Source organism: Halictus rubicundus, chromosome 13, assembly GCF_050948215.1.
Source record: "Halictus rubicundus isolate RS-2024b chromosome 13, iyHalRubi1_principal, whole genome shotgun sequence".
Lineage (NCBI taxonomy): Eukaryota > Metazoa > Arthropoda > Insecta > Hymenoptera > Halictidae > Halictus > Halictus rubicundus.
This window is the reverse complement of record NC_135161.1, coordinates 5,792,912-6,353,910: the sequence shown is the minus strand read 5'-3', so window position 1 is coordinate 6,353,910 and position 560,999 is coordinate 5,792,912. Positions and strand designations below refer to the sequence as shown.

At 41.7% G+C, this 560,999-nt stretch overlaps 34 protein-coding genes and 4 long non-coding RNA genes across 78 annotated transcripts in view; 19 read left to right on the top strand and 19 right to left on the bottom strand.

The window, feature by feature from the left end:
• Scrib (scribble planar cell polarity protein) overlaps positions 1-16,568 on the bottom strand; it is an 82,350-nt gene extending 65,782 nt beyond the window's left edge. The window contains exons 1-2 of the mRNA XM_076799364.1: positions 15,652-16,568; positions 14,535-14,652 (exon numbers count right to left, since the gene is read on the bottom strand). Coding sequence (XP_076655479.1) covers positions 14,535-14,652; positions 15,652-15,813 — 280 coding nt within the window. The 5' untranslated portion in view covers positions 15,814-16,568. The remainder of the gene's footprint in view (positions 1-14,534; positions 14,653-15,651) is intronic.
• Positions 16,569-16,728: 160 nt separating this feature from the next.
• Positions 16,729-21,044, top strand: Pex11c (peroxisomal biogenesis factor 11c). The gene is made up of 4 exons (XM_076799376.1): positions 16,729-17,031; positions 17,118-17,379; positions 17,486-17,667; positions 17,729-21,044. Exons 2-4 carry the CDS (start codon positions 17,149-17,151, stop codon positions 17,979-17,981), a joined length of 666 nt encoding a protein of 221 aa, XP_076655491.1. The 5' UTR covers positions 16,729-17,031; positions 17,118-17,148; the 3' UTR covers positions 17,982-21,044.
• On the bottom strand, positions 19,735-33,691 carry Orb (polyadenylation element binding protein orb). Of its 5 annotated transcripts, none has more exons than XM_076799369.1 (12): positions 33,204-33,691; positions 29,792-30,044; positions 26,692-26,837; positions 24,529-24,794; positions 23,048-23,174; positions 22,617-22,947; positions 22,304-22,548; positions 22,136-22,228; positions 21,729-21,894; positions 21,534-21,661; positions 21,384-21,464; positions 19,735-21,265 (listed from the first exon to the last, which is right to left on the bottom strand). In XM_076799369.1, the coding sequence occupies exons 1-12, from the start codon at positions 33,222-33,224 to the stop codon at positions 21,098-21,100; spliced, it is 2,025 nt and encodes a 674-aa protein (XP_076655484.1). In that variant the 5' UTR covers positions 33,225-33,691; the 3' UTR covers positions 19,735-21,097. The 5 variants fall into 5 exon arrangements, with proteins under 5 accessions (XP_076655484.1, XP_076655485.1, XP_076655487.1 ...); XM_076799370.1 differs by lacking the exon at positions 33,204-33,691 and adding an exon at positions 31,255-31,426 and having other exon boundaries at positions 26,692-26,834; XM_076799372.1 differs by lacking the exon at positions 33,204-33,691 and adding an exon at positions 31,255-31,425 and having other exon boundaries at positions 23,084-23,174.
• A 250-nt stretch (positions 33,692-33,941) lies between these two features.
• Cdc16 (cell division cycle protein 16) lies at positions 33,942-37,495 on the bottom strand. 2 transcript variants are annotated; one of them, XM_076798970.1, is made up of 11 exons: positions 36,954-37,495; positions 36,719-36,871; positions 36,484-36,644; positions 36,237-36,396; positions 35,903-36,155; positions 35,757-35,836; positions 35,599-35,688; positions 35,216-35,525; positions 34,874-35,036; positions 34,604-34,796; positions 33,942-34,506 (listed from the first exon to the last, which is right to left on the bottom strand). In XM_076798970.1, the coding sequence occupies exons 2-11, from the start codon at positions 36,798-36,800 to the stop codon at positions 34,214-34,216; spliced, it is 1,785 nt and encodes a 594-aa protein (XP_076655085.1). In that variant the 5' UTR covers positions 36,801-36,871; positions 36,954-37,495; the 3' UTR covers positions 33,942-34,213. The 2 variants fall into 2 exon arrangements, with proteins under 2 accessions (XP_076655085.1, XP_076655084.1); XM_076798969.1 differs by having other exon boundaries at positions 36,484-36,648; positions 36,954-37,493.
• A 74-nt stretch (positions 37,496-37,569) lies between these two features.
• Positions 37,570-40,534, top strand: Med17 (mediator complex subunit 17). Of its 2 annotated transcripts, XM_076799413.1 has the most exons (8): positions 37,570-37,695; positions 37,877-38,056; positions 38,129-38,445; positions 38,532-38,744; positions 38,864-39,069; positions 39,134-39,706; positions 39,780-39,928; positions 40,045-40,534. In XM_076799413.1, exons 1-8 carry the CDS (start codon positions 37,607-37,609, stop codon positions 40,253-40,255), a joined length of 1,938 nt encoding a protein of 645 aa, XP_076655528.1. In that variant the 5' UTR covers positions 37,570-37,606; the 3' UTR covers positions 40,256-40,534. The 2 variants fall into 2 exon arrangements, with proteins under 2 accessions (XP_076655528.1, XP_076655529.1); XM_076799414.1 differs by lacking the exon at positions 37,570-37,695 and having other exon boundaries at positions 37,920-38,056; positions 38,203-38,445.
• An 809-nt stretch (positions 40,535-41,343) lies between these two features.
• On the bottom strand, positions 41,344-42,722 carry Aph-1 (gamma-secretase subunit Aph-1). The gene is made up of 2 exons (XM_076799417.1): positions 42,173-42,722; positions 41,344-41,960 (listed from the first exon to the last, which is right to left on the bottom strand). The coding sequence occupies exons 1-2, from the start codon at positions 42,403-42,405 to the stop codon at positions 41,477-41,479; spliced, it is 717 nt and encodes a 238-aa protein (XP_076655532.1). The 5' UTR covers positions 42,406-42,722; the 3' UTR covers positions 41,344-41,476.
• A 1,376-nt stretch (positions 42,723-44,098) lies between these two features.
• Positions 44,099-46,253, top strand: LOC143360492 (ubiquitin-conjugating enzyme E2 J1). Its single transcript, XM_076799415.1, has 5 exons — positions 44,099-44,515; positions 44,878-45,083; positions 45,160-45,350; positions 45,419-45,536; positions 45,602-46,253. The coding sequence occupies exons 1-5, from the start codon at positions 44,479-44,481 to the stop codon at positions 45,848-45,850; spliced, it is 801 nt and encodes a 266-aa protein (XP_076655530.1). The 5' UTR covers positions 44,099-44,478; the 3' UTR covers positions 45,851-46,253.
• A 385-nt stretch (positions 46,254-46,638) lies between these two features.
• LOC143360494 (uncharacterized) lies at positions 46,639-51,451 on the bottom strand. Its single transcript, XM_076799418.1, has 7 exons — positions 51,159-51,451; positions 50,973-51,024; positions 50,641-50,687; positions 50,519-50,552; positions 50,230-50,336; positions 50,038-50,150; positions 46,639-49,967 (listed from the first exon to the last, which is right to left on the bottom strand). The coding sequence occupies exons 1-7, from the start codon at positions 51,212-51,214 to the stop codon at positions 49,705-49,707; spliced, it is 672 nt and encodes a 223-aa protein (XP_076655533.1). The 5' UTR covers positions 51,215-51,451; the 3' UTR covers positions 46,639-49,704.
• An 851-nt stretch (positions 51,452-52,302) lies between these two features.
• Positions 52,303-56,178, top strand: LOC143360724 (bis(5'-adenosyl)-triphosphatase enpp4). 3 transcript variants are annotated; one of them, XM_076799829.1, is made up of 9 exons: positions 52,303-53,271; positions 53,341-53,587; positions 53,667-53,765; positions 53,846-54,209; positions 54,282-54,491; positions 54,572-54,826; positions 54,897-54,993; positions 55,783-55,854; positions 55,993-56,178. In XM_076799829.1, the coding sequence occupies exons 1-9, from the start codon at positions 53,132-53,134 to the stop codon at positions 56,084-56,086; spliced, it is 1,578 nt and encodes a 525-aa protein (XP_076655944.1). In that variant the 5' UTR covers positions 52,303-53,131; the 3' UTR covers positions 56,087-56,178. The 3 variants fall into 3 exon arrangements, with proteins under 3 accessions (XP_076655944.1, XP_076655945.1, XP_076655946.1); XM_076799830.1 differs by having other exon boundaries at positions 52,305-53,271; positions 55,783-55,850; XM_076799831.1 differs by lacking the exons at positions 55,783-55,854; positions 55,993-56,178 and adding an exon at positions 55,158-55,355 and having other exon boundaries at positions 52,308-53,271.
• A 2,486-nt stretch (positions 56,179-58,664) lies between these two features.
• Positions 58,665-59,225, bottom strand: LOC143360450 (uncharacterized). Its single transcript, XR_013083276.1, has 2 exons — positions 58,951-59,225; positions 58,665-58,868 (listed from the first exon to the last, which is right to left on the bottom strand). It is a non-coding gene; the product is annotated as an uncharacterized LOC143360450 (long non-coding RNA).
• Positions 59,226-60,017: 792 nt separating this feature from the next.
• LOC143360403 (venom protease-like) lies at positions 60,018-109,707 on the top strand. Of its 2 annotated transcripts, XM_076799193.1 has the most exons (9): positions 60,018-60,141; positions 60,344-60,426; positions 65,567-65,872; positions 99,387-99,584; positions 104,978-105,283; positions 106,302-106,601; positions 106,682-106,792; positions 109,036-109,196; positions 109,272-109,703. In XM_076799193.1, the coding sequence occupies exons 2-9, from the start codon at positions 60,360-60,362 to the stop codon at positions 109,440-109,442; spliced, it is 1,620 nt and encodes a 539-aa protein (XP_076655308.1). In that variant the 5' UTR covers positions 60,018-60,141; positions 60,344-60,359; the 3' UTR covers positions 109,443-109,703. The 2 variants fall into 2 exon arrangements, with proteins under 2 accessions (XP_076655308.1, XP_076655307.1); XM_076799192.1 differs by lacking the exons at positions 60,018-60,141; positions 60,344-60,426; positions 65,567-65,872 and adding exons at positions 94,423-94,563; positions 94,784-94,866 and having other exon boundaries at positions 109,272-109,707.
• LOC143360407 (uncharacterized) lies at positions 67,940-69,295 on the top strand. Its single transcript, XM_076799202.1, has 4 exons — positions 67,940-68,080; positions 68,161-68,271; positions 68,648-68,808; positions 68,884-69,295. Exons 2-4 carry the CDS (start codon positions 68,243-68,245, stop codon positions 69,003-69,005), a joined length of 312 nt encoding a protein of 103 aa, XP_076655317.1. The 5' UTR covers positions 67,940-68,080; positions 68,161-68,242; the 3' UTR covers positions 69,006-69,295.
• LOC143360405 (venom protease-like) lies at positions 71,219-93,352 on the top strand. Of its 3 annotated transcripts, XR_013083269.1 has the most exons (9): positions 71,219-71,377; positions 71,598-71,680; positions 78,019-78,216; positions 90,010-90,315; positions 91,036-91,335; positions 91,415-91,525; positions 91,892-92,052; positions 92,128-92,366; positions 92,554-93,352. XR_013083269.1 is itself a non-coding variant. In XM_076799198.1 (8 exons), exons 2-8 carry the CDS (start codon positions 71,614-71,616, stop codon positions 92,290-92,292), a joined length of 1,308 nt encoding a protein of 435 aa, XP_076655313.1. In that variant the 5' UTR covers positions 71,219-71,377; positions 71,598-71,613; the 3' UTR covers positions 92,293-92,491. The 3 variants fall into 3 exon arrangements, 2 of the variants coding, with proteins under 2 accessions (XP_076655313.1, XP_076655314.1); XM_076799198.1 differs by lacking the exon at positions 92,554-93,352 and having other exon boundaries at positions 92,128-92,491; XM_076799199.1 differs by lacking the exons at positions 90,010-90,315; positions 91,036-91,335; positions 91,415-91,525; ... (1 more) ...; positions 92,128-92,366; positions 92,554-93,352 and adding exons at positions 79,045-79,344; positions 79,424-79,534; positions 79,901-80,061; positions 80,137-81,443 and having other exon boundaries at positions 78,019-78,324.
• Positions 109,708-111,653: 1,946 nt separating the features above from the next.
• LOC143360404 (venom protease-like) lies at positions 111,654-120,162 on the top strand. 3 transcript variants are annotated; one of them, XM_076799194.1, is made up of 8 exons: positions 111,654-111,796; positions 112,019-112,096; positions 115,469-115,774; positions 117,606-117,911; positions 118,633-118,932; positions 119,012-119,119; positions 119,486-119,646; positions 119,722-120,162. In XM_076799194.1, the coding sequence occupies exons 2-8, from the start codon at positions 112,030-112,032 to the stop codon at positions 119,884-119,886; spliced, it is 1,413 nt and encodes a 470-aa protein (XP_076655309.1). In that variant the 5' UTR covers positions 111,654-111,796; positions 112,019-112,029; the 3' UTR covers positions 119,887-120,162. The 3 variants fall into 3 exon arrangements, with proteins under 3 accessions (XP_076655309.1, XP_076655310.1, XP_076655312.1); XM_076799195.1 differs by lacking the exon at positions 111,654-111,796 and adding an exon at positions 111,807-111,867; XM_076799197.1 differs by lacking the exons at positions 111,654-111,796; positions 112,019-112,096 and adding an exon at positions 114,174-114,208.
• Positions 120,163-120,480: 318 nt separating this feature from the next.
• Positions 120,481-124,429, top strand: Nurf-38 (Inorganic pyrophosphatase Nurf-38). 2 transcript variants are annotated; one of them, XM_076799200.1, is made up of 8 exons: positions 120,481-120,808; positions 121,989-122,224; positions 122,608-122,694; positions 122,766-122,829; positions 122,903-122,965; positions 123,241-123,454; positions 123,521-123,630; positions 123,693-123,829. In XM_076799200.1, the coding sequence occupies exons 1-8, from the start codon at positions 120,616-120,618 to the stop codon at positions 123,734-123,736; spliced, it is 1,011 nt and encodes a 336-aa protein (XP_076655315.1). In that variant the 5' UTR covers positions 120,481-120,615; the 3' UTR covers positions 123,737-123,829. The 2 variants fall into 2 exon arrangements, with proteins under 2 accessions (XP_076655315.1, XP_076655316.1); XM_076799201.1 differs by lacking the exon at positions 123,693-123,829 and adding an exon at positions 123,875-124,429 and having other exon boundaries at positions 120,531-120,808.
• Positions 124,430-130,183: 5,754 nt separating this feature from the next.
• On the top strand, positions 130,184-416,998 carry Cow (Proteoglycan Cow). The gene is made up of 10 exons (XM_076799378.1): positions 130,184-130,587; positions 306,792-306,849; positions 330,372-330,474; positions 335,732-335,863; positions 366,300-366,445; positions 373,388-373,542; positions 405,725-405,944; positions 409,816-409,975; positions 412,334-412,560; positions 413,532-416,998. The coding sequence occupies exons 1-10, from the start codon at positions 130,486-130,488 to the stop codon at positions 413,660-413,662; spliced, it is 1,434 nt and encodes a 477-aa protein (XP_076655493.1). The 5' UTR covers positions 130,184-130,485; the 3' UTR covers positions 413,663-416,998.
• Positions 415,317-419,300, bottom strand: Fdh (alcohol dehydrogenase class-3 Fdh). The gene is made up of 7 exons (XM_076799379.1): positions 418,976-419,300; positions 418,639-418,882; positions 418,113-418,333; positions 417,822-418,038; positions 417,610-417,740; positions 417,261-417,535; positions 415,317-417,180 (listed from the first exon to the last, which is right to left on the bottom strand). Exons 1-7 carry the CDS (start codon positions 418,994-418,996, stop codon positions 417,156-417,158), a joined length of 1,134 nt encoding a protein of 377 aa, XP_076655494.1. The 5' UTR covers positions 418,997-419,300; the 3' UTR covers positions 415,317-417,155.
• Positions 419,301-419,470: 170 nt separating this feature from the next.
• On the bottom strand, positions 419,471-420,950 carry Pig-f (phosphatidylinositol glycan anchor biosynthesis class F). Its single transcript, XM_076799380.1, has 2 exons — positions 420,359-420,950; positions 419,471-420,284 (listed from the first exon to the last, which is right to left on the bottom strand). Exon 2 carries the CDS (start codon positions 420,264-420,266, stop codon positions 419,568-419,570), a length of 699 nt encoding a protein of 232 aa, XP_076655495.1. The 5' UTR covers positions 420,267-420,284; positions 420,359-420,950; the 3' UTR covers positions 419,471-419,567.
• A 1,670-nt stretch (positions 420,951-422,620) lies between these two features.
• On the bottom strand, positions 422,621-438,737 carry LOC143360717 (uncharacterized). 7 transcript variants are annotated; one of them, XM_076799813.1, is made up of 3 exons: positions 438,722-438,737; positions 426,554-426,768; positions 422,621-426,183 (listed from the first exon to the last, which is right to left on the bottom strand). In XM_076799813.1, exon 3 carries the CDS (start codon positions 425,927-425,929, stop codon positions 422,843-422,845), a length of 3,087 nt encoding a protein of 1,028 aa, XP_076655928.1. In that variant the 5' UTR covers positions 425,930-426,183; positions 426,554-426,768; positions 438,722-438,737; the 3' UTR covers positions 422,621-422,842. The 7 variants fall into 7 exon arrangements, with proteins under 7 accessions (XP_076655928.1, XP_076655929.1, XP_076655930.1 ...); XM_076799814.1 differs by having other exon boundaries at positions 426,554-426,757; XM_076799815.1 differs by lacking the exon at positions 438,722-438,737 and adding an exon at positions 426,818-426,832 and having other exon boundaries at positions 426,554-426,757.
• LOC143360335 (uncharacterized) lies at positions 431,238-431,999 on the bottom strand. The gene has a single exon (XM_076799062.1). The coding sequence runs from the start codon at positions 431,997-431,999 to the stop codon at positions 431,238-431,240; it is 762 nt and encodes a 253-aa protein (XP_076655177.1).
• Positions 433,866-437,624, bottom strand: LOC143360718 (uncharacterized). 4 transcript variants are annotated; one of them, XM_076799819.1, is made up of 2 exons: positions 437,539-437,624; positions 433,866-437,473 (listed from the first exon to the last, which is right to left on the bottom strand). In XM_076799819.1, exon 2 carries the CDS (start codon positions 437,193-437,195, stop codon positions 434,109-434,111), a length of 3,087 nt encoding a protein of 1,028 aa, XP_076655934.1. In that variant the 5' UTR covers positions 437,196-437,473; positions 437,539-437,624; the 3' UTR covers positions 433,866-434,108. The 4 variants fall into 4 exon arrangements, with proteins under 4 accessions (XP_076655934.1, XP_076655933.1, XP_076655935.1 ...); XM_076799818.1 differs by having other exon boundaries at positions 437,552-437,606; XM_076799820.1 differs by having other exon boundaries at positions 433,866-434,827; positions 434,891-437,600.
• Positions 438,738-438,869: 132 nt separating the features above from the next.
• On the top strand, positions 438,870-446,305 carry Ltn1 (E3 ubiquitin-protein ligase listerin). The gene is made up of 19 exons (XM_076799656.1): positions 438,870-439,123; positions 439,411-439,620; positions 439,693-439,959; positions 440,031-440,146; positions 440,226-441,594; positions 441,660-441,870; positions 441,949-442,294; positions 442,364-442,793; positions 442,872-442,987; positions 443,052-443,175; positions 443,256-443,446; positions 443,513-443,696; positions 443,777-443,936; positions 444,022-444,382; positions 444,458-444,604; positions 444,676-444,806; positions 445,136-445,536; positions 445,618-445,785; positions 445,906-446,305. Exons 1-19 carry the CDS (start codon positions 439,079-439,081, stop codon positions 445,963-445,965), a joined length of 5,037 nt encoding a protein of 1,678 aa, XP_076655771.1. The 5' UTR covers positions 438,870-439,078; the 3' UTR covers positions 445,966-446,305.
• A 171-nt stretch (positions 446,306-446,476) lies between these two features.
• On the top strand, positions 446,477-450,782 carry LOC143360631 (uncharacterized). The gene is made up of 4 exons (XM_076799657.1): positions 446,477-446,623; positions 446,974-447,173; positions 450,190-450,333; positions 450,533-450,782. The coding sequence occupies exons 1-4, from the start codon at positions 446,617-446,619 to the stop codon at positions 450,617-450,619; spliced, it is 438 nt and encodes a 145-aa protein (XP_076655772.1). The 5' UTR covers positions 446,477-446,616; the 3' UTR covers positions 450,620-450,782.
• A 3,218-nt stretch (positions 450,783-454,000) lies between these two features.
• Positions 454,001-471,528, top strand: LOC143360480 (putative peptidoglycan muropeptide transporter SLC46). The gene is made up of 6 exons (XM_076799382.1): positions 454,001-455,149; positions 464,983-465,084; positions 467,967-468,104; positions 468,172-468,255; positions 469,689-469,845; positions 469,957-471,528. Exons 1-6 carry the CDS (start codon positions 454,156-454,158, stop codon positions 470,144-470,146), a joined length of 1,665 nt encoding a protein of 554 aa, XP_076655497.1. The 5' UTR covers positions 454,001-454,155; the 3' UTR covers positions 470,147-471,528.
• LOC143360481 (uncharacterized) lies at positions 460,611-481,955 on the bottom strand. 2 transcript variants are annotated; one of them, XR_013083286.1, is made up of 4 exons: positions 481,938-481,955; positions 473,795-473,920; positions 464,233-464,378; positions 460,611-461,191 (listed from the first exon to the last, which is right to left on the bottom strand). It is a non-coding gene; the product is annotated as an uncharacterized LOC143360481 (long non-coding RNA). The 2 variants fall into 2 exon arrangements; XR_013083285.1 differs by lacking the exons at positions 460,611-461,191; positions 481,938-481,955 and having other exon boundaries at positions 463,484-464,378; positions 473,795-474,177.
• LOC143360479 (angiotensin-converting enzyme) lies at positions 473,271-484,986 on the top strand. Its single transcript, XM_076799381.1, has 13 exons — positions 473,271-473,753; positions 479,244-479,438; positions 479,598-479,759; positions 481,319-481,400; positions 481,478-481,618; positions 481,701-481,883; positions 481,960-482,054; positions 482,123-482,274; positions 482,354-482,481; positions 482,560-482,803; positions 482,883-482,972; positions 483,050-483,157; positions 483,247-484,986. The coding sequence occupies exons 2-13, from the start codon at positions 479,253-479,255 to the stop codon at positions 483,857-483,859; spliced, it is 2,184 nt and encodes a 727-aa protein (XP_076655496.1). The 5' UTR covers positions 473,271-473,753; positions 479,244-479,252; the 3' UTR covers positions 483,860-484,986.
• A 1,286-nt stretch (positions 484,987-486,272) lies between these two features.
• Positions 486,273-510,006, top strand: LOC143360348 (uncharacterized). Of its 13 annotated transcripts, none has more exons than XM_076799092.1 (13): positions 486,273-487,263; positions 489,206-489,248; positions 502,555-502,705; positions 502,773-502,986; positions 503,215-503,310; positions 503,650-503,887; positions 503,958-504,265; positions 504,352-506,343; positions 506,509-506,623; positions 506,704-507,046; positions 507,121-507,361; positions 507,436-508,334; positions 508,601-510,006. In XM_076799092.1, exons 1-13 carry the CDS (start codon positions 487,258-487,260, stop codon positions 508,773-508,775), a joined length of 4,821 nt encoding a protein of 1,606 aa, XP_076655207.1. In that variant the 5' UTR covers positions 486,273-487,257; the 3' UTR covers positions 508,776-510,006. The 13 variants fall into 13 exon arrangements, with proteins under 13 accessions (XP_076655207.1, XP_076655206.1, XP_076655204.1 ...); XM_076799091.1 differs by lacking the exons at positions 486,273-487,263; positions 489,206-489,248 and adding exons at positions 494,440-494,931; positions 496,482-497,165 and having other exon boundaries at positions 508,460-508,741; XM_076799089.1 differs by lacking the exons at positions 486,273-487,263; positions 489,206-489,248 and adding exons at positions 494,441-494,797; positions 496,503-497,165.
• On the bottom strand, positions 487,234-489,268 carry LOC143360351 (uncharacterized). Its single transcript, XR_013083256.1, has 4 exons — positions 489,140-489,268; positions 488,304-489,026; positions 487,484-487,674; positions 487,234-487,366 (listed from the first exon to the last, which is right to left on the bottom strand). It is a non-coding gene; the product is annotated as an uncharacterized LOC143360351 (long non-coding RNA).
• Positions 497,183-499,408, bottom strand: LOC143360352 (uncharacterized). The gene is made up of 3 exons (XR_013083257.1): positions 499,290-499,408; positions 498,232-498,900; positions 497,183-498,143 (listed from the first exon to the last, which is right to left on the bottom strand). It is a non-coding gene; the product is annotated as an uncharacterized LOC143360352 (long non-coding RNA).
• A 221-nt stretch (positions 510,007-510,227) lies between the features above and the next one.
• Put (activin A receptor type 2 punt) lies at positions 510,228-517,975 on the bottom strand. Of its 2 annotated transcripts, none has more exons than XM_076799097.1 (9): positions 517,291-517,975; positions 516,579-516,769; positions 516,330-516,507; positions 515,975-516,129; positions 515,499-515,878; positions 515,203-515,389; positions 514,952-515,089; positions 514,732-514,863; positions 510,228-514,638 (listed from the first exon to the last, which is right to left on the bottom strand). In XM_076799097.1, exons 1-9 carry the CDS (start codon positions 517,337-517,339, stop codon positions 514,453-514,455), a joined length of 1,596 nt encoding a protein of 531 aa, XP_076655212.1. In that variant the 5' UTR covers positions 517,340-517,975; the 3' UTR covers positions 510,228-514,452. The 2 variants fall into 2 exon arrangements, with proteins under 2 accessions (XP_076655212.1, XP_076655213.1); XM_076799098.1 differs by having other exon boundaries at positions 515,990-516,129; positions 517,291-517,973.
• Positions 517,976-521,235: 3,260 nt separating this feature from the next.
• On the top strand, positions 521,236-524,228 carry LOC143360251 (uncharacterized). Its single transcript, XM_076798938.1, has 7 exons — positions 521,236-521,623; positions 521,718-521,891; positions 522,035-522,237; positions 522,319-522,472; positions 522,542-522,810; positions 522,911-523,126; positions 523,214-524,228. The coding sequence occupies exons 1-7, from the start codon at positions 521,575-521,577 to the stop codon at positions 523,265-523,267; spliced, it is 1,119 nt and encodes a 372-aa protein (XP_076655053.1). The 5' UTR covers positions 521,236-521,574; the 3' UTR covers positions 523,268-524,228.
• Positions 524,229-524,726: 498 nt separating this feature from the next.
• LOC143360722 (protogenin B) lies at positions 524,727-535,618 on the bottom strand. The gene is made up of 20 exons (XM_076799827.1): positions 535,175-535,618; positions 534,349-534,611; positions 534,129-534,261; positions 533,894-534,050; positions 533,737-533,811; positions 533,432-533,658; positions 533,209-533,351; positions 532,962-533,121; positions 532,594-532,878; positions 532,317-532,484; positions 532,048-532,239; positions 531,775-531,953; positions 531,527-531,674; positions 531,353-531,451; positions 531,123-531,276; positions 530,917-531,050; positions 530,487-530,852; positions 529,961-530,241; positions 529,777-529,884; positions 524,727-529,690 (listed from the first exon to the last, which is right to left on the bottom strand). Exons 1-20 carry the CDS (start codon positions 535,239-535,241, stop codon positions 529,490-529,492), a joined length of 3,540 nt encoding a protein of 1,179 aa, XP_076655942.1. The 5' UTR covers positions 535,242-535,618; the 3' UTR covers positions 524,727-529,489.
• A 457-nt stretch (positions 535,619-536,075) lies between these two features.
• On the top strand, positions 536,076-539,436 carry Zw10 (Zeste-white 10 kinetochore protein). Its single transcript, XM_076799694.1, has 10 exons — positions 536,076-536,340; positions 536,490-536,692; positions 536,759-537,563; positions 537,632-537,780; positions 537,853-537,953; positions 538,015-538,190; positions 538,270-538,476; positions 538,544-538,681; positions 538,771-538,904; positions 539,106-539,436. Exons 1-10 carry the CDS (start codon positions 536,304-536,306, stop codon positions 539,319-539,321), a joined length of 2,166 nt encoding a protein of 721 aa, XP_076655809.1. The 5' UTR covers positions 536,076-536,303; the 3' UTR covers positions 539,322-539,436.
• A 337-nt stretch (positions 539,437-539,773) lies between these two features.
• On the bottom strand, positions 539,774-542,390 carry Rsf1 (Repressor splicing factor 1). Its single transcript, XM_076799695.1, has 3 exons — positions 542,224-542,390; positions 541,335-541,922; positions 539,774-540,721 (listed from the first exon to the last, which is right to left on the bottom strand). The coding sequence occupies exons 2-3, from the start codon at positions 541,910-541,912 to the stop codon at positions 540,694-540,696; spliced, it is 606 nt and encodes a 201-aa protein (XP_076655810.1). The 5' UTR covers positions 541,913-541,922; positions 542,224-542,390; the 3' UTR covers positions 539,774-540,693.
• A 642-nt stretch (positions 542,391-543,032) lies between these two features.
• On the top strand, positions 543,033-547,271 carry Sec15 (exocyst complex component Sec15). Of its 2 annotated transcripts, none has more exons than XM_076799267.1 (13): positions 543,033-543,584; positions 543,974-544,139; positions 544,211-544,497; positions 544,616-544,718; positions 544,794-545,039; positions 545,121-545,288; positions 545,373-545,444; positions 545,525-545,659; positions 545,721-546,091; positions 546,183-546,417; positions 546,489-546,630; positions 546,749-546,935; positions 547,019-547,271. In XM_076799267.1, the coding sequence occupies exons 1-13, from the start codon at positions 543,517-543,519 to the stop codon at positions 547,140-547,142; spliced, it is 2,304 nt and encodes a 767-aa protein (XP_076655382.1). In that variant the 5' UTR covers positions 543,033-543,516; the 3' UTR covers positions 547,143-547,271. The 2 variants fall into 2 exon arrangements, with proteins under 2 accessions (XP_076655382.1, XP_076655381.1); XM_076799266.1 differs by lacking the exon at positions 543,033-543,584 and adding an exon at positions 543,683-543,885.
• Positions 547,272-547,771: 500 nt separating this feature from the next.
• Eif4b (eukaryotic translation initiation factor 4B) lies at positions 547,772-551,232 on the bottom strand. 3 transcript variants are annotated; one of them, XM_076799268.1, is made up of 12 exons: positions 551,014-551,232; positions 550,672-550,797; positions 550,094-550,275; positions 549,913-550,020; positions 549,604-549,826; positions 549,279-549,524; positions 548,790-549,177; positions 548,666-548,714; positions 548,469-548,580; positions 548,300-548,396; positions 548,148-548,214; positions 547,772-548,055 (listed from the first exon to the last, which is right to left on the bottom strand). In XM_076799268.1, exons 1-12 carry the CDS (start codon positions 551,021-551,023, stop codon positions 547,987-547,989), a joined length of 1,677 nt encoding a protein of 558 aa, XP_076655383.1. In that variant the 5' UTR covers positions 551,024-551,232; the 3' UTR covers positions 547,772-547,986. The 3 variants fall into 3 exon arrangements, with proteins under 3 accessions (XP_076655383.1, XP_076655385.1, XP_076655384.1); XM_076799270.1 differs by having other exon boundaries at positions 549,285-549,524; positions 551,014-551,231; XM_076799269.1 differs by having other exon boundaries at positions 550,094-550,272; positions 551,014-551,229.
• Positions 551,233-551,583: 351 nt separating this feature from the next.
• On the top strand, positions 551,584-555,793 carry LOC143360441 (proliferation-associated protein 2G4). The gene is made up of 7 exons (XM_076799272.1): positions 551,584-551,788; positions 552,363-552,597; positions 552,690-552,852; positions 552,939-553,118; positions 553,200-553,448; positions 553,533-553,679; positions 553,756-555,793. Exons 1-7 carry the CDS (start codon positions 551,704-551,706, stop codon positions 553,858-553,860), a joined length of 1,164 nt encoding a protein of 387 aa, XP_076655387.1. The 5' UTR covers positions 551,584-551,703; the 3' UTR covers positions 553,861-555,793.
• Positions 554,100-557,795, bottom strand: Uba3 (Ubiquitin-like activating enzyme 3). Its single transcript, XM_076799271.1, has 4 exons — positions 557,384-557,795; positions 556,943-557,303; positions 556,526-556,855; positions 554,100-556,453 (listed from the first exon to the last, which is right to left on the bottom strand). The coding sequence occupies exons 1-4, from the start codon at positions 557,629-557,631 to the stop codon at positions 556,091-556,093; spliced, it is 1,302 nt and encodes a 433-aa protein (XP_076655386.1). The 5' UTR covers positions 557,632-557,795; the 3' UTR covers positions 554,100-556,090.
• Between the last annotated feature and the right edge of the window lie 3,204 nt (positions 557,796-560,999).

Here is a 560,999-nt window from a genome sequence, read left to right as displayed (position 1 = left end):
TTTTCCAGACGGGAAAATGTCTCGTTGAAAAGTGATCGACTGACCCACATAATGGCGGCGATTAGAGCCTCCCCAAGTCGAATTAACAACTGCGGGAACGGTGGATCGGAGGACTATGCCGCGGATCCAATGGGAACTCCTATTGTGGTGCCGCGCGACAAAAGATCGTCCTTCGAAAGGGACAATCGTAATAACGTTTGATAAGGATCGGAGCCTAGTTTCCCGCGAATAAAGGAATCCGCGGAGGATTGTCTGCTCGCGCGCGCTGTTCCTTTATTGTTCTTAGACCAACAGAAGCGACAACTTCCGAGTTTCGAGGAGCGGCATCGATCGACCCGCTCGAACGGAAACAGATCGGAAGGATAACTCTGGAAAACGGTGCTCCGGCAATCGATGCGACAAACGTAGTTTATCCTTCGCGCTGAGAATGATTGCCGTGCAGCCAACACTGCGAACGGATGCGCAATTTCGACGGAGACGACCTAGAGAACTTTTTCGCCCATTATCCTAAGCTCAGTGATGAATAGACTGCGGATGTTTTTGCAATTTTCAGTTTTTCTAGGAAAATTTTAGAAAAGTGGAAATAAACAAAATCTAATTTTCAGTGGTTTCTAGGCTTTGTAGATCTGGAATAAATAAAAATCGTACTCAATTCTGTGGAATTTTGTATTATGACATTTTTTGACAATTTTCAGAAGCCATAAATGCATAAAGGTCAGCAGACTAGTGATGAGCAATCGGCGCTAGAAAATGGAAAATTTTGTTTTTAAATAAATGAGTGATAGGGATGTTTTAACACTGGATTTACGGGACCCGACAAAATGACGTATTCTAATATATTTTTGATTTATGAATATTGAGATAGTAAAGATGCATCCGTGAGGAATTATTTAACAAATTGATTTCTTTGGGTATATATTATTTAAAACATGGCTGCAAATTTTGATAGATACATTCATGTTATTTTCATAAAAATATCGTTATAAAAATAAAAATATTTATCTTTTCACAACGATTAAAACATTTATATTTTAATTTTAAATATTTACATTTTAAACAATTGTAAAATAATTATAAAAACAATTAGGAATAGCTGAGTTGGGTTTAGACAATTCGAAAGCTTACATTATCTAAGATTCAAACGATTTTAAAACAAGTAATTGTTATTACATTTTGAAAATTATAGTTTTTTCAAATGAGCACCAGTTTTTCGCCTAAATTCGAACTTTAAATATACACATCTCGGCCGGAACCTAATAGAACCTAGCACCGACTATACTGTGATAAACTATGATTTGTTGACCAAACGATGCAAGAAAATTTATGTGTCATAACTTGCAACAAATCTACCAGAAATTACGGATTTACTTCAGGAATATTAATGCAGAGGAACAGGTATATTAATTCCACTTATTCTATAATTTGATATAATTTTAAATTGATATTTATTGCAATTTGAAGCTATAAAAGTTACCCTTTTACCTATTAAATTTCATTCAATTACCTCTAACGGTTTAGAAGTTATTATTTTAGAGTTATTAAATCACAACTTTTAAACTAATAAATTTTCGCCATAAGTACCTTAATAGCTTTTCAAAGAGAATACAAAGATGCATTGACTTGCATAAAGAAAAATACATGATTTCATAACAAAAATTGTAGTCACCTTTATTTTTCATCGAACAAAAACTTCTATGCAGATTTTCATTAACGTAATTTATTGTTAGGTGAATACTGAATAACTTTTGTTGGAAATATTTGATCAATATATTATCTAATGATAAAAAATAATAGATCAAATAAAAAAATGTTTTGTTGTAAATCAATATAAGAAATAACAAATACATCCCACAAACTAAAATCATTTAATTAGTATATTTAACAGTAGGTGTATGGAGCACTAAAAATTACTATTTTACATTCCTTTATAAAAATAACATGAATGTATCTATCAAAATTTGTAGTCATTTTTAAAATAATATACACCGAAAGAAATCAATTTGTTAAATAATTCCTCATGGATGCATCTTTCCAATCTCAATATTCATAAATTAAAAATACTAATAAGCCGAGTGTTAAGTATTTAATATTGCATTCGCTGCGGCCCGCGCGCAGTACAGTCCATACTCGATTCATGTCCAAAACACGAGTCTAACCAGGGACATATATCGACCAGGAGATACTATTCTTTGAAAAGCGTAGCTCTACAGTCCCCGGCGCTCATGGCCTCTCACGTGGTATACCCCTCTGTAGTGGGGCTAATCCCGCGACGTTTATAATCCCGGCCTTGGCGACATATATCGAGAAATGACTGTATTAGGTTTCCACTTTTGGCCCACTGCAGTCCGCGGGTTGTCCATCACTGTCCTTAGCCGATCTTATCTTCGAATTTGATCGGTTTCCGGAATAGGACACCTGTTCGCGATGAAAGATCGCGAGAGACGGTCGTGTTAATGGCTCGATGTGTTATCGATGTAACGGTGTCCGTTATCAGTGTCAGAATGACGGTCACTCGGAAACAATTGAGTGACGCAGAGGGTGGGTCGATACTCGACGAAAATTTCGACGGGCATCGATTTCCTCTTATCCGCCGTGCGCGACACCCTTCGGAAACGTCACCCCCTTGCTCCGCACGGAGACCCTGAGGATTATCGAGCATTTTTATGGCCGTCATAAATGGACAAAACGACGCTGTTCCACGAGCGCGTGGGCGTTCGACGAACATTCAAATATTGGACCGAGTACAGCAAGCTTCACGATCGTTGATCTTCGATGAATCGCAACGTATTTCTCCCCTCTCCCCTCTCTTTCTCGTAAAGATCGTAATCCTACGAACAGAGACGAGTAACAGCACGGAGACTGTTCGAGCTTGGCATTTACTTCGTGACCTTTCGAATTACCAGTCCACGAACAGAAGTAATTACTTATCTCTTTCTCCGTTTGGAAAACCGAGTCCGCGGCGCAACCATTAAACCTCCTTATCGATTTAATTACCGTTCCCCGAGCTATAAATAGATTCACGATCTGCAATCGTCTCTGAAAACGCGATTCTCTTCATCGAGAAGAATCTACGACGCGGCTTCCGTCGAGAAAACTTCATTCCCCACCTCTAACCCCAGGGAGGGGATATTTCCACTTCCGGCAATCAAACTTTCCAATTAGTTTTTCATCGTTCGAATTATTAATCTGTGTTCTCGCGGGAAACCTGCCAGTCTTATCTCGGCGAAAATAAATGGGGAACGTCGTCTAAATCGTCGCGCGTGACCGTTTTTCGAAAAAGTCGCGCGTCTAGGGATTCGCAAAATGGACGAGAGCGCTTTGGACTTTGCAAAATGGACGATCGAGTCGACCGGGACTGGCCGGCTCTCGACTTCGTGCCGAACAAAAGAATTCATTTCCAACGTGTACAATACACCGCCGCTTATTACACACTTCGGCATTGTTCGAAAAAACATTTTTTTTACCCGATCATTTGACGCCGACGCCGACGCCGCACAGTGGTGCCAAGGCGGCAAAAGATCCATTTTATAAATTTTCGATTTTTATAAAAAAAACTTCACCTGAAATATCAAATTAGCGTGACTTCCGCGCGATTCATTCTTGGAAATTCCGAAAGTTGATATTTAAACTTAAATTGCGGGGTCTCGAAGTGTCTCATGATTTTTTGCACAAAGTTAGATCAATATTACACCTTGCCAAAACGATTAGTTCCAGACCAAAATCTATTAAAGGATTTGTTGTATGCTTTCATAAATAAAAAATGGACAGAAAACAGAGATTTTCGATTAACCCATATTATATTAATGTTAACAACTTTTTACAAAAATTTTTTTTGCCAAATAAGCGTTGTACCTGTGGCAATCTCTCCACAAATTTTCAAACAAATTCGTTGGATAGTTTCGTTTTTACAGATTTTTTGCCGCTTTTTGGCCATTTGGCACCACTGTGCGCCAATCATCCACGAGATTCCCGCCGATTAACGGCCATCTTCGGTATCGTTTACGCCACTGTGCGAACAATGGAAAATTATCCTGAACCGATAATATAGATCTCACTCTTACAGAGCTGTCGTCTGTAATATCGACGATTGCCGATTCACGATCCTCTCGAGTGTGCATCACTGCACGGTAGACTAAAAAATTGTTTACAGAGACTGCACCGGATGCGTCTTCTGTGGAAGCGAATGTTCTGGCTTTTTAAACCCTTTTTTGCATATTTACTGCAACGCGAACTGCGTATATGCATACATAGTCTGTTTAAAAGGTTTTTTAATCGCGTTATGCGAGCGTCTACTGCAGCGATGGGCGCGGTAGGGGCCCCTCGAACGCCTGCTTCCCCCACCAAGCTCTCTGTCATGCAGCGCGCACCTTGATCCCCCACTCCAATTTCCCCTTCTACCCCGCTATTCCCCAAGTTTCCGTCGCGTTTTGTGTCTGTCGTCTGTGGGCGCTATAGTGTGGACAGTGGGCGCTATAGTGTGGACAGTGGGCGATATAGTAGAAACAGTGAGCGCTATGGTGGGGACAGTGGGCGCTGTAGTAGAAACAGTGGGCGCTGTAGTAGAAACAGTGGGCGCTATAGTAGAAACAGTGGGCGCTATAGTATGGACAGTGGGCGCTATTGTGGACAGTGGGCGCTATAGTGTGGACAGTGGACGCTATAATAGAAACAGTGGGCACTATAGTGTGGACAGTGGGCGCTATAGTAGAAACAGTGAGCGCTATGGTGGGGACAGTGGGCGCTGTAGTAGAAACAGTGGGCGCTATAGTGTGGACAGTGGGCGCTATAGTGTGGACAGTGGGCGCTATAGTGTGGACAGTGGGCGCTATAGTGTGGACAGTGGGCGCTATAGTGGGGACAGTTGGCGCTATAGTAGAGTCAATGAGCGCTATGGTGGGGACAGTGGACGCTATAGTTAGAAACAGTGGGCGCTATAGTGTGGCCAGTGAGCGCTTTGGTGTGGACAGTGGGCGCTATAGTGGGGACAGTGGGCGCTATAATGGGGACGGTCTTGTCTCAATTGAGACAAAAATGTCCATCCCTGGTCTACTATATTAACACGTTAACTGCCATGTGAGTCACATATGACTGACACTGATTTTATTGTGACATATCCCGATAAACCGAATTTTATTAGGATCTTTAGAATTCAGAAGGGTTAAGACAGCATCCCCTATAATACATTTTAAATTCCTAATTTCGGTTTTATTAATTAAATTACTCCGATTTTGTGAGATTTTCTGGGATTGATTTTTGGCACTTAAATTGTTAAACGCGCAATAATACTGTATTAATACTAGACAACCGACGATTGACGTATACCTAGAAACCAGTGGGGTTAGAATGAATTGCTTTGTCTATTTCTTCGAGTAATTTACTGCTTCGTGAAAATTTTCCCGTAGATTCTAAGTAATTTTATGGGTTAAAATGTTTCTGCAGATCACGAGGAAAAATAGAATTCCGATTTTCTCAAAAAGTATTACGGCGCAAAATAACGTTTCTTTCTGACTAAGTGAGAAATACTTTCTGCGATGCACCAGCATGGAAAACAGGAGCATATCAATGTATACAGGCGTTACATGTTTTTATGAACAAGTGAAAATATTGTTAAGGCCGTGGAACAATATGAAGAAATTAAAAGAAGAATGAAAAAATCACAAGTTCACCAACGTTTCGTGGAGGTCGAAATGACTCGTCTCGGTATATGTGGGTATACGACATCAAATTTTACAACAAGAATACCAAAAAAAAAAGGAAAACTGCTTTACCGAATTAATTATTTACATATTCTAGAAAAAGTCATACTAACTTTTACAAAACAAAATCTACTGAAAATGAGTAATGATTAGAAGAAATGCCAAACAAGTCATTTCCCTTTTAGTGTTAAAATCGCACAAATAGTAAATAAATTCAATCATTTCGTTAGTATAAGGTAACATAGACCAACCACATTTTGCTATACTTGGTATATTATTGGCATATAGGTATATTGATAATTGTAAGGCATCCAATGGCTGTGCCTACATTAATAATACTGATTCATAAAGTCTACCGAATATTAAAAAAGAAATGTATAACATGTACATATTAACTGATTCTAATGAAAAAAAAATTCAATATCTCTTTCTTAACATCCACTATGCTTTAGAAATAAGTATAATTAATATACGCGCAGTAATTGGCTCACTTACCCTATGGGCTAAGATTTTTTATGTATTTGTTATAACAGTCGCAGAATAGAGGACCGAAAAGTGAATCAGAAAGAGAGAGAGAGAATGAATAAATTGAAATTGGCAAAACGAAAGTAGATTGCGAACCGAAATAAAGAATTTTCCGCGACCGGCTAGCGAGGACAATAGCGCGCCGCGAGAGCCCCAACAATGAATGGGGAAAAATTGTTTATTTCGCACGAGCGATCATAGATAAAACGTAGGCACGCGTGACACGGACACGGACACGGTATGCACGCACACACATACCGAACACGTTCCGAAACCAATTACATCCGTGGAACATGTGTCGCACGGCCGTGCACGAGAAAGAATGCGAGCGGAGCGTTTATTGATAACGAGCAGGCGAGCATCAGGAAACGGTAATTACGAGAGGGAATTATTTATAGCTCGTATTTTCATGGCACCTTTCACAAAGAGACACGCCCGAACGAGACCGGCGTTCTTTCTCGGTCGGCACGATCTGTGAACGAAAACCTGTGTGTGTCGTCCTACGAAATTATGTCCTAGGGAACCCCCCTAACCCAATTACCATTTCGAACGAGACAAATTTCTTATCTACACTCGACCGTCATGCTTTACGAAGCGGCGCCATTTCAGCGCGGAGGACTATTTCATTTAAATTGTTCCGCTTCTTCGAGCTACGGAAACCTTGAATATTGTGTCCCGTTGAAAGTCCCTAGAGGGACACTTCCGGTATAGATAAAAATTTACGAATGCTCCAAATTCAGAGATCCGGTAATCTACAGTGACCTAGAGTAATTTTGACCTAAGCCTATACCATTTAAATTGTCTTGATTCTTCGAGCTACGGAAACCTTGAATATTGTGTACCGCAGAAAGTCCCTAGAGGGACACTTCCGGTATAAATAAAAATTTGCAAATGCTCTAAATGCAGAGATCCAGTAACCTACAGTGACCTAAAGCAATTTTTACCTCAGCCTATTCCATTTAAATTGTCTCGCTTCTTCGAGCTACTGTGTCCTTGAATATTGAGTCCCGTAGAAAGTCCCTAGAGGGATACTTCCGGTATAAATAAAAATTTGCAAATGCTCTGAATTCAGAGATCCAGTAACCTACAGTGACCTAGAGTAATTTTGACCTAAGCCTATTTCATTTAAATTGTTTCACTTCATCGAACTAGGAGTCCTTGAATATTTTGTCCCGTAAAAAGTCCCTAGAGGGACCCACCCGGCATAAATAAAAATTTGCAAATGCTCTAAATGCATGGATCCAGCACGGTCTACAGTGTCCTAAAGTAACTTTTAACTAAGCCTATTCCATTCAAATGGTTTTGTTTCTTCGAACCAAGGTGTCCTTGAATATTTTGTCCCGTAAAAAGTTCCTAGACGGACCCACCCGGTATAAATAAAAATTTGCAAATGCTCTAAATGCATGGATCCAGCACGGTCTACAGTGTCCCAAAGTAACTTTTCCCTAAGCCTGTTGCATTAAATTGTCCTTGAATATTGTGTCCAGCAAAAAGTCCCTAGACGACGGACACTTGCGTCTTCCGGTAGAAATAAAAGTTCGCGAATGCTCTAGATGCAGGGATCCAGCCTACAATACTCGATGCCAGTGACTTTTTCTTATTGCAGGGAAACCGGACAAAATCCTCCAAGAAAAACAATAATTTCCATCGGTTACGCAACACGCGTTTCGATACCGCGCGTCTCGGGACTAACCTCTCGCGACTGACGGCGCATTTTCCAGCCGACGACGTGCGCACGTGCTATCGTGCCCGGAGGTAAGAATTTTCCTTCGCGAAAATTCGACGACGTCCCGTTTTCGAAAGGTTGACGGGACGATGTCGAACCCTGAAGAGCTAAAAAGAGAGCGGTTCGGTTGAAGCGCATCCAACATTAGTTGCGAGCGTTGCCGGGTATTTTGCGGCCAACAGGCATTCCATAGAGAAGGTGGAGGAGGAGGAGGGGCGTAGAAGGGAGGGGAACAGGAGACGGGGCGAGTCTGATGGCAAAACGAGGCATCCTATGCGCGACTATGGTTGCATTCCTTTTTCCTCGGCCGTTGGCTGCATGCGAAGTAACAAAGTTCACTGTGTATATACACAGGCGGGTGGCGAGGGACGAGCACACAAGGTAAACATAAAAACGGCCAAGTGGAACGTTAAGTAAATCCAGCGACCGCGGCGAGAAAGGAAAAGGCTTCCCTCGTGGCTAAGAACGCTGCGACGTGTCTCGCGATGCGACACGGTGGAGAACCTTTCGTCAAAAAGTGTCCCAACAATCTATTAAATCGAGAGAACGATCGAGCCTCTATCCCTCCCACGTATGGCAGGAACACCTCGATCGTTTCGATCAGCACGGACTTTCGGAACCAGTGGTAGATTTACACAGTGACTACCACCAGTATTCGGACGCTCTTAAAAATTGCATAACTTTGTCAATATTGGGCTATGCTACTTGGATTTTTTGAGAAGTTTAAGTAAAAACCAACATATGTTTTGAAAAAAAATTGTTTAAAATTATTCAAGTATTTCTAAGAAATTTACAAATGCTCTAAATTCAGAGATCCAGTAACCTACAGTGACCTAGAGTAATTTTTACCTAAGTCTATTTCATTTAAATTGTTTCTCTTCACCGAACTAGGAGTCTTTGAATATTGAGTCCCGTAGAAAGTCCCTAGAGAGACACTTGCGTCTTCCGGGATAAATAAAAATTTGCAAATGCTCTAAATTCAGAGATCCAGTAATCTACAGTGTCCTATAGTAATTTTTACCTAAGCCCATTTCATTTAAATTATTTCCCTTTGTTATAGTAGTAAAATCGTAAATGAGTCAAATTGACTCGCTCTCCGGCAATCTAGTGTTAAAAATTGTGAAAATCGTAGTTTTTCACGACTTTTTGGTCAGTTTCTGCTTAAAATCCACAGATTCTAAGATCTATCGATGCGTGCTGTTTTTATCCGCGTTAACCGATCTCGATGAAATTTTCAGTATGTGTATAACTAATATACAGTGACTCCCACTAGTATTCGGACGCTCTTAAAAATTGCATAACTTTGTCAATATTGGACTATACTTCTTCAATTTTTTTGAGAAGTTGGAACAATTGAATCGCTAGATAACGTGAGAAAAATGTTTGATTAAAATTGCAGAGAAAGTACTAAAAGTTGTGTTTTGCAACTTTTTTATGCAGGCTTATATTAAAAATTTTAAAAGTACGTTTTGTACATCTGTATCAATTATACATATTCTGGATATTAAATCGGTCAACGTAGCAATAAGCTACAAAGTTTAACGATGAAACTTTAAGGGTGAAGGTCGCACAATTTTGACCTTGTCAGGGAATTTCGCCCTTATGTGACCATTTTGGAACATCTATAGCTCATTGCAACTTTGATCGATTTTGATGAAATTCTCAGAATATGTATAATTCATACAGATCTACAAATTGTACTTTCTGAATTTTCAATGCAAGTCCACATAAAAAAGTTGCAAAATACAACTTTTAGTATTTTCTCTGCAATTTCGACCAATTGCAATTTTTGTAAACATTTTGTTTCACTTTATGTAGCAACCAATCGTGCTAACTTCTTAAAAAGAATCCAAGTCGTATGGTCCAATATTAACAAAGATATGCGATTTTTAATAGCGTCCGAATATTAGTGGGTCACTGTAGGTTCCCCCCTTCAGGGGAATTTTGGATTTGTCCAAAATGAGATTTTTGAGCACTGTTTTTCTGTTTAAATCGATAGGAAATTTCCTCAGGAATGCGCTAAAAAAGTTAGAAAATCCGTTTTTTTTTCAAAATCTCGCCATTTTTGCAATTCTGCAAATTTTAATAAAAGAAGAATGTCATGTTGTGCGTATTTGCAAAAACTAACTATTTTGATTTTTTGGTTTGAGATCATTTTTGTGCACAGTACGGCGCATTTCCAGGATGCCATTTTCAAGCCGCCATTGCACCATTGACATTAACGATTAAAATTTATAAAAAATACTTTTGTTTACATTATAACGTTAATAAAGGATGCCTCAAATTTTAAATCGATCTACGCATTACATTTTCCAAAAAAAAATTCTTGAAAAACAGGCCATTTACACAAGATTCCCCCGTAAAGGAGCCAACTCCCTCCTTGCTCGCTCCCCATAGGTTTATCGATAGCACAAAACCCAAAATCATTAGTACTACCCTAATTTTGTTCAACCTATTTTTCAGATATGGAGGAGATAGGTACTTGCATTCTGCATTCCCGTCCCGTAGGCTTTAAGCGATTACTTGCAATTTCATACAACGTCGTTCAAACATGCCATTCCTAAATTGGTTTCAACATTTTTATTTTTACTGTTATGACTTGTGTATTTTTCCAAAAATTTGCCACCCTGAGCTATAGCCCCTGTAGCCCCCCTAAATCCGCCACTGATTAGAACGATTACAGTGATTTCTCTATATATGTCGTCAATGCCTGCACGATAAACGTCGCGGAATTATCCCCACCACTGCGGGGTATACCCCGATGTTCGGGAGGCCTCGGACTCCAAAGAGCGTAAACATAACACGGCTCAGGGCGATAATATGTCTCCTCGACGATATATGTCGCTGATAAGACCCGTGTTCTTGACATAAATCGGGAATTCACTTTACTCGGTTACAAATCGAGATTCTAGAATACCGAAGGCTTTATTCAGGTGCGTTCGGTTCTCTATCTCGATCCGCGACCATATCGTCGCCGCAGAAATCGTGAAAACGAAATCGAGCCGCTCGAACCGGCGTAATCGATGATTACGTTCACGCTGAAATGGGTCGACACTCGAAACCTCGACAGGACAAATACTGTCCACCTGTTAGTTAGATCATCGCGGTTGATATGCTGCTCGGTACAGCCAGCCGTGCACGTTAAAAAAAGGTGTAGCGTTAACGGTAACGCGGCCACAAGAAGGCGCGCGTCTTTTTATTAATACTTGGTACCGACTAGGCCCGAGACTCTCCGTCCTCTATCCGAGTATTCCGAGCCGACTCGACTCGAACACGTCTCAACCTGAGGTCCTCCCGTTAAAGGTCCGCCTCGTTTAACAACGGCCCGTTCTTTATACCCGACGGGCTTTTGTACAAGCATTATTACCGCTCGAGCTTTCTCATTGATTTCGTCTGCGGAACACCCGTGCACGTGCTTCTCCCGTTCGAGGCCGTGACCGAGAGAAAACTCTCGCGGTTATACTTCAAAATCATTTGAATGAATCAACACGCAGATTACCGTTAACCCCCCCCCCCGTAACGCGGTACTCTCGTAACGCTGTTTCCACACAACAAAGCGAAAATTGCGATTTTTATGAATTTTTATTTTAATTTAACCCGTAGCACTCGAATGGCGACTGCAAGGCGCCACTAAAACCAGCTGTATCATTATTCAAAATATTTTACACATTATTAAATTTGTTTGTTTACTGAACGCTTCAGAATTGTACGAGTAAATTGCACCATTTTTGTATGTATAACACGAAAAAAAAGTATACAGAAGAGAAATATTTTATGTCGGAAGAAATGTTTCGTTTTTGGAGTTAAAATAGCTTCGAGTACAAAGGGTTAATTGAATGCCGAGCTTCTTCTAACGCCGTGCGAATTAATCGCGTTACAGGAGGGCTTAGTGTGCAGCATTGAGCAAGACCCAACAGAGATTGTGTAACTATAGGGGACCCAATTACTGTGGGGGTACCAATTACCGTGACTATACGAGTTATACTTGTTTTTAAAGTATAATGAACATTTAAAAAAGAGATGTATGACATACAGTGATTTCTCTATACAGTCAAACCTGTTTTTGTGCGGTAGATGGCATAAAAGAAACCGCAGAAAAAAATATTCAGAAACTTCATAAACAGCTATGACAAATAATTTTGTACAACATATTAAAGAAAATTTTTTTTATGCGGTGGAGAGGGACCGCATAAAAAACGTCTCACTTAGAAAATGTCAAAGATTTAGAGAGAAAGTGCTTTCCAAACAAAATAAATCATTAAATTACACGAGGAAACATTTAAAAAAGAATTTAATTTCTCATTTTAAACGTGGAGAACATTTCAAAATACACATAATTCAATACTACTCGTTGTAGTCAAAAGACGCGCATCTTCTTGTGATGAGAACATTACAAGGGTGTTATAATGTCAACACCGTTGGCATTCATGTACCGCATAAAAGAAAATTCGCGTAGAAAAGGACCGCACAAAAACAGGTTTGACTGTATATGTCGCCAAGGCCTGGTTGATAAACGTCGCGGAATTATCCCCACTACCCCGAGGTATACCCCGCGAGGAGTGTAAACATAACATGGCTCGAGTATGTCTCCTGGACGATACAAGACGGTGGCAAGACCCATGTTGCTGACATAAATCGAGAATATATATTAACACTAAACCTACCAAGCACAGAACATATAAAAGTGAAACATCTCATAGAAGGGGAAAGATTGAATTTACTTAAACTTCGTACGATTTTCATTATAACATGTGCTTAAATAACGAAATTAATTTAGTAATTTCCTGTGAAAACGTTTTCATAATTTCAATAATTGTACGATAGAAAACCAACCGTTTTGACCGTGGTAGGTTTAGCGTTAACTGATTTTAAAAAATATCTCTATTTTAATATTCATTACGTTTTAACCAGTTAACTGCGGAGTTTAATTTTTAAAATCCCTCGCGGAATTAAAATCAAGCAATGACGAGTATACACGTCGAACGACGCAGGCCAAATGCCACTACTATAAATTTTACGATAAAAAGTAAAGCAAAATGGAAAAGAATTACATTTTTATTCGATAAGAAATTAACAATTCATTAACGTCAACCGCGCCGCAATAGAGTTCTGAATTAACGTGTATACACATCGAACGCAATTAACCCATTTGCATCATTAGCGTTTATATACGCTCAATTTTCCTGGTCACTATCACCGGAGCCGTATACATACGCTCAACTCTGTTGGTCACTATAATTATTCGTTAGCTAAAAAATAAAAATGGAGGATGTTGTTGGAGATGAAAGTAGTAATTCTGAATTTTTCTTATGATGCTGAAATATGAAGTTCTTTTACTTGTAGTCATTTTTGTACTTAAGGGCTCGGGATAGTCACGTGACTCTTTAATTAACACGTTAAGCGCCAAACATTAACCCCAGAGATTCTTACAAAATCATAGTAGTTTAATTAATGAAACCAAAACTAGAAATTTAAAATGCATTATAGTGAACGTTGTCTTAACCCTTTTGAATTCGAAATATTCCAATAAAATTCGGTTTATCTGGATATCACATAATAAAAATGAATTTCTAAACCTGGTCAAAAATCACTGTCAGTCATACGTGACTGACGTAGCAGTTAACGTGTTAATAATTTCCATGCATAGCCTTCAGACACAGACTTGAGATCCGCCTTGATCTTGATCCGACGGGTCTCAAGTCTGTGACTAAACTTGTCACACTTTTTGCTCTGCATCATCGATATTATGAACTCTGACGCCAGAAACGTGCTTCAAGTTTTTCGCTTTATTCCGCAGAGAATCAAAACAAAATATAAAACTCACCCAACGGCATAAAAATGCTTGGATTCCACGGCACGCGCACCGTCAATTTTTGGCCTACTTCTAACGCTTATGTTACCAAATATCTGCATAATCACGTCCGCTCATGACCAGCGCTCACTAGATTGAACCTTCCTCTTTCGAACGAGCCCTTTCCCAGCGAAAAATATTCGCATATAAGGACGAAAACTCGAGGCACGTGAAACCATTTTTAGACGGTAATGTAGTCACTCTACCTTATCGCGAATCTACGAAGACCGGGCCCTTAAATAAAATTTAAAAAAAAAAAGTTTGGCGATAAAGGCCTTCTTTTCATATTTCCTTATACCGCAAATGAGTTGACTGGTTATAAATAAGTATAACCAATGTCGGCAAAGTAATCGGGCCTACGTAGTCTACATGCTGATTCATCGCGAGACAAGGCGCACGCTAACCTTGTCTCCTCCGCTACGGAAGAGTTCACCGCGAAAGAATTTCATGGAAATTCGAGGGGAGATCGCGGTCTGCGCCCGAAAAAGAAAGACCGACGGGGGCCGGAAGTCGACGACGAAGGAAAGATCGGAACGAAACGTGTTGTTCCTTGTCCGCGTCGAAACACGATGGGAACGGTTCGCGTCTGGGGTTTTCTGTTGCGGTCGGTGACCACGAAAACCGCGCGCTTCGAGAGCGGTCAAATGGAATAGTAGACGACGACGACGACTAAGAAGAAGAAAAAGAAAAAGAAGAAGAAGAAGAAGAGGAAAACAAAAAAAAACCGCGCACTCACTGTTCCTGGACACGTCCAGCTCCACGAGGCTCTCGAAGTTCTGGATATGCGGCGGCAACACTCTGATCTCGTTGTCGCTCAAGCCGAGCTTCCGTAGCCTCTGCAGCCGGAAAAAGTTCTGGAAACAATGGAAATTCTGAGCACGGAACGCTCTCCGCCCGTTTCGGAACCGGCTTCTGAGAAAGCTTTTGCTCGATTTCTCAGCTTCCGGCGAGACCGACTTAACCTATTAACCCCCACCGGTGTCTCGTTTCAATGAAATCCCTTTCGCCCCCCTTCTCATCCCATAGTACCCGTAAACGTATCCCGGAAAATAAAAATAACAATACAAACGCGACGGACACCGATATGTCAACGAAGGTAGGCGGCTAATTTCGATTTCCGGTGCATCGGAAATTCTACTCGGTACGTTGTGACGCACGATTTTCGAAACGGTGCGTTCGCGCTTGTATTATAGGTTAGGGCACGCTATGAGTGCACATATAGCGAGGGACACACACGAGTCCCCCATAGGTTATCGAAAACAAGACACGCTGCCGGGGCGTTAATGGTTTTTCTTCTCGCTGGTGAAAGAAAAAGAAGAAACGCGAATAGCATGTTACAGTGGACTACGATTTTTGATGTTGACGGCTCGGTTGGCAGTTGTTTGCACGACTGTCTGAAAGGAGGATCGACGCGTCTCTCGGATACGTTCCTGGGGATCTGGTGATACGTTTGTCGAGAAAAATTGACGAGCAACGGTACGGTACGGTACGGTACGGGAAGCGTCGGGCGTCGTTGGGCCTGTGTACAGTTGTCGAAAAAGGTCTGCCCGTTCGTCGGCTAATAAGAGACGGCGATTAAGAGAGCGTACGAGCAACCCTATCGAGTATGCTGTGCGCGTACCTCTCGTCGTCGCGTTATAGCCGATGGAATGATACGTCACGGGCACAATAGAAAGAGGAGGAGAGCGAGAAAGAACGAGGGAGCGGAAGAAAGAGACACGGTGTATATGTACCATGGGAGGGGAATGAGAGAAGGTAAAAGGAAAGGAAGAAAGAAAGAAAGAAAGAAAGAAGAGAATACGAACGGACGGGCCCGTAAGACGGAAAGTTGGCATGTAGCGGTATTCGCTTACCTCGGGCAGATCGCTGATGTGATTCGCGTCCAACAGGAGCTCCTCCAAGGTTCTCGAGTATCGTAAAATATCATCGGGGATGCTCGTCAGTGAACAGTGACGCTTGTCAATGTATTCCACCTGCCTGTTACACCCTTTAAACATCGGAATGCAGCGGAACATGGTATCCCTTTTCACTATCAATCACGTTGGAACAGCACCGAACATAATTATCCCGTATATCACGGCACGAAGGACACGAGAGACGCTGCTATTTGCACATATTCCTGAGGGGGATGAGGGATTTTTGGTTATAGAGAACCACACGGAGGGAACACGGAGCGGCACGAATCACACACTTTCACGCCCTACTCGGCTGCTTTAAACGCGCTCACGGCTTGTGCCTGTGCCTCCAAGTCTGACGTCATCACGTCCACGAACCACTGATCACGTTGCTCGAAAGCGACACACAACAGTGAACGAATACGACGCCAGAGATGAGCCAGCTACCCCCACCACTTCCGCGAGATGCGCCGCGGACCTGCGCGCTGCCTATAGAGGGGAAACCACCGCTCCGATACGAGAACCCGAAAATTGTTTACATGCTCGAACCCCGAACCATTGTTACATATTTTATGCGATCCCCCCCTGCAGTAAACAATAACCTTCGGGGAATAGTAATAGCAAAAACGATTTTCATTAATGCTTGTGTTACCGTTTGCTAGCTTTCCTTCCTACAGGAGTTCTGCGTTGTTGATTCGAATGCAACACCGACCGTCACATTTTGACGCGACGAACGGAAATATTTCCCCGTAGGATTTTAATTGCACGCACGAGATTAATAACGTTCACGCGGTTCGGTAGAAAGAAAATACGAAAATATCGTACACCGTGGAAAGTTTAATACATATTTACGTGGACAGTTTAGCAGGCACATGGATCTCGACACGAACCACCGAGGACTAATCACGCTACTAAACCGCGGACTATTTTCGATGATTGAATTTGTGGGTCGCGCCATCTTGTGGCGGAAGGTCCAAGCTACTAGCGAATTGGTGTTCGAATGTACCTCTAGATGGCGCAGGCATGCTTTTATGAATTTTCTGTTGAATGTAAAGTAAAAAAATGAAATTTTATTTGTTTCTCGATGTGTTACTTGTAAATTCAAATGTCATGCAATGAAAATACTTCCGGGAGAATCTGTGATTTTGTTCCCGGTTTCTGCGCATGGTGCGTCTTTAAGAAAATCATCTCCTAACCCACTTTTTCTATTTGACAGACGAAATCACGACACGTATTTACATCAAATGACATCTATATGAAACACTGAATACATAAGCAGATGACGTACATATATATGGCTACATGATTATGTTAATAATTTATTTAGTTGCATCTGTGGTAGGTGTCTGTGTCTTGCGTTTGTGCTCTTTTTTAAAGAACTTTTCATACAATATTTTTGGTTAAGATAAATATAAATTTATAAGTTGTAGATAAATTAGAATTGTAAAGTTCGAAATGGATATGCAATTGCTAGCAGAATATTTAGAAACTTACCCTGGCAGGGACAAATTCTTGAGGACACTTTCTTACATGGCTAAGTTGGCCACGTTAGGTACAGCTTCGAAGGAAACTGAGGCAAAGTTTAAAACGCTTAGCAGTCAATTAAGTGGTTGCAGAGTAACGTTAAGATTACTCGATGATATACCAACAATTTATTATGCTATGACCTACGGCTGGGGAAAGAAGGTACATTCGATATTTATAATTTATGTTTTGTTTCACCATCAGTCGTTAACAGTATGTACAGATTTGTACTGTTTTTCTAGAGGCATGTAAATTTCGTATGTAACAGGAGCCAGATTGGTTGTTGAGATTGGCAGAGTTGTTGCAAATCGGAGTGGACATACTATTTGGCCCGGTGGAGCACATTTCTTGGGCAGCCGAGCACAAACTAATTAATAATATCGATATTGACAAATGGGATAATGCTTCCACATGGTTTTGGATCATTTCTCTACATTTGTCATTGATAAAGTAAGTTCAAGAAATTGGAAAATCAATTATTATTTTCTAAAATTTGCCAATGTTTTTACAGATCCGTAAGAAAATTGAAGAAGCTGAACGACCGAAAAATACACCATGTCATCGACAAGCAAAGAAACAACGAATTATTAACCAGCTTTCGACTGATACTAGATATCAGTTACGCAGTGAATTATCTGCCAGCTGGCGTACTTTGGGGAGGACGGTTCAAAACTTGGCAAGTCGGAGCACTTGGAACTATGTCATCTTTAATTGGCCTTTATCAAGCTCTAAGCAAACTGGCAAACAGGCAAAAGTATTCGTAACATAAGTATTCTTTATAAAAATGCTACAACCTAGAAACGATTCTTATTGATATTTTGTAAATACGGTCTTCCACTTTTGCACGGGTGTTGTACAGTAGTTGTAAAGGAAGAAATATATTGTAAAAGTTGAAAGAAAATCATCAGTCTTCGTATTTCATACACTGTAAAGTATATAATTTTATACATTCCAAAAGCAATACAGTCTTGTTAACATAATAAAGAACAATTTATTATTTTTCATATATTAGTTTCGTGTTACAAAGTATGCTTCAACAAGGATATATGTAATAGGAAGGAAAGCTAAAGCAATATAAATTATTGTTACAAGGGTCAAGCCTACTCGATCTCACGCCTGATGCGTGTAATCGGATATACATATACTAATATTCGAATTATTACATATATATTACGTCTTCCTTCTTCGTTATTAGTGTTTATTATTTGTAAATGATAGACTTAGGTTTTATTATTCAATAAAAAGTGAAAGAATAGGAGGCACTTCCGTATTAACATAAAAAAAATATCTTTGCTACCTATGGCGGCGATGTGATCATTGCCTCGCGATCGGTTAAATCTCTTAAAAGTTTTAAGAAAGCTTGACGTTATGCGTACCCAGTAGCAGTCTTGTTTCACTTTAATAGTAGATCACCCTGTATCGCATGGTTTATCAATGATTTTAAAAATAATTTGTGTTTACCACATTCGAATAAAATCTATGGAGATTACATTAAAAGGCACGACTCATTAAAAGTTTGTAAACAAGACAGTTCCGATAAAAGAGCATTTTTTAAAATTTCGGTCGATTCATTATTCGCCGTTGATTCGTTCAATTTTTTTTCATTTTTTTTTTTTTTGGTCTAAGAGAGTTGTCGTCTTTTTTTCTATTTTAGAATCATTCTCAGACATATAGCAAACCGATTTCGTTTCCCTTTCGTTGACTAAAAACATTATGGATACATTTCAAGCCTTCATAGAATATATTTATATATATATATATATTTTTAATATATATGTATATATACGTGTGTTGGTATTTTGTATGTTTGGTATTAAAGCACTTGATGTTAGTATTTGTTTCTTATACATATAATAACCGTATTACTTGTTCATTGCATTTGATGTAACGCGATATATTATTATTTGTTTGTTCCACTTTCTCGAATCAAGCTAAATTTTAATGTCTCAGAAACATGATAAGTTCTTTCTCCGTCTTTTATAATTTGACGAGACCACCGGTGTAGTAGCAGATTAATGTCTGCAGTTGATTATATGCATCCTCAATCGTAAACCTTAATTCTATATAACAATTTCTCCTTTGGAACATTTACCAGTAGTAGTAATAACTTATACTCTAATAGCTATTTGATTATGGTAAAATAGGTAGGCCCTATTCTAAATACGCGTAATGAATTATTACTTTTGGAAAAACGAAGTACTAAAATTTCGATGGATCTACAGACAATGAAACTACACATAGTCGAGCCCTGAAATCAGCGATAACACCAGATTACCAAATGATCCGAATTCGTGATATATATATATTATATCGTGCACCTATCAATTTGTCAGGATGTAATTACATTGAATGATTAGTACTTTGCACAGGCACACATTCAGAGTAAGGCTAGGAGGTTTGAAATCTAGGGGTTGGAAGGTTCGTCTGGAGAAACAATCATTCTTCCGAACATTAAAAGGAACAAAATCATGAGAACAGAGAAGAAAATAAAGGGAGAAACGACAATACAAGTCTATCTGCAAAAATGTGACTTTTAATTCACTCAACAAAATGATATCAAAACATCAGAAACGCGATGAGAAGACCACGAAAATCTTGTTGAAAGAAAATACATAACTTAATATCGTAACAAAAAATAAAAACAGAATCAATTCACTACAATCCGCTCCAGAATCGTAGACCATGTACTACTCCATTTCGTCAACAGTTAAACAGTCCCTGTAAACGAAAGTTTCACGCTTTCTTCGACTAAGAATATAAAGTATGATTACAGTGTGGCCACTTCATTTTTGGCAATACTCTTACATTGTACTATTTAACATAAAACTACAACGATGGGCAGTATCGCCGACGAACGCCGGAATAGAATAACGTCTCGCAAAGGGGGAATCTTGGTTTGTTAGAACTCGATGAAAAGTCATCTCCGCGCACGCACACACACCTGTTCTACAAAATGAAAACGCGTTCACCGCGAAAAATAATAATAAATCGAACACGATTTAAATTCCCCCCGGTTTGCTTCGAATACTACAATAATCTAATATCCTCGCATAATTCACGGTTAAGCGTAACATGTTCGCCGAAGTATCGTTATAGCGGCAAGTTGTATTTTTTTACGAATTTACGTCTGAACGCCATCGAACATCAGCACTTGTTGTTTCCTTTTTTTTTTCTCTATCGATCTTTCATCGTAACAGTCGAGTGGCTTCCCCCAGTTTGTATCGCATAAAAATTATTGTCACTATAAAAGCCACAATTGAGCCCATATTGAGAATTCAATGTAAATGCACACTCGTTTGTTTTTCACGTCTGACTGCCGCATATGTTGCCACATTGTGTGCCGAACGTTCGTTGTTGTTCAATGGCACGATTTCATTATTCGCAATAAAATGATCAACAAGAGAACCAGTTCTCCTAAGTAAATGCACCAAATAAAAGTGTCGTTCTCGTTGAACATAGGCGATGATCGCGCGTTGTTCGTAAATAGGAACTTTTCAAGAAACGTAATTTTCTTTTCTTTTCTATCCTTTCTCTCTCTCTCTCTCTCTCTCTCTCTCTCTCTCTCTCTCTCTCTCTCTCTCTCTCTTTCTCTCGGAATCATTTCAATTAGTCTTTGTACCGCGGACGTGTACGATAATAACAATAATAAACAAATTGTTTGCATCTTTTTTTGCCGATCAGCTGGTGTATACGGTATTTCTCGGCTGTGTATATATCGTCAAACCAGCTGGTTGCAGCCCAGCGATAAAAACTAAGTTTGCACCCTGTCAGTGAGTCAGCTAGCGCGACGTCCGTGCGAAAGCAAATAGTCAAAAAAAGAAAAAGAATGTGTGTGAAGTGTGATGATATCGCGAACAAGAAAACTTGGGGTAAACTGTACTTAAAAATTGTGATTGTTGAATCCACGGGAACCGGAGGAGTTCATATGAGGCGACAATCCGACCACATGATTTGTCTTCGAGTTACGCATCAATGGCATGTGATGCCACATTGTTTCCATCGAGTGTTGCCATTGCCAGCAAATGCGACAGAAGTACCGGAAGCACATCTTGAAATTTTAAATCGATTGTTCAAGCAAACATCGTACCATAATACAAACGGAAGACTATTTCCAATCTGAACGGATTAAATAGAACTAAATAGTAAATATAGTTTCTTTTTCTTACCGCATCACGACAGAAATAAGGTCCTTGCTGCACCGAGCATTCAGAGCACATGGAGTCTTCAAGATACGGATCGACTTGTACCTGTTGAAGACAGCCGTTATTCAAATATCCTGACAAAATTTTCAATATTTTAACTAGAACAGTACCAACCTTCTTTGTAAATCTCGCAGTTTTTATCTCGATAAATGCCGTCGAGACAGCCTTCATGTACGAATGTTTCGTGTTAAACGTAACGCGTCCAGATCCTATTGGATACTTGTGTTTGTCAGTATCAATACCTAAAGATCAACAAACAGATTTAGTAGTATCTTGTGAAAGAATGAATGGTCACGCGATGATCGATACCTGCATAAATAACTCCGCGGAACAAGTCGTCCATAATTTTTGCTAGACCGCTAGCAGTTAGCATGCCGTGAAGTGCGCCAACGAATACTGTTTTATGGGGGTCAAGCTTCTGCGATGAGGATTTCACATAGTTACTGTCTTCGAGGGCCCAAGGTATCACTTGCACCTACGTTGAAACGATTGTAGAACGGCCGCCAAGTATCGCAAGTGAAATACAGTGTTTACTCTATATATGTCCCAAATCCCTAGCCGATAAAAGTCCCAGAACTATCCCCACTTCGCTGTCCTTTTCTACGTTCGGCGTGGATCAAAATAGTATCGCCTGACCGATATATGTCCCTGGCTGGACCCGTGTTTTGGACATGTATCGAGTAAACACTGTACATAAAGTAATACCTGCAACATACCTGCTTTGCCTTCATTCGTTTCGACGATACCTTGTAATACCAACTGCTGCCGTTGGTAAAATCGTGTGTACAACATTGCAACAGGGTTCGCACCTGCAAAGGAACAATTTCACGTTAGAGATGCAAAGATGTATTTCTTAGGACTTGAAAAGAGCGTTTTTCCGTTACCTGTTTCTCGGACTCGAATATTATGTATACGTATCCTTTAGGCTGCGCCGCGGATTGATCCTTTCCTGGCCATTCTACGCGTATTTGTCCAAACTGCTTGAAAGTCCCGATCAAGAGAGACTCCGTGATGTCCCATGGTACACCCCCAAGAAATACTTTCGACGAGTAGCCGGTGTGCTTCTGATTGCGTTGAGGCAATAGGCCCCTCCAGGTGCACGTAGGCTCGCACAATGCTGAAACAGTATCTACAGATTTCCAACACGATCAACGTACACCTTATTTACTGAATTATTTATTCCTTTGTTACACGTACCAGCAGCGCTTCGATGAAATCGCGCTACTCGCTCCAACGAGAAGTGCGGGTCTAAAATGTTGACCGGTGCATGACGCAATCCAGTCATGTGATTCCCGGAGAAGCAACAATTCTTCTCGTGGGGGGTGTTTAGAAACTCGGCGTTTTGACTCGAGCCGCAATTGTGCCCGCCGCGGTTGTGTCCGTGCAGATGAGGATGGTATTTTTTCACGGCCATTCGCTGCAACGCGGCTGCTCTGTTGCTCCCGTATAGATCGACTTCCGGCGACATCAGCGAGCCGAGGGATTGAGAGTAGTATCCCTGGGAGGACGAGTTCAACGACAAACAGTTCTGCGAAAAATGATTTCGTTCCAATTAGACTGTCGCCAACGTAATTCTACGGTGCGAAACATTAAGATACGTGTGATGGTCTGATTTGACAAAGGACTACCATTATGTCAGACAGAGAACCATCCATGCTGCTTACGCCACTGGTTTCCGAATCCGCTGGTGAATTTGATCTTGAACCGTTGCATCCCATCACATGAGTGTACTCGAACGTTGGGCTGCCACAGTCGCTGGAAATCGAAAAAAAAAAGGAACGATTAATATTTATTTTCGCTGTACAATTTATAATTAACACTATTCCTACCGCGACCGGTCAAATGACCGTTTTTAAAATTTCGATTAGAATTTCCTATATACAACGTAATTGAATCGCCTTTAAACTTCACGACTTTTCCTAAAATATGCCTATAATACATTTTTCAATATTCACTTCTTTTTTTATTGTTTATTTTCTGAGAAAAATTTGTAGTCTGTCTTACCTACCACGACCGGTCATTTGACCGGTAGAACGATTTATATCTTTTTGTAATAGTATTCTTTCAAAGACTCAATTTCAAAACTAGCCTTCCTTGAAGATTAGTTTACAGTTGTATTTACAGATAGTGTTTATTTGCCTGATTGGTATCCGAAGTGGTCCAGAACCTCGGATTTTCTTACACCGTCTTATTTACTATGACTGTAAAATAAATAAAATCATAGCCGAAGGGGATGCCTGGACGGCTTCTCACGAATTCAAATCAGTAAAGTCTTGTGACCTGAACAGAGAGCATCAAAACGTGAAAGTTACAAGGAGCATATTCGGCAGTCTTTTACTATTTTGTATTTTTATTCTATTACTATTCTACTTTTATTCTATATTGTATTGCGTGTTATAAGTGTCATTTTCAAAAAAGTGAACGAACCAACAATACTTCGTAGTAAGTTTCACATTTTATCTTTTGTTCATTTTTTATCCATCTTGATTTACATTTTTATATTTTAGTTTTTATTTTATCCCTTGAATATCATTCCCAAAACGTCAAGACGTTCGAAGAGTGTAAATTTATTATTAGAGAAAATAAATAATATTGATGAAGAGTGTACCGAAGATGATCAGGAAATTGTTGATATTGAAAATGACAAAGCGGAAAATTATGATCTATTTGAGACCGACTCGAACACCGATGAGGACGAAGAGAATGTTTCGAACGTACGCAGAGGACGAAAGAGAAGGAGATTTTTAGTTAGTTCCGATAGTGAGAATGAGAAAGAGGTAATCGAAATTGCTGCAAACGGAACTGTTTGGCAAGAAGTAAAAGAAGGGTCTAATCCTGGAAGAGCACCTATTCATAATATTTTTAGGGGAACATCAGGCCCAACAGGGTATAGTAAACGAAATATTATGCGGTGAAAACGAATAAAATGTACATTATATACTCCTAAATAAGAGAAACTATATTTTTATACTGTCAAATTGGCTATTATCTTCATTATTAAAAAATATAAGTTGTGCTAAAGACCGGTCATTTGACCGGTCGCGGTAGGAACAGGTATACGTGAAGTGTCGGTAGGAATAGTGTTAAATTAAAGTGTTGTCAAAGGTACCTGTAGGGTGTAGATCCACGAATGGGTCTTCCGTAGAAGGGGGAATGAATGGGTGATGTCGGGGAACCCATTTGCTGCATAGATCCTCGACTTGTCGGTGACGTTGTCGTCTGATTATTGTTATTGTTATTCGTAGAGGTGTACGAGTAGGGGTTCGAATAAAGGCTGCTTGTGGTGCTGGGGCTGCCAGGTGTGGTGAGGGAGCTCGGTGAACTTGGGACGTCCAACATCGATGAGTTCGAGTAGATACTGTTCCTGTCCTCGCACTGCGTCAACACAAATCCAAGATTATTAATTCCAAGTCATTTAGGATCACCTCGTGTAAACTCGGAATGGAATAAAAGTAGGATCGGTGTGTCTCATCCGATTGCAAGTTTCCCGCGGGAGGGACAGGTCGAATTTATTCGGCGACATGATCCAGGGATCTTTTCAGAGAGTTTCTTTCCATGAAACTCGCAACACTGTAGTTGGACCGTGTCCAAGAAAATGTTACAAAATAAAGAGTGAGGGGTAGGGCGGGGCGGTGGAAACTAACACAGAGCGCGATTACAAGTTCACAGGGAGAGGTCGTAGGCCGTCGTGCGCTGAACGAAAAAAGGGGGATTGAGAGGACAGCGAGAAAAGTGAGGGGGGGCCGAGTGATAGAGCCGTTTGGCTCGGGCTTGTAAATTCTTTGGCCATCCTGGAATCCGGGTCGCAGTAACGTGGTCCGCTATGCGTAATTTATTTTGTCGAACGCATTACACGTCGCTTCTAACACGCGCGTCCCGATGTACCGCCGGTCCTTTATGTACAGATGCATCCAGCAAATGGTGAGGGTAATAGCGTTAAAGGCGTCGAGAAGAGCCTGATAAAACGTCCATTAAACCGTCTGGTCGATAAGCCGCGGCTTTCGCATGCTGTCCTCCCACTAGTGACACGCGGGGAATCGGTGCCGATTATTCTACTGAAAAAATGCATAGTTGAGAGGCGCCGTTCGTTATACAAATGCGAACACACTGGCAAAAGTAACTCGCAACATTCTTTGCGGGAGCAGAAGCGGGTACGCTTCTTTGCGAATATTATAAATAAATTGTTTCGCTCTCCGAGTGTCGCAAGCGAGTTCAACTTGTTGGTCGCTATCTTGGAGGCGTTCACGCGCCTCGCGAGAGTCGCTCTAGCAACAAATCTCACGAGTTACTTTGCCAGTGTTTTCGCACCTTCTCCGCTCGCGATAAAAGTGTTCGAACTATTGCAAATACGGGCGGCCGTGGATCCTGTGGATCATTGATCCGCACGAAATCAAATTCAGTTGCAACCGACAATTTTTTCGACATTTCCGGTCGCCACGCTTGTCCCGGAGAAAATTTGTAAAGACGTGCCTGTCGTGGTCGCAAGAATAGGAGAGAGTCGGGTGGCAGCTTCAGGGAGCTGTTATCGAGGGACAGAACGCGCGCGTATCGCGATCCGTTATCGTAACATGTGCTATCATAAATTGATGTTGGGCCCTCGCCGCAACAAATATATTGAAAATCGATACACCCGGTAGCCGGGTGGTCTATTGTGACAAAAAAATTAGCCGCGACTGGCTGACTGGAGAAGGGACCTCGAGAGGAGCAGTTGGAGTCGCTCCAATGAGGATAATCATTGTTCCGGTTATTGCATTGGCAGCAGGCAGACGTTTCATAATGCTGCCTCTGCTTCGACGGTCGGGATTCTCGGCTGACACGTGACCGTTACAAAAACATTAACATTGTCCGTCTGCCGCTAACAAATATCAATCATATTTTACGCGCTCGAAGGACTAACCCCGTTGTGTAGGCAACCGGGTGCACAAATACGCTCTTGCTAGATTTCCTTTCAACAAAAGGACACCCGAACGTCTGCATTCTGTGCAACGGATCTTAAATATTAAAGGTATAATTTTGGTCGCCATCACAAGGGTTGATACTGAAGCTCCGCGGGTACACAGGGATGAAACACGAGGACGAGAGAGAAAGAGATAGTGTGCGCCCGTGGTGTCTCTGTGTGAGTATACGTGCGAGAAGAAGGGCTGAAGGAAACAGATTCCAGGAAAATGCGACCGGGAATTACAAAGCTCGTTGACCTAAATGAGAACGTTAAAGGAATTTGAGAAAAGGCTTGCGGCCCGGCATAAATTTATGAAACGAACGGGAACGTCACCTGGTGATGTGGATAGGATGATCCTGGACTGCGATTCTGCTGCTGATGATTCCGGAAACCAGGCGATCCGGATGTCGTCGATTGGTTGTTCATAAACGAGCCCCACGGCATACCGAATCCGAACAGATCCGTGATCGACATGTCTGCTGCGGCGTGGTGGCGAAAAAAAACGAAAGAAAATGTCAGCGTTTATTTTTCGAAAAATCACAGGGGGAAAAAATGAGACGAGCGAGGCTGCGAGGATTGTCCGCTGACAAATGACGATCGGGCTCGCTCATTAGTTTCGAACTGATGACGAGGCGCGACGCGCCACGCAGGAGAGAGTTCAGAACGTATTTCAAGTCATCCATCGGGTGTCCAACGAAATAGCAAATTTTTCGAAATGTTCGAACCGAGCCCGATATTCACAGGCTCGAGGAAGCATTCGAACGCCCTTTAACACAGTATAACTTTTTTTAAATTGGACCAAACGACCTGACCTTTTTTTAGCAGTTGGAAGAATTGGTTTTCCAAATTATCCGCAAAAAAGATTTTGAAAGAATTGCAATTGGTGAGAATTACATGAGAAAATAAAAATGGCACTTTTTACAACTTTTTTATTTGAGCCTGTGATGAAAATTTGAAACGTGCGTTTTGTAGATCCATGTTAGTTATACACATGCTGAAAATTTCATCGAAATCGAGTGGCGTATTATTAGTATTGTACGATAATCAGGGTGACTGCGGATTTTATGCATTTATGACAAAAATGAGTAGGTGTAACTCAAAACAGTAAAAAAAATTTAGTTTAATAATGTCGATATACCATTTTTAACGAATAAAAATGATTAATGAGCAAAATAAATTTTTGCCTAGCTCCTATAGATTGCAATTGATGTATACAAATTTTATTTTGCATAAAGATCCGCAGGCTAGTGATCAGATACCTACCTTTATAATTCTATTAAAAACCAACATATCTTTTAAAATAAATTATTTTAAATTATCTAAGTTTTTCGTAAATGAGTCAAATTGACTCGCTCCGGCAATCTAGTGATAAAAATGGTGAAAATCGTAGTTTTTCACGACTTTTTGGTGAGTTTTTATCCGCGTCAACCGATCTCGATGAAATTTTCAGTATGTGTGTAACTTGCATACAGTGACTCCCACTAATATTCGGACGCTCTTAAAAATCGCATAACCTTGTCAATATCGGACTATACAACTTCAATTTTTTTTAGAAGTAGGAACAATTGGATCGCAAATTACAGAGAAAATACTAATGGTTGTATTTTGCAACTTTTTTATGCAGGCTTATATTAAAAATTTAAAAAGTACGTTTTGTACATCTGTATCAATTATACATATTCTGAATGTTTCATCTAAATCGGTCAACGTTGCAACGAGCTACAAACGTTTAACGATGAAAGCTTAAGGGTGAAAGTGTGATCATTTTGAAACATCTGGAGCTCATTGCAACGTTGACGAATTTTTATGAAATTCTCAGAATATGTATAATTCATACAGATCTACAAATCGTACTTTCTAAATGTTCAATGCAAGTCCACATGAAAAAGTTGCAAAATACAACTTTTAGTATTTTCTCTGCAATTTTCGACTAATTGCAATTTTTGTAAAAAAATTTTTTTCACTTTATGTAGCAACCAATTGTGCTAACTTCTTAAAAAAAATCCAAGTCGTATGGTAAAATATTAACAAAGATATACGATTTTTAAAAGCGTCCAAATATTAATGGGAGTCACTGTAGATCTACAAAACGCACATTTTGAATTTCCATTTCAGGCTCAAATAGAAAAGTTTTGGAAAGTTCCTTTTTTATTTGCTCTTATAACTCCTAGCAATTTTTTCAAAATCTTTTTTGCTCGTCATTCGGTAAACCAATTCTTCTAATTGCTCGAAAAAAAGTCAGATCGTTTGGTCCAATTTACAAAAAGTTATACTGTTTTAAAAGGCGTTCGAATACTTTCGTGAGCCAGTGTGCACAATACAGTGGTGATTTGTACGGACAATTTAATGGGGTGAAAGTACGCGATGTACAGTCGGGCGTAAAATTGAGTGGACACGTTTTAGAAACTAGTAACTTTGTAAAAATTGGACTTTTTTAAGAAGTTGGAAAGATCAGTTTACTATGTCATATTTGAAATTGTTGTTGCTTGGAATTTCCCCTTTATTTCGACGGGGGTGGAGACACCCTATATATCATTTAGAAAATACACTGGAGAGCAAAACTGAATCCACACTATTTGAAACAATATAACTTTTTTAAAATTAGATCAAATGACTTGAATGTTATTGAGAAGTTAGAAGGATTAGTTTCTTAGACGGGGCGAAAACAATTTTTGAAAAAAAATTTGAATTTGTCGGAATCGCGAAATTAATACTAAAAATTGAATTTTCCAACTTCTTTATCTGAGCCTGTATTGAGAATTTAAAACATGTGTTTTATTTACTCAAATAAATGATATCCATGCTGAAAATTTCACAAATTTTGGATAATCCGTTTACGAGTTATAAACGATTAAAAGTGCGATTATTTAATCGTTTAACCTTTTTAATAGTTTATAACTTGTAAACGAATTAACCAATGTCTGTGAAATTTTCAGCATGGCAAATTTATTCGTGTGCATAAAACACATTTAAAAAATTTTTAATACTGGCTCAGATAAAGAGGTGTAAAAAAGAATTTTTACCGTTTCTTTCGCGATTCCGACCAATTCAAATTTTTCTGTTTTTAATTTTTTACACCTCGTCTAATAAACTAATCCCTCTAACTTCTCAAAATGCTCAAGTCATTTGATCTAATTAAAACCAGTTAGCTGTTGCGACCTCTTCGAAAAATGTGTACCTAAATTGAGTCGTGAAAATGAATCGTATAGCTGTTTCGACGAGTATACTCGTCGTAACACAAAATATTGCTATTTCTTCATGCGGAGTATACTCGTGAAACACAGCTAACTGGTTAAAAAAGTTATGCTGATTCGAATAGTGTGGATTCAGTTTTACTCTTCACTGTATATCCAAGATCAATCAGCGAGCGGCGAGTGAAAAATTTTACAAATCGAGTTGGGGGGTGGCGGGGGGGGGGGGGGTTGAATTTTACCATCGACATTGTTGCTCTTGTTCGTCTCCTGCGAGTATCCCTGGAAGTTGGCCGGGGGTGGCAGGTCCAGTAACAAGTTGCTGATCGATGAAAGCTGATTCCGCTTCTCCCGTTCACGGTCGCGATCCCATTGCTCTAGCTGCTGTAGTTGCTGCACATGGTCCTGATCGCGGGGCGTTTGCAACTTCAACCCATGAGGAGACTGTTTGCTATCCGTTGTCTTCGCACCGTCCAACATGTACGATGAATCCAGCTACAAAATAAAACAATTAATTAGAAAACCATCGTTGGACAACAATAGTCGCTTTCCCCGAATCGGTTCGTCCCCTTGATCACCGACGGCAGTGCGCGTTTGCTTTACAATGTTGCGCAACATGGACGCGCATTAATTATAGAGACGACAAAAAATTTCAATTAAATAGCAGCTAAATCACAACTCAATTCTCAGCTACTAACATTGACCGTACAAAATGTGTCGGATACTATTAGTCGGATATTGTTTTATAAATATTACAAGACTTATTTAGATTTTTCACAATTTAATAATACGATCTTTATAATTTCAGTAATTAATAAAATGTGAAACCGGTCGTGGTACGGTTATTGTGAATAATCGACTGTTTAAACCTAAACCTACCACGGTCAAAATGACCGATCTTCTATTTCACAATTATTGAAATTATAAAAACGTTTTCATAGGAAATTACTGAATTCACTTCTTCATTTAACACTAGATTTACGGAGTACTAAAATCCAGTATTTTTCATTACTTTATAAAAATAAGAAGAATGTGTCTATCCAAGTTTTTAGCCATTTTTTAAATAACACATACCCAAAGAAATAAATTTGTAGACTAACTCCACGTAGATGGGTCTTCACAATCTCAATAATCGTAAATTAAAAATATTAGAACCCGTCATTCTGACGGGTCCCGTAAACCCAGTGTTAAGCACATATCATAATAGAAATCGATCAAAGTTTAAATAAATTCAATTTTCTCCCTTCTATAAGACGTTTCACATTTATATGTTTCGTGCTTGGTAGGTTTAGCGTTAAAGCGTTCGCTACATGCAATGTGATTATGTTCGCGAACTCGGAACGCGGGAACAACCGTAAACGCCAGAAACACTGGTAATCAAATGTGGAACGCGAGTCGGATTGCGTCATAATTGCAGGAAAAATTGCCGATAATTCGATACGCGTTGATAAAGCACGAAGCTTGTTTAGATCCCGAAAAGTCCCGTGTGCCGCACGAAAACGTCCGACAACCACCGGTTCGAATCGTTCACCCTCGCCCGTCATGGCAACGTAACCGGTTCGCGTGGTTTCCGGCAAACGGCGAAAAAGAAAATTCAAAAACCTCGAAGCCGTTCCCCTCCGCGGCGGCGACGCGACATGTAACAGAATCAGTTGATAGAGCATGATCGATCCGCGAATATGATAATTCGATGGTGGCCACCTACCGTTGTTAATTTTCTCGAGCACATCGCTGCGAGCAGTCCCGACACCAGACTGTGCTCTCGCCGAGAGCTTTCGGTACAGAACAACGAAAACAGGAGACTGAAGGACGCCACTCCCAGGCTCGCGCGTTCGTGGAATTCGGAAAAAAAATTTTGCAGGGTCGAAGTAAGATATCAAGGCATCCGGGAACCCAACAGGAATTCGAAACTTCGTGGAATTCAACGCCGTCGAATTCGAACGCGATCGTCGCCTAAGGACGTCTCCCTCCCGGTGCCGGGGTGAAATTCAATCACCAGTTGTAAATAGTAAATAGTCCATTTTACATTATTCAAAATCGGCCCGTCCGATAACTGTGAAAATCGAACTTCCGTCCGATCCATCATAAGATTTCACTTTACGCTTCCAATTATTGATCCCTATTATATTTTTCATCGTAATTGCTATAATCGATACTTCCTTGTCCTTCATAATTTCATAGCGGAGGACGAAAATTTGTGTTCATTGCCCACGTCTGTACCGCAACGCTCGATAAAAGAAAATTTTATTTCATTTTACAAAAAATTAACAGTCCGACTGGTTAGTATATAGTGGCGAGTATTCGCATAATTTTTGGAATACTTTGTTCCTAAATTTCACCCACCACTGGCAATACATACATTGTAACGTTCTATGGTTCAACGTTGCGTCTCATTCTAATACCGACTTTTCTCTCTCTCTCCCTCCCTCGGTAACGTACGGAATTACCGAATATTCGAAATGTCCTTCACTTTCGAAATTTCGTGTAATCGCTATTTGCAATTCGATCGATTCACGGAAGGGAATAATTTTCCATAAAAATGATTGAGAGGAGAATCAAATGTGTCGATTGTTCGTAATTTCACGAAAATTAACGCAGACACATTTGTTTCTCGGTGTAACCCTTTGAGTCATCGAATTACGCGTGGGTTACACCGATATCGATTGTCCTTAGGAAAGTCCTCGACATATAACTCAAGACTATACATGTACATACGTATGCATATGCAAACGCAAACACACATATACGCGTATGCGTGTGCACGTCAATAGAGATTTCGAGAAAATTCAAATTGCAGACATGCTACCGATACATTAACACCACCGACTACGCCATAAATCATTTTTCTATAGAAGAACGTTACGCAATGATAACAATACAATGCTCGATACACAATAACGTGGCCACTGTTATCATTTTTATATTTCTGTTGCGATCGCTACAATGTTTTTCGTTGCAATCGACCACGGGAGGAACAAAAAAAGTGTTCTCGCACCATTCATAAAAATCATTTGAGGAAACGGTATAGCGTTATGTGCGTAAATCGACGTATTGAAAATTGTATCGTCGATCGAAAACAGAAGACAGTACCGTACAAACGCTCTCTTTTCCCACCGTACAACGTCCTATCGCCTGTGTAGCCTCGCGTAAACATTAAAATCAAAAACGGCGAATTTCTTTCTACGTTCTTGCTCGATTTCGAGTGGCCGATAATGGGGTAAGGGCGATTCAGAGGGCGCAGTTACACACGTACGAACGTATACGTGTATACGTACCGTATATGTATATATATAATATATAGATAAAGGGCAGGTCTATCGGTGTACGAAACGCAACGTGTTTTGCACGTGGACGCGTTGCGGTTCAAACGTACGATTCGCGTGTTTGTTTACACGATAGGACGCACGACATTCCATTGTATTCGATGTAGAATTTACACCGGTATTTCCTCGTTTCGAAACAGCATCATGGCAAACGAAATTGTAAAGTAGGTTACGGATCGACCGTACCGGAACCCGGAAAAACAGTAACCCAGAGAAAATTGACACTCGCTCGTGGCACGCTTGTAAAAGATCGTTAGAGAGAAATAAATATGAGACAACACACCGTGCGGGAGGTTCAAGGAAACTTTCTTGTCGAAAAAAGAAAACTTACCGATTGCATTGGCATAGGCATGTTGATCCTCGGTTGAAACACACTTGACTTCTGCTTCTTCTTCTTCGATCGTTCCGGTCGACGTTCCGCGGACACGTTCCGGTCAACGTTCAAAGGGTTAACGCGAATTCGAAAGAAACCAAGCGAAATGTCCCTGTTACATTAAGGGTTTCCTTTTGACTGCTCGACGATCCCGCCGGGTATTGCGATCGTTCGCCGGGGGGATGTTTTTCGAATCGGTTCAACTCCCAGAATCGGCCATTTAGAATCAATCGAATCGGTTCTAGCGGAAAATAAAATTTCCCTTTCCTCTCTGTCGCCTCGATTTGTTTAACGTTGATGCAGCAACGACGAAGACGGAACGCCCATTCTTCTCCACGTTGCTCCACACACCGAACTGAATTGAAGATCTGTCCTCTCGTCCTCTCCCTTTTTCGACAACGAGTCCCATCCTCGGTAAACGCCGGCGCGGCTCGCGGCTCGCGACGCGCCCTTGTGGAATTTCGTGTACCCGCAACAAATACAAACTCGAAATTATTTATACGCGGATTATGAACACTATCTCGACGAGAATTCGTATTTTCCGTACTGCCGGTTACCCGATAGCACTTCAAAAGTCCTATAAATTCTCTTGATAATTTATCCGATACGGCTAATAATCATTTTATTCGTAATCGAACAAATTACCTCGAGCGATATATGTGCGATTCAATAACTCTTGTTCAGGCGATTGTTTAAAAGAATTTCATTTATTAAACTACTTTTAGATATACATAGCGAAGCCATCGAGAAACTTATTTGTTGGTTGATATTGAGAAAATTATCGAGACCTTCGAACAGCTTCAATAGGTACATTGTAATAAATAAAATATCTGTACAAATGTGTTGTTTAATATATCGCATGCAACAATACAAGGATATTAGCTGAGGAAAAAGAAGCGTGTTTCAAGCAAAGTTATTGCTTTATTATGTAGACAAATCAATTTGAAACATAAAAAAATTTGTTCATTTTATTTATATTCTATGTGTGCCGTCGACGAGTCTAACATCTCGACTTCCGAGCTAATATCACTAGAATAATTCACGACTACATCTCGAGAATTGCTTTCCTCCTTGTCAGCGGTATTGTCTTCTGCTTTGCCCGATTCCTCCCCCCATCCAGAAAATAAATTTACTCGTAATTTATCGATATCTTGATTACCTGACTCGGCTAAGGAGTTTGCCCTATCCAAAGGCTCTGTACTATCTCCATCTTGAAGTCTGACTTCTGGAAATTTGTATTTCGGAATATCGACGGGTGCGTCTGCAAAATAAAGCGACAGTCGTGATGAAGTATCGCGTGAACGATTGATAAAAATTCTTATGAGAGAGAATCTCTGGTAATAGTAGTTCCATTATACCAGGGTATGGAGGCGACTCCTCTATAAGCTGTTGCATAACGTAAGTTAACATGGTTGTTATGAAAGTGTCGTCCCTTTTGAGACCCAGGGCTCGGTGAAAAGCATCAACAGCTTCCTGGGTGTTTTCCATCAAGGCGTGAATGAAACCAATCGCTGAATACGTTGCCGGATTCAACGGATTCAGTACTAATGCCTACGACAATACAGTAAAAGCTTTTTCTCAACAATCTATGCAGATCGCCGTTGAAGTTCATATCGGAATTGTTTAACCTGCTGATGATATTCTAAAGCTTCCTCGTACTTCTTCATTTTCCTACAAGTGTGACCCAAATTATTCAAAAGCGCCTCCCACTTGCTAGGCAGGATAACATCCTTCAGACCTCTTTGAATTCTTTTCATGGCCTCTTTAAACTGCCGTTCCGCAGTTTTGTAACTGTATTCGATGAAACAACTCTTGATAAATTAGGCGATATCTCCAACAAGAACCGTGGAAGGATGGAAGTACACTAATCAGGTTTCAGATTAAATTTTCAACTTCTCTTTTTCATATCAGAGTAGCCTTTCTTTTTTGGGGGGGATATTACGAAAGCGAACGAATACAATATTACTTACTCTAAGTTGTAAAAAGAGATGACGCCCATCTCGTGTATAACGAACGGATCGTTCGGGGCTATTCCCTGAGCTTGCTGGAAAAACTTGTCAGCCAATTTAAGATTATTTGTTAAGCCACACTCAAGTCCAATGTATAAAAGCGGCAGATGACAACCTTTCATTAATTGCGAAGCTTTAAAGTAAGCGGCCATTGCTTGGTCGTGTTCGCTTTCTACCGCGAAAGAGTGTCCATAGGCTAGCCAAGCAGGACCGAATAGTCTGTCCAAAGCGGTCGCTTTTGCCAAGTATCTTCTCGCAGGATCGCTTTTACCTGCAATCAAATCATTTTTATAAAAAGTGCTCTTCTCAATGATCGAAGAAGCTACTTCGTCACAGTAATTTACCTATACTGTAATAATAACATCCAACTGCAAACCATGCTAAGGCCATGTCTGGGTACAAGTCAACCAATTTATGTGCCAAATAAAATAAAGCTAAAAAGTGAAAGAAAAAGAACACGTTGATTATGGATCTTCAACTTTTAATGCAACATACAATTTACCGTTTGTCTTCTTTAATTCTACTAAACAGGCTATGTGAACTGGCAGGCACGAATTGTGGTATGGATCCTTTTTTAATATCCTGCAACATATACAACAAATGATATAAACCTTATTTACAATGGGAGTTACAATAGAAATGAATTACCTTTCTGTAAGCGAGAAACATTTGTGATAATCACAATTATAGTACAATCTCTCTGCTACCGATACTTCCATATCCAAGTTACCTAGTAATCTGTCGCTAACGGGAACTCCCATTACGCTGCAAGTTGCTAGAACCTCTTTTTTACTTGGTTCTTGGTACTTTTTCAATTTACTTTCGTATAGCAAACGTAGAAGCTCTGTTTCGTGTTCTGTACATTGTTCCGCGAATGGAAGAGACTCCAACAGTTCCTTTTCTAAAATAATATATATTATGAGAATTTACTTGTGCAAATTCATCCTTGGAAAGACGAATACCAATCCAATTACTTCTATACCTTCGGAGGCAGAAAGCATTTGGTTTTGAACCAGAGCTTCGAATGCTTGGTACGAATAAACATCGCAATGTAAAGCCTGTTTGTAACAGTCGGTTGCCACTGCTCTATTATCCATAGCTTCGTATACACGTCCTTTCACATACAATATTGAACTTTGTACCTTAACAGAAAAATACATCCCTATTATTAAAACTCGAAGAACAATTATATACTATACTTAATCACGTTATTATTTAGACTTAATTACATTTTTTGGAGCATCTTCCAAAATGTGCGTGCGATCAGGGAAATTCATAACCGACTGTGTTATGTTTGTACAGATTTCTGATTCGTTAATGACTTGCAATGCCTCGTTGTACTCTTTTGCTTCGAGAAGACTTCTTACTGTTAAATAGTGACACATCACGTCTGTCTGCAAAGAAGCACAACTATAATGCGTAACAGTATGAATGATCCGATAAAAAAAGATGTCATGATCGTACCTTCTCGAGTCCATGACTTCTGATAACATGAGCAGCCCTGTGGTATTGTTTCATTAAAAACATGCAGTGGGCTAAGGTGCATATGTCCTTAGAATTCTCATTACTCAACGAAACAACTTTGTCTGCCCAAAACAAAGCGGCACTGTACAAATGCTGTAAATGAAACAACCGAATATAATCGGATTCGAAACACTTTCTTAACTTCCACGGGTCTTGATAGATCACTGAACCTTACCAGCTCGATATACGATTTAATCAACTTCCTATAATTGTCCAAGTCAATGTTTTTGTTGCCCATCATGTTATGCATTTTTTCGGAGTCCGTGTTAACATTTTGACGCGCCATGTTTCATTTAAATTCGAAAGGTTAAGTTTCTTCCCCCTCCTGAGATCGTCGCTTCTATTCCAAGATGTCCACTGCGCGAACTTTCATTCCAATAAATGGATTTAGGAACGAATTATAGAAATATTATCGGCAATAACGTTTGCAATAACAATTATGAGTTAACCGTAGATATATTATACAATATTCACCTATATACTGTATTAATGTCGAGAATACCTCATACGTGATATATCAGAAAAAATGATAGAAATAGCCTGTTGCGCTATCTACGGTAGACCGCCTAAGCGATTGCCTGACAATAATTTACCCCATTGTCTTTTCAAGTGATTTTTAATAAATTCGATATCCAAAGCATCTAATTTAACAACTCTTTCGCATTAACTAAACATGAATATTTTATACTATTAATTCGCACGGCATACGAATGCTCCATTTCGATTGGTAACTAGTGTACCGGGTTGTTAAAATAGGGTGAACAATTATTTTGAGGGTAAGTTACAACTCATTTGAAGGCGCTGTAATCGTGACACAGGAAAACAACAATGGCGTATTCGGTGAACATCTCTGTGGAGGCACCGATCGAGAATCAGATCCAAGAAATCACTTACGATGGTCAGGAAATTTATCAGGCGTACGTATTTTGTTTCGTTACCTTTCTCGCTTACGGGATCGATAAATGGATCGTCGATCGAACGAAGTTTGAAAGGATTCGTCCTACTTGTTTCGTCTAACCTAATGTCAATACAACATATTTACGTTTACGAAAGCAGCATTATTCGAGCGTTTAAATAGAACAAGACCTTGATTTTCAGACCCCTCACGTTGTCGGAGAATCTGGCAAAAATCGCACAAAAAATCGACTTCAGTAAAACTAATGGCGAGGACAGTAAAAAGGAGTCTGAAAGCAGTGAGAAGGGAGAGGAAGATCCAAAGGATTCGGCATCCTTCCAATCCTCTTTATGGCCGTGGGACAGCGTTAGAAATAAATTGAGGTAGTATATTATACCCTGTTTCGCATAATATCTATATAGCCAAAGGTCCGACAAATTTGATTTCGTTTGCAGAAATGCGTTAACGGAAGTATGCGTGCTAGCAGATGTTCTTGCAATAGCAAAAGAAAAGCATTACATGGTTCTAGATCCAGTCCCCCAAGAACCGGCCGAAGTGAAACCCATGATACAAGTGTACGCTAGAAAGAAAGCATTGGCTGGAGCAGCTTCTGTGATTATGATGGGTGCAGATAGATTAAAGAATTGTCAGAATGAATTAGCTAGAAATAGATCGACGCCCGACTTCCATATCGAATTACTCAGATTAAGGCAAAATTGGCGTTTGAAAAAAGTCTCCAACTCGATCATCGGCGATCTTAGTTACAGAACAGGTTTTGAGTCAGATTTATTTTGTTACCCACTAACGTATAATTGGCGACGACTCGGTATGTTATATTAATTCAACGTTAATTTCAAGCTGGTTCCAAGTTCCCTCAAACGGGTATGTTCGAAGTAACGAAAGCGGAAGAGGAGGAAAAGAGTAGTACTAGTCCCCCAGCTTCTCCCAGTGCTGGTAACAATACGACCGGACAAGCTCATCATCCTTCCAATCCGAAAGCGTCCGCGTTGCGTGTAACTATTCCTAGTGAATTGCAAGGTGTTGCCTATATAGAAGTATTATGTCAAAAAGGTAAACGTAAATATGTTTAAATGAATTATTTTATTCTAATATCTCTTTCAGTGTTCTGGTCTATCGGTGAATCTTTTATTCTAATATATCTCAGGTATAATCTAATGTTTGTTTTTCAGATCAAGAGGATCTCTGTAGCGCAAATATTAGTTTACTTAACAATAGTGCTCACAGTTCGAATGCAGATATGCATTGGCAACAGAAATTAGAGGCTGCTCAAAACGTTCTTTTCTGCAAAGAATTGTTCAGTCAGTTAGCGAGAGAGGCAGTGCATTTGCGTGCACCTATACCTCATATGGTCGTTGGAAATCAAATAATGGCAACGGTGATTAGAGAACACTATTATACTTCTATCTCATAATAATGCTAAGGAAAAATTTTAATTCTAGGTACTTCCTGGAATCCAATTAATCATAGGACTCTGCCATAGTACCGGAAACGATAAAAAGCCCACTGCTCCCCCACCTCACAAAAGCGATCACGATCACGTGCTTGAACATTCGTTGCACCAGCTGCTTCGCGAGGTGCATCACAAGAACACTCACCATCCGTTTCCGCATCCTTCCTCGGGCCCTCTCGGGCCCAGCAAACGAAGATGCCTGGCTGGCCCAACGGCGGCCGATAGATACGAACTCCTAGAAATGACGAAAAGCCAAACTCTGCTAGAACAAATCATTCAACAAGCTCAACACTTTTTCATGCGATTGCGTACAGAGTACGTTCTAGACACGATAGCGAAAGAAGTGAAAGATCCTCTGATCGTGTCTCACTGGAACGCATTGAACTCACCCACGCAATCCTGTGTAAAGATTAACATTCTAACGCACGGATACGATAGCGTTTGTAGAACATCGCTCGTTGTCCACGTTGGGGAGAAATCGTTGAAATGCGTTTGCAGGGACGGTAGAGTGATGCACATGAGCTACGAACCTCAAGAACTGAGGGATCTTATTTTCTGTCAGGTATAGATTGTTTTTCAGCATAGTCTTCACGCTAATTTGGGAAAACCACACTACTACAGTTGTAATTTTACAGATATATCAGCACCAAATAACCGCGGTACAAGCGCTAGCTAAATGCATGGGCTGGCAATTTTTAGCCAACAGTTCGCATCTTGGTTTAGGAGCCGTGGAACCTTTAGGAAATGCTAGTAGTTGTATTTTAGCATCACCGATTGGCGACAGGTATATACATTTCACTTGTGAAATCAAATTTATTGCATGCGACGCCCTCTGCGAAAAAGTGCGACCACCGCGAGAACTATATTAACATATTACATTCTCGGTGAACATGTTTGCAGGATGATCGCCGTCAGGTGTGAACCACAGACAGGAGTACAAGTAGCAATTGCTCATTCCCCCAGAAAAGACTTTTTCCCTGGGCAATTAGTTAGAGAAAGAAAGTGGGAGAATCTCGGCGGCTCGTTCAAAGAGGTACGATGGGATAAAATGGAAGGAAAGAATTTTTTAAATAAAATGGAACTGCTGATGGCTTCGTTGACAAGCTCGTAAATTTAATCGACGACTGATTAGGCGAGGAAACCACTTGCTCCACAGGGTGAAACGACATGAACGTACTTTTAGATTTTTATCACGAATCTGATACGCAAAATACATTTCTTAATTGTACAATTGAACGATGAATTTGTTCAAGTGAGATCTTTCCTGTCTGTGATTAATATCATTTTCCATCTTCGTAGATCTTTATTGGTCCCAGTATTTTTTCCCAATCGTTTTCCTTATTATTATTATTATTATTATTTCTTTTTTAATAAAATAATATTTAAAATATGTTTATATACCGACGTATTATTTTTAGGCTTCTCGCCTTGATATTTAATTTCGCCCTGCAATATTTATTTCACGCAACAAGGATCGCCAGTAACTGTACCTTTAGTTTCACAAAAATGATTTTTATTTGAATGACATACGAAATGTAATACGAATCGAGTAATAAACCATCGTGAAATGGTAAGTGAAACGGAATGCCAAATATATGAATGTGTAGTAAAAGCCTAAAGTACAATGGGTCTTCGTATATACAAAAACTAATGAACAATTCCTTACATTTTATCGTCAGGTGTATATATACTCTTATTCACCGTTAATCATAAGACTCGAACCGTTACACAACTACTCTTTCTTGCCGGATTTAACATGTACAATATGCACACCCATTCTTACGTATGTACATTCACGCAAACTGCAAACCTTTTTTTTCCCTGTGTACTGTAAACTGCGGTATAACTACGTTCGCGAAATGTTACCTTAATTTGACGATATATTTGTCTCGATCGGTTAAAAGGGACGGACTAGCAGCTTGACCAAAGCATTCTGTGCTAGAACGTATTACAGACGCGACGGAATAAAATTTTCTTGGGAACGGGATCAAAACCGCACGCCTTTAAAAACGTGAAAAACGCTTACATTTCAAGCAATCGATAATACTGATACACGCAACGGATTTTCTACAGATTTTGGTCAAGTGTGAAAGCTCTTTAAATCTCAATACCTTTTCAATTTGCACCGATACATTTCTGAAAATATCGGCTCGTTCAATGGTGTAAAAAAATAAGGTACAGTTTACTAAGTCAATGTCATACAATTTCACAATCAGTGTATATTAAAGTATTGAACAACTTTCATGGGCTAATGCCTAAGGAAAAGAAAAAAAAGGAAATTGTCATTCCGCAATGTTCATTTCTGTCAATGCACACTCACTTATTCGCACTTTCATTTTCTTGTAATACAATGAGCTATACTTTGAACTCTACCGCCAGCCACTTTGAACGCCAGCATGGTGGTCATGATTAAAACCCCATAAGCAGATAACAGGCTAGCCATATAAAGTTGATACACATTGAACAAGGTCATGCTTGAGACGAACAAATGCGAGCCAACAACCCATACTATTTCTCCCCAGCTCTTCCTGTCCAGAGCAGAGAAAAATATCACACTCCAGAATGTATGCAGCAGGATAAAGCACAGGGTTGTGGCAGCCGATATTATAAAAAAGTATTCTGTGCCTTGTTTAAGGCCCATTGTTCCAGGGCCAACTGAATCTGCCAGGACATTGACTAAGGCGAAGGCACCGCTCATTATACCAAAGCCCAAACCACACACGTAGGCAAACACGTGTCTGCTTTCTGCTACAGGCGTTGTTGTTATTTTTTCTAAGCCTCTTTCGGCTTTCCTCAGTACCCAGTATAAAAGATATCTGCGTTAAAGGGACAAAACAATGAAAAAAGTGCAAGTAAAAAACATTAGCTGCCTGCATCTTTAACATTCTATAGTAAGAAACAAAGTTCAAACAACGAACAAGTATTCAAGATATTTGCAATGCACTTCTGCATTGTGTAATTATATATTCTATGCCTCTTGCTATACAGAAGATTAAAGATGTTGCGCAAAGAATTCTAATTCAGTCACCTGAACGCTTCTTGAAATAGTACAGAGAAAACCAGTCCGAATGCCAGCTGATTCTGAAGTGGCACTACAGCGTACCAAAGCACCGATGACAATAATAATGAAATGAACCAGAAAAAGGCACTGGCAATCAGTATAATAATACGAATAGGTTCAGTCGCAACCGTAAAGGTAAACATGGCCAACGGTGGGCCAAAAGCCAAAAAGGCACAACCGAAAAAGTCCATAACTGTCATTTTTGTTGTGATCGGCGGTTACTTCACTTTCTGTTATTTATTCTGACACTGCGACAGCTTTTCTTCAAGCGCTAAATATTCATAACCCTTCAAAAGCCTTCACGCGGCTTGCTCGGTACTGTTTAACGAGTGCATTTATTATTTGTGCTCATCTGAACGACCCGAAAACGGCGTTAATACAAATACGGGCTAGAATGAATCACGTCAATGATGAAATCACTTGGCACAAGTTTGGAGGGTCTTCCTTATGAAAATGTAAACCTCTCGACAAAAGGTCTCGATGTATCGATAGCATATGAGCATAGACAACCATTAAAGAAGCGAAACTCGACCCGCCTTTCGAAACCACTTTTTAATGCGCATGCCTCTCTATATATACATTCTATGCACGGTACGTGCATATTCATTGGCACAATGAGGAAATCATTAGAAATATAGTTGATGTGCAATAAAAAAGATATGTTCAACACAGATATATGTTTATTAGTGCTCCCTGCACTCATAGAATGCCAAAATACATAGCTAGAATCGCGCAATAAATAAATATTTAAGACAATAGCGGCGGAAACACTGATAGATATGACGCTGGACCACAAACAAGGTATATAGACATAGACAATCGATTCCGACGGCTTGACTGTCTCCACTGTTACCTTCGAAGCCTAATGTCGGTGTAGTCTCAGCACTGATATATATATACTTTTCTTTTATATTATATTTATATATTTATTTCACTATTTTCATGAATATCATTTTTTGCAACCAGTTTTTTTTTAATTTTAACGTTCATACAAGTAGTTCGTATTATTCTGCTATATTAATACGCCACCCTTGTAAATTCAATCTTTCAAACTTCGCGCTAGTTCCGTTAGTACACTGGAGCTTAATTCGTGGCGCTTGCATGTAAAGCCAGTATCAATTATGCTTATGGCTTATGGGAATCTCGTATCCATAGTATATATATATATATATATATATATATATCCTCTCTGTATATATCAGTGAGTAGGTGGCCGCACGAGTTGGTTATTGCTATCCATTGCTATCCTTGTCGCCCAGTCAACTATCTTTGTCTTACACATTATAGAAATTAGAGAGAGAAACACGTCCGTGAAAAAATGGAAATACAAATTCGTTTAGAATTGTTATAGAGTCTATCGTGGTTTCCTTAAATCGCAAAGGTGTATGAATTGCGCCTGTAAAACTGGGAAATTATATTACTGCGCGGGCACTTGTCAAATTTTTTCAGTATAGTACAAAACAAGGGCTTGCTATCTACAAGAAAAAGGTGGAGAGATTTATGGTTGCTTCTTTGATTGTAAACACGGAATAAAAAATATATAATGTACGCTTCTATATGTACTTATCAACATTTGCTCGCAGCGGGTTTCGCTGACTGGGTGTTATGTTGAAGGATTATTTATATAGATACATATTTATGTATTACAACTGAAAGGAAAAGATAATATATAAATATAAGTAACCCGATAATTTATAATTCATATAAATTAATCGTGTATATATATATATGTTAATTGATACGGCCGATAAATCGAAGAAATCTGCATATTGCGTTTGTATTTTCCGTGACGGGTACACGAACGGTCGAAATACCGATTATGCATTCATAAATAATTAAAATTCGGAAGGTGAATTGTCGGTTTGCGACGATAATTCTGAATAATTTTTAAGTAGAGGAATCGAGTCGTCGGATGGGATATGCAACTGCAATTTTCGGTGCAATTTCCAAGCTAACTTCCAGAGGCCGGGATCAAGCTGTGCGCGCACGCGTGCACGCGATAAACGCGGCCACTTTCACGTTATTTTTTGCGCGATTCATGAGCCGCCGCTCCTATTTGGCCACGTCAAAATTAACATTGGTCGTCGTTACATTGAGACAGCGACTGCATAATTCCGTTTCGGATGATAAGACTACGGAGGTGAAGAGAAAAATGTGAAGAATGCACAAAATCGACTGGCTACGTCAGTGCAACGAAGTCATCTGACAAGACAGATAGCAGTACTATTTTTACGACAGCTTTTAACCTGCGGTGCCGTGTCGAACTTCCGAAAATGTCATTCGAAGGGAAATACAACGTCAAAAGTCCCGGTGAGTCCGCAACGATAAACCCGATCCAGTATTCGATTACCTAGCCAAATTATACGATTCGGGCGAACCGAATTTTCTAGTATTTTATTCCGTTCGTTTCTCTCGTTCGGTGGAATTTCTCGTAGCCTAGCATTCTTATCTTTCGATACGTGTCGTCAAAGGTGTCCTCGATACTCCATGAAAAATTGTCGCCGTTCAATTCCATTTGGTTCGATCCGGTTCACGACACGTTTATAGCGACATACCTGTGTATGAACGCTTCACCGAACGAATTTTCATTTGTAAATATTATAGATCGAAATATTAATGCTATTAAATGCACAAACCTTTCCTAATCTTCTATTCGGATATTGAAATTCCAGCCGTGAAAAGATTAATGAAAGAAGCCCAAGAGCTGCACGAGGCAACCGAGGAATATTGTGCTTCTCCTTTGGAGGACAATCTGTTCGAATGGCATTTCACGGTGCAAGGACCCCCGTCGTCAGACTTTGAGGGTGGCGTCTACCATGGCAGAATCCTGTTGCCACCCGAGTACCCCATGAAACCACCGAACATTATATTATTAACAGTGGGTCATTTTAGTTTCAACAAGAAAGTTTGTTTGTCTTCGATGGCTTTGCCAATATGGTTTTAACGAATTCCAGCCGAACGGCCGTTTTGAGATCAACAAAAAGTTATGTCTCAGTATCTCTGGATACCATCCGGAAATGTGGCAGCCCTCTTGGAGCATCAGAACAGCCCTACTCGCTTTGATCGCGTTTATGCCAACACCAGGGAACAAGACGATTGGTTCCTTAGACTTCAGTAAAGAAGAGAGACAGAAACTCGCGAAAAAGTAATACAGGAACATGAAGAAACCGCAGAACCGCTATAGTATTTACTGACCACGTTACATTGTTGCAGGTCTGTGCATTGGCAATGCGATACTTGCGGGAAAGTGGTTAATTTATTGTCGAAAACAAAAGCTAAAAGGCCCATTACGGAGGAGGAACGGACAATGTTAGATACAATTGCCTTGAAGGTAAACTTTATATAAGCTTCTGCTATTTTACAGAAGAGTTCTCTGAGAGTGCGCGATGATTCTAGGTTGACGATTCGCCCTCGTCGGATACGAGTTTCGTGGCCAACGCAGACGGCACTTCAGAAAACGAACTCAGACAACGTAACGTCGAATCGTCTTCTACCGAGAATCAGGATCGACAACAGCCCGACGTAATAGTAAATCAACAAGTAGAGACAATCTCGTCTTCTAACGATTTGTTCTGGAGTATTCTAATCGCTTCGCTAGTGTCGGCGATAATTCTCCTTGTTTTGCGGCGACTATTTCTTGTTTAAATTATTCGAAATGTAACAAAAGTTATACTTGTAAGTATGTTAACGAGACGAAGTAAATTTTATATACATTGTATGGATAGCATTTTTAAACTTAGTAACATGTGACAGATTTATACATGCTAGAGATAATCTGGTTTCCATAAAAACACAGTATATGGCAGAGACACGCGACTGCACCGATATATCCACCTTAGTACATATCTACTTTATTGCTACGAAGAACCTAAATCGAAAAGTTACTTTCGTTTTTGCTGGCCGTTCGGATCGATACGAAACAAATTCGAAATCTTGGATTGCGACGTTAAGTTCTTTCATTGGCTGTATTTTTACTAGTCTTCGAGATTCTTTTAGTATTTGGATGAATATTATGTATTTCGAATATTAATCCTTATTGTATTTAAAACAGAGCTACTTTGCATTTACGCATACATTTCATATATCTATTGTATACTTCAATTGTATGCCGAAGCTTTTATAATACTCTTTCATGTTTGTTTCATGGAGACACGATGTAAAAAAAATCTTTGCCAAATATTTTTAAATTAAATCAATTTTGATAATGAAATTGAAATCTTCGCCAGAATATGCTTTAATACTACGTTGTTTCTGCGATTTTCAGTTCGAGTTCCACGCGTTTTCTTTTTCTCTTACTGTTTATATAAATGTAGATAATTTGTATGTTAGGCAAACTGTATATAACTTCTACAAATTTAAGATAAGTTACACGAGCTATTATGTTGTATTTCACAAAACTGTGCACATGAAAAGTAAAAAAAAACAAAAATACACCAGTTAAAAAAGTACGTGTATTTGCAGTACAAATGTAATACCAGCAATTCTATCGTTTGAATGTACCTCTTGGTTTCATACAAATGTTGTTAATTCCTACTGAAAGTTAATGTCAATTTATTGAAATGAGGAAACACCATACAAGCAGCAGCAGAACTCGATATCACCTTATGGGACCATATGGGGTGCTTGTTAATTGTATATGCATTATTCTGTCCTTTTGTGACTGATTTCCGGTTACAACACGTACGTGTAGTTGATTAAAGATACAAGGATATTTGGATACAAAGTAATTTTCTTCTTTTATCAGTTCTCGCGTGTACATAAAGACATAATAAAGTAACTATTTACTAAAGCATATAAATATAGTTGTTTATGACACCTATTGTTAATTGTTACACGTGTAATGACTTCATTTGCGAGTAATTTTGTTTCTGGATGTAAAGTCGATCGATGATATGGTATTTCCGAATATTCCATAATAAAGATCACGAGATTTACGATTATGATTGCACACGAAATCATTGCGAAATAAGAGAATATTGATACAATGATAATAAGTGTATTTAATGCACAAGAAAATGATGCATAGTGTTGCTTTTTTCTTACATATTGCGAACTCACAGTGACAGTGAAACACGTTTGTACATAAAATATATAAACAATATCATTTCGATTATTAATACTAGGCGCAGATAAAGGTATTCTTAAAGCCAACAATGATAAATTTTGTTTACAATTCCAAAATCGACACGATCATTTTCAATTATCCTTACAATTCAGTTACTTGTATGACGATGCAATCATGTACTGAAATTAATAAAGAAGAGCTAGTGAGTGAAGCTAGTGAAATAGCACGCATAAATGCAACTCGTACAAAGCATACTGTAAGAATATTTTGGCATAAAATAGTAGCCACGAGAAGACTTAATACTGAAAACACTTTTGGTCCCTATTATCTTAGAGCACTTAAAATTTTGTAGAAGCAGAAATACTTGTTTTGGCATGAATACTCACTACCGAATTACAATTCATATAATTAATCAAAACGTTTCGCAAATATTCTGTATGCAACTTATTCGGGGAAAAATTACGAAGATGCAATCCTTTCTTTGCTCTATTTTTCATCTAAACTCAGTTCCATAAATTCGAATGCTATTTATAATTTATAATATTAGAATCGTCAACGTATCAACTCTAGAAGGAGTAGATTGAAATAATTTCAATTATACATATATATCTTCTTTTATGTTGTTAGAAGCACCTTTATAATCTTCCCGATACTAAACAGTAGGTTCAAAGTTGTTTACAATGTTAAGCCACACACATTTTGCAGAAACGATACTTCTCTGTGCGTTCATTATGCAGTTCAAGCAAAATGTTTTGCCCTTCCGAAGTCGACGTAATAAATTAATTATGAGAGGCGAAATCCATCGAGTGCAAACATAGACATGGCACTGCGTCGTTAACATACCGCATCGCAACGCATCGTTATTATTATTAATATTATTTCTCGTTATTGTTAACGTTACTACAAACTGCGCTATTGTTGCATACATTTTGATTTGTTCATAAATTAATCGCAAGCTAAACATCTTAAATTTAATTATGCAATTATAACGGAGCATACCCGCGGCGAATATAATGTAATTAAGATTTAACGCGGTGTGTTTAGCAGTTACGAATTTTATATTTATTTTCCTCTATTGTAAACAGGGATCCTAACTTTAATCCGTATCAGACGAATCTTAAAGCCAGGGAACAGTAATTAATGATGATCTCCGTCAAGGGAAACAATAATTTCTATTAGGAAATCATATAATCGCTTTGGATTAAAAAGCAGTTACGATCCCTGATTGTAAGGCAGCCTACGTTTCGGTTCTCTTTTTAAAATTCATTCATGTCAATACGATCGACGGTCTATCTAAGATTGTAATCTAATTAGTTTGTAATTTAACCACAGTAGAAACAGGTTTTGTACACGCAAACACGTATCAACATTAATATTTCATCAGCACCACCTTATTTATTCCGTTCCCACATTCCAATCTTCCAGAGACTCGCGAGATTTCACTGTGACTAGACTATTTTAAAAGACTATAAGACAGCCCTCGTTTTGTATAAAATATGGTTAATTTAACATACGCTACGCTCCGAAATAAATTGTTTCCGGAATAAGCCGCGTTCAATTTTCGATCGCGAAAAATATATTGCATTAATAGCACCTGATGCATTTCAATTTTTACTTCTGCCTTTAATTCCTTCCACATTTTTTTCCCTATCTAAGCTAAATCGTGAATAATAGACTTCGTTTAAACGTAAAGATTCATTTGTCTGTTGCATACATAATATGCATTCTTTAACCGTTTGAAGCACGAAGTTCTTCGACTTGTCTTTAATACTATTTTTTTTTATAGGAAATTCGTCCGATAAGAAAGAATAAAAAGATCGCGTTTCTTAGACACGCGTGCTTCAAAAGATCGAAGTGATAAATTCTACGATACTATACAAGAATGTCTGCATAAAAGAAAGATGAGATCAATGACGCGCTCGCAATGCAGAAAATTATAGTAAAACTAATATACAATATAAAAGAACATGAATTCTTTAAATAGGAAGAAAAGTTATTGTCCGGCGAAAGTCGTACAAAATAAGAATAAAAACTGTAAATGCAATGATTGCATGGTAACAAAAAAAAAAAAAAAAAGGAGAAACCAATGCATAATACTCAAAATATTCGAGCGTGTAATACACTTGTGTACAAACGCAATAATATAAAGAATCACTTGGTTTTCTTAGCTGAATCATTTGCATTGCGTTTCCCGTTAATAATAAAATTCCCTCTCAATTCTATCGACTTATACAAGTATGTATACGTCGCTTGAAACAATATAAATATACTTTTATATTATTTCGGCACTACGAAACAGTAGAATTCTCTTTTCACTCTCTAAAAATCTTCCATATTTCTTTGTCTTTCCCATTTTAAACTCCACTGTTTACCCTTTCTCTATATAATACAAAAATACAAACAATCCTGTGTAATTATATAGTTACATTATTTATCACCTAGTGCCACTCCAATCGCCCGTCTCTTGTAACGCTCTGTCTGTTAATCTTTCTATCTCAGTCAAAAGCTGCTCAGTCTCTAAATCGACGCATACCATGTCTGCTTCGACCGGATCCCATTCTAAACTATTTGGCGTGGACACTCTAGACCAAGGAGACGCTGTCAAGCTAGAGGGTTGACTATTGTGAACCGATGTTTGAGTTATGGAGCCGTCGTTGCTTTCGACGTTCTCGTCATCCACAACCGGTAGGGGCAAACCTACAATTGTACATTTACATATTCGGTTTTACTGTCACTCTTACTGCTCTCCCCTATGTAATCCTTTTACCTTCGTGCTCCCATTCCAAGTCCAAAGAAGACCCAGGAGTAGAAGAGACGCATGCTTGTTGTTTCATCAACGTCCTCGCATCAAGAATTTGAAGCGGAGTATCGAGTCCAGAACTAAAGAGATCATTGCTCAAAAAAATTTGCATCTTCCATCGCATACATATACTGTATACAATTATCTCTATAAGTGTACCTTGTTGAAGCATTATTTCTTGATTGTAATCTGCTGTATTTCTTGGTTCCCTTTGCCCAACCACTATCTTCTAACAATTCCAATGTTACAGGGGCCCCATTTTTTTTCTACAAACATATCACGCAGGCCATTAAACGATTCTTAGCAAATCAAAGTATAAAGATACGCCGGCTTAACTGTAGCGATAGAAATCTCCATTAATACTAATAGAATAATTAACGATTAAATGCACAGTGACTTACAATGGTGAGTACACTACAGAAAAATGCTGATAGTCTAATCCAATTACCTTGAATCGATTTAAGGAGAGAAACGATAACAGGCTATCCGGGAAGCATAATAACAATGAAGCGTACAATTAATACAATTCAAAAATATGACATTGCCCTACAGCTAAGCGCAATTCCTTACGTTTTTGATTCTCTAGATTGATCCGCATCTCCTTTGTCATCTATAAACTACAAAAGAACATACATTGTGTACATTATAGTATAGATCAGGCCTATTCAACGATGGCTCGCAGGACAGATGTGCCTTTCCTCTTCGCCTGATCGGCAAGTCAGGCCAAGTAACTTGCCGGTGTAGCTGTCGTGGGCCTCGTGCCGAAGGAAAAGTCGAACATGGTAGGGACTGACTCACCGAGCAGGCGAAGAGGAGAAGCAACCACATCTGTTCCACGAGCCATCATTGAGCAGGCCTGGTATAGATTACATACATTGTACATCATTTGAAATCTTTCGTACCTCAACTTGTTCGTCTCCTTGGAAGGACATGCTGGTGTGCCTTTGGTAAAACCTTAAATTCGAAGAAGTTCTATGTCATGAAAGTGCATGGAATAGAACGCGTGAAATTTCTCCAATAGAAATCGTATATCGTTTCTTACGGAATGTTTAATCGTTAACGTTCTATGTAAAACGCGCATATCTAACCTGTACGATAAGGAGTCTGTAACTTTGGAGATACAGCGGCCGAAACAGGCCCCCATGACCTGTTAACACACGGCGTATCGCCGTCATCTAACTGATATAGGCGTTCAGAGATCAGTATTTAATTCCACGTGGTGAATGAAGGATAATAGGAAAGAAGGGCGGGCCTTCGGTCAGCGGTGAGCGGATATCAAACGCTCATCGCTTTGGTATACCAGCGGCAGCGGCTGTCAGTTGCACAGTGCATCGTGCATCGCGTGCACTCCTTGCTCACTCTCACGACTCTCACTGTGTGTGTGTGTGTGCGTGTGTGACTCTGTGCACTGCACAGTGAACAGTGTAGTGATGGAGAACTATCGATAATTATCGACAATCACCCCTATCGATAACTATCGATAATGGTTCATCTATTGGAAACTATCGACCTATGCTGTCTATCGATATTCCTTCAACACTAAATATCACACATGCTCGTCAACGTTTGTGTTAGTGATGGGCATTATCGACTAAATTCAACTATCGACTAATTACTATTTAGTTACTACTATCGAATATTTAGTCGATAGTTTTTAGTCGACTGAAATTTCGTTTTAGTGGTTACGTCTAGATTGCGGGCTATAGTCTATGCCTACATATATCACATATATAGTTTATATTGCATAAATAATTAAAGTATTTCGCATAAATAGCAATAAGATTTTAACATCTAATATGAATTAAAGTATTGAAATATCTATTACATATTTCATTACTTGCATATTTGCACGTCCTGTCATAATCATGTATTTCTAACCTTTTCGTTTCATCGTGTGACACTGACGTTTGAAATTTCAAGATGGCGACGTGTAAAACAGTCGACTGAAAATAGTAACCCAACCACTACTAAATTCAGTCGATAGTTTAAAAAATCAGTCGACTGAAAATAGTAGTTGGCTACTATCGATTTAGTCGATAGTTTTTAGTCGATGGTGGCCATCACTAGTTTGTGTGGCGAGCAGAAATATGAACACACATATTCATACATATTTTTTGATGCGAGGAAATATCACTATCCTTTCCCACGCTGAAAATTCATTCCAGTCTTCTTTTTTTTAACCCACTAAAAAACAGTTTTCCATTTTAATGATTACTCTAAATTTCTAGTGTCCAACATTCTCATGCGGGGACGGCTTAGTTCCGAAATACCCATCCAATATTCATAATGCATATTTGCGAGATATTATTGAACAAGAAAATGTTTGACGTTATGCATATATTTGAGGGAATAATTGTTTAAACGTCAATATGGTTTTTGCAGCGAAAACGGACTACATACATGTTTTATCATTAAAGAGCACGTTGGAGGCATTGCCGAATAATTTATGTGGAGAGCCGCGGTAATTGACCACCGACTATGCTAGATAGTCAAATCTGGTTATCATTTGAGGAATTGGACCTATCTGTTGATAAGGAAATACATACGTCAACCGGAAATTCTACAGATAAATTTCTTTTATCGAATTGTTCTCTAATTGATGCATTAGACGCGCCCGCAGTTTGGTATATGTATGTATGTATGGAAATTCCGAGACTCGCGCACTCGAAAGTGTTGTTGTCATTTCTCTTTAATTCTATGGTTCATGAGGGATAGCTGAACATTTGGCAAATGGTATTAGAGAAGGATTGGCAAACGTTTTCCATTCTTATCATGTCGGACTAGCAGCTGGAAAACTGTGGTCTTTGTGGTTTGGTGAATTTGTTCGAAACGTGACCGACAGAAATACGTGGACCCGCGTGACGCGATAAGTTTGTTTAGGGGAACGAATCTCAGATAACCGGAAGCAAATAAATTGCCCGTCAAAAGTTATCGGCTGTCACAAAGACAGTTTTATATCGAAACACAAATGAAACGCAACTCGCGAAAATTTTACAACCATGGGAAAAATCGTGCAATAACTGTTCTTTAAACGGAGTGACATCGTTCGAATATAACGAATATGTATATTGGAAGACAGTTCTCGGTCATGAATTCTGTAACGACGTTTACCTTAATATTTATTATTTTACTTAATGCCAGACATGCATTGTTGATATCGCAACATCCGAAATTATTGGTGGTATCTTACGATGCCTTCAGGTAAGGCCTTCTAAGCTCTGTAATCATCGGAGACTAGATATCGAAACTAATCTCATTTCCTGTTCACAGACACGACTACTTCAATAGAAATCTAACACCGTTCATGAATAAATTGAAACACGAAAACACTCACGCGGATTATATAAGGAACATCTTTGTCACAAAAACTTTTCCCAATCACCATTCCATGGCCACAGGATTGTACGCGGAATCGCACGGCGTGGTAGACAGCGAATTCTATGATCCTGCTTCAGGCAACACAACTAAATATTCTTATAATTTATATCATTATAACAACAGAGTGCTTCCTATATGGGTATGTAAAAATAATAAGTTTATTACGTTTGTCCTCGCATCTCGTATAATTTTTACTTATCAATTGTTATTTCTGGAAGACTATTAATGAGAAAGCAGGAGCACAAAGGAGAAGTGGCACAATGATGTGGCCTGGTGGAATTTTCGAATACCAAGGAGTTCCAGCTACGTTTTCACAGGTACCCTCGCTGCTAAATTGTCTTTTGTATGGCTCATGATTTTTCGCTCAATTGTTTTCTAATCACTTATCTTTGTTTAGAACTTCAACGAGACCATACCTTGGGAAGAGAGAATAGATACTTTGATATCGTGGTTTCTCCATCCTATACATCCGATAAACTTTGGTGTATTATACATCGAAGAGCCAGATTACCATGGGCATTTTGTCGGGATAAATAGTCCCGAGTTTGACAATATCCTGCGGAAGTTAGACAACCTAACTAAATATTTGCATTATAAAATAGAGCAGAGTGGTTTGCACGACTTGAACGTTGTTCATTTGAGCGACCATGGTATGGCAACCGTGAAACTGGATAGGATAATAGATTTGACGAAATATATAAACAGTTCTCACTACAAATTTGTGGGCAATTCGCCGGGTTTGCATATTTTCCCGAATCCTGGTACTTTGATCATTCCACGTAATGTGTACACCGATATATGCACAACAATGAGAAAATGATTCTGTCTTCTAGGCAAAGAAGATGCCATTTATCAAGCATTGAAACAAGCAGCAGCAAGAACAATGACGTTCAAGGTCTACAAAAGAGAGGAGATTCCTCAGAAGTATCATTACGGGAACAACACGCGTGTTGGTCCGATTTTTGTGATTGCAGAAGTGGGATATGCATTTCAGAATCTTCTAGAGGCCATACAATTTTATAAAAAGAGATTCAATATCACAGGTAATCGTTACAAGACGATGACATGTAGTTTCGAATTATTAATATACATATTATATTATACGCGCAATGTTTATTTATAGTAAACGCTGACTCAGAGTTTGGCTTGCACGGCTATGACAACGCGGCGATGGAGATGCATCCGTTCTTCTTTGCGAAAGGTCCTGCATTTATACCGGAATGCAAACTAGAACCTTTCGACAATATAGATTTATTCCCCCTATTTTGTGAGATACTCGACATAGAGTGCCCTATAGTCAATGGCACTTTGTCCCATTTAACTAAGTGCCTTAAAAAGCATCAAGAGGATATAACAGTAGTTGCTTTCAAAGTATTGTGTGAGTAATGATTACGATAATTATTGTCGTTAGCTTGAACTATCTTATTAAATGTTTATCGTTAATTAAGCCATAGCCGTCAGTATCTCGGTGATGTTGTTCGGGATTATCGCAGCGATAGTGATGCTTTATAGAAAGTCACGACGATTGGGTGCGAGGAGTTACGGGTAAGTATCCGCCCGGAACAATCATTTTATTTGTCGCGTTTACGATCAACAATGTAGAAAGGATAAAAGTATAGTCTTGACGAAGATAATTTTAATTTTTTTTTCGAAAGACGATACGTGAAAGATGCTATGCACTAATATAATGTGATGTTTTAATTTTTCAGGACATATTATCCAGTGGATGGATAATATGTGAAAGATAACATGCAGTAGATGAAATCTATACATATTTCGTATTACACGTATGATAGTTAAATCGAATGGGTTGAAAAACGAATTTTAAAAAAAAAACCGACATAATACATATAAAATAGCATTGCTGCAAAGAATAAATAAAGATTATCTTGATTTTATTTCCAACGTATAGTCTTATTTTTTCAGACTTTAAAAGATAGCGATATAAGAAGCTTTTTCTTTTTAATCTTGCATTAATTACGTACTAACTCACTAATCGTGTAATCGAAGATAAACTTTTAGAGCTCATACGCTATAGACGAGTGTACAATTTTACGCTAATTTTGATTAGGAAGTTATTTGGTAGATACCTTAAGTAAAACGTACGCGATGGTTTTAAATCGATCGATTACACATTGAACTACGAGTCAAGTCTTTTAACTAGAGCAATATAAGAGTAAAAACGAAATTTCTCATTTATATGCCAAGAAAATATTTTGCAAAAGGGTTCTTTATAGTCGACGCTTTCCTGTGGCATTTGTTCAATTTGTTCGCATCTTTACCATGAAGTCTGACAGCCGAAAGGCAAAATATAACGAAACCTTTTCTTTTTAGAAGAATACTGGAAGATTCGGAAGCACAGTACCTGTGGGATGAAAGTGACGATAGTCAATATCCTACTTGCAAGTAAATTTACTACAAATTTGTTCTCAAACTTTTACTTTCCGCTTGATACTTTAATGGGAGGGCTCGATTTCTTTTGCGCGCAGAAAACTGTTCTTCTGGACTCCGAAATATTAATGATTTCTTTATTTTTCTTTACAGATTAAACCATTTCGCAGATTTATTCATTATTTCATGCCACACGAATAGTAGAGGGAGCATTAAGTATAGGAAATCCCTTTTTCATTGTAGGTGACACATGAGTCACGCGTTTCACGGCCACATGTGGACACCTTCGAACACATATAAATGAGAAAAAGAGAGAGTGAGAGAGAGAGACAGAGAAAGGGAGAGAAAGACAGATAAAAAGAAAGAGTAACTTCTGTGATAACGAAAGTAGATAATCTCGGACGAATTTCTTTGAGTCGTGTACTTAAATATGCAATCGTATTAGGTTGTACTAATAGGATGTACGGCCGCTTTTTATCAATCTCCATCGATATACTTCCTACCTCCCCCCTCCCCCAAGGAACTATCATTTCTTCTAGGCATTATACATAATAATCATTGGTAAACTGAGGATGTTTATGCGGGACTACAATTTTGAATCGCCGATCCTTGAACACCGAGAACAAAATCCATAAACATCCACAGTTCATCAGATATAGCGAAAGCGAACACGCAATTTACACTTGTATCGTATTTAATATCAGTTCAATCCTTCAAGTGCTATGCTAGAATAATACTCATGGTAAATCCACAGAAACGGACGAACGAAAAAGAGATCAATGTGCACAGTATTACCCTAGAACGTAGATTGTAAAATAGCTCAGCATGTACATTGCCAACGGCACACCTCACGACATTCTAGACCAAGCAAATTTATTACAACTCTACACCGATTGTAAAATATTCGTATGTAAATATATCAGATGTAAATAAATTGCTGTTACAGCAAGCCCAACAATCGTCTCTCTTCAATTAAATTACGAATCCGATTATAGAAGATGACAAAGACGCCCCGCTGATTTGTTATAATGCCTTCTAACACTACATTTACGGAATATTAACACTATAGATTGCCGAATGAAAAAGATGGTATCTGGTAGTATTGGTGGTATTGTCTGATAACGAGGGTGATCAGATACCCATCTCCATAATTCTATTAAAAACCAACATATGTTTTAAAAAAGATTATTTAAGTAATAATTATATACATAGCAATAAAATCGTAAATGAGTCAAATTGACTCGCTCCGGCAATAGATTCGTTTCTTCGAGTACATATTGCAATAAAAATGGCTGAAAATCTAAATAACTATAATTTTGTTATTTTTACAACGTAATGTAACATATTCACTTTCATTCGAATTCCATGCATGGGAGGATGCATCGGATCGAGGTTGAGGTCATGCAACGTTTCGTACGGCGTCGAATTATGCAACCATTTAATAATAAGCATCGCACCTGTTATCGCGCCACCGCGAACGGCCGATCATCATCGTTTCTAATCAACAAGCAAAATCAGTATACCACAATGGGACTCGCGAGCAACCGGTCCGCTAATGAATAACGCGGTGTGATCAATCTTTGTTACAAAAGAACAACAATAATCCATGCGTTTTTACGGGGAAACCGCGACAATGGCATCGGATCGCCAATCAGAAGGCGACAGCGGCTCACGACGTACGAGCACGAAGAGATATTACAAATTCAAAATTAACTGGTGTAATCGCCTAATAAAAGATACGAGGTTCCGGTAGTATCGGGGAAGAAAGAATTCTTTAAAGATGTCTATTAATAGACATCACATATTTACATCAACACAAGGATGCGTTCTAACATTTTTCATTTACGTCTGTTAACATTGTAAAGATGCGTTCGCGAGGAATTATTCCACGAATTTATTTTGTTAGGTATACCCAGTAAACAATTTGTTTTGAATTTTGCACCAAAAATTGTCTCCAAATTCCTATCCATATGTTCCCGCATTAGGCTGGCAATTTGAGTGCAAAGTCTGCAGCCAAAATTCCATGGCAAATTGAAGCCAAACCTTGGCTTCGTTCAGCTTCGTTATAGAGGGCAGGTCGGTCGCACTAAGAGGGAACCTAACCTTGATCTGAAAATAAATATCGGGAAAAATCGGAGTGTAATACATTTATATACATATTTTATTCTTTATAACACATTTTTTACGGCGCTTTAACTTTCACGGCACATTGTGGTGTTTATGCGCCACTTTTGCGAACAAGGTTACGTCCGTTCTTAATGCGACGAACCTGCCCTCTATAACGAGGGCAGAACGAAGCCAAGGTTTGGCTCCAATTTGACATGGAGTTTTGCCTGCAAACTTTGTACTCAATTTGCGATCCATCTGTCTCCGAATTTGACTAGGAATTTGTCGACTTTGGGTGCCAAATTCTCATAAAATGGGCAAGTGTGGTGCAAACATTGCGCTAAATTTGCTTGTAACAGCATTTGGCTAACTGTTTAGACTCCTATTGACAACTTATTGAGCAAATTACTTTGTCATTTTATTATTACAAGACTGCGGATTTTTATGCAAAATATTTTTCATTGATCGTAACAAACAGCCAGATCTGCTTCCTTTTTTAATCATTTTAATGGATTGAAAGTAATACATTCTTGAATTCACGGTTTCAGTGATTGTAACTTTTTTGTAATCCGTAATTTCCTCCAAGAAGGAGAAAATTTATATATCTATTGCCTATATGATCTTTAATAGCCAAAACAGAATTTTATTTCGGTTTAAAGGATATTGTAGGGCAAGGGAAAATTGAAAAATGGCTAAAAATTTTGATAGACACGTTCTCGTTATTTTCGTGAAGTAACATAGTTGCTGGCGTTGAATATCGGCTGGAAGCATTTGAATATTCGGTCGATTTTATTTAAATCGGATAAGGACGGGACCGGATCACCTTCGAGTGACATAATTATTACCAAGGCCGTAGAAGTTTCTCCTTGTGCAGACGCTCCACTATCGTGCCGTGTGTCCGCTCTTCGTTGTCCCACGAAATTCTGAAAATCATCAGATCACAGATTTAGTCCAGCGGGCAGGCTGAGTGAGCGATAACGGGAGGTTCTCGTTAATTGACCCGACCTTGGACGAGAGATCACTGGAACGTCCAGCTGTCGGGGAAGTACCGAAAAATGGTGGAGAGACGATTGCCTGCCCGCGATACATAGGTAATTACGCGTGATTTTCATGACTGATCGTGACTCCAATGCCGTGCTCAGCCGAGCAGAACACGTCCTTACCGCGCGTCGAAGTCTCCACGAATTTCGACGCGCATGCCCGCGTCGTGCTCGCATAATCCGGCGATCGATCAACGATTTCTGAATCACAATAACGGGAATCTTGCTCGGGAAACGTTCCCCGAACTCGGCGGATTCGCCGGAAATACTTAAACTCTGAAAAAAACCGGTTTGTTTACGAGACAAAATGATGAAAAATTGTAAATCGCGTTCGAGATCTCACGATGTTGCAAAGAGTGTTCCCTCGCTATACTTCAGACGCAAATTGCACTAATTTCGCGGGACAGGTGCCGGTAAAGAAACAATTCCTAGAGCAATTGCGGTGCAAATGAGATAAACACCTTGATAAATTATTTTTCGCATTTGCGCGAACGCTTGTGCATTTGCATAACCATACGCCTGTTGTGGATTAGATGGATCGAAAAATAATGGGACGATCGGCGCTTTGTTGTCGACAGCTGGGAAAATTCGAGAGAGCCACGGGCAAAATGGCCGGTTTTATATTTGACGATGATTGAAACTGTACAAATTCATTTATGGAAAGTAGTGGAATAAATTTCCTTGTCCAAGAATTTGTAACAATCTTAATAGATTTAGGGTTGCCGTTTTTATAAGGCAATATTTACCAGATATTGTTAATGCTTGGTAGGTTTAACGCGTGTCGAGCTTGTAAACAAACTTGCGCGCATTACGTGTCGATACTCGTTATGCGGAGCGCAGTTTGTACACGCGTGGTAATTACCGCGCGCGTGCGTCACGCTTGACTAACGAGGGTTCGTAAGTGATTGGATATTATCCGGATGCCGAAACTACCGTGGGATTCCATTAGTTCATTCTTGTACCAGCTCCACGATGGCGGGAGGTGACAATTGAAATATATAATGAATAGGTTGGCGCGTAACTTTCAGTAGGCCATCGTACGCGTCGCAAGAAGGTTCGCGACAGTTAATCCCCATAGTTCTCTGACAGTTTCACACGCGGAGATCGGTGGATCTACCGATCGATTGTGCGGACTTCCGACGTCCAGTGGGACATCGTAAGTTCGCGGTACAACCAATTTTTCTGTGATGATTAGTTGAAGAACACCGGCGAACTATGCGATTCCGTGTCGGTGTCTTTCGAATGAGCACCTTTTAAATATTAAATTAGTGCATTTCTTTGAAATTAATCTTTGCTCTTGTTTTACTACTGCTACTACGTGGTCCTCAAATTGGTACACTTTTTCTTCTTTGTCTTAGAACTGTGCAGTCCAAAATGTTGTCCACGTGCGTGGTGTTGATTGGTGTGCTGCAACCACTCGTTCTCCTGGTATCCGCTCAAGGTTTGTGATTGAAATCATCCATTTAAAGCTTTATTCGCTCGCCCTTCGAATGCCAACTAAAACCGTCATGCAACCTTCGTCGTGCAACCGAGAAACGCAGACCTTTTCCCGGTGAGCCATCAAATTATCACAGAATGATCTGGCTTACGGTTTCGCCGACTTATTGTATTCCGCGAGTAGAGTAACTCAGCAAATCTGTGCTGTGTACTTGCTGTAAGATACCCGAGTACCCATGAGACACCCGGGTTACAGCAAAAATATCCGGGTTATCTCGTGAAGTAACCGAGTACCCGGTATCTCACGAGATGGCTGAGTGCCTGGGTACTCGAGCATCTCATGAGGTCTCACAGCTGGCTAATTACACTGTCCAACAAAATTAAACTTTTTTCGAGTTTTGCAATACCTGTTGGGTGATTCTTATACACTTTGTCATCCTAAACCCGAATCTGAAAGTAGAATTGCTCCATCACGCAACGTTTTCGAAAAATTTTGGTTTTTGTAAAAATGCCCGATTTTGATACGAAACTACGTGTTACGCAAAAACTAAACACGCGAGAAAGCTCAAATGAGAGTCAAGAGATAGAGGGGACTCTCCTCTACATATTCATATAGTCAATTATATTTTTATGTACTTCCTAATAGTTGTAAATGGTTGTTAAAGTTTGAAAATGTGCCGACGCGGGTACTTTGTACGCTCTATTTTTGTATTTATGTGAAAAATCCTTTATCTAGCAGGAATTTACTATACAGGAATGCATTCTACAGACATTTCTGGTAAAGAAACCATTCACGAAAAGTATTTGGTTCCCTTAATGTACGAGAAGGATCAGAAAATGTTAATTGACAGCGTGTGCGCGACGCGTTCGCGCCAGACGGCCATTGCAGCCTTTTCGCGACTCGCCAGGGCCGTCGCTATGCGTAGTCGACGTTGGTACCACTCAAGTATGTCTTTGCTTACTATGCTTAATTAAATACATTTTTTTTTGTCCTTTTGGGTGCCAATCATTACAAAAGATTATAAAAATACGAGTTATATTCACATTTCATTGTGGAAATGCTTAATAAAGAAAATTGACCGCAGCAATGCGGTGACTGGAAAATTTTATTTTCAGTAATTGTTGTCTTATTTTTGTAATTGTAATACCAATGGACATTCAAGATTCTTCCGATTAAAATAAGTCCAAACACTATGTAAATGGGACTATTTTTATCGATTTTATTGATCGAAGTACATAATTAAGACATAGATCGCTCTATATTAAATCGATAAAATCTCGCGGAAGTGTATAATTCAGCCGGACTGTTTTTGTTATATTCATGACGAAATTATTTTAAAATCAAAACAAGGAATACAATTCCAGCATTAATCTTTCATCAAGATATTTCAACAATGAAAAACGTTACAAAGGAAAAGACTTATGTGCGGATGCTTGCTGATTACTGCTGGACACTTATTATTGAAAATCGGGATACCAGGAACAAACGTCAAGCAAGGCGGAAACATTTTTAATTTGTTTACATCAGAAATAGGTAAGTTTTTGTATTCAATTTTCTTTATTAAGCATTTCCACAATGAAATGTGAATATAACTCGTATTTTTATAATCTTTTGTAATGATTGGCACCCAAAAAGACAAAAAAAATGTATTTAATTAAGCATAGTAAGCAAAGACATACTTGAGTGGTACCAACGTCGACTACGCATAGCGACGGCCCTGGCGAGTCGCGAAAAGGCTGCAATGGCCGTCTGGCGCGAACGCGTCGCGCACACGCTGTCAATTAACATTTTCTGATCCTTCTCGTACATTAAGGGAATCAAATACTTTTCGTGAACGGTTTCGTTACCAGAAATGTCTGTAGAATGCATTCCTGTATAGTAAATTCCTGCTAGATAAAGGATTTTTCACATAAATACAAAAATAGAGCGTACAAAGTACCCGCGTCGGCACATTTTCAAACTTTAACAACCTTTTACAACTATTAGGAAGTACATAAAAATATAATTGACTATATGAATATGTAGAGGAGAGTCCCCTCTATCTCTTGACTCTCATTTGAGCTTTCTCGCGTGTTTAGTTTTTGCGTAACACGTCGTTTCGTATCAAAATCTGGCATTTTTACAAAAACCAAAATTTTTCGAAAACGTTGCGTGATGGAGCAATTCTACTTTCAGATTCGGTTTTAGGATGACAAAGTGTATAAGAATCACCCAACAGGTATCGCAAAATTTTTTTGGTGTTGGACAGTGTTATTAGAGCACGAAAGACGAGTAGAATAATCGAGTAAAATATATTGTGATATTCATATTACCACGAGACGAGTACTTGGGTATCTCAGGAGATAACCGAGTACTCGGGTAGCTGACCATCTCGAATCTATGCTGTGTAGGCCGCAGTTTGTACCTTTACCCGAGTATGCGAGATACCCGAGTAAATATGTCATCAGCAGCGGTAGTAAATAGCTCTTCAAAGTGCCGGTTGTTTAAGACGATATAATATTGCGTGATTTAACACTGTTACGTAAGACGTAAAGTGAGACGGTCGCGAAAGAGTATTATCGATTCGAAGAAAGCCACTGACGAACGCGAGAAGGCCGGGATTCACTGGAGAATTAAGTTGACTCGGAGATCATACTAGTGAACGACGACTGGTCCAAATTATTTAAGGGTGGAACCTTGTGTAAATGGCCTGTTTTTCAAGAAATGTCGTTTGAAAAATGTAATGCGTAGATTGATTTAAAATTTGACGTATCATTTCTGAACGTTACAATGTGAACAATAACATTTTTTATAAATTTTAATCGTTAATATCAATGGCGGCTCGAAAATGACATCCTGGAATTGCGCTGTGCAGCGTACAGTGCACAAACATGATCTGAAACAAAGAAATCAAAATGGAATCGTCAGTTTATGCAAATACGCACAACATGACATGCCTCTTTTATTAAAATTTGCAAAATTGGAAAAATGGCGAAGTTTTGAACAAACAAAAAACGGATTTTCTGTTGATAACAATGTTTTAAATAAAAAATTAAAAAATCGGAGCTCGTCATGTTGCGGCCAATTATTTTTACAATATGCAGGGTGTCCCACATACATCGGAACACCTAAATATCTTTCGTATTTACAGTCCTATGAGAAAACTTCAGAGGACAAAGTGTTTTAAACTTCCACATTTCATCCGCTTCAATATGATTATTCTTGCTCAAGGTCATTTCAAGGTCAAAAAGGTGGTATCCACTAAATTCAGTGTTTTATTGTCTATCATGCTATCGTAAAAAAATATACTATTCCATTTAAAAAAACATCGGTGACCTTGAAATTTCATTAAGAAACACGACATAAAAAAGTTTTTTCTTCACCATTATAATTGCCCCCCTGCAATAGTGTCACTTTGTCCTCTGAAGTTTTCCGATAGGACTGTAAATACGAAAGATATTTAGGTGTTCCCATTTATGTGGGACACTCTGTATATACCAAGTTTCATAAAAATCGAGTAATCAGTTTTTGAGCTAGGTTGCACGCCGTGCGAAATTTGCCGTCTCGAGAAAAATACGTTCAAAGTTTGAGTAACATGAAAAACACACGTAACGTGTTTGTAGATCGTGAAAAAGTCTTAATACGTTTGAACTTACTACGGTTTTTTGCTAATCTGCGATTCCAGGGTCATACAACAGATCTTCCCCTTCCTCAAAGATTTGTACTTCAGCCGTGTTTTCTTGTTATCGAGAAGCACGAGCCTTTCCGACAAGTATCCGACTAAGTGTGCCGCTCGGCCCAATACAACCGATTACCTCATTTTGAAAATAACGTACAAGAACATCTCTGATCACTTTCTAACTTCTTTTATCATATTCTTGAGGAAATTTTCTATCGATTTAAACAAAAAAAAAAAAAAATGCTCAAAAATTTCATTTTACACAAGGTTCCCCACTTAATTTTATGGAGCGCTATTGACTTGCTTGTGAGGCGCTGACACTTACAGGGATTATTACCTGGATATTAACCCATTTGCATCATTAGCGTATACATACGCTCAATTTTCCTGATCACTATCACCAGAGCGTATATATACGCTCAATTTATTTTTTCTTATAATGCTGAAATATGAAGTGCTTTTACTTGTACTCATTTTTCTACTTTAATATAATAAAAAAAAAAGTTTGGTAATAAAGGCCGTCTTTTCATATTTCCTTATGATGCAAATGGGTTAAGAGCAACCTGGATGTAATTTTATGTTGTGCAACTCTGACGCATAACTGTCCGAATTTGATCAACTTCCGAACATTCGAACAGGAAAACCAAGCGATCTAAATAATGTCAAAGGTCGATCAGAGTCGATATATAGTTGCGTGTTAGCATGCGTCGCGATAATACTCGGGATTGTAGTAATTCGTGTCAGAGGAATCTGGTTCAAGTACTGAACATTCTTAGGAAGATTAAACAACCTACGTATGCGCGCGACAATAGCGAACGATTTTTCTGAAACAGTCTACAGGACGGAAACAACGGAACAAATGATACATAGTAGAATACGCATTGTAGTTGTATCACGGCTCTGGATCGTATACAATTCACCTCTAATTGCGAAATAATTATTGAGGATGTATGTACGCTATTCGTGATCGATAAGATTCCTTTTCTTGCCGTGCACGGTCTCACGATCAGGCTCTCTATTTAATCGTAATTTACTCGAGCAAAGTTTTACAACAGCTGACATTTGGACAACGTTTTCATATTTCTACAGAATCGCGGAATAGCACGTTCGTCGACGACCAATCGACAGGCGTCGAACACTAATCTGAATTCACGAATTTGCCTGATCCGCGTCTTCCGCTCGTACGGTTACGTAATCCATAAATATATTTCCATGATATTTTTTTTTTAGAACGACGAGTCGATTCCAGGAATGAGTGGAATCTGGTTAATATTCGACTGTGTATTTTCCTTGACTTGAAACATTGAATAAACATGGATGAGTTGTGTACAAAAAGACGTCGAGTAACTGGTCGTTAAGAAAGTGACTCATTCCGTTTGTGTAATATATGCACAGATTCCTCCAAGTTTTATACGACTTGAAAATCTTGGTCGAGAAAATCTGTCATGAGATAAGGAATTGAAAATCTGTGAATTCTTCCGGCAGGTTCGATCGTGGGACAACAGTGCAACACCCCGGACAACGAACCAGGACGGTGCAACAGCATAAACAATTGCCCGGTACTGTACGAGCTGCTGAATCAGCAAGGTCTCGGAGCCAGAGATTATGTGAGACGATCGCTTTGCGCTTTTGAGAATCGCATCGCGATCCTGTGCTGTCCCACGGGCGAAACGAACCCTGGAGGTAACAATGAATTGACGACAACCCAGTACGGTCCGTTGCTACCACCACACTGTGGCTCCAGCAACGAAACCCACACCAGAGTGGTCGGAGGAATCCCTGCGAAGCTTGGTGAGTCCTCTACTTCTAAAAACCAGGGACCATAACTGTTATAACCAAAAAGAAAAGAAGTTATGGAATAACAAGTGTTTCATCGACTAAAATCGTATCGGTTACAAATAAGGATTGTAAGTAACCGAAACTTTGTTCTCTTGTTGGTAAATGTTGTCGTTGAGAGAAATTCAATTCGATCACTTATAACAGTTATCAATGAGAGAAATTTATTTCTATCGCTCATAACAGTTATTGATCAAGGAAATTTGTAATAGATATTATTAAATAGTACAACTTTTAAATGGTAGACAATCAATTATTTGATAAATTATTTATCCATAAAATTTGACAGGAGATTCGGGATAATAAATGAAATATATTATTATCACACTTTGAATAAATATATATTAATGGTTAAGTATAACATGTGCATTGCGCGGCAGCGTAAGTGTGACTGAGTTCATCTGAACAAAGACGAACAAAAGAACTGTTTGAATCGTTCGCGACACGCACGCACCCATCTACTACACATATGCGCATGTCGATAATGTAGGGCTCCATGTATTGTACGGATTCTCTTACATTTTCTTACAAAATTAATTGCTAAAATCAAAATTTATTGTGGCAAACACGAGTTTTTCCAAATTTTCTCCTGACAAATTACACCGCAAATCATCTAACGTTAATTTTAGAGCACAAAAGGTTTGCTCAACGCTAACGTGAGTTGCGGGCACAGCGTGAATTATGCACGCTAGTTTTGATAAATACGGGAGTCTATATTTCCCATTTTCCAAGTTGAACAAATTTTGAAAAATTTTTTTGTCAGAGTTTGTGCTGTTGTTATAATCTGTTGATTCGGGTTGTCATACGGAACCTTCTCAACGAATTTCACAGGCTTGCTCTATCCGCAACTCAGTGATTAAATAAGCAACTGAAATGAATTTTCTCATCAATAATTACTATGAACAAGTGAAAAGATATTCGATCGTCGATAATTGTTATAAGCGATCGAAATGAACTTCTCTTATCGATAACTGCTTTGAGAAATCTAAACAGTTTGTCTTCATCGATAACAGTTATCGAAGAGGATCCAATTTTATGGACACTAATAACTGTTACTTGTAAACAAAAAGTGTAAAAATTGGTATTTTTTAATCATTTTGTTCTTCGAATTTTTTCTTCATATTTTGCCGTAGATTATCTTAAATTTCAATAATAATCAACTTTTTATTAACGGTTTTTATCGTAGAAAATTTTAGAATAACTGTTATTTTTGGTCCCTGAGAAAAACCAGTGTTGGAATGTTTCAAACCAGGTATAGTTGCAGCATCTTTATTAATATCTAATGAAAGACTTGGTCCCTGGGCATAAAATTAGTGCCACTCACAATTCTTGATGTCTTTCGTGTTTCCAGTAAACTTGAGGGGCCTGAACGGAATTATTTTTGACACGTTAAGTGCCAAATATCAGCCCCAGAGATTCTTACAAAATCAGAGTAATTTAATTAATAAAACTAAAAGTAGAAATTTAAAATGTATTGTAGTATATGCTGTTTTAACCCTTTTGAATTCGAAAGACTAATAAAATTCGGCTTATCTGGATATCTCATAATAAAAATGAATTTCTACACTCAACCAAAAATCACTGTCAGTCATATGTGACTGACGTTCCTGTAGCCCTATGGCCAAGCAACTCTCCCGACACGAATCCTATTGAAAACGTCTCAGGTTTATTAAATTACGTTCTGGCCTTTCAATTCCATCGCGAAACATTTGGAAAATTATAAATGGCCCTAATTTTTTGGCCGAGGACTTTATGCGTAGCAACGCTAACTTTCCTTATAGGACTAGTTACAACATTTCTACAACTGATCCTCCTTCCTAGACTTCTTTTTCAAACAGTTAGTAAAAGATTGCTTCTGTCCAGGTGCCTGGCCCTGGATCGCAGCTCTAGGGTTCCGCAGCAAAAACAACCCCTCAAAGCCCTTGTGGGGCTGTGGAGGAACCTTGATATCGGCTAGACATGTTCTGACCGCAGCTCACTGTGCAGTGGTGGAGAGCCTGTACATGGTTCGCATAGGAGACTTGGATTTGGCACGAGACGATGACGGAGCTCATCCGATCGAAGTCGATATCGAGCAGAAGATCGTCCACCCTGGATACAAGAAGTATCGATACGTCAATGACATAGCTGTCCTCAGGCTGGCACAAGACGTGCCATTCTCCGGTTAGTCCTTCTCGCTGTTGTATCGATTAACTATTTGTTAATTTTCGTTCTTGATTAACGTGTTTTCACCGATTTCTCAGATAATCTTCATCCAATTTGCCTTCCGGTGGACGAGAGCTTTAAGACCAACAATTTTGCCCGGAGGTTCCCGTTCGTCGCTGGATGGGGCGCCACTTCGGACAATGCTTCTGGTAAACGAAACAAAATGACAATAATTGAGTAGCCGACTGCGGATCTTTTTGCAAATTTTTCTGACAAATTTATATATGCGCAATCTCTTTCTTTTACTGAAAGTAAAGTTCTTTTTTTGAATACGTTATAAATCTTCACATTTTCAACAACTTTTTCCTGTGCATGATAGTGATTCTCGGTTAGTTTCTGTTCATACTTGTCGATATGTGGTATATCCAAAAATCATTGAAATTGGAGGTTGAGTAGCTGTTCTGTAGGTTCACCAAGATGTCTTTCGTGGTGACAGAACAATTTGTATTTTCGAAACGCATAAAGACCCGTGACCTAATTCGAAATGAACTCTGTTGAATTAATGTATTTTCTGTGTTTCTGCAGTGGATATTTCATTCGCACACTCGGACCAACTGCTGGAAACGCAGCTACCTGTGGTGAGCAACGCAGACTGCCAACAGGCATTGTCCAAGTTCAGGGCAGCCGTGATCGACAACCGCGTTCTCTGCGCTGGATTCGCTCAGGGTGGCAAGGACGCCTGTCAGGTGAGATAATATTCATTAATTCGGACGACTCGTTTCCACGATTGCAATTATTATTAAAAAATGAATGTGTACCAGGGCGACAGCGGAGGACCTCTGATGATATCCACGCCCCAGGATCAATTCACCTACTATCAGATCGGAGTTGTTTCGTATGGCCACGGTTGCGCCCAGGCAGGATATCCTGGCGTTTATGCTAGGGTCACCGAGTTCCTCGATTTCATTGTCTGGGCTCTGAAATGATTAATAGACAATCAAATTCTGACTTGTTTCACACAAACAAACCGGGTCTTTTTCGATTATTGAACTGCTCACAAGTATTATGCAAAAAGAATTGAAATGTACGCAGCTTTGAAACTGTTTCGTATACTTGCGCATCCTCCTTGTCTCTGACGCGTTATCTGTAACATTATACACAATTTTTTAATTGTTGAGGAAAAGTTCGTTCAAGGACTAGACTCTTCATTCACAACCATAAAAATTGTCTTCGTCGTGGAATAAACCTTTGAGTAAAGTACTTTGTCATTGTATTATTATATCTAACTATGTTAGACTGCGGATTTTTATGCAAAATATAAATTTCTTTCATTGATCGCAGCAAACAGAAGCCAGATGGACATCTGCTTCTTCTTTTAATCATTTCAATGGATTGAAAATAATACATTCTTATATTCTCTTAATAGTATTCAAATGCATAAAAATTCCTAGTCTAATTTTAAAAGCGTACCTTCCCGACTGATTCCTCAGAGTCCCAAGCATAACTTACCCAATGAAATTCCGTGTAATAATCGACAATTGCCCTAATCCATTTGCATTGATTAACAAATTAGGGTGCAGTTGTGTCATAAGAATTCACGCGTGTGAACGTTATCACTCCTGATAAGGCTATATACGAGCAATTTATTCGTTCGCGTGCCAATCGGGAGCGTTAGTCCAAATATTCAGCGTCATATGTCAAGATGTTCCGTTGCCAAGGTTTAAACAAATTTAAAAGTTTAAATAATTGTTCAGGGTTCAAGAAATTCCGCAGAAGCATGTCGTTCACGACGCACAGTGGAAATCAGCGGAATCCAGCGGCTCAGTGGAATTTATCTGGAAAAGCTGGCCGAAATACAATTTTTCGAATGTTGCGTATAATAAGAAATTTTGCAAAAAATTTTGCACGTGATAAAAATTTAAACAATATACCAGTATTATTATTTTGTATTTGTGTACTCATGTAGCGTTGTTCTGCATTCAAAGTAAAGACTTTTGTAGTACTAATTTTTCCTTCGTCCGTCTCTGAATTCTCGCTCGGTTATTAGGATCATTTATACAAGGTGTTCGACTACAGGTGGGAGAAATTGTAAGGGGTAGTTCTACATTAAAATATAAGACAAAACTGAAGAATAAAAAATTTGCGATTTCAGCTTTGTCGTTTAGTTATTAAGAATTAAAAATCCGCCTAAAGTACGGCAACCCTACCAACAGAGTCGTACGTTGCGTACGCTTAGAGGCGCGCTACAGTCACGTATCAAGTGACGAACACATGCGTACCTTAGTTCTCATTTGCGACTCTAGCGAGGTGAAAATGTTTTAAGAATTCACAAATTAATCGTTGGACGATATTGATCCTGCCTACTCGTTAAAATTCACAAGTGTATTTCTGATATCCGCCCTATGCAATTACCTTGTTGAAGGGATCAAGATTTTCACTTTACAATCAGGCTCGCATAAGCAATTTACTCATGATCACTATAAAATGGTTTCTATATATCCATTCTCTCTATAAATATTGAATGAAATCCCCGTATGTGCAAGTATTGACAGAAATGCACATATTTGTTTACGTGACAGTCGCGCGCCTCTATAACGTACGCAACGTGCACATCTGTTCGTAGGGTTGCCGCATTTTAGGCGTTTAGGTTGCCGTATTTTAGGTTTCATATTGTCATGGGGAATCACCCCCTAAATATTCTCCCTCCTGTAGTCGAACACACTCTATATCTCATTTTTAATATTCATTATGCTCTAACAATAAGTATAATTAGTATAGGCTTAGCAATTGGTACCTTCACAGTAATTGGACCCTTACACTATGGCTATTAATGATCTACATGGATCGAAGAATAAAGGAACGATCGAGCTGTGTTATCGGCAGCTGGGCAAAGTCAGGCTACGCAAACTACAGTGTGGCAAATTCGAGAGAAAACTTGTGGCAAATTTCTGCAGATTAGGTATCGATATTCATAACGCCGGGTGCAGTTTGTATACACGTGGTAATTTCTGCACGTGTGCGTCACACGTGACTAACAAGGGCTCGTAAGTGATTGGATATTATCCGGATGTTGAAACTACCGCGCGTTTCACGATGGCGGGAGGTGGCATTTAACCCCTTGACTACGGAAGAGTTTGAGAACGGTGAACTTTTGGGTGGGGATGAATTTTTGTGAAAACGTTGCGTCAATCAAAACGTTTGCGTTGGAAGAAAGTTCGTGACGGTTAGACGCGGTAGTTTTCTGACAGTTTTACGTGTGGAGATCGGTGGATCTATCGATCGATCCAGCGGACTTCCGACATTCAAAGGACCATCGTAAGTTTGCGGAACAAGCAATTTTTCTGTTATGAATCGTCGAAAATCACCGGCAAACTCTCCAGTTCCGTGTCGGTGTCTTTCGAATGAGCATCTTTTAAATGTTGAATTATTACATTTCTTTGCAATCAATCTTTGCTCTTTTTTTTTTTTACCGCGAAGCGAATACTACTACCACTACGTGGTCCCAAATTGGTATACTTTTACTTGTTTGCCTTAGAACTGTGCAGACCAAAATGTTGTCCACGTGCGTGGTGTTGATTGGTGTGTTGCAGCCATTCGTTCTCCTGGTGTCCGCTCAAGGTTTGTGTATTAAATCGCCTATTTACGGCTTTATTCGCTCGCCCCTCGAATGCGAATTAGAACCGCCATGCAACCTTCGTCGTGCAATCGGGAAACGCACACCTTTTCCCAGTGACCTATCAAATTGTCACAGAAAGATCTGGCTTACGGTTTCGCCGACTTATTGCTTCGCGCGAGTAGAACAACTCAGCAAATCTATGCTGTGTACTTGCTGTGAGACACCCGAGTATCCATGAGACACCCAGATACAGCAAAAATATCCGGGCATCTCATGAAGTAACAGACTACCCGGTATATCACGAGACAGCTGAGTACCTGGGTACTCGAGCATCTCATGAGGTCTCACAACTGGCTAATTATTAGAGCACGAAAGACGAATAGAATAATCGAGTAAAATATATTGTGATATTGTCCAGTTATACAATACATAGTGTAAACAAAAATTTTTTATGTAAATTTTAATCGTTAATATCAATGGTGCCATGACTGCTCTAAAATGGCGTCTTGGAAATGCGCCGTGCAGCGTACAGTGAACAAAAACGATCTGAAACGAAAAAATCATAATGGAATCGCTAGTTTATGCAAATACGCACAACGTGACATTCTTCTTTTATTGAAATTTGCATAATTGCAAAAATGGCAGTTTTGAACAAAAAAAAAACGGATTTTCTGTTATGATTTTCTCTTAATAACAATGTTAATAAAAAGAGTCATATAGATCAAGTAATCAGTTTTTCAGCTAGGTTGCACAGCGTGCGAAATTTTGTGTTTCGAGCAAAATGCGTTCAAAGTTCGAGTAAAATGAAGAAGACGTTACGTGTTTGTGTATCGTGAAAAAGTCTTAATTCATTTTAACTTATCGCGGTTTTTTGCTAATCCGCGATTCTAGGGTCATAGAACAGATCTTCCTCTTCCTCAAAGAGTTGTACTTCGGCTGTGTTTTCTTCTTATCGAGAAGCACGAGCCTTTCCGACAAGAACCCGACCCGAGAAGTGAGCCGCTCGGCCCAATAGAACCGTTTACTTTATTTTTAAAATAACGTACAAGAACATCTCTGATCACTTTCTAACTTTTTTTATTATGTTCTTGAGAAAATTTACTATCGATTTAAACGTAAAGAAAAAAGAAAGATGATCAAAAATTTCATATTACACAAGGTTCACCCCTTAATTTTAGGGAGCGCTATTGACTTGCTTGGTAGGCGCTGAGATTTAGGAGAATTTTTACCTGGATATTAACCCATTTGCATCATTAGCGTATATATACGCCCAATTTATTTTTTCTTATACTGCTGAAATTTGAAGTTCTTTTACTTGTAGTCATTTTTGTACTTAAAAGTAATAAAAAAGAAAGTTTGATGATAAAGGCCTTCTTTTCATATTTCCTTATGATGCAAATGAGTCGAGCTACCTGGATGTAACTTTATGTTGTACAACATTAACGCAGAACGGACCGAATATTATCAAATTCCGAACATTCGAACAGGAAAACCGAGCGATCTAAACAATGTCAGAGGTCGATCGGAGTCAATACATAGTTGCGTGTTTGCATGCACCGCGATAATATTTGGGATTGTAGTAATGCGTGTCAGAGGAATTTGGTTCAAGTACTGAACATTTTTAGGAAGATTAAACAAGCTACGTATGCGCGCTGCAATAGCGAACGATTTTTCTGAGACAGTCTGCACCGCGGAAACAACGGAACAAATGATACATAGTAGAATACGCATTTGGACAACATTTTCATATTTCTACAGAATCGCGCAATAGCACGTTCGTCGACGACCAATTGACAGGCGTCGAACACTAATCTGAGTTCACGAATTAAGGCCTTTGCACACTAGACCGCACCGCCGCCGCCGTTTTGACTTTCTTCATAGGCCTCCTTGGGAGTGCGCACACCTACCGGCAACAGCACAGCATGGGATCGCCTCTCTATCGCCTCGACAGAAGGACATTCTCGGCGAGAATGTCCGAAAAAGTCAAAACTAGATTTGGTCGATCTAGTGCGCCGCACTATGGTCTGGAAACTCGCTTTTTGTAGCCAAAAGTATTTTAGCGTTATTTCAAGATTATTAAGGTTATTTGTTTCGACACCAACTATAATATTATGAAGTCAGAAATATATAGTAATATTTAAAAAATCGAGGTGATCCCTATTTTTTATAAAAATCTGTGCGGTGAAACAATTCGTCATTATTTATTTAAAAAGCTGTTAACTAGAACATTTCAGAGTTCCTCGTGGTCACCGTTTTTTAAATTTCTCGGGTGTAGCATTTGTACATTCGTCGAAGAGGTCGGGGTCTACAAATTACTTTACAGTAAACAGATGTTGTTCGACTCTGCCGACTTCCAGCTCAATAGTAATGATCTGTCATAAACCGCTCCATACAGAGCAGCGCCGGGGGACGGTACCTAAACAAACCGAGTCTATCGTAGGTATGCCTATCCCCATCTCTGCCGCGGCTGTTGGCCCAATTTTTGAGGCCGAAGGTCGTCGCGTTACACAATATGTGTGGCCGCTGCAGCCAATATTTCGAATTCAGTCGAAAATGCGTGTGAAACAAGGCCTGCCTCTTCCACTCTGAACCAATCGGCCGCGCATTCGTATCTAGATACGTCACCGCAGTCCTGCCGGGGAACCTTCTTCTAAGCTTCGCATCAATACAATGTCACCACTTCGAACCCATACGAAATGGCGTCTTGCCACCCCCTACAATCGTGTAGTAGTGGGCGGTAACAGTTTAATATCGTAGCCCACTCCTATAACTCACAGCTTACGTCCTATATCATGGAGTTAATCACACGGGAATTTCTTAGTAAAAATAGTATCTATTGAGTCATTGGGAAACAAGAATGCACAGGTTACCTGAAAGATGGCAACAAGTCCTTACAAATAATGGAAATTATATCATTGAATAATATGAAACACGTATTTTTATAAATTGATTCAAATGTTTTCTTTGAAATACGGCAGAACTTTCCCTCCAATCTAATATATTCTTATAACAGTTTCAAGTACTCAATATTTGCAATTTTTGATGCTCCGCGAATTAAAAAACTGAATTTCAAACAGGAAGAATCGTAGAATACGACCGTATTTTTAAAAATATTTTTACACTTTAACCGGTGGTAGAATTTGCAGAACAAAGATGTTTCCAATATATTTTCATTAAGAAATTACATTTGCGATAACATGATGAATTATTTAAGAAGTATTTTATATGTATAATTTACGTATGATAAAATACATATAAGGATGTGCGATCCTGTTTCAGCGTTTTGCTTAATCTGAATTTCACGATTTTGTCTTCAGAATGATATATCTTAGGACAAAATAATCTGAAATGAATAATAATTTGGATTTAGTAGCTTGGAAGAGTTCTTAGTCTGTTGCAAAAAAAATTTTTTAATATCTCAATCTGGAAAAATCGACTTTTGGCCCTAAAAGGCGGCTTCCCTACATATGCTTGACTTTACGATTCCCTAGTAGCATTTATAGTTGTCATTTTGTTGGGCCTTGATTGCGATATTGGTTGGCCAACCGTTAAAAATGTCGCCTTTTTATGCAAGTGGGCCATCGGTCATGGCCAACGAAGGGCCAACGCCATTATTAACACGAACGGCCAACTGGGCCCGCTGACGTACATTCGGTCATCATGTACGTAGATGCTACGATCTGAGCTACTAGATACGTCAACAAATTCGCTTCGCCCCCTACTCGCTTCGCTCATCAACCCCGCGACTTCGTCTCTCGGAGTTTTTGCGTGACAGAACTATCCTATACAATAGAGAGATATCTAAAACACGAGATATTCGAGCGTTTAGAAAGGCGGTTTCCAGACCGCATAATATCACGTTCATTATCAGTGACATTAAGAACCTTTGATTATCAATTTTTAGAAAATTTCGATGACATTTTGAATTTTGACCACAAGTGAGCATTGTAAAGGGAGCATTGTGAGCCTTAAAATAATTCTACAATAGTTTTGGCAATAGATTTGGTGCGGTGCTGGTCAGGCGGCGGTGCGTTCTAGTGTGCGGCAAACAGCACCAGCGCGGCGTCAACGCGACGCCGGCGGTGCGGTGCTGGTCAGGCGGCGGTGCGGTCTAGTGTGCAACGGCCTTTAGGCTGACCCGGATTTTCCGCTCGTACGGTTACGTAATCCATAAATATATTTCCACGATATGTATTTTTTTAGAACGACGAGTCGATTCCAGGAATGACTGGAATCCGGTCAATATTTCGACTGTGAATTTTCCATGACTTGAAACATTAAATAAACATGGATGAGTTGTGTACAAAAAGACGCCGAGTAACTGGTCGTTAAGAAAGTGACTCATTCCGTTTGTATAATACAGTGGACGAAATTTGTATAGGGACACTGCAATTTTATAATAAAAGGAAGTAAGTGCTTTGCTCATATATCTAAAACTAGGTTGAAAATATGAGGGAATAATGAAACAACAAGAATATTATTTTTTTATAAGCAAAATATATGAATTAAGTATATAAGGGAATAGCGAAATTCGTATAGGAACAACCAACTAAAGAATAATAAGGAACACAACAATTGTAATATTAATATTTAGCATTTCTCCCATTACGCCTTCTGACTTCAAACACTCTATTTTTCATACTGAAAACTAATTTTTGTAATGTAATAACATCAATTTTTTGCCATTCTTGTCTTACAGCTTTTTCAAGTTCTTTAATGTTGCTATACTGCTTATTACTTTCATATACAACTCTGGGTAAGATTCCCCATAAATTTTCTATGGGGTTTAAGTCCGGTGAACGTGCCGGCCACGTCGTAAGCGGCAAATCTTTTTGATGGGACCATTCTTTTGTTTTTCTCGCACTATGTACGGCAGCATTATCTTGTTGGAAGATGACGTTTTCATTATGGTTTTCTTCAACAAAGGGTATTAAGTTGTCCTCCAATAGATCTATGTATTTATCTGCATCCCATCTAGTAGAAATTTTGCATAACGGTGTCTTTCCAGAATGACTAAACGCAGCCCAAAACATCAAACTCTCACCGCAGAAATTTCTACTCATCGCCATTGATTTTTCAGTACGTAAATCGTGCCAATAGTATTTAAATCCATCAGGCCTGCCAAATTGAATTTTTTCTCGTCGGAAGAAATAACATTTTTCCACTACTCATCCCAAGTCATAGGACTTTGAGCGAAATCTAATCTAGTAATTTTGTGAGATTCTGTAAGAGGTGGTTTACTGCTTTTTTTGTCCACTTCAGTCGCTTATCTTTTTGTAATATTTGCTGTACACTTGGTACAGTTACTGGCAACTCCAAAACTTTTGTTACTTGACCAGCACTTTTATTTTCAGTCTTAATTTCTCTAAAAATGCATGAACGATTAGGCCTCGTGAGTTTATTATTCCCACCTCCGTCGTTTTTGCCATAATCTTTACCTAATTTAAGAAAGTTATGAATCACGATATGCTTGTATTTTCATTTTTTCTTCTGTGCTTAGAATTTTTCCACGTGGCATTCTAATAGATAGATTGTATTGAATTATTTGTAAAATGGAGTATTATATTTTTCTAATACTTACTTTCTTTTAGCTACACACGCTGTTTACAGTCTGAACGAGGCAGTAGTACTACGTAAATATTAGTGTCCTTATACAAATTTCGCCCACTGTACAGGGTGTCAAAAAATTAAATGTCACGGCCACCATAGCGTGATTCTACACCTACGATTTGGTGGAAATTGACATAAAAAACTCCCCGCAAAATTGACCTTGACCTTGAAAATCAAGGTCAAAAAAACAAAAATTTTTTTTGTTTAATCATGTTCTACTGGTCATAAGGATCAACTTTGTAAAAGAAACCATAGGTCGCATCTCAACCGTTCTCTTACAAAATGATGTTGCATTTCTTATAATTTTTGCAGCTTCTTTATTTGTAAATTTTTTACAACCAGCGCCAATATATAAGTAAATAGCGTACTATCATACAGCGGGTACCATCAGTAAGCTATCTCGTTGGGTATGAAATTATCATAATCATGATACTACTATTTCTTTCACAAAGTTGATCGTTATGACCAGTAGAACACGATTAAACAAAAAAATGGTTGTTTTCTGACCTTGATTTTCAAGGTCAAGGTCAATTTTGCGGTGTGTTTTTTATGTCAATTTCCACCAAAAATCCATCGTAGGTGTAGAATCACGCTATAGTGGCCGTGACATATAATTTTTTGACACCCTGTACATGCACAGATTCCTCCAAGTTTTATGCGACTTGAAAATCTTGATCGAGAAAGTCAGTCATGAGGTAAGGAATTGAAAATCTGTGAATTCTTCCGGCAGGTTCGATCGTGGGACAACAGTGTATCACCCCGAACAACAAACCAGGACGGTGCAACAGCATAAACAATTGCCCGGTACTGTACGAGCTGCTGAATCAGCAAGGCCTCCAAGCCAGCGATTATGTGAGACGATCGCTTTGCGCTTTAGAGAATAACATTCCGATCCTGTGCTGTCCCATGGGCGAAACGAACCCTGGAGGTAACAATGAATTAACTACAACCCCGTACGGTCCATTGCTACTGCCAGACTGTGGCTACGTGATGACCTGGGTCCGCACAATTTCCGGAGAAACCGATTCGCAGTTCGGTAAGTCCTCTACTTCTAAAAACCAGTCTAGGAATGTTTCAAACCAGCTGTAACTGTATCATCTTTATACATATCTAATGAAAGACATGGTCCCTGGCCAAAAAATGAGTGCCACTCGCAATTTTTGATGTCTTTGCTGTTTCTAGTAAACTTGAGAGGCCTGAACGGAATTATTTGATTATTCTATTTTACTAACTATTAAGGCGTCCCCTGCGTGCAATTTTAATTTCCATGCATTAGCACGTTAAGTGCCAATTATCAACCACAGAGATTCTTACACAATCAGAGTAATTTAATTAATAAAATCAAAACTAGAAATTTAAAATGTATTATCGTGGATGCTGTCTTAACTCTTTTGAATTCGAAAGACTCCAATAAAATTCGTTTTATCTAGATATCTCATAATAAAAATGAATTTCTAAACTCAGTCGAAAGTAACTGTCAGTCATATGTGACTGACGTTCCTGTAGCCCTATGTCCAGGCAGCTCCCCCGTCATGAATCCCATTGAAAACGTCTCTGGTTTATTAAATTACGTTTTGGTCTTTCAATTCCACCGCGAAACATTTGGAAAATTATAAATGGCCATAATTTTTTGGCCGGGGATTTTATGTGTGGCAACGCTAACTTTCCTTATAGGACTAGTTACAACATTTCTACAACTGATCTTCCTTCCTAGGCTTTCTTCTCAAACAGTTAGTAAAAGATTGCTTGTGTCCAGGTACCTATCCTTGGATCGCAGCCCTAGGGTTCCGCAGCAAGAACAACTCCTCAGAACCTTTGTGGGGTTGCGGAGGATCCCTGATATCGGCAAGACACGTCCTAACCGCAGCTCACTGTGCAGTCGATTCGAGACTGTACATGGTTCGCATAGGAGACTTGGATTTGGCAAATGGCAACGACGGAGCGCATCCGATCGACGTCGATATCGAGCAAAAGATCGTCCACCCTGGATACAAGAAGTATCGACACGTCAATGACATAGCTGTCCTCAGGCTAGCGCAAGATGTGCCATTCTCCGGTTAGTCGTTCTCGCTGTTGTATCAATAAGTGTTGGTTAATCTTTTTTCTTGGTTAACGTGTTCTCACCAATTTCTCAGTACATCTGCATCCAATTTGCCTTCCGCTTGACGAGAGCATTCGGAACAAGAATTTCACCGGGGAGTTCGTACACGTCGTTGGATGGGGCGCTACTTCAGACAATGCTTCTGGTAAACGAAACAAAATGACAATAATTGCGGATCTTTCTGCAAATTTTTCTATCAAATTTATATATGCGCAATCACTTTCTTTTAGTGAAACATATCGAATGATTTTTGAATACGTTATAAATCTCCAGATTTCCAACAACTTTTTCCTGTGCATGACAGTTGTGGTCTCGCTTAGTTTCTGTTCATACTTGTCGATATGTGACATATCCAAGAATCATTGAAATTGGAGGTTGAGTAGCTGTTCTGTAGGTTCACCAAGAAGTCTTCTGTTGTGACAGTAAAATTTTTATTTTCGAACCCATAAGGACCCGTGGCCTAATTCGAAATGAACTCTGTTGAATTAATGTGTTTTCTGTGTTTCTGCAGAGGATATTTCATTCGCACACTCGGACGAACTGCAGGAAACGCACATACCTGTGGTCAGCAACGCAGAATGCCGACAGGCATTGTCCCAGTTCAGGTCAGCCGTGATCGACAACCGCGTTCTCTGCGCTGGTTTCGCTCAGGGTGGCAAGGACGCCTGTAAGGTGAGACAATATTCGTTAATTCGGATGACTCGTTTCCACGGGTGCCATTATTATTAAAAAATGAACGTTTACCAGGGCGACAGCGGAGGACCTCTGATGTTTCCAATTAACAAGTTCACGGATAAAGTCGCCTACTACCAGATCGGAGTTGTTTCGTATGGCCACGGTTGCGCCCGGCCGGGATATCCTGGCGTTTATGCTAGGGTCACCGAGTACCTCGATTTCATCGTCTGGGCTCTGAAATGATTAACAACCAATCAAATTCTGACCTGTTTCAGACAAACAAACCAGATCTGTTTCGATTAGTGAACTGCTCACAAGTGTTATGCAAAAAGAATTCAAATGTACGCAGCTTTGAAACTGTTTCGTATGCTTGTGCATCCTCTTTGTCGCTGACGCATTATCTGTAACATTATACATCATTTTTTAATTGTTGAGGAAAAGTGTTGTTTGAGGACTAGACTCTTGATTCACAACCATAAAAATTCTGTTCGTCGTGGAATAAACCTTTGAGTAAAGTACTTTGTCATTTTATTATTATTAGACTGCGGATTTTTATGCAAAATATGAATTTCTTTTTCAGGCAAACAGAAGCCAGATGGACAACTGCTTCCTCTTTTAATCATTTCAATGGATTGAAAATAATACATTCTTAAATTCTCTTAGTATGATTCAAATGCATAAAAATTGCTAGTCTAATGATCACTATTGAAATATTTAAATCAACTGCGTGTTCCTTCCCAACTTCAGAGTCCCAAGCATAACTTACCCAATGAAATTCCATGTAATAATCGACAATTGCCCTACTCCAGTCGCACTGACTAACAAAGGGTGCAGTTGTGTCATAAAAATTCACGCGAGTGAACGTTATCATTCCTGATAAGGCTATACACGAGCCATTTATTTGTTCGCGCGCTAACCGGGAGCGTTAGTACACATGCCTAGCGTCACTTGTCAAGATGTTCCGTTGCCATGGTTTAAACAAATTTCAAAGTTTAAACAATCGTTCAGGGTTCAAGAAATTCCGCAGAAGATTGTCGTTCACGTCGCACAGTGGAGTATTTGCCTGGAAAAGCTGGTCAAAATACAATTTTTTGAATCTTCCGTATAATAAGAAATTTTGCAAAAAATGTTACATGTGATAAAAATTTAAACAATATACCAGTAATATTTTTTTTCATTTATGTACTCGTGTAACGTTGTTCTGCATTGAAAGTAAAGACTTTTGTAGTACTCACTTTTCCTTCGCCCGTTTCTGAAATATCACTCGGTTATTAGGACTGTTTATACAGGGTGTTAGACTACAGGTGGGAGAATATTTAAGGGGTACTTCTACATTAAAATATAAGACGGAGCTGAAGAATAAAAAATTTGCGATTTCAGCTTCGCCGTTTAGTCGTTAACAATTGAAAATCCGCCTAAAATGCGGCAACCCGACCAACAGAGGTGTCCGTTGTGTACGTCATAGATGCGCGCGACAGTCACGTATCAAGTGACAAATACATGCGTATCTTGGTACTCATTTGGGACCCCAGCGAGGTGAAAATATTTTAAGAATTCAACAAATTAATCGTTGGACAATATTGAACCTGCCTACTCGTTAAAATCCACAAGGGTATTTCTAATATCTGCCCTATCCAATTACCGAGTTGAAGGGATCAATGTCTTTTCACTTTACAATTAGACTCGCATAAGCAATTTACTCGTAATCACTATAAAACAGTTTCTATATATCCATTCTCTCCATAAATATTGAATGAAGTCCCCGTATGTGCAAATATTCACAAAAATGTACATATTTGTATACGTGACAATCGCGCACCTCTATAACGTACGCAACGTACATCTCTGTTAGTAGGGTTGCCGCATTTTAAGCAGATCTTTAATGCTTAATAACTGGAAAATGAAGCCGAGATCGAAATTTTTTCATTCTTCATTTTCGTTTCATATTGTCATGGGGAATCACACCCTAATATTCTCCCACCTGTAGTCGAACACACTCTATATCTCATTTTTAATATTCATTATGCTCTAACAATAAGTATAATTAGTATAGGCTTAGCAATTGGTACCTTCACAGTAATTGGACCCTTACACTATGGCTATTAATGATCTACATGGATCGAAGAATAAAGGAACGATCGAGCTGTGTTATCGGCAGCTGGGCAAAGTCAGGCTACGCAAACTACAGTGTGGCAAATTCGAGAGAAAATTTGTGGCAAATTTCTGCAGATTAGGTATCGATATTCATAACGCCGGGTGCAGTTTGTATACACGTGGTAATTTCTGCACGTGTGCGTCACACGTGACTAACAAGGGCTCGTAAGTGATTGGATATTATCCGGATGTTGAAACTACCGCGCGTTTCACGATGGCGGGAGGTGGCATTTAACCCCTTGACTACGGAAGAGTTTGAGAACGGTGAACTTTTGGGTGGGGATGAATTTTTGTGAAAACGTTGCGTCAATCAAAACGTTTGCGTTGGAAGAAAGTTCGTGACGGTTAGACGCGGTAGTTTTCTGACAGTTTTACGTGTGGAGATCGGTGGATCTATCGATCGATCCAGCGGACTTCCGACATTCAAAGGACCATCGTAAGTTTGCGGAACAAGCAATTTTTCTGTTATGAATCGTCGAAAATCACCGGCAAACTCTCCAGTTCCGTGTCGGTGTCTTTCGAATGAGCATCTTTTAAATGTTGAATTATTACATTTCTTTGCAATCAATCTTTGCTCTTTTTTTTTTTTTACCGCGAAGCGAATACTACTACCACTACGTGGTCCCAAATTGGTATACTTTTACTTGTTTGCCTTAGAACTGTGCAGACCAAAATGTTGTCCACGTGCGTGGTGTTGATTGGTGTGTTGCAGCCATTCGTTCTCCTGGTGTCCGCTCAAGGTTTGTGTATTAAATCGCCTATTTACGGCTTTATTCGCTCGCCCCTCGAATGCGAATTAGAACCGCCATGCAACCTTCGTCGTGCAATCGGGAAACGCACACCTTTTCCCAGTGACCTATCAAATTGTCACAGAAAGATCTGGCTTACGGTTTCGCCGACTTATTGCTTCGCGCGAGTAGAACAACTCAGCAAATCTATGCTGTGTACTTGCTGTGAGACACCCGAGTATCCATGAGACACCCAGATACAGCAAAAATATCCGGGCATCTCATGAAGTAACAGACTACCCGGTATATCACGAGACAGCTGAGTACCTGGGTACTCGAGCATCTCATGAGGTCTCACAACTGGCTAATTATTAGAGCACGAAAGACGAATAGAATAATCCAGTAAAATATATTGTGATATTGTCCAGTTATACAATACATAGTGTAAACAAAAATTTTTTTTGTAAATTTTAATCGTTAATATCAATGGTGCCATGACTGCTCTAAAATGGCGTCTTGGAAATGCGCCGTGCAGCGTACAGTGAACAAAAACGATCTGAAACGAAAAAATCATAATGGAATCGCTAGTTTATGCAAATACGCACAACGTGACATTCTTCTTTTATTGAAATTTGCATAATTGCAAAAATGGCAGTTTTGAACAAAAAAAAAACGGATTTTCTGTTATGATTTTCTCTTAATAACAATGTTAATAAAAAGAGTCATATAGATCAAGTAATCAGTTTTTCAGCTAGGTTGCACAGCGTGCGAAATTTTGTGTTTCGAGCAAAATGCGTTCAAAGTTCGAGTAAAATGAAGAAGACGTTACGTGTTTGTGTATCGTGAAAAAGTCTTAATTCATTTTAACTTATCGCGGTTTTTTGCTAATCTGCGATTCTAGGGCCATAGAACAGATCTTCCTCTTCCTCAAAGAGTTGTACTTCGGCTGTGTTTTCTTCTTATCGAGAAGCACGAGCCTTTCCGACAAGAACCCGACCCGAGAAGTGAGCCGCTCGGCCCAATAGAACCGTTTACTTTATTTTGAAAATAACGTACAAGAACATCTCTGATCACTTTCTAACTTTTTTTATTATGTTCTTGAGAAAATTTACTATCGATTTAAACGTAAAGAAAAAAGAAAGATGATCAAAAATTTCATTTTACACAAGGTTCACCCCTTAATTTTAGGGAGCGCTATTGACTTGCTTGCTAGGCGCTGAGATTTAGGAGAATTTTTACCTGGATATTAACCCATTTGCATCATTAGCGTATATATACGCCCAATTTATTTTTTCTTATACTGCTGAAATATGAAGTTCTTTTACTTGTAGTCATTTTTGTACTTAAAAGTAATAAAAAAGAAAGTTTGATGATAAAGGCCTTCTTTTCATATTTCCTTATGATGCAAATGAGTCGAGCTACCTGGATGTAACTTTATGTTGTACTGTTATGCCGCAGGAAGGGGTAGATGAAGAGTATCCTCGAATAAACTCCAAACTCTTCCAGCACAACTTAGGTTTATTTGGGAATAGGTCGCCAAGCAAGAATACAAGCGATTTTGTACACGACGAAATACTTTGTAACAAACGAGTCGACTGACGGGCTACTTGTAGCTTCTTCTCTGTCTGTCCGCGCCCTTTCGCAGGGCCTTATATAAGAGTACAACTATGGAAGTTTGGTGGGGATGGATGACACTAGCCCTTAGAGATAGGGAATGACGTGGAGGTCGGAGTTTTCGCAGGGTTGGACTTTAATCTGAAATCTCTGTACCGGTGAGTAATTTTGCCTTAGTCTAGTAGATGAGAAAGCCCGTGAGTTCTGACTCATCTATTTGTCTGACTTATCTATAGAGAATAGATAAGTCTGGTAGTCTCGCATAACATCCCCTTCCTTATTTTAAAAGAATATACCTTGGTAAGGTATGTTCTTTTTACAAGATTGGTTTGAGTACGGTTTTACGCTTTGACGGTTTTACATAAATTGGTATGGGTTCGTCGCTCGTAGGTGTAAAGTGTGCGCCATTTCTTGTGGTATGTCCTTGTGACACCCATGTTGTCGAATTCCAGATTCGGCGTATTGTGTAGTTTCTTAATTTCCACAATGGTTAATAAAGCATAATCTAGACTAAAGCCTAGGATTATAAGTCTGTAACAGAATTCATGTTAGCAAATTTAAGTCTATTTAAATGGATTTTATAGTCTTTATTCCTGATATTTACTACGGCATTTAAACCATCTATTTGTTTAACTATATATGGACCTAACCACGGCATGGATAATCCAGCTAACCTATCTCTACCCTGATTCCTTACCCAAACGTGATCTCCTACTGTTAATGCTAAAGGTCTAATGTTCTTATCATATGCTAGTTTGACAGTTTCTTTGATATTTTTAATATTAGTTTCGGCATGCTTCCATGTCTTACGCAAATGATTCTCTATAGATGTTACTAAATCGCAATATGTTACTTGATCTTCTTGTTCTAACTGATTAATAGTCGGTGGTTTTCTTCCAAAAGCTAGTTCGAATGGCTTGTAACCCGTGCTGGTATGAGTTACAGTGTTGTACGAGAAGATTGCTGATTGTAGGTAGTCATCCCAGACTTCGCACGTTTCATCAAGCGTGACATAGGATCTTAAATAATCCTTAATTACTGCATGCGCTCGTTCTAAAGATCCGTTGGATTCTGGCCTGAATGCTGTTGTATGGATCAAATCACTCTTAAATATTTGACATAGTTCCTTCATTGTTTTTCCCATAAAATTTGCTCCTTGATCTGTTAATATTGTTTTCGGAAATCCATATCGCAAGATCCATGTATTGGTGAGAGCTGTCGCGATCGTTTCTGCCCTTTGATTTTCCAAGGCTACTGCTTCCATGAACTTGCTGAGTTGATCCTGTATGGTTAGCACGTATTTGTGTCCTTTCAAACTTTCGGTAAAGGGTCCCACGATGTCTAATGCTATCTTTTCGTTGAACATTCGCGGTGTATCCGTAATAGCTAATGGCATCTTAGTCGGTTGTCTAACAATTTTGGCTTGCTGACAAGAGTTACAGTTGTTGATGAATTCCGTAACATCCTTATGGATACCTTTCCATGTGTAGTTTTCCAATATTTTACTAAGAGTCGCTTTGATTCCCGAATGTGCTGATGAGAAATGACCGTGATGGTTATTGATTATTTCTAGTTTTTCTTCTTCTGTTTCCGGTGTCTTCAAAGCTGGGGAAATTAAAATAAACTTTTGATCTGCGTTGCGAAAAGTATCTTGCATGAGGTGCTTAATCTCATGTTCTTCCAACGATGAAATCTTCTTCAAATCTTCTAGGTGGTACGTGAATATTCCTTGGATTTCTTCAACAATCAGAATATCGCAAAGTTCTTCTAACAGTTTCTTTACGGTCCCTTGCGTAAAGTCTTGTCCAATTAGTTGTATTGTATCAGGTAGGTCGTATATAACTTTATCTTCATTTCCTTTCCTAAATTCTATATAGATTGCGTCTGCGGGTCGTTGATCTGAAAAAGTTATGTTTTTAGCCCATGCTGCCTTACGAGTTGTAGTTAACATCACCGGATTTCTACTAAGTGCATCAGCGTTAGAATTCAAACATCCCTTTTTGTATTGAATCTCGTAATCATACTCTTCTAAAATGATCCTCCATCGCGTCTGCATGGCAGTTGGGTTTTTCATGTTATTTAGCCATTTCAGTGGCTGATGATCAGTAATTATAAGGAACTTTCGACCATATAAGTAGGGGCGGAAGTGCTTTACACTCCAAACCATCGCAAGCATTTCGCGATCCGTGGTTGAATATTTTTGCTCAGCTTCGTTTAGGGTCCGACTTGCAAAGCTGATTGGTTTTTCTTTTCCGCTCTCATCTTTTTGTGCCAGTACCGCTCCTAAAGCTTCACCGGAGGCATCAGTAGATAAAATGAATTGTCTTTTAAAATCTGGGTACATGAGTACACGATCTCCGCAAAGTTCTGTCTTCAGATGTTGAAAAGATTCCTCTTGTTGTTGCTTCCACTCGAACTTCCTGTCCTTTCTCAGGAGCGTATTCATTGGTTTAGCTAACTGCGAGAAATTTGGGATAAATCTCCGGTAATATCCTGCCAGTCCTAGGAACTGCTTGATATTCTTTTTATCCTTAGGGGTTGGAAATTCGGCCACAGCTCGAATTTTTTCAGGGTTAGGCTTGACACCATCCTTTGTAATAAGATGTCCTAAATATTGGAGTTCTGGTTTCAGATACTCACACTTATCCGGTTGCAGTTTCAATTCGCTATCTCGAAAGCGTTGGAATACCGTCCTCAGGCGTTTCTCCAATTCTTCCAGATTCTCCGCAAAGACGATAACATCATCTAGGTAGACGAAACAGATGTTTCCGATCAGACCCCTCAGTGCCCGGTCCATCATTCTCTGGAACGTTGCTGGAGCATTTTTCAAACCAAACGGCATGCGATTGTACTCGAAATGTCCAGACGGTGTAGAGAACGCTGTTTTCGCCTTATCCTGTTCTTTCATTCCAATTTGATGAAAACCGCTCGCTAAGTCAAACGCACAGAACCAGCGGGCTCGCCCAAGCTGATCCAGGATCTCCTCTATATTGGGTAGAGGGTATGCATCATGCTTAGTTTTCTCGTTAAGCGCTCTGAAATCTACTACAACACGCCATTTCTTCTTTTCACTGGCGTCTTGTTTTTTTGGAACCACCCAAAGTGGCGAGTTGTAAGGAGAAGTTGAATTACGAATGATTCCTTTGTCTAACATGTCGGTAACCTGTTCATTTATTACATCGAGATGCCCTGGGGGATAACGAAATTGTTTGGTATGCACTGGAAGCTCATCGGTAACAGGTATCGCATGTTCGGTTAAATTAGTCATGGGCAGCGCGTCGCCTGGGAGAAAAAATATATCTGCAAATTCTCTTGAGACTCGTCTCACTAAATCAATAGCCTTTGGATCGGTTAAATGCTCAACCCTTGTGTTGGAATCTAGCGCTTTGATTCTTTCCTCTGGTATTTGTAAATGTAAAACCCTGTGCATAGTACCCGTTAATTCTATTATCCTGTTTTTGGTATCAATTTTTGCTTCTTCCCGTTCTAAAAAGGGCATCCCTAGCAATCCATCTTCTTCTATCGGAAAGGAGTCAGGTACTATTGCTAAAATATGTTCACGATTTCCTACTGTAAGTTTAGCTTCTCTGGTTGAGACGACTTCTCTATCATCAATTCCATAAAAACGATTGATTCGCGCTCGTGTAGGTAAAACAACTGCTGCTGCTGCTTTTATTAAATTTATTCTCGCTCCTGTGTCTAGGAGGAATACTCGACTTGACCTGCTTTGTCCCATTCGGAGAGCGATTGTAAGGTTTCCTCGATTTGTAATTCCTCGGTCAGATCCCGTGGGTTTGTTGACTGTATAAACCTGTCTTGATTCTTTCGTTCTCCTGAGCAAAACGCGTTGTTCGTCCGTTGACCGAAAGGAGCTGTCACTTTCATCATCTCTGATTCTAACGTTTACAGGTCCTAGTGGTACTGAAGTTTCCCCATGTCGTAGTTCGTCGATTTCTTTCCGTTGCTCTTCGCAGAGAGTCATTAATTTAAGACATTTTCTCAGTAGTTCAGCCATTTGTTGTTCAAGGCTGCTTCTAACAGGGCTCGCGGGTCGACTCATTTTCTCGAGAGTTTTATGAATAAAACTATGTAACGACTCGCTGCTATCACTTTCGGTGTGAATTTCTGATTTCGGGTTCCAATATGTGTGAAAAGGCATTCACTTACCCGAATAGAATTTTCATAATCGTCTTATATCCTTCCAGATTTCGTCTTGTCGCCTTGTTGACCTCGGTCTTCTTGCTGAATTGCGGCCTATCCCACCGCTGCCACCAAAAATTAGTCCTCTGTTATGCCGCAGGAAGGGGTAGATGAAGAGTATCCTCGAATAAACTCCAAACTCTTCCAGCACAACTTAGGTTTATTTGGGAATAGGTCGCCAAGCAAGAATACAAGCGATTTTGTACACGACGAATAACTTTATAACAAACGAGTCGACTGACGGGCTACTTGTAGCTTCTTCTCTGTCTGTCCGCGCCCTTTCGCAGGGCCTTATATAAGAGTACAACTATGGAAGTTTGGTGGGGATGGATGACACTAGCCCTTAGAGATAGGGAATGACGTGGAGGTCGGAGTTTTCGCAGGGTTGGACTTTAATCTGAAATCTCTGTACCGGTGAGTAATTTTGCCTTAGTCTAGTAGATGAGAAAGCCCGTGAGTTCTGACTCATCTATTTGTCTGACTTATCTATAGAGAATAGATAAGTCTGGTAGTCTCGCATAACAGTACAACATTAACGCAGAACGGACCGAATATTATCAAATTCCGAACATTCGAACAGGAAAACCGAGCGATCTAAACAATGTCAGAGGTCGATCGGAGTCAATACATAGTTGCGTGTTTGCATGCACCGCGATAATATTTGGGATTGTAGTAATGCGTGTCAGAGGAATTTGGTTCAAGTACTGAACATTTTTAGGAAGATTAAACAAGCTACGTATGCGCGCTGCAATAGCGAACGATTTTTCTGAGACAGTCTGCACCGCGGAAACAACGGAACAAATGATACATAGTAGAATACGCATTTGGACAACATTTTCATATTTCTACAGAATCGCGCAATAGCACGTTCGTCGACGACCAATTGACAGGCGTCGAACACTAATCTGAGTTCACGAATTAGGCTGACCCGGATTTTCCGCTCGTACGGTTACGTAATCCATAAATATATTTCCACGATATGTATTTTTTTAGAACGACGAGTCGATTCCAGGAATGACTGGAATCCGGTCAATATTTCGACTGTGAATTTTCCATGACTTGAAACATTAAATAAACATGGATGAGTTGTGTACAAAAAGACGCCGAGTAACTAGTCGTTAAGAAAGTGACTCATTCCGTTTGTATAATACATCCACAGATTCCTCCAAGTTTTATACGACTTGAAAATCTTGGTCGAGAAAATCAGTCGTGAGGTAAGGAATTGAAAATCTGTGAATTCTTCCGGCAGGTTCGATCGTGGGACAACAGTGTATCACCCCGAACAACAAACCAGGACGGTGCAACAGCATAAACAATTGCCCGGTACTGTACGAGCTGCTGAATCAGCAAGGCCTCCAAGCCAGCGATTATGTGAGACGATCGCTTTGCGCTTTAGAGAATAACATTCCGATCCTGTGCTGTCCCATGGGCGAAACGAACCCTGGAGGTAACAATGAATTAACTACAACCCCGTACGGTCCATTGCTACAGCCAGACTGTGGCTACGTGATGACCACCTTCGCCACAATTGTCAGAGGAACCGCTTCGCAGCTCGGTAAGTCCTCTACTTCTAAAAACCAGTCTAGGAATGTTTCAAACCAGCTGTAACTGTATCATCTTTATACATATCTAATGAAAGACATGGTCCCTGGCCAAAAAATGAGTGCCACTCGCAATTTTTGATGTCTTTGCTGTTTCTAGTAAACTTGAGAGGCCTGAACGGAATTATTTGATTATTCTATTTTACTAACTATTAAGGCGTCCCCTGCGTGCAATTTTAATTTCCATGCATTAGCACGTTAAGTGCCAATTATCAACCACAGAGATTCTTACACAATCAGAGTAATTTAATTAATAAAATCAAAACTAGAAATTTAAAATGTATTATCGTGGATGCTGTCTTAACCCTTTTGAATTCGAAAGACTCCAATAAAATTCGTTTTATCTAGATATCTCATAATAAAAATGAATTTCTAAACTCAGTCGAAAGTAACTGTCAGTCATATGTGACTGACGTTCCTGTAGCCCTATGTCCAGGCAGCTCCCCCGTCATGAATCCCATTGAAAACGTCTCTGGTTTATTAAATTACGTTTTGGTCTTTCAATTCCACCGCGAAACATTTGGAAAATTATAAATGGCCCTAATTTTTTGGCCGAGGACTTTATGCGTAGCAACGCTAACTTTCCTTATAGGACTAGTTACAACATTTCTACAACTGATCTTCCTTCCTAGACTTTTTTTTCAAACAGTTAGTAAAAGATTGCTTGTGTCCAGGTGCCTGGCCTTGGATCGCAGCCCTAGGATTCCGTAACAAGAACAACTCCTCAGAGCCCTTGTGGGGCTGTGGAGGAACCTTGATATCGGCTAGACATGTTCTGACCGCAGCTCACTGTGCAGTCGTGGAGAGCCTGTACATGGTTCGCATAGGAGACTTGGATTTGGCAAATGGCAACGACGGAGCTCATCCGATCGACGTCGATATCGAGCAAAAGATCGTCCACCCTGGATTCAGGGAACATCATTACGTCAATGACATAGCTGTCCTCAGGCTAGCGCAAGATGTGCCATTCTCCGGTTAGTCGTTCTTGCTGTTGTATCAATAAGTGTTGGTTAATCTTTTTTCTTGGTTAACGTGTTCTCACCAATTTCTCAGTACATCTGCATCCAATTTGCCTTCCGGTTGACGAGAACATGCGGAACAAGAATTTCACCGGGGAGTTCGTAGACGTCGCTGGATGGGGCGCTATTTCAGACAATGCTTCTGGTAAACGAAACAAAATGACAATAATTGCGGATCTTTCTGCAAATTTTTCTATCAAATTTATATATGCGCAATCACTTTCTTTTAGTGAAACATATCGAATGATTTTTGAATACGTTATAAATCTCCAGATTTCCAACAACTTTTTCCTGTGCATGACAGTTGTGGTCTCGCTTAGTTTCTGTTCATACTTGTCGATATGTGACATATCCAAGAATCATTGAAATTGGAGGTTGAGTAGCTGTTCTGTAGGTTCACCAAGAAGTCTTCTGTTGTGACAGTAAAATTTTTATTTTCGAACCCATAAGGACCCGTGGCCTAATTCGAAATGAACTCTGTTGAATTAATGTATTTTCTGTGTATCTGCAGTGGATATTTCATTCGCACGCTCGGACCGACTGCTGGAAACGCAGCTACCTGTGGTGAGCAACGCAGACTGCCAACAGGCATTGTCCAAGTTCAGGGCAGCCGTGATCGACAACCGCGTTCTCTGCGCTGGATTCGCTCAGGGTGGCAAGGACGCCTGTGACGTGAGATAATATTCATTAATTCGGACGACTCGTTTCCACGATTGCAATTATTATTAAAAAATGAATGTGTACCAGGGCGACAGCGGAGGACCTCTGATGATATCCACGCCCCAGGGTCAATTCACCTACTACCAGATCGGAGTTGTTTCGTATGGCTACGGTTGCGCCCGGCCGGGATATCCTGGCGTTTATGCTAGGGTCACCGAGTACCTCGACTTCATCCTCCAAGCTCTGCAATGATTGATGGACAATCAAATTCTGACCTGTTTCGATTAGTCAACTGCTCACAAGTGTTATGGAAAAAGAATTCAAATGTACGCAGCTTTGAATTATACGTAATTTTTTAATTGTTGAGGAAAAGTTTTCGTTTGAGGACTAGACTCTTGATTCACAACCATAAAAATTCTCTTCGTCGTGGAATAAACCTTTGAGTAAAGTACTTTGTCATTTTATTATTATTAGACTGCGGATTTTTATGCAAAATATGAATTTCTTTTTCAGGCAAACAGAAGCCAGATGGACAACTGCTTCCTCTTTTAATCATTTCAATGGATTGAAAATAATACATTCTTAAATTCTCTTAGTATGATTCAAATGCATAAAAATTGCTAGTCTAATGATCACTATTGAAATATTTAAATCAACTGCGTGTTCCTTCCCAACTTCAGAGTCCCAAGCATAACTTACCCAATGAAATTCCATGTAATAATCGACAATTGCCCTACTCCGGTCGCACTGACTAACAAAGGGTGCAGTTGTGTCATAAAAATTCACGCGAGTGAACGTTATCATTCCTGATAAGGCTATACACGAGCCATTTATTTGTTCGCGCGCTAACCGGGAGCGTTAGTACACATGCCTAGCGTCACTTGTCAAGATGTTCCGTTGCCATGGTTTAAACAAATTTCAAAGTTTAAACAATCGTTCAGGGTTCAAGAAATTCCGCAGAAGATTGTCGTTCACGTCGCACAGTGGAGTATTTGCCTGGAAAAGCTGGTCAAAATACAATTTTTCGAATCTTCCGTATAATAAGAAATTTTGCAAAAAATGTTACATGTGATAAAAATTTAAACAATATACCAGTAATATTTTTTTTCATTTATGTACTCGTGTAACGTTGTTCTGCATTGAAAGTAAAGACTTTTGTAGTACTCACTTTTCCTTCGCCCGTTTCTGAAATATCACTCGGTTATTAGGACTGTTTATACAGGGTGTTAGACTACAGGTGGGAGAATATTTAAGGGGTACTTCTACATTAAAATATAAGACGGAGCTGAAGAATAAAAAATTTGCGATTTCAGCTTCGCCGTTTAGTCGTTAACAATTGAAAATCCGCCTAAAATGCGGCAACCCGACCAACAGAGGTGTCCGTTGTGTACGTCATAGATGCGCGCGACAGTCACGTATCAAGTGACAAATACATGCGTATCTTGGTACTCATTTGGGACCCCAGCGAGGTGAAAATATTTTAAGAATTCAACAAATTAATCGTTGGACAATATTGAACCTGCCTACTCGTTAAAATCCACAAGGGTATTTCTAATATCTGCCCTATCCAATTACCGAGTTGAAGGGATCAATGTCTTTTCACTTTACAATTAGACTCGCATAAGCAATTTACTCGTAATCACTATAAAACAGTTTCTATATATCCATTCTCTCCATAAATATTGAATGAAGTCCCCGTATGTGCAAATATTCACAAAAATGTACATATTTGTATACGTGACAATCGCGCACCTCTATAACGTACGCAACGTACATCTCTGTTAGTAGGGTTGCCGCATTTTAAGCAGATCTTTAATGCTTAATAACTGGAAAATGAAGCCGAGATCGAAATTTTTTCATTCTTCATTTTCGTTTCATATTGTCATGGGGAATCACACCCTAATATTCTCCCACCTGTAGTCGAACACACTCTATATCTCATTTTTAATATTCATTATGCTCTAACAATAAGTATAATTAGTATAGGCTTAGCAATTGGTACCTTCACAGTAATTGGACCCTTACACTATGGCTATTAATGATCTACATGGATCGAAGAATAAAGGAACGATCGAGCTGTGTTATCGGCAGCTGGGCAAAGTCAGGCTACGCAAACTACAGTGTGGCAAATTCGAGAGAAAATTTGTGGCAAATTTCTGCAGATTAGGTATCGATATTCATAACGCCGGGTGCAGTTTGTATACACGTGGTAATTTCTGCACGTGTGCGTCACACGTGACTAACAAGGGCTCGTAAGTGATTGGATATTATCCGGATGTTGAAACTACCGCGCGTTTCACGATGGCGGGAGGTGGCATTTAACCCCTTGACTACGGAAGAGTTTGAGAACCGTGAACTTTTGGGTGGGGATGAATTTTTGTGAAAACGTTGCGTCAATCAAAACGTTTGCGTTGGAAGAATGTTCGTGACGGTTAGACGCGGTAGTTTTCTGACAGTTTTACGTGTGGAGATCGGTGGATCTATCGATCGATCCAGCGGACTTCCGACATTCAAAGGACCATCGTAAGTTTGCGGAACAAGCAATTTTTCTGTTATGAATCGTCGAAAATCACCGGCAAACTCTCCAGTTCCGTGTCGGTGTCTTTCGAATGAGCATCTTTTAAATGTTGAATTATTACATTTCTTTGCAATCAATCTTTGCTCTTTTTTTTTTTTACCGCGAAGCGAATACTACTACCACTACGTGGTCCCAAATTGGTATACTTTTACTTGTTTGCCTTAGAACTGTGCAGACCAAAATGTTGTCCACGTGCGTGGTGTTGATTGGTGTGTTGCAGCCATTCGTTCTCCTGGTGTCCGCTCAAGGTTTGTGTATTAAATCGCCTATTTACGGCTTTATTCGCTCGCCCCTCGAATGCGAATTAGAACCGCCATGCAACCTTCGTCGTGCAATCGGGAAACGCACACCTTTTCCCAGTGACCTATCAAATTGTCACAGAAAGATCTGGCTTACGGTTTCGCCGACTTATTGCTTCGCGCGAGTAGAACAACTCAGCAAATCTATGCTGTGTACTTGCTGTGAGACACCCGAGTATCCATGAGACACCCAGATACAGCAAAAATATCCGGGCATCTCATGAAGTAACAGACTACCCGGTATATCACGAGACAGCTGAGTACCTGGGTACTCGAGCATTTTCATGAGGTCTCACAACTGGCTAATTATTAGAGCACGAAAGACGAATAGAATAATCGAGTAAAATATATTGTGATATTGTCCAGTTATACAATACATAGTGTAAACAAAAATTTTTTTTGTAAATTTTAATCGTTAATATCAATGGTGCCATGACTGCTCTAAAATGGCGTCTTGGAAATGCGCCGTGCAGCGTACAGTGAACAAAAACGATCTGAAACGAAAAAATCATAATGGAATCGCTAGTTTATGCAAATACGCACAACGTGACATTCTTCTTTTATTGAAATTTGCATAATTGCAAAAATGGCAGTTTTGAACAAAAAAAAACGGATTTTCTGTTATGATTTTCTCTTAATAACAATGTTAATAAAAAGAGTCATATAGATCAAGTAATCAGTTTTTCAGCTAGGTTGCACAGCGTGCGAAATTTTGTGTTTCGAGCAAAATGCGTTCAAAGTTCGAGTAAAATGAAGAAGACGTTACGTGTTTGTGTATCGTGAAAAAGTCTTAATTCATTTTAACTTATCGCGGTTTTTTGCTAATCTGCGATTCTAGGGCCATAGAACAGATCTTCCTCTTCCTCAAAGAGTTGTACTTCGGCTGTGTTTTCTTCTTATCGAGAAGCACGAGCCTTTCCGACAAGAACCCGACCCGAGAAGTGAGCCGCTCGGCCCAATAGAACCGTTTACTTTATTTTGAAAATAACGTACAAGAACATCTCTGATCACTTTCTAACTTTTTTTATTATGTTCTTGAGAAAATTTACTATCGATTTAAACGTAAAGAAAAAAGAAAGATGATCAAAAATTTCATTTTACACAAGGTTCACCCCTTAATTTTAGGGAGCGCTATTGACTTGCTTGCTAGGCGCTGAGATTTAGGAGAATTTTTACCTGGATATTAACCCATTTGCATCATTAGCGTATATATACGCCCAATTTATTTTTTCTTATACTGCTGAAATATGAAGTTCTTTTACTTGTAGTCATTTTTGTACTTAAAAGTAATAAAAAAGAAAGTTTGATGATAAAGGCCTTCCTTTCATATTTCCTTATGATGCAAATGAGTCGAGCTACCTGGATGTAACTTTATGTTGTACAACATTAACGCAGAACGGACCGAATATTATCAATATTTGGGATTGTAGTAATGCGTGTCAGAGGAATTTGGTTCAAGTACTGAACATTTTTAGGAAGATTAAACAAGCTACGTATGCGCGCTGCAACAGCGAACGATTTTTCTGAAACAGTCTACAGGGCGGAAATAACGGAACAAATGATACATAGTAAAATACGCATTTGGACAACATTTTCATATTTCTACAGAATCGCGCAATAGCACGTTCGTCGACGACCAATTGACAGGCGTCAATCACTAATCTGAGTTCACGAATTAGCCTGACCCGGATTTTCCACTCGTACCGTTACATAATCCATGAATATATGTCCACGATATGTTTATATATAACGACGAGTCGATTCCAGGAATGAGTGGAATCTGGTCAATATTCGACTGTGTATTTTCCTTGACTTGCAACATTGAATAAACATGGATCAGTTGTGTACAAAAAGACGTCGAATAACTGATCGTTAAAAAAGTGACTCATTCCGTTTGTATAATACAGTGGACGAAATTTTTATAGGGACGCTACAATTTTATAATAAAAGAAAGTAAGTGCTTTGCTAATATATCTAAAACTAGGTTGAAAATATGATGGAATAATGAAACAACAAGAATTTAGTATTACAAGCAGAAAATGCCTTTTTATTTCTATATAAACAAAATATATGAATTAAGCGTATAAAGAAATAGCGAAATTCGTATAGGAACAACCAACTAAAAAATAATAAGGAACACAACAATTGTAATATTAATATTTAGCATTTTCAAACACTCTATTTTTCATACTGAAAACTAATTTTTTCAAGTTCTTTAATATTGCTATACTGCTTGTTATTTCCATATACAACTCGGGATAAGATTCCCCATAAATTTTCTATGGGGTTTAAGTCCGGTGAACGTGCCGGCCACGTCATAAGTGGCAAATCTTTTTGATGGAACCATTCTTTTGTTTTTCTCGCACTATGTACAGCAGCATTATCTTGTTGGAAGAGGACGTTTTCATTATGGTTTTCTTCAACAAAGGGTATTAAGTTGTCCTCTAATAGATCTATGTATTTATCAGCATCCAATCTAGTAGAAATTTTGCATAACGGTGATTTTCCAGAATGACTAAACGCAGCCCAAAACATCAAACTCCCTCCGCCGAAATTTCTACTGATCGCCATTAATTTTTCAGTACGTAAATCGTACCAATATTATTTAAATCCATCAGGCCCGTCCAAATGGAATTTTTTCTCGTCGGAAAAAATAACATTTTTCCACTCCTTATCCCAAGTCATATGACTTTGAGCGAAATCTAATCTAGCAATTTTGTGAGATTCTGTAAGAGTTGATTTTACTGCTTTTTTGTCCACTTCAGTCGCTTATCTTTTTGCAATATTTGCTGTACACTTGATACAGTTACTGGCAACTCCAAAACTTTTGTTACTTGACCAGCACTTTTATTTTCAGTCTTAATTTCTCTAAAAATACATGAACGATCACGCCTCGTGAGTTTATTATTCCCACCACCGTGGTTTTTACCATAATCTTTGCCTGGTTTAAGAAAGTTATGAATCACATTCCCTGATCTATTGATTTTATTCGCGATTTGTCGGAGAGATAGCCCTGAATCACGATATGCTTATATTTTTATTTTTTCTTCTGTGCTTAGAATTTTTCCACGTGCCATTCTAATATACGATAACTTGTATTGAATTATTTGTAAAATGGAGTATTATATTTTTCTAATACTTACTTTGTTTTAGCTACACACGCTGTTTACAGCCTGAACGAGGCAGTAGTACTACGTAAATATTAGCGTCCTTATACAAATTTCGTCCACTGTACATGCACAGGTTTCTCCAAGTTTTATACGACTTGAGAATCTTGGTCTTTCCAGCAGAATATCTCGAAAAGTATAAAAAATATTAAAAAAGTGTGAAACACGTGTCCAAGGCAGTATCAGTTTTTTATTTGGATGGCGTTTTCAAGGTCATTTGAAGGTCAAGTTTGTTTTTTCAAATGGAAACCTATATTTTTTATTATGGGATCTTATTGTACGTAAAAAGACAAGCAATTCTTCAATTCTTTATTCTTTGGAAACTATGAAATGCGAATAGAATACCTACTTTATACAATACAAAGGGTAGAGTTTGCTATCCGGAGAATTAGTGTTTCCCCTCGGTCAGGTCAATATGAGACAGCGAATTTTCTAATTTCAAGTTCAGATTCGTGATCAGCGACCCTAAAAACGGCCTAATACCAATTTTCAAGCAGAATCAATCATTTTTTAATGTATATGTCCGCCATATTAGATCCGCCATTTTGTTTTTTCTAATTTCAAATTCTGATTTGTGGTCAGCGACCCCAAAAACGGCCTAATACCAATTTTCAAGCAGAACTAATAATTTTTTAACCCTTAGCACTCGAATGGTGACTCTGAGGCACCACCAGAAATTGTTGTGGCATTATTTCAAAGAAATTACAAAAAAATTACGAAATATTTGTTGCACTACAATATTTGTATTTAATAAATTACTAAACATTCAAATACTATATGTAGAAATCGGATCAGTCTCGTTTGAATAAATTGAAAATATTGTAAGACGAAAGAAAAATTCAATTTTACATTGAAAATAGTGCCGAGTGCAAAGGGTTAATGTATATGTCTGCCATATTGGATCCGCCATTTTGTTTCTCCTAATTTCAAGTTTAGATTCGTGATCAGCGACCCCAAAAATGGCCTAATACCAATTTTCAAACAGAACCAATAATTTTTTAATAAGTTGTGAGGTTTTGACCACATTTTGGCGATTTGGGACCACTGTGCGACGAGTCGATTCCAGGAATGACTGGAATCTGGTCAATATTCGACTGTGAATTTTCCATGACTTGAAACATTGAATAAACATGGATGAGTTGTGTAAAAAAAGGCGTCGAGTAACTAGTCGTTAAGAAAGTGACTCATTCCGTTTGTATAATACATCCACAGATTCCTCCAAGTTTTATACGACTTGAGAATCTTGGTCGAGAAAATCAGTCGTGAGGTAAGGAATTGAAAATCTGTGAATTCTTCCGGCAGGTTCGATCGTGGGACAACAGTGTAACACCCCGAACAACCAACCAGGACAGTGCTACAGCATAAACAATTGCCCGGTACTGCACGAGCTGTGGAATCGGCAAAGCCCTGCAGCCAGCGATTACGTGGGACAGTCGCTTTGCGCTCTTGAGAATGACATCCTGATCGTGTGCTGTGCCACGGACGAATCGGACCCTGGAGGTAACAATGAATTAAGGGGGCCGGCAGGCATTTGGCCTTGACTGTCACGCTATGTTACGCTATGACTTTTTTCTAGACATTTTACGTCTTAAATATGTAAGCAATTAATTAAAAATGCATACCACATTGTTTGTACATGTCTTTGCTACGTCTGTATAGAGCCTTTTTTCGATACGAACACTAAATCTCTCGAAAATAAGAGAATCTCTCAGCGGCAGCCATCTTGTGACGTCTCACTTGCTTCAGAATTCGAATTTTCTGCCGAATATTACAAATTACTCCACGATGAGGTAGAAATTTGCAATTTGGGCTCTATACAGACATAGATTGGACTTTTAGGAAACACAATTGACCACTTCTAAACTGCTCATTGCAATATTGAAGCGATAGTTTGAAAAGGTTTTGACCCATGCATACGTATATGGATTTCAAACCCGGCCGTACGGTCCGTTGCTACCGCCACACTACGGCTTCAGCAACGAAACCCACACCCGAGTGGTCTTCTACTTCTACTTCTAAAAACCAAGGAACATACAGTGAGTGTAAAAAGTATTCGTACACCTCTTATAGTTTTAGAAAACCATATATTTCTTTATGTAATTGTACATTTTTTTATAAAACAAAAACACAACTACGATTATTATATGTGTCAACTACAAAATGTGACATGAATAAACTAACGAAAAGTTAACGTTAATGAGATATATTAAAAACGGTCTGAAGTCTCTCAAAATTAGCACACAAAAAGTATTCGTACACGTAACAAATTTAGCAATAAACGTGTTATAATTTGCGAAAATAAATTAAATTAATATTTCGTTGGATAGCCTTTCGACTGTATAATTGCGTCCAGTCTTCTTGGCACTGAATCCTTTAAATTGGATGTGATTTCGTGTGTAATATTGCACTATTCCTCTTGAAGAGCAAGTTTTAATTGTTCTTTACTTGAAATATGCCGGGTTCGGATTTCTTTTATCAAGCAGATCCCATAAATTTTCGATCGGATTAATATCCGATGATTGCGGAGGTGTTTTCAAATATTGTGGTGTGTTATAAAGCAACCACTCTCTTGTGTTGCGTGCTGTATGTTTGGGGTCATTGTCTTGAGTGAAGATAAAGTTGTCTTTCAGACCCATTTTTTCTGCACTACTTACAATATGGTTTTTTAATATGTTTAGATATATTTTGTGGTCCATGATTCCCTCGATGAAGTGTAATGACCCCACTCCAGCAGCACTCATACAACCCCAAACCATGACCGAACCTCCAACGTGTTTTTCTGTGGGACGTAGATTTCCTTTTTGTAGCTCTGTATTTTTCTTCCTCCAGACTGTACACTTGCCATCAGAGCCAAAAACATTAAATTTACTTTCGTCAGTAAATATGACTCTTCGCCAAAACTCGATAGGCTTATTAATATTATCTTTCGGGAAATCAAGTCTCTTCTTTCTATTTGCGGCATTTACGAAATACTTCTTGCGAGCAACTCGGCCGTGATATTCATTATTTCGTAAACAATTACGAATAGTGCTGGCACATACACTTACTCCAGCGTTGTTTGCAAGCTCAGCAGCGATCTTAGGGGCACTAATTTTAGGATTTTTTTTTATTTCACGCACTATAAAACGTTCATCGCGTGAACTAAGTTTTCGAGGTCGACCGGATTTCGCTTTACTTTTATTGGTTTTTCGTTCACCGTATCGATTTATAATTCCTTGTATAGTGCTATGTGGCCTATTCATTGTTTTTGCTATTTCTCGCAATGATTTGCATTGATTATGCAGTTGTATGATAATTTTTCTTTCAGTCTCACTTGTTTCCTTACCTTTACGACCCATTTTACCGAATGTTACAAAAATTGACTGGTTTTGCAGAAGGTTGCCACAAGACTGTGCATCAAAGACTCTGTCTGATTATTTGTCGGGTCCCGCTAAACCATAATATAAACAATCGGACGCCTTTCAAGTGCATTCTAGTACCTGTACGAATACTTTTTGCGCGCCAATTTAGAGACACTTCTCATACTTTTTAATTTTTCTCGTTAACGTTAAACTTTTTCAAGTATATTTATATCACAGTATGTAGTTAAAATATATAACAATTACAATTATGTTTCGTTTTATAAACATGTGTGCAATTACATAGAGAAATACATGGTTTTTTAAGCCTACAGGAGGTGTACGAATACTTTTTACACTCACTGTAACTGTTATAACCAAACAGAAAAAAAGGTCAAGGAATAACAAGTATTTCATCGACTAAAATCGAATTGGTTACAAATGAGCATTATAAGTAATCGAAAATTTGTTCTCTTTTTGGTAAATTTTGTCGTTGAGAGAAATTCAATCCGATCGCGTATAACAGTTATTGTTGGTGTGCAACGATTCCCACTTCCATAACCTTAGGTTTTAGGGGCGTTTTGCAGTCCTTAGGTATAAACGACCCTCGAAGTAAAGAAAAAGCGAGGACTGCAGTCAGTCACAAGGAAACCGTGAAGTTAGCGCGTCGTCACATTTTTCTAAAAAGCCATTTCAGTGTATTTTAGTCATAGAGTTGTACGTATCCAAAACTGTTCATATCCTTAACACTGTATACGCAATATCGTAGAATTCCACTACATATTTCAATAAAGTCTAACAGTTATCAACGAGAGAAATTTATTTCGATCGCTAATAACAGTTATCAATAAGAGAAGTTCATTTCGATCGCCCATTACAGTTATTGATGAAGGAAATTTGTAATAGTCATTATTAAATAGTACAACTTTCAAATGGTAGACAATCCATTATTTCATCAATTTTTTATCCACAAAATTAATTGCCGCAATCAAGATTTAATGTGACAAACACACGAGTGTTTCCAAATTTTCTCCTGACAAATTACACCGCAAATCGTCTAACGTTAATTTTAGAGCAGAGTAAGCACGCTAAGTTTTGATAAATACGGGAGTCTATATTTCCCATTTTCCAAGTTGAACAAATTTTGAAAAATTTGTTTTCAGATTTTGTGCTGTTCTTATGGTCTGTTGATTCGTCTTTTTGTACGGAACCTTGCAACGAATTTCACAAGGCTTGCTCTATCCGAAAAAGAGTAGACAACTCAGTAATTAAATAAGCAACTGAAATGAATTTTCTCATCAATAATTACTATGAACAAGTGAAAAGAAATTCGATCGTCGATAACTATTACGTGTGATCGAAATGAACTTCTCCTATTGATAACCGTTATGAGCGATCGAAGTAAAATCTCTCTCGTTGCTAACTGTTATGAGTGATAGAAATGAACTTCTCTCATGGATAACTGCTTTGAGCAACCGAAACAGCTTTTCTTCATCGATAACACTTATCGAGGAGGATCCAATTTTTTGGACAGTAATAACTGTGTTATTTGTAACCAAAAAGTATTTGGTGTTTGGTCTTGTTTGGGTATGGAGTGAAAAGTTCGCCCAAAGTAACAACAACAGTTTATTAACAAAACCAAAACACAACAACGTAACAAAACAAAAGAACGATGTAACAACGAGAGAAAATGTCAGAGATACGAAACCGTGCTATTCTGCGGACAGACGACAACGAACAACTAACCCTGTCATCCGTCACAATGCGCGCTTATATCTGTCCCCGTGTCCCCCAGAAATCTCCTTCAAACAAGGAAACTTCTGGAGTGGGGATGTCGCTTTCATGGACCTGCCCCTTGGAGAAAGTTCGTGTCCTTGGACCGAACACCCGTGTCCTGGCGAAAGTCAAGGGTTGGCGGCCAAATGTGTACACCAGGTAGGAACAGACTACCCTACCTGGGTCCGATCAACCCTTCTCCAAGGGGTCCGCCACAAAGTATAAAAATCAATATTTTTTAATCATTTTGTTCTTCGAATTTTTTTCTTTATATTTTGTGTAGATTGTCTTAAATTTCAATGATAATCAACTTTATATGAATGGTTTTTATCGTAGAAAATTTTAGCATAACCGTTATTTTTGGTCCCTGCTAAAAACCAGTCTAGGAATGTTTCAAACCAGCTGTAGCTGCAGCATCTTTGTTAATATCTAATGAAAGACATGGTCCCTGGCCAAAAAAATAGTGCTATTCACAATTTTTGATGTCTTTCCTGTTTCTGGTAAACTTGAGAGGCCTGAACGGAATTATCTGATTGTTCTATTCTACTAACTATTAAGGCATCCCATACGTGCCATTTTAATTTACATGCATTAACACGTTAAGTGCCAAATATCAACCCTAGAGATTCTTACAAAATCAGAGTAATTTAATTAATAGAACCAAAACTACAAATTTAAAATGTATTATAGTGGATGCTTTTTTAACCCTTTTGAATTCAAATGACTCCAATAAAATTAGGTGTATCTTGATATCTCATAAGAAAAATGAATTTCTAAACTCAGTCGAAAGCCCTATGTAGCCCTATGGCCAGGCAATTCTCCCGACACGAATCCCATTGAAAAAGTCTCAGGTTTATTAAATTACGTTTTGGCCTTTCAATTCCACCGCGAAACATTTGGAAAATTATAAATGGCCCTAATTTTTTGGCCGGGGACTTTGTATGTAGCAACGTTAATTTTCCTTGTGGGACTCACTGTGCAGTCGTGTCGAGGCCATGCGCCCCGATAATACTTGGGATTGTACTAATTTGTGTCAGAGGAATTTGGTTCAAGTTCCGAACATTTTTAGGAAGATTAAACAACCTACGTATGCGCGCGACAATGGCGAACGATTTTTCTGAAACAGTCTACAAAAACAACGGAACAAATGATACATAGTAGAATACACATTGTACTCGTATCACGGCCAGGATCTTCTACAATTCACCTCTAATTGCGAAATAATATAATTATTGCGGATGTATGCACGTTATTCGTGATCGATGAGATTCCTCTTCGTGCCGTGTACAGTCTCACGATTAGGCTCTCTATTAAATCGTAGTTTACTCTAGCTAAGTTTTGCAACAGCTGACATTTGGACAACGTTTTCATATTTCTACAGAATCGCGCAATAGCACGTTCGTCGACGACCAATCGACAGGCATCAAAAACTAATCTGAGTTCACGAATTAGCCTGACCCGGATTTTCCGCTCGTACGGTTACGTAATCCATAAATGTATTTCCACGATATGTTTTTTTTTTAGAATGACGAGTCGATTCCAGGAATGAGTGGAATCCGGTCCATATTCGACTGTGAATTTTCCATGACTTGAAACATTGAATGAAAATGGATGAGTTGTGTACAAAAAAACGCCGAGTAACTGGTCGTTAAGAAAGTGACTCGTTCCGTTTGTATAATACATGCACAGATTCCTCCAAGTTTTCTACGACTTGAAAATCTTGGTCGAGAAAGTCAGTCGTGAGATGAGGAATTGAAAATCTGTGAATTCTTCCGGCAGATTCGATCGTGGGACAACAGTGTACCACCACGAACAACGAACCAGGACTGTGCAACAGCATAAACAATTGTCCGGTACTGAACGAGCTGGTTATTCAGCAAGGCCTCGCAGCCACGAATTATGTGAATCATTCGGTTTGCGCTTTAGAGAATAACATCCCGATCATATGCTGTCCCACGGGCGAAACGAATATTGGAGGTAATAATAAATCATCGACAACCCCGTACGGCCCGTTGCTACCACCATACTGCGGCTTGAACAAACGAGCCCACACCAGAGTGATCAGTGGATCCCCTGCGAGGCGTGGTGAGTCGTCTACTTCTAAAAACCAGGGACCATAACTGTTATAGACAAAAAGAAAGAAAGTCATGGTATGACAAGTATTTCATCGACTAATATCGTATTGGTTGCAAATAAGCATTATCAGTAATCGAAAATTTGTTCTCTCGTTGGTAAATGTTGTCGTTGAGAGAAATTCAATTCGATCATTTATAACAGTTATCAATGAGATGAATTTATTTCGATCACTCATAACAGTTTTCAATGAGATCAATTTATTGCGATCGCTCCTAACACTAATCAATGAGAGAAGTTCATACAAAGAGTAGACAACTCAGTAATTAAATAAGCAACTGAAATGAATTTTCTCATCAATAATGAGAAATGAACTTTTCGTATTGATAACTGTCATAAGCGATCGAAATGAAATTCACTTATCGGTAACTGCTTTGAGTAATCGAAACAGTCTTTCTTCGTCGATAACAGTTATCGAGGAGGATCCAATTTTTTGGACAGTAATAACTGTTATTTGTAACCAAAAAATATAAAAATCGATATTTTTTAATCATTTTGTTCTTCGAGTTTATGTCTTTATATTTTGTGCAGATTATCTTGAATTTCAATGATAATCAACTTTTTGTTAATGGTTTTTATCGTAGAAAAGTTTAGAATAACTGTTATATGTGGTCGCATCTTGTAGCATCTTTATTAATATCTAATGAAAGACATGGTCCCTGGCCTAAAAATTAGTGCCATTCACAATTTTTGATGTCTTTCCTGTTTCTAGTAAACTTGATTAATGCATCCCATACGTGCAATTTTAATTTACACGCATTAACACGTTAAGCGCCAAATATCAACCCCAAGAGAGATTCTTACAAAATCAGAGTAATTTAACCGTTTGAGTCCCAGGGGTCACCCAATGGCCATAATTTTTTGGCCGTGGATTTTGTTTCCTTATAGGACTAGATAAAACATTTGCACAACTGATCTTCTTTCCTAGACTTTTTTCTCAAACAGTTAGTAAAAGATTGTTTGTGTCCAGGTGCCTGGCCTTGGATCGCAGCCCTAGGATTCCGCAACAAGAACAACCCCTCAAAGCCCTTGTGGGGCTGTGGAGGAACCTTGATATCGGCTAGGCATGTCCTGACCGCAGCTCACTGTGCAGTCATGCCGAGCCTGTACATGGTTCGCTTAGGAGACTTGAATTTGGCACGAGACGATGACGGAGCTCATCCGATCGAAGTCGATATCGAGCAGAAGATCGTCCACCCTGGATTCAGGACGTATCGATACGTCAATGACATAGCTGTCCTCAGGCTAGCGCAAGAAGTGCCATTTTCAGGTTAGTCCCACTCGCTGTTGTATCAATTAAGTGTTTGTTAATTTTCGTTCTTGGTTAACGTGTTTTCACCGATTTCTCAGATAATCTTCACCCAATTTGCCTTCCGGTGGACGAGAGCTTTAAGAACATGGATTTGACCGGGATGAACCCGTTCGTCGCTGGATGGGGCGCTACTTCAGACAATGCTTCTGGTAAACGAAACAAGCCGACAATAATTGTGGAGCCGATTGCAGATTATACTGTCCAACACCAAAAAATTTTGCAATACCTGTTGGGTGATTCTTATACACTTTGTCATCCTAAAACCGAATCTGAAAGTAGAATTGCTCCATCACGCAACGTTTTCGAAAAATTTTGGTTTTTGTAAAAATGCCCGATTTTGATACGAAACGACGTGTTACGCAAAAACTAAACACGCGAGAAAGTTCAAATTTGAGTCAAGAGATAGAGGGGACTGTCATCTACATATTCATATAGTCAATTATATTTTTATGTACTTCCTAATAGTTGTAAATGGTTGTTAAAGTTTGAAAATGTGCCGACGCGGGTACTTTGTACGCTCTATTTTTGTATTTATGTGAAAAATCCTTTATCTAGCAGGAATTTACTATACAGGAATGCATTCTACAGACATTTCTGGTAAAGAAACCATTCACGAAAAGTATTTGGTTCCCTTAATGTACGAGAAGGATCAGAAAATGTTAATTGACAGCGTGTGCGCGACGCGTTCGCGCCAGACGGCCATTGCAGCCTTTTCGCGACTCGCCAGGGCCGTCGCTGTGCGTAGTCGACGTTGGTACCACTCAAGTATGTCTTTGCTTACTATTTACATACATATTTTTGTCTTTTTGGGTGCCAATCATTACAAAAGATTATAAAAATACGAGTTATATTCACATTTCATTGTGGAAACGCTTAATGAAGAAAATTGACCGCAGCAATGCGGTGACTGGAAAATTTTATTTTCAGTAATTGTTGTCTTATTTTTGTAATTGTAATACCAATGGACATTCAAGATTCTTCCGATTAAAATAAGTCCAAACACTATGTAAATGGGACTATTTTTATCGATTTTATTGATCGAAGTACATAATTAAGACATAGATCGCTCTATATTAAATCGATAAAATCTCGCGGAAGTGTATAAATCAGCCGGACTGTTTTTGTTATATTCATGACGAAATTATTTTAAAATCAAAACAAGGAATACAATTCCAGCATTAATCTTTCATCAAGATATTTCAACAATGGAAAAACATTACAAAGGAAAAGACTTATGCGCGGATGCTTGCTGATTACTGCTGGACACTTATTATTGAAAATCGGGATACCAGGAACAAACGTCAAGCAAGGCGGAAACATTTTTAATTTGTTTACATCAGAAATAGGTCAGTTTTTGTATTCAATTTTCTTTATTAAGCATTTCCACAATGATATGTAAATATAACTCGTATTTTTATAATCTTTTGTAATGATTGGCACCCAAAAAGACAAAAAAAATGTATTTAATTAAGCATAGTAAGCAAAGACATACTTGAATGGTACCAACGTCGACTACGCATAGCGACGGCCCTGGCGAGTCGCGAAAAGGCTGCAATGGCCGTCTGGCGCGAACGCGTCGCGCACACGCTGTCAATTAACATTTTCTGATCCTTCTCGTACATTAAGGGAACCAAATACTTTTCGTGAATGGTTTCTTTACCAGAAATGTCTGTAGAATGCATTCCTGTATAGTAAATTCCTGCTAGATAAAGGATTTTTCACATAAATACAAAAATAGAGCGTACAAAGTACCCGCGTCGGCACATTTTCAAACTTTAACAACCATTTACAACTATTAGGAAGTACATAAAAATATAATTGACTATATGAATATGTAGATGACAGTCCCCTCTATCTCTTGACTCAAATTTGAACTTTCTCGCGTGTTTAGTTTTTGCGTAACACGTCGTTTCGTATCAAAATCGGGCATTTTTACAAAAACCAAAATTTTTCGAAAACGTTGCGTGATGGAGCAATTCTACTTTCAGATTCGGTTTTAGGATGACAAAGTGTATAAGAATCACCCAACAGGTATTGCAAAACTCGAAAAAAGTTAAATTTTGTTGGACAGTGTTATTTTTCTATCAAATTTATATATGCGCAATCTCTTTCTTTTACTGAAAGATATCGATGATATTTTAACACGTTATAAATCTCCACATTTCCAACAACCTTTTCCTGTGCATGATAGTGATGGTCTCGCTTAGTTCATACTTGCCTGTCTGTGGCATATCCAAAAATCATTGAAATTGGCGGGTGAGTAGCTGTTCTGTAGGTTCACCAAGAAGTCTTCTGTTGTGACAGTAAAATTTTTATTTTCGAACCCATTAGGACCCGTGGCCTAATTCGAAATGAAGCCGGCTGAATTAATGTATTTTCTGTGTTTCTACAGAGGAAATTTCATTCGCACGCTCGGACGATCTGCTGGAATCGCAGATACCTGTGATCAGCAAAGCAGACTGCCAACTGGCATTGTCACCGTTCAGGGCAGCCGTGATCGACGACCGCGTTCTCTGCGCTGGATTCGCTCTGGATGACAGTTGCGCCTGTCAGGTGAGATAATATTCGTTAATTCGGGCGACTCGTTTCAACGATTGCCATTATTATTAAAAAATGAACGTTTACCAGGGCGACAGCGGAGGACCTTTGATAGTTCCTTGGATCCCAGTCAGGAATCGATTCGCCTTCTACCAGATCGGAGTTGCTTCGTATGGCCACGGTTGCGCCCTGCCAGGATATCCTGGCGTATATGCTAGGGTCACCGAGTACCTCGACTTCATCCTCAAGGCTCTGCAATGATTGATGGACAATCAAATTCTGACCTGTTTGTATTAACAAACTGCTTACATGTATTATGCAAAAAGAATTCAAATGTACGCAGCTTCGAAACTGTTTCGTATACTTGCGCATCCTCTTCGTCGCTGACGCATTATCTGTAACATTATACATAATTTTTTAATTGTTGAGGAAAAGTTCGTTCAAGCACTAGACTCTTTATTCACAACCATAAAAATTGTCTTCGTCGTGGAATAAACCTTTGAGTAAAGTACTTTGTCATTGTATTATTATATCTAACTATGTTAGACTGCGGATTTTTATGCAAAATATAAATTTCTTTCATTGATCGCAGCAAACAGAAGCCAGATAGACATCTGCTTCCTCTTTTATTTATTTCAATGGATTGAAAAGAATACATTCTTAAATTCTCTTAATATTATTCAAATGCATAAAAATTCCTAGTCTAATTTTTGAAAGCGTTCCTTCCCGACTGATTCCTCAGAGTCCCAAGCTTAACTTACCCAATGAAATTCCGTGTAATTATCGACAATTGCCCTAATCCAGTTGCATTGATTAACAAATTAGGGTGCAGTTGTGTCATAAGAATTCACGCGTGTGAACGTTATCACTCCTGATAAGGCTATATACGAGCAATTTATTCGTTCGCGTGCTAATCGGGAGCGTTAGTCCAAATATTCAGCGTCATATGTCAAGATGTTCCGTTGCCAAGGTTTAAACAAATTTAAAAGTTTAAATAATTGTTCAGGGTTCAACAAATTCCGCAGAAGCATGTCGTTCACGACGCACAGTGGAAATCAGCGGAATCCAGCGGCTCAGTGGAATTTATCTGGAAAAGCTGGCCGAAATACAATTTTTCGAATGTTGCGTATAATAAGAAATTTTGCAAAAAATTTTGCACCTGATAAAAATTTAAACAATATACCAGTATTATTATTTTGTATTTGTGTACTCATGTAGCGTTGTTCTGCATTCAAAGTAAAGACTTTTGTAGTACTAATTTTTCCTTCGTCCGTCTCTGAATTCTCGCTCGGTTATTAGGATCATTTATACAAGGTGTTCGACTACAGGTGGGAGAAATTGTAAGGGGTAGTTCTACATTAAAATATAAGACAAAACTGAAGAATAAAAAATTTGCGATTTCAGCTTTGTCGTTTAGTTATTAAGAATTAAAAATCCGCCTAAAGTACGGCAACCCTACCAACAGAGTCGTACGTTGCGTACGTCTTAGAGGCGCGCTACAGTCACGTATCAAGTGACGAACACATGCGTACCTTGGTTCTCATGACGGACTCTAGCGAGGTGAAAATGTTTTAAGAATTCACAAATTAATCGTTGGCCGATATTGAGCCTGCCTACTCGACAAAATCCGCAAGTATATTTTTAATATCCGCCCTATGCAATTGCCGAGTAGAAGGGATCAATGTCTTTTCACTTTACATTCAGACTCGCATAAGTCGTATAGTCGTGATCACTATAAAATGGTTTCTATATATCCATTCCGTCCATAAATATTGAATGAAGTCACCGCATGTGCAAGGATTCACAAAAATGCACATATCTGTTTACGTGACAGTCGGGCGCCTCTATGATGTAAGCAACGTGCACGTCTTGTTGGTAGGGTTGCCGCATTTTAGGCGGATTTTTAATGGTTAATAGCTGGAAAATGAAGCCGAGATCGACATTTTTTTATTCTTCATTTTCGTTTCATATTGTCATGGGGAATCACCACCTAAATATTCTCCCTCCTGTAGTCGAACACACTCTATATCTCATTTTTAATATTCATTATGCTCTAACAATAAGTATAATTAATATAGGCTTAGCAATTGGTACCTTCACAGTAATTGGACCCTTACAATATGCCTATTAATGATCTACATGGATCGAAGAATAAAGGAACGATCGAGCTGTGTTATCGGCAGCTGGTCGAAGTCAGGCTACGCAAAGTACAGTGTGGCAAATTCGAGAGAAAATTTGTGGCAAATTTCTGCAGATTATTTCTATAAATTTCAAATTTCTGCAAATTTCTGCAGAATACATACTTCAATAATAAAAAAACTGAATTTCTCTACATTAAAAGGATATTATTTATTTCTTTGAACCGAATTAGTATAAGTATTATGAATTTAATATTAACGTAAATAATAAAGCGAAACTGTGTCGATCGCCTATAGGCGCCTACAGTAGCCAAGGGGTTAAAATGTGTACTGGTGCGCAACTATCAGTCAGCTGTCGAAGGCTTCGGAACAAAGTTCGTGACGGTTAGTCGCGATAGTACTCTGACAGTTTTTCCGCGTGGAGATCGGTGGATCTACCGATCGATCCAGCGGACTTCCGACATTCAGTGGACCATCGTAAGTTCGCGGGACAAGCAATTTTTCTGTTTTGAATCGTCGAAAAACACCGGCGAACTCTGCAGCTCCGTGTCGGTGTCTTTCGAATGAGCATCTTCTAAATATTGAGTTATTACATTTCTTTGAAATCAATCTTTGCTGTTTTTTTTTACCGCGAAGCGAATACTACTACTACTACGTTGTCCCAAATTGATATGCTTTTTCTTCTTTGTCTTGGAACAGTGCAGACCAAAATGTTGTCCACGTGCGTGGTGTTGATTGGTGTACTGCAACCACTCGTTCTCCTGGTGTCCGCTCAAGGTTTGTGTCTTAAATTACCTATTTACGACTTCATTCGCGCGCCCTTCGAATGCCAACTAAAACCGTCATGCAACCTTCGTCGTGCAACCGGGAAAAGCAGACCAGCAGCCCTGTGGCCCATCAAATTGTCACAGAATGATCTGGGTTTCGGTTTCGCCGACTTATTGCTTATTGTGTTTCGAGATAAATGCGTTCAATGTTCGAGTAAAGTGAAAAACACGTTACGTGTTTGTGTATCGTCGAATAGTCTTAGTTCATTTTAACTTTTCGCGGTTTTTTGCTAATCTGCGATGCCAGGGCCATACAACAGATTTTCCTCTTCCTCAAACAGTTGTACTTCAGCCGTGTTTTCTTCTTATCGAGAAGCACGAGCCTTTCCGACAAGAACATCTCTGATCACTTTCTAACTTCTTTTATCGTATTCTCGAGGAAATATAATATCGATTTAAACATAAAGAAAAAAGAAAAATGATCAAAAATTTCATTTTACACAAGGTTCACCCCTTAATTTTAGGGAGCGCTATTGACTTGCTTGCTAGGCGCTGAGATTTAGGAGAATTTTTACCTGGATATTAACCCATTTGCATCATTAGCGTATATATACGCCCAATTTATTTTTTCTTATACTGCTGAAATATGAAGTTCTTTTACTTGTAGTCATTTTTGTACTTAAAAGTAATAAAAAAGAAAGTTTGATGATAAAGGCCTTCTTTTCATATTTCCTTATGATGCAAATGAGTCGAGCTACCTGGATGTAACTTTATGTTGTACAACATTAACGCAGAACGGACCGAATATTATCAAATTCCGAACATTCGAACAGGAAAACCGAGCGATCTAAACAATGTCAGAGGTCGATCGGAGTCAATACATAGTTGCGTGTTTGCATGCACCGCGATAATATTTGGGATTGTAGTAATGCGTGTCAGAGGAATTTGGTTCAAGTACTGAACATTTTTAGGAAGATTAAACAAGCTACGTATGCGCGCTGCAATAGCGAACGATTTTTCTGAGACAGTCTGCACCGCGGAAACAACGGAACAAATGATACATAGTAGAATACGCATTTGGACAACATTTTCATATTTCTACAGAATCGCGCAATAGCACGTTCGTCGACGACCAATTGACAGGCGTCGAACACTAATCTGAGTTCACGAATTAGGCTGACCCGGATTTTCCGCTCGTACGGTTACGTAATCCATAAATATATTTCCACGATATGTATTTTTTTAGAACGACGAGTCGATTCCAGGAATGACTGGAATCCGGTCAATATTTCGACTGTGAATTTTCCATGACTTGAAACATTAAATAAACATGGATGAGTTGTGTACAAAAAGACGCCGAGTAACTGGTCGTTAAGAAAGTGACTCATTCCGTTTGTATAATACAGTGGACGAAATTTGTATAGGGACACTGCAATTTTATAATAAAAGGAAGTAAGTGCTTTGCTCATATATCTAAAACTAGGTTGAAAATATGAGGGAATAATGAAACAACAAGAATATTATTTTTTTATAAGCAAAATATATGAATTAAGTATATAAGGGAATAGCGAAATTCGTATAGGAACAACCAACTAAAGAATAATAAGGAACACAACAATTGTAATATTAATATTTAGCATTTCTCCCATTACGCCTTCTGACTTCAAACACTCTATTTTTCATACTGAAAACTAATTTTTGTAATGTAATAACATCAATTTTTTGCCATTCTTGTCTTACAGCTTTTTCAAGTTCTTTAATGTTGCTATACTGCTTATTATTTTCATATACAACTCTGGGTAAGATTCCCCATAAATTTTCTATGGGGTTTAAGTCCGGTGAACGTGCCGGCCACGTCGTAAGCGGCAAATCTTTTTGATGGGACCATTCTTTTGTTTTTCTCGCACTATGTACGGCAGCATTATCTTGTTGGAAGATGACGTTTTCATTATGGTTTTCTTCAACAAAGGGTATTAAGTTGTCCTCCAATAGATCTATGTATTTATCTGCATCCCATCTAGTAGAAATTTTGCATAACGGTGTCTTTCCAGAATGACTAAACGCAGCCCAAAACATCAAACTCTCACCGCAGAAATTTCTACTCATCGCCATTGATTTTTCAGTACGTAAATCGTGCCAATAGTATTTAAATCCATCAGGCCTGCCAAATTGAATTTTTTCTCGTCGGAAGAAATAACATTTTTCCACTACTCATCCCAAGTCATAGGACTTTGAGCGAAATCTAATCTAGTAATTTTGTGAGATTCTGTAAGAGGTGGTTTACTGCTTTTTTTGTCCACTTCAGTCGCTTATCTTTTTGTAATATTTGCTGTACACTTGGTACAGTTACTGGCAACTCCAAAACTTTTGTTACTTGACCAGCACTTTTATTTTCAGTCTTAATTTCTCTAAAAATGCATGGACGATTAGGCCTCGTGAGTTTATTATTCCCACCTCCGTGGTTTTTGCCATAATCTTTACCTAATTTAAGAAAGTTATGAATCACGATATGCTTGTATTTTCATTTTTTCTTCTGTGCTTAGAATTTTTCCACGTGGCATTCTAATAGATAGATTGTATTGAATTATTTGTAAAATGGAGTATTATATTTTTCTAATACTTACTTTCTTTTAGCTACACACGCTGTTTACAGTCTGAACGAGGCAGTAGTACTACGTAAATATTAGTGTCCTTATACAAATTTCGCCCACTGTACAGGGTGTCAAAAAATTAAATGTCACGGCCACCATAGCGTGATTCTACACCTACGATTTGGTGGAAATTGACATAAAAAACTCCCCGCAAAATTGACCTTGACCTTGAAAGTCAAGGTCAAAAAAACAAAATTTTTTTTGTTTAATCATGTTCTACTGGTCATAAGGATCAACTTTGTAAAAGAAACCATAGGTCGCATCTCAACCGTTCTCTTAAAAAATGATGTTGCATTTCTTATAATTTTTGCAGCTTCTTTATTTGTAAATTTTTTACATCCAGCGCCAATATATAAGTAAATAGCGTACTATCATACAGCGGGTACCATCAGTAAGCTATCTCGTTGGGTACGAAATTATCATAATCATGATACTACTATTTCTTTCACAAAGTTGATCGTTATGACCAGTAGAACACGATTAAACAAAAAAATGGTTGTTTTCTGACCTTGATTTTCAAGGTCAAGGTCAATTTTGCGGTGTGTTTTTTATGTCAATTTCCACCAAAAATCCATCGTAGGTGTAGAATCACGCTATAGTGGCCGTGACATATAATTTTTTGACACCCTGTACATGCACAGATTCCTCCAAGTTTTATGCGACTTGAAAATCTTGATCGAGAAAGTCAGTCATGAGGTAAGGAATTGAAAATCTGTGAATTCTTCCGGCAGGTTCGATCGTGGGACAACAGTGTATCACCCCGAACAACAAACCAGGACGGTGCAACAGCATAAACAATTGCCCGGTACTGTACGAGCTGCTGAATCAGCAAGGCCTCCAAGCCAGCGATTATGTGAGACGATCGCTTTGCGCTTTAGAGAATAACATTCCGATCCTGTGCTGTCCCATGGGCGAAACGAACCCTGGAAGTAACAATGAATTAACGACAACCCCGTACGGCCCGTTGTTACCACCACACGACGGCTTCAGCAACGAAACCCACACCACAGTGATCCAACCAATCGCTCCGACGCATGGTGAGTCCTCTACTTCCAAAAACCAGTCTAGAAATGTTTCAAACCAGCTGTAGCTGCATCACCTTTCTGTCCTTGACCTTGAATGACCTTGGACTAATTATAGTCACTGAATTCCTAATGAAAGGGACTATCATTGTAGGTGTTTAAAAAGGGTGGTTCCATTTAAAAAAGTCAAGGTGACCTTGATATCTCCAAAAAAATGACATAAAAACAAAATTTTTTTTTGCATCGTGTCAGCCCCATTGTACCATTCAACTTTGTCCTTACCATATTTTACGTATCTTTAGAAACAACAAAGATATTTGAGGTGCTAACGTTTGGTGACTCACCCTGTATATTTAGTGAAGGACATGGTTCCTAGCCAAAAAATTACTGCCACTCACAATTTTTGATGTCTTTCGTGTTTCCGGTAAACTGGAGAGGCCAAAACTGAATTATTTGATTATTCTATTTTACTATCTATTAAGGCGTCCCATACGTGCAGTTTTAATTTACATGCGTTAACACGTTAAGTGCTAAATGTCAATCCCAGAGATTTTTACAAAATCAGAGTAATTTAATTAATAAAACTAAAACTAGAAATTTAGAATGTATTATAGTGGATGCTGTTTTAACCCTTTTGAATTCGCTGTTAGTCATATGTGACTGACGTTCGTGTAGTCCTATGGCCAGGCAACTCTCTCGACACGAGTCCCATTGAAAACGTCTCAGGTTTATTAAATTACATTTTGGCCGCTCAATTCCACCGCGAAACATTTGGAAAATTATAAATGGCCCTAATTTTTTGGCCGGGGACTTTATATGTAGCAACGCTAATTTTCCTTGTAGGACTAGTTACATTTCTCAAACTGATCTTCTTTCCTAGACTTTTTTTTCAAACAGTTAGTAAAAGATTGCTTGTGTCCAGGTGCCTGGCCTTGGATCGCAGCCCTAGTTGGATCGCAGCCCTAGGCCAGGTGCCTGGCCTTGGATCGCAGCCCAACTAGGGTTCCGCAGCAAGAACGATCCTTTATGACCGCAGCTCTGTGTACAGTTGTATGGAGGCCATGCGTCGCGATAATACTTGGGATTGTAGTAATTTGTGTCAGAGGAATTTGATTCAAGTACTGAACATTTTTAGGAAGATTAAACAACCTACGTATGCACGCGACAATAGCGAACGATTTTTCTGAAACAGTCTACATGGCGGAAACAACGAAACAAATGACACATAGTAGAATACGCATTGTAGTCGTATCACTGCTCTGGATCTTATACAATTCACCTGTAATTGCGAAATAATTATTGAAGATGTCTGTACGTTATTCGTGATCGATAAGATTCCTTTTCTTGCTGTGTACAGTCTCACAATTAGGCTCTCCATGCAATCGTAGTTTATTCGAGCAAAGTTTTGCAACAGCTGACATTTGGACAACGTTTTCATATTTCTACAGAATCGCGCAATAGCACATTCGTCGACGACCAATTGACAGGCGTCGAACAGCAATCTGAATTCACGAATTAGCCTGATCCGCACCTTCCGCTCGTACGGATACGTAATCAATAAATATATTTCCACGATATGTTTTTCTTTTAGAACGACGAGTCGATTCCAGGAATGAGTGGAATCTGGTGAATATTCGACTGTGAATTTTCCTTGTCTTGGAACATTGAATAAACATGGATGAATTGTGTACAAAAAGACGTCGAGTAACTGGTCGTTAAGAAAGTGACTCGTTCCGTTTGTATAATACATACACAGATTCCTCCAAGTTTTCTACGACTTGAAAATCTTGGTCGAGAAAGTCAGTCATGAGGTAAGGAATTGAAAATCTGTGAATTCTTCCGGCAGGTTCGATCGTGGGACAACAGTGTATCACCCCGAACAACAAACCAGGACGGTGCAACAGCATAAACAATTGCCCGGTACTGTACGAGCTGCTGAATCAGCAAGGCCTCCAAGCCAGCGATTATGTGAGACGATCGCTTTGCGCTTTAGAGAATAACATTCCGATCCTGTGCTGTCCCATGGGCGAAACGAACCCTGGAGGTAACAATGAATTAACTACAACCCCGTACGGTCCATTGCTACTGCCAGACTGTGGCCACGTGTTGCGCAGCTACAGCACAATTATCGGAGGAACCCCTTCGCGGTTCGGTAAGTCCTCTACTTCTAAAAACCAGTCTAGGAATGTTTCAAACCAGCTGTAACTGTATCATCTTTATACATATCTAATGAAAGACATGGTCCCTGGCCAAAAAATGAGTGCCACTCGCAATTTTTGATGTCTTTGCCGTTTCTAGTAAACTTGAGAGGCCTGAACGGAATTATTTGATTATTCTATTTTACTAACTATTAAGGCGTCCCCTGCGTGCAATTTTAATTTCCATGCATTAGCAACTTTAAGTGCCAATTATCAACCACAGAGATTCTTACACAATCGGAGTAATTTAATTAATAAAACCAAAACTAGAAATTTAAAATGTATTATCATGGATGCTGTCTTAACCCTTTTGAATTCGAAAGACTCCAATAAAATTCGTTTTATCTAGATATCTCATAATAAAAATGAATTTCTAAACTCAGTCAAAAGTAACTGTCAGTCATATGTGACTGACGTTCCTGTAGCCCTATGGCCAGGCAGCTCCCCCATCATGAATCCCATTGAAAACGTCTCTGGTTTATTAAATTACGTTTTGGTCTTTCAATTCCACCGCGAAACATTTGGAAAATTATAAATGGCCCTAATTTTTTGGCCGAGGACTTTATGCGTAGCAACGCTAACTTTCCTTGTAGGACTAGTTACAACATTTCTGCAACTGATCTTCCTTCCTAGACTTTTTTTTCAAACAGTTAGTAAAAGATTGCTTGTGTCCAGGTGCCTGGCCTTGGATCGCAGCCCTAGGATTCCGCAACAAGAACAACTCCTCAGAGCCCTTGTGGGGCTGTGGAGGAACCTTGATATCGGCTAGACATGTTCTGACCGCAGCTCACTGTGCAGTCGTGGAGAGCCTGTACATGGTTCGCATAGGAGACTCGGATTTGGCACGAGACGATGACAGAGCTTTTCCGATCGACGTCGATATCGAGCAAAAGATCGTCCACCCTGGATTCACGAAAGATCATTACGTCAATGACATAGCTGTCCTCAGGCTAGCGCAAGATGTGCCATTCTCCTGTTAGTCGTTCTCGCTGTTGTATCAATAAGTGTTGGTTAATCTTTTTTCTTGGTTAACGTGTTCTCACCAATTTCTCAGCACATTGGCCAATTTGCCTTCCGGTTGACGAGAACATGCGGAACAAGAATTTCACCGGGGAGTTCGTACACGTCGCTGGATGGGGCGCTATTTCAGACAATGCTTCTGGTAAACGAAACAAAATGACAATAATTGCGGATCTTTCTGCAAATTTTTCTATCAAATTTATATATGCGCAATCACTTTCTTTTAGTGAAACATATCGAATGATTTTTGAATACGTTATAAATCTCCAGATTTCCAACAACTTTTTCCTGTGCATGACAGTTGTGGTCTCGCTTAGTTTCTGTTCATACTTGTCGATATGTGACATATCCAAGAATCATTGAAATTGGAGGTTGAGTAGCTGTTCTGTAGGTTCACCAAGAAGTCTTCTGTTGTGACAGTAAAATTTTTATTTTCGAACCCATAAGGACCCGTGGCCTAATTCGAAATGAACTCTGTTGAATTAATGTATTTTCTGTGTTTCTGCAGAGGATATTTCATTCGCACGCTCGGACCGACTGCTGGAAACGCAGCTACCTGTGGTGAGCAACGCAGAATGCCAACAGGCATTGTCCAAGTTCAGGGCAGCCGTGATCGACAACCGCGTTCTCTGCGCTGGTTTCGCTCAGGGTGGCAAGGACGCCTGTAACGTGAGATAATATTCATTAATTCGGACGACTCGTTTCCACGATTGCAATTATTATTAAAAAATGAATGTGTACCAGGGCGACAGCGGAGGACCTCTGATGATATCCACGCCCCAGGATCAATTCACCTACTACCAGATCGGAGTTGTTTCGTATGGCCACGGTTGCGCCCGGCCGGGATATCCTGGCGTTTATGCTAGGGTCACCGAGTTCCTCGATTTCATCGTCTGGGCTCTGAAATGATTAACAACCAATCAAATTCTGACCTGTTTCAGACAAACAAACCAGATCTGTTTCGATTAGTGAACTGCTCACAAGTGTTATGCAAAAAGAATTCAAATGTACGCAGCTTTGAAACTGTTTCGTATGCTTGTGCATCCTCTTTGTCGCTGACGCATTATCTGTAACATTATACATCATTTTTTAATTGTTGAGGAAAAGTGTTCGTTTGAGGACTAGACTCTTGATTCACAACCATAAAAATTCTCTTCGTCGTGGAATAAACCTTTGAGTAAAGTACTTTGTCATTTTATTATTATTAGACTGCGGATTTTTATGCAAAATATGAATTTCTTTCAATGATCGCAGCAAACAGAAGCCAGATGGACAACTGCTATCTCTTTTAATCATTTCAATGGATTGAAAATAATACATTCTTAAATTCTCTTAACATTATTCTAATGCATTAAAATTCGCAGTCTAATTACCACCATTAAAATATTTAAATCAACCGCGCGTTCCTTCCCGACTGATTCTGCAGAGTCCCAAGCATAACCTACCCAATGAAATTCCATGTAATAATCGACAATTGTCCTACTCCAGTCGCATTGACTAACAAATCAGGGTGCAGTTGTGTCATAACAATTCTCGCGTTTGAACGTTATCTTTCCTGATAAGGCTATACACGAGCCATTTATTTGTTCGCGCGCTAACCGGGAGCGTTAGTACGCACGTCCGACGTCAGATGTCAGGATGTCGCTGATAACGTTGCGCGTGTTACGTTGCCAAGGTTTAAATAAGTTGACTGTGCCGCTCAGATTAGCAGCGACCGGTAGTTCCGTTGGATCGGTATCTTGTTCAGTGTTCAAGAAATTCCGCAGCAGCATGTCGTTCACGACGGTCGAACGGGGCGCGTTGAATACCACCGATTACAGGATTTATTTCAGTGAGTAGACGATGACATAACCTAACCTTTAACACCGACGACCTCGTGCGAACAGATTTCTGCGATGATCGCTTTCCGCTAACACCGCGTGCCTCGCTTCACGCATTCATCCGTACAATTAAACGTATCATATTCTTCCTAATAACTCTCTCTATTCGCCATCCTATTTTTGCAATGATCTCACGTTCCTTTCGGTTTTTTTCGCATAACAATTAGCTCAGTTCCTTCTCTCTCTCTCTCTCTCTCTCCATTTTGCATAACGTTTTTTCCCGTTTTTTTTTATTCTCCGGCTGCAACAGAAAACGTTACAGATTTCTCTGCGTAAATTCGATCAATTATTCGCGCGTTTCGCTTCCACGTGGAATTGATCACCGCGTAGTGTCACCGTGACATTTGACTTCCAGCGAAAGTCGAGCCGAGAATTTATCGATCCGAGTTTCTATAGTTCGAACGGTTTCAATTCACGCTGTCGACTGAAAGGAAAGAATTCACCGTGGGAAATACCGGTTTGAACCTTTGCACTCGGATGTCCCCTCGGAGGGGACATTGTGAGTATAAAATCGATGACTCCGTGTGCAAAGGGTTACAATCGATCGATGAAATTCAAGTCGTTAACTCTTGAGTACGTATGCGAGCAATCGATCGCTGACCGAAATTGTTACTCCGTTAATTGTCGGTTCTAGGATTCCAATAAATATTTGTCAGACGGCTGCTTTAGTTAATTGCGATTCTGCGAAAATTATGTTTAAATTGAGAATTTAATCGTTGGTTGCGTTCAATATTGTAGATCTCCGATCTAGGTGAAAGCGTTCGAACGGCTCGAGCGCGCGCGGGGAAAAAATATAGCTTCGCCTGTTTTCTATTTGCCGCATATGTTCGCTTTCGATTCGCATATACAGGTGTCCCTTATTAATGCTTTTTAGCTGTCCCACGAAAATTAATATTTTTTGTTTCGAACAATCGCGCATAATAGAATGAGGGACCCAATTACTGTGGGGGTGCCAATTAATATGAATTTAAAAATTGATGGATATTGAAAAAACAGATATTAATGTTGTATATCTCTGTTTTAATGTTCATTATGCTTTAAAACTGAGAATATTTAATATAGGCACAGTAATCAGGTCCCTTACCCTAGTAGATTTTGTAGATGGAGAATAGATTTTTCCGTGTATTACAGAGAACGATGGGGTACCGATTTCGCCCATGCACGACATTCCGCTTTACGCCGACGAAGCCAATAAAATAGTTAATATGATCGTTGAGATACCAAGATGGACAAATGCAAAGATGGAGATCAACCTAAAGGAAACCTTGAATCCAATTAAGCAAGATATCAAGAAAGGCAAGCTAAGATACGTTGCCAATTGCTTCCCACATCATGGTTACATATGGAATTACGGTGCCTTGCCACAGGTATAGAAAAAGCTGTTTCGCAAGATAACAATCACTCGTACAATAGATCCCCGATAGGCTGTATATTGTATCCAATATTTTTTTTATCCTACGTGCAATATCAATCGATTTTATCGTATGACTCAATGGTTCAGGAAGTATAATCGGTCTCATTGTTGGAATTCATGGAGAATGAGCAAATAAATATAGATATGCCGGTCCAGGCTTTAGTTGTAGGGACACTTCCTTATCATATCTACTGTGAAGCTCTAATCTAAATTCAAGGGCATTCTCTATTGAATTTTCCACGCACACGCGTACGAACCAATTACGAACTAAATGTACTGTTGTCACTAGTACAGGAATAGAAATGATTTCACTGTTAATTTGAATTTGGTTTACAGACATGGGAAAATCCAGAAGAGTTGGATGAAGCTACCGGTCACAAAGGAGACAATGATCCCATAGACGTCCTGGAAATAGGCTACAGGGTAAGAATACGTTTGCCTACATCATTTCTTCTTTTGTCTGAATTTATATGTTATTTATCATTTTTTAACAGGTTGCCCAAAGGGGTGAAGTTTTGAAAGTGAAGGTTCTCGGCGCTGTTGCCCTTATCGACGAAGGTGTGTATCAAAAGTAAATGCTTTTCCATATAATTAATCCATTTTTCGTAACATTAATTGTTGGCGGTTTCAGGTGAAGCTGATTGGAAGATCATAGTCATCGACGTGAACGATCCATTGGCCGACCAAATGAACGGTACGAGATCTATTTGAAGAAATACGACCATAAAACCGCGTGCGCACGCGCGTTACGTAATCGGCTGCGAGAACGCGAACCGTTGAACCGAAAAAGAATAGGTCGATTATTAAACATGTAGCGGTCATACGCGAAAATTACGGTATTACACAATCGACTTCCGCGTTTTGATAAGGGCACACGCTAACTACGACGATGACCCAGTCGGATGACTCATATAATTAATCTATTCTTACGTTGACGATAGTAGACGTACACAAGTTATATTCTCGCAGATGTGTCGGACATTGAAAAACATTACCCTGGCTTGATGAAGGCAACCGTCGAGTGGTTCAAAATCTACAAAATTCCGGACGGCAAGCCGGAGAACCAGTTCGCCTTTAACGGCGAGGCAAAGTCGAAAGACTTCGCGTGGAACGTAGTGCAGACGGTGCATGAGCATTGGCAGAATCTCATCAAACGGGAAACGCCTACAGGAGGAATCGCATGGTTGGTGAATCCGCGTCATTCGAAACAAATGAGAATGCGTTTAACGCAGAACCGATTTGCTTTCAGCACGAACCTAACAGTCGCGGACAGCCCGTTCAAGATCACCGCAGAGGCCGCCGAGGAAGTATTGGAGAAAGCTCCGGAACCGCAAGACCCTCGTACCGCGGAGCCTATCGGTAAGTTCAGACCACAGTTATCGCAATACAGGTTCTTCATTCATGGTTCTATTTCGTTGCAGTTGATAAAAGTTACTTCATTCCGCGAGTAACAAACAAATTATAAGCTTCTCTTCCAACCACACGTATCTTAACTGATAATGACCTGAGATTTTTATTAAGTTCCTCCGATCGTTACCGCTAGACTTTGTACTCGTTTCCTGCATTAAACGTTTGTGAAAAACACTGTGATATCTGATTTCAGTTGATAAATGGCATTACGTGCATCTTAAGTGAGAATAGAAGGAGAAGGTACTTCTCGCATCGACACACTTACCTTAGCTGTCCGCGCGCATACTCGCTTGTTTTGCTGGCACGCGAAACCCCGAGTACACCCCGTTAACTATTTCCACGGAGTGGCTCCGTTCGAAGGTTTTGATATACACCCACGGCTAGGCTCCGATTAATATTTAAGCGGCACCGCATGCACCAGAAACAAGCGGCACTCAACTGAAAAACACGGTGAAACATGACAGCTCGCGCGGTTGTACGTTTAGCTTATTATTTATTTGAACGTAGCACTATCGGATCGGTCTACAATGTACAAAGCTTATGTGTATTTTTATTCAACCGTCTATCTCGGGTGGTGCTGGGAGAACGAATATGCTCTCGTCCATAGTATGTAATACAACTCTACCGTAAGCATCCAACGAGAATGATACGGTACCAACGAGCTCCTTACTATTTTTTTAGTTCTTAGAATTTGTTATTTGTACACTGCAAGAGCGATGTAATACAATAAATCACAATTCTAGTTTAACGAACGAACATTCAACTGTAGACCCCTCGAAATAAACTGTTCCCTTAAATCGTTGTTGCTGTAGTACCCCCAGCATCCAGTATTCAGATTATTTACGGTGAGAGCGAAATGATTCACGCTTGTTCCGTTGAAACGTGTAAATTAGGGGAACGACGAGCACGGCTAGCTAAAGGTTAGCTTAATTCCAACGAGGGGATCGTTTACAGTTCGTGATCCCGTCGAAGGTGCGTGTTTAGCCACCACATTCCGCAGGAAGCGGTCTCCGAGGAGACATTCGTGTCTGTTCGGCGGTGTGCTTGAACATACTGGCAGCCAGACCACATACATTGCGCTGCAGGACACACGTACATAACCGGGGAGACGAATCGGTCCTTTGGCGCAATAAATTACCGAGCCGGGATCCGACTCGCCTAGGAGAAAGTGAATCGAAGCTAAAAAATTACGCGGTCGCTATAAACGAACATTTTGTCACAGAAAATTTTGCTCGAACGAAGAAACAACATTTTAACTAGCTTGTCGACCCGTTTGCGACATAGCATTTACGACAGGTATTATAATTTCTCTTTACTGTTTGGAATTGTTCTTCTAAATATTGGTGACAAATAAGCCTCTTTGCCTTCAACAATTTTCGCGCGTGTGTGTGTGTTTTTCGATGATTTCTCTGTCGAACATTGAAAAGTTCAGTTCGAGGTAATATGTAATATGTCGCTATTGGAAAACTGATTAAGAAACTCTGCGCCACGATTGTTCAAGGGCTGTTGAATAACCGCCGGTGGCTGAAGCGCTAACGAAGTAAAGGAGGCATGGCTGCACAAAGATTAGGAGCCGCGGATTCCGCTTTATCAGACCGTGGTTAACCGGCGGTTCCGCGACGCAGCCTTACAAAGCCCGGCGAGGTAATATTTAACAAATATGAGGTGGCTGGCGCGCCGCCCCCGCGTTTCCCCGCCGTCCCCTTTGTCCTTGCCGCGATGCGATCTATTTTGCGGAGGAAATGTCTGCGCGACGCTGTCTTCCTGGTTTCTACTCCCCCGGGAAGTGTCCGTGGCACTTCCACCGAGGAAAATAGCTGTGGGCCAAGAGATACGGGTGTAGGAGAGACGCGAGCGCCGCAAGAAAATAGTAAGACAAATTGCCGCGGAAACTTTCCACTCGAAATACAGGCCTGCTTTTATGTCTCGAAGTATCTTCAAAGGTGGAACGAAAAGTTGAAGGAACGCGCCGGAAAGTATATCTATCCCGGCCGCTAAAGTCCTCGCTTTACTAACTTTCGAACTATAGCACACGGTCCCGCGTAGCCGTTACCACTCTGATCCCGTAGACGAGGACGACGATAACATTAAATAGCCGCGGCAGCAGCAGCCCGATGATAATGGCAACGATTTCATTTCGCGGTGGTCTCGCGTTCAAATTCACAAACGCTTGTAAAGTCACCTTACGAGGAGCGTCGCCGAAATGTCGGTACTCCGATTTCGACGAAACTTTCGCGCGCATTTATCTCGCTTATCACCCGATATCCAAGTTTAGGAAATTATTCGTTTGTTATCGTTTCTATTACACAGGGTCAGTCGAGTAACGTTTGGACCTCAAACACCCTCGTCTTTTTTAACACTAGGTTTACGGAGCACTAAAAATTACTATTTTACATTATTTTATAAAAATATATACCTTCTTTTAATAATATATACCTAAACAAATCATTTTATTAAATAATTGCTCATGGATGCATTTTTACAATCTCAATATTCGCAATTTAAAAATATTACAATCCGTCATTTTGACGGGTCCCGTAAATCTAGTGTTAAAGGTACGCCAAATGTCTCAAGGACAAAGTTGAATGCAATATTTGTTTTTATGTTATTTCATTAGAGATTTTGATGTCACCCTCCATTTTTTTTAAACGGAACCACCCCCCTTTTTAAACGCCCACGATGTTAATCCCTTTCATTATTAATTTAGAGGCTATAATTAGCCGAGGTCGTTCAAGGTCACTGGCAGAGGAAACGTATAAGATTTAAAATATGAGAGCAGAATACTTGAACCAGACCACCCTTTTTGAAACACCCACGATGATAGTCCCTTTCATTAGGAATTCAGTAAGTATAATTAGCCAAGGTCGTTCAAGGTTACAGACGAAGGAAACGTATAAGATTTAAAATATGAGAGCAGAATACTTAAACCAGACCACCCTTTTTGAAACACCCACGATGATAGTCCCTTTCATTGGGAATTCAGTGACTATAACTACCCAAGGTCATTCAAGGTTACCGGCAGAGGAAACGTATAAGATTTAAAATATGAGAGCAGAATACTTAACCCAGGCCAACCTTTTTAAACACCGACGATGATAGTCCCCTTCATTAGGAATTCAGTGAGGAGTATAATTAGTCAAGGTCGTTCAAGGTTATAGACGAAGGAAACGTATAAGATTTAAAATATGAGAGCAGAACACAACCCAGACGGATTCTAATATTTTTAATTTACGAATATTGAGATTATAAAGATGCATCCATGAAGAATTATTTAACAAATTGATTTCTTTGGGTATATATTATTTAGAAAATGGCAACAAATTTTGATAGATAGATTCATGTTATTTTTATAATGTAATGTAAAATAGTTATTTGTAGTGCTCTGTAAACCTAGTGTTAAACACCCTCGATGATAGTTCGTTTCATTAGGAATTCAGTGACTATAATTACCCAAGGTCATTCAAGGCCACGGAAACCTATAAGATTTGAAACATGAGAGCAGAATACCTGTATTTCAAAAATGATCATTATGATGGTTGTATACTTCGATACATTTTTATAAATGGGCTCTGAGGAAATGTCGAACTCTGTCAAGTACATCCGAGGTGGACTTTAGTGCACTCATCTGTACGCAAACTTTTAGCAAATGTAAATTTAAAAAATTTTATAAGTTTCCTCTGTCTGTGACCTTGAATGACCCTGAGTAATTATAATCATTGAATTCATATTGAAAGGAACCATCATCGTGGGTGTTTAAAAGAGGGTGGTCCGGTTTAAAAAAATTAAGGTGACCTTGAAATTTCTAAAAGAACAAAATGACAAGAAGAAATATTTTAATGGCATCGTGTGAACCATTTACCGTGTCTTTAAGACATTTGACGTATTTTTAAAAACAGCAAAGATATTTGAGATGCAAACGTTAGGTGACTCACCCTGTATATCCGCTAATTTTCGATTTTCTAACTCTTGTGTCACCAACCGGTCTATTGAATTTCTTTCAACAATGTTTGAATGTTTCCCCAAATATATTACAAAACTGCTCTCAACGTCCATTCCTTGTTCACCATTGCATCAATTACATCGAATAAGAATTTGTGCAAAAAACCGTACAAAATTTTTCTACTTTGTTTATAGATTTTGGTTGGCTCAGCACGGGTTAAGTTGACCAAAAGTTTCCCGTGATTTTCGTCGCCATGTTTAATTTCAGCATTCGCCAGCATTTTTTCGAAATCGGTCGTAAATAAATCATGCCGCGAGACGCTCGTTAACGTCGGAATCACGTCCCCGCGATTGTTTATAACATTCGACTTGACACAGCTACCTGACTAGCAGACAAAAGAACGAGATTCATTTTCAGGTAACGGTCATTTATCACGTGGCCACTAATCCCGGGCCCGGTTGCGGTGGAAAAAGAGGTTTCCCCTTACGGCGCGTCCCGTGGAATTCCTCGAATTCTTTTTACCTATCAAGAAACTGCTGTCGCGATCGAATTCCCTGGGGGTCCTAATTAATCGTGATCCGATTCGGGATTAACCCCTTTTCCCGTGTAATAGTCCGACTCGCGATGAAGACGTCGAACAAAAAGATTCTAATTCGACACCGTGGACATAAAACAAATAGAAATATTCGTTCTCTCTTAATCTCTTAGCGCTCGAATGGCGACTGTAACCTGCCACTAAAAATTGCTGTGTCATTATTCAAAATATCTTTTACATTATTAACCCTTAACGCTCCGACTTTTAATTGTGAATATACCGGCAACTCCAACTAAATTCTCATCATACTTCGACTTGCAAGTTTTTAAGTGTCTGATTTTAAATGCTACAATCACGTGTAAATAATAATATTAAAGCCATTGAAAACAATCTTTATTCATCTCAGAAGTAATATAATTTTGATTACAATATTTAATCGGTGGTGCCTTAGAGGCATACTTGGAGCGGCAAGGGTTAAGTTTGTTTATATTTCATAAATTACTAAACATTCCATTTTCGTATGTATAACATGAAAAAAATATATATAGAAGGGAAATACTCTAGGTCGGAAGAAATGTTTCGTTTTGGAGTTAAAATAGCTTCGAGTGCAAACGGTTAATCTCTTAGACACGGCGAGACTAATCGCCCCAAAAACAATACTAACACTGAAATTGCTGTTCAATGTTTTTCCTTATACATTCGATCGCGACTACGTCAAAATAAAATGAGCAGAATAATAAATAACGTTTTCATATATTTCCACTTACCGCAGTGACGGGTTTAACGGTAAACGGACTAAACGCGTAGGGCCCCCTTTCTCTATTGTTACTAAGTTTATGACAGTTTTCTTGAAACTTCTATTTCTAGCTTGACTTTTAGGGCCTCAAAATTTTTACCGTTTGGGGCGTCTACCTGACTCGCCGTAGCTAAGAGGTTAAGCAAATATCGGGGACAAAGAGGTTCTAATAATTTTCAAGAAAGTCATACGTACAAGAATTTTGGAGTTAGTAGAAATCGGATCAAATTAAATAAAATGTCACACAAATCGGAATTTCTGCTTCCCGTTATAGGAGAGTTTACCGTCTATCAGATTAGTACTCGACAACGATGAAAGAGATCTAGAAGAAGAGATCGCAACTTGTCTTACCGGGTCAATTTCGACAGGAAACATACTCGAGCACTGGTTGATTACGATACAGCGTTACCGTTGCGAGGCACGCAATCGTACAACAATTACATCACACTGGAAGGACAATGACAGCTTTAAAGGATCGGCTGCGAGTTCATTTTTTACGTAGAATTCGATTACTGAATACAAATGACACCTGGCGGTAAAAATATGAAACGATAGCAGCAAGGGGAGCGAGGGGTGGAGGAGCAAGGAGAGACAGTGTCTCGCTCTCTATCCTCCTAGTACGTAACTGGCTCGGGGATCATTTGTCAGAGAGACTCTAATCCGAGTCAGTCAAGAGAGGGAGGAGGGAGGGTCGAGAGAAAAGGAGCAATGGGAAATGAATATGGAAGGAAAAGAAAAGGAACGAAAAGAGAAGAAAATCTTGCCAGGTCGGTCCGCTTTCTGTGCGAGTATCCGGTGCGAGACTGGATTCCTTCTCCGGCGTGCCCTCCTGCCGAATTCCCCGCTGTCTTCCTCTCTCTCTCTCGTTGGTTCGCTGGCCGCACACGGTTTCGTGTCTCTGTCGCTCTCCGTTTCTCTTTCCTCGTCGGTGAACCGACTGGCAACACCGGGTAGGCGAACCGAGGCAGGTGGAGGTATTGACTGGCGCAACGTAGCACGCGCTCGCGCGAATCTCGCTACCGGAGTCGGAGAGAGTCGTCGAAGGTAGACGTAACCCGTGGCGAAAGCCGTGTGCCAGAGAGAGAGGGCCGGTCCAGTTTATATACCTGGCCGCCCGGCGGCCCCTGGCGTCCCCTCTCGTCATTCGCCGGAATCCGACCAATGAGCGGGCCGGTTGTCTGTGGTAGTGCGGCGTCGGCGTCGCCTCGGCTCCGCTCGCGCACTCTCGCGCTCACAACTCGTTCGACCGTCGAGCTGTGAACGTTTTCCTTGTCGAGGACGCGCGCTCTCCGCGGCCGGGTGGTAGTTTTACGTGCGGCGCTCACACTCTATCTATCTATCTATCTATCTATCTATCTATCTCTCTCTGCGTCTGCTCTCACCTTTGTTTCCACGAGTTCTATCGGGCCTTGTTGGTCGTGCACGTGTGTCATCGTCGTTGTTTCGTACCCGTGGTCCGTTGTTTCGTCCGTCGTCGGTTTACGGTGCGCGAAGCGGCCCGTTCCTCTGTCCCGCTCGACAGACGAATAAGCCATGCGATTTTCGTGGGTGCTCGTGGCCACGGTGTTCGTCCTTGTTCTCGCCGGGGTCCAGTGCAAGAGGAAGTTCGACGGGGATTTCGAGTTCGCCGAAGAGGTGAGTCCTTTTAATCGCTCAACCCACGACGTCTGGCGATGAACGTCTCATTCCCCTGCGCAATCGTCCGGCAATCTCGAATATCACGGAGAGAGCAATCCGCCGACGAGTGTGCACGGGATAGAGTTGATCTCGCGTACGTGTACACGACAATGGACGTTGAACGGCCTGTCAGGAGAATCGCGAAGTCTTTTCCGTTGCTCTTTCCAGGATGTTCGCAGTTAACGCCGAGATGTATCTTTCAATCTCGATTTCTCGTGGCAACAGAGTCCCCACGGTGTTTTAGTGGAGTGGCGTCGAACACGGGAAATATTCGACAGTTTCAAACGGGGACGATCGAAAATCGAAACGCCTTCGACTCTCGAATCGTTTATCGATGACAGGTCGAGCGCGTGTCGAATCGGCCATGGTCGTTGCGTTGGCGGTAAAAATAGTTGGTTTTTCGTACGAAATTCGATCGGTTTTGAATAAAATAGATGAAATTGATGCAACCAGATACTGTTCTCGTTGTGATCGTTCGATTGTGTTTTCAAGGGGACCCGTATTTCCGAGGGTGGGGCAATTCGAAGGGGTCGGAAGTCATTCGAATTAATTAGCGCGCACTTCGGTATCGATCCTCGTGTTTTTCTTTTTTTTTTGTTAAGCTCGTCCGTAAAATACTCGTTTATGGTCGCGGTTCATTAGGCGCGAGAGGGGGGTGGGGGTGCACGTAACGAGGCAGACACTTTTACTTTCACGCGACTGGTTCGGCAGAGGCCGCGTCCGATGCAACTTATCCGATGCGATTGTTTATTTTCTCGCACGTCGACGAGATCGCGTGCACGCTTTCTACGCGTTAGGCGATTCCGCGCGCGCAATAAACCGAGAAAACAGAGACCGATCGGAAACGGATCGCGTGCGCGTTTCATGCGTGCACGCCTTGCAGCCTCGCCGGTGCACTGCTGCACGGTGCACGCTGCGCCCTGCATCCTGCGGTTCACCGTACGCTTCCGGTTCCCAGAAGGACGTTCAATGTCACCGAACCACGCCGAATTTTCGGCGGGAAATAGCTCGTGTTCGATGCGAAAACGGTGTACGCCAATTATTCGTCTGCAAAGGACAACTTTTTTTAACAATTTAGAAAATTTGAAAATTATGCGTCGATGTCCTCTTTTTAATTTTTCTACTGTTTTAACCCTTTGCGGTCCTATGTCTGCTCTCAGACACCACAACAAAGAACCATGCTGATCTTATATTATCCCTATAAATATATATAAAAAATCTATATAAAGTAGATTAAACAATGGAGAACTATAAAATATAATTTTTACGTAGAATTAAAACATATTCTTGTGTTGCATATATCTAAAGTTTAAAATAGAATTAATAAATTTTGTTTTTCTTTTGTATCGCTGTTCGTTCAATAAAAATTAATTTCGACCAGCACGACACCTATGCATAAACTTAATACGACCGCAAAGGGTTAAATTTCTCCCACTAATTTTTCTCGTGAATGCATAAAATCTGCAGTCCAGTCAAATAAAATAATTGTAACTAATAATTGTAACTAAGTGTAACAACTTTCGATATTAGCACTAGGTTTACGGGGCACTAAATATGCCTGTTCTACATTAGTTTGTAAAAATAACGAAAACGTATCTATCCAAATTCTTAGCCATTTCTTTTACAATATACTTACATCCAAAGAAATAAATGTAACATCCTTCGATATTAACACTAGGTTTACGGGGCACTCAATACGCCTATTCTACATTAGTTTATAAAAATAACGAAAACGTATCTATCCAAATTCTTAGCCATTTCTTTTACAATATACTTACATCCAAAGAAATAAATGTAACATCCTTCGATATTAACACTAGGTTTACGGGGCACTCAATACGCCTATTCTACATTAGTTTATAAAAATAACGAAAACGTATCTATCCAAATTCTTAGCCATTTCTTTTACAATATACATCCAAAGAAATAAATTTGTTGAATAATTTCTCATTCGTGCATCTTTACAATTTCGATAATTGTGAATTAAGAATACTGAAACCCCTCATTCTGACGGGTCCCGTAAACTTATTGTTATTTAATGTTATCCTCGTTATAAAATGATTAACTGTTTCACATATATTATATTATTTTTCAAAATGTACAACAAAATCTGCAACGTAAAGTAACAACGCGGCTAGCGCGATTTAGATGGGCGTAGGATGAACGAACGGGTCCGAGCGGACCCGGGCGCCGCGCGGCACGAGGGTTAATCCGAACAAGAGAATTTAGCGGTGTTTCCGTTTTCTTGCGGCGGAACGACGACTGGAGTGGCGGCCGTAAATCGGAACAAGAGTGTGTTCGGGTCGTGTGTTCCCCGAGTAGTTAGCATTGTTCCCAAGATGCGGAAAGTCTTCGTCTTGATACACGGTTGGCACTCTAAATTCATGAAGCGGCGCTTTCAGCGGCAGCTGCCCCAATTTCACGATTGCTGTAACGTCATAACTCGGCGCGTAGTTGCGCCGCACAGAACCCCGAGACTCTTGACCCTCTTATCTTTCTACGTTTCGCAATCCCGCGCCATCTTTTTTCTTCTTTTATTTCCGCGGCAGCAACCCTCGAATAAGCGGAATGGAAAATCTGCACGCGTCTTCAAGTCGCCCCCCCCACCACCCTGCCGCGGCCGCCGCTCGAAACCGTTTCGAAAATAACTGTTCAAAAACTGTTCCCGGAAAAGGGCTCTAATTAAAACAGTTTACGACGTACTTTCATTCCGAAACAAGCCACCGTTCCCGAGGAACATTTCCGACCACTATTCGTTTCGATTACGGTTCCCGAATCGATGTTTATTTTCCGCTTGGAAATTTAATTCGAGCTCCCAAAAAAAAAAAAAACACGGTCAACGTAGACATTCTTATTGGACCTAACTAGATAGCTAATAATTGTACTAGAAAATTGGAATGTGGACAGAATATTTTTAACTTTGGCTCTCGATGGGCCTGAATGTACTTATTTCAGTTATCTAGGATAAGGGACCTAATTACTGTGAGGGTACCAATTACTCTGCCTATATTAACCCATTCGCATCATAAGGAAATACGAAAAGAAGGCCTTTATCATGAAACGTTTTTTTTTATTATATTCAAGTACAAAAGTGACTACAAGTTAAAGGACTTCATTTTTCAGCATTATAAGAAAAAATTAATTTAGCGTATATATCGTCGCCAGGGGCCGGCAATATTTTTGAAGAATTGATTTAAAAAAACTTTATCAAATTCACGAAAAAATTCAACATGTGCGAACATACGCATAAAGCAAAAAACCAGAACAATTTACCAACAAATTTAATATTTTTCCTTTGTGTGATAATTATTAATCACACACATGTTGTGTGAGCGGCCATTAAAGTGTTAATGATGCAAATGGGTTAATTAGAAAAGAGATATTAAACTTTTTTCATTGAAATTAGTTAATATGTTATATATCTCTGTTTTAATATTCGTTATGCTTTAAAAATAAGTGTGATTAATATAGGCACAGTAATTCGCACACTCGCGGTAATTGGGTCCCTTACCCCGCTCATTGTTTCTTACTTCAATCCCATTTGTCAGAATCCAGTAACACGTATTTCGGAATGAAACCGTGGATGTGCACGGTGATCCGCAGCTGGAATAATTACCGATATCAATCGCAGCGAAGCCGGTGCAAAAATCCGCCGGCGAATCGATTCGAATAGTTCGCAATTTCGGTTCTGCGCAACAGTTATTCGGAACAAAGGTTCTCCAGAACCAAAATCGATATTATAACGGTTTTCGAGCCCCGGTTCCATCCTTTCACGCCCACCGGGTAGGAGAGACTGTTGTTGTTGTTGAACCACTAACGCTTCGTTCGCTTTCACGATAATTGCGTTTTTCTTCCCATGTCCCCCCCCTCTCCCCCCCTCTCCCTATCTCCTGCCCTCTCGAATTACCCGAACCCGCAATTTTCTCGTTGCGAGGAACGCAATTCTCATTCGCGGTATTTCTGATGAAATTCCCACCCGCGGCGCAGTGTGCTCCGACCGAATAACTTTTCAAATCTTTATTCCCGGGAATTCTGTTCCTTGTTACACCCCTAGGGTAATTTGTTTCCGTCGCACGTGTCCCTGTTGCGAGACACTCGGCTTTCACCTTTCTTCGCCGCTTTCTTCCGTTACCCTGCTTGCCCTTTGACCACGATCCCGGAAAAGTCTAGACTGGACAGGACCGGGAGAGAGGATTTGCAATAAACTTAATTTTTTCGGAAATTTTTGTTCGACCGGTGCTTCCTTTTTGTTGGGATAACGGATAATTTACATATTAAGTGGTTACAGTGATTTCTCTATATATGTCGCCGAGGCCTCGATGATAAACGTCGCGGAATTGTCCCCACTACCGCGGGGGATACCTCGCGAGGGACGGCGAAGCTCAAGAGGTTTCGATAAACATAACACGGCTCTGGTATCTCTCCTGGACGATATATGTCGCCGGCAAGACCCGCGTTGTTGACAAATATCGAGAATTCACTGTATTTGAACTTCTCAGCGCAATGGAATAAACGATTAGTTGTGAATCAATACTGTTCGCATATAACACAATATTATACCTTATAACTAGACGCGAGTTTTTATGCATTTATTGCAAAAATGGGTAAGCACAAAGTAAAGCAGTAGACATATTAAAAAAATTTAAAGACACCAAAGTGTTGATTTCAGCTTGATAAAATAACTGAAAGAAGAAAGAAATGTTTATTTCGTTCCTGTGTCTTGTAATCGATGCAGATATTTTTTATTTTGCATAAAAATCCGCAGACTACTTGTAACTATTACATTGAAGTATAACTATTGACAGTTAGAAGGAAGAAGTGTGAGAGCTGTGACTAGCTTTGTAGCTGTGACTCCTTAGGCCCTTTAGTGCGTAAAAATGGCGGCGCTAGAAGTATAATAAACCGCAGGTCAACAGGACCTTCTCCTCCGCATGTCCCGGTGCATTTCCGGCTCCACCGGTGTAGGATCAGAGTTAGTTCGAATGAACTAGCTTCCATGCAATTTGATATTCCGTGATATTCTGTGCCGAGAATGACGCGAAATTATCCGCGAGCAGAGAAAATGTACAGTGGGTTAAAGCTAATCCATTCGGGTCTTCGTTCGCGATTAAAATCGCCCGTTCTCCGCAAACAAACTTCGAATTCGATGTTTCCCACTTTTTCCCCGCATGCATTAGCGAATGTGTACATATCGTAGCAGCCGGTGCATTCGGCGCATTTCAGAATGTACCGAACGTTGCAGAGCGGCGTTTTACAGAGCAGGGATTTAAATGGGAGAATTCGTAATGGTCCTCGTCCCGCATCCGCGTCGGATCGAATATTCATGAGCCTGGGGAGCTACTTAATATAGTTAATTAAATTACCAATTCCTTCTTGCGCTCGACGCGACGCGCGACCGGTAGATACAGTGCTCTCACTATATATGTCGCCAAGGTCTGGATGATAAACGTCGCGGAATTATCCCCACTACGGCGGTTTATACCACGTAAGAGACATAAGAGTAGACATAACACGGCTCGGGTATTATGTGAACTGGACGATAAATGACCCTGGCAAGATCCGTGTTTTTGACATGTATCGAGAATTCACTGTACAGTGTTTATATATGTCCGAGATGCGTGTTATGTCTCGTTGGCCTTTTGACTGTGAATCGTTAGAAAGCACTAAAATACAGTGATTTCTGTATATATGTCGTCAAGACCTGGAAGATAAATGACATGGAATTATCCACACTACCGCGGAGTATATCCCGCGAGAGGCCTCAGTCGCCGAGGAGTGTAGACATAATACGGCTCGGGTATTATGTCAACTGGACGATCCATGACACTGGCAAGACCCGTGTTGGTGACATATATCGAGAAACCACTGTACAGTGTTTAGTCTATATATGTCCGAGATGCCTGTTATGCCTCATTGGCTCTTTGACTGCGGATCGTCAGAAAGCACTAAAATACTGTGCTCTTATATATGTATGTCGCCAAGGCTTGGATGATAATTGTCGCGGAAAAATCCCCACTACTACGGACTATAGCCCGCGAGAGGCCTCAGTTGCCGAGGAGTGTAGACATAACACGGCTCGGGTATTATGTCTCCTGGACGATACATGACGCTGACAAGACCCGTTTTCTTGACATATATCGAGAGTTCCTTGTACAGTGTTTACTCTATATATTTCCGAGATGCCTGTTATGCCTCATTGGCCGTTTGATTGTGGATCGTTAGAAAGCCCCAAAATACAGTGATTTCTCTATATATGTCGGCGAGGCCTGGATGATAATTGTCGCGGAAAAATCCCCACTACCACGGACTATAGCCCGCGAGAGGCCTCGGTCGTCGTGGAGTGTAGTCATAACACGGCTCGGGTATTATGTCTCCTGGACGATACATGACGCTGGCAAGACCCGTGTTTTTGACATATATCGAGAAACCACTGTACTTACAGTGTTTAGTCTATATATGTCCGAGATGCCTGTTATGCCTCGTTGGCTCTTTGACTGTGGATCGTTAGAAAGCCCCAAAATACAGTGATTTCTCTATATATGTCGGCGAGGCCTGGATGATAATTGTCGCGGAAAAATCCCCACTACCACGGACTATAGCCCGCGGGAGGCCTCAGTCGCCGAGGAGTGTAGACATAACACGGCTCGGGTATTATGTCAACTGGACGATAAATGACCATGACAAGATCCGTGGTCTTGACATATATCGAGAATTCACTGTATTTTCGAACCGGCCCGACTTCGGCTACGGTTTCGGATCAGTGTAAACTCGTCCTGGACGAATGGTTTCGCGCGAAACTTCGCGGTCGTTTCTATCGATCGTCGAACAATTTTAACGTCGCTGGCACACACGACCGAGAGAATGACAGCGCCTTGGAAACGTGGAGAACCTGTGCCGTGTCTCGAAATCGATCGCGGCGCACGAGCAGACCGAAAACGGCAACTTTGTTCGACCATGAACACCGACAGCGAGAAGCGGCGGCGGTGGTGGTGGTGGTGGTAGTGGAATCCTCCGAGCACCGAATCAACGAATCATCATCATTTATTTAGGATCGCCGAAGCGAATCGATCCCGGCCACCATTATCTTACATCTGAACGACCCCGAACGGCCGCCCACCCTCCTCCACAGAGAAAATCGAGGAAAGACACTGCACTGACACGGCGAATCCTACTTCCGCGGTCCTCCGCAGTTTGCATACCGGGTGCCCTTTCAAAAACACATCCTTGAACAGACTCTCCTTCTCCTGCGGTTGGAAGCTTTCAGAATTTTTAACTCGTTGGCGCGGCGCAGTAGATTCTTATGAAATATTGTGTTACCTTGTTTTTGTCCGAGAACACGCTAACGAAGTTTCTTTTTTTACTCCATTAACGACCACGAGAATTTTTACGTTGCAATCGGTGGTTCGAGGAAGTGTTAGCCGGCTTCTTTCGCAAGATTTTAAACCCATTAACGCCCACGACGATTTTTACAGAATATTGTACGCTGCTCCGAGACGTCGAGAAACTTCTTTTCCAATATTCTTGGCTCTCCGCCTCGAAGTATTTTAATCTTCGTATTGAATTGCACCTGCTCTCGCGATGTACGTTGTTTCGAGAAGGGAGCTACCTTTGCTAGATTTTTAACCCATTAACGACCACGAAGATTTTCATCGAACTTTTCACGCCTTTCGAAGAAGACGGTCGAGGAACTTCTTCTTAAACCTTAACGGACCAATGCCGCCATATAAGCGGCATTGCACCTTTACTTACTGGGTCCAATGCCGCGTATATGGCGGCAAAAATAAACAAAAACAAAAAAATATATAAACATTTTCCTTTCTATACTTGGTATAAAAATGTTGAGTCCACAGTTTCTCTCCGCATGAAAAATAGCTTGGACCTGCTGGGAAGTAAACTTGAAATACTTCGGGACCGTTAAGGGCCCGGTCTTCGTAGATTCGCGATAAGGTAGAGTGACTACATTACCGTCAAAAAATGGTTTTACATCCAAACAATAGCCTCAAGTTTTCGTCCTTATATAAGAATATTTTGTCCCTCGTAAAGGGCTCATTCGAAAGAGGAAGGTTCAATCTAGTACGCGCTGGTCAGGAGCTGCCGAGATTATGCAGGTATTTGGTAACATAAGCGTTAGAAGTAGGCCAAAAATTGACGATCTGCATGCCGTGGAATCCAAGCATTTTTATGCCATTGGATGAGTTTTCTGGATGAAATCGGGAGCAGCGCGCGCTAGAAAATATCTCCAGCTACAAATTGAGCTATATTTCAATTCATAATATTGATAATACAGAGCAAAAAATGTGACAAGTTTAGTCACAGACTTGAGACCCGTTGGATCAAGACCAAGACGGATCTTAAGCTGTGTCTGAAGGCTGTGAATGGAAATTATTAATTAACACCTTAACGCACAGTTTTTTTGAAAAAACCGGCCGAAAAAATCAATTTTTAATATACTGCGTTTTTGTTTCATGGAAAAAGGCTATATTTTATTCTTGAATAAATAAGTGTTATAGCTTACAATCCCATGTAAATGATAAATATCAATAAAATGATTTTTTCCCTTTACTTTCGCATTGTTATTTTCAATTCTCGATTATATTCGAGTGTGAAAAATTATAGCAGCATAAAATACAACGCCGCTCGAATTATCTCGAGTGTGCACAGTATGGCCTGTTTAGCGCGCTCGAATTAACTCGAGCGTACAAGTTAAGGGGTTAAAAAGTCACGTGTCTATCCCGGGCCCTTAAGGGTTAAACATTCTTGAGTCTCCGCGTGACAACCTTACGAGCCAGCACCGGCGTCCATAGATCCCATTCGGAATTGTGGATCGCGAGTTTTGCCGGCTATTGCAGGAAAAAAAGGGCAAGAGAGAGGGAGAGAGCGAGCTGGTCGGAAAAATCGGTGCGCAGTTCCAGGCGATTAGTAGTCGCAATCGTCGGGCAGTTCTTGTGTACAGGTGTTCCATTGTCCGGGTAAGTTAACGGGTGGCATGAGTCGACCTTTACGAGCGCGCCGCGAACCGACGTTCATTACGGCGAGGTTATTGCGGATCGCGGTGCTACCGTCGTTTTGTAATTTCAATAATCGAGCCCGCAGCCTTGTGTGTCGCGAGCCGCTCTGTTCTACTCTGTTCCATTCGGTTCCATGCCGTTCCCGCTCGAACCGGCACGGGACGAGGTTTGCGGAATACGCACGCCGCTTTCCGTCCGCCCGGAGAAAATCGATTATTCACGACGACGTAATGGAAAAGAATTCCCTATCGATCCCCAGCGACGGCTGACGCTCTCCTTCTGCCCCTGTTCTCGACTCGACACGAAGCTGACCTCGAAACGCTCCTCAAAATCCATCAATTTCGAACGGTTTCATTTTCGCTCGAACGGCTACGAGGATCCTCTATCCCAAAGCTGATCGACATGCCAATTTGCGGGCGAGGGCGCTCGCCGATGCCCGTGGGCCAGTGTTGCCAGATCAGGACTTGTTCCCCCACTCTAATTTCCCCTTCTACCGCGCTATACCCTATTCTTCCCCGCGGCTGTCGTGCAACTTCGGTATTGGTAGAGAGACGGTAACTTTTTCCCCTCAATTCGTGCTCCCTCCCCTCATCTGGCGACACTGGGGCACAGCTACGGGCAATGCTACGGCAGTGTTGCCAGATCAGGACTTGTTCCCCCACTCTAATTTCCCCTTCTACCGCGCTATACCCTATTCTTCCCCGCGGCTGTCGTGCAACTTCGGTATTGGTAGAGAGAGGGTAACTTTTTCCCCTCAATTCGTGCTCCCTCCCCTCATCTGGCGACACTGGGGCACAGCTACGGGCAATGCTACGACAGTGTTGCCAGATCAGGACTTGTTCCCCCACTCTAATTTCTCCTACTACCGCCCCATTGCTCACGCTTTCGCTGCGGCCCGGTCACGTGGCGCGTTTCATCTGGCAACACTGCGACATAGTTACGAGCAAAGCTACGGCAGTGTTGCCAGACCGAGATTTGTCCTCCCACTCTAATTTCCCCTTCTACCACGTTATTCACCACGCTTTCGCCACGGCGATTGTGCGACTCCGGTACTGGCGGAGAGAGGGTAATTTTTTCCCCTCAATTCATGCTCCCTCCCCTCATCTGGCGACACTGAGGTATAGCTACGGGCAAAGCTACGGCAGTGTTGCCAGATCGAGATTTGTCCTCCCACTCTAATTTCCCCTTCTACCACGTTATTCACCACGCTTTCGCCACGGCGATTGTACGACTCCAGTATTGGTAGAGAGAGGGTACTTTTTTCCTCTCAATTCATGCTCCCTCCCGTCATTTGGCGACACTGGGGCATAGCTACGGCAGTGTCGCCAGATTGAGACTTGTTCCCCCACTCTAATTTCCCCTACTATCACGCTATTCCCCACGATTGTGCGACTCCGGTATTGGCAGAGATAGGGTGATTTTTCCCCCTCAATTCATGCTCCCTCCCCTCATCTGGCGACACTGAGGTATAGCTACGGGTAAAGCTACGGCAGTGTTGCCAGACCGAGATTTGTCCTCCCACTCTAATTTCCCCTTCTACCACGTTATTCACCACGCTTTCGCCACGGCGATTGTGCGACTCCGGTACTGGCGGACAGAGGGTAATTTTTCCCCCTCAATTCATGCTCCCTCCCCTCATCTGGCGACACTGGGGCATAGCTACGGCAGTGTCGCCAGATTGAGACTTGTTCCCCCACTCTAATTTCCCCTACTATCACGCTATTCCCCACGATTGTGCGACTCCGGTATTGGCAGAGATAGGGTGATTTTTTCCCCTCAATTCATGCTCCCTCCGTTCACCTGGCGTCACTGGGGCACAGCTAAGGGAAAAGTTACGGCAGTGTCGCCAGATCGAGACTTGTTCCCCCACTCTAACTTCCCCCACTATCTCCCCATTCCCCACGCTTTCGTTGCAGATGTCTCACGTGACGCGTTTCGTCTCTGTCTTGCATACTCCGGTACTGGCAGAGGGTAATTTTTTCCCCCCAATTTATGCTCCCTCCCCTGGTCTGGCGATGCTTAGCGACTTAGCGGAGTGGGGGTGGGCATTACCGTAACTGGCCACGTAGCTATGATAACGCATGTGACAAATACATGCAGTTTTACCCGCAGGGTGGCGTAGCTTAATGTCCGCCATTCTGTTTATGTCCAGGGCCAAAATATCGCTGAAGAAGCTGAACAGCTCTGCTCAAAATAATTGCAACAAGGAATTGAAATGTCCAACGACAAAACCTGTTCCTGTTCCGGTTACGGTTACGGTTACGGTCCTTTGTTGTGTCCATTTCGGTCCAATCATTGTCAAATGTTCTGTGTATATCTGTTCTGGAATCCGGTCCTCGTTTATTTTCTTCTTGAAAATTTATTCCGAGCTGCGCCGTTCTCGGCGAATAATGACGTCAAGCGTCGCGTGCTCCATCGATTCGCTGAAATGTACGAAATAACACCAGGATCTCGAGCGACCCCGCCGGAACCGAAAAAGCAGCGAGCAAAGTTCGAAGGTGATTCAGATCTTTCTAAGAGCGTTTCAAGTGCTCGGTGATCTGTCTAAGATTGTCCGAATCATTTATCTCGTTGAAACCGCTCCGTTCCGTGAACAGTGTTCAGACATCAGGTTGGAATTGACGCGAGGTAAATTACCCTGGTTCGACGATCGTAATTCCCCTCGTCGCGTCTTCTTTTGCTCGTTAGTCGAACGGGGTTAATGAAATTGCCATCGAACGGGTTGGGACGTGGTCGCGGACGCCATAGCTGTGTTTCATTCCGGTGCCGACCAATTAAACTTTTATAGCCGGCGTGTGCATCCTTTCCTCGCGTTTCCCGCGTACCGCATGCGTTCTACGCCACGCGCGAACCGTAATCTGATCGCATTCCTGCTCTCTTTGCTCTCCGGTTATCTCGCGAGATTGTTTATTATCCCCTTATCCTTGTATTTATAGTTGTAACGTTACACCGTTGCGCAAACGCGCCGCCGCCGCTGGAAACTTATCTAATCCCAAGGATTTAGTGGCCTATTTCAGTCCTTTCGATTCGATCGCAGTCCGAGCGGCACAATTAATCATAACATTCGAATGAATTGCGATTTTGAAACGCAGTCACAATCACAATCGCAGTCTTGCCCTACGATATCGAGCCTGACTCGCGACGAAGAATCTGAACAGAGTCCTGTAGTAGGTTATTCATTTCCTTTGAACCGAAATAAAATTCTAGGCTGAATCTGGGAAAACGCCCCCCTTTCTTTCGACACGTGACCTACGCCATTCTATTCGTTCTGGCATACTGAACGCGAAACGTATTTGTCATTTTTGGCGTAAATTAATAGTTCCCGAGATGTTCGCGAAAAACTACCGCTGCTACTACATGAATCATGCGTACACCTACGCGTCCGCGACGTGTATGCGCCGACGTGTAGGCCCCCCTCTTTTCTACTCTTCAGAAATTATATAACCGGCGAACTTGTTGAAAAGGTATTTTCTGTATAGGGTATAGAAAGGTCGCGATTTCTGAGATCTTTATTATTGAAAAAAACTAATTCAGACCAATACCAATTCAAAACTTACCGAAAATCCATTAGTTAATAGTGCTGGTTTGGGTTAGTTTCTTCTCGAGCGAGGAAACTTCACGATTCTCATATTAAAGAATATAACATTCTACTATAGAATTTGCTAATAAGTGGAAGTGGTGTTGGTCTGGTTTAGTTTTTTTTTTTTTTTTCGAGCGACCGAAGCAGAGTTCCCACATTCGACGATATTAAAAATCCCAGGAATCTCGAGCTCTCTATAGTCTATACAGAAAATACTTTTTTAATAAGTTCGTCCGTTATACACGTTGCTTGTTGGTCGCCGCTCTAAGGTGTAGAAAAGAGGGGGGGGGGGGTTTATGCTACATACACGTGGCGGCGCGCCGTCATGTAGTGGTAGCGGTAGATTTTGGCGAATATCTCGAAAACTATTCATTTGCGCCAAAAATGACAAGTACATTTCGTGTTCAGCATGTCAAAACGCAGAGAATGGCGTGGGTCACGTGTCGAAAGGAAGGGGGGCGGTTTCCCAAGTGTTGCCAAATTCTACTGTGGACAAAACATAGGCATACAACAAACACAAACTATCTTTCATTTTCTGTGAAATTACGAACGATGAGGAATGTCTAATCATGATAATCACAAAATAAATAGTAGTGCAAGGGGTTAAGCGCGAATAATTTGCACGGACAGAGGATACGAAAATCGAAATTCTCCGAGAACGATCGTGCCGGAGCAATGCAACGCTAATAGAGTCTTCTCGTTCGGCCATTTGCTTTCGCGCTCTCGCGAAAAGAAAGAAAGGGAAGCGCGAGTTAATGGGTTTCCCGCTTAACGATCTCGCTAATTGATACGGGGCCGCAGGTTCAGCACCCTCGGAGAGGGTCCCTTTCTCCCATCGATCCTCGTGCGTTCCATCGAGATGAAAGACAAGCAATTTCCATAATTACGATTTACTGTTTCGCGGACTGCGGCTTCGAGACCTCGAACAACAATCGGAAACGATCCCCCCGGATATTTTACAACCTCGCGCTCCGGCCGCCGCAAGGTACACTGACTCGCAAAAGTATCGCGACACCTGGCTCGTTTATTTAAAAATCCGATATTCGATCGACCCCGCCGGGTATATTCACCTGTGGAAAGCGCATCTACAAAGCCGCGCAATCTATGCGCTGATACCTGGATTTTATTTTGCAATTGTACACGAGGAACGATTCACGTTTTACCTACCGGCGATCAGTGGCGGCACGTAGCCGAAATTAGTGTGGGTGCTGCTCCTAAAAATTTCAACTTCCTATGTGCGCATGCGCACAACAGTGAAATACCACGCCGCTGGAGCCGTGAAGCGCATAGTTACGTACAGAGATTTTTGTATCTTTTTTAATTGTATCAAATGTTACTGATAATACAGTGAATTCTCGATATATGTCAACAACACGTCCAGGAGACATACGAAGAAGAATAGGGCCAAGAAGACATAGAAGTCATCTCGGACATATACAGAGTAAACACTGTACAAGGAATTCTCGATATATGTCAAGAACACGGGTCATGTATCGTCCAGGAGACATAATACCCGAGTCGTGTTATGTCTACACTCCTCGGTGACCGGGGCCACTCACGTGGTATACCCCGCGGTAGTGGGGATAATTCTGCGACGTTTATCATCCAGGCCTTGGCGACATATATAGAGAAATTACTGTATCAAGTGAAAATAGGGGGCGCTGCTGTTCCACACTGCCCATACTGCCGGCGATAGTATAGCGTGGAATAGTCATTGCGAAACCGGTGGTTACGACTGAGAATTTCATAAGGAGATTGAAAGGAAGCTCGACTACCATTATCCCCGTTTGGGATCATGCTCATGGATTGCACCAAGGAGTGGCATAGAAAGAATGCGGTAAATACGTTCCAAGCCATCCCGAAATAGGGATTGTCAATCGGGGAGAATTAATTTTTCAAATTGCATTGAACTTTTGGCATAAATCTTCTGACATATATGAATACAGTGAATTCTCGATATATGTCAACAACACTCCTCGGCGTTCGAGGCTTCTCGAGCTTCGGGGCCCCTCACGGGATATACCCCGCGGTACTGGAGATAATTCTGCGACATTTATCATCCAGGCCTTGGCGCCATATATAGAGAAATCACTGTACTAACAATTCAGGCAAAAAATTAAAAAATAAAAATGTGGTACTTAATTGAAGGATTTAAAGCGTGGTGGGGTTGAAAAAAAGATTTTTGGGAACGCAGGGTGAATCAATTATTTTGAGGGATGATGTTACAGCAAAAGGTTGGACAACGAGAAATTTCGGTATGGAATGGAATAGTGGTAGAACGAGTGGTTTGGACGAGAATGATTATCGTCGAGTTTCAAAGGAGAAGTTTCGAGGAATTTTTCTGGTTGGGTTTATTCTGTGAAAGTGGTGGTAGGTTTTGAGAGGCAGTGTACATCGTGCAGCACGCGTTTCCGCGCCTGGATGCGCGGGGGTGGCCCACTCGAGATCACTCGATTATCTCCTTTGTCGCCGCGCCCACTCGACTGAATATATCCTGCTTTATCCTTCGGCCTCCTCTCACCCCTTCGCAACCCTTACCCAGCCTTTTCCACCACTGTTGTTCGGGATCGCGGAAGAATAAACCACCGCCAAAGCCCGAGCGAAATACACTGAATCACGGAAGTATCCGAGCGCTGTGAAATATGACGCTTCGAAAACGCGACTCGTACTACGAATTACAAAACAACTTCGCCGATCGAGATCTTCGAACGATTAATAACGTGTACGTGCTTTTTAAGCTTCGACTTCGGACAAATTGCGAGCGAAATTCACCCTTCAGAACGAGCACAGATCAAATATTTTTCAGATTTTTTTTTTACAAGCTCGACGAAAGTTACACTAAATCAAAGGCGAACGATTTGATCAGAAATTTCCTTTTTCTCGTTTAGGGCAGAAAATTTTGACACGAGGAATCACAGTTTAGTTGCGATGCTTGTTAGTACAGGGATAGAAGCATTTCGTAGATTTTGTTAAGTGTTAGAATACTGTCTTTTCTCGATATATGTCATAAATACCTAGCTGATAAAAGTCCCAGAATTATCCACACTGCCGCGGGGTATACCCCGTGAGGGGTCACAAAAATCGACTGGCCTCAGTCGCCGAGGAGTGTACAGTGAATTCGGGATATAGGTCGCTGAGGCCTGGAAGATAAAGGTCGCGGAGTTATCCCCACTACCGCAGGGTATACCCCATGAGGGGACCCAAAGCTCGATAAGCCTCGGTTGCCGAGGAGTGTACAATGAATTCGGGATATAGGTCGCTGAGGCCTGGAAGATAAAGGTCGCGGAGTTATCCCCACTGCCGCGGGATATACCCTCTGATGGGCCCCAAAACTCGAGTGGCCTCGATCGCTGAGAAGTGTATAGTGAATTCGGGATATAGGTCGCCGAAGCCTCTATGATAAAGGTCGCGGAATTATCCCCACTACCGCGGTGTATACCCCATGAGGGGCCCCAAAACTCGAGTGGCCTTGGCCGCCGAGGAGTATTTTATTTTATGCAAAATAAAAAATGTTTGTATTGATTGCAAGTCACAGAAGCGAAACAAAACATTTTTTCTTCTTTTAATTAGTTTATTAAGCTGAAACTGTTTTAAGTTGTGCTTACTCATTTTTGTCATAATAGTATCTACTAGCCGATATATGTCGCTGGCTAGACCCGTGTTTTGGACATATATCGAGAAGACACTGTATACACTTTTGTGCCAGATTGTATACCGGAATATCGTCTGGTGCCGAAGCCCCAGCCTGTGAGAGCTCTGTCCGGGCCATTGTTCGAAACGTCGTCTTAACAATTTTATAATCGGCGCGGATAAAGCACGGAATTGTATTCTCGCGGGCTTACCTTTCTCGCGGCGTTTACGGTTTCGGTTTCGTTTCTGGAATTCCGCGTTTCATTATCCCCCTCGGAATGGGAAACGGGGGTTGCAACTTGTTCTTAACGCGTTCACGCTTGGCTTCCGAACGTCCAACGGTCTACGGGGAAACAATGGCTTTTTTAACAGCCACAATAAGCAGTGTCTTCTCTTGGGTAATTGTTCCCGTAACGCTTCGCGTTATCTTTTTCTTTAACTCTCGCGGTCTTGGAAACTTTCGCCTGCGTTCCATCTGGTCCGTTTATTCGTTTGATTTTCGAACAGAGTTGCACAGTGAGCGGTTTCTACATACAGGGTGTCCCAAAAATGTATTTCCTTGAAAGGGGCGATTCCTGAGGTTATTTGAAGTAACTTTTTCCTTTGCGAAAATTTTCTCCGAGGCTGCGTTAAGGAGTTATTAACAAAAACACACGGACCAATCAGAACGCGGCTACTGCGGACGGGCCCCGTCTCGACCAATGCCAACGCCACACTCAGCGGGACTAGTCAACGAAGTCGCGGAGAACATTTTCGGAAAGAAAAAAGTTACTTCAAATGCCCTTAGGAATTATCCCTTTCAAGTAAGTACAACATTTTTGAGACACCCTCTATTATGTTATATATCTCTTTTTTAATATTCGTTATGCTTTTAAAAATAATTATAATTAATATAGGCACAGTAACTGGTACCCCCACAGTAATTGGGTCCCTTACCCTACTAATTGTTGCCATAAACGCACAAAATCCGCAGTCGAGAAATTCACAGTCGAAAAAACTTTGCAGTAGACGATTCGCGGGGTCATTTGAAGAAACTTTTTCCTTTGCGAAAATTTTCTCCGCGGCTTTGTTAAGGAGTTATTAACAAAAGAACACAGACCAATCAGGGCGCGGCTACTGCGGACGGGCCCCGTCTCGACCAATGCCAACGCCACGCTCAGCTGGGCCAGCGAGAATAGGACCGCTGTGGCCGCGCTCTGATTGGCCCATGTTTTTCGTCAATAACTCCTTAACGAAGCCACGGAGAAAATTTTCGAAAAGGAAAAAGTTTCTTCAAATGACCTGAGGAATCACCCCTTTCAAGGAAATACAACATTATTGGGACACCCTGTATAACATAGGTGGAATTAACGTTAAAATTCGATAACGAAAAAATATTTTCAAAATAATATTCGATAACATTCGATTAGGAATGTTGCAGGTTTTTTTTAGACTTCTTGCAAAAAATGCAGCGTGGGTGGCAGTAAGTAGCCGGTTAAGAGCGCAGTGATAAAATCGGTGTCCTCGTCGACAGGAATAAGGATCGATGGGATCACCGATGTGTATTCATGACGCTGTCCGCCTACGGAGAGGTCGCTAGAGCGTTTTTTAAATCGAAAATAAATTGTCGGGTAATTAAAACGCGGGGGAAAAAAATAGAGCCGATCTGTTTCTCTCTGTCGTCCGTCGCTTCCTGTAAACCCCCACGCGTAGCCCCGAGATTAAATACACAGCGAAAATAGCATCTCGCGGCATCTTGATTAAAATACTTTGTAGAACGAGGGGAAATGAAATTGACCATCGGAGGGGCCGGTTTCCTTGAGAAAAGGTTCACCGATGTTAGCATAAAAAAAGAAGTAAAGATTATTCGATTACATATTCCGCCGAACGCGCTGGCGGCCCCGAGGATCGTAAAGGATTCTACGTAAAAGAAACATTAAAGGTAACAATTTCGAAAGCGAGTTTCGCTCTAATTCATGAAAGAACGCCTTCGCGGCGGGATGAGCAATTACTAATACCGGCGAGATGTAAAATTTCGCGATCGTTTCATCAAGTATTCAACCGTAAAGTACGACGGCGGGGTACTTTCTCGAACAACTCGCGGGGGCTGGTTGGAAACCTCATCTTTGCGAGATTAAGTATATTTATGCTCTTCCAACGCGCACGGAATTTTCACGATTAATATTATACCTCCAGGACTATTCTTACGATGAGCTAAATGCACGAATTAAGTGGAGGAAAACACAAGTTCCATTTAATGAAAATTTCGGCGAGTATTATTCGGGTGTAATGCGTTTGTTTGTAGAGGGTGGTCTCCGAAATGAAGGAAAACGTGTTGCATTTAATGAAAAGTTCTGAGAGTAATAGTCGAGAGTAAATAATTTGTACCCAAAGGGTGCTTTCTCAAATGGAGGAAATCAAGTTCCACTTGATGAAAATTTGGGCGAGTATTATTCGGTAGTAATGCGTTTGTATGTGGAGGGTGGTTTCCGAAAATTGAGGAAAACATGTTGTATTTAATTAATAATTGGGGGAGTAATAGTTGGGAGTAAATAATTTGTATCCAAAGGGTGCTTTCTCAAATGGAGGAAATCAAGTTCCACTTGATGAAAATTTGGGCGAGTATTATTCGGTAGTAATGCGTTTGTATGTGGAGGGTGGTTTCCGAAAATTGAGGAAAACATGTTGTATTTAATTAATAATTGGGAGAGTAATAGTGGGGAGTAAATAATTTGTATCCAAAGGGTGGTTTCTGAAACGGAGAAAAACGTATGATGGATTTGTTGAAAATTTGGGGAGTATTATTCGGGAGTATAATCTCTACTCGATAAATGTCCCGAATATCTAGCCTGTAATTGTCCTAGAGCTATCCCCACTACCACGAACTATACACCCTGAGGGGCTCCTTGAGCTTCGCTCTTTTTTTCTACGATCGGCAGTGGATCAAAGAGTACTAGTATCTACCCGATAATTGTCCCTGGCCAGACCCCCGTTTTGGACAATAATCGAGTAGACACTGTAATGCGTTTGTATCTAGAGAGTGGTTTCCGAAATGAAGGAAAACGTATATTGGATTTAATGAAAATTTGGGCGAGTTAAATTTGAGAGGGTAAATAATTTGTACCCAAAGGATGGTTTCCGAAACGAAGGGAAACGTATGTTCCGCTTAATTAAAATTTGGGCGAGTATTATTCGGGAGTAATGCGTTTGTATGTGGAGGGTGGTTTCCGAAGTAAAGGAAAACATGTTGTATTAAATGAAAAGTTGGGAGAGTAATAGTTTGGTGTAAATACTTTGCATCTAGAGGGTGGTTTCTGAATAGAAGGGAAACGTATGTCGCATTGAATGAAAATTTGGGCGAGTTATATTTCAGAGAGTAAATAATTTGTACGTGAAAGAGGATGGTTTCTGCCGCTTTCAACTTACACACCACGACGTGTCACATTCACGACCAGAATTCCTTTTTTTCCTCACCAATTCGTGAAATAACATTCTAAACGCGAATTCGCCGTTTATAGCATGCGAGGTGTTCGCAAGCTCGAATTTATTGCAATGGAACCGCGCGCGCAAGAAGCTACCCTCTATCTCTTTCTCCCATCCATCTATCTCTATTTCTCCCTGTCTCTCCTGTTGCTTTTGTATCGGGGATAGCTCTTAACGCGAAATAAAGTGGTGTCGAGCGAAATCTGTTGCCGCCCCGGCCCGCGCCCTGTAGGAAATGTCATTTCTATACAATTCTGGGCCCCTTAATTGGCAATACGGAAGTCGCGGATCCGGCATCCGCGTCTTCGCTTAGGTTAAATTTCAAGATTGAACGAATATCCTCGCCCGGAAACGATACTACCGTTTATCTCTCCAGGCGGCTAATTGTCATTTCCTCGTACAGTGCGGGAGCATGTTGCACCTTTGGCACGATAGCTGCAGTTTCCAGCATGCATCGCCGACCATCTTTCAACCAGAATAGTGCTGAACCCGTTGCTTTAACACTATAGAATGGGAAAACGAAAGAACAACTGTGTTGAGAATTGCTAATTGTAACCCTTCTACTATTCATTTTGTGATTATAATGATGAGAAATTTTTCATCGTTCGGAATTTCATGGGAAAAAAAGATAGTTTATATTTATCGTATGCCTGTGATATGCCTGACAAAATAGAATTTTATTTCGTTTTAGAGGAAATTAATAATATATGTATTGATTAGACTCTGTTCAGAATCTTCATCACGAGTCTGACTCGATATTGTAGGGGTTGATAAATTTGCAACCGCTCAGAAATGTTGAAACCAGGGACCATAATTGTTATAACAAAAAAAAAGTCATGGAATAACAAGTATTTCATCGACTAAAATCGTATTGGTTACAAATAAGGATTATAAGTAACTGAACATTTTTTCTCTTGTTGGCAAATGTTATCGTGGAGAGAAATTCATTTCGATCACTTATAACAGTTATCAATGAGAGAAATTTATCTCGATCGCTAAGAACAGTTATCGATGGGAGAAGTTTATTTCGGTCGTTCATAACAGTTGTCAATGAGAGAAATTTATTTCGATCGTCCATGACAGTTATCAATGAGATCAATTTATTCCGATCGCTCATAACAGTTATCAATGAGAGAAGTTCATTTCGATCGCTCGTAACAGTTATTGATGAAGGAAATTTGTAATAGCTATTATTAAATAGTGCAACTTTCAAATGGTAGACAATCAATTATTTAATAAATTTCTTATTCATAAAATCCAATTTTTTGGACAATAATGACTGCTATTTGTAACCAAAAACTATAAAAATCGATATTTTGTTAATCATTTTGTTCTTCGAATTTTTTTCTTTATATTTTGTGTAGATTATCTTAAATTTCAATAATAATCACTTTTTATTCATGATTTTTACCGTAGAAAATTTTAGAATAACTGTTATTTTTGGTCCCTGGTTTACAATGTTACAGTTCTATTCTAGAATATGTATTTCTTTAATCTTTTCTCGACCCAGATGATAAATAAAGTAACACATATTATGTTATGATACTTACCGAATTCGTCTCGAAATCCTCTAGGCGTAAAATAATTGTAGGTGCAAAAAATTGAAGGTGACCTTGAAAAATCATGAAAACAGGTAGTTGACAAAAAATTTGCTATAATCACGTGATAGCTGTCCTGAAGCTAATAACATAGAAATCTCTACTGGTTCACGATTCGTGGTTCACGCTGTATATCGACTACAACAAAATAGAATTTTGTTTCGTTTTAAAGGAAATTAATAACATAGCTATTTTCATTCTAAAACTAAATTTTTCTTCCGTCTTAGAATATTTTCATTTTATTCATACGAAACTGATTCGATTTCCACATGTAATATTTAAATGTTTAGTAATCTATTGAATACAAATTTTGTAATGTAACAAATATTTTGTAATATTTTTTGTAATTTCCTTGAAATATTGCCACAACAATGTCTAGTGGTGCTTCAGAGTCACCACTCGAGTGCTAAGGGTGAATAAATTCGCAACCGCTCAACAATGTTGTAAATCCGGGTTGATAGAGAGTTACCGGCTATAGTGTTCCCTAATCTCTAGAAACCGTCTGACGTCACCGGTGCTCTTTTATTTTCCGTTTCGCGGGGGGGGGGATGTTTTTAACTGTTTTGTCGCTATAATCGTCGGCGCGCGCCTGGAGCGATCAGTTTTTCCCGGGGGAGGGAGGGATCGGCTGCGGGCACTTTCACCCAATTTCAAAGAAAAGAAGATTTATAGAGCTGCCAGCTCGAAGACAAAGAGAGATTGCTTCACGGTTCGCCACGCGCGCGCACAAGAACCGTCAATTTAACTCGATTCTCTGATAAAACACACAGAGCGCGCGCGCGCGCGAGAGAGAGAGAGAGGAACAAGCGCTTGAGGAATTGTGCTCGAAAAATCGTCGGGACACGGGTCCTATTCGCCGGGGAATAATTCAACGAGCGCAGCCTCTTTATTTTTATATTTGCCTGACCCAGTCAGCCGAAAGTATTGACACAGACTCTCCGTTCTCTTTCTCTCCGTGTCTCTCTTTTTCCCTTCCGATCTCCTTTTTGCCTCGGTCGTTCGTCGAAGAGACGAATCTTTTTCGAGTTAGTCGAACACCGGTGCGGCTTCAGCCGTTTCGCTTCTTCTCGCAGCTTCTTTTCTTTTTTATCGCTGCGTGCTCCGACAACCCGGCAGGAGGTAGATTTCACCCCCTCCACCCCCTAGCCGTGGAAACGAAACCGATTCGTTCCACGCACGCCAAAGGCCCCGTCGAAATCGATTTAGTTTCGTTTAACCCGCGGCGCTCTATCAATCATTTTAAAGCTGGACGGAGTTGCGCACTACCGCGGAGATCTTTATTTAACTCGTCTGTTATGGGAGAACTTGAATGGAACCGGGCAGTAAACGAACGGCTCGATCGTCCACGCGCGACCGTTCAAGAACGATAGGGTTTCGGGCGATTCGATAAAATTGATCGGAGTCTTCGTTGCTTTGACGTCGAACTCTGATTTTGGACGGAATAAAACACGGGCGGATCGGTGAAAGCGTTTTTGATGTTCCCTCGGAAGAATTCGGCATTTTTCACCGGCCCGGAAAGGAAACTGTGCTCGGTCGAGCTGTGCGCCGGAGGATCGTTCGGGCTCTCGCGGAACAACGAACGTTGCGTTCCGGTGCGATGCAATGCTGCGTTCAGCGAAAGACAGGTGGAGCGAATCGCCTCGAACGCGCTGCACTGTAGATGGCTAGATGGTAGGAACGCCGGGAATGCCGACCGACACCTTCAACAACATTTGCCAACTCTCGTCCGTGTCACATCCATTCACTTCGCGATCCGACTCGCCTCTATCGTTCCGCTACCTTCCGAATATTCAATCCTACCGGAGAGAGAGGTTTCCTTCGGGTTCCTCCCGATCGGCAAAACAAATGCAAAAATTTGGCTGCCGGCGAAAAATCGCGCAGCTTCGGAAATCTCTGGACCCGTAAACAATCTTGCACGTACCGCGAGTCCTCGATAAGGTAAACGTCCCGGTGGCTGACCATGTCCCGGTAGCCGGACAGTAATACTCTCATTTATTTTTTACCTCGTTAGTATAATTAAAGATAGAAATAGTAGCATAAAGTGGAAACACTCATTGATATGAATTAAAATAATCATTATATAAGACGGTAATACTTTCATTTATTTGTTACCTTGCTTGTTAATGTAATTAAAGATAAAGATTAGTAGCATAAAGTGGAGACACTCATTGATATGAATTAAAATAATCATTATATAAGACGGTAATACTATCATTTATTTTTTACCTTACTTGTTAGTGTAATTAAAGATAAAGATTAGTAGCATAAAGTGGAGACACTCATTGATATGAATTAAAATAATCATTATATAAGACGGTAATACTTTCATTTATTTTTTACCTTACTTGTTAGTGTAATTAAAGATAAAGATTAGTAGCATAAAGTGGAGACACTCGTTGATATAAATTAAAATAATTATTATATAAGACGGTAATACTTTCATTTATTTTTTACCTTACTTGTTAGTATAATGAAAGATAAAAATTAGTAGCATAAAGTAGAAACACTCGTTGATATAAATTAAAATATTCATTATACAAGACGGTAATACTTTCATTTATTTTTTACCTTACTTGTTAGTGTAATTAAAGATAAAGATTAGTAGCATAAAGTGGAGACACTCATTGATATAAATTAAAATAATTATTATATAAGACGGTAATACTTTCATTTATTTTTTACCTTACTTGTTAGTATAATGAAAGATAAAAATTAGTAGCATAAAGTAGAAACACTCGTTGATATAAATTAAAATATTCATTATATAAGACGGTAATACTTCCATTTTTTTTACCTTGCTTGTTAGTATAATGAAAGATAAAAATTAGTAGCATAAAGTAGAAACACTCGTTGATATAAATTAAAATATTCATTATACAAGACGGTAATACTTCCATTTTTTTACCTTGCTTGTTAGTATAATTAAAGATAAAGATTAGTAGCATAAAGTGGAGACACTCATTGATATGAATTAAAATAATCATTATATAAGACAGTAATGCTTTCATTTATTTTTTACCTTGTTAGTATAATTAAAGATAAAAATAGTACTATAAAGTTGAAACACTCATTGATATGAATTAAAATAATCATTATATAAGACGGTAATACTTTCATTTATTTTTTACCTTGTTAATATAATTAAAGATAAAAATTAGTAGCATAAAGTGGAAACACTCATTGATATAAATTAAAACATCATTAAATAAAATTGAATCTTACTAGTTATAAATTATTATTTTGAAACATGTGTCATATCTATAACAAATCTTGAGAAATTTCTTAGGATTTTACCCAGAAATCTCGCTAATTTATTAAGGGAATATAATTCACTGTATCTGATATTTTATGTTACGAGACTGAATTAATGAAATAAATATAACTGTAATATGTTAAACAAATATTCGAAAGTGCAAGAAAATTCATTTTTTTACTATAAAATTATAAGATTTACTTATTGGGACATTTTCCTCAATGTGTCAGTAGGGGACCGTTGTGTTCCGCGACGTTTATCATGTAGGCCTTGCCGACATATACAGAGAAATCACTCTCTGCGACTTTCTTTCTATATTTCTCGTTAAAGGAGCGAATATTCTTATTTGGTCTAACAGAATAGACGATGGATGTTTGTAAAAAATTATACAGCTCATTTTCAACTGACAGCAAAGTTGGCGGGGGTCGATGGAGACCCGGCGATCGCAGTGTGCCGTAGAAACGAGGTCGTCGCGAGTCGCCGAAGTGGTTGGTTATTGCGAAACGGGAGAAAATCACGGGCGGATCTTGTTAATGAAAATGAACGAACAGTGGAGGTGGAAGGGGCTTTAAACGATCGCGTCGGGTAAAAATATGAACGGCCCTCGTGGAAATCGTCGCTCGTTAACGACGGAACAACTGTTACCGTTGATTCTGGGCTCGCTTGTTCGTTTCATTAACTTTGTTTTTCCGGTCGCGAAACGCAATGAGTCACGATCGGAACGAACGAGATTTCGCCGTTTTTTTTTTTTGGTTTGGTTTTGTTTTTTCCATGTAGGTCGCCGGATTTAATTCGTTTCGCGCGATCGGTGACAAAAAACACACACACAGAGAGAGAGAGAGAGAGAGAGAGAGAGAGAGAGAGAGAGAGAGAGAGAGAGAGAGAGAGAGGGGGTGAGAGATTGCAGGAGGCTTTCGAAAATAAGGGAGCAGGAAAAAAAAATATTTCGAGCAATCTGCACGAGCTATCACAGGCGGACGATTTGCATTTCTATCGCTGCATATTTATCGCGACGAGGATTTCCCGGGGTATTTTTTTAAATTAATTAGACCGGGCTCGGGTTACTCGAGACCCACGTACGGTTCTCTCTCTCTCTCTCTCTCTCTCTCTCTCTCTCTCTCTCTCTCTCTCTCGCGCGCGCGCGCTCGTTGCCTCGGTATTTACATCGGACCACTTATCGTGACGCTTAAATCCTGCACCGGTGCGCGGACCAGCTCCCGGAATAAAATATTCAAGAAGGAGCTAGTCGTTTCCCTTTTCCCTCAAAATTCCGGGTATCTTGGAAAAAGGAACCCCGGACGCGGCGTACGCTTGCGAAAAACGCAGCAAATTTCGAATGCACCGTGAAAGGTGTACCGGGCTCCGGAAACGCCCACGGTGCATCGAACAACTTCTTCTTTTGGTTGCACTTTTCGTTTCGCTGCGAATTATAGTATCGCACCGCTGTAAGTGTATCTCTCCTCCGTGAGATAGGTGCCTGTGCAAGACTCAGAGCGCGTTTCTTAATCGATTAATACACTTCTCAAAATAATTAACACCTTGCCCTACAACGTCCAGTTTCTTATTAATTTTCTTTAAAACGAAATTAAATTTTGGCGTTGTTAATGTACAGTTGTTGGACAACACACAGGCGTACAATGCAATTACAAAAAAGTTCTAATCGCTGAAACCGTAAAAGAAAGAAATGCTCTTTCTATTGCTTTTTTGCACAGAATTCTACGATCATTTTTTCGCTTTATAGAGACAGTTATAGTTAAAATGACCATTTTTGCTTCAATATTGCACAAATCGAAGAAAACAAAAATCGCACTGTTTTCGACAACCAGGTTTTGTGCACAGGAAAGTAGGCGCTTTCAAATGATGTTAACGCAATTTATCAAAAAAATTTATCTCGCCCCCATGTGATGGAAGTTGAACAAAATTGTTTGTAACTGTCGAAGTCTTCTTTATAACGCTGTAACTGTGTTAAAAAGCAACGCAGCTGAAAATTTGAAAAAGCATCTGAAAGTAGAGACTTTAAGCTTTTAAGTGATTTTTTAAGGATATCGATACAACAGTTTTTGCCGGAGTTATGATCAATTGAAATTGACCCAATTTTTCAGGTTTGTAGAGGTGATCCTTTAATTTTATTGAGGAGTATATTATTAACCCCTTGCCTTACAATGTCGAGTCAGATTTGTGATAAAGATTCTGAACACAGTCTAATCAACACGTATGTTATTAATTTCCTTTAAACCGAAATAAAATTCTATTTTGTTGTAGTTGATATGCACACTTTGGAGAAAAAATTTCCATGAAATTGTGAACGATGAAGAATTTCTAATCATTATAATCACAAAATAAATAGTAGTGCAAGGGGTTAATCCAATTACTCCTACTGAGTTAATCGTTTAATCTATAGAACGCCGCGGAAAATGGTAAAGAATTTGAAAAATGAGCCGAATTCCGCGCGAGCAACGTTCTTGAACATTTTTCTGTTCATAAAGTTGCTCTGAAAAAAAAATTGATATTCAAATTGCTAGGAAAGAGAGGTGCCCGCTTTCTTTTCATTTTTGAACAACCGTAAACTTGTCTTTTCATTTTCGCTCGGATCTAGAACCGCGTTTTAAAGCAGCGTTTCTGAATACTCGCGAGTGCCGGAGCCCGCTGAACAGATTTTAGGTCATTGCGCAAACTAGCCGCGTCTTATACTGTCGGACAAAAAGATAGTACAGTGAATTCTCGATATATGTCAACAACACGGGTCATTTATCGTCCAGCGTCCTATATCGTCCTATAGCGTCGACGAAACGATACACTCCTCGGCGTCCACGGCCTCTCGAGCTTCGTGGTTCCTCACGGAGTATATCCCGCGATAGTGGGGATAATTCTGCGACATTTATCATCCAGGTCTTGGCGACATATATAGAGAAATCACTGTACTGACAAAAACGGTACCCGGAGATTTGAACTGAATAATACGAAGACAATTGACTGAACAATATTGAAACAATTGCCGATATTCAGTTGCTGTTTTACATAGAACGATAAATTCCATGTTGAAACAATTGGTAAAACAGTAAAGGTGTTACTGTAAGAAAAATGTAGAGGCCGTACATTTACGTCTTTCATATATGTTGGTAGACTTGTGAGAGAGGTAGTTTGGATAATTCCGCGACATTTATCATCCAGGTCTTGGCGACATATATAGAGAAATCACTGTACAGTGAATTCTCGATATTTGTCAACAATACGGCTCTTGCCAGGGACATGTATCGGCCAGGAGATACTATTTTATGATCCACGTGGAACGTGGAAAAAGACAATAGTGAAAATAGGAAATAATGAAAAATAGGGAAATTTTGTTATTGAATTTGTAGTGGTCTCCTGGACTCACACCGATATACCCGACCAATATTACCTTACACTCCTCGGCGACCAAGGTCTCTCGTGCTTCGTGGTCCCTCCGCGAATTCCGCGACATTTATCATCCAGGCCTTGGCGACATATATAGAGAAATCACTCAAATTACTTACACTCTCATTGACACAGTTAGAATCCCCTAAATTTGACGAACAGTATATAAACAGTATCTCGTTTTAATATAATGATATAACTTCAAAACTGTAGTTTTACTATTCACCTTGTGTTTATCGACAATGATTTCAAAATACGGTCGGCGAAATGATAGCACACTATCAAAATTGTCACGTTTATTGTTCATTATTTATTACGCATTTATATAAAAATACGAAACATTTTATTATTTAATAGTGCACCGATCCGCCATTATTTTTAATAACATTTAAAATTCGTTTTGGGAGGGGATGGTACAATTTTCGAATGTAATCTTGTAATATATCGTTCCACTCTTTTTTAAGGCACTTTTTTAGTCGAGCAATTTTGTTCCCCGCAATAATGAATTTCGAGTCGGCCCTCTTCTCGCTTTTTTTCATCTCGCGTCAAAAACAGGAAGAAGATCCCTCTGATCCGTGCATTAATCCCCCCTACCCAAGGATTTTTGCACCCGGCAATTTCGAGTTACAGCGAAAAAAATACTGTTGAATTAAATTTCCTTCTCTGACGCGCAACCGTGTACACGGGCATGGAACTAGAATAAAAATGGAGTAGAAATAAAAAAAATTCGATTCGACGCGTAGGCATCGCCCGAGTGACTCAGGAATCCGTCGTCCTCCGTTAATCGTCGCCAAGATAGATCCGACCACGCGTTTCCACGTATCGATCCGCGTATCGGGAGTCTATTCATCACCGATCGTCGCCGCTGCTTTGCACGCTCGTTAGGCGAACAGTCCACGCCCTGACCGCATACTTAAACAAAGACGCGGTTATTATTAGCCGGTGGCTGGCATTTCGAAAAAGGCATATATCCTTCTCCCAACGGTCTCTCAAATATTCGTCGAATTCCGAGCGATCTCAAAAGAATCGTCGAACTTCTAACGGGTGTAGTGTCACTGTCGCGCCGAAATTCTTGGGAAATAAAAATACCTGAGACAGAGCATTAACGGACCTCCTGCTTTCTAATTCCTCTCGGCGGAAGGGTACAGAATAATCCGGTGCAGAAGTGGTGATAATAAAAATTCTTCTCGAATAGAATCGCATATTAAACCACCGTGCGCGTCCAGAGCCGGTTACCGAATTTAGAAAGGCGGGCCGGGCCGGGCCGGGCCGGGTCGGGCCGACCTTACTCTCGTCCCGCGAAATTTACATCTTTTGTGCGCTCTTTTTCTCACTTCTCTCTCTCTCCCCCCCCCCCCCCTCTCTTTCCATCTCTTCTCTCTTTTTTCTCTTCTCTCTCTCTCTCTCTCTCTCTCTCTCTCTCTCTCTCTCTCTCTCACTCTCTTTCCATCTCTTCTCTCTTTCCATCTCTTCTCTCTTTTCTCTCTCTCCCTCTCTTTTCTCTCTTCTCTCTTTCTCTCTCTCCCTCTCTTTCCATCTCTTCTCTCTCTCTCTCTCTCTCTCTCTCTCTCTCTCTCTCTCTCTCTCTCTCACTCTCTTTCCATCTCTTCTCTCTTTTCTCTCTCTCCCTCTCTTTTCTCTCTTCTCTCTTTCTCCCTCTCCCTCTCTTTCCATCTCTTCTCTCTTTTCTCTCTCTCCCTCTCTTTTCTCTCTCTCCCTCTCTTTTCTCTCTCTCCCTCTCTTTCTCTCTCTCACTCTCTTTCCATCTCTTCTCTCTTTTCTCTCTCTCCCTCTCTTCTCTCTCTCACTCTCTTTCCATCTCTTCTCTCTTTTCTCTCTCTCCCTCTCTTTTCTCTCTCTCTCTCACTCTCTCTCTCTCACTCTCTTTCCATCTCTTCTCTCTTTTCTCTCTCTCCCTCTCTTTCCTCTCTTCTCTCTTTCCATCTCTTCTCTCTCTCTCTCTCTCTCTCTCTCTCTCTCTCTCTCTCTCTCTCTCTCTCTCTCTCTCTCTCTCTCTGTCTCTGTCTCTGTCTCTGTCTCTCCCTCTGATCTCGCTTCTCCCTTTTCTCTCTCTTTCCCTTTTTTCTCTGTTTTCTCTCTCTCTCTCCATCTCTCTCCATCTCTTCTCTCTTTTCTCTCTCTCCCTCTCTTCTCTCTCTTTTTTCTCTCTCTCCCTTTTTTCTCTCTTCTCACTTTTCTCTCTCTCTTTTTTCTCCCCCTCTTATCTCGTTTTCCTTTTTCTCACTCTCTCTCTCCCCCTTCTTTCTCCCTTCTCTCTCTCTCTCTCTCTCTCTCTCTCTCTCTCTCTCTCTCTCTCTCTCTCTGTTGTGTGTGTGTGTGTGTGTGTGTGTGTGTGTGTGTGTGTGTGTGTGTCTCTGTCTCTCTCGTAGGCTCTTTTCGTATTTTTCGTTCCGGCGCACGGCCTTTTCTTTCAGAAAGTCACTCGTAACGTCAGCTTTCTCGGTCGGACCTTCTCGCCGTTCCCGGCGTTCCTGCGCTTTATACAGATTGAATTTATGCGCCTTTGAATTCCGTACGCCTCCGCGGATACTTTCGCTCGAAAAGCCGACCTTTTCAGTCGTTTTTTATCCGGGTGGATTTCCATCCTCGCGCACGGTCCGCGAGCTTTGCACGGACAAGAGGATACGCTCGATGGAGATATACCCGTGCGCTCTCCCGTGGCTCGTGGCTTGTGCCTCTTGCTCGATCCATAATATCCGTTTCTCGATCGTGGTCACGACGTTATTTTCACCGGAACGACTCAAGAACGGAGGATACAGTTTTGCGAAACTGGACACTGCTTAGATCTGTCATGTTTTCTAAAATTTTGAAGCATGGCTCGTGCAGAGAGCTAGGACTTTCTTTTATTTATTTAGGAACATACCGAGAGGCGTACCTTGACAATCGAGCACTCTCCGCAGGAGGGTTGTAGAAACGGTTTCTTTGGGAGAAGATTGAATTGACTTGAGTAATTTCCTATTAAGTAATTATTAGACTGCAGATGTTCATGCAATTTGCAATTTTTGTAGACGAATTCTAAGAAAGTAGAATCTGAAATAAAATCTTATTTTCAGTGCTAACAGCCCTTGTAGGTCTGAAATAAATCAAAATTCTACTTGATTCTGTCGAATTTTATATTCCACCATTTTGTGAAAATTTTCGGAAGCCATGAGTGTATAAATATCCGCTGTCTAGTAATTGTATAAAAAATCTTATTTTCAGTGCTAACACCCTTTGTAGATCTGAAATAAATCAAAATTCTACTAGATTCTGTCGAATTTTATATTCCACCATTTTGTGAAAATTTTCGGAAGCCATAAGTGTATAAATATCCGCTGTCTAGTAGTTGTATAAAAAATCTTATTTTCAGTGCTAACAGCCTTTGTAGATCTGAAATACATCAAAATTCTACTAGATTCTCTGTCGAATTTTATATTCCACCATTTTGTGAAAATTTTCGGAAGCCATAAGTGCATAAATATCCGCTGTCTAGTAATTGTATAAAAAATCTTATTTTCAGTGCTAACAGCCTTTGTAGATCTGGAATAAATCAAAATTCTACTAGATTCTGTCGAAGTTTATATTCCACCATTTTGTGAAAATTTACAGAAGCCATAAGTGCACAAAGATCCGCAGTCTAGTAATTCTATAAATTTCCAAAGAAATAGAAAACCGGTCATTTTGACCGTGGTAGGTTTACTGTTAAAGGATGAAGACATTTCAGTGACTTTTAGTGTTTGCTTGGTCAGCGCTGATCTGTCATGTTTTCTAAAATTCGTGCACAATTATTTTGGAGCATGGCTCGTGCAGAAAGCAAGCACTTAGAATGTGCCGTCTAACGAGCCACGGTAGACCGGATTAGATTTATTTAGGAAAATACCTTGATAATCGAGCACTCTCCGGAGAAGGGTTGTAGAAACGGTTTCTTTGGGATTAGGGGGTTACCGCGGTTCCAGGACCGATACATTGGCCCCCGGTGGTTCGGGAATTAACACCGGAAGAAATCCTCGAGATTAGGAAGCAGGCGAATCACTCCGATCCACACGGGGTCCCGGAGGTATCTCGAAGGTATCCCGAAAGGTGTGTTTGCTCGGCACAGTTCCTTAGCGGGGCTGACAACCCTTAAATTGCCAGAGGCTGCTTCCAAGGGGCGAACTTCGCCGTGTGCTCCTTTGTCTTCGGGTCGATCCTGGTAGTCTGGTAGTTTTCCAATTTTCCAAGGACGTCTTTCCCAAGGTCTCTGTCTCTCTCTCAGCCTCCCCCCCCCCCTGTTGCGAGGCAAGATGTCGATTTGTCACGCGGGCATCGATGAACAAGATACGTGTCGCAACGATGCGCTTTATCCTGCTCGAGCGCCTTTTGTCCTCGCTTCCTCGTTCGACAAGTGACGGCCGTCTCTCGCGATCGAGAAACCGGTTTCCCAGAATTCTCTATGGCCGCGTGATCCTCCTCCGCTCCGCTCGCCGTACTCTGTATCGACTCCTCTCCAGAATTCCGTCATTCTCGATGTTCGCTCGATCTCTCGGACCGCATTTACTCCTCACTCTTTTTATTGTTTGAATTTCCGCTCACCCGTTTTGCCGTCAATAAAATCCGCAGTCCACGTCAGAACTCTTGGATTCACGGTTGGTGGTCCAGTGAAAGAGTATCGTAACCTAATCAACACGTATACTGTTCGTGCCTCGCAAGAAGTCTCGCAAGACGGCACCAAGGGCAAAGGGGTCACTCGCTCGCTCCGCCCATCCCCACCATCGATGGCCTCGTAGTCCCAATGTCTGGGCCTTGACATCACACGCTACACAGTACGCGTGATCGCTTGAACCAATAGTTCGTTAGAGCCGAAAACGCGTGTGAGACGAGGCGTGCCTCTTCCACTATGACCAATCAGCTCCGCGTTCCTTTCACGAGACTTCTTGTGAGGCACGCACAGTACTGTCCGTGCCTCGCAAGAAGTCTCGCGGGACGTCACAAGGGCAAAAGGGTCACTCGCTCGCTCCGCCTATCCCCACCGTTGACGTTCCAGTAGGCCAATGCCTAGGCTTTGACGTCACACGCTACAGTATGTGCAACCGCTGCAGCCAATAGAGCAGCTAGAGGCGTGACCCTTCCACTCTGACCAATCAGCTCCGCGTTCCTTTCACGAGACTTCTTGTGAGGCACGCACAGTACTGTCCGTGCCTCGCAAGAAGTCTCGCGGGACGTCACAAGGGCAAAAGGGTCACTCGCTCGCTCCGCCTATCCCCACCGTTGACGTTCCAGTAGGCCAATGCCTAGGCTTTGACGTCACACGCTACAGTATGTGCAACCGCTGCAGCCAATAGAGCAGTTAGAGGCGTGACCCTTCCACTCTGACCAATCAGCTCCGCATTCCTTTCACGGGACTTCTTGTGAGGCACGCACAGTATGTTTCCTTAGTAATGTCGTTTTTGCGCAATATTTGACTGATAGTAACAGCTAACTTCGTACACCTACGTTGTTCAGTACATGGCTGCAGGTTCAGCAGACTAGTTAGCACTGTTCTGTACAAAAATATTGTTTCTTTAGAGGTTATGTTTGAAATAGCCGATTCAAATCCAGTAAAGTTGCACATTTGGCATTGCATGCTACACGAATATCGAAAGGGCAGCAATGTCGCAATAGCTACAAGAAGCGTTTGTGATGTTTAGCCGGAAGTAGTGGCTGTACGTAAATGCCAACGATGGTTTGCCACATTTAAATCAGGCAATTTCGAACTTTTTGGCGCACTTCGATCAAGAATGCCTGTGGCACTCGACGACGACATTTTGCCTCGACAGACGATCGAAGAATTCTTGGAAAGCATACAAGAGCATTTATATGTCACATATTAAAAATAAAATGTCAATAAAAATACTACTTCAATTTTACAAAATTTATCATCAATAATTTTAAAATACTACTTTAATTTTACGAACAATACGACGTCACCTTCCGGCCCCCCTAATATAAGCGATTATAGACTGTTAGGTTCTAGTCGCAGTTTCCGCAGTCTAATGATCACCGATGGTCTACATTCCCATTGAAAGGTCTAGCCAAAGGACATGATCCGGCTCGCTGGTAGAGAGTTTCCGAGCACGGTATCGGTTGCCATGATACACGCGTTGTTCGATGTGGGTTTGGTTCCAATTTGCGTCGAATAACACCGTCGACGTCGTCGTCTACGGCGTCGTCTACGGCGTCGGCGTCGGCGTCGGCGTCGGCGTCGTTCGTCTCGCGTTAACGTCTGCTTAACGTTCCTTAACGTGGTTTCCCTGACGACGCCGCGCGCCGTGGTCGTCGTCGCGACGGCACAGCACGGCCTAACCTGAAGAGCTCGCGAGAGAGCACAGCCCCACGAATGCTCGTTTGGAAAACCATCGAGGCGTGTTACCGAGCCGGGAAACGGTGCGATCGACGAAGAAAACCATCTTCCATTGCTCGAAAAACTTAAAATCGACGGAACACACGTCGAGCAAATCACAAATGGCTCGAAAAACTTAAAATCGAACGGAACACACGTCGAGCAAATCACAAATGGCTCGAAAAACTTAAAATCGAACGGAACACACGTCGAGGAAATCACAAATGGCTCGAAAAACTTAAAATCGACGGAACACACGTCGAGCAAATCACAAATGGCTCGAAAAACTTAAAATCGACGGAACACACGTCGAGCAAATCACAAATGGCTCGAAAAACTTAAAATCGAACGGAACACACGTCGAGCAAATCACAAATGGCTCGAAAAACTTAAAATCGACGGAACACACGTCGAGCAAATCACAAATGGCTCGAAAAACTTAAAATCGAACGGAACACACGTCGAGCAAATTACAAATGGCTCGAAAAACTTCAAATCGACGGAACACACGTCGAGCAAATCACAAATGGCTCGAAAAACTTAAAATCGACGGAACACACGTCGAGCAAATCACAAATGGCTCGAAAAACTTAAAATCGAACGGAACGCACGTCGAGAAAATTACAAATGGTTCGAACATAAAGCTCGAGTTTACTCGAAAAACAGTGATTTCTCTATATATGTCGCCAAGGCCTACACGATAAATGTCGCGGAATTGTCCCCACTACCACAGGGTATACTCCGTGAGGGGCCGCGAAGCTCGAGTGGTCTTACTCCCGGAGGAGTGTACAGTGAATTCGGGATATAGGTCGCTGAGACCTGGAAGATAAAGGTCGCGGAATTATCCCCACTACCGCGAGGTATACTCCGCGAGGGGCCCCAAAGCTCAAAGAATAGTGTTACGGTATTTCTTTATTTAACGAGTAAAACCACCCTAAAATAAAACAAGTTTTGTTTAATTTGGAAGCTAATACAGTAATTTCTCTATATATGTCGCCGAGGCCTGGTTAGTAAACATCACGGAATTATCCCCACTACCACATGGTATACCCTATACTGCGAGGGGCCACAAAGCTCGAGAGGCCTCGGACGCCGAGAAGCGTAAACATATAACGTGGCTCGGATATGTCTCCTGGACGATAATCGACGCTGGCAGAACCCGCGTTGTTGACATATATCGAAAATTTACTGTACCTCGCGACCCATCGCGGTCCTCTCGCTCGCGAGAAATATTGCGTTTTCACGCGCGACGGAGTTGTTAAATAAAATTTCAACGCACCGAAAAAAAAAAAAGGAAAAATGACCGACCCTGGGATTTCGCGCTCGTTCCCGGAGTCGCTTTTGTGCACAGTTTGAAATTACGCGCCACGCTCGTTCGCGTCATAGGCGGAATTACATCGTTAAAAGCGTTTGCTCGGAACAATCGATTCATTGTTCGATGGAAAGTCCGCTGTTTGCTTTCCCGTCTCCGTTGGAACGTTTATCGGCGTAACAACCCATTTTTTCGATTTCCACGCAACGAGAGAGAGAGAGAGAGAGAGAGAGAGAGAGAGAGAGAGAGAGAGAGAGAGAGAGAAAAAGAAAAAAAGGATGAAACTGTAGGTACAGTGGAAATCCGCATGGGTTGTTGCGTCGCGAACATAATTTCTCCTTCTAATTTCCGCGGGACGAGGCTGAATCCCTCAGGATTGTAGCTGAAGGCGTGTGGGAGCTGTAATAGTATCGCAAATAGGAGAACAATGGGACGAGAGAAACTGCAAAGGTGGTCTAGAAATGCACGGGGAAATTGTTATTAACATGGTCACTGACGAACGAATCACCCGTCATAGAATACTGTATTTTTTATACCAAAATATGGAAGAATGTCGAATTCTGAGTAAAAAAGTATTGACCTTCATTAGCCCTAAACCGAATAATTAACGAGTAATTTCACTTTATTTCCTGAAAACTTCCTTACAAAGAAAAAAAAAATCATTTAATTTTCTTTTTCTTTTTCTGACCTGATATTACGCCAAGAAAATTTTCAGGAGATAATGTAGTTTAGTAGTTTAATTTTCTTACAAAGAAAAAAAATCATTAAATTTTGTTTTTCTTTTTCTAACCTGATATTACGCGAAGAAAATTTTCAGGAAATAAAGTAGTTTAGTAGTTTAATTTTCTTACAAAGAAAAAAAAATCATTTAATTTTCTTTTTCTTTTTCTAACCTGATATTACGCGAAGAAAATTTTCAGAAGATAATGTAGTTTAGCAGTTTAATTTTCTTACAAAGAAAAAAATCATTCAATTTTCTTCTTCTTTTTCTAACCTGATATTACGCGAAGAAAATTTTCAGAAGATAATGTAGTTTAGTAGTTTAATTTTCTTCCAAAGAAAAAAAAATCATTCAATTTTCTTTTTCTTTTTCTAACCTGGTATTACGCGAAGAAAATTTTCAGGAGATAAAGTAGTTTAGTAGTTTAATTTTCTTACAAAGAAAAAAAAAATCATTCAATTTTCTTTTTCTTTTTCTAACCTGATATTACGCGAAGAAAATTTTCAGGAAATAAAGTAGTTTAGTAGTTTAATTTTCTTACAAAGAAAAAAAAAATCATTCAATTTTCTTTTTCTTTTTCTAACCTGATATTACGCGAAGAAAATCTTCAGGAAATAAAGTGAAATTACTCGTTAATTATTAGGTTTAGGGCTAACGAAGGTCAATACTTTTTTACTCAGAATTCGACATTCTTCCATATTGTGGTATAAAAAATATAGTATTTCATTAAAAAAAAAAAAACAAAGTCGACCATCAAATCTCCGAAACACTTCCATCTGTAAAAAAAAAATAAAAACACTAAATTGTGTACCCCTTCGGACCATGCAACTTCTGTATACAAAACTTTTTCGTGCAACGCATCCTTTGGAAGTTATATAGGTGTGCAAGTTGCGTGGACCACCCTGTATACAGTTAAACACTGTACACCAAATTTTGAAACCGTATATCGGCCAGGAGATACTATACTCTGATCCACGCCGAATGTGGAAAAGGACAATAGTTCAAAGGGTTCACGCTCGGCAGGTGAGCGTGCTAAAGGGTTCCTGACAGACGCGTATCTGGGGTATGTGTTCAGAGTATCGCAGTCTCTCGTGTTGCAGACTGTAGAAGGAGCAACGTGGAAATGTAGGAGGCGAGAGAAAAGCTGGCGGCGAGAGACGTATCGCGTAAAACGGCCGTCAATTTCGATTTCGCGAATCGACTGCGGTGGCCGGTTGCCGGTTGCCGGTGACCGGTGGCCCGGGTCACCCGAAAATCCGTGTTTTCCTCGGACAAATCAATTCTCCATAGTCGCCGAGCCGTCGGACTAAACCGATCCGGAAATGGAGGACCTTCGCCGCGGCGATTTTCCGTGTCGATTGCACTCCGCCAAATGGAAATGCCTCCTTCCACTCTGCGTCCCAGCTTTCTCCTCCCTTGTCTCTCTCTCCCCGTGTCTCTCTTTATCTATCTCCCTCTCTCTCTCTCCTTGTCTCTCTGTTTCCCTCTGTTCGAGCTGCTCTCAGTACAGTCCCAGGTCACCGACACGAGACCGCGAAACTGTATTCCCGTGCACGACCAGCCAGACGACCCAGATCGATTCATCGACGCGCTATCGAAAACAGAAAACGGAAAGGAGAGAACAGAAAGCAGACCTGCTGGTCGCCCCGCTCTTCGTGGTCCCGAACCAGAATTGGACTGTTCGGAATCGATGCGAGTCACTCTTCTAACAATTTCGAAGAAGCTCCGGCTAGACTGCGGATTCGTTGGGCACACGAATCTCTTCATACATCGACGCGTCGACTGCCAGGGTCGGTCATAAATGGGCGACTCGAAATTGTTTATCTTCAGGAATTAATTTTGTTCACAATACAATCGCTTGAAACGAACTCCACGAGGATTTACACGACCTGAAAGACAGTTGAAGAAGTAATTCCTGCGATAAGATTTCACTTTGCAATTTTTATTACAAAGAGTATACAGGGTTTACTCTATATATGTCACAAATTCCTAGCATAAGTATTATTTATTGCTTGTATAAGTATTTATTGCCTGGTATAAGTCCCAGAGCTATCCTCACTGCCGCGAGGTATACAGTGTTTACTCGATATATGACCAAAACACGGGTCTAGCCACGGACATATATCATCCAGGAGATACTATACTTTGATCCACGCGACCTTACACTCATCGGCGACTCAGGTCTCTTCAGGTTCTTGGCCTCTGACGGAATATATCACACCGCAGTGGGGATAGTTCTGGGACTTTTATCGGCTAGGCTTTTGGGACGTATATAGAGTAAACACTGTACTCCGTGAAGGGCCAAGAAGCTTCGTTGTTCTTTTCTGTGTTCAGCAGTACGGCGAATTTTCGATATATGTCAACAACACGGGTCTTGCCAGCGTCGTTTATCGTCCAGGAGACATATCCGAGCCGTGTTATGTTTATGGTTCATGAGGCAGTGGGGATAATTCCATGACGTTTATCATCCAGGCCTTGACGACATACATAGTACATTCATACATACATTCACTGTATACAGTGAATTCTCGTTACGAGTCAGTGCCAACCTTACGATTTGGAGTCAGTGGAACTGCGCACACCACCGCAGGGTATACCCCGCTCTCGAGCTTGTCTGTCAGTTTCTACGTGCAACATTGTATCGGAGAAAGACATTTTCTCAGTCTTCTTGTCACTATCGGTTAGTAGTCATAGGTTTGTAACTTATAGACGGATGTGACTCTTAGGTTTCCAGCGTGCCCTGTGTATTTCAAATACGACGTTTGACGAGAACCACAGATTTCGTTTAAGTGTCAGTCGCCAGAAGCGCACAACTGACTCTTAACGAAAATTCACTGTACCCCGCGGCAGTGGGGATAGTTCTGGGACTTACATCGGCTAGGCATTTGGGACATATATAGAGTAAACACTGTATATGAAAGAGTAGTAATCTTCTAGCCGATATATGTCCCTGGTTGGACCCGTGTTGTGGACATACATCGAGTAAACACTGTATCGATCGTATCTTTTAAAATCGGAGAATTTTCGCGATTGCAATGTAGTTTTCAATTTCATTTGCAATTTCTTCCTGGGGCCCCCTTCCGGGGTATACCCCGCGGTAGTGGGGATAATTCCACGACGTTTATCATCCAGGCCTTCACGACATATATAGAGAATTCACCGAATACCCTGCGGCAGTGGGGATACTTCTGGGACTTACATCGGCTAGGCATTTGGGACATATATAGAGTAAACACTGTATATGAAAGAGTAGTAATCTTCTAGCCGATATATGTCCCTGGTTGGACCCGTGTTGTGGACATACATCGAGTAAACACTGTATCGATCGTATCTTTTAAAATCGGAGAATTTTCGCGATTGCAATGTAGTTTTCAATTTCATTTGCAATTTCTTCCTGGGGCCCCCTTCCGGGGTATACCCCGCGGTAGTGTGGATAATTCCAGGACGTTTATCATCCAGGCCTTGACGACATATATAGAGAATTCACCGAATACCCTGCGGCAGTGGGGATACTTCTGGGACTTACATCGGCTAGGCATTTGGGACATATATAGAGTAAACACTGTATATGAAAGAGTAGTAATCTTCTAGCCGATATATGTCCCTGGTTGGACCCGTGTTGTGGACATACATCGAGTAAACACTGTATCGATCGTATCTTTTAAAATCGGAGAATTTTCGCGATTGCAATGTAGTTTTCAATTTCATTTGCAATTTCTTCCTGGGGGCACCTTCCGGGGTATACCCCGCGGTAGTGTGGATAATTCCAGGACGTTTATCATCCAGGCCTTGACGACATATATAGAGAATTCACCGAATACCCTGCGGCAGTGGGGATACTTCTGGGACTTACATCGGCTAGGCATTTGGGACATATATAGAGTAAACACTGTATATGAAAGAGTAGTAATCTTCTAGCCGATATATGTCCCTGGTTGGACCCGTGTTGTGGACATACATCGAGTAAAAACTGTATCGATCGTATCTTTTAAAATCGGAGAATTTTCGCGATTGCAATGTAGTTTTCAATTTCATTTGCAATTTCTTCCTGGGGCCCCCTTCCGGGGTATACCCCGCGGTAGTGTGGATAATTCCACGACGTTTATCATCCAGGCCTTGACGACATATATAGAGAATTCACCGAATATCCTGCGGCAGTGGGGATACTTCTGGGACTTACATCGGCTAGATATTTGGGGCAATTATATAGAGTAAACACTGTATATGAAAGAATAGTAATCTTCTAGCCGATATATGTCCCTGGTTGGACCCGTGTTGTGGACATATATCGAGTAAACACTATCGATCGTATCTTTTAAAATCGGAGAATTTTCGCGATTGCAATGTCGTTTGCAATTTCATTTGCAATTTCTTCCTGGGGCCCCCTTCCGGGGTATATCCCGCGGTAGTGGGGATAATTCCGCGACGTTTATCATCCAGGCCTTCACGACATATATAGAGAATTCACCGAATACCCTGCGGCAGTGGGGATACTTCTGGGACTTACATCGGCTAGGCATTTGGGACATATATAGAGTAAACACTGTATATGAAAGAGTAGTAATCTTCTAGCCGATATATGTCCCTGGTTGGACCCGTGTTGTGGACATACATCGAGTAAAAACTGTATCGATCGTATCTTTTAAAATCGGAGAATTTTCGCGATTGCAATGTAGTTTTCAATTTCATTTGCAATTTCTTCCTGGGGCCCCCTTCCGGGGTATATCCCGCGGTAGTGGGGATAATTCCGCGACGTTTATCATCCAGGCCTTCACGACATATATAGAGAATTCACCGAATACCCTGCGGCAGTGGGGATACTTCTGGGACTTACATCGGCTAGGCATTTGGGACATATATAGAGTAAACACTGTATATGAAAGAGTAGTAATCTTCTAGCCGATATATGTCCCTGGTTGGACCCGTGTTGTGGACATACATCGAGTAAAAACTGTATCGATCGTATCTTTTAAAATCGGAGAATTTTCGCGATTGCAATGTAGTTTTCAATTTCATTTGCAATTTCTTCCTGGGGCCCCCTTCCGGGGTATATCCCGCGGTAGTGGGGATAATTCCGCGACGTTTATCATCCAGGCCTTCACGACATATATAGAGAATTCACCGAATACCCTGCGGCAGTGGGGATACTTCTGGGACTTACATCGGCTAGGCATTTGGGACATATATAGAGTAAACACTGTATATGAAAGAGTAGTAATCTTCTAGCCGATATATGTCCCTGGTTGGACCCGTGTTGTGGACATACATCGAGTAAACACTGTATCGATCGTATCTTTTAAAATCGGAGAATTTTCGCGATTGCAATGTCGTTTGCAATTTCATTTGCAATTTCTTTCTGGGCCCTCGGTCCGGCGGCCCATTCGAATGTATTCTACGCGAGATTAACGTCTCGCGAGAGATTAACGGGTAAAACCGGCGCGGCGGCGTCGGTGGTTCTACTGGTGAACGGGCAGCGGGGTTTTAATAAATTATCAGCTAATTATCGGACCAATTAGCCTTTAATCCCTCGACGTCGAATGTACACGGTTCACGGTTGTTCGAGCCGAGTCTCGCGTTAGACTTGCCCCGTTTTTACCCTCGCCTGGGAAACAGATCAGATGGGTGAACCGAACGAGAACCGGCCTCTGTTCAAGAACCCGTATTACTCTCGCTCGAACAAGACGCGAAACTCTCTCTCTCTCTCTCTCTCTCTCTCTCTCTCTCTCTCCTCTCTTCTCTTTTGACGCCACGATCAAGCGCGTGAACACATACCCACTAGAAAAACGGAGAAAAGTTACGTGTATCCTGCAACTTGAGCGTTAAACTTTGCCGTTTTACACGGGATTCGATCGGACGTGTGTATCGGAAACTACACGGTGAACAACTTTCAGAGAGACTGCACGCATAACAGTTACATGCTCCCTTGTTCGAGTCATTGGACGGGGCAGTCGTGTGTTTTCTCGTTCGAGTCGTTAACTGCAGGATCGAATAAAGCCAACCAGGATCGAACGAGACCGACTGGGGTCGAATCGAACTGTCTAGAGCCGAGTAAAATCTAGAGACCAACGGAAAACCGAACGGTCGATCGATTCCGATGGTCTAGAGTCGAATAAAACCGAACGGAAGTTACCAGGATACCGAAGAACACCAATCAGGACCGGGCTAAACCGACGCGAATCGAACAAGAACAAGGATCGAATGAAACCGAGCATGATCGAGTGAATCCGATTTACAGGGCGGAGGAAATTAAATTAAGTCGAAAATGTCTCGACCGGTTCCCGAAAAGTCGAACAAATCTCGAATTAAAAAATGACGACTGGGTCAGTAGTCCATGCCAAATCGATCACATTTTGACGTCACTGTCGGCGATTTTGTTCTAAATGAAATATGGTGCCGTCCATGTGAAATTAGGGGGGGTTTAAGTCATCATTTTGCCGATTTAGAGTTTGTTTAAAAATTACAGAAGTTTGAAAGGTTTCGAAGTTTGCAATTTTTGCCCATTTTGGCGAAAATGGGCTTCGCTTAATAATTTTTATCTCGGGAACTGTCTGTCGGATTGAGCTGAAATTTTTTTTGTTTTATTCGAAAGGAAAGGATCGGGCTATTGTAAAATAATTTTTCAATCTCGATAATTAACTTTATAATGTCGGAAAATGTAAACGAATTTTCGTTTTGCGATTTTTTCGCTGAGGGGCCTAGGTTTTGTTAAATTTTGCAAAAAAATATGGTCTGATTTCTTGAAGTTTTCCCATCAAAATGAGCCCTTCAGCAGGATGGTGAATTGGAAATTGGCGTAACAATGAGCTTGGGGAGGATGCGGAGTATCCCCGTTTCAGTTAGGCGAGTCGTGCGCTCTGCTATTATGGTCGATTGTCTATGCTGCTGGTGTCAAAGCAATACCAACAGATCTCGTACACGACTAAATGACCCTATTTATACCACGAGAACTATATTAGAAACCGCTCTTGTCCAGCGACACATTTTCAATCATAACATCCATTTATGGATGTTAATTTCTATGTTAATTGAATATGTTCTACAGAAAAGGTGTCATTGCTCGATGGAAACTAAGAGAAGGTGGTGGTTTTCTTCCATTGGAAAGGATAATGAGAGGTTATGGTCAGAAGTATGGATAGGATCATTGTGTGTGGTGGATTTAGAATACGACCATAATAATGAAGCGCACAGCTCGTTTACCTGGAATGGAGATATATTAAGGGTTTACTGTGGGGTAAAAATGACTGTAGCTATATTAATTATACTTATTTCTAAAGCATGATGAATACTTAAACAGAGATATTAAATTTTTTACGTTAAAATCAGTGAATATATGTCTCCTTTTTAATATTCATTGTACTTTAAAAATAAGTATAATTACTATATTCACAGTAATTGGTAACCCCACAGTAATTGGGTCCCTGACCTTACACCGCGTCCTTTCCCAGCTCATTCTGACGCCAATTTTCAATTTTGCATCTTGCCGAAGGGCACATTTTGAAGGGAAAACTTCAAGGAATCTGACCATATTTTTTCCAAAATTTAAAAATCCTTGGCCCCTCAAAAAAAAACGCAAGAAAAGAAAAATATGTATCTTAATATAGAAAGATATGCTATGAAATTTTTTCGGAAAGTAAACAATAAAGAAAGTTGTGAATATTGAAAAATGGGTTGTATGTGTATTATAGGAAAAGTCAATAAGTTACATGACGATACAGTAAGGTTGTATACAAGAAATTCTAAACGAAATTTCAGAAACGGTCATTTGACCGTGCGTGGTAGGTTTAGTGTTAAAAAATTATTTTACAATAGCCCGAAACTTTCTGAATAAAACAAAACAAATTTCAGCTCAATCGGACAAACAGTTTCCGTGATAAAAATTCGTAAGCGAAGCCCATTTTCGCGAAAATGAGCAAAAATTGCAGACTTCGAAGGCCTGTAATTTTTAAACGAGGTCTAAACCGACAAAACGATGACTTAAACCCCCTCTAATTTCACGTGGACTGCAACATATTTCATTTAGAAGAAAATCGCCGATGACTACGTCAAAAAGTGATCGATTTCGCACGGAATGACCCAGTCGTAATTGTTTAATTCCAGATTTGTTGGACTTTTTGGGAACTAGTCGAGACATTTCCGATTGAATTTAATTTCCTCGGCCCTGTAAGTCGGTTTTATTCGACCCTTGTACTCGTTCGATTCATGTCGGTCTTCAAGGAATCTGACCATATTTTTTCCAAAATTTAAAAATCCTTGGCCCCTCAAATACGCAAGAAAAGAATTCGTTTACATTTTTAGACATTCTAACGTCAATTATCGAGGTTGAAAAAATTATTTTACAATAGCCAAATCCTTTTTAAAGAATACAAAAAAAAAAATTCAGCTCAATCGGACAAACAGTTCCCAGGATAAAAATTCGTAAGCGAAGCCCATTTTCGCGAAAATTAGCAAAAATTGCAGACTTCGAAGGCCTGTAATTTTTAAACGAGCTCTAAACCGACAAAACGATGACTTAAACCCCCTCTAATTTCACGTGGACTGCAACATATTTCATTTAGAAGAAAATCGCCGATGGCTACGTCAAAAAGTGATCGATTTCGCACGGAATGACCAAGTCGTAATTGTTTAATTCGAGATTTGTTGGACTTTTTGGGAACTAGTCGAGACATTTCCGATTGAATTTAATTTCCTCGGCCCTGTAAGTCGGTTTTATTCGACCCTTGTACTCGTTCGATTCATGTCGGTCTTCAAGGAATCTGACCATATTTTTTCCAAAATTTAAAAATCCTTGGCCCCTCAAATACGCAAGAAAAGAATTCGTTTACATTTTTAGACATTCTAACGTCAATTATCGAGGTTGAAAAAATTATTTTACAATAGCCCAATCCTTTTTAAAGAATACAAAAAAAAAAAAATTCAGCTCAATCGGACAAACAGTTCCCAGGATAAAAATTCGTAAGCGAAGCCCATTTTCGCGAAAATTAGCAAAAATTGCAGACTTCGAAGGCCTGTAATTTTTAAACGAGCTCTAAACCGACAAAACGATGACTTAAACCCCCTCTAATTTCACGTGGACTGCAACATATTTCATTTAGAAGAAAATCGCCGATGGCTACGTCAAAAAGTGATCGATTTGGCACGGAATGACCCAGTCGTAATTGTTTAATTCCAGATTTGTTGGACTTTTTGGGAACTAGTCGAGACATTTTCGATTGAATTTAATTTCCTCGGCCCTGTAAGTCGGTTTTATTCGACCCTTGTACTCGTTCGATTCATGTCGGTCTTCAAGGAATCTGACCATATTTTTTCCAAAATTTAAAAATCCTTGGCCCCTCAAATACGCAAGAAAAGAATTCGTTTACATTTTTAGACATTCTAACGTCAATTATCGAGGTTGAAAAAATTATTTTACAATAGCCCCATCCTTTTTAAAGAATACAAAAAAAAAAAATTCAGCTCAATCGGACAAACAGTTCCCAGGATAAAAATTCGTAAGCGAAGCCCATTTTCGCGAAAATGAGCAAAAATTGCAGACTTCGAAGGCCTGTAATTTTTAAACGAGCTCTAAACCGACAAAACGATGACTTAACCCCCCTCTAATTTCACGTGGACTGCAACATATTTCATTTAGAAGAAAATCGCCGATGGCTACGTCAAAAAGTGATCGATTTCGCACGGAATGACCAAGTCGTAATTGTTTAATTCGAGATTTGTTGGACTTTTTGGGAACTAGTCGAGACATTTCCGATTGAATTTAATTTCCTCGGCCCTGTAAGTCGGTTTTATTCGACCCTTGTACTCGGTCGATTCATGTCGGTCTTCAAGGAATCTGACCATATTTTTTCCAAAATTTAAAAATCCTTGGCCCCTCAAATACGCAAGAAAAGAATTCGTTTACATTTTTAGACATTCTAAAGTCAATTATCGAGGTTGAAAAAATTATTTTACAATAGCCCAATCCTTTTTAAAGAATACAAAAAAAAAAAAATTCAGCTCAATCGGACAAACAGTTCCCAGGATAAAAATTCGTAAGCGAAGCCCATTTTCGCGAAAATGAGCAAAAATTGCAGACTTCGAAGGCCTGTAATTTTTAAACGAGCTCTAAACCGACAAAACGATGACTTAACCCCCCTCTAATTTCACGTGGACTGCAACATATTTCATTTAGAAGAAAATCGCCGATGGCTACGTCAAAAAGTGATCGATTTCGCACGGAATGACCAAGTCGTAATTGTTTAATTCGAGATTTGTTGGACTTTTTGGGAACTAGTCGAGACATTTCCGATTGAATTTAATTTCCTCGGCCCTGTAAGTCGGTTTTATTCGACCCTTGTACTCGGTCGATTCATGTCGGTCTTCAAGGAATCTGACCATATTTTTTCCAAAATTTAAAAATCCTTGGCCCCTCAAATACGCAAGAAAAGAATTCGTTTACATTTTTAGACATTCTAAAGTCAATTATCGAGGTTGAAAAAATTATTTTACAATAGCCCAATCCTTTTTAAAGAATACAAAAAAAAAATTCAGCTCAATCGGACAAACAGTTCCCAGGATAAAAATTCGTAAGCGAAGCCCATTTTCGCGAAAATGAGCAAAAATTGCAGACTTCGAAGGCCTGTAATTTTTAAACGAGCTCTAAACCGACAAAACGATGACTTAAACCCCCTCTAATTTCACGTGGACTGCAACATATTTCATTTAGAAGAAAATCGCCGATGGCTACGTCAAAAAGTGATCGATTTCGCACGGAATGAGCGGACTACGTTCCAGCAATTACCAGGCTCGTATCAGGCAGCAGCTTTTCGGTTGCAGAGCGGCCCGAGGCGTTTCTAACGAGCGCGACTGAATACGAATGTTGGTGATTATGGATCGTCGGATCTTTCGGCAGCCTCCGCAAAACGGATCGCACCGGAACAAAAATCCGTTTGCCCGGAGAGCACCGGGACGAGATAATTCGTCGTCGATCGAGTTTTTCGGGGCCGCGGGGTTAGCGAGCACGCGCCATTCTTTTTTCCGTTTATCGAACGCTCGCATATTTCCCGGAGTTATTGCGCGCCGCTAGTAAATACGGCGATAAGCTTATCGAAGTTTTCTCATCGAACGCGAGTTTTTGGTCGAACGTTTATATCCGGCGGCCCGCGGACGGGTTCCGTTACGTATTTCACGATAAATATTTATTTATTGACCGTTTCGACGCCGCGCGCGACCTCTCGATAACAAAAACCTTTCACCGGGACCACGCACCCTTTATTTAGAAATGTCACGGCTACAAAACCGGGATTTAGTATGTAGCTCCGAACTGATGCACGCGATGGAGGTCCACTTTCTGGAAAAGTTTAAAAAAACCATCATTTGGGCAACCGTGTCACGATGTTTGGAAATTTATGGATTCGGAAATTTCTTTGAATCCGTTCGACTCTGTCGTCAATTAACGTCCGATACCGATGGACGTTACGGTCAGTTAAACTGGAGCTCTTCAGCGACTTCTCGTACAGGATTCTCTTGTCCTGGGCGTACACAGGAGGCAAGCCACGCCTCCACAGGCACGAAGCCACGCCCCCGCGGGCGCGAAGCCACGCCCCAGCGGGCAAGGCTGCGTGCATTTGTCACACGCATTGTCCCAGCTACGGCGGCGCTACAGCCTACCCCCACTCCGCTATGTCACTTGCCCGTGGCTGTGCCCGCGGGCATCGGCGAGTGCCCTTGCCTGCTAACAGGCATGTTAGCTAACAATTCCGAGTTAAACAAATGAGATATTCCTTGAGCAAACAGACGCTCGATTGATGACAACGACGCGGTCGTCGCGACTGCGCCCGATCGCAATTAAGAGCGATGGACGCGTCGCGTTAATTCCGGAAAAAATCGAGGATAGCCAGGGGCAGTCGCGCAAAATCGATTGGCCGAGCAGAAGGGCGGAGCTGCTGCCCTTCCATGACACCGTTCCCCGAGTATACTCGCCGACGAGAATATCCGCTCGCAGACTTTCGACGCGGCATTGATTCCTTTGAAAGCTCGAATCACGCTCCGCGATGAAACGCAGACCGTAAATGGGTTTGTCAGGCTGGAATTGCGGAACCGAAGGGCCAAAGGGCAGGCCGAGGGCCGCAGAAAGCACGCGTGTCCCTGTCGCGATCGGTTTATCGCCGAATCGCCCACGATTCCTCAAAGGACGCACCGCCTTCGATCGAACAAAAAAAAAAAAACCATTTCAAAGGATCCGCCCCTAACGAGCTTCCTTCGAACGGCGACCAACCGGTTTCGACGATTACGATCAAAGCCCTGCTGTCAGAGAAGTCTGGAATTTCTGTCTCTTCAACTGCCCTTTCCTGCCCTTTCCTCTCGCGAATTTAGTCGGAAACTGCTGAAAGCGTGGAAATCGTGGAACTCTGTGCGACTTTGCGAACGGTTTTCTCAATCACTATTGGAGATATCGGAACGTTCGAAAATGCATACGATAGGTGCGTATTACTTTTACTTCACGTAAATTTTTCAAAATTTTCGGCTAGTTATTTAGGCTAGAAAAAATGGTGTTTAGTCCAAGGACCAAAGCTTATTGATTCGACAAGTGGGAGAAATCCTGTGTGACTTACGAGCGTTTTTCTCAACGACCGTTCAAGATATCGAAATGATTCAAAATGCATATGATAGGTGCATATTACTTGTACTAAACGTATTTTTTTCAAAATTTTCGGCTAGTTGTTTAGGCTAGAAAAAAAAAATGGTGTTCTGTCCAAGGGCCTGGTAAGCTTATGGATTCGATAAGTGGGAGGAACCCTGTGTGACTTTGCGAGCATTTTTCTCAATCACTATCGAAGATATCGGGGCGTTTCAAAATGCATATGATAGGTGCGTATTACCTTTACTTCATAAATTTTTTTCAAAATTTTGGGCTAGTTGTTTAGGCTAGGAAAAAATGGTGTTTCCTCCATGGACCTGTTACCTTATGGATCCGATAAGCGGGAGGAACCTTGTGACTTTACGACCGTTTTTCTCGACGACCGCTCAAGATATCGAAGCGATTCAAAATGCATATGATAGCTGTGTATTGCCTTTACCTCACATATTTTTTTCAAAATTTTCGCCTGATAGTTTAGGCTAGAAAAAATGGTGTTTCGTCCAAGGACCTGTTTCCTTATGGATCCGATAAGCGGGAGGAACCTTGTGACTTTACGACCGTTTTTCTCGACGACCGCTCAAGATATCGAAGCGATTCAAAATGCATATGATAGGTGCATATTACCTTTACTTCATATATTTTTTTCAAAATTTTGGGCTAGTTGTTTAGGCTTGTGACTTTACGACCGTTTTTCTCGACGACCGCTCAAAGTATCGAAGCGATTTAAGATGCATACGATAGATGCGTATAACCTTTACTTCACCTATTTTTTCCAAAATTTTAGACTTCTTGCTAAGAATAGAAAAAAAATCGGAAAGCTCCGTTGTCCGATTTCTGGATCGTGTTCCCAATTGCATTTTCCTGAGTTAATCGGGCGTTGGAGGGCACGAGCATTTAATTTGTTACCGTGGAATTATTGGGGGATCGTTTCTGCTTCTCGGAGGGGTTTTTCCGTGTCGCGCGTTCGACGGTGGAAAAACCTCGGCGGATTATAATGTCGCGTAGCGTCCCAATTGTTGGGAACGCGAGTGACACGGCAATTTGTGGTTCGCGTCCACCAGCGGCTAAGCGGATTTACCTTTATCAGAGGGGACGTCCGAACGGTCGCGACCCCTTCCGCGTCTTTATTTTCCGCGGTCTCCCGGAAACAACCTCTTGGCCAGAAAACGAAATTCCGTCGCCGCGGCCGAGCGACTTCATTCCGCGACGCGACGCGCTTCCGCATTACAATAGACAATTTTTACCTGAATACCAGAAACGGACGATTTCTGCGCGGACGTTGCAAACAGATTCCCGTCGAAACGTCGCGAGCAGACACGTCGCGACGCGACGTGACGTTTTCGTTGGCGAAACAAAACACGTTCGTGCGCGGCGCGTTTGCATAAACTCGCGCCGTTTGGTCGGTGTCCGTGTCTTTTCAGAGTGTCGCCGACGAAAACCAACAATTTTCTCTGGGACCGATTTTCTCTGGCGCGAGAGAAAACGTTGTTCCACCGTTCCCATCGGTCTTCGCGGAAGAGATCGATACTTTCCGGCTTTTTTTTTCCCGACCCCCGTTAATTTATTCGCTCGCGTGGAAGAGCGATATGCGCCGTGCCGCGGCGATACGGATCGTCGAATTTCTATTTTTTCCTTTATTCGTCGGTGGCCTTTATTCGGGGCCGAGTCGCTCGTGCGTTCGCGCGACACAATATCAAATATGAATGAAATACGAGGGCCGGCCGATAAGCTTCTACCGATCGGCGATACCACTTTCTTCGCGTCCACCACCCGTTAGGACCTGCTTGTCTCGTATTCAACACCTTTTAACCAGTTAAGTGTGTTTGACGTGCATACACGTCGAACCAAATCTCCATTACGCTGCGTTCGACGTGTATACTCGTCGTGAAAAATATAAAGTTACCATTGACTGTAAAAACTCGAAATTTTAATCAAATACAATAAGAATATTATTATAAAATAGGACCACTAAAAGAACAAAAATAGAAAAAAAATTTATAATAGGACCATGTTGCCTTGATCTTAATTGATTTTGCTTGATTTTAATTACGCACACGGTGGGCTGTTTTTAAAACTAAATTCCACGCTTAACTGGTCAACGTCGGTATGAAACGAACCCCTCTACAGCGCTTTCTCGATATATGTCCACGACACGGGTCTACCCAGTGACATATATCGGCAAGAGGATACTGTTGAAGTGGGGGCAGTTGTAAGACTTTTATCGGCTAGGTATTTGCGACACATATCGAGAAAAGACTGTATTTTCGTCTTGATCGTGGCGGAGCTCTCCAAGAACGTTAAAGATGTAGCAGACATTTTTGGAAGCCTGATCTATAATAAATCTCATCGTTGTTCATCTAGGAAGTCGGTTCCAGAATAACGAAACACAGTTACAGACGGTGTATGTACAAAGTATTCGTGCACTCTCGAAAAATAAATAACTTTTTTAACATTAGACCAAACGGCTTGAACTTTTTTGAGATGTTAGAAGGATTAATTTACTAAGTAATGCACAAATAATTTCGTTTAAAAATTGCTATTGGTCGTAATTGCGAAGGAAAAGAGGTCACGATTTTCAAGTTTATCTGTGTCTGTAATGAACATTTGAAAGGTCCCTTTTGTAGATCTAAGTGAATTACATACATGTATAAAGTTTCATTGAAATCGACTGACGCATAGAAAAACTATCGGTTTTGTGAGATATAAAGATCTTCGAATTTAGGGTTTAACCTGTTAGGTTTGGTGCGCTCGTCCGCGATTCACTCTCCTAAAACTTGGAATTTGCAAAACTTACAAAACTTGCAACTTGCGAAACTAGCAAGTTTCAAATCCTGCGATTTGCAAAACTAGCAACTTGCAAAGCTTGCAACTTGCAGAACTCACAACTGCGAAACTTGCAATTTGCAAAACTTGCAGACATTGGAACTTACAAAACTTGCAACTTACAAAACTTGCAACTTGCAGAACTCACAATTTGCAAAGCTTGCAACTTGCAGAACTCACAATTTGCAAAGCTTGCAACTTGCAGAACTCACAATTTGCAAAATTTGCAACTTGCAGAACTCACAATTTGCGAAACTTGCAACTTGCAAAACTCGCAACTTGCAAAACTAGCAACTTGCAGAATTCACAACTTGCGAAACTTGCAGAACTTGGAACTTACAAAACTTGCAACTTGCAGAACTCACAATTTGCAAAGCTTGCAACTTGCAGAACTCACAATTTGCAAAATTTGCAACTTGCAGAACTCACAATTTGCGAAACTTGCAACTTGCAAAACTAGCAACTTGCAAAACTAGCAACTTGCAAAGCTTGCAACTTGCAGAACTCACAACTTGTGAAACTCGGAACTTGCAAAACTATCAACTTGCAAAGCTTGCAACTTGCAGGACTCACAACTTGTGAAACTCGGAACTTGCAAAACTAGCAACTTGCAAAGCTTGCAACTTGCAGAACTCACAACTTGTGAAACTCGGAACTTGCAAAACTTGGAACTTGCAAAACTAGCAACTTGCAAAGCTTGCAACTTGCAGAACTCACAACTTGCGAAACTTGCAGAACTTGGAACTTACAAAACTTGCAACTTGCAGAACTCAAAATTGGCAAAGCTTGCAACTTGCAGAACTCACAATTTGCAAAGTTTGCAACTTGCAGAACTCACAATTTGCAAAGTTTGCAACTTGCAGAACCCACAATTTGCGAAACTCGCAACTTGCAAAACTAGCAACTTGCAAAACTAGCAACTTGCAAAGCTTGCAACTTGCAGAATTCACAACTTGTGAAACTTGGAACTTGCAGAACTCACAACTTGCGAAACTTGCAGAACTCGGAACTTAAAAAACTTGCAACTTGCAGAACTCACAATTTGCAAAGCTTGCAACTTGCAGAACTCACAATTTGCAAAGTTTGCAACTTTCAGAACTCACAATTTGCGAAACTCGCAACTTGCAAAACTAGCAACTTGCAGAATTCACAACTTGCGAAACTTGCAGAACTTGGAACTTACAAAACTTGCAACTTGCAGAACTCACAATTTGCAAAGCTTGCAACTTGCAGAACTCTCAACTTGTAAAACTCGGAACTTGCAAAACTTGGAACTTGCAAAACTCGCAACTTGCAAAACTAGCAAACTTGCAAGTATTGCTCTATCGCTTCCAAAAATGACACACAATTTTCCCAGCAAGTATCAGAATTTGTGGGGGTACGACCGGAAAATTGTTTGACCCCTATAACCAAGGGCCACCATAATGAAGTACTCGCAAGAGTCGTGGAAGGTTGACGGAACTATGGAGGCCAGGCGATTAGGGTCGGTCCTCGAGGAACAGGTTTCACAGTCCGATTATTCGGCTAATAGCGAATCGCGGCCACGGACAGCCAGGGAAAGAGAAACGGTAGGCAACGACGTGGAGGGGCTGTCTCAGGATGGAAGTCTTTGGTAACGCGGATGGGGAACTCGTTATCATCCTCGTTCCCGTCGTCGGTTGCTTCTTATCTACCCGATGGAAGCTGGTCTACCCGTTTGTTCCCGTGTAATAGGTAGTCTCGACCTCTCCTGCCTGGTAATACCTACTCGGTCCTAACCGAGGCTGTCCTACTTGCGCCCTAACCTAAATAACGTCGTCTCGCTTCCACCTGGACGCGAGCCGCCTCGGCCCCGGTTTCGTTTCGCGTTCAGTACGTTTTTACGCCGCGGGAACGCTCTATAGCGTGTACACGCCAGTTTCTGCGGGGCAAAACCTATTCCCGTAATTCCGCTTGCTGCAGCCACCGTTCTCCTCGGCTCGCTTCTCTCCACCGTGCTCCTGCGATCGATTTTCGACGGCGAACACGCTCCTCTCGATGTGACGTCGTCGAACGCATCTTCGCGCTGTCCCTTTTGATTAGGGGTACCGATAAGCAATCAATTATTTGCAAAGAATTTGTTCTGCCTTTAGTTCTGTACCGATCGTTGAAGAGGAAACACTTTTACAGTTTTCGGTAAAGCAGCCTGTGTTCAAAATATTCTAAAAAGTATCATTTTCTTTGACAACCCTGTAATAAAATGGCGGAGTCCGTACCTTCCCAGGATCATATTCGTCATTGCATACTTTTTCATATTCATGCGGGACTTAATGCAACAGTAACAACAAAGAAAATTTGCGATGTTTGTGGAGATGTATTGAAGGTCAACAAGTGTCAACGTTGGTTCAGAAGGTTTCTGGTGATTATGATCTCTCTGACAGGCCTCGAAGTGGACGACCAGTTGAATTTGGTAATGACACCCTAAAATCTCTAGTGGAAGCTGATCTAAAATTAACCCTTTGCACTCGGAGCCATCGATTCTGGACTCTTAATGTCCCCTTAGAGGGGACATCCGAGTGCAAAGGGTTAAGTATACAAGAATTATCGAGAAGCCTTGGGTCCACATGATCAACTATACAAAGGCACCTGCACGAAATGGGAAAGGCATATAGGCAAGGAATATGGGTACCGCATCAATTATCCGAGACCAACAAGAATATTCCTCGATCAATTTGCACTTCATTGCTATCCAGATTTCGTAGAGATCCACCTCTTAGCAGAATCGTTACCGGAGATGAAAAATGGGTTCTTTATGACAACATAAAGCGTTCCAAGCAATGGCTTCCTGCAAATCAAACCGCAATATCAACCCCTAAACCTAGCTTATCACTTTGAAAGGTGTTACTGTGCATTTGGTGGGACCGTCGTGGCATAATTCACTTTGAGTTGTTGAAACCTGGAGAAACAGTTACTGCTGAGTTGTATTGTCAGCAATTACAACGGCTGTATTTAGAACTATTGAAAAAGACGGCATCTTTAGTCCACAGAAAAGGTGTAATAAATTGACAATGCCCAGCCCCATACAGCGAAACTCACTCAGAAAAAAATCAAAGAATTGTAACGGGAAGTTTTACCGCACCCCCCGTACTCACCGGATAGTGCTCCCTCTGACTATCATCTTTTCAGATCTCTGGAGCATTATTTAATAAAACATTCACTTCTGTAGAAGATGTAAGGAGGCACCTTGAGTCATATTTTACTTAACCCTGGATTTCTATAAGAGGGGCATTGAAAATTTGCAGGAAAGATGGCAAACGGTCCTTGATAATGACTGAGATTATATAATAAATTAAGAAATAAAAACTAGAATTCACTACAAAGTTTGTTTTAGATTTCAAAATAATTGATTACTTCTGGGCCCCCCTAATACTCCACGAGGACCCACAACGTCGGCATAATCTAATCGCTGTGACTGCAGAAACTGCATCGCTTTCTAAACTCTTTTAACCCTTTCGTTAAACGCGACCACCCGTGTACAGTGAATTCTCGTTACGAGTCACTTGCGCCGTTCTGGTGACTGACTCTTAGACGGTTGGCACCGTCTTAGGTTGGCATTGACTCGTAATGAGAATTCACTGTATCGAGTGCCGACTATGTGCACACTTTTTGGCGCGGTGTCACGTTCAGTGGTGGTTTTTCGGCGGAGCGGACTGCCGTAACGAAAGGGTTAATTTTAACTGTCCCGGCGGGAATATTCGCTTAGACGAAAGGATCGGAACGCGGAAATCCGGCGTAAACGGTGAAAATGGCCGCGGATTTCGCGAAATCCGTGTTCGTTTTTTTTTTTGTTTCGTTCGTTCCCTTCCCCGGTCTCGGTCCCGGTCCCGGTCGGCAAACGGCAAATATTTGTTTTCATTATCGCAAAAGCCGCGCGCGGCTACCGATTTTTCATACGCGAATATCCGGGACACCGAACCGTGTGCCGCGCTCTGTAATTTTTCACGCGTGGCTCTGCCAGTTTGCGGGATTCCTGGGCTTGTTGGCGATGTTTCGAGCAAGGAAAAAACCGTGCAACACCGGTTACACGATCCGAAAACTGCTGACAAAGAAACACACGGTTTTCGCCGGAGCCTTTACACGGCCGAGAATTGTTGCGCGAGAGAAACGTTCCCATCGATAGGACGCCACTGTGAACTGCAACTCGTGCGATTAACATTATGTTCACGTGAAAGTATTTATTAAAACGTACGATTATTCAAATTGTAGAAATGCTTATTTAACATTATTTCTTTGAATTTATATTGTTGAATAATTATTTACATACACAATTTATTTAATAGATCACGTTTTTAGGACGGACTAGAAGGTATAGAATAATTTTTCCTTACCCTAAAAACAAATTTTTTTTATTTAACCCATTATCCGCCAATGTCCCATTTTTGGGACACTGAATAAAACGAATATATAATTTTAATTTTGTTTTTTTAGTATAGTATGATACATTCCGCCAATGACTTAAAAATGGGACAGGCTTTAGTGTTTATATTTGAATAAATACAATAACAATTATGCCAAAAATAGTTCCAGTTGGTTAGTATGAGTATCATTATACAGTCAATGAAATTTTCTTTTGTATTTTTGAATTGCGGCGGGTAATGGGTTAAACAATCATTTTCTACTTTTTAGTCATGTGTGTGTTGTCATCTAGTTCTGAGCTGTGTTTGAAGTTTCAAGTCTCTAGTTCATCGGGAAGTTAGTTTAAACTCAATTGTAAAAAGCAAGTTAACAGCAACGTGGTAAGAAAGGTTAAAAATTTGGATAGACACATTCTTGTTACACTTATAAAGTAAAATAGCAATTTTCAGTGCTCCGTGAACGTAATATTAAGTAACACGTTACCGAACATTCTGGGCGCATTGTTCTCGAGTATAATGATCGCGAAAAAATTGACGGGGTCGGAGAAAATATCCCGGAATATATTCGGTTGAACTTTTCCGTCGGTTTTCCGTTTGATTAAGGGTCTCCATGCTCCGCGAGAAATCAATCGGCGCAAAGCTCGTTCACCGGTGCCTTTTACAGGCGAAACGTTCCAGCAAAATGTCACTAAATTCGATTCGAACCACTCCGCGGCAATGTACATAGAGGCCGGTTAACTACTGTTACCGATATCCGGCAGATATTCGACGGGAATTATCGGGTTCGAGGCGAATGTAACGGCGATTGATAAAATGACTCTCGAATTGCGGTCGAATTATGCGAGTGTATTATACTCGATGCATAATTTCGTCCCGGGCAAGTAGGCTTTCGAGGGATTCGATCATTTTCTGCCGGGATCCACGATCATCCCGACTGCTCTCTGTAGCAATAAACGTAAACTAGACCTTATACATTATGGATCGGACGAATGTTTATGCCGGCATAAACTCCGGAATATTTTGCTGATCGTACAATCCGTAATCGCATTATCTCCGTCTAGCATTGCAATATCGAAACCGGTGGTTTTCAAAGCGAGAGAGTCATCGACGATTCTGCGTCGAACGCTTAGATTTCGATGGACACTGTACATTAGGCTAATCCTCCTCTATACGATTACCACTCTTTGTCCGTGCCTCTCTAATGGCCTGTGCCCATTCGAGAGTAAAACTATCGTGAGTCACTCTCGAAAGTCAAACCCGTCAGTGCACACGCTATTGAGAGTGCTATTCCTTTCGTGCAACTCTCCGATAGCATTTTCAATAGCGTGTACAACAGACCTGGGCAAAATACCGAGAAAAAATATTTAAAATAGTATGATTTAATGTGGTTCAAATAAAACACTACTTCAAGTAGAACGAAAAATTTCGGCAAATAAAATATTTTTATTTTGGTAGCCAGATACGTAAAATAAAATATTTTACTGTTGTATTTAAAATATTTCCTTAGAATGAAAATAAGTTGAGCAAATAGTTAATATTGACCAATTGCAGTTTTTGTTCAACATTTCTTTTTGAATGTAGTAAACTAATTGTTCTAACTTCTCAAAAAAATCCAAGTAGTATGGTCTAACATTAAAAAAGTTATGGTTCTTTTAGGAGTGTCCTAACGTTGCTGTGATTCGACTGTACGTTTGCGTACGGCTTTTAGCGTACAGAATTCAACAAACCGCAAAAAGCCACAGCTGTTTTTAAATTTTGCAGTTGCGGTAATGAATATTGTATTATATGCAACAAAAAAGAATTCATTCGGAGACGTTCCACAGAAGATTTGTAACAATATTTCGGAATTTATTGGAAATTGTACCTGTTGTGTAAACAATTTATGGATTATTGTAATATTTTAGACCCATATTTTCAGTTTTTCAAAAAATATCGAACACGTTCAGTTCGGTGGAGAAAAAAAGCAATCTTGAAAATTTCAGTACTTTTTTTATTGCACCAGTCATTTCAGTTATAAATAAGAATAAACAAAAGAGGCTTGTCAGTTTTACGTATTAGACATTAATACATTAAATTACCAAAGAATGTTCATTTTTTAAAGAAATTTTTTTTCATTTTTGTCCCATTTTTCGACCACTGTGAGGGGTTCCCAACATTTCAGGGTCCAAAAATAAGGTCCACCCTAGTGTACACTAACAAATTTGCTCTCAAACGAGCACAGGCCATTAGGGCCAAGGGTAGTCATGTGACTTTTGCAAAGTCAGCAGGTCGGTAATTGCTGTATAATTTCCATTCACAGCCTTCAGACACAAACTTAAGATCCGTCTCGGTTTTGATCCGACTGGTCTCAAGTCTGCGACTTAACTTGTCACATTTTTTACTCCGTATTATCGATATCATGAATTCTGACGTCAGAAACGTGCTTCAAGTTTTTGGTTTTATTTCGTAGACAATCAAGACAAAATATAGCTCAATATCTAGCAATTTTTGGCCTACCTCTATCGCTTATATTACCAAATATCTGCATAATCTCGTCAGGTTATGACCAGCGCCCGCTAGATTGAACCTTCCTCTTTCGAACGAGCCCTTGCCCAGCGAAAAATGTTCTCATATAAGGACGAAAAGTTGATCCTCGTAAAACCATTTTTCGCCGAATTTTGTCGGTAACAATGTCACTCTACCTTATCGTGAATCTACGGAATCTTGGCTCCTCATAAGTGCCTATCATTTCTATGGTTGTCGCTCGCGTGTTCGTGACCAGTCAACTTAATTTCGGCGTCGGGGCGTCCAACGTCGTCGAAAAAAAAACGCGATCAAAATGATTTACACGGTTTTCCTTTTAGCGGGTCCACGAGACGGTCTCTCTAAACAGACGCCAATCATTATTAGACCCGGCATAAACGATTCCAGACCATGGAATATTAAATGAATCCCTCGAAAGCTCGGTCGTGTTCCGTCGACGGCAGCGAGGGGAGCCGAAGAGTGAAGGGTCGCTCGTGCAAACAGGGTTGGAAAATCTCGATCCCGACGACGACGGTGGTCGTTGGAAATCCCAAATTTTCGAAACGAACGCGAATTGTAATTTCAGTCGCAAAAGACTGGCTACCGTTCGAAGGATTTTACCGGAGTTCCGGCAGTTTTCGCTGGAAGTTAGGCCCTCGATCATGCGACTTAGCGGTCGGACACCTTGAAGAGGGCCGTCGCGGCACCTTCGGTGTCCGTTTTGTCGCGAACGTTGGAAGCTCGGGGCGACAGAAAATGTTTTCTCGTGCGAACGATTCTGAAAACTTTCCCGTCCCTTCGGCCGATTATTCACGGCCCTTGGGGCGCCCTTCTCCGGAACGATCCAACGAATTCCCGGTTTTTCGACGGTGGTTTCGGCAGATTCGAGCAGACGTGGTTCCGGGTGCCGAGGATTCGCCGTGTTTATCCTTCCAATTAGCTTTTTCCGGTCCGACGGCCGGCCCAGTCAAAGGGTCGGGTAATCTTTTCTAGCTCCGGTCTGCGAAGCGACCGGAGAGGCACGGAATTTTGCGCCGTTTCGAGAGCAAATGATCTCGGTAAGGGCGGCCGCCACGTTTTCGCTTGCTTTGCACCCTCCCCTCCCCTCCCCTCCCTTCCCCACCCCACGGCTGGCTCGTTCTCCTAGCGGCACTCGAGGACGGGAACGGTGAAATGCAGCCGTCTGCCAGCCCGAGGGGTACTTGTGGCTTTAATCTCGTTAATGCAGGTACGCGCAGTTCGCAGTTCGCAGGCTCGCAGGCTCGCAGGCTCGCAGTTCGGCCGTTCCGTTAACTCCTGACCATTTCAATCGCTCCATCGGGCGACGGCCCTTCGTTACGCCCGACGCACCCACAATGCACCACTGCCAACCCCCTGTCCAACCTTCAATCCCATATCCGGCCCTTCGGCTCGCCCACCCTGCAACGGGTGTCCCGAAACTTCCTCGGTCAGGCGATCTTCTGGAATTTTTCGACGGAAAACTAGCGTGCGCATCGATTTCAAACTTGGTGGACTTTGTTGGTACATGTGCCGAGATTACACGTGATTTTTTTCAAGAGAATGTCACCATTCGACGGGGAGTTATGCGACTCTTTAGGAGTATCGCGAACTTTCCTCTCCATCGAGACGTTGCGAGGTGACAGGCGGTGTTCGAGAATTTTTTTAAGAGAGACCGTCGAATTTAACGATTGTAAACTTTGTGGACTTTGTTGGTACATGTCCCGAGATTATACATGATTTTTTTTTAAGAGAGTGTAACCATTCGACGGGGAGTTATGCGACTCCTTAGGAGTATCGCGAACTTTCCTCTCCATCGAGACGTTGTGAGAAGACAGACGGTGTTCGAGAATTTTTTAAAGAGAGACCGTCAAATTTATCAATTGTAAACTTTATGGACTTTGTTGGTACATGTTCCGAGATTACACATGATTTTTTTCAATAGAAAACAACCATTGGAGGGGAAGTTATGCGACTCTTTAGGAGTACCGCGAACTTTCCTCTCCATCGAGACATTGCGAGAAGACAGACGGTATTCGAGAATTTTTTAAAGAGAGACCGTCAAATTTATCAATTGTAAACTTTGTGGACTTTGTTGGTACATGTTCCGAGATTACACATGATTTTTTTCGAGGGAAAATAACGATTCGACGGGAAGTTATGCGACTCTTTAGGAGTACCGCGAACTTTCCTCTCCATCGAGACGTTGCGAGAAGACCGGCGAAGTTTCAGAATTTTTTTAAGAGAGACCGTCGAACGTATCAATTGCAAACTTTGTGAACTTTGTTGGTACATGTCCCGAGATTACACATGATTTTTTCCAAGAGAATGTAACCATTCGACGGGAAGTTATGCGACTCTTTAGGAGTATCGCGAACTTTCCTCTCCATCGAGACGTTGCGAGAAGACCGGCGAAGTTCCAGAATTTTTTTTAAAGAAAGACCGTCGAATGTATCAATTGCAAACTTTGTGAACTTTGCTGGTACATGTTCCGAGATTGCACATGATTTTTTTCAAGAGAAAATAACCATTCGACGGGAAGTTATAGCGAATCTTTGGGAGTACAGTGAATTCTCGTTATATGTCAACAACACGGGTCTTGCCAGCGTCGTATATCGTCCAGGAGACATACCCGAGCCGTGTTATTCATGGCCCTTCTCGGAGTATACCTCGCGGTAATGCGGATAATTCCACGACATTTATCATCCAGGCCTTGGCGACGTATATAGAGAAATCCGTACCCGAACTGTACCACGAATTTTCCTCTTCATCGAGACGTTACGAGAAAACGAGCGATGTTCGTGAATTTTTTAACCAGAGACCGTCGAATGTATCGATTGCAAACTTTGTAGACTCGTCGGTAAATGTTTGAAGACTGTACAGTATTTTTTTAAAGTGAAAATGTCATCTAGGTCGGAAATTATAGGAATTCAGGAGGTCGTCGCGAGAACAGCAAATCTCAATTTCTATTTAATTAAAACTGGAGAGACGTTATTAATATTTTCAGGTCACCCGGTGGAGACAGCCTAGACAGCCGAGAATATTGCGGGTCGCGAATCGGGCGGGGCTAATAATATTTCTTCCGTGTCGCGATGACGGCGCCGACCGCAGCAATAAATTGCTAATCGGCTCGATGTTCTTTCAGCAATTTCCGGCCGATTGCAGTTCTCTCTGCGCCCCGTGGTTCGCGTTCCGTCGTTGACGTAGTTCCTTTGATCCTTTTTTCCGAAATTTCGGCAGCAAAACGCTCACGGGATAACTTTTCCTCCATGCAATTTTGCTGCAAGCATGATCGCGTGGCTCTGCGATTCCGCAACGCAAAATAAAGCGAATCGATCACACTGTCCGACACCAATGATCTGCAATAACTGTTAAGTCGTTTTTATAGACTGTCATCCTAAAACCAAATCCGTAAGCAGAATTATTCTAGCACACAATGTTTTCGAATAACATTGGTTTTTGTGAAAATGCATGATTTTGATAGAAAGTTACGTGTTACGCAAAAAATAAACATGCGGGAAAGTTCAGGTTTGAGTCGAAAGATAGGGAGGATTATTCTGTACATATCTATATAACAAATTATATTTTTATGCACTTCCTAATAATTGTAAATGGTTGTTAACCCCTTGTACAACTATTTATTTTGTGATTATAGTGATTAGAAGTTCTTCATCGTTCAGGATTTCATAGAAAAGAAAAGATAGATTATATTTATCGTATGTCTATGATTTTTCCAAAAGATATATATCAACTACAACAAAATAGAATTTTATTTCGGTTTAAAGGAACTTGTGGGGGGAACCTTGTGTAAATGGGCTGTTTCTCAAGAATTTTTTTTTTGAGGAATGTAATGCGTAGATTGATTTAAAATTTGAGGTATTATTTATTACCGTTATAATGTAACGAAAGTATTTTTTATAAATTTTAATCGTTAATATCAGTGGTGCAATGCCGGCTTGAAAATGGCATCCTGGAAATGCGCTGTGCAGCGTACAGTGCACAAAAATGATTTGAAATGAAATCCCGAAAATTTTGAGATTCCCAAAAGAATCGGGTTCCCGAAAATTTCGAGATTCCCAAAAATTTCGGGATTCCCAAAAGAATCGGGTTTCCCGAAAATTTCGATTTCCCTTTAGGAAATCCCGAACATTTCGAGATTACCAGAAGAATCCGGTTTCCCGAAAATTTCTCTGTCCCTTTGGGGAATCCCGATTATTTCGAGAATCCCGATAAATCTCGAAATTATCGGGTACCCGTCCCAAACCCGAAAAAATTTCGCGATCCCGACCCGACCCGACCCGATATTTCGGGTTCTCGCACACCCCTGGAAATTCCCTATCGGTTTAAACCAAAAAAGAAAAAAATATTAAAAAATTTCATTTTACACAAGGTTCCCCCCTTAATAACATACATATTTATTAGACACTGGTGAGAATCTTCATCACGAGTCGGACACGATATTGTAGATCAAGGGGTTAAAGTTTGAGAAAGAGCCGACGCGGGTGCTTTGTACGCTCAATTTTTGTGTTTATGTGAAAAATCCTGTCACCGAAGCCCATCAAAAATCTGATCTCACGCTGTCGCACAGTGTGTCGAGTATATGGGAATTCGGGAAAAAAGTCATAACTCTTAAATTATGAAATTTTCGAGTAAAGTACCTTAATACTTTTTGAAATAAAATGCAAAGGCGAATCGATTGGTATATAAAAAAATTTTTTTTTAATTGCGATAACTCTTATGTTTTAATAAATTCTTATGTTTTTTACTGCATAAAGCGTAGTTTACAATTTTAACGAAAATTTAAAAAAAAAGTACAATACTGTATACATTACTTATTCAGATCTTCACAAGGAGGAATTAAAACTTAGGAATCCTTAAGAGAATTCCTTTATTTTACCTAGAAATAAATAAATAAATTAATTAATAAATTAACATAGATAATATGTTATTAAATAATATGTGTACGTACTATACTACTTCAGCTTCACTATCATCAGAACAAGTGTTTGAGTTGGAATCTGATAAGTAGGATGTTTCATTTAATAATAAATAGTCTCTTATATCTGCAAAATCCTTTCTTTCTTTTTTCGTATGTTTTTTTTTATAATGGGCAATAATTGGATCCGACTCCAGTAGAAGACGATTTAATAGGTCTTTATTTGAATTTTCTCTCGATGTCTTGCGGGTATTATGTTCCCGAAAATATTTTATATTTTTATGTTGAGCCTCTAGAGCTTCTTCGGATAATTTGCCAATAGGAACAATTGTATTTTTAATAATTTCAACTGCATGGAAAAGTAATTTATGCGTAGTTACCGGCATCACATACCAATTATAATGTTTTAAATATAATTCTCTAGCTTCTTGAATTATTTCTTATAAATATATAATTTATAAGAATAAAATTGAACACATATGTAAGTACTTATCAAATGGCATGCGTCTAAAAATAATTGCAGCAAATTTCTTCGAAAGACTACGCAGAAAGCCGCCGTGCGCGAGCGTCTTAATATGGTTTTTTATTATTTTCTCCGCTCGAGCAAATGGGAGCAGATTTAAACCAATGCGAAATTAAAGTTTAATGTGCCACCAATTACTGTAAAAAAATTCACGGGTGTACTTTGATGTACTTTTTTTTAAAACTCTAATCAAAGTTGATAAATGTTAAACATAAAAAATTAGGACAAACTGCGATAATTTAAAAAAACTTTTTGGGAGATTGAAGGTCTAATAATGCTAAACACACCCTGTAAAAATCAAATTAAAAAACCAAATAGCTTGCGAGGGACGCATGTTTTCAAAAATGCGCGGAATTTGACAGTGAAGTTTCAGCCTCAATTTTAATAACAAATTCATTTATTCAGTTAAAATTTAAGGCGGTTTTGGAAACTACGTTTTGTTACGAACATTTTAGGATACATAAATTTGCAGATCTTACACTTTGATTTTCGGACTTTTTTCCATTGGACGACACACTGGTGTGTCGGAAGGAAACTGACAGAGTCGTGTTTCTTTTTGATCACACGACGGAGTCTCTATCTTGGCATAAATATAGATATGGTTGAAGGGACGACGCCAGGCGGCTCGTCACACGTTGCCAGTGACGTCTCAGATCTCGCTTGGATAAAAAGCAGCACCTAGCGGACTGTAATTGATTATCGACGCCGGAGATTACAGGCTGTCGGGCCGATTTTCTTCCGTTTTTTCCCCTCCGAACGGCGACACAATGCGAGAATTCAGAATTAAACGCGGCCCGTACACGGCCCGTGTGCCCGACCCGACGACTTTCCCCACTGATGTTTCGATCGTTCCTTCGTTCTCTCTTTCTCGCGCGCGAAACGCTGTTTTTTTTTTTTTTTTTTTTAAATGTTTATTGAATGAAGGATTAGTACAGTCAGCAATAACTGGTAACAACAAACATAAAAAAATAACCACTCAATATTGCGTTGATAACTAAATGTTCGCTTGTATGCGAATCTCTGAGTTATACATATCTTTGGACGGTGGTTGATTTTGTAGGAACTATGTACCGGCTTGGTTAATATAAGTAATATAAAGTAACTTAATAGGTAGTGGGGTGGCGCAAGGGGGAAAAACTTTTTAGTTAAAAAAAATAAAACCCCCTCATCGGTCTTTGGAAATTGCTTAGAACTACTTAGAATACGACTTAAACCTAGCTTATTACTAGCGATATATACATATTTACAATGAAGGTGGCAATCGTGCCCGCGGTACAGTCGCCTTCCGATGGAGGATTTCTATTTTTCGGACTTTCTTAACTAATCCTATTGGGGTAATAGGGATCTGATTTTTCTCTCGGATAGTTCTCTCATGTGAGTGTCATTTGGAGTTAGCCACCAGCATTTTTTCTTGCGGTATTGATTGTGAGTACGTAAATTTATCTCTATTGAGTGCGAAATCAAGGTGGTGGTACGCTATTCTTTTATCCGCTTTATTGCGTCTCCAGTGGTAAATCAGGTTTATGTTTTCTGCGTTCTGGATGAGTCCTGATTTATCGCAGTGAATGAAGGCCTGAGGAGTGGTGTATCCGTTGATGAGTTGTTGCTGGGAGATAGATGGATCTTGTTGGTATAGGGAGCGGGTTATTTCGTTATCTATGGAGGGGAGTTTGTTGAAATAGTTCCGGACTGTTTTTATGATGAATGAGTCAATTCTAGTAATACCTGCCAAGTTGTATAATATTTGGTTACTAATATAATGTTTCCAATTAGATTGTTGTGATCTGTAAGTTTTAAGGCATGCTCTTAAGCATTTTCTTTCGAGGCAGCGGATTTTTTCCATTGTAGTATGGAAAAACGTTGTACGCTGTTTTAACGCTTCGATGGATCATCCGTTGGCAAAAATCCTCGCGCGAACCATTGCTCTTTCATATCCTTTTTCGATAAATGCTCCCATTTCCCTCTGAAAAAAAGACCGGTCTTTGAGCATTCCGTCGCGAATCGTTCGCTCTGTCTGCGCTCCCTGTTGATTCGCCAACGGTGCTCGCCCGTTTTAATCTTCGAATAATCGGATGGGCGGATCGCGCCGCCGCCGGGCTTTGCCGACAATGCACTACGGAGTCGAACGGATTAGTCGATTTTCTGATTATTCGCACGGTGTATCATCCCGTGGATTACCGCCGAGTCGTTTACCCCGGGACTCGTTCGCGACAACCGACAAATTGTTTGCCCGGAAAATGAATACTTTCCACACCTGGTGCTACTATGTACGTTACTGTCCGAAGCGTGCTCGGTACTTCAAATTGTCACTAATTGGCGCTATTAACATTGTCGCTATGGCGGACTTTGAGACGTACCGGCCGTTCCATACCATAGTACAGTGATTTCTCTATATATGACGCCAAGGCCTCGATGATAAAGGTCGCGGAATTATCCCCACTACCGCGGGGTATACCTCCGAAGCTCGAGAGGCCTTGGACGCCGAGGAGCGTAAACATAACACGGCTCGGGTATGTCTCCTGGACGATACATGACGCTGGCAAGACCGTGTTGTTGACTTGTATCGAGAAGTCACTGTAGTTTTTGAGATACGCTTGTTTATCCACAGTAACACGCTCACGGACAGTAAAAATTTCAGTTAGCTGCAAAAATATACGGGCAATTTTTCTTGAAACTAGTTGTACTATCCGAAATCTGATTAGACGTAAACAATGATAATAAGTTAACTGTTTGAAATGTATATTAATTACAGAAACTTAAGGTTGTATAAGATTAAATGAATAAACATTGGCTTTAAAATGTGAATGCTATAGCATTCATGTCATTTTGCATCACTATGAAAATGAATGCCATAGCATTCACGTCCGCGAACGTGTTAAGAGGGTTGCATTGCTGCCTTGATGACTCTGTGTGACCACACACACATAGAAGAAACCCATATACGTATACGAAACTTGCAAGGGTTCACGGGGGCTCAAACTGACCCTTCAATATCGCAATAGGAAATTCAGAAGTGGACAATTTGGTTTCCTAAAAGTCCAATCTAGGACTATACGGTTTCCAAAATCTAAAAAAATAAAAATTAAACCAAATTGACCACTTCAACTCCGCCCTCGTGAACTCTTGCAAGTTTCGTATACGTACAGTGATTTCTCTATATATGTCGCCGAGGCCTGGATGATAAACGTCGCGGAATTGTCCCCACTATCGCGGGGTATACCTCTTGGGGCATCCTCGAGCCAACAGGTTGGAAAACTTTAAATTAGGACTATTTTTCTTGGCTTAAAAATTCTCAAAAAATTATTTATTTGTCGTTTGTACAATTTAATTCGGACGTCCCCTCTGAGGGCACATTGTGAGTCCAGAATCGATGGCTCCGAGTGCAAAGGGTTAATACATTGATTTCTCTATATATGTCGCCAAGGCCTGGTCGATAAACGTCCCAGAACTATCCCCACTGCTGCGGGGTATAGTCGGCGAAGGGCCCCAAGCTCGAGTGGCCTTGGTCGCCGAGGAGTTTAAGTATACCGATTGGGTATATCGGTGTGAGACCAGGAGGCTACTACTAATCCAATAACAAAACTTCCTTATTTTTCATTATTTTCGCTATTGTCCTTTTCCACATTCGGAGTGGATTATTAGTATCTCCTTGTCGATACCTGGCAAGACCCGTGTTGTTGACATATATCGAGAATTCACTGTAATCCCAACGTCTTTTGTTATTACGATCGATTATTCTTACGTCGAAGTATGGTCGATAAAATATTCCGGGCGCCTACAAGCGCCTCTTGTGTTAGTGGATCAAACTTGTTTAAGCGTCTATAGGCGCCTACAGTATTATAAGAGCAATTTTTTTAACACTAGGTTTACGAGATCCGTCGATATAACGGGTTCGAGTATTCTTAACACTGAACCTACCAAGCATAAAGCATTAAAGTGAAACCTCTTATACAAGGGAGAAAATTGAATTGAAGCTTGATCTATAATAAATCTCATTGTTATTCATCTAGGACGACGGTTCCAGAATAACGAAACACAATTACAGTCGGTGTATGCACAAAGTATTCCTAGACTCTTGAAAAATAAAACAATTTTTTTAAATTGGACCAAACGGCTTGAATTTTTTGGAGATGTGTTAGAAGGATTAATTTACTAAGTAATCTTATCTAACTCGTGAGACCAGCAGTTAAGGTTTTCTGTACAATTACAACTGAATATACTCCTTAGACAGTGTTGTGCTATTTTACCTTAGCCTTTTTTTGCATAGAACAACATTTTTTGTGTTTTCTCTTTCTAAAGATTTGTTAATGTTCTTTTCCATTTTAAGAAAATGGAGAATAAAAAAATTGGTGGAGACACGACGACCGCTTTTGAATTTTCAATTGGTGCGTTGAAGGGTTAAATAAAGAAGTCAGTTCAGTAATTTCGCATGAAAAACGTTTTTATCATTTCAATAATTCTGAAATAGAGAAACGGTTATTTTCAACGTTGTAAGTTTTAATGTTAATTCACAATTATCGAAATCATAAAGATGCACGAACGAGAAATTGTTCAACAAATTTATTTCTCTGGGTACATATCGTAAAAGAAATTGCTAAAATTTTGGACAGACACATTTTCGTTATTTCTATTAAGTAATGTCGAATAGGCATATTTAGTGACCCGTAAACCTAATGTTAACACGTTCACGGACAGTAAAAATTTCAGTGAGCTGCAAAAATAGACAGGCAATTTTTCTTGAAACTAGTTGTACTATCCGAAATCTGATGAGACATACACAATAATAATAAGTTAACTGTCATTGGTAACGACAGTTGGTCATTACTTTGAAATGTATCTTAATTGCAGAAACTTAAGGTTGTATAAAATTAAATGAACAAAAACTGGCTTTAGAATGCTATAGCATTCATGTCATTTTGCATCACTATGGAAATGAATGCTACAGCATTCACGTCCGCGTCACGTTGTTAAGCGCCTGTATGCACCCAAAGTATCGCAAGCGTTTCACTAAGCGCCGACAGTAGTCAAAGGGTTAAGAACAAAGGCACTGCACCGATCAACATGAAATTTTAACCGTACCTTCGGGAACAATCCTATTATCGTTCAGCCTACTCTCAAACCGCCAAGTTGCGTAGCTTCCGCGCGATACGAAAAACTGCGGACGCGATTTCGTCAAGAATTCATCGGCGCGGAAATTACGGCGTTCCAGTTTGTCGGGTTTGTGGAAACCTATATTCGCGGACAAAGCGAATTGGAAAAATTGATACAGCTGAACCGAGGTCTAACGAAAACCTACAAGCAGTCCCGCGGAATTGGGTCACGCATTTGCGCTTCGATAAAATAATATGAGAGAGGAGATTTCGTTGTTAACAGATCGTCGAGAACGATCTGCAAGTGGGAAGAGAGCTAGAGCAAAAAGGAGAAGGATGGGTAGGCAGGGGTGGAAAATAAAGGCGCCGCGCCGAAGGGGGGGAATGGTGGGAGAAAAAAGGGGGAGGAAAGGAGACAGTAAAATATCTGGTATCTCGGCTTTAAGGTCGGCCAGGCAGGTGCTTTCAGGCCATAAAAGCTGATTTCACCGGCGAAATCGAATCCCGACAGTGGGCTGCCTCTCCCTCCTGCTCTCTCTTTCTCTCTCTCTCTCTCCCCCCTCTCTCTCCGTTGGAATTCAGCTCCTCGGTGGGCTCCGATGGGCTCCGATGGGCCACCGCTTCCTGGCAGTCGCAAAAGCTGCGAGATCCTATTCCCGGCGGGCCGGAAAAAGGGGTTTTATCGCGGCCTTTCACCAGGCCGCGCCCGAAAGGAGAGTTTCCCGATAATGGATCAGCCCTGGCTGGACGGCCAATCGGCTCCTGCATCGGCCACTGCATCCAAACTTATTCAGCCGGCGCGCTGCAACGCTCTGCAACGTTCTGCAACGTGGTGCAACGGCGCCGCAAACGGACAAGGACGGTACGACGCCGACGTGAAAGGAACGGCGACTTGTTCCAGCCGAGAAATAATCTGTTGTGCAACAATTGCGCCGCCGCACAGTGGTCCAAATCGAGAAATTCAGTGACTTTTGGCCCGAAAATGAACTTTCATGCATCGATACCTGATCAATGAACATTGCTTCCCAAATGTCCATAGACCTCGGAAATGGAGAAATTAGTACAATTTATTAAATATTATAGTTGTAATAAATATTGAAAGTTGGACATTTTAAGAAGAGTATTTTTCACGAGAAAAATTGCTTCACTTTGATGCGATGCCCTGACGTTCCTATTTAATATTTTCTCGCGCTTTTTTTTTTAAATTAAAGAGCAGATTTTTGCGATAAGAAATCGTGTCTTACATTATTAATTAGTCTGCACAATGTATTAAAAGTTAATGCTGGACTAAATGGAGAAAATTAAAAAAATTTTTTATATTCGGTAAGAGATATCTTTAAAGTCCCAGGAAGTCCCAGTTTCTAACAAATTGGACTATTTTCAGTACACCTTCCTCTATATGATGGTATAAAAATTATTTCCGCACTCTTCCGCCTTTGCAAATTATAGCAGTTTAAAACTGACAATGTTACGTCGCGTCGCGTCCCCTTAGTACTGCGGAACAATTTGTAGCGCTATATGATTGGTATCCCATGCCTGCTTCAGTCCATAAGTTATTAATGCATGGTGCAGATGTAATAAAACACGCATTATTACCAATCGGACAATTATCGGAGGAGGCTCAAGAAACACGTCACAAAGACTTTAAACAATTTAGATACAAACATACAAGAAAATCAGACAGAATATTAACAAATGAAGATGTATTTTACAGACTTTTATTGACATCGGACCCGCACATGTCAGCAATGCGAGTGAAATCGTGTGAGAAAAGAATACAAAATTTAGAACCAGAAGCTGAATTATTAATAATTAAATAATAGAAAAGGCAGGCTTTGAAATGGATGGACTATAAAAAATAATGCTAGACAAAACCATTTGAGAATGAAGACTGACAAAGTATAAACAAATATTATTTTTTCATATTTCATGTTATTATTATTATATTATAAAACCATCATTGTTATCACATTTTTATCACAAAAGATTTACAAAAATGTTACTAAATTATTGTATATTATATACAATATTACAAATATTATCAATTATTATAAAAAATATCTTTTGACACAGTTATGTGACGTTTTTACCTTACCCGACTCCTCAAATTTACATTTTTCCCAATTCATTAAACATTGCATGTGTGAAACAAATATAAAATACACACTTAGAAAGAAAAAATGGTTTGGAAGATTGTATTTAAACAATTTTTTTTTAGTGAGAAATATCAATGAAAATTAATAAGAAATTATTGTTTAACAAATTTAAAAAATATTAATTTTTCTTTAGTTCAAATTGACTATTTTTTAAATGAATTTTAGTGCAAATTTCATCCCGATAACTCTTATGGTACAAAAGTTATAACAAAAAGTCACTGAATTTCTCGATTTGGACCACTGTGCGCCGTGGTGTCCCGGCCTTGTTATCCGATCCGACGAGATTCTATTTCGCGAACCTCCCCAAAAATTTCGCGAGCTCCAAATTTTCGAGTTCCGCTTCCGCTCGCTCCAGAACGCGTCGGTACGAACGAATTTTTGGGAATTTTTGTGGTGTAGAGGCTTCCTTGGTCTAACCAACGCGATATTGAAGAAATAGCGATATTGTTTAAACCTTGCGTCAATAACCAAAATATTCGACGATGTGTGCACTTTCTGGTTTCGAAGGCAAGTTCGACTAAATTTTCAGCGTCTGACCTGCCTACGCTAATCTGACCCTAAATGGCAAAGTGCGACCACGATCGGTTAAGTAGAACGAGTCAATCATATCGAGACAAGCGAAACATACCGTGAGCAGTATACTGATTTTATGAATTTATGACAGAACCGGGTATGTACAGTCAAACCTGTTTTTGTGCGGTAGATAGGGAGACCGCATAAAAGAAACCGCACGAAAAAAATATTCAGAAACTTCATAAATAGCTATAACAAATAATATTTTACAATGTATTAACACGTTGACTGCCATGTCACCCATATGTGGGTGAATATTCATTGTGCTAAATTTGATTGGGATCTGTAAAATTCAAAAAAGGTGGAGGACTACTCAATATCATACATTGAATTTTTTTCAATTTTTATTTCATTAAATAACTTACTTTGATTTTATGGAATTTTGGGGGTTTCTAGTTTGGCAGTTAAAGTGTTAAAGAAAAATTTTTTTATGCGGTGGAGAGGGACCGCATAAAAAAAGTCTCAATTAGAAAATCTGTCCAAGGGTTACGAAATAGCGAGAAAGTGCTTTCCAAAGAAAATAAATAATTAAATTACACGTGGAAACATTAAAAAACATTTAATTTCTCATTTTAAGCGCGGAGAAATTTTCAAAATGCACATAATTCTATACTACTCGTACTAAGGGTTAACTATGGCAACCCTAAATTTATTGAGATTGCCAGTAATTCTCAATACAATAAATGCTCGTCAAGGGAATTTATTCTACTATTCTCCATAAATGAATTTTCACAGTTACAATAATTATAAAATATGAAACCGGTCATTCTGACTGTTTAGTGTCAATGTAAATAATTTTTCAATTTGTGCACGGAAGTGTCAAAGAAGTTTCAAAAAGCAATGGAAAATGGCCAGCCGGTTGTTGACATAAGGGCTAACGAGTCAGCAGCAGCAGCAGGAATGGCGATCGAGTTCGTAAAATGCAGTTGTCGGTGCAATCGCCGTAGGACTGCATCGTCGTCCGGTTGCAGGAACATGTATGTGCAAGGTGTCCTCGCGGCGTGCGATTTTTCGCACGTCCCCCGGTGCCTCGTAAATCCACGGGAAATATCGGTGGCTAAGGTTCTCGCCTTTCGAAGCGCAGTTTCGAGAACGCGAGCAACTCCGGTTCGCAATCCATCAGGTTCCTGATTTCCGTGCTATTGGCACGCTCCGGTTTCATCAGAATTCCCGTGTCAGAGCTTCGGATATTTCCTCGTCTGTCCGCCTTCTCTACCTCCTCTCCACCTTGCTGCACTATTGCACTCTTCTTCGCTCAGCCCGGCTGATCCGGTCGCTTTCTTGCTCGGACTTCTGTCTTTCATTCAACCTTTCAATCTCCTGTCCTGTTCGCGGGAAGAAACTAGGATGCGATTCCGACACTTTGTTCAATTGCAAGCGACCACACTGGTTTCCATTTTCAAAAAATTTGGTTTTGTTTCAGAAAATTAATTTCTGTCTTCAGAAGTTTATTTTTGTTTGAAGAAATTTATTTCTGTTTCAAACAATTCACTTTTGTTTCAAGAAACTTATTCTTGTTTGAAAACATTTATTTCTGTTTCAAACAATTCATTTTTGGTTCAAGAAATTGATTTTTGTATGAAACATTTAATTTTGGTCTCAAGAAATTTATTTTTGTCTCAAGAAATTTATTTTTGTCTCGAGAAATTTATTTCTGTATCCAACATTTAATTTTGGTCTCAAGAAATTAATTTTTGTCTCAAGAAATTTATTCTTATTTGAAAACATCTATTTCTGTTTCAAACAATTCATTTTTGTTTCAAGAAATTTATTTCTGTATGAAACATTTAATTTTTGTTTCAAGAAATTTATTTCTGTCTCAAAAAATTTATTTTTGTCTCAAGAAATTTATTTCTGTTTCAAAAAATTTATTTTTGTCTCAAGAAATTTATTTCGGTTTCAAAAAATTTATTTTTGTTTGAAAAATTATATTTCTGTTTCAAAAAATTGTATTTTCGTGTAAAAAAATTGTATCATTGTGTCAAAAAATTGTATTTTTGTTTTAAAAAATTTATTTCTGTTTCAAACAATTCATTTTTCTTTCAAGAAATTTATTTCTGTTTCAAAAAATTTATTTTTGTCTCAAGAAATTTATTTCTGTTTCAAACAATTTATTTTTGTTTGAAAAATTATATTTCTGTTTCAAAAAATTGTATTTTCGTGTAAAAAAATTGTATCATTGTGTCAAAAAATTGTATTTTTGTTTTAAAAAATTTATTTCTGTTTCAAACAATTCATTTTTCTTTCAAGAAATTAATTTCTGTTTTAAAAAATTTATTTCTGTCTCAAAAAGTTAATTTTAGCCTGAAAAAGTTTATTTCTGTTTCAAAAAATTAATTTTTGTCTCAAAATCAACGTGGCTACAGGTGTCTCGTAGGTAATTCTCCGCGATCTTTCTCCCGGTCGATTTTTCGATCCTCGCGCCGCGGTTTCCGGCGACGAAATTAATCCACCACAGCGGGGGGTTGGGTGGTGGGGGGGTGCGCGGGTCCTTGTGCGCACCCTACGGTGTTTTTGAAAAAATTTCGAACCGGTGCTGACAAGGTGGAGGGTTTTAACCAATTTTATTTTTAAAATTGGATTTTTGTAGGACGCCTTTACCGGTGGTAGGGATAGAGGGTTCGGGTCTAGAAAATAAATTTAATGGAACCAGAGGGTACCGTGTGACGCGCTTCAGAATTTCCCGTCGGGCAGAATATTCTCGAAAAATTAGTGAACAGAGCGGTAGCGCGAGTAAATCGAGGAAGCTCGTTGATCGATAAAATCTTCAAAAGAACGGACAAACGAGATCGAGGCAGTAGATTCGGCCACTAAATGGTAAAATGATTTTCCGACGACCGCAAGTCCATTGTCGTTGTATCGTCGATATCCGTCGATTCCGTCGATATTCGCTGACGATCGTTGCCTGTCGATGACACTGATTGATTAGCCGTTGCTCCCCCCCCCCCTCCCTGACTCCGCTGGAGGTCCGTCGATCGAGTCGCAATATTTCCGTCGAGTGGCCGAAAAACCGGACGGGAATGAAAAGGCGTGCCGCGCGACGTTAATTACTCGTTAACGCTCGGGAATGTACGAGGGACCGGGCGTGTACGATTAAACCGTTGAAAACGCTCTCTCGCGAAACGACCGCGTCGGAGGGCCGCCCTCTAAATATTTGCTTGTCCCGTGTTGGTCCCTTCTACGGGAACGGGCCAGGAGTGGAAATCAAAATCGCGTGTGCCCGGTCCACGGAAAATCCTCCGGAAAACCGGTGAAACTTCATCGTCTCGAGCCGGGAGAGAGCTTGTTGATCGAGCTGAACGGGATCCTCTGCCGTTCCTTTGATTTACGGCTTAGCCGTATTAGGTTCCCGTTTGCCCGAGGATCGGGTAAATACGCCAGCGTAAACTTATACAGATCAGAATTCGTGGATTACCGTTCGCCCCGCTTCTTCTCTCATTAGTCCCACCCTCCCCTGTATCGTGCTTCGTTTCGTTCTTACATCCTCGTTGGGAAAGTACTTTCTGCCCGAACATGGTAGACTCCACTTGTCTGACCAGTGCTGGTTCGCTCCACTTGCCCGCCTGACCGACGAGATCCACTTATTTCTCTCGTCGGGTAAGGGTCGATTTATCTCGCTTGTCTGCTCCCGTCAACTTATTTTCACTTGTCTGATCACCAGACTGTGGATCTTCATGCAAAATGAAAAATGTTTGATTGCTGCACGCTGGAGCCAAATCAAAATTTCTTTAACCCTAGCACTCCCAAGGAGGGGCTCCTCGGACACACAGGTTGGAAAATTTTGAATTAGGACGATCTTTCTTGGGTGAAAGATTGTCAAAAAATTATTTATTGTTGTTTTGTACTTTTAAGTTTAATATTACAAAGTTCCGTTGCTATAGGAAAACAATTACAGTGCATAGAATTCTCGATACAGAGTCGGGGACGATATTAAGTGGACACTCTGAAAAATCGCATAACTTTTTTAAAATTGGTCCAAGTGACTTGAATTTTTTTTAGACGTTAGACCGACTAGATTGCTAGATAATGAGTAAACAAAAATTTCTTTAGATTACAATTAGTTGGAATGATACAAAAAAAAAAAAAAAATGGAAAAAATGATGATTTTACAACTTTTTTATCTGAGCCTACAACGGTGCTTTAAGAAATGTGTTTTGCAGATTCCGGTAACTTGCATGCATACTGAAAATTTCAATGAAAATGATCACATAAGGGCGAAATTCCTAGGCAAGGTCGAAAATCTGCGACTTTCACCCTTAAACTCTCATCTTGAAACGGCTGTAGCTCATTGCAACGTTGACATTTCTTGAATTATTGTTATAAGCTTACATAAAAAAGTTTCAATCATTTTTTTATCATTCCAACCAATTGCAATCTAAAGAAATTTTTGTTTACTCATTGTCTAGCAAGCTAATCGGTGTAACATCTAAAAAAAAAAATCAAGTCATTTGAATTAACTTTAAAAAAGTTATGCAATTTTTAAGAGTGTCCACTTAATATTGTCCCCGACTGTATGTTCACAACACGGACCTGCCCAGTGACATATATCGTCCAGGAGATACTATTCTTTGATCCTCGTACAAAAAGGACAACGAAGATCTAGAGGCCTCTATTCATGGTCCCCCATGGGGTATACCCCGCGGCAGTGGGACTTTTATCGGCCAGATATTTGTGACATATATCGAGAAAAGACTGTACAGTGAATTCTCGATATATGTCAACAACACGGGTCTTGCCAGTGTCGTGTATCGTCCAGGAGACATAATACCCGAGCCGTGTTATGTTTACACTCCTCGACCTTTATCAACCTTGGCGACATATACAGGGTCATCCGTTTTTAAACGGCCAAACGTCAACCAGCTATAGAGTACCCCAAATGGAACAACTTTCACCCCTAACACTTTTTTTGATTCGAAGTTATTTCATTCAGTCTCCACGGCCTGCCCCATGTCAAAAAAACCAAGATCCAAAGGTCATACAAAAAAGTTGACTTAATAAAAAAGATGCCCCTATTTATTTTAAACCAAACAAAGGAAAAATCATCAAGATACATAATTGCAGTCCTAATATATTTAATCTTAAGTGAACGCAAAAAATGACGGGTTTTTGCACTTATCTAAAAATCAAGACCGAATCAAAAAAAGTGTTAAGGGTGAAAGTTGTTTCATTTGGGGTCCTCTATAGCTGGTTGACGTTTGGCCGTTTAAAAACGGATGACCCTGTATAGAAAAATTACTGTATTAGCTTCCAAATGAAACAAAACTTGTTTTATTTCAGGGTGGTTTTACACGTTAAATAAAGAAATACCGTACCACTATTCTCTGAGCTTTGGAGCCCCTCGCGGAGTATACACCGCGGTAGTGGGGACAATTCCGCGACATTTATCGTGTAGGCCTCTGCGACATATATAGAGAAATCACTGTATCAGCTTCCAAACTCGAACCGGAATAGTAAACGATCCTCTATTTTTGCCGAATAAAAGAAGAAGAAGAAAGCACTGTGCAGGGCAAAAAATTGCTTCAATGTGGAGGTAGCCTAATATCTGTATATTAAATCGCGATCGCAGCGTCTCGGAGCTCGCCGCGGCGGAAAGGCGGTACGCTGAATTGCCAGGATTTCTGGCCGCTGGTTTCGCCATTTAGGTTTGATAATCGTTCGCCGGGGCTGGTTCTTGTTCGCGAATTAAAACGCACAATGCACCAGGCGGAGAAACGAAGGTTGATCGCGAGCGTTCCGAAGCGATGGAAATTTAAACGGTCTCTCTCTCTCTCTCTCTCTCTCTCTCTCTCTCTCTCTCTGTCCCTCTCTCTCCACGGAAAGTTTCGGGGGCTCCCTCTCGTTGCTGGCCGGTAATTAACCGTTTGCTCTTCGATTAGTGGATTTCCACGGTAGTGGAACAGCGGCCACGGTTGTACAGGCCGCGTCGGAACAGCGGAAATCGCGGGTGCAACCGCCTCGAAATGCATCGAACCGAAACGGAAACGCATGCGCGCCGCTCTCGTTCTCGTCCTTTTCCTACGGGAAAAATGGCGGAGAGAGAGAGAGAGAGAGAGAGAGAGAGAGAGAGAGAGAGAGAGAGAGAGCAGTGTTTTCTCTGTCTTCTTACAATCGTCTTTGCAGTTGCGGGATAAAAGAATCGGTGGCACAAATTCAACAGTTCGTGTTGTAGAACTTTTTGATCGTTGGAATATTTTAATGGAAGCACGGTGAATGCAGCGGCACCGTGGGACACAGGATGGCGAAATAAATGCGCGGACTGGTCGGGAACGGAACGGAACGGAACGGTACGGCACGGCACGGGAAAAGTTGCTAAGACCGCAAAGGGTTAATATCCGAGCGATTCCATCCACTCAGCCGGTCGTTTGCTCGCTCGACGAGATCCCAAAGACCCTCGTCGAGTCCTCGAACGAGTCCCGTATTCGTCTGGACGTTGAAAATTCATCTCGAATTGAAGAATCCACCGCGTTCACCATAACGCAAATGGTCGCAAATCTGGCTGATGTTATGGTAGCAGATTAATTTCATTAGAAGTCGGTCTCGGCCTCGGTTTCGTAAAAGGAGAGCACGGTTCCCTTCGAGGAGGAACGAATTTCGGTGTTTTTCCACTTCCAAAACCACCAGCGTGTTTCTCTGTTTATATCTCTCTCCCTCTCTCTCTGTCTCTCTCTCTTTCTCTCAGCTGGATTCGGAAGCTAATCCTGGCGCAGGGAGCGTGGACAGGTAATTTTGAGCGAGGTTGCAGCATTCGGGAACACGGGAAACTGATTTACACGAAATTACGAGTGGGAATAACGCTCCCGGCCCCGTGGCCCAAAGAGATAACTCTGTTCGCCGATCGAAATTAAATGCTGTCCGGTCTGAACTGCCTGCTGGCTATTAAATATCCCCCGCTAGTGGCTTACTCGGACTGTTATCGGATAAGCGGATATCACGATAGGAAAACAGTAGGAAAAGATTCTTCGACGATCATAGCCCTGCTCGAGGATCCTCCATTGATTCTGAATTTCTATTTCGTTTCAGCCGAAACATTCTCGTTCGCTACGGTGAACTCCCGTTATAAGTCTGTTGCGCGGTTCTGGCGACTGACTCTTAGACGAAATCTGAGGTTCTCGGCGAACGTTGCGTTTGAAATGCACAGTCCACGCTGGAAATGTCACCTATCAGTCTATATGTCGTAAACCTATGACTAGACTGCGGATTTTAAGCATTTATGACAAAAATGAGTAGGCGTATTTTGAAACAGTAAAAACATTAGACAAGTTTTAAAATGCTGTTACATTATTTTCAACCTGTTAAACATATTAAGAGAGAAAATCAATTTCTGTTTCACTCCAGTTTGTTGCAATTCACGGTAGAAAATTTTCATTTTGCGTAAAGGTACGCAGTCTACCTATGACATATAGACGGATAGTGACAAGAAGAGATAACTCTGTTCGCCGATCGAAATTAAATGCTGTCCGGTCTGAACTGCCTGCTGGCTATTAAATATCCCCCGCTAGTGGCTTACTCGGACTGTTATCGGATAAGCGGATATCACGATAGGAAAACAGTAGGAAAAGATTCTTCGACGATCATAGCCCTGCTCGAGGATCCTCCATTGATTCTGAATTTCTATTTCGTTTCAGCCGAAACATTCTCGTTCGCTACGGTGAACTCCCGTTATAAGTCTGTTGCGCGGTTCCGGCGACTGACTCTTAGACGAAATCTCAGGTTCTCGGCGAACGTTGCGTTTGAAATGCACAGTGCACGCTGGAAATGTCACCAATCAGTCTATATGTCGTAAACCTATGACTAGACAACGGATTGTAAGCATTTATGACAAAAATGAGTGGGCGTATTTTGAAACAGTAAAAACATTAGACAAGTTTTAAAACGCTGTTACATTACTTTCAACCTGTTAAACATATTAAGAATGAAAATAAATTTCTATTTCACTCCAGTTTGTTGCAATTCACGGTAGAAAATTTTCATTTTGCGTAAAGGTACGCAGTCTACCTGTGACATATAGACGGATAGTGACAAGAAGGCTGAGAAAATGTTTTTCTCTGACACAATGTTGCACGTAGAAACGGACAGCGAAGCCCGATATATCGTATGGTGGTGTGGGTAGTTCCAGTGACTTTCAACCGCGAAGCCTGCACTGACTTATAACGGGAGTTCGCTGTATATGTCAACGACGCAGGTCTTGCCAGCGACATGTATCGTCCAGGAGACATAACCCCCGTGTTATGTGTACACTCCTCGGCGTCCGAGGCCTCTCGAGCTTCGTGACCACTTACGGAATATACCCCGCGGTAGTGGGGATAATTCCGCGACGTTTATCATCCAGGCCGTGGCGACATATATGTAAATCACTGTATAGCGCTGGGCGTTCGACGGAAACCAGCGAATCTGTGATGCCATAATTTCGCGACGACTATGACCACCTATACCGGACCCTTGAGACGCTTTTTGCGATAAATTTTGGTCTTTAAACAGCTCGTTGACAATGGAATTACAGTTCGATCAGCGGCGATTGAAATTTTCGAGGATCCGCGTAACCGAGTTGAATTAGGTAATCAGTGGAAAATTGCGAGCGCCGGGACAATGAGCTTGGATATTAAAACAGAATAATAACAACAACAACAACAATAACAATAACAATAGAGCTGCTCCTACGGCAATTTCGGGGCTGGATTGAACGGCCTGCGAGGGTCCAACTGGCCAGATGACCCAATTTCCGGCATTGTTGTTCGGACGGGACGCGTGCAATCCAATTTTAATATGCAATCGCGAGAGGCGGGGTTGGCGCGAACGGCACCGATCCGATAATAAATAATAATGAAGAGACGTTTACAGGGGACAGCAATATGCACGCAGGAACGCAGGAACCTGCTCGACGCGGTGGCCGGGCTCTGTTGTCTATTCCGTTTTAATGGCCATGAATGTTACCGCCTCGATTGCTCGCTAATTGCGCGGCATAATTAAGGACCGATAATTACGCGGCTGGCTATTAATGTAAGGGTTAGCTCGGGGACTAACCGGACCGCTCTCTGAAACCCTGTTCCTTTTTGTTTACCTCTAGTTGTCCGAAAATATTCTGCACCGGTGCAGCAACGGGACATACTCATTTGTTAATTACCGAGATCTACAAAAACGGATGCTATCGGAAACGATTAACACTAAATCTACCGACACTTTTTGTATATCTATTCCTACCGTGCGCTGTCAAAATTACTTACCGGTCCTTAAAAACAGTTATTGTTAATATGAGCCGTTTATTTTGAAAATGGCCCAAGTCCATTTGTCAATTATTTGTTGTTGCCCGTAATGACGTGTACAACTTCAAGTTAGCTGTCATAAACAGCATTTGCGGTTAAGTATATTCAGAGTACATACGATTGTTTTGGACACATAAGTTTTCGCAGTTAGTTCTGTAATTAAAACCATCACTTTGCAAGTGGCCTAAGTCCAATCCCTCGGACATTATCAAAAAGTGCCGGGGAGGTAATAACTTTGTTCTAAATGAAACGAAACAAGAGGATTTCATATCAACAAAATTTTTGGAGGACGCAATGTTTAAAAGGGTGAAGAATTCTAACGGAGGAACAATAAATTGATTAAAAATATGCTGGATGCGTTTTTTGAAAAATTGTCGCCCACCTTTGCGGTTTGGATGTATTTGCCATGAACGTAACTTGATAGCGTCTCATTCAATAAGGCGGCTCATTTATTTTGAGTTGGCCGTGCCACATCGAGAATAGCCTTTCTTTTATACTGATTATTTAGGTTCAGAAGAACTATTACAATAGAAGACCTATTTAACACGTTGACTGCCATGTCACCCATATATGGGTGACGGAATTATTTGTCCAGGTTTTAAAATGAATTTTTACGTTACTGTATCCACTGTACCAAATTTGATTAGAATCTGTATAATGCAAGGAGGGCTGCTCGATATCATGTATTTAACTTTTTTCAATTTTTATTTCATTAAATAACTTACTTTGATTCTATGGAATTTTTGAGGTTTTTAGTTTGCCAGTCAAAGTGTTAAACACCATATTATCTTTTGCGGTCAAATTGGCCGGCCGCGGTAGGTAGGACGGGCTACAATTATTTCTTGTGGAAAAAAGAAAATGAAACGAGTAATAAATACTGGAAAATACATTGAATACCTTAAGAAAAGTCGTCAAGATAAACAGCGATGTGATCATGTTGTATGCACGAAATTGCACGCAGAAAAAAAATAAATAAAACCAGTAATAAATACTGAAAAATACATTGTATACCTGAAGAAAAGTCGTCAAGATAAACAGCGATGTGATCATGTTGTATGCACGAAATTGCACGCAGAAAATGTCAATTTGACCTGCCGTGGTAGGTTTAGCGTTAAGTATCTTTGTTCAATGGAGGAATTGCGTCACAATACGTGAATAAATTTTGTAATTTTTCCACAAAAGCGACAGAAAGTTCGGTCTCGCGCGTTAAATCGTTTCTCGAGCGTCGTCTCGCGCATTCAATCCCATTATCCGTTTTCCAAGGAAAAAATTTCCAAGGTGCCCCCCCCCACCCTTCACCCCGGTACACGTCGGAGACTCGAGTCACTTTCCTCGCTTTCGAAAGTATCGTTTTCATTCGTCCACCTGTTTGAAAGGCTGCTTTTGTCCCGGCGGCGGCACCATGGCCGGACGATCAAACTCTTCACTGAGCCTTTTGTTCCACGCACGAAAGACCGCGGTGGTGAACTTCGCTGGAAGAAGACTGCACCTTCTCTGCCCTTCTTCTTCTTCTTCTTCGTCTTATTCGCCCACCCCCGAAGACCACCCCTTTGAATCACGGCTCGGTTAATGAAAAACTAGCAGACTGTCCTCTCTTGGGAATCTCTACCACCCTCTCCCCTACCCCCCAGGCGACCCTCGACCATATCGAGTTCACCGATTCCGCTCGGAACTTCGGTTCTCTTCACTTCGATTCGTTTAGGCGATTCTTCTCAGCCGATTTTCAGAGCCAACCGCAAATGTCTACAAACCTCCCGCTCCATCCGGCGAATTTTCAAATTGTCCGGGGAGGAACTCCTCTTGCAGTGGTTAGTTAGGGTAAGGGACCCAATTACTGTGTCTATAGTAATTATACTTATTTTTAACACCTTGACTGCCATGTCACCCCTATATGGGTGACGGAATTATTTGTCCAGGTTTTAAAGTGAATTGTTACGTTAATATATTTATTGTACCGATTAGGATCTGTAAAACACAACAAACTTGGAGGACTACTCGAAATCACACATTTAATTTTTTCAATTTTTATTTCATCAAATAACTTACTTTGATTTTATGGAGTTTTTGAGATTTCTAGTTTGGCAGTCAAAGTGTTGAAGCATACTGAGTATTAAAAAGAGATATATACCATATTAGCTGATTGTAGTGAAAAAATGTAATATCTCTTTTTTAATGTTCATTATGCTTTAAGAATAAGTATAAATTATATAGGAACTAATAATAGGCACTAATATAGGCATTGGTATCCCCACAGTAATCGGGTCTCTTACCCTATTCGTGACTAGAACCGAAACCTTGAGTTCGTTTGATACATCGTGTATCTGTGACCCCCACGGGGGGGGGGGGGCAGAAAATTTTGAAAAAATTATACGAAATAGGGGAATTGCGTGTCTAATTTCCGCTTTTGATTTCGTTCGGATATCTCGAGTGGCAATCGAGAAATGCGCTTACAAAGTTGAGGGTTTCTCGCACTCGACTTTGAGCCCCAAGAGTTCGGATCAAACCTTTTGTTGATTTTATAATTTTTTTTCTAGTATGAAGGGGTGGTCTAAAATTTTGAGAAAATTATACGAAATAGGAGAAATGTGTGTTCAACTGCCGCTTTTTATTTTGTTCGGATATCTCAAGTGGCAACCGAGAAACGTGCTTACAAAGTTGAGGGCTTTTCGCTCTCGTCTTTGCACCCCAAGAGTTCGGATCAAACGTATTTGTTCACTTTCTGATTTTTTTTCTAGTACTAAGGGTTGGCCTAAAATTTTGAGAAAATTACATGATGCAAGGCAAGCGTGGAGATAGTATTTGCTATTTATTTCGTTAGGATATCTCGAATGGTAGTTGAGAGAAGGGCTTACAAAATGGAGGAATTTTCGCTATCGTCTTTACACTCCAAGAGTTCGGATCATAAGTCTTTGTTCATTTTCTGATTTTTTTCCACTATTAAGGGGTGGCCAAAAATTTTGAAAAAATTACACGATAGAAGGCCAACGTGGAGCTAGTACTTGCGTTTTATTTCGTTCGGATATATCGAATGGCAATCGAGAGACGCGCTTACAAAGTGGAAGGTTTTTCACCCTTGTGTTTGCACGTTAAGAGTGCGGGTCAAATGTCTTTGTTCATTTCATGATTTTTTTCTAGTATTAAGAGGTGGCCAAAAATTTTGAGAAAATTCCACGATACAAGGCCAACGTGGAGCTAGTATTTCCTTTTTATTTCGTTCGGATATCTCAAAGGTCAGTCGAGAAACACGCTTATGAAGTCGAGGGTTTTTCGCTCTAGTCTTCGAACCCCGGATCAACCATATTTATTCATTTTCTGATTGTTTTTTCTAGTACTAAGGGGTGACCTAAAATTTTGAAAAAATTACACGATGCAGGGCCAGTGTGTAACTACTGTATCCGTTTCATTTCGTTCGGATATCTCGCGCAGCGTTCGATCAAATCGCGGACAAAGTCGAGGGCTATACCTCCAGCCCCGGAGAATTCATCAAAACCGACACGATCGATAACCTAAAAACCGAGAGAAGTCGAAATTTCCGGCATCGATTACACGGTATCCGACGCGTCGATTCGGCTCGAAATTCGGTTTTCAACCTTGTCGGCTCGGAATGAATGTTCTGTTCGGTCGGATACGGGCTGATTTAATTATCCTCGGCCTCTGAAGGAGTAAGCGGGTGGTCTAACGACCAATCCGATTGGACTCGGTGTAGCTGGCAGGCTGGACATTGAGTCGACAGAGGTGGCTGTTACGGAACGTCTCTCCCTCTGTTCCCCTCTCTCTGTTTCACACCCTCTCTCACACCCTCACAATCTCTCTTCGTTTCACTCGGTGTGCGGCATTTTTCTCGCCGCTTTCAGTCAGCAGGAGGCGAAAGGAGCGAATGCATCCGAACGGGGCTTAACGAAGGATCTCGAGTACGAGGAATTTCTAGACAGATTTTTGCTGGCTGGTTGCGCAACGGACACACAGACGCTGAGAGCTGGACAGGCAAGACGGAAACGGGAGAAAGAGAGAGGGAGGAACGGAAAGGGAAAGGGGCGAGGATGAAAGGAGGGTCGAGATGAAACGGCGGAGGAGGTTTTCCGGGAATCGATAACGAAGAGTCGGGCCGGCAGCCAGAAAGGCGCAGGAAGACGTCAACGGGACGAGACGCGGGCCCGGACACGGAGCGATGAAAAACGGGCGCGAGAAGAATGCGAGAAACTTTCCGGGCGAGTCGCAGAAGGTCGTCGGATGCAGACGCGTGTCTGCGGAACAACTGAGAACGGCGAGAGAACGTCGCGACGCGTCGTGCGCCGGTTAGGCTGAGCTCCAAGGTCGAGTGCCGTCAAAGATGCGACCGTTCAAATGGTTCTTTTCAATTTTTCGAGAGCCAGCGGGACCGACTCGTTGTCCCGACGACACCGCCTCGCTCCGCTGACGCACACGTAACAAGTCATTCTTCTCCCTAACGTCCGCCCCCGTATCCGAGTGCACCGTTTTCCGCGCGCGGATCTCCCGTGCCGCATAGCGACGAGCTTCTGCAGTCTGATTAATTTATCTCCGGAGAACCGAGACAACCGAGAGAGAGAGAGAGAGAGAGAGAGAGAGAGAGAGAGAGAGAGAGAGAGAGACGCGCTTTGTCTTCGAGCGAGGCGCCGCGACGATGAATTGCCGTGGCTTCTTTGATTTTTCCAAGATTACGCCCGGGGAAACTGGCAGACTCGGGAATCAACGATCGTCTTGATGTATTTCGCCATTTTTTTACGAACATTAAGGGATGACGGAAAAATCGGCAAAAATTACGCGAGCCAGAGGTAATCCGTATCTGGCGTTTGCTTCTTATCTCGTGCGGATATCTCGAGCGGTAACGGAGAAATACGCTTACAAAGTCCGAGAGGGTTTTCCACGCTGTTCAGTAATCGAGCGGCTTGGTTGATTGCATCATTTTTTTTCGGGTATTAAGGAGTTGCATAAAATTTTGAGAAAATTACACGGAGTACTGTCAGCATGGAGCTAGTACTTGCGTTTTATTTTGTTCGGATATCTCGAGCGGTAACGGAGAAACACGCTTACGAAGTCGAGGATTTTTCACACTCGTCTTTGCATCCCAAGAGTTCGGATCAAACTTCTGTGTTCAGTTCATAAATTTTTTCCTGGTATTAAGGAGTGGCTTAAAATTTTGAAAAAATTACATGATGTAAGTTCAGCATGGAGCTAGTACTTGCGTTTTATTTCGTTCGGATATCTCGAATGGCAAACGGGAAACGCGCTTACAAAGTCGACGATTTTTCGCACTCGTCTTTGCACCCGAAGAGTTCGGATCAAACGTCTTTGTTCATTTCATAATTTTTTTCTAGTATTAAGGGGCGGCCTAAAATTTTGAAAAAATTACACGGAGTAAGGTCAGCATGGAGCTAGTACTTGCGTTTTATTTTGTCTGGATATCTCGAATGTCAATATAGAAACGTGCTTACAAAGTCGAGGGTTTTTCGCACTCGTCTTTGCACCCCAAGAGTTCGGATCAAACGTCTTTGTTCGTTTCATAATTTTTTTCTAGAATTAAGCGGTGGCCTAAAATTTTGAGAAAATTACACGGAGTACTGTCAGCATGGAGCTAGTAGTTGCGTTTTATTTCGTTCGGATATCTCGAATGGCAATCGAGAAACGCGCGTACAAAGTCGACGATTTTTCGCAATCGTCTTTGCACCCCAAGAGTTCGGATCGAACGTCTTTGTTCGTTTCATAATTTTTTTCTAGAATTAAGAGGAGGCCTAAAATTTTGAGAAAATTACACGGTGTGAGGTCAACATGGAGCTAGTAGTTGCTTTTTATTTCGTTCGGATATCTCGAATGGCAAACGGGAAACGCGCGTACAAAGTCGACGATTTTTCGCAATCGTCTTTGCACCCGAAGAGTTCGGATCAAACGTCTTTGTTCATTTCATAATTTTTTTCTAGTATTAAGGGGCGGCCTAAAATTTTGAAAAAATTACACGGAGTAAGGTCAGCATGGAGCTAGTACTTGCGTTTTATTTTGTCTGGATATCTCGAATGTCAATATAGAAACGTGCTTACAAAGTCGAGGGTTTTTCGCACTCGTCTTTGCACCCCAAGAGTTCGGATCAAACGTCTTTGTTCGTTTCATAATTTTTTTCTAGAATTAAGCGGTGGCCTAAAATTTTGAGAAAATTACACGGAGTACTGTCAGCATGGAGCTAGTAGTTGCGTTTTATTTCGTTCGGATATCTCGAATGGCAATCGAGAAACGCGCGTACAAAGTCGACGATTTTTCGCAATCGTCTTTGCACCCCAAGAGTTCGGATCGAACGTCTTTGTTCGTTTCATAATTTTTTTCTAGAATTAAGAGGAGGCCTAAAATTTCGAAAAAATTACACGGAGGACTGTCAGCATGGAGCTAGTACTTGCATTTTATTTCTTTCGGATATCTCGAATGGTAATCGAGAAACGCGCTTACAAAGTCGACGATTTTTCGCACTCGTCTTTGCACCCCAAGAGTTCGGATCAAACGTCTTTGTTCGTTTCATAAATTTTTTCTAGAATTAAGGGGTGGCCTAAAATTTCGAAAAAATTACACGGAGTGAGGTGAACATGGAGCTAGTAGTTGCTTTTTATTTCGTTCTGATATATTGCCCGGTAGCGAAGAAAAGCGTTTGCAAAGTGATCTTAACGTTTCAAGCGACAGATGGAGTGTTTCGGGAAACGAGAACGTACCATTCCTGCGGAGTGCGGGTTACACGGGAGGGCTTTAATTATTTTTTAGTCGGCTGGTGGATGACAGTAAACCCCGGTATTCGTGGTCGGATCGTCTTGGTCGTCCTGGCAACGAGACCCAGGAGCGAGCAAAGCCCAATTTGCTAGGCAGCGAAGCTCGGCCCGGCATCTCCCGTGGAACAAGGACAGCCGTCGCCGGGCGAATAATTCAATTAAACGGCATTACCGTGCTTGTCCGAGGTTTTCTCTCGTTCCTCTCCCTCCCCCCTCTCTTGCCGAGCGAACGAATCCGTAGAGTCAACGTTATTGGTTACATCAAACCAGGTAAGTAAATACCTGCAGGGGCTTCCCTCCTTGCTCCGCTGGCAGAAGGGATTAGGCGATGCGCGCTGCACCGGAGCCCCGTATGGTTGCCATTACCGTCGGCTTTAATCGAATACTGCCAACGAGCATTCTGTGTCACGCGTTGCAAGCCTCGGACAAAGATCAGGACTGACGCGCAAAAGATTATTCGCCGCTGCGAAACGTTCCGCGAATCCGCTACGGCCTTGAACCGTCCGATTCGCACGCGATCACCTGTGCAGACTATAGCTGCGGATGGTTGCAACATTGCTCGCGTGAGCCGTTCTCATTGCGTCTGATAACACAGTGGCTACCACTAATTTTAATTCGGACGCTCTTAAAAATCGCATAACTGTCAATATTGGACTGTACTACTTGAATTTTTCTGAGAAGTTAGAACAATTGGATCGTTACGTAACGCGAGAGAAATCTTTGATTAAAATTGTAATTGGTCGAAATTACAGAGATAGTAGTAAAAGTTGTGTTTTGCAACTTTTTTATGCGGGCTTGTATTAAAACTTTAAAAAGTACGTTTTGTACAGGGTGTATAAAAATTATACGTCAGGACCACCATAGCGTGATTCTACACCTCTGGATCGGTGGAAATCTGTGAAAAAAATGCACCGCAAAATTCACCTTGACCTTGGAAATCAAGGTCAAAGTGTCGAAAAATTTTCTTTTATTGCATCGTAAAGTACTCATCACTCAAGGTGAATTTTACGGTGCATTTTTTTCACAGATCTCCACCGATCCGGAGGTGTAGAATCATGCTATGGTGGTCGTGACATATAATTTTTATACACCCTGTACATCTGTATCAATTATACATACTCTGAATATTTAAAAATATTCAGAATATTTAAAAAATATTTATAAAGCTACGTTAGTTTAACGATGAAAACTTAAGGGCGAAAGTCGCCGAATTTTGGCGAAAGAAAAATACAAATCGAATCTGAAAAGTACAAATCGTACTTCCTAAATTTTTAATGTAAGTCCACATAGAAAAGTTGCAAAATACAACTTTTAGTATTTTCCCTGGAATTTCGACCAATTGCAGTTTTTGTAAAAAAATGTTTTCACTTTATGTAACAAACCAATTGTGCTAACTTCTTAAAGAAAATGCAAGTTGTATGGTCCAATATCGACGAAGTTATGCGATTTTTAAGAGCGTCCGAATTAAAATTAGTGGGGGTCACGAACCACAGTGTATCGGCGAAAATAATGAAATTCTGAAGCTGGTTGCCGCAAACTTGTTTCGCTAAAGCAAGGATTAATTAATGCATTAAATTAATTAATAATTTAAATTTAAATCCAATCCCATTAATGCGCCTAATGTTGCCGCATTCAGAAACAAAAATTGCAGGACGTGAACTCACGTCAGCGGCAATCAGGAATGGAATTTAAAATGACGCGAATTCACGTCAGCGGTCGCGAATGTGTTAACTCTTTGGGGCTAGGTGGATTAAAAACTATCCCACCTTTTGCTTAGCTTTTTATGCATGGTGGGACATATTGTGGGACATATGGTGGGACGAAAAGTTGAAGTAACTCATACAGTTCAATATTTTATTTCAAGTTTCTCATTTAGTTGGCAATGCTATGCACCAATGGTAAATAATTGAAAAAAAAATGTATGCCAATCAAAACGCATCAGTAAGTTGTGTGTGCTGCAGTGATTAAGGTTGGCGCATTGTCTGACGCAGTGAATTCGCAAAATTCTGTGCAACTAAGGTTTTTGTTTTCTTTAACCAGTTAACCCTTTGCACTCGAGTGGCGACGCTGAAGCACCACTAAAAATTATTGTGGTATTATTTCAAAGAAATTACGAGAAATTTTACAAAACATTTGTTACATTACAAAATTTGTATGTAACAGATTACGAAACATTTAAATGTTATATGTGGAAATCGGATCAGTTTCGTATGAATAAAATGAAAATATTCTAAGACGGAAGAAAAATTTAGTTTTAGAATGAAAATACCGCCGAGTGCAAAGGGTTAACTGTGTCATGACGAGTATACTCGTCAAAACAGCTATAATTCAAACAGCGGTTAATTTTTGCGACGCAACTTAGGTACACATTTTTCAAAGAGGTCGCGACAGCTAACTGGTTAAAACCGTGTGCCTCGAAGAGTTAATAACGTTCGGGACCATTCACCGTTGTATTTATCAAATTTTAAGAAACATATTAAACTTGCAATAACACGGACTTGCGGTAAGGGATTTCGAAAGAATTTCGATACAGCCGAGGGGTTAATTCTCCGCGGCGAACGTTCGACTCGACTATCTATTCCCCGGCATCGAATGATATCACTCTGTCGTCACCGGTGACAGATACTCCGTATATCCGCGGACGCTCGACACAAACACGCGTCGCGATGATCAATAAAGCGAAGAATGCAGTAGAATGTCACCGTTCGGTTCATCAATCACCTCCCACGCTGCAAACAGAGGGAAACAGAGAGAGAGAGAGAGAGAGAGGCGCGCGTTTCGCGTCGCGAAAGTTAATCGCGCAATAAATAATAATTTTTACCCCGCCTCCGGACCGCGAGCGTAATCGCCCGACGCTACGCGACGCTCGGAGGCGTTCGATGATTTCGCGTTTGCGTTTCCGTTGCGAGAATCCGACTAACGGGTTCGAAAAATATCGATTGTCTTTCGTCCGAATATGTTTTAGATAGGCAAGGTGTGATCCGTGGGAGCGGGGCTCGTCCATTTTGTTTTAGGAGATTACGTAAAAGAGATCAATGATTTGCGATTCGTGGTCATCCTGGTCGCGTTTCGAAGAAATTAGCGAGTTCCGAGCTCGCGCGAATTCTCGGCCAACGGTCGTGCCATCGCCGCATCAGCGGAAGACGGAAACAATGGAAGTTAACGAGCGCCTGCGCTGCTGGAATAACGAAATCTTTTTCATTTCTACCGTTTCGCGTCCAATTTCTGTCGGGACAGCCGGGATCCACCGCGTTACCAGCCGTGGAATTGTTCGGATCGGCGCGACAGAGAGAGAGAGAGAGAGCGAGAGAGAGAGAGAGAGAGAGAGAGAGAGAGGGAGAGAGAAAGAGACGGTAGAGTTCTTCGCAGCACAAACCGTGTTAGTTGGCGAATTTCTGAAGCTGGAGTACTACCGTGTCCAGAAAGTGAAGTCAATTTTCAATTTAAAATTTGCTGCTTCATCCAAATTGATAAATATTTTTCCTGTAGGTTGGTAGCTCTGTGACGGTCATCTGTGTCAAATTTCATGTCATTAGCTTGAGTACAGCGATTTCTCTATATATGTCGCAGAGAACTTGATGATAATTGTCGCAGAATTATCCCCACTACCGTGGGGTATACCCTGAAGCTGGAGAGCCCTCGGACGCCGAGGAGTGTAAACATAACTCGGTTCGGATATGTCTTCTGGACGATATAGGACGCTGTCAAGACCCGTGTTGTTGACATATATCGGGGATTCACTGTACCACGTTTTTAAGGCGGACTAAAAAGTATAAAATATTTTTTCCTAGCCCCGTACAGATTCCTAATCCCTCATGGGGCATCCCGCGATAGTGGGGATAATTCCGCGACGTTTATCGTGTAGGCCTTGACGACATATATAGAGAAATCACTGTATTTTCCGAAGCCTCCAATGTCTTATAACAATTATCTGAAATGTTGAAGTACAGTGTCTCTACTCGATAAATTTCACGAATATCTAGCCTATGGGTTTCTTCTATGTGTGTGTGGTTACATAGAGTCATCAAGGCGGCAAGACGGTCCTGTAAATAAAAGTGCATTCGGCGATTTTCATAATGAATGTTTTTATTGAGCAAAGAGTTTGTATTAAATTTTGTTTGCGGAATCAAAATTCCGCCGCGGAAACGTTGGAAATGTTGCGGAAAGCCTTCAGCGACCAGATTATGTCGAAAAGAAAATGTCAAAAAATGTCAAAAAACGTTGTCGCGGCGAAACAACTCTTGGTTTTTGCACCACGATAACGCGTCGTCTCACACTGCCTGTGGTACTCGTGGTCTTTTGGTAAAAAATTCGGCACATATCGTTCCACAGCCAGCGTATTCGCCTAATTTAGCACCGTGCGACTTCTGGCTATTCAGTGAACTCAAAAGACCCCTCCGGGGACACCGTTTTGAGACTGTTGAAGAGATTAAACGTGAATCGTTCCACGCTTTGAAGGCCATTCCGGAAAAGGACTTTTTCGGCTGTTTTCAGGAATGGAAAAAACGTTGGTTCGCATGAGTGCATTATGTAGAATGGGGATTACTTTGAAGGGGATGAAATTGATTTGAAAGAATACATGAAGATTTTTCATTTTATAACAAAATTCACCTTATTTTTTGGACACAGTAGTAAAACTCGCGCGAGTTGCTCTCGGTAGAACAATAAATTCTCGATATATGTCAACAACAGGGGCTTGTCAGTGTCTTGTATCGTGCAGGAGACATACTCGAGGCGTGTTATGTTTACACTCGGTGTCCGAAGCCTCTCGAGCTTCGTGGCCCCTCACGATGTATATCCCGCGGTAGTGGGGATAATTCCGCGACGTTTATCGTCCAGGCCTCGGCGACATATATAGAGAAATCACTGTAGAAAACCGATCGTTTTGACCGTGCCAGGTTTAGTGTTAAAAATGCCAGTTTGCTACGATGTCCAATCTAGGTTAAGGAACCCAATTACTATGGGAGTACCATTACTTTACCTATATTAATTATATTTATTTTCAAAGCATATTGAATACTAAAAAAAGAGATATTAAACTTTTTCATTAAATCAGTTTGGGACATATAAACACTGTATATAAACACTGTATATAACGATGGTGCGACGTTTATCATCCAGGCCTCGGCGACATATATGGAGAAGTCACTGTATTTCGAGTGACCTTCCAGTGACCCGACAGTGCTGAGAGTAACTCTCAACACAGTGCCCTAGTAGTAGTGTAAGGGACCCAATAACTGAGGCGGTGTCAATTACTACTGTGCCTATAATAATTGTACTTATTTTTAATGCACAATGAATATTAAAAAAGAGATATATGTATTAACAGATTTTAATGAAAGAAATGAAATATCTCTTTTTTAACACAAGGTTTACGGAGCACTAAAAGTGACTATTTTGCATTACTTTATAAAAACAACAAGAACGTGCTACCCAGATTTTTAGCAATACTTTCAAAATAATATATACTCAAAGAAATAAATTTGCTAGATAATTTCTCATGTATGCATCCTTAGAATCATAATAAGTTTAAATTAAAAATACTAGAACCCGTCATTTTGACGGGTCCCGTAAACCTAGTGTTAATATCCACTATGCTTTAAAAATAAGTGTAATCAATACAGGCACAGTAATTGGCAGCCCCACAATAATTGGGTCCCTTAACCTAGCGGTTATACTATCGAGAGCAAGATTTTTACTCTGAAACGGACTCGGTCGAAAATTTTCCCAGGACCTGTTTGAACACAGAAATCGGTCGGAAAATTTGGCAAAAGGGGCCCGACAAACGTCCACCGTCTGAAAGCGTTACAGCGGTGGCGGCGACAGCGAGCGAATTATGTTAAACATTTCCGTGATTAATCGCGCGACCAAGGGACGCGAAGCAGACAAACGAGCAAATGGACGAATTAATTAACGGCGATCATCGAATCGAGCCGCGTATTTATAACGGAATAGTGTGTGACGGGGGTCGCGTCGTCGCGTCCCGTCGAGAAGAGAGGGGGGGGGGGGACGTAAATCACCGTAAATTTATCTAGAACTCGAAATATAAATTCCGCCGTGTTAATATCGCCGTGGCGAATCGGCAACGTTACACAGGACGATAACGACAGGACCACCGGATCTCTATTCATGTCGAATTGGCAAGTTTCAGATTATACGGAGCGATTAGCGCCCCCCCCTGTTAACGTAATCGAGTCCCGATGATACATTACGTTTAATTAATACTCCGATAAGCAGCTCGTACCGCGATATATCCCAGTGGCTTCGTTTTTATACCTCGAAATTCTATTTTATTCCACCCCCCCCCCCCACCACCGACGCTCGGCGATCTGCCAATTAAATGTTACAAACAGTTTTCAACTCGAGTTGCAATGGTGGGCAGAATAAACACGGAAAACGATCGGATGTAGAACGAATTCATTATTCCAGGGATTCACGCTGTTCGTTGGCGTGATTAAAAACCTACCAAGCACGAAACATGCAGGTTGTCCCAAAAATGTTGCACTAACTTGAAATGGGTGATTCCTGAGGTGATTTGAAGTAACTTTTTCCTTTGCGAAAATATTCTCCGCGGCTTCGTTAAGGAGTTATTCACGAAAAACACGGACCAATCAGGGCGCGAGAAAAGCAGGTGGACTCCGGAACGGGGGCAGGTCCCGCTGAGCGTGGCGTTGGCATTGGCCGAGACGGGGCCCGTCTGATTTAGACGCGCCCTGATTGGTCAGTGTTTTTCGTTAATAACTCCTTAACGAAGCCGTGGAGAACATTTTTGTAAAGGAAAAAGTTTCTTCAAATGACCTCAGGAATTAACCCTTTCAAGGGAATACAATATTTTTGGGACACCCTGTACGGAAGTGAAACGTCTTGTAGAACGGAGAAGATTGAATTTACTTAAACTTTGTACGATTTGCATTATAATACGTGCTTAAGGAGAGGTTACCGGGGTCATTTGAAGAAACATTTTTCGTTGCAAAAATGTACTCCGCGGCTTTGTTAAGGAGTTATTAACACTAAACCTACCGAGCCTTAAAAGTAACTAACACATGTTGTCTTATAAAAATGACGAGATTTATTTGAATTTTTTGTGGTTCGTATTATAACACATGCTCTCCTAAATATATTTATTAATCATTTCCCACGAAAAAACAGCTTTATAATTTCAGTAACTGTAAAATAAACAATCTGGAACCGGTCATTTTGACCGGCCGTAAGATTAGTGTTAACCTGGCACTGTACGCCACTATAGCGGCTTTCCGTGGAAAGCATCAGTTTGAACAGTAACGCCACTATAGTGGCTTTTGTGCCGTCCGCGGCCAGGCGCGCCGTACCTGGGAGACAGAGTTACGGACGAGCACGCCGTACCTGGGAGATAGAATTGCGGACGAGCGCGCTGTGCTTAACACATTCGCGTCCGGCAAATTTTTTCCGTTTCTAATACTGAGTACCGGCGAAAATAATGAAATTCTGAAGCTGGTTGCCGCAAACTTGTATCGCTAAAGCCAGGATTAATTAATTTATTAGATTAATTAATACTTTAAATTTAAATCCAATTCCATTAATGCGCCTAAAGTTGCCGCATTCAGAAACAAAAATTGCAGGACGTGAATTCACGTCAGCGGTAATCACGAATAGAATTTAAAATGACGTGAATTCATGTCAGCGGCAATCAGGAATAGAATTTAAAATGACATGAATTCACGTCAGCGGTCGCGAATGTGTTAACACGTTAACTGCCATGTCAGTCACATATGACCGACAGTGATATTTGACTAGGTTCAGACATTCATTTTTATTGTGACACATATCCAGATAAACCGAATTTTATTAAGATCTTTAGAATTCAAAAGGGTTAAAACAGCATCCCCTATAATACATTTAAAATTTCTAGTGTCGTTTTCATTAATTAAATTATTCTGATTTTGTAGGAACCTCTGGGAATGATACGTGGCAGTTAACGTGTTAAGAGGTTAAATAAAGAAATTACTAGTTCATTTATTGTTCCCCTCAGGGTTACAATTCTATCACGTCTTCCTTTCACCGCTCCTATCCTAACTTTAACCTAACTTACAATTAGCTTATCACGCAACACACAAAACCGCAAACAACTATATACACAAGAGAGAGAGAGAGAGAGAGAGAGAGAGAGAGAGATCGTCAAATTTTTTTAATTAAATGAAATAAAAATAACAATCGCCATGAATAAAAATAAATAAAATAAATTACATCATGTAAATAATACATATCAGAACCTTATCACTCAACATAAAAGACATAAAATAAACAAATACATATTTTTTCTCTCTCACAACTGTACTCTCTCACACACACACACACCTACGCCTCCCCTTCCCTAACCTAAATAAAGAAATAAATTGAGTAATTTCCTAAGAAAATATTTTTATAATTTCAATAATTGTGAAATAGAAAACCGGTCATTTTGACCGTGGGAGAGTTTGTGTTAACACTAAACCTACCATCGCCGGTCAAAATGATCGGTTCCAGATTTTTTATTTTACAATTACTGAAAATATAAAGATGCTTTCGTGGGAAATGATTAAATAAACGTATTTAGTAGAGCCTGTGTCATAACACGAACCGCACAGAATCCAAATAAATTTAATCTCTTCATTTTTACAGGACGACATGTATAAGTTACTTTTAAGGTTCGGTAGTGTAGGAATATTTTAATGGAAACTCCTACGTCTTAGGTGTGACGTAACGGGTGGAGCGATTTCACATCGATTTCGCTTTAGTCCTTTAATTTCTCTCTTAATAACTCGATAATTAATGCTTTTGCTCGCGACTCTCGCTCTACTGACTCTCTACCGACTGACTCTCTACCGACTGACTGACATAACATCCCTCGCATTCGTCCCTCTTATACAAGGCCCACTTCCATTCTTCCTCTCTCGCACTCTCATTCTCTCTCTATTAGTTTCACATCCATTCGGAAAGCCCAAACAGTCACGTACGCCCTGCGCTTGGCGCCCCTGAACACTTTACTCTCGTCACCGAGACCGAAACACTCTTCTTTCACACTTCGGCCCAAACAGACTTCCTTTCACGCAGGGCCCAAACAACACACAGCCACTCTAAACAATCATTCTAATACAGTGTCTCGTTCATAACCCTGCAGTAGGTTTAGCGTTAAAGCGTCACTAACGATGCAGCAGTGGATAGAGTACGAGGAAACAGGGCGTCACCGTTTCAGGGTTAAGTCGTCGAAAACGTTGGAGGCACGTTTCTGTCCTCGCGGCTCTCTGGGTAGTATCTAGGTCTCTGCCATTACGCTTTGGCGAAGGCGTGTCCGCGTCGCTATTAGTCAGCGTGTTTATAATCCAGCGGGTCAGAGTAAAATGGGAAGCGACCGAGGAAACTAGCTTTGCGTGAAAAAGCGGTCCGACGCTCGCGAGAGCACGGTGCCGGAATTCAGGGGAAAGAAAAGTGGAATCCTGGGTGTCGTATAACACGCGGGAATTCTTCTGCCCGCGGATTATGTAGGCCAGGGGTGTGCTCTCTCTATCTATCTCTCTCTGTTCTATTCTTTTTCTTCCTCTCTTTCTTCTCTCGGGCGCTCTTCCCATCCTCTTCCCCATCCTCTGTCTCTTTTTCCGTGTGTCTACTTTCGCCGTGAAACGCGGTGAATCCGTGTCCATGCTGTCGGTACAACAATGGGGGATGCGGCACGTCCGCAAAAGTGCATCGCACCTATGCGCACAATGCGGCCGATGCTCTCGGTGTGCACGCGCGACCCAACTCGACCCGACCTGACCCGACTCGACTCGACCCGACACCAGGGAGCATTTCGTCCGTCGCGTAGCTTCGTGTCGTTGCATCGGTGCAGAAATGCACCCGCCGATTTCCCTCGCAACCCCCGTAGGATATCGAACTCGCCCCGGTCCCCTGATTTTTCTCTGCACCCTCGTTGGATCGAATGATATAATTACGGTAACATTCACGGTTGCGCTCCAGTAATTAACTAGCCCTTTTTCTTTCCATTTCGCGAATTTCGTCGAATTTTCTTTTCCGTCGCGTTCGGTATCCTTTCGAATATGTTCCTGGACCCATAATCGTTTCTTCCGTCCTTTTTACCACGTTTTTACTAACTCGCATTCTCATCTGTGTGTTTGTCTGTTCGGTACAAATTTTGCAATTGATTTTACACTAACTTACCGACGAGCTAGACACTTGAAAGTTTAAACATAGCTCAGAACTGGATGACAACGCACACAAGACTAAAAAGCAGATTTGAATAAAACAATTTTTAATATACAGTGATTTCTCTATATATGTCGCCAAGGCCTCGAGGATAAACGTCGCGGGATTATCCCCACTACCGCGGGGTATATCCTGCGAGGGGCCCCGAAGCTCGAGAGGCCTTGGACGCCGAGGAGTGTAAATATAACACTACAGGGGTGTCTCCTGAACGATACAAGACGCTGGCAAGACCCGTTTCGTTGACATATATCGAGAAGTCACTGTACCATGTTTTTAAGACGGACTAAGAAGTATAAAATAATTTTTCCTAGCCTCGTACGGATTCCTAATCCCTCACGGGGCATCCCGCGATAGTGGGGGTAATTCCGCGACGTTTGTCGTGTAGGCGTTGACGACATATATAGAGAAATCACGGTACTTGTAAGATTTAAAACGTAAAACGTGGGGCGCAAGATAGTAGTATGGAGTGCAGAGAGTAGCTGCCGTTGAGAAAACTCACACAACAGTTCATATAATTTGCAGTGCAACAAAATTGTTAGTAACTCAGGTGAACTGTTCATGCATCACAATCACAAATTTTCAGGACCATCTGTATGGGGTTAGGTAAAATTATTTTATACATTTCAGTCCGTCTTAAAAACGTGGTACAGTGATCTCTCTATATATGTCGCCAAGGCCTCGAGGATAAATGTCTCGGAATTATCCCCACTACCTCGAGGTATACCCCGTGAGGTACCACGACGCCGTAATCATAACGTGGCTCGGGTACGTCTCCTGTACGATATATGTCGTTGGCAAGATCCGTGTTGCTGACATATATCGAGAATTCACTGAAAATAAAAAATTTCGTTTTATTTAAATAATTCTGCTATAATCATCTGCACATTGTAAGCAATATACATCTCGATTCCTATCGGAATTCCCTCTCTCAGAATATTCATGAAAGATCTCGCATGGATCATGGATCCAGCCAACGAAAAAAAAAATCGATCGTAATTGGAAATTACGAATTCTCTTAACAACCATTTCAAGAACCGAACTCTCTCTCCCCGTGACAACAATTACCAGGCTAATTACACGGTCGAATACCCGCGTGAGAAAATCACGGCGTAGATATCGATCGCAGCTCTGGAACCGTGGCGAGATCGATGGATCCTGGCGGGTGTTGCGTGGATCTCGGGTGCATTTGCTCGGCCCGAGGAAGAATTTCGAGGCATTCGAAGGCTTAACGACGTGGAGAGGCCCGTGTTTCGCCGAGCGTACCTCGTTGGTAACGCGCAACAGGGGAATACCGTGTTAGGGGGCTGCAGGTGTAGCCAGAGCCGCGTTCCCGTTGCGGTTTTAGTTTACAATTGGCGGATCTGTAAACACATTAGCTCCCCCGGAGTCAGGGACCGCCTTAACACAACGAATTCCGGCTGTTTGTTCGACGGCTCCGGCTCCGGCTCCCGCTCCGTCCCTCCAGGAGAGGTGCAGCGCGTGCATCCTCCGGTGCATCCGCGATTCTCAGCACGTCCTGCGTGCATTTGCTCTACGGCTGCATTCACCGGGCCACCCCCTCCAGGCTACCAATTATCACGGGGTCTACGTGTACCGGTTACCCAGTCCATTTTCTTCCCCCTTCGCTCACAATTTTTCTCGATCGCCCGCGAACGTCCGTTCCTGCAAATCGTGGTCTCCTTTGCGACTGCCATTGTGGGTCGGAATCGCTGCAAGCTGCACAAAATTCGTGTCTGTTGGTTATACATTATTGCGGACTTTTATGCGTTGATTACAACGAGCTGGAGTTATACAGAAATTTCGTTCTGCTTTCAACAATTTTGACAAGCGAAGACTGATACATTTGATTAATCTGTCTTCTGCTTTAAATTGCACTAACTCATTTTGACCATACATCCGCAAATTGAGGTTAACACGAGGTGGTAACAAATTTGTGCGACCCGAATGTGAATGTTTGTAAACGGTTTCACTGAAATTGACGCTTTCGAAGCGGCGTCGAAAGAGTAACGAGTGTTTAAGCTGTTAACACGTGGCGCTTACGTGCGAAGGGGTCGTCGATGACCCACGCAAGCTATCCGAATAGACACACGGATCGGTACTTGAATATCTTGGCTATAGAGTGAACCGCTATCTCCACTTAATGGCAAGCCTAACATAAAAACAATCCTTTACATGTTCTTTCTACTATTTAGTTACGCGTCACCAGGGGACTCGAATCCCGGATGACTCGAAATCTGGATGACTCGAATATCGGATGACTTGAAATCCAAATGACTCAAATTCCGAATGATTCGAATTCTGTGTGATTCGGATTCCGGATGATTCGAATTGCAGATTTCTAAAATTCAGGATGATTCAAATTGCGGATGACTAGAATTCAGGATAACTCGAATTCCGGATGACTGGAATTTCGGATGACTCGAACTTCGAATGACTCGAATTCCGAATGATTCAAATTCTGGGTGACTTGGATTCTGGGTGACTTGGATTCTGGGTGACTTGGATTCTGGGTGACTCGGATTCTGGGTGACTCGGATTCTGGGTGACTCGGATTCTGGGTGATTCGGATTCCGGATGATTCGAATTGCGGATTTCTAGAATTCAGGATGATTCAAATTGCGGATGACTAGAATTCAGGATAACTCGAATTCCGGATGACTGGAATTTCGGATGACTCGAACTTCGAATGACTCGAATTCCGAATAATTCAAATTCTGGGTGACTCGGATTCCGGATGATTCGAATTGCGGATGATTCGAATTGCGGATTTCTAGAATTCAGGATGGTTCAAATTGCGGATGACTAGAATTCAGGATAACTCGAATTCCGGATGACTAGAATTCAGGATAACTCGAATTCCGGATGACTCGAATTTCGGATAACTTGTATTTCTGATCATTCGAATTCCGGATGATTCAAATCCAAGATGACTCGAATTCCGGACGACTTGAATTCCGATAGACTCGAATTCCGATCGACTCGAATTGCGGATTACTCGAATTTCGATTTACTCGAATTTCGGATTACTCGAATTTCGGATAACCCGAATGATTGCCAATAACATCCTTTAATTTTCTGTTGCAGGTGAGTGCCTTTGGGTCTACCCGATCGCTGGGCCCGGGAACCGTGAGTTTGACGCCTCACTTTATTTCCACCGTGATCATAGACTTTCCGTAAAGCCAGAGGGATTATTTCTTGGTTAATTAATCCGCGTCTAGCTTCGCAGAAAATCTAAAGTCGCTCGACCCATTTCTAAAATAGTGACACAAGTATCAGCGATCAATTACACGAGTCGCACTGTGTTTTTCGGATAATTTCGAACCCCGGCGGTGGATGATTCCGGCGGGGAACAAGGGTGTGTAAGTATAATGGCGGAAGTATGGCCGTTGTGGGTGGCTCCGTCGGGAGTCAGCGACGTGTATACGCCGACGAGAACTTATTAAAAGTTTTATCGAGGGGATGCTAGCCGTCTAGAAGTTGCGGGCCTCGAACACGTGGGAAACATTTCGCGGGGAAATATGGCGGCGATCGAGTCCCTCATCCATTGCAAATCGTGTACGCCCCGGAAAATTTATCGATCCCCCCTTCCCCCCTTCCCCTTCTCACTAGTCTCTCTACGTTTCTATTGAATCTTTCATTCCGTCCGCGAGGCCCGTTCCTCAAAACATCGGGAGCAACTTTTCGCGCAACGCCTCCTCTACTTTTCCCAACGAGAGACGAGAAACAGCTGCGGCGTTCTCTTACGTTCGCGAATTATTGCTCGGAATTCTTCTTCTTCCTCCTCCTCGTTCATATTTCACGTTGCAGCGACTTCGACATTAGCAAAGGTAGACTAAATGTCGAACATGTTCATCGCTTCGAAACAGCTTACCGTGCTTCCGCGCGAAATTGTTTACAACTGGCGGATCCGTACGCGAAATAAAAACGCTCTGCGCTTGTTACGAAACGTGGGAGCCACTTAACCAATTAGCTGTTGCGACCTCTTTAATAAATGCGTACCTAAATTGCGTCGCTAAAATTAAGCGATGACGAGTGTACCTCGTCAAAGTTATTTCAAATGACCTTAGGAATCACCACTTTCAAGGAAGTACAACATTTTTGGGACACCCTTTATATGATCTCGTAATCGCTACACTGATGACTTTCCAAAGAAATTCATACTATACACAGTTTTTTCATAATAATTATTTACATATTTTTATTTGTTCCTTTTATTTCCTCTTGGCCCCCAAATATTTTAAATGTCTTGAAGTTTAGGAATATATTTTAATTTTCGATAAAATTGCAATTTAAACAGCAAATTGTAACTACTTTTTACGCATGGCGAGTATACTCGTCGTAACACAAATTGTTGCCATTTCTTCATGACGAATATGCTCGTCATAACACCAAATATTGCCATTTCTTCATGACGAGTATACTCGTCAAAAACAGTTGTCTGGTTAACAGTAAACCTAGCACGGTGAAAATGACCGGTTTTATATTTTATAACTATTGAAACTATAAAAATTCATTTATGGAAATTAGTGGAATAAATTTCCTTGTTGAAGCATTTATTATATTGAAAATTAAGGACAATCTCAATAAATGTACGGTTGCCATTTTTATAAGGCAATATTTACTAGAACTAATGTTTGGTTAATGTTTGGTTTAGTGTTACGAACGTTTAAGATCGAGTTAACAATTTTAATTAACAATTTTACGTGTCTCCTTCAATTTGTACACTGTGTCGAATTTCAGCTACTCACCTTGATCATAGATTCATAAAATCCGCGATCTAGTGTCAAGATAAATTGAGCAATGAAAAGATTAAACTAATTTAAGAATATAAATACTTAATAAAACCACGAAAAAAAAAGAGAAATAAATTCTCATTTTGCACAAACATTTTTTATTTCGCATAAAGGTCCGCCGAAAGTACACGAGGGCACAGTGGCCAAGCGAGGCCATCAAACTTGACTGGACACCTCCGCGCGGAATTCGACAGAGTTCTTTTTAATCGCAGCGCTCCGAATATTTCATCAGGAATTGGCCCGAAACGAGCAAACGTGTCTGTAAATAAGATAAAACAAGGCCGGCCCGTTTAAACGCAGTCGAATTTTCATTAATCGCGATCGCCGGTCACGTATCGCCTCTGGAACGGCTTGCCAGGCGAATTCCGGGCGCGACGTTATGCGATATTGTGCAACGTTGTTCGGCAACGTGCATTATTGCCGAATATCTGGCCGGTGGTGTGGGGCCGCTTAAAATTCGTCCGCGAAACAGCCACCCCGGCGCTCGCGTGTCTATAGAAATTCCTGTGCAAGTTTTTTCCGGGGTTCGGTGGTATCATCGAATTGAAATTCACCGCCCCCCCCCCTCTTGTTAAATCCTCCGTTCGAATTACCGGTAATAAACATTCTATTAAATTTCATTACCGTGCGGCAGCGTCGCGTCGGCCGGGGCCGCTGGATCGAATAAGTCAATTTGCGTTATCGCCGACAAAGAACCGCGATTAATTACAACCGCCCGGCGAAACTGGTGCTCTAAACTCGCGAGCAAAAGTTCGACACGGCTCGCAAATAGATGGATATTTTAGATACATTCTGGACTTTTCGAGCTCGGTTGTTAATAAATAAACGGTTGATTCGAGCAGTGAGAGGGTTGTTTTCTAGAAAAGTGGTACACTGGTGCATTAATAGTGGTGGTCTATTTCTGTGGGTTATATACAGTATATGTATATGCATATATATATACTCTATATATGTCACAAATGCCTAGTCGATAATTGTCCCAGAACTATCCCCACTCCGGCAATGTATACAGTCATTTCGATTTTATTTGCCTGGATCATAAACGTCGGATCATCTTTATATACAGTGTTTACTCTATATATGTCACAAATACCTAGCCAATGAAAGTCGAAGAACTATCCCCACTGCCGCGAGTTATACAGTGATTTCTGTATATATGTCGTCAAGGCTTGGATGATAAACGTCGCATCATCGTTATATACAGTGTTTACTCTATATATGTCACAAATACCTAGCCGATGAAAGTCCAAGAACTATCCCCACTGCCGCGAGTTATACAGTGATTTCTGTATATATGTCGCCAAGGCCTGGATAATAAACTTCGCATCATCCTTATATACAGTGTTTACTGTATATATGTTCCAAATACCTAGCAGATAAAAGTCCAAGAACTATCCCTACTCCCGCGAGGTATACAGTGATTTCGATTTTATTTGCCTGGATGATAAACGTCGCATCATCATTTTATACAGTGTTTACTCTATATATGTCACAAATACCTAGCCGATGAAAGTCCAAGAACTATCCCCACTGCCGCGAGTTATACAGTGATTTCTGTATATATGTCGTCAAGGCTTGGATGATAAACGTCGCATCATCGTTATATACAGTGTTTACTCTATATATGTCACAAATACCTAGCCGATGAAAGTCCAAGAACTATCCCCACTGCCGCGAGTTATACAGTGATTTCTGTATATATGTCGCCAAGGCCTGGATAATAAACGTCGCATCATCCTTATATACAGTGTTTACTGTATATATGTTCCAAATACCTAGCAGATAAAAGTCCAAGAACTATCCCCACTCCCGCGAGGTATACAGTGATTTCGATTTTATTTGCCTGGATGATAAACGTCGCATCATCATTTTATACAGTGTTTACTCTATATATGTCACAAATACCTAGCCGATGAAAGTCCAAGAGCTATCCCCACTGCCGCGAGTTATACAGTGATTTCTGTATATATGTCGCCAAGGCCTGGATAATAAACGTCGCATCATCCTTATATACAGTGTTTACTGTATATATGTTCCAAATACCTAGCAGATAAAAGTCCCAGAACTATCCCCACTGCCGCGAGTTATACAGTGATTTCTGTATATATGTCGTCAAGGCTTGGATGATAAACGTCGCATCATGGTTGTATACAGTGTTTACTCTATATTTGTCACAAGTGCCTAATCTATAAATGTCACAGAACTATTCCCACTGCCGCGAGGTATACAGTGATTTCTCTATAGATGTCGCCCAGGCTTGGATGATAAACGTCGCATCGTCGTTATATACAGTGTTTACTCTATGTGTACCTAGCCGATGAAAGTGCAAGAACTATCCCCACCCCCGCGAGGTATATAGGAATTTCTCTACATATGACGCCAAGGCCTGGATGATAAACGTCGCATCATCGGTATATACAGTATTTACTCTATTAACGTCACAAATACCTAGCCGGTAAAAGTCCATAGAACTATCCCCACTACCGCGAGGTATACAGGGATTTCTCACGGGATATACCCCGCGGTAGTGGGGGTAATTCCGCGACATTTATCATCCAGGACTTGGCGACATATATAGAGAAATCACTGTATCTCCTGGCCGATATATGTCCCTGGCTAGACCCGTGTTTTGGACATGTATCGAGTAAACACTGTATTGTGAAAAAAGTTACTAAAAATTGATATAGACGCGTTCTTGTTTATAAATTAAAACAGCCAGTTTTACGGTTTTTTGCGATTCTGACCGACCGTGGCGATGGATTGGAGGGTCCAGGAGGATCGCAATTAATCATTCCGCGTCGCTTCCTTAACCCCCGCGATTAATAATTGCGCGGGGCATGGCGGGAGGGGCGACGACGAAGATCGACGGTCCCTCCCCTCGTCAGCAATTATAAAGCTCGATCGATCGAGGGAGAGGCACGCGGGGATCAACGCGCGCCGCCTAATGAAGGAGAGCTTAACGAGGCTCGTGGATGCACAGAGGCGAAGAATTAATGAGCCAACCAGGGGGGACAATTATGCGAACGGCTTCCGGTTTGCCGTCGGCTACACAGCGACGGCGAGTCGCGACCTACGTCTACGGCGCGACACTCTCTCTCTCTCTCTCTCTCTCTCTCTCTCTCTCTCTCTCTCTCTCTCTCTCTCTCTCTCCCCCCCGCTCGCGTAATTGAGTAAAAATTAGGCGAACAGACGACCACGACCGAATCTATGCGGAAAACTTTCCCGGGACGTTTTTCCGTCCCGTCGTCGACAAACTTGGACCGCGTCCTGGAGCAACTTCCGGTTTTCTTCCGACTCTGCTCTCGGGAAAGTTTCCGGCCGACGCGCGAGGATGCTATATTTCAATTAGGAGGCGCGATCAAAAAGAAACCGGACTCTCCGGCAGCCTCTTTGCGACGCGACGGTGTCGGATCAAATTTGATGGCTTCCCTAGTCGCTTCTATGCGTGCGCCCCTGCACCCGCGTGTGTATCAGTTTGCTAAATTTCATCGAGCTGCGGTCCAAAGAGTTTCATCCCTTTTAGAAGTTGCTGCAACATCATGTCGTTCGGCCGTATTCCCACACGGAACTTCCCTAATCTATTTAGAGCGGATGCGAAGTACTAGAATCGCTTTTACATACTTTGCTATGGCGGTATTACTGGTAATCCGTGAAGTTGATGCGCGCGTGGCAGCGTAATTCGAAATAGCCAGCAGATTAAAAGAGTCTCAGAGCATCAACGCATTACTACATAATAAAACAACTGAAGAGAAAATTAAACTTCTATTTGGCTCCTGCGTCCTACAATTAACCCATTTACATCATTAGTGTATATATATACGCTCAATTTTCTTGGTCACTATCACCGCAGCGTATATATACGCTCAATTTATTTTTTCTTATAATGCTGAGATATGAAGTACTTTCACTTGTAGTCATTTTTGTACTTAAATATAATAAAAAAAAAAGTTTGGTGATAAAGGGCTTCTTTTCATATTTCCTTATGATGCACATGGGTTAACCCTTTGTAGTCGAAGCTATTTTAAGTCCAAAACGAAACTTTTCTTCCGACCTAGAATATTTCCCTTCTATATATATTTTTTAATATTATACATACGAAAATGGTGCAATTTACTCGTACGATATTGAAACGTTTAGTCATTTATTAGATACAAGCAAATTTAATAATGTAAATATATTTTGAATACAGCAATTTTTAGTGGCGCCTTACGGTCACCATTCGAGTGCTAAGGGCTAATACAACCCATTTTCATTTTGCATAAAGATTCGAAGTTTAATTATGCGCTTAAGTAATTAGTGGGGCTGTCAGGTTGCAGACAAAATCGATTATCAAGTTTTCAAGCGAAACAGTCGATTGTTTAACACTAAATCTACTAAGCACAAAACATATACAAGTGAAACGTCTTGTAGAAGAGGGAAGATTGATTTTAAGTATGGCGCGCTTGTCCGCGACTCTCCTCCTAGGACGGCGTGCTTGTCCGCGACTCAATCTCCCAGGTACGGCGCGCTCGTCCGCAATTGTGTCTCCCAGGGACGGCGCGCCTGGCCGCGGAAGGCAAAAAAGCCACTATAGTGGTTCGCACCGTTCGAACTGACGCTTTCCACGGAAACCACTATAGTGGCTTACCGTTCAAACTGACGCTTCCCGCGGAAGCCGCTATTGTGGCGTACCGTTTAAACTGACGCTATCCACGGAAACCACCATAGTGGCGTACAATACTTAACACTAAACCTACCAAGGTAAATATTGCCTTATAAAAATGGCAACCCTAAATTTATTGAGATTGTCCGTGATTTTCAATATAATAAATGCTTGGACAAGCAAATTTATTCCACTATTTTTCGTATGTGAATTTTTATAGTTTCAATAATTGTGAAATATAAAACCGATCATTTTGACCGTGGTAAGTTCAGTGTTAAGAGGATAAATACAGAAGTCAAATCAGTAATTTCCTATGAAAACGTTTTAATAATTTCAATAATTTCGAAATGAAAAACCGGGTTATTTTGACCGTGGTAGGTTTATCGTTAAAATGATAGTAAAGTACAGAGAAGGGCATATGAATTATTAACACACATTTTAGAAAGGAATACACGAATTAAGACATGTACGGATCAATTATGCATCGTGTCCGGTACAATCATTTTATTACAGTGTAATATTCCGTTCGAAATAAATACAGAGTGGAAATAATTACCCGACGCGACATCGTTCTCTTTATATTTGCATTATAAATATGACGAACGAGAGATTTCGTTTCAACAAATGCTTCATTACCAATTTATCGAATAATACCTCGCGCGCGCGCGCGCACATATAATTATTTCGCACGGCGTATTAACTCGCAATTTTTCCGGTTGCCCACGGAGAAAGAGAGAGAGAGAGAAAGAGCGAGAGAGAGAGAGAGAGAGAGAGAGAGAGAGCAGACTGCGTTTTCCCCTGTTGGTCGAGCAAACTGCGCCGGGGAAATAAGGTTTGAAAATTCTGACGAATCGTCTGCCGGTGAATGATTAAATCCCATCGCTTTTCGGTTCATTACGTTTTCAAGCGAGCTCTGCCGCCGCGCGCTCCCGGCTTATTTAGCAATCCTCTCCCCGCGTAGCCAGAGGAACGAGGCAATCCCGTTGATATTTGTCGTGTTACTCGACCCTCTGGAATAGAAATGAGGCATAAATTTGTAATAGGCGACAGAGCTACGCGCACAATCGACGCGCGCCCCGCGTTCTATCCGCGCGACGATTTTTATCGCCTCGGTTGAGGAATCAATTGCCAGAGCCCAGCCATCGCCTCGCCTCGCCTCGCTTCGCCTCGCCTCGCGGAAATTCGCTGTTCCCCGATGCAGGCTCGATACCGACGAATATCGATCCCATTAGAAACACGGCAAATCGAACGCGACGAATACCGATTCATACTATTCACCGAAACGCGCGCATTCTTCTCGCGATTCGTCCAGAGCCTCGCGTTCATTCGGGAAGTCCGAACTGGCCGCGTTCACTTCTCTCATCAACTTTCCCGCTCCTTTAATTATTCCTCGGTCGCGAAAATGTATATATATTCATCGTACGTCGACCACGTTTAATTCGATGCTTAAATACTTCACAATAGAACAATGAAACTGTATTTCCATTTCTAGCGGATGGAAAACAGTGAAAGCTTTCGCTCCCTTTGTACTGTTCGTGCCTCGCAAGAAGTCTCGCCTGACGGCCCAGGGTCAAAGGGGACCCCCGCTCGCTCCGCGTATGTCCCCACCATTGATGACCCCCTGGTCCCAATGTTTAGGCTTTGACGTCACACGCTACACAGTATGCGTGATCGCATGAATCAATAGTTCGCCAGAGCCGAAAACGCGTGTGAAACGAGGCGTGCCTCTTCCACTCTGACCAATCAGCTCCGCATTCCTTTCACGAGACTTCTTGTGAGGCACGCACAGTACCGTCCGTGCCTCGCAAGAAGTCTCGCGGGACGTCACAAGGGCAAAGGGGTCACTCGCTCGCTCCGCCTATCCGCACCGTTGACGCTCCAGTAGGCCAATGCCTAGGCTCTGACGTCACACGCTACAGTATGTGCAACCGCTGCAGCCAATAGAGCAGCTAGAGGCGTGCCCCTTCCACTCTGACCAATCAGCCCCGCATTCCTTTCACGGGACTTCTTGTGCGGCACGCACAGTATGTTTCCTTAGTAATGTCGTTTTTGCGCGATATTTGACTGATAATAACAGCTAACTTCGTACACCTACGTTGTTCAGTACATGGCTGCAGGTTCAACAGACTATTTAGCACTGTTCTGTACAAAAATATCGTTTCTTTAGAGGTTATGTTCGAAATGACCGATTGAAATCCAGGAAAAGGTTGCACGTTCGGCAATTGCATGCTACACGAATTTCGAGAGGGCAGCAATGTCGCAATAGCTACAAGAAACGTTTGTGATGTTTATCCGGAAGTAGTGGCTGTACGTAAATGCCAATGATGGTTTGACCACGCTACAGTATGTGCAATCGCTGTAGCCAATGGAGCAGCTAGAGGCGTGCCCCTTTCACTCTGACCAATCAGCGCCGCATTCCTTTCGCGGGACATCTTGCGAGTCACGCACAGTACGTCCAGTGGTTCCGGTCGTTTCGATATTCTGAAGAATGTTGCCGATCGCAGCCGCGAGAGGACGCGGCTGTGTTTTGACGTATACCGGAATTTCCCGCGATCGGAGGGTTAATTAGAGCGGTGGATCGCGGGCTGCTCGAGTCGCCGACGACGTATCGAGAGGCAGGAAAGGAGGCACGCCGAGTGCTCGATTACACGTCATTCCGGCGGGCGCTCGTTGCTTCCGGGCAGCCGCATCTGCATAAACACGATGTCGTTCCCGAGGTTCGGCCAGAAATTCCGGCTCGGTTATTTTACCAGGGAATGGCATGGGAACGAGCAACCGAGAGAGCGAGAGAGAGAGAGAGAGAGAGTGAGGAGACGGAAGAGGAGGAGGTATCGATTTTCCCTCGCGCGCTCCTCGCGAACAGCCTCGCGCCGTAAACGCAAAATACGGCCGGCACCTAGGAGAAATTAAAGCTCACCTTCCGACGCACTTTAAAACGGCTTTCCACCCATGCCTCTCGCCTCTATCATCCTCCGATTGCTAAATTGAGCTCTCCAGCGGCGCCCCGTCGCGCCATTAACGCGCCTTTCAATCGCGAGCGAGCGACGTTACTCGTTAAAGACGTTGACGTCGACGGTCGACGGGCTGACGCGACCCTCCTCCTCCTCCTCCTCCTCCTCCTCCTCCTCCGCCACCCTCGCGCTCTCCAGTTTCGGAACGAGGATTAATTAGTCGGATATTAATCTCCCGAGCGTGCTGTTAATCCTCTCGCGACTCTGCCACATGTCCCCGCGGAAAATCTTGATCAACAAACCATAATTGCGAATACCTTGACCGATCGCTTCCGCTCTGATTGTTTTCGTCGCTGTCGGAAGACACGGGGGAAATTGACACAGTGCATCGAGCATCGAGCAATGAGGAAACTTCGATTCTCGAATCTATGCGAGATTCGGAAAGGAAAATAATTTTCTACCGATTTTACAGACGTTCGAATTTGACATTATGCTGCGCTTCATATTCTTTACGGTACACGTTCGATTTAAAGTTCGATAAAGAGAGCGGAAAAAATCGTACGGCAATTTTTAAGGGTTCGTTGGAAAGAGGAAGCACCGATCTTCGAATTTACGCAAGATTCAGTCGCGAACAAAATTTTATAACGATTTCACAGACAAAAACGTCTGCGAAAGGAAAGCGATGGATCGCAAGGCGTTGAGACTCGACCCGCGTGTCCAAATTTCGATAAAAAACCCGGAAAAAATCATACGACAATTTTTAAGGGTTCGTTGGAAAGAGGAAGTTCCGATCTTCGAATCTACGCAAGATTCAGTCGCAAATAAAATTTTGAAACGATTTCACAGACAAAAACGTCTGCGAAAGGAAAGCGATGGATCACAAGGCGTTGAGACTCGACCCGCGTGCCCAAATTTCGATAAAAAACCCGGAAAAAATCATACGACAATTTTTAAGGGTTCGTTGGAAAGAGGAAGTTCCGATCTTCGAATCTACGCAAGATTCAGTCGCAAATAAAATTTTGTAACAATTTCACAGACAAAAACGTCCGCGAAAGAAAAACAATGGATCCCAAGGCGTCGAGATTTGACTCGAGGTTTAAATTTCGATAAAAATAGCAGAAAAAGTCGTACGTCAATTTTTAAGGGTTCGTTGCAAAGTGGAAGCTCTGATTTTCCAATCTACGCAACATTCAGTCGTGAAAAAAATTTTCCAACGAATTCACAGACGAAAACGTCCGCGAAAGAAAAACGATAGATCACAAGGCGTCGAGATTTGACCAGCGTGTTCAAATATCGATAAAAACACCGGAATAAATCGTATATCAATTTTTAAGGGTTCGTTGAAAAGAGGGTGCTTCGGTCTTCAAATCTACGTAAGATTCAGTCGCGAATAAAATTTTGTAACCATTTCACAGACAAAAACGTCTGCAAAAGGAAAGCGATGGATCACAACACATAGAGGTTTGACCCGCATGTTCAAATTTCGTTAAAATGCCTACAAAAAATCGTACGTCAATTTTTAAGGGTTCGTTGCAAAGAGAAAGCTCCTATCTTCGAATCTACGCAAGATTCAGTCGCGAATAAAATTTTCTTACCATTCCACAGACAAAAACGTCCGCGAAAGAAAAGCGATGGATCACAAGGCGTCGAGATTTGACCCGCATGCTGGGATTTATAGTATGTACAATTCTTTTTTCCGGGATCGAGACGATTGAAATATCGGTGGGTTTCTGTAAAATCTGTTGTGCCAATACTTTTCGGGGCCGGTGTAATTATTTCGCTGGCCGTAGACTCGCTGGCTTGATCTCTATTTTGTCGCGTCGCGGTTCGGGTTCGCGCGACGGTGAACCCGGCCGGGGGCGCCCAATAAATCGCGTTTATTAGAGCACTTTTCATTCGACGCGTGTAATTTTTACGGTCCGCTGATGCGACGAACGGCCGGTAATTCGAAACCGTGTTTTCGGCAAATCCGCTGTGAAGTTATCGATACACCACAGCTACCAGTTTTCCATTAATCCGATACCGGCCGGGTTACGCGCCGTGAAATTCCTCCCGATTGCCCGTAATTGCCGCTATTATGGCTGAAACCGAGCGTACGATGAACAGAACAGAACTTTCTACTTCCGGCCGAGCGGATCGCAAAACTATTCGATTCGAACGCGACTCGATAACTCGCTCGGGACTCCCGGAAAACCGGAATATTCGAATTTGGCGAAAAATTATACATCCTCAGAACGCGTGCAATTCGTCTCTCTTTCCGTGCAGTTACAGTTTGGGACCCGACGCGTCGTACTATAGCTCTGCACACTGTTTATTCGCCGATGCTCCCGCCAATCGAATCCCCGTGCCCCCCACCATCTGTCCCGCCATTGGCCCCGAGGCGATCGGCCACGCCCACCTGCCGCGTAATTAAAAGTGGGGATATCGAGGTGTAAGTAACGAGGTCGACCGATCTCGGGCTTGTTCGACACGTTCACTGCCACCTCAAATTGTTCCGATGAACCGCAGTTATTCGTACGAATTTCTGATATGAATTGTAACTACGCTCGCTATTCAATTTGTTTCGAATTTGAGTGTCTCTTGTACCGACGAAGTCTCGAATAGAAATCGAATCTCTACGATTTTTGTCTCTGGTATTGTTTTCGCTCGCTATTTAATTTAATTCGAATTTGAGTGTCCCTAGTACCGACGAAGTCTCGAATAGAAATTGAATCTCTACGATTTTTGTCTCTGGTATTGTCTTCGCTCGCCATTTAATTTAATTCGAATTTGAGTGTCCCTAGTACCGACGAAGTCTCGAATAGAAATTGAATCTTTACGATTTTTGTCCGTGGTATTGTTTTCGCTCGCTATTTAATTTAATTCGAATTTGAGTGTCTCTAGTACCGACGAAGTCTCAAATAGAAAATGAATCTTTACGATTTTTGTCCGTGGTATTGTTTTCGCTAGAGCATGATCATTAGACTGCGGATTTTATGCATATATGACAAATATCAATAGGTCATATGCAGAACAGTGAAAGCATTTAGAATATTTAAAAATACCGATGCTTATTTTCGACCGTTTAACACTAAATTATCACCGCCGGTCAAAATGGCCGGTTCTAGATTTTATATTTTACAATTACTATAATTATAACGGTGCATGCGTGGGAAATGATTAAATAATTATATTTCGGAGAGCATGTATTATGATACAAAGCGCAGAAAATCTAAATAAACTCAATCTCGTAATTTTTATAAGACAACATGTATGAGTTACTTTTAAGGTTCGGCAGGTTTAGTGTTATAATTATTACGGAAAGTAATAAACGTCGAAATAGCTTCTGTATCCTGAAACGAATGCAGAGAATTTTCAGTTTCCAGAAAAATCCGCCGTCTAATGATAATGATGTTACTGCGGATTTTATGAATTTATGGAAAAAATGAGTGCAATTTGAAACAGTCGAGAGAATAGAAGAATTTTAACCCTTTGCACTGGGAGCCATCGATTCTAGACTCATAATGTCCTCTTCGAGGAGACATCCGTGTGCAAAGGGTTAAAAAAAGAAATTTATATTTGGCTCCTGGGACTTAAGATTGACGAGGAAAATTTTTATTCGAATAAAAATCCGCAGTGTAATGGCGACGAATGCTTTAAAAGCCAAAACTCCGTAGATTCGCGATAAGGTAGAGTTTCTAGGTTACCGACAAAAGTAGGCGAAAAATAGTTTTACGTTTGAAATAGCGAGCAAAGCACACATTACAACATAATAAAACAACTAAAGAGAAAATTAAACTCCTATTTGGTTTCTGCGTCCTACAATTAATACAACCAATTTTTATTTTGTATAAAGATTCGCAGTCTAATTATGCGCTTAAGTAACCAGTGGTATTGTCAGGTTGCAGTCAAAATCGGTTTTCACGTTTCCAAGTGAGGCAGTCGATTGTCGATTAACAATGAAATGTCCGAAGGACATTATCAAAAAGTGCCGGAAAGCTAATAACTTTGTTCCAAATGAAATGAAACAAGAGGATTTGAAATCAACAAAATTTTTGGAGGACGCAATTTATAAAAGGGTAAAGAATTCTAACGGAGAAACAATAAATTGGTTAAAAATATGCTGGATGCGTTTCTTGAGAGATGAACCATATAAAATTTTCTATAAGATATCAATGGATAAGAATGCAAAGTTTAAAATCCTGGATTTATTACCACATCGGGGAAGACCAAGAAAGTTCGAAAATATTGTATTGACAGCAATTTATAAAAATATAAGACGAATTACAAGAGCAAAATACAAGGACATGATGGAATTACTATGATACATACCACCGGAGCACCATGACTTCTTCAAATCCCTCTCGCATGCACAAAATGTAGATGAGCAGTAATTTGTTATGTAATTTATGTAGTCAGAAAATGTCCCGATTTGCATAAATTCTGTTTTTGAAGTGTTGTAAAGGTATATAAAGTAAATTGAGTATTGTTTTTTCAATTTGAAGCATTCTAAATTACGTCGAATGGACTTGGGCTCTTTTACAACGAATCTGGTTGTTCACTTTGAAAGTGGCTCAACTCCATTTTTGCTAAGAAAACACATATTATTCACATAATAATTGCTATTGTTTTAATAGGAACTGTAAATTTAACTCTTTTAGATACACTTAAGCAGTATGACGCATTGGTATCCTATACGTATATTTTTAACTTTATTGAAACACAAACCCTTGAATATCTCAATTTAAGTATAAGTGGATTTATGCCACTTTCAAAATAAACGGGTCAAATAGAATTTTCTGATTTTTTCCACGGCAAACTGTAGAGCTGCGCTAAATGGCTCAATTAATTCGGGAGTCCCGGAACGGGAAGGGAAAATTTGAATCGAAACCGCCGCTATTCGGGAGCGCACTGTATTTTTGAGTAGCGGCAGAAGGGTTAACGAACCGCGGGCCGAAAAGTCGAAAATATGTGGACAACAGGGGGGTTGAAATGCTAATTGTAAGTCACAGTCCGTTCCGGATTCGCGAAATTCACTGTTTCCCGGTCGCCGGCCCCGAATTCGTTAACATGTGTAATTGCCGCTCGCTTTGCGCAACAAACGATCCTCGAGCGTCGACGCCTACAACAAAAGTTTTCGTCGCGCGGATGTTGAATTTTCGATTGAATTTTAATCCGGCCCTTTATCCGAAGATTCGACGGACATTTTAAATAACCATACCCCGTACCGACTAACTCGCGAGCAATTTCGAAACGGCAACTTTGAAGCTGCGCCGATTTTTGCGAACTCCCGGCCCCGTCGGCGGAGTTCCTTCGGAAAAATGGAAATTTTCGCGCGGGCTAAATTAATCCCGGAGTTTCATAAATTATTCGGGAATAATTCTAGTCCGGCGAGCGAGCCACGGCGAAACTCGTATTCCCACGGTTAGTTTTATCGCGCGCCGCCGTTCTATTGCTTGTTTCATCCCCGGAACAGAGTTACACGGCCCCGTGTCCAGGATGTTGCCGTGGAAATTTCGAAACTTGCAGACGTTCTCATATTTTTCGAGGGCCTTTGACAAGCCACCGCGAGAATTGCGTCCGCGCGTTTCACCGGGCTCTCGCCGACGAGAATCTCATTCGACCGCATTCAATCCCGAAATGTCCTAATGAATTTCGTTTCTCGCCCTTCGTTAAACATTATAGTCGAACGAGCGGCACTTCGTTGCGCCGGGAAAACTCGTTTCCTTCCACGTTCACCGCGAAATTCCGGTTTCCCCGTGGAAAAACTCGCGCTCCGACCAGAAACTTTCGAATCCTCCGCGTCGAACGACCGTCCGCCTGAAATTCCACCTCCAGAGGAAACGACCTTATCCCTTTGCATGCCGACGGCGCATAGTGGGGAAAAAAATGCGAAATCGGTGCTCGGAAATGGAAAAATTCTTTTTCGTTAAAAAAGAAGAATTTGTTAAAACAAAATCTTCCTTTTTTTTAACGAACGAGCGATGGGGGTGTTTTGAGAACATTCCGGTGGAAGCAAATCCGAGAAAAAATATTTTTTTACTCCCTTCCACTACCAACAGGAGGTCGGCAAAATTAGAGGAAAAAATGGAGAACGTGAAATTGTCTCCTTTCTCATGATTTTCCCAATACAGTGAATTATCGGTATATGTCGACAACACGGGTCTAACCAGAGACATATATCGGGTAGGAAAACAAGAATATGTCTATATAAATTTTTGGTAATTATTTTTACAACACACCGACTACTCGATAAATGTCAACAACACGGGACTAGCCGGAGACATATATCGAATAGGAGAACTAGAATACGTCTATATACATTTTTAGTAATTATTTTTACAACGCAGCGACTACTCGATAAATGTCAACAACACGGGACTAGCCAGAGACATATATCGGGTAAGAGAACAAGGATACGTCTATCTAAATTTTTATTAATTATGTTTACAACACAACGACTACTCGATATAAGCAACACGGGTCTAGCCAGAGACATATATCAAATAGGACTACAAGAATACGTCTATATAAATTTTCAGTAAATATTTTTACAACACGGTGACTACTCGATATATGTGCGCAACACGGGTGTAGCTAGGGACATATATCGGATAGGAGAAGAAGAATACGTCTATATACATTTTTAGTAATTATTTTTACAACACAGCGACTACTCGATATATATACGCAACACGGGTGTAGCTGGGGACATATATCGGATAGGAGAACAAGAATACGTCTATCTAAATTTTTAGTTTCTTTTTTACAATACAGTGACTACTTGATATATGTCCACAAGCGTCGTGTATTGTCCAGGAGACATATAGAGTCTGAGGTTTTTCGAGATTCGTGACTTCTCACGGGGTTACCCCGTAGTGGGGATAATTCCGCGACATTTATTATGTAGGCCCTGGCGACATATATAGAGGAATCACTGTATTCAAGTGCAATTTAAAAGACAGCTATTAGGAACAGCTGAGTTGGGTTTAGACAATACGAAAGCTTACGTCTTCTAGGATTTGAAACGATTTTAAAACAAGTAATTGTTAATACGTTTTGAGAATTATGGTTTTTTTAAGTGAACACAAGTTTTTCGCCCCTGAACTTTAAATATCCGCATCTCAGCCAAACCTAATAGAACCTAGCATCGACTATACTGTGATAAACTATGATTTGTTGACCAAACGATGCCATAAAACTCATCTGCGACAACTTGCTATAAATATGTTTCTTTTTTCATTTTCATCATTCAAGTACAGTGATTTCTTTATACAGGGTGTCCCAGGGTTTTCTTAGTATAGTTAGTAGTTTTCTCAGTGTTAGTTTCTTAGGTAGTGAGGCTAATTCCGCGACGTTTATCCGGGTCTTGGCGACATATATAGAGAAAGCAGTATAGTAATAGGAAAACGAATTCGAGCTTCGGGGCCCATCACGCGGTATACCCCGCGGCAGTGGGGATAATTCCGCGACATTTATCCTGCAGGCCTTGGCGACATATACAGAGAAATCACTGTAGTAATAGGAAAATGACTTCCTGGGCAATTGCGATTCTCGAGCTTCGTGGCCCATCACGTGGTATACCCCGCGGTAGTGGGGATAATTCCACGACGTTTATCCTGCAGGCCTTGGCGACATATACAGAGAAATCACTGTAGTAATACGAAAATGACTTCCTGGCCAAGTGCGATTCTCGAGCTTCGTGGCCCAGCACGGGGCATACCCCGCGGTAGTGGGGATAATTCCACGACGTTTATCCTGCAGGCCTTGGCGACATATACAGAGAAATCACTGTAGTAATAGGAAAATGACTTCCTGGCCAAGTGCGATTCTCGAGCTTCGTGGCCCATCACGTGGTATACCCCGCGGTAGTGGGGATAATTCCACGACGTTTACCCTGCAGGCCTTGGCGACATATATAGAGAAATCACTGTAGCAACAGGAAAATGACTTCCTGGCCGAGTGCGATTCTCGAGCTTCGTGGCCCATCACGGGGCATACCCCGCGGTAGTGGGGATAATTCCACGACGTTTATCCTGCAGGCCTTGGCGACATATACAGAGAAATCACTGTAGTAATAGGAAAATGACTTCCTGGCCAAGTGCGATTCTCGAGCTTCGTGGCCCATCACGGGGCATACCCCGCGGTAGTGGGAATAATTCCGCGACGTTTATCCTCGAGGTCTGGGCGACATATATAGAGAAATCACTGCAGCAACAGGAAAATGACTTCCTGGCCAAGTGCGATTCTCGAGCTTCGTGGCCCATCACGGGGCATACCCCGCGGTAGTGGGAATAATTCCGCGACGTTTATCCTCGAGGTCTGGGCGACATATATACAGAAATCACTGCAGCAACAGGAAAATGACTTCCTGGCCAAGTGCGATTCTCGAGCTTCGTGGCCCATCACGGGGCATACCCCGCGGTAGTGGGAATAATTCCGCGACGTTTATCCTCGAGGTCTGGGCGACATATATAGAGAAATCACTTTAGCAACAGGAAAATGACTTCCTGGCCGAGTGCGATTTTTATTTGGAGCCGGTTGCATTTTCAAATGGGCTTCGATATGCGCGTGTCCCTTTCTTTTCAATCGTTTCCATGAGAATGCAACGCGGCTTGCAACAGAGACGGCCTCGCCTTTGTGCAGTCGGATGCAACGCGACTTGGCGTGTACCGTTGCGCTACGTAGTTCGCACTGTTTCAGGCTCGGCCGAGTGGTTAATGGCCACAACAATTCCAAATTGCAGTTGAAGGGAGAGTGCATGAACCGGTATCGTCACCGCTAATGCACTCCGCGGCCACTAATAGACCGTTCGTTCGTCGCATTCGTCTTCGTGCGCCACGTGGTCCCGTGAACAGTCACCAGAGACGCGAAAACTCCACGAAATTAATGGCTCTCGATGATTACCGTTCTCTCTCGTTCCGCTAATTCGCAGATTTTAATCGATTTTCTCTCTCTCTCTCTCTCTCTCTCTCTCTCATCCGAGCGTCGTTAATTCCGTTAATTTTTTCCTGTAACGGCGTCTTCGGTCTCCGGATCGAGCTCTAACGATCTCTCGAGCCCTTCATACACAATTTCAGGACTTCGAGGTCGTCGGCGGCGTTGGGTTTCCCGTGCTCTGAAAGCCTCTATCGGGTTACACAATCTATTTACAAAGTTACATCGGCGAGTCCCTTCGAAAATCTTTGGGGATGTTCGCACACAGTTTCTTGGACTTCCAGGATGTTGCTAGAGTATGTCCCCCCACCCCCATTAGAACCCTTCAAAATCTGGTTACAGACATTTTACAGTGGCGGTCATTCACTTACGTACAAATCATATTTTAAATTCCAAATGACTTATAGCCTCCTGGAAAGCTTGCAGAAATGTCTAAACTATGTTTTTATAAAGTTCGTACCTTCGCTTATAATGTGTACGTAACGTTTTGGTTAATTTTAAAAATTCAAGGATACCTGTGTTTACTTTGCTCTGAGCTGACGCTTCTTTGGCGGACAATTACGTGGAGTACAGTGAATTCTCGATATTTGTCGTCAACACGGGTCTTACCAGTGTCTTGTATCGTCCAGGAGACATAATACCCGAGCCGTGTTATGTTTACACTCACCGGCGTCCGAGGCATTACGAGCTTCGTGGCCTCTCACGGTAGTGGGGATAATTTCGCGACGTTTATCCTTCAAGCCTTGGCGACATATATAGAGGAACCACTGTATTTTGGCGTTTTCTAGCGGTCCACAGCCAAAGGGCCATCGAGACATAACAGGCGTCTCGGACATATACAGTAAACACTGTTCAGTGAATTCTCGATATGTGTCAACAACACGGGTCTTGCCAGCGTCATATATCGTCCAGGAGACATACCCTAGCCGTGTTATGTTTACATTTCTCGACGTCTGAGGCTTCTCGAGCTTCGTGACCCCTCACAGGGTATACCCCGCGGTAGTGGGGATAATTCCGTGACATTTATCCTCCAGGCCTTGGCGACATATATCGAGAAATTAATGTACCACGTTTCTAAGACGGACTAAAAAGTATAAAATAATTTTTCCTAGCCCTAAACAGATTCCTAATCCAAACAGATAGTCCAGAAAATTTCTGATTGTGAGTTTTGTGATAGTGTAGGAAGATAGAGTAGGAAGTAGCTGCCGTTGAGAAAACTCGCACAACAGTCCATATTATTTGCAGTGCAATAAAATTGTTAGTAATTTAGGTGAACTATTCACGCATCAATTATCTATTGCACGCGCTCCACGTTTCAGGACTCACGCTTCAGGGGCCATCTAAACCAAGTTTCAATTGCCGCGAATGTGTTCGAGAATCGAGGGGTCGTAATTTTTATCGATTCCGCGGTGTATCGAGTGCACGCCGTCGAGTAGCCGAGCTCTAACGTCGTTGCCCGTTGCGAGAGGGCTGGTTCCCAAGCGTGTTCGAGCAATATTTCATACCAGTGTTCCGTATATAATTAATGGCAGCATCTTCCGCTTCCTCGGCCAATTTCGTGGCACTGGAACGCCATTAGCCCCGTCTCTTCTGCGTGATACGTGTCCATTTAAGCGGCCTTATTGCGTGCCGCGCCAGTACACCCTGCGAAACCTCGAGGACATTCGAAATCCTGCAGGACTACGAATTATTGCGCTCAGACCGGCAATACTGTCCCGAAACGTACGCCTGGCTACAAAATTAAAGTGATCGAAACAGTTCCTGGACACCGGGTACAGTAATCTCTCTATATATGTCGCCGAGACCTGGATGATAAACGTCGCGGAATTATTCCCACTACCGCGACGTTATACTCCGCGAGATACCTCTCAAGCTTCCCAGCTTCCGCCACTCACGGGATACATATCCCGCGGTAGTAGGGATAATCCCGCGACGTTTATCATCGAGGTCTCGGTGACATATATAGAGAAATCACTGTAATAATAGGAAAATGACTTCCTCACCCAGTGCGATTCTCGAGCTTCTTGGCTCCTCACGAGGTATACCCCGCGGTAGTGGGGATAATTCCGCGTCGTTTATCATCCAGGTCTCGGCGACATATATAAAGAAATCACTGTAATAATAGGAAAATGACTTCCTCACCCAGTGCGATTCTCGAGCTTCTTGGTCCCTCACGAGGTATACCCCGTAGTGGGGATAATTCCGCGACCTTTATCATCCAGGTCTCGGCGACATATATAGAGAAATCACTGTAATAATAGGAAAATGACTTCCTCACCCAGTGCGATTCTCGAGCTGCTTGGCTCCTCACGAGGTATACCCCGTAGTGGGGATAATTCCGCGACCTTTATCATCCAGGTCTCGGCGACATATATAGAGAAATCACTGTAATAATAGGAAAATGACTTCCTCACCCAGTGCGATTCTCGAGCTTCTTGGTCCCTCACGGGGTATATAACCCGCGGTAGTGGGGATAATTCCGCGTCGTTTATCCTCTAGGACTTGGCGACATATATAGAGAAATCAGTGTATTCGCTATCATTCTGTGACACAACGAATACAGAGACATCTCTGCAAAGTTACAGGATTTCGTTAAACTGCTTTGCATATCTGTTCACGAGATTTTTCTACGTTTGTAATCGGAATCTGGAATTTTCTGAGAATGCGCGGAGGTTCGTGACGTTTCTAATTCGCCATGTTCTTCGACATGGTTCGAAGGTGGATAACGCCGAGCCCCGTGTACTATGCATACCCAGACTCGACAACCATAGTCCGCAGTTTATTTACAACGCGCCCCCTTAACACGCCCATTTCCGCGAGGTTCACGGTTACTCTGACAGAATCTCCGCACCTGTAATCGTACACGCCTCCGGTCGCCGGCTAATGAGTTAAATTGGAGTTACGAGTGGCTTTGAGTTACACGTGACTCACTCTTAGCGCCCGGCAGAGCCTCGTCTCATTAGGTTCACGAATAAAATTAGCCGAGCGCGCGGCGCGCTCGTCCTTCGCGCCGGATCCTCGAGACTCGTTCGCCGGGATTCCACGGTTTGCATAATTTATGCATATATCGTTATAGCAAAACCCTCGCTGCGTTTACGCCGCCTTATTGCAATTTGTTGCCGAAACCCGTGGCCCCGAGTATAATATCGATCCGCTCGAATAGTTCAATCTGCTTTTCTTAATAAACCGAAGACAATATATCGACCTTCTCAAATTATTTTTCTACTGTTGTATGTCTAAGGCTAAATAATGTTAGGGTTGTGGGGGATACGATTATGAACACTAGGTTTGCGGGGCACTAAATATGCCTATTCTACATTACTTTATAAAAATAATGAAAATGTATCTAACCAAATTTTTAGCCATTCCTTGTACAATATATACTCAAAGAAATAAAAGAAATAAATAATGAAATACAATTTCGATAATTGTGAATTAGGAATACCTGTCATTTTGACGGGACCCGTAAATGTAGTGTGAAAGCAGTGAGTATATATATTCAGAACAAAATACTTTCATATGCAGGGTGTCTCACTCGATTTTGACATCTTGATTTGTTCGCTATTGTTAGTCCTACCAAAAAATGTTTTAGATAAGAATTAAATGGTGTCGTGTGGGGTGTAATTTGACGTCATTCAATTCTTATCTGAAATATTTTTCGGCAGGACGAACAGCAGCAAAGAAATCAAGATGCCAAAATCGAATGAGACACCCTGTATATTGAACAATAATACAAGGACCCGACAGGATTAATACGTCTTATTATCATGGTTGCCGCCAATGGACACACTCTGCTTCGCACCTAACAACAGTCCGGCGGTCCTCAGTGCCGTACGCACGGCCACTGTTATGAGAGACATTCGGTTCCTCAACAAATACAGCGAATTCTCGATATATGTCAACAACGCGGGTCTTGTCAGCGTCATGTATCGTTCAGGAGACATAACCGAGACATATGTCGGCGTACGAGGCCTCTCGAGCTTCGGGGCCCCTCACGGAGTATACCTCGCGGCAGTGGTTATAATTCCGCGACGTTTATCATCCAGGCTTTGGCGACATATATAGAGAAATCACTGTAATAAGCATCTCAATTAACGCTCGTACTGCAAGACTGGTCTGTTCATTGATGCATCGAAAATCACGTTCTGTTCACGTTCCCATTTATCCAATACAGTGACTTCTCGATAAATGTCAACAATACGGGCCTTGCCGCGTCCTATATCGTCCAGGAGACATATCCGGGCCGAGTTATGTTTACACTCCTCGAGGCCTCTCGAGCTTCTTGGCCCCTCAAGGGGTACACTCCGTGGTAGTGGAGATAATTCCGCGACATTTATCATCCAGGCCTTCGCGACATATATGGAGAAATCACTGTAATAAGCATCGACAATTAACGCTCGTACTGCGAGATTGTTCTGTTCATTGATGTATCGAGAATCACGTCCTGTTCACGTTCCCATTTATCCAATACAGTGACTTCTCGATATATGTCAACAATACGGGCCTTGCCGCGTCCTATATCGTCCAGGAGACATACCCGAGCCGAGTTATGTTTACACTCCTCTCGAGCTTCTTGGCCCCTCAAGGGGTACACTCCGTGGTAGTGGAGATAATTCCGCGACATTTATCATCCAGACCTCGGCGACATATAAAGAGAAATCACTGCAGTTACTCCAGCAAAATTTCTTAAAAATCACAAGTTTTCACTACGGTTGCAATCCCTCTTGAACAAATTCCGAGATCCCAATAGTAATATTCCTTGCCACCGAAACTCTCCGCAGGAACGAATTCATCTTCCCGACCACGTGCAGGTTCGACCAGAATTTTCCGAAGCCCGAGACAAGTTCATTTCCGGTTCTCCAGGGTGGCCTGGAGTCATCGGAGCGCGCGTTCTCTTCGAACATTCTGGGATCGACGCTGGGAGGGATCATTTACCGTGACGATCGCGGGCAAAAACAATCCACGATCTCTCTCTCTCTCTCTCTCTCTCTCTCTCTCTCTCATGTCTTTCTAACCCAATATATCTCCCGCAAACAGAGTTTCCCGACGTCGTTCGATCTCGGAACGGAACACGGTGCAGGGAAGGGTTGCTGAAGACGTCGGGAAGGGGTTGAGGGATGGCCGGCATCCCCCGGAAGATGCGAAACTTTCGAAACCGCGGGTTGAGCGCCGCGCCGTGTCGACGCCAGACTGGGGTAGAGAAAGGGAGAAAGAGAGAGAAATAGAGAGAGAGACAGAGGGAGAGTGGTTGCCAGTGATGGCTGGTAAGGGGTTGGGAGGGTGGCGGGAGGGGAATCGAACGAACATCCTCGTCGTGGTAGTCGAAGTGAATGCGTCCGATGAAAAAGTCGTTGGTGGCGCCCGCCGGTCTGGCCAATATTTTACTATCCAACACCACCCTCCCTCTCCCTTTCTCTCCCTCTCTCTCTCTCTCTCTCTCTCTCGCTTTCTGTTCAACCCCCCTCCCCCCTGTCGCCATTATTCGACGCTTCTTTCCCGTGGCCAGTGCACGGGGCGAAAAGAGGAAACGGGATGAACGAAGCGCAGCGGAGCGAGATAGAGGTTCAGGCTAAAAAAGGAGGAGATCCGAGGGAGATACAAATGCAGGGGATGGGGGTTGGGTTCTTCCTCCTCGACCACGGTCGATGAAAACGCCCCCGGGATCTTTCTCAGACTCTCCTTCCTGGAGATTCTCCGACGGGTCTCCGCCGGCACCGGTCAGCCAAGTTTCACGGCTCCTCTCTCTCTCTCTCTCTCTCTCTCTCTCTCTCTCTCTCGCTTTTTGTACCCCCGGGCTATGGGACCTAGAAAACTAAAAGGGGGTGGATAGGAACGACAGGCACCTAGACGCTCTTTCAACTTGATGGATCAACGGAGAGTAAGAGAGAGAGAGAGAGAGAGAGAGAGAGAGAGAGAGAGAGAGAGGGTTCATTCTATGGGAACTGCTACTGAGAGGACTGAATAACACGATCGCGTTTACGAGCCAGAGGATTTTCGACGATCGATTCCCCCCGTTGCATCTTGGCGAGGATGCGATACAGGGAGGTATTTTGCCAGCCGTCAGATCTAGGATGAGAGCTTGGCTATCGAGGGTTATTCTAAACGGTTGGTGCTTCGAGATTCTTGGCTGGAAGATTCTTGCGAGTTTTTCGAACACAATACAGCCTCGATCAGTCCGATACACCTGGGAAAACGTTTGAGTGACGCTCCATATGATTTCGAGAAACGATTACTTCTCACCAAGTTTACTTAGTTTGTACAGTCCCGATCTAAGTCCAATTCTCGGGTCTGTGCTGTGACACAGATCGTGTAGGGTTACTATTCTCTTGAGCGTGGAAAATGACAACGGTTGTAAACACTGATGGCCGAAGACGCACTACGTACCGTCAATTTAACCCTTTGCACTCGGCGCTAGTTTCAATCTAAAACTAAATTTTTCTTCCGTCTTAGAATATTTTCATTTTATTCATACGAAACTGATCCGATTTCTACGTATAATATTTAAATGTTTAGTAATCTATTCAATTCAAATTTTGTAATGTAAAAAATATTTTGTAATATTTTTTGTAATTTCTTTGAAATAATGCCAGAACAATTTCTAGTGGTGATTCAGAGTCACCACTCGAGTGCAAAGGGTTAACTACTAAATACAGTTGAAATTGTATCGCGTTTAGTGTCGTCTTAGTCAGAAAAATGTCACAAATAAGTCGGCGAAAGTCCCGTAAAAAAGTAATGAAAAATGAAGAAGTTTTGTAATCGGATTAGTAGTGGTTCACACCGATATACCCGACCCGGTATCGGATTACGCGAGCATGTTTACACTGCTCAGCGACCGAGGCAGCTCGAGCTGGTGGAGGGGTTAGGCGAGCTAAGATCGGGTAGCTTCGTTCGGCTTAGATCGGGGCTTTACTGTAGTTGGGTATCGCGACTGGAAGATGGCGTTTCTGCAGAGTGCGATGAGGTATGGTTAACCCTTAACGGAAGAAAAACTGTGGACTCAACATTTTTATATCAAGTATGGAAAAGAAAATATTTATAATTCATAATTAAAATATGACAACAATAAGAGTGATAAAAATAATAAAATGATTTTTGCCGCCATATACGCGGCTTGTATGGCGGCATTGGTCCGTTAACACTAAACCTACTTCCAAATGACCGGTTTTATATTTCACAACTATTGAAACTATAAAAATTCATTTATGGAAAATGATGGGATAAATTTGCTTGTCCGAGCATTTATTATATTGAAAATTACGGTCAATCTTGATGAATTTAAGGTTTCCATTTTTATAAGGCAATATTTACCAGATACTGTTAATGCTTGGTAGGTTTAGTGTTAAGGGTTAAAATGAATTTCGGAGACAGCGCCTGCTAATTCAGGATCGAATTTAGGGGATAGATAATGGCCCGGGTAGTCCTCTTCAGGATACATTGCCCTAACACTTTCTATCACCGGTAATGCACGCAGTTTCTATAATAAAAGCCGCCAGCTTTCACATTGCTGGGGAGATTGAAAAAGAAGCTAGCAGAAAATGGCGGCTAGCAGAAAATGATCGATCAACAGAGCTGTTATTTTACATAGTGAACCTCAAAGTTTGTTTTATTTTCAAATCGCGATCCTTTCAAGCGCGATCTTTCGCAAACATCTACAGCTTCTTCGGAGTAACTCCGACAGTTTCGGCGTTAATTATATCGAATCGATGGTCGCTATGTAGCGTCGTGGAAGGAAAGTGTCTCTGTGTCGTCGTTTGTTACCGCGACACCGTATCACCTGATACTCATTACAAGTTAGCATTTCGTCCCTTATTCGACGCAATTTCGCCCTGTCGCCCCCCGAGCGAATTTCCCGGGGTACATTTCATACACAGGAAATATTTCTCGCATAAGTCGACGACGTGTATACCTACCTACCTGTGTACGAGGGAGCATGATGTACAGGGTTTCTCCTAATACGTCTAGGAGCCCGGTATACGAGTCAAGCAACCGCGATATTACAATCTTGATCTTGATCCAAATATCAGAGGAGCATGTAGCGTAGCCCTAGAGGCGTACCACACAGTTCCCATAGTTTGCCTTTAATCAGTTCACTGTCCCGCTACGTTCACGAACCAAGGAATAATATCTGTGTCAGTCCGACGGTCGGTAGGCTGTGCTTGGTACAGTGAATTCTCGATATATGTCATCGACACGGGTCTGGGCAGCGTCTTGTATCGTCCAGGAGACATGCCCGAGCCGTGTTATGTTTGCACTCCTCGGCTTTCGAAGCCTCTCGAGCTCCGTGGCCTCTCGTACCCCACGGTAGGGGGGATAATTCCGCGACGGTTATACTCCAGGCCTTGGCGACATATACAGAGAAGTCACTGTAGTTGGCCGGAGAAACAGTCTGGTCAGTAGTTGAGATCAAGTTCAAGACTGGGTTAACAAACCACTGACTAGGGACACAAAGGCCTTTGAGGAGAGCAAGGAACAAGGCTCTGAAGAACAGTGTGCTCAACAAGACTAAGATAAATGTCTTAAGGAACAGCGGTACGCCTCTATTTCTTTAATTGACGTTCGAAACCACCGCAAAATTAAACAAGTTTTCTTTAACGCCACGGTCGAAATGACTGGTTTTCTATTTCACAATTATTGAAATTGTAAAAACGTTTTAGTAGGAAACTGCTGAATTGCTGGATTATAATAAAAATCTTCTTCCTTCTATAAGACGTTTCACTTTTACATTTTTTGTGCCTGGTAGGTTTAGTGTTAATTTGAATGCTTATACAATGTAATTACTGAAAGTTAGGACAGTCGAACCTCTAAATCATGTTAGGTATGTCATGTCAAGTATATTTACAGTGAATTCTCGATATATGTCATCATATGTCTGGGCAGCGTCATGTATCGTCCAGGAGACATGCCCGAGCCGTGTTATGATTATACCCCTCGGGGTCCAAGGTCTCCCGAGCTCCAAGGCCCGTCACAGGTTATATCCCGGGATAGTGGGGATAATTCCGCGACGTTTATCATCCAGGCCTTGGCGACATATATAGAGAAATCACTGTATTTTATTAATTCATTCTCATAATATAAAATATCAGATATAGTGAAATATTCTCTTAATAAATTAGCGAATTTTCTTGGTAAAAACTTAAGAAATTCTTCAAGATTTGTTGTCTATACGACATATGTTTCAAAATAATAATTTTCAACCAATAAGTTTTAATTTTATATAATGATTATTTTAATTAACCAGTTAAGCGCGTTTGGCGTGTATACACGTCGGACCGGTGCGGTGCGGTTGACGTTAATGAATTGCTAATTTCTTATCGAATAAAAATATAATTCTTTCTCATTTTGCTTTACTTTTCCCGTAAAATTTATGATATCGGCATTTGGCCTGCGTTCGACGTGTATACTCGTCATTGTTCGATTTTACTTCCGCGCTCGTGAAGGATTTTTAAAATTAAACACCGCAGCTAAATGGTTAACGAGTGTTTGCACTCCACGCTACTAACTTTTATTTTTAATTATATCAACCCTTTGCACTCGAGTGGTGACTCTGGAGCACCACTAAAAATTGTTACGGCATTATTTCAAAGAAATTACAAAAAATATTACAAAATATTTGTTACATTGCAAAATTTGTATTTAACAGATTACTAAACGTTTAAATATTATACGTAGAAGTCGGATCGGTTTCGTATGATTAAAATGAAAATATTCTAAGACGGAAGAAAAATTTCGTTTTAGAATGAAAATAGCGCCGAGTGCAAAGGGTTAACAAGTAAGGTGAAAAAATCAATTAAATTTATATCTCTGTCCGGATACCGGAGAACATGGTTAGCCACTGGGACGTTTACCTTATTTGTGAGAAATACACGTTCATTTACAAGCGGCACAGATGGCCCCTCGACTACTTAGCATATTTTTCGAAGAGGGCTTCCCTTTTTCCGCCGTTTCCAAATGACCACGGAAAAGGGGGCCATAAAATGGTAAGCGAGGGCCCCGAACGGACAGGATGGGTCCTGGCGCATGTGCAGGCCATCCGTGCAATTGGCACTACACTTGGCCTGCGCCAGTCGAGGGGCCATCAATTAAGAGGCCCATTTTAGGGTACCGCGAACGCGCTGCTCCGGGAGTCATAGTTTTTAGAAGTGCACTAAAACGACTTGAGGGAATGACTTTCTCCTCCACGGATCAAGAAGACCCTCCTCCCCCAAGTCGTCCAGCAAATAGGGATGATTTTTCCCCCGTTAGCGGATACCTCCGCCCAGTCGATTTTAGTTTAAATAGTGCTGACCCCGCAGCAGAAAGTTAGGATTCAAGTGTTAAGATTTTTACGGATTCGGACTGTAGAGTGTTTTCGGTGTGTCGAGATTTTTAGTTCTCAAGTATACGCTGACATTGTATTTAGCGGAAATCGTACGAGTGTGACGGTTTTAATTTCGGTCCGGATATAATTAATAAAGCATAGTTTCTTGTCTATTCGGAATCCTCGACTGTTTTGTGAAGTGTCCTGTTTTACCCTAACCGTTCCTTTAATAAAAACAACACTATTGAAAGTCAAATTGATTGTGACTCACGGGCTGGTTTAAAACGAGACTCGTGCGCCCCGAGGTATCCTCGAGGACGGTTGACGTCTGGGCGATTCGAGACACTTCCAGGTGCGTGTGTACACCTGTAAGTGTGGGGCCTAGTCACGCAATCCGAGCGCACAAGAAACCGCACACTTATCACGTTCTCGCCGGCTGGCACACGGGGATCGTTGACGTGTCGACGCGGCGCGGCGCGTTGGCCAGCTTACAATTTGATCACGGATTATATTCTCTAATGAGCAACGCGCGCGACCCTCGGCGTGCCCCCTTTTTTTTAACGCACCGTTCCCTCACGCGACGCGTGCCAACCCCTTGATACAAAACAACCCTTCCGTCGCGTCGTAGCGACCAAATGTTTCAAACGTGGCCAGCCACGGTGGATTTCATCGGAGAAATTCCGAGTCAACGGTGTATAAATCAACTTCCGGCGCGTTGAACACGACCGCCCAGGACCGACGGGGCGCCCTTTAAATTGCATCCGCCCCCGAGGAACTTCTCTCGCTCGAGGTTTTTGCGCGCGCTCGCGTTTCCCCGACGCATTTTTATCTCTCCCGCGATCGGCTATCTTTCTGCCGTAATAAATTTCCCAACGACTTTCGAAGCGCTCCCTCGAATTATGGATAAACTTCCACCGAAGCCCCCATTGCCGCGCGGCGATTGCTTTATCGATACGTAAACTGCGTTCCTTCCTGCTGGGTAGGGAAAAAAGCAGGAAAAAATAAAAAGCAGCTCGCGGCCCGCGGCCGGCAACTTTCCTCTGCTAAAAAGTTCTCCCGCCCCGGTGTCTCGAACAGTTTTCGACGCAGCATCAGGTGCGCGAAACTTTCGGGGGTGTGTGTAGCATCACCCTTTTAAAGTTGAGTTACCGCGGCGAGAGGCGCGGCAACAAGAAACTACGTGTCCCTCGGTGCCGGTTGCTTTACACGCCGGCGAACTTCCGCCTCCCGCGGAACCTGTTTCGGTTTCAATATTCCCTGTCAAATTGATTCTTCCCGAACAATTTAGTGGCCCCGTGTCCCATTAGCATTCGTCGTTCAGGGCCCGGGATAGTCACGTGACTTTTTAATTGATAACACTGTCCAACACCAAAAAAATTTTGCAATACCTGTTGGGTGATTCTTACACACTTTGTCATCCTAAAATCGAATCTGAAAGTAGAATTGCTCCATCACGCAACGTTTTCGAAAAATTTTGGTTTTTGTAAAAATGCCCGATTTTGATACGAAACGACGTGTTACGCAAAAACTAAATACGCGAGAAAGTTCAAATTTGAGTCAAGAGATAGAGGGGACTCTCCTCTACATATTCATATAGTCAATTATATTTTTATGTACTTCCTAATAGTTGTAAATGGTTGTTAAAGTTTGAAAATGTGCCGACGCGGGTACTTTGTACGCTCTATTTTTGTATTTATGTGAAAAATCCTTTATCTAGCAGGAATTTACTATACAGGAATGCATTCTACAGACATTTCTGGTAAAGAAACCATTCACGAAAAGTATTTGGTTCCCTTAATGTACGAGAAGGATCAGAAAATGTTAATTGACAGCGTGTGCGCGACGCGTTCGCGCCAGACGGCCATTGCAGCCTTTTCGCGACTCGCCAGGGCCGTCGCTATGCGTAGTCGACGTTGGTACCACTCAAGTATGTCTTTGCTTACTATGCTTAATTAAATACATTTTTGGGTGCCAATCATTACAAAAGATTATAAAAATACGAGTTATATTCACATTTCATTGTGGAAATGCTTAATAAAGAAAATTGAATACAAAAACTGACCTATTTCTGATGTAAACAAATTAAAAATGTTTCCGCCTTGCTTGACGTTTGTTCCTGGTATCCCGATTTTCAATAATAAGTGTCCAGCAGTAATCAGCAAGCATCCGCACATAAGTCTTTTCCTTTGTAACGTTTTTCATTGTTGAAATATCTTGATGAAAGATTAATGCTGGAATTGTATTCCTTGTTTTGATTTTAAAATAATTTCGTCATGAATATAACAAAAACAGTCCGGCTGATTTATACACTTCCGCGAGATTTTATCGATTTAATATAGAGCGATCTATGTCTTAATTATGTACTTCGATCAATAAAATCGATAAAAATAGTCCCATTTACATAGTGTTTGGACTTATTTTAATCGGAAGAATCTTGAATGTCCATTGGTATTACAATTACAAAAATAAGACAACAATTACTGAAAATAAAATTTTCCACTCACCGCATTGCTGCGGTCAATTTTCTTTATTAAGCATTTCCACAATGAAATGTGAATATAACTCGTATTTTTATAATCTTTTGTAATGATTGGCACCCAAAAAGACAAAAAAAATGTATTTAATTAAGCATAGTAAGCAAAGACATACTTGAGTGGTACCAACGTCGACTACGCATAGCGACGGCCCTGGCGAGTCGCGAAAAGGCTGCAATGGCCGTCTGGCGCGAACGCGTCGCGCACACGCTGTCAATTAACATTTTCTGATCCTTCTCGTACATTAAGGGAACCAAATACTTTTCGTGAATGGTTTCTTTACCAGAAATGTCTGTAGAATGCATTCCTGTATAGTAAATTCCTGCTAGATAAAGGATTTTTCACATAAATACAAAAATAGAGCGTACAAAGTACCCGCGTCGGCACATTTTCAAACTTTAACAACCATTTACAACTATTAGGAAGTACATAAAAATATAATTGACTATATGAATATGTAGAGGAGAGTCCCCTCTATCTCTTGACTCAAATTTGAACTTTCTCGCGTATTTAGTTTTTGCGTAACACGTCGTTTCGTATCAAAATCGGGCATTTTTACAAAAACCAAAATTTTTCGAAAACGTTGCGTGATGGAGCAATTCTACTTTCAGATTCGATTTTAGGATGACAAAGTGTATAAAAATCACCCAACAGGTATTGCAAAACTCGAAAAAAGTTTAATTTTGTTGGACAGTGTAATTACTGTTCCGTCGTAAAAACCCTCTGCAAAGGGACATCTGCACGACCGCGAAGGTCAACTAGACTAACTACCCGCGGCACAACGACCACCGCCATAAAAAAACCCAGCATAGTTTAGGGTAGTCAAAAACCCGAGTATACCTCAGCTGACGATCACACATGTTGACCCGCGAACCGTTAGCGTACCGAAATTTATAGTTTTATAGCCGTAGCCGCCTGTAACCAAATGTACCTTCCACTCCCGCTCTTCCTAATTTTCCACCACTTCCAACACCTTCCAAAACACATCCTTCAACCAATCATAGACAACTTCCTAAGACCACGCCCACATCCGAGCCTTCTTTATTCCAAAATATTGTAACAAGATTAGAACTGGCTGATACACCGAACTGTCTAGTACACCGAGCTGTCTAGAACTATCGAGAACCGAATTCCTTCGAACACCGAGCTGTTTAGAAGTTACCGAAGGCCGAGTCTTGCATTTAGAAATAAAGAATACATAGTTCTCCGGAGTTTGAAATTACACTCATTCGCCGTTAAACCTTACCCAGTCGCGAGCCGATTCTCCCCAATTCCGGGATCGACGCGACACCACAATTTCCATTCACGGCCTTCGGGCACAGACTCAAGATCCGTGTTGGTCTTAACCCTTTGCACTCGAGTGGTGACTCTGAAGCACCACTAGAAATCGTTGTGGCATTGTTTCAAAGAAATTACAAAAAATATTACAAAATATTTGTAACATTACAAAATTTGTATTCAATAGATTGCTAAACATTTAAATATTATATCTGTAAATCGGAGCGGTTTCGTATGAATAGAATGAAAATATTCTAAGACGAAAGAAAAATTTAGTTTTAGAATGAAAATAGCGCCGAGTGCAAAGGGTTAATTCTGTGACTAAACTTGTCACATTTTTTCTGACGCCAGAAACGTGCTTCTAGTTTTTGCGTCCTTTGTTTCGCAGAGAATCAGGACAAAATATAGCTCAATTTGCAGCTGTAGATATTTTCTAGCGCCCGGTGCTCTCGATTTCATCCAGAAAACTCATCCGATGGCATCAAAATGGATTCCACGGCATGCGCATCCGTCAATTTTTGGCCTACTTCTAACGCTTATAAGAAATTGGCATCAAGAGAAGATTGTGAAAATCGATTACTAGAGTTTTTCACCAATAGGGACACCAAGACTTCTATGAGAGAGGCTTTATGAAGCTACCTTTAAAATGGCAACAAATTATAGAACAAAACGGTGCATATTTGACCCAAATCGGACAATCCGAAACATGTTAAATAAAGTCTTGAAGTTCACGTAAAAGTAATGGATTTCTTTTTCCCCAACCTAATATTACCAAATATTAATAAACTTTGTAGTAAATTCTAGTTTTTATTTCTTAATTTATTATATAATCTCAGTCATTATCAAGGACCGTTTGCCATCTTTCCTGCAAATTTTGAATGCCCCTCTTATAGAAATCCAGGGTTAAGTAAAATATGACTCAAGGTGCCTCCTTAGATCTTCTACAGAAGTGAATGTTTTATTAAATAATGCTCCAGAGATCTGAAAAGATGATAGTCAGAGGAGCACTATCCGGTGAGTATGGGGGGTGCGGTAAAACTACCCATTGCAATTCTTTGATTTTTTTCCTGAGTGAGTTTCGCTGTATGGGGCTGGGCATTGTCAATTTATTACCCCTTTTCTGTGGACTAAAGATGCCCTCCTTTTCAATAGTTCTGAACACAGCCGTTGTAATTGCTGACAATACAACTCACAAGTAACTGTTTCTCCAGGTTTCAACAACTCAAAGTGAATCATGCCACGACAGTCCCACCAAACGCACAGTAACACCTTTCCAAGTGATAAGCTAGGTGTTCCGTCCGATACGGAACACCGTACTTGGGGGTTCCCCGTGAGGGTGCATGGGGCACCGTACGGAGGTTACTGCTTCCGCATGTCCGAGGGGTACCGCAATAAACCGCCGCTACGGGCCGAATTGGGGTTATTTTAAGTTATAGTTAAGGCCTGCAAAATCATATTTCGAACCGTCCCTAGAACTCTCCGAAGGCCAACATGTGCAAACCATATTTCCTTTACCTGCTGACTACCCCTATACACCCCGCTTCTCCTTTCCAACCATATATATTTGCCTCCACTTCCTTAAAAACGAGAGAAACACACTAACCGCGACGCTGAAAACAACGAAACTGTATCTCGCTGCTTCTGTAAAATACAACAAATCAAACCTCCATCGACTCGTTCCACTCAAGTTCTTACAGTCCACTTAACATACAATTCGATAGGATTTCTACCGCAGAAATTCCTCCGCGTCGTTCGATCGTCGCTAAATTAATTGTCGACGCCGCGACGTACATACACTAGGTTTAGGGGTTGATATTGCGGTTTGATTTGCAGAAAGCCATTGCTTGGAACGCTTTATGTTGTCATAAAGAATCCATTTTTCGTCTCCGGTAACGATTCTGCTGAGAAATGGATCTCTACGAAATCTGGATAGCAATGAATTGCAAATTGATCGACGAATATTCTCGTCAGTCTCAGATAATTGATGCGGTACCCATATTCCTTGCCTATATGTCTTTCCCATTTCGTGTAGGTACCTGACTATCATCTTTTCAGATCTTTGGAGCATTATTTAAAAAATAAAACATTCTCTTCTATAGAAGATGCAAGGAGGCACCTTGAGTCATATTTTACTTAAGCCTGGATTTCTATAAGAGGGGGATTGAAAATTTGCTGGAAAGATGGCAAACTGTTCTTGATCATGATGGAGATTATACAGGGTGGTTGGTAGCTGGTGGTACAAGCGGAAAGGGGGTGTGATTCTACGCGAAAAAAGAAATCGAAAATATAGAATAAAATGTTTTCATCCGAAGCTTCGTTTTCGAGAAAATCGAGTTTGAAAATGCAGCAAGTACGCATGCTATTCGATAGGAATTGTCTGCTGCGTCTGATCATGACCTACCAATTCTACTTCCTGCGCATACTAAAGCACGCGAACCCGACGGATCTTTAAATTCGATTTTCTCGAAAACAAAACCTCAAACGAAAAATGTTTATTCTATATTTTCGACTTCTTTATTCGCGTAGAATCACCCCCTTTCCACCAGTTACCAACCACCCTGTATAATAAATTAAGAAATGAAAAATTTACTACAAAGTTTTCTTTAGATTTCAAAATAATTGATTATTTACGGGTCTCCCTGATAATTCCAGAGGGTTGCAAATAAATATTCCCTTTCTCTCGACATTTCAGGCTATCATAAATGAAACTCTTTCAGGGGAATATCTTCAATTATCTACAGAGTCGTCGTTCGCGCGGAAGTTCTGAAGGAAAAATAAGTTAACGACTGAGGATTGCGACGTAAGATAAAAATCGATGTGCATCGATTCGATGGGGTTCGACTGACAAAGAAAAAATATTTCGTAGCATCGTTCCTTGGCCGCAGCAGCGTGGAAACGATGAAGTTAGCCGGCCGGTGAATTCGAACGCGGAACTTGAACTCGGTAATCCGTTTAATCCTGTTGCAGGCGTCGCACGCGGTGCAGGGGGTCAGCGTGGTCGGTAGTATAGTTGTATTGTGTGCGGCCACGAAGGCCGGCCTTCTGCGCTTTGCATACGGTGCGCCGGGTTCGGTGTGCATAATGCATACGGCAGAGGGACCGGGGAGAAGGGTCCGGAGACCGGACCGATCGGATTTCATTCGCGTCGATCGTTTCCTCCGATGATCCCGGCGCACATGGAGGATATTCGCTCGGAAAAATATTTAGCCGTTACGATAAACGGGATCTTTGACGACACGGCGACGCCGCTTGAAAAACCTTCGATTTTCCGGTTGCAGGCGTCGGCGTCGGCGTCGGCGTCGGCGTCGGCGTCGGCGCCGGGCGCCGCCCCTGCGGGCACGTCTAAACGCTCGTGCGCCGCGCTGTAACCCTTTTTATCTAGCCCGGAAAATTTCCCGGTGACGAAATTGCACGGTGTACCGAGTAATTATATCGGACAAAGTGTTTTTACGCTGAGCGAGATGAATGACATTCTGTATTCCGGCGTTGCCGATGGAGAGAATGTTTATAGGAGATTTTTGGGCGCTTCAAGATGGAAGATTCGAATGCTGGAATCTTCTTGGAATTGTCAGGGTACATCAGGCACTCCTGAAGACTTCTTGGGGCTCCCGAAACCTTTTCGGGTCTTCTAGTATCTTCTTGGGACTTTCAGAACTTTTTCGGGTCTTCTCGGATTCTCTTGGGACTCACATGAGTTTCTAGGACCTTGTGGTGGACTCTGAAAACTCTCAGCACTGTCTCGAGTCTCCTAGGCTCTTCTTTGGACTCTAAGAAGATTTTAAACTCTTCCAGGACCAGGAGATTCTTAAAACCTGTTCAGGTCTGCTAGGATCTTCTTGGGACTCTCAACAATTTTTATGGCCACCTAGCTGTATTCTCAGAACTCTCAGCTCTGTCTAGAGTCTCCTAAGCTCTCCTTTGGACTCTCAGAACATTTTAAACTCTTCCAGGACCTTCTCGGGACTCTCAACAATTTTTATGGCCATCTAGAGTATTCTCAGAACTCTCAGCTCTGTCTAGAGTCTCCTAAGCTCTCCTTTGGACTCTCAGAACATTTTAAACTCTTCCAGGACCTTCTCGGGACTCTCAGAACAGTTTCGACCCTCCTAGGACCCTCTTGAGAATCTCAGAACCGTTTCGGATCTTCTAGAGGCTTCTCAGAACTCTCAGCGCTGTCGAGAATCTCCTAGGCTCTTCTTTGGACTCTCAGAAGATTTTAAACTCTTCCAGGACCAGGGGATTCTTAAAACCTGTTCAGGTCTGCTAGGATCTTCTTGGGACTCTCAACAATTTTTATGGCCATCTACAGTATTCTCAGACCTCTCAGCTCTGTCTAGAGTCTCCTAAGCTCTCCTTTGGACTCTCAGCACATTTTAAACTCTTCCAGGACCTTCTCGGGACTCTCAGAACAGTTTCGACTCTCCTAGGACCCTCTTGGGAATCTCAGAACCGTTTCGGATCTTCTAGAGGCTTCTCAGAACTCTCAGCGCTGTCTAGAATTTCCTAGGCTCTTCTTTGGACTCTAAGAAGATTTTAAACTCTTCCAGGACCAGGAGATTCTTAAAACCTGTTCAGGTCTGCTAGGATCTTCTTGGGACTCTCAACAATTTTTATGGCCATGTACAGAATTCTCAGAACTCTCAGGTCTGTCTAGAGTCTCCTAAGCTCTCCTTTGGACTCTCAGAACATTTTAAACTCTTCCAGGACCTTCTCGGGACTCTCAGAACAGTTTCGACTCTCCTAGGACCTTCTTGGGAATCTCAGAACCGTTTCGGATCTTCTAGTGGCTTCTCAGAACTCTCAGCACTGTCTAGAATTTCCTAGGCTCTCCTTTGGACTCTCAGAACATTTTAAACTCTTCCAGGACCTTCTCGGGACTCTCAGAACAGTTTCGACCCTCCTAGGACCTTCTTGGGAATCTCAGAACCGTTTCGGATCTTCTAGAGGCTTCTCAGAACTCTCAGCGCTGTCTAGAATTTCCTAGGCTCTTCTTTGGACTCTAAGAAGATTTTAAACTCTTCCAGGACCAGGAGATTCTTAAAACCTGTTCAGGTCTGCTAGGATCTTCTTGGGACTCTCAACAATTTTTATGGCCATGTACAGTATTCTCAGAACTCTCAGGTCTGTCTAGAGTCTCCTAAGCTCTCCTTTGGACTCTCAGAACATTTTTAAATCTTCCAGGACCTTCTCGGGACTCTCAGAACAGTTTCGACTCTCCTAGGACCTTCTTGGGAATCTCAGAACCGTTTCGGATCTTCTAGAGGCTTCTCAGAACTCTCAGCACTGTCTAGAATTTCCTAGGCTCTTCTTTGGACTCTAAGAACATTTTAAACTCTTCCAGGACCTTCTCGGGACTCTCAGAACAGTTTCGACGCTCCTAGGATCTTCTTGTGACTCTCAGATCCTTTTCTCAGGCTTTGTAGGATCTTTTTAGGACTACCCAGTACTTTCTAGGACTCCGAGGTGCTTTTTTGGTACTGTCAGGTGATTTTCGGACCTCGTAGGTGGTTTTTGGGATTGTCAGGTCCCTCTGAGGCCTCCTGAATCTTCATGGGTCTCTCGGGACTTGCTTCCACGGTTCTCATTAGCTACCCGAGGGCTGATAACGATAATCGAGGGGTATCGTTTCACCGGGCACGCGAATTAGGCTTGATATCCTACCCGCCCACCGTTTTTCCACGCGTTCCCAGCCGACGGTATCGTGACGGGACACGCCTGCACAGTTTCGCGAACTGCTCCACCCCCGTTCGAGCAAAACGAAACAAAAACGAGCCGCCAGCGAACTGGAGTTTCTCGCGAAGATTCTCGGTTTCCGCGAGTAGCGCGCCTCTTCTCGACTGGTTTTTCGTGTTCCGCGGTCCGCCGCGTTTCCCGTAAAAGAGGGAACACCGGGGACTTTAAACGACTTCCCGGTAACGCTTCGGTTAACGTGTTCGACGCGTATCGGCTGTGTACAAGCGCGCGTTCGAGGCTTCCCTCGAGCCTCCCTCTCTTTGCTCCCGGGCGAAAATTCTGGTTTCCGTTCTCCGTTCAAGCGAAACACGGAGCTTTCTCTTTTCCGCGCATTGTGCGCCGAACGTGTCTCGCGTGAAATTTCCACGGAGCCGCGCGGAATTCGTTCTTTCCGTTTCGCTTTGCTCCTTTCTTCTTCTTTCGCTAGACGCTTCGCCGGGCATCACTGCGATATCTTAAGGGCCCGGTCTTCGTAGATCCGCGATAAGGTAGAGTGACTACGTTACTGTCAAAAAATGGTTTTACGTGCCGCAAGTTAGTCACATATGACTAACAGTGATTTTTGACTGGGTTTAGAAATGAATTTTTATTGCGACCTGTCCAGATTAACCGAATTTTATTAGGATCTTTAGAATTCAGAAGGGTTAAGACAGCATCCTCTGTAATACATTTTAAATTTCTAGTTTCGGTTTCATTCATTAAATTACACTGATTTTGTGAGAATCTCTAACTGGAAAAGAATACGTGTTTCCTCTTGAACGATCGGTACAGAACTAAAGGCAAGACAAATTCTTTGCAAATAATTGATTACTTATGGGTATCCTAGATTGAACCTCCCTCTTTCGGACGAGCCCTTTACCAGCAACAAAATATTCTGATTTAACTCCTTAAGGCACACGCTTTTAAAGAAAATAAAAGTCTTAGTTGCACAGAATTTTACGAATTCACTGCGTCACACAATGCGTCAATCACAGCAGCACGCACAACTTACCGATGCGTTTTGATTTGCATACATTTTGTTCACTTATTGACGCATTCACCATTGGCGCATAGCATTGCCAACTGAATGGAAAACTTGAAATAAAATATTAAACTGTATGGCTAAATGAGTAACTTCAACTTTTCGAGGTGGGTTAAAATATATCCCACCATGCATAAAAGCCTAACCAAAAGGTGGGATAGTTTTTAACCCACCCAGCCCCAAAGAGTTAACACGTTAAGTGCCAAAAAAACCAATCCCACAGATGCTCACAAAATCAGTGTAATTTAATTAATGAAACTGAAACTAGAAATTTAAAATGTATTATAGAGGATGCTGTCGCGAGAGAGAGAGAGGGAATATTTATTTGCAACCACAGGAATTAGTCTTTTAATAATTTCGATATTAATTGAGATATAGTATGTATTTCTTGAATTCTGCAATATCTGGACTGTTTGAAATTGCAGCCGCGGGTTTCCGTAATAAATGCAGCAAATCCGCAGTCGTCTACTCGCGAAGCGCGAATTAATTTTCCACCGTGTCCTGGTACAATTATTTCATTCGCCGATGTAAAGTAAAATACTCGAGGCGGGTGTACAATCGATATAATTAACCGACGGGACGATTGTTAGCTTTGTATCGGAAAGCGTCGCGTCATTTAATGATATCTCTTGTCCGATCGAATTATTCGCCGGACTATAAAGGATCGCCGCCGGTGTCGATCGTGTGCATCGACGTGCGATGCACTGGGCCGCGCGAGAATGCATCCACGTAACAAGTAAACTCACCGCGTCATCGCAGATTTTCCTTGTCAGTGTTTCGCGAGCATTTTTCCGCTTTCGCGTACGTACGTGTACAACCTGGCCGGATGTGCATTTTGACGGACGTACGTTTTCCCCGGAAAATGGATTGGCCGACGCAACCGGGCTTCCACATCCTCCCCGCGAGACTGCACTCGGCCCTGCAAGCCGAACTGGTGATGGATCGCCGGCGAATTATTCCTCTCCGCCCCCTTTTCTTCGATGCAGCTCGGATTGCACTCGGCGATCGGCCGATGCAGTTGGAACGGGCCAGTCTTGGTACGCGATTAACACGTTCGCCACCGCCATTCGTTACCAATGCATATCTTCATCCTGAAAACGTTTCGTTGAATCGATAGTTTGATTAACCCCTCGCACTGCGATTTATTTCACGGTTTCAGTGACCAGAACTTTTTTATCATTCGTAATTTCCTTGCAAAAAGGAGAAAATAGATTTCTACAGTGATTTCTCCATACACGGTGTCCCACGTAACACTTTTCACGATTTTTCAACAAATATTTTCAACCAGAGTTGAACCAGAGAACTAGAATAAAAAAGAAGTTCGAAAAAGATTATTTTTTTTAGTATCGTCAAGGTCACCTTCATTTTTTTGAATGGCACTTCGTATTTTTGACTTAACAGTATCATAGCCCGTACCAAGACGCAACGACCTGGTATACCATGACTTTCGGACGACCTTGAAGGCAAAGAAATGAAAACTTCAACAAGAAATGACAGTTTACCCGATATATGTCCACAAGATGGGTCTAGCCAGTGACATATATCGGATAGGGGAACAAGGGTACCTCTATCTAAATTTTTAGTACTTTTTTTTACAATACAGTGTTTACCCGATATATGTCCACAACACAGGTCTACCCATGGACATATATCGGATAGGGGAACAAGGGTACCTCTATCTAAATTTTCATTAATTTTTTTACAATACAGTGTTTACCCGATATATGTCCACAAGATGGGTCTAGCCAGGGACATATATCGGATAGGGGAACAAGGGTACCTCTATCTAAATTTTTAGTAATTTTTTTTACAATACAGTGTTTACCCGATATTTGTCCACAACAGAAGTCTACCCAAGGACATATATCGGATAGGGGAACAAGGGTACCTCTATCTAAATTTTCAGTACTTTTTTTTACAATACAGTGTTTACCCGATATATGTCCACAACACAGGTCTACCCATGGACATATATCGGATAGGGGAACAAGGGTACCTCTATCTAAATTTTTAGTACTTTTTTTTACAATACAGTGTTTACCCGATATATGTCCACAACACAGGTCTACGCATGGACATATATCGGATAGGGGAACAAGGGTACCTCTGTCTAAATTTTCATTAATTTTTTTTACAATACAGTGTTTACCCGATATATGTCCACAACACAGGTGTACCCATGGACATATATCGGATAGGGGAACAAGGGTACCTCTATGTAAATTTTCATAAATTTTTTTTCAATACAGTGTTTACCCGATATATGTCCACAACACAGGTCTACCCATGGACATATATCGGATAGGGGAACGAGGGTACCTCTATCTAAATTATTAGTAATTTTTTTACAATACAGTGTTTACCCGATATATGTCCACAACACAGGTCTACCCATGGACATATATCGGATAGGGGAACAAGGGTACCTCTATCTAAATTTTTAGTACTTTTCTTTACAATACAGTGTTTACCCGATATATGTCCACAACACAGGTCTACCCATGGACATATATCGGATAGGGGAACAAGGGTACCTCTATCTAAATTTTTAGTACTTTTCTTTACAATACAGTGTTTACCCGATATATGTCCACAACACAGGTCTACCCCTGGACATATATCGGATAGGGGAACAAGGGTACCTCTAAATTTTTATCATATATTTTTATTTTTTACAATACAGTGTTTACCCGATATATGTCCACAACACAGGTCTACCCATGGACATATATCGGATAGGGGAACAAGGGTACCTCTATCTAAATTTTTAGTACTTTTCTTTACAATACAGTGTTTACCCGATATATGTCCACAAGATGGGTCTAGCCATGGACATATATCGGATAGGCGAACAAGACTACGTCAATCTAAATTTTGATTAATTTTTTTTACAATAGAGTGTTTACCCGATATTTGTCCACAACACAGGTCTACCCATGGACATATATCGGATAGGGGAACAAGGGTACCTCTATCTAAATTTTCATTAATTTTATTACAATACAGTGTTTACCCGATATATGTCCGCAACACAGTCTATCCAGAGACATATATCGTACAGAAGGTACTATTCTGTGATCTACTCCAAACGTAGAAAAGGACAGCGAGGCTTTAAAGGCCTCGGTCGCCCAGGAACACTGCTGGAAACGGATCCTTGCGGATAAAAATGTTCCTCGGACGATAAAGGGGCTGTAATCGGCGTCGAAATCCCAAGGCAAAGGGGCAGAAGAAAATAGTCGAGAGACACGCGAAAATGGGAAGCTGGATGGAAAGTTGCACGCGCGGAGATGCTTGCGGGCAGCTCGGCGGAATTCGAAAAATGAAGAGCGTCGCGCGGTCAGGGACGTAAAAACGTTGTGCCCGCGTGTTTATACGAGGTCGTATAAAACATTTTGCCCTCGGAGTGCCGTACTTCCTGGTCCCTGGACAGCAAGCTCGTCGGGCATTCGGAAGAATGTGTGCATGCATTTCGCGCAGGACGATCATGGTCGGTGTCGAACGCGCGGAAATGACCGCGCCAACCGAGCTGTAAAGACATAGTTCGGCCGCGATGAGACGAGCGTCATACGTCCGCCGCAATGGCCGCTCGGCGAACGTGAGATATGGTTTATACATATAACATGGCTGGCCGACGCGGCGATAGGACACGGATGCACCCGGTGCACGGATGCACCGATGCACCGATGCACCGATGCACGAGGACACGCCGTACGTGCGTGAAAACTGCACGTAGATAACGGCTCCCTCGGTGTGTACGTGTGTCCTGTGAATAAGGACGAGCCAAAGTAAGACCGATCTGCCCTCTCCGCAGCGAAATATAAAATGGCGTTACGCCGTCTACGAGCTACGTGATCCTCGGTCGCGCGCACCCTGCCTCCTATTAAATATATAAACATCCTTCCCTCAGGAATTTTCGAGATCCGGGTCACCTTTTTTTAGTTTCGCGAACGCTCCTTGCTGCGAAATTCAGGCTCGGCTCACACGAGCGTTCCAGCGACGGACGTCACTTACAATAAATAATTACAATAGTGATTAAGGGGGGAAGCTTGTGTAAATGACCTGCTTTTCAAGAATTTTTTTTTTTTTGTTGAAAAGTGTAATGTGTAGAGTGATTTAAAATTGGAGATATCATTTATTAATGTTAGGATGTATTGGGAAATATTTTTTATAAATTTTAATTGTTAATAACAATGGTGCGGTGACGGCTTGAAAGTGATATCCTGTAAATGCAATACGCGCAGCGTACAATGCGCTGACATTCTTTTATTAAAATTTGCAAAATTGCAAAAATGGAGAAGTTTTGAAAACAAAAACGGATTTTCTGCTATGAAGAATTGTTAATAAAAATGTTTTAAATTGGGAATTAAAAAACCGGAGCTCGTCGTGGTAGTCGAGGGCCCGACAACCGTTCACTTCATTTTAAAAAAATTATTTGAATAAAAAAAATGTTCAGTAAAGTAATTTTTCCTAGCCTCACACTGTTAGTCCTGAAAATTTGTGATTGTCAATTTTGAATACCTATGAAAGTACTAGTAAGATTTAAAACGAAGAATGGGGCGCATGCAATGGATAATTCATGCGTGAATAGTTCACCTAAGTGACCAATTAACAATAACAATTTTATTGCACTGCATATGATATGAACTGTTGTGTGAGTTTTTTCAACGCGAGCTACTCTCTACGCTCCTTACTATTATCTTGCGCCCCACGTTTTTCGTTTTAAATCTTACTAGTACAGTGATTTCTCTATATATGTCGCCAAGGCCTGGACGATAAACGTCGCGGATTTATCCCCACTACCGCGGGGTATACCCCGTGACGGAAGCTCAAGAATCGCACTCGGCCAGGAAGTCGTTTTCCTATTACTGCACTGTTTTCTCTATATATGTCGCCAAGGTCTGGAGGATAAACGTCACGGAATTATCCCCACTACCCCGTGAGGGGCCACGAAGAACGAGATGCCACAGACGTCGAAGAGCCTAAACATAACACGACTAGGGTATGCCTCCTGGACGATAAGTGACGCTGGCAAGACCCGCGTTGTTGACATATATCGAGAGTTCACCGTATTTTCTTGGCTATTAAAAATTCACAATCAGAAATTTTCAGGACTATCTGTATGGAGTTAGGAATCTGTATGGGGCTAGGAAAAATTATTTCATACATTTTAGACTGCCTTAAAAACGTGGTACAGTGAATCCTCGATATATGTCAATAACATGGGTCATGCCAGCGTCTTTTATCGCCGAGGAGACATACCCCTGCGGTTTTATATTTACACTCCTCGGCATCCAAGGCCTCTCGAGCTTCGGGGCGCCCCGCGACATTTATCATCGAGGCTTTGGCGACATATATAGAGAAATTACTGTATAGTAAAAGTTTTTTTTTTATTTGAATTATTATTTTCTGCTTCTTAGTCAGACAAGAAAGCGAGTTAACACTAGAACTACCGGACCAGTCAAAATGACCGGTTCCTAATTTTTTCTTTTACAATTACTGAAATTGTAAAAATGTTTTCATCGGAAATTTTTGAACGAACTTCTTCATTGAAGCAGATATTACAATAAAAGTTGTGTGAAGTCTGAATGGACACAGTCTGGTCACTGTTACAAAGCAATATACATCACTCGCATTTATTGCTCGGTAGTTCTAGTGTTAATAAAAACGTGGTAATAACGTAGAAGAACGTATCGGATCGCTTTCTAATTTTCTGTATCGTATTCCTGAGGAAATTTCCTTAGTAAATTTTAAGAAACAAATGTCAACAAAAACAAACAATGCTGAAAAATTTCATGTCAGACAAGGGTTTCCCCTTAATCATTGTATCAGACAAATAAATAAGGCAAGGGGTTAAAACGCGATTCGTAGCTCGCAGTCGGGAAAGTCGAAAGCCTGGAAGGTTCGCGTATGGATCGATCGCCGGGAGAGAATCGACCACTCTCCGGCAGGTCCTCTGTTTTCCTTCAATTTCTGCGCGCTTTTCTCCGGTCCGCTTTTAAATCGCCGGGGAAAATTATTCTCGTCTCGGCTCCGAACGTCGGGCGAATAAAGGGCTCGGTCCCGTTGGTTCGTTCGAGGGTGAACCACTCTTCGAGGAAGAGTCATGAAGAGAGGCTGCGTCGGATGTTTAAGGACGCGGTAGACAGAGTTTTCTTTGAGTTTTCTTTGAGGCATCGTCATCGTCGTCACCGCCATCGTCGACGTCGTCGTCGTCGTCGTCGTCGTCGGGCCGGGAACAATGCAGCCCGAAAAAACCGGCCTTGTTTTTCGCCGGGAGGTAAAACCGGGCCGAGATTGAATTTCCTCCGAGCCCTCCGCCAATCGCGAAATGCGATTTCGTCTCGAGGCCTCTTTCTCTTCCCGCGAAACCACGATTTACCGCTCCGGGGAATACGTCGCTCGGCTAAACGGCCGAACGTTCGAACACGATCGACGCGTCGATCTCGATTTTCTGGGCGATCGTGTCGAGACATTCTTACGCTTTGCTCTCCACTCTTCCGCCGAAGTGTAGAAATTAATCTCGAATTCTGCTAGACCAATTGACTGGAAACTTTCCGAGTACCTTCACCAAATACCCTATTATCTTACAAATTTAATTTTTTTAAATCCGACTATTTTTTCTTATTTTTTATTTTTTTTTTATAGTACTAAATGCCAGAAAGCAGGTAATTTAACCTGAAAATGTCGCCATTTTGTGAGTAATCAAGATTCTTAATTCAGTTTGGTTCGGACCTGCATCCATACTGATTAATAAACAATTTCATATTTTTGCGTCGGATCAGTAGAAAAACAGGAAGCGTGACAACTGTCGATCCATGTTTTCTAAAACATATTCTATAAAAAAAATTATTTGATTTATTTGATTTTAGTAATTTTGACTTGAAAAAAATCACACGTGCACTTCAAGTACCAATTCATTTCAAGTATATGAAATTAAATCGGCTAGTTTTATTTCAACGATACTTCACACACGTGTGTGTGCATTTAACAAAGTGCAGTCGCATAAGACCGCATTCTATTCGTTACTCCTGCATCGAACGAATGGTCCTCTTCTTTTTGATTCAATGTTTAATCACTGGATCAAGTATATACAGTAGCTACTCGATGTATGTCCACAAGACGGGTCTAGCCAGAGACATTTATCGGATAGGAGAACAAGAATACGTCTATCTAAATTTTTAGTAATTTTTTGTACAGTACAGTACTTACCCGATGTATGTCCACAAGACGGGTCTAGCCAGGGACATATATCGGATAGGAGAACAAGACCGGTCTAGCCAGGGACATATATCGGATAGGAGAACAAGACCGGTCTAGCCAGGGACATATATCGGATAGGAGAACAAGAATACGTCTATCTAAATTTTTAGTAATTTTTTGTACAGTACAGTACTTACCCGATGTATGTCCACGAGACGGGTCTAGCCAGGGACATATATCGGATAGGAGAACAAGACCGGTCTAGCCAGGGACATATATCGGATAGGAGAACAAGAATACATCTAAGGTATGCAACAAAAGCATTGAGACAAGTTTGAGGAGCGACAATTCGAAAAGTAAAGAAGATATTGAAATAAGGATGTTAACAATTTTTAATTTCATTTCTAAGTTATCGAAAGTAATATTTACATGCTAAACGCCAAAAAAGCCTTTAAAAATATATTTTTTTCATCCTAAGGGCCAAAAAAGTCGGTAATTTTTCAAAAGAAGCATGACAACTGTCGATCCATGTTTTCCAAAACATATTCTCTAAAAAAAAATATGCAACTCATGTGATTTTGATCATTTCTACTTGAAAAAAATCACGAATGCACTTCAAGTACCAGTGAGTATGTGTGTAAAATTCGAACGCAAAAGGTACCATAGTTTTCCTGCAAAAATTAGTATAATAGTGACAGTTTGTGACAGTATCTGGATCTGCACCAGAATCGAGGGTTAATCCTTTGCGAGCGTAGAATTTCGAAAATATTGTACGTTCCTGGGGAAGTTAAATTCCGCATGAAAGTCTTGGTAGGTTTAGCGTTAAGTTTGCAACGGGAGCGCAGTTGCAAGGTGCATCTGCCGTTGATTCGACGATTCGATTTCTCGTCGAGTTCCGTTGGTCAACCGGGTTGCGCAACAAACTCGCAAGAAAACGAATTCGGACGGAAATTCGCGTAAGTCCGCGACTGCAACGAAACCGTATAAAAGTAATCAGCCGGTTGCATAATTAACTCGCCGGGCCAGCCCCGTTCCGCCGCGTTCCTAATCCGCCGTGGCTTTCGGACCAGCGAACGCTACGTACACGCGTTCGCTCGCACACCGGCGCACTATACGATTCCCTTGCTCTTATCAATTTTGCACCGGTTAATTTCTTTATCGTGCTAAAGCAGTTGACCCAGTTCCGCGGACCGGCGAAAACAATAGCCGCCATCGTTATCGTTGCGTGGCTCTTTGCATCCGCGAACATTTCTGCGTCCGCGAAAAAATACGCCAGCCGCAAAACTTGTACGGAGAAAAGAAAATCAGTTTCCATGTTCGATATTATTTTATTAACCCATTTGCATTATTAGCGTGAATATACGCTCAATTTTCCTGGTCACTATCAACAGAGCGTATATATACGCTCAATTTATTCTTTCTTATAATGCTGAAATATGAAGTTCTCTTACTTGCAGCCATTTTTGTACTGAATTATAATTAAAAAATAGTTTGGTGATAAAGGACTTCTTTTTCAATTTCTTTATGATGGAAATGGGTTAATACTGGGTTTACGGAGAACTAAAAATATCTATTTTACATTACTTTATGGAAAGACAGTGATTTCTCTGTATATGTCGCCAAGGCCTCGACGATAAACGTCGCAGAATTATCCCCACTACAGCGGGTTATACCCCGTGAAAGGCCTCGGACGTTAAGGAATGTAAACATAACACGGCTTGGGTATGTCTCCTGGACGATACATGACATATCGTTGTTGACATATATCGAGAATTCACTGTATATACCCAAAGAAATCAATTTGTTAAATAATTCCTTATGGATGCATTTTTAAAATCTCAATATTCGTAAATTGAAAATATTAGCATCCGCCATTTTGACGGGTCCTGTAAATCTAGTTTTAATGACTTCGTTGAAATAGATTTTCTGCACTTACGATTGGACTGCAGATTTTTATTGCTACATTAACATTTTCTGCATCAATCGCAAAAGACAGGAGCAAAATAAAAATTTCCGTCCTTCTTTAATAATTTTAACGAGTTATGTGCAATAGAGTGAGTTCTCGATATATGTCAATAACACGGGTCATGTATACAGCGTCATGTGTCGTGTTATGTTTAGACTCTTCGGCGTCCAAGGCCGAGTAATGGAGATAATTGCGCGACGTTTATCCTCCAGGCCTTGGCGACATATATAGAGAGACCAGTGTTGTAATAGGAAAACGTCTTCCTGGCCGAATGAGATTCTCGAGCTTCGTGGCCTGTCACGGGGTACACCCCGCGGTAGTGGGGATAATTCCGCGACGTTTATCGTCCAGGCCTCGGCGACATATAGGGAGAAATCACTGTATATCGTTGCTCTTAAGCTCTTTTAATAATTTTTTGTCAACATTCATTGCGTAAAAGCATAAAACGAGTATGTGCGATCTAAAACAGTAATTTGAAGAATAAAAAAATGTCGATATGTTATTTTCATCAAAATTACTAATGCGTGAAATGAATTTTTACTTAGCTCCTGTGTCTTGTGATTAACGCGCAAAAATTGTATTTTGCATAAAGATGTCCGCAGCCAGCTTATGATAGATGCTCGACCAAGAAAGTTTCGTTTTTCCGCGAATGCAGTTTTATAATTTCGCTAATTGCGGAACATAAAACCGTTCGTTCGATCATGGCAAGTTAGCGTTTAACTTTCGCTGCAACCGACATCGATCAGCGGCGTTCGAGATGACGCAGCGAGTATGAATTGTTCGGAACGAAGGTAATTGGCTGGAAACGATTGGGCCGACCGAGGAAAAAAATTTGGAACGTTCTGGAATAGGAATAATGAGAACCGAGGCGAAATTAGAGCAATCGGGAGGAATTTGAAAGGAAAAGATTATTTTTGCAATTCGGTGACTACTCCATATGTGTCCACAACACGGGTCTAGCCGGGGACATATATCGGATAGGAAAAGAAGAATACCTTTAAATTTTTAGTAATTTTATGGTATGAATTGTTCGGGACGAAGGTAATTGGCTGGAAACGATTGGGCCGACCAAGGAAAAAATTTGGAACGTTCTGGAATAGGAATAATGAGAACGCAGGCGAAATTAGAGCAATCGGGAGGAATTTGAAAGGAAAAGATTATTTTTGCAATTCGGTGACTACTCCATATATGTCCACAACACGGGTCTAGCCGGGGACATATATCGGATAGGAAAAGAAGAATACCTTTAAATTTTTAGTAATTTTATGGTATGAATTGTTCGGGACGAAGGTAATTGGCTGGAGACGATTGAGCCTATAGGAAAAAGGTTCGGAACGTTCTGGAATAGGAATAATAAGAACGCCGGGAGGAATTTGAGAAAAAGTAAAGAAATCGAGCGACGTCGTTGTAGCGCAGTAAACCGAGGGAAATGGCAAAGGTAAAATGCGGGTTACTCGACGAGTTAATTGCGTCGGAACGAGCTAATGTAGTGGATGTACATTATCCATAATTTACGCCCACCTCGCGCCGCTCATGCTCGCTATCACGAGGTTAACTGATGTAAATGCTCGGTTATAATTTTCGCCTCGCCACGCCTTGAAAGATCATGCTTATTTATAGGCGGCGCGGAGCGTTCTCTATCTCGCTTTCGAAACCGGCGGATCGCGCGAAAAATCGATCGCGACACGCTTGCGGAGTGCATTTCGAAATACTGCGCGAGCAAATTAGAGAAAAATTGTCGGGAGTGTACACATTCATTTTTCATTCAAAATTGTTATTTACACTGTCGAGCACTGATACGTTTCGCTTTAGGATCAACACCACCCGCGAGTGCACTCTCAATGTACTTTCTCTATAATATTTCGAAAATATTTTGCACCGAACGAAATTTATAGATCGGTTGTGTGAAATTGAGAAGTTCTAAAATTTCCGAAATTGTAAGGGTAAAATTCTCAATGATCCAGAAATTGGACCTCGATGATTAAATAAGAAAACTGGCAAGATGGTAGATTGAGTTGGTCCTAGGTGGCTCGTACAATAGCGCAGGGTGGTTCGGGCGTTTTCGGAAAGTTTCGAGACGAGACGGGGATCAAACTATGCGGAACAGAATTTCGTCAAAGTGGAGCGAACGACGTCGGCTCGACAACGCGTCACGTCGGACGGATTGGACGTTGAACAATTAATTTACGGGTCCGCTGCGACACCGAAGATTCCCTTTTATGACGGGACGTCACGCGCTCCTCGGACTCGTTCGAGCAGAAAATTGTGGAATCGGGTTCTCTCGGGTGCAAGGAGCTCGGGCGTGAATGCAACCGACCCGGTGCCGTGCCGCGGGTCGGCTGATTGCCAATTAAGATCGAAGACGGTCGTTATTTAAGCGGGGATCGGGCGAGGATCGAGCGTAACCAAACACAACGCCCGCATTTCGTCCTTAACGGCCCCTATGATAATAGTGTTTCCAGGTTTTCTTTCCGCGCCAAAGGAGAATCGAGGGCGACCGGGGAAGATCCCTTCTCGATAATGCCCGTCGAAGAGGTCGTTCCCTTCCGTTACGTCCCGTCCCATTCCGTTCCGTTCCGTTCCGTTCCGTTCCATTCCGCTCCACTCGAGCAAGTCACGAAACTTTACCGATCATCCATCACCGGCAACTGCGATTCGAAATCCATTCCATTACCCAGTCATTGGATCGAAGTTTGCGAAGGACATCCGACTCGACGACACTGGGGACCCGTGGATTTAGGACCGCATACCCTACGCACCTCAAAATTCATACTGAAGAGCGCTGTGGATCCGTGGAATTGCCCCTGCGAGCTCTGTGGACACTCGAACGCAAGACTGAACGTTCTATGGACACTGAAAGCACTCTCAGAGGATCTAAGGATCTTTGGATTGAAGACTTGGAACTCTATGGATTCTTCGATTCACATGCGAGACCCCTATGGATCCTCAGGTGCACGATGAGTTAGTCTAGGACCCTGAGATTCACAATTGAAGACCCTGGAGCTCATATTTAGGACTCTATAGACTCTCAGACTTACGGAGGGCCCCTGGGACTAGGCAGTAGAGGACTCCATGAACCCCCAGACTTACTATTGAAGGCTCTGTGGACTCTTAAACCTACGATGGACCCCTGGGCCTAGAAATAGAGGAGTCGTTGGACCCCCAGATTTACAATTGAAGGCTCTCTGGACTCTTAGACCTACGATGGACCCCACAGCCTAGCAATAGAGGGCTCGATGGACCCCCAGACATAAAATTGGAGGCTCTATGGACTCTCAAACATACGATGGACCCTTGAGCCTATCAATAGAGGGCTCGATGGACCCCCAGACATAAAATTGAAGGCTCTATGGTCTCTGAAACACACGATGGACCCTTGAGCCTAGCAATATAGGGCTCAATGGACCCCCAGACATAAAATTGAAGGCTCTATGGACTCTGAAACACACGATGTTCCCTGAGCCTAGCAATAGAGGGCTCGATGGACCCCCAAACATAAAATTGGAGGCTCTATGGACTCTGAAACTCGCAATGTACCCCTGAGTCTAGAAATGGAGGACTCTATGGACTCTCAAACACACGATGGACCCTTGAGCCTAGCAATAGAGGGCTCGGTGGACCCCCAGTCATAAAATTGAAGGCTCTATGGACTCTGAAACACACGATGGACCCTTGAGCCTAGCAAAATAGGGCTCAATGTACCCCCAGATATAAAATTGAAGGCTCTATGGACTCTGAAACACACGATGATCCCCTGAGCCTAGCAATAGAGGGTTCTATGGACCCCCGAACATAAAACTGGAGTCACTATGGACTCTCAAACACACAATGTACCCCTGAGCCTAGCAGTAGAGTGCTCGATGGATTCCCAGACATAAAATTGAAAGCTCTATGGATTCTGAAACGCACGATGGACCCTTGAGCCTAGCAGTAGAGGGCTCGATGGACCCTCAGACATAAAATTGGAGGCTCTATGGACTCTGAAACTCGCAAAGTACCCCTGAGTCTAGAAATGGAGGACTCTATGGACTCTCAAACACACGATGGACCCTTGAGCCTAGCAATAGAGGGCTCGATGGACCCCCAGACATAAAATTGAAAGCTCTGTGGACTTTGAAACACACGATGGACCCTTGAGTCTAGCAATAAAGGGCTCGATGGACCCCCAGACATAAAACTGAAGGCTCTATGGACTCTGAAACACACGATGTTCCCCTGAGCCTAGCAATAGAGGGCTCTATGGACCCCCGAACATAAAATTGGAGGCACTATGGACTCTCAAACACACAATGTACCCCTGAGCCTAGCAGTAGAGGGCTCGATGGACCCCCAGACATAAAATTGAAGGCTCTATGGTCTCTGAAACACACGATGTTCCTCTGAGCCTAGCAATAGAGGGCTCGATGGACCCCCAGACATAAAATTGAAGGTTCTATGGACTCTGAAACACACGATGTTCCCCTGAGCCTAGGAATAGAGGGCTCGATGGATCCCCGGACATACAATTGAAAGCTCTGTGGACTCTGAAACACACGATGGACCCTTGAGCCTAGCAATATAGGGCTCAATGGACCCCCAGACATAAAATTGAAAGCTCTATGGATTCTGAAACACACGATTGACCCTTGAGCCTAGCAGTAGAGGGCTCGATGGACCCCCAGACATAAAATTGGAGGCTCTATGGACTCTGAAACTCGCAATGTACCCCTGAGTCTAGAAATGGAGGACTCTATGGACTCTCAAACACACGATGGACCCTTGAGCCTAGCAATAGAGGGCTCGGTGGACCCCCAGTCATAAAATTGAAGGCTCTATGGACTCTGAAACACACGATGGACCCTTGAGCCTAGCAAAATAGGGCTCAATGTACCCCCAGATATAAAATTGAAGGCTCTATGGACTCTGAAACACACGATGATCCTCTGAGCCTAGCAATAGAGGGTTCTATGGACCCCCGAACATAAAACTGGAGTCACTATGGACTCTCAAACACACAATGTACCCCTGAGCCTAGCAGTAGAGTGCTCGATGGATTCCCAGACATAAAATTGAAAGCTCTATGGACTCTGAAACACACGATGGGCCCTTGAGCGTAGCAATAGAGGGCTCGGTGGACCCCCAGTCATAAAATTGAAGGTTCTATGGACTCTGAAACACACAATGGACCCTTGGACCTAGCGATAGAGGACTCGATGGACCCGCATACTTACAATTGATGGCTCTGTGGACTCTCAGACTTGAGATGGACTTCTGGGACCAGGAACGGAGAACTCAATTAATCGATCATCCGCCGCAAGGTCCGAGAATGGCCCCGCTCGGCTAAGTACAACGTCTGCTATTCTGCTACCCTAATCGAGCGGATCAGCGAATTGCAGGGTTCACGCGATCTTCCAGGGCCGAAAACGAAACTGGCGTACGGTGTAATAAGGACGTCACGCGAGCATCCGGCTCGGCAATTCCTCGGGGCGGGTGATGGGCGACGTGAAAGAGCGAACGAGCGACGATTCCACGCGGCGAGGCGCGTAATTCACCGCCGTGCCGCGAGGCCAGAATGCACCTGTGCGAACCGAGGCAAGGCGAGGCATCGCGAGCCAACACGTTATCGCGTGCCTCTTCCCGGCGACGAGGCTCGCGCGGGCAACGACGACGATATTTTACGGCCAGACAGAAAGAGAGAGGAGGGTGCGCGATTTGAATTATGCCGACGTCTCGGCTCATGGTCGAGAAACACGGGTTCACCGGCGGGTCCATTTTCGCTTCTTTACGACGTGCGCGACTCGTTGGGACGACTCGCTTCGCGAAACCGACCGCGTCCCGCATTTTATTGCCGCGTTATCGCGACCTGGACAGACTGTACAGGCTGTGCATCGTCAAAATGGCGTTGATTACGCTCGAGGGTTTTAGAAATTCGAGGACTCTTCTATCAACGTGCCTGGGATTCCTTGGGTCCATTGCTGAAAACCGGAGAATTTTCATGGTGGAGGCCATCGAGAATCTTTGGACCATCCACGGAGAATCTCGGGAATCCTTGGATCCATTGTTGAAGAGGCCTTGGTAGTCTTAATTTAAATGTTCGCATCAGAGAAATAGAATTGTAGCTAGAAAAAAGATGGTCCTCTTTTATCGACGAGCTTGGGATTCCTTGGATCCACTGCTGCAACCCAGAGAATTTTTATGGTGCAGTTCATCGAGAATCCTTGTACCATCCACGGAGGATCTCAGGAATCCTTGGATCCATTGTTGAAGAGACCTCGGAAGCCTTAATTTATATGTTCGCATCAGAGAAGTAGAATTGTAGCTAGACAAACGATGGTCCTCTTCTATGAACGAGCTTGGGATTCCTTGGGTCCATTGTTGAAACCCGGAGAATTTTTATGGTGCAGGCCATCGGGAATCTTTGGATCCATTGTTGAAGACGCCTTGGAAGCCTTAATTGAATAGCGTAAAAGTTCGCAACAGAGAAATTTAATTGTAGGTGGAAAAAAGATGGTCCAGCAAAGGGTTGAAGACAGATGGCCGCGTGGTGGTCGTACAATTTGATTCGTACAGTGTTCCGTCGCAACAGAACTGTTGGCTTAAGCGTGAATCTTTTCTTCATGCTATCGATAAACGAAAGGGTCGTACAGAGGGTCTTTGTTCCTATCTCTTTTATTTCAAAACATTCGTGACTTAGAGACGTAACCAAATAACAACTTTGGCCCCTCATAATCTCGAAGATGTTTACAATCGGACCGACCTAACGATGTTTGTATACACAAGACGGGTCTGAAGAACCTCCGCGTTCTGTAGATACGGCCCAAGGATGTATATCCTTCGCTCGCGGCCACTAAGTACGGTCAGGCCATAAATCCATGACACGGTTCAAGGGTCTATGACAATCGACCTTTCGACAGCGTCGAATTACCGAAACGCTTGGTTTTTCCCAAGTTATTCCCGAGTTTGATCAATTAAGGGCGTGCTGATTGGAAAATGCAAGTTTTCCCTAACCAATCCGGAGAGCTTCCTTTCTCATCGGAACGAGCGACACATACCTCTCCTACACCTAAGGCCAACCTCTCAGCCGCGAGGAGCCTATGACCACCTAAGGCCAACCTCTCAGCCATGGGGAGCCTATGACCTCGAGTTGATTCTGAAAGTCGTCGAGCTTCAAATACAGTTCATACACGATCTTTGGACGAGCAACACCACAGGTCTCAACCGAACCTTACCACTTCGCGTTGAGTCTGGAAGTCGAGCTTGCAAAGAGTCCATACAAGATCTTTGAACCCGTGACACTTTGCAGTCAATTATACCGAGCGTCGAATCGCCTTGCAGCATAATCGGCAAGGCGACTACAATACGGATCAAGGTCGATGCACATCTCACCGGCCCGGCCGGCCGGCTCAAAATTATAACCCTGGTTTTGGCCCTAGCGTTTACTAGCGGCAACCGTGTCAGACCTTGGAACCGAATTTCTTCTCTGGCCTCTCGACCCTTTCCAGATGGCCTTTCGAGAGCGCGTTGACAGTTCCCTGCTGTGCGTGGCACAAAAAAAAAATGTTTTTAGGGGCTCCACAGCTCCTTAGGTAATCTATCCGTACCTCTCCTTTACAACACCATGGAAATAGGAAACGTTCCTGGCACTTAGTGAAACAGCATCGCACATCCTTATACAGGGTGGTCCACGCAATTGTTTCAAGTCATAACTCCGTTATTATTGCATTTACGAAAAAATGATAAAGGAGAAAGATAAATGGTTCGAAGAGCACTACATCTGTAGGCCTTTAAATTTTTTTTTAGATGCTGCAGTGCACGTGCAATTAACAATTGCATCATTTCTTTAAATAGAATAGATTCTTCCTTTCATTCTACGTAAAAAATGATTGGGGTACCATGGCAAAAAAATTATTAGATCTCGAGATATTTTCAAAAAATGTCTTCATTGAAGAAGATACTCAAACACTTCATAACTATGTAGTAAAGGTAAAACACCCTTTCGACATTGTTATCATAACAGTAACCGATTTGTACGAGTGAGCATTTCATAATACAGTAGCAAGTCACGTATCGTAACTCGAGTACGAAAACTAAGATTTTGAAAAAGTGTAGCTGTATTTCACTAAATACAAGAAAATGTATGACATTTTTTGAAAATATCTCGAGATCTAATAATTTTTCACATTCAACATGTGTTTTTGATTCGCAAGAAAAATTACCTGCCTATTTAAAATACGACAGATGTTCCCCTCAAACCCAACAAATGGTAGCTCGAACCTATAGCTCCGAAAGGAAGTACCGTATTATTAATTATTCTGGTAGCTTTTTCCTAATAACGCTCAAATTCCTTAACAAAGTATTCCCCATCTATTACCACGAGGGACTCTGAAACGTTCTAGTTAACAGCTTTTGAAATAAATAATGACGAATTGTTTCACCGCACAGATTGTCAGATGATATTCTTTCTTTTTCGTTAGCGTGGCAATAAATTGTTATTTCGTTTGTTACAACGTTCAAATTCCTTAACAAGATCTATTACCACGAGGAACTCAGAAAAGTTCTGGTTGATAGTTTTTTAAATAAATACAGCATGTTCATTCTGTCTTCGTACTGCCACGCTACGAGCCGGCCGACTAGCCTGCGAACATTCTCGTCGAGAATGCTAGTCGGCTAGCCGGCCGGCTCTAGCATTGGGCAGCGAACCCCTGGGGTTCTGGTAGCAGAGGACACGCTGTGCCTTTGTTCCGAGCCTCTCGAACCCTCTCTAATAGCTGTCCCGGACCCCAAAATGCTTATAAACGGGGAAAAAGGTCGCCCCAAACAAGACGGGCAAGATGCCGAAGTTGTTCGAACGGCCGAAGTCGCTGTCCATAAGGACCGAGCGTACTGACAGGCCACTTGAGAGGCGCTCGAAGGTCCTCGCAACAAAGGCCAAGTGCCGAAAAACGCAGAACTGTTTACTCCCCTCTACACCCCCGAGATGCCTATGCTGGAGCGTGTTGCCCACGGGCAACCCACAGACAAGATTGAGCAGCGTTAGAAATCTCTGCGGATACGGACGCAGTCACGGTGCAGAATTTACTGGAAAAATTGAATATTCGTGTATATCACGATATGAAATACATTCCTTTTGCATAGAATGCGTATGATATTAGATGCGTATGTATACGAGGATGGAAATTGTTATTAATAATCATATAATAATAATTTCTATGCATAAACAATTTTGCAATAATTATATGTCAATCATTTTTATTTATTCTTAATTTGCTTTTACTATATGTTTTATATCTATCTGAAAATAATAAGAATGTAAAGATAGATCGAGATTGTTTGGAAGAACGTGAATAGGGATCACATTCAAAGTACTGAGAATGAGTCGGATAGCGAATAACATTCATTTGTTATTAATTTTGTTTTGAATTTGTTAGTTTTTAAAAATACATTTTTTTATAAAAATTGTTAATTTCTTGTCAAGTATATTAATTATATTGGTAAATTATTTATATATGTGTAATTATTCACAGAAAATGAAATTATTAATATACAGGTTGTTCACGCTATTACTAGCCAGCATTTTTCTCGTAAATAGTGAATAATAGAAAAAAATGAAAGAGGAAAAAGTGGTACTGTTTTTTATACGCAACACAATGGCGTGTGTAATTTTTTTTTTTTGTTTATACTATTTTGCTAGATATGAAGGAGACCTTCAATTTTTTTAATGGAATGCTGTATATTTTTCATTTATAGGTAATTATGGATAAGAATTCTGAAGTTTTCCATGTACATTTTTTCGTATAGCAAGGCAAAAATTAAAAAATTGCGGCCAGGTAAGACCGGCGAAGGGCGCGGCGTTCGGCGATTCAGGTAGCTAATTGCAAGTGCACCGACTGATCGACCGCTATTCACCGGTAGGCTTGGAAAAACCAATGTTCTTTGTACTATGGATGGCATTAACCTTTACTGTACACTCGGAGTGTAGAACACCCTAACAACAGTTTAGGTAAAATATGTAAATGACCTTCCCCGTGCTCTTCTTTTCACTACGTGAAAATTTTTATTTTAGGACAGACGCTGTCGACCCTTACGTCAAAATGTCTAAAGAATATCCAGTAACTTAATGGACACAAAACAATAAATAGTTCGGAAAAAAGCAGAATTTCAATCAGGAAGAATCGTAAAATGTGGCCATATTTTTTCAAATTTTTTTAATACTTCAACCGATGGTAAAATTTGCAAAACAAAGATATTAGTAATATTTTTGCATTAAGAAATCACATTCGAATATAAAAGGATAAATTATTTAAAAAGAACAGTCTTTTGCGATGATGACTGAAAAAAGAATTTTTTTATCTTTAATAATAACTGTGGTATAAAATGTGTTGTGTAGGCAGTTTTCGTAAAACTCATCCCAAATAGCAAACTTTGATGGTCCGTATCCTTTAAACAATTTCGAAGATTACAAAATGATGGCACAATCTTTCAGTTTCATCCAAATTCGAAACATGGTCCCAAAAAAAAAAAAGATTTAATTCACATGAAATGATCCCCCTCCTAATTTGGTGATTTCCTTAAAAAAAAATTGTGTAATTTACGTATAACATAAGGATGTGTGATGCTGTTTCACCAAACGACAGGGACGATTCCTATCCCCATGATGTTGTAGAGGAGAGATACCGATAGTTTACCTAAGGAGCTGTGGAGCCCCTAAAAACATTTTTTTTTGTGCCATGCACAGCAGGGAACGTGTCAACGTGCTCTCGAAAGGCCATCTATACGTTCAAAGTTATGGTCCCAACGACGTCGGGGCGACGCCGGAAAGATTTCGAGCACGAAGACCAATTCCCGACCGGCAAATTTCTAACCCGTGTTCTTGAATCTGGCCGCCCAAACAACTTCGGCATCTTGCCCGTCTTGTTTGGGGCGACCTAAAAACTCTCTAAGTCTAAGTCTAAGGCAGGACCTGTCGGAATAGCCTTACTGACGAGTCCTCTGACATGTTCGGGACGAAACGCGATTCCTTTTCTGTTCCAATCCAGTCTTCCGTCTCCGTTGAAATAGTTGCCCAATATTAAGTTGGCGGGCAACAAACGCGAAAGTACGACGCGACCATACAGCTTTGGGAGGCATCCAGAGGGCTTTCACAGAAAAATCTGTCGGTGCCGGACGAATAAGGAAAGTTGCCGAAACAGGAGATCGAGAACGAAAGTGGGACAATCAGTCCCGGGCGGAGCGAGCGCGAATAAACGGTTTTATTCGACGCCGGCGCTCTCGGGACGGGGCATTAATCATGGAAAGTGGCGTACAATCAGCAGCTGAAGGTTACGCGGTTAATCCTGAACTCTATTTTAGGCCGCGAAGGTTGCGCCCCCAATGTCGGCGTTTCTATTCAACCCTCGGCTCTCGCCGCATTTCGCGTTTCGCATTTCGCTCTTATTTCCGCCTGGATTCCAACTCCGCCATCCCCCCATCCCCCCCTCTCTCTCTCTCTCTCTCGCTCTCCTCTCCGTCAAATTACCACGGTTCTCCTATTAGCGATCTGCTCGCTAATTACCGAGCTGCAACCTTTGCAAGCTCTGTGCTATTAATCCGTAATTTTTCCTGGCCCCGTTTACAGAGACGCTACTGAGCTGCCACGCTGACGATTCCAGGGTCGACCGAGGACTCCTTTGACGAGCGAAATAATCCCTATCGATCGTGATCAAGCCGACAGACCAAAGTAGATCAAAGTGTCCTGGGAGGATCTCAAAGTCCCGTCATTAATTTGCAATGTTTGCCAGCCTAATTACAAAGAACTACGGCGGTCCACTTTCGTTGCTCCGAAAGAGAGCCAGGGGGGAGAAGAGAGAGAGAGACCTAATCTCGGCGAACCAGAGTATCAAGAAGGGAAATCATGGTGCCCGACGTACGAGGAGGCAAGGCATGGAATGGTTGCATTAAGGAATGAGGTATCGCGACCTGGTTTCCGATCCCGGATCGAGGCTAGATCAGATCGCTCGATCGGCTGCGCGGGACTGCGAATTCCAAGGAGCGGCCGCGGATTTCGATTAATCGGTCGCAGATCCTAGGAACGCCCTATCCGGGACAGAAGGAACCACGGGGAGCAACGAGAATGGTTTTGAAACCTGGCCAAGGCCTTTAAGTCACCTCCAATCGGGTGGACGAGACCGCGGCAGGAGTTCTCTATCCGATTAGCCTGACGGCTTAATGTCCTAATGTCTTTCCAAGGTGGTCCGTCGAGTGACCCCGCTCGAAATCCCAGGCCCGAACCCCCCTCCCCGCCATTTGTCGCCCGGGGAATACGTCCCTGGCTTTTATTTTCCCCGGGAAATCGAGTTGCTCGACCCTTGTCCCTCGTTTTCTTAATTCAAGCATCAGTCCATCAGGCGGCCATCTGCGAGACTGCTTCGAGGGCCGCAGTGATTTCTCTGGATTTAGGGTATCGATTGCGGAAGAGATGGGCTCGAGTTCAGAATGGAAGAAATTTCGAGGAATTTTGGGGATTTTTTAGTTCCCTGCTTCATCCGAAAAGCGCCAAGGTTAAGAGTTAAGTCTCGATGGGGACTGCTGAAAATTAGGGGATTTTTGGGAAGTTATTCTGGACGATGTATTGGTTCGACGGTTTCGAAACTTTGCAGATATTTTACCGCGCAATTGAAATACCTAGAAACATTTTTTCTAGTCGAAAAAGGTTGCAAATGCTGCAGCGGCTTATGTTCGGAGCTGCATCATCAATGCAGCACTGTTCCCGTCGGAAACTTGAAGTATAAAGATATTTTTTTGACTTATAATCCATGGTACGGGGTCGTTGCATGTCAAATCGATCACTTTTTGACCCCACCATGTTGTAGTCTGTGTGAAATTAGGGGGGGTTTAAGTCATCATTTTGCCGGTTTAGAATTTGTTTAAAAATTACAGACCTTCGAAGGTTGCAATTTTTGCCCATTTTGGCGAAAATGGGGATCACTTGCGAATTTTTATCTCGGGAACTATTTGTCTGATCGAGTTCAATTTTTTTTTGTTTTCTTTAGAAAGAATTGGGCTATTGTGAAATAATTTGTTCAACCCCAATAATTAACTTCATAATGTCGAAATTTTGAAAGAAATATGATCAGATTCTTAACTGTAAGAGTATATATACGATTATGAAATTGTATCAGATTACCTTATAAAGTTAATCATCGGGGCTGAAAAAATTATTTTACAATAGCCCAATCCTTCCTGAATAAAACAAATAAAAAAATTGAGCTCGATCAGACAAATAGTTCCCGAAATAAAAATTCGTTAGTGAAACCCATTCTCGCAGAAATGGGAACTTCGGAAACAGCAAATTCGAAGGCCTGTAACATTTAAACAAATTCTAAACCGGCAAAATGATGACTTAAACTCCCCCTAATTTCACATGGGGTAAAACATATTTCAATTAGAACAAAATCGCCCATAGCGACGTCCAGAAGTGATTGATTTTGGAACGAGCCTATAAAGTTTAACGCGGAAAGTGAAAAATCGAAGAAACGTCAGCGATCCGAGGGAAAACTTTGCAACGAGATTACTCAACTAAATGTTTATATACATCTTGCGAGTTTATAGACATTTCGGGAGTTTATAGTAGATTTATAGCGAGACACCGGGTACATCGGGTGCAGAGGTCGTGCCGGTTCGAATAAAAATCGGGGCTCGATATAAACGATGAAAGAGAGATGATATCGGTGCGGATTTTTCTTGGCATGCGCAGAAGATATTTTAATAAAATTATGGCGCCCTCGGTGGGACGGTGTGCATCAGCACTTTCCGTGCCCGACATTTTCCGAGGCGATCGTTTCGCCGGAAAGGAAAAGGAAAAGGAAAACGGAAAACGGAAAACGGGGTCGGGAAAGACACACCGGGCACCGATCAGTGAATTCACGATCGCCTCGAATTCACGAGCTAGCGCGCGGCCCGGCCGGAAGTTCGTGTTTCGAGGAGCAGGTGGGCTAATGCATTTTCTAGCGGCGCAGTACCGTCCGATGCAGCTCGATGCAGTTCGAACCACGGTGTAACCTGTTTCCGCGATTTTTACCGTATTCGAGGACACGTGGTAAACAGATTTCTCCCTGGTAAACAGAAATCTTGCCATTGTTAGGCTCTGCCATAAGCTCGTGACTGAATGCACAATATCCTATTAATTCTGAGGATTCGACTGGGCAGTGGATTTTACGAATTTCTGACAAAAATGAGAATTTCAAATTCAAGATATTCTATTAGGATGGCAAGAAAACCTAAAATAAAAACCTAAGAGTAAGCTAAAAGTTGCAGTTGTCAAATGCCAAAAAAGGAAAAACATAATCTTAACCCTTTGCACTCGAAGTTATTTTAACTCCAAAACGAAACATTTCTTCCGACCTAGAATATTTCCCTTGTATATATTTGTTTTCATGTTACATTGCAACACAAAAATGAAACAAATCACCCATTATACCAGACTAAACGATCTTAAAAACCACCTAAATGAAATTTTTAGGAAACAGGTATTTGACAAAATTAAAAGGAATTATATACAAAAATATCATAATGAAGGAGCGGATTTTGAGTGGCACAAATTTCCAAGTCCAGTAGATCGTCAAATTCAAACTACAATTTCTAGAATCAGAATTGGGCACTCAGAAATAACCCATTCATTTTTGTTAAGTAAGAAAGAAAATACGATCTGCGATATATGTAAAGTACCAATTAACATAAACCACCTAATAATAGAATGCGAAAAATATGAGAATGAAAGGAAAAATGCTAAGTTGCCTAGATCCTTACCCATTCTGTTAAGTTCTAAGGAGTATATCGCCGGTCTTGCCAAGTATATCAAGGATACAAATTTGTATAATATATTGTAAGAAAATGTACCGTGTTGCTAATGACCTTTGATGTTGAAGCAACATTAAACAATTAAATTATATACAGGGTGGCCAACATAACTCTGAACAGCTCAATATCTCGAAAACTATGCCATCGATTTTAAAGTTCTTAGTCTTAAATTGCATGGAACTGAAGGGCCTTTCTGACTACATAAACGTGAAGTGGCCTCCCTTCCCCTTTAACGGGGGAGGGGAGGTACCTTTGTAATTTTAAATGGAACCCCCTATAAAATGTTACATATTTAGATTCTACCAGAAAAGACAAGTCAATTTTGTCTGAAACATTTTTTTGTCAGATACTTCCATGATGAGATATAACAGTTTGAAGTTTCGAGTTGTAGGTACTTGAACCGCTCGGAAATAGCGTTATGGAATTATACGCGCTCGAGTCCTTTGCTTATTCGTGAAGAAATAAAATGTACTTTAAATTAAATGTTCAAAATGTCCACCACGGGCTTGTAAACATTTATTTACTCGAAACATCAAAGTTGTTCTAACATTTTTTAACATTTCGGGAGTCACTGAAGCGCAAGCGTCACGTATTCTTTGTTTCATATCCTCTTTTGTCGTCGGTGGTTCAAACATAACTTTGTCCTTTACATATCCCCATAAGAAAAAATCTAATGGTGTTGGATCGGGGGATCGCGGAGGCCATTGACGAAGTCCCCCACGACCTATCCATTTGTTCCCAAATTTTTCGTTCAAAAATTGCCTGGTGATGATTGCAAAATGTGGAGGAGCGCCGTCTTGTTGGAACCACATTTCTCTTCTAACGCGCAGTGGCACATCTTCCAAAAGCGCAGGCAAATGATTTTTTAAGAAATCACAATAATTTGCAGATGTTACAGTTTCTTGAAAAAAATAAGGTCCAATCACAAAATCTCCTATTAGGCCACACCAAACATTTAAAGACCATCGATGTTGAAAGGGAACACATCGCATCCAATTTGGGTTTTCCACGGGCCAATAATGCAGATTATGTCTATTTACATGCCCTGAATTCATAAAAGTGGCCTCATCGGAAAAAAGTATTTTGCACAAAAAGTCGTTTTCCACAACACCCTGCAGCCACTCACAAAATCTTACGCGGTGATCGTAATCTGCTATCGAAAGCTCTTGTGATAAAACCATGTGATATGGATGATACTTTTGCCGTTTCAAAATTCGTTGAATTGATGAACGACTAATATGTGATGTTTGTGCAAGTGTACGTTGACTAATATGAGGATTTAATGTAATTGCAGCAAGAATACTGGCACTATTATTTTCATTAGTGACAGCTTTACTAAGCCGCTTTTCTAAATTATGAAATGTTTCTAAATTATGAAGCGCGTATAATTCCATAACGCTATTTCCGAGCGCTTCAAGTACCTACAACTCGAAACTTCAAACTGTTATATCTCATCATGGAAGTATCTGACAAAAAAATGTTTCAGACAAAATTGACTTGTTTTCTTCCGGTAGAATCTAAATATGTAACATTTTATAGGGGGTTCCATTTAAAATTACAAAGGTACCTCCCCTCCCCCGTTAAAGGGGAAGGGAGGCCACTTCACGTTTATGTAGTCAGAAAGGCCCTTCAATTCCATGCAATTTAAGACTAAGAACTTTAAAATCGATGCCATAGTTTTTTCGAGATATTGAGCTGTTTAGAGTTATGTGGGCCACCCTGTATATATAATACTAAAGTGTTTAGTGATTCATCAAATACAAACAAATGTAATAATGCCAAAAATATATTTTGAATAATGATACACCAATTTTTAGTGGCGCCTAACAGTCGCCACTCGAGTGCTAAGGGTTAGCAGAAGTGATTGAAACAAAACGTAACGCCATCAGTTTGTGAAGACCGAAATTACTTTCTCGCCAACCGAATGGAAGCGGCATGCAGAGACTTTCGAGCTGCATTTTCAGGTGATTACGAAAAGAAGCGAACATGTTAGGCTTGCGGGGCGGATGCTTCGAACCGATCTAACGTGGTTTTTCTCGTCGATTTTCTGCCGGGGGAGTAGCAACGCGGTGGCTGGTGGATGTTCCGAAGTAATATCTCGGGATAGATTCGGGCCCGGTCGGGGCGAAGGAGGATCCGAAAAAGGAGGAAGAAAAATTTCCGGGCGAATTTTGCGCCGCCGTGCCGCGGAGAGGCGTTTGCTCTCTCCCCCAGGATGGAGCAAGTTGCGACTCCGAACAAGTTCGAAACAAGTTGCTGCGGCGGCGTAAAGACGCTTAATTGCCCAAGTTCCGTGGCCCAGTTTCCGCGGCCTGGCTTTCTTGAGCTGCGGCTGCGGCTGAGACTGAGGTGAACATCGGATTTTCCAGACGGGAAAACAACGAGCTCTCGCGCTTCGGAAAAATGAACGGAAACCAGAGGGAGACAGGGAAAAACCGATGAAATTGGCGGGCGAGGGCCAGAGAAAAATAGGAAAACTTCAGAACGCGAGGAATCGAGAGAAGATCTATAAAGATCGAGCAAGCGGAGCTGCGGTTGAAAAATATTGGGTTGAATGGAAAGTCCGTACCTTTCGAAATCAACTCCGCTGTATTGTTTTTATATATAGGGTGCTCATTTGAAAACTTTCCAGTCGAATATCTCGAAAAGTATGAAAGATATTAACCAGTTAACTGTGTTTGACGAGTATACTCGTCATGAAGAAATGGCAATATTTTGTGTCATGACGAGTATACTCGTCAAAACAGCTATAATTCAAACAGCGGTTAATTTTTGCGACGCAGCTTAGGTACACATTTTTCAAAGAGGTTGCAACAGCTAACTGGTTAAAAAAGTGTAAAACGCGTGTCCAAGGATTTTGAGGGAGAAAGAGCGGGGCAGTTTTCAAGATCATTTGGAGGTCAACTTTGGTTTTTCAAATGGAAACCTATAGTTTTTATTACGGGATCTTATTGTACGTAAAAAGACCAGCAATTTTTGTAGGATACTTTTTTTATCTGCGCATTAGTTTCGGAGATATTTAAAGAGAAACAGAGCGAGGCATATTATTGTGTAAAATTGTTTGACGCAAATCGTTGATGTTTTTCAGTTGTACTAGCACGTACAGTGTGAAAAGAAAATTGTCCTCTATCGATCTCTTGTTTATGTTTTCTGTCTTTCAATATAAGATTGAATTAAATGATACAATAAGATCCCATAATAAAAAATATAGGTTTCCATTTGAAAAAACAAAGTTGACCTTCCAATGACCTTGGAAAAGCCACCCAAATAAAAAACTGATACTGCCCCCCTCTTTTCCCCTCGAAATCCTTGCACACGTGCTTTACATTTTTTTATTCATACTTTTCGAAATATTCGGCTGGAAAGTTTTCAAATGTACACCCTGCAGAAAGGGATGTGTTTAATTTCTGTTAGTCTCTCATCGTTCCAAGAATTTTTCTAATACCAGTAGAAATTTTGAGACTCGAAGAAATATGGAAAAATGGACGAAAAGAGAAAAGGGGAAGCTAACAGAAAGCCTCAAAAATTGATACAAGGGTGCTAGAAGAAAAAAAACTTCGGAAAGCAAAAAATCAAGAGCAGAACAGAGGCCTGCGAAGATGAAGAATTCGAAGGGGGTGGAAAATCGAAATGCTAAGCGGAAAGAGTGAGAAATAAAAATTGTCGGAAAAATCATACTGCAGCAAAGGGCGTTGGCACAGTATAAAATGTGTGTGTAATCCCGGGGGAGGGGGGTGGAAAGACGGAGACAGCAGCTGGGAAAGTCAGCGGAACGGGGGAGGGTTGCAGAAGCGCACAGTGATGCGAAAACGAAAAAGAGTGGTTAGGGGAGGATCGAGGAAGCGCCTGTAAGGGGGGAAGAGACTAATTGAGGCCGATCTTGATGCATCGCGCGGGGAATGAGCGCTTACGGACGTTAATTGGTAAGGATCGTTGCTCCAGTTGGATGTTCCCCAATTGCAACCTTCTGGATCCTGGATCCTGGATCCATGGTAGAACGAACGGTGTCGCAGCGAGGTCCCCGGTGGTTCGTTCATCGCATCCCAGGATCTCGCGTTAAATGTCTCGTGTATTAGAAACGCGTCTTGAGCCGTTTTAATCCGACGGAAGGTCCAATTTGCACGGTCCCGGTTGATCCGAGGAAATTCGATTTGAACAGGCTGCCGCACCCCTGTCTCACGATTAACGCTTCGCGAACAAATCCAAAATTGCGAAAGACACAGGCTGACGAGAATCGAATTTTGAAGGCTCTCTCTCTCTCTCTCTCTCTCTCTCTCTCTCGACATTATTTGCCGCCTCGAGAAGCTGTCTGCGAAATGTCCGTTCTCTGTAGAACGGAATCCTGCAGAGCCCGGAAGCGTTGTTGCACAATTTGTCGGAAAATTTACGACGCCAGATTTTCATTTTGTCGGGGCTTGTAGATCGCTGAACCGATCCTACGAAACAGAAGTTAGATGGAAATTTGTCTCTTCTTTTAATCCTTCCATTTTTTAATCTCTTTTTTTAAACATTTCATGGTCCGACGATTATATATTCATACTAGAACAACCAAGCACTAAATGCAACTGACATTCATTTTTAGATTTCGTATAACATTGTCTAGATTTCGCACCAATTTTGTTTAAATATCTGCTTCGATAGAGAAGTTGGTTAAAAAATTTTCTCATGGAAACGTATTTGTAATTTCAATATTTCTAAAAGAAAAAATTAGGAGCAAGTCATTTTCACTCACCCGGTAGTTCTAGTGTTAAAATAAAGATTTCAATACGTGTTTCTTGATTTTTTCAAATTTTTCGAGAGGCTGGAACAGTAAGAAAATTAGTCGTTAAATATAGGCGACCCAGTATGCAATAAATCGAGAAGAATGTGACACTATTCTTAGATTTTTCTAGTGACTAGTTTGGTACTCGATCTAGTCGTAATTCTTATTATAAATCGAAAATGTTCACGAAACGAAGACGTTCGCGAAACAAAAATGCAGTGGTTCTGTTCCGAATTGGGAAGAGGGGGGGGGGGGGGTGGGGGCTGTGTCGGCCGAATTTTCGCACGCGTTGCTATCGATTTTCCACGGATCAGGCCGATCATCCGTCTGGATGGACGCCTGATTCCATACCGATGAAAAACGCGTCGAGCGCAGCCGGCTGCACAGTGGAAACAGCCCGCCATTAGTCAGACACGGCCACAGGGAACAGACGCGTCGCTCGCTCGTACGTCAGCTGGTTTTTTTTTTCGGGGGCAAAAAAAACCGCCCGTAATTCTTATTTTCGCGGGCCGGGCTGCTCGAAAATCTGCGAATCCGCCGGATCCGATCGGATCCAGTCGGATCGGGCCGGCGCGATCATGTTTTATTTCTCTGCGGTCGATTCGCCACCGCGATTTTCATATTTCACCGGAAAATTCGCGTCGATGTTTCGCCACCGGAGTCATATTCGCGATATATGAACGCTATCGGTAAAATAACTACGACGTTTCGAAGACTGTGTTCAGATCTGCCCTAATCAAAGTCATAAATAATGATTGCATTGCAAACAAAATTGAAAATTGGTATTAATTGTTCGACGCTAAAAGTGCCGAGCGTTAAACGTTATTAGTAGACTGCGAATTTCATGCATTCTTGAAAAGAAAATGTGTACAGAGTCTTTACTCGATGTATGTCCCAAATGTCTGGACGATAAAAGTCCCATAACTATCCCCACTGCCGCAGCTCGAGTGACTTCGGTCGCCGATTGTGTAAACATAATACGGGACGAGCTTCTCTGTTCTTTTCTGCGTTCCGCGGTGTATCATAGAATAGTATCTCCTGGCCGATATATGTCCCCCGCTAGACCCGTGTTTTGGACATACATCATGTAGAGATATACTATGTTTGCATTCCTCGGCGACCGAGGCCACTCGAGCTTCGCTGCCCTTTTCTATTTTCGGCAGTGTATCAAGGAACAGTATCTTCTAACCGATAATTGTCCCTGGTGGAACTCGTGTTTTGAACATACATCATGTAGACATGTACTATGTTTACACTCCTCGGTGACCGAGGCTATTTGAGCTCCGTTGTCCTTTTCTACTCTTAGCAGTGTATCAAGGAATAGTATCTTCTAGCCGATATATGTCCTCGTCACATGCGTGTTTTGGACATACATCATGTAGAGATATACTATGTTTACACTCGTCGGCGACAGAGGCCACTCGAGGTTCGCTGTCCTTTTCTATTTTCGGCAGTGTATCAAGGAATAGTATCTTCTAGCCGATAATTGTCCCCGGCCAGGCTCGTATTTTGGACACATATCGTGTAGAAATGTAAGTTTACACTCCTCTGCGATCGAGGGCACTCCAGCTTGGCTGTCCTTTTCTACTTTCGGCAGTGTATCAAAGAATAGTATCTTCTGGCCGATAATTGTCCCTCTCCAGACCCGTGTTTTGGACATATATCGAGTAGACACTGTACTTGATGCTGTATAAACATAACAAGGGTCCCGAAGGTGAAGAAAAACTTCCGCGAGAAAGTGGCAAGGCGTGGCGTGAGCCATTGGCGAAATGTCTCGTGACTCGGACGACCTTGAACGGTAAAAACGCAACGGTGTGTATGCACCGCGTTCGCGAATATTTCCGTCGCTGGGAACTGGCCTTGTTCGCGAGTCTCGCGAGCAACGACGAGGTCGTTTTAATTGGGTCACAGAGGAACCGCCGCGTGTCGTACCCGATTTTTTTCCGTTTCTTTTTCGGCAGCGAGCGGGGTTAGGGGGGATGGGGTGCAGGGTGCACCAGCTACCGGTGGAACTGCACAAGTTTGCGGAGAATTAAATTCAGCAATTAGCCTGCCATTCAGCCACCTTTTACCGCCACGAGAGCGAGCACCGGGATCCATTTTGACACGCCGCGCCGGGGAGACGGATGTCGCGCGAAAACACGGTATAGCGTGTTCCACTTTTTTCTCCCTCCACCCCACCCCCCACCCCCGGGGGGGGGGCGCGAAGATGCACGAAATATCGAACAGTCGTCGCGGCAAATTAAACCGCAATCGTGGAAAAGTAATTGGAGAACGACTTCTTTAATCGTCGCAGCTGCAAGCCGTAAATGTATTGGGTCGGTGTGCGAAATACTGCATGCCCGATTTCTGAAATTAAAACACACCAACGAGTCGTCATCGTAAACACGTCGCCGATCTGTAATATTCGTGCTTTTATTTACGACGTTCATTAATAACAGGAGGTCGGAATAAATTTCACTTCTGATAAGAACCGATCGTTCAGTTGATAAGGGAAAGCGAAGTGGAAAGTATAAGCGAGTATGCCAGACGGTAGAATGGAAATTTCGGTTGTTCGTGGAACAGCGACTCGCGGCGGGTAAAGGGGTTCTGCATAACTGCCTTAATCGGAAGCTTTACGTAACAGTTTTAAACAGTTATTTTCGGACTCGTTCGAAGCCACGAGGTGAGCATAAAGGACGCCGAGAGAGGGCCGCCCCTACCCCCCACCCCACCCCACCCCCTCTCACAAGCATCGCGAACGACGCGACGAGAGACCCTCGAACACGCGAAGAACGTTTGATACTCCCGGTGCTCCCCTGTTCTGCAAATGCAAATACCGGTCGCCACGAACACACAATTAGAACGGAATGATGTTTTGCAATTAGATGGGGGGAGGGCAGGGAGGGGGGCAGGCGGTGTAGTTTCGTCGAATCGGAGATACGAGGGCACCGGCCCCGTTCCACCGAAAGGCGTTTGCGGGCTCTCAAATTGCCCTCGCGAATCGCTGCCTGCTCGCGACAGCCTGTAATTATCATCCTGCGGGGAGACGAGTATAGTTAGCCGGTTTTAACAGCCGCGAGTTTCATTATGCCCGAGAGTCGCACGCTGAGCTGTTTCTAGAAAATAAGTGGAATCGATGGAAAAATATTGTGATGTGAAATTCCCTCAAAATAGATTTTTCCGTCAGTTAATAGTCGATCGACGTGGACTGAAACGATCTCGTTTGTTAAATAAATAATAGTCAAGGTCTCCTGAAGCACTGCCGCTTTTCTTAATATTTCTATAACTTCAACAATTGTAAAAGAACGAACTCGACGAGCAGTAATTACGACGGGCTCGGTGGTTCCAGTGCTAAGACGTAAGGGTGCGTGTCCACTTGAGAGAAAAACTGTCGCGAGATACTCTGGAGAGTCAAATTCGAAAGTATACACGCCATTGAGAGTGCTATACCTCTCGTGCAAAATAAAACACTGACGACAATCAGCGACTCGCGACAATTTATCTCTCAAGTGGACACGCACCCTAAAACTGTCGCGAATTACTCTCAAGAGTCAAATTCGTCAGTATGTACGCTGTTGAAAGTGCTATCTAAGAGTGCTATTCTCTTCATGCAAAATAAAACACTGACGAATTTGGCTCTCGAGAGTGTCTCGCGACAGTTTTTCTCTCAAGTGGACACGCACCCTAAAACTGTCGCGAGTTACTCTAAAGAGTCAAATTCGTCAGTATGTACGCTGTTGAAAGTGCTATCTAAGAGTGCTATTCCATTCATGCAAAATAAAACACTGACGAATTTAATTCTTGAGAATAACTCACAACAATATTACTCTCAAATGGACACGCGCCCTAAAACTGTCGCGAGTTACTCTGGAGAGTCAAATTCGAAAGCGTACATGCTATTAAGAGCGCTTTAAGAGAGTGCCTATTCCTTTCGTGCAAAATAAAACACTGACGAGTTTGACTCTCGAGAGTATCTCGCGACAGTTTTTCCCTCAAGTGGACACGCACCCTAAAACTGTCGCGAATTACTCTAAAGAGTCAAATTCGTCAGTATGTACGCTGTTGAAAGTGCTATCTAAGAGTGCTATTCTCTTCATGCAAAATAAAACACTGACGAATTTGGCTCTCGAGAGTAACTCGCGACAGTTTTACTCTCAAGTGGACACGCACCCTAAAACTGTCGCGAATTACTCTCAAGAGTCAAATTCGTCAGTATGTACGCTGTTGAAAGTGCTATCTAAGAGTGCTATTCTCTTCATGCAAAATAAAACACTGACGAATTTGGCTCTCGAGAGTATCTCGCGACAGTTTTTCCCTCAAGTGGACACGTACCCTAAAACTGTCGCGAGTTACTCTTGAGAATCAAATTCGTCAGTGTACACACTATTGAAAATGCTCTTTCTTTCATGCAAAATAAAACACTGACGAATTTAATTCTTGAGAATAACTCACAACAATATTACTCTCAAATGGACACGCACCCTAAAACTGTCGCGAGTTACTCTGGAGAGTCAAATTCGAAAGCGTACATGCTATTAAGAGCGCTATAGGAGAGTGCTATTCCTTTCGTGCAAAATAAAACACTGACGAGTTTGACTCTCGAGAGTATCTCGCGACAGTTTTTCCCTCAAGTGGACACGCACCCTAAAACTGTCGCGAATTACTCTAAAGAGTCAAATTCGTCAGTATGTACGCTGTTGAAAGTGCTATCTAAGAGTGCTATTCCATTCATGCAAAATAAAACACTGACGAATTTGGCTCTCGAGAGTATCTCGCGACAGTTTTTCCCTCAAGTGGACACGCACCCTAAAACTGTCGCGAATTACTCTCAAGAGTCAAATTCGTCAGTATGTACGCTGTTGAAAGTGCTATCTAAGAGTGCTATTCTCTTCATGCAAAATAAAACACTGACGAATTTGGCTCTCGAGAGTATCTCGCGACAGTTTTTCCCTCAAGTGGACACGTACCCTAAAACTGTCGCGAGTTACTCTTGAGAATCAAATTCGTCAGTGTACACACTATTGAAAATGCTCTTTCTTTCATGCAAAATAAAACACTGACGAATTTAATTCTTGAGAATAACTCACAACAATATTACTCTCAAATGGACACGCGCCCTAAAACTGTCGCGAGTTACTCTGGAGAGTCAAATTCGAAAGCGTACATGCTATTAAGAGCGCTATAGGAGAGTGCTATTCCTTTCGTGCAAAATAAAACACTGACGAGTTTGATTCTCGAGAACAACTGGCTACAGTTTTACTCTCAAGTGGACACGCATCCTAAAACTGTCGTGAGTTACAATGGAGAGTCAAATTCGCCAGTGTACTTTCCATTGAGAGTGCTATCGGAGAGTGCCATAGCTTTCGTGCAAAATAAAACCCTGACGAATTTGACTCTCACGAGTAATTCGCGACAGTTTTGCTCTCAAGTGGACACACATCCTAAAACTGTCGGGAGTTAAAATGGAGAGTCAAATTCGCCAGTGTACGTGCTATTCAGAGTGCTATCGGAGAGCGCTATTCCCTTCGTGCAAAATAAAACACGAGAATAACCCGCGACAGTTTTACTCTCAAATGGACACGCACCCTAAGAGAATCGTGTCTATATGTGAGTTGATTATACATGGTATATCAGTGTTCGATTGAAACCATGGAATCTCAAAAAATAGACCAGTAAGGATCAAAAATAGTTCACAGGTGTGTTCACGATTGCATAGCAATCTGAGCATAGTTTGGTGGAGGGGGTAGGGTAGCGAGTACAGTGATTAGCAAAACGAACGATCGCTCATCGTGACCAAGAAAATTCAGGGTTGGTTCCCGTTCGCGAAAAAGAGCAAAGGGCTCGGGCGCGTCGTTTGCGAAAGTTCAGGCCGAGGACGTGATTGCCGGTTGGCGAGGGTGAAACGGGGGTGTGCTCGCGTGATAGTTCACGTGCCAGTTCGCAACAATTCGAGGATAATATCGAAAATAGCGACGGGGCGGAGGGACCGGCGAAAATCTGCCGCGCTGATATAACCGAGGAGATTCGACCGACTTGCACGTTGGCAAACCGTTGTCAGCGGATCGATCAGAAAGTTAGCGAGTTACCTGATAAATGCCGGCGATCCGTCGAGGTTGGCGAGTCAATTTCGCGAGGCCTTTTCCGAAATTTTTTAATGTCGCCCCGCCCCCCTCTTTCGTTGATCAACCATGTCAATTTTCTCTGAAACTCCTGCCAATTCGCAAATTTTCTCTGCTAGGGTAAGGGACCCAATTACTGTGGGGGTACCAATTACTGTGCCTGTATTAATAATACTCATTTCTGAAGCACAATGAATATGGAAAAGCAGACACAGTGAATTCTCGATATATGTCAACAACTCGGATCTTGCCACGGACATATATCGGCCAGGAGATAATATTCTTTGATCCACACGACCTTATACTCCTCGGTACACTTCTTACACTCCAAAAGCGTTGGTTGGCATAAGTGCATTATGTCGAATAGGGATTACTTTGGAGGGGATGAAATCGATTTGAAAGAATAAATAATGATTTTTCATTTTATAAGAAAATACACCTTGTTTTTTGGACACAGTAGTAAAACTCGCGCGAGTTGCTCTCGATAGTACAGTGATTTCTCGATATATGTCAACAACACGACATAGATCGTCCAGGAGACATACCCGAGCCGTGTTATTTTTACATTCTATTATTTTACGAGCTTTGTGGCCCCTCACGAGGTATATCCCGCGGTCGTGGGGATAATTCCGCGACGTTCATCGTCTAGGCCTTGGCGACATATACAGAGAAATCACTGTATTTGACATATATACTGATTTTAATAAAAAAATTTAACATCTCTTTTTAAATATTCATTGCGCTTTAAAAATAAGTATAATTAATATAGGCACGGTAATTGGTACCCCCACAGTAATTGGGTCCCTCGCCCTAAATCCACAAGTGTCTATCGACACAAAATTCACCGGCATACGACCGAATTTTTTATGTGACATTTATCGAAGTTTCACCTTTTTGAAGGGTGTATAAACACTTTTGTCCTGTATATGTGCAATTTTGAAACGATGATATTTTCGCAGAGGGAGCATCGTTCTGGAATTAATCGGAATTATCGTGTTTCTGTTGCAGGATGACACGCGAATGATGAAAGCGGGCGACAAGAAGAGATGGATACATGATCCGAACAGTAAGTGCTTGAATAAAAAATGTTTCGTTTTATCGTCGCGTTGATCATGCTTTCACGGTCCGGAGAGACTGTAAGTTTGCAAATTGAAAATACATGAACCCATTTGCTTCGTTAGCGTATACAGGGTGAGGCACTTAAAACCGGCCACCTGAATAATTTGGTTGCTATTGGTGATAGGAAAAAACGCATCAGGCCAAAATTATTTTGGTATCGAGGGGCTGATTATCCGATGTTACTAGTTTTTTGATAGGTGGAGGCGTCAAGGAGATATGAAGGTCATCTCCGTTTTTTTTTAATGCAACCACTTTTTAACTCCTACGATTGTTGCCCTTCTCGAGACAATTTCAACGATATAGTCATTCAAGGTCATTCAAGGTCATAAACGTTAACCAAGAGGAAGAATATAAATTCACTGTGAATGCTACGTAATTGGATATTTTCTTTATTATTAAAGCAATCGAACCGAGTCAATTCAAAATGTAAACAAAATAATCTGTTCCTCAGCCTGTATATACGCTCAATTTTCCTGGTCACTATCACCGGAGCGTATTTTTATTTTTTAATAAAATAAACGCTCAATTTATTTTTTCTTATAATGCTGAAATACGAAGTTCTTTTATTTGTAGTCATTTTTGTACTTAAATATAATTTTAGAAAAGTTTGGTGATAAAGGTCTTCTTTTCATATTTCCTTATGATACAAATGGGTTAATAGACACGGACGAATGCCTCTATTGTTAAAACAGTCAAAACACTCGGCTTTCCTGGAATAAAATATGTCCTAGGTTTCCTTTTGTCGTGAAAATCGAATTCGTGGATTCGTCCGATCATAATCTACCGATTCTACTTGTTGCGGACACCGTCTAGATCTAGATCCTCAAACGAGTTCTGAACTTCATTATTCCAAGCAGCAGACTTTCCGAAATCTTTCATGGAACTACAGCGTTTACTCGATACATGTCCAAAACACGGGTCTAGCCAGGGACATATATCGAGCAGGAGATACTATTCTTTGAAAAGGACAGTTAAGCTCTAGAGGCCTCGGTTCATGGCCCCTCACGGGGTGTGGATAGTTCTGGGACTCTTATCGACTACGAATTTGTGACATATATCGAGTAAACACTGTATTTTGCTTTTTCTGGATATCGGAGAATTCCAGCATCAAATTCGAATCGCCCTGTACAATTACAACTCGGTGGATCGTCGATCGCGACAAGAAATCGTGCACAAGCTACGACAAATATTTATCATTCGCGCGGGCTCGCGCAGTGCGAGTCGTTTTTCATTATTCCCGTTGGCAGCTGGTAAAAAAAAAGAATATATTTGTCGACGGCGTGGGCGGAAGCGAAATGAAAAAAGCTGAAAAAGAAATGGGATCGTATGATGTCCAATTTCCGAGAGCGGATTTAATATCCCCGTCGAATTTCAGTTTCGACTGGAAAACCTCGGCGTAATTTAATAATCGCGGTATCAATTAATCGACGACGGTCTCCTGGCTCGTTGGAAAATATCGGTTTCGCTTGAACCGGGCAATTACATGAAACAGAGAACGCCGCGGAACGGAGGAGAGGAAAAAGAGAGAGAGGGAGAGAGAAAGAGAAAATAAAAGAGCGAACGGAAAACAGAAAGGAGAATTATTCGCGGTTAGCCCCGGCTCTCGTCCAGTTGCAAATTCTAAGGAAAAAAAGGGCGACGGCCTGGGGAGGATTAAACTTACCTCGGCCGCAAGTCCGTTGGAACCTTTGCCGCGCAAATTATACGGTATTATGTTAATCGGTTGGCTAGAGGATACGCAGCTTTTCCTCTCTCTTCTCTCTCTCTCTCTCTCTCTCTCTCTCTCTCTCTCTCTCTCCATCTCGTCGCCACGGGCTACGGTTTGCATACACCGGCGAAACTTCTTTCTCATGAACTTCCCGAGCCGCGGGATACAGCGAATTCCCTCGAAAAAATTGATTAATTAAGCCGCGTGTCTCCAGGCTCGTAAAAAGATCCGCAACCTCTCTCCACAATGAAGCCGAAATACAAACTCATGCAGAAAATGATCAATCAACGTGTTCGAATATTTTATTCAATGCGACACGTACCTCCTTCGTGAAATACTGTAATAATTAGACTGCGGATCTTTATGCATTTATGAGTTCTGAAAATTTTCAAAATATGTTATAATATAACATTCCGCAGAATTTAGAACGGTTTTTACTTATTCCAGGTCTACAGAGGCTACTACCACTAAAGATTCGATTTCATTTGTTTCCACTTTCCTAAAATTTTCCTACAGAAATTGAAAATTGCATAAACATCCGTCTAGTAATAATCTAGTATAAGTCTAATAATAATTTACCAGCAGAACGTCACAGAATATTCTCTGAACATCGTGTGCCTTGTACTATGATTTTAGACGACGCGAAAAAGTGTATAAAATGAATTTTACTATGTTGAGTTAGGGTAAGGGACCCAATTACTGTGGTGGTACCAATTACTGCGCCTATATTAATTATACTTATTCTTAACACGTTCGGCGCCGCGTCACCCATATTTGGGTGACGGAATTATTTGTGCAGGTTTTAAAATGAATTTTTACGTTGATATATTCATTGTACTAAACTTGATTAGGATCTGTAACATGCAAGAAAGTTGGAGGATTACTCAGTATCATACATTTAATTTTTTGCAATTTTTATTTCATTAAATAACTTACTTTGATTTTATGGAATTTTTGGGGTTTCTAGTTGACCGTTCAAGGTGTTAAAGCATAATGGGTATCTCATTACATTTTTTTCATTCAAATCAGTTAATATACAGGGTGGCCGGACGGGTGGTATAACCGGGCAGGGGATGATTCTATATGTAAAAATAAGTCGGAAAAAACGAATAACAATTTTTCGTTCGACGCTTCGTTTTCGAGAAAACCGATTTTGAAAATGCAGCAAATACGCATGTTATCAGCTAGGATTCGTCTGGCGCGTCTGACCATGGCCAACCAATTCTACTTCCTGCATATACTAAAGCACGCGAAACCGAGAGGATCTTTAAACTCGATTTTCTCGAAAACCAGGCGTCAAACGAAAAAATGTTATTCCTTTTTTTCGACTCAATTTTATATGTAGAATCATCCCCTGCCCGGTTGTACCACCCATCCGGCCACACCCCGTAAATGTAATATATCTCTTTTTTTAATATTCATTCTGCTTTAAAGTATAATTAATATGGGCACAGTAATTGGTACCCCCACTGTTATTGGGTCCCTTATCCTAATCTACGAAATTGTGAACATTTCGTATCAGTGACGATGAGGTAGCGAACGTTTTAATAAATACAGCGAATTCTCGATATATGTCAACAACACGGGTCTTGTCAGCGACATAGATCGTGCAGGGGACATACGATGGCCTCTCCGAGGCCTTTCATCCTTCGTGACCCCTCACGGGCATACCCCACGGTAGTGGGGATAATTCCGTGACGTTTATCGTCGAGGCCTTGGTGACATATATAGAGAAATCACTGTAAACGTGTATCGTGCAGATGCCAAATTCAAAATTAGGAAGAAATCATTTTGCAGAACTCGTCCAAGGAAGCGGAAACGTTTTCCTCCGTGATCGTACAGCCGCGAGTTTCGATATTTTTCGCGGGCCGGTTAAATATCCCGGAAAATCCGCAAACATTGCGCGCGTCGTTAGGAAGCGGGGAAAACCCGTCGACGACGGCTGAAATCGGGAAGGCGGACACAGAGGGGTCGCGGGGGAGGACAAGGGAAAAAGGGAAACCTTCTGCCGTGGGAAATCGATAAGGTCGACGCTCGCGAATTATGCTCGCTTCACGCCGCCGTGCCGCGTCGTTTCATTGGGAAAGCTTTTCGCCGGCGCGCGGCGACTTGTAACGCGAAACAACGGCGGAGCCTTCCCGATCGCTTCGGACTTCTTTCTTCGATCGGAAACTTTCGAATCCGCTGCACTTTCCGAGCTTCCAGACTCCTCGGAGACAATGCAGTGCCCCGAGTCGATCGAGCCCTCGCTTTCCTTCGGATTCGCCGAGTCCTTCGAGCTTTCCGAGTCTCTCTCTAGCAGGCAGAATTTTGTTTTCGGGCTTTAGAATCTTTAGTCTCTCGAGTTCTCGGAACTTTCCGAGTCCTTTGAGCGCATTGGGTATGAGTACAGTCTTGGAGCCCTTAAGGTTGTTCGAGTATGTGCGGTTTTAGAGTACTGTGAGTCCTTAGATCCTTTGGTTTTATAATCCTTCGAGTTCCCCGAGTTCCCGTAAGCCCTACGAATTGCCCTTGAGGCTTACGAATTTCCCTTAAGCCCTACGAATTACCCTAGAGCCCTATGAATTGCCCTTTAACCCATCGAATTGCCCTTGAGCCCTACGAATTGCCTCGATTCCATCTAATTGCCTCGTGTCCTATGAATTGCCTTGAGCCCTACGAATTGCCCTTGAGCCCTAGGAATTGCCCTAGAGTCTTACGGATTACCCTTGAGCCCTAGGAATTGCCCTCGAGTCCTACGAATTACCTTTGAACCCTACGAATTGTCTCGAGTCCTACGAATTGCCTTCACTCCTGCAAATTGCCCTCATATCTACAAATTGTCTTGAGCCTTACGAATTGCCCTTAAACCCTACGAATTGCCTTCAGTCCTACAAATTGCCCTTGAGACCTACGAATTTCCCTTGAGCCCTTCGAATTGCCTCGAGTCCTATAAATTGCCTTATGCTCTACGAATGGCACTTGAGCCCTACAAATTACCCTAAAGCCCTATGAATTGCCCTTTAACCCATCGAATTGCCCTTGAGCCCTACGAATTGCTCTTGAGGCCATGGAATTGGTCCTGAGCCTTACGAATTGCTCTTGAGCCCATCGAATTGCCCTTCAACCCTACGAATTGCCTCGAGTCCTATGAATTGCCTCGATTCCTTCGAATTCCCTCGAGTCCTATGAATTTCTTTGAGCCCATTTCTTTGTACGAATTGCACTTGAGCCCTACGAATTGCACTTGAGCCCTAAGAATTACCCTAGATCCCTAAGAATTGCCCTTGAGCCCTACGAATTGCACTTGAGCCCTAAGAATTACGCTAGATCCCTAAGAATTGCCCTTGAACCCTACGAATTGCCTCGAGTCCTATGAATTGCCTCGATTCCTTCGAATTCCCTCGAGTCCTATGAATTTCTTTGAGCCCATTTCTTTGTACGAATTGCACTTGAGCCCTACGAATTGCACTTGAGCCCTAAGAATTACGCTAGATCCCTAAGAATTGCCATTGAGCCCTACGAATTGCACTTGAGCCCTAAGAATTACGCTAGATCCCTAAGAATTGCCCTTGAACCCTACGAATTGCCTCGAGTCCTATGAATTGCCTCGATTCCTTCGAATTCCCTCGAGTCCTATGAATTTCTTTGAGCCCATTTCTTTGTACGAATTGCACTTGAGCCCTACGAATTGCACTTGAGCCCTAAGAATTACGCTAGATCCCTAAGAATTGCCATTGAGCCCTACGAATTGCCTCGACTCCTTCGAATTGCCTTAAATCTTACGAATTGCCTCGATTCTTTCAAACTCCCTCGAGTTGTATGAATTGCCTTGTGCTTTACGAATTGCCTTGAGCCCTATGAATTACCTCGAACCCTACGAATTGCCTCGAACCCTACGAATTGTCCTTGAATTGCCTTGCGTTCTTAGAATTCCTTCGAGTTCTCTCGAGTGTTACAAATTGCCTCGAGTTCTTAGAGTTCCCTTCGGTTCCCTCCAATTTTCCCTAAGTTCTTAGAGTTCCCTTAAATATCCAGAATCCCCTCGAGTTCTCAGAGGTTCCTCGCTTTCTAAGAGTTCCCTCGAGTCATTCGAATTCTCCGAGTCCACATTGTCCTGAAGGTACTCCGAGTTTTATAGAGTCGTCGGCGTCCTTCGCGAATAAGAACGTTCCCTCCTCGAGCGATAAATAAATCGGCTTGAAATAAATGTAGTTTTCTGCGCGAGCGAAGCGGAGACCGCGATTTCGCTGAAACGTGTCCGGAATTTCTCTCCGGACGGGGCACGGCAGCGGCGTGGATCCAACCAGCGCACCCGGCTCGATCGGCGGCGTTTAATTGAATCCCGAGGGCCGACAGAAAATTTGAAAGTTTATGGCCGCGCCCCGGCGTTGTTGCACAACGCGACAGGTTCCCGAGGAAATGAAGGTACCTAATTACTCAGTTGGAAATATGTATCGAGCCGGGATCGCGTTAGAACAGAAGCCGACGATTAATTAGCCAGGATCAACGGAACGAGGGGAATTTATTTATGGATAACAGTGAGCAGCGCTGGCGAGCTGCGAGCTGCACGGGGCCCCTCGCAGAATATTTATGGAATTGGCCGTGCCGTGCGCCATGGTGCAACGTTGTCGGTGTGCGTGTACATTAAACGCCGCGAAACGTATTGTCCGGAATTGCGACGAGAGAACACGATAAATACACTTTTCATAGGGTTTCTCCGCGCAAATGACAGAGCCCGTACCTATTACCTTTTCCGTTGGATTTATGATCTGTTCTCGTTTTTTTGGCTCATCGATAAATCCACTCTCGCGCGCCAAAAAAGACGCGAATCGAGCTGCTCGCCGACCGCGAATATATCGCTACGATGCGACGACGGTCAAATGTATTCTCAATTACGAAAGATTTCGCTTCCGCGGAAACCGAAGGGAAAATCGTGGGAAATTTAGGACCTTGAGGAAAATCGTGGGAAATTTGGGAACTCCGGGAATCGTCGGAACTCAGAATCCTGAGAAATCGTGGGGTATTCAGAACCGTGGAGAATTCAGGGGAATTTAGGACCTTAGAAAATCATGGGAAATTTAGTGCCTTAGGAAACCTTGGAAGATTTAGGACCTTACGGAATCCTGTCAAGTTGGGTGACTTAAATAATTGCAGGGTATTTAGAGCCATGGAAAATGGAGGGAAATTTAGGACCTTGGAAAATCATGGGAAATTTAGTGCCTTAGGGAATCTTGGAATGTTTAGTGCCCTGGAAATCCTGGAAAATTTAGGATCTTGTGGAATCCTGTGAGATTCAGAGCCTTGAGAAATCGCAGGGTATTTAGAGCCTTGGAAAATTGTGGGAGATATGGGGCTTTAGAAAATGATAGGGATTTTAGGACCCAAGGAAATTCTGGGAAATGTGGGACCTTAAAAAATCGGAGGACTTTCAGGACCTCGGGAAATCCAGGGAAACTGGTGACTCGGAGCATTGCGAGGTCCCTAAAATTTGAAAAATGGCGAATTCAGTGAATTTCGAGGTCTCGTCAGAAGAATTTCGGACTTCCCGTAGCTGGGATTCGATTAATCGCAGAAGGAGCTCGACAGGGACGCGAATCTCTCGTAAATTACGCGCGGTTAGATCAGTCCTGAGGGCGGAAACGGCGCACAAAGGATTGATGGAATTGTGCGCGCTCGTTTCGTTATTTCTACGATGACAATTGCATCGTTTTACTTTTGCCCCGGTGTCGGCGCCCGTCGATTCTCTTTGTTTCCACTGGGGGTCTCTATCTCCCTCCCTTTCTGTCTCTCCACCCTTTTTTTTTCCACGGCTGTTTTCACGATCGCGCAAACAAGCGACGGCACAAAACGCTATCGCGTGTTCCCGTGAAGCATGAGCGGATTTTTAACTTTGTCCCGGTGAATTCTGCGACAAAATTGGATCATCGCTCGACTGTTGCGGAGTTCAAAGAAGGCACGAAATTGATAACGCGGGTGCGCAACTTTTCCGGGCCGTTTGAATCGAATTCATGAACCGTTTGATCGGGGAATTGTGCTTTCGTCGCGGCTCCGACGTGTACCGGACGTTCGAATATTTAATTGAACGATTCCAAAGAAATTTTCGCTATATTCCTCTGTGCGCTTGCCTCGTTCGAAACAAAAATTGAGTAAGGTAGAGTCGCACGTATACACCGAGCCCTCTTTCCAATTTTATTCTCGAAAACGAAGTCTGCTCCTCAACTTTTCTCGACGGCTCCCTGGAGACGGAGTGGCACGCTCTTTCGAGTGGCCCACTCAGATTCTGCACCCTGCGCCGTTCATTTTCAGAAAGTGTTCACAGAGTCTACGGAATCCTTCTAAATAAGAATCACTCGCACAGCTTTCGCGAGTCAAGCAGGAAAAGTCTCAAAGTGGGAACTTTGAGAATTTGCGGTTACAAAATGAAATTTCCGCGGAGCTAAAGGGGACAAAGACCTGCGAAATGGATTCGGCTGATTGGGATTTATTAGGGGGACCTATAAGTAATCAATTAAGGTGCAGTGGAATAAATCCGTACACGGGGCAAATCCGCAGTAGGCCCTTATTTATTCGAATATACGTGTTTGTCGTTTATTCGACAAAAAAGCGTGGATCCAGTGCACTAATTGCATTAACTGGTTTTGTGGAAACTGCAACAAAGGATTAAGAAAAAAACAATATGAATGTGAGAGATGTCTTGACGATGATTGTATAAAAATTTGAATTTTTATTTTTATTTTATTTTATTACTAATAATAATTCCACTTTTGCCCCATAATATAAGGAAATAAGATTCAATAATTTTTAAACAGGTAGGTGCAGTTTTGCCCCAGTTCCGGGGAAGTCCGCCCTAGCAGCACTGTTTTTAATTTATTAAGAAAATCATATGTTTCAGAAGATATTTTCAATCCAAATTAATGCAACTTAAAGAATAAACCATGCGCTAAATAAAAACACTAAGATTATTAGGTTTTGAGTGGAATAGATAGAAAATACGTCAGTTTAAAGTAAACTTTACAATATCTGAGTCGGTTTTACCCCACTCCACCTTATTTCGAAATCTAAAACAAACTTTGTAGTAAATTCAGGTTTTTATTTCTTAATTTATTATATAATATCCATCATTATCAAGGACAGTTTTGCCATCTTTCCTGTAAATTTTCTATCCCCCTCTTAAAGAAATCCAGGGTTTGTGAAGCAAAATATGACTCAAAGTGCCTCCTTACATCTTCTACAGAATGTTTTATTTCTTAAATAATGCTCCAGAGATTTGCAACATTGCAATTCTTTGATTTTTTCCTGAGTGAGTTTCGCTGTATGTGGCCGGGCACTGTCAATTTGTACTATTACACCTTTTTTGTGGACTAAAGATGCCCTCTTTTTCAATAGTTCTGAACACAGCCGTTGTAATTGCTGACAATACAACTGAGCAGTAACTGTTTCTCCAGGTTTCAACAACTCAAAGTGAATTATGCCACGACAGTCCCGCCAAATGCACAGTAACACCTTTCCGAGTGATAAGCTGGGTTTAGGGGTTGCTATTGCGGTTTGATTTGCAGACAGCCATTGCTTGGAACGCTTTATGTTGTCATAAAGAATCCATTTTTCATCTCCGGTAACGATTCTGCTAAGAAATGGATCTCTACGAAATCTGTACAGCAATGAAGTGTAAATTGATCGACGAATATTCTCGTTAGTCTCAGATAATTGATGCGGTGCACGTATTCCTTGCCTATATGCCTTTCCCATTTCGTGTAGGTGCCTTTGTATAGTTGACCATGTGGACCCAAGGCTTCTCGATAATTCTTGTATACTTAATTTTGGATCAGCTTCCACTAGAGATTTTAGGCTGTCATTACCAAATTCAACTGATCGTCCACTTCGAGGCCTGTCAGAGAGACCATAATCACCAGCAGCAAACCTTCCGAACCAACGTTGACACTTGTTGACCTTCAATACATCTCCATAAACATCGCAAATTTTCTTTGTTGTCACCGTTGCATTAAATCCCGCATGAAAAAGTATGCAATGACGAATATGATCCTCGGAAGGTACGGACGCCGCCATTTTATTACAGGCTTGTAAAAGAAAATTATACTTTTTGGAATATTTTGAGAACAGGCTGCTTTACCGAAAACTGTGAAAGAATACGTGTTTCCTCTTCAACGATTACTTATGGGTAGGGATATGATCAAGTTCAATATGTACTCACGAATCCGAGTCAAGTTCAATAACCAAGTTTCATTTCGTGGGTTTCGATTATTACTTAAAAGCAATAAATGTTTCAATGATTATACTTGAAAAGTATTCATTGTATACAAACAGTTATCGAACCTCGGAATGAGTACTTACAAGTTTCGAAAAGATACTTATAAGTACTTCGATGTTGAAAGGAATCGAATCTTTCACAAGTAGTACTCGAATCTTGGAAATCAGAACTGCATAATCAGGGGAATAAAGTACTTTCTTTTATTAAATTCGTAACTATTTAAGAGTAATATTTCATTTACAATACTTGGTTTTATCCTATTTCTTTTTTTATCGATGATATTTCCTGCTTTTGAAAAAACATTCTGAAGGTACAGGAGCGGCCATTATACAAAGATAGTCACGTGCAATTTTTGATAAAATGAGGGACCTCGATGAATTTTCACGCCAAAATAATAACAGGTCTTCTTTGCGTTCTAAATATTGTGATTTCAGATCATTTTCCACTTCCAACACAGCAGACCATGAGACAGGTATCGTGTTATACCGAGCGTCCGAGAATACGGGAATTTGTAACGATATTCATAATAATTTCGAAAGTTTCGAAACCTCCACAAACATCGCAAATTTTCTTTGTTGTCACCGTTGCATTAAATCCCGCATGAAAAAGTATGGAATGACGAATATGATCCTCGGAAGGTACGGACGCCGCCATTTTATTACAGGGTTGTAAAAGAAAATTATACTTTTTGGAATATTTTGAGCACAGGCTGCTTTACCGAAAACTGTGAAAGAATACGTGTTTCCTCTTCAACGATCGGTACAGAACTAAAGGCAAACAAATTCTTTGCGAATAATTGATTGCTTATTGGTACCCCTAATGTAAGAACATTGTCGGGTGTATTATCGATGGGCGCGATAAGCGGAATAATGATGGCGCGACGATCGTTCCGCGCGATTCCTGCCGTGCATTTTTATCGCGTCGAAGCTCTCTCTCTCTCTCTCTCTCTCTCTCTCTCTCTCTCGCAGCATTGCGGCTCGCAGACGGGGAGGAATGCACCGGCGGTTCCCGCGGCTCCCAGCGGCCGGCTCCACAAAGGGGTTAACCCGCGGGGCTATTATTATGACCAGCCTCGAATCACGGGACAGGCTTCCGCGGTTATTTCTGCTGAAAGGGGGCAAAGTAATTGCGGCCGGCGTGCACACACCGATTCAACTCTTTCGTGAAACGGTCGCCAGAGAGACAGAGAGAGAGAGAGAGAGAGAAAGAGGGAGAGGTGAGCGTGGGAGGATGGAAGGAAAATCGGATTTATCGATTTCCCGGCGCCACCAGCGACGGGAGGAAAATTTTCGAGCGGCGTGTGTCCGTGAGATGCATTCTAGAGCGAGGCGCCGCGCCGCGATGCTTCACGTCGCGAGATAGATATCCTATTTCGCGCGGAACCGGGACACGACACGCTTCTGAATCGGAAATGTTCCTGGCGCGGCTTCCCCGGCACCGACAGCCCCAGATATACGACACTCTTCTCCCTATTTATCCTCGTCTTATTATTTCTTCGTGTTTCCATCAGTCCCGGCCACCCTGCGACTCCTCTCCCCTCCCCTCCCCTCTAGTGATCTGTCCGCGATGCTTCCTTGTCTCTCCTGCGTCGGTCAAGTTCCGCGGGGTAACCGCGTGTCCCATCATTACCGGCAACGGACACCTATGATTTGTTCCGCGCAATCTCCAATTGCACTGCTCCACTTGTACTCGCTGACACCGCGAACGCATCGAGTGCACACTTACGTGGGAGTTTTGGAAAGAGAGGGAACGTAAGTTGTACGGTGTAGGGTAATTCCGGGAGAGACGCACCATACGGTGGGACGCACCAGTTTTTATTGTGGAAATACTGGACGATTCTCAACTGTTATCATTTATAACATTTTAACAATTAGCACTCGAACGGTGACTGTAAGGCGCCACTAGAAATTGCTGTGTCGTTATTCAAAATATTTTTATTACATTATTCAATTTGTTTGTATTTAATGAATCACTAAACATTTCATTATTGTACGAGTAAATTTGTGCGATTTTCGTATGTATAACGTGACAACAAGTATATAGAAGGGATATATTCTAGGTAGGAAGAAATGTTTAGTTTTGGAGTTAAAATAGCTTCGGGTGCAAAGGGTTAACATTTGTAAATAATCTTGAAACGAAGAACACGCGTGTTGTATTATTTACGTGTAACAGAAGTATGAACACCTGTTAGTGCTCGAAACTTCTGATGAAATATTTTCGTAAGTGGTCAGTACAAATGTTATTACCTTCTTATGGTATAGTTTTATTTATCAGTATCGCCTTAACACTAGGTTTACGCAGCACTAAAAGTGACTATTTTGCATTACTGTGTAGAAATAACAAGAACCTGCTATCCACATTTTTAGCAATATTTTTGCAATAATGTATACCCAAAGAAATAGATTTGCTAAATAATTTCTCATGTATGCATCGTTGGAATCTTAACAATTGTAAATTAAAAATATTAGAACCCGTAATTTTGACCAGTGTTAAATAGTGACAATGGTTCCTCTTTTAATATTGTCATCGTGTTTTGACAAAATTTTTTGTACTGGTTCTTGTTTTTGTATAGGTGCGTCTCTCCCTCAGTGTAGGAAGGGATTTAGGGAAGGGATTTTATTTTAATTTCTATGTGAGTGTACTAGGCAGTCGTTTTCATAAAAAATGAGGCACCTTTTGTTTTAAATAATTAAAAAGCGATAAATTAAACCTGAGACTTTTCCTTTGCCGCGCTAATTGTTAACATGTTACACTTTAATTCATTAATATTAACTAATTTATATTTATTGCTCTGTAATTAGGTAATTAAAAAGGCGATGTTCCATTTTTTACAAAAAACGATTGCCTAGTAGATTCTAATAATTATTGTACTGAATATATTCAGAAGATTATTATTCAACTCCATCTAAAGTAGATTGGATTTCTTTTTTAGAATGCCTGAAATGGCTCCGTGAAACATGTATATGTATTCTCCTTTGTGTAATACGTGGTATAGAAAAAAAAAGAATGCAAGTAGGGAGAAGATGATATAATATGAATTTTATTAACTTTATAATTCAAAAGGGTTAAAACAACATCCCCTATAATACATTTAAAATTTCTAACTTCGCTTTCATTAATTAAATTACTCCGATTTTGTAAGATTCTCTGGGAATGATACGTGGCAGTCAACATGTTAAGATATATTAATATAAATGTTTTATTCATTTCACGTTATATCTTCCTAAAGAGATTGCAATAAACAATTGAACTATGCCTGCCTATTTCTTCAGTTATACTAGATATATTAATATAAAAGTTTTACTCATTTCACGTTATATTTTCTTAAACAGATTGAAATAAACAGTTGAACTGTGCCTGCCTATTTTTTCAATTATTCTCAGTAAAATATTTATTAAACAGTAAACAAAATTTGGTTCGTGTCTCCCGGAATTACCCTATTTTAACGCTGCACTATACTTTGCTCGCCGAAACGTTGTCAACGAGATTAGGAACTGCGATCGGTAGGTAGCCAGCTATTCTATGTTAGCAATGTGGCACAAAGTTATTAGGGAAAAAATACTATCGCAGAAATCTACGGCCCGAAAGCACAATCCCCAGTGGTTTACAAGAATATAACTCGCACTCGCTGGGAAGCATCGCAGAATTCTACTCTGCGGGAATTGAGACTGGGATCAAATAGGATCAGCAGGGAAGTGGTAAGGCGGACATTAATATTTAACCATCGCGCGTTGCGGTGGCTGGCTGAAAATTCACTCGTTTTCTGTTTCTGGATACCGTGGAATCCTTTATTTCTTTCCCCTCCGCAGCAAACTACGTTCCCCTAACCCCTTGACGCACAGGGACGTCCCGAAACAGTGCTTCTTATGCTGTTCGTAATTACGTCTCGGATACTAGAATTGACACAGCATTCCATAAACGATTAACACTAAACCTAGAATGGTCAAAATGGTCGGTTCTCTATTTTACAATTACTGAAATTATAGAAACGTTTCCATAAGAAATTACTGAATTGGCTACAATAATTTGTACTTGTGATTTTTTTCCTATAGCAACGGGACTTCGGAGTATTAAACTTAAATGTACAAACGACAATAAATAATTTAACACTAAACCTAGTATGGTGAAAATGGTCGGTTCTCTATTTTACAATTACTGAAATTATAGAAACGTTTCCACAGGAAATTACTGAATTGGCTACAATAATTTGTAGTTGTAATATTTTCCCTGTAGCAACGGGACTTCGGAGTATTAAACTTAAATGTACAGACTACAATAAGTAATTTTTTGAGAATTTTCCCCCAAGGAAAATAGTCCTAATTTAAAGTTCTCCAACCTACGGTGGAGACGACCACCCCCCACCCCCGTGGGGGTGCTAGGGTTAAAGAAAATCAATTACTATTTCGTTCCAGTTTGTTACAATCGAAGTGGAAAATTTTGCATAAAGATACACCTTCCTCTCATTATTACTAGACTGCGAATCTTTATGCATTTATGGCTTACGAAAATTTTCAAAAAATGCTGTAATATAAATTCGATAAAATTTAGTACGATTTTTCTTCGTTTTGAATTTGCAGAGGCTGTTCCCATGAAAAATCTGCAAATCTTTATACATTTATGGCTTATGAAAATTTTCAAAAAATGCTATAATATAAATTCGATAAAATTTAGTACGATTTTTCTTTCTTTTGGATCTGCAGAGGCTGTTTCCGTGAAAAATAGGATTTTATTTCGTTCTATTTTCTAAAAATTTGTCCACAAAAATTGGAAATTGCATAAACATCCGCATTACCATTCATTAAGAAAATTTTCAAAAAATGCTGTAATATAAAATTCGATAAAATTTAGTACGATTTTTCTTTCTTTTGGATCTGCAGAGGCTGTTCACATGAAAAATAGGATTTTATTTCATTCTATTTTCTGAAAATTTGTCCACAAAAATTGAAAATTGCATAAACATCCGCATTACCATACATTACGAAAATTTTCAAAAAATGCTATAATATAAATTCGATAAAATTTAGTACGAGTTTTCTTTCTTTTGGATCTGCAGAGGCTGTTTCCGTGAAAAATAGGATTTTATTTCGTTCTATTTTCTGAAAATTTGTCCCCAAAAATTGGAAATTGCATAAACATCCGCATTACCATTCATTACGAAAATTTTCAAAAATGCTGTAACATAAAATTCGACAGAATTGAATTTAGTTAGAATTTGTTTTCGATCTGCAGAGACTGTTCCCATGAAAAATAGGATTTTATTTCGTTCCATTTTCTGAAAATTTGTCTACAAAAATTGTAAATCGCATAAATATCCGCAACCTAATTATCACCATAGAACGTGAATCGTAAACCGGACGCGGCGATAGAATCTCGACTTCTTGGATCGAACGCCGTTCGCCGGAGGCGCATGATCGTCCGGCGGTTATCGTCGATGTGTTATCATCGTCGGAAACCCGCGGACTATGTTCGCGTTATCCGGCATCTTCGGCATTAGCATCGTCGATCATTCAATCCGTGAAACGCGGCGGCACGAGGGAATCCACCCCCCTCCGGGGGGGAGGGGTGTATCTCAATTTCGCGACGAAATAGTGGCGAGAGAAGTCGCTCCCTCGACCATTTTGGACGCATTGTGCTTGCCGCCGCGCTGTAATTGTCAGTCGCGTAATATACGCTTCAATCGATATCCTATTGCCGTCCTATGGCCGAGGTCACCGTGCATAATCCACGGTAAGATAGACGGATAATTTACGAGGCTAATGGGCCCCGGCCTCTCTCGAACCTGCTACGCTCCTGAATTAATGCGCCGAGCTCGTTAATTCTTTAATCGATCAGCCTCTGTGCCAGCTAGCCGGGACCTCCTGCGATCGAAAACCCTTTCCTTCGGGCACGATCCTGTTCCCTAATCCTTCGAACGGGCTCCCTAAACCTGAACGAGACCGGACCGTCTCTCCTCGAAACGCTTTTCAAACTGTTTTACTATTTTTAGACGAGACGGCAATTTAGGTCAGAATTCGTTCCCTCGTTGCTCGGTTTTACTGTCTAACGCCGTTGAAGAGAACCCTGAAGAGACATTTTTAATTCCCTGCATGTTTCACGACTGTCCGAAGCGAAAACTAGCCACTGTCTAGACTCCTCGAAAAACGGTACAGTGATTTTTCTATATATGTCGCCAAGGTCTGGATGATAAATGTCGCGGAGTTATCCCCACTACCGCAGGGTATACCCTATACTGTGAGGGACCACAAAGCACGAGTATGTCGCCTGGAGAATAAACGACATCAAGACCCGCGTTGTTGACAAATATCGAGAATTCACTGTACAGTGTTTATTCTATATATGTCCGAGACGCCTGTTATGTCTCGTTGGTCCTTTGACCGTGGATCGTTAGAAAGCGCTAAAATACAGTGATTTCTCTATATGTCGTCAAGGCCTGGATGATAAATGTCGCGGAATTATCCCCACTACCACGGGGTATACCCTATACTGTGAGGGACCACAAAGCACGAGTATGTCGCCTGGAGAATAAACGACATCAAGACCCGCGTTGTTGACATATATCGAGAATTCACTGTACAGTGTTTACTCTATATATGTCCGAGACGCCTGTTATGTCTCGTTGGTCCTTTGACCGTGGATCGTTAGAAAGCGCTAAAATACAGTGATTTCTCTATATATGTCGTCAAGGCCTGGATGATAAATGTCGCGGAATTATCCCCACTACCACGGGGTATACCCTATACTGTGAGGGGCCACGAAGCACGAGAGGCATTGTACGCCGAAAAGTGTAAACATAACACGACTCGGGTATGTCGCCTGGACGATATATGACGCTGCCAAGACCCGTGTTTTGGTGACAAATATCGAGAATTCACTGTACAGTCTTTTCTCGATATATGTCCCAAATATCTAGCCGATGAAAGTCCCAGAACTATCCTCACTGCCGCAGGATATACCCCATGACGGACCATGAATCGAGGCCTCTAGAGCTTCGCTGTCCTTTTCTACGTGGATCAAAGAATAGTATCTCCTAGACGATATATGTCACTGGGTAGACTGGATTTACTCTATATATGTCCGAGATGCCTGTTATTTTTCGTTGGCCCTTTGACCGTGGATCGTTAGAAAGCGCTAAAATACAGTGATTTCTCTATACATGTCGCCAAGGCCTGGATGATAAACGTCGCGGGATTATCCCCACTACCGCGCGGTATGTCCCGCGAGTGACCACGAAGCATGAGAGGCATCGGACGCCGAGGAGTGCAAACATAACACGGCTCGGGTATTATGTCCCCTGGAGAATAAACGACATCAAGACCCGTGTTGTTGACATATATCGAGAATACACTGTACAGTGTTTATTCTATATATGTCCGAGACGCCTGTTATGTCTCGTTGGTCCTTTGATCGTGGATCGTTAGAAAGCGCTAAAATACAGTGATTTCTCTATATATGTCGTCAAGGCCAGGATGATAAATGTCGCGGAATTATCCCCACTACCACGGGGTATACCCTATACCGTGAGGGGCCACAAAGCACGAGAGACCTCGGACGCCGAGGAGTGTAAACATAACACAGTTCGGGTATTATGTCTCCTGGACGATATATGACGCTGGCAAGACCCGTGTTGTTGACATATATCGAGAATTCATTGCAGTCAGTTTACGGGATTCGGGTTAAATTCAACTGTGTTTGACGAGTATACTCGTTATGAAGAAATGGCAATATTTTGTGTCATGACGAGTGTACTCGTCAAAACAGCTATAATTCAAACAGCGGTTAATTTTTGCGTCGCAACTTAGGTACACATTTTTCAAAGAGGTCGCAACAGCTAACTGGTTAAAGGGTGAGGTGTTTCGAGCGGTAGAGAAATTGGACAACTTGTTGGTAACAATAACTCTTAGTTTAATTATATCGACTGTACAAAGACGTGGCTTAAGTGAGGACTAGCTGAGGACTGAAGACTCGCACGCAAAGATGGTTTTTAAGGGATGCGAAATTGGTAGTGGAGGTGGTAAAGAGTAGTGGGAGAAAATTGGGGGGTCATAAGCGGTCCAGACGCTGTCTTAAATTGTTAATGCTATGGCGCCGGAAAGTCGCAGAAAAAAATGGACGAGGTGGTTGAAGTGTTTGGAACTCGGTGTCAAATTCAAGGGACACTTTCGTGGGTCTCGCATTGCGTTGCGTCTCAACAAGAACTGTATCGCAAACCCGAACTGTTTGGTGTTGGGTCCCCTGGATCGGCGGTCGACGTATCCATTACGCGTCTAATTAAAAGTTCCATCGTTTGCGACGATTCGCAGGCTGGAATTAAAGGCGGCCTGGTACGCGCGAATTAAGGAGGGCCGAGAGTTTCCGGCCGAGCCGAATCAAATTGATAGACGCAGGATACTCTCTCTTTCTCTCTCCCTCTCTCGAGTCCAGATCCCAGGAAAACCGAGGGAAACGATGGGAAAATGTCTGCGGTTGTTGTCCGAGCGGAGTCCATCTCGGACCGTGACACAGTGGCTTAAGGGGGCCGGCAGTATGCATGGGTCAAAACCTTTTCAAACTATCGCTTCAATATTGCAATGAGCAATTTAGAAGTGGTCAATAGTGTTTCCTAAAAGTCCAATCTATGTCTGTATAGAGCCCAAATTGCGAATTTCTACCTCATCATGGAGTAATTTGTAATATTCGGCAGAAAATTCGAATTCTGAAGCAAGTGAGACGTCACAAGATGACTGCCGCTGAGAGATTCTCTTATTTTTGAGAGATTTAGTGTTCGTATCGAAAAAAAGGCTCTATACAGACGTAGCAAAGACATGTACAAACACGGTGGTATGCATTTTTAATTAATTACTTACTTATTTAAGACGTAAAATGTCTAGAAAAAAGGCATAGCGTAACATAGCGTGACAGTCAAGGCCAAATGCCTGCCGGCCCCCTTAACGTCCCAGCAGAGTGCAACTACCCTTCCGAAAATGGAAATCCGAAAATATACTTTTCGATTTCGACGAGGAGTTTACTATCGCAAGATGGATTCCCGTCCGTAGGTTGTTCCAATTAGCCCGCCTTTTTCCCCGGACAAGAAACGAGACAGTTGGGAAAGAGAAACGTAAAATTTCGAGGATCGCACGATCGCCCGAGCGTGCAGTTTCGATCTCCATCGGACCGGAAGCGAATCGTTGGAACTTTTCGGACGTCGGATCACTCGTTTTCCGGAAACTTTGCGTAGTCGGTTGCTGGCTGGAACGCGACGGAAGACAATAATGCGAGCCGACAGGTTTCCTCGGATCGCATCGGATCGAATCGGATCGAGTCGGATCCGTGCCGCACCGACGATTCCGGGAATCGTTCCGACAGCAACTCTGCTGCACAGAAGGTTCCACTTTTTAATTTTAGAACGTTAACCCTCCGTTCGATGCAAAAAATTGTCTTCCTATTTTCGCGTTATTTGCATTTTTCAAGTAGGGTATCTTTCGACATTTCGTCGTCGCGATTTAACAATCATTTCGACTACAATCACGAAGTACAGTGTTCTCTCGATATATGTCAACAACACGGGCCTTGCCAGCGACATATATCGTCCAGGAGACACAATTACTCTTTCATCCACGTGAACGTCGGACCCGTATTATGTTTACACTCCTCAACGTCCGAGACCTCTCGTAGTGGAGATAGTTCTGCGAATTTTATCAGCCAGGTATTTGCGACATATATCGAGAAAAGGCTGTACAATGTTTACTATATACAAGTTGTCCCGGTATATAGTAAATTTCTATAGGATTCTACATGAGGAAATAATTCGAAAATGCCGAATAAATTTTTTTGGTCTGAAGTTTGGTTTTCGAGGAAATCGACTTTCAAGATCCGTAAACTTTAGAAGTAGAATCAGTAGGCCATGATCAGACACGCCAAACGACTCCTGTGCGATAGCCCGCGAGTTCGCCGAATTTTCAAACTCGATTTTCTCGAATACGAGACGTCAAATGAAAAAATTCATTCCATGTTTTCGATTTATTTTCTCGTGTGGAATCACCCCCTCCACGGTTGTACTATCAATACCGGGACACCCTATATGTGTCCCAAATGCCTACCAGATAAAAGTCCCAGAACTACGTCCCACTACGTTGGGGTATACCTCGTGAGGGACCAGTCCTTTTTCTACGTTCGGCGTGGATCAAAGAATAGTATCTCCTGGACGATATATGTCCCCGGCTAGATTCGTGTTTTGGACATATATCGAGTAAACACTGTATATACAGTGAGGGTGAGGCACCTAAGACTTTCATCGAAAATATCTCCGTTGTTTTTTGTATACGAAAAAATGTTTCAGGAAGAAAATATTTGGTTCAGTGGGGCAATTATTGTGACGGAGAAGTTTTTTTCTCTAGGTCGTATGTTCCGATAGTTCAAGGTCATCGTCGCTTTTTTTTTAATGGAACGACGTATTTCGATTAGTGTAACATCACAGTCAATGAAAAGACAAATTCAACCATGTATAATACGTTGACCTTCAAATGACCTTCGAAGGAGTCATCCTTCAAAAATCATAACTTAACGTACGAAGACCATGTTCATGCCTACCGTACTCTACCATATACAGGGCGGTAAAAAGAAAGCATTCAATATTTATATGGTATATAGGATACACTGTGCTGAGTAAAAGAGCTTTAGTAAACATAGGTCGAAAGGTCAACCGTTTCCGAGATATGAATATTTTTGCTTGCTAACTTCGTGATTCATTTACTACTGGCCTTTTGATACAGGTTGTGAAAAAAAAACCATTCAATATTTCTACGGTATATAGAACACACTGTGCTGAGTAAAAAAGCCCCAGTAAACATAGGTCAAAAGGTCAACCGTTTCAGAGATATGAACATCATTGTTTGCTAGCATTATGATCAACTTACTTCCGTCGCATGCGATGCTTACTTCAGTGTTTGCTTACAGTGTTCCGTCAAGTGCCGACAGTAGATTTCTGATCCGGAATCAATCAGTTCCGTAGCGGAAAATCATGACACGTGGAGAATTTTCTACAAATATCAAAAAGCCAGTAGTAAATGAATCACGATGTTGGCAAACAAAAATGTCTATATCTCAGAAACGGTTCACCTTTCGACCTATGTTTACTAAAGCTTTTTTACTCAGTACAGTGTATCCTATATACCATATAATTATTGAATGCTTTTTTTCACACCCTGTATACTTGGGAACCCTCTTCGAGTTCTCCCTCTTCCCCCCCTCGAAGAAAGGATCGAGATTAAATTGCAGAGATTCGCGCTCGATCTCTTCCAACGAGGATCGGTAGAGCTTTCGGATCGAGTCGCTGGCATTGTGGTGCGGCGGTGGTGTCGTGTCTCAGATTAGTTTTGTTTGTCGCGAAAAGCCGTTGCGTTTGTGCAAACATTTTGACGGGGAGGCTGCAGAACGAGAGGTCGAGCGAGAGCGTTCGATTTCTCGGCAAAGAAAATGGAATGTCGGTGTTCCCGCCCGAGGCTGGCATCCTCGAGCCTCGCTTTGTGCTCTCTCTCTCTCTCGCTCTCTCTCTCTCTCTTTATGGGAGAGAGCGTTACTTCCGATTTCGAAGCAATAAGCTCGCAAGCTCCATTATGTGACCGTTTCCCCGGTGTACGGCGCGTCGGCAAACATTTCGCGACACGCTACAATCCACAATGCCGCCGCGAGCGCGATTCTTCAACGCCACGGCGAACCTCTGCTCTACAAACTGAAATTAATGTCCTCCCACGCCCTTATCCGTCGGCGACGAGCGACCGACGTTCGATCGGAAACGCGGCTCTGTCGGAAATCGAACGTTGCTCGAGCTCTTCGAGCTTCCAAGTACTCTCGAATGCGTCGTTCTTCCAAAAAATATCACGCGGAACCAGAAAATATTTTATCATCAATACTTGTTCTCCGTTGGTACCGCGTACGCGATCTAGTCACTCTTGGATGACAGTGCGTCGAGTCACACTACTTTCTAGTCCGATTCCCAGGCTGCGTATCGAAATATGAAATATAAATGAAATTACATGTTAACCGTTTGCACTCGAGTGGTGACTCTGAAGCGTCACTAGAAATTATTGTGGAATTATTTCAAAGATATTACAGAAAATATTACAAAATATTTGTTGCATTACAAAATTTGTATTTAATAGATTATTAAACATTTAAATATTATACATGGAAATCGGATCAGTTTCGTATGGATAAAATGATAATATTCTAAGACGGAAGAAAAATTTAGTTTTGGAATGAAAATAGCGTTGAGTGCAAAGGGTTAATTTTCGCATTTAGCAGTAGGCTTACAGGGCCTGGCAAAATGACGGGTTCTAGTGTTTTTAATTTAAAATTATTAAGATTCTAAGGATCCATACATGAGAAATCATTTAGCAAATTTATTTCTTATATATTGAAAAATGACGGTTTCTAGTATTTTTAATTGAAATTATTGAGATTCTAAGGATCCATACATGAGAAATTATTTAGCAAATTTATTTCTTATATATTGAAAAATGACGGGTTCTAATATGTTTAATGTAAAATTATTACGATTCTAAGGATGCATGAGAAATTATTTAGCAAACTTATATCTTATATACTCCTAAAAATGTGAGTAGCACGGTTCTTGTTATGTTTATAAAGTAATGCAAAATAGTCACTTTCAGTGCTCCGTAAACCCAGTGTTAAGAGTCGAAGTCTGATTATACGTTGACTCGTACCACTAGCATTCGACTTTAACTCGGTACACAATGCTAATTCTTGTTGGCTGACTTCACGTCGAGTCTCGCTACTTCCTACGTTCTGATTCACGGCATACGGAATTGAATTCAAAAATAGTACAGCATACATGAGAAATTATTTAGCAAATTTATTTCTAATATATTGAAAAATGACGGGTTCTAATATTTTCAATTTAAAATTATTACGATTCTAAGGATCCATACATGAGAAATTATTTAGCACATTTATTTCTTATATATTGCTAAAAATGTGGGTAGCACGATTCTTGTTATTTTCATAAAGTGATACAAAATAGTCACTAGTGTTAAGAGTCGAAGTCTGCTTATACGTTGACTCGTACCACTAGCATACGACTTTAACTCGGTACACAATGCTAATTCTTGTTGACTGACTTTACGTCGAGTCTAACGACTTCCTACGCTCTGATTCACGGCATACGGAATCAAATTAAAAAATAGTACAGCATACATGAGAAATTATTTAACAAATTTATTTCTTATATATTGCTAAAAATGTGGGTAGCACGATTCTTGTTACTTTCATAAAGTGATACAAAATAGTCACTAGTGTTAAGAGTCGAACTCTGATTATACGTTGACTCGTACCCCTAGCATACGACTTTAACTCTGTACACAATGCTAATTCTTGTTGGCTGACTTCGCGTCGAGTCTCGCTCCTTTCTACGCTCTGATCTACGGCATCCGGACTCAAATGAAAAAATGGTACAGCGTTTGTTCGCGGCATACCAGGTCCGTTTTAATTAACTCGGGGCATTTGTTTTTGTCTTCAGGTGAACTGTGCCGTCCGCTGAACTGCAAGAAGAAGGAGGTATGTCTGCTGGAGGACTCGTTCACGGCGGTGTGCGTGTCGAAGAAGGAGCTGCACAAATCAGGGTGAGCATCTCGATCGACGGGAGCGTTTCTAGATGATCTGGATCGATCTTTTCCGTTGGAAAACAAGGGGCGCCGCACACAGTAGGGTGTCGCGCACCGATCGTCGACGGGCCAGACGCATGATTAACGGCGATATTATCCGCGAAACGCTATTAAACCGGCGTGAACAGAGACGGGGGAGTCAGAGATCATTGATTTCCGAGCGTGCTTATTGCCAGTTAACCGTGATTGCAGCTTTCCACGTGGCGCGGGACGCGTTCACGCGCCCCTGGAATCTATCTTGAGCCGTCTGCGTGGGATATTGAACGGTCTTCGGCCCGAGAAATTAATGCGTTCCCGTCGACCCCGACGGCACAATTTCAATTCCGAACGCAGGACAATTTTTCCACGGACCTCTTCTTCCATCCCCTTCCGAAGTCTATCCGACCTGAAAACGTTTGATCAGCGCGCGCGCAGGCCGGCTGAAGTAGAAACAATTTTCCTCGATCCTTTGGCTGCCTCGACCGCGTAATTCCATTCCTGCGAGCACAAATCTCGAATCCGGACGCAGGAAAGACTTTTCCCCGACCGGTTCGCGGGTTTCTCCGTAGTCGATTAAGCCTGAAAATGTTCGACCCCGTGTCGCTGGAGTTGAAGTAGAAATAATTTTCTTCCCGCGGTCCCTTTGATTGCCTTCGTACGTGGAAACTTCGTATTTGAAATCTGAACTGAGTTTTCCTTGAACGAGTCCCGGCGACTCTGGAATCGATTCCTTCGAATTTGGAATAGTTCATCCACCGATGCAACGATCAACGGAGAAACGATTCTGTTTCGGCCCTCCGATTCCTGGAGACTCGAATCTGCTAATTCGATCAAATTTATTGAAGGGAAATCCGGTCTCTCTGGACCTGGAAATAACCGGACACCGGAAGCTCGTCGATCACGGTGCTCCGGGCACCGAGTATAGATCTCTGGATCAGCCGGGTCATAGATTAAAACGGCGAAAGTATTGAATCCGAGGGAAAACACGAGGTTTTCGCAGACACTCGACGCTCTCGACACGCCGGTTATCAGTTTCGCGATAATCCCGCAATCTTCCGGCGAATTGTAACTCGAATGAGAAATTTTTCTCTCTTTCCATATCTCTCTCTCTCTCTCTCTCTCTCTCTCTCTCTCTTCCTACCGTGCTCACGGATCGTAATTCCAGCCGCGAAACGCACGATAATCCCGGGTACCTTTGCTCAGCTGATATCCAGGCCAGAATTTCTCGCGAAATTATCGTTTCCCCCGGGATACGATGATCTCGATCGGTTTTAATCCTGATCCACGCGGCCACGCCCCTTTCCACTCGAAAGAATTTCACCGGAAACGCAGGATCACTGTAATCCTGCGAAACTCGAGCCGCAGACGCCTTCCATCGAACGTTCGTGCTCTCGTTTTCCTTGTAGAATGGAATTTGTCTGAGGAAAATGCCGATCCCCCTCGCTCAACGTTGCAGATCCAGTTGTACCACTTGCCAGTTTGATCGCGAGACTGTAAATTTCATTTTCACACAGCCCAAGATGCTTACACGTTCACCTCTACTACCAAGACGATTTTATCTCGGTTCGTACCACTTATCTCCGCAGCGAACAATTTTCTAAATGTTGATACACGTCGCGAATCCCTCTTGGGTGACAGTATATTGTGTCGCACTACTCGTTCTTTCAGTTCCAAAGCTGTAATTCGATTTTAAGGGTCGTAGTCTGAGTGTTCGTTGACTTGTACTACTGGGACAAGATGTTACATCGATTCGTACCACTTGCTTTCGCATAGAAAATTCTTGACAAAATTAATGCGCTTAATCCCTCTTGGATGACAGCCTATTAAGTTCCGCTACTTGTTTGTTCAATTCCAAAGCTGTAATTCGATTTTAAGAGTCGAAATTTGATTGTTTGTAGACTTGTACTACTGAGACACGATATCGTATTGATTCGTACCACATACTTTCGCATAGAAGATTTTTGAACAAATTATTGCGCGATGCTGATCCATTTTGGATGACGGTATGTTCGAGTCATAGTCTGAGTGTTCGTTAACTTGTACTACTGGGACAAGATATTATATCGATTCGTACCACTTGCTTTCGCATAAAAGATTCTTCAAAAAATGAATGGGCGATGCTAACTCTCCTGGATGAGAGTATATTGAGACGCACTACTTGTTTGGTGGATGGTGGTATATTAAGTTGCACTACTCGCTTGGATGGTGGCATGTTAAGTTGCACTACTTGCTCGTTCAATTCCAAAGATATAATTCGATTTTAAGAGTCGAAAACTGATTACTCGTTGACTTGCACTACTGGGACGCGATATTATATCGATTCGTATCACTTACTATCGTAAAGAAAATTCTTGAAAAAATTAATGGGCGATGCTAACTCCTCCTGGATGACAGTATATTGAGACGCACTACTTCTTTCTTCAATTCCAAAGCTGTAAGTCCGATTTTACGAGTCGTCGTCTCAGTGTTCGTTGACTTGTACTACTGGGACGGTATTATATCGATTCCTACTACTTAGTTTCGCATACAAGATTCTTGAAAAAATTGATACGCGATGCTAATCCCTCTTGGATGGTGGTATATTAAGTTGCACTACTTGCAAGTTCAATTCCAAAGTTGTAATTCGATTATAAGAGTCGTAAACTGAGTGTTCGTTGACATGTAATACTGGGACGATATTATATCGATTCCTACTACTTACTTTCACATAGAAGATACTTGAAAAAATTAATGCGCGTTGCTAATACCTCCTGGATGACAGTATATTGAGACGCACTACGTGTCCGTTTAATGCCAAAGCTGTAATTCGATTTTAAGAGTCGTAGTCTGAGTGTTCGATGACTGGTATTACTAGGATGATATTATATCGATTCGTGCTACTTGCTATCGCATCGAAAATTCTTGGAAAAATTTATGCGCGATGTTAATCCCTCTTGAATGGTGGTGTATTAAGTTGCATTACCTGTTTGTTCAGTTCCAAAGCTGTACATTCGATTTTAAGAGTCGTGTCTAGTTGCTCATTGACTTGTACTACTGGGACGATATTATATCGATTCGTGCTACTTGCTATCGCATCGAAAATTCTTGGAAAAATTTATGCGCGATGTTAATCCCTCTTGAACGGTGGTGTATTAAGTTGCATTACCTGTTCGTTCAGTTCCAAAGCTGTAGATTCGATTTTAAGAGTCGTCGTCTGGTTGCTCATTGACTTGTACTACTGGGACGCGACATTATATCGATTCGTGCCACTTACTTTCGCATAGAAAATTCTTGAAAAAATTAATGCTCAATCCTAATCCCTCTTTGATGACTGAACATACGTACGTAGTCTCGCTACATACTGATTCAATCGCAATGGAATAAATTTGATTTTAAAGGAACCAACGTCCGATCGCAGCGCGACTTGTTCCACTTGTTCTAGTTAAACGATCTCGGATCGGTTCATCCGCTACTTACCTTCGCAAAGAAACTTCCGGCGAAGCTCGCAGCAAACATATCCCCGACGTCGGACCGCACACAGGTTCATTCTCCTTGGTCCAGACACATTATACCCGCGCCCCCAGCTGGTTGAATCACAAAGCAGGAGACTTGGCAATTCGCGGATTACGTCTGACTACGCTCGGGGCCGTTCTACTTTGACGGGATCGTATCAGTTCGTGCTGCTTAACAGGCCCGCCGGCAGGCAGCGGTGAATTTCTTGTCTTGGAACGAGGTCGCATGGAATTCATAACGTAATTTGCCAACGTCCGACCACCACACGTGTGCAGGCTTCTTCTCTGTGCCGTTAACTCTGTGCCCGATACAGTTTACATCGGGAGACGCTTGTAATCTCGATCTAGTTCTCGTCTCCCCTCTAGTCCCGTCTCCGTTCGTTCCGCCCCCGAAGAAAATCGAATCTTCCTTTCCATCAGCCCGAAGATTGTCCGCTGGATCGAAGATCGATCGAGGAGAAAAAAAGAAGAAAAAATTGAAACTCGGAGCTTTAGGAGGAAACCGGATCCTCAGGTTGTAATCCCTGGCTGTAAACACTGTGCACCGTCGTGCAAACACGGTTCGAATTGTATAGTCCGACCGTTGCAAGCTGTTCCCACCGATTCCGGATAAACAGGGAGGGTCTCTCTCTCTCTCTCTCTCTCTCTCTCACTCTCTCTCCACCGAGATTGTCAATCTAAACTGACCGTGCGAGAGGTCGCACGGTTCAATTATTGATTTATTTCGCAGAATTTCGATGCTCCCTTGCGCAAAATTTCGCCGACGCCGCTTCTCCCCGCAATCGCTTTTAACTTATTCCATTTCCGGGGCAACGCGAGCTCCGGCGCGACGCGGCGCGTCTCGACGCGAGAGATCCGATGAAATTTTCAAATTTCGAGGTCTCGCGCTCCGCTGGGACAACGCGCGAGAGCCCTCCGCTTCTTCCACATCTTCTCGTCCTCCTCGACAGCTCGCTGTTATTCGCTAGCGAAATTGAACATTTTCACCTTACCGCGCGGCTCGGCGGAATTAATCGATTAAATTCACCTGTCGCCGGTCGGGGGAGAGAGAGAGAGATAATGAGAGGGGGCGAGAGAGAGAGAGAGAAAAGAGCGAGAGGGGCAGGGAGAGAAAAATAAAGAGGGGGAGGGAGGGAGAGAGAGATAAAGATAGAGCGAGAGAGAGATAAATAGAGAGGGTGGAGAGAGGGAGAGAGAGATAAGGAGAGAGGCAGGGAGAGATAAAGAGAGAGGGGGAGAGAGAGAGGGTGGGGAGAGCTAGAGAGAGAGAGATAAAGAGAGAGGGTGAGAGAGAGATAAAGAGGGAGAGACAGGGAGAGGGGGTTAAAGGGTGAGGGGGGAGGGAGAGGGAGACAAAGAGAGGGAGGGAGAGAGAGAACGAGAGATGGAGAGAGAGGGGGAGAGGGAGATAAAGAGAGAGGGTGCGAGAGAGAGATTTAAAGAGGAAGAGAGAGGGTGAGGAGAGATAGATAAAGAGAGAGGGTATGTGAGAGATGGAGAGAGAGAGGGAGAGAGGGTGGGAGAGGGACACAGAGAGAACGAGAGAGGGAGAGAGAACGAGAGAGGAGGGGGGAGAGAGAGAGCAGGAAAAGTGGAGAAAAAGTATTTCGCTTTTTATCGGGGAATATTACTTCGGAGGAAGTGTTCGAATGCTCCCGCATCCCGGAAAATATTCCGGGCAGATTGCCCGCGGAAAATTCGCCGCACAATTCGCCCGTCTCCACTCGTCGATTTTATTTTTCCAGGGACATTGTGATCCCGAAGTCACGGATGGCCCAACAGAGCCGACGAATGAGAACCGAAACTTCGGTCGACTCCGAGGACGACGACGCTTTCTTCGATTCGGAGGACGACGACGAGGATCAGGACGAGTCCAAGTAAGTGTCCCTTTCAGTCGCGAATCATAATATTGACGTTCGAACTGGCAAACAGGAAATAGAAAGCGGCAAAGATGTCGAATTATTCTTTTCGCTGGTATTACGCTGTCGAACTTTATTGGAACGACAATATGTGAATTGCTTGAGTTAGTCCTTCTATTTAATACGTGTGTCGTTAAGCTCTCTCGCAAGGGACATTACCCAAGTGTAACACGCCGATTTTTATGAAATTTATACGGGATATAGTGTGTTGAAAAATATTTGCCACATCTTTCTTTTTTAATCTGCAATAGTCCATATCTAGGGGGTGCAAGAAGCCTACCATGTTGGGGGTGAAAACCCTATTTTTGAAAATATCTCGGGAACTTAGGAAATTTATACGGGATATACTTAGTGGGTTGACAAATTTTTCCCACGTATTTTTTTTTAATCTGCAATAGTCCATATCTAGGGGGTGCAAAAAGCCTACCAAGTTAGGGTATTTTTTTTATTTGCACTGATTCGTATCTAGGGGGTGAATTTTCCTAAAAATTGTAATTATAAAAGAAGTATAGTCATAGAAAAAGATTTCAGAGCAAATTATTTGTTTAAAAAATATTTTAAAAATTAATCTATTTTTCTGATAATGCTACATTCCTTGACTGAAAACACACAAATTTAAGAAAATCGTGGTCCTGGACCCTCCACTTCCCACGATATTAGCAAAAATAGGATTTTCACCCCCAACTTGCAGGGCTATTTTCACCCCTTAGATATGGATCAGATAAGAAAAAATCCTCGTGAAATATTTTTCAACACGCTGTATCCCTCACAAATTTCATTAAAATCCGCGTGCCACACTTGGGTAATATCCCTTCGTTCAAACAGGTTCTAATCAGTCTACGCAATAAATATAAAATAAAGCTCGGCTACGAAATAAATCACAAGACAAGCGGTTAAACGAGGATGCTCGAATAAAAATATTTATTCAAGGGTAGATTAAACTAACAATCACGCGCAAGCTTTCCATAAACTGAAACTCGTCATTTTTCCGAAACAAAACCAGTATCAAAATAGATTTCTCGTCTGAAAAATTTCGGTGGATTTTTCCGAGGAATACGTAAAACCGAGAGGGAAGTTCCGGCGGTGTTGCTAATTTATAATCGGTGGAATAGCAGTCGCGGAAGTGGCAGAAATGGAAGCGAAAACCGTGTTCCAGAGCGACCTGCATATTCCCCGAGAAATCGGTGAGATATTTTTCACCGGGGACGCTTTATCGGAAGACGAATGGAGGATTATCATATTACTTCTCGTTTGTGAGCCGTGTGTAGTATCGGGAAAAACACCGTCTCGGAAATAACAGGGAAATATCGAAGCCGTCGAGCCACTGGGGAAAGTGGATCCAGTATGTTTTGTTTTTCACGAGACATTAACCTGGAATTATTGGTTTCGCCGTTCTCCGCGTGTCGAACGCCTCTCTCCCTCGGGAGATCGAATAAAAGCTCGGCTTTATGGGTCACGTTTCCACGGATGCGTGCCTCTTAAGTCACTGCGCGATCCATGGATCACGATCCGCGATCCAGTCGGACGGGAAAACCTCGAAATACCGCGCGATGGACGATCCAGAAAAACGATCCCGAACGATCGGAAATTCGGTCCTGGATCGATATTATTTTTAACCTGCTGTCGTGTTCCTTTAACAAATAGTCAAATGAAAAATTCGTGGAAGGAGTGGAATGTCCTGTGTGAAAATTATAAAATATCGTCGGAAAGGCTGAATAATTTGACGCAGGAGGCGGGGTTCTCGGAAACAATAAGGCGCCGGTACGAGGGATCTAAAAAATGAATTTCGAACTATCCCGGCGGGAGAAAAGGGTGGAGGGGGGGGGTTAACCTAAAGGGGGCGCGTTTACTTTAGCGCGACGGCGCCACTCCGTCAAACAGGAGTCGCTCGCTGGCAAGGATATAGGAAGCTGGGAGCTTCTGGTTGTCGGCTAGAGAAAATTCCACGGGGAAACCAGCTCAGACGGAAGACGAAGGGAGAGAGGGAGAGAGAGGGAGGGGGAGACGTTGCCGACGAAACATTTCTTCCTACTTAAATTTGCACGAGCGAGCAGAGCAAAGAGGGTTTTCCATCCGCTCGGCGCTGCTCGGCTCTTTCTCCTTCGCTTGTTTCCCTCTCCGGTTCCGCGAGCCGCGTGTCCTTTGAAAATTCTCCTGAATGTTGTCGCAAGGGCCCCCCGTCGAACGAGGAACACTCTAATTGCGGCCCTGTCGACGCCGAACCCCGAGGAGCCAACCATCGGTCACGATTCAAGATGGTTAACCACTACTGGTTTAGATCCTTATGCAAAATAAAAAAGCTGCATCAGAATTGTGAATCCTGGAAACCAAAATGGAGAGGTACTCATTTCGTTAACCCTTTGCCCTACAACATCGAGTCAGACTCGTGATGAAGAGTCTAATAAATATGTACGTTATTAATCTCCTTTAAACCGAAATGAAATTCTATTTTGTTGTAGTTGATATACAGGATGTTCGCGATAATTTGTACCAGCGTTTTTTTTTCGCGGAAGGTAAACATTATAAAAAAAACCGAAGAGAAGGTAGTTGTATATTTTACTCGAAATACGATAGCGTATTTCAATTTTTTGTATTTTTAATATTTTTCTACAAACAAGAGTGACCTTCGTTTTTTTTTAATGAAATGCTACGTGTTTGTTTACGTCAAATGAAAACGGACATTGAGACGAGTTCAACCATGTAGTACACTATGGTCTTCAGAGGCATGCAAGGGCAGAAATAAAAGAAATAGATATAACATTTTGTAGTATTTCATATAAACAAATATGTAGCATTCCATTTAAAAAAGTGAAGGTCACTTTTGTTTCTAGAAAAATATTAAAAATACAAAAAATTCAGATACGCTATCATATTGCTAGTAAATTATACTACAACTACCTCCTCTTCAGTTTTTTTCTAATGTTTACATTTTACGAAACAATAGCTGGTACAAACTAACGAGAACACCCTGTATATCCTTTGGAGGAAACATAAGCCTACAATAAATATAAACTTTTTCTCTATGAAATCCTGAACGAAGAAGAATTTCTAATTTCATTATAATCACCAAATCAATGGTAGTGCAAGTGGTTAAAACTTTTAGTAGGTCAAAAATACTACATTCTTCCTACATTCTCAAATTTTTTTAGTCTTTCTACTGTTTTAAATCGCTCAATTTTGTCCCAATTAATAAAATCCGTAGTCAATTACTGAGATATTCTCGAAAGCAAATAGAGAAGGTTTTCAAACACGAAAATACACACAGAGGTCTGACTATATGAGAGGCATACTCTACTTAAGCCAGATTATATTTGCTTCCACGATTGAGCAGTCTAATTTCTCATCGTCGAGGCTCAAGTTTTCGTTCTCTGGAGTCTAAACTATGTCTGTCGGCTGCGTGTAAATTCGTTCCACTTGCCACTCTTTTTTTCGGACAATTATCCCGAGTCGTTCTACTTTGCAGTTTAATCCGGGAGTCTGTTTGCCAAGGTCCACCGACTTCCACTGAATAGACCTAAAGAGGAGTCTGACCACATATGTGCATATTCTACTTGCGCGCGAGAATTTTCCTACTCTCGACGACGAGCTTCGTAATCGTTCTTTACCGCCGAGACTATTTCTGACTATGCATAGGTTCGTACTACTTGTTCTTTCTCTCGGGACAATTACCTCGGCTCGTTTAATCACAGGACACCGTTCGCAAATTTTACAGGCTCTTCAACCTCCGCTTCTAAAAGAACTCTATCGTGACCGGCAACGAACAAACGTAATTCAGCTCTCACGCACGTTTCAGGAGAGAACATAAAAGAAAAAAAAAACACGTCCATCGAGCGACTGAACTGTCGTAACACGGCGTTACGCTTGTTTCGCGCGGCTTCCGGTGGAAAAGCCGAACGTGAAATTTACGACTTCGCGTGCGGAAATGGAAAAACGAAAATTCGCCGTTCCGCGCGATAAAGAGGGAAATTTGTCCCGTTAACCTAAATTCCCGGGATTCATAGCCCGGTCCTCGCCGAGGTGTCCCCGGTATTCTTCGGGAATTTTCAAGATCCGCGAATCCTCCACGGAATTCCGTAGCGAGCGCGTTTGCTTTTCCTGTTTATCGGATTTAGGCGAACCACCGCTCCGGGGCGATTTTACAATTTTATCGCGACATTATTTCCGCCGGAATTGGATTGTTCGACGAACGGGGCGCCGCCGCGTGCTTTATTACGGTCTCTGTCCCCAAAGTTTCCACCAGAGAGAAAGAGAGTGAGAGAGAGAGAGAGAGAGAGCCTCTCGCCTCTCCTATCCGTGAGGCGAAATCTCGTTACTTCGACTCAAGATTGCCTTCAATAATTAAGATGACGGCGGGGCCGGGTCATCGATTAATTAATTACTTAGAGAAATGGAGTTTGAGGCGCGAGGATGCAATACGGTGGAACGGCTTCGTTTCTTATGCATAGATAACTAACTTCGCCGTTAATGAAACCTTTGTACCGACGAAATCTCCTCGCGTTTTACCCTGCGGCTGGCTCGAAGCGTCGATTGTGCGGATTGAAGGGCTCGGGACAACGATTTCGACGTGACTGTAAAAGAGGTGAATTTTTTCGATAGTTCGCTGCAACAAACGGTCATGTCATGAGACGTTTGTGACTGTTTGTTGCCGCGAACGAGATTCTCCGAAAAATTTATTGTTATTCCTACAGACACGTTCAGAGCAACAAACGGTTTGTTATTTGAACTTTTGATTTGTTGACTAAAAAACGTTAGAAAAGAATTCACGATTGTATTCATTTTATTGAACAGAATTTTATATTTAACCATTAGCACTCGAGTGGTGACTCTGAAGCACCACTAGAAATTGTTGTGGCATTATTTCAAAGAAATTACGAACAATATTACAAAATATTTGTTACATTACAAAATTTGTATTTAATAGACTACTAAACATTTAAATATTATATGTAGAAATCGGATCGGTTTCGTATGAATAAAATCAAAATATTGTGGGACGGAAGAAATATTTAGTTTTAGAATGCAAACAGCGCCGAGTGCAAAGGGTTAACATAATTTTATAACTAGAAATTCTTGTTTGCAAGAAGTTATATCTATTAATATCATCTTCACGGCCACGATTCAGTTTTCATCAGAAATCGTAGCGTACCGATGATAAGTGTTTTCTCGATATATGTCAACAACACGTCGGTCTTGCCAGCGACATATATGGTCCAGGAGATACTATTCTTTGATCGACGCTGAACGTCGTACCCGACCTTATGACGTTATGCTTACACTCCTCACTGTCCAAGGACTCTCGAGCTTAGGGGTATACTCCGCCAGTAGTGGGGATAATTCTGCGACTTTCATCAGCCAGGTATTCGCGACATATATCGAGAACAGACTGTATTTAGTAGTAATACTATTGAATGCATTTTATCGCAAAATGTAATATACTAATTATAGAAAAAAATTATATTATTTTATAACGGAAAAAAAAATAAACTTAACATTTTGTTCATCAACATCTTTTTCATATCGCGCTTAGGTTTATTATACCTGTCATGATGTGCTGATGGTATGTGCTTTGATACTAATTTTTTTTGTGAGGAATGCTCTCGGAAATATCGAACAACTGTGCATAGAACGTTGCATATCATATCATATCTTATCATATCACTGTGCATATTGCAACTTTGCATAGAATGATCTAAATTAATACGATCCAAAGTAGAGTCCTTCCGAGATTCTCGTCTGAAAGGAAACGGATCGAGCTACATTTCCAGCCCCGACACGGTTATTAAAAAGCCTGTTCAACGTCGGGGTGAGGGGGGGGGGGTGGCTGAGTAGTCGAAGCGTTAAAACTCGTGGCCCTATTCTACTTGAAAAATTCCGAGGATTTCGAGGTTTTCCTCGAAACGAGAGAGAGCACTTGTGTTCGAGCTGACAGACACGAGACCGAGAAGACGAGTGTTAAGCACGAAAATATTTCAACGATGAGAGAGAGAGAGAGAGAGAGAGAGAGAGAGAGGGTGTTTAAAGAAAATGCGGTTCGCTGGCGACGAACGGAGAGGGTAGAGTATATCAGTCTGCCTCGGGATCTCCAGTCGATAACCAGCGAGATAATGCGATGATGGACGAGCTCGCAGACTCCGGCGAGCATTTTGTCGCCGCGACGGTTTTTTTGCCAGCCGTTCGCGAAAAGTGGGAAACGCTTACACGTCTTTACTGCAGAGTAAGCTCCTTCTCTCTTTCTCTCTCGCTGCCTCCCTCTTCTCTCTCCTCTTTTTCCATCGTCGGTATTCTTAGCTCGTGTTCCAGGCTGCTCTTCGCGAGCGAGACCGCGTCGCTCCTCTTCATCGTCGCTGAATTGGCGGATCGTTGAAACAAACGGCATGTAAAATTGCACTCGGCATTCCAAACCCGCGCCAACCGACCCGGCGTCATTGATTTAAAAGGGGTCGCGAGACCGGTTATCCGACGTCGTTTTCTCCCTTTTCCCCTTTCTCCTACTCTCCTCTGTCAGTGCTTCTTTTTCCACCCTGTATCGATGCGCTCTCTCTCTCTCTCTCTCTCTCTCTCTCTCTCGATGTCCTTTCGAATCCAAAGTCGATAGAGCACGGACGATGCGGAAAGATTAGCGAACTCGACGGCAGAGACACCCGCTTTCGCATCGCAAACCTGTTTTCGTGGGCTCGTCCGACCATGCGCCGACTCGTTTCACTCGCGAAGAGCTGACACACGCGTTTGATCCATTGGAAATGCATTTCCGATATAAGAAAATTGTTTCTTCCTGTTAACCTGTAAAAAAGTATCGTCGGTATCGTCTACTCGATGATTGTCCAAAACACGGGTCTGGCCAAGGACAATTATCGGATAGGAGATACTATTCTTCCACTGCCGATCGTAGAAAAGGATAGCGAAGCTCGAGTGTAAACATAACTCGGGTCGGGTATATCAGTGCGAGACCACTACTAATCCAATAACCACTTCTCTATTTTTTGTGAGACTTTCACCAATATATTACTGGAATTTTTCGGATTAAAATAATACCAAATACGATACCATTCGGATCATATTTACACTGATTTTCCGTTAATATAATTGTAATGGAAAGTAACTTTCATCGCTCAGTACGCAAGTAAATATCATCGGAATTATTATTGGTTTCATTTTAATCAAAAAAATTCTACGAATATGTCCGTGCAAGTCTCATTAAAAAATTATTGAAAGATAAAGAATTTTTGTCATCGGATCAGTAGTGGTCTTGTATATGTCCCGGATTTGGGACATATAGACGAGTAGGGTCATTTACATTTCCAGCTTGCACTGTGTATTTCAAGTGCAACGTTCGACGAGAACCAAAGATTTCGTCTAAATGTCCCTCGCCAGAACCTCGCATGGGACTTATATCGAGAATTCACTGTACAGTGAATTTTCGATATCTGTCAAAAACACGAGTCTTGTCGTTTATCGTCCAGGAGCCATATTCGACCCCTCAGAGGGTATACTCCGCGGTAGTGGGGATAATTCCACGACGTTTATCATCCAAGCCTTAGCGACATATACAGAGAAATCACTGTATTTTGGCGATTTCAAGCGATCCACGATCAAAGGGCCAACGAGACATAACAGGCATTTCGGACATATATAGAGTAAACACTGTAAAGTGAATTCTTGATATATGTCAACAACACGGGTCATGTCACCGTCGTTTATCGTCCAGGAGACATACCAGAGCCGTGTTATGTTTACACTTCTCGGCCTCTCGAGTTTCGTGGCAGCTTATGGGGTACACCCCGTGGCAGTGGGGATAATTCCGCGACATTTAACATCCAGGCCTTGACGACATACATCGAGAATTCACTGTACTAATTACTATTAGTCCCTGTACTAATTGCGGTGGGATCGATGTTCTTACATTAAATAGCACGGATTTTCTCGGTTCGTGAAATACTTTTGAAGGTTTTGAGTGAATGTCCGTCCGTTCCCCGTGCTGCTGAGAAAAGAGGTCTTCACCTCGAAGAGGAGGGAAGAAACTGGCAGATATAAAGGCGGCGGGTAATCGTTCCGAGGCGCGCTTCTAAATTTCGTCGAGGGAAGATACTCCGTTCCTTTTCGATACACTGGTTCCCTCGAGGACGGCCATCGAGGCGGTGAAAAATTGCGGGAGACACTCCTCTCGTGTACGTGCACGGTTGAGAGCGGCATTACATGCTGCCGTAAATCTCGTCGGCCCCGCGGAAATTAATTTCGAGCTGTCCTAGGCTCGACCACGGGAAAATTTAGGTCGGCCGCCCGAGCCGCGAGAGCGCCGCTTTTAAACAGGAATTTATTTAAAGAATAATGTGCTGAAACGAAGTGCCACAGTCGCTTTGGACATGGCCCTGCCCTGTCCCCCCTCCCCCCTCCCCTGCGAAACAGGACAAAATACAACAAGGCAGAAAGTGCGGAATTTATCGCGACTCGAACTTCCAGTTACGAACTGATACTACTCGCTTTCAGCGAAATATCGATTTCCGGAACGGCTCGACAACGTTACGCTCCACCGTCGCTTGGTAATAAGCTTGTAGACACCGAAACAATACATGTCGGACGGGTTCCGCGACTCCGTGAATTTTACGCGATGCCCATTCCAGTCTACAATGCCGCTGGACCCCGGTTAAAATTCGAATTTGTTTATAAAGGTATAAGCGTAAGTTTTCACGAGATAAAAAGCTTGTTCCATTTGAAAATTGTCTTTAAAATGTTCTGCGCAGCCCAGTTGAAAACTTGACACGTTGTCGCGTACTCCTTAATTTTTTCTGGGAGGATCGTACATCGATGTATACTACTTGGAAAGCTCGAGCATCGACACAGACTACTTTCTCACTTGTTTATTCAGGCCTCGGTGCGTACCTGCTGTCTGCTCAGGCATTGACCTATACTACTTTCCATCGACTTAACACATTGCCGGCTCAAACCGTGACAAGTACTACTTTCCGCTTTTCGCATCGGACATTATTGCTCTGGATCCCGTCTGCCCGAGCATCGACATCCATTGCTTTCAATCTTGTCTGCTCAGGCACTGATATATACTACTTCCTCCCTGTCTGACCCCAAGCTAATATATACTACTTAGTATCCTGCCGATCTACACGCTGATCTACAATACTGCCCCTCGCCAGACCGCATACCAACGTGTACTGCTCGCCTCTTTGTCCCGACCACACGCAGGAGTGTATCACTCTTCTCCTCTTTGATTAAACGTTGATACCGACCACTTTTCTGCCCGGTTTAACATTGAGACATACTTCTTCTTCTTCTCTTCTACTCCTGTCTGATAAATCGCCGAGGGTATACTACTATTTTCTCTCATGTAGATATTGAGATGCATGTTTCCCTCTGTTTGACCACGTATCGAGACGTACTACTTGTTTCTCTTCTGTCATCCCATACATCGATGTCTACTACTTATTTCTCTCTTCCCCGGTCAATGACCTCCATAATTTTTCCTGCAGTTCCACCGAACGTCGACGACAACTATCCACAGTATTCGTTGGAATACGATGCTGTCTGATCGAACACTGACTTCCGTCACTGACCAGGATCCAAATGATCGCTTGAACCGTGCTCGGACCATCGAAATCTTGTCCGTCTCGAAAGGATCGATGGCAATTCCCAAGCCGGAAAACGGGCACGACTACCGGAGAAAAGGGACGGGGAGTGAGAGAGGGGAGGGGGTACTCGCCTGCTTGACGCCGGGTGGCGTCAATTTCCATGGAAATACGAATCGGTCTGGCGGCAACGCAGCATCGGACGGGATTAACGTTCAGCTCATTTCACCGTGTCGTGTGTGTATTTCCCGGCCGCCGATAGACGAATTAGTCGATCCGATCGAGCTCCTTGCGCGCGCTCCGGTCCCGGCCTTTGCGCTCAGTGGCCACGTTGCAAAATTAGGCTGCAACCCGACCCGTAGCCGAACCTTCTCCCCTAACCGGTCCGCCGGAATGAATGCACCAGCCGCCTCCAACCCCCCCCCCCGTGCTGCAATTCCGGCTGCAATAGACTGCGGTCTCGAACGTATTTTGCGGGCGTACTAGTCGTCCCACGGCCGCGAGCCAGTTAATGCACTGTCGGCCGTTCGCCGGACACACGGGCCGGGCCGGGTCGGGCCGGGCCGCGGCTATACGTTAATCAGAGAACACAATCATACACGTTGTCTCGCTGGAACGGAAAATACAAAATCCGCGCGAATCGTTTCCACCCCTGTTCTTCCCTTTCTGCACTTCCGGAGCTGCTATCTCGGATTTCTTCGGAAGCTGTTGTGTCGTAACTCAGGAAACGATTCGAAGCAGTATGCACCGCGAGTGCGTACTTTATTCGCGACTGTGCACCAGTCATGCACGGTACAGTCTCGTTCGTTGGTTTCCAGAATTTGGAGGTGGCTGAGGAAAATGATCGGGGGGTTGACGATCGGCCAGAGATTATGGTAATGTGTCCTTGACGTCGTCGGGAAACTGACAATCAGTCAGCAAACCGACAGTACGGAACTAAAGGCAAAACAAATTCTTTGCAAATAATTGATTACTTATGGATACCCCTAATATAACGGAATTTCATTAAGAGAGAAACCCTTCTCCCTGGGCTCCTTTGAACGCCGTCCACGAGTCTTCGTTCACGGCTACGAGGTCGCGTTCACGGGATTCGGAAAAACGCGAATGGTCCCTCGGGAATTGTCCTCCTTTTCCCTTGGCTCCCTTCCTCTCCCTTCGTCTGTCTCTCAATTTCGTCAGCCGTATTTCAGAAGAAAGCAGAAAACGGTGTTTTGTTCGCGCCGTGATTACCGGGGAAACGAGGGAACCGCCGTCGAGTGGTTAATGGGCGGCCTCGTGTAAAGTTTAAACGCTGTTAGCCGGATTTCGAGCGGAATTGTTACGAGCCCTCGCATTCTTGAGTGTTGCGCGTTCGCGTGCCTCTGTCCCGCCGAAAATCGTCTGCAAACCCGCCCGACAGAATTCCATTTCCGCCGGTGGAAAACAAACCCTTTTAACGGCCCACCGGGCCCTTTCTTACTTCCAACAGAGCAACCGAGGATCTCTTAATTTATCCCCTCCTTTGGGATCGACGTTTATCCGTAGATTTTATGCAGAGGCGGAAGATCAAAGCAAAGTAGAAAGTAGAACAGCCAAAAGAACTTAATTACATCCGTGTATATTCTGCATATTCAAATTATTCCAGAAAGAACACTCTCTCTCTCTCTCTCTCTCTCTCTCTCTCTCTCTCTCTCTCTCTCTGATTACAGACATGTCTATATTGCTCTTCTCCTGTATAATTAAGCATTCAGAGACGACGAGGTTTCGCCAAGCATCGAGATCTACTATTTCTTTCCCTCCCGCCTGACTAAACATAGAGATGAACTACTGATTTCTCTCCTGTTTGACGAAGTATTTAGATTCACTGCTATTTTCCCTCCTGTCAGAGTATACACTGAAACGAACTACTTTTGGTTCTTCCTTGCCCGACGATACATCGAGACATGCTACTTCTGTCTCTTATGTCCGATTAAACAGTGAGATACACTACCGATTTCTCTCCTGTTTAACCACGCATTTATATTCACTGCTATTTTCTCTCCTGTCAGAGTATACACTGAAACGGACTACTTTTGCTTCTTCCTTGCCCGACGATACATCGAGGCGTACTACTTCTGTCTCTCCTGTCTGACTAAACATTACTGATTTCTCTTCTGTCTGACGAAGCATTTAGATTCACTACTGTCTTCTCTCCCGTCTGACTATAAATGCATTGAAACGAATTACTTGCTTCTTACTTGCCCGACGAAACATCGAAACGTACTACTTCTTTCCCTTCTGTCCGATAATATATTGAAATGTGCTACTTCTTTACCCCTTACTTGACCAACCATCGAGATATACTACTTCTTTCTTCTCTGTCCGATAATATATTGAAGCGTGCTACTTCTTTCTCCCTTATTTAACCAAGCACCGAGATCTACTATTTCTTTCTCTCCTGCATGACTAAACATCGAGATATACTACTGATTTCATTCGTGCCTGATCAAGCTTTTAGATGCCCTACTATTTTCTCTCCTGTCAAAGTATATACTGAAACGAACTACTTGCTTCTTCCTTGCCCGACGAATCATCGAGACGTACTACTTCTGTCTCTACTATCCGACTAAACATTGACATGCACTACTGATTTCTCTTCTGTCTGACGAGGCATTTAGATTCACTGCTATTTTCTCTCCTGTCATAGTATACACTGAAACGAACTCCTTTTGCTTCTTCCTTGCCTGACGAAACATCGAGGCGTACTACTTCTTTCTCTCCTGTCCGACTAAACATTGAGATGTACTACTTCTTTCTCTCCTGTCCGACAATACATTGAAGTGTGCTACTTTTTTCTGCTTCACTTGACCAAGCTTCGAGATCTGCTATTTCTTTCTCCTCTCTGTCCGACTATACACGAAGATGTACCGCTTCTTTCTCCCCTGTCCGACCAAACATTGAGATCCACTACTTCCCTGCCTCGCTAAACAAACGAGATCTACCGTTTCTTCGTTCGCTGTCTGATAAAATGTTGAGACGCGCTACGAATTAAGATCCGTACTTCCTCCTCGGATAATTTGATGAAATCCATTATAGTTTCACCAAGTTTACCGAGGAGACGATTCTAAACATGGAGGACAAGAAGACCGTCTCGGCCACCGTAATTCGCGTTAACGCGAAAAAATACGGGGCAGGCCAACGAACTCTAGCCGGGCGTACATGCCCGTAAAAACGTCAGCGGAGGGAAGATAACGACAACAAAGCCGGGGGACGCCGCAATTTTTCTAATTAGTCGCGTTTCGAACACGCGACAGGGGATTTTCGCGCTACGGAACGTCGCCGAGCGTCGTTCGAGAAGCGGAATATCTGGTTTCGCGAACAGCAAAAATTCAAGGAAACTCGATTTGCTACTGCGAAGGGCGAAGGGCCAGAGGAGACTGTCCGGCGGAAACCGGGCACCCGTTTTCACCCCGGTCAAAGAGTAATTAAATTCTTCCTCGCGGACTTGACCCCTCTCTGTCTATCTATCCACCCCCCCCCCTCTCTCTCCCTCTCTCTCTCTCTCGTCGCCCGCTCTTGTCCCGCGTTTCACGCTTGATTTTGTTCGAATCATAATTACACCGTCGTTCGGTGTTTCTTTTTCGTCGTGCAATATCCCCGCGATGGCGTTCGCGCGCGCCCGTGATGAATATGGAGTGGATTGAACTCGACTTTTAATTTTCCACCGGAGTAATAACTCCCCTCCCCTCTCCCCTCCCCTCTCCCCACCCCTCTCCCCAACCGCCACCACACCGTTTCGTTCGCCACGGGACTGGTTTTCCGAAAAATTGAAAATTCCCGGCGCACAAAAGCTTCGACGAAACAACAAGAATGCATCCAGCGCACAGGACTCGCTCTCTCTCTCTCTCTCTCTTTCTCTCCCGATAATCGAGGATCCTTGTTCGAGGAATTTCTAATACGATCGTTGAATAAGAAATTCTCCGACTACCGCACACCTCTCACTGCCCCCGCTCCCCCACCTCTCCGATCGACGAACGATACAGAAAACGGGAACACGTTCGCTGGGAAATCGCGGTTCCCGAACAAGTAGAACAACTCGACGGATTGGTCAGACCGCGCGCCCGTTCAATCTTCTTTCTCTCTCCTGCTGGCATTCGACCGTTCAACTTGAACACGTTCGATGTTCGCTTTATCATACGTGTACATCCGAACACGTTATTCCAGATTTATCTAAACCTTCTCCGGTACAATAATATTTTTAGCTACTTGTTAAAAATTCATTCTCATCAGGTTTTATTCAGCATGATCAGACCGCGGTATGTTTATGCAAAATAAAATTTGTACACATCAGTTGCAGTCTATGGGAGCTAAGTAGAAATTGATTTTGCTAGTAAGTTATTTAATGAAATAAAAATTGAAAAAAATGAAATGTATGATATTGAGTAGTCCTCCAACTTTCTTGTATTTTACAGATCGTAATCAAATTTGGTACAATGAATATATTAACGTGGAAATTCATTTTAAAACCTGGACAAACACATATCTTAACCTTCTCCAGTACAATAATATTTTTAGCTCCTTGTTAAAAGTTCATTCTCATCAGATTTCATTCATCATGATTAGACTGCGGTATCATTATGCAAAATAAAATGTCATCAGTCAATGTCGTAATAACATTGCACGCAACAAAATATCAGAAAAGTATAATTTACTATCAACTATTTGAAATACTATTTCACACAGTCCTACAAAATAAGTCTCACTATTTTCAATATTTTCCAAATAAAATACTGTTTGTAAATAATATTTCAAAAACTTTTCTTATAAATAAAATAATCTATTCGCATGATTATAGGTATGCTTTAAAAATAAAATAAACCATTTACTATTTTCTATTTCAAATACTATTTTGCCCAGCACTGTAATTGTAGTATCGTAATTGTTTTTGGTAACCTTGCCAAGCGTAGGTTTATAGGTGAGGGTTTTATGGTTTTTAGTGCCTTACCTAGAACACCCAATTTTGGGGACCGAGCGTGTGGATCCTTGAGGGGACCATAAAAGTGAAAGCGTTTAGGCCATTTGGCCAAAATCGAGAGTGTTCGGGAAAGGTCAAGAAGGGCGGAAGGGCTCATCAGAAAATGCCGATGATGCAGCAGAGTTGTTGCCATTATTTTACCACGTTTTTATTAACTCGCTTCCTTGTCTATCTATTTGTCTATTCGGTAAAAATTTTACATTTGATTTTAAACTAACTTCCCGACGAGCTAGACACTTTAAACTTTAAACATAGCTCAGATCTGGACGAAAACACACACAAGACTAAAACGCAAAAAATAATTATTTAAATGAAAAGAAATTTTTAGTATACCACGTTTTTAGGACCGATTAAAAAGTATAAAATAATTCCTCTCTAAGGTCAAATTATAGTAACACTTTGACTGCCAAACTGAAAACCTCAAAAATTCCATAAAATCAAAGGAAGTTATTTAATAAAATAAAAATTGAAAAACATCAAATGTACGATATTGAGTAATCCTCCAACTTTCTTGCATTTCACAGATCCTATTCAAACTTGGTACAATGAATGTATTAACATAAAAATTAATTTTTAAATCTGGACAAATAATTCCGTCACCCACATATACAACAACATGACATATAAAACAAAAATAGACTACTAGATACAAAACCAGGGTAACCAAATTCTGCCGACGGAATTCTGTTTTTTACTTTTGAATTTACCGCGTATAATCTTAGTTTAAATTAATTGTTTTCAGTTCCTAACCGACGCTTTAACCCCAACTGTCGACGAATCGTTAAAAAGTCGCGTGAACCGCGGATTTTGAAATTTCGGGAAGAAAGGATTTCCGGTCCAGGAACGTTTTTGTCGAAGGAGAAGCGAGGAACAAGGGGCCCCGATCGAACGAGGATAAATTATGCGCGCGGTACTCGACGCTGAAACGGCGCGACCGACCTCCATTACTTTCCCGTCCTCTTCCCCGGTTTTTTACTTTATTATTTTCTCCGGTTCCGGGTAATTTGCCGCTTTAATATGCATTGGACGGTTATAAAATTTCAATGGCACCGCAGGAGAGGGGCCGCGGGAGAGAACGGAGGGGTGGGGTGGGGCCAATAACAACGAGTACATTGGTTATTTCGTTGGCATTCGTATTCCGCTCGGCCGCGAGACACTAAAAGCACCTGGAAACGGGGTTCGTTCGTCCGCGAAACCTTCTCGGTCCGACAACCTTTGTGTACCGTTTACGTTTATGCCTTATCGTAACCGCGATCGTAAAAATTTATTTCGTACGACGAACCGATAGGCAACGGACCCGGAGACTCTCTTCCCCGTTCGAGTACTTGGGCATTGTTTATCGACCGGTTCTGGATCAATAATGATCCCTTTCGTGGGTTACTCGTGCTTCGTTTAAGGGGGCCGACAGGCATTTGGCCTTGACTGTCACGCTATGTTACGCTGTGCCTTTTTTTCTAGACATTTTACGTCTTAACCCCTTAACGCAGAGTTTTTTTGAAAAAAAACCGGCCAAAAAAAGCAATTTTTGGTGGAGAATTTTGATATACTGCGCTTTTGTTCCATGGAAGAAGGCTATATTTTATTCTTGAATAAATAAGTGTTATAGCTTACAATCCCATGCAAATGATAAATATCAATAAAACGATTTTTGTTTCTTTGCTTTCACATTGTTATTTTCAATTCTCGATTATGTTCGAGTGTGAACAATTATAACAGCATAAAATACAACGCCGCCCGAATTATCTCGAGTGTGCACAGTTTGGCCTGTTTAGCGCGCTCGAATTAACTCGAGCGTACAAGTTGAGGGGTTAAATAAGTAAGTAATCAATTAAAAATGCATACCACCGCGTTTGCACATGTCTTTGCTACGTCTGTTCAAGGCCTTTTTTTCGATACGAATAATCTCTCGAAATTAAGAGAATCTCAATTTGTTGCTGAACGAATGAGTAGACGAACAACTTCCATAAAATGACGATACAAATTTATTTTTATACAGGGTGTCCCACGTGTAACACTTTTCACGATTTTTCAAGCACTTGCGCTAATTTGACAAACAAATATTTTCAACAAAAGTTGATCAGTTTTCGATTGGCTATACATTGCAATAAAAAAAGTTCGAAAAAAAATTTTTTATGTATTTTCAATGTCACCTTCATTTTCTAAATGGTACTTTGTATTTTTGACTTAACGGTATTATAGCCCGTATAAAGACGCATTCAACGACCTAGCATACCATGACCTTCGGATGACCTTGAAGGCAAAGAAATGAAAATTTCAACAAAAAATGACAGTCTGCTTGAATGGGTGATAATAACTCTTGCTTGGCCATCACGGTCCCCTAATTTGTCACCACTTGATTTTTTTTTATGGGGTCATTTACGGTCGACAGTTTATTACTGGAGTGAAATAGAAATTAATTTTCTTTCTTAATATGTTTAATAGATTGGAAATAGTATAACAATATTTTTAAAATGTTCACAAATTTTTACTACTAATTACAAGGTACACGAGTACTGTGCGAGTAATAAGTAATTATTGCATAATTTCATGGCGTAAGACATAACGCAACGAGTGTGCTTTGCCCTTAATCCATCTGATGTTTATTCCCTAAATAAATAAAATGCGCAGTCTAGTCATAACAATTGTTCTAACTTCTCGAAAAAATTCAAGTAGTATAGCCCAATATTGACAAAGTTATACGATTTTTAAAAACGTCCGAATATTAGTGCGTGTCACTGTATATCACACAAACCACAATTATTAAACTGCGTAACAGATAACGTAAAAATGCATGCAAAATATACTTTCCCCACGCTATCAAGATAAATTCGACGTCATAAAAAAATTGAAACATTTTTTAACAAAATTTCGAAATTTGATTGAACAGCGAAAGGCTTGATAACAGTACCAACAATCTCCCGAGCGTAGGGCTGACGGGAACGGAAAAATCGATCGGTTTCGCTAATGAAACGCGCGTAGATCTCCTCGATCTTGTTGCAGGTCCGACGGTTTTGTCGGGTCGAGTGGCCACGGCTCTCTATTTTTCTGATTCTTTCTCCTTTTATTTCGCCGATTCGAAGGCCGGTCGGCGGAACTTTTGATTTACGGTGGTGCGAGCGAGCTGGCGCGCGCGCGTGCACGGCCCGATGGAATTCCATGAATGCGAAATGCAATCCCCGTCGCCCTTCCACTTTGCTCCCTCTACCTCCCCCCCTTCCTCCCCCTCTTACTCCTCTCGTGCAGCCCCGCATTTCCGGTAACTCGCGGAAACTTCGGTTTTCAATCGACCCGCGCCACGGCAACAAACAACACACGTCCCACCTGCTTATGGAGAAATACGAGTCTCTGTTATGGTCGCAGTTCGATAGCATTAGCTCTCTCGGCTTCCTCTCCCACTCTGTCCCGTGTTCGCGCGTCGGTGTGTCCGCGCGGGTGACTGTGTGGGCCTGGTTTACGAGGACATTTATTCTTGTTTGATAAGAGGGGAAACGGCAAGGACCGCGCGCGATCAATTAAAAGATTTCGCTGAAACAGAATGTTTTTATCTTCTGTTTGCGAACAAGTCCTTCTCACCAACCCCTCGGAGGAGGAGGAGGAGGAGGGAGGGCGTTCCTCGATAATTATTTAACCCCCTTGGCCGCACGATACCTTTCGCGCGAGCCAAACTTCCCTGTCGTTGACCCCTTCCAATAGTTAGTTATAAACTTCCTGTTTCCGTGAGCCGCGATCGGGGCGGCGAATTTACGAGCGAACTGTCTGAGAACGCTGAACCAACCGAGCATTAAAAGTGAATGATGCTTTCCGTGAAATGACAAGATTGAGTATATTCTAATTCTGCTTTTATTGAGGTGTGCTGGTTCAGTCACCTGACGTTTGCACCTCGAGTGTCTTTGTTGTTTTGACAGACACGTCAAATGTCTTGAGGACGAGGTGAATGATTCAGTGAGGCTCACAGGATACCATAAAAATATTTTTGGTTTGGTTATTTGTTTTTTCCTTTAGGAATTGTAAGGTCACCTTCATTTTTTTAAATGGGACCACCCCCTTTTGAACAGCTACGATGGTAGTCCCTTTCATTAGGAATTCGGTGACTATAATTACTCGAGGTCGTTCAAGGTCACAGGCAGAGAACACGTATGAAATTTAAAAACATTATTTTTCCTAAAAGATCCAACGACAGTTGAAGATATGCATCAGCGTATTATCACAGCATGTTCGAATATCACATCGAATGCACATACTTAACACAGTTCAACATTCCTTCAGCACCAGTTTATAAAAATCAATGATAACGTCAATTGACGTATTGATGTAAACGTCAATCATTACCACCATTTTGAAATACAGGTATTCTGCTCTCATATTCTAAATCTCATAGTTTTCCTCTGCCTGTGACCTTGAATGACCTCGACTAATTATAGTCACTGACATCCTAAAGAAAGGAACTATCATCATGGGTGCTTCAAAAGGGTGGTCTGAATTAGGTCTGCGTTTGGTATTCTGCTCTCATAGTTTTTCTCTGTCTGTGACCCTGAATGACCTTGAGTAACTACAGTCACTGAATTCGTAATGAAAGGGACTATCCTCGTAGGTGTTTAGAAAGGGTGGTCTTGGTTAGGTTTGGGTTAATTATAGTCACTGAATTCCTAAAGAAAGGTACTATCATCGTGGCTGCTTAAAAAGGGTGGTCTGAGTTAGGTCTGGATTAACTATTCTGCTCTCATAGTTTAAATCTTATACGTTTCCTCTGCCAGTGACCTTGAATGACCTTGAATAATTATAGTCACTGAATTCCCAACGAAAGAAGCTATCGTCGTAGGTGTTTAAAAGGGGGTGGTTCTGTTTAAAAAAAATGATGGTGACCTTGATATTTCTGAAAAGAAAATAACAAAAACAAATATTTTTATGTCATCGTGAGAGCCTCACTGATCCATACACCCAGTCCTCAAGATATTGGACGTATCATTAAAAACAACAAAGATATTTGAGTTGCAAACGTTGGGTGATTAACCCTGTATACTTCAACAATCCCCCACTATTTCTACAATTTCAGTAATTATACAATCAAAGATATTTGAGTTGCAAGCGTTGGGTGATTAATCCTGTATACTTCAACAATCCCCCACTATCTCTACAATTTCAGTAATTGTAAAATAAAAAAATATTTAAGTTGCAAACATTGGGTGATTAACCCTGTATACTTTAACAATCCCCCACTATCTCTACAATTTCAGTAATTGTAAAATCAAAAAATATTTAAGTTGCAAACATTGGGTGATTAACCCCGCATACTTCAACAATTTATCACTATATCTAGAATTTCAATAATTATAAATTTAGAAACCGAGTCATTTGACCATGGTAGGTTAAATCGTCAATTTTTTCCCTGAGAAGTTGAAGTTAGAGTTAAAGGCGTACAGTGTACCGTAGGGTAGCAGCGTGCTCGAAATATTTGTTCGGGTTCTCGTATAATACGAATTCGCATAACCCGGGGAACTTTTGGGAACGTAACTCGGAAAAGGGGAGCGGAGGGGGAGGGGGGATAGCTTGCTCGTATTTATTCGACTCGGCGCACCATTTTTGCGTGCAACCAGTTTATTATTCTCGTCCCGTGTTACATTATCCTCTCTGCCGGCGCGCTGTGTTTCATCGCGTGCACATGCACGCGCGCACAGGTGCACCGTCCGGTTTCTAAATTCGCCGGTGTTTCCCGGTGAAAAATTTCGGAATTCCCGTAACGCACGGCTTCATAACCGTTAAGCACTGCATCGTCGTAACGGGGAATTGCAAAGGGGCCGAGAGGCGTGCAGCAGCCTGTGCCACGCGTTGCAACGATGCAACTACACGGATGCGTTCTCGAACCGGCCCGGAGAACGTGTCCCGTGAACTTAAACGCAATTACAAGGCGATTCGCGGTGTCCTGTTCATTGTCATTTAAGGCGGATCCTAATGTCGTCTATTTCACTCCGGGATTTTTTCGAAACACTACAATTCTATCTCGTGTTTAGACGTTTCTACCAAAACTGAGTAGGTGCTGTTTTGAAACAGCGAAAACATATGTGAGAAAAATACAAATACAGTGATTTCTCTACATATGTCGCCGAGGCATGGCCGATAAATGTCGTAGAATTATCCCCACTGCCGCGGGGAATACCCCCTGAGGAGCCACGAACCGAGGTCTCTAGCTGTTCTTTTCGACGTTCGGCGTGGATCACAGAATAGTACAGTGAATTCGCGATATATGTCGCCGAGGTCTGGATGATAATTGTCGCGGAATTATCCCCACTACCGCGGGATATACCTCGTGAGGAGCCACGAACCGAGGTCTCTAGCTGTTCTTTTCGACGTTCGGCGTGGATCACAGAATAGTACAGTGAATTCGCGATATATGTCGCCGAGGTCTGGACGATAATTGTCGCGGAATTATCCCCACTACCGCGGGATATACCCCGTGAGGGGCCCCGAAGCCCCTTATGAACCATAAACATAACACGGCTCGGGTATGTCTCCTGGACGATATATGTCGCTGGCAAAACCCGTGTTGTTGACAATAATCGAAAATTCACTGTACTGCCGAATATAGAAAAGGACAGCGATAATTCTTAGGCCTTCATGGAGTACAGTTTTTACTCTATATATGTCCCAAATGCCTAGCCGATAAAAGTCGCAGATCTATCCCCACTGCCGCGGGGTATACCCCGTGAGGAGCCACGAACCGAGGTCTCTAGCTGTTCTTTTCTGCGTTCGGCGTGAATCACAGAATAGTACAGTGAATTCGCGATATATGTCGCCGAGGTCTGGATGATAAATGTCGCAGAATTATCCCCACTACCGCGGGATATACTCCGTGAGGGGCCCCGAAGCCCCTTATGAACCATAAACATAACACGGCTCGGGTATGTCTCCTGGACGATATATGTCGCTGGCAAAACCCGTGTTGTTGACAATAATCGAAAATTCACTGTACTGCCGAATATAGAAAAGGACAGCGATAATTCTTAGGCCTTCATGGAGTACAGTTTTTACTCTATATATGTCCCAAATGCCTAGCCGATAAAAGTCGCAGATCTATCCCCACTGCCGCGGGGTATACCCCGTGAGGAGCCACGAACCGAGGTCTCTAGCTGTTCTTTTCTGCGTTCGGCGTGAATCACAGAATAGTACAGTGAATTCGCGATATATGTCGCCGAGGTCTGGATGATAAATGTCGCAGAATTATCCCCACTACCGCGGGGTATACCTCGTGAGGAGCCAAGAACCGAGGTCTCTAGCTGTTCTTTTCGACGTTCGGCGTGGATCACAGAATAGTACAGTGAATTCGCGATATATGTCGCCGAGGTCTGGGTGATAATTGTCGCGGAATTATCCCCACTACCGCGGGGTATACCCCGTGAGGAGCCACGAACCGTGGTCTCTAGCTGTTTTTTTCTGCGTTCGGTGTGGTTCACAGAATAGTACAGTGAATTCGCGATATATGTCGCCGAGGTCTGGATGATAATTGTCGCGGAATTATCCCCACTACCGCGGGGTATATATCCGTGAGGGGCTCCGAAGCCCCTTATGAACCATAAACATAACACGGCTCGGGTATGTCTCCTGGACGATATATGTCGCTGGCAAAACCCGTGTTGTTGACAATAATCGAAAATTCACTGGACTGCCGAATATAGAAAAGGACAGCGATAACTCTTAGGCCTTCATGGAGTACAGTTTTTACTCTATATATGTCCCAAATGCCTAGCCGATAAAAGTCACAGATCTATCCCCACTGCCGCGGGGTATACCCCGTGAGGAGCCACGAACCGAGGTCTCTAGCTGTTCTTTTCTGCGTTCGGCGTGGATCACAGAATAGTACAGTGAATTCGCGATATATGTCGCCGAGGTCTGGGTGATAATTGTCGCGGAATTATCCCCACTGCCGCGGGATATACCCTGTGAGGAGCCACGAACCGAAGTCTCTAGCTGTTCTTTTCTGCGTTCGGCGTGGATCACAGAATAGTACAGTGAATTCGCGATATATGTCGCCGAGGTCTGGATGATAAATGTCGCGGAATTATCCCCACTGCCGCGGGGTATACCCCGTGAGGAGCCACGAACCGAGGTCTCTAGCTGTTCTTTTCTGCGTTCGGCGTGAATCACAGAATAGTACAGTGAATTCGCGATATATGTCGCCGAGGTCTGGATGATAAATGTCGCGGAATTATCCCCACTACCGCGGGGTATACCCCGTGAGGGGCCAAGAAGCTCGGGAGAACTCGGTCGTCGAGGAGTGTAAGGTCGCGTGGATTAAAGAATAGTATCTCCTGGCCGATATATGTCCGTGGCTAGACCCGTGTTTTGAACGTACACTACCGTTCAAAACTATCCGGACACTTGCGAAATATGTATCAGCATTGCATAAAAGTTATTTCAGTGCCTAAACTAGTGACTAAAATCGATTTTTATTAGTGTCTTATAAAATATCTAACGTTTTAAATTAAAAATTACGTATGTGGAACTTACCAATACTAAATTTAAATACGAGATTCGTCGACGTATCCACCGCGGAGTGTCCGGATACTTTTGAGCGGTAGTGTATATCGAGTAAACACTGTACACTGCGCCGGTACTTCCAGCATATTACAATCACAGTGTCTACTCGATAATTGTCCAAAACACGGGTCTAGCCAAGGACATGTATCGGGCAGGAGATATTATTCTTTGATCCACTATCGAACGTAGAAAAGGATAGAAGTGAAAACATAAAATAATGAAAAATAAGGAAGTTTTGATATTGGATTAATTAGATTTTGTTAGCTTTTTGTTAGTTCGTTAATGATCTGGTGTCACACCGACGTACCCGACCCATATTATGTTTACACTCCTCGGCAACCAAGGTCTCTCGAGCTTCGCTATCCTTTCCTACGTTCGGCGGTGGAAGAATAGTATCTTCTATCCGATAATTGTCCCTGGCCAGACCCGTGTTTTGGACAATTATCGAATAGAGGATACATACGATACTTTGTTACAGATTAACAGGAAGAAACAATTTTCAGTGGTATACCCCGGGGTATACCCCTCGTCAGCGGGGGTAGTTCTCAGACTTTTATGAGCTAGGCATTTACGACATATATAGAGTAAACACTGCATTCAGAAAAGAACTTGTCTATATGGCTCCGATAGCTAGAAATTAACACAATTTTTTGTTGTGTATGCAAAGCCGCAGCGATATTATTTTTAGATACCGAGTCGAACGTGCATGTTTTATTTATTTAAAGTTCTGGCTGTGTTCGATGAGCCGCCATGATTCCGAACACGACATCGATGCCACATTAATTTCTATATTTCATCGAGCGGAGCGATGATCCGATTTCGAGTTAAATCCGATTTATACGCCGATATCGATCCGCGCGATGTTTGCCGGATGTCGCGGTACAGAAAATCCGCAGCGTCGAAACGCGGAACAGGCAGACAAACGGAGACCGGGCACCCGTCTTGATAAAGGAGTTTGAACTAGCTTAATTACCGCGTTACTCGATTTAAACTAATTACACGTTTGCCGACGACCGCAAATTCTCGAAGCACAAGCTACCGGCTGGCGGCATTGCGGCCGAATCAGGATGCTGCCGCGAACAATATGGCGGCTTCTTTATCAACGGGAACGCCCCGCGTGCCTCGGTACCCGGTCGGAATCATGCGAAACCATTCTAATAATTCCTGATCTTCGAGATCGTCTGATTCATTCCGCCGGGAGACATTTCAATCGACCTGTTGTACTACTGTTTCCTAGGAGGACGATAAAGTTTCTATCATTTGTATTTATATACAAGGTGTCCCAAAGATATTGCGCTTCCTTGAAATTGATGATTACTGAGGTGATTTGAAGCAACTTTTTCCTTTGCGAAAATGTTCTCCGCGGCTTCGTTAAGGAGTTATTAACGCGAAATACACGGACCAATCAGGGCGCGACAAGAGCAGACGGACTCCGGCACGGGGCCAGGTCCCGCTGAGCGTGGCGTCGTCATTGGCCGAGGCGGGGCCCGTGTGCTGTAGCGGCGTTCCGATTGGCCCGCGTTTTTCGTTGATAACTCCTTAACGGAGCCGCGGAGAACATTTTTTCAAAGGAAAAAGTTTCTCGAAATGACCGCGGGAATTACATGTTTCAAGGAGGTACAACATTTCGTACTGTATTTGTATTAATTTTCTGGATCGGACCTTGTAATTGTCAGGAATGGAATATTTATCGGTAACGTTTGGTTGCTCGTTACAGTGTTAATCTTCCCGAATGATCGTGATCGTTTCGACGGCCGTGGAGCGAATCGTATAGAGTCGTTCATTTGACAGGCGGTGGCAGATTTACCGTTAATCGATTCGATCATGTCGAGGAATGTTTACAATGACACGGTTTTTCGATTCTTTTTCTCGTTTCTCCTTTTTTTATCGCTGGCGCCGGTTTGACAGGCCGTCGATCGGCAATTTCACAGGTTTCACCGGGCAACATCCGTCCGGAACGAACCGACCCGCTCGAATTATTAACTATCAATTATTCGGCCAGCACCGGCGTGTCGATACCATCGGAGTCGATTGGCTACGTAATCTCGGCGCTCGGAAATGAATTAATTCGCGCGCGGATTCGATTATTCTGTCGAGCAATTCCGACGGCTGATAAAACAAGCCCCGGACCATCGGCGTACATACGCGACCGTAGCGGCACAACGCCCTAACACACCGCTGGAAACTGACCTAACGAGCAACTGGTGTGATCGCTGCTCGGTTACGCCAAAACGCGTCTTTCGTCGTTCCGTAACTCTGAACCGGGCCGAACGCCGAAAACAACTGACAGGGTGAATGAACCGGTATAAGTGACCAATTAGGAGCGAGACAATGCCTCGCAAATGACAATGCCTCGTGCCACAATTATTTGCACCTTGTCGCCCTTTGGCACAGTTAACACTCCGTGGCCAAGCATATTTTTTCCACCTCACCAGGGTCCTTTTTGTCACTAATTTCTTTACTGTTCTGGGCATTCGGACAATCTGAACAAATTCCGAAACGCGTATTGAAGGTTCTATTTTTTTTTTATTTACAGGGTGTTCGATTACAGGTGGGAGAAAATTTAGGGGATGATTCTTCATGACATAAAAAATTTGCGATTCCGACTTCGTCTTTTAGTTGTTAATCCTTTGCACTCGAAGCTATTTTAACTCCAGAAGGAAACATTTCTTCCGACCTAGAATATTTCGCTTCTATATACAGTGGCTCACGAAAGTATTCGAACGCTCACGTTTACAAATTTTAATGAATAAAATAAGATGTACTAAACTAATCTGTATAGAACAATTTGGTATCTGTGGTAAGGGGGAAGTCTCAAGATTATGTCAGTAAAATTTGAAAAAGGATTCAACAGCATAGGCAGAAGTTATGATATATTTGTTAGAAACACGCGTAATAAGTGACTCACAAAAGTATTCGAACGCTGTAACGCTGTTGATATGTTTTCATCTTTCTTAGAAAGGAATGTACACATTACTACTAAATGTAAACATTGGTACGTTCAGTTGATGTTAAGGCATCGTTTCCGTAACAGCAACGTACAACAGTGTACAGTAGTAGTCAAAATGAAGACTAAAAAGTCAGAAACACAAAAGTGTGAAAGAGAAATGATACTTCGATTGCATAAGGATGGAAAGTCATATAACGAGATTGCGGAAATTATAAACAGAAGTAAGTCTACAATACAATACATTATTAAAAAATCAAACAATGAAGGAACAATTGCGAACAACGCTCGATCAGGTCGACGAAAGAAATTAACTGAAAGAGAACAGAAAATTATCATTCGCGAAATAAAAAAAGATCCTACTATATCCGCTCCTAAACTCATAAATATGGTAGCTGATATGTTTCATAAAGAAGTTCATCCCGAATTATGTCGACGAATTTTATGAAACAATGATTTTCATGGCAGTGTACCACGAAAGAAGCCGTATATTAATGCGGTAAAACGAAAAAAGACTGGCTTTTGCAAAAACATATCTCAATAAAGATCATTTTTTCTGCGATAAAGTCATCTTTTCCGATGAGTCTAAATTTAACATCTTTGCCTCAGATGGTCAAAATTATGTTTGGAGAAAACTAAATACGGAATTGGAAATTAAAAATTTACACCAAACAGTGAAACGCGGAGGTGGATCGGTTATGGTGTGGGGGTGCATGGCAGCAAGTGGCACCGGAAATTTGGTATTCATTGGTGGAATACTCGATAAATATAAGTATTTAAATATTTTAAGGAACAACCTTAAATAAAGTGCCCGTAAATTAGGATTATTGGAAGACCAACAAGATAACAATCCCAAGCATACTGCAGGAATTGTGAAAGAATGGATCATATATAACACACCACATATGCTAACTACTCCACCGCAAAGTCCATACATAAATCCAATTGAAAATTTATGAGCTGAAATCGGAAAAAGATTAAATAAATATCAAATAGCTTCAAAGGAGGTATTGAAACAAAAAATCATAGAAGTATGGAATTCCATTGAGTGTACTTTTACAAAATCATTGGTTTATAGTATGGAACGTCGATTGAGACAGATCGTTACTGCTAAAGGTGGTCCAACAAAATATTAACATTAAATAATGTAATAATATATGTAGCGTTCGAATACTTTTGTGAGTCACTTATTATGCGTGTTTCTAATAAATATATCATAACTTCTGCCTACGTTGTTGAATCCTTTTCAAATTTTACTGACATAATCTTGGGACTTCCCCCTTACTATAGATACCAAATTGTTCTATACAGTTTAGTTTAGTACATCTTATTTTATCCATTAAAATTTGTAAACGTAAGCGTTCGAATACTTTCGTGAGCCACTGTATTTGTTTTCATGTTACACATACGAAAATGGTGCAATTTACTCGTACAATACCGAAATGTTTAGTAATTTATTAAATACAAACAAATTTAATAATGCGAAACATATTTTGGATAATAATACAGCAATTTTTAGTGGTGCCTTACGGTCATCATTCGAGTGCTAAGGGTTAGCGATTAAAAATTCGCCTAAAATACGGCAACCCGACCAACAGAGGTGTCCGTTGCGTACGTCATAGAAGCGCGCCACGTGTCAAGTGACAGATGCATGCTTACTCTGCATCTCATTTGGGGCTCCAGAGAGGTGAAAATGTTTTAAGGATTCGCAAATTAATCGTTGGACAACTTTGAATTATCGAGTGGAAGGTGCGTTTTCGCTTTATAATCAGGCTCGCATAAGTAATTTACTCGTGATCATTATAAAATGGTGTGCATATACCCATTGTATCCATAAATATTGAATAAAATCCTCGCAAGTGCAAGTATCCACAAAAACGGGTTAAACAAACGACTATTCTTATCAGACTAACCTTGCGACTTCTTTACTAGCGTATAGTTATCGTTTCGCTTCCGCTGACAATTCGAAATCAATAAACTGCTGGAATCGTAATCGAGGCGGATTTAACAATAAGCGACAACGGAACAGCGTATATAAAGGTAAACGTATGAAATGAAAAATTAATGAAGTTAATAATTTAGGGTTCGAGGATGCGAGTCGCGGCCCTTTTTAAATTCCGAATTTCCTGACCAGCAGGCAACAAGGGTTAAACCGATCGCGATAAAGTTTCGTCGAAGCGAACAGGCGCCGCGAAATTTCCTCGCAGATTTTCGCGGAGCGTCGAGTTTCATCCCCGTGGAAGCCGTAGCAGGGCAGAGGGGTGGGGAGGGGTGCGACAGAGGGTGTAACGCGAGAAACGAGAGGGCGTGGTTGATAATGTACGTGCGAATCCGCCTTTAATCTCGCTCTTTTTATATCGGCCCCATCTGCTCGTGGCCCGTGAGAAGCTTCAAACTTTGGCCAGGTGTTATCGTCCGCCACCGCGCGCGCGCGAGAGTGAGAGAGAGAGAGAGAGGGAGGGGGGATAGATAGAAAAATAGAAAAGAAAGTTTTAGATCCCTCGCGCGCGGACCTCCATCGAACCTTTCTCCCGCAAACCCCTATCAATTCCGCCGCGTTTATTGGTTTGCCTTTTATCTTTTACTTAAAACGATTCCTCCCCACGTTCCGTGTTCGTTTCTGCTAATTCCTTGCCCTCTTCGCCGCGAACCGCTCACCCTCCAACAACAATTTTCCTAGTCGAAGTTCACGGTCCGTCGGTGCTTCGACGGTTCGCGAAACGTTCAATACTGAACGCTATAGAGTACTGCGGGATCACCGTAAATGCCGAAGCTTCGATCATCGAATCTACGGTAGACACGGTCGCAAACAGAATTTTCCAATGATTTTAGAGACCTTTCGATCCGTAGCATTTTCGAGGAGAAAGTATCCGACGTGTTCGCATAAACGAGGCCCTCCTTTCTCCGCAGCCACTGTATATCTATGCTATTGGAAAGTAGGAGAAAGTAATTTCGGTTTTCACTAATTGGTGGCGTCATATTTTGTTTCGATGACTTCTGTTAAACTCTTGCACTACGATTTATTTTACGGTTCCCGTGAATAGAACTCTTTTGAAATGTATAATTTCCCCAAAACGAAGGAGAAAATTTATGTCTATTGTATGCATATATGTTGTTCGATGTACATTAACAACGCCGAAATAGAATTTTATTTCGGTTTAACACTGAACCTACCACGGTCAAATGACCGGTTATATATTTCGAAATTGTTGACAATATGAATATTCATTTATGGAAATTATGGAATAAATTATTTTGTCCAAGCATCTATTTGTATTGTAAATTACGGACGTTCACAGTAAATTTATTGTTGCTATTTTTATAAGGTAACATTTACCAAACGTTATTTTTGCTTGGTAGGTTTAGCGTTAAGGGAAATTAATAAGAAACATATTTATTAGACTCTGTTCAGAATCTTCATCACGAGTCTGACTCGATATCGTAGGGCAAGGGGTTAAGGTTATGATTTTTTGCTTTTGGCATTCGATAACTGCAACTTTCAGCTTACTTTCAAATCAAATTGCGCGTGATTTTGTTTACAATTGTGGATTCGGTGTCAATTTAAAGTGGAGTGTAAAAACGCACGTTATCGACAGATTTCGCTTTTTTATTTCCATAAATGCATAAAAGCTGTTGAGGCTCATAAAGAGATATGTGAAGTTTATGGTGTTGATTGCTTAACTGGACGCACGTGTTACAATAGTTTAAAAAAATTCCGTTCTGGAGATTTTTTACTTAAAAGTGACGAACGTTCTGATCGACCAACTGAAGTTGATGATAATCAAATGAGAGCCATAATTAAATCTGATCGTCATATAACTGTACAAGAGATTGCAGACAGGTCAAACGTATCGTACACAACAATTGAAAATCATTTAAAATGTCTTGGAGTCATTAAGAAGCCCGATGAATTCTATGAGCGCGGAATCAAGATGTTACCCGAAAGATGGCAAAAGATCATCGAACAAAATGAAAAATATTTTATTGATTAACGTTCACTATTTCTATAAAAAAATTTGGTTATACTTCACCTTAAGAAATCGAAATTACTTTTTCTTGCAAACACAATTCTCAGAGGGTGTCTTCCTGTCACAGAAATTCGTTTTTGTTTTTCTTTTTTACGCAGCCGAAAGTTTACGACAGGCAATAAAGTTCTCGCACGAAACAGCGAGAAGCGTGTACTCCCACCGCGGGAAGCCTCGCGATGATTACACGATTATGGCAACGGGTTAGCGATTCGACGATGAGAGATCGGAGTGGGGAGGGTTTCAGGATCGTATCGGAACGCAGAGTGCAGTCGGCTGGGAACGGTCTTGTGTAACGACGCGTGTCTCCCTTTTGTTCCAGATGTCAAGAATGTCCTGTGGTGAAGCCGACGTTCCTATGCGGAAGCGATAATCGCACGTACAGCTCGCCGTGCCGGCTCGACTACCACAATTGCATCCACCATACGTCGGTTCGCATCGCCTGCAAAGGATTCTGCCCGTGCAAAGGTAACCATCGCTGTCGACCTCTTCATTTTTCAATTTCACCTCCGCGGTAACTCTTTATCGCTCGAAAGACAAACGAGTCCCTTGGAAACATCGGCCAAGCTTCCATTCTATCGCCCCGAAGGAGCTACGAGCATCGTACAGAAGAGTTAAGTAGAACTAGGCCGTGTTTAGTCGGACGTCGTCGGTGCGCCCCTGGAGTTAGCAAAATTTTACTTTTCAAAGTCGTCGAACTTCGAGAGACTAGCGTCTAGTTGGCGCGAGTATAGTTTCATCAATTTTCTCGGATTCCACGAACTCTTCGGTGCCATAAACGCGGAGAGATCGATGCCTCCGCGTATACAGTGTGTCCCACGAACTCTGTCCACTTGAATATCTTGGTTATTTCAAACGATACGAGAAAATGTTACCTACAGAAGTTGTAGGGTTTAGGAAACTACATAATATGGTATAAATGATATTCTTGCAAGTGGAGGCGTAGAGAAGATATAGTCATCTTTGTTTTTTTTTTTTTTTTTAATGGAATGTCGGGCATTGAAGGCCGTGGAATGTGTTGGACATTCATTGTGCTGATACCATATTGTCTGACGAACGCTTAATGGCACGTTTTCTAATCAATTTCTAATGTATTTCTTAAGAAGGTATCATATTTTTGACCAGTAAAAGTGCCGTCAATGAAATAAGGCTATTTGTTGCCCTATGATTCCACACCACACATTAATGCACCAGAGTCTTTGATGATCAATTTCTCGTAGCCATAGAGGATTTTGTACTGATCAATAATGCGTGTTATGTAAATTAACACGCCCAGTGCTGGTAAAAGTAGACTCATCGGTAAATAGTGTTGAAGAGAAAAAAAGTGGATTGATTCGTAGCTGTTCTTGAACCCATCCACAAAATCTAACACGATTTACATGATCCATGTCATGTAATTTCTGGTGTAGGCTAATGTGGCACGGATGATATTTGTCACGAGTGAGAATTCGTGATGCACTACTTTTGCTGACTTCAGATTCGCGCTGAATCTGACGTACACTGATACGAGGATTATGATGTACCATTGCAACAACATTCATTATCTTCATCGATACAGGCTTTTCTCGATTCGTCTTACGAACAGCGAGACTTCCAGTTTCTTTTCATTTTTTACACAATCTTTCAAAAATCTTGTGCGAAGGGCATATGCGGTTTGGATATCTTTCACCGTACAAATTTCGAGCCACAATTTCGTTTCTCATACTTTCTCCACAAATTAGAAGCATCGCTAATTGTTCTTCGAATGAAAATTTCATGTTCACTATCTTATGTTCACTAACTGAGAAAACTGACTGACACTAAGAGACGTCGAAAGCCTACCAATCTTTACATTTGACGTAGCGAGCATAACCTTGATTACGTAATGAAAGTAATAGAATGAGAACAGTCAAATATCACAGCAACGGTAAGTTTTAGGACAAATACACTTTAGTACTTTTATACTCGGAATACGTCAATCTATCGAAATCGAGGATAGAAAATTCGACATTCCATTTAAAAAAACAAAGGTGACCTCTATATCTTCTCTACGCCTCCACTTGCAAGAATGTCATTAATACCATATTATGTAGTTTCTTAAACCCTGCAACTTCTGTCGGTAACATTTTCTCCTATGGTTTGAAATAACCAAGATATTCAAGTGGACAGAGTTCGCGGGACACGCTGTACTTCCGCCACGTCCGATTAATCGCTTTGCTCTACTACTTGCGCGCCGAGTTCCGCGTATCGAATTCGGGACGGGTTTCCGCGTTAAGTTTGATTAATGTCAGGGCGATATTATGGGATTAATTTCGATCGGGAAGGCGTGAGAACGGGTCCGATCTATTAATAAGAAAGCCCTCCGATGGACCGGATAAATTATCGACAGCCGTACGCCGCGATACGTTTCCATCCGGGTAAAGAAACATATTGATAAGCTTTCGGCTGCCGAGCCGTTTCTTCGGGGGTGGAGCCTCTCTCTCTCTCTCTCTCTCTCTCTCTATCTCTCTCTCTCTCTCGCACGAAGAACATGGATGTAGGCCAGGCAAACTTGATTTATTATCGGGGAGCCGGTTTGATTTATCACCGACAGCTTTTGAGACCCGAATTAATGGCTCGGCTCGCTGCTCCGCTCGGCGTGAGTCTCCTTCGTATCCCGATTCACGTGAAACCATCGACACCGAAACAAACGTTCGCTTGGATTCTCCTTCCGTCGCGCGTCGCGTCGCGTCGCGTCGCGTCGTTTTGCCACGATACTTTTTTCGTATGCACCCCGACACCGATGTATAACCATCTACCCGCTCTCTATCTCTATCGGAGACTGGCCCCGTTGTCGACCTTTAATTACACCGACCGAACCGCTCGATTTCGATCGCGAACAGACCTTTCGCCATTTCTCACTCGGGATTTACCGTTAAGCGGTGGAAGACGTCCTTTGATCGGTGCCGCCGCGAAGCAGACATAGCAAACGCGTCGCACCGGAGACATTTTCGCACACAGAAAAATGAATTTCCGATGGAATTTCTCGAATTTGTTGGTCGAAGTTCGTTCCGTCTTCCCGTGGCGCTCCTGCGTATTAATTATTCTAATTACGTCCGGTTTAATCGCGTTTCCTTATCGGTGCATCGTCGCATAGGTTTGCCTCGTTTTCGTAAATTGAACTGTCGAAAGGGAAACATACGAACCAAATCCGAAATTGATCGTCGAATCAAAATTATGAGACCACATTTAAAAATCGCAGAATTTTCTTCAAATTGATTCGTTCAATCAGCACTCGTTTGGATGAGTTGAGATTTCTTGCCATGTTGGATGACTTAGTTTGCTAAGCAACGGATAAACGAAATGATGAAAAAATTGGTATTGGTTTTCGAACAAAACGTATTGATTCAAGTTTTATTACAGGCTCAGATAAGAAAGTTGAACAAATTTACTTTAACTTTTTTCTTGGCAATTCCGATTAATACCAATTTTTTAAACATTTCGTTTACCCGTTGTTTAGTAAACTAAGTCATCTAACATGTCAAGAAATCTCGATTCATTTGGTTCAATTTTAAGAAAAAATCATGCGATTTTTAAATGTGATCTCATACGTTTGGCCGGTAGTGTGGATACAGAAGGTGTACGCAACTCGCATGTGAAATTTATTTAGATATGTTTCGTTATCTTTATTATGATACATGGTTGCATTAAGAAGCGTTAACGGCGCTGGTACGTATAGCGTGAAGTAGAACCAGACTGTGTTTAGTCAGACTCGTCGCTTCACCTCGGGCGTAGCGTTACAAAAATATCACTTTTGAAAATCTATCTCATTGCACCCGAAGCACGGAGCATTGTACGCAAGAGTTAAGTAGAACGAGACCGTGTTTGGTCAGACGTCGCTCCGCTTTGGCCGCGCTCGAAGATCTCGCTTTTACAATTAACGATCAAGCTTCGGACGATAGTATTCGACTATTATAAAACAGAGCGTGCTGAATTCCAGCGGGAAAGAAGCCGGGTTTCATTTTTCTCGTTGTCCCGGCAAAGATATTGCGCGCGTCTTCCATTAATTCCGTCGCGTCCCCCGATTTATCACGGGAAATTCATTCGTTAGTTTATTCATACGCGGCCACGTGTAGTCTGTTTAACAATGGGGTCTTGTTTGCGCCTGCCGGAGCCGGCCCGTGGGACAGAGAGACGCGCAACACCCACCATGAATATTCATAATTGCCTGTTGGAACAATAATGTTGGTGTTCGAGCGCGGTGCACCGGGTTCCGCGATCTCTCTCGCATAGTATTCGCCCTCGCTGGAATGAAATGATCGAACCTTGTGGAATTAACCTTTCGAGCACTGAGAGCGATCCATGTGGTGTCTGTCGACGTTCTTGGCGCGAAGAAAACGCGGAGGAAAATTCAAACCGCGATCTCGCTCGAATTACAGTGAATTCTCGATATATGTCAACAACACGGGTCTTGTCAGCGACATATATCGTTCAGGAGACATATCGGAACCGTGTTATGTTTACACTCCTCGGCGTCCAAGGCCTCTCGAGCTTCGCAACCCCTTACGGGGTATTCCCCGCGGTAGTGGGGATAATTCTGCGACGTTTGTCGTCCAAGCCTTGGCGACATATACAGGGTGTTAATTTGAAAACCTTCCAGCCGAATATCTCGAACAGTATGAAAGATATTAAAAAAGTGTAAAACACGTGTCCAAGGATTTCGGGGAAGAAAGAGGGGGGCAGTATCAGTTTTTTATTTGGGTTGCGTTTTCAAGGTCATTCGAAGGTGAACTTTGTTTTTTCAAGTGAAAACCTATATTTTTAATTGTACGATCTTATTGTACGTAAGAAGAACAGCAATTTTCGTAAGATACTTTTTTTATCCGCGCACTAGTTTCGGAGATATTTAACCCTTTGCACTCGAGTGGTGACTCTGAAGCACCACTAGAAATTGTTGTGGCATTATTTCAAAGAAATTACAAAAAATATTGCAAAATATTTGCTACATTACAAATACATTACATTACAAGTAATTTGTTACATTACAAGATTTGCATTCAATAGATTACTAAACATTTAAATATTATATGTGGAAATCGGATCAGTTTCGTACGAATAAAATGAAAATATTCCAAGACGGAAGAAAAACTTAGTTTTACAATGAAAATAGCGCCGAGTGCAAGGGGTTAAAGAGAAGTAGAGCGAGGCATATTATTGTGTAAAATTCTGTGACGCAAATCGTTGATGTTTTCCAGTTGTACCAGCATGTACCGTTTGAAAACAAAATTGTCCTATTGATCTCTTGTTTATATTGTCTATCCTTCAATATAAGATTGTACTATTTCGTCAAGTGTGGATCATCCTAATAAGAGATACTATATCGTAATACAATTAATTGTACAAAATGGTGTATTCTTTAGAAGAACGGGTAGAAATAATGTTTATTTATGGAGCTGATGAGTGTGCTCGTCGAACTGCTGCTACGTTTAATGAGAGACATCCTGATACACATGTTTCTCATACGTACGTGTTACAATTAGTTGCAAAGTTTAAGGAGACAGGATCGGTGACAAATTTAAGAAGAAACCAGCCAAAATTCATAAAAGAACCTGATCAAATCGAAATTATAAGACAGTTTACTGTGAATCCTACTAGTTGAATTCGACAAGTTTCAATGGTAACTGGTGTATCAGTGGGATCTGTGCACAAATTACTTAAACATAACAAGTTTAATCCTTATAAAATGCAGTTGCATCAAAAGTTATTGGATGATGGCTTTGACAGGCGGATTGAGTTTTCTGAGGAATTAACAAATATGATCAACTTCACTCCTGATCTAATTAAAAACATTTGTTTTAGTGACGAATGTACTTTTTTCTTAAACGATGTTGTACATCGTCATAACTGTCGTTATCGGAGTGACGAAAATCTACATCTCATTAGAGAAAGTAATACTCAGTGGCCGGAAAAAATAAATGTTTGGGCAGGCATTTTAGGAAATGCTATTATAGGTCCTCTGTTTTTCCAAGAGAATTTGAATGACAATCTGTATTTAAATTTACTGGACGACATCATTGATCCACTTATAACAGAAAGTCTTGAAAACCTACGAGATGAAAACGGCAATTTTTTGTTAAACGAAGAACTTTTGTACTTCCAACATGACGGTGCTCCCCTGCATTACACGTTACCAGTTCGCCAGTGGTTAAACAATCGATTCCCACTAAGATGAGTTGTAGAAGAGGTGTTATCGAGTGGCCACCAAGATCACCAGATCTAACTCCAGTCGACTTATTTTTGTGGGAACACTTAAACTCTGTTGTTTATAAAACACAACCAGAAAACGTCACCGATTTGCGTTGCAGAATTGTACAGGAATGTAGAGCTATTCCAACAGACACCTTCAAAAATGTTCGTTCAGAATTTGAGAATCGTCTGCATTATTGTTTAAAAAACAACGGAGAACATTTTGAAAATTTGTTACAGTTACAAAGAAATTACAAACTTTCTCGCAGTATAAGCATGACTCGCTCTACTTCTCTTTAAATATCTCCGAAACTAGCTCGCAGATAAAAAAAAGTATCCCACGAAAATTGCTAGTCTTTTTACGTACAATAAGATCCCATAATAAAAAATATAGGTTTCCATTTGAAAAAACAAAGTTGACCTTCAAATGACCTTGAAAACGCCACCCAAATAAAAAACTGATACTGCCCCCCTCTTTCCCCCTTGAAATCCTTGGACACGTGTTTTACACTTTTTCAATATCTATGTTACTTTTTGAGATATTCGGCTGGAAAGTTTTCAAATGAACACCCTGTATAGAGTAAAAAACCGTACAAAGAATTCTCGATATATGTCAACAACACAGGTCTTGTCAGCGACATATATCGTCCGGCAGACATATCCGAGCCGTGTTATCGTCCGTATACGTTCCGCGGTAGTGGGGATAATTCCGCGATGTTTATCGTGTAGGTCTTGGCGACATATATAGAGAAATCCCCGGATCGCCTGTTTGAATTAATGTTTTCGATTCAATATTTCCCAGAGAGGCACGATAAACGAAGCGGGAATAAATCAGTGCGACGATAATCCGAAGACAAGTCAAACATCGAGAGTCGGCCGTGTCGATAAACATTCGATAAATCGCGGCGCGGTGGCTCGACGTTCACCGCGATTATCCTTTCGCGCCGTTCTTTTCGCCGGAGCGGCGAGCAAACGACGCATAAAATATTCCGCGAAAATTCCGCCTGTCCTCCGCAAATACGTTAATTTGCGGACGGGGTTCGTTTGCTCGCGGTTAATGAGCTGTCGTTGCGTTCTCTCCGCTTTCTTTCCGCGCCCGAACCCAGTGTGTATCGATTCATTTTTTTATTTTTTCTTTTTTTGGCGAGCGTTGCCTTCCGTCGATTTCGACGCTGAACGATCCTTTTGTGCGTTTGATTGTTGAAGGAGCCGACCTGAGGGCGCACAGCAAGAAGATGCAGATGCAACGGCAGAAGTCTCTCGGCAAGATGACGCGGAACCGCGATATTACGCTGACGCCTCGCGACTTCAACTACGACAATCATCATTACCAGTACCTGAAGTACACGAAGCGCGCCAAGGTGAGTCCCGAATCGATTCTCCGACGACGCTGAGTGCGCCAAACAGAGCATGTTCTCCCGATAAAAATCCTGTACTCTTGTCGCATTTTTGACGAGGACACGCGCGACAAAGGGAATGTTGAGCCCTTAAAAGTCGCTAATGCCCTTAAAAGTCGCACAAAGTCGAATCAACTTGTTCGGTCATACCAAGAACAGAACAAACGAAATTTATCGTAACTGTGATTGTTGTAACGTTTTCACACTTCGTAGGTCCTCATAAAATTGTGTTCGCTTGATGGATTGTACCAAAAATTTATTTTGATAAAGAAATTGGGTCCGTCATAGATGCCCGACGTGACACTTAAAGTGTTAAGTAGCGTTTTAAGGAATCGGAATTAATTAGTATACACAGGTGTCATAGTTCAAAGGGGAACAGGAATTGTCGAAGAAGCCCGCGGGAAAAGAAAATTGTTTCTTACTGTTAATCTGTAACAAAGTATCGTCTGTATCATCTACTCGATAATTGTCCAAAACGCGAGTCTGGCCAGGGACAATTATCGGATAGAAGATTCTAGACATTTGAGGTGAAAACGTTAGGTGACTCACCTTGTATATCATTGGAATTATACCATACTTGGTATAATTTTCATTAGGAAAGTGCCACGAATAGGTTAGTGAAAGTCCCATTAAAAAATAATGAAAAATAAACATTTTTTTATTTGATTAGTAGTGATCTCACACCGATACACTCGTCCCGTATTATGTTTACCAAGGCCCCTAAAGCTTCTTGGGCCCTCGCGGGATATCCCCAGCGGTAGTGGGGATTGTTCCGGGACAATTATACGCTAGACATTTAGGACATTTATCGAGTAGAGACTGTAACTTGGATGGAACGACGCTGTGTCCCTGTCGGAATATGGTGTTCCTTAATACGTTCGGAGTTATGGGAGTTGCGGGAAAATTACGCTCTAAAGTCTGAAGTTCGGGATCCTTTACGTTGGTGGATCTTATAATCCGCAGTCTCAGATTCCGCGGAGGGAAATAATGCCCTCGAGCCGCTGTGAATTTTATGGGTTCCCGTTGTCATGGTGGCGAGTCATGCGAACCATAATATAATTCACGACGGTGTAAGTTCTATCCGTAGAATTTGTCGACCAGTTTCGAACGGGAGCGACTTAAAAGATATTTCGTTGTTGCTAATCGACACGCGTTCACCTATTTTTTCTCGTCCGACCAGTCGCGTTCCTGTACTACTTGAAAAATCGATGCTCGGCTAACGGTGCGTTTAGATCAAACGAACGAATGCTCGCCCCACCCCCCTCCCCCGCCCCCCAGTTCAACAAATTCGTGTTCATTTAATTGGTGAATGCGAGCGTCAGCACTAGATTTACTTTATAAACATCACGAAAATGATCCAAATCCAAAATCCAAATTACCCATATTATCCATTATCCTAATTATACATTATTATTATTATTTCAATCCAAATTATCTAGACAAATTTTTAGCCATTTCTTTTATTTTGATAATTGTGAATTAAGAATTCTAGAACCCGTCATTTTTACTGGTCCCATAAACCTAGTGTTAATATAGTATAATTATAGTATTATAACAAACGTAATGGAGCCGAACATTCGGTGAACGTAGCATTTGTTTATACAGTGAATTCTCGATATTTGTCAACGACAAAAGGGTCTTGCCAGCGACATACAGCCTTTTCTCGATATATGTCACAAATATCTAGCCGATAAAAGTCCTAGAACTATCCCCACTGCCGTGGGGTATACCCCTTGAGGGGCCCCACAGCTCGGTCGTGTTTTCTACATTCGGCAGAATATCAAAGAATAGTATCTTCTAGCCGATATATGTCTCTGTGCAGACCCGTTTTGAGGACATATATCGAGAAAACAGTGTATACCGTCCAGGAGACATACCGTAGCCTTTTAAATTCGTAGCCTTTTCCTCGTTTATCGATTATTTACAAACGGGAAAACATTCTACGGTTCGCATAAACACAGCACAGTGAAACACCCCGCCATTTAAGCGACTTATCTCTCTCCTTGGCAATTTGATTTAACGAATAAAAGCTTTCTGAAATCCGTCCCTGACCAGTGGCCGACCTACACTACTGGCCCGACGCAATTCATTCTAAAGGTGCCAATACACTGGGCGAAAGTAACTAGCGAGATTTTTTTGTGAGAGAGCAACCTGAGGCGTGTACACTCGTTCGCAAATATTCGAAATACAGCAAATTCTCGATATATGTCAACGACACGGGACTTGCCGGCGACGTGTATCGTCTAAGAGGAATACTCGAGCCGTATTATGTTTACACTCCTCTCAAGCTTAGTTATCCCTCACGAGGTATACTCCTTGGTAGTGGGGATAATTCCGCGACATTTATAGGCCTTGGCGCCATATATAAAGAAATCACTGTATTTATAACATCGAGTACTTTTCGAGCATTCTGAACGTTCATTGACGAGCTTACACGCGATTGCCCGTTTGAACTTCAATATTTTCGGGGGGGGGGGGTCGTTCGTTTGGTCTAAATGCGTATCTTCGCGAAACGCGCAGATATGCAGCGAAATTTCTACTCGACGAAGTTCGCAGCCGCGTCTGATCGAAACGATCCTGAAAATCCCGATCGGGGGGTGTAGCGGGGGTGGACGGAGGGTGTTCCGGTTGAAACGGCCGTTTCCCAGGGACGAGACTCAGCAGAATTCGGAACTGCTGACTGGCGCAGGCCTGTATCCTGTTTCTCTGCGGTCTATCGCGGTTTTATCCGACACGGGGATCCAGTTTGCGGGTTCGCTGGCCCGGTGTATCTTCGGAAGCTCGCCCCCTTCGAGAGCTGGCTCTCTCCCCCTCTCTCTCTCTCTCTCTCTCTCCTTACCTATACATATTTCTCTATATATCTCTCTCTCTGTCTCTCTGGCCCTCTCCCAGACGATTATACATCATAATTCCAGGGCTAATTGACTAATATTCCTGGCCGCAGAGTATACCAACCGCGGCCTGCGATAACGATCCCGAAACGATCATTATTATGGCTGTTTATTTGCATTATCGCGTTATTGCGTCTCCCCTCTCCACCGAGATACTTGATACCCGCCCGTTATAACCGAGAGACCACTTTTGATCCCGCATAGCCCTCTCTCTCTCTCTCTCTCTCTCTCTCCCTCTCTCTCCCTCTCCCTCTGTCGAGTGCACGACCCCTGCCCCGTCATTGTTTTAATTAAACTTCCGACGCAGATTATTAGACTGCGCGCCCGGCTCCAAAAATTGATTAAAGTCCACCGTCGGGATCGACGTGGGTCGTTAACGTCGACCCGCGACCTTTCGAGTCCGACGGAGTTTTTGTGGAGCTGGTTTTAGGTACTGCTATGGTATGCATGATGACATGGACGTCGATATGTTTGGTTCGAGTATTAGAAGACATTCTAAGAGTCACCATACAGTGTTTACTCGATACATGTCCAAAACACGGGTCTAGCCACGGACAAATATCGGCCAGGAGATACTATTCTTTGGTCCACGTGACCTTACACTCCTCGGTGACCAAGGTCGTTTATTAGTTAGGTATTTGGGACATATATCGAGTAAGGACTGAGCGACCGAGGTCTTTTATTCGCTAAATTTTTGCGACATATATCGAGTAAAGAGTCGGCGACCGAGGTCTTTTATTAGTTAGATATTTGCGACATAATATATCGAGTAAAGACTCGGCGACCGAGGTCTTTTATTAGCTAGATATTTGCGACATATATCGAGTAAAGACTCGGCGACCGAGGTCTTTTATTAGCTAGATATTTGCGACATATATCGAGTAAAGACTCGGCGACCGAGGCCACTCTAGTTTCTTGGCCCCTCACGGGATATACCCCGCGGTAGTGGGGATAATCCCGCGACATTTATCGGCCATGCCTCGGCGACATGTATAGAGAATTCACTCTATTTAGTGACTGATTGAGATGAACGCGAGAGTGGGGAGTACGATTGAGTGCGTCAAAGACCTCGAGAGAATAACGTGAGAGTGTGTGAGAATTGGTCGCAATTATATGTCGATATACCACTGTCGAGAGAGTGAGCACGTGGTGCAAAGAGATTTCCAATTTGTTCAATATTATTTCTATTGATTAGTTATTATCTACATCTATTTTATATAAATATATCATTTAAAATTCGGACACCCGTTATTGACCCACCACAGTTTTCCCGCGACAGTTTCCGATTTTGTCCGCTGTGTCGTCGTATTCGAAATTATTTCGTATTTTTGCCTCGTTCGGCGTGGAACACGCGCGCGCTTTCAATTGTGGATACAGGTGGCGATGAGATCTTAAGAGCCGACCGAAATTTACAGAATTTCGTCGGATGAAATACGATAACGAGACACACACCGGCTCAGGGCCGTACAGGGTCGGGGTTCAAGGGGAGGGGGCGCGCAGACCGCGAACGGTTAAATGGAAAGCGATTCAGCCCCCCGGCCGCGCGTCGGCTCAGATTTATTTTGCAATTTAGCCTGACAGTATGCTGTTCATCTCGCGAATCCGTGATTCCAACTTAAATAATTCATAGCCCCTAATACGAATAGCAATGGCGTCGTTTGGTGGCGCGGGCACACGCTGTGAAATATTCTCGGCGTGTGTTTCGCTAACACTCCCCCTCTCCCCCCTCCCACAGCCGCGCAACCGGCTGCGGTCGCGTGACAACTGCGCATGACGATTGAATATCAACAATTTATAAATTTTGACAGGGGTTTAATGCGCGGCCCCTGTCGATAACGTCATTAATACCGTCGACGCTCTCTCGCCCCGGTAACGATGTTTCACGTTCACGCCCCCAGTTGGTGAGACACTCGATTTCGAGTCGAACCGATTGAAAAACAACCGCGCGAAGGATCAATCCCGATTGACTTTTCCGCGGTGGTTAATTGATCGAACCCGTCGGTTAATAGGACATCGGACAGAGTCCGTAAAAGGGTCACGCTGCCCGGGACACGGCGCTGATCTATACCACTTAATATTGAAACTGTTTAACGTGATTCCCGTCCGACCGAATACGGTTTCTTCCACTTCAATTATTAACACGAACGTCGAATACGGAGATACGATCGTATCGATCCAGCACGGTTCGTTCTACGGTACGCCCGATGCATCGCGGGGCTATTCTACTTACGGTACGATTATCGCTGTTCGTTAGGCGTTTTCGAAGTTTCTTTTCACAATTTCGGAACTCCTATCCAGACGTCCGAACTGTCGCTTTCTTGTACTACTTGCTTGTAATAATAAGATGTAAGAGACCACCATTTTTTGATCAGCCTATACATCACTGTTGGTAACAGGGGAATTTTAACTTTGCCAGGCTTGAGCTCTTATTGGGACCAATGTACATTCCTAAATGTATCATTATTACCGTAGATGAGGTGTAAGAGGCCACTACTTTTGGTTCAGCCTATACATCACTGTTGGTAATAGGGGAATACTATCTTTGACAGGCTGGAGCTCTTATTAGGCCCAATCTGTGTGCCTATATGTGTCATTATTATCATAGATGAAGTGTAAGGGACCACCACTTTTGGATCAGTCTATACGTCAGCGTTGCTAACAGGGGAATACTAACTTTTCCAGGCCTTGGGTCCTTATGGGGAGCAATCTGTATTCCTAAATATGTCAATATTTTCGTAGATGAAGTGTCAGGGACCATCACTTTTGGATCATCCCATACGTCACTGTCGATAATATAGTGATTCTAATCTGGCCTGGCCTTGGGTCCTTATCGAGACCAATCTGTGTGCCTAAATTTGACAATATTCTCGTAGTTGAAGTGTAAGGGACCACCACTTTTGAATCAACCTATACATCAGCGTTGGTAATAGGAGAATACTAACTTTTCCAGAACTTGTATCCTTATCAGGATCAATCTGTGTTTCTAAATATGTCAATATTTTCGTAGAGGAAGTGTAAGGGACCACTACTTCTGGATCATCCTATACGTCACTGTTGGCAATAGGGGAATTTAACTTTGTCAGGCTTGAGCTCTTATTGGGACCAACCTGTGTGCCTAAATATGACAATATCCTCGTAGATAAAGTGTAAGGGACCACCACTTTTGAATCAACCTATACATCAGCGTTGGTAATAGGAGAATACTAACTTTTCCAGAACTTGTATCCTTATCAGGATCAATCTGTGTTTCTAAATATGTCAATATTTTCGTCGAGGAAGTGTAAGGGACCACTACTTCTGGATCATCCTATACGTCACTGTTGGCAATAGGGGAATTTAACTTTGTCAGGCTTGAGCTCTTATTGGGACCAACCTGTGTGCCTAAATATGACAATATCCTCGTAGATAAAGTGTAAGGGACCACCACTTTTGAATCAACCTATACATCAGCGTTGGTAATAGGAGAATACTAACTTTTCCAGAACTTGTATCCTTATCAGGATCCATCTGTGTTTCTACATATGTCAATATTTTCGTAGATGTGTCAGGGACCAGCACTTTTGGATCATCCCATACGTCACTGTTGACAATGTAGGGATTCTAATCTTGCCAGGCCTTGGGTCCTTATCGGGACCAACCTGTGTGCCTAAATATGACAATATTCTCATAGTTGAAGTGTATGGGACCACCACTTTTGAATCAACCTATACATCAGCGTCGGTAATAGGAGAATACTAACTTTTCCAGAACTTGTATCCTTATCAGGATCCATCTGTGTTTCTAAATATGTCAATATTTTCGTAGAGGAAGTGTAAGGGACCACTACTTCTGGATCATCCTATACGTCACTGTTGGCAATAGGGGAATTTAACTTTGTCAGGCTTGAGCTCTTATTGGGACCAACCTGTGTGCCTAAATATGACAATATCCTCGTAGATAAAGTGTAAGGGACCACCACTTTTGAATCAACCTATACATCAGCGTTGGTAATAGGAGAATACTAACTTTTCCAGAACTTGTATCCTTATCAGGATCCATCTGTGTTTCTACATATGTCAATATTTTCGTAGATGTGTCAGGGACCAGCACTTTTGGATCATCCCATACGTCACTGTTGACAATGTAGGGATTCTAATCTTGCCAGGCCTTGGGTCCTTATCGGGACCAACCTGTGTGCCTAAATATGACAATATTCTCATAGTTGAAGTGTATGGGACCACCACTTTTGAATCAACCTATACATCAGCGTCGGTAATAGGAGAATACTAACTTTTCCAGAACTTGTATCCTTATCAGGATCCATCTGTGTTTCTAAATATGTCAATATTTTCGTAGAGGAAGTGTAAGGGACCACTACTTCTGGATCATCCTATACGTCACTGTTGGCAATAGGGGAATTTAACTTTGTCAGGCTTGAGCTCTTATTGGGACCAACCTGTGTGCCTAAATATGACAATATTCTCGTAGATCAAGTGTAAAGGATCACCACTTCTGGATCAGCCTGTATATGCGGCAGTAGAACGCCGACGTTCGTTCGACGGCATTCGAAGTCGGCTGTTCGTCCCTGACACAACGACTCAGCCGGGATACCTGTGCACTGCAGGCCCGCTATAGTCGTCGACCTTGTAATTTAAGGTTGAAGGTGGGCTGCGCCGCACAGCGTCGCTCGATAAAACGCCGCCAGTGATAGAAGTCTCTTGTGCCCTGGGATAAAGGGGAGTGGGGGGGGGGGTTAGAGGGTCTAGGTGGTTGGAACTCCTCTGCTCCCTCTTCTGATCGTCCCTGCCCCCTTCTAAAACTCGTGGGAACTTCGATCGGTACTCGTTAATTACTTTTGTCCGGCAAGATCCGCCAAATCGTCGGAGGAAACTGTTTGTTCTTCTTGTTCCCGCGGATGAACGGCGTTGTGTTCCAACGATTAAACAACGATTAAATACAACCCTTCCGGGATCGAACTACGACTGTTCACAGGTTCTCCGTTTTTCCAATTCGACCTTCACCGACGACATTTCTCGATTCTTTCCGGAAAAACGACTCCTATCGATTCGGTGCTGGAAAATTCCGGATTCGGGATCGACGTGGGATTGATCGTGGGTGGGAGATCGCGTTCGGTGATCGGACGTTTATTCGTTCGGGAATCGAGTAAATACAGGGACCGGGATCGGGGGCGAAGGGAGCGAGTCGATAATTTGTTTTTATTCAGCCCTCCGGCCGAGGACAAAAGGGGTACGGGTATCAAGTTCGCGGATCGGGGACGAAGGGAGACACGTTTATTGTGCTTTGGGATTGAAATCGTGTTCCGGGGAGCGCGAGATGTTTGGACGAGGGATGAAAGGGAGTCTCGGGCGACGGAGGGCTGTTCGGAGGGGTGTCGTCGGGACAATGCTCGGAACAGAGTCCGTAAACAATATCGCTGGAAGAAAAAGCAAGTCGAATCGACGGGAATCGTCCGGGGTACTTTCTCGAAATTCTTCGTCGGCGTTGAACATCTGCAATTCAAATTGTTCGTCGTCGTTTTTATTAGGTGTACAAATAAATTCGTAGCCTTTTCCTCGTTTATCGATTATTTACAAACGGGAATAGATTGTACGGTTCGCACGAATACAGCACAGTGAAACACCCCCTGATTTAAGAGACTTATCTCTCTCCTTGACAATTTGATTTAACGAATAAAAGCTTTGCGAAGTCCGTCCCCGACCAGTGGCCGACCAGTGGCCGACCCACACTACTGGCCCGGCGCAATTCATTCTAAAGGTGCCAGTACACTGGGCGAAAGTAACTAGCGAGATTTTCCTGCGAAAGAGCAACTTGAAGTGTGTACACTCGTCCGCAAATATTCGAAATACAGCGAATACTCGATATATGTCCACAACACGGGACTTGTCGGCGTCTTGTATCGTACAGGAGACATATCCCGAGCCGTGTTATGTTTACACTTCACGGCGTCCGAGGCCTCTCGAGCTTCTTGAACTCCCTCACAGGCTATACCCCGAGGTATATTCCGCGACGTTTATCGTCCAGGCCTTGGCGACATATCGGGTGTCTCACCCGATTTTGACATCTTGATTTCTTCGTTCGTCCTATCGAAAAATGTTTCAGATAAGAATTAATTGGTACCGAGTGGGGCATAATTTTGTGTTATTAGTTTATTCGTGGGTGAACGCGTTAAGGTCATATGAAGGTCAACTTCGTTTTTTTAAATGGAATTATATACTTTTTAATGCATCAATCGGTGCAGTTGGTCATTCTTTATAAAAAAGTATTAACCCGTCTATATCGAAAAATTAGTAGTTTAGGAGATATTTCGATTGAAATAATTCCAAGACGCCATTACTGTCGCACTAAGACGTTCGCTTTTATCCCTTACAGAAAATGTTCAACATAACGACCATTTATATAACGGAATTTTTGAAGTCGATCAAGTAAAGATTGTCCTACAGTTTTTAACGTATCGGTTGATATTTTGCAACATTCAGCAACAATTCTTTGCTTCGTATCAGCCACTGTAGTCGGGGCTTCAGCGTAAACTTTATTTTTCAAATGGCCCCATAAAAAATGTCGAGGGTCGTAAAATCGGATGATCGTGCTGAAAAATGAATGGGACCTCATCTTCCAACCCAACGATTTGGAAATACTCGATTTAATGTGTTTCTTGCAACTAAAGCATAATGTGCAGGACATTCATTTTGTTGCATCCACATTGTTAGACGAATATGTAGCGGCACATCCTCCAGTACGACAGTAATGACATCTTAGAATGATTCAAATCGAAATATTTCCTAAACGACTAATTCTTCAACATAAATAGATGAATACTTTTTTTTTATAAAGAATGTCCAGTTGCGTCGATTGCTGTATCAAAAAGTATATAATTCTATTTTAAAAAACGAAGTTGGCCTTCATATGACCTCAACGCGTTCACCCACGAGTAAACATCTGAAACATTTTTTGGTAGGACTAACAATAACGAAGAAATCAAGCTGTCAAAATCGGGTGAGACACCCTGTATAGAGAAATACACTGTATATTGTATATTCGCTCTCTGAGTGCTCTGGCCGTTATCTCAGGGGCGTGTACACGCGTCGCGAGAGTCGTTCGCGTGAATCATGGGACTAATTGCTCGCTACTGTGTTCGCTTAATGACTAAAATGCGAGCGGTACGCACGATACTCTCCGGAGATGTTGCAGAAGGTGTTTCCAATTGAAATTCGATTTTTCTCGATATTCCCGGGTTCCTCGGAGTTGAAAGGGTAGAAACGAGCGAGGAATTCGATAAAGAATCCGGATAAGGCAGCCTCGATGAGCATAGTTGCGAAAGAAATCGCGAGGAGGGCGTTTAACGCGAGCTCCCCGGAATTCTTATCGGCGAAAAGGGAACCGGAAACGGTCAGGAATATTTGTTCTATGGAGGAGCGTGCTTTAATCATGCAAAAGGTCGACTCTCCTCGCGTCTCCACTGCGTGACGAGAGAGAGAGAGAGAGAGAGAGAGAGGAGAGGAGCGGAAAGGAGTGGAAGGCAGAAGCTTTTGCGCAGGCTTGTACAAACACGTTCACCCTTCGGAACTCGTTGACAAGGGAACGGCCCTCCTGTTCTCGGTCGGAATTGAAATATCGTCGATAAATCGCAGCCTCCTTCGGTCGTGCGTGTTACACGGCAAATTGTATTACTTTCACGGCCCCTGACGAACGTGAAACTCGCCGCCCTCGCGACGATTCTACACCCCGCAATCTTCCGCGAAAAAATTCCCTTCCTCTGCGACCGACGACGCGGCACTCAACTTTCCCACCTCCCAGCCTTCCGATATTCTTAAAGTGTACAGCATTTTCTGAGCACCGTGTTCCAAAATTGCAAGCTTTCGAGGCTCCACGCTCGTAGAACCTCTACAGTATTCACAGCTTCAAGTTTTCAGAGCCCTGTGCTTTCAGCACACAAAATTCTCCAAGGCTGAAAGAATCGGAGCTCCGTCTTCTCATTCTCTCAGCCTTTGTCGCAGCTCTTTTCAGCTTTCAGAATCCCAGCCATTCGAGGCTCCACGTTCATAGAATTTCTATCGTATTCACAGCTCCAAATTCTCAGAGTCCCATACTTTCAGCACTCAAAATTCTCAGAGGCCGACGCAATCGGAGCTCTGTATTTCTCATTCTCTCAGCATTTGTCGCAGCTCTTTTGAGCTCTCAGAATCCCAGCCATTCGAGGGAGCACACTCGTAGAATCTCAACGATATTCACAGCTCCAAGTTTTCAGAGCCCAATACCTTCAGCTCTCAAAGTTCTTAGATTCCGAAGCACTCGGAGCTCCGTCTTCTCATTCCCTCAGCCTTTTCCCAGTTCTCCCGAGCTCTCAGAATCCCAGCTATTCGAGGCTCCACACTAGTAGAATCTCTATCGTATTCACAGCTCCAACTTCTCAGAGCCCCCATACTTTCAGCACTCGAAATTATCAGAGGCCATAGCAATCAGAGCTCCGCTGCTCATACTCTCAGTCTTTCTCCCAGCTCTTCCGAGCTCTCAGAATCTCAGCTATTCAAAATTCAAGCTCATAGAATCTCAATCGTATTAAGAGCTCCAAGTTCTCAGAGGCCCCATACTTTGAGCGCTCGAAATTCTCAGAGGCGGAAGCAATCGGAGCTCCGTCTGCTCATACTCACAGTCTGTCTCGCAGCTATTCCGAGCACTCAGAATCTCAGCTATTCAAAATTTAAGCTTATAGAATCTCAATCGTATTAGGAGCTCCAAGTTCTCAGAGTCTCATATCTTCAGCACTCAAAATTCTCAGAGGCCGAAACAATGGGAGCACCGTCTCCTCATTCTCTCAGTCTTTCTCCTAGCTCTTCTGAGCTCTCAGACTCCCAGCCATTCGAAGCTCCATGCTCATAGAATATCAATCGCATTCACAGCTCCAAGTTCTCAGAGTCCCCATACTTTGAGCACTCGAAATTCTCAGAGGCCGAAGCAGTCGGAGCTCCGTCTTTCTCATTCTCTCAGCCTTTGCCTGAGCTCTTTTGAGCTCTAAGAATCCCAGCCATTCGAAGCTCCACGCTCATAGAATATCAATCGCATTCACAGCTCCAAGTTCTCAGAGTCCCCATACTTTGAGCACTCGAAATTCTCAGAGGCCGAAGCAATCGGAGCTACGACTGCTCATATTCCCAGTCTGTCTCGCAGCTGTTCCGAGCTCTCAGAATCTCAGCCATTCTAAAAATCCACGGTCATACAATCTTAATCGTATTAAGAGCTCCAAGTTCTCAGAGCCCCATACTTTGAGCACTCTAAATTCTCAGAGGCCGTAGCAATCAGAGCTCCGCTGCTCATTCTCTCAGTCTTTCTCGCAACTCTTTCGAGCTCTGAGAATCCTAGCCATTCGGGGCTCCACGCTCATAGAACCTCTATCGTATTCGCACCTCCAAATCCTCGGAGCCTCATACCTTGAGCACTCAAAATTCTCAGGAGTCGAAAAATTGAAGCTCCGTCTGCTCATTCTCTCAGTCTGACTCGCAGCTGTTCCGAGCTCTCAGAATCTCAGGCATTAAAAATCCCCGCTCATAGAATCTCAAATTCTCAAATACTCAAATTCTCAGAGGCCGAAACAATGGGAGCTCCGTCTCCTCATTCTCTCAGTCTTTCTCCTAGCTCCTCCGAGCTCTCAGACTCCCAGCCGTTCGAAGCTCCACGCTCATAGAATGTCAATCGTATTCACACCTCCAAATTCTCGGAGCCTCATACCTTGAGCACTCAAAATTCTCAGGTGCCGAAAAAATTGAAGCTCCGTCTGCTGATTCTCTCAGTCTGTCTCGCAGCTCTTCCGAGCTCTCAGAATACCAGATATTTGAAGTTCCACGCTTATAGAACCTCAATCGTATTCAGAGCTCCAGGTTCTCAGAGTCCCCATACTTTGAGCACTTGAAATTCTCAGAGGCCTTAGCATTCAGGGCTCCGTGTGCTCATTCTCTCAGTCGGACTCGCAGCTGTTCCGAGCTCTCAGAATCTCAGGCATTAAAAATCCCCGCTCATAGAATCTCAAATTCTCAAATACTCAAATTCTCAGAGGCCGAAACAATGGGAGCTCCGTCTCCTCATTCTCTCAGTCTTTCTCCTCGCTCTTCCGAGCTCTCAGACTCCCAGCCGTTCGAAGTTCCACGCTCATAGAATGTCAATCGTATTCACACCTCCAAATTCTCGGAGCCTCATACCTTGAGCACTCAAAATTCTCAGGAGCCGAAAAATTGAAGCTCCGTCTGCTGATTCTCTCAGTCTGTCTCGCAGCTCTTCCGAGCTCTCAGAATACCAGATATTTGAAGTTCCACGCTTATAGAACCTCAATCGTATTCAGAGCTCCAAGTTCTCAGAGTCCCCATACTTTGAGCACTTGAAATTCTCAGAGGCCTTAGCACTCAGGGCTCCGTCTGCTCATTCTCTCAGTCTGACTCGCAGCTGTTCCGAGCTCTCAGAATCTCAGGCATTAAAAATCCATGCTCATAGAATCTCAAACTCTCAAATACTCAAATTCTCAGAGGCCGAAACAATGGGAGCTCCGTCTCCTCATTCTCTCAGTCTTTCTCCTAGCTCTTCCGAGCTCTCAGACTCCCAGCCGTTCGAAGTTCCACGCTCATAGAATCTGAATCGTATTCACAGCTTCAAATTCTCAGTGCTCCCATACCTTCAGCACTCAAAATTCTCAGGGTCTCCAATCGGATCCCCGTCTTTCTCATTCTCTCAGTCTTTCTCGCAGCTCTTTCGAGCGCTCAGAATCTCTGCCATTCAAAGCTCGAAATTCTCGGAGGACCGCTACACGGAATGTTGCCACTGCTTGTGCAACTTTTGCCTTGTACGTCGGATCGACGTATGAATCGACAACGATGTACCGTCGGGGCCAGCTAATTGCCAACAAAGCGGACAAACAATTGTCAGCACGGGGATCGTCTGGCGCGGTTCTCGTCGCCGTGGTAAAACCAGCCGGTGGAAAAGGGGGTTGAAGGGGATGCTAAATAATTGAGCGTCCCCCTTTGATCGATGACAATCGCATTCGATTCGATCACGCGTGTCCCGTTGAATGGGGCTTCTTTGTCACGGCGGGATAATCATTCCGCGTTTCCGAGCTTTTCCTGCGGAGAACGGCGAACGGGTGAGCAACGGGGATGAACAGGTGAACGGGTGAACAGGGACAGAAGAAGGGCGCGGCTCTCCGCGTTACTTCGAAAATTGATCAGCTCTCTCGCTAATTGCTCCCGGCGGCCGTGCAATTAGAAATCAAAACGGTAGGGCGCGCTGCGCGCAAATAATATACGAGGTGTCGCAGAATTTTTCGCGTCAGTCTTCGCTCACGATTCTAGGAAAACTCGCACGCCTACTCTCAACGGGAATATAGCAATCGAGTACCTTAACACTAAACCTAACACGGTCAAAATGACACAATTTTCTATTTCACAATTATTGAAATTATCAAAACGTTTTCATAGGTAATTACTGAATTGACTATTTAAGCATATATTATAATGAAAATCGTACAAAATTTAAGTAAATTCAATCTCCTCCCCTCTATAAGGCGTTTCACTCTTATATGTTTTGTAAATGGTAGGTTTAGTGTTAATTACCGACAAAGCAGTCGTGTACTGCTCCCAAACTGTACCCGCTCCACGCGATTCGTGAAACACCGAATTATAAGTTATGACGAAAATTATCAATCTTCGAACTCCTGTAATTTTCTGTTAAAAAATCTCAGAACGTTCGTCCTGTATTCATTTTGAAGAGCGAGTACCTTACTCTCACTTTTCAAAATGACTTTACACAAAACAGTGTAAGTCAGGAAGATATACAGGGCGACCCAAAAATGTTATACTCCCTTGAGAGTATACTCCAACGCTCGTTTTATTTCCAAAGAATAACAAATAATCCCAGAACTGATTGACAAGGAACGATGCAGCATTTTCAGTTACAGTCAAACATTCAATGCAGTCAGAAGTGAATATTCATTCTGAGAGAAGAGAGTTATATATCTCTTTCTATTTTATAAACATACATCTAAATGCAATGTAGAATTTTCATACAGCATCCGACATTTAAATATTACGAACCCCTTTTTAAAAAACAATTTTTTTAGGAGAAATAAGTACTTTTAAAGAAGAGTATGGATTCGAGGAGCCTCCCCAGGGAAAGGTTTGAGGCTTGGGAGTGCTAGGGTTAACAAAACCGCGGGGAACATTTTCGCAAAGGAGAAAGTAATCTCTGGAATCACCTCTTTCGAGGAAGCACATTCTTGGGACACCCTGTAGAACAAAAATCGTTCGGTCGAGGGGTTCGATGATGAAGACTGTCTTTAAATTTTCTCCGAGCACACAAACGCTTAACACTAGATTGCCGGTGCGAGTCAATTAGACTCATTTACGATGTTATTGCTATGTATATAGAAAAACTTTTTTGAAAACATATGGTGGGTTTTAACAGAAGTATGAAGGTAAGTATCTGATCACCCTCATTATCATACAACACCACCAATCTGTCAGAGGGAATCACTAACTGGCCAGATACAGTGAATTCTCGATACATGTCAACAATACGGGTCTTGTCAGCGTCTTGTATCGTACAGGAGACATACCCGAGCTGTGTTATGTTTACAATCCTTGGCGTCCAAGGCCCCCCACGGGATATACCCTGCGGTAGTGAGAATACAGTGTTTTCTCGATATATGTCCACAATACAGCTTTACCCAGGGACATATATCGGCTAGAAGATACTATTCTTTGATACACCGCCGAACGTAGAAAGGGCGACCGAGGTCATTCGAGCACTGGGGCCCCTCACTATAATAGTGATATAACCCACGGCAGTGGGGACAGTTCTAGGACTTTTATCGGCTAAATATTTGGGACATATATCGCGAAAAGACTGTATGTCGCTGGCAAGACCCGTGTTGTTAACAAACATCGAGAATTTACTTTATAAACAAATGCTACGTTCGCCGAATGCTCGGCTGCATTACGTTTATTATAATACTATAATTATACTATATCAGCACTAGGTTTACTCGTCAAAATGGCGGGTTCTAGAATTCTGAAATCACAATTATCGAAATAAAAGAAATGGCTATTTGGATATTTGAGACATATACCGAGAAAAGACTGTAATTCCGCGACGTTTATTATCAAGGCCTTCGCGACATATACGAAGAAATCACTGTACCTTCTCTTTTAATCGTGCAATCTAGCGTTAACTCCACAGCGTTCTGTAGTTGAACAACAAACGAACGTTTCGGCGAAGACACCGGTCGCCAAGAAAATGTCCTCGTTTAAAATTCATTCGCGATGTTCGCCGCTGTTCTAGCCGGCGAGCACGCTCGCCGAAGAAAGTTAGGCCGTTGTGTTTGGCCGTTTTGTCGCGGAAATTCGAGCACGGGAGCACGGTGCTCGCGCGAGGATCTTGAACGGGAACAAAGGCGACGGGACTCTCGAGGAGGAGCTGCCAGCTTTTCGGAATAACAAATCGCGTCCGGGGGCGAGAGGAATCTTTCGCGGCGAAGCTCCTCTCCTGGCACAATTTCGATTCGAGTAAATAAATACCACGTTGCCGACGAAGGAACCTGTTAGCGTAAACGGCGACGGTCCACAAAGTCGAAAACGGAGGTCCCTATTTCGCGTGGGACACATACACTCCTGCTCATAAAATATTTATAATATCGCAAATATACGAAATACAGCGAATTCTCGATATGTGTCAACAACACGGGTTATTCCGGCGTCTTGTATCGTACAGGAGACATACCCCGTGCCGTGTTATGTTTACACTTCCCATGGCGTCAGGACCATTACTGATCATTAGACTGCGGACCTTTATGGAAAATAAAAAATGTTTGCATTGAGAATCGAAACAAAAATTTGTTTCTTTTATTAATTAGTTGATTCAGCTGAAACCAATACGCTGATGTCCTTAAATCTTTTTTAATTAAATTAGAAACCTCTTTTAAACTAGAATTAGAAACCTCTATTAAACTAGAAACTTCAAAAGGTTCATAAAATCAAAGAAAGTTATTTAATGAAATAAAAATTGAAAAAAATTAAATGTATGGTATCGAGCAGTCCTCCAACTTCATTGCATTTTACAGTTCCTGATCAAATTTGGTACAATGGATATATTAACGTAAAAATTCATTTTTATAACCTGGATAAATAATTCTGTCACCCAGATATGGCTGACACGGCAGTCAACGTGTTAAATTGTGATTACCTATTTTTGTCATAAATACATAAAATCCGCAGTCTAGTGATCATATTTGTATACAACTCTGTAAGAACAAAAACATATTTATATTTTCTTTTCATCGCAGTTTCTTTATTACAGTTTTCACTATTCTTGGCATCAGCGTGATCGAATTTTTCATACTATCTGTTGTTATATTATTCCATTCACGTTCCAAAATATTCCATAAATGCGTTTTCTAATTGGGGCAAAAGTTTCGTACCTGTCTGTCCAGTGCATCCCATAATTTTTCTATGGGGTTCAAATCTGGTGAATGGGATGGCTATTTCATAATTTTTAATGAATTATTTCGTTGAAGTTGTAATTATTACTGAACATATATCAGAATTTCATAGAAAAAGAATGATAGTTCATATATAGAAAGACAGTTCAGAAGGATATGTATCAACTACAACAAAATAAAATCTAATTTCGGTTTAGCACTAAACCCGCCAAGCATTAACAGTCTCTGGTAAATATTGCCTTACAAAAATAGCAACCCTAAATTTATTAAGATTGTTCGTAACTTTCAATACAACGAATGCTTGGACAAGGAAATTTATTCCACTATTTTCCATAAATGAATTTTTATAGTTTCAATTTTGACCGTGCTAGGATTAGCGTTAAAGGAAATTAATAACGTACATATTTATTAGACTCCGTTCAGAATCTTCATCGCGAGTCTGACTCGATATTGCAGGCCAAGAAGGGGGTGCAGCCCTTAAGGGGGGTGCGCTCCTAAGGGGGAAATCGGCGGAATAGGTTTTTCTGGGCGAGGGAGGATCGTTAATCGAGCGTCGGATCCAGAAGCCGATCCGATCCGAGCCTAGCCGAACCGGTGATCCGTGGAACGAGTTTTCAGGGCGGAGAAGAGGGTAATTGGGCCCGGCGAGTAGCAGTCGAAATAAATTAGCGTGCGTGTGCCGGGTTTTCCGGGCCGATTCGCGCTCGCGTTCCAGCACACGATCGTTAGAACGACGGGGTGGCCGAGACACACGCACGATCGATTCCTCTTTCTCCCTTTATCCTGTGTTTCCCCGGCGCTGCGCGTCGCGGCGCGGCGCGCCGGGTGGATAGAAGGGCGAGCAACGGTCCGCGACGAATCTCCGTCCGACTGTTAAAATATTAACGATCCGCGGGCATATTCGGAACGGACGAGTTTACTCGGAACGCTTCCGCGTCAGTGGGTAACCGGGGCTCTCGCGCGATTCCGCGATCGATCCGCAAATCGCGGGGCCACGGTTTTTGCGCGTCGCCCCGTGTCGCGTCGCGTCGCGTTATATACACGGTGTAATCAAGGGAGACCGTTTTAACCACTTCGCGACCACGGACGAGTTATCTCGCGACGAAATAACGTTCGTACGATGACCACAGACGAGTTATCTCGCGACGCAATGAGTACAACTCGATGGCAACATTTTCTAGCCGGAACAAGATGCCTGCGCCCAGTTTATTTCTTTCTTCAGCCCTTCAATCGTTCAACATTTACCACTGCACGAATTGTGGTTGACTTATACTACTGAATTTGTGTACCACCTTTTTCAATATCATATTCTCCTAATACAGAGTTAAATTTTTCGAAAAATTTCTGAAATTTTGGCTGTCTGACTTGTTATTGACTTATACTACTCAATTTATGTGTCACCTCTTTCAATATCATATTCTCCTAGTAAAGAGTTCAATTTTCGAAAAATTTCTGAAATTTTGGCTGTCTGACTTGTTATTGACTTATACTATTGAAATTTGTGCCACCTCTTTCAATATCATATTCTTCTAATATAAAGTTTTCGAAAAATTTCTGTAATTTTATCTGTCTGACTTGTTATTGAGTTAAACTACTGAATTTTCGTAGCTGCCCATTTACTATCATGTTCGCCTAATACAAAATACGATTTTTCAAAATTTCCGAAAGATTTAGTCAATTTTTGACTGCCTAACTTGTCGTCGAGCTGTACTACTGAATTTTCGTGCCACCTCCTTTGCTACCATGTTCTCCTAATACAAAATTCGATTTTTCTATATTTTCAAATTGTCGCTTGCGCTATGCCACGGACGAGTTATCTCGCGACGCAATGTCGCTTGCGCAATGCCACAGACGAGTTATCTCGCGACGCAATGTCGCTTGCGCTATGGCACAGACGAGTTATCTCGGAACCAAGTTTCGTTCGTATATCGCCACCGATGAGCTATTGGGATGAGATTATTGGGACGAGAGTTTTAATTTGAAAATATTTTTAACAAGAATGATGTTTATTTGTCTTTTACATGCAATATTTGGAAACATGGATCCACACATAGCTACAAGCTACATCGACGTGGCATCTTCATCTACTATCGTGCAGAACTACATACTTGCAAACGAAACTTGGTCGCGAGATAACTCGTCTATGGCATAGCGTAAGCTACATTGCGTCGCGAGATAACTCGTCTGTGGCATAGCGCAAGCGACATTGCGTCGCGAGATAACTCGTCTGTGATCATCGTGCGAACGGTATTTCGTCGCGAGATGACTCGTCTGTGGTCATCATACGAACGGTATTTCGTCGCGAGATAACTCGTCCGTGGTCGCGAAGTGGTTAACAACGACGCTCTCGACGCGCCGATCCGTCCGATCGGATTCCAGGCCATATTGCGAGCCAAACGTGTTTGTCCCGCGGGTTTGTCCCGCGTGGGCGCGCGTTTAATTACACCGAGCAGTTGTCGATAGGCCGATAGCCGTGAATCCCGACGACCATAAACACGGCCAGGCTGCCATAAACGCGCGAGGACCCGGACGCCGGGTCAGTATCGCGTCGACCTTCGAGCCACATCGTCATACCCAGCGAAACTGCAATAAACGAACAGCTGTCTCGGTCACGCAGGAATTTGTCCATGACACAATGTTCTCGCTAGAACAGTCATCGACGCCTCTGCAGGGTTTCTGTCGTCGCAACGACCTATGGAAACACGATCATACTCGGACCATCAGTGCAGAACAGAACTTCGAACGGTCGACATTGTGAACTCCATGTTGTAAAGGAATTATTAACCCTTAACGGTGTCCGGAAGTATTTCAAGTTTACTACCCACCAGGTCCAAGCTATTTCACATACGAAGAGAAACTGAGGACTCAACATTTTTATATCGAGTATAGAAAGGAAAATATTTATATTTTAGTGAACATTTATGAATATACAGGGTGAGGCACTTGAAACCGGCCACCTGAATAATTTGGTTGCTATTGGTGATAGGGAAAAACGCATCGGGCCAAAATTATTTGGTATCGGGGGGGCTGATTATCCGATGTTACTAGTTTTTTGATAGGTGGAGGCGTCAAGGAGATATGAAGGTCATCGTCTGTTTTTTTTAAATGGAACCACATATTTTTGAACTCCTACGATTGTAGCCCTTCCCGAGACAATTTCAACGATATAGTCGTTCAAGGTCATTCAAAGTCATAAACGTTAACAAGGAGGATGAATATAAATTCACTGTGAATGCTGCGTAATGGGATATTTTCTTTCTTATTAAAGCGATCGAACCGAGTCAATTAAAAATGTAGACAATGTGCTTCGATCCTAAATAATCTGTTACAACAGATGCAAAAAGACATGCGAGAACGCACACTTTAATGCATAATGCAATCATCAGTGGGCGAACCTTCAGACACTGCCTTTCTGTGGCTGGTCATCATTTTTTGCATCTGTTGTAGCAGATTATTTTGGATTGAAGCACTTTGTCTATACTTTGAATTGACTCGGTCAATTCAAAGACAATCATTTATTGTTGAAATTTTCACTTCTTTGCCTTGAAGGTCATCCGAAGGTCATGGTATGCTAGGTCGTTGAGTTCGTCTTGATAAGGGCTATGATACTGGTTCAGTCACAAATACAAATACAAATACAAAAAAATGAAGGTGACCTTGACAATACTAAAAAATCATTATTTTCGAACTTTTTTTATTGCAATGTATAGCCAATTGAAAACTGATCAATTTTTGTATAAAATATTTGTTTGTCTATTGTCTAATAAGTGTTATATGGGACACCCCGTATATTCAGAGTAATAGGATAACAAGATGATTTACAATTAACATCAAGATGATTTAAATTTGATTTTACGAAAGTCTAATTTATTCCAACACCCCTTAACCCAACGTGACGGTGCTCAGTTGTCATCGAACACTCGACGAAGCAACGTCGAATCTAATCGGTGCACCCGGAGCTCGTGATCCAGCTGATCCTTTCAGAAATCGATACGACCTCTCTGGTCTCTCTCGAGATCCTTCCCTTTCTCGCGTTACTTTTCTTCTCCCTGTAGGTTCGCAGTAATGAAAGACCGGTGGCAGGATAAGTATTAATTACCAGCGCGCGGCGGGGAATAGTTTAAAAAGCCTGCCAGGATTAATTTCACCGCGAATAGCTCCTCGATTTAAACTCCGACCACATTTCACCGTCCCACCCCTTCCCCTCCTCCACCCCCTCCTCTCATCGTTCCAACTGTCGTTCCTTCTATCTACTTCTCTTCTTTGTCTCTATATCAACTCCTCCACCTTGTTTATCTTCAATCTTCCCCCCCTGACTTTATTGTTTTCCTTCGTTCGGCCGGGCTTTCCTGCACGCGGATAGGAAATATCACGGAAAATCCCGTCGACGGAATTGCCATCGCCTATTTGTCATCCGACAGAAACGATGCAAAACAGAGTATAGATACGTACGATAATGTTTAATTTAGGCGTTGCCTTGTTTAACGACCGTTTTACGCGTCGTTAGTCCACGTAGAAACCTGTTGCAACGATCCGAAGTACGTGTCGGAACAGTGATCGATGTGTACTACTCGATGGCTACATTTTCTAGCCGGAACAAGATGCCTACGCCCCGTTTATTTCTTTTTTCAGCCCTTCAATCGTTCAACATTTACTAGTGCACGAGTTGTGGTCGACTTATACTACTGAATTTGTGTGCCACCTCCTTCAATATCATATTCTCTTAGTAAAGAGATCAATTTTCGAAAAATACCCGGAAAGTTTTGACCGTCTGAATTTTCGTGCTACCTCCTTCAATATCATATTCTACTAATACAGAGAAATTTTGGCTGTCTGACTTGTTAGTGAATTATACTATTGAAATTTGTGCCACCTCTTTCAATGTCATATTCTCCTAATATAAAGTTCAATTCTCGAAAAATTTCTGAAGTCTTGGCTGTCTGACTTGTTATTGACTTATACTATTGAAATTTTTGCCACCTCTTTCAATATTATATTCTGCTAATACAAACTTCAATTTTCGAAAAATTGCCGAAAATTATGACGGTCTGGCTTGTTATTGTGTTAAACTACTGAATTTCGTACCAGCCCCTTTACTATTATGTCTGCCTAATACAAATTTTGATTTTTCGAAATTTCCGAAAAATTCCGAAAATTTTTGACTGTCTGACTTGTCGTCGAGCTGTACTACTGACTTTTCGTGCCACCTCCTTTGTTATCATGTTCGCCTAATACAAAATACGATTTTTCGAAATTTCCGAAAAATTTCGAAAGTTTTTGACTCTCTGACTTGTCGTCGAGCTGTACTACTGAATTTTCGTGCCACCTCCTTTACTATCATGTTCGCCTAATACAAAATTCAATTTTCGAGATTTTCTAAAAATTTCGAAAATTATTGACCGTCTGTCTTGACTTTGATCTGTACTACTGAATTTCGAAAAATTTTCAAGTATCCGACTTGTCGTTGATTTATACTACTGATTTCGTGCCACCTCTTTTACTATCATATTCTCCTAATACAATACTTAATTTTCTCTAATTTCAAGAATTTTGTTTCCCCAAAATTTTCGGAGACGTTAATTTAAATCTAAAATCGAATATTCGTGTACAGGGTGCGAAAAAAGAACACATTAACTGTTGTAACTAATATTCTTTATTTCTTACCAAATAAGTTACAATATTAAACGTGGACATATTTAAAATAGAACAAAATAAAACTAAAATGTAACATGGCAGCAGTTGTTTCGCATGCAGGTAGAATGGCAGTGTACAGGTGATAGTACCTGGCGCTATTTATGTCGTGCAGCGTTGATGAGTATTTCTACGCTTCGGTCCGGCAACATGCTCGGTGTGATACGTTCACTGTTCCTCGACTAAGAAGAACATGGATTACAGTGAAGTCGTAAGCCCATGATGTGTACATTACAGTCATCTGCTGAAGAGTGGAAGAAGAGTGTTTTAAAGTTGCACATATACTTTTGCAACACAAAAATATTATTCGTGTTGTAAATATTTAAACGAATTACTAGAGTGTAAGGTTCCGATAATTATGTACTATGTATGCAGAGAGGCCAAAATAAATGATAGAAATGTGTGAAAGAAATCTATTTGTAGTTATTTAATTGTTACAAAATTCCTGCAAGTAAATCCAATATCCTACTTATTTTTGGACCGACAAAATGTGTTGAAAATTCTAAAAATTTTGACGGCCTGACTTATTATTGACTTGTACTACTCCATTTCGTGCCACTTCCTTCCATATTCTCCTAATACTTTATTCAATTTCTACTAGCTTTCTACTAGGAGAACATGATAGCAAAAGAGGTGGCGTGAAATTTCGATATCCCAATTGCAAAATTCAATTTTCGGAATTTTAAAAAATGTTTGCAATTTTCAGAATTCTACTAGGAAGATTATGATAGCCAAAGAGGTGGTGTAAAAATTTGATGCCACATTCTCCTAATCGGAATTTTCACAAATTTTCCGAATGTCTGACTTATCATTGAGTTGTACTACTGATTTGGTAACGACAAATTGCCTATTTTTTTTTCTCACCTATCATGGTGTCTCTACTTCTTCTGAATATTTTTCACGTTTGCCTGACTTCTCATTGGCTCATCCTAAGCTTCTCTAGAACATTCTATTAGGCACATTTCCGTATTATTCTGGCTAATAACTGAATGCGTCTACTTGGCCTGTGAATGCTTTACCTAATAAACGTCTGTACTCACTCTCCACATTATTACCTGTGATTTCCAGTGCTGTCCTACGGTTCTCTGAGCAGCGGACGGATCTGTATACTTACCTCTGGTGCTTGTCCGACTAATTACTGACCTGTAACAACGCTGTTGCTCGACCCTGTCCCTTTCACCTGCTGTCTCCATACCGGAGGCGATTGATCTTCGCTCTTGATGGAGGCTGCATCTTCCCACGCGTACCTACCTGTCTCATAGACTATCGTGCGCACTTGCGCGCGTCCGGAACGCAACCGAGGACGTGTTGTATTGTTTCCTCCTGGCGTACATATATGGACCGTTTATTTCGAGAGTGGTACAAGTCCACTTTTTGTTGTTAAAAAAAATACAAATATCAAATACAAACATACAAATTATGTGGTATCTCATTTATAAAAAAATGGACTTACACCACTATCTAAATAAACAGTTCATAAGAAGAGTGACATAAGTCAAAAAAAGGATATTTTACACAGGAGACCCATTTGAAAATTACCTAAAATTGCCAACTTTTTTTATGGTATAGAACCAACTTAGAAATGTAAAATAATTTGTTGTTGTATAGATACTGGGCTAATTGTTATGTACATTAGCTATGAAGCACACCACAATTTATATATTATAATTTTTTTTAGAAATATATTTCGAGTTTTGTCGCGTTTTCCCTTCGAATAATTGTTGAAAGGTTGAATTAGAGTTCTGACGTTTTTACTTGTGAAAAGTTAGAGTGACTTCAAAGCTAGGAGACCGGTAGAAATAATGTAAAAAATTGTTGAGTTGTGTCACTTTTCTTATGAACGAACGATCATGCACAATACTTACGATCGGACGAACGAACAAGCGAACGAGCGCCGAACATGAAAAGCGAGAAACCCGCGAAGCGAAACCTGCGCCGCGTCGTCACGAGGAACAGGATACGCATGGCGAAGGTTCAGGGAAAAAACGGGGATTTAAGAGCGACAAAGTGACGGATTCCGAATTTAAAAGGCATTCACCGACAAAAGCTTTTGTTCGATAACTCTTCCGGCGCTCGGCACGCTGTCATTTGAATGGAGTAGTCGATTCAATGAACATTTCATCGCCCGTTTCGTTCCGGTGTGTCTCCCGTTCTCGATTATTCAACGGCATTCGCCCTTTTGTCTTACCGACCGGATCCATCGTGTTCCTCCGTCTCGCTCGGCCGTCCGAGAGCCGTCCATTGTCCTTTTAAAAACTGCCCTACCGTCGCGTATCCATCCCTCTGTATCCGAGAGAACTTCGTTCCGCGCGCGCGCACCGGCCGCGGATATCTTGAGGAAACGAAACGCGTATTAAAACGACGCGACGCGACGCGACGCGACGCGACGATGGGACGTCCGCGCGTCCGTTCGCGGGGAGAGGTTCTTCGCGTCTCGTTAAAACTTCTGTTCGACTCTCGAACCCTCGAGGACGTCTCCCGGCCCGTCTGTCTGTCCCTTCCGGGGACATCTGTACTTGGAATTGCGCCCTGCGAATTGGCTGGCCGATCGATATACCGAACCGTGGGTCTTTGTGGAAATTGTCGGAGGTCTATCGGCCGCGAACCGGCACAAACGACTGATTCAAATTCTTGGGATTTATACCTGGACTCTGTAATATAATCGCCCGGCGAGAGAAACTCCCCTACTTCTGCCCTCCATACGTGTTGGCAAATTAATTAGTTCGCGGTGCTCATAAAAACTAATTGCCTTTTACTTTCTCGGAACCTGTTTGAACAGAGTCGCAATTTTTTTAGAAATTTCCAACGTAGACCAAGACTCTATGGTGAAGACCATAGCTCATCAGGGACCATAGCTGTTACAGCCAAAAAGAAAAAAAGTCATGGTATTTCATCAACTAAAATCGTATTGGTTACAAATAAGGATTATAAGTAACCGAAAATTTGTTCTCTTGTTGGTAAATGTTATCGTTGAGAGCAATTCATTTCGATCACTTATAACAGTTATCAATCAGAGAAATATATTTCGATCGCTCGTAACAGTTATCAATGAGAGAAGTACATTTCGATCGCTCATAACAATTATCAATGAGAGAAATTTATTTCGATCGCTCATAACAGATGTCGATGAGAGAAATTTATTTCAATTGTTCATAACAGTTATCGATAAGAGAAATTTATTTTGATCGCTCATAACAGTTATAAATGACATACAATTTCAATCGTTCATAACAGTTATCAATGAGATCAATTTATTTCGATCGCTCATAACAGTTATCAATGAGAGAAGTACATTTCGATCACTCATAACAGTTATTGATGAAGGAAATTTGTAATAGTTATTATTAAATAGTACAACTTTCAAATGGTAGACAATCAATTATTTAATAAATTTCTTATTCATAAAATTAATTGCTACAATCAAAATTGAATGTGACGAATATGAGTTTTTCCAAATTCTCTCCTGACAAATTACACCGCAAATCATACAACGTTAATTTTAGAACAGAAATTATGCACGCTAGTTTTAATAAATACGGGAGTCTATATTTCTGATTTTCCCAGCGGAAAAAATTTTGAAACATTTTTTTGTCAGATTTTGTGTTGTTCTTATGGTCCGTTGATTCGTTATGTTGTACGAAACTTTCTCAATGAAATTCACAGGCTTGCTCCATCCGAAAAAGAGTAGACAACCCAGTAATTAAACGAGCAACTGATATGAATTTTCTCATCAATAATTATTATGAACAAGTGAAAAGAAATTCGATCATCGATAACTGTTGTGAGCGATCGAAATGAACTTCTCACAATGATAACTGTTGTGAGTGATCGAAATAAATTTCTCTCATTGATAGCTGTTATGAGTGATTGAAAGGAACTTCTCTCATTGATAAGTGTCATGAGCAGACTGCAGATCTGTATTCAAAATAAAAATGATGTAAGTCGATTATAACAGAACTTAAATGACAATGTAATTCGTTCTCAAGTAATTTCAACAAATCGTTAACGATATAACAATGTTCTCAAATTCTTCCAATGTCTACACAGTTTTATATTTGGTCTATTCATTTTTGCCAGAAATGCATAAAATCCGCAGTCTGGTTATGAATGATCGAAATGAAGTTCTCTCATTGACAAGTGTTGTGAGTAGACTGCGGATCTTTATGGAAAATCAAAATGATGTGAGTCGATTATAAGAAACAGAAGCTAAATGGCAATGTAATTCGTTCTCAAATAATTTCAACAAATCGTTAACGATATAACAATGTTCTCAAATTCTTCCAATGTCGACACAGTTTTATATTTGGTCTATTCATTTTTGCCAGAAATGCATAAAATCCGCAGTCTGGTTATGAATGATCGAAATGAAGTTCCCTCATTGACAACTGTTATGAGCGATAGAAATGAACTTCTCTGATTGATAACTGTTATGAGTGATCGAAATGAACTTTTCTCATTTATAACTGTTATGAGTGAGCGATATGAACTTCTCTCACCGATAACTGCTTTGAGCAATAGAAACCGTTTTTCTTCATCGATAACAGTTATCGAGGAGGATCCATTTTTTTGGACAAATGATAACTGTTACTTGTAACCAAAAAGTATAAGAATTTCTTTCTTTATACTTTGTGTAGATTATCTTAAATTTCAATCATAATCAACTGTTTAACAATCACTTTCATCATAGAAAATTTTAGAATAACTGTTATTTTTGGTCCCTGCCCTGTATCGTAAAGAATGGATCATTGACTCACGATTTCCACAAAACAAAAACGCGTCAACACATGGAACGGGCGAACGATTTTCAGAACTCCGGGTAGCCTAAAGCGATCAGGTGTAAATCGTCGTTTATCCTTTCCCTGAGAGACGAAACAGATGTTTCTCCTTCCGGTTTACCTCTCCGACCGAGAGAAGAAAGGGAGACCCGGGAAACAATGTCCGCGCGCGCGCGCTCGTTCACCAACGACAAAGCGCCTAGCATGATTAAATGTTTACGCGTTTAAACTTCGTGACCCGGTGCTCGACCGGTGGATTGCCCTGTCGGCGGGAGGTGGAGGACACGCGGATTTCGAAACGAAGCGATAAGGATTATTCGCTGCATCAATTATTGCTCATAAGCCGGATTCCCACGGAGCGCGCGCACGATCGAGGAAAATTATCGACCGACACGCGCCGCTATCATTCGCGGCAATTATCGGGCTAATTTTACATCGTTGGCCGGCGGGATTATTAAATGCGGATCCCTGTGTACCGGTTTCGCTTAATCGCGCGCGAGCGCGCGCCCACTCGCCTGCGCATCCGATGCTGCCTAATTGAAATATTGCGCGTGCGGGAAACGCGCGCGGCCGTTTTTGCGAATAGAGAACCGAAAGGGGAAATTATGTCTTTATTCAGCGAAAGAGATCCCCGACGAAAAGGGATCGTTTCATTGAAATGTTGCGCGCGCGGGGATCGTGCCCGTTGCCCGAAAGTAGGAAGAAGTTTGCGGTCCTTGGGGGTTGGATCTTTATTCAGCGAAAAAGATCCCGATGGAAGAGGAATCCCATATAGTCGGAGTGGATCAACCGTAATCCCCCGGACGGCTCTCGGATCCTGGATCACGCGACGATCCCGACTCTATTCGGCTCGTTCCGAGATTATTTTCAAACGGCGAAAACAATAATGGCCGAGTTACGATTCCGTTCGTACGTGATGCGCTTCACGCTGGAATCGGGGAGCCGGGATCCTTTACGAGGACGCCGAAGAGCATCCCGTACGGTTCCCATTGGTCCACTGGAAACTACCCGGGCGTCCTCGATGGCTCGTATTTTCGAGGAGGCCAGACGAGGCGAGGCGTCCTCGCCATCGATCCGACGAAGAACCATGCCAGACGACGGGGAGCCGTAATGTCGTTACGCTCCGCCGCTGCATCCTGCGTCGACGACAACACCCGCGCGCACGACTCGCCAACCGAATCTGTAAATTTACGATCGTGTCTGCTTAATAAAGACGAAACTTCGGCCGAAGAATCGCTCTTAGCTTTATTACCTTCGACCTGTCCTTCTCGCAGTCGGCGAAACCATAAGCGGGGCAAGTTGACTCTCCTGGACAGCGAGAGATCGACGAACGACGAACGACTGCGCGCAGAAAAATAACCCGATTTTTCAGGAAATTTTGAAATATTAGGGGGACCCATTAGTAATCAATTCAACCCGACGTAAACAACGCGCAATCTTTGCCGAAACACGTGCGTTTTAAACTTCCAAATTTCATCCGCTTCAACATGATTATTCTTGCTCAAGGTCATTTCAAGGTCAAAAAGGTGGTATCCACTAAATTCGGTCTTTTATTGTCTATCGTACAAAAAAAAATATACTATTCCATTTAAAAAAACATCGATGACCTTGAAATTTCGTTAAAAAACACGACATAAAAAATTTTTTTCTTCACCATTATATTGCCCCCTGCAATAGTGTCAATTTGTCCTCTGAAATTTTCTGATAGGATTGTAAATACGAAAGATATTTAGGTGTTCCCATTTATGTGGGACACTCTGTATAATCTCCATCATTATCAGGGACATCTTTCCTGCAAATTTTCAATCCCCCTCTTATAGAAATCCAGGGTTAAATAAAATATGACTCGAGGTGCCTGCTTACATCTTCTACAGAAGTGAATGTTTTATTAAATAATGCTCCAGAGATCTGAAAATATGATAGTCAGAAATATCCGGTGAGTACGGGGGTTGCGGTAAAACTTCCCATTGCAATTCTTTGATTTTTTCCTGAGTGTGTTTCGCTGTATAGGGCTGGGCATTTGTCAATTTATTACACCTTTTCTGTGGACTAAAGATGCCCTCTTTTTCAATAGTTCTGAATACAGCCGTTGTAATCGCTGACAATACAACTCAGCAGTAACTGTTTCTCCAGGTTCCAACAACTCAAAGTGAATTATGCCACGACAGTCCCACCAAATGCACAGTAACACCTTTCTAAGTGATAAGCTAGGTTTAGGGGTTGATATTGCGGTTTGATTTGCAGAAAGCCATTGCTTGGAACGCTTTATGTTGTCATAAAGAATCCATTTTTCATCTCCGGTAACGATTCTGCTAAGAAATGGATCTCTGCGAAATCTGGATAGCAATAAACTGCAAATTGATGAATATTCTTGTTGGTCTCAGACAATTGATGCGGTACCCATATTCCTTGCCTATATGCCTTTCCCATTTCGTATAGGTGCCTTTGTATAGTTGACCATGTGGACCCAAGGCTTCTCGATAATTCTTCTATACTTAATTTTGGATCACTAGAGATTTTAGGATGTTATTATCAAATTCAACTGAGTTATTATCAAATCACTTCAAACCTTCCGAATCAACGTTGACACTTGTTGACCTTCAATACATCTCCATAAACATCGCAAATTTTCTTCGTTGTTACCGTTGCATTAAATCTCGCATGAAAAAGTATGCAATGACGAATATGATCCTCGGAAGGTACGGACGCCGCCATTTTATTACAGGGTTGTAAAAGAAAATTATACTTTTTGGAATATTTTGAGCACAGGCTGCTTTACCGAAAACTGTGAAAGAATACGTGTTCCCTCTTCAACGATTACTTATGGGTAGGGATATGATCAAGTTCAATATGTACTCACGAATCCGAGTCAAGTTCAATAACCAAGTTTCATTTCGTGGGTTTCGATTATTACTTAAAAGCAATAAATGTTTCAATGATTATACTTGAAAAGTATTCATTGTATACAAACAGTTATCGAACCTCGGAATAAGTACTTACAAGTTTCGTAAAGATGTTTATAAGTACTTCGATGTTGAAAGGAATCGAATCTTTCACAAGTAGTACTCGAATCTTGGAAATCAGAACTGCATAATCAGGAATAAAGTACTTTCTTTTATTAAATTCGTAACTATTTAAGAATAATATTTCATTTACAATACTTGGTTTTATCCTATTTCTTTTTTTATCGATGATATTTCCTGCTTTTGAAAAAACATTCTGAAGGTACAGGAGGGGCCATTATACAAAGATAGTCACTTGCAATTTTTGATAAAATGAGGGACCTCGATGAATTTTCACGCCAAAATAATAACAGGTCTTCTTTGCGTTCTAAATATTGTGATTTCAGATCATTTTCCATTTCCAACACAGCAGACCATGAGACAGGTATCGTGTTATACCGAGCGTGCAAGAATACGGGAATTTGTAACGATATTCATAATAATTTCGAAAGTTTCGAAACCTCCACAAACATCGCAAATTTTCTTTGTTGTCACCGTTCCATTAAATCTCGCATGAAAAAGTATGCAATGACGAATATGATCCTCGGAAGGTACGGACGCCGCCATTTTATTACAGGGTTGTAAAAAAAGTTATACTTTTTAGAATATTTTGAACACAGGCTGCTTTACCGAAAACTGTAAAAGAATACGTGTTTCCTGTTCAACGATCGGTACAGAACTAAACGCAAAACAAATTCTTTGCAAATAATTACTTATGGGTTCCCCTAATATGTACAGGGTGTATAAAAATTATATGTCACGATCATCATAGCGTGATTCCACACCTCCGGATCGGTGGAGATCTGTGAAAAAAATGCACCGCAAAATTCATTTTTACCGAGAAAATTAAGATCAAAGTATCGGAAAAATTTGAGTGAGAAAAGAAAATTTTTCAACACTTTCACCTTGATTTCCAAGGTCAAGGTGAATTTTGCGGTGCATTTTTTTTTTGACAGATTTCCACCGATCCAGAGGTCTAGAATCATGCTATGGTGGTCGTGACATATAATTTTTATCCACCCTGTACAAGGGAAATATTCTAGGTCGGAAGAAATGTTTCGTTTTGGAGTTAAAACAGCTTCGAGTGCAAAGGATTAAATTAAAAATGAAAGGTAGAATTTCACGACAGCACCAATTATAGAGCTTTCGGGGAAAGGTCTGGGTATTATTGGTGGATCGTGAAATTCTCCAAAGAAGACATTCTCGAGTAATTAATTATGGTCGAAACGTACCTCGAACAACGGTTCCGTCCAATTAAGGTTCCCGGACACGATGGTCCCCGTTCGTTCATCCAGCTTCTCCGTATTTTTCCAGGCGCTGGCTGCCGAGGGCAAATACGACGACAAGCATCTGATGAGCAACGAAGTTATGGAGAAGACGCCGTCCCCGTTGAAGTCGACTTACAACTCCCAGTTGTCCCGGAACGTTGATTGTCCAGCGTCGTTCAAGCCGGCGATGGCGAACCGACTGTTGGACTGGTTCTCCGTCGTGATGTCCGACTCGAAGCACCGTCGTCCGCATCCTAAACCAAAAGGTCTCTCCTTCATTTGCATAACGAACTGTTCAGCGGAGCACCAGAAGTCGTCCTGTGTGTTTTCCCCCGAAATTATTCTGCGCGCAAAACTCGAAAATCATAGCCTTCTTTTTTCGTTTTCGTGACGCCCCATAATCGGCGAAAAACACTTTTCTCAATCGACGAAAGAAAATTGGCCTGGTGCGCGGGGCGCACGGGATAACAATAGAAATTGGAAAGCCGGAGTAGTGCTCAGGGTGATTGTAGCCGAAGCGGCGCGCGGTGTTGGCAACCCCCGAGGATCAAGGCTGAATATATACAAGAGACTAATTGCTCCGCACGAGACCGAGCCGGTCCTGGACATTACAGTTCGGAACTGCCTCACGTCACTGCACGCTATTCGACTTCGGTACAATCACTTTCGTACCAGTTCGGAATTGTCCTGTTCGAACGAATCGCTTCCCGTTGAGATCCAGCGCGATTACTTTGCCCTGTCTCCCCGCGATATTGTTCTCCGTACTCCCTTTCTCCGACGCGTTTCCAATATTTATTCACGAATAATCCGAGCGAGTTTCGATAACCCTCTGGGTCTACGGTAATTATTTGCAGAGAGAACAACGCGAGGACACCACCACCTCTGTGCAAATAATTATCTTCCCTTTTTTTTTTTTTATTTATTCGACGCGCAGCTAAACTGCACCGAGGGCGACAGATCGATACGAGCCTCGACTCTTTCGGATCTCGCTAAAAGAATTTTGAGGTACCATGAATAACTGCATGACCGACGCGACGCACTGTGGTCCAGATCGAGGAAGCAGCTGTTCACAAAGATTTCAGCATTGCTTCAAGAGTTGTCTCGAAAAGTATGAAAGATATTGAAAAAGTGTAAAACACGTGTCCAAGGATTTCGAGAGGGCAGTATTAGTTTTTTTTTTTTCTTTTTTTTTTCTTTATAACTATAACAAATTTTCAAAATGTTCTCCGTTGCTTTCTAAACAATAATTCAGTCGATTCGCAAATTCTGAACGAACATTTTTCAAGGGGGAAAAACAAAGTTGACCTTCAAATGACTTTGAAAACGCCACCCAAATAACAAAACTGATACTGCCCCCCTCTTTCTCCCTCGAAATCCTTGGACACGTGTTTTACACTTTTTTAATATCTTTCATACTTTTCGAGATATTCGGCTGGAAAGTTTTCAAATGAACACCCTATATATATATATAATATGTAAATATATATACATATGTGGTTTGTTTAGCTTCCAGACTCGTTATCTTGTTTACGCTCCATAGTTTTTGTTTCTTTTGAAATTGGTTATGTAACGGGTTGCAAATGAGAAAACGGATTACAGGCGCGTCAAAAGATGTGCAAGAAATTGATAATCGTTTGGACGAGTTTGCGGCGACAGTTGTTGTCTAGCTGCGGTAAAGATGGCACGATAGTGTGGGTAGGAATGTAGAGCTATTCCAACAGACACCTTAAAAAATGTTCGTTCAAAAGACTATAGCCGGTTTTGGGGGCCAAATCGGCCCCGGAAAGGATTTTATTCCAATTTGCGCCATTCGATAGCCTACCAAAAAAGATACCTTTCAGCCAAGTTTTAGCCCTATAGTTCATCTGTAAGGGTAGTTATAGAGGAAAAACGAAAATCCAGTTTTTGGCCCATTTTCCCCATTTAATGACAATTTAAAATTCTGAAAAAAATCTGACACATGTCGGACACCAAACCACATACTTTAAGTCGTTTTCAGATTTTTCCGTTGCAAACTCTGGCTGTAAAAATCGAAAAACACGAAAAAAATCGAAAAAATGCAGATTTCATATGGAAATCTAAGAGCGACTAGAATGAAATTAATTTAGCAATAAGATATTGTCCTAAGTATTATGCTCAATTTTTTTCAAATTCCTGCGTTTGGTGCGTCATAGTAGGAAAAAATAAAAACCACTTTTTTCTGCGTTTTTTCCGTGAAAAACTAAGTTATAATTATCGTAAAAATATATTATGTAATATTAAACATCCCTAAGTTCGGAGAAACATCGTGCAGACTTTAAAAATTGCGTAGTACAAAAAAACGACAATTATACTATGCACGATATATCCCAATATTTCGGAGGTACTTTCAACGGCGCCGGTTGGTGCAGTAGCTATGGTCTCCGACTGCGGAACCGCTGAAGACTTTTTGGATCAGGTTCCCATCCCGCCCCGGGCCAAAATTTTTTTTCTCTTTAATCAGATGTTTTTTCGATTTCTAACCGTATGATTCTTTTTACGCTATTGTAAAAACATTTTTTAACTATGTTTAAACTATTTTTTAATAATTTTCCGGAAAAATATTTTTGGAGTACTTTCAGCCTTTAGTCATCTATGGGCTGTATTACTTATTATTATTATTAATCGTGTAGAAAAAAGAAAATGCTTGTTTTAATCACAATTTTTGATAAATCTCGTTAATTTCACCGTTTTCGAATGTCATGGACATTTAAGAAGCAGGGTTGCTTTTTCATCATATAAAGAGCTAATTCCTCGATCTGGACCACGCTGCGACGCACAGTGGTCCCAAAGCCGGAAAACGTGGCCAAAGCCTAAAATATGAACTTTCAGCTAGGTAAGTTTCAAGTATGGGGTTGATTACTCTAAGAGTGTTTCTAAGTGGGGGTAAACAGCAAAAAGGTCGGTTTTTTATACCTGACCAACAGTCACAGTCCGAACTTCGAGTTCATTAGACCATACCTTTTTAAGCTTGTGAAGCACATTGCGAATTTCAAGTGCACAGTGTACAAATTGTGTTGAAACGTTTCGATTTTAATTGTGCATTATGGATGCTGTTTGTGGAGGTAAGTTGCATAGGTTTTAGTGCCAAATGTTTATTGTTAACTGATAACTGTGTATGCAAAGAAAGAGTAAAAGTGAAGGCATAAATTTTTACGATTTAAAGTAAAAGTTGCAAGTCTCGCACGTTCTATCGTTAAAACTTGTTGGAGCTTCTACTACATAGTATTATCTTGCAATTCTAAATAAAATTAGCTGCCCTTAGGTGCCCCTGCGGTCGTAGCACTGTTTCTTGTAACGCAGAGTAGGTGTTTTATGTGCTTTCCTTGCGTTTCTTGTCAAACTGTGAGAGATATGCACTAAGTCTTTCTGTAAAATTTAAACAAATTTTGAATAGAATGTCAGTTTTTTTATAAAGAATAATATATCCGAAATTTTGTTTATATTTTTCAAACACGAACGCTGTTTTTATATCGGCTGTTCGTTTGAAAACTTTCCAGCCGAACATCTCGAAAGGTATAAAAAATATTTAAAAAGTGTAAAACACGTGTCCAAGGCGGTATCAGTTTTTTATTTGGATGGCGTTTTCAAGGTCATCTGAAGGTCAACTTTGTTTTTTCAAATGGAAACCTATATTTTTTATTATGAGATCTTATTGTACGTAAAAAGACCAGCAATTCTTCAATTCTTTCTTCTGTGGAAACTATGAAGCGCGACTAGAATACCTACTTTATACAATACAAAGGGTAGAGTTTGCTATCCGGAGAATTAGTGAGTTTCCCCTCGTTCAGGTCAATATGAGACAGCGAATTTTCTAATTTCAAGTTCAGATTCGTGATCAGCGACCCCCAAAACGTCCTGATACCAATTTTCAAGCAGAACTAATAATTTTTTAATAAGTTGTGAGGTTTTGACCACGTTTTGACGATTTGGGACCACGCTGCGACGGGGCGATGTGAACGATGTCGAAGGACTGTCTGAAAAGGCAACGAGCCCCGGGGCGGAGAAGCGTACGTGGTCGGTGATGTTACGAGCGAACGGAATCGCAATTTGATTCGGCGCAGTCCGCGCGCAGAGAAGTGGCCATTGGAATTCATATTTCGCGGATGCCGTTTCCAGGTCACCTGCCCATCGGTTGCCAGTGCGAGGTCAGGTGGATGTTCGGGCATTTGGACAGCGACAACGACGGCAGGCTCTCCCTTTCCGAGTTGTACGGGCTGGAGCACGATCAGAACGAGCCGTGTCTGAAGCCGTTCCTCGACGGCTGCGACACAGACGGGTGAGTCCCGAGCCGGTGGACAGGGGATGGCACCCACCCTTTGCGATTCCCTGCACGTACGAACACTAGTCCCTGTAACCCGTTTCTCCTTTTCCCCTATCGCTGGACGAACAACTGTCCGGGAGGCTATCAACCCCTTGCGTCTACAGTGAATTCTCGATATATGTCCACAACGCAGGCATTGCCAGCGACATATATCGTCTAGGAGACATACTCGAGCCGTGCTGTATTTACACTCCTCCAGGCCTCTCGAGCTTCGGGACTTCTCACGGGATATACCCCGCGGTAGTGGGGATAGTTCCGCGACGTTTATCCTCCAGGCCTTGGCGACATATACAGGGTGTGTCGCCACATTTTGCCATCTAGATTTACGTCATTATTATTACGCATAGCAAACAATGTTTCAGATGAAGTTGAATGGTTTTGAGGGGGGCACATTCTGATGGTACCTTTTTTTTTTTTAGGTGGACGTGTAAAGGACATACGAAGGTCATTAATGTTTTTTTAAATGGAATCATATATTTTTTATTGCATCAACTGATGCTGCTTCATATTCTTTACAAAACAGTATTAATCTATTTGTGTAAGAAAATGACCTTCATATGTCCTTCACACGTCCACCTACAAAAAAAATGTACCATGTGAATGGTACAAAGAATGTGCCCCTCTCAAAACCACTCAACTTCATCTGAAACATTGTTTGCTATGCGTAATAATGATGACGTAAATCTGGGTAGCAAAATGTGGCGACACACCCTGTATAGATAAATCACTGTGTCACTTCCTCCGACGATCAGCAGTTCTAATCTCCTTTTATCTATCCACAGATAATCCTAAGTTAGCTCGGTGAAAATTATAATTAGAGATCTTTAGGCAAACGAAAAATTTTCAATCGTGAAAAATGGAAATCAGATGAAAGTCTCTTTTTGAGTCGAACATAATCCAACAACATTCCTAAATTTTCCCAAAGCTTGTACAAGTTTTGTTAGCTACTCTTCCTATTTCCCCATAAATGCATAAAATCCGCAGTCTAATTGCAATATAGAGCCTCGTTCGCGACCCTTCCGAGAGAAAAATTCTGGAACAAGCGGTTACGACCGGACCGTTTCACGGCGCCATTGCTATGTAGAATCCAAATCTCGCCCATTCGATTCCGGGACAGCGACGACGTCGATAAACGGCGTTCGCGGACGTTAAGAGGGCGTAACAACCCTTTCGATTCCGTTCACGTAGCGAGACACGACGTCCTGCTCGCGTTGTAATCCGCTTGTCGCATCGCGGACTCTCTTCGTCTTCTTCTTCTCCCTCCACCTTTCGCGCTGCTTGTAAATCATTAAACTCGCGGGATACGTGACCCGGAAAGGGAACGAGAAACCCTTTCAGTTTTTAATACCGTCGAGCAACGCGGCGAGAGGGTTGGTGGCCGCCGCGTCATGCCGGACGCTCGAGTGTAATAGGTCTCGAGCGTACGTGCCTCCGAACCAAGTAGCTGACTGATTGTTAGGGAGAGGATGATTGTACGGACACGTGTGAAAACCGAGTCGTTTGGCGAGAGAGAGAGAGAGAGAGAGAGAGAGAGAGAGAGAGAGAGAGGCTCTCGAGCTTTGACCCCTCACGGGGTACACCCCGCAGTGGGTAGGTCCAGTGACCTTTAAACGCGAGGCTTGCAATGACTTATATCGGGAATTCAGTGTATCTGTTGTTCCGTATGTGAAAGAAAGGGGACGATAGTATGGCAATGTTTGGTTCCAGCGTTTTAAAGAGAGCGATGCGGGTAAATGGCGATGGCTGCACTAAACTTAAGGAGGGAATGACTCTGTACGGATGTATGCGAAATGGCGAGAGGATGTAAACCCAGTGTCGTCCACCTTTGGCATTAAAAAGCTCTAACCGTATATGATCGCGTATGATTGTCGACTACCGTGCACGAGTCGCTTAACTTCTTAACTACTCGGTTTACTGCTCGTTTTACGACCTTCGTTGCCGAGGTGCTTCGCCGGGTCACAATACGCGGCCATATTGCGTCCCGAATCTAATTGGTCCCTGATCGTATCCGACGAATAACTGAATCCATCTGGCGCTAGACGTTAATTGGTTACAGCGTCTCCATAAATTAACCCTTGGCTGGCGGGCCGTTTAAACGATTGCATATTTGTGGTAGGATCAGCGTTGACCTCGAGGAAGTAGAAACTGCGTGAGAACTTCGATGAATCCTCTAGCTACGGCTGAAATCGATCGAGCGAAATTGGTGGTCGAGAATGTCCGCCTGGCAAGGGTTAGGGTATCGATTGTTTTAGTCGTTGTGATTGTACTTGGAGGAGGGCTCCCTGTTGATAGCGACGAACACTGTGCTTCCAGGGACATATTCGTGAACGGGCCCGAATGGTGCGGCTGCTTCTCAAAAGCTGAACGTCCGTGTGCCGCCGTGCGCAAACGATCATCCCCGGACGTTGCACCCGCCTGCGACTCTCGAGGTTACTACCGAAGTACCCAGTGCCATCGTGGTCTAGGTCTCTGCTGGTGTGTCGACCCCCACGGCGTCGAGTTTGCCGGTACCAGAACACGTGGCAGCAAACCAGACTGCGGTAGGTACAAACGCTAGTTGACAATAGAACCTAGAAGACAGCACGGCGAGAGCACACGCCTCCCAAACTTGCCCAGTGTTCCGTCCCCCGGAGTTCCTCGAGGCAGAAAGCGATCGCTGTTCAACATCGTGCCAACTGGATTACTCCCTGAAACAAAAGAAAAGAATTTAGAATCTGCTCTGAAGCAATCAAACGAATTGTATTACATACCCTGAGGCAACAAAAATATGTTCAAAGCTGTATTTGGAGATTTATCCGTCCAAGGCTGTGTCTGATAATTTTGCAATTGATTACACGATCGGGTGTAATATTAACAATTTTCCGAAGCGACTGTTATGCGCAGGCGTGCCGGAAAATCATCGATTGCATAACTAATATACGGTAAAAAAATATTTTAAACACCGTGGCTTGTTCGTTAGACTTTTCCGCGGCTGTACTGTGCAAGAAAATCCACCAACGATCGCGCAATAATTAAATCATTAACAAGATAATCATTTATACGCAGGAACGAAAATCAGCACAGATAATTCGTGCCGCGTTGCCCGTAAGATACCGTGCGAATAGCGGTACGAATCATCTGCGCTTCCCAAACCTCCGAATAGCGCCAATTCGTGCAGCGGTAAAACGCTGAAACTACTCGACAAATTACCGACAGCGTTTGCTCGGATGGTAACCATAGACTGTGATGGTAAATCAACCCGGGACTTTCAAACCCTGTGATGGTAATGTATCGGTTGTCGATAATGTAAATTCGTACTTTATCAATACTAGTATTGTCGGTAAAATAGAAAACTAATGATTTTTATAAAATAAGAATTTAAATTATCGACAACCCCTACAGTGACTGCAATAGTTATAAATTTACCAATTATATTCTCAGGGCCTCTTCCTGCCTATGTGCTTCACCCAAGACTTCTTTTTCCTTACCAATCGGTAACAATCGTTAATCAATAGCATCGTTAATGTTTCAGACATGATAGTGAACAAGATAAGCAACGGAGGTCTAAAGACCAACAGCGTGGACCTGGATGACGACGAGGACGGAGGCACAGATATGGGCCAGGACCTCGAGGGATCCGCTGATCAGCCGTTAGACTTCTAGACTCCTTAGGATCAGCCAACCGACACAGAGTAAACAGCAGCAGCTAACCGGGAGCAGTACCTTGACGTGATATCGAGCGATCGGACAACAAGGTTCCCTTTTCCGGTTGTCCAGTCGTATCGATCATCGCCGTTGTGATTGGAGGTGTCTTCGGTGAATCAGGGCGGCGGAGGCTGCGTGCAAGCCTAAAACAAAAAAGCCAGTTCGTAGAGCAACGAAACAAAAGGAATACGCTGAGAAATGAAAAGGAAGAGAGAACTCCGCTTCGGAAAGAAGCAAAGGCTACCGGCTCTCTGTGCTAGGTAGTCCTCTTCATGAGCTGTCGGTGGCCATCAGGATCAACGGTTGGTCGTTCTTAACCCGCGATTAACTTGAATCCTCGAGTGCTGATCTTGGCACACAGAGAGCTTCGATCCAAACCGAAAACAGAGAATCAACATAATTCAATCAACGCTAAATCCGGTCGATTCGGGAAGACAAAGACACAAGTGCCAAACGGGTTAAGAGAGGGAAGCTAAACAGTGCAATAAAATCACACAGAAACCGACAGACAGACACACATGTTCCACACGTAACACATGTACACACGTATTCTACACACAGTCGTGCAATAGCGAAGAACCCGTGCAATGTTTGATATTCTGACTGGATTGCATTTACCTTCGACAAGAATCGGCGCAGATTGTCACAGAGGCAGAAATGCGATTGACCTTTAGCCTGTGTGTGCCCCTCGAGGTACCTCCATGCACAACTCGTCTATAAATAATACAGTTATACACTATTTATGCGTATAGAATGGTAGAGAGAGAAAGAGAGCGAGCGAGAGAGAGGGAGAGAAAGAGAGTGAGAGTAAGATAGGAGAGAAACACTCACGAGGTGTTCAAGAAATGGGAAGATCATCCTCCATCGGGTAGAATTCATGTCCACTCCACACCGACGCATAGAAATTAACGATACATTTAACGAGAGAAGATGATGCAACAGAGATAAAGTTTAACAAAGAAACAAAAAAAAAATATTGAGAGAAAGAGAGAGCGACAGAGAGAAAGAAAGAAAAAGAATGCTCTATATGATTATGATTTCTAACCGCGCTAGATTAACGATATCTCGAATTGTAATGTCTAAGCATAACATATATATATATATATATATATACAAAAATATATATATATAAATATAAATATATAAATAAATAATACATTATACTGTTTATGACTAACGATAATACGGCAGAAGAAGAACAAGCTGGCTGAGAGAGAAAACCAGGCCGATCGTCAGCAGTTCAACAAACACATACACACACATACACACACCTAGAAAGTTGCACGCTTGAAGATGTAGAAGTCAGATGTACTTGATTGCCATAATCCCGCTAAAAAAAAAAGTATAGATTCGATCCAGTCCCGTTGCTGAACACCTTCGCTGATATCTACAAGAGAATAATGCATACAGGGTGTTGTAGAAAATGTCGTTGTTCATTCAAAGGGTTCGAAGCTAAAATTGAACATCCAACATCCCTTGTGTGGAACGATGAGGAAATTTTTTCGAGGAGTGAACAGAATGTTTTTTTGAGGGCACTTATCGACGGAGAATATTTTCTAAAACGTCCTGTATATATATACATATATGTATAACCAGAGATTTCCGTCGCTTATTTATTTTTCTTTTTCTACTTCTTCTTCTTCTTCTTCCCCCCTTTCGCCTCGAGCTTTCATTCTTTTCTCTCGTAGCCATCTTGCGTTGCGAGTTCTAGTGTAAGATAACACTTACATAAAAAGAATGACCTATTTCATACTCGCTAACTACTAAGCAGCAGCTCAATCACGACGACGAAGGAGGGGAGATGCCGGAGAGAATTCTATGAACTCGCGATGCACTCCTTGTACACGAATAGAAAAGGAAGAGGAAAAAAAATGAAAAAAAAATATTTTAAGATACACGATACGTTCTTCATCCCTTTTAACAAACGTATTTCTTTCCCCTTTCGACGATTTGTCACACACACGCAATTTTCAAATTTCACGGAAAAAAAAGAAGATTAACGCGCGCGTCTACAAAAGGGATCCTCTCTCGAGAAAGGATCGAGGAAGCGCGGGGGTAAGCGTTTTTAATATTTGATAACAAGAGAGCACGTCGTGATTCGTCTGCGTTTACTTGTAATTATAAGCATTTTTACTTACGACTTTTACTTACGACTTTTACTTAACGAGTGTGTGGTAACACCGTAGGTACTAGAAAGGTATAAAGCAATTGTAATCCGTAGAACAAACGAAAAAGAAATGGGAAAAAACGATCGGTGTGACTATGTGAATATGCCCTAGCTCGCGATTAGGTGGCGAATTTACACGTAGGTGATTAGCCAGTGCAAATTATTACACGTAATCCGCATTCTAGAGAACCGAAACACGTGTCCAGAGATGTTTCAGTTTCTAGCGTCGTCGTCGTCGTCTACTTCGAGAGCATCGACATGCGCGTTCTTTAAACTATTATTACTTATTGTTATCGTTTAGCGGCAATACCGTACTATGGATTTTCGGTACTTATTCTTATATACGATCGCGCTTGCATTCTACTCTTCTGTGAGCAACTTAATCGAGACCGTATAACGAACGAACGAGATGGAAGGAAGCGATTAAACTGTCCAAGAATAAATAACAAAACCGCATTTTAACGAGCACCAGAAAACACCGCGTCATTCTCAGACATCGGAACAAGAAATAGACTGCAGATGTTTACGCGAATTAGCATTACTTAAAGTGCAATCAACGATAAAGTGTTACTTTTTTCCGTAGAATTAATGTTTGAAATTGGATTGTTTAGTTAATTGTAGTACGGTGTATTTGTTGATGTTTTTTTTTTCATGTTTCTACATACATTATGGTATTTTACGGTAGTCAATGCATAAACCTCGGCAGTCTAGCGATAAAATATAAGGACTCGTAGAAAAATGTTCATTCGTCCGCGATGTAATGAATTCACCGACAACACCATGATGCACTCTTTGCCACGTTCGAGCGCAATTTCTATTCCCAGCCTGAATTTATTGCCGTACCGTCAACATTATAGATTAACCGAGCATAACTCGAGAAACCGCAACCATACGATAGTTTTACTGAGAACGTCGTCTTGCATATTGTATATACATAATTATATACAATGGGGAAAATCATCGTCTATGATCTTCGTAAACGTGATGATTTTTGTAAGGTATGCACCTGGTCGAAGCGTAAAGAATTTTTACTTCATCCCGAAGCTACTATTGATATTTCACCAGATTGGTATTGTACATGTGGCTGTAAGAATTCTTTATGAATAAAGATTGTTGTAGAAAACTGGTCCACGCTCTTCCTTGCAATCACTCACCGAGATTCTATTAATATCAATATATTATTTTTATTTAAAAATCGTTACAAAAAATAGACGTATTCCAATCGTGTCTAGGAAGACTGTAGGAAGATACTGACACTGTAAAACACTTTTTATACTCGTGCGTTTAGTACTTGAGCACTGCTCTTAAGCTAAAACAAAAAGGAAACAAAAAATTATAGTTTCTGTTAATCGGTAGTCGTTTTCAGAGTATTGAGTTAATATAATTTACCATGATCCCGAGTGTAATAAATCGAATCCTTCGTTGATCTTCTCGAATGGAAGAGTGTGAGTAACGAACTCGTCGAGCATGAGCGATTTCGACATGTATTCTTGTACCAGTTTTGGTACGCTTTCCTTGGACTTCCAGCCACCGAACGCAGTTCCTTTCCATACTCGGCCTGTCACCAATTGGAATGGACGAGTGCTGATTTCCTGACCTGCTGCAGCTACACCCACGATGACGGATGTGCCCCATCCCTTATGGCAGGATTCCAAAGCAGCCCTCTGCGAACAAATTTATTATTCGCCAACTGCTCTGCGTAATTGACACTACTTAAAAAATCAACGACATTCTCTACCATGGTGTTAACATTGCCGACACATTCGAAAGTGTAATCCAATCCTCCGTCGGTTAATTCTACCAGAACTTCCTGAATTGGTTTACTATGATCCTTGGGGTTAACGAATTCGGTGCACCCAAAAGTTTTAGCTGTGCAACAATTAAATATTAAAATGCTCAACTCATTCTTCAAGGGTAAAACTAGATAGAACAAATGCTCTTATATCTTACCAAGCTCGAATTTACTCGGATTCACGTCTATACCGATAATGCGCGTTGCACCGGCTTTCTTGCAACCAAGTGCAACTGCCAACCCAACTGCACCCAGTCCCCATATGGCACATGAACTTCCAGGTTCCACTTTGGCCGTATTAAGGGCAGCGCCATAGCCGGTAGGTACTCCACAACCCAACAAGCAAACCTTCTCGAGCGGTGCACTGGGATCAACCTAAAATAAAAGGATTGTACTTTACTCTAAATATTCTATAAATTATTCATAATACTCTGTAAACGGACTAGTACCTTAGCGAGAGAAATATCAGCTACTACAGTGTACTCTGAGAAAGTAGAGCAACCCATGAAGTGAGCAAGAGTCTGATTCTTGCAAGTGAACCGAGAAGTACCATCAGGCATCACACCCTTTCCTTGAGTACTACGTATCTTGCTGCATAGATTCGTTTTTGGAGATTTGCAAAACTTGCAGTCCTTGCATTGAGGAATGTACAGTGGAACCACATGATCGCCTTGAGATATAACATGGGGAATCATTTAGCATGATACAATTCGTCTAAATACAAAATATCGTTCTTGTCTGAAGAGAAGAGACTGTAGAGAGTGAACAAGTGGGCATTCAAGGTGGGAATTAGGTGGAGCTAAAAGCTTATTTTTCTCTCCAGGCGCGAACGATATACTTCTAAATGGAATGTTGGAAGCTTGGGAAATGGCACAGTCTACGATTGGTCCCAAATATTAAACCATATGTAAGACTACCTCCCATACTTTTCTACCATCTCCGTGCCAATTCCTGAACTCCCAACGATGGTAATACCAGGTTGAAATTCTGTGACTCCTTCGCCAACACTCTCCACAATACCACTGCCCTCATGACCAAGAACACATGGGAAAATTCCTTCTGGATCCAACCCATCCAGAGTATAGGCATCCGTATGGCACAGAGCTACAGCTACAACTTTGATCCTGACTTCATGAGCTTTCGGAGGTGCTACTTCTATCTCCTCGATCGAAAGAGGCTGCTTCTCCTTCCATGCTACTGCGGCTTTGCATTTAATTACCTACCGTTCGCAAAAAAATAAATGCAATCTTATTTATAACCAACGGAATCGAAGAAAAAATTTATTGGTATGTTATTGAAGAAGAATAAATACCTTTCCCACGGTGTCAGACATATTTCATGTAAATTATTAATCAACGATTCGGAAGACTGTGAGAGATAGACTGTACAACACGACAATGACAATTACGGCACTGTACGGCACCGGCAGTGATTAACCTCAAGGTCGTGATTTGCACGCGGCGCTAATCCAGTATTACTGACATCTACATAGTGTATCATGTATCAATCTAATTTATATCTACCCATTTTTTTTTATTTAATAGAATAATTTATAATATTCTGAAAGCAATTGAAAATCTATATCTCATTTTGTATAAACGTTTATGATCATATCAAAAAGAGTAAACTGTTTTAACTATGTTAGTCAATTAAATTCCAATTTCAATGGTTATCATATATTTGACCTAGCATGTCCTCTAAGATAGATAAAACGTTTATTTGTACACAACTGTTAATTTTTTGCTGTTATCAAAGAAGATATATCCTCTCTGCTGTTATATAATCATTCTCAATAAACAAAGTCACCTTTTCAAATGCGTTCGTTTCTTTATTAAGTCTATAAGTAAATTGTTAAGAGTACAAACTGTTGTATTTATCATACTATTTGGACAATTATCGATGATTCACCTATGAATTTTTTTGCCTACTCTTAACACAGGTAATGTCTGTGCAAGAGTAATAAAATGCGCAGTCATGTAGCCGAGTAAAGCTCCTATTACACAAGGGATTGGCCAAGCTTGCCAAGGACGGTCCCAGTCTAATGGAATTACAATAGCGCCCAACCAGGTGCCCAAAAGGGTCGCTTGAACATTAGTCTTCACAGCGTTCGCTAAAACATTGTCCTTCTGCGACTGTATTCCTGTCATAATCTCTAACGCACTGTCTACTCCTAAATGCAAACTGGCAGGAACAAATGTAAGAGTGGTCAGTGTGACTGTGAGCATTGTAGTTTCCTCGTGGTGCACGAAGAGAGGTGCACCAAACAGCACGATTATAATATAGTATACAACGGACAATATAAAAGCTGCTAACAAAAATTTGAAGATCTCCCTCAAATATCTTGACCAAGATCTCCTAGCTTTCGAGGATGTTCTCAAATCACTTTTTCCTATAATAGTGGATTCGGAGTGAAACATGGGAAAGAGGAGTTTCATGACTTCCGCGAACAGAAGTATTAATAATACTGGAATAAACTTGTACTTTCCCACATTGTACAAGCTGTCGTTCAGCTTGAGTAATATCAGGATACCAGGGAAATAAATGCAAGTGAAGGCGCAGTACGACAAGAGCAACCTCTGGGCTAATTTGTTTCCCATGCTCATGTTTGTTATTTTTCTAACCTATAAGAAATAGTAACTTCTATAGTAAAGGAGAATTAAGATAAACCTGATTCGTAGATTTAATGATTTCTTACTTGACACGTGAAGTGAAATGATTTTTAGTGTTTTGGTGCTTTGTATATTATTTTATTCGCACTATGTATTACCATAGTGCCTTGTTATTTCATTTTGTTTTAGGTTAAGTAAACGCGCTCGCATCGCTGACAGACATTGAGAAATCAGCTGTTGCAAAGCATGTTATCGTAAAGTATTTTTTAACAGACATGTATCTTTGTACCACTTTCTGTCAGTCTAATTACAATTTCAATAGAAATGAATGATTGCATATTACTTCATCTTTAAATTTCGATACAAAATGCAATTTTTTGTATGCAACTAAAATACAGCTATGTTCTCGATGGTACTGTTCACAGGTGCATTCCAGGCGGAGAAAACTCTTATGTATGACCTTGGACCGCTTAGTTCACTTGCAAGAGAATTAACTTAGATAGCATCACGTTCACAGCACATCACGTGATTCAACGTGATTGGACGTGACTGATGTTCCAATCAGTGCTGCTATTGCACGCTACTATTCTTGCCAAAACCACTGCTGCACGAATGATCGTTGCTGTAGACTAAAGTGTGTTTCCTCTTTTATACAATGTCTATCGTACATAGTGATGGGCATTATCGACTAAATTCAACTATCGACTAATTACTACTTAGTTACTACATACTATCGAATATTTAGTCGATAGTTTTTAGTCGACTGAAATTTCGTTTTAGTGGTTACGTCTAGATTGCGGGCTATAGTTTATGCCTAGGTATATCACATATATAGTTATATCGCATAAATAGCAATAAGATTTTAACATCTAATATGAATTAAAGTATTTCGCATAAATTGCAATAAGATTTTAACATCTAATATGAATTAACATCCACTGACATTTGAAATTTCAAGATGGCGACGTGTAAAACAGTCGACTGAAAATAGTAACCCAACCACTACTAGATTCAGTCGATATTTTAAAAAATCAGTCGATTGAAAATAGTAGTTGGCTACTATCGATTTAGTCGATAGTTTTTAGTCGATGGTGCCCATCACTACTATCGTACATACATTTTAGTCGACGATACCCACCTCACGAGTGTCTTTGCACCCCCACTCTTGTGAATCGCACTGTAACGGAATTTTCATCGGCCGCACACCCTTTTCTTTCGAGGAGGTAATCTCGTTACCCCCCCCCCCCCCCGGGGGGGGGAGGGTGAACCGGGTTATGTGGGACTCCGGCAGTGAGTGCAATGCCGAGTATACCCACTAACTCCTCCCCGTCCGACCCTAGGCTCCTGGGGGCACCAGTGTTCCGCGCGCGCATTTCAAACCGGTGTGCCCCCGCATTAGCAAACCACCCTGGGAGGGTGGGGGACGCGGCCCCCTTCCAAACCTGCTCTATCAGAATGCACCACGCAACGAACGACGCGGTGCCTTCCCCCCCCCCCCCCTCTTAGGCCGCCCGATGGGCATCCGGGCCCCCGCCCAAGATGCCCGGCGATCGGCCACGCACCCTTTTTTTTTATCGCGAGGAAATGCTTTTCGCATACCCCGGCTCCCTGTGGGAACCGGGGTTACGTGGGACTATCTCCAGGGGGGTAAACCCCCGGAGACTACCCACTAAAACCTCACGCCCACATAATCTATAGGGGAGGTGCCTGGATCACGCGAGTACTCAACAGGACACCTCCCAGCTCTCATCACACTCCGGGGGAGGGGGTTAGCCTTCCCCATTGCCTACACTATAAGACCCCGGGCGGAGGGACCCGCCCCGTGTCACCATCCCTGGAGCCTTCGGATTGGGCTTCTCGAGCCCCAGCTCGGTCTACCCACAGCTCCCGGAGTCTTCGTGCCCCGCTCGGAGCCGGTGTCCCGGAGGAACCAGTCCCGGCCGAGGCAAAAAAACGCCGTCACCGGAAGGAAGGGCCGTCGGAGGCGCGATCCGGCACGCCCTGACCCTTTCTTACCCTAAACCCCCCACGGATCCCCCTCCCCTACTGGGGAGGGACGGACCGACAACCCCCCACACCGGGAAACTAACCCGGGGGGTGTGGTCGGCCGCATACCCTGGCACACCTTCAACATGCTGTGTGCCTCGTCAGGTAACGGGCCCTTTGCCTTCGCGGGGTTCCCGTACCATCGACTTGGGCCGTTAGAAATTCGGGATTTTTTAACACTCTTTGCGAGGGCTATTGAGGCTGTCGCTAATAAAATCTAATTGCAACCCTAGGAGGCGTCTTAATGACTCTGCCTGACCGTTTTCTAAAAAAAAGCTTCAATTGCCGCCTTAATCCTAAAACCTCTCCAGCATCTGCATTGCACGTGTCAACTTTACTATATGCAGCTGGCCGCTACAGATGAGATTTGCTAAGTGGGAAAGGGGAAGAGAAGCACCAGATTGGAAAATAGAAAATTTTACTATACAATGTTACAACAATACACCTCATGGGTAAAAAAAAAGCAATCCAAATCGGCCAGGAAAAAGAAAGAGCAAAAGTAGTACTAATTGGCATAGAAGTAGCTATTCTACCTGTCTACCTTTCACAACTAAAACATGTTCCACATCGCTAATATAGGTATTAGGGCTATTCAAAGGCTTGCAAGCATGTATTAAAATTCTTAACTCTTTAACATTTAGGTAACTCAATATTTTTTCAGTACAACAAGGTGGTAATTCAGGAAGGCTTTCGGAGAGAGAATGGAAAAACTTATTGCCTTGTTCCAGTAACTCTTTTTTTTCTATGCCTCTCCTAAATCGACTATCTATCATACTAGCATATATTGGAAATTTCGTTTTATAATCATCTGATTTCAAGGCCTGTACTATATTTTCATTCCTTGCATATATTGCTAATTGACTTATACTCTTTGTAAGGATATCATGAAAAGAAGTATTGCTATTATCAATCTTCTCGCCCCTCATAATTTTTATTTCTGCTTTACATTCGCTCCAACTATAGCAAAATTCATTGTCTCTATCAACATCAATCATTGTCAACATTAAATTTCTTTCACTTACGTATAAGCCTGCAGATTTTAGTTTAACTATGTACTCCTTAAGGATCTCAACAACTCTTTTATGAGGACCAATGCCACCACCAAGATCATAATAGGAATCAGAATCAGAATCATTGTAATTAGATTGTTCAAGGTTATCATAAAACGAGTCAACAGCAAGCATAGAATATTCAAGTGCCGTACGACTATTTTTACATATAATGTTGACGTCAGAACCATATTCTAGAAGAACATTAACAGCTTCAGTACATCCTTCTTTAGAAGCAAGATGCAATGCTGTCATACCATACTCATTCCTAAGGTCAACTTCAGCACCAAATTCCAAGAGACTCTCAACACTTTTCCAATGATCTTTTTGAGCAGCAAAATGAAGAGGTGTTATATCTCCTTCAGTTCTCGAATCATATTCTGCACCATACTTTAGCAAGATTTCCACAACTTTTTCATGCCCGTTTTGAGCAGCAAAATGAAGAGGTGTTCTATCTCCTTCAGCTCTCGAATCATATTCTGCACCACACTTTAGCAAGATTTCCACAACTTTTTCATGCCCGTTTTGAGCAGCAAAATGAAGAGGTGTTCTATCTCCTTCAGCTCTCGAATCATATTCTGCACCATATTTTAGCAAGATTTCCACAACTTTTTTATGCCCGTTTCGAGCAGCAAAATGAAGAGGTGTCATATCTCCTTTAGCTCTCGAATCATATTCTGCACCATATTTTAGCAAGATTTCCACAACTTTTTCATGCCCTTGTTGAGCAGCAATATGAAGTGCAGTTCTTTGATCTTTTTGCACATCATTGACGTTGGCCCCTTTGTTTAAAAGCATTTTGCTAAGTAGCTCATTTCCTTTCTGAGCAGAAAGATGAAGCGGTGTTGTCATATCACTTTTTACTACAGAGTTAACATCTGCATTGTATTCCAAGAGAGCTTCAACGACTTCTGTATATCCGTTTTTAACAGCATTGTGAAGTGTTGTTAATCCATTTTTAGTTTTAGCATTAACATTAGCCCCCTTACTTAGCAGCAATGCAGCAACTTCTCCCTTAACATGAATATTAGGCTTTTTATCAAGATACAATCCAAAAAAACGTCCATCCCCTTCACTTAGAGCAGTAAAATGTAAAGCTGTGTTTCCATACTTATCACTAGCGTTAATATCAGCATTATTTTGTAAAAGAATTTCAATAATTTCTTTGCATTCAATAGCATAAAGTATTGGACTTTTTTCACTTTCATCTTTAGCATTAACATTAGCTCCATAGTTTATGAATAGTTGGGCCACTTCCTTTTGCTTGTTTTTAGCTGCACTATGTAGAGGCGTAAAACCTTTTTTAGACCTCGAACTGTGTAACATATTAACATTAGCACCATACTTCAACATGTCTTCAACAATTTTCAAATATCCTTTCTCAACAGCAGTAAGAAGCAACTCAGGATTATTTACATCTGCAGGATTAACAATAAAATCATGCTGAAGAAGAGTCTCAACGATCTCTTTATACTTTCCTCCATATCCGAGTACTGCGGTTTTAAGAGAGCTTCTGTTGCTTTGATTATTAATATCAGGACAATACTTTAAAATATCCTTAACAATCATTGAATATCCTTCTTTAACAGCAAGATACAGTATAGTCTTGCCATCCTTATCCTGGGCATCAACCTTAGCCCCATGTTCTAGGAGTAGTTTTACAACTGTTTCGTGTCCTGCTTTAGTAGCCACATGAATTGGCATTAAATTATCCTTCGCGTTAGCATTAACATCAGCACCTCTACTCAAAAATAATCTAACAGCTTCTTCACTACCTTGTTGACAGGCAAAATGTAGTGGCGTATACCCCTCCTGAAATCTTAAAGTGCATACAGAATTAGTATAAGATCCATGATTTAGAAGATCTTCAGCAATCTGCACATATCCATCCATAGCAGCAATATGTAGTGGGGTTACTCCGTATATTGCTACAGTATTAACGTTGGCATTATTCTTGAGAAGTAAATTTACGATTTTTTCACTACCGCTTTCAACAGCATAATGAAGTGGGGTATAACCTTCACAAAAATATATTCTGGCCTTTATGTAAGTTATGGCATTAACATCAGCACTATATTCTAAAAGATGCTCAACAATTTGTAAACATCCTCCCTCAGCTGCAACACAAAGTGGACTTTTACCATTATTGTCTCTGGCATTAACATTAGCTCGATGTTTTAAAAGTAATTCAATAACTTTCATCTTCTTATTTCTAACTGCATTGTAAAGCGGAGTGCAGCCACACTTATTTTTAGCATCAATATCAGCACCTCTATCTAGAAGCATTTTAACAATTTCTATGTCACCATTCACAATGGCCAAGTGAAGTGGAGTATCAGAATGCTTTTTGCTTTTATTGTTAACTTTGGAACCATTTATTAAAAGTAGTTTAACAATCTCTGTACGTCTATTTTTAAGAGCTTCACAGAGTAAAATGTATCCTTTTGACCATGATGGTGAATAAGATAGACCGAAAGAATGGACTAACTCGCTTGCTCTTTCTAAATTCCCATAACGAACTGCAGAAATTAAACTGTGTTTAATATCTGAACTGTCCATCATAAATTTACCTACCCGAAAATTACCCAAAGGTTTTTATTATGTAATGTTTCTCTTTCTTCCCTCTATACTTATATCTGCTAACCCCTGACTCGGGGATTTCAAAATTTCCAGTAACTTAGAAGCAATATTCTTATGCTTATTGATTATCGCAACTTGTAGTAATGTATGACCGTGATTATTACGAGCATTTGTCACAGCTACAAACTCATCAGGTTTCACTGCTTTTAGCTTGCTGATAATTTTAACATTACGTGCTGCAATAAAAGTTCAACAATTTCTTTGTAACCTTGGTCGATGGTCGATTGAACAGAACAGACTGCCACGATCGATCGTTGTCTCGATCGCTCCTGCCTCCCGTTCCCCGCGCGGCTCGCGAGGTCCACCAAGCTGCTCGATCCACCCGGCGGCTCGCGGGACGCGGGGTGCGACGCAGGGGCGACGTCGCGCACGCGCCGTCGATCTAGTCGTTAGAGCCGATTTATTGGAAATATGTACATACGGTTCTGTCAGATAATATTAAAGTCGTGTTTACATGAGTGCACATAGAAATATGTTTGTCTGAGTTGCGTATCTTTATTGGCGGCTGAACCCCTCTTCGCGTAAATCCCGAACATGGTGTATTACCTTTATTAGTAACCTGAGTAACGTCAGCTCCAGCTTTTAGCAAGATGTTTACAACACCTATCCGTCTATTACTAATGGCATAATGTAGTTGTGTTCTTCCATCAATATCTTGGCACCATTGGCATCAGTTCCATCTTTTATTAGACGTTGCACAGTTTGTGTATCACAAATACTAGCAGAAATGTTAATCTCTTTCTGTAAATGCTGAAGAATTTCTGATTCTTTATTGCCTTCAATTTTAAATATCAAATTAATCATTTCTACCTTCTTTAAAATATCAAAAACACTAGGATGACTCGACCCCAAAACAGCTTTCTTTTGATCAAAAGCTTCTCTATTGGCTGCTATAGGCTTTCAGTGCACCAATCATAGTGACGCCGTGAAATGAGTCGAGACGTGCCTTGAACCTTCATGCAGAGAGTGTCTGACTAAAGTCTGTCTCCTCTTTTATACTGTTGCGTCGCAGTGTGGTGGAATAGGGACTTTTGTTGCGGGTTCGATTGCCCGTGGAGCGTTGAAGCGCTCTGCTCGTGGAAGTTAACAAATAAACTTTGTACACAGAGTAAATGGCGAAAACTGTTATAGATTTTATTGGTAGTTCTTTGAGATGTAACTCCCTCAGTTCTACAATGAGTTCTCTTTCATCCTGGAGTTTCAAATCCTTTCCCAGCTTCTTCCTTCTCGACACCCTTCCTTAGCCAATAGGAAAATTAGAATCTTCTGGCTAGGCGTTGATTCGTCGGATGACTCGTCTTCCGGTTGCGGCTTGATGGTGATTGGTAGTGGAAGGATCGCACGAGAGTGGGGTACGCACGAGGGTGATGGCCCGTCAAAACGAGGGAGGTGGGACCATGTGGGACCGAACAAGAGAGAGGTTGGAGGGAGTTCCAAGAGGTCCTTGACCGAGGATTTATGACCTCTTGTCCTTAACTGATTCCAGACTTCGACTATCCCTAATTTGTGCAGAATTGGAGAAGCTACTCTAAGAGGCTACGTGACTTTCTCTAAATTCCGCAATTAGTCTCGCCGACTCGAATTTCGTCAAGGATCTCTATGGAACCCTCCCGGTCTTTCTTTACCTACACTAAACTATCGCGTCCAAATAAAATACATATGTATGAAATACGCGATTACGTCTTACATTTAAATTTGCCTCTCCGTGCCAATAATCGATACTATATATATCTAACTATGCGCACGTGGTCAACTGGCCACGCTACTCTACATACTATTGTAGGTATGGGGCCTACCATCCAGGTAAATAACTAGGCACGTGTATGTTGGCAAGAGGAACTTTATTCGTATCTGCACGTGGCGGCAGACTCAGTGCGACTGGTGCCTAGGGAGGACGCCGAGAGTGTCTCGGGGAAAGTCCCTAGACACATAGAGTCGTGCTCCTATTTATTGGCGCCCGCTGCGTCGCCTAGCGGATGCACTAGGGAGTCAACGATACTCCCTACACCACCCCCCTCGCCAGTAATGGTGGGTGAGACGCAGACAGACATGCCAATTCTGCTCGTTGGTTATCGCGCTATATATATAAAAACAAAATATAACATATATACATAAATTTACGGTGCTATAACTATGAAATATATACAAACGACTATTTAAACTTTGCAGGAACAAGAACTTAGATGTAAACATGATATTTATCGGTAGACAGGAAAATTGCTGTGTCTTTGGGAGGCCCTAGCTGGTATTGCACATGATGGTTCGGTACCACTAGTTCTCGCTGACCAGAAACGCTGGCTTAAGCCTGTCCTTGCTAACGTTTACGTCGCGTTGTCCTATTCTAAGTACAAAGTTCTTATCACTACGGCTTAAAACTAAATATGGTCCCTCGTACGGTGGTTGTAGCGGTTTTTTAACCGCGTCGCGACGCACCAACACGTGCGATGCCGTGTCGAGGTCTTTGAACACGAACACCCGTCGATGACCGTGATGCGCTTTCGGAGCCGGCTTAAGCGACCTCATGTGGTCTCGCAGCTGCTCCACGAAGACGGATAGCTCCACCTGGTCGTTGCCCGCAATCAGGTCGCCGGGTAGACGCAGAGTCTCCCCGTAGACCACTTCTGCTGGTGTCGTCCCGCTGTCCTCTTTGACTGCTGCCCGGATGCCGAGCAGGACTGCCGGAAGCGCCTCCGACCAGGTTTCCTCCTGGCGGCACATGATGGCCGCTTTCAGCTGCCGATGAAGACGTTCCACGGCCCCGTTGGCCTGTGGGTGGTACGCTGTCGTTCGATGGTGTTCCGCTCCCAGCGCTCGTGCCCATGTCTTGAATAGCACGGACTCGAACTGCCGACCCTGGTCCGTCGTTATCCTCAGTGGAACGCCGTAGCGCGAAATCCAGCCCGCGAACAGCGTTCGCGCGACGGTCTCCGCGCCGATGTCAGCCACTGGAAACGCCTCCGGCCATCTGGAGAAGCGGTCGATGACGGTCACGCAGTGCGTGTAGCCCCTGGAGTGCGGCAGTGGTCCAACGATGTCCACGTGAATGTGGTCGAAACGCGCGGTGGGAGCTGTGAACTCCCCGACCGGCGTCGCCACGTGTCGTGAAACCTTCGCCCGTTGGCACCGCATGCACGTCTGCGCCCAGGTGCGGCAATCCTTCTTGACGGACGGCCAGACGAAGCGCTGCGTGACCAGCCTCACGGTTGCCTTGGGTCCGGCGTGTGCCAGACCGTGTAGGCTGTTAAAGATGGCTCTGCGAAAAGCTGCTGGCACGAGTGGGCGTGCCTGGTCGGTGGAAATGTCGCAGTACACGTCCACGCTGGGCTGCTGGAGGCGGATCTTCTTGATGACCAGGCCTCGGGGGTCTGCCATCAACCGCTGCAGCTCGGCGTCCGAACCTTGCGCGTCGGCGAGCTCGTGAAAATCCACCGGTGCAACCACTTCCTCGATGCGCGATAGGGCATCGGCGGTGGTGTTCTCTGCGCCCTTGACGTGCTGCACATCTGTGGTGAACTGTGCGATGTAGTTCAGGTAGCGGAACTGAATGGGTGTGCATTTCTCCGGCTTCTGGCTGAGGGCGAAGGTCAGCGGCTTGTGGTCGGTGAAAATGGTGAAATTCCTGCCTTCCACCGCGTGGCGGAAATATTTCACCGCCGCGTACATTGCCAGCAGCTCTCGGTCGTACGCGCTGTAGTTCCGCTGCGCCGGGTTCAGCTTCCTAGAAAAGAAAGCAAGCGGTTCCCAGGTACCTTGCCGGAACTGCTGCAGCACTGCTCCCAACGCGATGTCCGAGGCATCCACCATCATGGCCAGTTTGGCCTTGGCTGACGGATGCACTAGTGTGGTTGCAGCTGCCAAAGCCGCCTTCGTCCTCGTGAACGCCGCGTCTGCCTCCGGTGTCCACTCCACGGGCTCGCTCTTCTTGCCTGATGTCAGGCAAGCCACGAGTGGAGCTTGGATGTTCGCCGCCCCAGGGATGCACCGCCGGTAAAAGTTTACCATGCCCAGGAACCTGCTGAGTTCGGCTTGGTTTACCGGCTTGGGTTACGAGTGATGGCCTCCACCTTATCGGCCAACGGGCAAATCCCTGCTTTGCCGACCGTGAACCCGAGGAAAGGCACCTCCGGGACGCTAAATTCGCACTTTGCCGAATTTATCACTACCCCGAACTTGGCGAACCTCTGGAACAATTGTTCCAAGTGTCCGAGGTGTTGCTCTTTTGAGTCCGACGCCACCAGCACGTCGTCAATGTATACATAAACAAAGTCTAACCCGCGCACTACCTCGTCCATAAAACGTTGGAACGTTTGCGCGGCGTTACGCAGTCCAAAAGTCATTACCGGGAATTCGAATAACCCGAACGGCGTAGTGATCGCGGTCTTATGAATGTCTGCTTCCGCGACCGGGATCTGATGGTACGCGCGCACTAGGTCTATTTTCGAAAAAACCGTTTTCCCGTGCAAACTCTGCGCGAAGTCTTGAATGTGCGGCACTGGGTACGCGTCGGGTACCGTCCTAGCGTTCAACGCGCGATAGTCCCCGCACGGACGCCACTCACTATTCTTTTTGGGCACCAGGTGTAACGGCGATGCCCAGGCACTTTTTGACGGACGAGTGATGCCCTGTTGCAGCATATACTCGAATTCCCGTTTCGCCGCCTTCAGCCGGTCCGTCGTGAGACGCCGCGGTCGCTGCGATACGGGAGGTCCCGGTGTCGTCACGATGTGATGCTTCACATCGTGTTTCACCGCACTGCTACACACTGAGGGACGCGTGATACCCTGAAATTGTTTTAACAGCGCGTATACCGCACTGTCCCGCACCGGTGCCACGCATTGAGCCGATTCGACCGTGCCGGTCGGTATTGTTCCGGTTACCGATAGGCCGGTGATTTTGTCGATCAACCGACGGTCCTGAACGTCCGGCAGGAGACCGAATCGGGCTAAAAAGTCCGCACCAATAATGGGTCGCGAAATGTCTGCAATAACAAACGTCCACGGGAATGCCCGGCGTAATCCTAAATCTACACTAATCACTACGTGCCCGTAAGTGTTAATTAGTGAACCGTTCGCCGCGGTCAGCAGGTAGCTCGATTTCGTTCGCGCACCGGTCACTTTTTTCCGCGGGAACACGCTGACCTCAGCCCCGGTATCGACCAGGTACTGGGTCTTCGTCGTCGCGTCGGTTACGAAGAGGCGACGTGCTGTCCTCTCAGGGCCGCTTGTCGCCATCAGCGACTCTGTAGGTCGTTTCCCGACTGGAAAGTGCACGGCTTCGTGCACTTTGTCGCCTTGGTTCCGAATCGCCCGTGATACCAGCAGATGCCGCTGGGGCGAGATTCGGCCTTGGACTTCGGCCGGGAACGTCTACGGTACCGGCTGCTGGGCGTGCTGCTCCTTGGTTGGCGCCCTCTGCCCTCCAGCTTGGTGGTCACCAGTGCGGCAATTTGCTCAACGAGGGCGTTGATGTCGCCGAGCGCTGCGACATTGTTTGCCGCCGCTGCTGGGTGGATCTGCGCCGGCGTGACCTCGCTGATCCGGTCCGCCAGGGCCGCCACTTTCTCGAGCTCGACGCCATCTTGTGTGGCCAGCACCGATTGCATGGCGACGGGTAACCTACTCATCCACAGAGTCCGGATGAAATCCTCCGGCACCTCGTTGCCCGCCAGGCTCCTTATGTGCCGCAGGAACTGCGACGGCGTCCGGTCTCCTCGTTCCTCGTGTTCGAGGAGCTGCTTAATCTTCCTCTGCTTGGAAGTGGAGAGCCGCGCGATTAATTCATCCTTTAGCCGCGTATACTTATTTTGCTCCGGCGGGTTCAGCAGGATATCCTCTACTTCTTGCGCGGTTTTTACATCCAGTTGCGCCACCACGTGGTGGTACTTGGTGTCCTCCTGCGTTATCCCGCGCAAACCGAACTGGGCGTCCAGGTGCGCAAACCATAATGCTGGTTTTTCCGCCCAGAATTTCGCCATGTGCACGGCTACGGCCATGTTTTGCGCAGGCGGCTCCATATCAATCACGTCGGGGTCACCAGTTGTAGGTATGGGGCCTACCATCCAGGTAAATAACTAGGCACGTGTATGTTGGCAAGAGGAACTTTATTCGTATCTGCACGTGGCGGCAGACTCAGTGCGACTGGTGCCTAGGGAGGACGCCGAGAGTGTCTCGGGGAAAGTCCCTAGACACATAGAGTCGTGCTCCTATTTATTGGCGCCCGCTGCGTCGCCTAGCGGATGCACTAGGGAGTCAACGATACTCCCTACACTATCGAATATTTAGTCGATAGTTTTTAGTCGACTGAAATTTCGTTTTAGTGGTTACGTCTAGATTGCGGGCTATAGTTTATGCCTAGGTATATCACATATATAGTTATATCGCATAAATAGCAATAAGATTTTAACATCTAATATGAATTAAAGTATTTCGCATAAATTGCAATAAGATTTTAACATCTAATATGAATTAACATCCACTGACATTTGAAATTTCAAGATGGCGACGTGTAAAACAGTCGACTGAAAATAGTAACCCAACCACTACTAGATTCAGTCGATATTTTAAAAAATCAGTCGATTGAAAATAGTAGTTGGCTACTATCGATTTAGTCGATAGTTTTTAGTCGATGGTGCCCATCACTACTATCGTACATACATTTTAGTCGACGATACCCACCTCACGAGTGTCTTTGCACCCCCACTCTTGTGAATCGCACTGTAACGGAATTTTCATCGGCCGCACACCCTTTTCTTTCGAGGAGGTAATCTCGTTACCCCCCCCCCCGGGGGGGGGGGAGGGTGAACCGGGTTATGTGGGACTCCGGCAGTGAGTGCAATGCCGAGTATACCCACTAACTCCTCCCCGTCCGACCCTAGGCTCCTGGGGGCACCAGTGTTCCGCGCGCGCATTTCAAACCGGTGTGCCCCCGCATTAGCAAACCACCCTGGGAGGGTGGGGGACGCGGCCCCCTTCCAAACCTGCTCTATCAGAATGCACCACGCAACGAACGACGCGGTGCCTTCCCCCCCCCCCTCTTAGGCCGCCCGATGGGCATCCGGGCCCCCGCCCAAGATGCCCGGCGATCGGCCACGCACCCTTTTTTTTTATCGCGAGGAAATGCTTTTCGCATACCCCGGCTCCCTGTGGGAACCGGGGTTACGTGGGACTATCTCCAGGGGGGTAAACCCCCGGAGACTACCCACTAAAACCTCACGCCCACATAATCTATAGGGGGGGTGCCTGGATCACGCGAGTACTCAACAGGACACCTCCCAGCTCTCATCACACTCCGGGGGAGGGGGTTAGCCTTCCCCATTGCCTACACTATAAGACCCCGGGCGGAGGGACCCGCCCCGTGTCACCATCCCTGGAGCCTTCGGATTGGGCTTCTCGAGCCCCAGCTCGGTCTACCCACAGCTCCCGGAGTCTTCGTGCCCCGCTCGGAGCCGGTGTCCCGGAGGAACCAGTCCCGGCCGAGGCAAAAAAACGCCGTCACCGGAAGGAAGGGCCGTCGGAGGCGCGATCCGGCACGCCCTGACCCTTTCTTACCCTAAACCCCCCACGGATCCCCCTCCCCTACTGGGGAGGGACGGACCGACAACCCCCCACACCGGGAAACTAACCCGGGGGGTGTGGTCGGCCGCATACCCTGGCACACCTTCAACATGCTGTGTGCCTCGTCAGGTAACGGGCCCTTTGCCTTCGCGGGGTTCCCGTACCATCGACTTGGGCCGTTAGAAATTCGGGATTTTTTAACACTCTTTGCGAGGGCTATTGAGGCTGTCGCTAATAAAATCTAATTGCAACCCTAGGAGGCGTCTTAATGACTCTGCCTGACCGTTTTCTAAAAAAAAGCTTCAATTGCCGCCTTAATCCTAAAACCTCTCCAGCATCTGCATTGCACGTGTCAACTTTACTATATGCAGCTGGCCGCTACAGATGAGATTTGCTAAGTGGGAAAGGGGAAGAGAAGCACCAGATTGGAAAATAGAAAATTTTACTATACAATGTTACAACAATACACCTCATGGGTAAAAAAAAAGCAATCCAAATCGGCCAGGAAAAAGAAAGAGCAAAAGTAGTACTAATTGGCATAGAAGTAGCTATTCTACCTGTCTACCTTTCACAACTAAAACATGTTCCACATCGCTAATATAGGTATTAGGGCTATTCAAAGGCTTGCAAGCATGTATTAAAATTCTTAACTCTTTAACATTTAGGTAACTCAATATTTTTTCAGTACAACAAGGTGGTAATTCAGGAAGGCTTTCGGAGAGAGAATGGAAAAACTTATTGCCTTGTTCCAGTAACTCTTTTTTTTCTATGCCTCTCCTAAATCGACTATCTATCATACTAGCATATATTGGAAATTTCGTTTTATAATCATCTGATTTCAAGGCCTGTACTATATTTTCATTCCTTGCATATATTGCTAATTGACTTATACTCTTTGTAAGGATATCATGAAAAGAAGTATTGCTATTATCAATCTTCTCGCCCCTCATAATTTTTATTTCTGCTTTACATTCGCTCCAACTATAGCAAAATTCATTGTCTCTATCAACATCAATCATTGTCAACATTAAATTTCTTTCACTTACGTATAAGCCTGCAGATTTTAGTTTAACTATGTACTCCTTAAGGATCTCAACAACTCTTTTATGAGGACCAATGCCACCACCAAGATCATAATAGGAATCAGAATCAGAATCATTGTAATTAGATTGTTCAAGGTTATCATAAAACGAGTCAACAGCAAGCATAGAATATTCAAGTGCCGTACGACTATTTTTACATATAATGTTGACGTCAGAACCATATTCTAGAAGAACATTAACAGCTTCAGTACATCCTTCTTTAGAAGCAAGATGCAATGCTGTCATACCATACTCATTCCTAAGGTCAACTTCAGCACCAAATTCCAAGAGACTCTCAACACTTTTCCAATGATCTTTTTGAGCAGCAAAATGAAGAGGTGTTATATCTCCTTCAGTTCTCGAATCATATTCTGCACCATACTTTAGCAAGATTTCCACAACTTTTTCATGCCCGTTTTGAGCAGCAAAATGAAGAGGTGTTCTATCTCCTTCAGCTCTCGAATCATATTCTGCACCATACTTTAGCAAGATTTCCACAACTTTTTCATGCCCGTTTTGAGCAGCAAAATGAAGAGGTGTTCTATCTCCTTCAGCTCTCGAATCATATTCTGCACCATATTTTAGCAAGATTTCCACAACTTTTTTATGCCCGTTTCGAGCAGCAAAATGAAGAGGTGTCATATCTCCTTTAGCTCTCGAATCATATTCTGCACCATATTTTAGCAAGATTTCCACAACTTTTTCATGCCCTTGTTGAGCAGCAATATGAAGTGCAGTTCTTTGATCTTTTTGCACATCATTGACGTTGGCCCCTTTGTTTAAAAGCATTTTGCTAAGTAGCTCATTTCCTTTCTGAGCAGAAAGATGAAGCGGTGTTGTCATATCACTTTTTACTACAGAGTTAACATCTGCATTGTATTCCAAGAGAGCTTCAACGACTTCTGTATATCCGTTTTTAACAGCATTGTGAAGTGTTGTTAATCCATTTTTAGTTTTAGCATTAACATTAGCCCCCTTACTTAGCAGCAATGCAGCAACTTCTCCCTTAACATGAATATTAGGCTTTTTATCAAGATACAATCCAAAAAAACGTCCATCCCCTTCACTTAGAGCAGTAAAATGTAAAGCTGTGTTTCCATACTTATCACTAGCGTTAATATCAGCATTATTTTGTAAAAGAATTTCAATAATTTCTTTGCATTCAATAGCATAAAGTATTGGACTTTTTTCACTTTCATCTTTAGCATTAACATTAGCTCCATAGTTTATGAATAGTTGGGCCACTTCCTTTTGCTTGTTTTTAGCTGCACTATGTAGAGGCGTAAAACCTTTTTTAGACCTCGAACTGTGTAACATATTAACATTAGCACCATACTTCAACATGTCTTCAACAATTTTCAAATATCCTTTCTCAACAGCAGTAAGAAGCAACTCAGGATTATTTACATCTGCAGGATTAACAATAAAATCATGCTGAAGAAGAGTCTCAACGATCTCTTTATACTTTCCTCCATATCCGAGTACTGCGGTTTTAAGAGAGCTTCTGTTGCTTTGATTATTAATATCAGGACAATACTTTAAAATATCCTTAACAATCATTGAATATCCTTCTTTAACAGCAAGATACAGTATAGTCTTGCCATCCTTATCCTGGGCATCAACCTTAGCCCCATGTTCTAGGAGTAGTTTTACAACTGTTTCGTGTCCTGCTTTAGTAGCCACATGAATTGGCATTAAATTATCCTTCGCGTTAGCATTAACATCAGCACCTCTACTCAAAAATAATCTAACAGCTTCTTCACTACCTTGTTGACAGGCAAAATGTAGTGGCGTATACCCCTCCTGAAATCCTAAAGTGCATACAGAATTAGTATAAGATCCATGATTTAGAAGATCTTCAGCAATCTGCACATATCCATCCATAGCAGCAATATGTAGTGGGGTTACTCCGTATATTGCTACAGTATTAACGTTGGCATTATTCTTGAGAAGTAAATTTACGATTTTTTCACTACCGCTTTCAACAGCATAATGAAGTGGGGTATAACCTTCACAAAAATATATTCTGGCCTTTATGTAAGTTATGGCATTAACATCAGCACTATATTCTAAAAGATGCTCAACAATTTGTAAACATCCTCCCTCAGCTGCAACACAAAGTGGACTTTTACCATTATTGTCTCTGGCATTAACATTAGCTCGATGTTTTAAAAGTAATTCAATAACTTTCATCTTCTTATTTCTAACTGCATTGTAAAGCGGAGTGCAACCACACTTATTTTTAGCATCAATATCAGCACCTCTATCTAGAAGCATTTTAACAATTTCTATGTCACCATTCACAATGGCCAAGTGAAGTGGAGTATCAGAATGCTTTTTGCTTTTATTGTTAACTTTGGAACCATTTATTAAAAGTAGTTTAACAATCTCTGTACGTCTATTTTTAAGAGCTTCACAGAGTAAAATGTATCCTTTTGACCATGATGGTGAATAAGATAGACCGAAAGAATGGACTAACTCGCTTGCTCTTTCTAAATTCCCATAACGAACTGCAGAAATTAAACTGTGTTTAATATCTGAACTGTCCATCATAAATTTACCTACCCGAAAATTACCCAAAGGTTTTTATTATGTAATGTTTCTCTTTCTTCCCTCTATACTTATATCTGCTAACCCCTGACTCGGGGATTTCAAAATTTCCAGTAACTTAGAAGCAATATTCTTATGCTTATTGATTATCGCAACTTGCAGTAATGATGACTTGCAGTAATGATGACTTGCAGTACATTGATTGTTACGAGCATTTGTCACAGCTACAAGCTCATCAGGTTTCACTGCTTTTAGCTTGCTGATAATTTTAATATTACGTGCTGCAATAAAACTTAAACAATTTCTTTGTAACCTTTAGAAGTAGCAGTGTGTTATGGTGTATTACCTTTATTAGGAACCTGAGTAACGTCGACTCCAGCTTTTAGCAAGATGTTCACAACACCTATCCGTCTACACTTGCCTTCATCAGAGTCTGGCACTATTTCGCGCAGCCCGGAAGACGTTGGGGGCGCTGCAAGCTCCTCAGACTCCCTACTCCACTACTCAGTCCCCACTTTGTAGACTGCGAGAAATTCGTACCGCCGCGCCGAGGAGGCGGGAGGCGCTGGAACCAATGGCGTGACGGCCGCGGGGGCCGCGCAGCCCCCTACATAAATATTAGTTTATAACAATAATACATTTTATACTTGTATTTTATACTTTACATTTTATATTTTTATACTTGATTATTTTTAATATATTTAAATATAGTTTATTATTTTTCATATATTTAAATATACTTTATTCATTTATTGTTCCCCTCAGGGTTCCAATTCTATTACATCTCCTTCCTTTCCCCGCTACTATCCTAACCCTAACCCTAACTTAAAAGAATAAAATAAAATAAATAAAATAAAGAATACTTGTCTTTTTTCTCATACACCTATGCCTCCCCTTCCCTAACAAGCGCCGTTGCGAAGCGCCGTTGTTTACGATGTCGGCCACGCGTGCTCAGATCGGACAATGATCGGAAACAGAATACAGCGCTCGTAGCGAAAAATGCCGGAACTATATTTAAACGAAATAATAGCTGCGGGATGGTTTTTCGGAGGCGACGATTCCTGTGTTTAATACGTAATTATACAATACAATAAAGGTTGCATTGACATTGTATATGTCACTGCTAGATCGCTTGCGTCAAACGCTCTCCATAAGAACCCGGTTATTTAAGAAAATGTGTCCTTATGTGTAAATTCTGCCGAATTTTGCAAATTACGCCTAGAAAACGCAAAAGTAGGACTTGCCGGTGGTCAAGCGATCTAGATTTATCTTTTATCTAACGCTTTTCACCCTTGAAAAGCCCCATCTTTGCATTATCGAGCCATAAATCGCCGCCTCCCGAACCCTTGCAACCTTGTACGATCTAGCGTTGTGTGTGGCACACCATGGCACACGCACACGGCACGCACACTGTCATTCGAGCTTCTCCTAGCGGCCGTTTGTAGCGTGAAGATCGCTAGGAAGCTTCTCCTAGTTCCCGTTTGGAGCGTCGCGAATCAAGGCCACGTAGGAAAACTGGTCAATTCTACCTTCTTTAAAATATCCAAAACACTAGGATGACTTAACCCCAAAACAGCTTTCCTTTGATCAAAAGCTTCTCTATAGGCTGCTATAGGCTTTCAGTGCACCAATCATAGTGACGCCGTGAAATGAGTCGAGACGTGACTTGAACCTTCATATCTATGCGTTTTGAATTTCAGAATGATTCGAGTTCCATCGAGTTCTGAACGTTGATGAGAATTGACCATGCATTCACACTGGATATTTGTTTTCAACCATCGCTTTATTAAAGGTCCACCGTGGTGTTATTGGTAGATAACTAAGTGAACAAAATTTATGCGTGATCACAGGATCTATTGTTTTCTGTTGCTTCTCTATTAATTATCATGGGGAGAAATAAACAGGCACAACGAACGAAAAACAATGCAAGGGTAAGCGAAACTTTGTCAAAAGATATCAATGTTGTAGGTTATGTTAAGTTCTCACAAACGTTTTCCTTGCTTCATAATTATCCTTACGTTATTTTTATAGAAGATCGAATTCTGGCAATAAACTGAAATAATTAATAAATAACGTGAAATAATACGAAATAATATAACGTGACGCGATTGATTGAAATAAAGATAACCTATACCACTTTGACATATGATCAATGTATTAAAGATAATTAGACCTCTAATTCAGCCTCCAATTAAACCTTTTATATTTGTGTTTTCAGCCATCGAATAGTAGCAGGAGTGCAGAACTTTTGGGTACTGCCATGCCCAAATTTGTTGGTTTCTCTGCGGTGAACGATGGTGGATACGTACCTGTGTTGCCAGGCTTATCCCTTTGTAGTACAAATGATGTTGAAATGAACAGTGTAGATAGTAATTTCCAAATAGTATTAAAAAAAATGAACAAGAAAGATGCAACAACAAAATGCAAGGTAAGATTATAAAGATCTGATATTAGTTTAAAGCAGGACATCCTATGATTAGATAATATTGTGTATTAACAGGCCTTGCTGGAGTTTGCAGTCCTATGTAAAGATTCCGAATTATCAGCCGTGGAAGGAATGCTGCCATTCTGGCCGAGGTTATACTGTGTCTTAGCTATAGACGTCGAACATAGAGTAAGAGAAGCTGCACAGATAGCTCATGCTGCTGTGGTGAAGCGTGTAGGCAAGGGTATAGCCATGTATCTAAAACAACTGGCAGGAGCTTGGTTTACGTCCCAACACGACACTTATGCCCCAGCTGCTTCGGCTGCTACCAATTCGTTTAGTGTAAAGAGTATTGTAACTTTCATGACAGGAGTTTGAAAATGCTTAACTAAACTGTGAAATCTTTTCTACAGAGCACGTTTCCTCCAAAGAAGATCGTGGATGCAATTGTACACTGTCAACACGAAATTCTCCTGTACATCTGTGATAATATTACTATTCAGACTGCACAGTCTTTATCCCTACGAAAGTATGTTTTACGTTCGCGTGAAAAATAGAACGCACTATTAGCAGAAAAATAATTATTATTACAAACGTTCTGTTACCAGGAATCTTGCGGCAGAAGAAATGGAAGCAAAGTATCAGAGGGTGCTGATAGCTAGTCTACAGGGTTACAGTTCTTATCTGAAAAAAGTTCCCATGGAAGAAATTGAAAAGATGTCAGACATTCATTATAAAATCATACGAAACGGTAAATTTTGGAAGCTGGTCAAGTACGACGCTCTTCCTGTGAAGACAGCATTCTTTAACGTGTTAACATCGTTGATCGATAACGCTAGCACGCTGCTACAAGACGAGAAAAAGAGAACAGTGACTACGATCATGAACAGCTTGAATGAAACGGAGCCTGCTCTCGTATCCGCCATTTGGGAATCGTTGCTCGTTGTCATAACGAAAATAGAGGACTGGTACACGTTCGTAAGTATCGAGAAGCTGGTGTTACCAAAACTGTGGCGAGTTCTACGAAGCGGAGGACAATATTCCGCCAGCATCGTGTACCCGAACTTGCTACCATTCATCAGCCAATTCCCGAAGTTCGATATCGACGTTCGCAACTTGTACACGAGCTTCTTCGAGAACATGCGACAGGGATTCTCCGTGAAGAGCGTGCAAACGAGCCGATCAGAGATGTTTGCTGTAACAACGTCGTTCATCGAATGTCTACGATACTCGATTCTGTTAAATGTTAAAGACAGAGACTTGTGTGCGACGCTTCTCAAGGAACAACTGATCCCGGTGATAGAAACATGTTTGAAAGAGAACAGCCCGATGAAACAAATTCTTTTCTGCGAGATCGCACAGCTGGTGCGCTACTGGAGCAAGAATCGAGGAAATCAAGACCTTCTGTCGTACACCTACCTAATGGAACAATTTTGGTCCGAACTGAACAGGCTGTTCGACTTACTGATAGACTTCTCACAAAATTCGGAGACGTTCGATGTTCCAGACACGAACAATTCTCAGATCGAGTTCTTAATCACATTGAAAACAACGCCCACGCACAGTCGTAAGAATCTAAAAGTGAAATTCCCTGATCCAGAGGAAGATGTCAAATTGGAAGTCCGTGCGGTGGCGACGACGGAAGTCGATACGGACGCAGAATTCTTGAAAGAGCTGAACAATTTCGTCATTTCTCTCTGTATCAAGTACTTCGACAAAATCACGGAACAACGCACTCAAAAGTACGTCACGTACTTGAACAAACTCATCACGTGTTTCGAGAGCGAGAAATTGTTCACGAGTTTGACGGAATCGTTGAAAACACAAATCAATTTCCTCAGTTTCTACGATCAAGTTCTGAGGGTATGGTTATTGGAGCGATCGATAGAGTCTGTGCACATAGTAGAACTAATATTCAATTTTATCACTTATATGAACGACTCCGAGAAGAATGAAGTTTTGAAGTCGCTTACAGAGGTAAGATGATAGCCATCTCAGTTCTTGGGAGATTCCAGAAAGCTTTCACTTTTATCTATTTCCAGTTCGAGGACATTGCGACTACAAGAAGCGTTATACACTGTGCTTTATCGAAGAAGCATAGAAACGATGCGATAATACGGAAATGGTGCTCGCAATCGAAAACCACTGATTTATTGGTAGATATAGTGAAGGAGATAGCGGCCGGAAATTATTCTAATCTTGAGAAAAATCAGGATCTTATTTTACTAGCCTTTGAGTCTCCTGATGATGACGGTAAGGCTTGTATTGATTTACTAAATGCTTCTTTGTAATTGTCGACTGTGTAATATTGAATTTTTCTGCTACGCTTAGGTTTGCTGGTCGAGGAAAGCCGTGTTAACGAAGTTGTGTCCATTCTATGCGACTCGACTCACAATGTGGACGAAACCTGCTTGTTACACTTCGCACAGTTAATTTCTAGCATCGTTCCATTGATATGGACTCACAAGGAAGCAACATTGGGAGCTGTGAGAGTGTTAGAGACGCTTTTCGAGTTATGCTCTCAAGATTACTTTGCCAATGATTCCACTTGCTTCGATACAATGAGAGCCGTGTGGAAAAATGGTCTCTTAGAAGCCATTCGAAAACTCTCCGAGCAGAAATTCATCGAGTTAACTAGGAAATTCGCAACTATACTGTGGAAGAAGATATACAGCTCGTAAGATCATAATTTTGTTCGTTTATAAAATATTATTCCTTGACGTACAATATTGAAAACGTTTTGCAGAAATGAAGAACAAACCAATGAGATATTGCTGGACATCGCATCGGATTTCCTTGAAATTGTTATTGAAATTAATAACCAACATCTCGTGGATAAGAGTTATGTAGAAAAAATTATTTTAACGTTCTTCTATGACTCCGATACGCAAACGTGGATGGCTGAAACATCGCAAATTGTTCTTTATGGAGAAGTGATTACTGGAAGATTTGGACTGTTTGTTATCCAGAATATGTTAACTAGTGATACAGTAACAGACAATACCGAAGAGTGCTTGAAATGGGCATTGTTTAATGCGAATTTCTGGAGGAATATATGTGTAATTAAACAGAAAGCTCTAATACAATTTATAGATCTGCCAGGAATTACAAATCTACTAACGGATGTTATATACTCGATTCTTTTAGGACAAATATATACGAAGTATTATAAATCTGTACGTATAATAGTAATTTCAATTATAAGTCCAATTACTCTGTCAAAATGAATACTCCTTTTAATTGACTGATTTTAGACGAAATGTTATAGCAATGTTAACAAAATGTTGAGCACAGTTGAAAATAGCTTTGAGCAGTTGAAAGTTTATACCAACGAGGGTACTGGCGAGGAAATTCGGAATTACATTGAAACGTAAGTGATTTGCTGACTTGGGCAACGGATTGCTTAGTAATGTACCTCTTAATTATTTTTGCAGGAATTCTGGAAAATACGGCAGCATGTTGCCCTATTTAATAAACTTCTGCCGCGTACAATTAAGCGGAGAAACATCTTCGAAGAACTATTTCGAAGAATCCAAGAAAGCATTCGAAGTGGACGAGGTCGATATAATATTAGAAAATTTGGAAATGCGTTAGCAGAGATGTCGGTTCGCAAAATATTAATATTATTTCTCATTTAGATTCTAGACAAATTACAAACCACCGGAGACACGTCCACAGAAATAGACGACGACATTCGCAAAGTAATGCTAGCTTCTTACAAAGTAAGAGGTCTATCAGGCACACAAGAAGACAACTCGAGCTACTCGAGCATTCTGAAAAAGATAATGTCCTATGAAAAAGACAATCCTACTCTATTGCTTTTCAATTGGTACTTCAATTTCTTACGATGTCTTCGATTAATTTTCACCTATTATAATCACGTATTCTCTTTCAGCGATATTTCTTCGATCTCGTTGGAGTCGTCAGTTCTACCGTTCGAAGTTATTTTATTGCTGACGGAATTAGTAACAAACGTGCCGTCCGAATTGACCAACGAACAGTGGAACTTTATTTTAATATCGTTGGCCACGTGGCAGCTTTTCATTATCAAATCGAAGCAGCACATCAACGATATTAAGGTTCCAATAAAATAATTAAAATTACTAAAAAATGTCTTAACGCGAATCGATAACATGTATATTACTCTCTATCCCTCTAGGTAGACGCGTTGACAGTCTATACTTGTCAGCTGTATCACGCGCTCCAAAATGTAATTAACAAACAAGAACAAATACCTCCAACGTTACTAGACGAGTGGAATAATGTACTCGCAGGCGACATCCAAAGTTCCATTGCTCAAATCTGGATGTCCTACGCAGGTAACAAATAACAATCCTACCGAACAAAAGTTAACGATATCAAGTTAACCCAAGATCAAGATCCTAATCGCAAGATCGTTCACAGATTGGCACAACGAAAGGCCAACAGATTTTAGACGTGTCGTAGTGCTGGATCGCATTGGAAAAGCAGTGAAAATGTTAGATGGAAACGTACTGCTAAAAAATCAGGCGATCACGTCTCCCACCGTCGCTGTCGATTTGAAAGAAACGGTAGAACTATGTCTGAAGCTTCTGCAGTCCCCTGTGCCCAGTATTCAATTAGGAGCGTATCATTTATTGAAACACACTGTCTCGAAACTGGTGGAACAGGACAAAGTTACTGTCGAGTTGGAAAACTTTGACGTACAGAATCTGAACATTAAGAAAATGGAGGAGGTACTTCAGAATACGCAGAACATTGTCAACACTATTTTAATGGACTTCAAGTAAGCATTGCCAACAAGCAGTAGGCTACGCAGTTGTCTGGTCTCTCCTGATGTATCAATTACCTGTGTTTCTAGATTATGCGATATTGTCAGCTGCACTATACAACCTTATACAGACTCTTACACGTACACCGTAGGCTATTTATTGTTGTGGTCCATCATTTTAGATATGTGTGCCAATGCTCACGGAGACCTGCTTTATCAATATGCTGAAACGCTCAAGTAATTACTATCCTTCAAGTAATTATCCCGAAATTACTCTCCACCATTTTACGAATTCATGTTCTTTTCAGAGACAACTTCTTCCCCAGTTTGCTAAATAATATATTCAGACTGATGCCGGTGGAGGTGCTTCAAGACAACAAGAACAAGGGTGCAAAACTAACGGAGATCTTCTCCACAGAACCATCTCTTGAATTTGGAGGTAAAGATTTTTTAATCTGTCAATGTTTTGTTATTGTTTTAACGCGCTAAAGCCCGAAAAATATTTAAAGTCGGTAATTCGATTTCAAAATGCCGCCATTTTGTAAATAATCAAGATTTTCAATTTCTTCTAGTTTGGGCCATAACTACATTCATACTGAATGAATAAACAACTTCATATTGTTTTTCCAATAGTTTTTTCCAAACAAAAATTCCTAAAAATTCGCACAAAAAGAATACCTCTCTGTACAATATTACAATACGCTTGCTAACACAGAGGGTGTTTCCAAGTATCAACAAGAGAGATTACCAGCTACGGTTTGTTTACAGAAAGTTGGACAGAGTGGAGGCTGGATCACATAGTATGCTGGTTGTACAGGAACAGTCTGAGGCATTTGCCAGTCTTGGTGAGACAATGGTGGAGCGCGTCCGACAGCAAAGTCAGCGCGGCCGTCGACAAAATCACGACCCATTATGTCAGCCCTATGCTCTGCCAAGAGATGCTCAGCAACAAGCCGCAGAACATAGAGAACATGCAAGTGAAGGTGCAATCGACGTTCCGCGAAGTGACAGCGCTCTATGAGATGAGCGACACCAAACTAGAGCTGAACATCACGCTGCCACCTAACCATCCTTTGGGCACGGTCACAGTGGAGCCTGGCCAACACGCGGGTGGCACTGCCAATTGGAGAAACTGTCACATGCAGCTAGCAATATTCCTCACGCATCAAGTTAATTTTATTCATTTCTTAACCCGTTAAAATTTCCTTTCTCGAATGATAACGACGTACGTCCCTTTTCTTTTCGAACAGAACGGATCTGTATGGGACGGCCTCGCGTTATGGAAGAAAAATTTGGACAAGAAATTCGCCGGCGTCGAGGAGTGCTACATTTGCTTCAGTATTTTCCACTCAAGCTCCTACCAAATACCGAAACTATCCTGTCACGCGTGTCGCAAGAAGTTCCACACTGCTTGTCTGGTACGTACCCGTCTAGCGAAAGATTGTAAAGTATCCAAATAATCTATAAATATAAAGTATCTAAAGAAAGATACTAATTATGGTCGAATCGTTCATAACGTGTTCATCCTTTTGTTGCAGTACAAGTGGTTCAGTACCAGCCAGAAGGCCACGTGCCCAATATGCAGGAACGTGTTCTAGTTTAGCTTGTATTATTTATGAACGAACTTTATACATTTTGTTTTCAAGTTCCCCGGTCTGACTGTGGTTCTTTGTGCGGATTCGTGGCGTCCACAAATTTGGGAACTGCATGGTGTAGAAATTAATGAATTTGCGAAGAGATCCACAGTCTAGCGGGTCTTGCGTCTTGTAAGTAAAGAGAAACGGTGGACAACACACTGTGCGCAGATTTTGCGTAGATTAAATATATACATATATATATAATGTAAATTATGCCAAATATCTATAATAATAAACGGGTATTTACAACTTGTTCGTTCTACTTTTATTGGACGTGTTATAGCGCAACATTTTTTTCAGGGAAACGAATGAACCAAGAAACCGACGTTTCGCACACGTTATTAGATATTCTTGGAACAACGTTATTAAGACTGTTTACCAAAAGCTGTTTGAGTTATTAGTAAGAGCTCGTGGATTATATGTCAAAATAATGTCGAATTGGTTGAGTCAACCTTCTTGTAATAAAAATGATATGGAAAAATGATATAGTCGACGACTTTCTGTACAAATAAGATTAGATAATACAAGATAAGATTAGGACAGCTTTTAACCTGCAGTTGTGGCAAGATAAGCATCATTTCTGATTCTGTAAGACGTAGAACAGGTCGCGACATGTCAGGTGAGTGTTAAAACGCCGTAATATACATAATCGGTAGTCTAAAAATGTAGAAAGCCTTTTCAAACCTTGGCGGACAACCTTGAACACTATAACTTTTGCGGGAAAGTTATAGTGTTCAAGGGCGGCAGAATGAATTGTGTACCCGTTAAGAGCATTATGTAATCTCTCTTCTTATCAATGTTATTATTGTTGACGTTAATTTATTTTCACACAATTGGAAGCAAGACGTCGTGTCAGTCGATTTGCAAAAATAGAACAGGCTATAGTATTTGCATAGAAAATTCTTCATTCGATGTTAGACGAGCTAGTGCTAATGTAACGTTCAAATAAATTTTCTCAATTTTTCCAAGGCTGCAAGTGGGTCTCAAAAAGTGTGTCGGCGCGTGTTCCCGATAAAGCCGTGGTCGGGGGTTGTGACATTGACGGATCCACCATCTACGTCGGCAGGGCTTTCCACGAGGGCGACATGATTCCTGCAAAGGTGATCCCCGATAAGGATGTCGCCTACGTGTGCCACAACGGGGAGGAACACGCTAAATACGACTACGAAGTGAGTTTCTCGAACCAGTGTTCAGTTATCTTGAAAACTAATCGGATTTTCGATGCGAGGCAAATAACGAGAACGGATTAGATAAAACACGATAAAAATGCACATTTAGTAAATAATGTTTTCAGTCCATACACTGTTGCTTTCAAAGATTATGTTAGGCGATCGAACGTTATCCGCCGGGGGTAGCAATCGCGCGCGATCATTCCGAATGCCACAAAGACAGAGATTGTCATTAGAATTGATTGCGCGGCATGAGTCTGTGCTAAGGTACTTCCGGTTGCGATTTAATCCCCGATATCCAACGCCGTCTCTCTCCTCGGGACGATGGAAAGGGAAACCGATTAAGTTCAAGGCGCAATTGCGGTGTAAGCTGACCGGTTCGCTGATTTTTCGCAAATAATTATAATCAATCCTTTCTGCCTCGGGAGCTTCGGTTCCTGGTGCGAAATTGATTTTCCAATGCCTCGGGTTTCGTGTCAAGGCGACTTTTCCCACCGTGAAACCGCAAGAACAACCCTAACAACGCGAGAATAATTTTTCTTTCGCGTAACAGTCGCCTTTAGATTGTTCAACAGAAAATCAAAGTTGTCTTAACACTAGGTTCACGGGAACCGTTAAAATGACCCGGGTTCCAGTATTCTTAATTCACAATTATCGAAATTGTAACGAGGCACGAATGAGAAATTATTCAACAAATTTATTTCTTTGAATTTGCTTTGAATTTTGCACCAAAATTTGTCTCCAAATTCCTATCCATATGTTTCTGCATTAGGCTCGGTATTTCAGTGCAAAGTTTGCAGCTAAAATTCCATGCCAAATTTAAGCGAAACATTGACTTCGTTGTAGAGAGCAGGTCGGTCGCACTAAGAGGGAAACTAACCTTGTTCTGAAAGTAAATATCGGGCAAAATCGGAGTATAATACATTTGTACATTATTTTATTTATTACGTCGCTTTGTCTTTCACTGCACATTGTGGTGTTTACGCGCCACTTTTGCGAACAAGGTTATGTCCGCTCTTAGTACGACGGACCTGCCCTCTATAACAAGAGCCGATCGAAGCCAAGGTTTGGCTCCAATCTGGCATGGAATTTTGCCTGCAAACTTTGCGCTCAATTTGCGAGCAATCTGTCTCCGAATTTGACTAGGAATTTGTCGACAAATTTGGGTGCCAAATTCATATAAAATGGGGACCAAATTCTGCTCCAAGCAGGGTTTGGTACCAAACGGGAAAGTCTTTTGCTCACAAAGTGTTGTGCAAACATTGGAAACTGGGACTGTATATTGTAAAAGAAACGGCTAAAAGTTTGGATAGATACATTTTCGTTATTTTTATAAAGTAATGTAGAATAAGCATATTTAGTGCCCCGTAAACCTAATGTTAATGGTCAAATCCCCATGGAAAGAAGGACCGAAAGTATCTAGACCCGTCGCAGGAAGAAACGACGTTTCAATTCCAATTAGTGTCCTATTAGCCTCGCTGTTCAACTTCTCCGAACGTTATCTAGTATCGCCGAGCCTTGGCTGTTATATTGATTCATCGGCTCGATTGCCTTGTCGTTGATCAGATATAACGATGGACACAGCTAATCTACAGACTAGGCAAACACTGCGCCATTTTTGACAGGCGTATATCTTGCCATTTTAACCCTTCGACGTTTTACTCTTCCCCGAACGCGGCTTATCTTTTAACGCCAACCGAACGCGAAACGGGACAATGAAAAGACTGAATTTATTCAGGTGTTGAATAACAAAGTACATTCCTATCATATTTTCTTCAAAAAGCGTCTTTAGCGCTTAGATCTGATCTCGAAAAAATTCTTTAGCATGATCATTTCGTATTGTCCACGCGAAGCTTATATTTTAACGCCAACCAAACGCAAAACGCGAAAATGAAAAGACTGAATTTATTCAGGTGTTGAATAACAAAGTACATTCCTATCATATTTTCTTCAAAAAGCGTTTTTAGCGCTTAGATCTGATCTCGAAAAATTCTTTAGCACGATCATTTCTTATTGTCCACGCGAAGAACAACTTCTCATATATTCCACCCGTTTCCATTCTGATTTATCGTGCCGATTTCAGATAAATACACCGGAGGAACGCGTAATCACGATCGTCCACTGATTTATAATTGCATTCCTCCGTTTTAATAGCCGGATTCTAAAAGTTCTCGCGATGACTCGCGGATTCCATCTCGGACACGTTCGTGACGTTAATTGACTGTTAAAGATGCCTCATTACCTCGGCTTTATCGATCGTCCCGTCATCTTTTGTGCATTTTTTATGCATTTCCGCGATTCCTAGATATCAGCGACAGCCGGAAACACGATGAAATTGTGCCGAGCGAGCCAGGAAAGCTAACGCAAACGGCCAGAGACATGATGGACAACGTCGGATCAAGATGGCCGACTTCCGGCCTAGTTCACCTCCGATTTTCCGAGCGACTTTGCTAAGCAACCGAACAACGTTTCGCCGAAACACAGCGCGATATTTGATCACGGGAAATGAACGTTCCCGCTGGGTTATTGTTATCTGGGAACTTGGGCTTTTGAAAATTTGGGACTCCGGTTCCTTGGGAGGCCGGGAAAGTAGAGTTTTGGAACTCTGACAACGTCGAATCAAGATGGCCGACTTCCGGCCTAGTTCACCTCCGATTTTCCGAGCGACTTTTCTAAGCGACCGCACAACGTTACGCCGAAACACAGCGCGATATTTGATCACGGGAAATGAACGTTTCCGTTGGGTTATTATCATCTGGGAACTTGGGCTTTTGAGAATTTGTGACTCCGATTCCTTGGGAGGCCGGGAAAATAGAGTTTTGGAAGTTGGGGGCCTCGGGAACTTGGAACTCTGAATATTTGGAATTCTGAGAAGATAGAATTTCGAAAGTGCGGGGACTTCGGGAACTCGGAGCTCTAAAATCGCGGTACTCTGAGAATTTCGAGCCCCGAAGACTCGAAGGTCTAAGAACGGTGAACTAAGATTGACCAAACCTTTTTGTTTTTGCTTGACCAGGTGCTGTGCCCCGCAGAATTCGGCTGGGAATTCGCCCACAACGGAAACGTTCCAGCCAACGCCGTGGAAGCAGGACACACTGAAAGCGGAGAGACCCTGTACGTCGGCCGCACTTTCCACAACGGATCGCAAACGGTTGGCAAGGTGCGCTGCAATCCTTTCAAGCGATATCGCTAAGAGATTTCGAAAAGCACCGGACTTCGAACGACGAAACGAACACTGCCCCTTTAGCTGCAACCCTCCATGCAGCGGTGTCTCACTGTTAGCCTAACCGAGGCTGTCGCGCTTTCACCGCTTGACAGTCGACGTTTTATCAAACACTAATTTGAAATTTCACTCGCAGATCCAGCCGAGTCACAACTGCCTCTACATCGCGTTCGACGGAGAAGAGCTGTCGTTCAAGGACTACGAGGTCCTGGTTCTGAACTAATCCGATTGAATCGTCCCGCATCGCCGCGCAAAGACGTACACGAGGTCCACCGTTTTCACCGATCGGTATCCTTGTCGATACTGGGACAAGATCGGTATACTTCTCGCTTCGCTGCACATCGATTTAGTCAATTCACAATAAAGATCCATCGCAAAAAAGGAAAGGTATCGCTCATTTAAAACCCTCGTGCCTGCGAACTATACCACACCTCGGGTTTTATCACCTTTTCTTGCCAACCGATATTTGCCTACCGTCATTAAACGAAATCCATTTTTTGTTCAATCCGGTAATCAACAGACAGCGGATTATGCAACATAAAAATTGTCTAGCTGAATTGCGACTGGAGTGAAATAGAAATTCATTTTTTCTCTTAACCCATTTGCATCATAAGGAAACATGAAAAGAAGGCCTTCATCACCTAGGCCTAAGGCCTTTACATTCTATCGATATATATAAACTGTTATAAATTTGTGTTTTGCTGTACCCCACCACAATTTAAATATTAACCGTAACCTTCTCTTCTATACTCGATTGTAGACCATGTTTACCAAACCAACCACAGCTAATGACCTAGCTGTTAATGCGACCACTTTAAAATAAACGATATATAATAACAATAATAATAATAATAATAAAAGTGGCTGCAAGTAAAAGAACTTCATATTTCAGCATTATAAGAAAAAATAAATTGACGTTAAAATAGTGATAGTGATCAGGAAAATTGAGCGTATATATATACATGTACCAGGTCGAAAATCATATAGCACTGTTTTGAAATTCTTCTAATGTTTTCACTGTCTTTTTTTTTTAAATTACACCTACACGGTTTTATCGTAGAATCCGCTATCTAGTAATCACCGGCACGCGGTCCGTGAAAATTGAACAGTCACAGTGTTTTGTTTCGCGAAACGTATTACGGATTTCGAACTAACAATTGCCTCTACGATTCGTCGAAATTCGTCGAATGCAAATCGAGCATCGACGCGTCGATCGCTGGATACAACGCTCGCCTATTTCGCTGGTACAAACGATTAAAGTTGTTAATTAATTCTTGTTGGCTCTACTCGATAAACAAGTTTACATCTCGCACTGCTTAATTCAGTCAGATGCTATCCAGCTCTGAATAGAAAAGAGAAACTTTTGCGGAACGGTGATCGACACAGGTTTCGGAGGCTGAGAGATTGCTTTTACTTTCCGGCCATGGTCTCGTTAAGATCATGGTCTCAAGATCGATGAAGTAGTTGTTTAGAAGAAGCCTCGGAACGGGTTCTGAACGGTTCCTTCTCGCGGCCGAGGCCCGCAATCGCGACAATTCCGCCCCGAGCATGACGTGGAGACTCTCGTTCTCTGTCTTCAAGAGAGAGAGAGGAGGAGGGTACCAGATTATAGCAGCGTGTCATGCTCGAACCGGTGTGTTCCGAGTCGGAGATCGAGCGGATGCTTGAGGGAAACATCAAAACAACGGGTCTGCCGCGGCTCCGGGTCGAATATTTTACAGCGACACTCGAATTGCGAGCATTACTCACTTGACGACGTCATACGATCAACTCGAGAGTCAGGGCCGTAATCGACCGCCACGGATTCGACGCCGGCGATCCATAGTAATCCCCTAGATCGCGCGCCGTCTTGCCTAGGATGCTCTAACCCCTTACGAAATATCGTTTCCCCTGCTCGAGGCCGCGTCGGATGCCGAAGAGACGGCGATCAGGTGCGAGTTTTGAAGAATAATATTTAACCGGATGGTCCAGATCAGATTAAAAAATACTCGGTCATTGACGATGATGCGAGCCGATGGCAATTGGTAGTTCGTCGCAATTGGTCGACAGCACACGTGTGTGACGGTGCCAGGCTAGAAAGGTCCGGCAAGCAAAGAGATCGCAGCCGTACGACGAGAATATCTTCGACACGGCGCGGCGTTCGCCTAGGCGCTTAGAGTTCTAGCAGCTTAGCTGCGGCGGCCCTGCCTGAAATAGGCTCCCGGACCGTAGAAGACAAGACGACGGCCGTTGTGATTATTTTATCAACAAATTGCCACATTTAACGCGGCACCTCCGATAGCCTCTGGCCTACCAGCCGCCTCTGTCACCGTTTCAACGGTGCTCCGTGTTTACTACACGGCAACCGTACAGGTCTCGATCCACGCACCTCCTCCTTGTCCCCAAGTTACCCTAACATCCTCGCGAAGGACGCGGCGAAGCTGGACCATCGATTCAGAAATTTCTGCGAGGTTCGAAGGTTCCTCGTAACAACGTTCTGCCGCGCATTGTCGTCCGTGTTACGCGACCGCTGTTTCTAAACTGGCCTCGACGTAAGAGGCGTACTTGCACAACAATGCAAATTTCAGATTTGACGAAACACATCGTTTTGAGAATAATTTGCGACCAGGGCTGTCGGTGTGACACGGACTCAATCCTGGTAATCAGGTCACACGATGTAGTTTCTGAAAATAATTATAAAATAAATTAACGTGTTATTTTAAGTAATCAGACTGCGGATCTTATGCATTCATGGCGAAAATAGAAGAAAACAGAAAGAACCTCGGATCATTATTTCCAACGTATTAAAATGATTGAAAGAAGAAATCAATTTTTATGTAACCCCATTGTGTTGTAACCAATAAAGACAATTTTTCTTTTGCATAAAGATCCGCGGTCTAGAAATGACATTTCAAGTAATGTTACTTGAAAAATGATCACAGGCATAGAAGTAATTATAAAAAATAAAGTAACGTTTGAAATGATATTTCGAATAATGTAGTTTCCGAATAGCGGTCGTAGAGCGATTCTTAATCCTTGATCCTTGATCCTTGGTCCTCGATTCTCGAGCCTCGGTGCGAGCACGGTGCGCGCAGGTTGACCTTGACCCGAAAAGCGTCCCGGCGAACAGAGCGGAATCGGAAGCTGTCAGGGCTCGTGGTTGGACACGTGGTGACGCGTCGTCGAGCGATTCGGCGATGTTTCTCGTCCGAGTGGTCTCTTCTGGGTGGTTGTACCCGACGTACGAGGGTACCAAGCACGTGGAGAGGGCCCCTAGACCACAGGGGACGAGATGAGAGGGGCCATATCGAGCACGGTAGCAGTGGTAGCACAGGGAGCGAGTATGGCGGAGGAGGGCATGAGGCTCTGTCAGAGGCCTGGAGGTGGCGAGGAAGAGGAAGAGGAAGGGAAGGGAAGGAGGCGACACGCGTCTCGTAATGCACAATGGTGCATTAGCCAGGAGTAGACAGTCAGACGGTCTCTCCCGCGGACCGGCTGAAACGGAACCGCTTGGTTCCACGCTCCGGCAAACTGCAGAGATCGCAAAACCCGAAGAGCAGCAACCCACCAGTTCAATCAGAAGAACGAACCTCTGATCACCGGAGTAGAAACTAAAGTCCGCATGAGTCGAATGAGTGAGCCCGCACGACTGTCGAAGAGGAAGAGATCCCACGCACCGATGTCCCAGTGACACGGGTGTTCATCTACAAACACAGAATCAGCGCGAGAAGCAATCGACATACACGATATTATCAAAGAGAATAGAAGAGATAGCAAAGGATGGCGGACCAGCAGGCGGTGAACAATCAAATGGTCGGGAAGAAGAAAGAGGATCTGGTGACGGCGACGTCGACGACGGAACAGTCGGTGGTGGTGTGGAAGTCGTTGACGGTGAAACAGAAGTGGTCCTACTTCACCAGCAACATCACGGTGGAGCCGGTGATGGCCTGCTACGTGATCCCGTGCATGCTGGCGTCCCTGGCCACGCAGAACCTCAGCCTGGAGAAGGCGTGCAGAGTGAACCTGAGGTATTCGGACGAGGTGTGCACCGCCCTGGCGAACAGGAACACGACCGGCTACGAGGCGGAGGAGACAGCGGTGCAACAGTTGGTCGCCGGTATGCAGACCTGGAAGATGGCACTGACCAGCGGCCTGCCGACCATCCTGATCCTGTTCATGGGCGCGTGGAGCGACCGGACCGGCCTCAGGAAGCCGTGCATGCTGCTGCCGATCGTCGGCGAGTTCCTCAGCAGCGTCAGCATGCTTCTCTGCACGTACTTCTTCTACGAGGTGCCGATGGAGGCGACCGGCGTGTTCGAGGCATTATGGCCGGCCCTCACCGGCGGATGGTTCACCATGTTCATGGGCGTGTTCAGCTACATCGCGGACATCACCACCGTCGAGTCCAGAACCCTGAGGATCGGCGCCGCGAACGTGTTCATCTCGCTCGGGATACCGATCGGCATGGCTCTCAGCGGGATCCTCTACATGAAGCTCGGGTTCTACGGCGTGTTCGGCATCTCCACCGTCTGCTACGTGCTCAGCTTCATTTACGGGCTGGTCGTCATCAAGGAGCCCGCCAAGCTACACCTGAAACAGGAGAAGACCGACGATCAGAAGAGATTCTCCGTTTGCAAATCGATACTCGAGTTCTTCGCGTTCAAGCACATCGAGGAGACGTTCAAGGTCGCGTTCAAGAAGGGCAATCACAACAGACAGAAGAGGGTGCTCGTGCTCATGGTGGTCGTCATGGTCGTCATCGGACCCGTCTACGGTGAGTCTGCCAGACTGATCCACTTACATCTTAACCCAGGGACTCGTTGTGTCCGAACACAGTATTTATTTCGGTATCGGTAATAATCTTTATTGGCCTAATAAGTCCGTGTCTTAACCCTTCGCGAAGCAGCATTTCTTATTCGACTAGTTCTCGTGCTATTACCGCTGTGTCACCGGTTCCTTTGGGTTTCTTTTTGGTTCTCCACGCACGTTTTATCATGCAAGAGAAACGTTTCGCTTGTCCTAGTGGACGAATAGGAACATCGGTGTTGATCGCATGCGTTTCGAACCATGTCGGCTGAACGTTTTGTATACGAAACGTGTACAACAAGTAGACTGCGGATCTTCGTGCAAAATAAAACCTTTATACGTCAATTGCAATCTGTGGGAGGCTAAGGGAAAATTTATTTTGGTCATTAATCATTCTTATATGTTAAAAATAGTGTATCAACTCTTTTAACTTTTTCACTGTTTTGAATTGCACTTACACATTTTTGTCATAAACGCATAAAATCCGCAGTCTAATAATAAGAAAGCCTCCGGCAACGCGTGTTAGGAAATCATCGAGACTGTGACATTGAACTACAAGTTATGAATTGCAATTTTTGTTTCCCGCAAATTTTCGCAGTTTTGTTGCGCAGTGAACTCGGTCAAGAACGTTTTATCGCTGACAGTATAAACAAGCAAAGCAGTCGTGCGGCAACGTTTTCGAAATCGCGAAGGCGAAAGGCGAGAGGTTCTCTGAAACTTTCTTCCCGGAGCAGAGTTGTCTTCGTCGTCGTCGTCGTCGTCGTCTTCTAGTAGTAAAACGACCAGCCACGGGAAACTTTCAATGAACTTTAGCAGACAAGCGTGTTTCTCTGGCCGGCCAAATGAAAGTGGGAAGAGTTTCACGTAACTCTCGTTAATCGTGCTGCTTCTATTGCGGTAACCGCGAGCATTTCACGAAGTAATTGCAGTAATTCGGCCGCGACCGACCAGGCGAAGGGAAAGTGGTATAGGAAAACTAGTATACCGGCCCGTATGAAAATTATATTGCATTAGCCGCACGGAAGCCGCGACGTCGTCGCAACGCCGCGACTCTTATTCGATCCACGCATAGTTTCGATTCGAATCTGCGGCGAGTTAGGGGCTTTTACAATTCACTGCATGGACTACGCCAAACCGACGCGTTTACATTATTATATGCGGTTTAACAGTAAACCTACCAAGCACAAAACATATAAAAGTGAAATGTCTTATAGGAGGGTGAAGAGTTTACTTAAACTTTGTACGATTTTCATTATAATATGTGCTTAAATAGAGAAGTCAGTTCACTAATTTCCTATGAAAATGTTTTTCAATAATTGTGAAATAGAGAACCGGTCATTTTGATCGTGGTAGGTTTAGTGTTTAATATAGTTGTACTGCACCGAAACGAAGCTTAGACATTTTCTTTTACATTATAGTCTGATACGAAATTCTTAGACGACGTTATTGGAGGTAATTTGAGATTAAATATTGCAATTGAAATTATTGCTGCTGCTGAGGGATCATGCTTCTTGGAGGAATAAGACGCAACGTTGTCGCTCCGATTATGCGTTGTTGATGGAGGATACGACTCTGCCAATGCGTTTCAGGGAATAAATAAAAGTCTTGGGCGACGTTACCGAGGGAACCTGAAATTGAAAATTGCAATTGAAATTATTATTGCTGCTGGAGGATCATGCTTTTTTTGGGGAAATAAGACGCAACGTTGTCGCTCCGATTATAAATAAATAAAATTCTTGGGCGACGTCACCGGGGAAACTTGAAATTAAAAATTGCAATTGAAATCGTTGTTGTTGCTGAAGGATCATGCTTTTTGGGGCAATAAGATGCAACGTTGTGGCTCCGATTATGTGTTATTGATCCAGGACACGACTCCACCGATGCGCTTCAGCAATAAAATTAAATTCTTGGACGGCTTTACCGGGAGAACCTGAAATTGAAAATTGCAATTGAAATTATTGCTGCTGCTGAAGGATCATGCTTTTTGGGGGAATAAGACGCAACGTTGTCGCTCCGATTATGCTTTGTTGATCGAGGACAAGGCTCTGCCAATGCGTTTCAGCGAATAAATAAAATTCTTGGACGACTTTACCGGTGGGAGCTTGAAATTGAAAATTGTAATTGAAATCGTTGTTGCTGCTGAAGGATCATGCTTTTTGGGGGAATAAGACGCAACGTTGTCGCTCTAATTATGCGTTGTTAATCGAGGACACGTCTCCGCCGATGCGTTTCAGCAAAGAAACGATTTGTCTCCGATTTGGTCGAGCGAGAACCGTATGCTTTGGAACTTTCACTGATTAAGAAGCGTGCAGCGCAGCAGGCCACGCGCGAACCTCCGTCGAAAGGGAGTCCTCAGCTTGATCGAATTAATGGTGACGCTTGATTTAATTAGCGTCCGGCAATTCCACGGTCCAATTACACAATGTCTCCGACGATTGGTATATTAGCATGCCTATCTCGCGTGGCTGCCGTGCGTATTGATAGATCAACTCGATTCGTCGAATCATCAATTAGACCCGGCCACGAAACGATGCGATTCGAATTCGGAAAATCCGGCGACGAAACCAGAGTAGCATCTTCTTCAACTTGCATCCGAAGAGCTGTTTCTTCGTACAATGATCAACCCCTTGCCGTATTATCTTCTTATCCATGAATTTTCATGTATTTTCTTTTTCCTATCTATGATTAGGACTTCTTAACAGTTTTCCTGTAAAAAAAAAAGAGAAAATTGATACTTTCATTGTGCGTTCACTAGAGTATTGAAACGGGGCTCGAGAACTGCCATCGATTACGGTTCTCGAAGCAGCTCGTGTTATCTAGGAAACTTAGGATCGAAAAAAAATAGCGATTAGAGTACCGATATAGAAACCAATATAGAAATCGATGACACAAGAACCGTGTCTAAGGTAAAGGTGTAGAGGTTTGCGATTTAGGTTCTCAGGTTCCCAAACGAGGTATCGGGTTTCATTGTTTTCATACCTCGAAAGTGGACGATCACCGGTGAAAAGTAACTTTTGCTACTAGAAAAATTTGCGTTCCCTCGTTAGTCTTTCTAGGGTTTTAACTGCAAGCACGAGCACGCAACGAAACATTATAATGTGCGCGCATTACCGGTCTAATGAAATTACGACGAGGTTGCCTTGAATCCCCAGCCGCAATACCAACCCATGATGCGCTAATAATCCGTAATTGACGATGCAATCGGCCACGGTATTGTCATTTTGCATTAACATGCCGCTTGGTTCGACGGAATGGGGACAAACTGAATCTGCGAGTCTTTCTCGGTCCTATTAATCATTTTTTTCTCGATGATGTGCCATGAGCAGTTAGAATAAGCAGTAAATACCTGCGGAGTTTTATGCATTGTAAAATTAATGAGAACGACAACCAAACAGAAAGTTACTCCTTCGTTTAACACTAAACCTACCAAGCATTGACAGTATCTGGTAAATGTTGCCTTATAAAAATGGCAACTCTAAGTTTATTCAGATTGTCCGTAATTTTCAGTTTAATAAACGCTTCGACTAGGAAATTTATTCTACTATTTTCCATAAATTAATTTCTATAGCTTCAATAATTTTGAAATGTAAAATCCGTCATTTTGACCGTGGTAGGTTTAGTGTTAATAATCTTGATACGCTGGAATCTATACATTGAAGGTTTTAAATTCTTTTAACATATATATATATATATTATTAAATTAATGAGAACGAGAACCACACAGAAAGTTATTCCTTCTTTTAACACTAAACCTACCAAGCATTAACAGTATCTGGTAAATATTGCCTTATAAAAATGGCAACCCCTTTATTGAGATTGTCCGTAATTTGTAATGTAATAAATGCTTCGACGAGGAAATTTATTCCAGTATTTTCATTTTTGATGAATGAATTTTTATAATTTCAATAATTGTGAAATATAAAATCGGTCATTTCGACCGTGGTAGGTTTAGTGCTAATAAAAACTATACCTCTCAAAGTCTTTTACTTACTTCCAAAATACAGTGTTTGCGCGATATATGTCCAAAACACGGTTCTAGTCAGGGACATATATTGGCCAGGAGATTCTCTATCTCAGTGGGGATAGTTCTAGGACTTTTATCGTCTATGCATTCGGGACAAATATAGAGTAAAGACTGCACATAGAAAATCTTTAAATTTGATGTACAGTGTTTTCTCGATATATGTCAACAACACGGGTCTTGCCAGCGACATATATGATCCAAGAGATACTATTCCTCACAGGGTATACCCGGCGGTAGTGGGGATAGTTCTGCGACTTTTATCAGTCAGATATTTACGACATATATCGAGAGAAGACTGTACCATTAAATTCAGCGAAATGATGAGCAGCATCTGACAAGGGCGACCACATCGAATCTGGACATACCGATTTTCACGAAATTTATGCGAGCGGTGGTTCTAACAAAAATATTTAACACGTATATTTTTGATCGGCCATCATCCACGTTGAAAGGGTGAAAACAGCCCCTGAAATTCGGCGAGATTAACAATTATAATCCTAATTACAGATCTGCAAAGTGCACCGCGGGACAGTTGATGCGCGTGTAACGCGATTCCGCGTCATGCTATGCGAATCCCGGATCTCGTTGCAATATATTCTCTTTCTCTCCCTTTTACATGTCGAGCGCTTTACCATCGTGGCACGCTGCAGCAAGAATTCGTCCGTCTATGCTAATTAATCTCTTCACCTAGATTCAACGGAAACGAAAAAATGATAGAAACTTCCTCGGGAGATGGAGGAGTACAAAAGTGTATACAGGTTTCACGCGGAGGATCGTGTGGAAAGTGTTGCTAATTAATTATCCTGAGAAAGTAGGGAGGAGGAGAGCTCGCTCGGTCTTTCTAAATGTTTTCCTTTTGTTTGCCCTCGAGCGATTTATCCCGGACAGAGAACGATTCGAGGAATAAAAAGAACGGTGACTTCTGACCGGCGGTGGTACGTGCGAAGTCAACATACCTATTAGAACTATATTCTGTGCGTACGAATGCTAATACGGTCTGATGACTTAAGTACTCTGATGTAATTTCAGATCTTTGACCGTCGGAAATAAGTCTAGTCTTGGCGGTTCGAAGGGTCCGCGCCGGTGTCCATGCGTGCGCGTTTGGATCGTTGCTTTTACTCGCTGTAATTCCTCGAGAAGTTAGGCGAGGTTCCACTCCGCTCGATTCTGTGTATCTCCTTTTACAAATCCCTGTGAACGATATCGCCAGGAGATAATAAATATTCACCGATTTTTATCGGACGCAGTGCACATCGTTCGCAGATTGCTCCCCCACTGCGGATCTTCGCGCGATTATGGCAGGAGCAAACGCGTAAAATGCGAGAGACAGAGAGAGAGAGAGAGAGCGTGCATTTCGACCGGCATTATTAACATTTTTATTTGATTTTTATCGAGGGGAATTTTTTCCTCGTTCGAATTTTAGATAAGACTGTATACAAACGTCCGCGGTCGGATCTATGAATCATACGTTTAGTCCAGCATAGTGATTTTGGATTTTTCCGGAGTCTGAGAATTTGGTGTTCGAGGTTGATTAGAGTCTTTTAGTCGAACAAGATCCAGGGTTGACAGACACGTCCAAACAAATTACAAAGAAGCGAACGCGTGGGACGATTCGATTCAATCTTGAGGCTCAGCGTCGCATCCTCTAAGCAAGACGTGATCTAACCATCCCGGACGTGTTTTTCGACTGTGAGCGGTTGCTTACCCGTCACGAAACCTGCGACGAATTATCGCATGGATCCGTGTTAAGGGCAGATTATTCTCAATTGAGTCAACTCGAAAATTAGGTTCTTCGTTTGAATTCTCTGAACCGGCGTGGGGATTCTTGGTCATTACGAGCGGCCGTGTGAACGCCGTCTCGATTCACGATTCTTCCGAAAAATGGACGACGCGAAGCAAGATTTCAACGCTTCCAGGCTCGTGCTTCGCGTTCTCGGCGACGCTGAAAGACTCTTCTTTTTCGTAATGGACAGCTGACTCGTGTTCCTGCAATTAAAACCTCGAATAAGCTCAAATAAACTGGGGAAAAATAATTTTGTTCAGATAGCGCCAAGAGCTTAGAAGCTGCGAGTCCATCACAGGCAAAAGCAATTAGCTCCGGCTTTCGAAACCTTTCAATTCTAAAACGATCGATCGATGCTCAATATTTTCCGCACTTAAGGGGGGAACCTTGTGTGAATGGCCTGTTTTTCAAGAATTTTTCCTGAAAAATGTAATGCGTAGATTGATTTGAAATTTGAGGTATCGTTTATTAACGTTACAATGTGGACAGAAATATTTTTTATAAATTTTAATCGTTAATATCAATGCTGCAATGCCGGCTTGAAAATGGCGTCCTGAAAATGCGCCGTACAGTGCACAAAAATGATCCCAAACCAAAAAAAATGGAAATGGAATCGTTAGTTTATGCAAATACGCACAACATGACATTTTTCTTTTATTAAAATTTGCAAAATTGAAAAAGCGGCGAAGTTTTGAACAAAAAAACGGATTTTCTGTTGATAACAATGTTTTAAATAAAAAATTAAAAAATCGATGCTCGTCATGTTGCGGCCAATTTTTGTAGAATATATATACCAAGTTTCGTAATGATCGAGTAATCAGTTTTTGAGCTACGTTGCTCGCCGTGCGAAATTTTGCGTTTCAAATTTGAGTAACGTGAAAAACACGTTACGTGTTTGTACATTAACTTACCGCGGTTTTTTGCTAGTCTGCGATTTCAGGGCCATAGAACAGATCTTCCTCTTCCTCAAAAAGTTGTATTTCGGCCGTTTTTTCTTCTTTTTTTAGATTACGTGAGCCACTCCGCCCAATACAACCGATCACTTTATTTTGAAAATAACGTACAAGAACATCTCTGATCACTTTCTAACTTTTTTTATCCTATTCCTGTGGAAATTTCCTATCGATTTAAACAAAAAAATGCTCAAAGCGGTAAGTTTGATGAAGAAAAACTTGCATGCTTTGAATTCTGCTATTGTTCAAGACTCGTCAAAATGACGGGTTTCAATATTTTTAATTTAAAATTACTAAGATTCTACGGATGATTCTATGAGGAATTATTTAGCAAATTTATTTCTTCGGGTATACAGTGTGTCCCACGCCTGAAATATTTTGGTTATTTTCAATAATACGCGAAAATAAAAGTATTGAAATAAAAGTTATAGCTTTTAAAGCAATTAATAATATAGTAATAGCAGTTTTTTGACAAGAGGACGGGTAAAGGATATACAAAGGTGACTTTAATTTTTCTAAACGGAATGACTTACTTGTTATGTATCATTTCTATAGAATGGTAAATTCTGAGTGAAAAAGTACAAACGTACAATTGTCCCAAAATCTACCGTTTCTGAGATAATTTGACTTTAATCATTCTATTGTTTTCTTTATATAATAAGGAAAGGTGACGCTTCGAACACGTTTCATAGAATTCATAACGAAAGTGATAGGACAAATAAAGTTAAATTCTCTCAGAAACGGTAAGTTTTAGGAGAAATGTACTTTAGTACTTTTTTATTCAGAATTTACTATTCCATCGAAATCACGCATTAACCATTTACACTCGAAGCTCCTTTAACTCCAAAACGGAACGTTTCTTCCGACCTAGAATATTTCTCTTCTATATATATCTTTTTCATGTTATAATGGTGCAATTTACTCGTACAGTACTGAAGTGTTTAGTAATTTATTAAATACAAATTAATAATGTAACAAATATTTTGAATAATGATACAGCAATTTTTAGTGGCACCTTACAGTCGCCATTCGAGTGTTAAGGATTAAAAATATGTCCTTCCATTTAAAAAAAACAAAAGTGACCTTCGTGTCTCCTTTACGCGTCCACTTGTCAGATAACTGCTATCACTATATTATTAATTGCTTTAAATCCTACAACTCTTATTTCAAGCACTTTCGCGTATTATTGAAAATAACCAAAACATTTCAGGTGGACAGTGTTTACTATTCCATCGAAATCACGCATTAAAAATATGTCCTTCCATTTCAAAAAAACAAAAGTGACCTTCGTGTCTTCTTCACCCGTCTACTTTTCAGAAAACTGCTATCACTATATTATTAATTGCTTTAAATCCTACAACTCTTATTTCAAGCACTTTCGCGTATTATTGAAAATAACCAAAACATTTCAGGTGGACAGTGTTTACTATTCCATCGAAATCACGCATTAAAAATATGTCCTTCCATTTCAAAAAAACAAAAGTGACCTTCGTGTCTTCTTCACCCGTCTACTTGTCAGAAAACTGCTATCACTGTATTATTAATTGCTTTAAATCCTACAACTTTGAATTCAAACATTTTTGCGTATTGCTGAAAATAACCAAAATCTTTCAAGTGAACAGAGTTCATGGAACACACTGTATATTATTTTTAAAATATTGCTTAAATCGTGAGTAGGACGTTCTCGTTATTTTTACAAAGTAATTTAAAATAGTGAGTTTTAGCGCTCCGTAAACCCAGTGATCACATAAATTTCCTTAACGATCGCTCTTCCGAGAATCGCGTTAATTCGATCAATTTGATCGAGTCTCCGCCCATTTTCGCACGGCCACATTGCAGCGATCGATCGCGACGCATCTTCCCGGCGAGCCGGGCATTTTAATTTGCTACCTGTTCTGCGCGGAAGCGAGCGTCATGCAAAATCAGAAAAACCGCCGCGAAGAAACGCGTCTAAGGCCGGCTTAATTACCCGGTAATAATCGCGGTCGACTCGCATCGCCGTGCTAAACTAAAAGCCAAGGCGTTATGCTAATTATTATTACTCCTCTCGATCACATTCGAACCTGGATTTTCCATTCGGCAACAGATCCGCGCCGCAGATAAATCGGCGCTAGGAATACCGGGAGCTGATTATCCGCGGGCCGAAACGATCGCAAAGAAAACAAGACAATGATGTGATAACGACCGAAACTCGACGGAAACGATTAAACGGAGACCCGTGATGAACGAACTTGTTGTGTAACGCCGGCATTCTTGCGTAACGCCCAGGATAATAATGCCTCGAAAATTACCCCGGGATAAAGTTGGTCACGCTGCGGAATTTCGTGTACCGATCGCGTTGTCCTCGGCCTCCAGAGTCCGCCATTTTACCCTAGATCCATCGACGAAGCGTGCAACGAGTAATCCCGAAGCTCTTTTCCTCCATTAGCCTTCCCTCCTGAAAAATTCAATCGTATTAGCGAAAAACGTCGACAATCTAAAGATCTACCCGAATTTTTCCACCCAACGGACATTATGCGAACTCCCCCGAACACAATGGTATATTTCCCGTTGCATGGTTAGCGGACGAACACGTTTGAATAATTTTTGTCAAGCTATCGATGCAGCTCGTTTCTCGAGTTGCTTCGAAGAACGAAACTCCGGAAGGCAATATGGAGGCCTAGCGGCCGCCATGTTGGAGCCGAGAGATTATGGCGTTCGTCGGATGCCAATGTATTGCTGGAAGAAGGATTCTCCGCGGTCGTTTTCAATTGAATTTTCAAAGCGGTCGCTGCGCGGTTTCGCGGACGAGCGGCGGAGCAACATTGCAGATGCAACGTTGAACGCGAGCTGCAATTCTGAAAAACGTTTTGACCATGATCTTTCATGCTGTGCGAGCGGAACTGTCCCACCTACATAGGCTCGGGGATACTCTCCGCGGTTTGCGAAACTCGCGACGATTCTCCGTCCTCTCGCAATGCAAACATTCTCGACGAACATTTCCAACGATCTATAACCAAAAACGGGAAACAATGGGATTGACGCCGAGTTTTCTGTTCCAGGTGAAATGGCGGTGATGTACCTGTACATGAGGTACAGGTACCACTGGAACGAGGTGAAGTTCAGCATGTTCACCACGTTCGCGATGGTGACCAATCTGATCGGTGAGTGCACAAGTTAACCCGTAAGTTGAATTTTTCAATTAAATAGTTCAACGTCGCCGTTCGGTATGTTCCTTTTCCAGAATTGTAATTAGCAACAATTTGATCGCGGGCTCGCCGCGTACGTGTGAAAAACCGCGAGTCCTTCCGCCGTCGTAACGGCGCGGGCGGAATAGAAACCGCAATTACTAAAAGAATAGTGATAACATCCGAAAGGAACAGGATTTACGGAATAATTACGCGAACAATTGGACGTGTAATTAGTTCGTCGCCAAAGTATCCGCAGGACGATTGCGAGTCGCGAATCAAGCGGAATACAAAGGATTCCTGGACGAAGCGAGCCGATTTTCCCTGATGACATTTAATTTCTGCGCTGTCCGCGGCATTGTTTGTCCGCCGGAGGTTTCTTTCTTTTATGCGGAACCGCGCGATATCTTCGCCGCGATTACGTCGAACACGTGAGAGAATTACATACGGCGCGGTGCGATCGAGCGGCTCGCACGTGAGGTTGCATCCGCCACTTATCCGCCGCGATGCAGCGAGACGCATCTTCGTGCGTGGTGCAGCGTGGTGCAGCGTTGCACACCGAACCCCCTGTCCACTGTCTCTCACTCTATCTCTCGCTCTATCTTCCCTAAACAATCCGCTGGAGAGTGCCGTCTTCAACGTTGAACGATTCGCCGAAGACCTTGATGTTGCGGGTGTTGCCACTGGGCTGCAATTATTATGCGTTCATGAACCTCGAATTTTGTACAATTTCGACTAAATATTGCGAGAGACTGTAGCCGCACAGGCGTTTCACCATTACTTTTTGAAGAGCTAAGGGTAGTCGCGTGACTTTTGCAGAGTCACCAGGTCTTAAGTCTGTAATTAAACTTGTCACATTTTTTGCTCTATATTCACCGATATTATGAATTCTGACGCCACGAACGGGAAGAAAGTTTTTGGCTTCATTTCTCAGAGAATCAAGACAAGATAACGCATCACTCAATAAGTCTCCGGTCTAACTAAGAAAAACAAATTTTTTTTTTTAGAAATTCCAGTTTATTCATCAACATACTCTCCCCTTCAAGAGTGATAGTGTGATAGTCGATGAACAAAATTCCATACGCGTCCCAAAATACGGATGCCATAATCTTGCCAGCCGACTTTTGAGTTTTTGGTCGCTTTGGACGATTTTCACCGGCTGCTGTCCACTCAGCTGACGATCTTTTTGATTCAGGCGTGTAGTGGTGGATCCATGTTTCATCCATTGTCACATACCGACGCAAGAAATCCTTTTTATTTCGCTTGAACAGCTCCAAACAGCGCTCTGAATCGTCGACGCGTTGTTGTTTCTGGTCCGGTGTGAGCAAACGCGGCACCCACTTCGAAAGCAACTTGCGCATGCCCAAATTTTCATGTAAAATTGTAAAGACACTACCTTCTAATATCTTTTCGCGGAACAACTGCCGATTTTGGGCGACCAGAGCGTTCTGCATCATCGGTGCTTGTACGACCGCGTTTAAATTCAGCATACCAGTCAATAATAGTTGATTTCTCAGGTGCCGAGTCCCCATAATGCTTATCAAGCCAATGTTTGGCTCCAACAGTATTTTTCCCCATCAAAAAACAGTGTTTAATCAACACACGAAATTCCTTTCTATCCATTGTCTTGAAAATTACAAAATCGGGGTCACTAAAACGACTGTAACCTCTAAACTAACGGTCAGAATGCCATGAAATTTTGACACGTACTATTTGAAGGTTAGTACTACCCGGAAATCACGTGGGTCTGTCAACAATGTTGCCATATATGTGTCAGACCGGGGTCTTATTGCGTGATGTGTTATGCTTCAGTTTGTAGCTAGAGATATTTTCTAGTGCGCGATGCCCTCGATTTCATCCAGAAAACTCATCCAATGGCATCAAAATGGATTCCACGGCATGCGCATCGTCAATTTTTGGCCTACTTCTAACACTTATATTGCATTGAATCCTCCTCTTTCGAATGAGCCTAACCCCAGCGAAAAAGATTCTCATGTAAAGACGAAAACTTTCCTCCCGTGAAACCATTTTTCGCCCATTTCTGTCGGTAACCTGGTCACTCTACCTTATCGGGAATCTACAGAGCCTTAGCCCTTAAAATAATAGATTCAATTATAATAATAGATTAAATCATTTCATCCATCCTCTCCATTTTTGCCATACACGCATAACTATCATGACCCACAATGTGATGGTCCGCAGCCAGGTGGTGATTCTTACAATTTTGCGTAAAGATAGTTAAACGCATTAAAACTCGCATTCTGTAGAATCGTGACTGGAACCATCGTGTCCGAGAATGCAGGAAGCTGATGTTGATTGGTTACATAAAAAAAGAATGCGATTAATCAGGATAGAATCAAGGATACTCATCCAAGTGACTTAAAAATGCTTTCGTTCCACGGCATGCACATTGTCAATTTTAACGCTTATATTACCAAATAATCGCATAATCTCGTCAGCTCATGACCAGCGCGCACTGCATTGAACCTTCACCTTTCGAATGAGCCCTTTCCCAGCGAAAAAGATTCTCATATAAAGACAAAAACTTGTGAAACCATTTTTCGCCCTTTTTTGTCGGTAACATGGTCACTCTACCTTATCGGCAATCTACGGAGTCTATAGATTCTTAAATAATTTTAATCTTCCCATTTTTGCCATAAACGCATAACTATCATGCCCCACGATGTAAGGGTCCAAGTCGTGATCCTTGTAATTTAGTGTAAAGATAGTAAAACGCATTAAAACTCGCATTCTGTAAAATCGCGACTAATCGCGTCCGAGAATGTAGGAGGCTGATGTTGATTAGGTTGTGTAAGGGAAGAATGCGATGAATTAGGATAGAATTTGTTTTCTCGCAGGCACGGCGGTCTCGGTGGGCGTGTTCAGCCACATACTGAAGATCGACGACGCGATCGTCGGGATCATGAGCTCGATGAGCAAGATCCTCGCTGGTTTCGTGTACGCGTTCGCCACCACCGACTGGATGATCTATCTAGGTAAAAGATCGTACCCGCTCGATCGGCGACAACCATACTAATCACCGATCCTTTCTATAAATTCCAGGGGCGATCGTGGAGATCGTGAACGGAACATCCTTCATCGCGATGCGATCGATAGTCTCGAAGCTGGTGTCCGCGGACGAGCTCGGTGAGCGATCCATAGATCAAACTCCGTTTCTCTTTCTCTCTCTCTCTCTCTCTCTCTCTCTCTCTCTCTCTCTCTCTCTCTGCCTTCTCTCTTTTCGAAAGAAGAAACCGCTAACGGGCCTCCGGTTACGTCAACACGCAAGAGAAAACGCGGCGCGTCCGATGCGATTAGCGGTGCATTCGAATGCAATTAGCGCGTACGGTGGCAAAAGTCAACGCGCGATCGGCGAACACGAGGCCAGAAACACCTGGCGAGACCGTGTATGCAAATATCGAATAGTTAGGCGACGCGTCAATGATAAATCAACCTTCCAGAGGCCCCCGAGAGAACATTCATCGAATGATAATGTTGCGTACTGTGTTTTGTGACATTGGCATTAATGATTCACTTGTCGGAAGCCGATTACAGTGAATTCTCGACATATGTCAACAACACCGGTCTCGCCAGCGTCGTGTATCGTCCAGGAGACATACTCGAGTCGTGTTATGTTTACACTCCTCGGCGTGGGGATAATTCCGCGACGTTTATTATCCAGGCCTTGGCGACATACATAGAGAAATCACTGTAGTTGGATTTTTGACGATCGTGTTGCGCCGGAGGTTCCGTTTTCACGATGATATCTCGGAAGACCGTTTCATTAGCCAATCTCGTGCGAAATCGCGAGCAAAAAGCACGGATTGGGAAAATTCAAACGTCGGCTTTCCTTTGATAATCTCAGGAGTCGGAATACATTAAATGAAAACTATGGCTTCCAACGGTAATCTCAGGAGACAGTTTTATTAGATTATCTTGTGCGAGAGATCGCCATTTAAGAATTAACTAGGGAAACTACAGTCTCGTTTTTCACTGATGATCTCAGGAGACAGTCCTTATTAGATTATCTTGTGCGAAATCGCTATTAAAGAATTAACCAGATAAACTGAAGCTTCTCTTTGCTAGATTGACAGATCATCTTGCGCGAAATTGCTATAAAATTTCTTTTTTAAAAAAAATGGCACAAATCGATGGCCGGATGATTCGAGGATTTTCATCGCGTTTTCTTTTTTGGGGGGGAACCGGCGTGGAAACACGATCATCATTGACAAATGACTTTGTACCGGTGTAGCGTGGCAATTTGCCGCGAATTATGGGAATTGTACCCGTTCGAAAATGGCGGCGGTAACCTTCACGGTAATCGGACTGTGTTGCGCCGTTTCACCTTGTGTCCGCACGGCGTTTCCACGGAATCGTGTAAATAGAATAATTTTATTTGATCTTATCCTCGAGAGCTAATTTCCCACGGACTTTTCTCTTAACTGGCCGCGCCGCTGTCTAACGAGGTTTTCCTGTCCTTTGCGACCGGTTTCAAACCGTCCGAATCAAGTTCTTGGAAACCCCAACCTCACACACATAGACACACACACATACAATATAATTTTCAAACGGTTCCGCAGGCAAAGTGAACTCCTTGTTCGGAGTCTGCGAGTCGCTGATGCCGCTCGTATACGGGCCAATGTACAGCTCCATTTACGGCGCAACCATGAAGAGTTTCCCGGGGACGTTCTTCATTGTCGGCGCCTGCATGACCATGCCCGCAGTCTTCGCCTTCTTGTAAGTCGTGCTACTGCGCTTCCGGTCGCCCCCACCCCCAATCTCGCGCATTTAGAAACAATTTAAATTCATAAGACACCGGTTAAAGTTTAGCGAATGATTTCGAAACAGCTGGCTGTACACGGAGCACCGGAGGGATCGTCAGCTTCTGGAGCAGGAGAAGAGTGCGAGCATCAAACCGGAAGTACAGGAAACGGAGGGCGATCCGAGAAAGGCGAAATGGCAGATCGCCAGCGAGAAGAAGCCGGAGGGTCCCACGATGAACGGTGTGACCAACGCGGCGTTCGAGGCCGATCGTTAATCGATCGATTAATTATTCGCGGAACTGAAATGCATCTCGAGTGAATCGTAACCGATCGACGGGCGACCACGGTGTGGTGCCCGTCGAGAAACGAGAGTGTAAAACGGAAGAAAAACGGAGGGGTCAATGAGAAGACAGCACAACACGCCCGAGGAAGAACTCTGCGCTCTCGTGTGGTCGATCGCGAGAGGAACACAGGTTCGACGTACCATTTTTTGCCGGTTCTTAAGTCGCGTGCGGACGAATTCTTTGGTTTTTTTTTTCTTTTCTTTTTTTTTTTTTTTTTTTTAAACTCAAATAAAGGATAACTACGAGGAGGGATGACAAAAACGAGATTCGAAAGCGTCGAAAGAAATCGATCGCACGTGTGAAATTGGCCGAGGGTTTTTTTCCTACCATTTTGTTTGTTGCTCCGCGAAGAACGCGACGAACCTGACAAAGCTATCCTTTATTTCCCAGTTCTAGTACAAGCAGTCTCCGGTACTTAAGCGAATTGTGACAATAGACGAAACACGAAACAGAGGTATTATCTGTTCGAGCGTATCAGTATTACGAACGCATACATCTCCCCGCTTAGCTGCTCTAACTAATTCACGGACAGTTTCATCCCGCGCTCGATATTCTTCGCGCTTCGACTGCCATGATCTTCACAATCGGAAGAACAATAATCCCCGTCTTCGCAATGGCAAAAGTACCGAGCGATTCCCGCTCGCGAAAGAAAGGAGAGAAACTGATTTTCGAAATTCTTTGCGATGATGGCAGTCGTCGTGCGCAATGACGGAGAGATTTTGCATTCCCCGAGGGAGTCTCGCCCGCGAGCCAGACCGATTGTACATTTTTATTGAATAGTATTTATATTAAGAAGCCGCATCATTCCCGTACGTGTAGAGGAGAGGGTAGGAATATCAGATAGGGTAGAAATTTGAGACACCTACGGTTTTCACCAATTCACGACATTGATACTTCTAAGAATGGTTGTACGTCAGATATTATACCGACTAGAACTAAATAAAACTTACTGAAACGAAATAAAATAAATTTTCCTTGTAATTGTAGTTGCCCTATTACTTTTTGACGATTTGGTAACACTTCAACTTTGTTTTATACAACTCTATTATCCCCGAAAACTGCAGTATTCTCATAGGCCGGATTTGCTTTCATTTTAAGAAGCGACAAAATCAAAATCACTGTAAGAATATTTACGTTTCCGCAGCGTATTACAATATGAAATTAAATTTCTATGTTCAATTTAAAACACTAAAACGGATATCTCATATTCCTACTCTCTCCTCTATTATAGCTTCTTGTGATATAGTACAATAGTTTTGTATTTAGGAGATAAATAGTGTTACGGAAATAAAAAGTTTTCATTGACCATTACAGTTCCATTGACAGTTCGTCCAGTATTTAACCCTTTCGCGCTACCATCCATTTGAAATTAATTAGAATTTCCTTGTCGTTCGCAAGTAGGCAAAACAAGGAATTTATACCTATTGAACGAGTATTTTTGAATAACTATATACAATAAACCACATAAAATTTTCGATAAGACTGCACAGAATACCGACTGTGAAATGGTTCGAGTCCCCGCTGTTCTCCACTACCGATAATTGTCCAACCACGCTCCCTACCTTACCATCGTCTGTTCCAAAAAGTTTCCCATACTATCGCGCCATCTTTACCGCAGCTAGACAACAACTATCGCCCGTAAACTCGTTCAAACGATTATCAATTTCTTGCACATCTTTTGACGCGCCCGTAATCCGTTTTCTCATTTGCAACCCGTTACATAACAAATTTCAAAACAAACAAAAACTATAGAGCGTAAACAAGCCGCGATAACGAGTCAGGAAGCTAAACAAAACACATATGCATGCATGTTTACATATGTAAGTTCACTGTGTACAGTGATTTTTCTGTACAGGGTGTTCATTTGAAAACTTTCCAGCACACTCATCAGCTTCATAAATAAAAATTATTTCTACTCGTTCTTCTAAAGAATACACCATTTTATATAATTAATTTTATTACGATATAGTATTTCTTGTTACGATGATTCACACTTGACGAAATAGTACAATCTTATATTGAAAGACAGACAACATAAACAAGAGATCAATAGAGGACAATTTTGTTTTGAAACGGTACGTGCTAGCACAACTGGAAAACCAACGATTTGCGTCAAAGAAGTTTACACAATAACATGGCTCGCTCTACTTCTCTTTAACACTAGGTTTACGGAGCACTAAAAATGACTATTTTACATTACTTTATAAAAATAACATGAATGAATCTATGAAAATTTGTAGCCATTTTTTAAATATTATATACCCAAAGAAATCAATTTGTTAAATAATTGCTCATGGATGCATTTTTACAATCTCAATATTCGCAATTTAAAAATATTAGAATCCGTCATTTTGACGGGTCCCGTAAATCTAGTGTTAAATATCTCCGAAACTAGTGCGCGGATAAAAAAAAAAGTATCCTACGAAAATTGCTGGTCTTTTTACGTACAATAAGATCCCATAATAAAAAATATAGGTTTTCACTTGAAAAAACAAAGTTGACCTTCAAATGACTTTGAAAACGCCCCCCCCCCCCTCTTTCTTCCTCGAAATCCTTGGACACGTGTTTTACACTTTTTTAATATCTTTCATACTTTCCGAGATATTCGGCTGAAAAGTTTTCAAACGAACACCCTGTATACATATCTTATCTGTAGAGAAAAAAAAGGAAAAATATCATTCAGAATTCCTGTACATACTATCGTTCCTCGTCAACTCGCGTCCTTCGCTCTTGCGTGTAATTAAACGGATTAACCAAAAAGAAACGATAAGAAACAACAGAAATAGATACGTAGAAGTTGAAATCGAAGAGCTTGATGAAGAAATCGGATATACCAGTTTTTGCATTATAATCGTGCTTGTGCATAGATCGCAATTGCACGTGGTACTTTAATCCTAGCCAGCTGATTGTCAAGATCGTTAAATTCGAAAATTCGAAATGGCGCGCCTCGCACGGTCGGTAAGATCGCCGGAGGTTATCAGCGGAGGTCGGATCGTTAGGAAGGTGTACGATCAGTGTGCAATCGTGTCCCCGATGGCGGTGCGTCACGTCACGTCACGCTGGCCACAGTAACGCACCGCCGTCGAAGCGAGGTGGCATGATGTGAAGGAATTTGGATCGTGCGAACTTTGTACAAATAGTCGTAGAGTTGACGCGCGATTCGTCGTACGTGCCGTTCTCATCCAATAACGTCGCGACGTAAAGTTGTTCCGCGATCGCGAACATCACACGCACACACGGCTGTTGTTCCAAACATCGCGCGTTTTTCCACGAGGCCGACCAGAGAGGATCGAGACACGCGACACAGACCGGGGTCAGGTTTTTCCGAAAAAGTTCCCCGTCTCGCGAAGAGAACGACGCTCTCACGTTCTCTCTCTCTCTCTCTCTCTCTCTCTCTCTCTCTCTCTCCCCCTCTCTCTTCCTCTCCGTCGATCTTGCACGCGGAAAGCGTTCTTTTCTCTCCGTTGCACGGCGCACACGGAGACGGGGCACAAGTGAGAACGTGAACGTCGAGCGAAACGACGCTCGGCCAGCAAAGGTGAGCGAGATTCGGGAAAACTAAACTAAACCGAACCGTACCGTACCCGGACCCATTTTCTTGACAACGGTCCAACTGAGAACTGATCTTGCGTTCCTCGAACAGACAGGCTCGAGAGACCGTAAGGCACGCCGATTTTCCGTGGAATCTTTGGCACACCACGGTTCCTACGAACAAACCGCGCATTTCTTATTGCCGGATCGTGCTGCACCTGACTGCTTGCAAAACGGGGGATGAAGCCACCCTTGCTACCTCCGACAGAGCCCAATATTTATCGCGTAACTCGAAAAGCATTCTCAAATAATCTATTTCTGTTTTCGAGCAAGATTTTATCTCTTTTCTGCATTTTTGTCCGGGGGTTGTTTCCTCCCCTTCTCGCGAATCTCCGGAATTTCTAGCTTCTGGGGTGAGAGATCGAGTTACTGTGGGCGTACCAATTACTATGCATCAGTCATACTTATTTTTAAAGCATAATGAATATTAAAGATTTTTCATCAAAATCGGTTAATATGTCATATATCACTTTTTTAACACTAAACCGAGCCTTAAAAGTAACTAATACATGATGTCTTATAAAAATGACGAGATTGAATTTATTTGGATTTTGTGCGGTTCGTATTGTAATACATGCTCTCCTAAATATATTTATTTAATCATTTCCCACGAAAGCATTTTTACAATTTCAGTAATTGTAAAATAAAAAATCTGAGCCATTTTGACCGACGGTGGTGGGTTTAGTGTTAATATTTATTATGCTTTAAAAATACGTATGATTAATATAAGCACAGTAATTGGATCCCTTATCTCTCTGTTAGGATTAGCTATTTTCCGAGACTTGGTGATTTTCAATACTTTTTTTCGAGGAACGATCCTGGCGACCCTAGGTTCAGAAACCCATGCTCCAGCGTGTTCGTTGAAGCAGATTATCACCGACCAAGGTCACGGAAAAACAAGCGATACGCCTCGTTCGAGGAATTGTTAGAACCGTTTTGAAAACAGTGAATATTATTGAATGACGCTGCGGGACTTCCGCGTGTGGTTCCCACTGGACCGGAAGTACCAGTTCGCTGTTCCCGTGGACGGATGCGTGAAAATCGGGTTTCTAGTCTGAGGCAACTAGTTTAGTTATCTGTTCTGACAAATAGACGATAAACAAACCACACAAACTTATCGAAAACCAATATAGTTTGCAACGGATACTATCTGAATCGCCGGAACGATCTGCTTCGCTAAAAGCCTATTCCGATTATATTACATACACTGGCCCATAAAAGTGTTCAAACGCCCTTGAAAACAGTATAAACTTTTTTAACACTAAATTTACAGGACCCGCCAAAACGACGGATTCTAATATTTTTAATTTACGAATATTGAGATTGTAAAATGCATCCGTGAGGAATTACTTAACAAATTGATTTCTTTGGGTATATATTATTTAAAAAATGGCTACAAATTTTGATAGATACATTCATGTTATTTTTATAAAGTAATGAAAAAATAGGTCAATTTTTAGTGACTGTAAACCTAGAAGGTAAAATCGGACCAAACGACCTGACTTTTTTTGAGCAATTAGAAGAATTGATGTTCAAAATGATGTGCAAAAAAGATTTAGAAAAAATTGCAATTGTTAAGAATCACATGAGAAAATAAAAATGGCACTTTCTACAACTTTTTTATTTCAGCCTATTTTGTACATCTATGTTAGTTAAAGATTAGTTAAAGATTACATTAATTTCTCTATGTCGCCAAGGCCTTGGTGATAAACATTGCGGAATTATCCCCACTACCATAATAAACATAACACAGCTCGCTTATGTTTCCTGGATAATACACGACGCTGGCAAGACGCGTGCGTTGACATATATCGAGAATTTACTCTAAGAAAATCGAAATAAGAAATAAGACAATTGTTATTTCAAATATGAAAATCGATATATCTCCTCTTCTTCTTCTTCATCCGAAATACGACGAAAGCTGGTCCCGAGCTGTCGTCTTATATCGAAAGAAGCTGTACATATACAAACGAGCTACAAGTGGTTAAAAGTGGTGAAAATCGTAGTTTTTCACAACTTTTGGTCAGTTTTTGCTTAAAATCCACAGATTCTAATCTCTTTCGATGCGTTTTTATCTGCATCAACCGATTTCGATGAAATTTTCAGTACCTGTATAACTAACATAGATCTACAAAACGCATATTTGCAATTTTCATTACAGGGTCAAATAAAAAAGTTTTGGAAAGTTCCTTTCCTATTCGCTCTTATAATTCTACAGATTCTAACATTTTGCAATGCGTGCCATTTTTATCTGCGTCAACCGATTTCGATGAAATTTTCAGTACGTGTATAGCTAACACACATCTACAAAACGCATATTTTAAATTTTCATTACAAATAAAAAAGTTTTGAAAAGTGCCATTTTTATTTGCTCTTATAATTCTACAAATTCTAACATCTTTCAATGCGTGGCATTTTTATCTGCGTCAACCGATTTCGACGAAATTTTCAGTACGTGTATAACCAACATAGATCTACAAAACGCATATTTTAAATTTTCATTACAGGTTCAAATAAAAAAGTTTTGGATAGTTTTTTTCCCATCTGCTCTTATAATTCCTAGCGACTGCAATTTCTTCAAAATCTTTTCTGCACATTATTCGTTAAACCAATTCTTCCAATTCGTCAAAAGAAAGCCAGGTCGTTTGGCGCGATTTTAAAAAAGCTTACACCGTTTGAAAACTCGGAACAATTGCCGCTTTTGTAAAAGTTCGACGAAAAGACGTCGTTATCGTTCGAGAGCCGAACACAATAATTTTCGCCTTATCTGTCCCCATTGACACGGGCGCACAAACTATGAATTCATAACGATGAATACGAGGAGACCGGTTTCCGCACAAAGTACCTTATTTCATGTTCACGGTGGAACGATACTGAAAGGGTTCCGAGTATCCGAACGTTTCGCGGAACGGTCGAGCGAGCACGCGCGGCGAGAATCGCTCGAGAACTGCTGTGCAGACATTTTCTTTTTTTCTCTTTTTCTCATTTTATCGGAATCAGCTGGAAGCACTACAGGAAATAGGGAAGGCTCATTAGAACTACCGAACCAGTCAGAATGACTGGTGGATGATTTCTCTTCTTTCACGATTACTGAAACCATGAAAACGTTTTCACGAGAAATTTTTTAATATATCTCTTCTTTGGAGTACAAGTTACCATGAAAATCGTATGAAATCTGAGAAAATTCAATCTTGCTGTTACTATAAAGGGATAAGTCTAAGTCACGTTTAGGGCTCGGTAGTTCTAGTGTTAACACTAGGTTTACGGAGCATTAAAAGTGAGTATTTTACATTATAAAAATAAGAAGAACGCCGAACTAGAACCCCCAAAAATTCCATAAAATCAAAGCAAGTTATTTAATGAAATAAAAATTGAAAAAAATGAACCCTGTGCACTCGAAGTTATTTGAACTCCAAAACAAAACATTTCTTCCGACCTAGAATATTTCCCTTCTATATATATAGGAAGAATATTCTTTTTTCATGTTATACATACGAGAATGGTGCAATTTACTTGTAGAATACCGAAATGTTTAGTAATTTATTAAATACAAACAAGTTTAATAATGTAAAAAATATCCAGAATAATGATACAAAGCAATTTTTAGTGGTGCCTTACAGTCACCATTCGAGTGCTAAGGGTTAAATGTATGATACTGAGTAGTCCTCCAACTTTCTTGTACGTTACAGATCCTAATAAAATTTGGTACAATGAATATATCAACGTAAAAATTCATTTTAAAACCAGCACAAATAATTCCGTCACCCTCGTATGGGTGACGTGGCGGTGAACGTGTTAAATAATATTTACCTAAGGAAATAAGTTTGTTGAGTAATTCCACGTAGATGGACCGTCACAATCTCAATAATCGTAAATTAAAAATATTAGAACCCGTCATTTTGACGGGTCCCGTAAACCTAATGTTAATTCGACCGGTGCGCGGTACAACACACACCGACGACACATTATCGATGCTTGCTTGACCCTTGTACACGCGTCTACACGCAGAAGCCCGGAACGCGTTGCGTTGCGTTTTATCAACGGCCACGTAATCGTATATCGGTCGAACGCCATTGTTTTTCGGTGAATATTTTTATTTCCCGCATACAAAGAAAATGCGCGCGCGTATGTAATTCGAACGTTTCGAATTACCATTTCCAACGGCCTATGCGGAATGACTTAATCGCGAAGGCGCTTGGCGTCGATTATCATAATCTGACACCGTCGGACGTTTGCGTTTTAATTCGCGAAACAGGCCAGAAACTGAATACGAGATTTACGGCGCCAATGAACGTTCTCATAAATAACTCGACGTGGAGCATCGCGCTTGTAAACATTCGCGACAATTGCCGCGATGTTTCTAGAAACTGGAACTGAAACGCTTCGCCTTTTATGTGTACCGGCTTGCTCAATAATGCCCCGGATTGCGCGATTAAATTTGCAACTTTTACACCGTCGGGACTGCCATAAACGATCCCGCCGTTATACCGTTTCGGTCGGTAACGATGCAAGTTTTCTTTTTCTTTTTGTAAGCTAGATTAACCGCCAAAGAGACAATAGGTTCTCACGTGTGTTCGCGCAGTTATTTCTCGACGTCATAAAAGAGAGAGTAGGAGAGGTCGTTGCAATAATGACACGTTCGACGATCAATTTAACGCGTCAATAGAAAGACGCTCGACGCGGCTCGACGGTTCTGATCGTTCGGTTGGGCGCAACCGTACGCCAAATTAGTAACAATTAAATCCGACGCGGCTGACGATGCGACTACGGCCAATGGGCTGCCAGATGATTTACAAGCCTCGATTACCAATCCCCGAGAGTCAACTCGCGTTGTCTTCTGGCGTGCGTGTCCTCTGTTTGCAAGAATCGAGGCTCCCGTGTTTGTAGCCAGTTGGCCGATCTGTCCCGCGCGAAAACAAGCAACACGCAACGCCTAGATGATCTTAATTAAAGGTCGGGGGGCGTGTCCTTCGAGTATCTAATGATCAACAAAAACAATAAATCGGTTTCATCATTTTCTTCCTTTCTTTTTTTTTCTTCTTGTTGTTGTCGTTTTGTTATCGAGAAAACAACGTTGCGATCGTCTTTTCCATGAGCCAGTTTTTTCCTCGGATAAGTGTAAATGTCTCCGGCGAACCGACAATCAGTAGCAAATTAATAATACAAAGATCAAACGTTGAGTCATCCCGGGGCGAGGGGCAACAATGATCGAGTGACTCAATTACATATGCGACGGTGACTAACATTATTCCCAGATTCGTTGCCGCGAAACCGTAAAATCCTTCCGATAACGGGAGGATTGGAATATTCATGAGTGCGGGACGAGGCGATGCGTGCTCGTCGACGGGGATAATTTGAAAGTTTTCGGATCATGCCAGTTTCGTTCCGACGGAATCTCTCGAAGGAATGAACTTTCACGATTCTCTTCTGGTTCCAGCTGAAAGGGATGCCATCGAAATGGGCCTGGATAATATTGTGTCTTGCGATATGCGTCACCGCGTCCTTAGAGCACGACGAATGGACGGCATTCATACGTTATACCGAGTTCGATTACGAGGATATGTGTTTCAATACCGCCGAAGCTGAATGGACGTTCGTTAATTACCCGTCCGAAAAAACGCTGTCCATATGGGTAAACATTTGACCGTACATACGCATGAGATCGTCGACGTTCGCGGATTTTCATAATCTGCACGACGTTCCGCTTGGCTCGCGACAAAATCAAATAAAAAAACGCGTGTACACGCGTGCAAGACTAAATTTGCAATTTTATGAAATATTAAAATTACAGGAAGATGGGCTGGTCGATTATGCTGATTTCAAGCACATACAAAAACTTGAAGTCGTTAACAGGTCCTTGGACGATAGCACTAGCGACTCGTCTTCGCGGTATAAGTATGATTCCGCGGTGACTGTCGGCGATGCTCTGTTGAACAGCACCGATTTCAGGACAGTAAGTTGCATTTTTTTCATTTCAATACGCAATAGGGTAAGGGATGCAACTACTATGGGGGTGCCAATTACTGTGCCTATATTAATTATACTTATTTTTAAAGCATAATGAATATTACAAAAAAAAAAATCGACCCGATTTTTCGATTTTTACAACCAGAGTTTGCAACGGAAAAATCTGAAAACGATTCAAAATATGTGGTTTGGTATCCGAAATGTGTCAGATTTTTTTCAGAATTTTAAATTGTCGTTAAATGGGGAAAATGGGCCGAAAACTGGATTTTCGATTTTCCTCTATAACTACCCTTACAAATGAGGTATCGGGCTAAAACTTGGCTGAAAGGTATCTTTTTTGATAGGCTATCGAATGGCGCAAATTAGAATAAAATACCTCCTGGGGCAGATTTGACCCCCAAAGCCGGCTATAGCCTTTGTTCGAGGTTATATTTTTTGAGGTTTCAAGGTCATCCAGGTTTCTTTTTCAAATGGAATGATATATTTTTATTATCGCTATATGATAGCCAAGCCCCAGACAAATCCAATGACCTGTAATATTATGACCTTCACTTGACCTTGAGTTTCTTATCACCAACGATGCCACACCATACATTTACATACCATGGACGCTGGTGTTCAACTTGTCGAAGTCATTTCAGGTTTTCAGTGCACCAATAATGCATATTATGGGTATTCAGTTGTCCATGGTTAGAAAAAGAGGCTTCGTCAGTAAAGAGAATGTCATAAAAGAAATGTTAATTTACAAAAGCAACATGATTCTCAAAGTCGTTGCCATGAAGCTCCTGATGTGAGGAAATATGGTATGGATGAAATGTATAACATTGTAATATTCACACTTGCTTTGGAAATGCCTAAAGAACGTCCAATTTTTCGACTTGTAGTAGGATCAATATTGACTGTAGCCAATACAAAAGTTTCTGCATCTTCTCCAGTAGCAGACTTTGATCGTTTTGTGTTCAGCAATTTAATACTCTTTTACAAAACAATTGAAATAAGCGGTCAAAACTTTATAGAGAAGATTGATTTCTCTCAGGGTATTTTTCTGCGTTGAGATGCTTGTACTGAGTTATTTTTTGCCTCACCATAAACTAAAAACATGTCTATCTTTTCTGCATCACTGTACACCATCGTTTCAGAGAAGTAACGTTATCTGTCACAATTGAATAAATCCCAATGAATTTCTGAAACGTACTGATTAGAGTCACCGAAACGAGAAGAATTTGTATCAGTGTTTACAATTTATTGTGAGCGTGTTTACAGTCATTAGTCAAAGTTCAAGAACATTTCTTGAAACCCTAGGAGGATCATGTCATCGTTACTTCACTATTTACATCAAGTGTCCTAGTTTTATTTTGGGCAGCACATTGTTATTTTTATAAAGTAACGTAAAATAGTCATCTTTAGTGCACCGTAAGCCTAGCATCAATGTTCATTACGCCTTAAAAATGAGTATAATTAATATAGGCACGGTAGTTGGCACCCCCACAGTAATTGGGTCCATATGCGCTATTGCAGACAATTTGAGATGACTTTACTTTACAGCTTGTCCACTTTGCTGGGACAGCAGAGTTGAAGAGATTGTCTGCAGTGTTCCGAGAATCCAGTAGCAACTACACGCGTCGAGGTATAGATTAAAAAATTAAACATTAATTGACGGGAATGTATCCATGCTCTGAATATTAAAAATACTGACTTTTTCAGATGCGGAACGCGTGCTGTATTTCAACAACAACGCCGAGAAAAAGAAACGCGTCTGGGCAGCATGGCACCAAGAGTTGGACGTTCTAGCCGAAAATGTCTCGACTATTCTTCCATTGGTTGAACAAGCTGCCGAAGAAAATGGTCAGTGCTTTGCGAAAAGGATAATTAAATTTTCCGCTCGCACGCGCAAACAATATCGCGTTAACGGTGTACAATGTTTCAGGTGCCAAAGATGTTACGCAATACTGGGAGCTGTTGAGCGGATACAAGGACGGTTACGAGCAAATTAAATACGAGTGGACCAGAATCGCTAGACTGCATAAAAAGATACTGCAGCACGTACGAAATAACTTGTCGCATAAATACAAAATCGATGCGAACCAGACAATCCCGGCGTATCTACTTGGCAAGTTAATTTTTACGACACGGTTTTCTCAAGAACGAGATAGTGTTTTCTTACCTTACCGTTGTCTTCTTTGTAGGATCGCTGCAAGGAAGCGACTGGACTCCAGTTGCGGTGGATGTATCTACTCAACCAGACCTAATCCACAACATAAAAAAGAATCTTTGGAAAAGAGTCAGTAGCATACCGTTGTTCATGTAGTATACATGAACGTAACGTATTAATAATTGACTTCATTTCAGAAACTTCTCGGTAGGTCATTGTACAAAACTGCCTCTGATATGGGCACACAATTATTAGATAACGCTCCGGAACTCGAATTTTGGGAGGAAAGCAATTTCGAAGGGCAATGCCCATCTAAGCTAATTAATTTTTGTAAGGATGGCGCTATGAGGTGCGTACACTAAAATTAATTAAGCCTGTATGTTTTCTAGTAGAACGGTGTCTATTTTCACTGTGAAAATATTCCTCAGGGTATCTACTTGCTACGAGCCTACGTTAAGCAATTATCTTTCCGCTCATAAGGATGTAGGGAAAGTTGTATACAATCAAATAACTCTGCAGAATATACCAGTACTTACTACGGCTAATAGATATTCCGGTAAGAAGGGAAACTTACGATAAAAAAATATTATATTCACTCGAACAGTGGCAATCAACGCGATGTGTAAATTTGCAGTTTTAGAAGAAAGCGTAGGTGAACTGTTCGGCATCCTAGCAGCCAGTCCCGCTTGGCTGAACCACTCTCGCATCGTAGATAAGTCTACCGACAAAGAGCAACTTTTAATGGTATCTTTGATGATAACCGCCTTGGACGTACTACCTCGATTAGCTTATTACATGTCCGCGGACATGTGGAGGATCGAGGCCAACGAGACAGGCATGAAGCCTGAAGATCTAACGTCATCTTGGTGGCAGTACAGGTATGAATTTGCTAACTAATTCGCGTGACGTGCTATCACCAATTTCGCTAGATATTCATTTCGAATACGTTCGTTCAAGGCAAGAGTACGAAGGTCTCGACAACAATGGAACAGAAATACCCACGTTCCTGAATGACGATTATATCACCAGCAATAAACCGTATCTTCCGTAGGTAGCAATAACGATTAAACATTCACGATCGTTTCGATGCTGCCGCGTTATTAAAATAAACATTAATTTCGCAGTAAGCTAACGGGAACGATTCTTGCCTTCCAAATCTATCAATACATCATGGACTCCACGGAAGTCAGGTACGAGCCCATGCTGAGAAGACAATCGAAAGACGACATTCTGTGAGTACCAACAAAAATCTATATCATTTAATTTCTACAGAATTAATGATAAAGGTGCGAATTAAACAACCAATTTTTCCTGTTAACAGAAAGCTGGTTCGGAAAGGAGGCAGCGACGAGTGGTCGCGAATAATCAACAACGTCTTCGAGATAGATGAAATATCCGCTGACGCGATCCTATCGTTCTTCTCTCCTTTGGAAGATTTGATCGACGAGTTGGACGAAGATTTCGAGTACAAACCAGTCACCGTTAACGAGTCGGAGTTGCACGACTTGGAGAAGAAGACAATTGCAGAGATGAACGCGCCCACAACGACGACCACCGGCGCGCCGCGAACGGTCACCGAGAGAAGAAAAATAGTAACCACAACGCCTTCCAGCAAAGAAAATAGCCTAAGGGGCGACGGTAACGCCCTGGACAACAGCAACAAGAGCTTAGGGTCGAAATCGTCCGTACACGAGACGGAGGAGAAGCCGCAGAACCATAATCCATTGGGATCAGAAGCGACAAACGAAGGTCGTCCCGACGAGTCATTAGACGATAGTGTAGAGCCCAACGAAGACACGAAACCAAAGATGAATACTAGTAAAGCGGTGTGGGCGGTGGGAGCGGTGCTCCTGGCGACTATAGTGATTTGTTTAATAGCGATCTTCTACCGGCAACGGTGCCGCAAAATGCCGAAGAATAGAAGATACGTTTAACAAGTGTGTGCGTCTGTCTATTCGGGTCATCGAGAAAGCATATATTTATTTGTTCTTTGCATTTAGATTGTAAGGCCTTCTTTTTTTTACCCGAGTAATTTATCGCCATCCAGACAGAGCAAGACATCGGTAACCAATTCGCAATGATATCGTGACATCATCGTACATTCCTTAGGCTGCTCGTTACGAGACGAAAACCGAGGCTACACACTCAATTCACAGTTGTTTCGCCCGACGAGCAGCGCACGCGCAACAGTGAATGTCCAAGAAAGAATTCAGACCTTCGATACAAGAGAAAGTATTAATCATTTGCGTTCTATGCGTTCTTTGCGTACGAAAACAAATTAATTTAATTTAAACCACGCTATACGTACATTCGTTAGCCGCTTGCCTCGCGCATCGCCCGCTCGGTCTTCCGCAGAATTTGAATTTTCGAATTGTTGGCGCGCCGAGCACGAAAGGGTTGTCCTGCGCGAAACGGGCCAATCAGAGCTCCGTCACGTGACCAACCGTGCAGCCATCGTTGCGTTTCAGTTGCACCCTGAATCGTACATTGCGATAATATTGAAACATATCATTATAAGGTAAGCGGTTAATGTTGTTTTTTAGGAAGAAAATTCTATACATACATATGTATTCTTTTTGTTGTATATCATACCTAATTGCGCATAAATAGATTACGAATTGTAATATAAAAGTTGATCGTGTACGCCTAGCGTGCAACAGTGTTCCTCTACAAGTATGCCAAACCGTAGAAAATGGGAAATGAATTTGAACGAGATTTTCGAATGTTTTCCGCCCTCTATTTTCTGTAGATCCGTTTAGAGAATTATTGTATGCCAGTAAAATCGTCACGTTTATATCGTAGGAATCGAGTTTCTTACGACTTGTACATAATCGTCGAACGAACTATAGAGTGAAATGGAAATGACGGAAATGTACCTATATTGGAGCTTGTCACAAAAATACGCGAATCGTGCAACATTTTTCTACCGCTCGTACGTAACGTGTGCGGAATTTTTAACGGATTGTATGGAAGATTTATATTTTTTATAAAAGTATATTTATTTTGTACCTAACGAGAGATGCGCAAATAAAGCCTTGTTTTGGTACAAATATACATAGAATTGTCTATTGTTACGATTTTTCAATGAAAAACGCGGAACAGATTGATAGATAGATTGTTTATGCATTTAAAGGGAAACAGTAGATTGAAATTGATAATTTTTCACATACCCCAGCTATTTTTCTGGAAACTTCACGCAGGAGTAGACGAAGAGTATGTCGAGTTATGATTCTCGGTTTGAAAGCTCCAAATTTCCACTTGCCACGAATAATCCCGGGCGCCCTCGTAATATTCTTCAGTATTTTGTCACTTATTTCACAAATTTAAACGACTTATTAACAAATATTCAACTTCTCTACCTCACTCTGATAGCACAGATCCGATTCAAACGATGCGTAGTGGCGGACTGAACTCATATTTACGTTTCTGCGACGTGATTGGACCCTTTTTAAAAATGGTGCGCTCTGATTGGTCGGACGTACGAACGATATCATTGGCCAGCCAGTTCAATCGCAGCGGCGCTACTTTTAAATCCCATCCGCGGGTCCGGCAACCTATCGATAGAACATACACATACTTTCCATAATATTCTTCAGTATTTGATCACTTATTTCGCAAATTTAAACAATTTATTAACAAATATTCAACTTCTCTACCTCACTCTGATAGCACAGATCCGATTCAAACGAAGCGTAGTGGCGGACTGAACTCATATTTACGTTTCTGCGACGTGATTGGACGCTTTTTCGAAATGGTGCGCTGTGATTGGTCGGACATACGAACGATGTCATTGGTCAACCAGATCAATCGCAGCGGCGCTACTTTTAAATCCCATCCGCGGGTCCGTCAACCTGTCGATGGAACATACACATACTTTTCGAAAAGAATATTATTTTTTATACTTTTTTAAACGAAGATACTATTTAGGTACTGTACTTTTCTACCGTAAAACCTGAACGTTTAACCCGTTACCATGTAACATCGATATAAATGTTCTCCTTTAAGTTGAAATAAAATTGTTTTTCATTCTTATCGATATTAAATATTGACAAATTACTACAAATTTTCTTTTTCCTACGAAATTATTCAAGACAAGGAAGTACTAATCATTAATAAGGGGTTAATTCATTATAAAATAAAATAGCGTACACTTTTTTCTTAGTAAAAACGTTATTCTAAATCGTTGTTTAAGCATGCAGTAAATCTTTTTTATCAAATATGTTTAATTAAAGTTAAATTAAACATGTTTTCTACTAAATGTATCCAACAAGAGAAAAATTTTTCATATTCTACCCTTGAAAAATTCAAGTCTATTACTGAACGAAACCCTAGTTTCACCAGAGGATGGTATCAACGCAATTTTCGTTGTACGCTGGTCGAACAGGGGCGAGGGTGCTCGCACGAAACGTTCGTTGCTACCGTCTCCATCGTTAGTCATAGCAGCTAGCGGGCAGGTACGGGTCATGCGAAGAAGTAACAACCTTTGCAAGCGGGGGCCATCGGAGCTCGGGGAAAATCAATATAAGGCGAAGTTGGTTCGCAATCGTGGCGCGATCCGATCGTTCTCCTTGAGGAGCGGACGAGGATAGGAAGACAAAGAGGAAGAGAATCGTATCGCCGGCTAAGAATCCGTTCATTGTTATACCATCGTTATCATTCGCTGGGCGGTGGTTACTTATAGGCTTGTACTGCGATTGGCAGAGGGAGGAGGACGAGCCGACGACAAAGAAGATAACGGGGCGACGAATTTCGAACGTGGAGCCCCGGGAAAGAGAAAAGGAACGAATCGTGGATCAGTTGTTCGATCATAGAGGTCCGCGGAGGGTGTCGGGACACGCACATGGACATGCGCACGGTCGGCCTAACGCTAGGGGATGCTCGCTGACCGCCCGACAGTTCGTTATCGTCGCGTCCTTCGCATGGATACCGGTTGAAAGTTTCGTTGGTTGGGGGTGTTCGTGGACGAGGTTCGCGTGCGCCCTAAGGGCCTCAACGGAGCTCGGTGTCTAGGGCTGGCAAGGGCCGTGCAAAATCATCCCCTTCGGTCTAAGGAGCCTCGAGCCCGCTGAAGAGCATGCGCGACTAGCGGACACACAGGGGTTGTGTGTTGCAGTCAGGGAGGGGCTGGCTTTCTCTTGCGGCGGAGTGACTCAGAATATGCATTCCTGAAACTACATCTTCCCGAAAGAGTGATTTTAATCCGTGTGACATGCGTATACCGTTGACCGATCGACGTGCCGTGTACCACAGCTGCGATATTCGTCCCGCGATGTCATAATTGGTGGCAGTGTCGAGTGTGTTACGTGGATCGACTGTCAGCTGTCCCTTCACCATGAACGTGAGTACCCGCTGTCTCCCGATTATCGACTCGTTTCGTTCTCTAGCTCGCGTGGGCGTTCCTCTTGTCCCGAACAGCCACGGTCTCCACTCCTCCCGGAACCCTGAAAAAGAAAATGAGCATCGTCGTTAGTATATTGCCCCCCATGGTCGCGCAATCATGGGGCCCAGTACGTCGTTGACCTCCGCCTGTCGTGGATAAAATCGATTGCGAAGGTTACCTCTAATCCAGGAACCTCTCCTCTCTCTCTCTCTCTCTCTCTCTTTCTCTCTCCCTCTCTCGCCCCTGTACTGCACGATCGTTCCCCGCTCGTTGGTCTCGATAGAGCAGCATATTTCTTGGGATTCCTCAGGAATAAGGCTGTCTCAAGGTTTCTAATTATCGGCACACATGACTGGCACCACCGATCTTCTACAAGAAATTGTCAAGATAAAAATCGGCCGATCGATCTTCCCTGGTTGATAATTGACACCGTATCTACAGACACGGTGTTACCGGTTATTTAACAAATCTCGAAAGCCTACCATCTACAGATTTCTTAATAAAAATTGTTCGGTGGACAGAGCGTGAACAATATTCTATGGTACAGTATCTTTCGGTGACCCAGAGATTATGCCCTATGAAGGGTTAAACAAGACAATATGTCCCGATCGATTCCTCGGAGCTCGGCAACCGGAAGATAAGTGTACCAAGAAACGATCCTTATCTCCCTCTGTCTCTCTCTCTTTCTTCCGATCTCTCTGTCCTCTTTCTCTCTCGCTCTCTCTCTTTCTCCGTCTTTTTTAGACGTGATCTCTCGTCGGGATCGGGTGACCTTGTTCCCCGAAGCACTCTTCGGGTTTTGTTAGTCGAGAATCGCTGCCGGTTGTTGTTCCGCGAGTTAATTACGATTCCGATGCTTTTATTTGTCCTCTTGGATTTTTCTATGCACCAGGAACAGAAAAAGAGAGAAAGAAAGAGAGAGAGAGAGAGTAGGGAACGAAACAAAGCCATGTGGGCCGCGGAAAGAAACGTGTTACGGAATTGCAAAGCCCACGTACCCGAAGAAGCATTATCACGGCTGCGACGATTCCTTAACCCTTTGCGGTCCTGCGTGTTCCCGAGATATTATACTAACTTTGCTAAGTATCGAGTAGGAAATAATTCTCGTTTCCGAGAACATAATAATTAATATTTATACGATTCGAACAAAATTCAACAAAATAAGTTGCTGAAAGATTACTTCGACGCGGAGAGTCTAATGAAACGATTCCAAAACGATCTGATAAGATCTGCTGACGCTGCGGTAAGATTACAGTTTCTTGTGCAAATGGGCGCGCGTTTGCAATAGTGGTTTCGAAAGTCCGTGGCAAAGTAGAATTTTGCGAGTTTCGTTGTAATTAACGGGAGGCTAACGTTCGCCACGAGGCTGGCCGCATCGCGTGATCGGACGCTTAAAAACGATCGACTGCGCGAAATTCGAAAAATCACCGGAGCATCGCAATAACGGGTCGCGGAGAGCTGGATCACTCGGGTTCCCGTGATTCCTCGCGTTCGTCCCGTATCGAATTCCGAAATTGTTGTTCCATCGGCGCCGTGGAACGCTGGCACGAGAAGCATTTTTCCTTTAACGATGTCCATCTTGCTCCTCCGGACAGAGAGATGCAAGTCTTCGTGGGATACTCGTTCGCTGCACTTGTGAACGTTTAAAAATAGCGTCGCGTTTTATAACGCGTGAAACGCGAAACAGCTCGGGAATGTGGATTTCTTCTCTAAGTATGCATCTAAAATTGAAAAACAAAGAAAGTTAGTCCTCGTCGCTTGAAAAACTAGGGCTATTTTCGAGAGCCGCCGAATCATGCAAATATCGATGGAAATTACTATTCGGACACGTTACTCTGGTTGGAAAATACTCGACGAGCTTCCAGACGAGACCAATTAATAATCCGATAATGTTTTTCAGGCCTTGGCGACAGATATTGTCTGCGGCAACGGAGACAACGTTGGTGAGTTCGGTTGCGCATATACGTTCTCGTGATTTATACTTCTCACGACCCATTTACAATGCAAATCGATCTTCAAAGTCGGAGCAAGCTATATTTCGTAGCGCTTTCAAGCTAGATTATCTTTTCCTTTTTTTCCATGCAGCACGTTCTCCGCCTCAATGTACTCTTCCGTGGCATTCAGTTTTAATGGCACACGATTTTGTTTTTCACCCTGCGCACGAGTATGGTCGATACAGTCTCTTCTCGATACATGTCGCAAATATCTGGCTGATAAAAGTCGCAGAACTATCCCCACTGCCGCGGGGTATACCCCGAGAGGGGCCTCGAAGCTCGGATAATATGACGTTCAGCGTGGATCAAAGAATAGTGTGTCCTGGACGATATATGTCGCTGGCAAGACCCGTGTTGTTGACATATGTCGAGAAAACACTGTACTGCGGATGATTGTGCCTTTTCACGTTGCGGTTGCTATTTAATCTGTAACAGTAGTAATTTATTACTATCTGTAATAGTTAGACTGCGGATATTTATGCAATATCCAACCTTTGCAGACAAATTTTCAGAAAATGGAATGAAATAAAATCCTATTTTCTACGGGACCGGCCTCTGCAGATCCAAAACAAATAAAAATCGTACTAAATTCTATCGAAATTGATGTTACAGCTTTTTTTGAAAATTTTCAGAAGCCATAAATGCACAAAGATATGTGGGTGACGGAATTATTTGTCCAGGTTTTAAAATTAATTTTTACGTTGATATATTCATTGTACCGAATTTGATTAGGATTTGTAAAATGCAAGACAGTTGGAGGACTACTCAGTATCATACATTTAATTTTTTTCAATTTTTATTTCATTAACACTAGGTTTACGGGACCCGTCAAAATGACGGGTTCTAATATTTTTAATTTAAAATTATTGAGACTCTAAGGATGCATACATGAGAAATTATTTAGCAAATTTATTTCTTTGGGTATATATTATTTTTAAAATATGGCTAAAAACGTGGGTTGCACGTTCTTGTTATTTTTATAAAGTAATGCAAAATAGTCACTTCTAGTGCTCCGTAAACCTAGTGTTAAATATCTTACTTTGATTTTATAGAATTTTTGGGGTTTCTAGTTTGGCGATCAAAGTGTTAAACAAACTGAGCGAGCGATTTTTGTACGATTCAAGTTAGGCGATCGAACGGGAGGATTTTTAAACGCACAGTCGAGATAGACCCGGAAGGGTCTCGCAAGGGTCAAAGGTCGGGCGCTGAACCCTTTGCACTCGAGCCTGGAGATTTCATTTGAACGCGAAATGTGCAGCAATTTGTGAAACACGCGTAATTTCTTTCAGTGGCGCCTCGGTCCGTTCGAGTGCAAAAGGGCAAGCGGGGTCGATCGAAGTTGCGGAGGATCGTTGATTTTTCAACGCGTCATCCCGCATTGTCCAGTGAACCGCATTGTGGTTCCCCGGGTATATCCTTTTGCCCGAAGTCATTTCGAGAACAATGCACGCAAAGGGAGCCCGGTAATGCGATTGTGGCAAACGGGATTATTTCGGCGCGTCCCGCTTCTTCTTTCTATCTGTTCGTAGAACAGCCGGTCGTCATCAATCGGATCAATCCCGCATCGATTTTTCCCGTTTGCTTTGCCGATTTGCCCGGCAATTACGTGATCGTTAAAAGGGCCAAGATTCCGTAGATTCCCGATAAGGTAGAGTGGCCACATTACCGACAAAAATGGGCGAAAAACGGTTTTACGTGCCTCAACTCTTCGTCCTTATATGAGAATATTTTTCGCTGGGAAAGGGCTCGTTCGAAAGACGAAGGTTCAATCTAGCGCGCGTTGGTCATGAGCTGACGAGATTATGCAGATATTTGGTAACATAATCGTTAGAAGTAGGTCAAAAATTGACGATGCGCATGCCGTGGAATCCAAGCATTTCTATGCCACAGGATGAGTTTTCCATCTTAAATCATCGCATTCTTCCTTTGTTCAACATAATCAACGTCAGCTTCCTACATCCTCGGACACAATGGTTTTACTCACCATTCTATAAAATACGAGTTTTAATGCATTTAACTGTCTTTACGCAAAATTGTAAGAACCACGACCTGGCTGCGGACCCTTACTTTGTGGGGCGTGATATGCGTCAATGGCAAGAATGGAGAGGAAAGTTGAAATGATTTAAGAATTTATTATTTTAAAACGATCCTAGTCACCCCGAGAACTTTGCAAATTCCGTAACCTTTCGCGCGGGTTCACGGCGCTGGCCGCAATGCCGACAAATCGGAACGGGGCACGCGCCTCGTTTGCGACTCGTCGAAGCTTATCCAACTTCGCTCGGGGAACTCGAATGATTAGGAGGTAATTAGCGGAATAAATATTGACCGACGGCGGCCTTAAATATTCCCAACCTGATCGCTCGAGGATCAAGTTTCGCCCCGATGCACAAATTCTGCAGCGCAATGCGGCCGTTCGGCTGTGAAGAAGCTTTAAAATAATTATTTGAAGAAAAACAAATGTTTATAATATACCACGTTTCTAAAACGGACTAAAAAGTATAAAATAACATTTCCCAGCTCCATACAGATAGTCGTGGAAATTTGTGATTTTGAATAGCTATGAAAATACTTGTAAGATTTAAAACGAGAAATGTGGGGCGCATGCAGTAGATAATTGATGCGTGAATAGTTCACCTAAGACACTAACAATTTTATTGCACTGCAATAAACTGTTGAGTGAGCTTTCTCAATGGCAGCTATTCTTTACGTTCCTTACTATTTTATCTTGCGCCCCACGTTTTTCGTTTTAAATCTTCCAAGTATTTTCATAGCTATTCAAAATTCGCAATCACTTTTCAGGACTATCTTTGTGGGGCTAGGAATCTGTATGGGTCTAGGAAAAATTATTTTACACTTTTTAGTCCGTCTTAAAAACGTGGTGTATTGAACAATTTTTTTTTTATTTAAATAATTATTTTCTGCTTTTAATCTTGTGTGTGTTGTCAGCCAGTTCTGGCCTATGTTTATAGTTTCAAGTATATAGCTCATCGGGAAGTTAGTTTCAAATCAATTGCAAACAGACAGAAAGCGAGTTCACAGTGAATTCTCGATATTTGTCAACAACACGGGTCTGGCCAGCGTCATGTATCGTCCAGGAGACATACAGATGGCCTCTCGAGCTTCGCGGCCCCCCACGGGGTATACCCCACGATAGTGGGGATAATTCCGCGACATTTATCATCCAGATCTTGGCGACATATATAGAGAATTCACTGTGTTTCTTCCCGACACGTTTCTTCGGACTGTGCGAGAACTTTTGGCAAAATAATTCTGGACAAGGTTGCTACAACCACACTGCAGATTTTACGCATTTTATGCGAAACTGTCGTATTGTTTTCGAATGATTAAAATTGTTAAGAAAAGAAACAGGTATCTACGCAGCTCCTGAGTCTCGCAATTGATACAGACGATTTTTATTTGGCATAAAAATCCACAGTCTAGTTGAAGCCAAATGTAAAATAAAAAATTTGAAATGATTTCGACAGGTTCGGTAGTCTCTGTGTTAACACTAAACCTAACACTAAACACTTCTTGTATACCTATTCCTGCCGCGTGCGCGGTCTAAAGAACCGATCTTTAAAAAAGTTATTGTTAATATAATTAAACGTAGATAATAGTCAATTTGTTGCTGAATGTATTAGTAGATGATCAACTTCCATAAAATGACGATACAAATTTATATAATTTCAATCATATAAAAAATACTGCGATGCTCTCTCCTCGATTTAGAACATTGTACTGTGTCGTCCACCTTTGCGGTTTGGATGTATTTGCCATGAAACAGTATGATCAACCAGGCACGTGGGTCACTTTATAGCTTCTCATTCAATAAGGCGGCTCACTTATTTCGATTTGGCCATGCCACGTTGAGAATAGTTTTTCTTTTATACTGATCGTTTAGATTTAGAAGAGTAAATACCATATTACAGTGAATCCGGGATATACGTCGCCTAGACTTCTGAGTTAGCCGTCGCGGAATTATCCCCACTACCGCGGGCTATACCATGAAGCTCGAGAGCCGCCGGCGCCAAGGAGTGCAAACATAACACGGCTCGGGTATATCGGTGTGAGCCCAGGACACCACTACTAACCCAATAAGAAAAGTTCTTTATTTTTCATTATTTTTTATGGGATTTTTGCCAACATATTCGTGGCATTTTCTAATGAAAATGGTACCAAATATGATATAATTAATTTACTTGTGTAACGAACGATGAAAGTTACTAGCCATTACAATTATATTAACGGAAAATTAGTGTAAATATGTTCCGAATCGTATCGTGTTTGGTATTATTTTAATCGGAAAAATTAAACAAATATATTATCCTGAAAAAATAATTGATAATATAAAAGTTTAAGTTTAATCGTTCATTACGCAAGCAAATATCATCGGAATCATATAATATTTGGTTTCATTTTGATCAGAAAAATGCCGCGAATATGTTGATGCAAGTCCCATAAGAAAATAATGAAAAATAAATAAGTTCTCGAGCTTCGCTGTGACTTTGACAGATAACTCATAGGACACACGAATTACGACGTGTTTACGGACCGCGGCGAACTGTAAATGGCGGTGACTATCGCTGTCCTTTTCTACGTTCTGCATCAAAGAATAGTGTCTCTACGACGACAAGACCCGGGCTGCTGACATATAACGCGCATTCAATCTCCTGCGGTCAAATTGACCGACCGCGATATGTAGGACAAGGCTACATACATTTCTTGGAAAAAAAAAATAATAAAACGAGAAATAATTACTCAAAAATACATTGCATACATACTTTAAGAAAGGTCGTAAAGATAAATAGCGACGTGATCATGTTGTACGTACGAAATTGTACGCAGAAGTTTGAAAAGCTCAATTTGACCGACCGTGGTAGGTTTTAGCGTTAAGTATCGTGTAGCTCTGCCGCTTTCTGTAGCAGCCCCGGAGATCTCGGGTCGAAATCGACCCGGTGGTTTCGAGGAAGGGTGGAAGGGGTGCAAAGGGCTCTCGATACGAAACACGAGCGCGTTATATGCGTTGAATGAGCGAGCGGAATAGAGCTGCTCTCTATTCCGGCCGAGGCGGAGCGGGTATTTATTAATAGAGATTAAACTCCGCGTCGTGTCGTGCCGTGTGCAAACGCTCTCCCGCGCGGGACGCGTGCTGTTAGGGCAGTCTGAGTCAGACTGCGGTCCAGAAACCGATTCCGCCAAAATAAACGCTCGGGAAAAATTTCGGTTGTTGTGTGCCCGCGTGTGTTCTGGATCGTTCGGTGCAGCAGTGTGCCGCTCTCTCCGTGATCCTCGCGATCATCGGATTAATTTCTCGGGGGAAAAACCATTCGGTGGATTCCAGCGAGATCTCCAGTGTCAACGAGCTCGGTGTGCCTGTACGAGTGGCACTCACTCTCTCTCTCTCTCGCTCTTTCGATGGGATCGGTTCAATAACGAGCGGATGTGGATTATTCGTTGAACCGATTCGTTCAGTGGCCAGTTTTCGTTGGCGTGTTACGGTCAGCCTGTGCCCAGTTAGTTCTACAGTGATTTTTCTCGTGTTCTCTTTCTCTCTCTCTCTCTGTGCGCTGTGTGTAGGCTCTCTCCTTTGTGGGGAGAGGACTTGTGGACGGAATCGCACACTAACGCACAGGTTTGGCCTCTCTCTTTCACCACCGATCGATCCCATTGCATCGCGTGTGTCCCCGACGCTCGCCAACGTTTCCCCGAGGAAGGGGGAAGTGATGTTTGTCCCGTTTTTTGAATGCCACTCGATATACACGAGAGAGAGAGAGAGAGAGAGAGCAAATCCGATCATAGGTCGACGTTCATTTGCCGGCCGGGGGAAAATTAATTCCGATTCGACGAGTCGTTACGCCTCGCACATCCTCTATTGCACCGACGACGGCCGCGCGTACTTAGGCTAATGAACGCCCCTGCGCGCATTGTTTACGGCCACACGGCCGAAATAAATCGCGAGATCTCGCCCGATATTCTTGATCGTCGCACCCCGTTTTCGTTTCGATCGCTAGACCGCGGATCGCTCTTTAACAATATCCTCGGTTTTCGCGCGAATGCACAAACATCTTGCTGTCTATTAATCATCGTCATAGGAGAACCAAGCATATTTTGCGGAATATTTGACAGCATGTTGACTCGTCGCCATTCGCGATAAATATAGAGTTTCTCTGAAATCATCCGCAGACCCGATTAACGCAATTATAGACCGTGTGACTCAACATTCCGACAGTTTTTATCGTCCCGCCCGTGTTCGAACGCATCAATCGCTCTCTCTTTCCTCTCTCTCTCTCGCTCTCTCTCCCTCCCTCTCTCGGTCGAATATTCCCCCGTTATCTGAACGTTCGATTAACTCGAAACAATTGCCTCGCCACTTGTTGCAATTTAGGCGGTTGAGCGCGTCTGCTGACGTAACGACTATTATTACTATTCGCCGCATAGGTCGACGCCAAAAAACGCGTTTTAAAACTATTCCGTCGCGTCTAACCGACACTTCCGGTCCCGCGATTTCCGGCTAATTTCGAAATCGCTCTTGATAAACCCGATTCGTCGATATCGGTTTTACAATAAATCAGATTAGAACGCACTAGCCCGAATCCTTAAGTACAATCGTTTTAAGAAGGTATTCTAGTTTTTTCTATCTTCAAAAAATATATAACTCAAATACGAATAAATACATATGCAAGATCCCAATGCAATGGGTTCAACAGTTTTCCCGTAAAACTTCAGAACATCTTAAATACAGGAAAGCCCAATTTGTCGCAATAGGCTTTAAACATTCATCCTGAAGGGGCTAATATTTTAGCCAGCAACGAACACTTTACCGTTGCAGAGTCGCTTCATGAATCGCTCTAATAGCTTCTTTTAGACGCAGTACTGTCATTAAAAAGGCCTATTAGCAGGCTTCCGGTGGTCGAAGCGTTAAAAGACTATCGAGCGGCTGTTAATGAATAAAATGTTAAGGATTTCGGGCTGAGTGGGGGTCCGACGAGCTCGGTACTCGCGATTCCTCCGGTTTAAAGGGTTAAAAACCGAGGTACTGCGTACCGAGGAGATACGGGACGGTCCTCCGGTCGGTTAAAAGCAACGACATAGGTGCAGCCGCGACGGTGTGCCTTCATTGTCGGAGGCGTAAACCGTGCGAGCGGTACCGAGCGTCCGGTAAACAAAGGCATCTTTTGAAAGGTGTCATCGGCTGGCTTGCAGAGGAGTAGATCGACGGTGTTCCGTGGTGTGTTTCCGTTCGTCAAAGGTGCAAACATCTTTCATGTTGGAGAGCGTGCCGGTAGAGACAGCGACAGCGACGGCGACGACGACGACGAAAGAGTCGAGTGTGCAGCGGAAAACACTTGCGGATCCGTGATGTAACTTTTTCAAGTGGTAAATGTACACCGCCGCGGCTGTAATAATGAAAAGTGAACAGTTTCAAACGATGGACGAGCGAGATTCGTTGTGTTCGCGGCTGGACGATTGGTAAACTTTGCCGAATCCGGCTTCTTCGTGTCTTTTGTAAATACTGTTGTTGTGCTTTGTTCTGCTCGAACGGTTTGTACAGAACCGTGCCGTGATATTGTACAGTTGAATCGGACACGCGATAACAGTGAAACAACTTTTGATCGTTATCCAACCGTGAAAGCGTTACTATGTTGTAACGCGACCACACCGGATAACGAAACCTTGAACATTGACAAATGATGATAGTGCTCCTGCTGTGCATCATCATGAAAATAGCCGAATTCTCTGTGGGCCGTGTCAGCCCGCCATTGCAAGCGCCGCCAAGACCGCCGATCCTTTACCGAAAACGGAAGGGACAGGAAGCTAAGTATCGGAAGAGGACGGATCAGAGATGCAACTGCTTCCTGTACAATCGTAAGATCCGCTTGACGTACCCGTAGCATGGGAAACTAATCTCTAACTTGAAACGCGCGAGTTTCGTCTCTGGTTAACGCTTTAGGATGGAAATGCAAGTCACATCTCGGGTTGATCTGACTTTTACCAGATCTTCCTTTAAGGGTTTTCTGGGTCTAGGATTCTCTGACATGTCCTCGAGACTCTGAATTGTTTAGACACCAAAGCATAGCTATCGCCGATAGCATAGTTATCTGTAATTTAAAAGGCGCGAGGTTTGTCTCTGGTTAACTCTTCAGGAAGGAAGTGCAGATCACGTCTCGGGTTGATCCGACTTTTACCAGATCTTCTTTCAAGGGTTTTCTGGGTCTAGGATTCTCTGACATGTCCTCGAGACTCTGAATTGTTTAGAAACCAAAGCATAGCTATCGCCGATAGCATAGTTATCTGTAATTTAAAAGGCGCGAGGTTTGTCTCTGGTTAACTCTTCAGGAAGGAAGTGCAGATCACGTCTCGGGTTGATCCGACTTTTACCAGATCTTCTTTCAAGGGTTTTCTGGGTCTAGGATTCTCTGACATGTCCTCGAGACTCTGAATTGTTTAGAAACCAAAGCATAGCTATCGCCGATAGCATAGTTATCTGTAATTTAAAAGGCGCGAGGTTTGTCTCTGGTTAACTCTTCAGGATGGAAATGCAGATCACATCTCGGGTTCATTCGACTTTTACTAGATCTTCTTTTAAAGGTCTTCTAGGTCTCGGATTCTCTGACATGTCCTCGAGACTCTGAATTGTTTAAAAACCAACTTATAGTTATCGCCGGCGCTCTATTTCTTGCTGAAGAATCGACGTGTCCAAGAATCTCAGAATAGTCGCGCAAAACTTGTACAGCAGATTGTTACCTCCGTGTACGTGTGTGTGTGCGCGTGCAACCACTCCCACGCATCCATCGCCACTGACATACAGACACCGACGACAGCATCGTCGACGTTCAAGTTCAGCTAAATAGAAATAACATTCGGAACAAGATTATTGGGTCTGCGTTCGATGTCGCTGGAATGTTGAAACGCGTAAATATCCGCGGTATACCTGTAACTATCTAAGCTCGGCCGTGTCACTTATACGTGTTCGCGATGCTCGCGTTACATCACACCTACTCCACATGCAGCGGTGTTAATTTACCAGCGAGCATTGGCGTATCGCGCGCGCGGACAAGTAAGGGATCATCGATCAAGTGTCCCGATCGAGAACAGTTCCATAACGAACCGGGCTCTCGGGAAATTAGTCACTGGGTAATTAGTCACCGAGACTGCAGACAAAGGAAGGGATATCTTGTTTCATTTCAAGCGATACACTTCAGGTTTCCTAGAGACAAACTATATACAGTGGAAGGCCCCTTGTATAATCCCTCAAAGGCGTAGAAAGTGATTTACGACTACCTAGGAATGTGTCGTACGTTCCCTCCTCGTTTAGGGACGAAAAGAGTCGGTTTCCCCGAGTTGAAAAACTCCTCTCCCACAGTCTTGCGTGAGAAATGGCGTCGCGTCCTACTATTTCGAGTGGCAAACTCTGTGGGAGTGTTCTATACCATTTCCAGAGGCTTTTGCCGCGTTTCTTCTTTCTCCCTTTCTCTCTGTGCTACTGCTTTTAAATAATCGTGCGTTTGCCGTCTGGCAAAGCAGAATACGAGCATGTGTGTACGCCGTACAAAAGCGTAAATGTCTTGCTTTCAAAACACGTAAGCTCCGGCCAAGCTACCTGAAACAAACACCGACAAATAAAAGAATGTTTTCCGAGCGGAGATACACGCGTAAGAGGATAACAAACGCGAACCAAGCTCCGAATAAAGGCTGACCGTTTAACTCACCTTGCCAGAAAATCGCGAAGCGTAAACGCGAGTCTCAACGAAACGAACCGGTTCCCCTGGCAAAAGTATTCCCGGATTATATTTCGCACGCGTAAAATTTTCGTCGGCTTGCGAATTTCGGCTCTTCAATTTCATCCCCCCACACCCCCACCCCCTAACCTCGGTTAGCTCGTTCAACGCCACGCTAAAATTAACTCGTGCCCTCGACACTGCCCGGAGAACGAACCAACGCGAATCATTTTTCTACCGAGATGGAAAACCGAGTCCGTTTAATCCTAACCTGTTGACCGGGCGACGACGAGATAACTCGTCCGCTCTGCTCCGTCGTTTATTTTCTTCCTTCTATGGCGGAAAATTCTTGCCGCTTGTTGCCCAATCGACCGCTGCTGCAAACATTCGAATATTCAAGTCTGGGTATTTAAATATTCACGGTGAAATGTTTAAATTCAGATACTCAAATTCGTATGCTGAAAATTCAATCGCTCGAATTTAAATATCTAAATTCGACCACTTTAAACAGCTAAACGCAGCCACTGACATTCAAATATTCAGATTCAAGCTACCATAATCAACTGTTCGCATTGAAATGAAAGTTTTATACGCACGTTCATCGGGAGCCAATCAATCGGTCAACAGGTTAGGACCATCGAACGTGCAACAGTTTTCATCCGTCGTCGAATTGTCATTTGTAATGCGAGTCACGTTGACTTACCTCGCCGTCGGGACTGTGCTGGAACTCGGAAATAAAGTTAATTAATTGAACGAGACGGCGAATAAACGTTGCCAAGTCCTGCTCCTACCACTGTCGCATTTTTCACGTTCTACGGTGGAAAACATCGTGGTCTGGAACCATTCTACAATGAGGAACCCAATTATTGTGGGGGTGCCAACTACTCTGCCTATATTAATTATACTTATTTTTAAAGCATGGGTATTAAAAAAGAGGTATTAAATTTTTCTCATTAAAATGAGTTAATATCTGTTATGTATCTCTTTTTTAAATATTCATTATACTTTAAAAATAAGTATGATTAATATAGTCAGTTGGCACCCCCACAGTAATTGAGTCCAGGAAAAATAGTTCCCTTCGTTGATTTAATCGAATTGTTACCTCGGTAAAAATACGAGAGCGCCCTAGTAAACAATTTGCTATGCATTTGCTACTTTTGTCTACAAATTCCGATCCATATGTTTCCGCATTAGGCTCGGTATTTGAGTGGAAAGTTTGCAGTAAAAATTCCATGCCAAATCCGGATCAAATCGAAGCCAAACCTTGGCTTCGTCGTAGAGGGCAGATCGGTCGCACTAAGAGCGAACCTAACCTAGTTCTAAGAGTAAACCTTGCTTGTAGGAGGAAAAACGGAATTAAATTATTGAAAATATATGAAACTTAAAATTATAAAATTTAGAGGTTCAAATAAGATTCTATTTTTCCTCCTGCAGCAAGGTTTACTCCGATTTTTCCCGATATGTCTAGTAGAGCAAAGACTTAGTGCTGCCCTCTATAACGAAACCAAGGTTTGGCCTCAATTTGGTACTCAAATTCCAATCCACTTGTTTCCACATTTGGCTAGGAATTTGTCGACAAGTTTTGGCGCCAAATTCATACAAAACAAGGACCAAATTCTGCTCTAAGCAGGGTTTGCTACCAAATGGACAAGCCTTTTCCTAGCAAAGTGTGATACAAACATTGCGCAAAATTAAGAATCGCGGCAAAATTTCGAATGGGTCCCACGCCGCGATCGTCATACGTTTAAAAAACAGGATTTCGTAGGCTGTTTAGATGGGTTTCTCGTTGTTTGTAGGAAGAATAGAATCGAATGTTTTTGAATTTCAGCGGGCAGATATTTCTGCGAAGAGTGGTAACGTAACCTTAATTCAAACGGTGTTGTATCCGATTTCCTTTTGCCCACCCTTTACGCTGGATCGGTAATGCTCATGCGCCGCACGAGCAAACCGTGTGCTCCGTAGGCGCAGTTAAAATGAATTTCTAAGTATGAGCGATGGGCGGGTCGTCGCCATATGGTCGTGGGCATTAGTGTTTTCGGTTAACATTTATCTGGCGTAAATATTTTCCGTAGAACCAGAGTCCAGCGACCGTGGCGATGCGGTGGAAACGAATCATTCGAGGTACGGTTGCTGGTTTACGCTCAAACTAATCTCATCTGAATCACAGTACATACATACATTCTATACCTAAATACGAAAACCTATTGTCTATCTCCTATCTGTCAACTCTCTCAACTACTAACTACATGAATGATATAGCGCGCGCGCTAGTTGCAACACCGTCGCCGCGACAATACACAACATTTTTTAATAATTACACTTAACGACTATGTACGTGCAGTGGGCGAGAAAAATATTCTTACACCTCTTAGCCATGATCCCGATAAGACCTAACCTATCGTACATTCACGATTAATCACGATAAACGAAGTGATGCAATCGAATCTCCAGATATTATTACAAGACTAAGACGATTCCTTCTTTTTTTTTTCTTCGATTAATTCCATCGATCGATCAAAAATTCGAATCGATTGTGTATTCCGCGTCGATCGTCGCACGTCCACGGATATTTTCGACGTGACGTATCGATTCCGGTGTGGTCGACGGAAAACGGAATCATTCTGTGGTCGAGGCCCTTATCGCGCGTTATGCATGATCCAAAACAACGCATGATTTTATATTCTAGGTATTGTTTGGATGTGTACATATCTGGGTTGTCGTTCAGAGGAAGCGGTTTCGAGAGCGTCTTTGTGTCACGCGCACTCACAGACGTTGCCGATTGCCTAATCTAAAAGTACCATGCTCCAGTCGATCGATTAATTATTTATTACGTGACAGCTAACCTTAAAACACGCCCTCTTAAGAGCACTACAATGACGCGCAGCCTTGATCATCCCCGATACGGAGCACGAACGCGCTCGCTCGAATACGTCCGCCATAACCTTAGCCTGACGTCATTGGCTGACAATTCTACTTTATCGTGAACGTTCGACGGGCGCACGGCGGATGAGGAAAATACTTACATCCTTATCAGTGCGTCGTCGGTGGTTTTATCGAGACTAGCTGTCCACCGATTCCCACTATTCTAACGCCGTAGAAATGTCAGTCGTCGGTTATCGCGAGCTCGTTGTAAACTCTGTGCGCGGTACATTCGATAACGAATCGTTATCAGGTAGATTGACCTCCTACCAGCGATAATGCGACGATGTCACCGTGAAATTCGGATGTGTTTGTTTACCCACGTGGCCCGTTTCACGGACAGACCACGACCGACCCGAACGTCTAATTGCAAACGCCTGTCACGGACCGTAAACAATGGGAATACGTCTCATTTGATCGTATAATTGTTGACACTGGTGCTGGCTTAAAAAAATAAAACGTTTGAAATGTATCGGAAGGGGCAAACACTCTTAAAAAACTTTGCTACCATGCGTACGTGCATTTCCATTATTGCTGCTGTTGTTTTCTTTTGATTTTGCCTTTTCTTGAATTTGATATTATTTTTATACTAATTTATTTAACATTGCGTGTTGTAGGTGTAGGCAAAGGGGCTGCAGTGATGGAAGATCCACAAACACCAGGCTCCGATTGCAATTCCAATCCTGCCACAGATTCCATGCAACACGACTTGATTAGTTCGGAATTTGTACAGGATAATGTAGAGTATCAGTGGGTCGTCGATTACGGGTATGTTTATAGTGTTCGTGTATCGATTGTTTTTGGGTAGAGCTTACAGTTGTGCGTAACATTTCAGCTACAGAGATGGAGGCCTTCATATTCACCCTAGCGTATTGTCCTCGCTCTCTGCTTCGTATTCTCGAGAGGATCTGGGTTACTATGACGATCTGGCCCGCAATCTGGATGCTAACTTGGCTGAAATTGACATGGAAAGTTTTCGCACCGCAGACATTCATACTTTGCTTACAGCTCTGCCTGTTATGTGCACCGATCCGGTTCAGCATTCGGAGGTAAATATAATAGAGATGGTTATATATGCTATCGATAGCATAATTCATCATTTTCTCAACATTATGTTGCGGATAAAGTTGCAAAACAAGTTCTCTATTATTCAGATTTTGAGGCAGATGGTTGTTTTTATGAAATATCTTGTTTCTATAGAAAAGATCTTTCATGATAGTTAAGTAAATCACAGTTAGCTCGTTCTAAACATATTGTGTATTCCAATTTCGTGGCAGTTTAACTATCAAAGGGAACGATATGCCAGTATATCTGGATCCGTTATGGAAAAGCTTGACATCGGTTCATCTATCAGCCCTCATACCAGCAGCCAGGTATGACAATGGCTGCAAACGTTCAGTTTCTTTTGCCCTATGTTGACAACAAAGAACAGAGATTTAAACTGACTTGAGTTTTATGCTTATTACAAAAGTAAAGTGCAAGTTTGGTTGCAGTTTCTCTGCATGGCCACCGAAAGAAATGAGTTTAAGCTGACTCGTTCACGGATATGACAGAAAACGAGAAAGATGTTGAAAGATTGTCGAACTAATAAATCGAGTTGCGCCATTTAACATTACGTTGCATGGAAATCAGCTCTGCTAGTTCCGCAAAATGCATGATGCATCGCATCGGTAGGCACGTGGAATATAATAACGATATACCTTGAATTTAAGGGAGAAGATTCAGCCTGTTCGACGACGGACACGATTTCCATTTGCAAATCGTCGTTGTTATTTTCCCCTCTGAAAGAGACACCCGTGCTACCACCGGGGGGTAGCTACAGCGTCGACTCTCTGGACTGCGAGGATATGTTGCTGACATGCCAAGTGAACAACAAAGATAACTACACTATCGCCTTTGAGGGTAGTATCACAATGTACTCGGATGGCTCTCAAGATTTTGAAAATCAAGGTAAACTATATTCACCGGCGCGCAGTTGCAGCGAGTCTCGATCTAATCGCGGTATGGTTACTTCTTACAGAGAAACAGAAACATGACGAGGCGCCGGAAACGTATTACAATAGGGCTACGGACTTGAAAAACGTGTTAGATTTATCGATGGCGTGCTCCGACTCGAAGATTTATACCACATGGAGCAACCTGAAGCACTCTTCCATGAACAAAATCATGACTCGCCATCCCTCGGGCAACAACAACACGAATCCCGAATTTTTACAAGGTGTTGGGAATATCATGCCCGGGGCGAATAAGAGGAGTCAGAGCCTGCCGGATCTTACTCAGGCTACTACTCAACTACAGCACATCAACAACGTACCTCTCAATTTTTCCGTAAGAAGTCTAACAAACGAATAATCGAACGAAATTTCCATAACGAGATGCAACCGCTTTAAATCGGAATATTTGTTTGTTAACAGGTCGACTCCGCGGAATCAAATAACCATGCGCAACAGTCGCACAGCTCAGGATCCGTAATGAGCCGTTCAATTAACGAAGAATGCTCCGACAGCGGGGAGCATGTATCATCGTCGGGGAAGAAGCTACAGAACTTGAGCCTCGTCAAATTATTTATGAAACAGAAGAGCATGAGCGCCGACGGAATGAGTCTGACTTTCGACCAGTCGGATTCAGTCAGTGATAATGGATGGCCTACAAGCAATAGCGCTAGTGATAGTGGTACTAATACGAATACGAATACAAATACGCAAATACAACGGAAAAATCTAAACAATACCAGCTCGAAATGCCAGCTACCGGAAAGCGACTTCTCCATCAATTGGGTGAAAGGAGATCTCCGCAACAACCAAGAGGCGGAGAAGCAACAGGGAGACCTTCCTAACGACATTCCAAAACATTCGTCGATGATCATCGAGCAAAAAGATGAAATGATGTCGTCAGCATCCGTGGAGGAACTGTCCGAAAGTTTGTCCAAGTCCGATTTAACGCACGACAACGATAACATCCAAAACAGTTTCGACGTGATATCGAACGGATTCGACCAGCAAAAGAAAACGGCGTGGATCCGATCGTTGGAGAAGAAGTACTCGGTCTGCAAAACAACGGGCATTCAGGCGATAGCCGAGACGGAGGACAACGGTGTTCAGACGTCGCTATTGTTCCCAGAACCACCGCCGGCGGAAAAGGAGAAAGAGAAAGATAAAGAGAAAGAGAATCCGTCTGTCAGGGAGACAATTGTTAATAAGAAACCGGTGTACGTTGTTTACCCGAATTACGCGTTACCTGATTTATCGTTTCTCAATATCAAAGACACGAGGATGGACAACGTAGCGTTGAAGCCGCAGTGCTACGGGAGAAACAAGGTCAGCTGGAGACAAAACAACGGTAAATCATCCAGCAGACCGTTCTCGTGCAACGACATAGACGCTCTTCGTCAGCGTGGGTTCTCGCACGTTAAAGACTGGGAGTCGTTGACATTCCTTCTGCCTATCGAGTACAAGAAGATCCTGCACGATGTGCCCGAGGTGTCCAAGCACATCAACATCAACGAGGAGACGAAGAAGCCGCTGTTCTGTTTGTCGCCGCCGATGCGCCACAAGTCTCGACCGATCAGCGAGATCATGCCAAACAACACGTCCTCGACGAGCAGCACCGCGACGCAACCGTCCTCGGGGTATCGGGGATCTTCCACGATACTGACCGACTCCTCGACGAATCAGCAGACGTCGAACAACACGACCAACCCGTTGTATCTTTACCGTTACGATAGTATTAGTTCCGAGGCCAGTTTAGTGAGTAACGATAAGAAGGCGTACAAGCAAGTCAACAAATCGAAAACGGCCTGTCCGTCGCTCCCGAAGAGATCCATCTCCTTACCGCACGGAGATCGCGAGACCGATCGTGACCTCTCGAATGGGAAAGTGCCGCCGAGGCCACCTCTACCTAGAAGTATTTTAAGGAAAAACAAGGTCCCTGCGAGCAAGAGGTACAGCATGTTCGAGATGGGAGATGTGGAAGAGATAGAGGATCATCAGACTCCGGAGGTGAACAAGAGGATGTCCTTGCAAGAGCCTTATTACATGAACAACGACCTGCAGTTGTTGTATCGTGGGAAGATCGTCGACTCCGAGAAGGACGTTGACGAGATGGAGGAGAGGTGCCACGAGAGGGTAAACGATTTGAACAGCACGGGAGACATTGAGACTGAAGCGTCGGAGAATAGCGAGGACGATGTGAAACAGCTCGAGGAGTATCTGAAACGCAGCGGGTTCAGCTCGCAGAGCAGCGACGGGGACACCGAGGATCCTGATGTTAAATTGAGATCATACGTGAGAAAGTTCTTGGCTCTTCGAATGAACAAGGATGTTACCAAAACTACCGATATGCTAGAATCTCAGAAAAAGACTGTCAGCTTCGCTGTAAACCAAAGAAAGAAATACTTAGACAATAAGGTAGTGTATCGGGCTCGACACATTGTTTAACGCTAGGTTTACGGAGCACTGAAAGTGACTGTGTTACATTACTTTATAAAAATAACGCAATGTATCTGTCCAACTTTTCAGCCATTTGTTTTCTATTTTTGGCAAGTATTACAGGAATATGTTCATTCGTTTCAGACCAATAATTTAAATTCTGCAGTTCCAAACGAGCAGACTAAAGATTGCGCGCTTACGGAGGAGAGGAGGGACACGAGTCCTGAAAGCAGACCTCCGGATTTAGACGACAAAAGAAGTACATTATCGTCGAAATTACTATTTTCTTTTACCGTAACGATGCCAGCGAAGCATCGACTAACGCAGAGAATTTTTCAGAGATGATATTATCGGTGAATAAGGCGGTGGATTTATTGTTAAAATATTGGAACGGAGAGTCTATCCACAGTAGACAGAATTACGGTGATAAGAGCGAGTGCGCACAAATCTGTCTTAGTCACCTATGTCCTGCTTTGTATGCCATCATGTCGGACGGACTGAAGCCACACCTAAATTCTACATTTGGACCAATAACGAACAGCGTTTGGCAGGTCGTCGAGGCGTCTTCTCAGCAAGGGCCAGTTACTAAGACGTTGAACGAACTAGTACAAAAGATTAATGGCGAGGACGTTATCACCGAGGGGATGTTGAAGTTTCATGCATTTGTATTTGGTCTGTTAAAGTAAGTCTGAAACGACTACCATTCCGCGGTTAGATTGATAAATCCAATTATTTCGTTATTTTCTATATTTTCAGTTTAAGAGCTTTAGACGCGTGGTTCGCGTACCTGTGTACAAGGGAATCGATCTTAAGGAAGCATTACAACAACAACAGTTTATTCGTGAGCGCGTTGGCGAACGCGAACGCGCGCGAGGTCGTCGACGCTCTCCTGCACATTCTAAATCCTCTAGCTTTCTGCCCATTCCAGTTAGACCTCCTGTATCAGTATCGCCAGCTTCACAATAGCTTTGGATCTTTAAATAATCATAATATAAGCGTGAGTACTGCGGTCAAACATATTTCCCATTCTATTATCCGTCGCAAACACTATATTCAAACGAAATGTTGCAGGCCGTGAACTTTAGGAACGTCGACATCGCATCGAAGGACCATCATTTTGATAAGACAGACGCTTGCACGGTAGTTTCTAGTCCTAGGAAAGTACGCCCGAGGTCCTGTGTCGTTTACAACAACTACGACGAGAAATCTGGCCAGCACAAGTCCGACATGGAGACGGTTAAGAAACGTTTAAGCAATCCCATAGGCTCGAAAGCGTTCCGGGCTCTGGACAAGCTAACCTCCGAAGATTCCGAGGACTATACCGATAGTTTGGAGCACTCCCCGTTGAACAGGGCATCGAACAAGCACCATCATCATCATCATCATCATCATCCTGTAGCTCACGCGAAATCTCACAGTCCAGAGAATAAAACGGACGACGAGGACAACATGATCGGTGAGGCGAAATTCAGGAAAATTCAGGAGAAATGGGAGTCGATGGTCGGGAAGGAGGAGGCCAAGAATCAGCCGGTCACGACGTCGCCGATATCGCCAACGCGGACACCGACCAGTTTAGGAAAATCGAAGATTCCCAGGCTGCTCACGTCCCCGGTAAAACAATCGAATAATACAGGGCCCGTGAAGACGACGAGGTCCCCTGTCTCAGGTATTCCGTCGTTGAAGAAACCGGTGATGTTGTCGACACCGAAAACCGTACCAAAAAAGCCTGTAGAGTTAAGGAACAAAGAGACAACAAAGCGTACCAGCAGAGTGGACGAGGAGCACGTGGGAACCGCGAGAACTCATTTGGCGCGTCCCAGCTCTCTGCCCTACAAGTCTTACGGTTTAACGTCTAAGGAGAAGAACATGGTGTCCCCGCAAAGACGGGCAGCGTCCACGTCTTTGCCGAGACCAACCAGCCATGCTGCTGCTGCTGCAGCGAGAAATCCTCCGGCAAAAAAGCCCCTCAAGTAAGTAGCACGATAGCTCGAGAAACTTGAAAAATGTTGAAATTATGAACAAGGTTTTTCTTTATTTGGTTTTCTACCTATTTTCAGTTTCACGAAAAAGCCTGAATATTGTTCATGATTTTTAGTTGCGGTCCTGCGTCGCTGCGAACCCTACTCACCCCTTTCAGTTGCCAGATTGGTTTCTATATATTTTAATCGTTTCGTTTCTTTCTCTGTTTTCGTTCTTGTAGATTAGTTAAATAACAGCTCGCGCGTCTCGGTTCCAGAGAGGTGCGCACTATCACACAGAGAATCCCGTCGGACAACAAAATGCTGCTCGCGTTCGGAGAAGGCGAGAAACTCAGAGTGATTCTAGAGGTGGATAGCAAGTGGTTGTTATGCGCGAGGGGCGACCGGAAGGGTTTGGTTCCGCGGAGGTGTGTGTACAATATTCAGACTTAGCCCCACACCTAATGTCTGTGCCGGGGGAACACGTTCAGTGCGACGAAAGTTTCAACGACTTGAATCGCGCGACCGCGAAGAAGATAATATATATTCGACGAGGCGACGAAGAAAGCCGTGTACAGTGTAACAAAGGAAAGGCATAGAATTGTTTCTAAAGATATCATATAGTAATTGTTATTACTAGACCGCGGACTTTCATGCGAACTCAGTATTTTTTCATACTTTTTTCCATTTATCTTTTTATTGTCGAGACGAACACACGAGCTCAGAGATTTGATTTTCCTGCACCAGGGATTTTATCCAGTTCTTCGTTTTAACTATTCTTATTATTCGCACATTCGCATCGCGTGATCATTTCTGGCACTTACTTACTCTCTCGGTGAGTTTACGTTATTTTAAAGAAAACACTGCAAATATTTGATTATTTAATGTGTCTAACTCTTAAAACATTTGTATCATGTCCGAAGATTAATTGGAGCGTGTATGATGTTTTATTGATTTATTTTACAAGTTTGATGAATTTTAAAAATGCAGTACGCGTTACCCGATGCGAATGTATTGAGCACAGTTGAAACGGAAAGTGGCTTCAGGTTTTCGTTCAGTTGCATTTTCTGAGACGCTGCAGATGCATAAATTTCCGCAGTCTAGTTATTACTCATAACTGTTTGAATTGCTTCGACTTTATATCGGAAACTGCGAATAGTATTATTATCACTCACGAACAACCATCATCAAGAGTATGAAAAAGAAAATAGGTATCGCTAGTCATAGGCTTTCAAACCAGATTATATTTAATGAAATTGAACATACACCTATTTATAACCAGAAATGTACATATATACAGTAAAAATATATGATAATAATTACGGATGATAAAGACGGTAATGACATGTAATAACTTACGATTATTATGAATGTAACTGTGATCATAGTGTATAGGCGAGTAAGATTTATCAACTGCGACCGTGCGGAGTGTAAAACACGTCGAACTTTTTTATTTTTACCGTTGTGGCTTATATTTTTAGTCGAGTATCGATTCCGTACGTCGCATTGTGTTGTTTAACGAGCGTCTCTCATTTTTTTAAGTTCATCTGGTGTATAAATTATTATCGTCGCGCGCTTGTGGTTCGCTAAAAATCACATTTTTTTACTTGCTTCATGTATTCTTTCGTATGCGGAAGGGCATACACACAGTGTAATCAAATAAAGTCAACAATTGTAATTGTAACTCGTTTTTTCTGTATACTTCCTTTCTGTCATAGTATACTTCCTGTAAGGCATCCTGTTTCTTTAGAATATAACGGTATTACGAATACACCTAGTGTAGAAAATGAATCACGTTGCAACTAGCACATTGCCCTGAACACAAACTGAACCTTCGTTTTTAATCTGTCTGTAGTACCTTTTTTACCTTCCATTTTTGTTTTAATTCTATTCGTTTCTTCGCCGGCCGGCCTACCTGCCTGCCTTTCGAAAAAGTTCATTAGTTCCTTTATTATGTCGTTATCATACATGAAATTCGTCTAAACATTTAAGTTTCAAGGTTAGATATTACGTTTTCTCAAGCACCGCTATTTTCTTTTCTCTCTTTTATACTATGTGAAAGCCTACGATCGCCGCCATGATGATTTTCTACTATGAGGAACTTTCTGTCTTTCTTTCTTTCTTCCTTTCATTACTCAGCATACCCTCTATACGAACTATGAGAAAAAGAATTACGTGCTAAAATCAACACATTTTATTCAATTGCTTCGTAAAGTAACGATCCCGCACACCTGTGCCGCAAAAACTCGTCATGCTATCGTTACAAAAATTTTGAAAACGGTTACATCCAATGTGCGTAGGAACATTCTATTGCTATGAGTCGTATCTTCACTATTAAACGATAATCGAGAAATTTTCTGTTTTTTTTTCGTTCTTTCTTTACATTTCATACTCTTACTCGCTAAATTACATCTTACTAAAATTTATGTACAATCTCTTTTTATTTATATTAGACTGGATGTCAGACAGATATGTCTGATCGGTTTGCGTTATAATATCGTATAATTAAAAGAGGGTACATGGTCGAACAAATTGTTTCGTGAAAACAATTACCGTCTAATGAATTGCTGAGATTAACAACAGTGTCAGAAATTGTGCACACTGATGCCGAACGATGCGTTATGTGTTATTTTCGACATAAAGCTGGTCATAGAATCTGGAAGTATTTCGTCGCTTTAATGCTAAATTACAAAAAGACATTCACTGTTTTGACAGACACGATTTCAACAAATGTTGTTTGCCTACCCCCCCTATCATGTGAACGAAAGCGTTTCAAAAATTAACTGCGAGCAATTGATGCAATCAACTGCGGCAGAAAAATGAATGTGATTAGATTTGAGATTGGCAGAAGATGGTGGAGAGCATTTTGTAATTTCGAATTTTTAATGAAAATATTGAATGATGTCTGCACCGACGATACCGATGAAAATTTACGTTATGCTAAAAGTCACAAGTTACAATATTGATTTACATTAATATACAGTATATTATAGGTGACTGGAATGCCATTACGGTACTGTCAATATTAAAACCAAACTTCCATATACATATACTGATGGTATTTGATTCCAGTAAGAGACAAGCAATGTGGCATGATACGTGTTGTACGCATTGTCTATGATTCGTATATCTACCTATGTACAAGGAGTTTCAAAATACAGAACACCTCACCATTGCACTCTATGTGAATTTTCTATATTAGTCTATACACTACAGACCATAAAATTGAAAAGCTGCTTTCTTTTTCCTCGTTTTATTGTAAACAAACTCATTTTATTCGTATCATCAGTCTTTGCCTCGACTGATCGATCGGATTCCTGTCAAATGCATATCGCACTTCCCAAACTTTTTACACAAAGACTTCTTTCTTCCCTTTTTTGCTTGCAACAATTCAGCAATGATGAGAGATTTTAGATTATTCTTATTACACGTGATTTTTACAAATAAAATTCTCAACATATACATCATATATATTTATATATAGTAGGAAATTAAAAAAGAAGAGAGATTTATAATGGAATTTTCTTTAAAGAATGCAGAATTGTCTGCCTTTTTTTCGATATGTAAAAGTCCAAAAATCTGTTTTAAATCTAGATAATAGAAAGAGTAGTTAACCCATGGTCGATTCGAATGTACAGGATCATCGTATGGTCGACTGTCTCTCGTTAAGGTAACTGTGTTAAATAAACTCTGTGCTCTATGATATCCCGATCTCGCTTAACATTATTACAATTACGCTGTGTACCGTACGATTGAATATTATACATAAAGATCTGCATCCTCTATCAAATAAACATAATACTATACAATCACCCATGGGTTAATCAACCATTCGTAACATCGTGTACCTTTAAGATTAATAGTTACACGTTACCGACTCCGACGTGTCTTACGCAACTAGAAACGAACATACAAAGACGAAGAAGCTCTCTATTGTGTGCATGTACTCTTGTTATACCCTTTTGGCACTGTTAAAAGCCCATCGTGTCAAAGACAAAACCGTTCACTGGCTTCTACTTGCTCCGATTACGATCAAGAGTGAAAAAATGTGTAATTAGGCCCCGTTCACATTATTGTAACACTTAATCCGCACGATTATTATATCACAGCTTGTAGTGCAATTACACCGTTCTGAATGACGTTAAACTAATTTAGAAGTCGTGACCACGTTCGTTTTATGAAAAAGGAGAGTTTCCTCGACAGACCTTTGCTATTCGCTATGACAGTCCTAATTGAGACAACTCGGAGCAAGTAGAAAACATGTGTTTTTTTTTTCACTCACAAATTGACTCGGTGAAACGAAAATTTAAATAAATCTGGGTTATTTGAAACGTGCATCTTGCAAACGGCTATTGCTTTCCCTTCGTATATAGTTAGGTATTCAACACGGAGGAATTCTGTTCTATCACATAGTTCCGAGTATTATTACCACAGGTTGACAATCGATTGAAATATTATTAAATACTTTATAAACTTATTACCAGTCTGGTTATGCAGTCTTTAATGGAAACGAGTTGGAAGGACATTGAAAACAAAGACAATATAAAATCCTGGATTTCCAAAAAACAGTATTGTCTGAATAGAAACCATTAAATTCGTCAACTTTTCAGTGAATATTTACTAACTGGGGTTGATACTATAAATTAATAAATAAAAGTAGTGAAAGCGTGTTAGATCGAAATGAACGTGAATGCGCGTTCTCTTTTCTTTTATCAAGAGCTTGGTCATCGTTTTGAGACGTTTATGTGAACTGTAGAATGTTGATTCAAACAAGATGCTCCGCTTCGTTAAATATTAATACATAAATAGTATACAATAATTACGTATTCAAGGCCTTATGTATCCATTGCGCGTGTACACACTGGATGCAAGACTCGTTTCTCGTATGAACTAGAGAATGTTACCATGACCGAGAACACTGTATACTTTCACAAATAAACTATCATAATCGAAGCAAAGTGTTAACAGGAAGACTATTACTTCGCTCGATCAAATTTAATCCATGAACGTGTGACACCGTGACGTTAATTTTGATTATTTAATGTGTCTAGCGTATGTATGTACAGGCTGATGCAATGACTATTACCATTCGAATGTCTTGAAGACGATAACAGTAAAAAAAAAAAAAGAAGAAAGAAACAAGCATAATTCAATAAAGATGTATCGTTCTCGGAAATTGTTCGAACAGGATAGCAAAGAAAGTTAAAGAGTTCATGGAGAAAATCTTGTCCCGTGAAGTAAGCTAGTCATCTTAAATATAATATATTACAAAAATGCAAAATAATCAGAGTTAGCTAATATCGGTGAAAGTTAGTTAATATCATTTATTTCGTGCAAAGTCCTAATAAATTCCTCATGGCTTCCAATCAGTTAACTCGTCTGTTCCTACCAGGTACTTTGTATAAGGTTGTCGAGACATCTTTTTTTTTTTACTAGACAACAATTCACATACGATACCACTCTACAGAATTACTGAAATTCGCTTGGCTAGTGTTTCCATTTTTTTTCCTTTGTCCATTTTGTTATCTCTGAACAATCATTGCATGGTTGCCTTACATCAATGAGGAATGTGATCGTCTCATTAAAAATCCAAATGTATTTACTAACGTGAAACTTGTTTTCGATGTTTTTAAAGAAAGAGTGAAGATCAAACGAAAAGAAAAATCACAACGGCTGTGCCAGTCACAGTAATACTGTATGCACAAAGAACTGTTAATTGTACTGTACGTTTGATAGTTGCACAAGACTCATGTGTGCGAAACATACACATCTGAAAAGATTACGAGGGCTAGGAACCTTTGGCAATAAATTGTCTTTCACACCATTGATCCATAATTCAAGTATGATCCGATTCTCCGTTAATGAGAACGACTATTAATAATAATATAAGAATAACGAACTAAATGTTAATAATTCATATGATAGCGTTCACAACATCTTAAATTTAGTTTTAAAATAGAAAGTTTCTAACAAAGGAAGATCGAGAAATCGATAGAAAAGCAGAAAAAGAATGATCACAACATCACATGCAAATATTCGAACATTCCTCATTGATGTGATACGTAAAAATATTTTATGATACAGAAAATGGTTGTGCAATGTAACTAAAGCTATAATACACGTAGATCAACTACATACTAGATTCCTTAGTGGTGATAGTCTCGTTGGTATTATCAACTCTTATTAACGTCGATGAATTTAAAACAAGCGTCCTACTCAATGTAGCAACTCTTTCCATTACACAAGAAGCTGAAAGCCGCGCTTCAGCATCGTGATCCCAACACTCTTCCATTGTATCACATATCGATTGAAGTCCCTAAGATTGTGTATTTACACACTTCAATTAATCAACCCTTCATACAATATAATGCATCGTATCGTATATTATTATAAAAAGGAATGTACTCACGGGATGTTTGCGCCACGTTTCTAAAATAAGTGGCCTTTCTTTCTTGTGCACAACACTCTCCTGCATATCCTCTAACGTCGGATGAAGACCCACCTCATCCTCGAATGGTAATCTGTACTCCCCTATTGGTCCCTGAACAAACAAACGAAAATATAATTCGTAACAATTACCAATATAAGCATAGAGCGCGCGTTAGGCAGATGAATAAATAAAAAGTTACATCTTGTACGGTGCATCGAGAAGCTAACTCCCAAAGCACAAGACCGCAAGCGTACATGTCGATCCGTAAAAACGAGTCCCTCGTGAAATTAATTGCACCCTCCAATACCTCTGGTGCCATATACCTCCTTGTTCCAACCTGCAGACACAATGAATTCTGATGTGTAAACGAATTCTGGTGGGCACTCAGTGTGCTTGTTAACGATACATGCTCCTCGAGTCTCCACCAGGATGATTTCTGTCATCGCATACCTGTCCATGTGTATCGCCGCAGGGCTTCCCAGGATGAAATATCAGTGCCAAACCAAAGTCTGCTATGCAGGCACTCATATTGGCTTTCAGCAGAACATTCTTCGACTTGAAATCCCTATGAGCCACAGCAGGTTTGTAGCCGTTTGCTTTGTTGGCCGGTATCTCCTCGTGTAGATGCATCAGACCTCTGTTACAAAGAAAATCCTCAGGATAACAACAGACATTAGTATTAGGGTTCTCGAATATTCTCAGGAACCGTCCTCTTCTAGTGAAAAATCTATTCGATGTGGTAATACCTTGCCATAGATTCTGCTATTCTACACATTTCGGGCCACGTGACAACATTCGCCTTCAAATAGTCGCATAGTGAACCTTTCTCGTGGTAGGCAGTGATCAACCAGAATTCCGCTTGCAAATTGTCCCCCCTTTTTTCGACGCCTATAAAACGTAATATATCCTCGTGATCCATGTGCGCAAGCTTGAAGATCTCTTGCTCGGTTTGCCAAGACTGTTTGTCTTGTACAGGGAACACCTTGACAGCGACAATCTCGTTTTTCAGCTGCGCCTTCCAGACCGCTCCGAAGCGGCCCCGAGCTTTGATCTCCAGAAGCTGGATTGGCCGCAATCCCAAGTTGGGAGATGGCTGTGGCAGTGGGAGTGGCTCTATCGTTGGTACCTGTTAAATAACAACCGTTAGTATTGTACGGTAACCGCGGTTGGTAGTACCACACCAAAAACAAAACAAAACGTTTAGTAATTTGGCATTATGTACATATGTCTTCCAAACCTCGTTGAAATATCCCAACTTCCTACGTCGGTAGCACCAATACAAAAATGGTAAAATAATAGCAAGGAGAAACATGGGTATAGATACTGATAAAACAAGTGTGATTATTTGTTGTTCTGTGTTTGGAACGGGTTCTAATTCTGAAACATAGTCATATTTAACGATCAAGAATAACCAGCACAATTCTTATTCCATAAGAACTCTATTTATCTTATTACTAACGAGTCATTATTTCAACGTGAACAGAGGCGATTGATTTAACTTGTTCAAACGAGAACTATTTAGTTTCTCAACAAACATGGATAAATAGAGTTCCATGACAATCGAAGCAGATGCATACCATGAATAACAGAAGGTTGGATAGGTTTGGAGGAGGATGTAGGGTGGGGATCCCATGTAAAATTCTGATTACACATGTTGCCATCGCAACAACAGAAAAATAACTCCTTCTTCCTCTCCGCACTGTTCTCAATGCAATGCGGCCTGTCGTAGCAGTCATTACTATCCAGGAAACATCCCTGCGAACATATGATAGTGTTATTTCCAATTTTCAAACAATTTAAAAACAAAGTAAACATTCTATTTCTACCTTCAATTTAATTATAGACTTTTTAGTGGCATTGTCGATTTGCCACAGTACGTAACAGTGGTTCCTTTTCCCTGGGTCGTGCGGACCGCATTCTTCCCTTCCCGAACACTCCTGCTGGGTCGTGGTGCATAGTGTTTCATTATAAAATTCACATACCGAAGAACCTTTGACATCATGCCCTAAAGTAGGTCCTAGAAATGATCATTTCTGATGATACATACAGAAAAACAACAAGCATACATGTTCCTGTATATAAATATAAATGTCCATTAAAACACGTGTTGTGAATAGTTTTCGTAGTTAAAATTCGATTTTCATTTGAAAAGAAGGAGAACGCGGTGAAATGAAATTTTTGAAAATATTTCTTCCGACAATTGTATACGCATAACCTTATCCTCGAGTAAACAAATAAATCCCAAAAGAAGCAAGTTACTATTATTCGAGGTCGGCAAACAAGACGCGCTATTTCGACCGCAATGGATCCCGTTTGATTACAAAACAAACTGTCATCTCGATGTAAAATCGGTGTTTGATCGTGTCGTTTGTAAACAGAGCGAGGCACCCGAGCATCGGTCCACACGAACACGAAGTGTGGCCGAGATTGAACGACGGCTCGCATAACGCGTTCGCAGCAAAAATTTCGCGTCGGAGAGTGTAATTTGCGTCGCGGATGCGAGCGTTCAACAGGGGAGATAATGGTGCATACGATTACCTAACAATCCTAGGATGAGATATGGCAGTATGGTCGCATATGCGGGCATCGTGAACGGCTCGTGAAAAGCATACCAGACGAATGATTTTTCAAAGTCTAGGCGCACAGTGCTCGCCAGAGAGATGTGGCTAGAGCGCCGGACTTTGGTGCGCAAGGTCCGGGGTCCTCGTTCGGCCGTCACATCTGCCTTATTTTCTACGTGATCCGCACCATCGCGTGTCCCTGCTTTCCTTCCACGGGCCCGTGTTCACCGAACACAGACCGCACCAGCCAGAGATCAACAACACCAGGCACGCGAACAGAGGAAAAAATCGAATCGCGAGTCCAGTCTATTAGCTATTAAGCAAATTGTAGTAATTCATCCACCGACACATCTCTCTTCCTCTCCCCCTCCCACGTTTCTGCAGGAACGCGGACACCATGGATTTATGACATTTTTCACAGTCGCTCGGGATCGGCCCGAAACGACCACGGGACACATAGGTAGACGAACCAACCAATCGATCGAGTGCGTAGACAAACGCGATAACACTCGCTCGCTATCGGATTGATAAAAGTTTACGAAATTCCACGGATTCACGAATGTACGTGCCAGACGCACGGCAAGATGGGTCATAAACTAAATGGATCGCGATAGAACGACCGCGAACGTGCGAAACCGATAACGCGTCGCGTTCTCGCGCCTCGCGATGCTTCAAGATGGCGAAAACTGCTGAATAACGCGTTGTACATACTTCTCGACTATACGTGTTCTACTCTATTTATAGGAATGCGCTAAAATAAAGGAAAGAAAAACGCGCGATGCACGAGGATATCTTCTAAACCAAATTTAGATTTCCCTCTTGCGCGCGGTTAGTTTCGGTCACGCCGCTGGAGGTGTTGCCAAACGATTTATTAAAATGATTAGGGATACTAATCTACCTACTGCAAATCGAAATTCTTTTGCAGGCTTCGGAATTAATAGCAATTTCCGAAGCATTTTCGAAGGCTACGCCCCCTAGACCCCGCCGCGCGTCTCGCTCCCCGTGACGGTCATAGTTCTCGAGCCTCCTCAGGCTCGTATCATTTGAACTGCGCGTGGCGCATTAGGGCGACTCTCGTATCAATAAATGTACAGGGTGTGCCACATAAATGGGAACACCTAAATATGTTTCGTATTTACAGTCCTATCAGAAAACTTCAGAGGACAAAGTGACACTATTACAGGGGGGCAATATAATGGTGAAGAACAAAATTTTTTATGTCGTTTTTTTTAATGAAATTTCAAGGTCACCGATGTTTTTTTAACACGTTCCCACTGGCGGTCTTATTTGTAGTTCTCGGCATCTGACGGCTATATATATTTGTATGTTAAAATCGTTTAAATTTAAAGAATTGTTTTGATTCAGTCCATTTGCAAATTTTTCTTTCTTTTTATTAAGGAAAAAGACACAAAATTGATTGCTTCATTTGTACCACTGGTGGTACACACCGCCTGATAGGATAATTGTGTATGTACCACCAGTGGTACAAGCCGTCCCATGGGACAGCCCTCTATGTACCACTGGTGGTACATGCCGGCGGGAACGTGCTAAATGGAATAGTATATTTTTTTTACGATAGCATGATAGACAATAAAAAACTGAATTTAGTGGATACCACCTTTTTGACCTTGAAATGACCTTGCGCAAGAATAATCATGTTGAAGCGGATGAAATGTAGAAGTCGTGTTTCAGCAAAGATTGCGCGTTGTTTACGTCGGATTGACCTTTACATATCATAATAAATGTTCGAAATGAACCATCCTCATTTATGCAGTGTTGTAATCTTTTAATAAATGATCTGTCGATTTCCTGAGACGTAATTGAAGCACATGCTGCAGTAATCCTTTGCCGCATATCCTCTGGCGTTGTGGGCTTATCTTTGTACACAATACATTTTATCTTGCCCCATAGATAAAAGTCCAATGGTGTCAGATCCGGAGAACGGGCTGGCCATGGAATTGGTCCTCGTCGCCCAATCCAGCGTCCAGAATAATTATTTATTAAGTATTACAATAATGCGCTGGACAACCATCATGTTGAAACCACATGCGCTCCCGATCGAATAACGTAATTTCTTCTAAAAGGCCCGACAAATCCTGGCGTAAAAATGCAGCATACTTTATACCAGTAAGAGTTCCTTGTATAAAGTACGGGCCTATTATTGGCCGCCTTTTTTTTACATAAACATACGCTGTTTACTATGAAAACTATTTCGAACATTTATTATGATATGTAAAGGTCAACCCGACGTAAACAACGCGCAATCTTTGCTGAAACACGTAAGTTTTAAACTTCCACATTTCATCCGCTTCAACATGATTATTCTTGCTCAAGGTCAAAAAGGTGGTATCCACTAAATTCAGTTTTTCATTGTCTATCATGCTATCGTAAAAAAATTTACTATTCCATTTAAAAAACATCGGTGACCTTGAAATTTCATTAAAAAACACGACATAACAAATTTTTTTTTTCACCATTATATTGCCCCCCTGCAATAGTGTCACTTTGTCCTCTGAAGTTTTCTGATAGGACTGTAAATACACCCTGTACATGTAATGTTATCAATGCGTTTTTCTTTGATCAGTGGTATCTCCTGTAGGCCTATTCCGCTGTATCGCATGAATTTCAAGTCTTCTTTCTCGCCAAGCAGGTCTAAACGTGCGCGAAAATCCAGTTTTCCTAAATGTCAGTTGAATTTTGACAACACAATTAAGAACTATTTACCAAATTTATTTTCTCGAAATTATCATGCGACGCACTGGAATAGGCTTACAGGGGATACCACTGACAAATAAGAAACGCATTGTCAATACTACCTCGTGGGTAATGTGGAAACTTATTGATAAGGGTGTCGCCGTAATGCGCCACGCGCAGTTCAAATGGTACGGGCCTGAGGTGGCTCGAGAACTATGGCCGTCAAGGGGAGCGAGACGCGCGGCCGGGTCAAGGGGGCGTGGCCCTAGAAAATGCCTCGGAAATTCCGAAGCCCGTCGTACAGGGGTCGTCTTTATTGACTGAGCCATGCATTCACCAACCAGTGCGAACTAAACGCGCACTGAAAATTGTTCATACTATAAAATGTCTACAGTTAGGAAAGATTTCCTCTCTGGTTACACTTTTTTCGACTATTCTGAACATTTATTTTTCCTACTCTGTTCTGTTTCGTAGTTTCGTTACCTTCGGCTAGAGTGCGCTCAACTCGCAGGGCTTTGGCGGGCGATTTGAATCGAATTGTTTGTTCTGAAAAAATTTGAAAGCTACATAGCAGAGCCTGCATTATACATGCCCCGCGTTATTTGCATCTTCGATTCTCCCATTATAGTAATCGTTGGAGAATCGAGCATTTACGGAATATTGTTATATTCATTTATTTGATATATATTATTTATTCCCGCCCTCTTGCGGGGGCCGCCGCAAGCATCTCGACCAGGCACGTTACCGATGCAGACTCGTATACACATGCACAGATGATCCTATTACACGAGACGTGTGATTTACACACTGACATGTAAGTTTGCGTATGCATGTTAGTGGTCCCGAGTCTCTGTGTGGGGACACAGACTAGGTATAAGGATAGACCTATCATCTTATGGGACTTCATGTCACATGTTCTGCAATATCGACTGTTCAAAAAATCAGAGATTTTTATAATTATTCCTTTATTTTCTCGTATTCGCGAGACTGCAGTAACTATATATAGCTATTTTTAACTTTAATTCCTACCACTGAGGATGCTGTCAGCAAATTTTAGTTCCTATTGGTAATACAAGATGTGACACGAAAATGGTAATGGAGTTACGTGTCCCCAAAAAAGTGGGCCACAAAAATACATTGGATGATAGGTCTATCCAATACCTCGTCTGTGGTGGAGAGCACTGAAGCAATCGATCAGTTGTAATATTTCCGTGTTCAGCGGTGATTCTTCGTAATTCGTTGGTTAGTGGTGATCGCGAGATCCGTGCCGTGCTGCATTTTTGAATCGCGTCCGAGAGAGCGGTGTGGTGAACGACTGAACGGTACCGCGGCAGCCTGTCTTTCTTTAACCACAGACGGCCAAAAATCGACCACGACGTCGATGACTCTGCCGAAAGGAAAACGTCCGTGGTAACACGTTCCTCCTCGCGTCCAGCTTTTGAGGTTAGTCGGGGAGAAAAAAGGCGGTGGTATTCGGATAACATTGTTGCGGCCGGTCCGTTTCGATTGCGGGGTTGTATCTGTCAAACGACCGTCGAGATTCGGTTCCTTTAAATGACAAGCAGTCATGGCAACGTCTGGGTCCGATAGAAAGCCGAGAGTCGCAGTTTTAGGAGGTGAGTATGGTTTCGTTCGTCGCACGATAGCGCACGACGGAAGCGATAAACAGAAATGAGAGAGAAAAAAACCGTGTTATTATCGTTGGAACAGGATGCGGTTTCATAGGGCGTAATCTTGTCGAGTATCTGTTGGATAACGATCTCGTTTCGTTCGTGCGTGTCGTGGACAAAGTGCCGCCGCAGACTGCCTGGCTGAATGCTAAACACCAACAAGTATTCGAGCACCCGTCGCTTGAGTTCAAGAGCGCCAACTTGATTAACGCAGGTACTTAGGTAACAGAGAATGAATCCGTGTCACCGAATTGACAATCGTTTCGCTACGGCTACGGTATTCTAATTCAACTCCGTAAGATCCCGGCGGCCGTTATCTCCCGTGCTGCTTATCGTGTATATTCGAATTGTTTACAGTGTCTTGTCAAAACGCGTTCGCATCCGACAATCCGTTCGATTATGTGATTAATTGCGCTGGGGAGACAAAGAGCGGTCAGACGGATCCCGTCTACAAAGAAGGGATCTATAAACTTAGCATGAACTGTGCTCAACAAGCAGCCAAACTACGAGCAGATCGTTACATAGAGATATCCTCTGGTAATTTTAATGCTTCCGAAAAAGTATGTGTGACTCTTCTGGCTCTCATTTCTTATCGTTAAAACGAAGAAATGTAGAAGTCTATGATAAAGTTTTGTTTTTAGAATCCTCATAAGGAAGATGAAATCGGAGAGCCTTGGACGTATGTTGCAAAATACAAGTTGCAAGTAGAGAACGATTTGAAGAACATACCAAATTTACAGTATACCGTACTTAGACCAGCTATCGTGTACGGTTGCGGAGACAAGACTGGTTTAGGTAATAGATGATCTAGATCTGGTATTAGAATTATAACATTTTCAGCTCATGGTACATTTCTCTTTTTAGCACCGCGTTTAGTAGTGGGAGCAGTTTATAAACACTTGGGAGAGATGATGAAGCTACTTTGGGGACCAGATCTTCATATGAACACGGTTCATGTGAGGGATGTAGCCAGAGCTATTTGGCATGTAGCAAATAGGCCAGACACACTCGGTCAAACGTATAACGTTGTCGACGAAGGTGATTCTACTCAGGGATCGATTAGCGCTATCGTTTCTGAGTTATTTAACATCAATCACGATTATTGGGGTTATACATTGTCAACATTGGCCAAAGTAAGAATGATATTCGAAGCGTTTCGAGCGCTAAACGTGTTAGCGGGTTTTCTTGTTAATAAAATTAACGATCGTTTCTTTTTCGTTGTGTACTCTGCAGACAGATATGAGTTCTGTAGTGGAGGAAGTGAATGACAAGCATATGGGACCTTGGGCAGAAGCTTGCAATAAGGATGGAGTGGAAAATAGTCCTCTGTCCCCATATATAGATCAAGAACTTCTTTACAACAAACATTTGTATCTACAGCCAGGAAAGTTGTTAAACACTGGATTTACTTATATGTATCCCAAACTCACGAAGAATGCTCTGAAAGAGGTACAGAGGTCTTTTACTAGAGTGTTGATAATTGCGAGCAGAGTTCATTTCCAAGGACTTGATTGTATCAATTTATTTCTTTTCTAGGTTCTCGAAGATTATGCGAACATGAAAATATTTCCACATTCGTTGGTCCTATGAATTGTAGCAATGCAAACTGCCAAGATCAATTATTGAAACAGCTTACAATGACTTGTATAAAGAACTTTTTGGAGCGTTTCACCTTGTGCCTAGTAATCTATGCAAGTTACGTACTTTATTGTATGTTATACATTTTACTCGTATTTTACCCGCTAACGAATACTGTTAGTCAAGTTTATATAGAGTATACAAGATGGAATACGAAGATTTCATATAATAAGCCTATCTGCAAATGTGATAAACTAGGAATTAATGTACTTAATTTTATCATAGTTTGAGCTATGAATTTTTCGCACGTTAAGGTTGCTAGTCAAGTTTTGACACGAATATAAAGAGTACTGTGAAGTTGGGAAAAATGCTGGAGAGCAGACAAGAGACTAGAGATATTTACATGCCGAAACTTAATGTATTATAGCATGTAGACATTGTTTGGATGAATATTTTAGAGAATTATGTACATCGTGAAAACAAATGCTTTTTATATTGCATTTCTCCAAGACTGGAAAAATAATTATAATTGTTAAAAAGAAATGAGGGAGAAACTAATGAGATTCGTGTAAAATGTTAGGAGGGACTTTTTTCGTTTTTACATCCACTGCATTCCAATATATGTAGATCTTCCATCGAGCTGTGCCTCGAGACTTCAGAAATCTTTTTATTCCAAGCAAATAACAGTTTCGTAAGTTTAGAAATATTAGATACATTCGAATGATATAATGTATTAAATCAAGTACAAATAATATTACTTAAGCTAGAAAAATATTTCTAAAACGCCAAAAAACACGAAAATTGAGTAGGTTTATTACACGAAAAAGGTAAACCTAATTTTGCATCAGATTGTATAACAAAATAAATGCATAGGCTAACGGCACTAACTGCCAATTAAGATTAATAGTATTACTCTTTTGAAACAATTGTTATTAATCCTTTGATAATAAAGTTATTCATTTATGCAATTTAATCATGCGTTTTCATTGTAATACATACCTCTTATGTAATTCAAAAACTTGTATATTACTAGGAATAGAATATTATAATTTGACAGCAACATTTTATGACTAATTAGCGACACGTTAGTAATGTTAGAAGAGAAAATTCAACATTATTTTCCTTCTTTAAATATTCAGAATTATGACTCGAAACCCATTCTTAGGTAATGTTAGTGCTGAAAATCTCAAACAGTCCTTCTTCGAAGACTATAAGAACTCATACAAATAAAATTAAGCTTTGATGAGAAAGATACACCCGTGTTTTGCATAAAAATATCTTCAGAGTTCCCAAATATATCAAAGATAGCCGTACAGGTATTATTACCTTTCTCTACACCCTATTTGTTATAAATGAAATTAAGCCTCATCCGTGCCTTATTTCACGAACCGTATATCTGGTCCCTCGGTGTCAAATTGACACAGCGGTAAAAAATCGATGAAATAACAAGGTAAACAGTTATTTTTCGATATTTTCTTTTTCTTTTTTATTCAAATTGATGAGTTAACATTTACATCTTAGGTTTTTCACAACTTTCGCATAACATAAAGCAATGTGCGGGACATACTGCTTGTTTACAAGAATCACAACGGGCACTATGTACAACTTATTTCGGGAAAACTGTGTCAAACTGACACGAGGGACGGATGAGGGTTAAAGGAAAAAAGAGAGAGAGACTATACTCTCTTTGGAAGAAGAACTTAGAGTGGCCTTATCTAATATTCGTCTACGAATAAAGAAATTGTGTGAGCAACATCACAATCGTACAATCGTATCGTATTTCTTTTCGTATTAGAAAATTTCTCAGTATATGTCAATATTATAAATATTTTATATTCAGTGATATTTTTAAAATAAATAACAAACAATAACAACTATCAAGAGGTGTTGTCATTTCACGTAAATAAAAATTTTCGTCTTCACCTTATGGTGTGCCGCGAAAACTTAACTTATTACATAGTTCTAAAGTGTATCGCGAACTCAAAAAGGTTGGGAAACACTGCTTTAAACAATAAGATTATAATTTGATGTAGTTCATTATACATAATATATTAAAATATATACTTTTAATATTTTCTGCGGATAATATATGTACAATCGTAGAGTCAAAATATTTACAAAGTAACTGCACCCTGAAAAACAGTATAATCGTCGCAATACGCTAATTATGTAGGTGTCAGTAAAAAAAAAAGGGATAGAAAAAAAATGGTAAGGATTCGCGAAAAATAAATTAATAAGGTTTGCTTAAGACATAATAATTACTATTACAATTAACGATAGTAATACAAACATCAATTTTACCGTGTTCCTTCGTTTTCTTTCTTTCTTTTTCATATATATCTCGTCGTATAAAATAAAGTATTAATGTCTTGGCTATATCTATCCACTGTCACGCGACAAATATATTTTCTGAGGTAAATCGTGTAAATCTAAATTATAAATGTTGTGTAATAGGTACTGAGGTTAAGTTAAAATTAAGTAATATAAGGTTGTTCCCACCGCGTACAATCGTGGTGGCGATTATGGAGGTATATTTACTTGACTAGAGTCGCCGTACGATCTATAATTAATACTTTATTATGTCCATGTATGGCCAATACTATTGAATCGTTTCGTCTTGAAACGCTATTGCAAATGAAATGAAGTGAATGACTACACTCTCCCTTTGCTATCCGATGAAGCTACCAAGAGATTTGTATGAAAATATTCAGAAATTTTTCCTGCACAAATGAAAAATGCTATAGACGGTACTTCTAACGCACTTAATTGAAATATTGCTTAGTGTGATAGAATGTATAGAAGTAGATATGCATCATGAGAACCTACTAATAAAATACTTTGTTTCTTTTATATGAAGACTTCATATGACAAATGAATATTTTCTATATATTTTCTATATATGTATACAAAAGAAAAGAAAAATCTATTGTTGAAATAGCCAATAAATAGTCAATTCCAGGTATTTCTCTTTTATACAAATCGTTATACTCTAACATGAGATTTACAATACTTGTTCCTGCCATCTGCAGTCTACAGATAAGATGTTTATTGCTTTGTACTTCAATACTGCAATTATATTAATCCGTTCATTTAGAAGTTAATTGAACACTTAGCACGGCGACTCTATTATCTGCTTTTCCGTATTTTTTCCTCATCGTTTTCTACGAAGTCTACAACTTATCACATCCACACACAGTTAGTTGAAAAACGTTACGGTACACGAACCGTTTCATTGATGTAAAAAATCATTATTGGTTTCTTAGAAATTCGATAAACGGTTTATCAAAATGGAAGATACTATTTTTTATACAAAGTACAAAACGAATGAAAAAGTTCCCGGTAAAAAGTATCAATGGCAGTCGAAGCGTTGCTGCACTTAAATATAGTACATCGTTATGTTACTAAGAATAAAATGATCAAAAGTGTTTATTACACCTATATTCATTCACTTCCCTTACAAAATCTATAAAAATCAATCGTTAAGATTCGTATACAGTAAAAAAAAGCATGTAATTTTCTTTAAAGAGATAGAGCATAATATTCGCCGCAAGTATTCGTCGCTATATTAATTATCTTTTTCTCCATCATCTATCAACGCTTTTGAACTATCATTTTCTTCTTTTTTTTTCTTCTCTTTTATCCATAAAAACAATAATACCTTTCTCCTTAGAATTATTAAAATTCCGTTAATATTATAAAATTGTACAAGCTTAATAATTAACATATACATACAGTGCGAAAGATATTTCTTTTGCTTTTGAGGAGAGTTCAATGCCAAAGGAAAACAAATTCATGAGCGATCAATGTTAATTAGTTGCCTACCGATTATATTATCAATTCTCGTTTCCCCCATTCAACTCTAAGAAGAGTAACAAATACTTTCAACAAATATAAAAGTATACCACTATATGTCAGTAACGTAAAATGTAACAGGTTCATGTTAAATACGATAACAAATGGAAAACAAATCGTTTAAATAAAAAATCACAGAACAAGCAAATTCTATCTGTGAAAATGTATACTTTGCAACAAATCAAATTTGTTGTGTTTTAATGTCAAGAATAAATAGCTGTCGCGTTGTATGAAATGAGATTCAAATAATAATAAAAAAAAAACGTGATCGTACTATATATAACAAATTTTATACACGAAGTGCAAGTAAAATTACCTTCTGTTTTTTTTTCTTTTCTTTTTCCTTCTTTCTTTCTCTTTTTTTCTTCAAATCAATCAGATCTTGTAACTATTTCACTCTCGAAGTCTTGTTATTATAATCTAGTAATGTTGAGTTCGAATAAAACATAAGTGTGAATCATAATTTATGCTTAAGAAAGTATAGTTGCTGTATGTGTGTGTTTGTTTGTTTGTTCCATATAAAAAATCTGTATTAATAGTAACATGTCTTTAACGTAAGGCAGAATTATTTTCTTTTTCTTTTGTAGAACTGATATCAAATTATAATATTTAACAAATTATTTCGTATAAAGATGTAGAAATCTGTACAATAAATATAATATGGTAAAAATCTCTAGCATGTGCAGACTGATTTAATTCTATGAAGTCTGTTTCGAGACGGACCATTTCGACAACTGTTCAGAGAGCGTAGAACATGTTTGAAACATCTACAGTTCGACACTTTCTGGAACAGTTGTTGAAAAGATCCATCTCGAGACGGAACACTATCTTTACATGATTTCATACTGTGCTTGTAGTGACTACGTTATTGCATGATTCAGTGTAATGTAATCATTTTGGGTACTACTGAACGTGTAAAATGTAATAAATAACAATTAATGGAGGTACAATAATAACATGACATATCTACGTCTCACTCTAAAAGATATAGCTTATTTCTATCAGGTACTGTGTTGGGTTTCATTTCTGTCATGGTAACATGCACCAGTCTGGAATATGTTTTGTAGTTTCGTTTCGTTCTTCCCTTTGTATGGTGTAGTTAACTTTAAATGTCTTGTACAACGTAAGATTTGTCTTTGTCATACGTAAACCGACGACGTGAACAGGAAAAAATATTTAGAATGTAACTGCTGATATAGTATCCAATTACTCTTTGTCCGCGGTTTCAATATATGCATCTTTTAAAACTATACGGTCTTCTCGTCGAAGTTTTGTACATGGTGCTAAAAAATTTAGAATTTCTCCCTTCGAAAACTCTAAACTTATTTTTTCCTGCTCCCCCTATATGTTGCAGTAGTCTATAATACAATGGTTAAAAGAAAAAGAAACGTTTTTCTTTTTTGAAAAAGAAAAAAGAATGTTTTCTTGTTCATTTCGATTTGGCTAATGGAAAACGCAAGAGTGTGGAATGATCAATACTATTGCTTTTTTCGAAAGCAATGCATATCGTGAAATAACTTAGGCCATACCTGTACCTGAATATTATCATTAATTTTGTCCTCCTTAGCGTAAAAGGAATGCATTATTTACTTATCTTTCGCTATCATTCGAAAAACATGATACTCCTATCTTATAAACATATTCACATGTTAATGGTTAATCTTATTTACAGAAGCATCAAGAAACTTCTTCCCGTCCCGCTATCTCATTCTTAATTTCATAGTCCACCCTTTCATGGGTATGAATTTTCTCTTTCTCTCTCTCTCTCTCTCTCTCTCTCTCTCTCCCGCGCGCGCGTGTGTGAGCAAGTTAGCTAATGAATATTAAGTATCATTCGCATGATTTAGCCGTAGCACAGTACCGTTCCTAACACAGCATGAAATCTAAGAATCGCTAGATTTCTTGCTGAATCGTTAATACAGGAATACTTCTTTTTCTCAGTGTTCTCAATAGACAGAACTTGCTCGAGAATATTATTTACAATAGCCTGTGTTTGTTTGTTTGTTTGTTTGCGTGTGTGTTCAGATTTTACGCACTTATCCGTACGATCCTATTTTATTTACATTACTTACTAGAATGTATCAGTATTTTTCTCATTTACAAACTGTACCATACTCAATTCGTAAAGTGTAGTAACTTGCATTGCTTCTACTTCCTCGAGAATTTCATTCTTGTTACTTTTAACCCACGCGTACACACACAGACACACACACCCGCACTCACGTGCGCGAGTGCATGTGTATGTGTTCGTATACGCATTATGTACACGTCGATTCGATTCGAGCCGAGCCGAGCCACGGGAAAAATGGTTGTATCCTACCTGTTGCCACAGTAACAGAGGAAGAAAGTGTGAATACTGAATCGTATCGACCGCGGCAGCTTTCATCCATTTGGTCCCAGCGCTGGAACAGATATACACATAGACTTCGACAAGGATGTATCTCCGTCCGGACATCCCGAGTTGTTGTTTAAACTGCTACTGCTACTGCCTAAAGTACAATTGACGATCGTGAGCTGCGTGCCCTCCAAATCTGGCTCCGGCTCGTGCTCCGACGTCTGTTTAACGAAGTCCTTTGTTTTGTACTGCAACACGCGAAACAAGCACATCTCGGTATCAATAAAACAATTCTCTTGTCGATACTTCTATCTTCTAATCGCTATACTCGTACCTGTGAACTTTTTGTTACTTGAATATCCTTAGGCTCGCCATTTACATCCCATGACGTCAGCAAAGGTTCCTTCGCGCAGGATTCAACAATCCCATTGGATTTCCCACCCTGTAGCAACGAACGAATTAGTTTTCTGTACTCTCGTACTCAAGACAGAGAAATAGAACTGACTTCCGTGACGTACCTTTGTATCTAAATGCGGATTCGTCGCGATCGGAGACGATGGGCAAAGAACAGCAAGTTCGATTTCATTGGGAGTCACCCTAGCATTCATCTGTTGGCTCACCGACGTAGAGGATTCGTCCACGCAACACCTGTTTCCATTTCGTACCAACGAACGCCCCCCCTTCATTGCCTGCGCATTGTCTCTCAAGATACGAGCATTTTCCCACTTCCTTCGACAATACATGCTGCACAGGCAGATCGTGATAAATCCAATGCTTATGCTTGCGCCAAGAATCACACCTAAACGTAACATGTTTCGAAATTGTAGCACCAATGCTCGAGTAACGGTAAATAGATTCGGTGAAACTGCAGAACAACATTTTTGGATATGTTGCAGAACAAAGGAATTGCATTCCTACCATAAAAAGGAGAAAGTTGTCCAAAATATTGAGATTTATAACATATCAAAATATTATTGAAATCAAAGGGTAGATAGCAGATTCTGCAGGTTCACCATAGATTGTTTTAGCGAATTGATCGCTTACCAAGGCTCTGATCTGGCTTTATGTTCTGTGGCGGTTTTTGTTCATCTGGCGGATTAGGTACTTTCGACTGACCACCACTGGTAATAATATTGATAGGATCAGAAGGTTTACCGTAACCCGCTTTCGTCGAAGCCCGGACCATAACGAAATATCGTTTGCCCGGAGTCAATTCCAGTAAAATCGCCGATGTTTTGTTACCAGGTACCGTCATGTTTTTCCACATGGTCTTCGAATCGATTAAATCCATGGTGTATATGACAAAATAATTTTGTATTATACCATTTATATTGCTCGGTTCTTTCCACGCGATTCGAACTTTTGTATTGTTCACCAAAAACCATTGTACCTCCTCCACCTTTCCAGGAACTAAAAGGATCGAGTTATTAATCTTCTGATTGGTTTTCTGATTTTCTGAAAGTGTAGTACTTACTGTCCTCGTTCGTATAACATTCGATAGCTTCGCTGTAGAAACTGCCTTGGCTTGTGTTGGTGCGAATAGCTCTTACTTTAAATTGATATAACGTAAATGGTTTCAGTTTATCGACGCGCACCTTCGTAGAGTTTCTAAAATATGATAATTGTTTTAGATACGATGGATTTCAATTGAAGTAACAAACATGGAGTAATTATACGTACAATATGATACACTTGGGACCATCTAAATTTGCGGTATGAATCGGCTGGTAGCACAGCTCGAAAGAATCTACTTGTTGCGCGTCGTTCGATGACCATGTTACATTTATGGAAGTAGGCGAAACAGGAATAGCTTCCAAGGCCATCGGCAGATTACCTAAATTAAAGATGAAAGTGTTTTAATTGTGCATGCAACAATTGTACTGCTTTCTCTGACGAATTTCCCAACTCACTTGCATCCAATGGAACAGTTTCTATCTGCTTTGTCAGGCAACTGGTCGCTTTGCCAGAGCTTATCATACACAAGCCCACCGTATATGAAACATTTACATCTGAACAGAAAAATGAAATAATTTGATCCTTTCTCTACAAAGTACAAAATAAACTTCACCGCGAATGATGCTTACCAAGATTAGTAAATACGTGTTCAGTAATATTTTGTGGTAAAAAAATATTTTCGAATTTCTGTCCATTTTGATTTTCACAATAGATTTGCCAAAGATCAAATTCTGATTTAATTTTATCATTTTCTTTAATATTTATTTTCCATTTCACCTGCGAACCGAATCGAGGAAATTTTACATAACAACAGGCAGTATACAACAATGAATATATACAGACTGTATAATGCATAATTTGGAGAACGTACACGAACCTTCACAATCGAAGAATTTATAAGCGATACTTGCATATCCACAACGTTTTTGATAACAATTGATTCCGCGGTTGGCATAGTCACAGTCGTCCACTCCAACTGCGACTCGCTCATATTAGGCCAGCCTAAATTTGTTTTTGCTAGTACTCGTATATCGTATTGTGCACCAGGTATTAGATCTACCGGAATATGAATAATTCAGTCAGATTTAATCGCGCGTTCATAAATCGTTGTCTGTATTACTGAACAATGAAAAATAAGTGGGGTGTATACCAGAAAGTGCATAAGATTCAACGCTAGCAGGTAAAGGAAGAACACGAGAAGATGGATGTTCATGCCGTCTGCACTGTAATTTGTATTGTACGACGATACCACGAGCTTCCTTCTTAGCGAGCGGTTCCCATGATACATTTAATTTTGTACTACTAATTATATTCACTTTTACTTTTGGTACACTTATAGGAACTGCGTAAAGAGACAGCGCTTTTAATATTCTTTCCACGCGAATATAAATATAAAAGAACAAAGGGGACTCGACATACCACTTGGAGCTGTAGAACACAAAATGGTGGCTGATTGGTCACTGGGACCATTATTGTTCCACACTCGTATGTAGAAGGAGTAATTAGTAAACGGTTCGAGAAGCTTCGTCACTTCCACCGATGTAGAGTTGCCGGGTTCGGGTGGTGAAACTTCTTCCTTTCCCCCTTCTGTATCAAATAGAATATATGTGGGAATATACACATTATACACGATATCTGATTGCGCGATCAATATTCTTATTCGTTTGATTCATTCTTTCTGAATCCTTTCGCTCACCTACGGGACTGTAATGGACGGTATAAGCTGTAATACTGGTGTACGGTAGAGACTTTGGTGGATCCCAGGAAATAAAAATTTTAACAGGTGATACAGCATGACATTTCAGAGAGGTAGGTGCAGCAGGACTATTACGAGATGTGTTCACTTGAAGCCGACCTGCGGCCCAAATTTCGCCAGCTGAGTTCACAGCAACGCATTGATAAATACCCGAATCTGAAGGAACCGTTGCTGATATTGCTAACTCCGTTTTATTATGTTCTTTTATATATGTAGTCCTACGTCCTGTGAAAGTGTTTATACATTAGATCGTGGCTCGAGTTTAAAAAGTATGAATTCAATGATATATATATGTAGTCATGATATACCGTTCATTGTAATATTTAGCGAGTCTTTCAGCCAATATATTGTCGGCACAGGCAATCCCTGTGCCTGACACTCGAATCGCGCGGTTCTTCCATTTGGACACACTTGGCTTTTAGGCGTTTTCAAGAACGTCGGTGGTACCAAAATATCCACCGTAATATTCTAAAATCAGTTTTATACAACAGTTATTATTATTATGATTATAGCTACTGGAACGAACTCGTTTTGTTACGCGCTTCCGCGACGAACCTGAATCTCCAAACTGTTTGTAACAATTTTCGTAGAACATTGATAAACTCCTGCATCGGATACGCTCACGTTTACCAATGACAATATACTAATTCCGATACTAGAATTAAGCAAAATGCGAGGTTGTGCAACATTTTGAGTATCTGAAATAGATGTTATAAAATCGATTTATGAAATCGTGAAGATATTGGATAAAAGGAACACGTGGGTACAAATAAGTTACCAGTGTAGCGAGGAATAAATGTCCACGTCATAAGCGGAGATGGATATCCAGATGCAGCGCATGCTAAACTAAGACTTGTTCCATTTAGCAACCAATGATTATACGAAACTTGCGGAAACAACAACGGCAGCGTATGCGATCCATTACCCTCTGGCCGAGAGATAACGGTTAATTTTGCCTCTTTACTCTTTTTGGTTTTCTTTAGGAATTCATTATTTACTATGCATCTAGAAATAGAAATGTACATTTTATATATTCTCGATTCTAATTTGCAGATTAATCTGTATAACGAGATATATACACACCTATATGAACCAGCATCTGATAACTTCGTTGCTTTTATGTACAGAACACCTGGTGGTATCATAAAATACCTACTACTATAAAACAAATGAAAGTATAAAGTAAATGCGTCATTAGTGTATAGAGTAAATTTGTTGACTAGTTATAAGTGTTTCTTACTTTGAGTTATTATGGTTGGGCAACAATTTTTCTCCATTATGCTGCCATGTGATATTAGGAGGAAAAGGAACGCTATCTATTAAGCAAGATAGTCTTGCTACCTCACCTTCGTGTACAGTTATGTTTTCGGGTGATTCTTTAAATATATGGGCAAGTTCTGGAAAGTAGAAATACAATTGTAATCGTATTGGCGTTAATAAACAATCTGTAATAAAATAATGAACAAGGATTATACCAGCTATTTGTATAAATGTAGGAGATGATCGTAGAAGTCCTAAATTAGTCTGTGCTACACAACGGTATTCGTCTTTAATATAATCCCTAAAGTTAACTGTGGTATTGTTTTTTTCTTTAAATTTCTGCACCATCTACAACAAGAATACAGCCAAGAATAGCAATGAAAATGAATTCTCTTCTGTAGACGCATCGATTAATTAGTACTCGTGAAAACATACCTTGTGTAAGTGAAGAGAGCCATTCCGTAGAAGCGTACAACGTGCAATACCACACGGCGGTGCCGATACCCCATTGTGTAGCCAAGATACATTCTGATTTGAACCAGCTATACAACTAAGTATAATTCCTTTTTTCCCTAATATCACATGACCACTCGGTTGAATTTCTAATGTTACGCCAGAACCTTTGGTTGGACTAGTATTGAAGCTTTCTGGTTTCGAAATGTTTATGTTGTGTAAACCGGCTCCAATTTCTTTGACACCTGAAATTAGAGGATCGCAATTTCGCACATGCATTAAGCAACTCAAAATCTGTGTTCTTAATTAAAACGTTTACACAGATTGGCAAGTGACGTTTTCTCGTTTCGCGAATGTACGCGTATATCGAAATACACGTGTAATAGAAAGAAACGGGCACGGGTGTACCCGTAAGCAGAAATCTACGTGCACTCGAGTATTAAAAGTTAGAGGCACACGAATCGGAGACTCGTATGCATTTACTATGTACACGTGTATTTACATACGCATGACGAAACAGGGTGCTCTACTTGAAACACGCGTAGAACCGTAAAAACGCAACGGCCGATGGTTGCGCAGGAACAACCACGGAAAATCATTCGAAACCATGCGATACAGAATCCTCGTGATCATTTAACGGCACGCGTGTCCGGCAGATTAGAATTTTCAAACGAATCGTCGACAAGAGAGCGTAAGAATTCGAGATAAAAGTTAGCAACGACAGAAACGTTAGCGCGTGGTCCAGCATGTATCGGTTTGGTTTGGCGAACATAAACAGATTAGATAGGAGGAGAGGAGGGAGACGCACCTGCGACACAAGCGGGCTTTAGCACTTCTGTAAACAAGATGCTCAGTAAAAGTACTCGCGCCGCCATATATTCACGCTCATTGGCACTGGTTTCACTGATAAATCTCGACCGAAACACGCCGTCGATTCGGTAGACTTTTCCGCGAAATTGGTCGCCGCATGTTTGACATCGGCTGCAAGAGTTTTCGGCCGTTCCGTGCGCCGAACTCTTACCCCCCTTCGAGGTTCGCCTCGGCTTCTCACATCGTCCCTGTGCGAGACAGTTGTATATCGTCACCGAGATCTCGAGGACGTCGACAATACCGAGAACTGCACGGCCGTCGCGAATGATACTCGATTAGCTTCGTTCGCATTAGCACGCGATTCGTTCGTTTCTTGCCATCTTCTCGACCACTGCTACCACCACGATTCGTGACAGGATACACGGCCACTCGATAGAATGTTTTGTTAGACGACGCGCGAACGCCCTCCATCGAGATGCCTCCGTACCAAATCACAGACCTTTTAGAACCTGCGCGCGCCGCTAGATGGACTACACTCGGTCATAGACAATGCAAGCGTTCCAGGTAGAGTCGAAACTCCCGCACCAAATCACGGACCTTTTGGAACCTGCGCGCGCCGCTAGATGGACTGGTCATAGACAATGCGAGCGTTCTTCGCGGAGTCGAAACTCCCGTAATAATATTCAGTTCACAATACTGCGCATGCGCTCCTTGGAATCCTATAATGCCATGTTCACGCACGGTATTTGCTTCACCAATAAAATTATAATATTCTATTACATGCAATGTGTCCTCTTGTAAAATATGAAAAATATATTGTCACAGAAGAGTTAGAAGTTCTTCGAATATCATGCTATGCGTTAGAATTATAAATAACGATATGTGGAAAATTAATTTGATTATAAAATATCATGATCGTCTCATCTCTAATAACAGAGCATTCTATGCTGTCAGCAATTGCATGTATATAGTAAACTGTGTGTCAAAGTAGAATGGAAACAAATGGAAACGAACTTGCAGGTTATTTGACATTTATATACTGAGTTTCACCGACACTGTTACTAAATATCAACAGTACAATATACCATACACAAGGTTATAATACAAAACACTATTTTGGAAGCAACATGACGTCGTTCTTAACTGACGTGCTGATCACAGCAGGTGCGTACTCAAAATATCGTAGGGCATGCAAACCTGCACAAATATACAAAATTTCCCGCGAAAATATTTGAAGACAACACTCGAAATTGTCATCGTAACACTGTACTATTTTCTCCGATTTGTAACATTTTCAATTTATCGTCGAGCAGGTAAATTAGAGACGATGAATTTGAATGAAAAGATCGCCGAAATACAAAAGGAAATGACAAAATTGAAGTATGACGTGCAAAGCTTTATGGATGATAATTATCTCGAATTCACATCGAAACTCACGAAGGATCAGCATTTAGTTTCGAAAGGAGAAAAGCTTCTCGAAGAATTGAACGAATTGCAAAAAAGGATTGACGACCAGGTACTACGCGAAAAATTCTTGAAGGCGAGTTATCGGAAATTTTTATTAATTTTGTTGTTGTTCAAGGTGAAAATAGAGCTCTCGGGTTCCACGAAAGAGCTGAAGACTCTCTCGCAGGCGTTGAAGGAATCCAACATGATGCTGCAGCTCTCTAATCAGCTGTTAACTATACATAAATGCATAAAGTTCGTCAAGAATTCCGTAGAGGAGAAACGCTATGTCGACGCGGCCAACACGCTGTGTCAAATGCAGACGATATTGTACAATCCCCAAAGCGATCTCCGCGATCTCGACATGTTCACAGCGATCGAGGAAGAGCATTTAAACCTGTACACTTCGTTCCTGGCCAACACGTCCTCGTTACTGCGCGAACGGATCTGTTGGACCGGCGTCGAAGACAAAGATCCGAATGTGATCACGTTGAGCGTCAAAGACGAATTCGACGACATGCAAGAGCTGATTCAGGGATTGCATTGCATTGACAATCTCTCTAGTTACCAGCATAAATTTGCGATCACCCTCATGGACCACGTAATCAACCCCATTATCAACGACGATTGTTCCGTTTACGTGGCCAACGAGAGAGTATTCACCATTGAAATCCTGAACAAGAAAAAATCCCCAAGCTACAAGAGTGTGCTGCACAATCTCGAATTGTTGTTCAAATTTCTTCATCAACATTTCAACGTGATCACGCACGACGAGGAAACGTTCCTAAAGGAGATAAAGCCGCACCTGCTAGACAAATTGTCGGCGTCCCTAACGACTAATTGCATCTCGCGAATCGTTCCCACGTCCAGCGCCGAGTTGAAAAACTTCACCCCCATTGTCCAGGCAATCTACGATTTTCAGTATTTCTTGGTCGACATCGGTACATTTGTGACGATATGGCTTACTGCTAGACGGTTTTCGGACATGTAATACTTTGTATTATTGCAGGATTCATAACGTCGGAGGAGCTGTTCTTGACGGAGTACACGAAGAATATCGACAAACTTTTCATCGAGAGAATCTGTCAGGATTTGTTGGCAAAAGCGCGGAACATTATGAAGAAAGATTTGCACGATTGTATCACGTACGAACCACAGGTTGAGTTCTTTTCGCTGAAATTCCATTATTCGAATTCTACAAATGATTAATGGGCACAATCAATGTTTCAGGAACCGCTAGAGCTTTCCGAAGACGCGTGCGATTACGACGATATGAAAATAGATGCGAAATTAAGCGATAAAACGTTTCAACTTCCTAGATGCCAGATAAGGTAATGGAATTGATGGGGTTTCGAATAATATTGAGATTTAACGAGTAAATGTTCCTCTTAGTAAAAGCGCAAAGGAGACATTGGATATTGCGAGAAGCATCCTAGACGAAGCATGTAGCAGTCCAGATTCTTGCGCACTTCGATTATTCTACACGTGCAGAAACGTTTTCGAAATGTACTCGGGACTGGTACCGGAACATCACCGGAAGTTCTTGGAAACGATACCTCAACAAGTCGGTGAGAACTTGATGGCCTTGTTACATACTAACAAGTTGTGAATGCTTTAATTAATCATCCATATATATCTTTTAATCAGCCGTATTCCATAATAATTGTATGTATCTCGCTCATCATCTTCTCACACTGGGACACGAATACAGGGACAAGCTACCAGAGTCTCTAAAAAGTTACAATCTAGCTTTCGCCGATCAAATATTGGTACTAAGGGATGTAGGATCAACGTACTTCTTAGAACACATGAAATACCAACGAAATATTATCTTTGATATCCTCAAAGAATCGGGTTAGTAAAAATCGAATGGTAATTGCCAATTACTTTAACGATGTCTAATGAAAATATTTTTGACTAGGTTTGTCAGCATTGGGGCAGAGTCCGGAGCTGCAACCTAACACGGAACGTGCACTCAGACAGTGCATTCGACAACTGGAGTTATTGAAAACAGTTTGGCTAGATGTTTTACCTGTAAATATATATTGTAGAGCTGTAGGTCAGTCTCTCTTTTTCTCTCTTTCCGTTATCTTAATGGGATTGGAACAAATGTTATGACGCTTCTTTTTTAATTAATCGTCATTTCAGGATGCATCATGAACTCTATGGTTGAAGACCTTATAATTAGAATCGTATCCGTTGAAGACATTCCTGCTGATGTTGCGACCGATTTGGGAACATTATTCAATATGATAGTTAAACGTGCACCAATGATATTTCCGGTACGTTTCTATATTATAGAAAAAAACGTATATGAACAAGTACACGAAAAGTTTTTATTAAAAATTACAGTGAGGATGTAATTATTAATAATTTGGCCTCGAAACAAATTCCATCAGCTGTTCCTGTAAAATTAAACTGGAACAATATTATTCCTTTTTTTTTAATGATATCTTTAACAAAAGTTATGCTCTGTGTTTTAGGAGCCTCAAAAGATTCATCAACACGTAAGGAAATGGGAAAAGTTTTTAGAACTGATCAAAGTGCTTGGTGCTTCACTGAAAGAAATCGAAGTTAGATGGGGAGGCGGTAAAGGACCGCTAGCGCGTAAATTTACGGCTTCTCAAGTGAAACAATTGATTAGGGCGTTATTCCAAAATACTGAACGCCGATCTAATTTGTTAGCTTCTATAAAATAATACTAGGTAATTTATGTTCTATGTAACTAAATCAATCTTATGCATTTATTGTTAAGCAAACTGTAATCATTATGTTTTATAATATTGTATTATTAATACAGTACGATCCCTTTTACTTACGATTCATTTTCACCAACGACTCATTCGACCAACTTTACATTGTAATACTTACGTTGCGCAATTCCTCCGTGCTTTATCGAAGATTGCCAAATAATTTCGATTATTCGTTTATAGCGAGATTAAAAGATTATCGTTTGAAATTGTCTGGAAATCTAGAGACGATTGTCCAGTGATACAAAATTTTGAATACCATCGCAACGATTACTCACGTTTCGTACTTATTGCGAAGAACTTCGAAATTCTACCTAATCGTCGAAGAAAGAAACCAGTAAAGTAGTATTAACTTTAAGAAAGTAGACAAGCAGGCAGGCAGGCAGGGTGGCGGGCAGTAGTGAGAGCAAATCATTTAATAGATTTCCAATTCCACATCATTTACAGCAATGGCAAACATTATTACCATAATTTCAATTATTTTTCATTCGAGAATCCACAGTGACAAATGCTCAAGATTTCCAAATGCAATACTATCTCTGCACATATATTTCAAGGCCATACTTTAGATCATATGCAGCGAATTAATTTTGCAGCTCTTTAATCCTGTTTTGACGTATAAAAATCCTTTAAGGCAAAGCTGCACAATTAAGTATTTATATACGAGCATGTAGTGTGCATTTGGCTAAAATTGCGCAAATTCTCTTTGCTTTACCTCACCTTATTAAACGTTAAGTACATCTATGATAGATGATGTAAAAGTATCGACCATATATTAGAACCCCCTTTAAAGCATGTGAAAAGTCCAAAGAAAAAAGAAGAAACAGAAAGGGCTAAGTTACAGAAGAACCTTATCGCATATTTCCTTCTTTTTTTTTCCTTCAACCAAACAAAAAAAGAAAGGAGAAAAACACAAAAGAAGTATAAAAAAATACATATAAAAAAACTTATGAAAGATTACAGAATATATAATATTCCTTTTTTCAAATTCAAAGAATGCAAAACGCTATAAAATAAGTTTAGACTAAGATCGTATGGCTTGCTGATTCAAATCCTTTTTCATAATTTGTTTCATCTTTCTTTCATTCATTGTATATAAAGTTCGTAATAACACGTCTCTATGATTAATGAGTAATGTTCTGAAAATGATTACAAACTGTGGAACTAAAATTATACTATATAAATGGTATTGCACAACTTAATTCTGCAATGGTAGTTCTTGTCTATATACAGGTCGCTGCGTAGATTGGATAGAAATGTAGTCATCAGGGCGGGTAGCTGATTGGCCCGCGGTTCAGATTGGCAATGCAGTGTAGATCTTTTATGTGCATTCACGAAGATGACGATGACTGTGAACATGGAAGTGCAAAACAGGATGTCACATTACTTTCGCCTCTATTTGGCGGATAACTCTCATTGATTGAGAGCCTATTTATAATTGCATAATACATCTGTACATGCAATAAATTCGTTCAGCATAAATTGCTGACTCTAGTGTCATGCAACAAATGATTTTTTTTTTTTGTGTTTGTATTTTCTCACGCACTAATGACCATAGGTCCGAGTGAATGTAAAAAATAAAGTATACATATGTATATAATATATATATATACACATACACATATATATACATATATACATATATGTTGAATTACTTGTTCAGGAAATTCCTTAATGTAATTTTGGATTTTTGTATCAGCTCACAATATCTATCTGCCAAACAGTGTCAATGGAATAAGTTACCTATACCAGGCTAAAATCTTTGCATTTTTGAAAAATATATTCAGACGATTTTCAAAGAAACAGATTACTGGTTGCCTGTTATCGATAATACAAGCAAATTAATAATTGCTTTTGTGTATAGTTTTGGTCTTTGTTCGCTGAGTGAAACAGTTTCACTAGGCTCGTGTAAGTATAGCATATAATGTAAAATCATTTTACAAGGACTGGTATCAGTAGTACCTGCCACGACCAGCCGGAGAACGACTTCGATACCTCGATGTGCCAGTGCCTTTGTTGGTATAATAATCAGCGTTGGTTTCTCCGCTATTATAGACATCTTGCGCGTATCCCTCTCGTGTGACATACCCACTCGCACGATTGGTCATATAATCTTCGCCGTAGTAGTCTCTACCTCTACTTCCACCACCCTTGCCTGCATAGTAATTCCCGTAATCTGGGTACGCGTTATTGCCTCTGTAACTGAGTGCAGTGGAGACCGCAGACCCGTAGCCCCTATTAGAGGCACCTCGATTTCCTCTGAATCCTCCCATACCACCCCTGCTTCCACCGCGACCTCTACCTCGTGAGATTTCGACTCTCAACTTGGCACCCATAATTTCTGTGCCGTTCATACTGCTACACGCGAGTTCCGCCTCGTTCATATTTAAAAACTCAATAAAGGCAAACCCTGGCGGGTTGAACGCGACCCAAACTTTGTTCAGCTTCCCATATTTCTCAAACTCTGTCTGTAGATCCTCCTTCTTGATGCTCTCATTCAGGCCGCCGACGTACACTCGTGTATACCCTTCCGGTGTCATTTTTTCTTGCCTAAAAAATTGTACTCGAATATTATACAAATAAGAATGCGCATCGAGAGAAATCACAGAAGGGGGGGGGGATACGCAAATAAACCGAAGACGACGCACGAACGTTCAACGCGACAGTCTTACAATTATTTTCATGTGAAAATGATTGGCTGAACAACAGTCGCGATAAAATAATCACTTTCTTTTTTTTTTTGGCTGTGCCTCGCAATTTGGACGAGAGACCTGGAAACGCACAGGAAAATCAAGCACTTGCGCGCCAATCATTTCAGAAACGGTTATTGCTTGTAGAACGGTTTACTTACTTGTATTTCACGTCTCGTTCGAATATCCTGCGTCTAGGTGAAGTATTTCAGAGATATTTTCGAAGAAAAAGGATATCCAGTGCACCGTCAGTACGACAGAATCGATAGGTGAGGATCAACCGGGGTTCACACTGCACAGAACTACATCCGACGACTTGGCGTCTCCAACCCAGACGCCAAAAGCTCGTACGGTCTACTCTAAAAAAGTTTTTCGTGTTCGTAAAATATTACGAGCAAAAAATTTTGTTCTATTTGAAACGTCATTCGACTAATTATTCGGTGACCACTAAGAAAGGAGAACAATAAAGATTGTTTCGAAGCAGAATCAAAGAGCAATTATTTAATTCTGGCCGGACGTATCGTCCCCACAGAGACATCCACTCTACTCGAGCAGACTATATTTGCGGTTTTGTTTATCTTCGGAAGTCGAATTTATCAAAAACAATATACATCTGATAAACTGAACGATGAGCCAGTCAGATCGCCAGAAAATACCATGTTATTTCGAATATTTTTTTTTTGTTTAGAATAAATGCTACAACTCGAAACGATCAAAATTTATGTATCGCATCGATTTGATCGCCGGCTCTAATCGATATGCTACTTATATGAACAGATTGCTAATATTACGTGTAAATATTGTATATTTCGAGGTAGACGATAAACAAATTTGATTCTCAGTATCGAGTAATCTGTTCAATTGAAAATCATTTCAAAACTTTGTCAACTGAATCTCTTTATATCTTACTATATTATATGTTCCCCGTAAATGCATTATAAGTTCGTGAGCGAGACGATAGCAACTATTTTTGAAATAACGCGCATTTCTGACTGGCGATCGAAAGTATTATGCGAATGAATACATGTATCCTGTCAAATATATTTCAGTCATGGAATATCAATAATTTTTAATCTCTTTGGAATCCGTTGTTTAACAATCCATTTTGTACCGTTAAATTGAACAGTTCACTGACCGCCGGAAAGTGACACACGACATAAGCGACACTTCAACGTGGTCGACAATGCAGTTTCGCGGAAGATGGCAGTTCAAACGAATGATACTGACACTGTCATTCGGACAATTGTTTTAATGACAGAAACGTTCTAGGTAAACCTGTGGGCTTAGCTTATTTTGTTGACATGACATGTATATAGTTGCACAACAACAAATGGAAATTACCTGACCTTGGCGAATCCGAGGGTGTTCGAACAACTTTATCAATTTGCTTTGACGCCTCTTCTTTCTTTCTGTCGTACTCGAGACTATAGTTCTCGTCGGATCTAATCGGCAGAATGCAACGATACGATATTCTTATTCAAGAGATCGAGGGCATAGACGACTATCTCGGCCCAACTTTTCGGTACGTAAACCTCTGATAAAACGATAGATTTCTTATCGGTATTTTGGTCAAAAGACCCGCCCCCGGAACAACCCCTTCACGCAGATGCGATCGCACCCCGCGCATATGCGCACTGGAAGGGTGAAAAACGGGGGTGGTTGTCCCTGTTGTAAAATAAGGACACATTGAATTAGGGTTCTACCATGTCAAGGTTGTCAACTAACCAAGTTGACAATCTATTGTCAAGTATGGTACCCAAGCACGAGTACCTGCTGTATGAAATAGAATCTACAGATACTAATAGTATAGGGCTTGTTTTCAGGTACCACTGTAGCCAGTAATCTCCACAGGGATAACAAACTTAAAGACATAGACAATCTATTGTTGCTGTAAATTCTTGTTTTTTTTAGGGCTATTTACGATGGCCATGAGCATCAAAAATTTATGGAAAAGCTCGACGAACGCATCAAGGCCCATGACAAAGATATCGAACGAATGTGCAACCATCATTATCAAGGTTTCATCGATTCGATAAGGGAACTTCTGCAAGTTCGTTCTCAAGCGCAACAACTCAATGTTAGTCCTCTTCGCAGAGACTCTAAGATTGTCGAATGGCACCTCTCTATAATTCTAATCGCTTTCTGTAGGCAGAGATATTGGAGCTCGACAAGCGTATCACCGCTACTTCCACCAAAGTGATAGAGAAAGGAGAAGAGCTTGTCAGAGCCCGCAAAGTAGAGAGCAACATGGCTGCAGCGGTAGACAGTCTTACCATGTGTCTTCCTGTTTTAGCTGCCTATGCAAAGTTGCAGAAACAATTGAAAGACAAACGTTATTATCCAGCGTTAAAGACACTGGAGCAGTTGGAACATCATGATTTACCAAAAGTAACAAATTATAGATTTTCTTCACAAATTACTCAACAAATACCACAGTGAGTAATGTCACAGGATAAAGCAACATTTGTTTTTACAGCAGAATGTAACTAACCAGTAATTTACACAGAAATGTGTAAGTGACATTAAGCGACTGATAGATTGCAATGATTTTAGACTACGTGAGAATATAAAGGATGCTTCCATGTCTGATTTAAGAGACTTTTTAGAAAACATTAGGAAATACTCGCCGAAAATCGGCGAGGTTGCTATGAGACACGTAAGTGTGGCTTGCATACTGTTCGTTTATTATTTGTTACGTGTATGATGCATTGTGTGTCGATCTTTCGAACAGACGCAAGAACAATTAACTATCGAAGCTGAGATCATCGGTCGTAAAAAGAAGAGACCACAGACCAGAACATCTGTGCCGAACGATGGTGAAGAAGAATTAAGTGCTCAGGATTTAATGGATTTCAGCCCAGTATATCGTTGTATGCACATTTATACGGTACTACGCGAGGGAGAAACGTTTAAAGCGTATTACAGACAGCAAAGGAAACAACAAGCTAGATTAGTTTTACAGTCTCCTATTAATATGGTGAATATCATTGTTGTACTTCCCTTACAGAAGCGGTATTCCCGTCGTGATGTTCATTCAATTTTTATTTTACATTTTTAGCACGAGAGTATAGCTGGCTATCAGACTTACCTCCAAGGAATCGTGGGATTCTTCGTGGTAGAAGATCATATTTTGAATACAGGCAATGGCTTAGCAACAAAGACTTACTTGGATGAACTGTGGTCCATGGCATTGTCCCAGATAGTCAATGCACTCCGTACTCATTCTGTAACTAATTATTATTATAACTATTAGAATTACTAAATCAGAAGAATCGCTAAATTAAATATTAACTACACATTATCCTTTTAGGCATATTGCACGGACGCAAGGTTAATTTTGAGAATAAAAAATCTAATAATGTTGTTCAACACAACTTTAAGAGTAAGCAATCAGTTGCTGTATTATTAATTAATTATACTCCGTACAAATATTTATTTTCTATTTATTTTCTTTTCATGCAGAATTATGGGTATTCTGTAGGACAACTTTGGGATTTGTTGCAAGAAATTCGCGTGCATTACAACGAAGTCTTGATGCAACATTGGGTTCAAGTGTTCAGAGACATTTTAGACGAAGATAGCTTCCTACCGATTCAGGTATGTAGTTGTACGATATATTTTATGCATTTCTGGTATTAAATACCTATTGTATGTATAGGTCTCAGCGCAAAAGGAATACGATGATATTTTGGATTTATTTCCTTATCACGACGAAGAATTAGAGAAATCAGAGTTCCCGAAAAAGTTTCCATTCTCGGATATGGTACCGAAAGTTTACCAGCAAGTCAAGGAGTTCATCTATGCTTGTCTCAAGTTTTCGGAAGATTTGAATTTCACACAAACCGAGATAGACGAAATGATTTGCAAATCAACCAACTTGTTGTTAACGAGAACATTTAGCGGTTGCCTATCATCCTTATTTCGGAAGCCATCGCTGGCTCTCTTACAAGTAGTTCAGATTATCATAAACACAGGGTACCTTGAAAAATCGACAAAGTATTTGGAGGAATTTGTGACTAATATCACAGGGTAGGAATTCAATCATTAGCCAACTGTAGGTAATGATATATATTTGTACAATGGAATAATTATTAATTAACATCGAAATAATATTAAACAGAACACCACACGAGGGACAACTAAGTTGCATGGGCGTCGAGTCAGCTATGTTCCGAGTAGCAAGAGACGACGCCGAGAAACAAATCTGCGAAAAATTAACGAATAAGCTAGACGAGTTTTTGGAGTTAGAAAATTATGACTGGAACCTAGCAGAGCCTCAAGGACATGCATCCGGTTTCATCACTGATCTCATAGCATTCTTGCAAAGTACTTTCACATGTTTCACCAATTTACCTGTAAGTGTTCAGCACAACAAACAATAACATTCCAAGGAATTATAAGAGATAAATATTGATTTTGTCTTCAGGAAGAAGTTGCTCAAGTTGCCTGCAAAGCTGCTTGTTCTCACATAGCGAAGGCTATACTAGCTATACTAGTTAGCGAGGACGTGAAACAAATATCTATGGGTGCTCTTCATCAAGTCAACTTAGATACAATACAGTGTGAACGTACGTGTTTGTTTTATTTTCTCCAGTAAGATGTACAATGTCTGGTTACAGAATGTTCGTAGTTGTACCGAGCCGATAGTTTTTGCACGTAACTTAAAAAAGACACGAAAATTTTTAGAATTTGCCGCCTCGGAACCTGTAGTCGGTTTGCCTGAAGGAACCTTGCTCCAAAATTTCGCACAATTGAGACAATTACTAGATTTGTTTATGAGCTGGGACTGGCCTACTTATTTCCACGACTACGGCCACGAATCGAGTAAATATCATCTGGTGACTCCTAACATGGCTGTGTTGTTGTTAGAGAAGTATGTAGTACCGTACCTTGTTTCGTTCGGAGTAACGTTTCACCGGTATATATATATTTGCATGTAAAAACGTATGTTTTCAGATTAAAAGAATCCGATAAGAAAACCGTATTCGCCGTACTAAAAAAGAGCGAGAGGGATAAGAAGAAATTATTGGAAACCGTATTGAAACAGCTACGCCAATTGGCGCAGACTACTCAGCAGTAAACGAAACCGAAGTCAATATGTATATATACCTCAAGAGAAATTGTAAATACATAATTTTTAATATATACGTCTCCAAGCATAATTCGTCGAAAATTATTGTTATTATAATAAAATGGCTATAAAAGATTTTTCTCATCGATCAGTCCATGTTTTAGTTCCACGATATTGTCACGGTTGTTAAAATAGCGATTCTATGTGACACATCGTAACACATAGATGCGTTAAATGCGTGATTTTCATTGCGTTCATGTGATGTAATGTTTCGATGTTCAATTGCAATTATACATTTCTGTTCGTTAAATCTTGTGACATCGAATTCTAGGCAATTGAATATAATACATCGCTCTCGAGTTACCATACACTTATCATTTTAATCGTTCCCTCCTAAATTGGCATTGTTATATTACATGTAAATCAGTTATATATCGTAAAATAACTGTACAGTAGAGAAAGTATGACGTATAAAGTCCCAATTCCTAAGTCTTACAGATGCAATCATCGTTAGAAATATTAAGAAAAGAAAAAAACAAAAAATACATCGATATAACTCCACTATTCTAATGTCATCAGATTTCTTGTATTGATTTAATGGTATTGAATGTTCATTGCCAAATTATAAAGTAAATACATACGTAGATAGATAATTATATTACGAATAATAAAATAGATTAAATACAAATCAACATTAATTCCTGTAAAGTAATACCAAGAGCTTAGTGCTTGATTTAAGAATCAATTCGATAAGTATCTTTTAATAGACATAAAACAAATTAATAATATGCATATATAGACCAATTTATGATGCGTGTGGCACAATTTCATTGATGACGTATAATGATCAAAACTAATCATCAATATTGTCGGGATCCACATCATCGGGTAGCATGGAATACTTGTTGGAAGCTACGAAATTCTGCAATGAAGTAAGTTATATATAAGCAATGCATCAAAATTATCATCATTATCATCGTCGTCACAAATATTCGTTAATATTTTTCAACTTACTGGAGCTTGCTCATCTTTTGCCTTTGACATTCTGCTGACATCATCTTTATCTCTGTCTTTTCGATCTCTATAAATGCATATCAAAATTGTATACCGATTTTTCTAAATAAAAATTACCTATATCAAAATTTAAAAAAAAAGGGAAGATTTACCTGTCCGATCCACGGATATCATTTGATCTTTGGGGTCCTTTTGGAAGTGGAGGTCCACTGCGAAAAGAGGGTGGACCTCTGGAGTCCGCGTATTGGTCTAGATCAAACAAAATTTATATGAAAAATCGTATGGACTACTTCATTCCGAAATCAACGAAATAAAAATTACCAGAATGAGCTGGCTGACTTTGCGGTGCTGATCTTTCATTTCGTCGACCTCTGTCGTCTTCGGTTCGCCAAGCTAGTCGACCCCTCTCTTTTTCCTTGTCGTCACGACCTTCCTAAAAGAATTAAAACAAACATTTTGTAAAGTATGCAGTATCGATGAGTGCAAGTCGAAAAATGGTACACGCGTTGGATACGTACTCCATTACGCCTGCCCCAAATCCCATCTTTCCCACGTTTCTCTGGATCGCTGAAATATAACAGATTAGCAACTCATTTTATTTAGATACTTCGATAGTATTAATAGTTGACAGATTCAACTTACCCGTCTCTCTCATCTCTGAACTTCGATTCCGAATTCAATTTAGCAAGACGTTCTTCGATCTCTCTCTCCCTGGCTGCTGTATCTACTGGTCTTGCTGCACCGAATATATTGGTTGATGGAGCAGAAGAAGGAGCATGAGTAGAAGTGGGTGTAGGTGCAGGTGCAGGTGCTGATGCAGGTGTCGGAGAAGACGCAGGAGCAGGAGCAGGAGTGCTTGCAGGAGTAGGAGCAGGAGCTGGAGCAGGAGCTGGAGCAGGAGCTGGAGCAGGAGTTGAAGCTGGAGCAGATGGAGGACCATCTTTTACGGGTTGGTCTTCTTTCGCAGCACCAGCTTCCACAGGTTTCGTACGGGGTTGTAGTTGGAGTTTTGGTCTACCCCTTGAATCAGCTGAAACATGGAATTCACTTCTGTAGGGAAAAGCTTCTGGAAGATATTGAATTCATAACATCTATTTCATCTATGTTTCGAGTAATAGTAATATCGATTACGTTTACTGTCCATAGGCGGTGGTTGTTTACGCGCACCGTCTCTGTCGTACTCAGCATCGTTGTAATTACGACGGGGTCCGAAGCCGCTCCTTCTGTCCCCGTCTCTGTCTCTGCTACCTCTGTCATAGCGAGACCATTCTCTGTCCTTATCATCGTCTCTGAATCCACCTCTGTCTCGCATCATTGGCCTTCCTCTGTCGTTGTTCTCACGCCAACCACCAGGCTTGTTGTTATCGAAATCGGAGGCTAAACGATGAAGACTTTATTAATATTTTTGCTTTAACCAGTAATAGCGACTATATTCCAAAATGATTGATTGCAGTACCTTCACGATCATCTCTTCTATCTCTGTCCCTGTTATCATACCGACTTCGGTACGAATCTCCATCCGCAGGTATACTTTCTCTTGGACCGCTTCTCCAATCTCCAGATGTACGCTCCGGATCATCGTAAGCATCTCTACGATTATCTCTACCCATACGACCGCCGCGGCGATCATCGTTCGAGCTGTTCACCACATCGATTCGTACTCTTCTTGTTTTCATAGACTGTGAACGAGAGACGACATGTATCCACGCGATTCATATTCAATAATGTTCTTCTTGTTGCTTCTATTTTAGAACAAGAGACTTACGGTATTCGGTAAATTAAGAGCATCGATTAAACTCTGACGATCTTCGAATTCAATATACCCATACCCCTTCAGTTTGGTTGAATCTTTTGGTAGACGTATATTAACGATCTAGAAAGTAACAATAATATAAAGGATTCTAACAAATTAAACATCTTGACGCTAATGAAGAAAATAATCTGACCTTCATGTCTGCAAAAAATTCTGCTAGATAATCCTCATCCACATCGTAAGGAAGATTAGAAAGAGATGCTACAAAAGGAGGATTGGTTGGGACATCGTTGTCGAGACCTCGTGGATCTCTTGCAGCCCTTGGAGCGGTAGGTAAGACCACGGGCTCCTTGCTGCTCCTCGATGAATAACCTTCTACCGCAAATTAACGGTTACTAGTGGTAGTCGACTATCATTGTTAAACTTTGGAAAACTAACTAATTATTAAGAAATCCCGAATTATTTATTTTTGATTTGTTTAAATGTTTATTTAATAACTCCTTAATAAAAAGAACACGAGAATCTTAATGTATATGCGAAAGCTCTAACATTTTCTTTGTACATAATTAAAGAAATTTTCTACATTTCATCTTTTATTCTATGCTTGATTACTAATTCTAAAATTTCTCTTTCTCCAAAAGTTATCTTATACGAATAAAGATGTATTATTATTATTATTATTGTTATTTATTGTAAACATCGTTGAAAATGATTGCAAAGATATATTTAAATAAAACGGCGACAGACGAAATATTTATGAATTTGTTTTACCGTGATCATCTTCTATATCATCTGCCCAACTCATTGGTTTCATTGGCACAGTGGCTGTTGAACTCCCATCAGCCAAATACGTCATTAAATCTACGGTTTTGCCCTTCTTCTTCTTTCCTTTCTTGCCTGGAACGAACGAACGCGTGCGTCAATCGACGTTTTCGAACGAGATCTTTAATGCATAGTACTACAATATTGAAAGCATGCTGCATCCAGCAAGAAGTTTGGTTATGTCGCAATAAAATGGTAAAAGCGTATCAACAGGAACGATTCCGGCGTTCGTAATACGAATCGACGAATGTAACTCGCAGCGTTGATCTGTATTTTCAATGAAAAATTTACCTGCAGACATGATCGCAGCTCGAATCTAACCGAATGTAAATGAAATCCGCGTTTCGATGGTGCACAGGACCAACCTCAGGATCCATAAGGCATGAAACACGTTTTAGAAGGACGCATGTCGGCCAACATTGGACATCGGGAATTTCGGAGGCACCGTAAAACATGCGTGCTCTCGTCGTGTCCGTACACATTTTCTAAGCACTTTGCTCCGAACGAATGTTATATATCGAAATAAATCTATACAGTTTTCGAAGTTGTCGATTATAAAAATAACTTTTCATTCTTGCCGTTACATTGAATATGCGAAACGATCAATCGACAGTTTCGAACATTTCGGTCATATGTTATATATCGTATGATTAGCCATTCGACGGATGAACGTTGACGCAACATCGTGAAACGATATTGCAATTTTCTCAGCGACATCGAAATTTTTTTTTTTTTCGAAGAAAATTTCGGTCGTTAAGTATGGGAAATGCATGAAATGATCGATAAGATGTTTATTGGTGACGACGGTTACGTTTCCGATGTTGGTGGTGACCATCTATAGAAAGTTTCGGAACGCACGATTCAGTCCAACACGGCCAGTAGAGCGCCGACTGTAACACGCTCTGTGCTCTGTACAGGAAGCAAGAAGCAACTGCAAAGGAGACCCATAGTCACGTGATTGTAACATAGTGTGCTGAAGACATGGCGGACAAAGACGATAATGAGAAGACCATCGCCGAAGACTTGGTTGTCACCAAGTATAAAATGGCCGGCGGGATCGTGAACCGTAAGGAAACGACTTAACGTTCTCTAATGAACCGCAGAATCGAAAACTGGCTCAGTCCCATAAAACCACAAGCCCCATAATGTTCTATTTTCCGGTTGGCCATATGGAATGTGGCGCGCTAATGCCGGGCCCCCTTACCATGTGGGATAGACCAGCCTTGACTATTACACGTTTCGATAACTCATCGATAACTAACGTATTCCACGTTTTTTTGAATGCTCGATCGAATAGAAAATTTCGTGTGATTTTCTACTCGATCCAACGACTCGTTTATTATCAGTTCTTATCTGCAACTGAAATCAGCTCTTTTCACGTTCTCACTTGTGGACCACGACTCGCTCGTTCCGCTGCCGTCTCTTACCATTTTCCTACAAGTTATCGAACGATCGATTAACTGTTTTCCTGTTACCGAATTTATTTTCCGTTAGTTTGTGATCGTAGAACCACTGATCCATCGCTCGTATGTTGACCAACATTTACGAACATTACAAATTGTTTTTCAATTGCGCATAACACGATTCTTTATTGAATTTTACTCCGATCGTATCGAATAAACGATTATTTCTCTTTGTAGGAGTACTAAAGGAAGTTTTAGATAAATGTGTTGTTGGAGCATCCGTAAGAGAGATATGCGAGTACGGAGACAAATTGTTACTAGAAGAGACTAGTAGAGTTTTTAAGAAAGAGAAAGAACTGAAGAAGGGAATCGCTTTCCCTACATGCATATCGGTTAATAATTGTATTTGTCATTTCTCACCGATTGCCAGCGAACCGGATGTTCTCCTTAAAGACGAGGACTTGGTAAAAGTGTGAGTTCATCGTTTGAGTATTTATGATCGCAACTTTACAAGAAAACAATGCGTACAATTGTTTTCATAAAAAATACTTGTATAATTTTTAGAGACCTTGGGGCGCACATTGATGGCTTCATAGCAGTTGTTGCACACACTATTGTTATAGGTTCATCGACAGAAAAAAAAGTTACTGGTAGAAGGGCAGATGTAGTGTTAGCTGCACATTACGCATCCCAAGCTGCGTTAAGGCTTCTGAAGCCAGGTACAGAGGTAAGACTCCAGTTTGATATAAGACGAATACCATGCAAACAGCTATAACAATTGTTTATGTAACGGTTTCTTTTTTTTTTTTGTAGACTTACACGATAACAGGCACAGTAGAAAAAATTTGCGAGGCATACAAATGTAAACCCATAGAGGGTATGTTGAGCCATCAATTGAAACAGTTCAAAATTGATGGGGAGAAAACAATAATTCAAAATCCGAATGATGCACAGAAGAAGGAACACGAAAAGTATACTCTCGAAACTCACGAGGTGTTTAATTAAACGCAACTCAATTAAACGTTTTAGTACGAACCAAAGAAAGGGTCTATATTTTCTGAATATCTTTCACAGGTATATGCAATGGATGTCGTGGTGAGTACCGGTGAAGGTGTAGGCAGAGAACAAGACACCCGCGTCACGATATTTAAGAAAACAGAAGAAACATATCAGCTAAAACTGAAAGCGTCGCGTATGTTTTACTGTGAAGTCACTCATAAACACGGCTTGATGCCGTTCAACTTACGCACTTTTGAAGACGAGAAAAAAGCAAAAATGGCGGTGGGGGAATGCGTGAGTCATAGGCTGATCGAACCATTCCATGTACGTTTTAATGAAACATCTTTCTTTTCTCATTCGTTTTATTCATATAGTGTACTCGAGGTATACGTATATTTATTGTTCCAGGTATTGTACGAAAAGCCAAATGAATTCGCCGCGCAATTCAAATTCACGGTACTGTTAATGCCAAACGGGCCACACAAAATAACAGGACTACCTTTCGACCTCGATACTTATCAGTCCGACTGCGTTGTCGAAGATCGAGAATTGAAGGTATATTATTGAGTATTTTCTTGGGTGATAATCCAATTTTTCTTTCTCATTAACCGATATATCGGTTTTGTTTCAGACTCTGTTGTACACCTCGGCAAACCCGAAATCAGCGAAGAAGAAGAAAAAGAAGGCTGAGAAGTCTGTAGGTGAAGTGGCAATGGAAGTCGACGCCAAGGCCTAACACAACCATTTTAGCGTTCATCATAACGTTTTGACATCGTGCACTTTATGTTACTTTTCGTTTATTAGCTTCAGAGCAGAAACTGGACACTATTCAACGTCATTGTCCGTTTGTACCTGTTCCGTCATAGGAACGTGTCATTATAGAAACTATGAGCCTTCGCATCGTTCTGCCTGTCTAACACCACCAGAAAAATCATTGTTAATCGTATAATACATGCATACTTTTTTTTTTATCAATTGAGAAAAGTGTCGAGTTTTCTGCCCTGTGAGAATTCGATCTTACAAAACACATTATGCAGCCACTTATCCGACATTTACGTTTTTATACCCGGATTATCTTTTAATGGACCATGGTATTATATAATACTGAACAATGATTATTCATAAGACATTATGCAGCTGATCTGTATTACATTTTGAGTATGTGGAACTTGTTTCGCAAGAATAATGGTCGATTTTGTGACTGTATTTGTGCGAACTAGATCAACCGAGCCAGAAAGTGGAATCGCACGTGCATTCATATTGTTTCTTTCTTAGGAGAAACAACAATAAAGTACGATTTTTATTTCGTAAATATTCTTGCATTCTAACGAAAGTATATTATATGTTAAACGATATGTCCGTTTGAAATTTCAATTGAACGAAAATGAAAAAGAATAACTTGGTCGGAGTCGCTGCTAACCACCGTTATTGAATGCACTGCCAACGTTCGTCACGATTCACTTTGACACCGTTGCTGGTTTTGCACTAGTTAATTTTTCGATCTCGTGTCTAGTAAATGGGAATCACCATTCAAGAAAGAAAGAAAGAAAAGAAGAAGAAAAAAAAGTAACATCTAACGTTGAATTGTACAATTGGAATGGAAATGTTCACATTCGAATTCCGTATAAACAATGAAAATGCCAATGGACTCACGGATTATTTAGTTGTAAAGCTATATCCCAACCGTCAGAAAATATTTTATTCTATTCATTCAGTTGAAATCCGCGCTTTCAGCGAGAGTTCTCGTAACTTTACAATCACAGGTGCACCTCGTGTTATTCACGTTCGAGTGAAAAGAAAAGAAAACTAAAACGAAAACATGATTCGAAGAACAGAAACTATTCTTCTTTGAGAATATGCTCGTCTTGTCGTGGTGAAAGGCGAAAATTATGAAATATTATAACAATGTAATGATAGTTTTGTATGAGGAGGATAGATAATGTATCTGTTATAGATATTTTTTCTACTCAAGTTGTGCATATGTCGAATGTTACCGAGTGTGCTTGTAAAACAAAAGATGTCTTAGGCCATCGTGCACTGTCCTTCCTTTGCCCAGATTCGAATACCTTCTTTTCGTTAGATTTAATACGATACTTAGCGTAGACGTATTCAAGTATTTATCAAATATTGGAAAAGTCTTTAAGGAAACACATGCAATTACCAGTGAGAGAAACAATAGAGAGTTACACTTATCCGATACTTTTCTTGCACGGAGGTCAAAGGTCGAAATGTCAACGATGCAAACGAGGACTGTGCACAAAGTTCATACCGAACATAAAATTTAAATATGGTGATATGAAATTGTTATTAAAAGAAACTTAATAACAAGCTAATAAGTATAGATTTTGACAAGTGCATATTTCTTTTTTTTTCTCATTCTTGAGATATAGTGGCATACTAATGCATAATCTGTAAGATACTGTCTACTTCCGAAGGTACAGGAAAACTCTTAGATTACAAATTGCTGTCGAACAAGATAGAATGTTATGGATTATGACTTACCAGGTTTTCTGTGCCTATACGATCTCTGATGAAAGTGACAACGCAACATCAGAAATATAGAAACGTATTTGCAATCGTGTCTTTATTGTTAATCTAACAGCTACGTCGTGTAAACTAACATAGTTTTAATATTCGCTTCTGTTACGTTTAAGGAGGTAGGCAATGACAATTAGTACTACTAAAAAGAAAAACGAAAATAACAATACCAATTTATTATAGAAATTTAGAGTGAACTAATATTAAAACTATGTTACCGTGTGATACTTATTTTATAGATTCGTCGGAAACGATGCTACATCGAAGATGTTCTGATTTTGCCGATCAAGTTTTATCTTCTTAACATTTTTAAAACCGATAAGAAAGGTTGATATAAATACTGTAAATACACGATGACGATTGTAGCCATAAAGTCGTGAACCAAACGAAAGAGTTTTATGATTAGAGCTTAAGATATCTAACTTAAATTATACGAATTTTAATTTCAACACAACTGTATTAGGGGTGGTGATGTCGGCAACATTGATCTCAGTACCGTTTTTCAGACCAAGATCAACTAACGTTTTCTGTAAGTTCTCACGAGTTTTCTCCTCGATGCTTGCAACAGTTTGCATATATAAAGTTTTATTTTTCCCATTGATGTTGGCGGTAAGACCCGGATTTTTCATTTGCAAGTCGGGTCTTTCGCAAAGAAGCTCTATCAGGTCCCTTAATTTAAATTTCGAGTGTGGAATCTCGATTTCTTTCGGAATCTGGCTACATGCTACGCAATCTTCTTTTCTCTCTGCCTCGTAAGTGTACGTATAGATTCCGTCTAAATTGTTCAGTACCTTCCAAAGAAAATTACTTTTTAACTAGAATATAAAGTGTGCGCTTGGTAAATACTACAGTCGCATAATTACCATGTAATTGTTTAACGAGGCACTACAACTGCTAGCAAGCTTGAACGCTTCTGTAGCACAAGTTGCCGCGATCACAGCGTTCGTTGATGCTACTGCAGGTATAATATTTTTAACGACACCCTGCACCAGTCTGTACGTTAAACCCTGTATACCGAATTGCGTTGCCCTCTCAATGGACTTTTCATAGATCCAGTTTATATGCTGAGGATCGTCTCCGTCTATCGGACAATTTAATGGATTTTCCTTCGGCCACTGAATTACTTTCACATACTCTATACAATGCTCCGGTAAACGTGGAGTATTTGCTATTGTGCATAACGGATATGTGACCTATACTCGGAGGTAATTGCAATTAGAATACAGATAGTTGTACAGATATAGATGCAATCTATAGAAAGATACAAGTAGATCGTTCACCTGAGGTGGATAGAGATCTAAGGTGCATTCAATGCACGCGGTTAGACCAGGCAAAATCACCCTCACGTTTCCTTTAAAGCCCTCAGTGCCACCGTCGATCATCGGTATGATACTAGACTTATCTAACTCTCCATTTTCGTAGATCAAAAGGGAGAGGAGCATGCCGTTGATCCATCTCCTCGCAACAATCGAATCTAAGCCGCAAACTATTATGTGAAATTGCCTGTAAAACTCCTCGTCTTTGTCCTGTATTTTGCAACAGTGCGGTACAACATTGGTGCCCGGTATTCGGGTATTCACAAATCGCGCGGCTACATCCGCCTTCGACGATCCGATATCTTTGTGACGAAACAGAAACTGTCTGCAATTTTAATTCATTCAGTTGCCATACCATACCATTCGAAACTCTACATCGGTGTCCGATTAAATGTTTTGTCATACCGGTTTAGGTTAGACAATTCAATCGTGTCCATGTCGATTATGTGAATATGTCTGAACCCCATCAGGGCTAGATCTTTGAGCAACTCGCATCCTAAGCCGCCAGCACCGATAACCAGGATCTTGCAATTTTCTGACAAAAATTGCAAGGTCTCCGACGACGGTTCGAAATCCGGTCTGCAAAAAGGACCGGATCTCTCTAATATTTTACGCAAATTGCTCCACCGCCTATGCGTATGGTCAGACCCCATGATTGAAAATCAATGTAATCTCGCGCGACCAAGATCACTGTAACAAATCCAAATAAATCAATTTCAACAGAACATTGTCTATATACACACTGCCTCTAAACATAACCTATTCATTCGAGTCGGGTGCACTAAGGCTAGGCAACCCGTGATACAGCAGCGACATCGAACCGCCTGTTTTCGGCACTTCTCGTAGTTTGGTTATTAATGTATATATAGAGGAAATTTTTTACAGACAATTATATGTACCAATATAGTTACTAATTTTAACAAAAAAACAAATTTTTAGAAAAAAAATGTATTGTTAAAAATTACCAAATTTATTTTTAAAAACTAACAAGTTTAGAACAAAATTAATAATAAATGAACCATATGTAAAATTAACAATAATAAACTTAAACAAATTATAATACTAGTGAATAAAATGAATAAACTTAACAAAACGCTATTCGCTATCCGAGTCATTCTCAGTACTTTGATTGCGACCCAAAATCATTGACTCTCGTGATTTTGCACATCTCGATCTATCCTTACATTCTTATTACTTTTTTTTTTTTTATTGTGTATATTTCATATCGTAATATACACGAATATTGAACTTTTCCAGTAAATTCCCCACTGTAACTGTGGCGAACAAATGGCAAAATTTTTTACAACCAAATTTGTTTACAAATGTATACTTATTGTTAATTATTCACAGAAAATGAAATTTAACAATATAACTAATACATTTAAAAAGAAAATAACAAATTTTTCACGATAGATCCTAAAGGAAAGGTACGGACACTTCTTAAAAAGTTTATAAAATTGAGAGTCGCAAAAAGTCGCAGACAAAACTATGAAATTCTTAAACTATAATAAGTAATGTATCCGAATATGCATGAATCTCAGGACATATTTTGCCGTTTTTGTTTTATGTTAATTTGAAATTTTATATGCAATTAACAAATAAAACCACCGTTGAAAATTTGTACAAAAAATAAATCTGCTTTATTAAATGTAAAAAGAATGCATATTCCTTGGTAAGCACTTTCCATTACACAGAATTATTATTGCACATTTACAGTTAATATAATATTTTTCGATTTTTGGCACTTTAGAGAGTTCCATGGCCAAATTTTTTTACAAAAATCTAAATTTGGTTACTAACGCATATGTAATGGTAATTAGTCACAAAAAGTTAAATGTAACAATAAAATTAAGTTGAAAAAAAAATTATTTTTATGCATAAAAAAAAAATTGTTAAATGATTTTTAAATGAATAATAATATGAATTTCCTGCTAATATGCAATTCTGCCAAAGGAAATTTTCGTGCATCGTCAAATAAAAATGTAGTGAGATGTGCCGACTTGTCCGCACTGTGCGTCGTCCCGCGGTGCAAACCTGCAACCCGACAACAAGCAACGTCGGTAAAAACGTGTCGCAAAGCAGCAGTAGGTAGATTTCCGTGTATTTTTCAATCACCTCGAGAAGAGCCGTTCCCAAAAGGAATTTGAATCAACGGGTACTTCGATCGGCGGCTCTGTTTACGAGAACATCTCGTTTGTTCGTTCCGAAGTTCAACGTTCGATTAAATTATTCCTTTCCTACGATCGGACGGGAACGATCTAACGCTGCGAAACGGACCGTTTTTTTCCCCAGCGAATTATTTTCCCATCGAATTCATTCGTCAAACTCTTTTTCTCGGTCCAGTGAGCATCGTTCGCGTACCGTTTCTCGAGCAGACCGCCTCCCATCACGGCGTGTCAACGCCTCGTCTGCAAATCGATATGTAAATCGGTGTTGCACGGACGAAATACGGTGAGTGTCGACTGCAGACAGTGTTCCCGACGGATTAAAAACGATCGAGTAGTTACATGACAGGATCACGCCGCTCTCGTACGTTGATCGCGAAATTTTCGCGACGCTTCCTGCGATACGGGAATCCGGGTCCTTCGGAAATTCGCTGATCGACGATCGTGTCGCGCGTTATTACACGGTGCGGGTACACCAGGGTGTACACACAATATACAGGGTGTTCGACAATTTGCCTATAGAAACAGTCTTTCCGTTTCCATTCGATTCAATCGAACCTTTGCGACCTTTCGTACCAATCGGCCATTGAACGCGCGTGGCGCAGCATTCATTGATCCGCAAGGACTACAACGCTGTTTGTAAACATTATTGTTTGCATACAAAGGAGGTCGACGCTACTCAGCGCATCCGACAGGCGTTACGTAAAAACGAAGGAAATCAAATCGCTAGTGTTTTGTAGTATAGCCTCAGCCGGCTCGATTAATAATTAAGGGCCCGGGAGAGTCACGTGACTTCTGAATTTATAATTTCCATTCACAGCCTTCAGACACAGACTTAAGATCCGTATTGGTCTTGATCCGATTTTAAGTCTGTGACTAAACTTGTCGCATTTTTTCTCTGTATTATTCAAGTTTTTGGCTTTATTTCGCGGAGAATCAAGACCAAATATAGCTCAATTTGTAGCTGGAGATATTCATCCAGAAAACTCATCCAATGGCATAAAAATGCTTGGATCTAACGCTTATATTACCAAATATCTGCATAATCTCGGCATCTCCTGACCAGCGCGCACTAGATTGAACCTTTCTCTTTCAAATCCCTTTCAAGGCCCTTTACCAGCGACAAAATATTCTTATATAAGGACGAAAACTTGAGGCACGTAAAACCATTTTTCGCCTATTTTTGTCGGTAATGTAGTCACTCTACCTTATCGCGAATCTACGAAGACCGGGCCCTTAGATAAAAGGAAATCCCACCTGCGGGTCTTTACAAAATCTTTCAAGTGGACGATTTGCAACGAACGATTTCCTCAAGTACAGCCGGACAAGTTACAGTACTTGTCTACAGTGGATCGAAATTGTACAACGATCCACCCCTTTCGAACGCCTTCAATCTGGCAAGGTGACCTATCGGAGATCGCGGAACAAAACTTTCAGCTCATTTTCCTCAAAAATCTTTTTTTCAGTACTGGGAATATACTAGATGATTTAAGTACCGTGCGGTCTGCTCGAGCCGAGTCTGCCGACAGTGAGTGAGGCGGTAGAGCGCGAGGCAAGTAGGATTCGCGTCGCAAAGTGTTGGAGCACCCTGTATGCTGTATGCGCGGTGGTCATCCCCCTTCTGGGAACCGGGGAGAAGGACGAGCGATGCGGGACGCACAGCTGGAGAACGAAAATGTCGCGCTTTCTGCTCACGGCGAGCAAGGGGATAGGCTGTTGTTGCTCGGCGGCTGGGTGCCGGCGTAGTGCGCTGGCGTCGCGGTTGAACGCGGGCGTCGAGCGGGTTCGCGGGCATCAGGGGGGCACGAGTCGCTTCGGCTTGGCTTTTGCGTGTGGAACGGAAGCGCGGGATTGCT

Excerpts from the sequence above, each read along its gene's own strand:
- LOC143360479 (XM_076799381.1), top strand. The coding sequence starts at position 479,253 with ATGCCATCGAAATGGGCCTGGATAATATTGTGTCTTGCGATATGCGTC. Across the intron at positions 481,619-481,700 it reads ACAAGCTGCCGAAGAAAATG|GTGCCAAAGATGTTACGCAA; the intron begins GTCAGTGCTTTG and ends ACAATGTTTCAG. Across the intron at positions 483,158-483,246 it reads CAATCGAAAGACGACATTCT|AAAGCTGGTTCGGAAAGGAG; the intron begins GTGAGTACCAAC and ends TCCTGTTAACAG.
- LOC143360480 (XM_076799382.1), top strand. The coding sequence starts at position 454,156 with ATGGCGGACCAGCAGGCGGTGAACAATCAAATGGTCGGGAAGAAGAAA. Across the intron at positions 468,256-469,688 it reads GGTGTCCGCGGACGAGCTCG|GCAAAGTGAACTCCTTGTTC; the intron begins GTGAGCGATCCA and ends ACGGTTCCGCAG. Across the intron at positions 469,846-469,956 it reads CCCGCAGTCTTCGCCTTCTT|CTGGCTGTACACGGAGCACC; the intron begins GTAAGTCGTGCT and ends ATTTCGAAACAG.
- Pig-f (XM_076799380.1), bottom strand. The coding sequence starts at position 420,266 with ATGAGCATGGGAAACAAATTAGCCCAGAGGTTGCTCTTGTCGTACTGC.
- LOC143360492 (XM_076799415.1), top strand. The coding sequence starts at position 44,479 with ATGTCATTCGAAGGGAAATACAACGTCAAAAGTCCCG. Across the intron at positions 44,516-44,877 it reads ATACAACGTCAAAAGTCCCG|CCGTGAAAAGATTAATGAAA; the intron begins GTGAGTCCGCAA and ends TTGAAATTCCAG. Across the intron at positions 45,084-45,159 it reads CGAACATTATATTATTAACA|CCGAACGGCCGTTTTGAGAT; the intron begins GTGGGTCATTTT and ends AACGAATTCCAG.
- Zw10 (XM_076799694.1), top strand. The coding sequence starts at position 536,304 with ATGACGTCGTTCTTAACTGACGTGCTGATCACAGCAG. Across the intron at positions 536,693-536,758 it reads AAAAAAGGATTGACGACCAG|GTGAAAATAGAGCTCTCGGG; the intron begins GTACTACGCGAA and ends TTGTTGTTCAAG. Across the intron at positions 538,191-538,269 it reads AACGATACCTCAACAAGTCG|CCGTATTCCATAATAATTGT; the intron begins GTGAGAACTTGA and ends TCTTTTAATCAG.
- Pex11c (XM_076799376.1), top strand. The coding sequence starts at position 17,149 with ATGGATATGCAATTGCTAGCAGAATATTTAGAAACTTACCCTGGCAGG. Across the intron at positions 17,380-17,485 it reads CCTACGGCTGGGGAAAGAAG|GAGCCAGATTGGTTGTTGAG; the intron begins GTACATTCGATA and ends CGTATGTAACAG. Across the intron at positions 17,668-17,728 it reads CTACATTTGTCATTGATAAA|ATCCGTAAGAAAATTGAAGA; the intron begins GTAAGTTCAAGA and ends ATGTTTTTACAG.
- Fdh (XM_076799379.1), bottom strand. The coding sequence starts at position 418,996 with ATGTCTGACACCGTGGGAAAG. Across the intron at positions 417,536-417,609 it reads TCGGCAATGTTAACACCATG|AGGGCTGCTTTGGAATCCTG; the intron begins GTAGAGAATGTC and ends ATTTGTTCGCAG. Across the intron at positions 417,181-417,260 it reads TTATTACACTCGGGATCATG|CTTAAGAGCAGTGCTCAAGT; the intron begins GTAAATTATATT and ends TTTTTGTTTTAG.
- Aph-1 (XM_076799417.1), bottom strand. The coding sequence starts at position 42,405 with ATGACAGTTATGGACTTTTTCGGTTGTGCCTTTTTGGCTTTTGGCCCA. Across the intron at positions 41,961-42,172 it reads CTATTTCAAGAAGCGTTCAG|ATATCTTTTATACTGGGTAC; the intron begins GTGACTGAATTA and ends CCTTTAACGCAG.
- LOC143360494 (XM_076799418.1), bottom strand. The coding sequence starts at position 51,214 with ATGGGGGCCTGTTTCGGCCGCTGTATCTCCAAAGTTACAGACTCCTTA. Across the intron at positions 50,337-50,518 it reads TCTCCTTAAATCGATTCAAG|AAAAAAAATGGGGCCCCTGT; the intron begins GTAATTGGATTA and ends ATATGTTTGTAG. Across the intron at positions 50,151-50,229 it reads AGAAATAATGCTTCAACAAG|TTCTGGACTCGATACTCCGC; the intron begins GTACACTTATAG and ends TGATCTCTTTAG.
- Uba3 (XM_076799271.1), bottom strand. The coding sequence starts at position 557,631 with ATGGGGTCTGACCATACGCATAGGCGGTGGAGCAATTTGCGTAAAATA. Across the intron at positions 557,304-557,383 it reads GAATTGTCTAACCTAAACCG|ACAGTTTCTGTTTCGTCACA; the intron begins GTATGACAAAAC and ends TTAAAATTGCAG. Across the intron at positions 556,856-556,942 it reads TAGATCTCTATCCACCTCAG|GTCACATATCCGTTATGCAC; the intron begins GTGAACGATCTA and ends CTCCGAGTATAG.
- LOC143360407 (XM_076799202.1), top strand. The coding sequence starts at position 68,243 with ATGGGGCGCCACTTCGGACAATGCTTCTG. Across the intron at positions 68,272-68,647 it reads CACTTCGGACAATGCTTCTG|TGGATATTTCATTCGCACAC; the intron begins GTAAACGAAACA and ends GTGTTTCTGCAG. Across the intron at positions 68,809-68,883 it reads GTGGCAAGGACGCCTGTCAG|GGCGACAGCGGAGGACCTCT; the intron begins GTGAGATAATAT and ends AATGTGTACCAG.
- Eif4b (XM_076799268.1), bottom strand. Across the intron at positions 548,581-548,665 it reads TTTGGGGCAGGCGTAATGGA|GAAGGTCGTGACGACAAGGA; the intron begins GTACGTATCCAA and ends TAATTCTTTTAG. Across the intron at positions 548,056-548,147 it reads CAAAAGATGAGCAAGCTCCA|AATTTCGTAGCTTCCAACAA; the intron begins GTAAGTTGAAAA and ends ACTTCATTGCAG.
- Sec15 (XM_076799266.1), top strand. The coding sequence starts at position 543,767 with ATGTCAAGGTTGTCAACTAACCAAGTTGACAATCTATTGTCAAGTATG. Across the intron at positions 544,719-544,793 it reads GCGAGGTTGCTATGAGACAC|ACGCAAGAACAATTAACTAT; the intron begins GTAAGTGTGGCT and ends TCTTTCGAACAG. Across the intron at positions 545,040-545,120 it reads TACAGTCTCCTATTAATATG|CACGAGAGTATAGCTGGCTA; the intron begins GTGAATATCATT and ends TTACATTTTTAG.
- LOC143360405 (XM_076799198.1), top strand. The coding sequence starts at position 71,614 with ATGTTGTCCACGTGCGTGGTGTTGATTGGTGTGTTGCAGCCATTCGTT. Across the intron at positions 78,217-90,009 it reads GGGCGAAACGAACCCTGGAG|GTTCGATCGTGGGACAACAG; the intron begins GTAACAATGAAT and ends TTCTTCCGGCAG. Across the intron at positions 90,316-91,035 it reads AGGAACCGCTTCGCAGCTCG|GTGCCTGGCCTTGGATCGCA; the intron begins GTAAGTCCTCTA and ends GCTTGTGTCCAG.
- Med17 (XM_076799413.1), top strand. The coding sequence starts at position 37,607 with ATGGCGTATTCGGTGAACATCTCTGTGGAGGCACCGATCGAGAATCAG. Across the intron at positions 38,057-38,128 it reads AGCGTTAGAAATAAATTGAG|AAATGCGTTAACGGAAGTAT; the intron begins GTAGTATATTAT and ends TTTCGTTTGCAG. Across the intron at positions 39,707-39,779 it reads GGGATCTTATTTTCTGTCAG|ATATATCAGCACCAAATAAC; the intron begins GTATAGATTGTT and ends GTAATTTTACAG.
- LOC143360717 (XM_076799813.1), bottom strand. The coding sequence starts at position 425,929 with ATGATGGACAGTTCAGATATTAAACACAGTTTAATTTCTGCAGTTCGT.
- LOC143360403 (XM_076799193.1), top strand. The coding sequence starts at position 60,360 with ATGTTGTCCACGTGCGTGGTGTTGATTGGTGTGCTGCAACCACTCGTT. Across the intron at positions 99,585-104,977 it reads GGACGAATCGGACCCTGGAG|ATTCGATCGTGGGACAACAG; the intron begins GTAACAATGAAT and ends TTCTTCCGGCAG. Across the intron at positions 106,602-106,681 it reads GCAAGAAGTGCCATTTTCAG|ATAATCTTCACCCAATTTGC; the intron begins GTTAGTCCCACT and ends CCGATTTCTCAG.
- Ltn1 (XM_076799656.1), top strand. The coding sequence starts at position 439,079 with ATGGGGAGAAATAAACAGGCACAACGAACGAAAAACAATGCAAGG. Across the intron at positions 440,147-440,225 it reads CAGTCTTTATCCCTACGAAA|GAATCTTGCGGCAGAAGAAA; the intron begins GTATGTTTTACG and ends TTCTGTTACCAG. Across the intron at positions 443,697-443,776 it reads AGCACATCAACGATATTAAG|GTAGACGCGTTGACAGTCTA; the intron begins GTTCCAATAAAA and ends CTATCCCTCTAG.
- Cow (XM_076799378.1), top strand. The coding sequence starts at position 130,486 with ATGCGATTTTCGTGGGTGCTCGTGGCCACGGTGTTCGTCCTTGTTCTC. Across the intron at positions 405,945-409,815 it reads TCCGCATCCTAAACCAAAAG|GTCACCTGCCCATCGGTTGC; the intron begins GTCTCTCCTTCA and ends TGCCGTTTCCAG. Across the intron at positions 409,976-412,333 it reads GACGGCTGCGACACAGACGG|GGACATATTCGTGAACGGGC; the intron begins GTGAGTCCCGAG and ends CTGTGCTTCCAG.
- LOC143360722 (XM_076799827.1), bottom strand. The coding sequence starts at position 535,241 with ATGGCGGCGCGAGTACTTTTACTGAGCATCTTGTTTACAGAAGTGCTA. Across the intron at positions 532,485-532,593 it reads CGTCCATTACAGTCCCGTAG|AAGGGGGAAAGGAAGAAGTT; the intron begins GTGAGCGAAAGG and ends TATTTGATACAG. Across the intron at positions 532,240-532,316 it reads GTGTTCTACAGCTCCAAGTG|TTCCTATAAGTGTACCAAAA; the intron begins GTATGTCGAGTC and ends CTCTTTACGCAG.
- LOC143360718 (XM_076799819.1), bottom strand. The coding sequence starts at position 437,195 with ATGATGGACAGTTCAGATATTAAACACAGTTTAATTTCTGCAGTTCGT.
- Put (XM_076799097.1), bottom strand. The coding sequence starts at position 517,339 with ATGCCCGCATATGCGACCATACTGCCATATCTCATCCTAGGATTGTTA. Across the intron at positions 515,090-515,202 it reads GCGGCGATACACATGGACAG|GTTGGAACAAGGAGGTATAT; the intron begins GTATGCGATGAC and ends TTGTGTCTGCAG. Across the intron at positions 514,864-514,951 it reads CTCGATGCACCGTACAAGAT|GGACCAATAGGGGAGTACAG; the intron begins GTAACTTTTTAT and ends TTGTTTGTTCAG.
- LOC143360404 (XM_076799194.1), top strand. The coding sequence starts at position 112,030 with ATGTTGTCCACGTGCGTGGTGTTGATTGGTGTACTGCAACCACTCGTT. Across the intron at positions 118,933-119,011 it reads GCAAGATGTGCCATTCTCCT|CACATTGGCCAATTTGCCTT; the intron begins GTTAGTCGTTCT and ends CCAATTTCTCAG. Across the intron at positions 119,120-119,485 it reads TATTTCAGACAATGCTTCTG|AGGATATTTCATTCGCACGC; the intron begins GTAAACGAAACA and ends GTGTTTCTGCAG.
- LOC143360441 (XM_076799272.1), top strand. The coding sequence starts at position 551,704 with ATGGCGGACAAAGACGATAATGAGAAGACCATCGCCGAAGACTTGGTT. Across the intron at positions 551,789-552,362 it reads GGCCGGCGGGATCGTGAACC|GAGTACTAAAGGAAGTTTTA; the intron begins GTAAGGAAACGA and ends TTCTCTTTGTAG. Across the intron at positions 553,449-553,532 it reads GGCTGATCGAACCATTCCAT|GTATTGTACGAAAAGCCAAA; the intron begins GTACGTTTTAAT and ends TTATTGTTCCAG.
- LOC143360251 (XM_076798938.1), top strand. The coding sequence starts at position 521,575 with ATGGCAACGTCTGGGTCCGATAGAAAGCCGAGAGTCGCAGTTTTAGGA. Across the intron at positions 522,238-522,318 it reads ATTTTAATGCTTCCGAAAAA|AATCCTCATAAGGAAGATGA; the intron begins GTATGTGTGACT and ends TTTTGTTTTTAG. Across the intron at positions 522,473-522,541 it reads CGGAGACAAGACTGGTTTAG|CACCGCGTTTAGTAGTGGGA; the intron begins GTAATAGATGAT and ends TTCTCTTTTTAG.
- Cdc16 (XM_076798969.1), bottom strand. The coding sequence starts at position 37,064 with ATGGCGCGTCAAAATGTTAACACGGACTCCGAAAAAATGCATAACATG. Across the intron at positions 34,797-34,873 it reads CTTTAGAATATCATCAGCAG|GCATTAGTACTGAATCCGTT; the intron begins GTTAAACAATTC and ends GTATTGTCGTAG. Across the intron at positions 34,507-34,603 it reads GGAGTCGCCTCCATACCCTG|ACGCACCCGTCGATATTCCG; the intron begins GTATAATGGAAC and ends TTTATTTTGCAG.
- Rsf1 (XM_076799695.1), bottom strand. The coding sequence starts at position 541,912 with ATGACACCGGAAGGGTATACACGAGTGTACGTCGGCGGCCTGAATGAG. Across the intron at positions 540,722-541,334 it reads TCTCCGGCTGGTCGTGGCAG|TCATCGTCATCTTCGTGAAT; the intron begins GTACTACTGATA and ends CCATGTTCACAG.
- Nurf-38 (XM_076799200.1), top strand. The coding sequence starts at position 120,616 with ATGTCGCTGATAACGTTGCGCGTGTTACGTTGCCAAGGTTTAAATAAG. Across the intron at positions 122,830-122,902 it reads TGTTGCCCTTATCGACGAAG|GTGAAGCTGATTGGAAGATC; the intron begins GTGTGTATCAAA and ends TGGCGGTTTCAG. Across the intron at positions 123,631-123,692 it reads TCGTACCGCGGAGCCTATCG|TTGATAAAAGTTACTTCATT; the intron begins GTAAGTTCAGAC and ends ATTTCGTTGCAG.
- Orb (XM_076799368.1), bottom strand. The coding sequence starts at position 31,278 with ATGTGCTCGAGAAAATTAACAACG. Across the intron at positions 22,229-22,303 it reads TATTCGAGTCCGAGAAACAG|GTGCGAACCCTGTTGCAATG; the intron begins GTAACGGAAAAA and ends GTTCCTTTGCAG. Across the intron at positions 21,266-21,383 it reads CTTATTTCTGTCGTGATGCG|ATGTGCTTCCGGTACTTCTG; the intron begins GTAAGAAAAAGA and ends TAAAATTTCAAG.
- LOC143360631 (XM_076799657.1), top strand. Across the intron at positions 447,174-450,189 it reads ACGCTAAATACGACTACGAA|GTGCTGTGCCCCGCAGAATT; the intron begins GTGAGTTTCTCG and ends TTGCTTGACCAG. Across the intron at positions 450,334-450,532 it reads GATCGCAAACGGTTGGCAAG|ATCCAGCCGAGTCACAACTG; the intron begins GTGCGCTGCAAT and ends TTTCACTCGCAG.
- LOC143360348 (XM_076799089.1), top strand. The coding sequence starts at position 496,988 with ATGATGATAGTGCTCCTGCTGTGCATCATCATGAAAATAGCCGAATTC. Across the intron at positions 497,166-502,554 it reads CAACTGCTTCCTGTACAATC|GTGTAGGCAAAGGGGCTGCA; the intron begins GTAAGATCCGCT and ends TGCGTGTTGTAG. Across the intron at positions 508,335-508,600 it reads CCGGCAAAAAAGCCCCTCAA|AGAGGTGCGCACTATCACAC; the intron begins GTAAGTAGCACG and ends TCTCGGTTCCAG.
- LOC143360724 (XM_076799829.1), top strand. The coding sequence starts at position 53,132 with ATGTATATTGGAAGACAGTTCTCGGTCATGAATTCTGTAACGACGTTT. Across the intron at positions 53,766-53,845 it reads TTCCAGCTACGTTTTCACAG|AACTTCAACGAGACCATACC; the intron begins GTACCCTCGCTG and ends ATCTTTGTTTAG. Across the intron at positions 55,855-55,992 it reads AGTCAATATCCTACTTGCAA|ATTAAACCATTTCGCAGATT; the intron begins GTAAATTTACTA and ends TTTTCTTTACAG.
- LOC143360335 (XM_076799062.1), bottom strand. The coding sequence starts at position 431,999 with ATGGCCGTAGCCGTGCACATGGCGAAATTCTGGGCGGAAAAACCAGCA.